Source organism: Ambystoma mexicanum, chromosome 4q (assembly GCF_040938575.1).
Source record: "Ambystoma mexicanum isolate Mex_15411 chromosome 4q, UKY_AmexF1_1, whole genome shotgun sequence".
NCBI lineage: Eukaryota > Metazoa > Chordata > Amphibia > Caudata > Ambystomatidae > Ambystoma > Ambystoma mexicanum.
Window position 1 is genome coordinate 874,050,972 of NC_090928.1, and position 576,716 is coordinate 874,627,687.

The 576,716-nt window shown below is 45.2% G+C and overlaps 1 long non-coding RNA gene across 2 annotated transcripts; it reads left to right on the forward strand.

Annotated features, from left to right (window-relative positions):
• The first annotated feature begins 47,126 nt into the window (after positions 1 to 47,126).
• On the forward strand, positions 47,127 to 457,150 carry LOC138467116 (uncharacterized). Of its 2 annotated transcripts, none has more exons than XR_011268046.1 (5): positions 47,127 to 47,213; positions 444,770 to 444,904; positions 445,285 to 445,371; positions 445,489 to 445,518; positions 456,685 to 457,150. It is a non-coding gene; the product is annotated as an uncharacterized lncRNA (long non-coding RNA). The 2 variants fall into 2 exon arrangements; XR_011268048.1 differs by lacking the exon at positions 47,127 to 47,213 and adding an exon at positions 61,906 to 61,998.
• Positions 457,151 to 576,716: the final 119,566 nt, after the last annotated feature.

Consider the following 576,716-nt stretch of genomic DNA (forward strand, 5'->3'; position numbering starts at 1 on the left):
CATGGAGGTCCAGTACCGCAACCGGAAACAATATCATTCTCTTAATGTACAAATGGTGTGTGACTCCAACAGGATCTTTACACATTGTTGTGCCCGATTTCCTGGATCAACCCATGATTATATGGTCTTGAGGAACTCTACGATACCACGCTACATGGAGCGACACGCAGGGAACAGATCCTGGCTACTCGGTGAGTCTCATTCCATGCATGATAATGTGGGGTATGTGATGCGGCAATGACCTGGCAGGAAGGGGGGGGGGTGCGTACGTAGCAATGTCATTCCACAAACATCCTTTATTGTCCACATACAGGTGATGCCGGGTATCCACTGAAGAGATGGCTCCTTACACCACTCCGGAACCCACAGAACCAGCATGAGGAGGACTACAACCATGCCCACTCACGTACCCGTGTAGTCATAGAACAGGCATTCGGCCTACTGAAGGCTCGTTTCCGCTGCCTCAGCAGGTCTGGCGGGGCACTCCTGTACCGCCATGAGAAGGTTGCAAAGATAGTCATGGCATGTGTCATGCTACACAACATGTGCGTACGTAGAAATGTGCCCATGCCCCCTGACGCAGAACTGCAAGCACCTGAAGATGGTCATGACGAGGCTGGGGATGTGGCAGCACCTCAAGGAGTCCGCGAGGCACAGGAGGCCCGTGAAATTCATCAGAATATCATAGATTCATGCTTCTAGCACTCACGCCTGGTGGCTGATGCATGGACACAGGACTTGTGGCACTGTGTGTGTCTGGAACATGCACAATGTGGACTGTACGCCTATAAAGGCCTCGTACACAAAGATCAATGTGCACACATCTCATTGGATGATTATGTAATGTTATAGCATATGTGAAATTATATTACACACCCCATCGACCCGCCACCCAAGTAAGCCCAACACCCCCCCTCCACCCTCCTACCTCCCCCCCGAACACCAGTGTCCAAAGATGCTCATTGTCAGTGGGCAGACGCTATTGCAAGCCCCCTCTCCGGGTATCAGGGGCACCCCTGCCTGTGGAGCGCAGGTTCCTCCCAGATCTACGTTGGGGGCTGCCCTGGACGGAACTTGCAACGGATGATGTCTCGGCCTGCTCACGTCCATGCATGTCCCTAAGGGTTTGTGAGAGCTCAGTGAGCACACGGCGCACAGCGGCAAGTTCACCACATACGTCTTTGGACGTCGCATGCAGTTCCCCCCTCAGGCTCTCGGTGCTTCTCTCCATTTGTACCCTTAGTGTCTCTGTACTTCGCTCCATTTGTGCCCTAAGTGTCTCAGTAGATGTTTCTATGGCTGCCTTAGAAGCCCCACATTCATCAGCATGCTCCTTGAGGAGCGTGGCCAGTTGCTGCTGTTGCACGATCACCTGGTCGAGGGACTGTTGCCTCTGCTGGGCCATGCCCATTTGCGGTGGTGTCACAGAGGGGCTGATCACCTCATGTTGCCTTGCCACAGGGCTTGTGGGGGATGGCCAGTCGTCGTCTTGTGGGTGCCCCTGCGTGGTATCCTCATGGTGTACGGGATGAAACAAACAGGGGGATTGAGACAGGTCATGGATGGGTCCTACATCGACAGCACCGTTGTCTGTGTCGGAGCATGCTGGCATTAATGCAGTGTCACCTATGGTGCTGCTGCCATCAGAAGCAGTGCCTTCTGTGGCATCCATTGGGGGGACCTGTGGTGCTGCTGGTGTGGGCATGCTGGCTGCTGGGGTGCCTGTTGAAGTCCCCTCCTGTGTGCTGCCATTTGATTTGTGCTGCTGCCGTGTCTTGATCCGTGCAGCTGAGGTGGAGGGTCTTTGGCCGTTGGTCTTGGCCCTCTTTGCAGGTGTGCTGGTAGGGGTGTCCTGAAGCTCGTCGTTTGAATCGGACCCTGTGGTGGAGTAAAGGAGGGCGAGCGTTATTTATGGGTCTGTGGAAATTGGAATGGCAATGTATCACATGCATTGGGGTGGTACCTGAGGGTGATTTGGGTCAGGGCCTTGGAGGTGGTTTCATTTTTGTGTGGATTGAGGATGCAGTTGTTTTGCAGCCTGCAGTTAGGGTGTGCATGCTGCACATGTAGAGGGTGTTTTTAGGATTTTTGATTGTTAATGTATTTGATGTGAGTTTTAAAGTGCGCTATCAGGCCAATGTATGTGGCCGTTCTCCTGGACATGTGTTTCTGTTGCACTATGTGGACACATGGTACTTCACATGATTGGACATTGTGGATTTAGCATTGTTTTATTTGGCCCACCTACCTGATTCTTCGGATGTCTGCACTCCTTTCTCCATCCCTCCGACTCCCTCTATACTCTCCTTTCCAATGGTGGAGGCACAGATTTCTTCCCAGGGGGTCAACTTGATGGATGATTCCGATCCTCCCCCGGTAGCTGTGGCAATGTTACGGTTGGCTGATAGTATGCTCCGTACGCGTATCCGCAAGTCGTCCCATCGCTTTCTGCATTGCTGTGGGGTGCGGGGTGCGGTCCCCACCGCACTTACCCGCTGTGCCACCAGGGCCCATATGGCCTTCTTGTTCGCAAGTGCCGTCCTGGTCATTTGCGTCGAGAAGACGACGGCAGCATTCTCCTGGAGGGTCTCTGTGAGCACGGTGAGTTCCTCATGGGAGAAGTGGACCTGCCGCTTGCGGTTGCACGCTTTTTTAGCAACTTTTCCCATTTTGATTGTTTTAACTAGGGTGGCTAACGGGTTGGGATGTGTCTCAGGGTCGGATTTTTGATGGTTGTGTTGGGATTCTGATTTTATAGGTGTACGGCGTGCTGTTTCCCGTTCCGGCCCCATGTTTTTACTTCCGTTTCCGTATATTTACGGTCACCGTATTTTGCGATTAACACTCATTACGGTGACCGCTATGATGGGTGGCGGAATTGCACCTAGGGCGCCGTACGACGGCGGTGAGGGGCGTTTTGGGGACATTTCCGCCATCGCGGTCTTTGCACTTCCGCCATGGCGTAATGCTCGTGCCCGATGGGTCCGAATTAGCCGCACTTTACTCCATCGTGGTGCGGGCCCGGTCTCCCAGCTTGTGCCGGGGCTGGTAGATGTCCTATGTGGTCTGTTGCTCCGGACCGACAGGATGTGTGTCATCCATCCCTTGGTGTTGTAGGTTCTCCCCCCTGGGGGTATGTGTGTGGGTTTCTGCCCCATTGCTCTTTAGGGAGGATTTACCGGGCCCCTTCATGGTGGTCATGGAATGTGCCGTTGCTAATTGTCCTCCTGTTTCCGACTTCTCTTTTCCCTACTCGGGGGGAACTCCCTTGGTTTTGATATGCTCTCTGATGTGGTCTGTTTGAAGTCAGAGAGTGGATGCCCCTTTTATGTTCCCTTTTGTGATTTGGGCATCGCTAACACGCCCCTGCAAGTTCCGTAGGTGTCCCCATTTTCTTTTGGGGTCATGGGTCCGGTCCAGTGGCGGTATGACACTTCCGGCTTTGATTCATCTAATTGACTGCGGGCCTTGATGCCCCTGTGGTCCACTTTTGGGTTCTTGATAGTCTGTACCAAAGTTGTGGTGGAGCTGCTCGTTGCTCCTGCTACTATGTTGTCCACTCCCTCCGGAGGTATGTTCGGTTGATGCAGGGGACTGGACAGATGGGCCCCTCTCTATGGGGCGGGGTGCCTGTGCCGACCACAGGACTCCTGCAGTCCCCTTCCAGCCTTCTGGGCATTCTGATGCATAAGGTTTTCCCAGGGGGTGTGGGCCTTTTGATCCTCCTATCCCTTCTCCCGGGCTGGGAGAGAGAGGTATTATGTGGCACTGTTCCTCTGCCTCCATTGAGTGGCCTCCTGCTCCGTTGGGGTGTCTGGCTCTGTTGGTTGTTAGGGGGGTACCTATGGGCGCAGGACTGCTGTGCCCACTGAGATTGGGAGCAGAGGGAGGCAACACCGTTCAGGCTTGGTGTTTCATATGATGCGCGGCTTGTGTGCTTGGGGCTATCTGTATTCGGGAGGGCCTTTGGCAGCCCTAGAGTAGGTCGAGTGCCACTGTCCCTCTACAGACCTGGTTTGTGCCGCCCTCCTTCTTCTTGTCTGTGGCTCTGACAGTGAGCCCGCTTCTCCTTGGCTCGTCCGCTATTATACTTGTGGGCCCGTGATCCAGAGTCCACGGTCCTGCGTGGGTCCGTGACGCAGTCTCTGTGATTGCCAGCTGGTTCTTCTGCGGCCCGAGAGTGCGTAGTTAAGGCCTCCGGCAGGACTCGCCACCCTCTCCCCCCACACTCTTACGAGGTGGTGCTAAGCGAGGGGGGTGCTGAATCGGGGGCCGATGGTCAGCTCTCGACGCGCCCTTTTCCGCCGGCACTCCACTCTAGGCAAGCAGGACCCTTCGCTCTTCTTTTCGGGCTACCTGGCTCTGGTTGGCAGGTTTACCCGCCTTCATGTTCCCCCTTGTCGGGGCGTGTGTCAGGCCGGTCCCTCCGCTCTGCGCCCTGTGGAGTCGGGGTCGGTGAACTCTGACAGTTTCACCCCTCGGGATGCTTGCTCTTCCTGGCGACGGCTGGAAGTGTTTATAGTGCCTGGGGAGGGCTTATGGTGCTACTCTTTGTGCTTTTCATCTTCTGCGGGCTGGGAGCTCAGAGCTGCGGTGTCTACCAGTATGCGGCCATCTTGGAATCCCAGACTGTTAAGGCATCTTAAACACATCTCTGTTGGATCCCCTTAACCAGACTATTGTAGAAGCTTTTCCATAGCACATCCCAATATGCCATGGAAAGCATGTCTCAATGTTTTTGGTCATTCTTCTTACTAAGCCTGTTGTGATGAATCTGATGATGGCATCATACTTTCCCATATGTAGCCTCTTCTCATGTGGCCTGGGAAAAGCAGCTGCTACCTGATCCTGACCCTGGCCCAGGGTCAGGAACCCAGCTATATGAGGAAGGACCTCATGGGGGAGGCGACCCTCAAGGGGATGGCCTGGCCTCATCGGATGAAAACACATATCCCCAATTCCCTTTTAGGGATATCCCCTCAATTCTTCATGCATTTATGGCATAATGTTGTAGTCCCCCTTCAAGAAATCATAAAACCAGCTAATAACATTTTCAGTATTCTGGGAAAGACTGCCTATTATTCCCATCTGTATGGAAAAACTGGGACGAGGAGGCTGAACAGAAACGAAGGTCAAGGAAGCCAAGAAGCCCAGGACGTGTTTTAGTCGTTGTGAGCGAATGATAGGTACCAAAACATTTAAAACTCCAAACCAGCATGAAGCAGAGACATGCTGTTGGAAGGAGCCTCCTCCTCTTGGTGTCGACAGAGAGAATGCAGAGCCGCAGAGGAAACCGTAGAATCAGAAAGCTTGGGAAGTTGGCAGAGGAAGCAGGACTGCAGAAACAGGTGCACCGAGTGGGAAAGCAAAGAGAAGTCTTCCTGACAGTGAAGGCACGCCCCTAAACGCTCACAGCAGAAAAAATACAACCCGCTAGGGAAAAAGGCCCCAGATGCTCTTGAAAGTAAAAGAAGTATTTATTTCTACAAAAATAGGTGCATCAGCAAAGAACTCTGCCGCTAAGCAATGTTCTGCCGAAAAGTGTACAAGCAGAATCTTATAAGGAAACACATTGTCATAGATGATGCCATTGTATACAGTGGAAACCCTGCGTGGCTGGTTGGTGCGACCCTATACATGGTCGGCCTGCTCAATAGGAGATGACAGGTCATTGGTCCCACCCCAGTCCATACGTCTTCCCTCTCGTGGGTTCTGCTGGGCTCATCATAGCCAGGGAAACAAGGCCGAAAAAGCAATTAGCTACATTTGTGAACAGTGCTACGCTATCATTATACTGTACACCTTGCAGGCTCAAAGACTGGCACAGGGGGAGTCTCGAGGTCACACTAACCCCCATATACTTCATTCATCCTGATCGCGTCTCTCGGCTTCCAAGGCTTCCACCCTCACTTTTAAACTATCATTTATCCCTCCATGTACCTCGCACTACAAACCATGTAATTATGAAATAAAGGTGGGACAACCATGCCCTCCTATCTTTTATGGTTTATTTGTTTATGGTCGGTGGTCTGTGGTCAACTGGTATCTTGGAATTCAGGGGTCTCGGGACTAGGGCAGTTGTAGGGGCTATAACTCGCAGTTGGCTGGGTGGGGTTCCGAGGTATGCTCTTGCCTGTTTGTGATAACACATACACCAAGGTGCCCAGTACTGTCTCGTGGCTTTGCAGGGCACATTCTTTCTTAGAACAAACATATTGGCAACAACTTTAGAACAAAGAAGGGTTTCTGTGGAGGTTGGCAGCGTAGGCCTCTCTTATCAGCGCTTGGACCTATTCAGATTTCCCCTTCAGGCTCCAGGCCTGTGTCTAACACACTAAATACTGCTTAGTCGTGCAGGCCCTATGCTTCGACTATGGCTACCTAATCTCTTCAAAAATGGTGTTTGCTTATATGCGCGCACTATGTTTAAATGTCTAAATTGCATACAATGTTATGATTGTGTGGGGACCTTTATGATGCAACCCTCCCCCTGGACTATTATAGTTCTTTCAATGAGGCCGGCCTCATGTTAAAGCGCCTAGGAGAGTGGGATGGGTATGCTCCCTTACCAACAACAGCCACAGGAACCGGAAAGCAGTTCCAATGCCACCCAAACACAGAGGGGGGCTCAACAGCAAAACGGGAGCCACGAAGGACGTGGATGCCGCTAGGTGAAACCGGTAGGCATGTGAAGTCGAGGCAGGATACTGGAGAGCTGTTTCACGAAAAACCGATAAATCCTAGGAAGGGAAACTGGGACACTAGCGCACTTCAGCAATGGTATTAAGGAAAGAAAGTGGGACACTGTGGCACTTCAGCAACGCTATTAAGGAAAGAAAAGAGCAAGCAAAGTGAATTATAGGGATTTGAGATCCAATATTTGGAAAGGAAGAATACCAGAGGTGAATGTAAGAAATAAGAACTGTCAACTTTGCACGTGTGTGCAAGTGAATCACATGAGAAGTCCTGGCAGGAGAGTATAACAGGCAAAGTCAAGTTTGCAACTGTATAACATGAACTGTGCGAGAAAGCCCTGGCAGGAAAGTATACCAGGCAAAGTCAAGTTTGCAGTGTGTAAATGGAATCACATGAGAAAGCCTTGGCAGGAGAGTATACGAGGCAAAGTCAGGTTTGTGAATGTGAAAAATGAACCACATGGAAAAGGCCTGGCAGGAAAAGGTATGTTTGGGAGTCAAATAGATTTAAATGTAGAAAGACCCTGGCAGGGGAGTATACCAGGTGTCCTGCGAGGCTGGAGTCCGCGTCCAAGTTGTTTTGCTTTCAAGTTGTTTTGTTGAATAAAGAAACCCAGACTCATATCCTTAGTATCGTGAATGTTTTAAAAGACATGGAGACGGGAGACTTTTTTCCTAGAACTGGATTACAACACCAAGAAAAAGGAGATATCATCTTGGGCTATAAGGAACTTTGATTGTCTTGTTGATCTATCGTATTGGTGAAGAGAAACCCGGGGAAGGGAGCCATTTCCTGGAATTGTGGATACTTTCCGTTGGGAGCTTTTGTGTTAGAATTATACTTTTCTTTTGAACTTGAACATTTGAGCACTTCTATGCCAAAGACATAACCCTTAACACCTTAGAGTTACTTTTACAATGTGAGGACACAGGACATTTTTGCTTTGGACATCTTTACACAGGAAAGACACTTAGTTTTGGTTGAGGTAGGGCAATACCTCTGAGAGTAGGGATAGTGAGGCATTTTCCACCCCCATTTTACTTTGAATAAAGGTTTGTGACCACAATCATGAGTTCTCTGTTTCCGTCTCTCATTCCTGGCTCCCAGTACGTCCGCTCCCGCAAAAATAAAGAGAAGAAAGTGAGTGGTGGTGGAAGGGAAGAAGGGAGGGAGGGGGCTAAAAAAAAATGTACTCCCCAGCAGGGGACAATGGAAGCCTCCAGCCATGTGGAGGCTCGGAGTGGGGATGGCCCCGCTCCGAGTCTCCACACGGCTGGAGGCTGCCCTCGTCCCCCACCGGGGACAAAGCAGGCTGAAGGTAAGTGGGGTTGGAAGGGAGGGAGAGGGAAAAAAACGGAAAAAACCACGTACCTGGGTCCCGGTGGGGGACGAAGGAAGCCTCCAGCCGTGAGGAAGCTTGGAGCAGGGATGGCCCCGCTCTGAATCTCCACACAGCTGGAGGCTGCCATCGTCCCCCGCTGGCGACAAAGCAGGTTGAAGGTAAGTGGGAGGACAAACAACAACAAAAAAACATACCTGAATCCCCAGCGGGGGACAAAGGCGGCCTCCAGCCGTGTGGAGGCTCGGAGCGGGGATGGCACCGCTTCGAGCCACCTCATTGGCTGAAGGGCTGCCACGCCCCCTTCCGGGGACAAAGGCGTGGAATCCGAGGGATACCCAGCCAGGTAATGCCCTGGCGAGGGCCAATCAGAATGGTTCTTTCATTCTGATTCTCCCTCGCCGGGTATTCATTATTTTTAACTTCTGATATTGACTGAATAACTGTAACGCTCACCTGATTCCCGTAGAGGCGCCGGTCTTGACTGGGCGTATACCGTATCTTCAAAGGTGATGTGTAACACACGGCTGGCTCTTTGGGCTGGACCTCTGTGCACTGTATGTCTGACTCGAAGGGTAAGATGTCTGCAGATAGAAAATATGGGATTAAGGAACTGGGTTATTGAATGTCTCTCTCTTCTTCCCTTTCTCTTCTCCTGTAGAACCCCAAAGGTTAACGCTCTCACCTTAGGTAAGTGAACGCCGTGCTCTCCATCTGCCTCGGGGCAGGGTGCTGTAACCAGTTTCTTCACTGGATAAGGGGAGCAGGCTTCTTGACTTCAGAGGACTGCTGTCCGTCGTTTACTGCACGAACGGTAAGTTTCGAGTAATTCTAATGTCTTTAAAGTCTTTAGTAATGATGTTTCTTGTTTTGCAGGGTTCCGGCGATGGCGGATGACGGGCTGAAGTGAGTTGAAGATGGAGCCCGTGTGATGAATAGAAGCGCCTGGAAGCACGTAAGTAAGCGCTTGTTGCCTGCTTCACGATGCGCTCTAACCGTCTTTTTATTTTGCAGGTACAAGTTCGGAGCGGCTGCAGGGTTCCCGGAATACCCACTGGGTTAGATTTGGAAAGGAGTAATGGCACGTGAGTATTAAAGTTCCCCAATGTCTTTAAACACACCTTGTTTTGTCTTTTAGATGCGGGATGCAGCGCCGAAGGCCTCCGGAGCGTGCGAAGAGTTGGTAAGCTTTTGTCTTTCAGATGCCGGAATGCAGTGTGAAGACCTCCGGAGCGCACGAAGAGTAGGTAAGCCTTTGTCTTTCAGATGCCGGAATGCAGCGCGAGGCGTTGGTGACAGCCGATGGACCAGGTAAGTGAAGAGCTGTCACTGAAGACCGTAATGCTAACCTGTTCTTTCTTGTCTTTATATGTGTTGCTGAAGACTGGATTCAGGATGGTAAGCCTTTTTCCTTAGGCCCAGGATCAGATGCAGAAGACACGATGAGCGTTCTGCTGCAGAGGATGCAGAATAACGCAAAGCAAGATTCATCCATCGGGTGTGGTTTAAATAGCCTCCTGTAGTGCTTAGGTGTCTCCTTCCACAGCCACGCCTAGGTAAGAAAAGAGTTCCTGCTTTCCAGAAGAGTTCCAGTGTTCTGAATCTAGGGAGTGGCTCCTGCCCCACCCAACAGGAAAAGTAGTTCCAAACAGAAGCGGATCAGAGGCTCAACTGGCAGGCAAATAAGCAGCATGGTCTGCTGCAGGTAAGTCCACCCAAGCATTATGAGCCCGGCGCTTCCAGCGCTGGGACTGGGCATATTTATGAGCCTGGTGCCACTGGCGCCAGGACTGGGTCCAAAAGGTCCCAATTGGGACTGGTTGGCACTCGGAACCTGGGTTATGGATCTGCTTCCAAGGGAGTTGGGAAAACCCTGACCTTTTGGAAGCAGAGATCATGACAGTACCCCCCCTCAAGGCCCCTCCCAAACCGGGCTTCTCCGGGGGTTTTGGCTTGTCAGGAAATGTTCGGTGAAATCTTTTGATTAGGCGAGGAGCGTGGACATATTCAGCAGGTTCCCAGGATCTCTCTTGGGGGCCGTAGCCTTTCCAGTCAATTAGGTAAAATAGTTTAGATTTGGAGATCTTGGAGTCCAGAATGCTTTTGACTTCAAACTCGAGTTCTCCATCAACTAGGATAGGTTTTGGAGATTTAGTTAGTCGGGTTTGAGGTTGCACGGGTTTTAATAGAGAGAAGTGGAAGACCGGATGTATCTTCATGTGCGGGGGCAAGTCCAACTTGACCGCTACTGGGTTTACTATGGTAGTGATGGAATAGGGACCAAGGTATCTTGGGTTGAATGTGCGTGGCCCTTTTAGAGGTAGATATTTGGTGGATAACCAGACTTGATCCCCTACTTGATATTGAGGGGCTTCCTTCCGATGTTGATCTGCTCCTTTCTTGTATTGTTCTTTAGCCCTTTGAAGGTGAGAAACAGCTTCCTTAAAGGCTTGGGTGATTGTAGAATGCAGGTAGTCTACTGCTGGTGTTTCAAGATCTTGGAGGGGATCCAACTCCGAGGTTCGAGGGTGACTGCCGTACTGGGTTTTCCCAGTTCCCGAATGGACAGAGTTATTGTAGGCATATTCGGCTATCCAAAGGATGTCTTTCCAAGTTTTTTCAGTTTGTTGCAGCATGCAGCGTAAATACTGTTCCAGAGTTTGATTGGTCCTCTCGGTTTGTCCGTCGGTCTGAGGGTGGTGACTTTTCGATAGTCTCACATCAATTTGGGCCGACCGACAGCAACTTTGCCAAAAATGAGAAATAAATTGACTACCTCGATCCGAAATTAGAACCGAAGGAAAACCGTGCAGTCGGACGATGTTTTCGAGAAATTCTCGGGCCAGAGTTGCTGCTGTTGGCAAGCCTTTGAGCGGAATGAAATGCGCCATCTTGGAGAATAAGTCCACGATTACTAGAATCGTATTGTATCCGGAGCATGGAGGTAGATCGGTGATGAAGTCCATAGAAAGCGTATGCCAAGGGCGAGGTGGGATGTCAATAGGGCATAAGAGGCCTGCTGGTCTTTCCTTTTGACTCTTGTTTTGGGCGCATACTCCACAGGACATTATAAAGTCTCTGATATCTTTTTTCCAAGACGGCCACCAGAAGTAGCGCTTGATCTTTTCTGAGGTCTTGGCCATACCGGGATGTCCTTCCATTAAAGAATCGTGATAACAAGAGATTACTTTTTTCTGTAAATCTGTGCTGGGTAGGTATAATCGTTCTTGGAAATACAATAAGTTGTCCTTTACTGCAAAGTCCTTTCCCTGCAGATGCCAATTCTGTATGTCTGCTGGAGTTACAAGTTGCCTGGCTTTATCCTTAACTTCCTCTATGGATTCTGTGGCGATTACACCCAGAATTCTTTGTTCGGGAATGATTGGTACAGGTTTAGGGTTGATCAAGTGTTCTTCCACTCCCATCCGAGAAAGGGCATCAGCTTTACCGTTCTTTGTACCAGGTCGATAGGTAATTATGAAGTCAAACTCGGCAAAGAATAATGCCCAACGGAGTTGTCTAGAGGATTGGGCTTTTGCGGTTTTCAAATATTGCAGGTTTCGGTGATCCGCAATCACAGTAACGGTGTGTCGGGCCCCCAGCAGATAATGCCGCCAAGCCTTAAAGGCAGACTTGATAGCCAGAAGTTCCTTGTCAGTAATCGTGTAATTGATTTCAGGAGGCGAGAATTTGCGGGACCAAAATGCCACGGGATGCAACTGATTGGTTACCGGGTCCTTTTGTGATAGAACTGCCCCCATGGCAAGGCTTGAAGCATCAGTTTCCACGATGTAGGGGAGTTCGGGGCGAGGGTGTTTTAAGATTGGTGCAGAGATAAATTTAGTCTTCAAATCCTGGAAAGCTTGTTCCGCCTCGGTAGACCATTCAAAACGTTTGTTTTTCTTTAACAAGGCAGTGATGGGCTGGACTATTCGAGAGAATTCGGGGATAAACCTGCGGTAAAAGTTAGCGAAGCCTAACATGCTTTGCACACCTTTTACGGAGGATGGTGATGGCCATTTGAGAACTGCATCGACCTTCTTTGAATCCATATGCACTCCGCCAGGTGATAATATGAATCCCAAGAATTCAACTTCAGTCACGTTGAAAACACATTTTTCCAACTTAGCGAAAAGTTTGTGTTGACGCAATCTTTCGACGACCATTTTCACGTGTTTCAGATGTTCAGATTCCGATGAAGAATAAACGAGGATGTTGTCAATGTAAACAACAACACCCACATCTATGAGCTCTCTGAGGACATCGTTCATAAATTATTGAAAGGCGGCCGGGGCATTGCAAAGTCCGAAGGGCATGACCTGATATTCAAATAGCCCATACTTGGTGCGGAAGGCCGTCTTCCATTCATCGCCCTCTTTTACTCGTACCAAGTGGTAAGCTCCTCTAAGATCCAGCTTTGTATATATGCATGCTTTTCTGACTTGGTCCAGGAGTTCAGGGATCAAAGGTAACAGATATCTATTCTTAACGGTGATCTGGTTCAGGGAGCGATAATCTATACAAGTTCTAAGGTCTCCTTCCTTTTTTGGAACGAAGAACAAAGCTGAAGAAGCAGGGGACTTGGAAGGACGAATAAACCCATTTGCCAGGTATTGATCCAGGTATTGTCGAAGGTGAAGGTTCTCAGGCTCGGTGAGGGCATAAATTCTACTACAAAGAGGAGTAGATCCAGGTATCAGGTCTATCTGGCAGTCATAAGACCTATGAGGAGGTAGAGAGTTAGCCTGATCCTTCCGGAAAACATCTTGGTATTCTAGGTATTCGGGAGGTAACTGGGGAGTCTCTGAAGAAATTGCTGCCAGTGCAACACCAGGTGGAGGGTGACAAGTAGAGACACATTCTGGAAACTGGACCGTTCTTGCTCGCCAATCGATCAGAGGATTGTGTTTCTCTAACCAAGGTATTCCTAGAATAATCTGAAACTGAGGGGCCTTGATCACATCGAACACGATCTTCTCATGGTGTCCATCTTGACTTACTAGCGTCACCTCTTGAGTGGTATGCGTTACTGGCCCGGAGGCTATCTCCGTACCATCCACCGTAGTAATGACGTCCTTTACAGCCTTGGGACAAAGAGTTAGATTCATCCTCAAAACCATTTCATGATCCACATAATTGCCGATGGCACCGCTGTCGACGTAAGCTTCAATTGCATGTAATCGATCCGGATTATCAGGGCTAATGAGGACCATAGGTATCACGAAATGCGAGGTCACGGAACTGGTTTTCACGCTCGGCAAGAGGACCTCTATTCTTGTCGGGCGAGGTCGTTTCCCTGCTCAGAGTTTGTAACTTTGGTAACTGCAGCTCCTACTGCCTTCTTGGCAGGTTTCACCGGACAGTCTCGAAGAAAGTGCCCTGAGTTTCCGCAATAGAGGCATAATTGCAACTGTTTTCTCCTTTCCCGCTCCTTTTGTGTTAGAGGACCTTTCAGACCCCCTATTTGCATGGGTTCCCCGGAGTCTACTCCTTTGGAAGGAGTTGGCGGTTTGGAAAATACTCGAGCATCAAACTTGGAACGATCGGCCTTCCTGTTCTGCAGTCTGTGATCTATTTGAACGACTAAGTCTATATAGTCCGAACAATCTTGTGGGGGATTCACTACTTGGGCTAACACATCTTTGAGCTCTCCACGTAGACCTCTATAAAACAGCGTAATCCTTTTGTCCTCAGGCCATTGAGTTTCCACTATCAGTCTGTTGAAAGACGCAATATAAGCCAAAAGGTCTTGATTACCTTGTCGCAACGAAAGAAGCTCATTGTCCAAGGCCTGCCCCTGTGAATGTCTTGCAAACAGTTTTTCCATACTGAGCTGAAAAGCTTGAAAATCATGGAGGACCGGATCATCTTGATTTACTAGAGGGATCGACCAGTCTGCCGCATTGCCACTAAGGTACGAAAGCACGAAAGCTACTTTAGCTTGATCAGTTGGAAAGGCTGCTGGCCGGCATAAGAAATGCAACCGGCACTGATTGATAAATACTGCAAACCTCTTTGGGTCACCAGAAAATCGTTCGGGCGGAGCCAGAGGTACATTCCCAGGTAGGTTGATCTGCACTGGATTCATAGAGGATGTAGAAGGAAGATTTCCCCCAGATGCGGGTAACGGGGTCTGTCCGGTTTGTGACTGTAGCAATTGGCTAGCGAGATCATCTGTTCGCTCCTTGGAAATAATCAGTTCCCTTCTTAGAGCGTTCGTTTCCTGACGGGCTGCATGCACTTCTGCCCTTAGTTCCCCAAGTAACTGGGCTAGCTGGTCGGTATCCGAGGTTTCCATAGCGCCTGGACGGGAGTTTTGTGGTAGGCTTTGCGTTCTGTAACGCTCACCTGATTCCCGTAGAGGCGCCGGTCTTGACTGGGCGTATACCGTATCTTCAAAGGTGATGTGTAACACACGGCTGGCTCTTTGGGCTGGACCTCTGTGCACTGTATGTCTGACTCGAAGGGTAAGATGTCTGCAGATAGAAAATATGGGATTAAGGAACTGGGTTATTGAATGTCTCTCTCTTCTTCCCTTTCTCTTCTCCTGTAGAACCCCAAAGGTTAACGCTCTCACCTTAGGCAAGTGAACGCCGTGCTCTCCATCTGCCTCGGGGCAGGGTGCTGTAACCAGTTTCTTCACTGGATAAGGGGAGCAGGCCTCTTGACTTCAGAGGACTGCTGTCCGTCGTTTACTGCACGAACGGTAAGTTTCGAGTAATTCTAATGTCTTTAAAGTGTTTAGTAATGATGTTTCTTGTTTTGCAGGGTTCCGGCGATGGCGGATGACGGGCTGAAGTGAGTTGAAGATGGAGCCCGTGTGATGAATAGAAGCGCCTGGAAGCACGTAAGTAAGCGCTTGTTGCCTGCTTCACGATGCGCTCTAACTGTCTTTTTATTTTGCAGGTACAAGTTCGGAGCGGCTGCAGTGTGCCGGAATACCCACTGGGTTAGATGTGGAAAGGAGTAATGGCACGTGAGTATTAAAGTTCCCCAATGTCTTTAAACGCACCTTGTTTTGTCTTTCAGATGCGGGATGCAGCGCCGAAGGCCTCCGGAGCGTGCGAAGAGTTGGTAAGCTTTTGTCTTTCAGATGCCGTAATGCAGTGTGAAGACCTCCGGAGCGCACGAAGAGTAGGTAAGCCTTTGTCTTTCAGATGCCGGAATGCAGCGCGAGGCGTTGGTGACAGCCGATGGACCAGGTAAGTGAAGAGCTGTCACTGAAGACCGTAATGCTAACCTGTTCTTTCTTGTCTTTATATGTGTTGCTGAAGACTGGATTCAGGATGGTAAGCCTTTTTCCTTAGGCCCAGGATCAGATGCAGAAGACACGATGAGCGTTCTGCTGCAGAGGATGCAGAATAACGCAAAGCAAGATTCATCCATCGGGTGTGGTTTAACTAGCCTCCTGTAGTGCTTAGGTGTCTCCTTCCACAGCCACCCTAGGTAAGAAAAGAGTTCCTGCTTTCCAGAAGAGTTCCAGTGTTCTGAATCTAGGGAGTGGCTCCTGCCCCACCCAACAGGAAAAGTAGTTCCAAACAGAAGAGGATCAGAGGCTCAACTGGCAGGCAAGTAAGCAGCATGGTCTGCTGCAGGTAAGTCCACCCAAGCATTATGAGCCCGGCGCTTCCAGCGCTGGGACTGGGCATATTTATGAGCCTGGTGCCACTGGCGCCAGGACTGGGTCCAAAAGGTCCCAATTGGGACTGGTTGGCACTCGGAACCTGGGTTATGGATCTGCTTCCAAGGGAGTTGGGAAAACCCTGACCTTTTGGAAGCAGAGATCATGACAATAACAATATACGCATTACAGTAAATCATACCATTAATAAAAACCAAGACATGATTCGATCTCTATGTACAAACCCAACTTTCAAGAAACTCAATACAACACATTATTATTATACAGGAGAAACACCAAATATAAAGCATAACTCAGCGAGCTAAGCTCTAGCCTCAGGCATAGTCCCAGCCAGAACTTTGCTTTTGAAAGTTTGAGTCCAAACTCAACCCTTCCCCCTTTTGAGGCCAACCAAGTGAGTACGCTGGCTAATAATACCTTTCATTACAGCACTCGGAACATGCTTCGCTTCGACATGAAGCACTATATAAAAGCATTATATCATGTTTATTATTGTTAAACAATGTTGTGGTTTGACCTTTTATAATGGTTTTGTTTTTCAAATGATGTTACTTTTGATTTCACAAATTAAATATCTATATGGTGTAGGATTGTATTTACTGCACTGTGTTTTTGTAGAGCCACTCTAGCCAGAAGGTTGAAGCTGCTGTTGCTGGTGTTATAGAATGGCACATGTGAAGATGTATTGAAGTTTTTGATTAATACAAAATGATGCTAGTAATTCTTTCACGGAAAGTGATATCTGCTAATCAGACCACCTTTTGTTAATGCTCCATGCTGATAAATTATATTCCAAATATGTACCTCTTCCAGGACTATCTACCAACACCTCCAGCAGCTGCAATGCAGTTTGACAATGTGGCAGTAACCCAGGAACAAAGAAACAGGCCTGCGCTCGAGTTCTGGCCTCAAACCACTTGTGATCTACGTTGACCTGGACATTGCCTGCCTGTCCAAAGCTTCTTTGTGGCAAGGCCCATTACCACTTGATGAAACGCTCCAGGTGTTGAACCCGGCTCACAAACCTGATGCCAAATCGCTGCCTCAGAAAACTCCTAGACTCCCAGATCAACCCTGCCAAGCCCAAAGAACAAGACTGAAAGGTATTGTATCGGTTCCAGCCCCCTGCCCTGTTTTTAAGGCCCCTTTAATTTTCTAAAAGATGTACTGCCAACATGCACCTTGCTGCAGGTGCTTTTGCCTTTTTACCCGGTCTTCAGCCCCAGAGTGCATTGTTTTGCCCAAATGTCTGCTGACTCTGTCTCTTCCTTTTACAGCGGTCTGTTATTGGTGTTTTTTAGTTGTTTGTACTTTTAGTTTAACCAAAGACTAATGTTTTCATAGTACCTTGATTGAACATCATTTTATTTTGGTATCAAAGCACCATTGTTGTTTGGATGCTTCTCTGCTAGCTCACACTCCTTCTGAAGAGTATAGCCTGTCCTCTGCCTGTGCTTCCGAAGCGCCAAAGGAGCTAAATCATTAATGCTTTACCTGTTTCACCTCTATGGCTGATATTACTGCTGGCTTAGTAGTAACATGGGGCTGAGTAGGAGTTTAGAAACCACTACTCACCCCTGGAGAGCAGTAGTCATTTTGTCAAGACTGGGCACATGACCGTAGGTCAGCCAAACACATGAACCAATACAGAACTGAGGGAGGCCTGAAGGGGCAGGTGTGGACACTACACGTACAGTACCCTTCTTTTAAGAGGAACGTTTTAAATGCTTTCCTCAAAAGGTCAACAGTTAGTTGAATCTATGAAGGGCGGGTAGACAAGACATTAATTTCGGAAAGTCCTAAAAGGGAGCTCACTTCCGGTTCTCACACCTCTGCATGGGATACACGGTCATGTCTCCATTATGTGCGTATGTTCAAGTGACATGTGCGTGCACTGATTCTGTGAAAATGCACCACGCATTGCCTCACCAATGTTAATAAAAATGGGACTTGGCCATGACGCCAAAGATCTATCAATATATTATTTTTTTTAAATGAGCACAGTAAAAAAAAAAGACATTTAGAATGGGACAGCAGCTCATAACTCATCCCGTTAGCGTCCCAAATATTATTTAACAGTTTCAACAGCTGCAACCTTTCAGTGAAATGTCCAGGTGTCGAATGTTTATTACACCATTGCCCCAAGGGAAGAACAGTTTACGCTTTACACAGACGCGCCATACGGTCCGAGCTGACGCAGTGTTTCTTTACAAGTGCAACAAAGGGCTTCATCTGTTTAACCACCGGAGAAAGCACACTACTATAAAAAATAAACAACCAAATACCTGGATTAAAAGAGAACTGCAAATCACAGTGAGTAAAACGCGATTACCGACAGGGAGAGATTGTGTTGGCTTCTGTCTAGTGTATATTGCTTTGTCTAACAACTTGCCCCAGCAGGCTTCCGATGGTGAACTCTCCGAAGAGCCCCCCGGCTACCAGGCCTGATTGACGCACCCCGTGGGCGGATGCAGATGCCAGACTCCAATAATGGAGGGACCCCGGGAACATCTGAGGTAATTATTATTGTGCAAGAATCCACTAATCAGACAATTTCAAAATTAATCCCCAAATCCCTCATTGTATTAACTTTCAGTCCTGTTTGACTTTTGCAAGGCGAATGCAGGACGATATTGGAAAGGACCCCCCAGCCCAATTAGGGCTCTCGGAGGAAAGCAGATTAAAAAAGAATAAATATTGAAAGTGGCTTGTAATTAGTTTCTTTGGTCGAAGGTGCCACAACCGCTTCCAAGTAACTCATAATGAGAGCCGTGGTGTGCGCTGTAGCCTGTGGCGGCGGTACCGGTTTGCACAGCAGTATGTTCGTCACAATGACAGCGATAGACAACTACAATGCCTGTTGTTTGGCTTTTCAATTTGCGGACACGTCATTTTTGTCCTTTCCTTGCAAGGATATGTAACGCCATCTTAGAAACTTAAAATTTTAGAGAGTTTCGAAAAATGATCGCTAACTCTTACTTTGTGGCAGGTTAAACAAACGTCAGGGGTGAAGTTTTGTCAGGAAATAGCTGGGGAGGTTCACCTCAGATATATTGGTTCAGGAGAAAAGTGCACATTATAATCCTGACTTTCTGTACTCTGGTTCGCACAGGCTCGTTCACTCGGGCTGTAATAGTGTTTACGCGTTGTACATTTGGAGAACATTTTTAAAATACATCATTGTAATGTGGACTCTCATGCAGCAGCAACAATACCAAAGAAAGACTCAGGAAATGTAACGGCTGTGGGGTCCATCCCTGAATAAAGTTTAAGTGTAAGCAATTTAACTAAAGAACCCAACAGCCTTCATGTAGTCTCTTCTAAACTCAACCGAAGAACACCATTTAGTCAACAAATATTAAATGTTTTACCCAGAATAATTGCAAAAAGTACAGTTAAATAAATATTAAATATTATTCTCAAGTTTTCACAATATGGTAAAAACAGAAAAAAAACTTTTTATATAAAAATCTTCCATGATGCTTTCATTTTACAAGAAAGTGACAGGTGCAATATCAAACAGGAAAAAGTGCAGTTTGAATAAAAACCTGATACAGAAAAAACCTGGATCTGACTAGTTATCTAGGGTTAGTCTATTGTGCTACACTAGAACAGCGTTGGACAAAAGTAAGAGGCCTACATTACTAGAGGCTATCTTAACTTATTAAGTATATGTAATTGTTAGTGAATCCTTTTAATAAAGGTCCTAAACCAAATGAATAGGTTGATCTGGCAGATTGTGGCAAAATACAGTGTCGTTAAAGTCTCATGCAGCAGCTTCACGTTTGGATAGAAGGCCGACTGAGTTGAACCGTCCTGTCAAGAAGGTGTTGCTGTCGGAAATCCCAATCTGCGACCTGCTACTTTAGTAAATGTTCCTGGAATGTGACTGCGCTTGACCAATTCTTAAGCTTGCCCATCAATTTACTACTACGGACTTGTAAATCCATACCTCACCGATCAGTTGCCTCTCTGTAATCCACTACCACGAACCACCAGGACTGACACGGCTGGCGCACTGAGCTCCAAAAGCATCCCAAAAGGTGGACCATCCACTGATAACCACAGACACTCATTCCTACCAATATGCTCACTCTCCACTTTACATCAACAATATAACGCAGCTACACCCCTCGATAAATTCGGCCTACCTGCACACATACCTTCAATGCTCATAGTACACCTTAACAGCCTGTTAGAAGACAGCTATGCCCCACAAAAGAAGCGCTCTAGTGGCACACATAATCTCTTACACATGCCTCATGGCAGCAAGAATGCAGACCCAGAGACCACCCGCCTTCCTGCGCTCATTACGCTGATCTCTCACATCCACTGCATCATACATAGCATTAGAATGCAGCCAACCTGTGCACACCACTCTGGCTGCACACATACCAAGTGCACCCAAGCACTATATGCTACACTACTCTCTCCACTTATAGGGACCATGGTCTCCGAGGATGTTCAACCCACAGCGCTTTTGAGATCATACCAATGGTACATAAGGTGCTTTACAAATGCAACATAACATGCCTATTACTAAATTAGTTCAGATAATAGTGTAAGACTGTCTACAGCTGCATAGGATGCCCTTCTCATTCATATATAATTAATCAGTACTTAATCACAGGGTATTCTAATCCCACTTCAGAGGCATCTCTGTGCTCATCCACAAATCTCTGAACGCTCCAGCCAGCACTTCAACACAATAGAGGTCTGTTAATTCAAGCAAAAAAACCTGCAGTAGAGGCATAATGCTTTCCCAGGCAGCAACGGCTGTGTAGGTGTACTGGGTGGCCATTAACGCTCATCGGTACAGTCCCCTGAACCAGGAGAGGGAGTACGGAAAGGTAGGTCAAGTGCTCTGGGCCATACAGAGTTCCTCATCCTGCCCCAACCCCTTCCTTAGCTTCGAGCTGGTCAAATGGGTGGGCCATAATTTGAAAGAGGAGTGATTTGACAGTGGTGCCTCGCCCATCATAATCCTGTGTATCCCAACGGGTTTGACAATCGGCAGTGGTCATGTTTTTTTGTGTGCCAATTCTGGAACACTTATTTATCAAGAACCCTTTGACCCTTTCTGAAATTGTTTCACAGTAGACATAAACTGATACCCTTTTGGTTATTGAAGTTATCACTACAGACTCTGTTGAGAGGTTTGTGAGCAGGCAGGGACAAGACTGTCATGATTCTTTCTGGGTTCAAGTTGCCATGATTTCATAGGTACGTGACAAATGATTGCATGCTACACATTTTCCTGTCTGCAGTAAATTAAGTTCTACTGCCAGACTTTAATCATTTAATCCTTTGGTGTTTACATCTCAAGTGATGTGTGAATATAATACAAGCTGCATGCCTAGGTTTCTTCCTAGTCTATAGTACTCAGGCTCAACCTTTCTCAGTTTCATAAGGTTTCCTGGGTGTTAGGAAATATTTCCATTTATGTGTCATTTTCCCTCCAGTTGTGTACCCCCCCCAATTCTTTTGCTGCTGTTTAACACCGTAGTCTGACTTTACCAGGGGAGCCCAGCCTTCTGCTGCACTCCTGGGCTTTCGCTCACTTTTTATGTAGAAACTGACATGCCCTTAAGACAGTCAGTACTGGGAGACTTTGTTTCCCTTAGTCCTTTCCAATGTTGCAACTTTTCTGCAACATGTACTTCTAGTACAGTACACTTGGGTCTCTTAGTCCTTTCCAAAGGCCCTAGATACTCTCAAAGGTCTTTTTAGGAGATGTGCAGATGTGTCATGGACAGGGCTGGTGGCAGCTTATCATTTCATGTAATGTTAACCCTTTCCTGCCAGGTAAACCATGGTTATCGTGTTTGTAACAAATATGTGGCCTGGCTCCAAAATGGCCTTGCCACGAGGTTCTTTGTCCTGTCCTTTGACCATCATGCCCCCTCGCCTTCCCCAGGTGGAGCCGACCCGAGTCAGTCCTAATTTGGGCATGCATTTGCCTGTGAAATGCTGAGCTTTCGTGGGCTTCTGTATGCCTTGTGTGTGTGCCTCCAGGATGTGGGCTGGGGTGTCTGTCCCTGGGTGCCAGAGAGTCTGGAGTGCTGTAAATGCCTGGGACCACCGTGGTCCGTGATTGGTCCATGTATGGTATGCCTGTATGTTAGCAGATCTCCCATTGGGTCCTCTTCGTTTTGGTGCAAAGGAGATTCTGGATAAGAGAAGCCCCCAAACACCCATACCATGTTGATCTCTGGAGTTCTCACTGAATGAAGGATTGGATCCAAGTATCCTGAAGCTAAGAAGCCGAGTCGAGGAACCACTGGTGACCCGCTGGAAGGTTTGGCACCCTGAGCCCGCTGTCGTCCCATGGGACCCCTCTGCATCTGGTCATCCTAGAAGGTCTGGGAAGATGCTTCGACCCATTGGAATAGTGGGACCAACTATTCTCGGCACCTTCATCAAACCCTGCAAGTAAGCCTTCTCGGAAGTGTCCCTGGACCAATCAGTGGGCTGACCAGCTTATGCAGGACCTTTGCTCTGTCTCCAACGCCGTTTTGAGGAGGCCATTGAACCTTGGTATATCGCTAGCTCTGTGTTCACGGCATCCTCACACCGAATTTCGTACACTTGGCATTCCCAGGTCCGAAGTGAAACGAGTGCGCCAGAACCGGAGCATACACAGTTACCGTGTCGCTCAGCCGTGGTGACAACCTTTGCAGGTGCACTGCATTTGTGCCCCTCTTGCCCATGAAGCATGCTGCGGTGAAACTGGCCTGATCCATCCACCAGGAGCAGAGAAATCACCACTGTCCCGTTTGGGAATCATTGCTGTATCTTCGTTGCTGAAAGCCGCAGAGCGGCCAAATTGCTGCACTTGAACCTGCAACCGAAATTTGAAAGACCAAAGAAATATCGAGGCTTAGTACCACAAAATGAAATACTCCAATCACGGGTTCAAAGATACAAGTATCTTTATTTCTGTACAGAGTCAAAGGCAAAATCTGATAGCTAACTGGGCTCCCAACACCTCGCAGTGTGTACCAGCAGACACCATGAGGGGAGTGAGTCCTAGACATCCCAAAGCGTGCTCTATTTATACACCATCCTGGTCATTGTCCAGCCCTTCTCCAAACTAATAAGTTACATAACCCTCCTTTTGGCCTAAGCCAAGAGCATAATTCAAACATTTTGATGGTACAATGACCATATGTCATAGTCAGAACATTCTGAGTCACTGGTTTCAAGAACATCAATCGCCATTAACTCTTCGATAGTAATTTCCTTCATTACTAAGGCATTAGTTGCTTTTTCAGGCACTTGTATCTTAGGTCCTAGTGTACCTACTGCTTGTGCACAACATCCTCCTATCATGGAACATATGACAGGGCGGCATTGTACACAACAACAACAGAACAGAAAAATACCAAGAATTACCATAAGGACTGCAAAGATTTTCCAACCCCATGATCGCAACAAGTCGCAGAACCAAGTACTAAGATTCCAGTTTCCCTCTGGGACATGTACTCCAGTACTCAATGTATGTAGATTTCGAATTGCCTGGAATATAGAAGGGGAGGAGTCGGGTACAAAAACACAACATGCAGATCCAACCATTTTGCATACCCCACCACGCTCAGCTAGAATGATGTCTAACACCATCCTATTTTGGAGGGCTACTAATCTAATTGCCTTTTGCTCTAGCGTCATGATGTACAAAATATCAGTGGTGCTATTGATGGTCTTTTCCAGTAACCTTGCTAGTCTTCTGATATCCTCAGAATTCATTATCTGTCCCCAGAAAGGCACAAAGGATTTTACAACATCACCCAAGACTTGTGAAGGAGGATCACCATTCTCATCCTGCCTGGGACAAGCTTTAGAGATTTCAAAGGTGGTAGCAACATATACTCCTGGCAACAATATACCCAAGTAACAGATACCATGCCAATCTCTGGGTAAACATGGTGGATAGGCCTCATTGCCGCAAACAAAGTAAACAGGATCTCCTACATACAAAGGTCTGTCCTCACTGGTTAGATTCACAATGCTAGTACAACCCTGAAATGTACCCATTGGCTGAGAACCTTCTCTTTGTATGAAGAAAGGAACAGAGTTGGGACTATGATTGATAGTATAGGAAGGAGGCATGGCATCCCGGTTGCCTACAGGAGCCATTTTGAAGGAAATCAATGATTGAAAAGGTCTAGAGAGTCTATCAGAAGGCCTAATAGAAGCAACACTGAGCTTGCTCCTATTCGCAAAGAGAGAACATCCCAGAGGTGTTAAGACTCGCTTTTCAAATTCATTTAGATTAGTCCCATCAAAGTTCCCAGAAATACTATCATTCCAACGGCCAAAGAAGAATGCCCTGAGCGAGGCATAACAAGCAGTAGTTAAGGGAAGAGGATGAATATACCAGCCCCTTTTCGCCATGTTGCGGCAAATGTGAACACACCCAGCAATTTGTTTTGTTCAGAATTGCATGGGTAGCATTCATAATCAATAAGACAGTATTATTATGGTAACCCTTTCTATGTTGAAAGCCTCGAGGAGGAAGAGTGTGCAGATGCACGAAGGGTGTAGACACAGTGGGGATTTTTTCAGTGGGTAGCAGAATATCAAGCGGATGCACTTTTTCCGGGTACCAAAAACTAAGTGTAAATATAATTATTAAACAAATTACTATTGTGACAAGCAAACAGTGGGTCCTCAGGGTCTATGACCTTCGATGGACAGATTCATCATTAGATAAGTGACCAGTATCGTTTTCAGTACGAGTGGGTTTAGGAATGGGCATTGATTCTCATAGTCCATTTAGAAGCCTCTACGTTAGACTCTTTTAGTTCATCCGTCGGTGGCTCCTGACCACATGGCCTATGTTGCTTGAAGGTAACTTTGCCGGTCCCTGCCTTTTATTTGTTTTTCAGCAGTAGAGTGAAGAGGAACTGGCTCAACGATGGTCATTTGTAGGCACAGCCGAGGCTGTGCTGTAAGTTCAGTTTCTCGGTCGCAGATCTTACCTTAAGACTCCAGGTACAGTGTGATCTGCGAACAGAGTGTCGTCGTATCCTGAAGGAAATGATGAAGTGGAAGCAAGATTGCTCAATGGTGAAGTAAAATTCAAAGAAGTACTTGAAGACAAAGCAGCAGCCACCCCAGACCCCACGGGCTCAGTAAGGATTTCCATATACAAGGCAGGTTCATTGTGAGCTTCAAAGTGAACAATCTCCTTCTCCTCTCCTTCGTCGTGGGGCAGAGGAAAAGGAATCTTCTTGACATGCGTTACGTGAATCCCGTGTTTCTTCCCTGTCACTCGTACACCAGTCTGCGTGGCCAAGAGGACTTGGTGCGGTCCTCTCCAGCAAGGTGCGAGACAGGAGGCTCTTTCAAATGCGTTTACGAGCACCCAGTCAACAGGTCAGAGTCAATGACCTGGACACTCGTATTTTACTGGGAGGGCTTCTCGCACCTGTTGATGAATCAAATACAAGTTTTGAGTTGACTGGTGACAGTAGTCGGAAAGAAGTACATTTTCAACATATTTCAGTAATTTGGGCTTTGGGATCCTCGATATATTGGCTGGTCTCCCCATGATTATTTCATAAGGAGAGACCCCTGTCTTTGATTGTGCAGTCGTTCACATCAACAATAAGGCTATTGGTAGGGTGTCTGGCCATTTGAAATTGCTATTCACACAAATCTTTGCAATCTGATTTTTTAGTATACCGTTATGGCGTTCTACAAGGCCGGCACTCTGAGCATGCCTGGCTGAATAGAACCGTTTATCGATCTGTAATCTCGCACATACTTGCACAATAACAGCAGCGATAAAATGTGGACCATTATCAGACCATATGACTCTCGGCAAGCCAAACCTAGGAAAAATTCTGTAAGCATGACTTTTGCCATTGACATTGCTGTGGCATCTCTTAGATGAAAAGCTTCGACCCATTTACTAAAGGCACAGATGACTACCAATACATATTTGTAATTCTGACCGCTCCATTTCGATAAAGTCGAAGTGTATGACCTCAAAAGGCATAGAGGGGGGACCAAAACTACCCTTTGGTGTCGGTGTTCCTTTGCCCATATTATGCTGTAGGTATACCATGAAACTTTGGACAAGACACTCAGCAGTCTTTGGAATATTTACATTAACCCACACAGGTTCTAATAGTTAATAGTTTTCAAATCTTTTTGGCACATATGTGAGGTGTGGACCGTGAGCCATTGTAACCATAGCGGTGACATAAGCATTGGGTAGCTTCAATTTTTGCTTTTCATTATCTACCCAACAACCCTCATCATCTAATCTTGCTGGACCCTCAGCCCACTGTTTAATTTCATCTAGAGTGGCGTCAGCCTGAATTTCGTTTATACAACCAATTCCAACATTTATCATACAAGTGTTAGTGACCCCTTTTGTCACATACATTTTGGAATGCAAATGGGTGGCAGTCTGTTTGGCTATTCTGTCAGCAAAGGCGTTTCCTTATCCCACATCGTCCGTTACTTTCTGGTGTGCTGCACACTTCATTATTGCTAACTGAGTAGGAAGCGCAAGTGCGGAAAGTAGCCAAAATATTAGAGTGCCATGCTGTCTCTTAGTTCCATGCAAGGTCAAGAAACCTCTCTTTTGTGAACTACCCCAAATGCATACTGGCTCTCTATATATGTTCACACTAAGCCCTTCAGAAAGTTCACTAGCTCTAATCAATGGAATAATCTCTGCAGCCTGCGCAGAATTATGCAGAATTTGTTAGGTCTCCACTATAGTGCTTAATGTAGTGATTGCGTAAGCAGCAGTTGATGTACCATTCGGAAGTTTGAAGCAGGAGCCATCGCAAAACAGCCCCCCTTGTGGATTCTTTAGAGGTGTATCAATTAGATCAATTCTGCCATTAGTCTCTTGTTCTGTGGTATTGAGGCAGTCATGCAACATTTTGTCACTACAATCAATTTCTTGCGGAAGAGGCAATAGGTCGGCCGGATTTAATGAGCAACATCTCTTAATTTGGATATGTGGTGCAAATAGAATCAGCTCGTACCTAGTTAGTCATGCTGATGTGAGATGTTGCATCTGCGTTCTGTTTAATCGAATGTCTACAGAGTGAGGTACCATCATGGTTAAAGAGTGACCCAGAACCATACCCTCACTTTGTTTTACAGATGCAGCAGCGGCAGCAACAGCTCTCAAAAATCTTGGCAAAGTGCATGCAACAGTGTCTAACATGGAGGAAAAATAACCGTACGGTCTATTTTTGCCCCCATGTTCCTGTGTCAACACAGCCAAAGCGCATCACATTCATGCAGATACAACACAAAGGCCTTTTCGTAATTTGGTGTGCCCAAAACTGGCGCTGAACACAACGCAGCCTTGAGCAGATCAAAAGCTTTCTGGCAATCCATGTTCCACGGTAAAGGCAAAGAAATACCCTTCTTTGTCAATGCCAACATAGGTTTTATCATTAATGAAAAGTTTGGGATCCACTGTCTACAGTATGAAGCCATACTTATCAAGGCTCTGACCTCTATCTGTGTATTTGGGACAGACATGCTAGAGATGCTTTGTATCCTTTCAGATGTCAATCTTCCATCCTTTGACAGGAGGTAGCCTAGATAGGCGACTTCCTGTTGACAATACTGAAACTTTTTTAATGAAGCCTTATGCTCATGTTTTGCTAAATGAATAAGCAGCAACACGGTGCCCTCCTTGCAAGCAACTTCAGAATCTGCACCTAGAAGTAGATCATCGACATACTGCAACAACGTGCAGGTGGAAGGCAACTCAAGCGTATCAAGCTGTTCCTTCAATACTCTACTATAAATGCTTGGACTCTCAGTGTACCCTTGTGGTACACGCATAAATGTAAATGAGCGCCCCCCTAGGGTGAATGCAAACAAATATCTACTGTTAACATGTACAGGGATACTGAAAAAAAGGTATTCTTTAAATCCACAACACTAAAATGAGTAGCTGAGGCTGGAATCATGGTCAATATTGTAGTAACATCAAGTACAATCGGAAACTGTGGGGGCAACAACCTTATTAATAGCATGTAAGTCAATAATAAAATGAAAAGGAATCACACTATCCCCTTTCTTGTACACAGGTAGAATGGGACTATTACACACGCTCCCTACAATCTCTTCAATCACACCTATGTGTACAAAATCAGAAATAATACTCTTCAAAGCCTTTTCACCTTCAACCGAAATCTTATATTGCGGAATACGCAGTAAATTAACACCTGGCTACAACACAATTTTAACAGGCTCAATTTGCAAAATACCTATATCATTGTCATTGACTGCCCGTAGACATGTCGGAACCTTATTCCATTCAGGTGGTAAAGGTCTAGACAAAAATTGTGGAACGGAAGTTTGTTGAGGCAAAATCGTTAAATGCACTCCATCCGGAGAACAGTAAATTACAGCATTCAATTCTTTCAACAAATTTAACCCCCAACACATTTTCTCCACAATTTGTCATCAAAAGAAATGGACACAAATCAGTAAATGGCCCCAGAGAAATTGGTACCGGCTGAGAGACTGGACTAACCACTGGCGTACCAGAGAACCCTACAGAAATGTTGTTCTGCCCTGACAGGGGAATATCTGGAACCTGTGAATGATCAATAGAACACTTCTGTGCTCCTGTATCTATCAAAAATAGATGCTCCCTGTTCCCCATCTTTATTTCAATTTAGGGCCCTTTCTGATCGATGGGAATAGGTCCTGGTTCCAGACTCTGCTTCGGGCTGTCCTAGCGGAATAGTATATCATCAAATGCAAGATCCTCAGAAAAATAGACAGTTGAAGGATTATCAAAAGTTTTCCCATTATTAACACTATGTTGCTGACAATCCTGTGAAGATGACTGTTGATTCTGAGTGAACTGACTTCTACCAGGAGCCCCTATCCGAGGACGGCCTCTGGATCGTTTACCCATGACAACATTTGTGTTATTCGATCTCTGCTGAAGGATTGGGCATTGTGCTCGCCAATGACCTTCTTGTCTGCAATAGGCACATTGTTTCATGTGTATAGGACTCAGTTGCGTATTACTCTGTGGTGTAAATTGGCCTCTAAATTGTGTATTCCCACCTCTGGCTCCTCCAGCGACCTGCTGCAACATAACTTTAGTTTTCAAGTCTCTCTTCTTCTTTACCACTCTTTCCTTCTCTATTTTCATAGTACTGAGCCATATGTAATACTTCAGACTGCGATTTCGCTTGCCAAGCGCTTTCGGAAGTCATAATTTGTGATTGGATTCCAGGCAACAATCTGCGCACAAACTTGTCTACAAATAGCCTTTTCCCTGACTCTGTACTCAAGTCTTGACTACTAAAGTCTGAAAATACTTGCTCAAATCTATTAAAGAATTTGGTTGCACCATCTGACTTCAATTGTATGCAAGCTGAAAGTTTATCCCATATAATTTTTTTCTCTGGAACCAGAGTTTTTAATTTAGCTACTATTCTGTCTTTCTGTCTGGCGACATCAGTATCCCTTGTGGCGGTTTCTCACCAGCCTTCCTTTCGCCATCTATCCGTACCAGGTTAACCCATGTATCACCCATCCCAACCTGATCATCTACAGTTCTAATCTGCTTCCATAAATCAGCAGGAAGGATCATGGGAAACAATAAATCTATATCACCCAATGTAAAAACTGATGAATGCAAGATAGACTAGATTCTTCCTACTATCTGGAATTGTTTGTCTAATGGTATTCACTTCCTTTCTAGAAAACGGGACATGAACAAACTGAGAAACATAATGTGCTTCGACAGTAGTAGCACAAGTTCCTGCTGCGGCATTAGCTGGAATTTCTACTTTCGGAACAAGTATCGGAGGAACCTCCCTCATCGGCAATTGTGATGTAGGCAAATATGAACATTTATTAAGTAACAAAGCTAAATCAAGTGACAAAGTAGTCAAAGCAGTATCGGGTGAAAATGCTCTCTTATAAATGACACTCAAATCTGCGGGACAGCAAACCTTTCTCTTCATAAACTCATCTTGTAAATACCCTATCATCACTAACACTTTCCTTTGCATTGCCGGAGCATACTTGTCAGGCTCCAACCTTCAAGCGCAGGAGTGGTACGAACCAACCACCCCCTCCGCGGTCTGGGTGCCTGCAAGTCACAGCTTACACAGACCTCCGAAACCCCGGCGGGGAAAGAGGGTTAGGGAATCGTTGGTTGGACAGGAACTGGTTTTCAGGATAACCGGAAAAGGGGTTAGGAGAGGGAAGGTGGACAGGACTGGGGGAGTCAGGGTAAATACAAACTAACAATTAAACATGCATACCCAAACCAGCATATACATTTCTTGCCCACATTACAGACTGTCTTCAATGAGGCAATTGGAGCAAAAAGACTTATCTCTGTTTTTGAGTACTGGCCTCCTGCCTGCGCACTCTCAGGTCAGGTCTCCGGAGCAGATAAATGCTGCAAAGAGAGTTATGAGTTACTACCTTGTGGGTGTTTCCTCACACACACAACAGATGCATCAGTGGTTAAACGACATTCCTTCATGCACCCCCAGTTAATTCCAGGTTGCCATGTTCTAACTTGAATGCCCCCCTGGGTGGGGTTGGGTTTCACCCTGATATGCGGTTAGGCCGCACGTGGCCCCGCAGTTCACGCTGATCCACGTGTTAACATGCACACGTAGATTAAATAAACGTGCCGCTAGCCGCACGTGGCGCAGTGCGACTTCAGTACAAGTCACGCCGTGTTCCCAGTTGCGGTTCCCTTAGCTGGTGCACATGGCTAATTATGCATGCAAATTATATGCACTGCTCGTGGGATCGCTGCGCTTCGGTGTGAGTCTTGCGCGGGTCTTAGTTTTTAGGATTTTATGGCAGCTACATGTTGCACTTATCTTTTGCCGATCAAGGGGACTTCATGAGTCTGGGCGGTGCCCCCTTGCGTGTGCCCCACTGCGCGTGGGAGATTCCTGTCTGTTCGCCCCTGAACGCGGCTTTGCTGCCCAAGCGCGGGTTTCCCAGCATGTGCTGCAGTTGCTCCCCTGCGCCTGCGGTACTTATCTCTGGCGTATGAGGGGCCCGGCTGATGGCTGGCTGGGGTGTGGCCCCTCGCGTGTGCCTCCTTCCTCGGAGCTGCAATGAACACGTCCTCTTCGTTCGAGAGTTCAAGCACAAGCCCCGTGCTATCGTGCGTGCGCGCATGCGCGGATGTGCTCCACCCAACGTGGGTGGGGTTTTGTAGTTTTCGGCCCAGGTCCTGCTGGGAAGTGGAGTTTGCAGGCCTTTGTTCCTGCAAAGAGGGCACAGAAGCCTTCTATAAGGCAATATCCGTTTGCGCTGGGGTTTTTTGTGCTTCCCCATATGTGGACCACGTCCACAGCTCACTCCAGGCTCCCCTCTGCACAACCCCAATGCCTGCACCCTGACAATACTTACTAAACATGTCATGCACTTCAATGGGAGGAATTGAAACATTCAAAATCCATCTAAGAGCGTCTCTTGTGCAAATACGCATTTCTTCACTCATTGATTTGAATGAAGGAAGAAATTGTTTCTGCACATATGAGGCTTCCAGTCTATTACCATCTAATTCATCATTCTGTTACCAATCTAGCTCCCATTTAAACTCAAATACCTTCTCAACATGTTCATGTACTTTCTCTGCAGTGTCCCTTGAGCCGGCAAGGACATTCAAATCCCTCAACCCCTGTGGAACATTCATGTCTGTCCAATCACTCCAAATATCAGCTAAATGTGTTCCCATCCCCTCTATCAAAATAGTCAGTTCGGGAATAATTTCTTGGACAGAAATCACAACTAAAACAGCTGATTCTTCACCTTCTTCTATATATTTCTTAGCCCATGTATACAATTCTCTTTTTCTAGCTTTGGATACTGTGCTACGAGTTACTATTCTTGAATCAGATCCCGCCCCTTCAATCACTACAAGCGAAGCAGAACCACTTGGAAAGAAAAGTTCAGACAAATCGTGTTCAATAGGTAGCAGAGACACGACCGCTGGTGGTGGAGACGGATTTAAGGGAACGGAAACTGTCGGTAAGGGTGGAGATGCAGAAGGGGGAACAACAATAGGAAGTGGAACAACGGCAGGAAGAGGAACAGCAACGGGAGGAGGCGCAACAGCAGGAAGAAGCAAAACAATGGGGAGAGGCACATAGGAGGTGCAGTTGCAACAGTTCTATGTTCATTCAACAGTGTATTAATTAGTTCATCTGATGCATGAAAATCCTGAGACGGATATATCTTCTGTACATCAAGTGAAAAAGCCCTTTCCATACTTCTAATAGATTCTCACTGTTTCTGTTGATCATACAATAGTGCTTTTTCAGCATTATTCATGTGCCTACGTGCATGCTTTTCTTTACTTCTGAGTTGCTGCAAAGCTTCCTTTCTCCAATCTTTAATTACATCAAATGCTGCAGGCCTAGCCTTTTACTTCAAAAATATAGATTCTAAATACTCTAAATGAGAAATTTCAAAACTGCCATGAACTGGCCACTGAAGTTCGGAAGCATGTCTAGTTTGTCTGTGCGAAATATCATTAAATATGATACTATTTAGGCCGTACTTACAGTACATTAAACAAGCCGGCGACCCAACGGGTGGCGCCGGTTGGCCTCATCCCAAAAATGGTCTATCTCTGCGGTAATAAAACCCTGAAACAGGAAGACAATTTCCCAGGCATGTCAGATTACTGTTGTTACCTGGCGTTGTTGGTACTCATGAGAACAAAACTGCAACCAATATCAGGATTCTTAGGAATCGGGGCACGACTCACCTGATTTCAAATTCAAAGGAGGTCTGATTGGATTAAAAAAGATCCTAGTGGTTGGTGTTTCGGCAAAGAGCCCACCTCGATATGGGGACCCTCATCAAGATGCCCCCTCAAACCGCTTGCTCACTGTCCAGGGATCGGATTGTGCAGTACTGTTGAGGTGTCACATCTCATACAAAGGGGCCCCTTCACTCTCCGATCCCGGTCCGATAGCAGTGTCTTCTTTTCAGCGAGGTGACATCATCTTGAGGGTCCCTATTCGGGCGCCATCTGAAACACCAAAGAAATATCGAGACTTAGTACCACAAAATGAAATACGCCAATCACAGGTTCAAAGATACAAGTATCTTTATTTCTGTACAGATTCAAAGGCAAAATCAGATAGCTATCTGGGCTCCCAACATCCCGCGGTGTGTACCAGCAGACACCATGAGGGGAGTGAGTGCTGGACATCCCAAAGTGTGCTGTATTTATACACCATCCCGGTCATTGTCCAGCCCTTCTCCAAACTAATAAGTTACATAAAAGGTTTTATGCCCAGTTCACATGACAAATATGACAATATTGTTAAACACATTTAACATGTTTACTTGTCCACGAAGATTCAATGGCGATGTTGGTTCTCCAGCTTAAAGGAAGTCCAATTTCAAGAATGAACACAAAGAGTTTCTGAAAAAGCATACGGTTTTAGTTGCTTTGCATTATATTCCGTTGTTTGAATGAGGATGTAGCAGTGGGTGAAGACAACACTTAAATTGCAGTTCATTTCGGCTACAAGGTCTCTTTGCACAGAACAAACATTATGCTCTCAGCAGCCTTAATGTTGATTTAGCTCAAAGTTCACTTTGCCCAGCTGCAGCCGAAAACACAGTTTACCATTTTAGGACAGAAAGCAGGAGTTAGAATCAAAATGGCGGATGTATCTAAGATGGTGGTGAAGTCAACTCTATTTAGATCTGTTTAACTGTGATTTTGTTAATACAAATGTGAATGCGCTTAGGCCAATGTTCATAATCAGGCGGTTCTATGCAAAATACAGTTACAAATGGACTTGACTGCCGATGTTTGGTCTGGAGTGCGCCGGGGGTCAGTGAGTAGTCCCAACCCTAGCCAGTGGCCCCTAGTGCCTCCATCCATTTTTATGCATGAGTGGCCCCTGAGGGCCCTCTCCTTTCCACTCTTGGAATCGATTCTGCCCTCAAGTGGAGACCCGCCTTGAATAGTGGGAACCTATTCTTCATCGCCTCACCCATCTTCTTAAGTTGCTACAGACCCTTGAAGAGACCCTGCTTTTCCCATTTGAACTACCGCGTGCACGTGCATTGCATGTACATTTGATTATTAGGCTCCACTCTACTTAGGGATTGGACTGCCTCTCAGTTAGGAGTGTGTTGGATGCAGAAGGGACTAAAGACAATTTGCACTGCCTATTTCCGTCCCCTTTTAGGTTGTGGACCCATTTCGTGCATTAACCCTTTAGACCGCATTGGTCTTGCATATATATGTATTTAGATAAGATTGTGTTGACTTAATAAGTATTACTGTGATTCAATTGGTGTGTTTGAAACTCAAAGGCCTTGAAATAAATGTATCTGTATTTTTAATATATCTACACCTGACTGTGGGTGATTTGTTAGTGTCCTTTACTCTGTGTGCTCATTGAGGTCTTTCAGTTACCCTCACCCCTCCTGAGACCTAGTCTTGACCGCCGCCAAGCTACCTTGATTGGTCTGGCTTGTCCAGAAGGTTACCTTGTTCCAAGAAACTAGGCTGGCCTCCTGAACCTCTGCCCACCAGGTCAGAATTTAGAAATCCATCTTAACACTAGGGTACCACCAAATAGCCCCAGCTGGAGGCACTATCATCACGCAGAGGTCCTCTCAGAGGGAGGGCCAAGCAGGAGTAAAAAAAGGATCCATTTGTCCATTGTAGCCTATCTCCTACGAGATGTCACAGCAGTGAGCTGCCCATCAACAATTCTGATCACCACCCTTACGCCATAACTTTCCACTGCTCAAATTTGAGTTACTTGAGTTGCAGATATTGCCTGGGGGAAGCAATGAATAGCCCCGAGTGATATTGTATGACCCATTGCTTCCTTTCTGTTGAAACCAAGTATCCTTGAACTATTCAGATTAATTATATAACAGACTACCCTCCTGTCAGTATCCAGACTGCACTCCTTTTCTTTCTTTAAACTGTCTGTCTTCTGCATTCCTTTATAGGGTGGGCTGTATTTCGTAGTATGCTAGAACTGTCTGTTGTGATAATAATAAAGTAGATATGTGTATACAACCTTGACTGGACCGTTCCTTTTATCATTGGGTAATAATTGTATCCGTTTGGAGCTCCACCTTCCCTCTCCATGGAGGCTATCTTTGAAAAGGATTTTCCTTCCTACAGCGGCACGCTGCACGCGTCCTGTTTTAAGTAGGAAAATCCTTTTTTTTAGCACCTGTGGTTACCGTTTTGGTAACCCGGGGTGCTAATGGCCTTCATCCCCCATTCCAGGTGCTGGAACGTGGGATAATTGCCCGGAGCCCTCGCTTCGCTCGACCCGATAACTTGGGCTGCTGGGACGTTATCCCCCATTCCAGTCCCTGGAACGGGGGATGAATGCCACATTAGAAACTATTTCACCTCCTAGGTACTAAATACATACTTATTAGCACCTATTGTGGATGTGGCAGTCAATCAGGTTGCTCAGATTGTTGGCTGAATCCCACGATTCAATCGCACGATTTGAGAAAGCTGTCTGCACCTGCTCTGCCATCTTTCTCCCACCTACCCTTCCCTCCACTGTCTGTCTCCAACCACTCACACTCACCTGTTTTTCGTTGCAATGGGCACTGCCGCCGAGCCGCTCCTCAATCCCAGAGCACCATAGAAATGTAAGAGTAGAGACCCCTTCCCATTTCCATTGTGGCCATCTTGTCTGAGTATTTTCTTGAATGAAAGGGTTATGGCGAGCCCACAACCACAACCCATACATTTGTTTGTTTGTTTGTTTGTTTTTATTATTTATATTGCGCACCAGACCCAGGGGTCGGGCATGAAGGCATAATGAGGGCTGTTCAACTTAAGTTACAGGTTACAGATTATGCATGGAAAGGTAAAGCTGCGGTTACAATGCTGTATGTGTGTAATGTCAAAGCAGCACAAATGTATATACAGTAAATTTACAAGAATGCATTTGAGGCACGTAAATGAGGCAGAGCAAAGTCAACAAAATATACACAAGATCCGAGATGTCAGTAGAGTAGGGTAAGGCTAGGCATCATGTTCCTTTAACCATTGGATGAGGTTGGATCTGAATTGGAAGTATGGGAGATCTTGTTGGGTGTCCTGACCCACGTTTGAGCTATCATGCTGCAACATTTGGTGCTGTGGGCTTAGAAAATCCAAGATGGCCAAAAAGCCCACATGTGCGCCAGAATCCAGGAGAACCACACAGTTTGTGCATACACCAAAATGGCTGCCTAACTTGCCACCCACCAGTGCGAGCATGATGGGCCAGGGTGCCATGAGTGGAATGGGTGCCAAAGGTAAAACAGCAGCGCCTGTTAGCTCAAAAACGCTTTAAAATTACATTTGGTTTCTCTGAATGCCAGCTCAAAATGCCTATTTTCAAACATTGCAACACATCCAAAAATCTCACTGAACACCAGCGGACATCTGGCAGAATGAAGTATGTGTGCATACAAAATCTGGGAAGATGACAAAACTGGCTGAGCTATGCATGTCAGCAGCCTAACTGAAACTGGATTAAAACCACCAAAATCGAAATGTTTAAATTAACTGAGTGACCTACTTTTGAGTGTCACATAGTTTGTAACTGTTAAAATGTCATAGTTTTGAACTTAGAATCAGCATTCTAGCTGCATATGTAAAAATTGTATTGACTTAAACTGGGGAACAAAAAGTGACATTTTAGCTGAAACCTGGCTCAAGGAAACTGGAATTCTGCCAGACAGCTACCCCCGACAGGAGTGGGGGCTTGCCCGACAAATGCATTCCCAGGCCTGGCTGCATTCTGTTGCCCCTGCCAAAAAGAGGTCACACACTCTCTGATTGAATTACCAGGGGACTGCAAGAAACTAAACAAAGGGCCCAGGCAGATGGTTTATTTGGGGGGTTGTAAATGGCTTCCTTTTGAACAAAGCCCTTCCTTGACTCAGGCAGATGGTTTATAGGAGAGGTCGTAAAGTGGCTTCCTCTTGGCAGAAACGGGGAGGGGCAGCCCCCTCTGAGAACAGGCTGAGTGTAAAGAAAGTGGGCAAACTGGTTTCTCAACCATGTGACCTGGGAAGATACACCCCTGTTGGCCAGAATATGATTTTAAGAAAGATGTATAACGCATGGTGCGGACTTGTCAAAATTATCTAAATGATACCATAATTCTTGTGATTTTTCTGCCCACATTTTAAGAGGTTTTAGGACCCGGTGGTATGATCTGGGGGTTTACGAGTGGAAAAGAGGCTGTTACTCTAAATGTATGCATGTTAAAAATCTGACACTTCCTTATCTAAATGCCCACCTGCCTTGCACACAATTGTATAAATTTGGAGAAAAATCTGATATGGGGAAAGCTACTAAAAAGCGCAAAATGTTGCCATTTCTGAATGCAAGCCCCCAGGAAGAGCAGAGTTTGAACAGAGTATACCTCATGTGATATGTGATGGGTGCATGTCATTTTAAACAACTGTGTATCTGTGCAATATGTATTTGGGTCAAATATAGATTTGTGTGCAATTTGTCAGGGGAGTGTCCTTTCTGCAGGCCATAAAACAGCATCACCATGACTCACATTTCCTTTCCCCTATCAAGGAAGAGAGAAAAGCTTGACCAATGATCAGTTGAGAGAGGGGCTGGCTTAGTGATGCTGCGCACACACCCACTTTCAAAAGACATAAAAAGAGCCACTGGAAGCTAGAGAGGACATTCAAATCCAGTTGCTGCGGAGCGTTTTGCCGGACCACACAACATCCAGAAGATACCAGTTCCAGACTGACTCCAGCTACATACTCCAGAACCTAGAACTTATACTTTAGAACCTAAATCAGACGCCTAAAACCACAAGCTGAGTTCTCTGCAGCAGGCCTCAAATCATTGCAAGCTACTCACAGCCGGGCGAGCTGCTTGAATCCCTTGCCAAGAACTTTTGCCAGGACCAGTGCAGAGATCCAAGAGCCGTGCAGAGACCGCTGTATCCGGACAGACCAGACCAGTGCCAGACCAGACCGGACCGTGCAGAACCGCAGACCCAGAGACCAGATCGCTGTGAAGTGCCGCTTGCCTGATTGATCAGATCCGTGACGAGGTCCAGTCCTTCCAAAATATATTGTGAGTACTTAGGTCAGATTGTGACAGAAATAAGCTCTTAGTTTAAAATAATCTAATCCAAACTATTTTAATCTAACCAGAACTACCTCCTAGAAGTTGTCACTTGTCATTTTGTAAAGCTGCACCACTGTCACTTGTCAATTCTGCAGCTGCAAAGCTGTCACCTGTCATTTTGAGTTTACTTTAAATCCGAAAAACGACCTTTACAAAATTGTTCATATCTCTGGAACCGTTTGGGCTACGAACTTGGTTTAACTTTCCTCTGAAAGCTCAGAATCTAAGCTTTCCAACAAGCCTACCCCTTATACTTTTTCCGCAATCACGATTCACGCACTCGTAAACTTTACCGCGATTTGCGATTTGGTTAAAAATCCAGCCACGTGTAACCATCAGCAGTCATTTCTTTCCTTGCTAAAAATTCGTTTGCCTCTTAATCACCATCTCTGAATCATTGCTAAAGTGAGCCTGAACTCATCCCAAGTATCTCTCACTCACCCTGAACTTCCTAAAGGGAATTAAAACCATTTTCGGCTTATTTGTAACTTGTTTGCCACCACATTCAAGCACTTGGGCTGGTGTTTTAAAACTCATACCTGATTTCTCTAAGTTGCTGGGGGGGGGGATTGAACTGAATTATATTTGATTGCATTTCTAAGAACTGTGTGCTCTCCTCTTCATCTCCTTACATTGCATAAAGGGGGGGTGAATTGTCAAAGAAAAGTGATTGCTTGTTTTGTTGAAGTCATATCAAGTTATTTCTGTACTGCATTTATTCCACCTTGCATTTCCTTGAACCGTATAAAGCATTCTCTACCCCTTTATTCTTCTGTTCCTATTCACAAGTGTGCTACCTCATTTCCTATACTAACTCCTCATTGATTATAAAGAAGTGTGCTAGTGTCAGATTACCCATTGTTGAATACATTATATTTATAAGGGTGATATTGATTATTAATTTATTATAAAAGCGTGGTATCTATATTTTGTCTTATTTCTCAAATAAACCTTTTAAACTTGCAAATCAGAACTACTTCTTGGCTCAGTGGGGTCAGGGGGGTTCTAAGAGAGGGATGTTATATAGGGGTAGTCATCCAAAACTCATGAACTGGACATAAAGATATATCAATAAGGGTTTCCATTCAGTATCCCAGACTAGGCATTGACTTAGCTGTAGTGTTGAATTGAATCTTCTTACAATCTTCCCTTAGAGTCGGGGAACGGGAGTTCCAATATTGTGCTGCTTTAACAGTGAAGATGCTCCCACCAGATTTAGTGAGTTTAAATCTGGGTACAAACAGGAGGTTAGCGTTGGCTTTTCTTAGAGGGCGAGAGGCAGTTTGTCTGGTGAACCTGTCTATGAGGTATTTCGGGACTGCATGGGTAAGGCATTTGTGTGTAAGGGATGCAGTTTTGAGGACGATTTTGTCTTTTGTGGAGAGCCAGTTAGTAGATCTCCTGAGGTCTGATATATGGGCGTTTTTAGGGAAATTTAAGGCAGCTTTCAGGGCATTATTTTGAAGGGTCTGAATTTGGGCGGTGGTGTATTTGTTACTGCCTATGTAAAGGGCGTTTCAGTAGTCTAGTTTTGACAGGATTAGTGCCCTCGCTAGAGTGACGCAGTTGTTGGGTGAGAGGAAGGGCTTGGCTGCTCTGATTAACTTGCAGGTGTAGGATGTGGCTGAGGCCCCGGCATTTACTTGTTTATCAAAGGTAAGTGTAGAATCTATATAAAAGCCGAGGGTTTTGACGAATTTGACCACAGTAATGATATTGTTGTCAATTATGAAGAAATCAGAGTTGGGACCTAGTTTTTTTATGGTGCAGGGTGTTCCTAGAATGAGGAGTTCAGTTTTGTCATAATTCAGGCATAGACTATGGGAGGCCATCCATGCCTGGATGATAAGGTAGACTCTGTTCACAAAGGCCAAATCCTTGTCATAATCTCCCGTCAAAGGGATGAGGATCTGTGTATCTGCATAGTTAGTGTAGGTGATACCTAGCCCGTCTAGATCATTGAAAAGGAGCTTTGTGAAAATATTGTATAGGGTAGGAGATATGCATGAGCCTTGGGGTACGCCGCATGATATGGGTGCAGGGTCTGTGGCAGCTAAGGGAGAGAAAACTCACATTGTCCTGTTATCTAGGAGGGACTGGATCCATGCAACTGCTTTATGAGAGAAGCAGGCTGCAGTGACCAAGTGATTACATAGTATTGCGTGGTCTACCAGATCGAATGCGGCAGAGAGGTCGAGGAGTAGTATGAGTAATGTTGTACCTTTATCTCTTAGTGAGTCTATTTGTGCCTTAAGGTCTAGAAGTGCAGTCTCAGTACCATGCTGCGGTTTGAAGCCAGACTGGCGAACTCATAGGAGGTGGTTTAGTTCCAAATGGTGCTGAATTTGTAAGTAAGCTACTTTGTCTAGGATTTTGAGTAGGAATGGCACAGTGGTTATGGGACGGTAATTAGTTGGGACCAAGGGGTCCAAGGTTTGCTTTTTAAGGAGAGGGAGGACCCAAGAGTGTTTCAGGTTGCTGGGTATAGTACCTGATGTAAAAGAGGCGTTTATAAGTTTGGTGATGAAGGGTGAGAGTTCCGGGGCAGCTTTTTTTAATAATTTGGGCTGGACATGGGTCACCTTGGCATTTGGAGCGTTTGAGCTTGAGGATGACTTTCTCGACTTCTTTAATGGAGACTTTGCGAAAGTAGAAAGGAGGGGTGTCTGGTGTGGGTGGAGATGGAATGGACTGCGGAGTAGGTGGTATGTTCGTAGTGGTCTTGAGAGTGGTGTTGATGTTAGCAGTGTTTGGAATAGTTAAGGAAGCTTTTTTGTTATTGATCTTCGCATGGAGCATTGTCATCTTATTGGCAAGGGCATTTTGTATGCCTGTACACCAGTTCTTGTCTTTAAGGGATGAGTCAGGAGCTTGGATAGGAGATTCTATTTCTTTTAGGATGGCGAACAATTCTTTGGTGTTGGATTTGGCTTGAGAGATACAGGAATTGTAGGAGGTTTGGTTAGCTAGGATAATTTATTTTTTGTAGATGGAAGCTAGATTCTTCAAGTTGTTTTTGTTGATGTTTGAGGGGTCAGATCTCCAGATTTTTTCGCTTAGGCGTTTTATTTTGTCTAATATCTTTCAGAAGGGGTGTGCACCAGGTATTTAGATGTTGGCAAGGTTTACTCTTTCTAATCTTCAATGGTGTCCAGAGAGGTGAGCATCACTTTGTTGTACTTTTCTACCATGGTGGCTGGGTCGGACTGAGCTGGAATAGAGTTTAAGGTGGGGAGAACGAGGGGGATAAGATTTTCAGGGGGTAATGTTTTTTTTATTTCTAGTAGGCGCAGTGGGAGCTAGGATACTATTGCTCATAGGTGTGGTGGCTTCTAGGGTGAAGGATACCAAATGGTGATCAGACCAAAGCTGAGGCGTTATAGAGGTGATAGTGGTTGGGCAGTTGTGTTTGGCAATCCAATCGAGGGTCCTTCCTTTGATGTGTGTGGGTTCTGTGATCTTTTGAGTAAATCCTAGTTCCTCAAGGGAGTTGTTGATTTGTAGGGCATTGGGTCACGTGAGTCATTGAGTCCAAGGTTGAAGTCGCCTAGGATGAGGCATTGAGTAGAGTTTTTTAAATTATCAGATAATAGGTTCATGAGGTCTTCCTCAAAAGAACCTATGGGACCTGGTGGTCAGTATATCAGATGAATGGTGATAGTTTGATTGTTAGCTATGGTGAGTTTGGTTGTAAGGGATTCACAGGAATTGGTAATGTGGGGTGAGGAGAGTCTTAGCGTTAGGTTGTTTTTAACAATTATAGCAAGGCCGCCACCTCTGGTAGTGGTGCGATCCATGCGAATAAGAGTGTAATTATTTGGGATGGCTAGCATGATAGCTGGTCCTGCTGCAGGGTGGAGCCAGGATTCGGTAATGGCTAAGAGATCTATGTTTTCATTATGGATTATATCCGCTACGTCAGTGGCATGGGCTACCATAGAACGGGCGTTTATTAACGCACCTTTTATTCCAGGTGAGCAGAGTGGGGCAGAGGGCGACTGGGCTTTGAGTTGGCACTATTCACTATTTAACTATTTAACCAAACACATTGCTTCAAGCACCCTGGGACGTTAACCCAGTGTGGTAATATATCAACAATAACCGGGTCGCTGAGCTCTACCAGGTGGTAATGTTCCAGAGGCCTGAGCAACAGCCCACACACCCAATTTCTATTACTATAGTAAAAACCAACGTGCATGAACAGATCTATATGAAAGCAATGAATTGGTCCTACCGTTCAAAAAAAGCTCCTCCACAATTTGACTCTAATAACCATGCTCAGTACCATACTCAATGGTTGTCCTATCATAGAAGCTAAACATAACCATGACTTGAATTAATCATTCTCCTTTTTTTAGGGTTCACTTTGGGGGCTGGATGAACATAGGCAGTACAGCCTGGCCAGACTCACCAATGCTACCTCCTGTACCATCCTTGACCTGTGGCCCGACATATTAACACAATAGAGGAATCCTCGTCCCTATTGCTTTTACTGGCATTAACTTTAGCAGTCTCTAGCATTTGTTAATTCTGTACCTACACAGATGTACCTCTTGCCACAGGGAGGCGCATGTGTGTGAACTGCACAACAGCACTATATGTGCAACAACTCGCTAGCAGAAGGTATTCATCATCATTGCTCCCCAGAGTTTGTGTTCCACAACTTCAATATCTACATTAAATCTATGGCACAGGAGACTGAAGAACTGGACCTCTCCAACATCCTTAACTTGCATTGACCTTCGCTGCCCCACGTATCCATTAAAATCAGGCCCTGATCATCAGGATTCTGTGCAATTCAACTTGACAAAGTATCTCTTTGTGGAGTTAAAGATGAGGCCTTGATAGGCTAGCCTTACTAACTCCGAACAGTCGGTACACAGTCGGTACACAGTATGTGTCATAAAACATGTCTATAGGCAGAGGTTGCGATTGGTACACCGTGTGTATTGTTACGTTAGAGGTAGGTGGTGGCAGTAGGGTGAGAGACTAAGCGCATAGCTGGGTTTGCACTGCATCACCAGTGCCCGCCATAAAACAGGCAATGTGAGTTATTGAGGAGGTCGACTAATGGCAGAGCCAGGAAATTTAAGGTGAGCCTGGAACCAAAGAGGCGAGTGTCAGAGAGAAGGACAGAGGCAGGTGTCAGAGCAGCGGTGGTGCAGGACGATAGCTGAATAAGAGGATGAGCAGCCAGTGAGTGGGGGGAATGATGTGGCTAATACTGTGGGTGAAACTCTGAGCTTTATCAATAGGTCAATCTTGGAGTTTGACCAATAAGAATGAAGGACGCTGAAAGCGTGGGTCCTCTCTTAATTAAACCATGTGTGTTTTTGGGTTTCCACTTCTGTTCCTGTACTTGAGAGCCAATGACCTATTAAGCAAACTGCCATGTCATGACAGTGCTTAGAATTCAACAGCAGTACAGAACAAATATACAGAGTGATGTTACCTGCAACGTTAACTTTATTACCTCCCAAAGGAGGTCTGTGCCATATGAGGCTACAAGACTTTGTTCTTGAACAGGTAGGAACGTGTAACTTGCAGCCAGTGGTAGAGGTGTGTGGGGTCTAACGAGAACCGAGTTCCATTTCTATTATTTTTTTCATTTAAAATATTTCCACTATTTTTTACAAGCACTTTCACAATTCCGGAAATGTAATGTTCCCAGTGAAAGCACAATCCTTTATCTTTACAGGCTCCTTTAAGCAAATATATTCACTCGAGCCCCTACTCAACTAGTAATCAGCAAAACAACATATAAGACCCCTCAATGTTCTACTTTCTACAGGCCCCTCTGCACCCACCTAAGGAGAAAAGAGAGGGCATGATCTGGTTAAACGAGCGCGTTTTTGGGGAAGTATTTAGTAGCAGAAGAACGTATTCATCACAGTCTGAACCTATTTCGTTCCCCTTAGAAGCCTTGACCAATCCTTGATAACCAAAACAAGCAGCATATCTCTTTCATATATGTATCCTTCTACTATTCCTGTTTGCCTGCATTCCATTTTCTGCTGATTCAAAGGTGTGTGCATTGACAGGTCACATTAACGCAACTGCCAGGGAGCTGCTTTTGGGGATGCTGCTGATAATGACCACAGAGTTTGTACAGAGAAAGAGGGGCACATTTGACACATTATGGGTATACAGTGTTTATATCGAATCCGTTATAGTCAATGCACATATCTCGAATATTTTATAACGGAAACCTTCATAGTGAATGCATTTTGGGCAGAGGGGTGAGGGCTGGGGGGGGGGGTAAAGGGTTAAATATTTTCGGTAAACATTTGGGGTGGCTTTTTAGTTATGCTACAGTAAAATGCCAGGACTTCCCGTTCCTGCATCTGATTTCATTTTTGGTGAAAAATATGGAGAACGTTGTGCCTGCACATTTCTTTACACTGGGACTATTATAAATTGAAAGCAAACAGACATCGAAATGCCATATCCTTAGCACTTTCTCTAGAATTTCTAGAAGTTGCAGGTGAAAAACCTTTCAAAGTCATCAATTCTGAAATGTGCAAGAACCCTCTTATTCTGCCCATCCCACCCACATGCTCAACTATCTATACGCATCTGCCCCCTACAAGCTCTTAACATGTGTGCTTCATGCAACCGCCACTAATTAATTCCAAGCTCTGCTGTAGACAGAGATCCAACATTTTTTTTGTTATACCTCTACCATTGCATGTGCAGACCCTTACCAAGTGAGACTTGTGTCATGGCCCACGTGCATGACAGAAGAACAGTGTGCTTCCCACTCATGTGTAGGTGCTTTTAATGTAAATCCACCCACTGTTTTATTCCTGGGCAATAGAACATGAACACAGTTTATTTTGGAACAACGTCCACCAGTCAAAAACACAAAAAGTGGAGAATAGGTCACAGTGTGATTGGTGTTCTTCTATCTGTCTCGTTGTTCCAGTAAAGTAAAATAGGTAATTAATGGATACAGATACTGGCAACATAGATACATTAGATGAATACATCTCAATCAGTGTACACCTGATCAATCTATAGAATGTCTACAACTAAGTCAATTGTTTAATAAATATATGGGTACAGGGGAGGAATACCAGCCCTGACACGAAGCCGTAACAAAACATGGAACGTGTAGTGTCCAATCTATGGACACTCCTGTGCCCTCCACAATGGACTTGATTTAAATATTCAAAAAAGGATATCAACTCCTGTTTATGACGTCAATATACCTTTTCCAAACCAAAATCTTGCTTGACCACTCTTGGTCAAGCAAGATATTGGTTTGGAAAAGGTATATTGACAAAAATGTTGGCAGCTGGAGTGGTTCTAAAATCTTGGTTAAGGAAGATATTGGTTTGGAAAAGGTATAGTGACACATTTTTGGCATTTGGAGTGGGTCTAAACAGGAGTGGATAGCCTTTTTTGAATATTTAATGAAGTACATTCCCACATTAAGTTTACTTTAGAAATAGGCACACCAGATCTACATGTTTTGGATGTTCAGCTTTCAATTGTAGATGCTAGAGTGATCACCACAATATATCACAAACCGACTGATGTTAATAATTCACTACACTATGCGAGTTTTCATCCAAAAGCTGTGACCAAAGGTCTTCCCTATTGTCAGATGCTGAGACTCAAAAGAATCATCTCAGTCCAAGAGGTTTTCAATAAGGAATGTATAGATCTCAGTAAAAGATTCAGTAAAAGAGAATATCCCGAAGAGATTAGGTGAGGCAATATTATGATCCGCACAAGTTTCTAAAGAGTCGTTATTACAACCTAGACATCAGAGTGCAGAGATACCATGGCTATATATCTCAACATTTTCAAGACAGAGATTCCAAATTAGCAACATATTTAAAAGGAACTGGTGCATTTTGCAATAAAATACCTTACTTCTCAAGCTGTTTCCTACACCTCCATGATGGCTTGTAAATGAGGGGTGAATTTAAGGGATAAACCAGTACGGGCAGAGACAACTCAAAAAGATAGATAATCTGTTTTGAGTATGCGAAAGAAAGGCACATTCCCCAGCCACTGTAATAATGTGACAAATGGGAAGAGTAGCTCTCATCCCCACACAGGAAAGAAGATACGCTTATACGATTATGCTACCTGGTGTCATTTATAGCATCAAGTGTCCGTGTGGGATTTTATATTTAGGGCAAACAGCGAGGACAACTCGTGAGAGGTGGACTGAACACAAGTCTAATGTATGTTGTAAAAGTGCTAAACCACCTGTAGCGAGAGATTTCAATGAACAAAGACATTCAATTGTATAGATGCAATTCACAATATTCGAGGTGGTTAAATGCCCCCTGAGGGGGAAGGGTGACTTTAACACTTGTATGTTACAGAGAGAAATGTTTTGGAGTCATTTGCTATATACTGTATACCCCAAGGGGATGAACGTGAATTTTGTCTAAATTGTTTCATCTAGTTTGTAGTCAAGTATAGATCACATTGATCAGTCTACATATTGGAAAAGTCAAGATTGACATTACCTGATATATGCTAACTGAGTAACCAGGATTAGCTAACCTATGGACAGATGTATATATGTCAATATTTGTAAGAAATTGAAATGTGGAAATGACATTCCCCAGCATCAACATGCCACTAGGTAAGGGTTTCCTCTCAGTAAGACTTGTGAGTGCATCGGCATCATAATAGGATTCGAGTTAATATTTCAAATATCAGCATGCTTTATTTAGCCATACCACACTCATTATGCAGTGATGACTGTCTTTGTATTTAACGGATAAATTGCCAAACAGCACGACTCTTTGTAAAGAATTGGGCATCTCAGAGGACCCTTTGCATGCTTTTTATTGTATACCAGTATAGTATGTTTAGGTGATTGTCAATTCATCATGACATGGATAGAATGTACTGTATACTGTGAGCATCGCGATTATGACCCCTACATCGTGTGAGCCGGATATCCTTCCCTCCAGGGAATAGCTAGTCCATTATCACCTAGTATATGGGATATATTGTTCTACATTTCATTATGTGCATGCACTACAATTTGGATATACTATTTTGAAATGTAAGAGTCTGGTTGTGTTTCGTGCTCCAACGTATGGATTTCCTTTGAATACATTTTAATACTTATTTCACCTTTACATTTGGTGCAATTTATATTGGACTGGTTGCAGAATATGTAGAGTGTGCTCTAGTTTAGTTTAAATTTAACATCGCATTATTTTGTTTAAAAATGGCTGCCACATTGGTAAGGACAGAGAACACGACCAATACTATAGACTCACGCGACGCACATCGGCTCACGTGATCATTCCAGGAAGTATTTTCCCTACATGCGGCAATGGAACCCGGGTGTTACTGGGACATGAGAGTATCGGCAGCAATATTCATTGTTGACCTAATGATCTAAGGTGAGTGGGAGAGAGTATAGATATTTATGTTGAACCACCACAATTTGGTTTATATGAACCACAGTAGTGTGGTGTGGGCCTGGAGCGGGGCCTACGTGCGCTGCTCGGGGGCCGGAACAAACAGACACAGATGCAGGACAGTCAGTGACTGGAGTGGGAACTGCCGTTTGGCAGGCTCTCGCTTACCTTTATTCTCTTGCTCACGTGATCTCTGTCACGTAGACATCACATCCATTATCAACTTTAGATAAACATTTAACATGTGAACCATTAACGATATTCAAGTGATCATAACTGAAACATGGGTGGGCTAGTTCATGGTTCAGCCTCTCGGGCGCACGTAGATGCCATTGAGGATGTAGCCTTTTAGCCCCGTGGATGACACTGGTCATTTCCGGAGTGCGTAGTGTTCTCCTCGTTCTCGGTGGGGAGTTTGGGGTGTAGCCATGTTTCTCTCCTCTTCATTTTGGTCTGGAGGCTTCTGGGTTGATTCTCCTTCGAGTCTTTCTTTCGTCCTTGGGCTACTTGCTTGTGGTAGTTGGTCCTCTGTGGGGCTGCTGTTTGCCTTCTCCTCTTCCCATAGGGTCAGCGGAACTTTCTGGAAGTGTGAGACATTTCTGGTTACTGATTCGTACCCTCGGGGGCTGACGCGAGGCTGTGCTCTCGATGGGAGACTGTCCACGGTGCCGACTCGTAGGGGAGTGACATCTTTCCTTTCTGGGCTCTAGTCCTCACCAGTACTGTGTCCCTGATTTGGAGATCTTTGGGTGTTGCTCTTCTGACTTGGTCAACTGGAGGCAGTCTCCAGGAGTGGTGTAGAGGTAGGCTCCCTTGGATGGGGACACCGAACATCATGGTTGCTGGGCTGACACGCGTTGCGGAGTGGTGTGTCAACCGATATGCGCCTAGGAATCTGTAGAGCTCTGGGAGCACCGGGCGACCTTTGTCCTTGGCAATTCTGACTGTTTTGTTAATGGACACCATGAATCTTTCGGCATCCCCGTTGGCTTGTGGCCAGTATGGGGTCACATGATGGTGGCGTATTCCCAGGTCCATGAAGCGTCTGAAGACCCTGCTTGTAAAGGGTGGTTCGTTGTCACTCCGGATCGTGGATGGGATGCCATGTGTCGCAACATTTTTGCTAGCGCCGTGGTGACAGACGTGGCATCTGTGGAAGAGACAGGTTTGACCTCAGGATACCTGGTGTGCTTGTCGATTGCTACGAGCAGGTATGTTTCATTTGCGATCGTGCAAAAGTCAATTCTGATGGAGTCCTACCTATGGTTGCTCCGGGGTGGGCATTGCATGGGCGCCGGCGGTCCTGGTCGGCGTGTGGACAGGCATGTGGAGCAGGTTTCTGTGAGGGCCATGACTTCACGCTGCATTTGGGGCAGCCATAAGCATGATTTGAGGAATGCCTGTGTTTTTACGATACCCTGGTGCCCCTCGTGCGCCAGTTGGAGGGCCCTCTCTTGTAGAGACATTGGTAGCACAATTCTGTGTCCTTTTGGGATTAGGCCATCCACTGACATGGACAACTCATGGCATATCCCAAAAAGTGCGTGTATGAGCTCCTGGGCAGTGGCCATCCTTCGAGTGACGGCTGTTAGGAAAGACTTTCACTCTCCTGACAGGATAGCAGTTTTTGTTAGTTGCAAGCACGGGTCTTTGTCCGTTTCTGATTGTATCTCCTCCAGTGTCATGGTTTTTGGCCTGGCACATTTGACTATCTGGCAGACGTGTCCCTTTGTGATTTTCGCTGCCTCGTGTTCAGTCGTGGTGGCTGGGTGGGGGTGGCGGGACAGGAAGTTCGCTGGGTTGTCAGCGCCTGCCCGGTATTGGACATCTAGGCCGAACTGTTGTACTTGTAGAAGCCAGCGCTCAATCCTGGCAGGGGGAGGGGTGTAGTGCTGAGCCTCCGAAGATGGGGATGAGCGGCTTGTGGTTGGTTAGCACCTTCGCTGGGTGTCCCAAGATGTATACATGGAAATGTTTGCACCCCCAAATGATTGCCAACGCCTCTTTTTCGATATGGGAGTAGTTTTTCTCCATTGGTGTGAGTCCTCTGCTCGTGAACGCGATGGTGAAGACTGTTCCTTCTCTGTCTCTCTGTGTCAACACAGCCTCTAGCCCACCAGGGCTGGTGTCGACGAGTAATTCCGTGGTACGGTTAATGTCAAAGAATGCCATGGTGGCGTCACTGGAAAGGGAGTCTTTGATCTTCCTGAATGCCTGTTCCTGTTCGACACCTCACTGCCACAGAGCTTTTGCTTTTGTGAGTTTGCGTAAGGGGGAAGCGGTGGTGGCTAGGTCAGGAATGAAACGACCACAGTAGGTGGCCATTCCTAGGAAACTTCTGACTTCTGATGCTGTGGATGGGGCTTGCTCACTTTTGATGTCGATGACTTTGCATGAGGTCAGGGGAGATTCCATGCTCGTTGAATACCTAGACAAAGAAACTGAGTGATTTCTTTGCAAACTCACACTTCTCTGCGTGGAGTGTGAGCCCGGATTCTTCTAGTCGCTGGAGTGTCACCGCTAGCCGTGAGTGTGTTCAGCGATTGTGTTCAGCTTTTGTTTTTCCTTGTGCCCGGATGACATCGCTGACGTTGGTCACTCGTGGTAGATCCTGGAGCACTCTGCGTATCTCATTCTCAAAATGTTCTGCTGCAGAGGAGATGCCGAAGTTGAGGCGGTGGTATCGTCGAAGGCCCAGGTGTGAGGAGAAGGTGGTAATGTAACGTGATTCCTTGGCAAAGCGGATCTGAATCAAGCTTTCTGAAGATGGATGCGCCTGTTAGATCGATGATCAGTTTGTCTATTGTTGGCATGATATGTCTTTCTCGCCCCATTGGGGAGACACATGTCAATGCATGTGCAAACTGTATTTGGTTGTTTAGGTTTGGCTGTGACTACCAGGGGGGAGACCCATGGGGTGGGCCCGACGTCTTCTCAATGATTTTGAGATCTTCCAATTTGCTGAGTTCAGCTTCGACAGCGGCCCTCATGTGGAATGGTACTCTCCTGTGTCTTACTGCCCTGGGTTCAACGGGCTGGTCAGTGTGGAGTTTCACTGATCGGCCTTTGAGGCATCCAATGCTGGTGAAGAGTTTCTTGTGTTTCTTAAACAGATGCTAGATGTCCTCTGACTGGATGGCGAGGTTGAATTGGATGACCTCTAGGCGTTCAGCAGTGGTGCAACTGAGCAAGGTCTCTATCCCGGTGTCCGCAATGTGAATTTGTGTCTTGCAGCTGATGTCTCGGTGCGAGAGTGTTGTTTTGAAATACCCTGCTACAGGGAGAGGCTTTTTGCATCTGTAGGCGTAAATTAGAACTGAGCATCGTTGAAGCGTCGGCTTGGGATCGAGTTTGGCAAATCTGGAGACAGGCATGATGTTCACGGTGGCCCCTGTGTCTATCAACATGGTCACGGGTATGTCTCCCACCAGTATGGTGCATCGTCGTGACCTGGTTCCGCTATGATTGTTGCTATTTCCTGGTTTCATTGCTGAGATCATGTGCGCTCTCTCCTTCCTGTGGGTACGGGGTTGCCTGTTGTGGTCAGGGGATGGCTCTCTGCTGGATTGGTCTTCTTCGCTACTGGATCTATCTGTGTTTTCGCCATCTATGGCGTGGGTGCGCCCACTTCTGCTGTATCGTGTTCCACCAGGCTGTCTCCTCTGTTGGCGAGCTGGTCTCTCTGGGTGCCTTGTGTGAGATTTTCGGGCTCCTGCGTTGTCTCTGTGTCGCGGGGTATTCTTCCTGTGTGTGGCGTCTTTGGGTTGTCTGGAGCTCAAGCACACCGACGCATAATGATTCTCTTTTCCACATTTGTGGCATGTGGTGCCATATGCCGGTCATGGGTCGTTTCTGCTGTGTTGTCCTCCGCACCATATGCAGTCCTTTGGTCTTGTGCTAGGTGGTCCTGTCCGTGGCTTCTGCTGTCTCAGGGCAGTGATCATCGAGGCGTTGTTTTTTGAAAGGTCTGTGTCTAGTGGTACGCAGCTTATGACCTGTTCCATTTCAGTCACATACTCATCTGTTCTCTCTCATAGCCATCCCATGGACAGGATGGTGTCGAGCGGGAGGTCTGTCTCTGCAAGGATGGCGCATCTTAGTTTCTCTGAGGACAGCCCATGTATGACTTGTTGCCCCACCGAGAATTCTTCATTCGGGAAGTCGCATGATAGTGCCATTTCCCTCAGGCGGCTATGGAAGTCATCTATGTTCTCCTGTGGGCGTTGTCTGGCCTGGCTCATTTTAAACCTCTCAAAGTCGGGCTGGCTTTTGGCTTGAATTTTCTAGTGAGCCCTTCTTTGGCTGTTGCATAGTCGTCGTCAGTGCCTCGGTTTGGTAAGGCGTTGAAGATGAGGAGGGCCATTGTGCCTAGGTTGAGCATGAGGAATGCTCTCTTCATTTCTTCATCAGTGATCTTGCGAGTGTGGAGGGATAGTTCAAACTGTTGTATCCACAGTTCCCACCGGAGGCCGGTTCGAGCCCCGAACAGCTGGAAGGGTTGCATGAACGTGCCTTGCGTGGTATCTAGCCACGTGTTTGTGTCTGGGTTGCAGCCCTGCTGTCTCTGTAGCATTGTGATGCCGTCTGTCATGTCGACTTTCGCTTTGCACATGCTCTTTCTGGTGGGTGTGGCCTGGCTTGTGGTCGCTGGGTCTGCGTGAGAGAGTCTGTTGACTGCTGTTGATGTGTAGGCTCTGGCGTGATTCCTGCGTGGCTCAGGTACTCTTTGGGCACTGTGGTGCTATCTGCGTGCTGGTGCGTGGTGGTTCTTGCAGGGTGTTCGTGGAAACACTTGTGCGGTACACCGGGTGCTGGTGAGTGGTGGTCGATTTTGGCACCCTTTTTGACTTTGGATGGCATTGCGGGCCTGTCGTGTGGCCCCTGTGCTTGACATGGTTGTAGCTCTGCCTGGGCCTGTGCCAGTGGATGCACTCTGTTAGGTCTTTGCATGTGGTGCCCTGCGCCTTTTTGATCTAGCGTGTGCTGCCATTTTGCTCACTTGTCGTGTGAGCGTTGGGGTTTAGCCTGGCTTGATTATGGCTGCCGGCGTGGGTGCCTGCCGTGTGAGTGGGGCGCAGCGGTGCACAGCACACTTACTTTCACGTCTGTGACGGCGGACTCTTATTTTCTTTTCCGCGCTTCCCGGCCTTAATGACAGGCGTGAGGAACTCAGCGAGTCTGGTGCTGCCGGGGGAGCGCGGTCACCTGCTGTTCTTTGTTTTTGTGTTGTCGGGCGATCCGGGAAGGATCCCACCTCGTCGCCAGTGTGGTGTGGGCCTGGAGCGGGGCCTACGTGCGCTGTGCGGGGGCTGGAAAAAAAAGACACAGACGCAGGACAGTCAGTGACTGGAGCGGGAACTACCATTTGGCGGGCTCTCGCTTACCTTTATTCTCTTGCCCACGTGATCTTTGTCACGTGGACATCACAAGTAGTTGGACGGCGCAAGGCCAGTTAGCTCCGGTCGGAATTCTAAACAGTATTACATTTTTGTTGTTGTAGAGTTTACATCTCGGGTAACTTGTCTGTGTGCTGGAATTATTGAGGACTATGAGATAGAGCTTCTACAGCACTATAAAGTCTGAGTTTACAGGAACCTCCTTGAAGGCTCAGGTGAGCTCTGACTTTATATTAACATTGTATCTTTGAATGCTACTTAGGTGTTACTGCTGCGGAGGTTCATTTGTTCAACTGTTTCATTTTTTTAGTTTGATTTTACTTAACACCATGACCGGCTGGAAAAATAGGCTAGGTAGGCTCTATGGTTCTGCCTCACCTCTTACGGACGTCGGTGGTAAACACTAGTAGGTTCTATATATACTGGTGGCATAGTATAGAGAACAGTTTCCTTTTTTCACTTATGTTTGGTTTTCCACATACATTTACAATCTTTTGAGGCATGCTCACAGTATACCACAGGATTTTGTCTGTACACCTCTAAGCCACATGAAGTTAATATGTGGTGTATAACTATCTCAATGGTGATATGTAATAATATGTACATAAGGCAAAGTCATATATAAGAGACTTGGTCTGTCTGTGTTTTTATCTGCAGTTCTCTGCTCCTGAAGGAGAATACATACCCAAAACGCATTATTATTTATTTTTTTATTTATTTGGATTTATCAAGCGCCCACCGGCCTGGAGGCATCGTGGCGCCGTTACAGAATATTCAGCTTAGTACATGTTAGCAAAATTGGTTACTAGGCAGGTATATATAACATTGTCGAACAGGTGTTCCGTGGTAACAGAGGAACAGTGTTGGAGGAAATACAGAGTAATGAACAGTTTAGTTGAGCAACTTTGTTTTTCAGGGTTTTTCTGAATGTCGAGAGGGATTCTTCACTTCTTAGACTGGACGGTACCGAGTTCCATGCTTTAGGGGCTAGAACTTCAAAGCTGGTTCCGCCAGCTTTCACTCTGTTAAAAGCTGGGACTGAAAGTTGGTGTGAGTACTTGTTGCATTTTGGTCTGTGGGTTGGCGCTTGGTGTATTCTTTCTGCTAGGTATGCTGGTGCGGTTTGGGCGAGGCATCTGCGTGTGATTGTGAGAGCTTTGAATGTTATCTGCTCTTTGACTGGGAGGCAGTGGGCGTCTCTTCTTGCCTGGGTGATGTGCTCTCTCCTGGTAATGCTGAGTGCCGCGCTGAGGTCATTGTTTTGTGCTATTTGCAATCGGTTGATGTTATTTGTAGACGTGCCAAGGAGAAGGATACTGCAGTAGTCTAGTTTCGTGCCTATTGTAGATCTGGCAATGTTGAGGTGGTTCTTTGGCGATAGGTAGAGTTTCACAGCATTTATGATTTTAGAGGTGAGAGCTGCTGCTGATGAGATAGCGCTGACTTGCCTGTCCATAGATAAGGTGGAATCTAGATAGACGCCTAGGGTTTTCATTGAGGCCGAGGTGGTAATGACTGTGGGCCTCATTACACGGTAGGCGGTAAGGGTTTACCGGTACTGGAAAGGGCACCGGTACTGGTAAAAACGTACCGCCTTACTACGAGGTCCCTTTGCGGGACCCGACCTTAACGGCTGATTTTACCAGTTGTTAAGGAACCGGCCCGCAAAGGGACCTTGGTGCTAATTACGGTACCGCAATTTGCGGTACAGTAATTAGCGCCTTCCCCATTCCCATTGAGCCCTATGGGGGCAAAAATGGGAATGGGGAAGTGCGTTGGTGAATGGGGAATTACCGCCCCGCTCACCTTGGAGTAGGGCGGTAATTCCGCCATCCACCAAGGCAGACGCGGTAAAATACCAGCGGCAAACATGGCTCTAATAGCGCCATGGTTACTGCATACCGTGTAATGAGGCCCTGTGTCTTCAATGATGAAGGAGCTATATGTGTTGTCAAGTCTTTTTAGGGTTTCTTTGGGGCCTACCAGTAGTATTTCAGTTTTTTCCCCATTTAGACATAGGCCATTTGCCGCCATCTAAGCCTGTATGCGGGCGTATATGTCTTGGAGGGTTTTGAGGTCATGGTAATAGTTGCCTGTTAGGGGGATGAGAATTTGTGTGTTGTAGGCATAGTTGGTGAAGGCTATGGGCCTCATTACGACCCAGGCGGTAAGTTACCGCCTGGGTCGTACCTTTACCACCATGGCGTAAACTACGTTTACGCCATGGTGGTTGGCGGACTTACCGCCCCATTCTGAGGTTGGCGGGGCGGTAAGTCCCCAATCCCCACTTACCCTTCCCCATTCCCATTTTTGCCCCATAGGGCATAATGGGAGTGGGGAAGGCGTTAATTACGCCACCGTAAATTACGGTGGCATAATTAACAACATGGTCCCTTAGCGCCATGGATTTTAACACCTGCTAAAAGCAGGTGTTAAATCCTCCATGGCGCTAAGGGACCTCGGAATCAGGCGTTAAGGGTCGGCGCTGTTTACGCCGCCGTAAACCCCTTACCGCCTGGGTCCTAATGAGGCCCAATGCCAAAATCTTCTAGGTCGCGGAATAGGGGGAGGGTGAATAGATTATAGAGTGTGGGGGAAGTGCATGAGCCTTGTGGGACTCCACACTCGATGGGTGATGGTAGGGCAGATGCTTGGTCCGAGAAGACTCTCATAGCTCGACCATTGAGGAAGGAGGTGATCCAGGCGGTGGCTTCTTTAGAGAAGTGGGCTGTGTCAGTAAGATGTTTACAGAGGATCTTGTTGTCAACCAGGTCAAAGGCCGCCGAGAGGTCTAAGAGTAGGAGGAGTGAGGTTTTGCCATGGCTTCAAGTAGTTGGTTCTTGAGGTCGAGTAAGGCTGACTCTGTGCCGTGGTGGGGGCGGAAGCCCAATTGTCTTTTTCCAAGGATGTTGTGTGTTTATAGATAAGATTGAATCTGTAAATATGCAGCCTTATCTAGAATTTTCAACAGAAAAGGCACTGTGGTAATGGGGCGGTAGTTGTTTGGGGAGTCCGGGTCGAGGGAGTTTTTTTTTAGGACGTGCCGAACCCAGGCTTCCTTGAGGGTGGGTGGGATGGTGCTGGTGGCGAAGGAGGCGTTAATGAAGGTGGTGATAAAAGGGGCCAGTGCTGTGGCACAATCTTTGTTTAGGTTGGCTGGGCAAATGTCACCTTTGCATAGTGATGGTTTGATGTGCTTCATGATTTGGAGGACTTCGGGAGTAGTTACTTCTCTGAATGTGAAGGATTTAGGTGGATTTCTGCTATGTTTAGCATTGCCGTCTGGCTTGTCCTTGGACGGCTTTGGTGAGGAGCTGGCTTTGGGCAGTTTGTCAAATTGAGTTTTGATTTTGTTTTTGAGTGTTTTGATTTTATTTAGCATGGCGTGTTGGATGTTGTTGCACCATGTGGAGTTTTTTTCAGTGGGTTGTGCAGAGGTGGTGGGGATAGTAAGCTCATTGTAGATGGCGAATAACTCTTTAGATTGTGAGTTAGCTTTCTCGATTCTGGCATTGTAAGTGGCTGCTTTGGCTGTAGAGATGGCCTTTTTATATTGTTTAGCGACAGTGAGGTAAGTGTCTCTTGTGATGGGGCAGGGGTATCCTGCCAGGAGGTTAGTGCTACTCTTTTGGCAGTACGTGCATCCTTGAGTTCTTGTTTGAACCAGGAGTTAGCATGGAGTATCTTTTGGCTTTTTTCTTTTCCAGTGGAGCTATGACCTCTATTATAGCTTTTAGCGTGTTGTTGTAAATCTCAACTAGTGTTGTCGAGTGTTGTCGATTAATTAGAGGTAGAATGAGCAAGTGCTGATGTTTCCAGGAGAGGGATTATTCTGTCTGCAGTGAGCAGTTTTTTTGATCTTGCCATTGTGGCTGGTGTGGGTGGGTATGGGTTCCCTCCTGTTTTTGCTGGTATGAAGAAGTGCAGTAGGTGGTGGTCGGTCCAAGGTCTGGGTGTATTAGAGCTGATGTCGGCCACACCGTTGTGGTCGGCGAGCCAGTCTAAGATCTGACCTTTGAGAACTACTGACTGTTATTTGAATGATATGATATGATATGATTGGTTATTTATAATGCACTTAACACCCAGGGGTTTCTAAGCGCGGACCCGGGGATTGAACCTGTGTTGCTCAGTGTCGTCTTGCTTCCAAGGCGAGCACGTTGCCCTTGAGATATCCCCCTTGAGCTGATCCTAAAAGAATGACGAATAAATAAAATTGAAAGATACAAATGGAATTCTTATAATTGGACATTGTCTGTATTAACCCTAATTTTGTTAATTGAAATTATACATTTGGCTGATATATCAGCACTAAGTTGTGCAGGGGACCGGAGTGTCCATAGATTGGACACTACACATTTCATATTTTGTTACAGCTTCATGTCAGGGCTGGGATTCCTCTGCTGAACCCATATTACTAAACAGTTGACTTAGTTATAGACATTCTATAGATTGATCAGGTGTGCACTGGTTGAGATTTATTCGTCTTATGTATATTATCTCTGCTCTGCAGTGTGACACAGTTTTACGGTAGCACCCATAAGAACATTGTAGAACAATGTCATCTTTGAAAAAATAATGATTTGACAGAGAAACATGCAACTACCTTAGCCTTCTCATCTGAGGAGGCCCGCAGAATTCTCTCTTTAATTGGCCATGTAAAAAAAACTGCAGACAGCAAGGAAGACCCAGATAAATAGATTTTCAAATTAGAGAGAGTGATTAGACGGGAAATATCACAAAAATTACACACGACTACTTGGTGGAGTACTATAAATCTCAGAAAATACCAAGGGGTTTAAGGGTGTATTTAGGACCAACTTTGTGTAAAGACAGTGTAGAATTTGTCAAGAAGTGGGATCAAATTCTAAATAAGCGCTCCTTGGATTTAATTCTTCTCACTATTGAAGAACTTTCAAAATCCTTGAAGACAATTGAGAACGGAATTACTGAATTAAAAACACAGTTAAGTTTGTTTAAAACATATCTCAACTTTGGAGGATATTAATACAAAACTTGCTTCTTACAAGCGGGATATAGAACCAAGAAAATTGAGAAAATTCAAACGGGATACCTTCGACTACATGAATAATATTGTTTATTCTTGGCAGGAGTACCCAGGACAGAGAAATCATAATATATTTCCTAATCCACAGTCTGGTCAGTTAAGCTCAGATAATAGCAGCAACAGTAGTGTAGGGGACAGAATTCCAGTTGACAATGTGAGGCCAGGAAGGCTCACACGTAATTTAACACCCCCTGAAGGTATAGCTCTTTCAACAATTCCATGGGCCAGTACTGTACTTACCCACCCAGAAACGGCCCCTTTTTTAGAAAAAAGAGGAAAACAAGGCGAGGCAAAAAGACCAACATGTCAAAGAAACAAATAGCAGCTAAAGAAAACATAGTGATTAATATATCTAGCAAATCTATGACTGTTGGACAATTAGAAGTCCTCAACCGAGGACTCTCCTTCGTCCCAGCATATAATTCTAACCTATTTGACATGAAGATTAATCTACATAGGCTTCTATGTAAAATTCGATTGAAAATATTTTTGGAGATACAACCCCCTATGTAGGAATCTTCTGGATCCTATGAAAAATTGGAAATGAGACCTAAAAGCAATTTTGACTGTCAAATTCAAAACTCTGTTTTGAATATTTTTGAGAAAAAAATTGAGATAGAATTAAAGGAGTTTAATTACCAAAGGAAATATCCTTATAACATGACGAATTCTGAGTTGAAACCGATAAAGAGACTAGCAAGGGATGAACATTTAACTCTCAAACCAGCAGAAAAAGGAGGTGCAATAACCATTATGGACTCATAATACAACAACGAAAGTTGCCTGACACTATTGAGGGATGAGTCCACATACATTGTATTGGACCACGATCCCATCAATGAAATGAAGATTTAGATACAGATAATAGTGGACAAGGTGTTTGAAAGTAATTGGATAAATGATAGAATTAGGAGTTTCTTGATTAATCGATTCCCTATCACCCCAATTTATTATGGGCTCCTGAAGATCCATAAACACCAGTCAAGACCAACGTTAAGACCCATTGTGGTGGGGACCGAGAGCATTTTTGATCCCTTAGCCATTTATGTGGACAGAATTTTACAACCACTTGTCCAAGTATTCCTACATATCTGAGGGACACCACAGATTTTCTGAAGTGCATAAATGAGATTGAGACACAGACACTAGAATGTTTGCTGTTCTCACTTCATGTGAGCAACTTATACACGTCCATCCCCCCTAATGAGGGAATCAAGGTAATAGAGTGGATGCTTTTGAATTCAGAAATAGTGAGAGGCAACAGGCAATTCATTATTGAGTTAATTAACATCATCTTGTTCAACAACTACTTTCGATATCAGGGTAAATTCTATGCACAGGCATCGGGAACATCAATGGGGTCAACAATAGCCCCAGCATATGCCAATATCTTCATGTATGTCTTTGAGAAATCCTTTGTACTAGAACATTCAGAGTGGTCAAGCAAGATATTGGTTTGGAAAAGACAATCTGATGACATTTTTGGCTTTTGGATTGGGTCTAAACAGGAGTTGATAACCTTTTTTGAATCTTTCAATCAAGTACATTCTCACATTAGTTTTACTTTAAAAAAAGGGACACCAGATCTACATTTTTTGGATGTTCAACTTTCAATTGTAGAGGGTAGAGTGATCACCACAATATATCAAAAATCGACTGATGTTAAGAATTTACTACACTACGTGTGTTTTCATCCAAAAGCTATGACCAAAAGTCTTCACTATAGTCAGATGTTGAGACTCAAAAGAATCATGTAGAGAAGAGAAGAGGATCCAAAAATGGGAACCCTCACGTCCCCTGCACACTATTACTGTCCCGCCCTAAGAAGGTTAACCATACTTTTGCTCAAAATAGTTAGAACTCTCATAAATTATGAATGTCAACAACACACTGGTTATTCATTTGATTAAAAAAAAGAGTAATTTATTGTGAGAAAAATGTTTTGTCAATGCAGATACAAAGTCCAAAATTAAACGGCTTGTGTGGACAATTTCATCAATGCATGTATGAAGTTCAAATTATACAGCTGACACGTTTCGAGATAACTATCTCTTCTTCTTGATCCAAAGTTGATCTGTAAAACAACAATGTAAATGAAAAGTCTATAAGCATTTTGCCTTACAAGTCAGAAGTTAGAGATTAGAAAAGGCACAATCTGACATTAGAAACCATGGGTAAGTCACATTCAATAAAAGAAATACAGCACATTTTGAAATAATTGCTAGAGAGCATCAACTGGTGTGAGAGATTAATGAGTACAATGTCTATTATTCCATCAAGAAAAGTCATCTGTGTAGCGCTAATACCTCAACTTCATAGCAGTATCCTACCATCAAAGCGAAAATCCCTTATGCAGTAAAGACAATACAGCTTAAATAACACTGAGTCCAAATGTTATTCCTTTGTCCCAGTACTCAGTATCTAGTATCACTTCTTATTGATGTATTGCTGTGACCCTGAGTTTAAACAACTCAAGGCATAGTATCACAGAGTAGTCAGTGTATCTTAATTTGAGTGCCTGAAGATGCTTCTTCTAGGAGTGTTTAAATTCTGTGTAATGATACTCTGTTCACAAAACCGGATAACTATTCTGTCCTGAGACGGAAGACCTTACTGGAAATAGAGCTTTTAGATATATATCGGTAAGGAGCTCTTTATATAAACGGGATATAGAGATTATCTCAAAGATCAACATTTTGAGTATCACCAGCTAAATGTGGAGCAATCTTCTATTCCTAAGATGCCATTTTCAAAACTGCTTACGGCTGTATTTCACCCACCTACACCCCTGATGATGGCTTGAAAACAAAGGGCGAATTTAAGGGATAAACTGGTATAGGCAGAGAGATCTCAAAAAGATAGACAATCTGTTTTGAGTACACAAAAGAAAGGCACATTCCCCTGCCTTTTGTGTAGCTACTGTAATAATGTGACAAAAGGGGACAGTATCTGTCATCCCCACACAGGAAAGAAGATATCCTTAAAGGATTATGCTATCTGCGAGACATCTGGTGTTATTTATCGCATCAAGTGTCCATGTGGGCTTTTATATGTAGGGTAAACAGTAAGGACAGCTCGTGAGAGGTGGACTGAAAACAAGTCTAATGTATGGTGTAAAAGTGCTAAATCACCTGCAGCGAGACATTTCAACGAACAAAGACATTACATTGCATGGATTCAATTCACAATATTGGAGGTGGTTAAACACCCCACTAAGGGGGGTGGGGAGTGACTTTAGCACTCGTCTGTTACATAGAGAAATTATTTGAATTAATTTGCTAGATAGTGTATACCCCAAGGGGATGAACAAAGACTTGTGTCTAAATTGTTTCATCTAGTTTGTAGTTGAGTATAGACCCCATTGATCAGTCTACATATTGGAAAATTCAAGATTGGCATTACTTGATATGTGCTAACTGAGTAAACAGGATTAGCTAACCTATGGACAGATGTATATATGTAAATATTTGTAAGAAATGGAAATGTGGAAATGACATTGCCCAGCGTCAACATGCCACTAGGTGAGGGTTTCCTCTCAGTAGGACTTGTGAGTGCATCTGCATCAGAATAGGATTCGAGTTAATATTTCAAAGATCAGCATGCTTTATTTATCCATACCACTCATTATGCAGTGATGTCCGTCTAGCTAACTGATAAATTGCCAACCAGCACAACTATTTGTAAAGAATTGGGCATCTCAGAGGAGGACTCTTTGGATGCTTGTTATTGTATACCAGTATAGTATGTTTACGTGATTTTCAATTCATCATGACATGGATTGAATGTACTGTATACTGTGAACATTGTGATTATGACCCCTACGTTGTATGGGCAGAGTTCTGTCCCTCCAGGGAATAGCTAGTCCATTCTCACCTAGTATATGGGATATATTGCTCTAGATTTAATTATGTGTATGCACTACATTTTGGATAGACTGTTTTGAAATGTAGCGGGCCGTTTTTTTTTTCGGGCTCCCGCTAATGGATTTCCTTTGAATACATTTTTATACTTATTTCACCTTTACATTTGGTGCAATTAACATTGGACTGGTTGCAGAAAGCTTTAGTTTAGTTTAAATTTAACATTGAATTACTTTGTTTTAAAATGGCTGCCACATTGGCAAACAATGGAGAACACGACGAATACTATAGACTCACGTGACGCGTATCGCCTCACGTGACGTGTATCGGATCACGTGATCATTCTATGAATTTTTTTTCCCGGCAAGCGGCAGTAGAATCCGGGAGTTACTGAGACACAAGAGTATCGGCAGCAATATTCATTGTTGACCTAATGATCTAGGGTGAGTGGGAGAGAGTATAGATATTTATGTTGAACCACCACGATTTGGTTTATATGAACCGTGGTAGTTGGACGATGCAAGACCAGTAGACTCGGGTCAGAATTTAAAAAAGTATTACATTTTTGTTGTTTACATCTCTGGTAACTTGTATGTGTGCTGGGGTTATGGAGGACTCCGGGATAGAAACAGCACTATACAGTCTGAGTTTACAGGAACCTCCTTGATGGCTCAGGTGAGGTTTGACTTTATATTAACACTGTACTTTTGAATATTACTTAGGTGTTACTGCTGTTTTGATTATTTGTTCAACTTTTTCATGTTTTTAGTTTGATTTTACTTAGCACCATGACTGGCTGGAAATAGTTGAATAGGCCAGATAGGCTCTAGGGTTCTGCCTCTCCTCTCATGTACTTGGGTGGTGAACACTAGAAGGTTCTATAAATACTGGTGGCATAATATAGATGACTGTTAGTTTCCTTTTTTTCACTGATGTTTGGTTTTACACATACATTTACAATCTTTTGAGGCATGCTCACAGGATTTAGTCTGTAACCTCTTGGCATGTTGACCACGTGGATTTAATATGAGGTGTATAACTATCACCATGGTGATATGTAATAATATGTACATAAGGCAAAGTCATATATAAGAGATTGGGTTCGTCTGTGTTTTTATCTGCAGTTCTTTGCTCCTGAAGAAGGGGAATACATCACCCGGAATGCGTTGAGTACTACTGGCTGATATTTGAATACTAAAAGAATGATGAATATAGAAAATTGGAAGATACAAATGGAATTCTTGTAACTGGACATTGTCTGCATTGACTCTAATTTTTTTAATTGAAATGATACATTTGGCTGATATGTAAGGTGTGCAGGGGACGGAAGTGTCCACAGATTGGACAGTACAACTTTAATAACATATATTCATTATCGGTATGGATTGTGACGAATTATGGGCATTCGTCCCTTTGCCCCAAGGGGGAGCCCCCCACTGAGGCTAGGTAGAGAAGCTTGCGCTGCAACACCCTACCCAGGGGTCTAGGCAAGCGGGACCTCACTGGGAGAGACTCCCCCTTTGGTGACAGACTCCTGTTCCTGTGAGGAACTCCCTGTTGCCCAAGTGATGGCTTATAAGGACTTGTGTAATACATTAGAATGTTATCAGTTTCATGAAGATAAAGTGAACCTACATTATCAGCAACAAGAAACTGAGGCTTTCCCTTTAAATCAAAGTCTCCAATGCACTGTGCCGAGGATACTGAAAAGGACTGATATGCTAAAGAACCAAAGAGAAAGGGCGGAAAGCAGAGAGAGCACGAGAGGCCGAGAGAACCAGGGGAAGCACCCTGTATATAGCAGAGTGGAAGGAGGCAGTGTTGTTGCAGAAAACAGAGCCCACATAAACTAGTGCAGCTCCAACGCAGAGCGAGAAACATTGGGGAACTGGCGTGTGAAAGCGGATGAAATCTGAACACAGTGAAATAGAGAGCTTGGTGGCAGCGTGACCACAAAGCAATCGTGGCGTGCAACCCGCCCGTACAATGACACAGATACCACAAGCGGAAGGAAGGAACCTACGATCCGAGTCACGACATCAGTACTATCCAGGAGGCAAGAGCGGGATGAAAAGGATAGAGACGCTGCGGAAAGTAAGCCATGGGGCTGCAAAGAAAGAAAGAGAGAGTACAACGTCCTACAGGTACCGGTGCCGTTATCCCTGTCAACAGAGGCTAATAAAGGGAATGGGAATACCGGAAGGTCAAGAGGGACTCATTTTAAATTAAGCAAAACCCGTCCAAGTACTAATGCGAAAGGAAGTACAAATAATCTGGTAAACTAGAACTGTGTTAACAAAATAAAGAGAAACACGTATACCACAGAGTGGGAGAGAAACAGAACTAGATTTTTGGCATGATACCAAATTTTATTACACCAGAATTGTGTTAATGAGATAAGGAGAAACCCAAAAACCACAGAGAGCAACAGAGATAAAGGTGGAAGCTTGATATCTGGGGAAAAAGGAAAGGTCTACCCACATCCCAGGGATAAGAAAGAGAATCCAATAAAGAGAGACACTTGGGGAATACAGACCTGTGAGCTAGTAAAATAAGCCTGAAACAAAAAACAGCACCCTGGGAAGAGGTGGATTTAATTTGAAGTTGAACAGCAAAATATTCGAGAGGACAGCAATACACAAGAGGGTTTCGAACCCTACAAGAGTGAGAGAAGGAACCTGAAGAGAACTAAGACAATCTCTAAGAAAGAGGGAGGGGAAAATACCAGTCCCCTAAAACAATTGCAGAACTTAATCTGGAGTATAACCAGCGAATATTTATGAATGGTACACTGAGTGGAACAATAGAATCAAGAAAACCCTGTGACAAAACACAGCAACTAGGAGAAGGGAGTCATTCTCCTGGCTTTAGTTAGTTATATTAGTGGTAGGGTCAGATAGTTAGATTTGGACAGTGGACAGACTTGATTTGGACATTGACACTGACTGATGAGTACCTTAGTGAAATAGGTAGGAAAAACCCTGTAGGTATAGGGAAAGACTGGCCTTATTTTACTTTAAATAAACAAAATAGTGAAAATGTCTTTTCATCATCCACTTTATTTTATTTTTAATAAACAAAACAGTGAAAATGTCTTTACATCATCCGCCTCCTTTTTCTGATCTCCCACAGGATTAATTTAATTGATGTCTAAAATTCTGTAATGAAGATGCCGGACATGATCTGCTTACATCAAAGCTTCTTTATTAGCTTGAAGCTAATCAATTGAAGCTCCCAGCCATCGAGAACAAACAACTCTCCCTGCCAATAAACTCCTCCAGAAACTCTCTACCTCACAGGCGATGTACTTGCACTTCATATTTCACACATTACACACACACTTCCATAATCTGTAAACGCAGGATATAACACACCTTTTTTCATTCCTCATTCATCCCTCTTCACATATCCACACCCTTTTCCCTTCGCAACCTTTCCTGAGTTCCACTCCTGCCCACATCTGTTCCTCGCAGCACCTCTAATCACTGTATTTACTTGCACTGGCTCACTGTACAAAGGATCACCTTTTCTCCTCACAAACCCCTTCTTCATACCCACCCAATCACCTACACAAACATCAGTTACCTTCTATCCTACCTTTCACTTGCAGGCCTAAACAACTCTTCTTTCCTGCTGTCCACTCTCCTCCTTATATCTTCAAAATCAACTTCAGATGCTCTTGCTCTCACAAGCAACAAAGAGCAAATTCTTGTATTTCCTGTCCTCCCCCTTATCATCTCAAACAGATTTACACCAGTCACTACATGAGACGACATCCTGAGAGCCCTAAACAGCTCACTCACTGCCTCCTTCCTTCTTGTACGATACATCCCTGCCAATCTTATCGCATCCATAAGGCACCTATTAACTCTTTCAACAGCTCCATTACACTCTGGATGGTAAAGAGCCGTCCTCTTGTGTATAATTTCATTCCTTTTAAAATAATCTCCCAAAACCTTTCCCACAAATTGACTTCCATTATACAGTAAGGATACGCCCAGGATATCCTTCCTGCTCAAATATGTCCTCCAAAAATTCTGATACAGTAATCACACATTAAATACAACACCACCACAATAAACTTCCCATGGTCACATCCCACATCCACCGCCACACAAAACATTGATTGCTAACTCATCCCATACATGTTTTGGTGCCTCCGTCTTGATGAAAGGGTGGGTACGAGCCTTCATACCAATGCCTGTCTTCTCACACTCCACACATATTCCCAACCTTTTTTTATTGCTCTATCGAACCCTGGCCACCAATAGTCTTCTATCAAAACAGCCTTTATCCTTGTAATCCATATATGTCCCACATGAGCAATAATCACTAGTTTCTCCATCAAAGTCTTAGGCACTACTACTCTACCCCATCTGTATAACATACTGCCTTCAACCCTTAATTCTTCTCTCACCTCCCAATATGCTCTCTCCTCTCCCTCCAGTCTCCATTTGTGTGCCCATCGACCTTCCACTCCTTGTACAGCACACAATATATATCTTTCCTAATTTCTTGATCCCACTCAACACTACCGATGACACCTTGTCTGTCACAAATACCTGCTCTGTCACCTCCTCTCTCTTGCATGCTATCCACCTAATCTAGATAAGTGATTTTTCCAAGACATTTTACTGACCCGGTATCACTTCCATTACTAATGCATGACCCTGCATCCTCTCCACCTAACAGGCAACACGTCTTGACACTTTGGCCTCATCACAAGTTGGGCAGAAATCCAGCGCAATTTCCGCCAAGCTGAAATAGCGTTAGCGCCGGATCATCCAGCGGTATTAGCGCTGCATCACAACTTGATATGATATGATAGGTGGCATAACATCATCTGCGCAAACCCAAATTTAGGGAGGGGGAGCTGGTGGTCCTCACAGATGAGGTCATTGGCCACTCGGAGGAACTATATCCAAATTCTGTGTTTTGTGTCCCTTCTCTAGGTCCCCTTCAATTGCGGTTACTGTTGTACTGTGTACTGTTTCCCATTAGGTTCTCTCCCACTCTCTAGGTCCCCATTCATCTGTGGTTACTGTTGTTCTGTGAAATGTGTCCCATTAGGCTCTCTCCCACTCTCTAGGTTCTCATCCACTATGGTTACTGTTGTACTGTGAAATGTGTCCCATTAGGCTCTCTCCCACACTCCAGGGGCCTACTCATGAGTTGGGCAGAATTGTAAAATGTGGAGGTAACGCTATTATTGCTACATTTACTGCTCGTCCCAATCTCGAGTTGTGCAGAAAGAGGGAATTTTACCTCCAGCTGTTTGCTGGTGGTAAAAATGTCCCCTTTCTGCCAATTTCTGGCACTATTAGCACAGTGCTAATTGCACCAGTGCTAATAGCACCAAGAAACCCCCATTCCCACAGCAAATAGGGATCCGGCGCGAATTGCACCGGACCGAGATGCGGTAACGCTAATAGCGTTGGGCGGTATCCTGTCGCAATTAGCGCCAGGATACTGCCCAACCCCTGATGAGGCCCTAGGTCCCCATTCATCTGTGGTTACTGTTGTTCTGTGAACTGTCTCCCGTTAGGCTCTCTCCCACCTTCTAGGCCCCCCCCCACTGGGGGTAGAGTTGTACTGTTGTGTCACTGTCTGCTCCCCCTGTTGTTCCCTAGAGTGTGAACCCCCCTTACGCATCCTGCATTGTGCGGCGCTGGGCTGTGCATCTTTCCCTCTCTCTTTTGTTTCCTTCATCCTCCTAGTTTCCTCCTCGCACCCTCTGTGGTGCTTTATGTTTCTCCCATCTTTTCTAACTGCTACTCTGTCTCCTATCCTATCCCTCTCACTAAGTCTGGGACGAAGAAGTTCAAGAGGGATATCCTGGTCTCCAACCCAGGTCTCCCTATTGCTGATACCTACATCAGTGCTTTCTCCAAACAGACTCTCACCGACATTATCTTTGTCGTTCCCTCACCAGAGCTATGGACCCCTTATATGGTCTCGGATCTCTCTCCTATTTCTTCCTTTCCTATTAATGGTGGCACTCGGTTGGAGGTCATTTTGGCCTCCTTCCACTCCTCCAAGACCATCATTAATGTCTATCTGAATGGCACTGTCTTGGTCCAGGGCCCTCAGCCCAATCTCCCCCTCTTTGATGGGCGTCTACCGCTTCTTATCAACTTCCCCTGCTACTCCTACTAGCACCTCTCAGGCTCCTCTGCCACCTCCTTCTTTTGCCACCTCTCCAGCACTGTCCTCCTCTACCACTTCTGCTGGGCATACCTCAAGCCTGTACCCCACCCCAGAAGTCTTTCAAATGTGGCAACCTGCTCCACGTTGCTACTCTTGAATCTCGCTATGCTGTCAAACACTCCTCTGACATCTGCCACCTCCTCGAAGGACTTGACCTGGATGTCCTCGCTCTCACTGAGTCATGGTTCATGGCCATCTCTGTTACAAATTTTTACACTCTCCTCCCTGATGGCTACAAGATCCTCTCTGAACCCAGAACCAACCGACCTGGATGTGCAGTAGCCCTGAACTTTCCAGAGCTTCTGTCATTCTTATGCAGGTCTATTCCTCCTTTGAATGCCTGGTCTGCAGGCTCTCTATCTCTCCTGGCCTCTCCCTGACTGTGGCTACTATCTACAGGCCAGTTAGCCAGGTTGCCCTCTTCCTCTCAGAGTGTGCTGACGTCTCCTCTTCTCTCCTTACCTCTACCTCTCAACATCTCCTCCTCAGAGACCTCAACATCCACCTGGATGCTTCTAATCCCTCCTCTGGCCTTTTTCGTAACCTATGTAACACCCTCTCTCTCTTTCCATTCTACCCTGTGGTCTGACACACTCTACCAGACACACCTTGGATGTTCTCATCTCCTCAGACATCCCCCTCTCTAAACCCTCTCACTACTCCTCTCTCTTGGACTGCCATTTTTCATCTTTCCTCTCACCTGAAACTCTCTGTCCCTCAGGATAAGCCCACCTCAACACTTCTACCTACCTTCTCGGTCCTTCGGCCTATGAAGCGTGTGTCAGTGGATGCCTTTGTCTATACTTTTTCTGCTCCTCCTTCACCTGAGACTGATTCACACTCTGACACAGCCCTCTCTAACCTGCATCTTTCTATCTCCAACACTCTGGACATCCCTGTCCCTTTCATGAGAATCCATCCGAAGCCCACCTCCAAGTGCAACTCTTGGTATGATTCTGACCTCACCGCCCTGAAACGTAAGTGCAGTTTGGCCGAGAGGAAGTGGAGGGTGTCGTGTGCATCCTATGACAAACTGGCTTGCCACCTGCTCCAAAGGCAATACAGACTCTCTGCCCTTTCCAAGAAGAGAGCCCACATCCAAGCCTGTGTCTCTGCAGCCTCTAACAACATGGCCAAACTCTTTAATATATACAAGGAGCTGGCCAATTCTGCTGCAGTCTCCACCTCTCCTTTTCCCTCCCACACCCTATATACCACTCTGGCTTCTCAGTTCACCACTAAAACTCAGGAAATCCTGTCGTCTCTCTCTCTCTCCTCTTCCTTTCCGTCTACCTCTCTTGGCCCTCCTCTGGCCACGTCTCCCTCTCCACCTCCTTTCTCCTCTTTCTCTCCGACAATACCTGATGATATTTCTAGACAAGTCCCATCTATGAAAGTGTCATCCAAATAGGCGCTAACCCGCTCCTCCAGAACCATGAAGGACCACATTGACACTTTCACTCCAGCCTTGGCCGATTTCTGCAATCACCCTTTTGCCACTGGCTCGTTCCCCTCTCACCTCAAGCACTCCCTTGTTCACACCCTCCTTAAAAATCCTTCCGCCGATCCTATCTGTCAGTAAACTATCGCCTGATCGCTATCACTCCTTTCCTGGGCAGACTCCTGGAAAAGCTGACCATCTCTCAGCTTACTCTCCACACTGAATCTGTTGGTTGTCCCCATGACCATCAGTCTAGCTTCAGAGCAGCCAGAGGCACAGAAATTGCTCTCCTCTACACCCGTGAAGATCTGCTCACTGATCTTGATTCCAGCCTTCCTTCTTTCCTCATCCTCCTTGAACTGTCCTCTTCTTTAGACATGGTCAATCACGCCATCCTGATCAATCGACTCGATGAGAACCTGGGCATCACGGATCAAGCCTTAGAGAGGTTGACCTCCTGCCTCCTGGACCGACCCTCCCAGTCCAACTTGGGTCCTTTCTCTCCACCACCTCTCTCTCTCTCTACATGGGGTATTCCTCGGGGCTCTATCCTCTCACCCTGGCTCTTCAATGTCTACTTGGTCCCTTTGGCCCACCTGATCTATACCTTCTCCTCTAACTTTCAGTGTTATGCAGATGACACTCAGCTCTCTTGCCTATCCGTGATTCAGGATAGGTGCGGCTCCAACGATGTCTGTCTTAATGCCAGTAAGATGTAGATCCTGCTCATTGGGACTCCTGCTTTCCCTCTCTCACTCTGGCCGCCCTTCTTGGGCCCTCTTCCTTTGCCTTCCTGTAAGGCAAAAAACCTTGGTGTCATCTACAACCAGAGCCGTCACGAGGGGGCGCAGGGGGGGCAAACTGCCCCGGGCCTCGCGCTTGCTGGGGGTCTCGCGGCCCCCTCTCCTAAGTGGAAGGTAGCACAGTCTCCCGTGTCCTTTATTCACTTTCTTGTGAAGCCGTTTGGCTCTGCAACAAACAGCAAAATAATGGGAGGCAGCAGGGCTCAGAAGTGGGCTCTGCTGCCTCGTGTCATTCAGCTGAAAACGTTGACATGCTGAATGACAAGAGAGGACTCCTCTCCTGTCAATCAGTGTGTTCATGTTGTCAGCGTGATCACACTGACTGATGGGAAAGAACTCCTCTCCTGTCAGTAAGTGTGTTCATGTTGTCAGCATGATCACACTGACTGACGGGAGAGGAGTTCTCTCTTGTCAGTGTGTTCAAGTTGCTCCGCGTGACCCCACTGACTGACAGGAGAGGGCTCCTCTCCTGTCAGTCAGTGTGTTCACGTTGCTCAGCGTGACCACACTGACTGATGGGAGAGGACTCCTCTCCTGTCAGCCAGTGTGTTCATGTTGTCAGCATGATCACGCTGACCGATGGGTAAGGAGTTCTCGCTGTCAGGCAGCATGTCTACTTGTCAGCTGTGTGGATGCTTTTTAAGGATGCATGGAGGTAAGGTAAGTGTTTTTTATTTTAAATTAAAATTGTATATGTGTATTTAAATTAAATTAGTATGTATATGTGTATGTATGAATGCATGCGTGCATGTTGGTGTTTGTGTCAATGCTGTGTTTGGTTTTATGTATACATGCATGTATGGAGTTGTGTAACTGGTGGATGAATGCATGGGTGAAAGTGTTTTTTGTGAGTGTGTGTTCAGCACCACCCCTAAATGTAGCCGCCCTGGGGGCCACTTCATTAAGGGGTGGGTTCATGGCATCAGAGGTGCACCTAGGCTAAAATGTCAGGGGGAAAGGGGACTAACACTTCAAATGTTGGGAGAGGTGCAAACGTCAGAGGGGCAAACTTCCTTGTGTGGGGGCACCTAACATCTTTCCACATTGCGAATGAGACTATTCTGGTGAAGCTTCAATGTTACAAGCAGCTACCTCTTGCCTTCATTTCTGAAACGTCACACTTAAGGACTGCTGTGAGAATGAGATATCTCATGTCACCACTTCCCTTCTAATCACTCCCATAGCATGCAAGTGCTAACCCCACATCACGATTTCAATTACCTAAAAATGTATGGATATGAATGCAGATGCTAACAGTGAAATGACTTCTCATGGCCATGCTAATCCCTATGGCAATTCTCACCAAGTTCCTGCCCTCCCCCCACCAAAACGCCTTCTCACTGGAACTCGAGCTCGCTTGAAACAGTGTTTCCTCAAAGGAGTCTTCTGAGAATTCATGACTACATTGGAGTTGTAAGCACGTACTTGGTGTAATAAAAATGTCTTAATCAGGTCTGCCTTTGGCCACTCAATTTAAAAACAACCTGCGTGTCTTTCACTGAAGTTATTTTAAAAATAAGCATTGGCAAAGCCAACAGTTTTGGCTTGTGTATAAGTTTTAGGCATTTACCAGACACTGCTATTAGCTGCGCAGGTACTCAAACCATTTTACACTGGCACTATATGGCCAGCTAATACCAATGCAGAAGTGCCTTTCCCATTCCTACACGACTGCCCAAACTGTTAGCATTACCAGTGCTCTTTTTGCTTTACCCTTGATGCACAGGACTATGCATCAAGGTTAAAGCAAACATACTACTTGGTTAAATTGGCCCACATTGAATGTAGGCCAATCTAGCCAGTAATAACACTTATGGTACACAGTCAGCCTGGATATACTTTCTGTGGCATGGCATTTTTACTGGCTGGGAGTCCGTACATGGTAATAATGGCATATATTGATGCAGCCTGCATCGACATAATTAGAACAACCAGCATGAATATATTTTTATACTAGCATATCTCACGTGGAAAGGCAGCATGAAATGTATTGGAAAATGTTCCTATGCACAATTTGTGATTTGCAACTATTGGGAATTTCCATGTGCTTCCATACAAGACCAATTGCAAACTGTATGGATTTCTACCCAATTTTGCAAAGAAAGTGCTGTAAAATGCGTACTTTTAACCCAATGTTTCAAACATTTTCTTGGGATTGAGAACCCCCCTCAAGCAACCCTTGTTTGGTTTGGGCTCCCTCACTGTGCTCTGTTGATCCTGCCTAATTGGCACAAACTTTTAAGCCTCTTAAGTTCAGAAATGTACCAGCCTCCACTGTACATCATTTGTCACTGTGTATGATGTGTGTTTTAATGCGCACATGGGGGCAGGGTGCTCCTTAATGATATGATATGGCATTTATAACGTGCCTGTACACAAGTGTTTCTAGGCGCGACAAGGCAAGGAGGGAGAAACAAAAGAGTAGGACAAAACACAGATCTTACTAGGCCTTGTGTCATTCAGATCGCGCAAGAGCAGGGAAGGGGGGAGGGGAGAAGTGCCGAGGGTGGGGTAGGAGGCAGAAGTGCAGGAACAAAGGAGAACCAAGAGTGCAGCCAACGGGTGGCAAGTGTGGGTACTCATAAGTGCAGCCAACGGGTGGAGAATAAGATCAAGAGCGGGGACTGTAGGATTACAGATACAGACCACAAGTGCAGGGGAGCCAAGAGGCAGTGCAGGATTGCAACAGGACAGGCAGGGACCTAGGCCCGAATTCAGAGCTTCACCAAGTGACCAGTGCATGGATCAAGTAGGAGATCAGCAAGGGAGTGGAAGAGAGAAAGCGGAATCAAAGAGATAGGTCTTGAGTTGCTTCCGGAACCAGAGATGTTTCTCCTCAAGTTTCAGCGAGGCAGGAATGCTGTTTCCAGAGGGAGGCCCCAGCCGAAGAAAGAGATCTGCCCTCAACTCTTTGCTTCGAAAGGTGACTGACCCTCAGAGAATTGGAGGTGGTGCAGTGGAGAGCTCATGCCATCCTATATATATTTAGTCATATGATAAAAAAGTTAGTCTTGCATGAACCTTTCTTCAGTAGAGAAATCTAACTTTGCTGTAGTTGATTTGGAGTTGTATTAATAAACCATATTTGGGATCGTGCACACAAACTCAAGGGTAGATTTCTCGAGTCTCCTGTTTGCGGATGTGCCGCCGCTTGCTGAGTGCAAAAAATTGTAAGGGGGCCTCACCAAATGTTTTGCCCCGGGCCTCACCACATCTTCTGACAGCCCTGTCTACGACTCCACTCTCTCCTTCCCTCCTCAGAGAGTGGGGGGTAGATCTCTCCTCTGCAGGTGGCTCCCTCTGGAATGGCCTCCCTGCCCCTCTCAAACTTGAGCCAGACACCTTGAAGTTCCGTAAGCAGCTCAAGACCCTGCTTTTCTCCTCTGCTTTCTCTCTCTCTCTCTCTCTCTCTTTCTCTCTCTCTCTTTCTATCTCTCTCTCTCTCTCTCTATATATATATATATATATATATATATATATATATATATCTGTCTCTCTCTTTCTCTCTCTCTCACCCCCCTGCTGATCTCCCTTTCTGGAACACTGACTGGTTGCTTGGCTACCCTCAGAGACTGACTGGGTACCAGAAACCTCCATGATCAGTCTCCCCTGCACTGCCTCTGGGCCTACCACGCACCTAGGGGCTGTAACTGTAACCCTACAATTCCCTGCCTCCTTGCACTTACCCAGAGCCGCGCTGCCCTGGCTGCACTTTCTCAGAGCAATGCTGCACTGATTGCACTTCCCCCTTACCTCTCCCTGGCACTTCCCCTCTTCCCTTCCCCCTGCACTCTGTGTTGTTGCACTTGCCCAATCTGAATGGCACAAGGCCTAGTAAGATCGTTTGTCTTGTACTCCCTCTGTCTTCCTCCCTTGTTGCGCCTAGAAACACTTGTGTACCAGGCGCGTTATAAATGACATATCATATCATATATATGGCAGTCGGCAGTACAGGACAGCCCTCTGAAATGCCATCTGTCAGAAGGTGACAGCAGGTGACAGCAGTGGCAAGTGTACCCCGTGATGGAGAGGACTTCTACAAGTAGTGAAACGACCTGAGTGTCAAGGTGTGGGGACTGCTGTCCCAACACCACCAGGATTCCCTGGCGCTTAGAGGAAGCACTGTGGAGCCACTGGTCCTCACCGCCTGGGAGGAGAAATGCAATACAGTGCTGGACATCGAAGGGATAGAGGCAGTTGGCAGTGCAGAGGTGAGTGACCCCCACCGCCCCCAACACAAGTGCATGCACAAAAGACAGAGAGCCCAGCATAGGATGCCCCAGCGGACAGGGACAAATGTCAGGAGACCCAGAAGCTAGGCATGCCAACAGGGTGGATTGAGGGGCTGGCACATCGGCCACCCCCCACAGAAGCCATGAGCAGGGCACCAAGGGTACCCCTGACGGTCACAGCAGTGGGAATGGGTGGCAAGGGACTGAACCAAATGCCATGCATACCACACCCCTACTGGCACACCCTGTGCCAGCGGGATTGAGGTGCGTGAGTAACCACAACACTATGAAGCAGTCACACCAGCATGTTGGCATGGCAGACAAGCCACAGGGAAGTACACATCCCCCACATCAACATGTGCTCAGTCTGCCAATCACTGTGCACCACAGTGCAGCCTTACTGGCTGCACAGCAGTGTCCCATAGAGCCATGACAGTTTCATGGACTAAGCCACCACCCCCACCCTCACCATGTGAGTGCCATTCGGGGAGGGGATGTGGGGGCATGAAGGACCACAAGCATGCATGTCAGACGTCAGCTGCCCAAGCATGGACACCCTGCCCTCTCCACACCCAGGCCAAAGGCCATGTGTCACACACTCATCGCTACAAGCAACACCATGATGCTGGGCCCACATGCAATACCCCCTGTACAAACATGCCCATTTGCCCATATGTGACTCGGTGCCATAGCAAATGTGTCTTGCAAGCCAACACATGTGGGGGAACCATAACTGATGACATTTTCCTATGTCCCCTACAGGCACTCATGCATCACCAGAGGCATCAGAGGAGGGGGTTGCAGGTCCATCTGGGAGCAGCGCTTCCAGGCCCTCAAGAACTGCCACCACCACCACCACCCCACAAAGTGCCACTCAGGCTCCACCAAGGCGGATTGCCCACTGTGTAACACTGCAAGACACCAGGGCCAAGCCAATGCCCACACTACAGGCCAGTGCAGGGCCCCTCTCCCACACAGCACACCCCGTTACGCAGCATGCTGTTGCGGAGGCTTAAGGACATGGAGCGCAGACAGAGGGAGATGGAGGCAATTGGCCACACACACTCTGAACACCTGAAGGTCATTAGGGACAGCATTCAAGGGGCCACCCACAGGATTGTGCGAGCCATTACGTGGAACAGGGCCGAGACAACTGCCAGCATGGCCGCCCTGACACTGAACGCCCAGAGGGTCAGAGAGATGATGGAAGGTGTCTCTGCACTGTCCCTTTCAACCCCACCCACAGAGGGGTCACAGCATGGCACACCGAGGCCTCCGTCACAATATCTTCTGTGCCTAAAATCACTGGGGGCTGGAAGGAGGGAACGAGGCACCAGTTGTGAAGGACTCTGAGACACTGATTGCCATGAGTGGCCATGCTTGGGAGTTGTGGTTGGAGTGCGGAGGGGGATAGTTTGATGGGGAGTTGGTGGTGGGAGGGGATATGGGGGATAGTGTGATGCGGAGTTGGTGGTGGTATGGGGATAGTGTGATGGGGAGATTGTGGTGGGAGGGGGATGGTGTGATGGGGAGTTGGTGGTGGTAAGGGGAGGGGGATAGTGAGATGGGGAGTTGGTGGTGGGAGTGAGGGGGGATAGTGTGATGGGGAGTTGGTGGCATAGTTGGGGCGCTTCATTCCATTAAATCCGTTGAACTGCATCAATGTGAGGACATTCCTGATTGTGCCATTGTCGTGTTTATTGATTGAGGTGGTGTCACATAGTCATGCATGGCTTGTGCCATGTGAAGGTGTCAGAAGAAATTCTCTATCAGTCCCTGGCGGGCCACTCTCCCAACCCTCATGTCATCTCTGGCAATGCATGCGTGTGCCTCTGTCACAGGCACTGCATCCTCATCCTCTGGGGGCGGCATGTCCGCGTCAGGGGGTAGCGGAGCATTTCTCTTCAGGCAGATAATGTGCAGCATGGTACACACAAGCACAATTGTACCCACTTTCTCTGGAGCATACATCAGGGCTCCCCTGGTACGGTCGAGGCAGTGGAAATATGCCTTCAGGAAGCTGCAGGTACGCTCAATGCACACACAGGTCCTGCTGTAAGCGTTGTTGTAGGCATTATCTTGCAGTGTTTGTGGATCACGCACAGGGTTATTAGCCAGGGCAGCTGTGGGTATCCGAAGTCACCTGCATGGGGGGAGGCACAGGCATTAATCATGGTGTAAGGTGGGGGGTGGGCTTACACAATATCAGGGCAATGGACAACTTGTGCATGCAAATGGGCCTTCATTTCAAGTCATGTGTCGATTCTATGTCAGTGCATGCTCTGTCACTCATGCATTGTTTCTGCTTCACATGCACCCTGTTCCCTTAAAGCATATGTGTATGTCTATGACATGTGCAACTGACATGGTGGCTGTCATGTGACAGTGTTTTTCCACTGTGCATGTGGCATGCTGGGTTTCCCATGGGCCCTCCCTGAGCATCTGGGGCCGGGGGGTCACCATTGTGGGCTGGGTGCACATGGGTGCAGGGTTGTGGTAATGGCAGGGTAGTTGTTGTGTGAGCTGATGTGGCCATTTGTCAGCATTGCTTGGGTAAGTGCATATTGCATTGTGGTACCTGTAGTCATGTTGGTGTTTATAGTTGCCACTGTATGTGTACATCAGCAACTCCATGCAGGTAAGTCCAACATGTGCATACTCCCTGGCCTGTACTGTGACGTTGGTGCGGGAAGTGGTTAAGTACGGATTTTGCATTTGATTGTCACGCCAACCTTTGTATAGTTATTTGCATACCCCCAATTTGGGCATGTGCTTCACAGTGTTTTTTCTATTCACTCACAATCCAGGCGCATTGTCCTCTGTGCCTCTACATGTGTCATGACAATGTGCTGTTCTGTAGGGCCATGGCAGTGTGGGTAGAACCAGGGTAGTGGACAAAGCAGAGGGTGATGTACAGGTTGTGGTCGCAGGTTACCTGCACATTCAGGGTGTTATAGTGCTTGCGGTTACAGTACACTGCTTCGTGGGCCTGGGGGGCCACTAGTGCAACATGGGTACAGTGTAGGGCAGCATTCACATTTGGCATTTGGGCAATGGTATAGAACTGTGCCTTCATGGCATTGACCTGGGTTAGGGTCGTAGGCAGTAAGATTTGGCGTTGCACTTGCCGCAGGAGGGCTTCACGCACCTGGCCCAACACTGCACAGAATGTGGGCTGTGTCATGCTGTGCATCATGGCCACTGAGTTCTGGAAGGTGCCAGTTCCAAGCAATTGTAGGACAGACACTAGCCTCAGCAGTGGGGGCACAGCTATTTGGATGTTGTTCCGGCTCCCTATGTCATCCTGCTCAGTTTTGGTCCCCCTGTTCAGGCAGTACAAGGTGATCAACTGACTGTCGGTGAGGGCCTAACCCTAGGAATCAGTGCAAGCCTTGCATGGGCTATCCACCTCCTCATCCGCACAAACCCACCCTGTACTCCCTGTGTCCTGACCTGGTTGTCCGGCCTCTCTACCTCCAGGCACAGCATGAGCAGATGCCTGTTCCAGCTCACAGTGGCTAGTGGCAGCATGGTGTTGGAAACAGTGTTTGGGGTAGGGTTGTGCCTTATAAAGCCCTCTGGGGTGGATTGGGTTCACCTGTGGCTTCATTTCTGACACCTGTCTCGGGAGGATAGCTCATGGGCAACGTGATCGCCTTGGAAGGAAGACGACACCGAGCATCACAGGTTCGATCCCGGGTCCGCGCTTAGAAACCTCTGGATATTAAGCGCATTATAAATAACCTATCATATCATATCATATCATACCATACCTGTTTTCATTTAACTCCAGCTGCAAGCTGGAGGTAACTGTGCTGTGTTTTCGGTGCTATTAGCGTTGGTTTTCGGCGCTAATACCTCCATACATGGACTTGTGATGTGGCTGTGTTTGTGCTTTGTGTGGCCGGCTGTAAAAGCGCCGGTTGTAATAGCGCCGGCTAATTTTACAGTCAGTGTATTTGCGCCTGCTCGTGATCCAGCAGAGTTGTATTGGCAGCGCTAATTATGTTACCGCCACTTTGAAGGGTTACCTCCCAACTTGTGATGAGGCCCTTTGTCTAAACCTTTAGATTCAAAAATTGCCTTTAGAGGTCTATGATCTGTCCTCAAAACAAATTCTGCACCCCACACAAAAGTTGATATTTTTCTACAGCCCAATGGCGTGCTAGAGATTCCTTCTCCAATACAGAGTATCTCTTTTTTGGTCCACTCAATATTCTTGACGCATGTGCAATTACCTTCTCCTCACCATCCCAAACAATCTGTGTCAGCGCTGCATCAACATTTACATCACTGGCATATTCTGTTATTACTGACTTCCTTCCTGTATTCTAAAACCTTTGCCATATCAATCTCCTTCTTTATCGCGAGAAATTCCCTTTCACATTTGCTACTCCGTACAAATTCTTCACCTTTCCTTAATAACTTCCTCATTTCTGCAACATTTTTTACAAACTTTTTGTAAAACTCTTTAAATTCCTAAAAATTAACACAATTCCCCTTTTGTTTGAGGGGACTCAGTCTTACAAATACTATCCTTGGTTATCTCGTGCCCTAAGTATTCCACTGATTCCTTATGAAAAACAATTTTTTTCTTCCTCAGCGTCAATCCTCTCTCCTCCAATGTATCCAAAACACTTCCTAGTAATCTGGCATGCTCCTCCAAGGTCTCTCAAAAAATCAAAATGTCCTGGAAACAATGAACACCTTTTTCCCCATTAAACAATTTCTACATAACTTTCTGAAAAACAGAAGACGTGGAAACTAAACCAAACGACATCCTGCAAAACTGATGTATACCTTCATGAGATACAGAAGCAGTTTGTTTTCATGATTGCTTTTCCATCTCCACCTGATCATAAGCCAAAGCTAGGTCCAATTTTGTGAAGATCTTTCCTTTTTCAATCATCAATAACATATCAGACATATTCGGCAAAGGATGCCTCTCAACCAAAACACATTTCCTAAATTGTCTAAGGTCTACTGTGAAGAATCCTACGGATCCCTCACTGAAACCCTGCCTAAAGGTGGCCAGGGGAAGGTAGACGCTTTCTGATCCTAACACTGGAGGTGGTGTACCCTGGTAGGATCACCTGGAAGGAGACAGGGCCCAGGGTGGGGACGAGATTCTGTGAGATGAGGCATAGTATGTTTTCTCTGGAAGGAAGAATCTTCCCATGGTACCAAAAAAGGTAATGGCTTATTGTCATTTTAATGTCCTTGACCCTCATTTTAAATTTCATGGTATGGACACAACTATTGTAAAATCTGAGCAAGCTTTACCGAAGTAAAGATCTCTTTGGGTATCCCAAACGAAACACCTCCCTCACTCCCAAGGGGATAATGTAAAGGAATATGGAAATGTTGTCTTCAATAAATGACCTTCCTTTGTAATAGTTAATTCTCATAGTCCATCTCTTAATGAGTTTAGGGAAAATAAATCTACCCTTAAATGTAACTTAATTGTCAAAAGAAATAACTTGCAGAAAGGGACTACAAGCCCCAGATTACCAAAAATACTGAGACGAGGAAGAGGGCTGAAGAGGCATGCAGTTGTAGCAGTAGTCAGGCAATTAAGCCTAACCATCATTGCAGTAGTCAGGCAATTGAGCCAGCCCATATCTGAAGGAACCCGAAGGAACCCGGGCAGCATAAAAGACCCTCTCAGCTGCAGGCAATAGGAGGAGGCAGTGGAATGAGCTTGAACTGTGAATAGAGTGCGAGCCATAGCAGTAGTATCAGAAAGAAGAAGGCATGATGCTGGCAAACCAAGCAGAAGTGGGAGAACAAGAGGGAGGCTGGAACGTGGAAACAGCAGATTTCATCTGCGTGTTATGAGAGAGTCCTGTCCCTACAAACTCTGAAGTGCAGAGGCTGTGCAGCTGAAGACGTGCAGGAAAGCTGGATTTTCCAATGTGAGCCTGGTTGCTATGGTTGCCATGAAGAGACTGTGCTGGAGACAGAGGCGAGGAGCAATTTGCAAACCGTGTTTCTTAGTAGCGAGAGGGGCTCCAGAAACGTGTTGCCGGACCAGAGACACCTTCACAGAGGAAGGGTGTGGGTCCTAACAAAGCTTCAAGCAGCAGCAGTCGAACCCGCAGAACAAGTTTCAAAGAAGCCGATGAGTGAAGCACAGCTTTTTATAAAACCTTGTACGAGCATTACCGGCAACAGTATCCAGCTCTGTGATAACTTGCGTAAGAATTAAAGCGTGTAAAACTTGTTTGTTGAATCTAAAATGTCAGCACAATGGAAATGTAGCACTCATGTGTAAGCTGGAAGTTCCTTTTACTCGCGTATAAAGCTCACGCTACTAAAATCCACTGTTCAGTTGTTAAGGAGACTGTTTATACCTAAAGGAGTGGTTGCGTGTCTCCAATTAAGGGAGTGAACGCTGCAAAGACCATTGCTGAATACTTAACATTGACAATACAATTGTGGAAACTTTTAACCCGTGAGAAGTACATCAAAGGGTGGTTGCGTATGCCTAATTATGATTCCTAAAGACAAGGTGGAGCTCCATTCTTCACTTTCATCCAGGAATACAATTTTATACCAATCTTTAAACCTTGGAAATCTATATCAAGAAGAGGTCACATGTGCCTAATTGTGTTTCCAACAGAAAGACTGAATCCTATACTATACTTGAATGTGAAATATCTTTAATTTAAAAGAAGCTGATATGTATAAACCGTTGAAGAAGAGAACAAGCATTGCTTATGGCAAGAGGCGCCCCATACTAACAGTGAAACCAACCTTTCTCAACGTTAAAGAACAATCCAGATGTACTATGAAGTTACTAACAATTAATTGCCCTAAAACACCAGTCTACAAACATTACCTGAAGATAAGAGAGCGGCACCAAGGCTTTGGGGTGATTGATTAGGCTGATTGCTGGCAGAAAGTGCAGGTAAAGCTGGGGAAGGAGAACTGGCTACTCGTAGAGACTATTTTGAAGTAGACTCAAACTGTAGTGCCCAAGACTGTGTTAGTGTGACAAATCAACTTCTGGGGCACCAGTGGTCCAGGGATGAATATCGGTTTTTAAACCATCAATCAACCCCACACCTCTAGTACACCAGTGGGATCTGAACAGATTGGAATACAAGTGATTTATCAGAACTCCTTGTCCAATTTTGGTAACTTGGACGGAGCGGCAGGCCTATCTCCCAAGGTTGTGGATCGTTGGTTAGTTGCAACACAGCGAAAATACAATTTTTACCCAATGATAAAAGGGACTGTCCAGTCAAGGTTGTATAAAAAGATCTACTTTATTGTTACTACAACAGACAGTTCTAGCACACTACAATTACAACCCACACTGTAAGGGAACACAGAGGACAGAAAGTTTCACAAAGGAAAGGGATGCACTCTGGATACTGACAGGAGGGTAGTTGGTAAAGAAATCAGTCTTACTGTTCAAGGTCATTTGCTTTCAACAGTAAAAGAGCAAAGGGTTGTAACGGTCTCTAGGGGCCCTCAGAGAAACACCCGGGGGGCAGAACCACAATGTACCTGGTGCTGAAGAGGTTCTTGGTGCTCGACAGTGTCAATGTGGTCCCGGGATGCTTTGCAGCCCGTGATACAGAGTTAGTGATGGGAGACAGCTGCAGGTACCAGGTGGCAGGCAGTTCGGCAAGCAAGGCTGGACAGACGTCTGAAGGCTGTCTGGTGTGGTGGCGCAGGGCCAAGACTCGTTGTCTTTGTGCCGGTTGGCGAATCTGGAATGCTGGTTGAGGCGTCTCGGACAGCTGTGGTGACTGCGGCGTGACAACAGTCAGCGGTGCAGCCGGATGCGGTTTGAGAACACGACTGCTCCAAAATTGTCTTTACAAAGATGGACAGTGGATGATTCTTGTGTGGCACTCCTCCTAGCTTCTTCGCAGGGCTCATGTCCTTTCAGGGTAGACAGCCCAAAGCTCAGGAGGGTGTTACCAGGCAATGACCTTGTCCTTGGTCCAGAGGCTCTCTGGCACTTCCCACCTGCACTGTCAGAACCTAGCCTGCTGTGTGCTGGCTGGGTACCAGTTCTGGCACTGCTGGACAGGTCCTCTGAATTTAGTATCTCCCTCTGTTCCCTGGGAGATATTTAGGGGAGGGATCTTGCTTCCCTCTTGGAACTCCTGGCCTTCCTTCACTGGCGGAAGATGTACGGTAGACTGTTCCTTCAGCTCAGGTCCAAATGAGTCCTTATTCTTACTCCCTGCAAAAACTTCAGATGATCTGATCAGTGAGGGGCTAAGCCCTCTTTTAAAGTCAAATGGGGCCCAGGGATTGGTGTAGGCCAAGCCTAACTTAAGTGAGCCAATCCTGGGTCTCCACCAACAATCTTCAGGTCAGAACCAGGGCACTTGGCAACAGACAGGGGAAGGTTGACAACATATACTCCTAAGTCCCACCCATCTTCCTGTTTGCTGTATATCAAAGTCTCTCCCTAATTAACTGAGCCCTATGCGGCACTTGACACAACATGGGCCTCCTTTGAAGTAGGTGGTTGCAGGCACAATTTACATACTTCCCTGCTCTGAAAGGAGTGGTTCAGACAGGACATTAAATCCCCTTTCATATCAAGGAGGGGTTTTAGTACCAAGTTGACACATTGCATTACAAAGGGGTGTTGGCATCTGGTCTCCATTGTCACATCCTGCACCCAGGCTTTCCCTGAGGCCTGCTAATTAACATTCTGCAGTATTCGCTGCCACCATCAATGTTTGACAATGGAGATACAAATCCATGAGGCCTTGAAATTCTAACCAGGCTGCCCACGGCCAAAGGCTTTTGATGTACCCACGGCTATCAAGTGTCAGCAACACATGACAGGGGAGGGCGGCGCTGGTAAGCTGCGTCCTCCCAGAGTACAAGACTATTTTTCTGCTGTGCGGTGAGCATGGAAAATATGTGTGGGAATGCCCCACATATTTTTGGAGGCTGTTCTCCCGTCATTCATTCTTTTAAACACACAAAAAAGCCCAGGCAAGTGCACTCTTTCTGTGCGGAGGGTTTAATCCCTCACAGTAAGCCAGAGATAAGTGAGTCTTAAAGGCAAACCCAGGTTGTTATTGTGGCAGCTAGACAAAAGAGGCAAAGAGGCTGCCCCTTTGAAGAAAATTATTCAGAGGAAGAGTGCCTTGCCTACCTGAAGAGTTTGACGTGCATTGCACTATACCTTGTCAAAACCTGTCTAAAAGCCCAATTCATTGAAGCTGTGGTAGTAGTCAACAAATTGAAGCTGTGGTTGTATGGGTGGTTGTCAGTAGATGCACCATCGCAGTTGTCCAAACAGAGTGCAAAACTGTGGAACAAAGTGAAGCAAGTAGAATTGTAGTAGTTAAAGTGGAAGTAGCAGCAATAAGAGTTCATCCTGACAAACATACCATTGTGAATCCTAACTGTTAACCAAGAACTGTGTATCATTGGCGGTGTGGATATTGCATTGCCTTTTGAACTGTGGCAAATCTTCTTAAAGAGGCGTACAAGCATCGTGGCCAGAATTACCACTGGGCTATTTTGATGGAAGCAGAAATGGAATATTTCACCCAAAAGAGATTTGTTAACAGTGGAACTTTGGGTAATGTACTTTGACTTTGACTTTGAAACATCAAGAACTGATTTAAGACATTTCTTTCTTTGGTTGAACATTTGCAAAAGTGACTTTGAATCCTGGGGAAATAAAATTACCCAGGACATTAGAAGGTCATTCAGGAACTGTGAATATTGTTCACATCATTTTGAATTGCCATATCCTTTCTTTATGTATTGGTTGTTTAGTGTGAGGGCCAGTTATCCTGCGTTAGAGTGTATTCCCTTAACTTTTGGTTAGGCAGGGAATTTCTCAGCAGAGTAGGAACAGTAAGGAATTTTGTCCACCTTGCATTACTGACCCCTCACAGTACACAAAGACTAAACTCACCACTCTGTTTTTTTACAATAACCAAAGGTGACAACCACCCTACACTGTTCGCCCTTTATATTATTTCCATATTCCACAATGTATCCAATTCTTCCTTCACCCCTTCTAGCAAAACCAAGGGAATAAGGCGTAATGTTGATGCAACAGGAATACTACCCTCCTTCAAAACAATTTGATGCCTCATCCCTTTAACTCTTCCCACAGTTTGTGCAAACACTGTTCCATAGCTATGCTCATCTCACGTGCTACTGTTCAGACCCACATGGAGAACCTGATGACATGTGTTTTCTATCTAAATATATATACATATAAACAACTTCTTCTGCTCGTGCATCCCAACAACGTTGCTTCTTTCTTAGTTACATATTTGTTTCCCCCTGCCTTCCCACCTGAAACTCCAAGTCACAGCTCAGTCTTGTCCATGCTATACCGCCCCCCCCAGCTTTATGTCTGGTGGTATTAAAGTTTCCACGTTTGCTTTTGACGGGGTAGTTCTTCTTCTGCACCTTCTTCTGCATACACTACGGAAACCAACATGCACATCACTCAAGAGGACGCGGTCTACATTGGTAGGCACCAATGTGCCTCCGCGCCAGTCTCCTTTACCCACATTTATCAGTGACATCAAAAAGCCACCTCACATCAGTTAACCATACCCCCGCTGGCGGCTCAGTGGTGCAGTGTCCGCACAACACAGGCACTGCTAAGTGCACAACACCATCTGGACACTGCATCTTGCTGGCAGACACCGGGTGCTGCAGCGAGGGAGGGGCAAAGTCATTGCTAGTGTAATGAAGATGCCGGATACAATCAGCTTACATCAACGCTTCTTTATTAGCTTGAAGCGAATCAGTTACAGCCCTCAGTCATCAGGAACACCGGTCACTGCACAGAAATCTACAAAAGCATCATGTTGTAGCTGCGATTGCACTCAAACCATGTCTACCATGCCCTATTGTGAATGTGGTAGGGCGCCTATGACCCTGCGCCTACTTGTATGCTGCTCAAACATCACATGCATACTTCTGCGATAAACATGGAATGTGACTTTGTTTTGGCGCCCATATTTATGATATGTTATGTTATGTTATTTTAAAGGTATTTATATAGCGCACCGCACCAACGGAATTGGCCCTCAGGCACTCTGGCGGTTCTGTAAACAGAAAGGAGGCGGGTAGGGTTAGTCGGGAGGAGGGGAGCAGGAGAGTGGGAGAAGTGGTGTGCTGTTGGCAGCTTCAGATCGGTTTACAGCGAGTGCTGGGCTTTGGTGCAAGTATCGGATCCGGCGAGACCTTGTGTGCTGTGGATGCTGTTTATGTGTTTTTGCTGTGGTGTGGTAAAGTGCGTGCGGATTGCTGGAAGAGAAATGGTTGTGTGACTTTTGTGTTGGTTAAGTATGCAGAAAGTCGAGGGTTGGGTTAATGGGGTCTGCATCCCGATGCCAGGTTTGATGTCAGGTACTTCTGGTCCCATTCGGGCTGTATCCCTATTCTAAAACCTTTGCCATATCAATCTCCTTCTTTATCGCGAGAAATTCCCTTTCACATTTGCTACTCCGTACAAATTCTTCACCTTTCCTTAATAACTTCCTCATTTCTGCAACATTTTTTACAAACTTTTTGTAAAACTCTTTAAATTCCTAAAAATTAACACAATTCCCCTTTTGTTTGAGGGGACTCAGTCTTACAAATACTATCCTTGGTTATCTCGTGCCCTAAGTATTCCACTGATTCCTTATGAAAAACAATTTTTTTCTTCCTCAGCGTCAATCCTCTCTCCTCCAATGTATCCAAAACACTTCCTAGTAATCTGGCATGCTCCTCCAAGGTCTCTCAAAAAATCAAAATGTCCTGGAAACAATGAACACCTTTTTCCCCATTAAACAATTTCTACATAACTTTCTGAAAAACAGAAGACGTGGAAACTAAACCAAACGACATCCTGCAAAACTGATGTATACCTTCATGAGATACAGAAGCAGTTTGTTTTCATGATTGCTTTTCCATCTCCACCTGATCATAAGCCAAAGCTAGGTCCAATTTTGTGAAGATCTTTCCTTTTTCAATCATCAATAACATATCAGACATATTCGGCAAAGGATGCCTCTCAACCAAAACACATTTCCTAAATTGTCTAAGGTCTACTGTGAAGAATCCTACGGATCCCTCACTGAAACCCTGCCTAAAGGTGGCCAGGGGAAGGTAGACGCTTTCTGATCCTAACACTGGAGGTGGTGTACCCTGGTAGGATCACCTGGAAGGAGACAGGGCCCAGGGTGGGGACGAGATTCTGTGAGATGAGGCATAGTATGTTTTCTCTGGAAGGAAGAATCTTCCCATGGTACCAAAAAAGGTAATGGCTTATTGTCATTTTAATGTCCTTGACCCTCATTTTAAATTTCATGGTATGGACACAACTATTGTAAAATCTGAGCAAGCTTTACCGAAGTAAAGATCTCTTTGGGTATCCCAAACGAAACACCTCCCTCACTCCCAAGGGGATAATGTAAAGGAATATGGAAATGTTGTCTTCAATAAATGACCTTCCTTTGTAATAGTTAATTCTCATAGTCCATCTCTTAATGAGTTTAGGGAAAATAAATCTACCCTTAAATGTAACTTAATTGTCAAAAGAAATAACTTGCAGAAAGGGACTACAAGCCCCAGATTACCAAAAATACTGAGACGAGGAAGAGGGCTGAAGAGGCATGCAGTTGTAGCAGTAGTCAGGCAATTAAGCCTAACCATCATTGCAGTAGTCAGGCAATTGAGCCAGCCCATATCTGAAGGAACCCGAAGGAACCCGGGCAGCATAAAAGACCCTCTCAGCTGCAGGCAATAGGAGGAGGCAGTGGAATGAGCTTGAACTGTGAATAGAGTGCGAGCCATAGCAGTAGTATCAGAAAGAAGAAGGCATGATGCTGGCAAACCAAGCAGAAGTGGGAGAACAAGAGGGAGGCTGGAACGTGGAAACAGCAGATTTCATCTGCGTGTTATGAGAGAGTCCTGTCCCTACAAACTCTGAAGTGCAGAGGCTGTGCAGCTGAAGACGTGCAGGAAAGCTGGATTTTCCAATGTGAGCCTGGTTGCTATGGTTGCCATGAAGAGACTGTGCTGGAGACAGAGGCGAGGAGCAATTTGCAAACCGTGTTTCTTAGTAGCGAGAGGGGCTCCAGAAACGTGTTGCCGGACCAGAGACACCTTCACAGAGGAAGGGTGTGGGTCCTAACAAAGCTTCAAGCAGCAGCAGTCGAACCCGCAGAACAAGTTTCAAAGAAGCCGATGAGTGAAGCACAGCTTTTTATAAAACCTTGTACGAGCATTACCGGCAACAGTATCCAGCTCTGTGATAACTTGCGTAAGAATTAAAGCGTGTAAAACTTGTTTGTTGAATCTAAAATGTCAGCACAATGGAAATGTAGCACTCATGTGTAAGCTGGAAGTTCCTTTTACTCGCGTATAAAGCTCACGCTACTAAAATCCACTGTTCAGTTGTTAAGGAGACTGTTTATACCTAAAGGAGTGGTTGCGTGTCTCCAATTAAGGGAGTGAACGCTGCAAAGACCATTGCTGAATACTTAACATTGACAATACAATTGTGGAAACTTTTAACCCGTGAGAAGTACATCAAAGGGTGGTTGCGTATGCCTAATTATGATTCCTAAAGACAAGGTGGAGCTCCATTCTTCACTTTCATCCAGGAATACAATTTTATACCAATCTTTAAACCTTGGAAATCTATATCAAGAAGAGGTCACATGTGCCTAATTGTGTTTCCAACAGAAAGACTGAATCCTATACTATACTTGAATGTGAAATATCTTTAATTTAAAAGAAGCTGATATGTATAAACCGTTGAAGAAGAGAACAAGCATTGCTTATGGCAAGAGGCGCCCCATACTAACAGTGAAACCAACCTTTCTCAACGTTAAAGAACAATCCAGATGTACTATGAAGTTACTAACAATTAATTGCCCTAAAACACCAGTCTACAAACATTACCTGAAGATAAGAGAGCGGCACCAAGGCTTTGGGGTGATTGATTAGGCTGATTGCTGGCAGAAAGTGCAGGTAAAGCTGGGGAAGGAGAACTGGCTACTCGTAGAGACTATTTTGAAGTAGACTCAAACTGTAGTGCCCAAGACTGTGTTAGTGTGACAAATCAACTTCTGGGGCACCAGTGGTCCAGGGATGAATATCGGTTTTTAAACCATCAATCAACCCCACACCTCTAGTACACCAGTGGGATCTGAACAGATTGGAATACAAGTGATTTATCAGAACTCCTTGTCCAATTTTGGTAACTTGGACGGAGCGGCAGGCCTATCTCCCAAGGTTGTGGATCGTTGGTTAGTTGCAACACAGCGAAAATACAATTTTTACCCAATGATAAAAGGGACTGTCCAGTCAAGGTTGTATAAAAAGATCTACTTTATTGTTACTACAACAGACAGTTCTAGCACACTACAATTACAACCCACACTGTAAGGGAACACAGAGGACAGAAAGTTTCACAAAGGAAAGGGATGCACTCTGGATACTGACAGGAGGGTAGTTGGTAAAGAAATCAGTCTTACTGTTCAAGGTCATTTGCTTTCAACAGTAAAAGAGCAAAGGGTTGTAACGGTCTCTAGGGGCCCTCAGAGAAACACCCGGGGGGCAGAACCACAATGTACCTGGTGCTGAAGAGGTTCTTGGTGCTCGACAGTGTCAATGTGGTCCCGGGATGCTTTGCAGCCCGTGATACAGAGTTAGTGATGGGAGACAGCTGCAGGTACCAGGTGGCAGGCAGTTCGGCAAGCAAGGCTGGACAGACGTCTGAAGGCTGTCTGGTGTGGTGGCGCAGGGCCAAGACTCGTTGTCTTTGTGCCGGTTGGCGAATCTGGAATGCTGGTTGAGGCGTCTCGGACAGCTGTGGTGACTGCGGCGTGACAACAGTCAGCGGTGCAGCCGGATGCGGTTTGAGAACACGACTGCTCCAAAATTGTCTTTACAAAGATGGACAGTGGATGATTCTTGTGTGGCACTCCTCCTAGCTTCTTCGCAGGGCTCATGTCCTTTCAGGGTAGACAGCCCAAAGCTCAGGAGGGTGTTACCAGGCAATGACCTTGTCCTTGGTCCAGAGGCTCTCTGGCACTTCCCACCTGCACTGTCAGAACCTAGCCTGCTGTGTGCTGGCTGGGTACCAGTTCTGGCACTGCTGGACAGGTCCTCTGAATTTAGTATCTCCCTCTGTTCCCTGGGAGATATTTAGGGGAGGGATCTTGCTTCCCTCTTGGAACTCCTGGCCTTCCTTCACTGGCGGAAGATGTACGGTAGACTGTTCCTTCAGCTCAGGTCCAAATGAGTCCTTATTCTTACTCCCTGCAAAAACTTCAGATGATCTGATCAGTGAGGGGCTAAGCCCTCTTTTAAAGTCAAATGGGGCCCAGGGATTGGTGTAGGCCAAGCCTAACTTAAGTGAGCCAATCCTGGGTCTCCACCAACAATCTTCAGGTCAGAACCAGGGCACTTGGCAACAGACAGGGGAAGGTTGACAACATATACTCCTAAGTCCCACCCATCTTCCTGTTTGCTGTATATCAAAGTCTCTCCCTAATTAACTGAGCCCTATGCGGCACTTGACACAACATGGGCCTCCTTTGAAGTAGGTGGTTGCAGGCACAATTTACATACTTCCCTGCTCTGAAAGGAGTGGTTCAGACAGGACATTAAATCCCCTTTCATATCAAGGAGGGGTTTTAGTACCAAGTTGACACATTGCATTACAAAGGGGTGTTGGCATCTGGTCTCCATTGTCACATCCTGCACCCAGGCTTTCCCTGAGGCCTGCTAATTAACATTCTGCAGTATTCGCTGCCACCATCAATGTTTGACAATGGAGATACAAATCCATGAGGCCTTGAAATTCTAACCAGGCTGCCCACGGCCAAAGGCTTTTGATGTACCCACGGCTATCAAGTGTCAGCAACACATGACAGGGGAGGGCGGCGCTGGTAAGCTGCGTCCTCCCAGAGTACAAGACTATTTTTCTGCTGTGCGGTGAGCATGGAAAATATGTGTGGGAATGCCCCACATATTTTTGGAGGCTGTTCTCCCGTCATTCATTCTTTTAAACACACAAAAAAGCCCAGGCAAGTGCACTCTTTCTGTGCGGAGGGTTTAATCCCTCACAGTAAGCCAGAGATAAGTGAGTCTTAAAGGCAAACCCAGGTTGTTATTGTGGCAGCTAGACAAAAGAGGCAAAGAGGCTGCCCCTTTGAAGAAAATTATTCAGAGGAAGAGTGCCTTGCCTACCTGAAGAGTTTGACGTGCATTGCACTATACCTTGTCAAAACCTGTCTAAAAGCCCAATTCATTGAAGCTGTGGTAGTAGTCAACAAATTGAAGCTGTGGTTGTATGGGTGGTTGTCAGTAGATGCACCATCGCAGTTGTCCAAACAGAGTGCAAAACTGTGGAACAAAGTGAAGCAAGTAGAATTGTAGTAGTTAAAGTGGAAGTAGCAGCAATAAGAGTTCATCCTGACAAACATACCATTGTGAATCCTAACTGTTAACCAAGAACTGTGTATCATTGGCGGTGTGGATATTGCATTGCCTTTTGAACTGTGGCAAATCTTCTTAAAGAGGCGTACAAGCATCGTGGCCAGAATTACCACTGGGCTATTTTGATGGAAGCAGAAATGGAATATTTCACCCAAAAGAGATTTGTTAACAGTGGAACTTTGGGTAATGTACTTTGACTTTGACTTTGAAACATCAAGAACTGATTTAAGACATTTCTTTCTTTGGTTGAACATTTGCAAAAGTGACTTTGAATCCTGGGGAAATAAAATTACCCAGGACATTAGAAGGTCATTCAGGAACTGTGAATATTGTTCACATCATTTTGAATTGCCATATCCTTTCTTTATGTATTGGTTGTTTAGTGTGAGGGCCAGTTATCCTGCGTTAGAGTGTATTCCCTTAACTTTTGGTTAGGCAGGGAATTTCTCAGCAGAGTAGGAACAGTAAGGAATTTTGTCCACCTTGCATTACTGACCCCTCACAGTACACAAAGACTAAACTCACCACTCTGTTTTTTTACAATAACCAAAGGTGACAACCACCCTACACTGTTCGCCCTTTATATTATTTCCATATTCCACAATGTATCCAATTCTTCCTTCACCCCTTCTAGCAAAACCAAGGGAATAAGGCGTAATGTTGATGCAACAGGAATACTACCCTCCTTCAAAACAATTTGATGCCTCATCCCTTTAACTCTTCCCACAGTTTGTGCAAACACTGTTCCATAGCTATGCTCATCTCACGTGCTACTGTTCAGACCCACATGGAGAACCTGATGACATGTGTTTTCTATCTAAATATATATACATATAAACAACTTCTTCTGCTCGTGCATCCCAACAACGTTGCTTCTTTCTTAGTTACATATTTGTTTCCCCCTGCCTTCCCACCTGAAACTCCAAGTCACAGCTCAGTCTTGTCCATGCTATACCGCCCCCCCCAGCTTTATGTCTGGTGGTATTAAAGTTTCCACGTTTGCTTTTGACGGGGTAGTTCTTCTTCTGCACCTTCTTCTGCATACACTACGGAAACCAACATGCACATCACTCAAGAGGACGCGGTCTACATTGGTAGGCACCAATGTGCCTCCGCGCCAGTCTCCTTTACCCACATTTATCAGTGACATCAAAAAGCCACCTCACATCAGTTAACCATACCCCCGCTGGCGGCTCAGTGGTGCAGTGTCCGCACAACACAGGCACTGCTAAGTGCACAACACCATCTGGACACTGCATCTTGCTGGCAGACACCGGGTGCTGCAGCGAGGGAGGGGCAAAGTCATTGCTAGTGTAATGAAGATGCCGGATACAATCAGCTTACATCAACGCTTCTTTATTAGCTTGAAGCGAATCAGTTACAGCCCTCAGTCATCAGGAACACCGGTCACTGCACAGAAATCTACAAAAGCATCATGTTGTAGCTGCGATTGCACTCAAACCATGTCTACCATGCCCTATTGTGAATGTGGTAGGGCGCCTATGACCCTGCGCCTACTTGTATGCTGCTCAAACATCACATGCATACTTCTGCGATAAACATGGAATGTGACTTTGTTTTGGCGCCCATATTTATGATATGTTATGTTATGTTATTTTAAAGGTATTTATATAGCGCACCGCACCAACGGAATTGGCCCTCAGGCACTCTGGCGGTTCTGTAAACAGAAAGGAGGCGGGTAGGGTTAGTCGGGAGGAGGGGAGCAGGAGAGTGGGAGAAGTGGTGTGCTGTTGGCAGCTTCAGATCGGTTTACAGCGAGTGCTGGGCTTTGGTGCAAGTATCGGATCCGGCGAGACCTTGTGTGCTGTGGATGCTGTTTATGTGTTTTTGCTGTGGTGTGGTAAAGTGCGTGCGGATTGCTGGAAGAGAAATGGTTGTGTGACTTTTGTGTTGGTTAAGTATGCAGAAAGTCGAGGGTTGGGTTAATGGGGTCTGCATCCCGATGCCAGGTTTGATGTCAGGTACTTCTGGTCCCATTCGGGCTGTATCCCTATGGGTGGGGTTGTTGCTGGTTCCTTATGGGCTGTTTGGCTGTGTTGGTGCTGATCCAGCTTTATCGTAGTGAGTATTGTATGGAGTGCTTACCATCTCCTACCATGGAGCGAAAGGTGTGTCTGAACCTTTATTTGGGTTGTGGAACTGGGTTGGTACTATCTCTTCTCTTGTTGTCTAATGTGGCCCTGGTCGGTTGATGCTTTGAGTGGTTCAGGGTCGGAGTGCTCTTGAGGGGGCGTCTTAGTGTATCTGTCTAAGTCAGCCTGTGTATTCAGTCGTTGGTTTCCTTCTGTCATGACTGTCTTTAGTTGGTTCTTTGGTTTCCGTGGGGTGACTTCCTTGGCCTATTGTTTAGTTGTAGTTACTGTGTGATGGCGCATTGTGCTTCCCGCTGTATCTTGGTGGACATTGTGTAGTGTGGGTGCTTATTCTGTTTCCACCCTCTGGATTGGCGCTAATGGTATAGGGTTTCCTGTTCCCTTGCTATCTGCTGTGATTAGGTCTCTTGTGGGTATTTATAGTATGGGGTCATGGTCCTATTGATGAGTCGTCTGGGTATTTCTGTCCTTTTCTTGCTATGTAGTCGGTCTTTGGCCTTATTACGGCTGTCTCCCGGTTAGTCGTTTGGTATGTCATGGAATATTCTCCTTAAGGTTTTTCCATTGATTGCTTGGTGTGGATCAGGGTCTGTCTCTTCGTTCATCAATGTTTTAGTTGTGTGTGTGCCCCTGTGGCTGGGCTTCTAGTTATGATGTGAAGAGCCAAGTTTTGAGTAGTTTCCTGAATAGTAGGTGGTTTCTTGTGTTACGGATGTACTTTGGGAGGTTGTTCCAGGTTTTTGGTGCTTGGTGGGAGAAGGAGGATCCTCCAAGTTTTCATTTGTTGTAGGGTTTTGGCTCCAGGCGGATGTCAATGCTTGATCTGAGCGTTCTTGTTGGTTGATGTAGACGCAGTTTGTCTCTCAGGAACTCAGCACCTTGGTTGTGTATTGCTCTATGCGTAATGCACATTGATTTGAATTTTATTTGTTGTTTTATTGGTAGCCAATGTAGTGTTTTCAGCGCTGGTGTGGTGTGTTCTCTTCGGGGTACTTTCAGAAGCATTCTGGCTGCCGCATTCTGTATGTGTTATAGTTTTTTTAAGAGTCGTTCAGGCATGCCTAAGTATAGGCTGTTGGTGTAGTCTACTCTGGACATGACGAGGGCGATGATGGTGGTTGTTTTGTTGGCGAATGATAGGAACGGTAAGATCCTCTTTGCCGTTCGCAGGAGGAAGAAGCATTTACTTGTGGCTGTATCGTCAGATTATGCTGTTTAAACACCTCATGCGTGATCTTGTACTGTGCCTATGACTGTATGAAAATGTGTATGCTGTTTATACATCTCACACATACTACTACTGTAAACTTGGAGTGTGCCTTCGATTTGCAACTGTGCCACATTTTATTGACATTTCCCAGCACTGCACTGTGCTGTATTTATCCTACCTGTACCTACTGGATTTACATTTTTCAGCTCTGTGCTGTACTTGCAATCTTACCTGCCTGCATCATACTTACACCTGATGTAGCCCCCCCGTGCCATGAGGCGTGGCTTTTCCAGATTGGGTACTCTCTCCAATTTTGTCTGTTATGCTTACCTGTACACCTGACGTAGCCCCCGCATACCACGAGGCGTGGCTCTTCTAGATTGTGCACCCTAACCAATTTTGTCTGTCATGCGTACCTGTAAACCTGATGTAGCCCCCATACCATGAGGCATGGCTTTTCCAGATTGTGCACCTCTACCAATTTTGACTGTTACGCCTACCTGTACACCTGATGTAGCCCCCTGTTCCATGAGGCGTGGCTTTTCCAGATTGTGCACCCTTACCAATGTTGTCTGTTATGCTTATGTCTCTTCCACTTACTGTAACTAGTGCGTAGATACCTGAGGGTTTTGTGCGCTGCTGTAAATGCTAAAATAAAATAAAAAATAAACAAACAACTCTCCCTGGCAATTAACTCCTACAGAATCCCTCTACCTCACAGGTGATGTACTTGCACTCCGCATTCTACACATCACACACACACACACGCACACACGCATGCACACACGCACGCACACACACACACACACACACTCTTCCAGAATCTGTCGACCCATGATATACCAAATTCATGAGGAGTGTAAGGAATTCCACCATGCGCACAGGGAGTGTGCGCTCGCCTGGCCTTTTTTGATTTTTGAAAATAAAAATGAATGATGGCAGATTAACCTCTGAAAATGTGTGAGGCCCTTACGCACACATTTACCCTACTCAATGCACAAAACGCATAGTCATGTGTACTCCAGGAGGACACAGCTCACGTGTTCTCCGGGAGGACACAGCCTACAGGCGCTGTCCTCCCCTATCATGTTCAGTTAGAATGTGACATCCACAGGTACATCAAAAGCATCTCATGAAGGGGGAAGGCGACACCTTCCTCCGGCCATGGGCAGCCTAATTAAAATATCAAAGACTCCATAGATCCACCCTGTTCTACTGTCTAAGGTCAGTGTGGTGTCAGAGCATACTGATGACAATTAATTGAAGCATGCCTGCGAATAGGCCTGGTCACAGAACTTAACAAAGGGCAGGAGAACTAACCCCTCTTTGATATGCAATGTGTCACCTTGAAGCTAGCTCCCTCCCCTCTGTATGAAGGCAGTGAAGGTCATGCCTGGGACAACTGTCTACAGTATGCAAACTCTCTTACAGAGGGATGAAGTATGTGATTTGAGGCAGCCAAAAGTCGGTTCTCGCCACAAACTTCAAGGGAGAACTGCGCTTTGATCAAGAGCCACAGAGGGCTCAGTTAACAAGAGAGACACTTTGATCTACAACAGACAGGAAGATGGGTGGGATTTAGGAGTACATGTCATCTGTCATCTCTTACATTTCCTGTTACAAAGTACTCTGGTCCTGACCTCACGCATAACAGAAGATTGTTGGTGGGTACCGTGGATTGGTTCCTTGAGGTAGGCTTAGCCTGCACCAATCACTGCGGCCCATTTGGCTTTAAAAGTGGGCTGAGCCCCTCACTTAGCAGATCATCTGAAGGCTTCACCTGAAGCAGGAAAGAAGAACTCAGCATTGGATCCTGGCAGAAGGTACAGTCTACCTTACAGCTTCTGCTAGTGAAGGAAGGCCAGGATTTCCAAGATGGAAGCAAGATCCCCCCCAAAACATCTCCCAGGGAACAGAAGGAGAGACCGACTCAGAGGACCCGTCCAGCATCTCCAGAACCGGTACCCAGCCAGCACACAGCATGCCCTGCTAGGTTCTGCCAGCAAACTTCCTAGGTGGGAAGTTCCAGAGAGTCTCTGAACAAAGGACCAGGCCGTAGCCTGCAAACACCCTCCTCAGCTTTGGACTGTTCACAGTTGATCTCTCGAACTGTGAACGGCTGCGCCACTGCCTGTTGTCACGCTGCAGTCACTAAAGCCATCCGAGACGCCTCGACCAGCGTTCCAGATCTGCCAACACAGAGACAAATATTCATGATCCCCGAGCCGCCGTGTAGGCCAGCCTGCGCCTCCTGTCCAGCCTCACTTGCCGAACTGCCTGCTGCCTGATACCCACAGCTGTCTCCCGTCTTGAACTGTGTCACAGATCTGCAAAGCATCCTGGAACCGACTTGACGCTGTCAAGCATCAAGCTCATCTCAAGCACCAGGTACATTCTGGTTCGGTCCCCCTGGTCCTTCTCGGAAGGCCCCTAGTGACATTTACGGCACCTTGCTGCCTTGGTGCTGAAACCAAATAACCTTGAACAGTTAATATTGATTGCTTTACTGACTACCCTCCTGTCAGTATCCAGAGTGCATCCCTTTCCTTAGTGAAACTGTCTGTCCTCTGTGTTCTTTTATAGGGTGGGCTTTATTTTGTAGTGTGCTAGAACCGTCTGTTGTAATAATAATAAAGTAGATATTTTCATAAAACCTTAACTGGATAGTCCCTTTTATCATTGGGTAAAAATTGTGTTTTCGCTGTGTTGCAACTAACCAACGATCCATGACCTTGCAGAGATAAGCCAAAATGGACAAGGAGGTTTATAACTGACTTGTGTTTCCAATTTGTTTGGATCCCTTCTGTTGTAATAGAGGTGCGGGGCTGATTGATGGTTTAGAAACCGATATTCATCCCTGGACCACTGGTGAACTGGAAGTTGATTCATCACATTGGTGGCAAGCGGTCTGATCAGTTGGGGCCTTGCACACAGCTTAGTCGCCCAACGATAAACGTACTGTTGCAGGAAACGTTTAGTCACTGCTAGGTATTAGTAATAGTCATGGATCTTGACATGGAGACTGTAAAAGGCATGACCAAGGATGTCCTGAGAATCTTATATCAGGATAGGGGACTTCCCCACATTACTACGGTATAGACCTGAGTTGCTCACCAGCCTCCAAGCTTGGGTAGAATGAAGGGAAATCGGGGAGCAGACCCCAGGGGACCGGCTAGGCCCTGTGTAGCCTAATGGACAAGACCTTCTGGAGGGGGAAAATGACGAGGACGACCGCATGAGCAGTGTTTTTGTCGCCAATCATCACACCAGGGTGCAAGTGTGGTTTCTCAACACTCGAGAGTGTCAGTGATGACAGGGGCTAGTGTGGCATCCCGCAGGTCCCAGGCCTCAGCACAGTCTCTAAGTAGCCCAGAAACTGCTCCGGTTGTGAATGAGGTAGCAGCTGGAAAGTTCATGCTTGAGGAGAGAAGACTAGTGCTAGAGGAACAGAAACAGCGGGACAAGGTCATCATAGAGCTGCGCAAGCTGCCGCTTGAAGAGCAGAAAGAGGCGAACAGATTCACCTCTAGCGAAAGCAAGAGTAGTGGCTCAAACCAGAGTGCACAGGATAAGCCCCAACGGCACATCCCCAAAGACTTAGTGCAGTTTATGAAGTGGGGTAGGATATTTGTGACTGGTTTGAAGCACTGAAGCTGGCTTTCCAGCTACAGGAGGTGAATGAGATACTGTGGGGTGCAGCCCTGATGTGTTGCTTACCGACACCAGGGACTGATGCAATTCTTCAGTTAGCTCCTGAGGAAAGGCCTGTTTATAAGATCATGAATGCGGCCCTCCTGAGGAAGTTCTGTAAATCTCCAGAACAGTATCTCAAGAGCTTCAGAGCGCTCGGAAAGAAAAGTGGGCAGACATTTGAAGCGTTCACACACTTGTCGTTGAAATATCTCTGCGGGTGGCTGGCTGGTAACAAAGTTGACACATTTAAAGGAATGTATAATTTGATTGCGTTTAAGCATGTATTTAATAATTGTGAGGTTGAACTACACCAGCATATAGTGGACAAGACTATCACAGACCCTAGGGAGCTTGCAAAGGCTGCCGACAGGTTTTTGAGTACTCGAGTCCAGAAAAAGGTTCAGGCGAGCACACTCAAACTGGAAGAGAAATCAGCGGACAAAAAAGTAAACAAGGATGGGAAGGACAAAGGTACAACCCAATCCTATTCGAAGTCAGGTCCCCAAAAGAACGAAGGGAAATCTGAAAACTCTAGTTCAGCCGTGCACACCGAAAAGAAAAGCGCAGGCACCACTAACACTGGGACACCTGCGTTCTCACCACCCAAAGGTTGTTTTGTGTGTAAGGAGCTGAGCCATGGGAAAGGGGATCCTGCTTGCAAGGTGTTGCAAGGGAAAAAGGACAGAGCCCCTTTAAGAGGGGAGCTCGAGACTATGGGAGGGAGCGGGAAGCGGGAGGAAAGGGAGGGGCAAGGGAAGGGAGAGGGCAGTCATGTTACGGAGGAATAAAGGGAAGGTTGGAGAGCAGAATGGCTCCCGTGTTTTCCGTCTGTAGAGCACGTGTATGGCCAGCTCAGCAGTATAACAACTGGCGACGAGACAGATGCGACCCCACGCTCTGCAGCATTAATGGAGGGCCCGTGTGCCCAGCAGAAAAGAGGGGCCTGTGCATCCAGCAATAACGGAGGGCCTGAGTGCCTGCAGTGAAGAGGGCCCGTGTGCCCTGTAGGTGGGCCCGTGTGCCCGGCAGTAGCGGGGGGCCCGTGCGCCCTGAAGAGGGCCCGTGTGCCCTGTAGGTGGGCCCGTGTGCCCGGCAGTAGCAGGTGGGCCCGGGTGCCCGGCAGTATCAGTGGGCCCGTGTGCCCGGCAGTTTGTGTGGGCCTGCGTGCCCTGAGCAGGGGCCTGCGTGCCCTGTTGGCGGGCCCGTGCGCCCAGCAGTTCGTGTGGGCCTGTGTGCCCTGAGCAAGGGCCCGTGTGCCCTGGAACCACGGTGGGCCGGCGCGCCCAGCAGAGCGGTGGGCCCGTGTGCCCTGCAGTGTCAGTGGGCCCGTGTGCCCTGGAACCCCGGTGGGCCGGTGCGCCCAGCAGAGCGGTGGGCCCGTGTGCCCTGAGAGGAGCCCACCCCGACAGAGGAGAAGACCGCCGGACGCAGCCCAGCAGAAGGAGGAGCTGCGGGAGCCCACCCCGACAGCGGAGAAGACCTCCGGACGCAGCCCAGCAGAAGGAGGAGCTGCGGGAGCCCATCCCGACAGCGGAGAAGACCTCCGGACGCAGCCGACAGCAGAGAGGATCGCTGGCCAGCAGAGGATGACGCGGAAGCGGCCCCCAGCAGGAAGCGGAGCCACCACCAGGAGCAGCCCCAACGGCGAGAGCGAGTCGCCGCGAGGAGTGCGCAGCGGCTGCAGGTACTAAACCCCGCATCTCCCACACAGTGACACTCAAAAAAAAATAAAAAAAATATATATAGCTAAAACAAACAAAGGAAACCCCGTGTCTCCCACAAGTGACATTGGAAACTAAAATAACACAAGCCACAACATAGCTAAAACAAACAAAGGAAACCCCGTGTCTCCCACAAGTGACCTTGGAAACTAAAATAACACAAGCCACAACGTATGGCCCAGCGGCATTGACCCCGTGTCTCCTACCCAGTGACACTAGAAAACGGGAAAGGAAATAAGAATGAGCATGATGCGTGACAGCAGGAATAAAGGACAAACACTACGACTCAACTGCAACATGTGAACAATAAAAGGCAAAGAATAACACGTCTGGCCATACCCATCAAACCAGCAGGCAGAAGTACCTATAAGGAATGGACGCATCATGGCACACTAAACAAGTGACCACAGTGCCCCATGACACCTAAGCAGCTACAGCATACACAGGGGCACCACCACGTCGAATCCGGACGCGGCAGACCCCAATGCCGAGCCACCACAACCAGTACCAGCCCACAAAGGGGCACCCGGCACCCTGCTAACACCCCGGCTGCCCCGACCAACGCAAAGGCAACGTGGAGGTAGCGATAGTGAACAGGGGCGTTGCACTAATGGAAAATTAATGGTGACCACCCACCGCCACAACTTCACCTACTGAGACAGAAGGACGCAGTGGCACTCGCGCCAGCTGTGCCAACACCACCACAAGGACACGCACAAGACAAAGAGAAGACAGATATTGGAAAGCTGCCCAAACTAATGCGTACCAGCAGCAGAGAAGACCCGTACCAGACAGGACCGGCAACAACGAAAGTAAAAGAAACACCACCCATACAAACCAAAGGACCAAAACACAGTGATCTGCCGCCAAAGACCGCATGCAAGTGCACCGCAAATCCATACCCGAAATAAACACTGGCAACCATGACCGACCTAGAGCAAGCAGACGCCGAAGCAAGTGCGCAAGCCCTAGCAGACCTGGGCCCCACGTCATATGCCACCGTCATGAGACGGCCCAACCCATTCGCTTTGATCCCGCACCACGACCAAGGAACAAGATGGGAGGAATGGGTCGAAGAATTTGAGGACTTTCTGGGTGCGATTGGGAACGTAGACCCGCCAAACAAACTCAGCATATTTAGGAATTTAGTAGGAAAAGAGGTAAAGGACATCATCAAGACAATCCCTGCCACAGACAAAACCACGTACCAACGTCTCCTCGATGCAATAAACGACAGACTCATAGTAGGATCCAATAAAGACTACGAGCGCCTTGCATTCAACCAACACAGGCAACGTTCACACGAATCAATTGGAGAGTTCGTCATACGTCTCCAGCAGAAGATAGGAGACTGCGACTTCGCCAACTTCAATGATGAAGAAGCTATAAGACTAAGGATCATAGGAGGGTGCACCTCGTCAACATTCAGGAAACACCTTCTCATCAAGCCCCTACCCCTAGCGAAAATACTGAATATGGCAAAAACATACGAGAGAATTGACTCACAGGCAGCCGCCATTGAGAGGAAAATTGAACGCGACGCCATCGCGGCCCTCACGGAAAAGCAATCGCAACACTCCGAGCCCACTCGACCCTGGAGAAGGAAGAAACAGAGAAGACACTGGCAAGAAAGCCCGAGCAGAGAGCAATGCCACGGGCGAGGGTGGAATAACACCCACAGACAACCATACCGAGCTCTTAGACGAACATGCTGGCGCTGTGGCCAGGAAGGTCACCTTCAGAGAATGTGCAGAACAGGACCACTCACAAGCTCGGCATGCCAACCCACACCCCAGGAAAGACACCCGAGTGCACCGAGAGCACGGCTAGACATCAGGAAAGACATCAAGGACATGGACACCAGCCCACCCAGAGGTCTCAGGCAGGCACACCCCCTCTACCCTGAGCTTGCCCACCGCAAAGGGGACGGACCGACACTTGGCACACAAATGCCACACGTCCTGTGAGAGAACTACGAGCTTTGCAACCGCCCAGTACCCTTTGAAATATTGTACGGGGGGGGGAAATGGAAGTCACAGAAAACATCAGTACAAGGCAACAGTACCAGACAAGGGCGGAAGAATACCCCCTAGACAAACCCCAAGACAATGCCATCCAATGGAGGACGGCACAAACAGAGCAGCCGAAAGGATGGCCACAAGCAAGCCATAGTGAATGTTGGACTCGTGGAAGAGTCCATCATTAGTGTGGGCCTCTTAGAGGAGGACTTCCCAGTAGGCCAGAGAGTGGCCGAATGTGGATTGGTTACACTGAGTGGGAGCCGTACCGGGTCTCCAGAAGAGACCCCAGTTCTCAATAATACTTAACTCTATCTAGAACATGTGTATATCAATGGACACAAAACCCCTGCAGTCCGAGACACCGCGGCTAGCGTCACTGCCTCTTCATCTGCATACTACTCCAAACTCATCTACGCAGCAAGACCCTTCATATCCTCTCAAAATGGTCTCACTATTGCCAGGGCCATGATAGGATCCAGGTTGGACTACTGCAATGCGCTCCTTGGTGGAACCTCTGGCAGAAATATCGCCAAGCTTCAACTTGCCCAGAACAACGCCCTCAGGGCCGTCACAGGTTTCTCCAGGAAAGACCACATTTCTGACCTTAGAAGGCAGGTCCACTGGCTGCCCATTAGACAGAGGATCATCTTTAAAATCCTCTCCCTCACCCATAAATGCCTCCATGACCTTGCTCCCCCTTACCTTGCCCAGAGGATTTCACGACCCACCTCTGCCAGGCCCTCTAGATCTGCCTACACCAACCTGATCTCTACACCCAAGACCTGCAGAGTACGTGCGGGCAGTTCGAGCTTCCCAGCTCTAGCAAGCTCACACTGGAACGCTCTACCCACGCACCTCAGGGGTATTGACTCTCACTTAGCCTTCCGCAAAGCCTTAAAAACCAGGGTGTTTGTCTAACCTTCCTGCCATGATCTCTGCAGGCAGATGAACATCCTATGTAACCACGCTCCGTTTTCTCTCTCTGTAACTAAGTACCTTTATTTTCTATGTATACATAATCTTGCCTGCGTACACCTTCATGTAATAGCGCCTCGATGTCTATGGGCTGCAGTGCACTCTACAAATGTAAAAAATAAATAAAATAAAAATACTGCTGTCACCGGCAGTGGGTACAGCCAGGCCAATATAACGATGGGCTTGATTGTATCATGAGTGGATTTGATGGAAAGAGCAAGTGCCCTTTGGTGATGGCAGAGTCCAGCTGGCAAGGTGAAGTGACCCAGCTCTGTGTAGCGGTGAAAAAATACATCCCTGTCCCATGTTTGTTGGGTAATGATCTTCCTGATCCCGAGAGTCCAGCGGCTACCCGATCAAGGGCCAAAGAGATCGCCAGATTGAACACTCTCAGAGTCTTTGGGCCTGGGGTGCTTCCAGAGAGCTTGTTGGAATGGAAATGACCCCTAGTACAGTTCCACAGACAACTTAGTTGCCTACTCCTGAGGGTGAGGGGCTAGTAGCCACTGTGGACCCTACTTTGGTAGCAGGGGACTCAGTGACTACAGGGTTCCCTATTGAAGCGCAGGAACATGAGGTGGAGGACCAGACGGGCGCGGATCTGAAGGGCATGCCCTACCTGGATGAGTTCTCACCAACTGGGGGCCCAGGTCAGACTGACTTCTTCACTGCACAGAAAGAAAGTCCCACTGTGGTGGGTCTGCAGAAGCAGTTGGAGGAGCAGGCTAAGGGCGAGGCCCCTGGCCTGCTCAAAGTCTACTGGGAGGATGGACTCCTGTACAGTGAGCCAAAAGACTCTGAGGGCGAGGGCACCAGGAGGTTGGTGATTCCCCAATGCCACAGAAAGTTCCTTTTGGATTTGGCTCACCAAATTCCTTTAAAGGGTCACTTGGGAGCGACTGAGACATCAGACCGTTTGTGCATTCTTACTGGCTGCAGTTTGGCACAAAAGTTAAGGAATTTGTCTGGTCCTGCCCAACGTGTCACGCGTCTGGCAAGTCAGGTGGTGCCACAAAGGCCATCTTAATTCCGTTACTCATGGTGGGCAGCCTTTTGGGAGAATAGGCATGGATATTGTGGGTCCTTTGGATCCTCACACCAGCCCAGGGAACATATATACCTGGTGGTGGTAGATCACGCCACAAGATACCCTGAGGCTGTCCCTCTGAGGAGCATCAAAGCCCCAGTGATTGCGAAGACCCTGATTGGGATATTCTCCCATGTTGGATTCCCCAAGGAAGTTGTTTCTGACCGGGGATCAAACTTCATATCAGCGTATATGAAGGCTATGTGGGAAAAGTGTGGAGTCACCTACCGGTTCTCTACATCCTTCCATCCACAAACCAGTGGGCTTGTTGAGCGGTTTAACAAGAACCTGAAAGGCATGATAGGTGGCTTGGAAGAGCACTTGAGGAGAAAATGGGATATTCTCCTGCCATGCCTTCTGTTTGTCTACAGGGAGGTGCCACAGAATGGAGTAGGGTTTAGCCCTTTGAGCCTCTGTTTGGACACCCTGTACAAGGTCCCCTCAGTCTAGTGAAAGAGGGATGGGAGAGCAAACCCTCATCCCCTACATGTGGTGGACTATGTACTCAGCCTTCGATCTAGAATGGCAAAGTACATGGAACAGTCGACAAAGAACCTAAAGGCTAGTTAGGAGCTGATGAAGCACTGGCACGACCAGAAGGCCACAGTGACAGTCTATTCTCCAGGCCAGTGGATGTGGATTATGCAGCCTGTCAAACCCAGTGCCCTTCAGGGCAAGTGGACTGGGTCTTACTGTGTGTTGTAACAGGTCAGTGAGGTGAATTATCTCATTGACATGAAAGGACCTAAACAGATGTGCAGGGTCTTTCACGTCAACCGGCTAAAAACCCATTATAGACAGGATGACTTGGTCATGGCATTAGTGACAGATGGAGAGACTGAGGAGGAGACCGATGCCCTCCCAGACCTCTTGCACACTGAAACCACAGAAGGGTCAGTTGAAGGTGTCAACCTTGCAACAGACCTGTCAGAACAGCAACTGACAGTCTGTCGTTGTTTACTGGGACAGTTTGACTGTCTGTTTCTCTGACTCACGGTCACGCAGATTGGTGCACCCATGATGTGGTCACTGGAGACAGTAAGCCGGTGAAGAGTAGGATTCACTTGTTGTCCGATAAGGTCAGAGACACCACCAAGGAGGAAGTTTCCAAGATGATGTCTCTTGGAGTGATAGAGCCATCCCACAGCCCCTAGGCTTGCCCTGTGGTAGTGGTCCCTAATAAGGCCAGTGGTGGGAAGACTGAAGTTAGCTTTTGTGTGGACTGCAGGGGGCTCAATTCTGTCATGAAGACAGATGCTCACCCCATTCCTCTGGCAGATGAGCTAATTGACAAGCTTGGTGCTGCAAGTACATGAGTACCTTTGACCTCACAGCGGGGTATTGGCAGGCCGGCTTGACAGGTGGAGCGAGAGAGAGGTCAGCATTCTCAACCCCGGAAGAACATTATCAGTTCACTATGATGCCCCTCAGTTTGAAGAATGCCCCTGCCACTTTTCAGCGGATGGTTAACCAGGCTTTGTTGGGTCTGGAAAAAATCAGTGTCGCCTATTTAGATGACATTGCTGTCTTCAGCCACACCTGGGAGGATCACTTATCCCACCTAAAACAAGTACTTCAGGTGCTGCAGAATGCAGGTCTGACTATAAAGGCCATGAAGTGCCAGATTGCGCAGGGTACTGTCACTTACCTAAGCCAGCTGGTCGCTGGAGGTAAGAAACAACCTCTCAAAGCAAAGCTACAGGCTGTCAAGGATTGGGACATCCACACCACACAGACGCTGGTGAGAGCCTTTCTAGGTCTCAGGGGGTAAAACCGGACGCTCATCAGGGGGTATGGGACCATTGCAATGCCCCTGAATGATGTAACTTCCAAGAAGATGCCGAACAAGGTAACTTGGACCCCCGCCTGTCAAACCTCTGTTCAGGATTTTAAGGATGGATTGTGCAGGGCCCCAGTTCTGAAAGTGCCAGATTATGGTCAGGAATTCATCATCCAGACAGATGCCTGTGATTTTGGGATTGGGGCAGTGTTAGTGCAGCTGTACTCTGAGAGCGTAGAGCAAGCTGTCACCTACATTAGTTATCAGGCGGTTGACAAACAGGGAAAGGAACTGGGCTGTCATGTATGCAGTCGTGCGGGCCGTAAAGAAGGCTGAACCCCTACATTTTTGGGTCTCACCTTACGATCCAAGCGGACCACGGCCTCTGCGATGGTCAATGGCCATGCAAGGCGAGAACCCTAAGCTTTTGTGTTGGGCCATATCCCTACAGGGATTATATGGACATCCAGCACAAGCCATGCTCCCAGCATGGATATGCAGATGGCCTCAGCCGGTACTGTCACCTTGATGATGAACCAGACCCTCAGTAGGGTGGTGGTTCACATGTTGATGCTGGGGGGCATGTGAGGAATTTGACCATCTGCACGGGAATTGTTCGCTCGCCTGGGCTTTTTTGATTTTTCGAGAAAAAAAAATGAATGATGGGAAATCAAACTCTGAAAATGTGCGATGCCATTCTGCACACATTTTCCCTTCTCCCCACATGAAACGCAAGTGAATCTCTCTTATAATACTACTGCATGCAACAATATCTGAATATTACAACTGTACCATGCTCACTGTTCCCATGTAATCTCGGAACTGTAGCCATGCCTGTAACCATGTCTCCATTTCTGTTTTGTCGTTATTTTCACCATGCCAAGCAAACCTTCTTGTAACAGCGCCACAATGCCCTAGGGCAGCTGAGCACTTTAAAAATGCAAATAAATAAATAAATAAATAAATAGCCACATGTACTCCGGGACGACACAGCCTACAGACGCTGTCCTCCCTTGTCATGTTCAGCTGGAATGTGACAGCCACAGGTACATCAGAAGCATCTCAAGAAGGGGGAAGGCAACACCTTCCTCCGGCCATGGGCAGCCTAATTGAAATATCAAAGGCTCCATGGAACCGCCCTGTTCTATTGTCTAAGTTCTGTGTGGTGGCGGCACATACTGATGCAAATTAATTGAAGTAGGCCTGGTTACAGAACTTAACAATGGGCAGGTGAACTAACACCTCTTTGATATGCAATGTGTCACCTTGAAGGTAGCTCCCACCCCTCTGTACGAAGGGCAGTGAAGGTCATGTCTTGGACAACTGTTTATAGTAGGCAAACTCCCTTTCAGAGGGACAAAGTATGTGATTTGGGGGAGACAGAAGTGTGTTCTCACCACAAACTTCAAGGGAGACCTCCACTTTGATCAAGAGCCACGGAGGGCTTAGTTAACCGGAGAGACACTTTGATCTACAGCAGAAAGGAAGGTGGGTGGGACTTAAGAGTATATGTTGTCACCTCTTACCTTTCCTGTTCCAAAGAACATGTATGCTGACCTCACGCATAACACAAGATTGTTGGTGGGGTCTCCGGATTGGTTCCTTAAGGTAGGCATAGCCTGCACCAATCACTGGGGCCCATTTGGCTTTGAAAGAGGGCTGAGCCCCTCACTTAGCAGATCATCTGAAGGCTTCACCAGAAGCAGGAAAGAAGAACTCCGCACTGGACCCTGGCTGAAGGTACAGTCTACCTTCTACCTTACAGCTTCCGCCAGTGAAAGAAGGCCAGGATTTCCAAGATGGAAGAAAGATTCCTCCCCTAAACATCTCCCAAGGAACAGAGGGAGATACTGGCCTCAGAGGACCCGTCCGGCAGCTCCAGAACCGGTACCCAGCAAGCTTCCTAGGTGGGAAATGCCAGAGAGTCTCTGAACAAAGGACAATGCTGTTGCCTACAAGGTCACCACATGCCCTGCAAAGAAACTAGGAGGAGTGCCAGACAAGCATCAACCAGTGTCCATCCTTTAAGGACATTTTCGAGGCAGTCGAGCTCTCGAACCGCGACCGGCTGCGCCACTGACTGCAGTCAAGCTGCAGTCACTAAAGCCTTCCGAGACGCCTCGATCAGCGTTCCAGGTCCTCAACCAGCACAGAGACGATTCTTGACCCTGAGTTGCTGTGTAGGCCAGCCTACAGCCGTCCGTCCAGCCTCGCTTGCCGAACTACCTGCCGCTTGTTAACTACAGCTGTCTCCCATCTTGAACTCTGTCGCAGGAGCTGCAAAGCGTCCTGGAACCGAGCATCAAGAACATCTCAAGCACCACGTACATTATGGTTCTGTCCCCGTGGTCCTTTTCCGAAAGGCCCCTGGTGATATTTACAACCCTATGCTCCCTTGGTGCTGAAACCAAATAACCTTGAACAGTTAAGACTGATTGCTTCAATGACTACCCTCCTGTCAGTATCCAGAGTGCATCCCTTTCCTTCGTGTTCCTTTACAGGGTGGGTTGTATTTTGTAGTGTGCTAGAACTGTCTGTTGTAATAATAATAAAGTAGATATTTTTACACATCCTTGATTGGACAGTCCCTTTTATCATTGGGTAATAATTGTATGTTCGCTGTGTTGCAACCATCCAACGAATCACGACATTGCTGAGATATACCTGCTGTTCCGTCCACGTTACCAAAATTGGACAAGGAGGTTTATAATTGACCTGTGTTTCCAATCTCTTTGGATCCCTTATGGTGTACTAGAGGTGTGGGGCTGATTGATGGTTTATATACTGATATTCATCCCTGGACCACCGGTGCCCCGGAAGTTGATTTGCCACAGTGAGGTGCTCCAACATCGGTAGTACTCACATTGTCACCCTCTAATTATAGAAATGCATACATGACCCTCTGGAACTATCTTCCATAAATTCACACTCTGTTTACCTCAATGAGACCCTTGGCCTCATTACAAGGGTGCTGGTAGCGACATACCAGCACCCTTTCCGGACCGCCACATTACAAGTCTGCCTACAGGGGCCGTTGCGCCCAGCAGGTCTGTCCTGCCGGGCGCAATGGTCCCGGTATTCAGACTTGTCATGGAAACACCGGCACCGTTAGCAACTGTGCCAATGCTTCCGTCTCCCCACTCCATTGGAGTCCTATGGGACTCCACAGGAATGTGAAAAAGCATTTTCCAGCGCCTGATTTCCCGGTGGCACCCGGATATCAGGCGCCAGAAAAGTGTTACAAGTCCGGCGGCAACCCGCCAGTAGCACCGGTGGGTTACTGCCGAGCACGTAATGATGCTTACTACCAGAGGTGTAAGGCAACTACTATACCATTAACCACCGCTTGCCTAATTATTAAGCTCTGGACTTCCCATAGCTGGCCATGTTTGGGGCAACCCAGGCCAGCGTTTCCATACAAACTAGAGGATTATAATGTAATCGATTCTAAAATAATTGTCCAGTTATGACGTCACAGCTAAAGGATGCTAAAGATAGTCTTTTCTAATTACAGGTTTTCCTAGTATACAGGGTATTCACTTATTGCTCAACACAGTGGACCAACACAAGCATTCTTGCATTTACATTTCCTCTCAACAGAGGACATGCTGTTTTCATTTGCCGCTTGTTCATGCTTCTTGCTCAGCTCCTTCTGAGTGCATACGTTTCCCATAACGTACACTGAGTGAAGCCAAATGAGGCATAAGGTAAACAGAGCAGTGCCCTGCAGAGAGTCATCACAAGGACCCTGCAGACTGCTACAAGGCAGTCTTCCAAAGAACTTGTTGGGGCTGTGCCGTTTCTATCAGCAAAGTGTCACGTAAACTGCATTTAACGAGGGGATACTGCATGTGAAACGCAGATCCTTTCAATGTTCTTTCCAAAAGAACGACACGTTCACGTTTTGAAGAGCTAAAACAGATTACATGCATAATAATGTATATTTTATTATGTATCAAGAGTGTATAGATTGTACAGATTACATTATCATTCCGAAAGAGTTGAAAGTGGACCCCACGATCTTGCAAATTAGAGTATTTCAAACACAAAAATGTTTGCGTGCTACATCAAGGGAGTAGGAGGCAATTAAACTCGTGGGGGCGGGCTTCAGTGGGTGGCAAGGCACCGCCTGAGGTTAGGACGTCAGTGCTGAGCCAACATGTGACACCTGCCTGGTCTCCATGTCTGTGTGAAACAGCCCATTCCATTTATTAGACCCCCACCAGTAATAGCCAGGAGCCTACCTGGCAGGGTCGGCATCAGGCGTAGGCTGATTGTATATTGCTGCAAGAGGCTTCACACCCCCTGCTCACTGAAATACATGTTTAATACGCCCTCGCGTAGCTAAATAGGTAGCGCTTCATTGATTTAGCATTCACGTTTAATAAGAACGCATGGAGACTTTTGCATCTGAAATCCCCACAGAGTTCCAGATGGCTACTGAAATATGAGCCTTCTCTCATGAGAATTAAACCCTTTGCCCCTTTTTGAACTGCCAAGTACATTCCCAGGATGACTGTTTGCTCATTAGGAACTTCACATTTTCCTTACATTGCGTACAATCATACTCTTTTTGCATAACATATTCCATAAGAATTTATATTTCTGCCAGGTATTTTATATTATATTACAGGGACTGTGGTAGCAGCCCTATAGTTATGGTTAAGTTGCTCAACCCATAGGAAGATCCCTTTTTGGGCAGCTTATAACTTCGCTTCCTCTGGATGAATCCTCACCAAATATTGGAAAAAAGTATATGGCCTATCTGAATTTATTGGGCAAGTTTAGTGAGGTTTCATCAAGGGGGGAGGGGCAAAGTTGTAGGGGGTCCCAAAATGTTTGTTTTTTCCATAGAGACAATGGAAACATTTTGCTCATGCCTATAGGCAGCCCAAACCGCTGAATGGATTTTCACCAAGTTTGCGGCAGGAGCGGCGGCTTGGTTCCGAAAGTATGCTTGTGTAAATTTGGTGTACATCCATCCAGTAGTTTTCTATAAAATGGGCGAAAAGTAGGTACACAAAATGTGTGATATCTGGGTTCAGTCCGCGCACTCACTTCCCTGTTCGCTCGGCGAAGAGGCTTCCGATTGGTTGAGGAACCATTGTGATGTCTGCAGACATGTAACGTGCCCGCAGATTGGTTGATGAAAAGGGTGAGGTGCGTCATATTTTCCAAAACGCCCGCCATGTTGTATCCACGAACAGCTGCGACTATCCGTGGACAGCCCAGTGGGGATCAAGGCTGGGAAAAACATTTTGGGTCATTTGGTGTTCGAAAGAGGGCTGGGAAGGGTGGGGGAGTGAAAGAAAGATGACATGGGGCTATTAGTTTAGATGGAAGACGAGCGTATGGGCCTTGCAGTCCGTGGACAAAGTAGTAGTTTGCAGACATTCTCTTAGGCGGGCAGCTTATTTGGTGACTGCAAGAGGGCTTTGTCAGGGTAGGGATTGGAATCTAGATGATATGGTGATTTTGACATAGGTGAAAAATAGGGTTGGCGGTCGATTTTGATGTCTGCAGGTGTCATTTGAATTGGGAAGTTACCGGCAAGTTGTGGTGTGGTGGCTGTGGGCAGTGGCCAGATTCTTGGGTGCACGCCGTATTATGCTGTGGTGGTTGTGGCCAGTGCCTAGATTCTTGGGTGCATGGCAGGGATATGGCCCAACGCAGAAGATTAGGGTCCTCCCTCTGCATGGCCATTAACCATTGCAGAGGCCTGTGGTCCATCTGGACCGTAAAGTGAGACGCAAAGATGTAGGGTTTCAGCTTCTTTATGGCCCACACAATCGCATGTGCCTCTTTTTCTATGATAGCCCAGTTCCTTTCCCTTTTTGTCAACCGCCTGCTAATGTAGACGACAGGTCGCTCTACCCCTTCAGAGTTCAGATGCACTAACACTGCTCCAATCCCAAAATCACAGGCGTCCTTCTGGTTAATGAATTCCTGACCATAGTCTGGCACTTTCAGAACTGGGGCCCTGCACAATCCATCCTTTAAATCCTGAAAGGAGGTTTGACAGGCGGGGGTCCAAGTTACCTTCTTTAGCATCTTTTTGGATGTTACATCATTCAGGGGCATGGCAATGGTCCCATATCCTCTGATGAACGGCCATTAGTACTCGGTGAGACCTAGAAAGGCTCTCACCTGCGTCTGTGTGGTGGGGATGCCCCAATCCTTTACAGTCTGCACCTTTGCTTCGAGAGGTAGTTTCTTACCTTCACCGACCAGGTGCCCTAGGTAAGTCACGGTACTCTGCGGTATCTGGCACTTCATGGCCTTGATAGTCTGTCCTGCATTCCGCAGTGCCTGAAGCACTTGTTTCAGGTGGGATACATGGTCCTCCCAGGTGTGGCTGAACACAGCAATGTCGTCTAAACAGGTGACAATGAAGTTTTCCAGTCCAGACAAAACCTGGTTAACCAATCTCTGAAAAATGCCAGGAGCATTCCTCAATCCGAAGGGCATCACAGTGAACTGATAATGTCCTTTCGGGGTTGAGAATGCTGACCTCTCTCTCACTCCATCTGTCAAGCCGACCTGCCAATACCCTGCCGTGAGGTCAAAGGTACTCATGTACTTGGCAGCACTGAGCTTGTCAATGAGCTCATCTACCTGAGGAATGGGGTGAGCATCTGTCTTCATGACAGAATTGAGCCGCCTGTAGTCCACACAAAAGTGAATTTCAGTCTTCCCACCGCTTCCCAGTCTTCAGGGTATCTTGTGGCATGGTCCACCACCACCAAGATATATCGGTCCCTGAGCTGGTTTTAGGATCCAAAGGACCCACAATATCCATGCCTATTCTCTCGAAATGCTGCCCAACCAGGATAGTGGAATTAAGGGGGCCTTTGTGGCACTACCTGACTTGCCAGAAGCTTGACAAGTCGGGCAGGACTGGACAAATTCCTTAATTTTTACGCCAAACTGCGGCCAGTAAAAGTGTGCAGACAACCGGTCCAATGTCTTATGCTAAAGGAATTTGATGAGCCCCCTGTAGACGACACAAAAGTGAAATTCAGTCTTCCCACCACTGGTCTTTTTAGGGACCAGTATCACTGGGCTAGCCCAGGGGCTGTGGGGTGGCTCTATCACTCCTTGGGACAACATCTTGGAAACGTCCTCCTTGTTGGTGTTCCTGACCTTATTGGATATCCAGTGAATTCTACTCATCACCGGCTTACTGTCTCCAGTGTCCACATCATTGGTTTACAAATCTGTGCGACCAGGAGTCAAAGAAAAAAGACCGGCAAACTGTCCCAGTAACTGGCGACAGTCTATCAGTTGCTGTTCTGACAGGTCTGTTGCAAGGTTGACACCTTCCACTGACCCATTTGTGGCATCAGTGTGCAGGAGGTCTGGGGGGGATTGGTCTCCTTCTCAGTCTCTCTGTCAGTCACTAACGCCATGACCAACTCATCCCGGCTGTAATGGGGTTTTAGCCGGTTGACATGAAAGATCCAGCACATCTGTTTGTGTCCTTTCACATCCATGAGGTAATTCACTTCACTGAGGCCCAGTCCACTTGTCCTGAAGGGCACTGGGTTTGACAGGCTCCATATCCACACGTACTGGCCTGGAGAGTAGACTGTCACAGTGGCTTTCTGGTCATGCCAGTGCTTCATCAGCTCCTGACTGGCCTTTAGATTCTTTGTCGACTGTTCCATGTACTTTGCCATTCTAGACCGAAGGCCGAGTACATAGTCCACCATATCTCATGACAGGGATGAGGATTTGCATTCCCATCCCTCCTTCACTACACTGAGGGGACCCCGTACAAGGTGTCCAAACAGAAGCTCAAAGGGGCTAAACCCTACTCCGTTCTGTGGCATCTCCCTGTAGGGCAAACAGAAGGCATGGCAGGAAATGTCCCATTTTCTCCTTGGTTGCTCTTCCAAGCCACCTATCATGCCTTTTAGGGTCTTGTGGAACCGCTCAACAAGCCCATTGGTTTGTGGATGGAAGGAGGTAGTGAACCGGTAGGTGACTCCATACTCTTCTCACATACAATTCATATATGCTGACATGAAGTTTGATCCCCTGTCAGAAACGACTTCCTTGGGGAATCCAACACAGGAGAATATCCCAATCAGAGCTTTCCCAACCACGGGGGCTTTGATGTTCCGCACAGGGACAGCCTTGGGGTATCTTGTGGCGTGGTCCACCACCACCAAGATATAGCTGTCCCTGAGTTGCTTTGAGGATCCAAATGACCCACAATATCCATGCCTATTTTCTCGAAAGGCTGCCCAACCACAGGTTGTGTAATTAAGGGGGCCTTTGTGGCACTTCCTGATTTGTCAGAAGCTTGACAAGTCGGGCAGGACTGGAGAAATTCCTTAACTTTTACGCCAACCTGCAGCCAGTAAAAGTGTGCAGACAATAGGTCCAATGTCTTACTCACTCCCAAGTGACCTGCTAAAGGAATTTGGTGAGCCAAACCCAAAAGGAACTTTCTGTGGCGTTGTGGAACCACCAACCTTCTGGTGTCCTCGGCCTCAGAATCCTTTGGCTCACTGTACAGGAGTCCATCCTTCCAGTACACTTTGAACATGCCAGGGGCCTCGCCCTTAGTCTGCTCCTCCACCTGCTTCCACAGACTCCCAGAGTGGGACACTCTTTCTGGGCTCTGTAGAAATCAGTCTGATCGGGGCCCCCAGCTGATGCAAACTCATCCAGCTTGGGCAGACCCCTCAGTTCTGCGCCCACCTCGTCCTCCACCTCAGGTTCCTGTGCTGCGCCAGGCAACTCTGAAGTCACTGGGTCCCCAGCTACCAAAGTAGGGTCCTCCATGGCTACTAGCCCCTCTCCTTCAGTATTCGGTGGAATTGGACTAAGGGCTACTGGCCATGGTGGTCCTTCCAGCAAGCCCTCTGGAAGCACTCCATGCCCTAGGGGTTTAAGAGCGTTCAATCTGGCGTTCTCTTTGGCCCTCAATTGTGTAGCCGCTGCGACTATTTTGGGATCAGGAAGATCATTACCCTACAGACATGGAACAGGGATGGAGCTTTTCACCGCTACACATCGCTGGGTCGTTACATCTCACTAGCTGAACTCTACTATCGGCAAGGGGCATTTACTCTTACCATCAAATCCATTTATGCACAACTCAGGCCCATCAATATACTGGCCTGGCTGTACCCACTGCTGGGTAACAGAGGTGACGCTAGCCACGGTGCCTCAGACTGCAGGAGTTCTGAGTCCATTGATGTACACGTGCGCTGGATAGAGTTGAGTATTATTGGAAACTACGGTCTCTTCTGGAGATCCGGTACCGTTCCCACTCAGTGTAACCAATCCACATTCGGGCAATCCCTGGCCTAGTGGGAAATCTTACTCTGAGAGGCCCACTCTAATAATGGCCTCCTCCATGAGTCCAACATTCACTATGGCTTGCTTGGGTAAGCCCTTGCAAGCAGGATCCCCTTTCCTGTGGCCTAGCTCCTTACAGACGAAACAACCGTTGGGTGGTAAGAACGCAGGTGTCCCAGTGTTAGGGGTACCTGCGCTCTTCTTTTCTGTGTGCACTGTTGAACTAGAGTTTGGGGGGTTTCCCTTCATTATTTTGGGGACCTAACTTTGAAGAGGATTGGGTTGGACCTTTGTCCTTCCCATCCTTGTTTACTTTTTTGTCCGCCGATTTCTCTTCCGGCTTGGTTGTGCTCGCCTGAGCCTTTTTCTGGACTCAAGTACTCACAAACTTGTCAGCAAACTTCACAAGGTCCATAGGGTTTGTGATAGTCTTATCCACAGGATCCTGGTGTAGGTCAATCTCACAATTTTTCAACCCATGCTCACACGCAATCAAATTATACATCCCTTTAAATGTGTCAACTTTGTTAAAAGTCCCCCACACGCTCAGATATTTCAACAACAAGTGTGTGAACGCTTCAAACGTCTGCCCACTTTTCTTTCTGAGCTCTCTGAAGCTACCGTTCTGGGGTTTCACAGAACTTCCTGAGGAGATCTGCCTTCATGCTCTCATAAACAGTCCTTTCTTCAGGAATTCAATGAAGAATTGCATCAGTCCCTGGTGTCGGTAAACGACTCATCGGGTGCCCTGGTGTCGGTAAACACCTCATCCACCTCCTGTAGCTGGAATGACAGTTCTTCAAACTAGTCAAAAATATCCTTCCCCACCTCATAAGCCTGTACTAAGTCTTTGAGGATGTGCTGTTGAGGTCTTATCCTGGGCATCCTGGTTTGAGCTACTACTGCTGTTCTCGCTAGGGGCGGACCTGTTGGCCTCTTTCTGCTCTTCAAGCACCAGCTTGCGCATCTCTATGGTGACCTTGTCCCACTGTTTCTGTTCCTCTAGCGCTAGTCTCCTCTCCTCGAGCGGGAGATTTCTAGCTGCTACCACATTTACAGCTGGAAAAATTACTGGGCCACTTAGAGACTGTGCTGAGGCCTGGGACCTGTGGGATGCCGCACTAGCCCCTGCCTCACTGACACTCTCGAGTTTAGAGAAACCATACTTGCCTCCCAGCGGGTTGATTGGCGAGAGACATTGTTGATGTGCTCGTCCTCATCATTTCCCCCTCCGTAAGGTCTTGTCTGTTCAGGTACACATGGCCTAGCCCGTCCCCTGTGGTCTTCTCCCCAACCACCCTCGCTTCTAACCAAGCTTGGAGGCTGGTCTGCAACTCAAGTTTATTATCCTTAGTGCTGTTGGGAAGTCCGCTCTCTTGACATAAGACACACAGGACATCCTTGGTCATGCCTTTTATAGTCTCCATTTCAAGCTCCATGACTATTACTATTACCTAGTAGTGACTAAACATTGGCTACAACAGTACCATTATCATTGGGTGACTAAACTGTGCGCCAGGCTCCAACTGATCCGACCGCTTGCCACCAATGTGACAAATCAACTTCCGGGGCACCAGTGGTCTCGGGATGAATATCCCATCAATCAACCCTGCACCTCTAGTACACCAGAAGGGATCTAAACAGATTGGAATACAAGTGAATTACAAGATCTCCTTTTCCAATTTTGGTAACGTGGATGAAATGGCAGGCTTATCTCTGCAAGATCGTGGATAGTTGGTTATTTGCAACACAGCGAAAATACAATTATTACGCAATGATAAAAGGGACTGTCCAGTCATGGTTGTATAAAAATATCTACTTTATCATTGCAACAACAGACAGTTCTAGCACACTACAAATACAACCCACCCTGTAAAGAAACTCAGAGGACAGACAGTTTCACGAAGGAAAGGGATGCATTAAGGATACTGACAAGAGGATAGTTGGTAAAGTAATCAGTCTTACTGTTCAAGGTTATTTGGTTCCAGCACCAAGGGGGCAAAGGGTCGTTACTGTCTCTAGGGGACTTCTTAGAAGGACGAGCAGGGCAGAACCACAATGTACCTGGTGATGAAGAAGTTCTTCATGCTTGACAGTGTCGAGGTGGTCGCAGGGTGCTTTGCAGCCTATGAGAAAGAGTTAGTGGTGGAAGAAAGCTGCGTGTACCAGGCGGCAAGCAGTTCCTCAAGTGAGGCTAGACAGACATCTGCAGGCTGTCCGGTGGCTCGGGTCAATAATCATTCTCTCTGGGCTGGTTGACGGATCTGGAATGCTGGTGGAGGTGACTCGGAAGGCTCTAGTGACTGTGGCGTGATAACAGTCAGCGATATAGCTGGATGCAGTTCGAGGGCTCGACTGTCTCGAAAATGTCCTTAAAAGATGAACACTGGATGATGCTTGTGTGACACTCCTAGCTTCTTCGCGGGGCTTGTGTTCTTTCAAGGTGGACAGGCCAAAGCTCAGGAGAGTGATGGCAGGCAACGGCCTTGTCCCGTGTCCAGAGACTCTCCAGCATTTCCCATCTAGAAAGCTTCCTGGCAGAACCTAGCAGGGCACACTGTGTGCTGGCTGGGCACCAGTTCTTGAGCTGCTGGACGGGTCCTCTGAGTCCGGTATCTCCCTCTATTCCCTGGGAGATGTTTAGGGCAGTGATATTGCTTCCCTCTTGGATCTCCTGGCCTTCCTTCACTGGCAGAAGATGTAAGGTAGACTGTACCTTCAGCTTGGGTCCAAATGAGTCCTTCTTCTTACTCCTTTCGAAGCCTTCAGATGATCTGCTAAATGAGGGATTCCGCTCTCTTTTAAAGCCAGAAGGGCCCCAGTTATTGGTGCAGGCTAAGCCTACCTTAATTAACCAATCCTTGGACCCCACCAACAATCTTCTGTTATGCATGAGGTCAGGACCAGGGTGCTCGGCAACAGGACAGACAAGGGATGACAACATGTACCTAAGTCCCACCCATCTTCCTGTCTGTTGTAGATCAAAGTGTCTCTATGATTAACTGAGCCCTCTGTAACTCTTGATTAAAGCGCAGGACTCCCTTGAAGTTGGTGCTGGGAGCAGGCTTCCTGTCTCCCCCAAACCACTTACTACCCCCCTCTGAAAGGGGTCAGCTCTGCAGGGGTTTGCCTATGGTAAAGAGTGGACCCAAACATGCATATCATTGCCTTTCATACAAAGGGGTGGGAACTAGCTTCAAGTTGACACATTGCATACTAAAGGAGTGTTAGCCCCGCCTTTCCTGTTGTCTATTCCGGCAACCAAGCCCCTTCAGGCTTGCTTCATATATCTCTCATTAGTATGCACTGCCACCAGCCGGAAGTCAAAAAGAAAGGAGATCCATGGAACCTTTGATATTTAAATGAGGCTGCTCATGGCAGGAGGAAGGTGTACCTTCCCCCTTCTGGAGATACTTTGATGTATCCAGTGCTGTCACATTCCAGCTGAACATGATAGGGGAAGACCGTACCTGTAGGCGATGTCTTCCTGGAGTACATGTGACTATGTGTTTTGTGTGGGAAGCAGATGGACTGTGTGCGGGATGGCGTCACACAGCCCTCAGAGGTTGATCTTCTATCATTCATTTTCATTTATCAAAAAATAAAAAAAAGCCCAGGCGGGTGCACTCTCCCTGTGTGGATGGTCAAATTCCTCGCAGAAGGTGTGTTAGGGTTAGGTGGGCTATGGGGATACCATGTTCTCCCCAGGTCATCACTAATCCCACAGTTGGCTTCCCTCCCCATGGGATCCAACCACTGAGTACCACCCCCAGGGGGATTATCTGGTACCGGCCCCACCTGCCTGGCCTCATGGATGCTGCTCCTCCTAGGGGAGAAGTGACAACATGCAGGGATTCCTCACGACCCTTTAATCCCTTTTTGCACCGGAACATATCCTTTTACAAACATTGTGCTTTTTATTGCCTTGTACCCTGGATTCATGAAGAGGAGTGCTACATTCACATTCCTCTTGGGAGTACAGCCTTCCCTCTGCTTACTTTACCGCAAAAGGCAAAGGAGGTATATCTGTTAAATGTGCCTGTTTTACCTTTATAATTGGGATCACTCTTAAATTGAAGCATTTTGGGATTGGAATAGGCACTTTGGCCACTACTCACCCTTTTACACCCGCAGGGCAGAAGTCATTTTGTCACAGGGACCCTCTATGGAGACAAAAAGGGGGTTAAAAATGGAAACAGCAACCCAAAATTGGGAAAACAGGTTGGAAGAAAATGAACTCGATGCATGCTCAGAGGATCATTTATATACCACAAACGTAGCTAGCAAGCTACAAAGGTAGAACAAACACAAGCAGTGGTCAGAGCAAGGCTGCATTTCAGGTGGGCAAGAGAGAAGGCATCTTACTGATATTTTCATTGTGCAGTTATTTTTTTGAAATATTACATAAACAGCATGATATTCAGCTCTTTCCTAATGTTCAGGAGTGATCGTAGATGTGGGTTGGAATGTCTTACCACGTTGTCTGTGCATAACATGAGATGGTCATTCTCCTTTTTTTATTTTTAAGTATCTTCTTGCTTCCATTCTAGCGCTGTTGTTGCTAGGGGAATTGCAATGGCTTTCTGCAATCACAGGTTTTACTGCTAAGTGTGAATTGCCGCAGCTTTTGCTTGTGGTACAGGCTATTTTAGTAATTATTTAGGTTGGTATTGGTCAGTGTAGTTCCCTCACGGTGAGGGAGATGTGAATGTATTATCTGGCACCGGCGATTAGTCTAGGAGCAGTGTCTGTACTTCTTTGAGTGGTGTGAGCTTTGGGTGGTGAATGCCGGAGAGGACCGCATTCATCCAGGTGTGATTGAACTAAGGAGTGCACTGCAGTCCTGAAGATGGTGGTTGGCAGCAAAGGCTTGATTCTGTGAAGCCAGGCTAGTTGATACCAGGGCTGACTGGGCTTTTTTATTGAGGCGATGTTTGATAGGAGCTGCTTGGTGATTTAGCACAAAGGGTAGCTTCAGAGTGAAACTCTTTAATGAACCCTTCACAAAGTTCATGTTAGGTACCCACAATGTAATGTTTTTTTTCTTCTGAAGACCATGAGCTCAGTCTTTATGGTGTTTGAGTTTTGTTAATGAGCTTGTCATCCAGGACTGAGTCAATGTAGGGTGTGAAGATGATTGGTAACAGGACAGATTCTTGTCGGGCCCGGCCCGGTCACTGGATAAAGCATTGGTATGTGGTTTTCCACCTGATTAGCTGGCGACTGTGCAACAGAGTTTGCTAATCTAATCCAGATAGCAAGAAAAGTAAGAAGCACCACATGGTCAAATCTGTTGAACACTGCTAAGCGATAAAGCAGGAGCAAGAGGCCAAGGTCCCCTATGTGCACAATGTGTAAGACAGTATGTCTCTGTTCTACATCTAGAGTATAAATCAGACAGACTGCTAAATCTGTAAGGCCATCCCACTCTGGACTCTATGCAATTGATGGGCTTTTTACTTTTTTCAATCGTATTTTCTAGGATCGAAGGTTGGTAATTGGGCAGTAATTTGATAAGTCTTCTGTGTCCAGAGTCAAGTTTTTGAGAAGCAGGTTTATTTAGCCTGTTTTGAAGGAGAGAATGGGATGGTTTCTTGGGAAGGACATGCATTGACTATGTGTAGGAGAGGCAATAGTGCTTGGCCCGGGATGAACTTGATGCGGGAGGAGAGGAAGATATATCCTCATATGTGGAAGGACTGAGGGATGTAAGCATGACAGAGAGTTCGTCTCCTGAGATGAGTCTGAATTTTGACCCTTTTTTACCTTTCATGACCGTATCAGGGAAGGGGCTGGTTTGGACAGAGCAGTGTTGTCGCTGTGAGCCCAAATTCTGAGACTTAATTGATAAAGAAGATATTAATGCTGTCAAATTCTTCTATGGATTGTGGAACAGGTGGTTCAGGTAGAGGACTGCAGCAATATTTTTTGCCAGAAAGAGGAGTCTGCTTTTGTTTGCTGTCTCCTTATTGTAGAAATGTAGTTTGTGGTTCAGCGTGGTTTGTGATTTGTTTATGCGCCTGGATGTTTCTGCCCAATGGATGAACTATTTGATATTCCTAAATTCCTAAAAATAGCAGGGGGCAGATGGATTTGTCCTTACACAACTCATTTGTAATGGTGTAGGAGTATCAGCGAGCGTGTCTATGCTCTGGTTGAAGGAGGTGATGTTGGTTTTAGGGCAAATGGTGGTAGAAAGTAGGCTTATGCTTTAAGGAGCTGTAAGTGCTGCACACGGGTGACTGTTGGTCTTGGTTGCTGGGTTTCATGCAAGTGAGCTGGACTGGAATGGCTGAGTGATGTGATCCATCCATTTCAATGGTTGCATGACAATTGACAAGCATGCTATGAAGACAGTTCTAGGTCTATTGCGTTGCCCTTAAGGTGGGTAGGGCTTGTGACATGCTATGCTGTGTTCTCTGATTTGATGCAGTTTCGGGGTCGCCATCTGGCCTTACGTGTGGCTGTGCTGCTCACAGTGTTAAAGTTGCTGAGACGAATATTGTTGGAATTGGAAACAGAGACTAATGATATGAGATATGTAATCTCCATTAAGAACCCTGTGGTCACAACCGCAACATGGTATATTAGTTGAATTGTTGCTGTTAGAGAGCAAGTAAGGGGGAGCTCCCTCCCAAATTTGCCAACCCGGGATAATGATGGAAATTGGGATGATCAGAATGCTTTCCTTTTCCATATTTTGCATTGCCCCGCTTCACCCAAGACGACATGGAGCAACGCAGGTTCGATCCCCGGGTCCGCGCTTAGAAACCTCTGGGTATTAAGCGTGTTATAAAAAACCTATCATAATATCATATCACCACGGCATATTCATGCTATAGAAATTGTGGGGCTTTATCCATTGTGAATCTCACACTAGGCAATCCCTTCGAAGCTTGCTACCTGTGGATTAAAATTCTGCCCTTTTCTGGGCTTCCTACTAGTTCCGTGGCCCAGTGACCACTGAGGTACTTTGAAAAACTGCATCTGTTAGTGCTTTGAAGTTGACCGCCCATCTGCTTTTCATTTTCCATGCGCCCAAATGTAGGTGTCCACAGGATCATTACCTGTGGTAATCTGCTTTGAGCAAGTTTTCTCTCACATTCCCATGGCCCCCCCAACTACTAGTTATTTTCAATTGTCTAATATTTCATTTAATATTTGAGTGCAGAGTTATCCATGTGCCAACACTATGGGCCTCATTACGAGTTTGGTGGTGCAGTAGAAAGGTGTCTGTAATTCAGTCTGCCAATTTTTACTACATGTGGAGGATTCATATCCCATTAAATGCTGGTGGAAAATCCTTTCTAGAAATCGACAGACCGCAAGGTATTACCGCTCATGGTAAATCTGCCAAAAATCCCCATGGAGTCCTATGCATTCAAAAAATGGGAATTTACTCTGCCCTACCACCTCTCATAATCCTGTGCTCATTCCATGAGTTTGCCCATATAACAGCAGATTTACTGACAATTTACTGCCAAACTCTTCATGAGACCCAATATGCGGTACCTTCTCTACAGTAGAGCTGCAGGGCCCAGGGCCAGCACATTACTACGGTGAAGCCAAGGACTGCCAGAGGGAAGCTTTTTACTGACAAAATATTGGCCTAAGCTCTCGAACCGGCAGGAATTCATTCAAAGCACATCTCGGACCACCTATCCCCTAGCGTTTTGTACACAAAATCCTTCCCCATAAATGACATATCTATACTATGTTCCCCAGCATGTCGAACCATCTTCTAGCCAGAAGGCACTTAGGCACTGACTTGCCAGTTCATAATCCCCGTGTTTCCCTCTGGGGAGAGGGAGGGACATCATTCTCTCTATTCTCATTTAAATAAATTGAATTGGGGTGAACGGGTGGTGCCATCGCCTGCGGCGTCTCGGGATACCACTACCACTGCCACTATTAGGGTAACCCGTGGCTGTCTGAGTGAGGTTATTGTTCGTAATATTAATTTTGCAATACATGTGGCCCTGTCTGTTTCCCTAAGCGTTTATGACTGCTGTGTGTGGCTCAGGCGTATGTGTTTCTGCCACATATCCATGTATAGGTAGGTAGCGCTGTAACGACCTGTGGTGCCAATATGACTGTTTCTACAAATCGTCCTGCCAATTAGTTACCCCATATGTGTTGGGGTGTTATATAAAGACATTTCGATCTTGTATGATACAGAATCATGCGTTCAGATCTCTCGCCCCTCATCATATGAATCCTAGTAAATGCTAAAACCTGCACTAACCTTTTATTGTAGTCTGATGCCTAAGGTTAGATCAGCAGGATAACCTCACCATCCCACAAATAACCACACAGAGGAGTGAGAGGCTGAGAGCAGCGGTCACACAGAGGCTCCATCCTAAGCAAATCGTCTGTTTCCTGGTGATAAATCACTTTAATGGCTGCTCAGACTGTCCCTTGAAAGCTTTAGAGCAGCAAACAGATAAGATACTTCTTGAGTCCGCTGACAGCCTGTGTCATGCTTTAGGGCCTAACCTTCTCCCAGATGAAACTCTTAACACTTTGACTTTACAGCCTCTGCGTGATTTATCGCGGGAGTTGTTCACGCCTCATTGATCTAAGTAACACATCTGTGCTGACAGAAACAACAGCACTTGCCTAAAGCCAGCACACCTTCCATGATAAATTAAGCAAGGAGCCCCTCTACTGAGAACGAACATGGTTCAATTACCCTGTTTTATTGAATTTCTTCCACTCACAACCTTGTTTAATTTGTAACACCTTCCATGATATTTACAGCATAAATAAGTGGGGCAAAGTATTTTTAAATATCTTTTTGCATCGTAATTTTGAATGTACATTCAATCAGTTAGCTAATGTACACGTGTTACAATATAATCGGCTTTTAAAATGATATAAACTTCCAATTACTATGATATATGCATGTCTCCATCACCTTCTGATAACTCCTTTCTGGGTGTTTCTTTTTGACGTTTGTGGTCAATCCCTGTTCTTGCATGACCTTTTCTGCTGAGAAAATGGGGGTCATTACGAGTTCGGCGGTATTCCAGCGGTAAATCAGCTGGAATACCGCCCAATAGAATTACCGTTACAGCCACTTGGTCAGGCGGTATTACCGTCAGAAGTGATGGTGGTGGTGTGATTGAATTCCCATTTTTATTTTAGTCCATAGGGAGGAATTACCGCAACAGTAATTGCACCGTGGTAATTCTGACGAAAATGGGTGAAAAATTGGCAGATTTACCTCCAGCTCATAGCTGGAGGTGAATCCTCCAACTTTCTGACAAACTCATAGTTGTGCGGTGCGATAATGCGGTGGTATATGTTAACCCGCACCGTCACCACTCATATACAAGCATGGGTTTGTAAACGGAAATTGGCTGCAAATGCATCCTTTTATAGAAGAAAACATATTCAAAGACATCGATTGGTAAAATGTCAGTGATTTCCATTTCAAATTGTGCTTTGTTTCTAAAAAACGCTTGATTTACTCGAATAAAATGTGCACCACTCATATAGGCCGCCAACAGCACATCACTGCTCTCTTGCACTTTTCCTGCTTCCTCCCACTAACTCAACCTCCCCTCCTCTTTCAAAGCCACCAGAGCGCCAAGGGACCACTCTGGTGGTGATAGTGCGCGGTACAAAAGTCCTTTAACATTAACTTTAACATTAACATATATAGCTAAATAAATGTTCTAAGAAAAAAATTACCACCTCCGATGCAAGTAAGTTGGTTCGTCTCACTCTCACCGCCTCTTATTCCCCTCTTACCCTAACAGATGCATCTTGCACGCCAAATCACCAGAGGCAAAGCCAGGATTGTGTAACAAGTGGGACGTGCAACTAATGTAGTAGGGCTCATCTTCTGCCCCCGGCCAAATTCGCAGGAGTGAAGAAGTTCCGGGGGGCTCTTCCCCGAGAATATTTTAGAAATAATGGATTAAAATGCTGCATTTTACAGTGCACTTCTGTGATAAATTAGGAAACAACCCACACAGTTTTCAACTGATTTTGTAGGGTAAGACATGAAAAAAGTCCATTAGATGCCGAGTCACGAACAATGCACAGGAGCATTTTCCAAGGCATTTGTACAATGCCTTTGCCCGCTATATGCCAGTACTCTGCCAGAGTAAAAAACCTTTTCATATTGATTTTGCCCACACATGTCCATTCTGGTGCACCTATATATGCCAGTATTCCCAAGTAAGAACATACTCATGCTTGTTTTCCCTTTAATGGCAATAATGATTCAATGACAAGACATGTTCATGCTAGCTCTGCTAATATATGCCAGTATTCCCAAGTAAGAACATACTCATGCTTGTTTTCCCTTTAATGGCAATAATGATTCAATGACAAGACATGTTCATGCTAGCTCTGCTAATATATGCCAGTATTCCCAAGTAAGAACATACTCATGCTTGTTTTCCCTTTAATGGCAATAATGATTCAATGACAAGACATGTTCATGCTAGCTCTGCTAATATATGGCAGTATCCCCACGTAAGAACATACTCCTGTGGGCTTTGCCTTAATTCCAGTAAAAAATAAAATCCTTGCCACAGTGAGTAAAAATGTCCGTGCTGGCTAGCCGCTGAAATAGCACAACAGGTTGAGAGCTCACTGTTGCGATCTGAATGTGATCAGCAGGTCACAGGTTCAAATCCTGGCAAGGACAACTCAGCCTTTCATCCTGCCGAGGTTGATAAATGAGTAGCAACTTCGGTTCAGTGATAATTGCAAGTACGTATGTTCTCTGTACAGTGCTTTCGCGAAAGCTCTATATAAATATCATATCATTAAATAAATTCCCCCATATAAGAACACTCATGTTGTATTTACCCCCTAACAGCAGTAAAAATAACATGCTCCCCATGCAGTTATGTTATCATTTGTCTTTGACTTTAACACCAGTAAATAAAATGCTATGCTGCTGGAAGGAAACACCGGATGACAACACCATTACCTTGAAACCGGCAGACAAGGGAGATGCATTAGTACTTATGGATCCCACTCTCTATAATCAAGGCTGCCTGAAACTCCTATTGGATCCTAGAACCTATCTCATTCTGGACAGTGACCCAGTGCTTTCCATAAAAGTACTTATTAAGGAAACAGTAGACAAAGCATTGGAAATTGATTGGATTTCTGAGCACACTAGTGAATTCCTAATCAAGAAATATCCCATTGCACCGGTATTCTATGCATTGCCTAAGATACATAACAATATCAGTGACCCACCTTTTAGACCAATTGTAGAAGGCACAGAGAGTGTTTTTCACCCTCTGGCTATTTATTTGGATACAGCCCTTCAACCAATGGTACAGGCCACCTCTACCTATTTAAAGGATACATGCCACTTCTTGCATCTTTTGGAGGAACTACATCATAATGATCCTACTTTGATACCGTTCACACTTATGTGCAATATATCTATTCCTCATAATGAAGGGATTGGAGATATGGAATGGTTTCTGTTAAAACACGAAGAAACACAAATATATAAAGATTTTGCCATCCAACTAATCGATATAATCCTCTACAACAATTACTTTAGATCTGATGGAAAATAATACCTGAAGATAACTGGTACCTCGATGGGTTCATCGGTGGCACCATTTTATGCAAATATTTTTATGTATTACTTTGAGCAGTCACATGTACTTGAGAATTTTCTGATTAGCTGAATAATTTTCATGAGAGGATCACGTTCACCCTTGAATTAGGCAGACCAGATATCAATTTCTTGGATGTCAACATCGTACAAAAGGATTCTGAACTAATAACCAACATCTACAGGAAAACTATAGATGTAAACAATAGCCTACACTTTAAAAGCTTCCACCCAAAACATCTGAAAGAAAATCTACCTTTTAGTACATTTTTAAGACTGAAGAGAATCACGTCAGACTCATCACAGCTGCAAAAAGAATATGACAACATGAAACTAAGGATTATAGAAAGAGGCTTCCCAGAAGACATCATCAGTAAGGCAATTGTGAGAACTGAACCACTCAAAAGAGATGATCTCCTTAAAGGACATACAAAAAAGGAAAACACCAGACTGATTCACTCCTTGAAATTCTCCAGTCAGAGTTATCAGATTAAGGGAATTATCAATAGAAATTGGGATCTAAATAAATTGGATGCCAATCTCAATCGACTGTTCCCTGAACCACCCATGCTTGCATATAAAAGAGGGAAAAACCTTCGGGATACTCTAATCAGAGCTGAAAAACCAAAAAAGCATGGACAAACCACCTTTTGCAAACCCAAGTGTGGCACCTTTGCTTGTCTTAACTGCCAACATTGTACAAGCCTAATAAAAGTGATTACATTAGACACCCCAACATGGGTACAAAAATACCATTAAGGGACTATGCAACTTGCGACAGTAAGAACATTGTCTATGCATTACATTGCCCATGTGGCAAGTATTATGTTGGTAAAACAACCCGCACAGCTAAAGAAAATGGACAGAACAAAAGTCTAATATCAGAACGGAAAATATGAAGTCTCCAGTGTTTAGACACTTTAAAGGAAACAGACACAGCATATCACAACTGCATTATCCTGGATGCACCCCTTGCAAAGGGGTGGTGACCTAGGGGTGGTGACCTAGCAAAAAGACTTGCACAAAGAGAATTATACTGGATATATAAATTGGATGCAATGACCCCATTGGGCATAACTGAACTATAGACTGAGAACTCTTGGCAGGCAGCACATTGTGTTCAGGGTGGAAATACACTGAAAACCTGGGAATAACAGGCTCTTTAGGCCCCACATTTGCTCAGTACGAGTAATCTAATATATATCTAGAATGTGAACTCCACCAAGACAGATAAATGAATGTTCATACACCTTGGTCATCTGGACAGCAACTGTATGAAATCAAAAGACTGTGAAAATCTAGAATGTCAGCTCCATTGAGACAGAGATATGAGGGTTCATATATCTGGACATCAATGGTATAAACTCAAAAGACTGTCTAACTCTTATGAATCAGTGCATTTAACATCATAATACTACCTTATAATCTAGACATGAGTATTGATTTAGATAAGAACCGTATTCATTTGCCACAAGTTGAATATTGTGGTATTATTCCTTTAAAATGAGACCATCCTTCCCAAATAGATAGGAGTAACACCATTGATATTTTTTGATATTTTTTGTCCTGACAACTAATAGAATGCTTTTTTGGTTGCCCAATATACATATATTCAGCACTTAACTTCTAGCGTTCTTCTCGAAATGCACTTTAGAACTTTTGAACTCATCACCGGTAGTAAAACAGCACACTGTAGTGTAATTTTGCACACTAGCGGGGTTTTGCGCTCCAGTCTCCAGATGTATTTCATCCTACCTATTAAGCTTAATATCACATTACATTTTATTTGGGAAGTCTTTGAAGTAAATACTTGTTTTTTCTATTTAGCCCACACTTAGTGGGTGGGTTTACCGCATTTAATGTCCCTGCTGCAAACTGATAATGAGTGTGTCTTCACATTCACCCCAGAGCACCCTTGTTGGGTTTTCCAGACTACCAAGGGTAGACAATATTTACTAACATGACGTCAGGCACGTTGTTACGTGATGTCATCATGAAGAGACTTAACATCTTTTATTCACATCACTTAAAAACCTTGCCATTTGCATCAAAGTGCCTTATCCAATGTTGCAGACCATTGGATTCAATAAGTTCATGCTACCGTGAATAGAGTTTATTTAATACAATGACATAATGCACGCAATAAGGTGATGATGTCACATAGAGACGCTGCTACACTAAGCCGCCATTTTGTAATATAAATGTAGCGTCCAGCACAGAGCTAGGAGCATTGACCCATTGCTCCATGTAAGTATAACACCTTTCTTTTTTAACAGCTCTGGCGAAATCTGAGGATGTGCTTCCTCAAGTAGAGACTTTGAATCTTTGTATGTGCTTTTTTTTTTTAAAACACCTAGGGCCTCATTACGTGGTTGGAGGTAAAAAAAGTTTTTACTGGCATGGAGCAAATACTGTGTCCATGTAGGAAAGAGGCCGCTAACAGTGGCCTATTACGAGTTTGCATGCTCGAGCATAGTGGCATGCCGGTATCGACTGTAACCGGCATGCCGCTAAAGTCCCAAAAATGCCCCTTAGCAGCATCATGGAAACCACAGACAGCACTACCGCCACCGTCCACCCCTAAATAACGTGGCCAGCATCAATGGATACAGCATTAGCGGAACGGGAAGTAGCGTCATCACGTTGGAACGGGAAAGGGCGGCCATCTTGAAAAACACAATCCATCGCCATTCTCTCTACACAGGACCTGGAGCCTAATTCCCACTGCAGAAAATAGCCATCAACACCAGCATCATGCCTAAGGCTGTAAAAGAAGGCGCATCCCGGCAGCGCAAACAGTGCTTTACGGATGGACAAGCTGACAATGCTCGCAGAGACACTGGCTGAAAATGCAGAGGTTGTCTTTGCCAACAACCTCAAGAGAGAGGCACAGCTGAAGAAAATGGAGATCTGGCAACTTGTTGCCCAAAAAGTCAGTGCAGTAGGGAACACCCCTAGCACAGTCAAAGACGTGCGCAAACGGTGGGACGACCTGTGCCTGAGAGTCAGGAACATAATGTCGGCCAACCGGAGCCAGGACCTGCCTACTGGCGGTGGTCCTAGCTCCCCCATAAAACTAAGCCGGTGGGAGGAAATCTGCGCCAGCACTATTAGTATAGAGGCGATAGAAGGTGTGGACGAGATGGAACGTGGCGCCACCACGTCGGCAGATGGAGGTGAGTGTCCTAAGAAAACACTGTAAAGCAAAGTATGATGATAGTCCACCAATTTGTCCATGCCAAGAGGCAATGCATGGCCCATTACATACACATGGACACATCCTTGCCTAGATGCCATCCTCAGAACTGATACATCCACCTGCATGCAGCATGCCAATGCCATACCTGAGACACACGATTCAAATATGAACACGGCATTAGTCACACTGCACGCAGTCCACAACAGAAATGCATGTCACACAGCATACGCCAGCTCCAACATGTGTGACCCTGAAGGATGCCTGCATGCTCCACCCATATATCAGCAACCTGATTGTAAAAACTCCAATACCTAATCCCCTGTAATGTGTGGAACTGCAATAATACCAATGTATGCATGATGCTTGTAGAACCATCACTGATGCCGTCCCTCTCTCGGTCCCCCACAGGCTCAGATCCTGACAGCGAGGCCCGGGACTCAGCGGCATATGCTACAACTCCCCGGAAGAGGGCCTGGGGCAGAGAAGAAGGCAACAGGCCTTCAACATCAAAAGGGCCAGGCAAGACACGACAGGAACAGAAGGGGCAGGCACCACAGAATGCCACGGCACTGGTGCGGCTATGGGCCACTACTACTGTTACAGTCCCCACAACATCTGTGTCACCTGCACAGGAGACAGTGGCCCGTGGGGCACTTTCAGCTGCGAACAGCTCTGTTGGGGAGGCAGCAGCCATGGCACCCCAGATGGACTCGGATGTGCAGAGCCAAGGCCAGGTGTGTGTCACTGTGGCTTATGACTCGTCTGACATACCTGCCAAACCCAGTCCCCCTCCATCACCGCAGGTCACACCATTGTACTCCACTAATATCAGTACACAGGAGCTGTCTGGAGGGGAGCCAGGTCAAGGGAGCATGAGCCCCACAGAGCTGCCACACGATTTTCCAAATCTGACACATGCAGCATCCACCTCCACTGGTGTCCGGGGTGGGGTGCAGCAAATGGAAAATACGGTACTGCGCCAGGAGGAGCTGACTGCCCTAGTCAGGCAGTTTATACTGACGGTGCCCAGGCAAGGCAGGAGGGGCGGGACAACACTGCGTCCCTGAGACAAGCAATTGAGGCCAGGATCACGCGGGTCTGTGAAACACTTGTGTATAGGCGCGTTACAAATGCCATATCATATCATATCATATCATATCATATCATATCAGGTGTCTGCTCTGAGGCAGGTCCTTTCCCGCATAGCTGATTCCTTGGAGGCAGAGCGTCCTGCCCCCAGACTGGAGCAGGCGGGCACTGCATCATCATCCAGCTCCACTCAAACCAGCCCCCTTCGCCGGTCTGCGCGCACCTTGCGTCGATCGGACATGCCGCCACCAGGTGCGGGAAGTGGACAAATGTAGATGGAGCAGCCTGATTAAGGCAATGGACGCAGAAACCTGCAGCATTTGCTTGGACACCATGTGTGGGGGAGTTGTGGGGGAGGCGGAGGGGGAAGAGGGTGTGTGGGGGAGTTATGGGGGAAGGGGGCAGTTTGAGAGGGAGTGTGGGGGAGTTGTGGAGGGAGGGGGAGAGGGTGTGTGGAGGAGTTGTGAGGGGAGGGGGAGGGGTGAGAGGGTGTGTTTGAGGTGGAGAGTTAGAGCACTTTGTAAAATTTAACAGTTTAATACACCTGTTGTGTAGCAGAAAAAATACTTGAGTGGACATTCCTTATTGCATATGTGTCATTTATTGCTATACAGTGCATAGTGTACATGTACTCCCACACCCAGTGCACTCTGTCCCACATCCATGTCCCCCTCTGCACCCATATGTCTTAGAAATATTGTCCAATCACAGACAGGCGTGCAGCACGTCCCTCCAGTGCATCGGCACCGCGATGGTGTGCGGCCACATCTTCTTCATCCCCTTCATCATCACCTGGTGGTTGCAGTTCAATGTCAGGGGGCAGGGGCACGTTCCGTCGGATACACATGTTGTGCAGCATGACACATGCCATAATGAACTTGGCCACCTTCTCATGCCTGTAGAGGAGTGCCCCACCCGACCGGCTAAGGCAGCGAAAACGTGCCTTTAACAGGCCAAAGGTCTGCTTGATGACCACACAGGTATGGGTATGGGAATGATTGTAGTGCTCCTCGTGCCTGTTCTGTGGGTTTCAGACAGGGGTGAGGAGCCACAGCTTCAAGGGATAGCCACTATCACCTGCATGAGAGCAACATAAGGTATGTTTTAGTTGATTCATGATGGACAGCTGTACTTATCACACATGCCTGCAGATATTTTTTGGTCACATGCACATGTCCCTGGTTGTATGCACACATTTTTCCTTTCCTCAATGTGTGCTGTGCCATGGTCTTATGGTGTTCATTGCGTCTTCAAGATGCCACACGGTGTACACTGCCTTGATGTTGCTCATGCATTGTGGATATATACCGCTGTGTTTGTGATATATATGTGATGTGTAGTGTTCTGTATGAATTTCTGACTAGCAGCGTTGGCAGTACTCTCTCCATTATTTGGCATTCAGCGCTGATTATTCCCATGGTGACATGCTGCACTACTGTGGTGGTGGCCCTGTGACAAGCAGTGGATTCCCTTGGTGGTTTGTGCACTCTCATGGATACTTGTCCTGTGTAGTGATTTGCTGCAGACATTTACATTGTGAATACTCACAGCATGTTGCTGGATTGTGTTACGGAGGGTGAGGTCCGATGATGCGTGGTGCACGTGTTGTGGGATGTGGGGTGGTTTTAAGTTTGGCATGTTGTGATAGGTGTGCAGCTTACTTCATTGCTATGGGAATTGGTTGTCAGGCTCAGTTTGGGATGCTTTGTGGCACAGGGTTTTGGGATGTGCACATCGTGCTGTCACCACAACAATGGCACCATGATGGTGTGTGCATCTCTCCCCCATTTCACTGCCATGTGCCTGTCATGCAACTTACCAAGCAGCCAGGCACGTTGTCCTGCATGTTGCTCCATGTAGCGTGGAGTTGCGCAGGACCGTTGAGTCATGAGTTGATCCGGGAAATCGGGAACAACTATGTGTGATGATCTTGCTGGAGTCACATACCATCTTTACATTGATTGAGTGAAATAGCTTACGATTGCGGTATACCACCTCTGTTGCATGCGGGACCACCAATTCCACATGGGTGCAGTCAAGTGCACCAATACAATTTAGCATGCCTGCCAGTGCATGGAAACCAACTTTTGTGTCAAAGATCTTCTGGGAAGTCTGTGGTCGGGATATGTAGTCCCTTGTGTGCTTCAGGAAGGCATCCAGCACTTGGTTCAGCATGCGAGAAAATAAGGGTTGTGATATGCCATGCATGTGCCCCACTGTGCGCTGGTAGGTGCCTGTGGTCACGAAGTGGAGCACAGACCCTACCTTCAGTAGAGGTGGGATGGCGGTGCGTATTTCAATCAGGCTGACGATGTCGTCATGTATCATGTCCACAAGGTGGTGATGGTGTCCCGGTCCAGACGGTACAGGGTGTGGATATGCTCAGGGGTTAGGTTGAATGGACTAGCTCTGATGCGAGGGCTTGGGGGCTGCCTGCGTGGTACCACTGGCTGCACTGCTGGGGCTTGCTGGGCCTGTCTCACCCTCCTTCTCCTCCTGCGTCTCCTCTGTGGTGCCTGTTGTTGTTGCTGGTGTAGCAATGCAAGCATGTCCTCCAGCCCCAGAATTGCTACTACGAGTGGAATCATTTTGGTGTGGTGTGTGGGTGTGCTCCTTTTGTGCTGGGCCAGACTCCATTGCCACCACCTGTGCTGATTGTGTGCACCTGTGGCACTTGGGAACACTGGACATTGCTGTTTGCGGGTGGTTCGCGATGCCAGTATTGCCGGCATCCCGGTATGCCTCATTACCGCCTTCATGATGCCGGTATTTGCATGTCCGCCTGACTTGTGATGTCCTCCTGTTAGCGCCATCCCGCTATTGCCGGACCCAAGTGCCACGTGCCCGTGCACATGCCGGTACGGGGGAGCACGCTATCAGCGGTGGCGCTAATAGTGGTTTGTTGAGTCGGAATAGCCCGTAGCGGTATAACAGACTGACTCTACAGAAATGATATATAGCTCAGATGGAAGCTCACATTAGTTTCTCTATATACATTTAGATACAACATGGAACTAAGAAATGTTTACTACAACCCAGACCACTTTTTAAAAAAAACTTTATTTATTACAGTTGACATTACAACAAGAGAGAGAGTAATTTACAGATAGTAACCAAATATGTAATCGACATGCACAGTATGATAGTGGTTTATACAGAATGGTAGGGGGCTAGCAACTGGTATAGCCAACAGAGATAAACATATTGCAGTGGCAATTGAGGCACACAAATCAAACAGTTATCGGATCTGGGGGGGAGAGATCATCAGGATCATCATCGGCGTCGGCTGACATGGAGGAGAGATAGGAGCGGAATGGAATCCAAATATTTCTGGGTCTTGACGTTCGTGTTTCCTGTTTTGCCCAGGCCTCTTCCGTGTCTGAGGCCCAGGTGTCCACCCGATGCCACTGTGTGCGTGGGGGAGGGATGGGAGACCAGGGCAGAGAACCAGAGAAGCAGGATACATCGGCCTGCTAGTAACATACAAAGCCCAGCTAGTTTGCTGGAGTCGCGGCCAAGTCTAGGGAGTTCATGAAAGAGGCACGTCGGTGGGGATGGGGTGATGGTGCAATCTAGGTTTTCAGACATAGTAGAGCATACCTCCTCCCAGAACTGGGAAAGACGTGGACAGGACCACATCATATGTATGTAGTTTGCATCATCTGAGCCACATCTGGGGCACCTGGGGGGGTGGTCATTTGACATTTTGTGCAATCTGATCGGGGTTTAGTGGAACCTGTGAAGTAGCTTGAATTGGATCAATTAAAAGCCGGAGTTGAACGAGATTTCATGGATGCAGCACACATGCAGTCCCAGCGTTGATCAGTTATTTCTATTTCTATATCCTCTCTGCAGGTGTGTCTGAGTCTATCAAAAGGGGGGACGGCCTTGGACTGCAACAGGGTATATAATCTGGAGACCCTCCCCTTGAAGGACATAGTATTCAGGATTTCTGACAATATTGGATCATCTTGAGGGATCGTGGGGAAGTCCGGGTACCTGTTATTGAGGGAGCGGCAGAGACCTGCATATTGAAGCCAGTGGGAGGGCTTCCTACGCAGGGATACTGGTAGATCTGGCCATTCGAGGAAGTTACCCTTGTCGAAAGCGTCTCAGAAGCCTCAAAACCTGTGTCAGTCCAGAGACGTATTGTGGCGGCGGTCACACGGGGATCTTCCAGGAGGAAATTCCAAAGGGGAAGGTTGCCATGAAAGGGATGTAAGACATAAGCCAATTTCCACAGCTTAGTCGGGCCAGTGTTGTAGAGCCTACGGGGTCGAGGGGTTCAAACTTAACACGTTGGGAAGGGAGGACTAAAAAACGGATATTGTGGCCCTCTACAGCAAGACGGTCAAGCTCAGTATGCGGTGGAGGGTCTGTGGGTACAAACCAGTGTGAGGTGTAATGTGCCTGAGCAACTATCCAATACCTTTCAAAGTTAGGGGCGCCAAAGCCGCCCCTGGACATAGGGACAGTCAGTGTGTCTAGTTTTAAACAGACCACACCGGAATGTCACTAAAATACTTTTACAATGTGGGTCAATGATTGAAATAATTTGCGGCCAGGCCATAAAGGGATATTGTGGAACCTGTAAAGGAGTTGAGGTAGTACGATCATTTTAAGGTTGCCAATTTTCTCTGCCAGGGAGATTGGTAGTTTAGCCCAGCCTATACATTTTCTAGCAAAGGTAGTCAGGTATGTCCCAAAATTGGCTATGTATAGAGGGTTTGGTTGGCGAGCAACCACCACTCCGAGATAGGTGATCTCGGATTGCGGACATGTGAAACCTAGGGAGTCTGGGGTGGGGGAGTGACTTCAGTTAATGGAAACAGAATAGATTTAGAACAGTTGACCTTCAGACCCGAAATCTCGCCGAAGTGGACATCGTCCAGAATAGGGACAAGGTTTTCTGCAGGAGAGCGAATGAGGAGGAGGGCGTCATCAGCATATAGAGAGATAATCTCAGGGGAGCCAGACAGTCTTAGACCTCTATGTGCATACATTTGACGTATTCTGTCAGCGAAGAGCTCCATGGCTATAACGAAGATCAGAGGTGAGAAGGGGCAGTCCTGCCTCGTGCCCCTGGCTGTTTGGAAAAGGGACGAGCACCTGTCTTTGGTGCAGACTCTGGCTACGGGAAAGGAATAAAGGAGTTTGACCCAGGACTGAAAGCAGGGTCCAAAGTTGCCCTTCTCAAGAACCTGCCAGAGGTAGCTCCAGGAGACAGAGTTGAATACTTTCTGCATATCGAGGGTGGCCGCCACTGCCTGTATGTTTGGGTCAATCCGGGCGAGGATATTGAATAGCCAACGCAAATTAAGGGACGTAGAGTGCCCGGGGACAAACCCCGACTGGTCTGGGTGTATGATATTTGACATGTATGGGGCCTGTCTCAAAGCTAACACTTTAGCATAGATCTTGACATCGCAATTGATAAAGGAGAGAAGCCGGTATGAGCCACATAGAGTGGGTGGTTTGCCTGGTTCAAGTAATACAGAAATTATTGCTTTCCGAAGGGAGGGGGTAGAACGCCCAACTCACATGATTCCTCCCACAGAGCAAACAGTTGGGGGACCAACCGGGTCTTGTAATGCTTATAAAATTTGACCGAAAAGCCATCCGATCCAGGGGCCTTTCCAGAGGCCAAAACCCAGACCACTTTTAAGTACTGTGGACCATGATTGAGGTTAGCACTTGTAAAGACTGGTAGGGGGTGTCTGTACTTCTGCTCTCTATATGGTAGAGGAGAGGCACAGAAGACGCCAGCCAAGATTCTCTATAAGGTAGCAATGGACGAGCAATCAAGGCCTAGCTTCTCAGGAGGTGATGCGGGCTGGTTCTTAAGCACAGTGTAGTCCCCGAACCCCCACAAAGGAATGTCCACACACTGTATTACTGAAAACACAGTCTTTATATAATTAATATTCAAAGGTCTGTACACGGTCACAATAACGCACTTTGTACTCGGAAGTCAATAATGATAAATATATACAATTCTAAAGTGGTACCACTAATGTTATCAAATCTCATTAAAGTGCATCAACTGTACGGTTAAAATGTCACACAGATTAATAACGAGGAAACCAGCAATAGAGATAGGCAGGAACGTAAAATGGTTGAAACAATAGGCAGAATGCTGGCCCTGTTACCTACACACAGTTCTGTGTGGAGATCCCCCCACCTGTGCAATCTGTAAAATAAGATATATCGCACAAGCCCAGTCCATATGTTCGATAGTCTCACTTCTTCCTATTAAGGTTTTACCCCCCCCCAATGTACCTGGTGGAGTAGAGTTCTCCGACGATGCGTCGACCGATCCTTCTTCAGTGCCTCCCTTTCAGGCGGGAGCCACGGATCGTCGAGAGGTGTCGGGAAACTTGGCGTTCGGTGTCGGGGAATCGACGGCCCTTCTTGAGTGCCCTCCCTTTAAGGCAGGAGTCACGGGTCGTCGAACGTCCGACGGTGAACAGGGTGAACTACGGCAGGGAAGTGGCAGCTTCGTTCCTAGCGGTGCTCATCGACAACAGAGCGTTAGGCGTCCTGCAAGGAAGAGGCGTGCAGGGCACCTCGGTGACGATAGTTCTGGACCGCAAAGAGATGATGAAGTACTGTGGCCCAGCAAGGGCGTCGAGTCGTTGGCGTCTCTGTAGTCCTTAGGTGGCGGGAAACCCACTGGTGGATGCTCCTCGCCGCGTCGACGGTCAGGCCTTCTCCAGCGGGAGACAAGCGGGTGACGATGCAGACGAGAGCGTCCGATGATCAATGGAAGTTCTTAGGCAAACGGGAGCACGGCGGCTCCGGTCAGCGACGGCGGTCGGCGACAGTGGCGGACAACAGTCCGAGTGCTTCTCCTTGGAGTTCCGCAGCAGTCCCCGTATCGGGTCGGCAGCCTGTCGAATGCCTGTCTACCAGGGAGCGTTGGCAAAGATCAGCTGTGCACGATGGTCCCTCATAGCTCGGGAAGAAGTCGCCTTACCAGGTCCTCTCTGGGTCAGTCCTTGGAGGCACAGCAGCTTTCAGATTGTGAAGGAGAGCAACAGCAATTCTTCTCGTCCAGCAGGGCTTCAAGGTCAAGCTTCAGTTACTCCAGTTACTCGTCGTAGTGGACTTCAGCTTCTGAACACGATTCCTAGCAGTGAGAGGTCCCCAGATATACTGTTGATCTCCCATTCATTCCGCTGGGTCACACTCAAGCATCCAATCCCGACTACGGGCATTCATGCAGGCAGGCAGCCAATCAGGCACACAAGGTATTCAGGCCATTAACTTCTCTCCAGACACTCACAACAAGTTATGTGTACTGGGACAAGTACCGAGCCATTCAACACTCCAAGCTGCATTCATACCGGTTTCGGGCAGGGCTGTCTCAGTCATTGTGTCAACCACCAGATACTAGACACCCACAACACAGAATGCATATTCGTTACACACTCTATTCACCCAGGTCCCACCCACAGGAGGTACCCACAACATACATCACCGGGAAGACTCCAGCCAGTCTGGCCGGGCCTTCACAACAACACCATATATGGCACTTACACCCAACAGCCAGTCAGGGGGAAGGGGCAGAGTCAGGGCTTCCCAGGACTTTGGGAAAACAAGGTAATGGGGAATAGAAAGCAAGAGGCCACAGGGGCCATCTTGTTTTCCATCAGGAATCAACGGATCCCAATGGCAGGGCCGTGGTATCCCAAAATGGAGGATACTTTGTGCACCTGTCAATTTCAGCATGGAGCTGCCACCAGCCATACCCTGCTCTGCGGGCCACCCACAGGTGACCAAAAACATACACTAGGGGCACAGGGTTGTACCCCCACCCATGGGTGCCATAAGGGTATCCCATGGGTCTGTTCACCAAACCAAAAGTGAGAGAGCTGCACCGCCAGGAGTCCCACATGAACTCCTGTGCGGAAAACACGACAGAACACACGATAAAAAGCAGTACAGGACAAGGATACGGAGGCCCTGTCCCTCCATTCCAGCATTTCCAGCATCAAAGCACTTTCTTCTCTTTATGTGTATCGGTTACTTATTCGTTTTGACCTAAATCACTACACTTTAGGAATACCTCAATATTCTCAGTTATAAGACCATTGATACTCATGACTAAGTAATAAGTGGTTGAATTATCATAGTTTGTGAAACCAATTGGACCACTATTTTGTTTTTTAAATTGCATAAACTTTGATAAGGTTAGCATTTTTGTTGTTTGATATACTCTCCTAAAGTCTAGCAGTTACTTATTAATCTCTTGACCTGAATCCCTATCAGTTTAGGGATACTCCAGAATGTAAAATTATCAGACCAGTGATACTCATGACTAAGTTATAAGTGGCTGAATTAGCATAGTTTGTGAAATCAACTATACCACCATTACAATAATGGCATAAACCTTGACACCATAAATCTAAAATTGATTGGTATGCTTAGCATGTTGAATCTTTACTGGAGAAAGTTTCTTTGAATGTCGTGGAGACTCATACGTTTGACTCTGGAATTTATACTGATTGGTATTTGTATGAATTACCTTACATTAAGACTTGTTTATGATTGATTGATCTATTTTTGTTTGAATTTCTTTATAGAAAATTATGATTGTACGCCCCTGATGAAGAGAGTTTCTCGAAACACGTTACGCCATATGAACAATACATTTTATATGAATTACTGATTGAACTGTTATTTGTAAAGATTACTAATTAAATTCATTGGCTGATACGAGTATAAAATATAATGCAACTAAATGTTACAAATTTCCATTAATTGGCAACCTGTGCCCTATATAGAAGGCACTGGTTGTTTTCTTAACAGTTTGGCTTATTTCTTAGACCTTGCTAGTGTGCAGGGGATGTGAGTTCCCTAACAGGGAACCTATTCTCTCGCAGTAAGGAAACATACCCTACCTCATGAAAATACACTCAACATGTTGGCTTTGCTCTTAACAAGAGTACAACATTTCCTGCCGGCCCCATTGTTGTACATTCCTCCCGCTCCAACTGTGACACATCAACTTCCAGGGCAATTTTGATAACGTGGACAGAACGGCAGGCTTATCTCCGAAAGGTCATGGATCGTTGGTTGGTTGCAACACAGTGATAATACCATTATTACCAAATGATAAAAAGGACTGTCGAGTCAAGGTTTTATACAAATATCTACTTTATTATTATCACAATAGACAGTTCTTGCACACTCCAAAATACAAACCACCGTGTACAGGAATGCATAGGACAGTCAGTTTCACAGAAGGAAGAGGGAGGCACTCTGGATACTGACAGGAGGGCAGTCGGTATAATAATTAATCGCAATAGTTCAAGGATGCTTGGTTTCAACACAAAGGGAGCAATGGGTCGTAAAATGTCACTAGGGGCCTTCAGACAAGGACCTTGTGCTGCAGAAGTTCATGGTGCTCAACAGGGTCGAGTCGGTTTCTGGGCGCTTTGCAGCTTCTGTGACAAAGTTCCAAATGGGAGACAGCTGTGGGTATCAAATGACAGACAGTACAGCGAGCGAGGCTGGACGTATGGCTTCAGGCTGGCCTACACAGCGGCTCAGGGTCAGGAATCGTTGTCTCAGTGCTCATTGGTGGCCCTGAAGCACTGGTTGGGATGTCTAAGATGGCTTTAGCGACTGCAGCATAACAACAGTCAGCGGTGCAGTCAGTTGCAGCTTGAGGCGCTTTGTCCTTTAAGGCAAATATTGGTAGAGGTTTGTCGATGCACTCCTTCTAGCTTCTTCACTGGGCTTGTGTCGTCCTTTAAGGCGGACGGTCCAAAGCTGAGGAGAATTTAGCAGGCAACGTCCTGGTCCTGGGTTTGGTTCAGAGACACTCTGGCACTTCCCACCTAGGAAGCGGGCTGCAGAGCCTAGCAGAGCAGGGCACACTGTGTGCTGCGTAACGGTTCCGGAGCTGCTTGGAGGGTCCTCTGGATTCAGGATCTCCCTCTGTTCCCTGGGAGATGTTTAGTGGAGGGATCTTGCTTCCCTCTTTGGAAATCCTGGCCTTCCTTCACTTGCGTAAGCTGTAATACAGACTGCACCTTCAGCCAGGGTGCAAATGAGGTCTTCTTGTTACTACTTGCAAAGTCTTCAGATGATCTGCTAAAGAGGGGCTCAACCATCTTTTAAACCCAAATGGGCCCCATTGATTGGTGTAGGCGAATGCTACCTTAATGAACCAATCCTGGGTCCCCACCAACAATCTTATGTATGCGTGAGGTCATAAACAGAGTGCTTTGCAACAGGAAAGGTAAAGGAGTGAAAACATGTACTACTAAGTCCGACCCATCTTCCTGTCTGTTGTGGATCAAATGGTCTCTCTGGTAAATTGAGCTCTCTGTGGTTCCTGATTAAAGCGGCAGGTCTCCATTGAAGCTGTAGCCAGACGAGACTTTCGGTCGCTGCCAAACCACATACTTGCACCTTCTGAATAAGGCCCCTTTGCGGAATGACTTCTATAAACAGCTGTCCCAGACATAACATTTCACTGCTATTGATACTAAAAGGCAGGAGCTGGCTTCAGGTTGACACAGATGCATATCAAAGGTGTTGTGGTTTCCTGTCTTTTGTTAGCTCTGCTAGCAGGCCTCTCGTGGGCCTGCTTGAATCAACTCTCATCTCTCGAAACCGGCGTGCTGAATTCTCTGCAGCAAATCCTGCACAGGCCAAGGGCGCAGTGTTGAGCGCTGCAGGTCTGCAGAGCAGGCTGCTCGACCCACGTCGACTACGTGCTACAAATTGACGTTCAACTCTGCTTTGTTAAAACCTGCGTGCCGAACCCTCTGTGGCAAAGCCTGCACAGGCCAAGGGCGCGGTGGTGAGTGCTGCCGGTCTGCGGAGCACGCTGCACGATCCACCTCCACTACATGCTACACATTGACTTTTGACTCTGCTTCATTAAAACCTGCGTGCCGAACCCTCTGCGGAAAAGCCTGCTCAGGCTAAGGGTGCAGTGTTGAGTGCTGCAGGTCTGCAGAGCATGCTGCACGATCCACCTCCACTATATGCTACGCATCGACGTTTGACTCTGCTTCGTTAAAACCTGCATGCTAAACCCTCTGCGGCAAAGCCTGCACAGGCCAACGGTGCAGTGTTAAGTGCTACAGGTGTTAAGCGCAGAACAATGGCACCGCTGTACCCATCTGCTACGCCCCTCGCCTTGCATTCCCGCTGAGTCCCATCACCTTGGTCCTGTAACATCCTTAAGCAGACTGGAGACCAGCCATAGCCCGCAACCTAAGAACCACCACAGCACCATCCACGCAAGCCCAGTCAGCCCTCAGGGACACCCGCTCCACACAGACCGCAGGTAAGCGCCCTGGTGCTGCACCCCTTCTGCACCTCGCCGCTCCTTGAACACACTCTGTGGCCACCCCGCCTACTCCCCCATCTGCTCGATGCCCTCAGCCCCACCATCACTATACCCCCTCCGGTCCTCCCAAGGATCAGATTTCTCAGGCTATTCACTTGGCCTACCACGTGCCTCCCATACCACGCTCCTCAACCACTCTGCCCACTGCAGATCTGCAGACCAGTCCCCATGCATCCTGATATCGCTGACTCTGCCATCACTATGCTGATCCTCTTGAGGAATATATTCCTCAGTGTATGCATTTGGCCCTCTGCATGAGTCCCACACCACGCTCCTCAAACATTGCGCCCACTGCAGATTCATGGACCAGGCCCCATGCAACCCAAAACCCCTGACTTGGCCAATCTACGCCCCCTCCAATCCTTGCGAGGAACTGATTCCTCATGGTGCACACTCGGCTCACCGCGTGTGTCCCACACCATGCTTCCCAATCACTATGCCCACTGCAGATTTGCAGACCAGGCCTCACGCAACCCGAAATCCCGACTTTGCCATTGTTATGCCCCCACCGATTCACATGAGGAACAGCTACCTCAGGTTACGTACTTGGCTCACTGTGTGTCCCACACCATGCTCCTCAATCACTCTGCACACCGCAGACCACGCCCCACGCAACCTGAAATCCCAGATTCTGCCATTGTCTTGCCCCCTCCGATCCCAATGAGAAATAGGTTCCTCAGACTCTGCACCCAGTTCATCCCTCTCTATGCTCCCCAGCCATTGCAACCTCTGCGAAAATGCATGCCTGCCAGACCTATCTGCAAGGCTATCAACTGCTCGCTAATCAATGCAAGATCAGTCCCGGCCCACACAACTGAAATTCTTGACCTTACACGCTCCAAAAATCTCGAGACCAGCTCACCCTGCTAAACCTGAATGCATGGCCCAGTGCACAAAAAATCGCAACTCCACCAACCTTGCTCCGCTACTTGCTACCCATGCGCACCCCCCATCCTCAGTGACAGATCCAGCAGCACTGGTTGACCTTTACAAGCAAACCATTGCAGAGCCAGTCGACACGCTTGCCCCTCTCAAACTTAGGAAAGCCAAACCCTCACTTTAAAAAAATGCTGTGTTTACTCCTGAACTCCTTGAGGCCTGTGCCAAAAAGCACGCCTCTGAGCTAGCTTGGAAAACAAAACCCTCTCCTGCATCCAAAGCCCTCTTCTCCTCCGTCACCTAAGACTATAGAAGGGAAATACACATGTCCAAAGCCTACAGCTACTATTCCAGAATCAGCAATGCCACTTCCAACTCCTGGAAACATTTTACAATTCTCTGGTTGCTAGAGACTCCCACGTCCCCCCAGCTAGACTTGACAGTGCCTAGCACCTGGTGTGACAAAATCTAAGATGCCCTCACTGGAAAGGTCAACTCCCTCAAAGGAAGAATCCTCCCAAAACAACTTGCCATGCTAACCAAACCAACACTGCCCACAGCACCCAGCCCCTTTACGACCCACACCAGCACCCCGTTCAACTTCCACCCTGTCTCACCCATGGGCATCACCAAGTTCATCAAGAGCCTCAAACCATCAAAGGTGACACTTGCCCAGCATTAAAGACTGTGCTGAGTGACTTGTTACCCTCTTCACAGTCATCATCAACACAGCAACGCGCTGGACGCCATTCTCGCCACCGTGACAGGACGGAGACCAAAGAAATACAACAATCTGGCGGCTTTTACTTCAAATTATCTGCGTATGTACCCCGCCGTATTTTCTCAGAAGGAAGCAGACCCCCTGCACTATGACAACACAAATTGTGCAGAGAAGGGTCCACTGTCACAGAATCTTGTGCGTGACGTCTAAATGAAGTATCCTGTCCCTGCTGTGTCCACCATAATAAGAAACTAGAAGTAAAACTGGGTTTAAAAGATCTAAAAAGACCATTTACCCCTGTCCTGATGAAGGCCCGGCAAGACTAAAGAGAAGACCAAGGTTGGATGTGGTCTATCTCTACCACATGGGCCGAAATGCATCGCGTCGACACCACTTTTTGCAATTACATCCATTGCTAATGAAGTCCCTACAGGTGATAGCTAGCAAGCACCTTAGAAACAACAAATAAACAGTTTTGCTCACTTTGACTTTTTCATTTTTGAGTCACTTGATATAAGAAGCGTTGGAATAAGGACCGCTCTTGAAATCAAACGAATTGGTATTTTTGTGATGTACTGTACCTGGTTGTTTTTGTTACATGAACCCAGATGTAATGTATGTATATGAAAATATGTCTAATGTGTCTACATCATGCGTGATATATGTTTAATGTGTTTTTAAGAAAAGTAACGTTTTTTGTGAAAAACAAGCACTCAAGATGAGTAAAAAATAAAATATGTTTTCCTGTTTAAAATCATTTAAACATCGAGGTTTGGTCAATCAGAAGCTTATATGTTTTATAACTTCAGGGTGCAAATTTTTGGTTCTGAAAATTGGGAATCAGTTGTAATGCAGGTGCACGAAGAAGTTTGCGGTTCTTTTTGTTGTATATATGATTTATGGCAGTCACCTCTCTGATGATCCTCCCCAATACACGAGGGGCTTCTCCAACAGTGCTAGCATAATTGATTACATTTCTATTTCGTCCATCTTTGGCTCCTTCCTTGCTGACATGAGCATTCTCCACAGGAATGAGAGTGATCACTATCCTCTGATTGCAACCATAGACTATCATAGACCTGCTTCCAATCAGGAGGAGCTAGGGCTTATTGACTACTAATCCACAGGTAAATCGAATCTCGTGCAGTGCTAACAATATTGTGAAAGCCAATCAACAGGCCTTAGATAGTCTCTCTGCATTTATCTCGGAATGTGAAAGAATGGGAGGTGATTCTATTAGCTTGGATGATACAAAGCATTGTATTAATAGAAATGAAAGGTATATAGTTGAGGTGACATCTTGCATTTTGAAGAACAGGACCTCTAAGGCTAGGATGGATGCAGGCCAAAAAAAGGATGCCCACTGTCATTGTTTTGTTAAAGTACTTAGTGAAAGGAAAAAGCAACTATGAGCAGAATTACGCGAAGTTGCCCTCCATTCACATTGTTCTATTCACCATGCTGAAGTTGTGAAGATCATCCATGCTAATTTTCGAAAGTAGCTGAAATATCACAAGTATTATATTGAGCGTAAGAAATGGGAGTCATTGGTTCTATGTACACAATCTAATTGTTAATTCTTTTTGGAATCTCATTAATAATGCCAACCGTATTAGAACACGTAAAATCTGTGGAGTCTCGCAGGATGGTAGAACACATTAACTCTCAATTGGACAAATCGCATCCAATCCATGTTGACAATGGAAATTAAATTCTGTGGAGCACCAGGCCCCCGATGGACTGTGCAATCAGCTATTAGAGTCACATCCAATTGTATGGGCCAAGATGCTACAATGGCTCTCTCACCATTCTATCAGTATATAAGAAGAGGAGTTGAGGTAACCCAGGTAATTACTGTCTACTGGCAATTCTTGACGGATCTGCTAAGGTCTTTGCGCGGGTATTACTGCAAGAACTGAATACCTGGATAAGTGATAACAACATTATCCCACTCAACCAAACTGGGTTTAGGAAAGGTGCTAATACAATTGACAACGTGTTGGCACTAATAACTACGATTCAACAAGCCTGGTTAATTCATAGGCAAACATTCTATGTGGCATACATAGATTATAGCGCTGCATTTGATGCCATGGTGAGAAATAGACTTTGGGGCAAATTTAGGAATTGGAATATTCCACTAGGCATTTTCAATATGACAACTGCCCTACACATAAACACCAGGGTGAAAATACATATGGGTCATGATGGTACTGCCACAGGCTGGATTAACACTTAAACCGGCTTTAAACAAGCTTTGTATCCTCACCCCCACCTTGTTCAATTTATATATGACTGATTTTGGGGCAGCATTCGAAAATCATGTTTCCCTACCACCCAAGTTGGGAAGCGTTGGGCTCCAATGGCTTGCATACACTGGCAATGTTGCCATATGATACACCTAAGGGACTGCAGACCTCGCTGAACTAACTCTTTAAATATGCTGAGATCCATTCCCTTAACATCAATACTGGAAAAACTAAAATGATGGTGTTCAGACCCAAATGTTCTTCTATTCGTCCTAAATTTATCTAGAAACTGAACCACGTTTGATAGAAGAGGTGTCTACTTACTGGTAGTTGGGGATTATGGTGGATTCATCTCTTGAATGAAATGCACATCTAGAACAGTTTCAGATGAAACCACCTCGAGTGACAGGCGCTATTAGATCCATGTCCTATCGCTGTTGCGGATACTTGGTGGGGGTTATCCTTAGGCTATATTTAACAAAGATTCTTCCAGTTATATTGTGTGGAACAGAAATCTGAGCAACTGAAAAGATCTCTGAAATCGAAAAGCAGGAGCGTAGCACTCTGAAGGGATTATTACGGCTCCCTAGGTATACCCGGGCAGAATATATATATATATATTTTTTGAAACTTTATTTACACAACATGTACAACAAAAACCCAAGACAATCAATGTACAACAAATAAAACATGGTAAACAATACAAGAAAAGCACAGCATTTTACACAGTTCAATGTACAGAGTGAGATATACAATACCACAAACCCCCAATACACCGGGCAGAATACATTTATCTTGAATTCAGCAATGGAAGTATTCAAGCTAAGCAATTATTATGATTCCTTACCATATATTGGACATTATCTAATGCCTCAGGTGACTGCCTTCAAGGGCTTCTTTCGAAAAGCCATAGATAGCTGAAAATCGCTCTTGAGAGCCAATGCTATCAATACTATTGTTACAAAATTCAAGTACTGGGCATCATGGATGCCGGAGGATGTCTTGGGTGAACCGTATAATCTCTTTAAAACCAGAGTTCTTGAAATCCTTTTCACTCAAAGTTCAGAGCAAACATATGTTGTTTTGGCCTTCAAACGCCTTTCCAAATTTTTCGTCCAGTATATTCCCAGCCATACTTTAATTCCCAATTATATTAAGGCCTATTTGTGTAACTACTTGGTATGGAAATACCTGAAAGAAAGTCAAATGTAACACTATTTCCACTCTTGGAGTGACTGGTTCCTAGCCGAGAATGCTGAGGGAAGAAAGATTATGTAGTTTATGTGGTGACAAGATGGTTGAAAATGTAAAACATCTCTTGTTGGAATGTCCCTCCTTGATTTCTTTGACATATTTAGCAGTGGCTGGATTGAGACTGGATCTCTTTGTTGATGCTGATACTATCTGATCTCTGAGTGGTAATAGTGATGCTTGTATTTTTGTTATGATTATATTTTGGATACATATCAAAAGTGTTTTACGTAATTTTTAGGACATTATGCATGTTTGGGATACTGTGATGTGTATTATGTTTCATGATTGTGTATTAATATGATACATGTATTTGGAAATGTGTTTATGTTGTGTATTAAAAGTTGACTTTTGTTGACTGCATAATACCAAAATAAAAAAAATAACATTTTTTAAAAGATGTTGGATAGTGTAGTTTAACAACTTGCAACCCCTGACGTGTGTTTCAATCTAGCTGGAGCTAATTAATAGGGTCTGGCAAACGCTAATTACGAATTATCTCATAAATACCAGTGCAAATGTTCAAACTCCCTGGTGTTCATATTTAACGGCAAGTGTCGAAATACATTTCCTTCTACCATCTTTGATCCAAATCAGCCAAATGCTTGAAACTTTTCCTGCACCCGTCCCACAATCAATTTCTGTAAGGGGATGTGTCCTCTTGTGCAGGCCTCAGGTTGCAGATGAGTCATAATTTCAATGTGAACGAAAAGAGACTGCCACACTCATAATAAAAAGTGTTGCGTTTGACCATTCAGTAAGCAATAAAAGTACTTAAAAAGTCTTCTGTACATGCCCAGAAATTCTGGTCAGGGTAGTTCCACAGTTTCATTATGTCGTTGCTACACGTCAGTTAACTGAGAGACTGAATGGTAAAAAACATAGAGGAAAAGAGCATAACCATTGTATTGCATTTTCCTGAATTCTCCTAAGAAAATTCAACCAGAGTAAAAGGTTGAAACAGACCCCAAAGTAGAAGCCTCTAGATCACAGATAGCCTGAAATCACTACAAAGGGCCTCATTACGAGTATGGAGGTAGCCATGCTCTTAATAAGGGCATGGCTGCCTCCATACCGGGTTCCAGGTCTGGGTTCCTTCAGTGAGGAATTACCAGGCCATTACAACCTTGGAGGACCCGGTAATTCCTCATTGAAGGAACCCATCCCCATTCCCATTTCAGCCCCCATAGGGCTCAATGGGAATGGAGAGGGAGCTAATAACGGGCGTGTTATTAGCTCCCTGGTCCCCTTGCGGGACCCGCAAAGGACTTCTGGTCTGACCAGACGTTCTGAGTGGGTCCCGCAAGGGAACCTTGTAATAGGGCGGAATGGGTTTACCGGCACTGGCACCATTACCGGCACTGTTAAATCCATTCCGCCCACCTCGTAATGAGGCCAAAAGTCTACTATGGGTATTCCTTTTCAGCACGAAGATTCCATTACCCAAGATAGGATCCTTGACAACATTTTGCCTGAGACAGTTTATGAGAGCCAAATAAAGGGGCTGAACAATATTTCTTATAGTGGCAGTACCCCTAAAATTGCCCCTGTGGGGATAACAGACTCCTTCTCTGTAACAATTCTGAGAAGTGAAACAATGCATTCAGTCTATACTGTATAAAAGCCGAATGAAAATAGTAGAATGAAGATCTTTCAGAAAGTGGAGTATGGCACCATAGTGTTCAAATCCTGTTCCAGACTCTTCCAGACCATATATAAATCCCAGATCTCCAGGAGCTAGCCCTAGATTAAAAATGACTGACTGCTCCACGGAAGTTAAGACAAATTCACCTCCTGTTACTCATACAGAAGCTCCCGTTACACTAAAAGCAAGAACGCTTTAGTCTCCCTCATTTTATTTGGCTATATTGGTTGTTATTACTTCAATCTATGGAATGTTTCTAACTGGCCTCATTCCGAGGTTGGTGCTATTAGCGCCATGACTGGCACCATTACCGGTACCGTGTCCGCCCTGGTTCAATGGGGATTTACCAGTCTAGTCCGACCTTTGCGGGACCGGTAAATCCCCATTGAAAATACCATTGCCCATTCCCATTTGAGCCCCCATAGGGCTCAATGGGAATGGGGAGGGTGCTAATAACGGTACAGTAAACTACGGTACCGTTATTAGCTCTGAAGTCCCTTTGCGGGTCCCGTCCTTAACGCCTGCTAAACCATGCGTTAAGGAAGGACCCGCAAAGGGACCTCGGAATAGGGCGCAAAGGGATTACCGGCACCGGTGTCATTACCGGTGCCCGGTATCCCTTTGCGCCCAGCTTGTAATGAGGGCCACTGTCTAACATTCGGTTCTTTTACAGAGAAATGCTCCTGGTTTCTCAACCCCAACACAACAATCCCACCCCACAATCTGGGACGAGATACAGGCTGTTTTTAATCTGAATATTCTATTTTAATTAAAATAATAAATTAAAAAATAAAAGTGCTCCCTTACTTTCAATGCCGGGAAAGTCACCCACAGAAGTAGTACATGCAGCTTGTCTACAGAAATCGCTTTTCCGGCAGAGATGAAATGAAGAATTCGGAAAACATTACATCCTAACCAATCCCTTCTAGATTTCCCTATCTGCCCCTTTGTGTATTCCTGATTTGTAGGAGTGCAAGCATTCAGCTGAAATCCGGCTGAAAATATCTATTCGGCTCTGGCTGAATAATGTCTTGCTATTCGGCTCCAGCCAAATTCTTTTCTTCTAATTTTACTGCAATGTAACAACTCAGAAAGGCCAAGATATATTGCAGATTGCAAAATGGAATGGAATTAAACATTGGGCCTCATTCCGAGTTTGGAGGTAGCCATGGCGCTATTTGCGCCATGGCTACCTCCAAAACCGGGTCCGGCACCGGTCTGGTACAATGGGGATTTACCGGGCATTCCGACCCTGGAGGACCCGGTAAGTCCCTATTGAACCAACCATTCCCCATTCCCATTGAGCCCTTATAGGGCTCAATGGGATTGGGGAGGGCGCTAATAACGGGCTCGCGAATAGCAGGCCCGTTATTAGCGCCCTGGTGCCTTAGCGGGACCCGTAAAGGACGTGTGGTCAGACCACGCTAAGGGACCTTGGAATTGGGCAGTAAGGAATTACCGGCACCGGTCTCCTTACCGGTGCCCGGTATCCCTTACCGGCCAACTTGTAATGACCCCCATTGTCTGAAAGCATTCTTGAGTAAATGTAAGACTAAGTTGCATATGCTTCCATACTGGAGAGGAGTGGTGAGGAAGAGTGAGAGGTGAGCGTGATTTGCTCTTGTGGGAAATGCTTGTGGAGAAACATGGCCTGGAACGGGGCTAACGTCCTAGCAGCCCGAGTTAACGGCCCACGTTAATGCCATTAGCACCCCGGGTTACCAAAGCGATAAACTGGGTGCTAAAAGAAGTATTTTCATTAATTGAACCGGACGCCGCAGTCGTCCCTGTTCAATAAATGAAAATACTTATCCAAAATGGCCACTATAGGTGTAAAAGGTGGGGCTCCATACGGATGCCTCTTCTATGACCATAGAGGCAGGAAAACCGCTGCTACAACAAACAGGAAAGTGTAACTGGTGAGGGAGAAGATGGCAGCCACACTACAGGTTCCATGCAACGTGGGCTGAGATTAGCAGTTTCAGCACCATTCCATGGAACCTGATTGGCTGCTCCCCCAGCAGCGGGTGCTAATATCATTTAGTAGAGAACAGTAGGGCTGAGGTAGGCAGTTATTTGTCAGACAAAGTCACATGCCCCGACTAAGTGGCTATACTCTGTTGGTGAAATTGGTTGGAGCAGAGTGTGTTTGGATATCAGAACACTTCCCAACTGGTGGGCTGCCTCTGCAATGCCAATAAGGCTGGGACGAGTCAATTACATGTCGGGCAGTGCAAGATGCGCCCTACATTTCCCAACTCTTATTTTTCTCTTGGTGACACTTGCTTATTGAGAAATCTCTTGAATAACATTGTAGGACATTCTGTCCCAACAGTGTGCACCGTGTGGAAGCTGTCACTACTCAATAGCTGTCCCAGCCCCAGGTTTGTGATATACTCTGGTCTGTAGCTGGTCTCTTCGTTGTTATGGTTGTGTCAAGGAAATGTACTTATTTGGGAGAGTAGTAGAGTTGGAGATTGATGGTTGTGTGGATATCATTGCACTTTCTATGGAAGCTTATAAGGTCCTGTTCTCCAGTGGCCCAAATTAGGAGAATATAACGAACACAGCAGAGATATCTCAATAGTCTGAATTCACAGGTGGGAAGTAAATCAGTCTCCTGTCATTCCATGAATAAAGTGTCACACTGAGGCACCGAATACTCATGGTCGTACCTGTCATTTGGAGAACATTGTCACTACCGAACAGTGTCTTGAGATGTGTGTCAAGATGAATATGATGCGCTTGGCTTTAGTCTCAGCCGTGGGGTTATGTTTGCTGAGAGCATGCTTATTATAAGTCTCAGTGCTATCAATGTGGGGAATGTTTGTGCATAGTGACTCCATGTCCATTTCTGCTACCAGTGCTTCCTTTGGGAGGGAGCTTACTGCATTCAGTTTGTTCAGTAGATCACTGGTGTCCTGGATGTAGCTAGAGGTCTTTCTCATGAGTGGCTTCATTATGTTCTCAACCTAGCCAGAGATGTTCTTAATTAGTGTGCCTAATTCAGAGATGATTGGGCATCCAGGGTGGTGTTCCATGTGTATCTTGTGGAGCATGTAGAATGTACCGTATATGGCATTATCAGGTACACAGATATTAATCTGTTTTTTGATGTCATTCAGAAGTGTTTTTATAATCTTGTTGAGTTCTGTTTTATATAGTTTTGTTGGGTCTTTCTGCAGATGTATCTAGTATCTTATGTCGGAAAGTTGCATGTGTGCCTCCTGTGCACAGGCAACTTGTGTTCATTATGACAACCACTCCTCCTCTGACGGAGGGTTTGATTGTGATCATCAGGTTATAGTTCACAGAGTGTATGCCCCTATTTTCTGTAGGTGTCAAGTTATAGGATTGTTTCATGTGTTTGTCTAGTATTTTGGTTTTCACTCTGTCTGAAACTTTCAATGTATCTGTCCAGTGTGGGTTGGATCCCATTTCTGGGGTACCGTACAGTTGGATTTTATTTTGTTCCTTGATTGTTTCCCAGTTGTTGACTATACCATTGCTGACCAGGCTGTCAACCGGTTTGTCATGAGAGTATTCCTTCAGTCGAACTAGTCTGAAGAATGCTTCGAGATCACTTTACATATGTGACCCTTTCATGCATTATATGTTAACATTGGTATGAAGCTGGGCTTCTGACATGCATACATTTTACCCCCTTCCAAAGTCCCTCTATAATTCTTTTTATTGTATTAATTTGATAAAGAAAAAATGTTTTTAAAGTTCTGGGGATATTTGACAATTGCTATGCCCACCTCTGGAGTGGAGATATAAATTGGTAGAATGTCAAGGTGATTGGCACTTTGTATTTTCGCCAACGCCATACTCACTAAAAAGTTATAATATGGTGGGCACTAAAACTGGCAGTCTTTGTAAAGAAATAAAAGATTGGTCAGAGCATTATTGACCTACCTATAATGAGGGCCTTAGTTGGCAAGTGAGTGGACAATATGGAGATTTGGGGCAATGTAATTAGAATTAGGTTAAAAATTGCACTAGTGCGAACACATATCCTTTCAATGCATTTCTTTGCACCAGGGCAATCTTTTCTATAGTTGTAGTCATCTGCTTTGAAGCAATATGTTGTTTGCACTAGGGCAACTTTAACCGTAGCGCTTATTGCACTTACACCAGAGCAAAGTGTCTGTAATACTGCCCTTGCTTCTTTCTCTGGCTTACAGGCTGAACATACATTCATTTATGTAAAAGGAATATGCATACACCCATTTGAAAACTGAGCCACTTCCTAGTTTGCAGTGAAGATACTGGCAGGCAGTAATACAACAAGTGATTTCTGCAGAAAAGGGCGTTCATGTGGCTCAAAAATCACTTAACTAATCCTTGCATGATTTCAGATGTATTTTTTTATCTGTTTGGAAGTTTAATGTAGCACAATATAAGGTATTTGGGGATGTACATGACAAATAATGGGAACAGCTGCCCATGTGGGTTATACCTTAGCATATGATGACGTTATAGGGGCACGTGATGCTGCACTTAATAAAGGACAGACGCAACCTACTGGCTCTACCAAAGCTTTTTTAGGCAGTCTTTACATATAAGCATTCTTTGCAGCACATTAGTAAGATTTGTGTGGTGCCAAGAAAGATAAATGAAACATCTGTCAGTAAGCTAAACAAAGACACTTTAAGTGTTGTTTTTAAAAGCTTTACAATTTCTTAACTACATTGCACAGCGACATATTGACAGATGGATTCAACAATGGCTCTATGTCTTAAAGAGGAAACTGCTGGAGGGAAACGTGTGTGTTTGTAGGTCACACTTTTGGAACATTCCTCAAACAGCCTAATTCACAGTGCACACATGAAACTATCATGAGCAGTAAAGATCATTTTCAATTTCCAATCATTTAAGCGTTTCAACAAAGGTCAGTTTCCATCCTCTGTGCCTGTCACATTTCATCCTCATTCCTCAAATCAATTCTAAAGCTACATATCTCTTCCTTGCAGCCTTCCTCCTGTTGAAGCACCAACTCCACTCTGTAATTTCGGTTTGCAACAGGTAACAGAATCAGCTTATTTGCTTTGCAATGTAAGCAAACTACCGGCCAGAGAATCCCATCAGAACAAATGAACCCCTGATCGTGCAGAACAAACTTTTAGTTTTCTAAACAACAAACGGCACAGAAAGATTGCAGTTCACATGACCTTACAGAAAAAGAAACATTTGCTAATAGTGTCGTCGTCTGCTGTTTGTTGTCTGCACATCCCTGCCTTGCCCAGTCACATGTCATAATTCCTCCCAGAATTTGGCTCAAAGAATACTAATCATCGATGATCAACGCTAATTGGCGACATATATTCGAAGTTTTAAAGAAACATGATGATAGGAGGTTCTGGGCAATGTCAGAAGTAATAGTAACCTATTGACCAGTATTGAGACAAATTCCATCAGTGGCTAGAATGGATGCGTGCAGTCAAGGAATTATATTTTGTCCATGACTGTCACGAGGAAATGCCCAATCCTTATTCCCCCAATTCCAATTTCTTCGAAGGATTTGCATACGACGACCTCCGGGCAATTATTAAAACTATTAATAATTCACGTGCGCCAGGCCCTGATATGATGTCTAATTAGTTATTACAAGAGAATCCCACATTTTTGGCTTTCGTTCTGGAACATTTTTTCTGTAACATTTTAAAAGATGGCAATATACCCGGTTATCTATTATGATGCCAGTGTTTAAAGGGGGAGATCACGCCAAGACTGCAAATGACAGATCACTGGCCATGATTGATGCAAGTCAAAACTTTAAAAAAAATACTGCTTAGGAAATTAGATCCATGTGCACAAGGAGAAGCCCTCCTCTCTCCGTTTCAAACGGGCTTTGCAAGAAGGACATAGCACCTTAAACAACATTAGTATATCACTATACTTTCTTGCAGCATGTAATGGTAGAAAGCATGACACGTCATATCTTTGTTTCATAGACTTTAGCAAAGCCTTTGACATTGTTTTGAGATCACAGTTTTGGAATATGTTGAAGAAATGGGGCATTGATTCCGGAATGTTGGCCAAGGTGGCAGCAGCTTGAACCTGCAGCTCCTGGTCCCCCTCCCTGAAGATATTTCATGATTGATAATGAATTCTAAAAAGAAAATTCATGAACCAGAAAACCCTACTTCCAAGAAACAGAAACAATTGATTGAGATGGAAGAGGATAATCCTAGCAGTCAGGACATCTATAAACTCCTGAAACAAGTCTCCCTGGATATGGTGGAAGTGAAGACTACCTTGGCTGAATTGAACTCTAAGGTGTGTTATTTGGATGGCAGAGTGGAGGAGTTGGAAAGAAAATCACACTCAATGACCTCGGAGATGGCAGGAAGCTATAGGGCTTACAACAATTTGAAGAAGGACCTTCATGTTGAAAAAGACCGGAGGTTGGAAATGGACTTTAAACTACGGGAGAGAAATGTCAGGCTGGTTGGTGTGGAGGAAGATCCTGGAGCTGAACCCTTGATTTCAGTAGTTACCGGGATCTTCAAGGATTGCTTTGGTTTGCTATCAATTACAGAAGAGGATATAGATCATATTTATAGGATTGGTAAACAGCCGGGGTCTAGGCCTAGACACATAATGGTGGTTTTTGTTTTGGCCAGGAAGAAAGAAGGTCTGCTGCTTGCTGCTAGGTCTAAAGGATCTGCCTATTACAGAGAAAAAACTATTTTTGTGTTTCCGGACTACCCTAAAGAAGTCATGGTGGTTAGGAAGAGCTTTAAGGGGGTGAAAGACTTGGCAAAAGCCCTGAAGGTGAAATCCTTTTTGAACAAATATAATACTTTGACTTTGGTGTTGCCAGAAGGTGAGGGGGTAACTTCAGACCCAAAAGAAGCTTTGTCTTGGCTGGAGGCTCTTAGGGATAAATCTGCCACGATTGCTGATTGATGTGACATTGTTACATTTTGATGCCTCCCTCACTTTTTTTTTTGTGTTTTTAAAAAATGCAATTTTTTTTTTTTACAATGGATTGCATGGAGAAAAATGGCGCCGGTGGCTGATTACAGTTGCAGGGGTTTGAATTCACTGCTGCGTTCGAGGATGATGCCCGTGCATTCCTTTCGTTTTGCTCCGTGTCACTGAAGGGAGATGGAAGGGGAGGGGTGTCGGAGGAGCCATGCTTCAGATTCCGGCTCTCCTCCTCCCGCCGACAGATCACTGCGCTGGGGATCACCCAGAGCCGAGCTGAGGCAGCGTCCACAAGGAGGAAATGAGTGCGCCACCAGGCTGAGTGCCTTTTATAGGCAGCAGCAAGTAAGCCTCACTTAAATTTTTGTAGAGCTGCATGTGGTACAGAACTGCTACCCACTGCCAGCGGAATGTGGCTCCATCTATGGGCTTATGGCGTCCACCTGTGTAGTCCGGGACCTCTACTTATAAAGAGGTCACAGAGTCTTTTTCCGGAGCCCTAATACGCTGACAGTAGTCTGTTTCACTGTGATACGATAACAGAGTATTTATATAGTTCTATGGAGCCATCTGTGGGCTTTTTACAACAGATGCTGCACAGATGGAATGGCGTACCAGAGCAGTGTCCTGCCCACGAAGACCTTGTGAATGCAGTGCAGACAGCGAATCATGCCCACCCTGTAGACGCAATGGAAGGGCCCTTTCTCTGTCTTTATAAACATGGGCACAGATTATAGCGCTATAAGAGGGATGGCCCTTTTTTTGCTTTGCGGGGAGTTCGGGAAGTTGGTTTGGGTGTTTATTTGTCCTGATACAGCCTGAGCCTCTCAGCATTATGGCTATTTATGTAACATTTTATTATAAGGATGAGTATTTTGGCCATGGAAAGGGTCAGCGGCCCAGTGTCTCAGGAGGAGGCGATTATGGTCTGCATTGACTTTGGGAGGTGTGCAGTAACAGTTGTGGGCCTTTCTCCCGTCATGTGGACAGCCTTTCAGACTTGCCAGGCCTTACGGCTGGTCTCCCATACCTCCCACCTCTGAATGGGGGATGGAAGGCTACTGGATCTCTGTTGCCACTTCCAGGCATTAGAGGCTTACACACAGGCATTTGGAAGAGTGTGTTCATAAGACACTTCAATGTAATCTCACCGCTTTACAGCATGAATTAAAGGACAATTGCACATTTCTTATGGCAGACTAAATCACTTGGGAACGTCTCTTTTTGCAAATACATATGTAGCCTTTGCAAAGGGTTCTTTAAGTAACTAGTGTGGGTTCTGGTTTCTGCAGTAATGTATCTTTGGGATGTATACTGGTACTGTGCCTTGATGTCGACCGAAGGTTTTGTGACACACAGACCTACAACAGACATTCTTCATATGGTGCAGTTGACTTTTGTCATGTGTTTGAAGAACTCATACTTAAGTGGAATTAAGTGCCGTTGCCTTTTTCATCAGTTTGCTCAGCATGTCCCTTTCACATTCGTCTGGTCGGAGTTTGTGGATCTTTAAATACCATAGATCTGGCATACTTCTGCTGTGGCCTAAAGTTGATACTGACATTCTCTGTGCACTATCATCAGCATTCTTATGTATCACGGACGAGGTATTGGACATTTTAAAAGATTTGTGACAGTGTTATATGGATGTCCATGTAACCAATGTTTAGTCCATCCTGGTGGTTCGCAATTCATGCTGTAGTGACAGGATGGATTTTAAATATATTATTAACCTACTCCTTTATTAGATTTTAGGTTGTAAGATGATTTTAAGTTATACGTTTTGCTGCATTATACCTTGTTTTACTATTTTATTGGGTCACTGTTTTCGTATATCTTTTCTTTTTTTTTTTTTTTTGCTTTTAATTTTAGTGGGGGCTGGTAATCCTTTTTTATCTGTTGCTTTGATGTTTGAGATGCTGTTAATTGGGATTCAGGTTTTGTGTTGCTGTTAGGTTCCTTAGAGTCTATGTGGCTCTTTTCAATTTTGGTGTTTTTTGGTTGGGGAAATCTATATATGATTGGCAGGGGTATCGGAGGTGGCTTGGGGTTTGTTAGTTCTTGTTGACGTTGGATTCATATTTCTGCGAGCAGGGGTGGGGATGGGTTTTTGATTTTTATAAGTACAGATTTTTTTGTTTGGTTTTTTGTTGTCTTCTCTTTTTCCTTGCAATGCCGTCTGAGAGGAATGATCAGTTGTCTGTTTCCTCGTGGAATATCAATGGTCTAAATAATCCGCTCAAAAGGCAAACGATTTTTAATTGTTTGAAAGATATGCACAGTGATGTACATTTTCTCCAAGAGACCCATTTACTGTTAGAGGATGCTAATTTGCTGCGCAAAGGTTGGATTGGGGAATTTTTTGTCTCATGCTATTCATCCAGGAGTAGGGGGGTTGCTATTTTGATTCAGAAGAACTCCCCGATTAAGGTCTTGAAATCTATCACTGATAAAGAGGGTAGGGTCATCGCGCTCTTGATGGAAGTTCAGGGAGTTCAGTATATTCTTTGCAATGTTTATGCCCCTTCAGTGGATGACAGCACATTTTTTGGAACAGTTGCTCAAATGTTACAGGATTTGGCTTGTCAGAATGTTATTATGGGAGGCGACTTTAATTTGGTTATTGATAATGTCAAGGATCGCAGTGGGCCTCATATTGCTTTCAGGAGAGACCGACATTTTGTTCCTTTAACTCACTTATTTCTGAATTTGCATTAGAAGACTGTTGGAGATTGCTTCATGATGATTTGAGAGAATATACGTTTTATTCTAGTTCTCATGGCTCACATTCTCGTATAGATATGTTTTTCACTGCAGGTTCAGCAACCCTGAATTTGAAAAGCTGTGAGATTGATTGTATTGCTGTCACTGACCATGCACCTGTGTTTATGAACGTAGATTTACAGTTTAGTACTCCTAGATCGTTTTGTTGGAGAATGAACACCTCAATTCTTCAAGATGAAAAGATTGTGGAAAAAATCAGATCTGAGGCTGATCATTTTGTTGTGGAAAACAGGACAGATGGTATTGCTATGGGAGGCATTTAAATGTACAATGCGGGGCTTAATTCTGGGTTTGTCCAGCAGCAGGAAGAAATGTATGGTGGAGAAAAGTATGGATTTGGAACAAAGTATTAAACAACTTTCACAGGAGTTGATAAATGACTCTGGGAACATGGAGAAAAAGAGAAGATTGAGGGAGCTACAGAGAGAATTGAATGAAACTTTGAAAATAAGGTCTGAGAAGCATTTTTTTCAAATTAAAATGTTCGTATTTTGAATATGGTGAAAAATGTGACCGTTGGCTTGCCTATAGATTGAGACAACAAAAATCTGAAAGATCCATCACTTCTATCAAAAATGAGAATGGTCAGGTGACTTGTGATCCGAAACTGATTAATGAGACTTTTAAGGAATATTATACGAAGCTCTATCAAAGGGAGTTGGGTGTCAATGGATTGGATGATTCTTTTTTTAATGGACTAGAGATACCTAGAGTGAATGATTTGGAGAAAGCTATGTTGGGTGAGGCTTTGACTGTGGATGAAATGAAGAGTGTGATTGGGAAGTTGAACTCGTGCAAGTCTCCGGGTCCGGATGGGCTGCCTGCTAAATTTTATAAAATCCTACCAGATTCGGTGGTGGAACTTATGCGGGATATGTTCATGGAATCCAGGGTGAGAGGTTTGCTCCCCGCTTCTATTAGTCACGCCATTATATCGGTATTTCTGAAAAAGGATAAGGATGACTGCTTGACTTCAAACTACCGTCCGATCAGTTTGATTAATACTGATAATAAGATTCTTGCGAAATTATTGGCCATTTGTTTGCAGAATCTTCTTGGGAAGTTAGTGCACACCGATCAGTCAGGTTTTGTTCGTGGTCGAAGAACATCTAGCAATATTAGGAACCTATTGTTATTGATGAGGCATGCACAAGATATGGATGATGATGTTGCGGTGCTTTCCTTAGACGCGGAGAAAGCGTTTGATCGCGTTGATTGGAACTATCTTTTTTCAGTATTGCGTGCTATGAATTTAGGTGAGGAGTTTGTTTCATGGATTGCTTTGCTTTATGCTTGCTGCGGTCAGAACTAATGGGCAGTTATCAGACTCTTTTGTACTGCAGAGGGGTACAAGGCAGGGATGCCCTTTATCCCCCCTGATATTTGTGTTGGCCATGGAACCACTGGCGATTGCATTGAGGTGTGATGTAGGGATACGGGGTCTGAGTTTTCATGGGGCCAATCAGAAGCTGTGGTTTTATGCGGATGATCTGTTATTGTTGTTGCGGGATTTAACGGTGTCCCTTCTGGCCTTGTTGGATGTTCTGGACAGATTTCATGCGGTGGCTGGATTTAAAGTCAACTGGACTAAGTCTGAGGTTTTACCTGTTTCTGAATGTTGTGATAGGAATTTGGTTTCTGGTTAAGGATTTCGGTGGTGTGACAGAAAATTAAAATATCTGGGTATATGGCTGACCCCACTGGTGGATGAGATGGTTGTGGTGAATATGACTGAGACTTGTAGAGAATTGAAAATGAGTATTTTGAGGTGGTCTTTACTTCACTTGTCCCTATGGGGCAAAGTGAATGCTATAAAAATGAATGCGGCTCCGAAAATTAACTATGTACTAGGTATGCTTCCAATGAAAATTGGCAATCATTTTTGGAAGAAAAGTGATGGTTTGTTGCAGTCGTTTTTATGGGATGACAAGCCGCCGCGGTTAAAGTTATGGAAACTTCAGCTGCCAGTGGGAAAGGGAGGTTTGGGGGTGCCGAATTTCAGGGCTTATCATCTAGCTTTTTCAAGTCATTTTATTGTGCCCTTTCTGATGGAACAGCCTGATAGTTGGGTAATTGCAGAGGCAAGTTTGTTGGGCCCACTCCCCCCAAGGGCGATTCTTACGACAACAAACAACTTATGTAAGAGATCATCTCTGACAGTCTTTCTGAGAGATACGTGGAAACAGGTTCATGAATTATTGGGATCGGACACATCTAAGACTATCCATGCTTCAATTTGGCTAAACCCGCAGATTTCTGTTGGAGGTAAATCTTTGTTCTGGCCTGATTGGTTTCTGGGTGGAGTCCATTGGATTGATGATGTGTTGGTGGATGGCGAGTGGATTGGTGAGCGTGAGATGCGAGCGAAATTTCACATTGATAATTTCAGATCTGAAGACTTCAGAAAATTAAAAAGATGCATAGGTGATGTGGTGGACCAAGGAAGCTAAATGGTTAATCTCTTTCTTAGAGAAAGGGAGCCAGGTGGTGGCTCGATTGCTAGCAGGATTTACAATTGTATTGTGTCTGCTTATAAGGAGAATTCTGATTTGAGAGATGAATGGGGGAAGAGATTGGGGTGTGAGATTTCACCCGAGATGTGGTTGGATATGTGTGCGAACATTAAACTTTGTGCAATTGATCTGGGGGAACGGTCTAGGCAGATAAAGATCCTGAATAGAGTGTTTTGGAGCCCGGAACGTATGTTTAAGAGGGGTTTGTTGGATTCGGATGATTGCTGGTGTTGTGGGAATGGACTGGGAAGTCTGGAACATCTGCTGTGGGAATGTGTGCGTGTATGGGGTTTTTGGCTTGATGTTTGTGGGGGCTACCTGCGTGTTTTGAATTTGGAGGTGGATTTGGATTTTGTGACAATGATTTTGGGAGGTGGAGAATTGCTGGAGGATCTCTCTGTGTCACGGAAAAGTTTTTACTCCGTGGAGCTTGTCTGGGCAAAAAGTTGGTCCTGAGGGGCTGGAAGTCACGGAATGTGCCTACTCTTGATGATTGGGTTGAGGGGATGTCTGCCCTTGCATCCATGGAAAGGATGGTGTTCAAGAGGCAAGGGAAATTGAATTTGTACGGAAAGGTGTGGGATGACTTTTTGAGTATTTACTGATTTATTGCAAGTTATGTATATATAATATTCTGTTAACCTGTATATTTTTGCTGGGTATTAATTGTTCTAATGGTTTGATTGATAATCTATGTGTAAAACTTTATAAATAAACAAATAAAAAAAAAAAGAAGAAATGGGGCATTGACCCCAATTTATTGTACTTCATTACAGCATTATACTCAAATACCACTGTAGCCATACGGGTCAATCTTGAGGATGATCTTACCTCACAGATCAATATGAACGCTGGAATCAAAGAGGGATGTGGTTAGGCACTGATGTCATATAACCTATACGTTAGTGACATGGATAAGGCCATCAGCACAGTCCGAAATTTTCCACCTAGTATTGGGAGTACTGCGGTCCCATGTGTTGGATATGAAGATGATACCCTACTTTTGGATCTCACCCCAATCAGGTTGCAAAGATAGTTAAATACTCCAGGGCCAACCATTTGAACATGTCACCAAAACAAAAGTAACAATCATCGGTGATCAAATTAAATCCTGCATCCCCTCCTGGTTTATTAATGACTCCAAGATTGAAGAGGTTGACAGATCAAAAATCTTCCTCATAAAGATTTTTATTATAATATCATGCGACTGAAAGTGCTTAAAAAAGGGTTCATATTAAGAAGCTTTATTTGTAAGAGGGGAGCTCACAATGTTGAGGGATTGATTAGTATACATCGTAAAAGTGTGATTCCCAGTATATTATATGGTTTAGCTATCCTGCCCGCTAGTATGTTGACAGGAGTAGAAAAGCTTGAACCTAAAATACTGCGTTCCATTTTGGAGGTGCCCCACTCAGTTCCTGTGCAAGCACCGTGTAGTGAACTAGGTGTCCCCTATATTAGATCTCTTTGGTTGATGCAAAGATGTAATTTATATCTTACCATTGTTTTATCGACCCCGATGACCAATACCATGAATAGTTTTTTGGCGGAACAATACACCAAAGGAAGCAAAAATGTGTTTTTAATGGAGTTTTGCAATACGGTCAAGAATCATGTTTACAACTGAACAGATCTATGTTTTTAAAAGGAAAACAAGAGACCATGTTATGTTATGTTATGCCATGTTAAGAAATGTGTAATGCCCACCTGGTACCCTAAGGCTGATGGGCGCAGACTAACAGACACGAAGACAAAAAACTACAATACAACACAGCGCAGAATGTTACATAGCAGGAGTGTATACAAGTAGATCTCTAGGCGAAGAGCAGGGTCTTCAGCTTCTTCTTGAAGAGCTCTGTTGAGGCCAGCATTCTTAGTAATGTTGGGAGGGCATTCCAAGCTGTTGGAGCTGCTACTTCAAATGATCCCTCTCTTGTTTTGTTGGTCTTACTCCGGGGGACTTTGAGTAGATGGGAATTATCTGATCTGAGTGTCCTTGCTTTGTCTTTCAGGACGATGGCTTCTTTCAAATAAGATGTCATTTGGACCATAATACATTTATGGGTAATGAGAAGAAGCCTAAACTGAATTCTTTCTCCAATCGGTAGCCAATGGAGGCTCCTTCTGGCCTCGGATACACAATCTCTTTTACTCAGGCCCTTCACTACTCTCACTGCCCCATTCTGAATCACCTACAGGCGATGGATCTCTGTCTGAGGGATGCCGACCAATAGGCTGCACCCATAATCTAGTTTAGAGCCAATGATGGCTCTTGCCAGAGTTTCTGAATTTTTTTCAGAGCTGAGCGGACGGAGGTGACGGAAGAGTTTAAGAAAATAAGAGGCTGAGGAGATAAGACTATTTATCTGAGCCTTCATGTTCAGGTGTTTATCCAGTTACAGTCTAGAGTCTTCAGAGTCTTCATCCAGGTAGAGTCTTAACCTTATTCAGGATTTCGATAACACAGTCATCCAAATTGAAGTTCTTATAATCGGCTCCCATGTTTGTCCAATCTACTTGGAGAGCCTACAAGGAGAAATTCAGTTTTGGCACTGTTCAAAGCCAGGCCGTTAGAGACCATCCAATTTTGGATTTTCAAGTAGATTTCATGGATGAATGCTTCATCTTTTTGGTGTGTTCCTGAGATGGGTAGAATGCATTGCGTGTCATCCGCATAATTAGCGAACACAATCCCCTCCTCTTCCAACATCTGGAAGAAGGGGATCATAAAAATGTTATCAAAACATGGTGACACGCAAGCTCCCTGTGGAACTCCATACAATAATAGCATGGGGTCGGCTTCTGCCAGTTCACTAGAAACTCTAATTTGCCTATCATTCAGGAAAGATGATATCCATTGAATTGCCTCTTCAGAAAAACGTGCATTCTCTCTTAGCCTGGTGGACAGGATGGAGTGGTCCACCAGTTCAAAGGCCGCAGAGAGATCTAGAATCATCAGTAGGGCAATCTGGCCTTATCCATACCTTGGATAAGGTGAGATTTAAGGGCAAGAAGAGCTGTCTCCATACCAAGGTTGGCACGAAAGCCCGATTGGTAGTTGTGCAAAATATGATTTTGTTCCAGAAATATAGAGATCTGATTATAGGCAACCCGATCGAGAACTTTAAGAAGAAAGGATGTATTAGGGATGGGTCTGTAATTAGAAGATGTTAGCGGGCACAAGTTTGGCTTTTTTAAGAGAGGTGTGATCTATGCATTTTTCAAGTTAGCAGGCACTACTTTAGACTGAAATGAAGAATTAACAAATTTCGTAAGAGCAGGTATTAGACTGGGTAGACATTCCTTGATTATAATGGCGGAGCATGGATCTCCTTTACAACTTGTGCTTTTGAGTTGGCTAATGGTTTTGGCTAGTTCCTCTTCAGAGATAAGCATACATCTGAATGTGGGTCGGTCTTCGCCCTTGACCAGAGGGCAAAAAACCTTCTCTTGCTGATCCAACATATTCAAGGAAAGTTTTTTAGTCTCTATAGTTTATTTGATTTTATCTTGTTCGTTGGACATGGCTAATTGGATTTCTGTGCACCATGCCTTATTTTTGATGATCAGAGCTGGAGTGGGTCCTGGAGTATGAGTTTGTTTGTTCGAGGTTCAGAGATTGTGCCCACGGACCTAAGGCCTCTTTGTTCAAATATTTTCGACTTCTGCTGGTAACGAATGATTTAGGGTGAGGGGATTTAACCCTGAAAGATTCCATTTGAGATTGGAAGCAATAACTAAAGTGGTCTGACCACGGACAAGGTTGTACATCTACATTAATCACTGTTACATTGAGGGTAGAAAACCTGTCCAATGTGTGACTCTTAATGTGAGTGGCGGTTCTAACATGATGGACAAAGCCTAATGTGTCAAGGGTGTTCTCCATTGTCTTGGCGATGTTATTCGAATCGCTGCCGAGCCAGAGATTAAAGTCTCCTAACAGAACCAATCTGGTATTTGGTTTCAAGATGGAAAGGAGTAAACTATTGAGAGAGGCGGGAAAAGTTGAGTCAACTGTAGGGGCTCTATAAAGTAGGAGAAAATTCAGGGTGGTTTCGGCACTAATGGCAATTTTTGTAAGTATGATCTCTGTGCCTAGGATACAATCAATTTTAGTTTCCCAAGTTTTCAAGGAGGATTTAATAATAAGCACTACACCCCCCCTATTCTGAGTTCTATCTTGTCTGATCATATGATAGCCTTTGGGGATGGCTAGTGACAGTGTGGGATCTGCTGCTTCATGGCTCCACGTCTCCGTTAAAGCACAGATATCAAGGTCATATTCTTCGATGATGGAAGTCACCTCCGTAGCATGTTTCAGGAGGGACCTAGTATTAAGCAACAGGCATTTAAGGGTACATTTAGGGGTAACGGATTTGGGTCTAATCTCGTGGTCATCTGATGGTTTTATTTTGCCTAATTGGTCGTAATGGGCCTCATTACGAGGTTTGCGGTAATCCGCCGGTGCGACCGGCAGGTTGGCGCCAACCCCGTAACACTGAATCCGGCGCCTGACTTCCCGGTGCCACCGGGACATTACAAGTCCCGGCGGCGCGGGAAGTAAAGTGCCAGATTTTGTAACTCCGCATTCCTATAGAGTTGCATAGGACTCTATGGGAGTGGGCAGACAGAAGCGCCTGCGCCGTTGCTAACGATCCCGGAGCTTCCGTAAAGAATCTGCCTACCGGGGCTGCTGCACCGATCATGGTCAGACTTGTCGGGCGCAGCCGCCCCGGCAGGCATACTCGTAGTGTGGTGGTCCAGAAATAAGGTTGCTGGTAAACCTACCAGCACCCTCGTTTCCGGACCGCCACACTTGTAATGAGGCCCCATGATTGCCCCTTTAATCTTGAGAGCTTGGCTAAATTAAAATTGTATAGAGGATACAGTACACAGGGCTTTAACCAACAATCTCCCTGTACATATTTCACTAGAATTTGTTCCATAAAAATGCAAAGATTTATCACATAACTTTGATTTAATATTTTGCTGACCCTAGAACACACTGGGAGATGGGTTAAGATCCGCCGTAAAGACAGACTATGTTGGTTATGTAAACCCGACGTAGTGTCCACCCGACATATTTTAACGTAATGTGATAGATTGAAATTTGAACATATAAAAAGTTATTCGAATTTTGTTATGAACATTGTTCACATTGAAGACAATCCATTTTGGTTGGCTATTAATAGTGCAGAATCGACTGTCATGACTGGGGCAGTATATTTCAACATAGGGTTCCGTGACCCATCAGACAAATATGCCCTAGCCTCAGCTAACACTATGACAGCCCTTGGGCGAGCTCATAGGATTCACAATCCCACACATGCTAAAGGCTGCACTCTCGACTGGCTCGCAGACATCAAATGCAAATCCACTATTTCATCCAATTCTCCATGCCAGTAGTCTGACCATCATCTTATAACCTTTACCATCGAGACATGAAGCAGCAAGACCTATTTCCCTAAACTAGCTCCAGCCGCCCCTACCTGAAACAAGCTAAACATAATGGCCGACAACCCACTGCCTTTACTGCAACCCCTCCTAGCAACCCAATTCAGGGACAACCCATTACCCGACCATGATGACCAAACAATATAATGACTCCATGCTGGCTGCCATTGATCAATTGGCCCCCCTCGCCACTCGCAAAGCCAGAAAACCTGCCCACCTTAACAGATGGTTCACACCCACTCTTAAGACACTAAGAAAAGAAAAAAGAAAGGCTGAAGCCCTAGGGAAGAAATCGCTGACATAACTAAATAAAACAGCCTTCCTCAAAACTGCTCGAGAATTTCAAACATAAGTACTCCAAACCAAAAGCGCACTCTACAATGACAGAATAGCCAACGCTAATTCTAAATCAAAGGAACTATTCTCTATCCTCTGAGAGTTAGAGACTCCCATACCCCCGGTGGAAAACTGCAACAAAAATGCTAGCTGGTGTCTGGATATCCAGAATGCGCCCTAGGTAAAATCACTCAACTCCAGACTAAAATATCAGAAAAAAAGACAATATTAGCACACTCCCCTACCCCAGTCAATCTCCAACCCATAGCCACAAACAACTCTGAAACGCCTCCATTCGAATTCACTAAGGTCACAGACTCACAAATTCTCCAGATCATCTCAGGTATAAAACCCTCCAGATGCCAAGGGGATCCTTGCCCACCCTCAGTCATCAAGGACTGTGCACCCCAGCTTGCCCCTTTATCACCAACCTCATCAACGCCTCAGTCAACAACAACTGCGTCCCTACCGACCTACAAAAATGCATGTGTTCTACCATTACTAAAAAAAAACTCCCTCGACCCCAACATCCCCACAAACTACCGACCCATCACCACCATCCCATTTAAACAAAACATTTTGGACCAAATGACCTACCTCCAAATTCAGAAATTGTTACGCTCACCTGGTTCCCACAGGGGCGTTGACCGGAACTGGGCCGCTGTTATTTCCACCAGCGTGACGTGTAGCGCCGAGATGACTGACTGGACTGGCCCGCTCAGCCTAGTTTGTCTGGCTCGCAAGAATATTCTTCTGCAAAGGAGAAGAGGAATTAACCACCCGTGGAATTAAGTGTCAACCCACCTTCCCCACTCTCGTTGTCTTCCCACAGATCACTCTTGATGTCCCCTCCTTAGTCTCACCTGATGGTTTGGAAGGATGAGCTCTCCATCCTGCGTCGACCGCAGGGGCGCGTTGATGACCAGTTACTTCACTGGCGTAGAGGAATTGGTGAGTTCCAGTATTGACTCTAAAGTCCAATTGTTCATAAGAGTTCAAATGTCTGCTCTTCACTCTGTCCGATTCCTTGCAGGTTGCCGATTAATCCACTTGAAGATTTCCAAATGGCACCCGGTAAGATTCAGGTAAGTCTATTGTGGTTTTCCCCTTAGGGGCCGGGGTACGGCGATGAAGCAGAGTTGACTGTGCCGACCCGAGATGAGGTGAGACCCCCGTGGTAAATCAGGTAAGTCCTTGGGGGTAGCTTGTATAGCCTTAGAGAGTCCCCTTGCTCACCTTGCTGCCTTTGTCTCCTTAGGTGTCGGAGGGTGGCCGCGAGATGGAGAGAGCGTGATGGAATGCTGAAGTACCGCCAAGAAGGTGAGTTCAGCGCGGCGCCGTAGGAATGCGAAGCAATGCTTCAAAGACTTCTGTCTTTCAGTTCCGTGGCGAAATGGATCAGGATTCAGGTAAGGATTAAAGTTAAAACTCCTGTTCTAACCTTTATCCTTCTTTTCGTCTTGTTTCAGGAGTTCCAGGACTGAAGCGGGCGTGGCTGAAGACTGGAGCTGCTGAAAACACGGTGAGCGTTACGCTGCAGCAAGCAGAATAACGCGAAGCACGTGTGGCTGTCCGGGCGTGGTTTAAATAGCCTTGGAAGAAGATCCAGGTAAGTATTCTTCCACAGCACACCCAAGTAACAAAATAGTCCCTTCAGCAAAATAGTCCCTCCTAAGCCTCATTTGGCTTGAGTCTTCATGCAGCATGGTCTGCCTCAGGTGAGTATGCAGCATGGTCTGCTTCAGGTAAGTCATCAATAATGAGCCTGGCGCCCATGGCGCCAGGACTGACTTTATCTTTATGAGCCTGGCCCCTAACTGGGGCTTTTGGGCATGCTCCAAGTGGCATGATGCCTGCTTCCGGGGCTGCTGGGCCTGGTCTGGTCTTCCGGGGGCAGGCATCATGACAGAAATACTTGGAAGAAAACAACATCCTGGGACTCAGGCAATCGGGTTTCATCCTCCCCAGACATGGGACAGAAACGGCTCTCCTAGATTTAAAAGTCCAAATGGACGACCTGAATGATAAAGGGAAACTTGCCCTGCTCCTCCTACTGGACCTCTCGACTGCCTTTGGTCTGGTTGACCACAACATGCTATGCAGCCAACTTACCACAGCCGCACAATTCTCACCCAATGCCACCCTATGGATAAAATCGTTCTTTTCGGAGAGAGAACCTTGAAGTTCTTTTTGCCAAAGCAGAAGCACCACGCACCCTAGTCACCTGTGGAGTACTGCAAGGCTCCTGTGTGGCCCCCACTTTGTATAACCTCTTTACAAAGCCGCTGTTTGACCTTCTTGATGGCCTGGGCGTCTCGTACACCAACTACAAAGACGACACCCAGGTCCTCATACCCATCACGGGAGACCATGCCACTGACACCATCACTCTCAAAGCCATCTACCTAATAATTCAGTTTTGGATGTCGCATCATGGTTTATGCCTCAATGATGATAAGACTGAGTTGCTCCTCATAGGCTGTCAACTCAGGCTTGCCAAAGTTAGCACAGCATTTCAATCCTTCAACATTGACGGCAACACCATCTCAGTCTCCAGCCAGGTCAAAACATTGAGGTTTTACTTAGATTCCTCCCTCAGCCTAGCTAAACAAGTGAACACCACCACGTCCGCCACTTCCTACACTTGTAAGCTGATTAACTCCTGCAGACCCTTCCTCTTGCCTGACAGCTGCATCACACTGGCGAGATTGCTAGTGCTAACTAGACTGGACTACTGTAACACACTTTACTCCGGCACCACGTCTTACAACATCCACAAACTCCAGGCCCTTCAAAATAACGCCATCAGAGCAGCGCTCAACATTCCCAGATCAGCACACATTTCAGAAACCAGACAGAAACTCCATTGGCTACCCATTCAAGAATGGATCTGGTTCAAAACGCTCACGTTGACTCACAAATGCTTCTACTGGGTAGCCCCCATCTACCTGGCAGACAAAATCTCCAAAACTCAATCAGCCAGCCAGAGCAGCCTACAAGCACCTTCTTGACACCCTCAAATTCAAGCTCCAAAATGCAGGTGGCAGCAGCTTCCCATCGATGGCCAGCAAACTTTGGAACACCTTTGGACAGCGTGTCGGCATGAGCAGTATGCTAATATGAAACATTAAACAGTATCTAAATACATGATTTTTTCCGTTCATCTTCAAGACTCGGAGAGAGTTTCTTGTGAAATGTTCTCATTTCAAGGTACTAGGTATACCAGTACTATTTCTGTAGTTGGCTGATTGCCGCAAAACCCAAGATGTCACTTGGTCGCAGAAGTGGGCAGTTCTATATGCTTTCTGGAAGGACCGTTTATCAGTTTCATATGTAACCTGAAATATGTGTGTTTATCTAAATCTGGGATTTTCGTCATCTGTAGGAGGATCTCAAATACTATGAAAAGGTTGTGATACTAAGGAGGTCGAGTTGAATGTAATGTCATAATTCATACTTTTATGATTCTCTCTCTGGCCTGCAGATAACATGCTTTCTGGATTGAGTGCTTATTGTGAAAAGTGATATCTAGGCCAAAACCATAATTTATCCGTCCAACAAACCTTAGCACTAAATGTTGCTAAGTGTCCAGGGCTTAGCATTTTAACACATTGCAGCTGTTAAAGTTCCAGCAGCCAAACATCTACTGGTTTCCTATTCCCAGCCAGGCATCAAGAGTTAACTCTGGGGAACCTTTTTACCAAAGTGACTAGTTTAGTTTTTGTTTGTCGAGTGAGTTAATGTTTTCTGTTGAATTCTGTTCGTAGCACTGTTGAAGGTTGTGCCAGTATTTGTTTTTACCAAAGTGATGTTATTGATGAAAGCCCTGCTTCCATTAGACTTCTGTTTCGTTAGAGGGGGTTGATTTTTTGGCTTCTTCGCATTAGTTTTGATTTCCACTGTTCCTTTTTTGTAATTCAATTTTGTAGTCTGACTCTTTGTTTCTAGCCCCAGGATTTTTGTTGTTGTTTCTTTTTGCATTAATTTCGATTTAGTGAAGATTTTGCACATTTTCTGGGGCTGGGTGGTGTTTTTTCCTTTGCCCCTTTACCTTTTTATCTGTTTTTGGACCACCGTCTACTGATTCTAAGGACTCTGCTGGTTCTTTGTTCTCTTTGCCAGTAGGTGTCCCAATAGGGTCATGGAAAATGTCAATCTCCTCTTCATTAACACTCTGTGGTGTTCAAAAGCGGTTTGGAGGATTAGATGTCACTGGTACTTGACGATTATGGGGTGGTCCTAGTTAACCCGGTCTGCCGAATTCTCGAGAGGACCACAGGAAAACCCTTGTGTCTCTGTTTGCGTTGCTGTTGAACATTGGTTCCTGGTACTCAGACCAAATGAAGTTTGCATCTCCATCAGGTCAAATCCTCTCCACATTCTCCTGTTTCATTTCTCTTTGATAATCGTATCTAGTACCGTGTGGAGTAAGTTCGACACTCTTGCTGTACCATTATCCAAGTTGTTCTGGATTCCTGTGACGAACCCCTCAATGTACACCATCTTCGAATGAAGCATTGCCAGCATCGTTGTTTGGTCTTTGAGCTGATCTCCCATTTGCTCATACAATTTCATAAATGAGGCCAATGTTGATGTTAGAGTTGAAATGACTAGGAAGTCAAGCTCTCTCGACAATCCTTGTTCAGGGACCCGTTTGATCCTTTGTGTTGTTAGCTTCATCGGTTTGAAGCAGTCTCAGTTGTTGTCCTTGAGGGTGCTTCTGGTTCTTCTATGTATTCCGATCTCGCTCTTTTCTGGGGTCCTTGTTGGCCTCTTAAGTGGTAGTTCGACATGGGCATGTTAGTCGACTTTGCTACTGCACCATAGCAGACTTCTACTCCCTTTAATTCTCGTCGATTGCAGTTGGAGGGGTCATCTAACTAAGGAAGAATCATCCTTCCCTCTTTCAGCTGTACGTTTCCACGAGGAGCTCACAAGAGGAAGTCCTCCACAGTCTCTACCACCAAGGACGTTTCCAATAGTAATTGATCTGAAACTTCGGCCTCCAAGTGGGCGCTTTCTATTCCGATAGGTGTAGTGTGTGGTCGGTCAATCCGATTGCCCCACATCCTAATTTCATCCCAATGTAAAATAAGCGCAATCCATTTATTTCCTCATGTGGTTTGAGTCCTCTTGGCTTCCAGATGTTTCTCTCAGCTTGTGTTCTTGACGGTTGGCATTTGGCACCTCCTTTTTCCTGAGTAACTTTTATAAACAGTTTTTTTGTTGGTTACAGCTTCTTTCCTGTTAATTTACCATAGATGAGTTGTCCGAGGTGTTGAATAACGGTGTACTCAATTTAGTCATTGTTTTTATCCATTGCAACTCTGTGGGGTTGCTTTCCACTTCTGTTTCTTTGGACGGGTAGGTGTGCTCTGTGTTCATGGTGTTAGCAACGTCATAGGTCTCAACTTGAGCATTGGCTGTGTCGTTTCTAGCAACACCCTCTCCGTGCATTCCAGTATGGCTTCTTTGTAATATGGTTGAGCATTTGCAATGTTTGCAACGTTTATAGCACTTGCAACACTTGTAACTTTTATAGCATTGGTGACGTTGGCGACAGGAGTCGTCACGTCACCCACTGATCTAATCTTATTATTTGGTTGTGAGTTTGAGTTCCAATTTAATTCAACATATTTCACCATGGATGCCCCCTCCCTCGCCTGAAGAGTTTGGGTAAAGGTTTAGAGTGGTGGTTGTAAGCTCAGCCTGAGCCTGCATGTTGTCTATATTATGCGCGGTGCTCCCCGCTATGGGCACGTCAACGTTTAGTGAATGCAGCGTTCTCTCCCCCGCCTTTCAAAAAGCGGCCAGTTCACAGAGCTTTCCCGCTGGCCTGAGGTCGCTGTGCCAAGCAAGGACGTTACTCCCTGCTTGTTAGAGACTTCGTCCAGTTAGCTCTCTCCAAGTGTTGTGGATGCACTTGCACTGCTGTTAGTTAGTGTAGTTAGTGTAGCCATGGCAATTTCAGTCTGAATAACGGTCTCACGTGCCTCAGAGTTAGTCATGGCGTCCATCAGCAGCCGCTAGCCTGCGCCTTCCTGCCCAGACTGACTTGACTGCACTCATCTTGGTTTTAAAGGATCCTCCATCAAACAGTAGTAACAATGGAAAGACTTCGTGCTCTGGACACACGCTGAAACAGCACCTCTGCCTTGACTGCACACCTCTGCACAACTCTGCGAATGCCCCGCTGTGGGCTGTGCTTTGAAAGACTCCTCCTTCAAACAGTAGTAACAATGGCCTCATTACAAGTCAGGCGTTAAGGGTTTAACGGCGCAATCGGCGCCGTTAAACCCTTAGCGCCTGATTAAGAGGTCCGGGTTTTAACGCCTGCTTTTTGCAGGCGTTAAAACCCATGCCGCCAAGTGACCTTGGTGCTAAGTACGGTGCCGCAATTTGCGGCACCGTACTTAGCGCCTTTCCCCATTCCCATTATGCCCTATGGGGCAAAAATGGGAATGGGGTAGGGCAAATGGTGAATGGGGAATTACCGCCCCACTCACCTTGGAATGGGGCGGTAATTCCACCATCCACCATGCCGGAGTCCGGCATGGACCATGGTGCTAATAGCACCATGGTCCAGCGCCGGACTCGTAATGAGGGCCTTAATGCTACAACAGGCCCTGTAAGTTGATAACATTCATAATATAAGAGGGAGAATATTGGAGCACACTACTTTGGAAACTGGGAGTGTTTAGTATTCTGCATGATTGAGCACATACCCTTTCAGTAAAAGTACCATTGTAATGTAGGTGTGTTGTTAAGAAACAATAATATCCTTCATTCTCAATGGTTTATCAGTGCCTAGACATGGCTACCATATCTATAGACCTCATTACGACCCAGGCAGTAAGTTACCGCCTGGGTCGTACCCTTACCACCAGGGTGTAAACTACGTTTACACCATGGTGGATGGCGGATTTACCGCCCCATTCCAAGGTGAGTGGGGCGGTAAATCCCCATTTCCCATTTACCCTTCCCCATTCCCATTTTTGCCGCATAGGGCTTAATGGGAGTGGGGAAGGCGCTAATTACGCCACCGTAAATTACGGTGGCGTAATTAGCACCATGGTCCCTTAGCGCCATGGATTTTAACGCCTGCAAAAAGCAGGCGTTAAACTCTCCATGGCGCAAAGGGACCTCGGAATCAGGCGGTAAGGGTCTGCGCCGTTTACGGCACCGTTAGCCCCTTAACGCCTGACTCGTAATCAGGCCCTATGCCTTTAGAAAGATGAGTAAAAAACCCAACCTGTCAAGGCTGTTCTCCATTTGTATTGGCTGGATAACTTGTAAATACATGCCAATTCACAAACCACTTAAGTATACATTGATATCTTCTATCTCTACTTGTAAAATACAACGCCTTAGATCAATATGATATCAAGTCGATCGTAGCAGGGCTTGAGTCACTTAATCATGTCTCTCTGCAATTATACAGTATGAGGGAACGTGGTAGTTTAGATGGCATGTGGGGTAGATGTAGATGGATTAGCGGAAGTTTCAGACAACATTCTTTGATATTTCTCAGACACCCAACCAGGAAGAGCATAACATTCTGGGACAACTTTACCACTCATTGAGCTGTTTCCTACTTGCCATACAACAATCCTGCAATTTCAACAAAAAGACCAGTTGAATGCATCTTTTTTTAAATTGTTTTTATTGGCATTTTCAACAAATATATAACCAAAAAAGAGAAAGAATAGCCCCCTCTCCTACTTCTTTCCCCCTTCCCCACGCCTGATTCTGAAATCCATAAGACCGTGCATATATTGTTACCTCCCTTTGCGGTTTAGCGCCTACATTATGTCCAATATTTTCAAATTTTGGGGACACCATTGTTGCATGTAATCTCCCCGAAGGTAGTCCAATATCGTTCCCCAGTCCTGACGGAATTTGTCTCTCTCTCTTTGTATTCCATAAGACACCCATTCCATAGCTAGAAACCCCCAAATCTTATGCAGCCATTCAGTGTTCGTGGGGGGTGTCCTTTGTTTCCACTTCCTTGCCAAAACTAACCAGGCCGCTATTAACAGAATCATAAATGCTTTCCGTTGGGGCTTTGTAGGAATTTGAAACTCCGGATCGAAGAGGCCACATATCCATTCCTTGAGGGAGTAGGTCGGTGCACCGCCTACAATTTGCTGTATCTGGCTCTTTACCTCCCTCCAAAACAACTCCCTCTCCCTGAGCATCCCCTCCAGCATTCTTGTTTTATCCCTACACACATTCAGTGTAGTCTTTCAGGGGTGTAGTGCCATTGCACCACCACCTTATACCATGCCTTCCTGGTTTGAAAGGATTGTGTTAGTTTCGGTATTTGATCCCATAGATCCTCCCAGTGTTTTACAGGTATTTCTTCCCCGAGTGTCTTCTGTCGTCGTTTTTGATATTTGATATTTATTCATATTGCACTCGTACACAATTATTTCAGAGGCAAGGGAGAGGAACACAAGGCAAGGGAGGGGAACAGGGGAGAACAAAACAGCGATCTTACTAGGCCCAGTGACATTTAGAACGCGCAAGTGCATGGGAAAGGAAAAGGGAAAAAGTGCATGGAAGGGGGAGAAGTGGAAAGTGCGGAGCAGATGAGAAACAGATAAATAATAATAAATAAATAAAATAAGTAAATAAATAATAAAGGCAGTAAACGGTGGTAGTGCAGCCAGCAAGTGGCAAGTGCTGGGTTTAAGGCAGCAGACAGGGTATGTCTGATAAGTGCAGAAAGAAAAGAAAGGGTGTGGGGGACTGTATGGGTACAGATACAGAACCCAGTGCAAGGGGTGGCCCGGAGGCAGTGCAGGAGTGTGGCAGGGTGAGCAGGTACCTGGGCCCGCAGGACATAGGGTGGCCAGGTGCACAGTGCTAAGATATAAACAGATCAGCGGGGCAGAGGGGGTGCGAAGGCAGAAGCAAAGAGGAAGGTCTTGAGGTGCTTCCGGAAACAGAGATGTCTCTTCAAGTTCCATATATGGCCAGATACAATTCGGACTCTCCCTTTGTAGCATCGTGTATTATTTTGATACTAACTGCTTTTCCCCTGAGTGAGTTGTGATAAACTTTTCAAACAGGGTGAGATCTCTTAGTGCTGCATTTTTTATGTCGGGTTGTTTCAACCTTTGCCTCCGCTGATAATATTCCCATCTGTCGTTTTCTTTTAGCCCTATCTGTTCCTTACAGCTGTCGAATGAACCATCATCCCAGTCTAAGATCATATCTTTTGCCTTCCTGCAGCCCACCACCTGCCACCTCACAAATGAGTTTGGGTTTGTCCCCGGGGAGAACTGTGGGTTGTCGAACAAGGGAGTGAATGCAGATGGGATAGTTGTCAAGCAGCCTTGTCTCAGAAGGCGGTCCCATATATCACAGACCACAGTTACAGGCTTAACCTTGCACTTTGTGGCCTGTCTTGTCTTCTCAGCCATAATAGACCCTCCAGGGGAACCCCTGCTACCGCCTGATCCATCTTTGCCCTCGGTGTAGACCTAGTGTTTGAAAACCATTCATGTAAGACCCGTAGTTCGGCAGCCTCATAGTATTTGGCGAAGTTCGGCAGCCCCAACCCACTCCTTGATCTCAGAGCCATCAGAGTGTCCAGAGCTAATCTTGGGCGTTTGTTTTTCCATATGAATTGTGATAACAGTTTGGTAACTGCCTTAAAGAACGATTGTGGGACTTTGATAGGAAGCACCTGGAAGTGGTATAATAGTCTGGGAAGCATAACCCTTTTTACTGTAGCTATTCTACTCCGCCAGGATATCCGCATTGGGGACCATCTATAGAGGTCCGTTTTAACCCTAGAGAGTAGCTACTGGTAGTTTGCCTGGTATAGCCTAGAGATACAGTATGTTAGGTTCACTCCCAGGTAAGCGATCTTGTCCCTAGCTAACTTAAATGGGGAGAGTGTCCGCTCTGCTGTCCCCTGATTCCCTGTAGTCCCCAAATTCAGCAGCTCGGATTTGGTCATTTTAATCTTAAGTCCTGCCACCCTCTCCATATCGGGAAGCTCGGCAAGTAGGGCTGGTATAGAGGCGTCTGGGTCTGTCAGGGTCATCATCATGTCATCGGCAAAGGCCTCTACCTTGTGCTCTTCACCAAATCATATCCCTTTTATGACTGGGTTCTGTCTGACAGCTACCAGAAGTGGCTCAAGGTAAAGTGCACAGAGAAGTGGGGATAGGAGCAACCCTGTCTTGTCCCTCTTGAGTTCTGTACTTTCCTGGATAGATCGGAGTTGATTGAGAGCTGTAAAGTGGGGTTGCTATAGCTGGCTTTGACTCTGTTTATACATATTGGACGTATCCCCATTTGTTCCATTGCCACAAACAAAAAAGGCCACTCGACATGGTTGAATGACTTTTCGTTGTCCAACGAGATTAATATATCTGGGACTCGACAGCGCTCTACTTTCTCTAGCAGATGGGTGAGCCTTTTGGTGTTGTCCCATGCCTGTTGCCCCTTTACAAATCCTGCTTGGTCTGTACCCACCAGGTACGGCAGAAAAGGTGTCAGTCTCGCATGCTAGGACCCGATATACATTTTTATGTTCAGCAGCGCTATAGGGCGGTAAGATCCACATAGCATCAGGTCTTTGTTCGGTTTGCTAAGCACTACCACCTTCGCCTCCATCATCGACTGGGTCACAGAGCTATTATGCGTCATTGTCTTGAAGAGGCGGGCCAGCCCCGAACTTAGTTGTTCGCAGAATTTTTGATAGAAGCATGCCGGGAACGCGTCTGGGCCCGGCATTTTGTTCCTCAGCAATCTTTTGATTACCTCTTGACTTCTTCCTTGGTGATTCCTCTAGGCACTCCCTGTCGGAAGTTGCCAGCTTGCGCAGTTGAACCTTCCCTAAATACTGCCAGACTGTTGGTTTAGATTGTCTGATTTGTATAGGGTCCCGTAGAAATCTTCAAAGGAGCCTACTATCGTTTCAGTGTCTGTAAAATATTGATATAGTTCGGCTTGCTTCGGCCTGTCTCAGTTGCCTAGCTAAGAGCCAGCTTGCTCTGTTTGCATTTATGTACTGGCGTTGCCTTGTGTTGAGAAGGGAACGTTCAGCTCTTCATGAGCGGAGTAGCTCTAGCTGGCCTCTAAGTTCTTTCAATGGCGTTCCACCATTACCTCATCCGCCACGATTTCCCGGGGAAACGACCAGGCCCACAATCCCCTATGCGTTACCCATCTCTTTTTATCTGAACTATTACTGGTGCATGGTCAGATAGCAATAAGGCTCCAGTATTTATCCCCTCTACCCCACCCAAAAGAGACGCTGATACCCAAATGTAATCAATCCTGGATATGGTCTGATAGACATGAGAAAAGCAGGTGAACCCGCATTCTCCCCCTCTCTTCCCTCGCCATGCATCTGTGAGTGCTAGGTTATCAAAAGCTTCCTTCAGGGCTTTAGTAGGGGGGTTTCCTCCGTGGCTATTTCCTGAGCTCCTGTCTATTAAGGGGGTCCCACTCCTACTGCAAATGTTTCTACTTTCAGTAACATCCCTCGTAAAAATCCTTCCTGCCCTGGATTTGGTGCATAAACTGTTGCCAGGGTCATTCTCTTGAATCCCATTTGCACCTGTACAAATAGAAACCTCCCCTGTTTGTCTTCAAGTGTGCGTATTACCTTTGCTTGGAATGAGTTTCTCAAGCCTATCAGCACCATAGCCGTTCTTCCCTGTGTGTTCGCCTGGCAAAGATGCTTGTAATGTTGGGTTCGGGGAACAGATTTATCTGCTTTTTTAATATGGGTCTCCTGGAGCATTACGATGTCCGCTCGGAATCTATTCAGTTGTCCCTCCATTTTCTTGCGCTTGCCAGAGGATTTCAGTCCCTGCATGTTATGGGACATGATCGAGAATGCCATTTTGTGTATTATGGGTGCAACCCTTTCCCCTGGGCTCTGGCAAGTTTCACCTGCGTTGTCCATTTATCCTGCCAATGTAGGTCTTACCCACTCCAGTCTGGCTTCTCCTCTCCCACTTTATTGCAGGCATTTTCCCCCTCCCCAACTTCCCCTTCCCCCCTCCAAACCTTCAATAACTTTAACCCCCCCAAACTCCCCCGTCCCCTTCCTCGGTCAGGGCTAGTGTTCCCTTGAACTGCCCCAGATACCATCCTGTGGCTTTGGTCCTGGTATAACCCCGGGAACATATTCTGTGGGGGCGAACTACACCCCCTGTTAGATTCCGTGATGCCACTCCAACTTCTCACCCTCCGTCTGGGCTGATCTATTTCACTCCCTTCCTCTTACCAGCAGCTAGTTGTGTTCAGGGAGCTTAGCATGTATGACCCTTGTTTTAATATGATGTACTCCGGGCCTCCGGTAGTTTGACATATGTCCTCCGTGGGAGGTACCCCTCCTGTCTTGGGGGGTGGGAGCCCCTCAGTTTAGCGTTTCTGTTGCCTCTGTTCCCACGGACACCAGTCCATTCCCAGGGCTTGCTGGCTCCAGTAGGGGACGGTGGTCTGGATGGTCGCAGCAAGTTTTGTTCGCCTTCTTCCAAGTTCATCACCAACAGGCCCTCTTCACATGTCGTGACTCGCTTCTGTCTACCTTCCCACATGAAGAGGAGCCTGAGCCTGAACCGGAATGTCCATTTGTAAGCAATATTTTTAGCTATTAATGCTCTAGTTACTGGGCTCAAAGCCTTCCTTTTTTGTAGGGTCGAAAGAACCAAGTCTTGGTAGAGATGAATTTGGGCCTCGTTGATTTTAACTCCCGGATGGGTACTATATAGGAGGAAAGGCCGCTAGGACATCTCATGGCCTTGAGCCAGGGTCTTGTCTCTTCAGGCCCACCCTATGAACCCAGTCTATTCTCACTTCCTCTGGTTGCGACTCTATTAAAAGGCTTCTGAAGCATTGTTTTATCGTGCCATTCAGGTCTCTGTCGAGGATAGATTTGCTCAGTCCTTTTACCCGGATATTTGACCTGCGGGAACGGTTCTCCAGGTCCTCTGCTTGTAGTTCGAGGTTTTGGGTGGCTCTAGCAACTTGTTCCAGCAGGTCGCTACTTTGCCTCACCTCCTCAACCATTTCTCGCAGACCTCGTTCAGTTGCATCTACTCTGACGCCTAGGTCAGTAACCTCCTTCCTGATTTCTTGTAGAGAGCTCCAGAGCTCTTCTTTCATCTTGGTGAGTTGGATCTGGAAGGACTTCACCATTCTATCGTCCATGCCTCTCAGGCACTCCTGCAAATATTCCTTGTTCAGGGCCATGCTGCTGGGTACTTCTCCTTTGGGCCCTCCTTTCGACTGGCTCCCCGGACCTGCGGCCAAAGCTTCTTCAGAATGTTGACACCAACACCTTTCCAGCTGTCCCTTTCTTGGGTCGGGTGTCCCTTTAGGTTTCACTGAGGCCGTCCTCCCCCCAGCACCTGGCATCTGTGAGGTTATTGGGAAGGGGAGGGAGAGGGACCACCACAGTCGTATTCCTTTAGTGCTGCAGTGTAGTGGCTCGCCTTGAGGTTCTGAATGTTCCCCCTGGCTGGGTTTCCTCCGCCTATGGTCTTGCAGTAACCACAGGGTTTCCCAATGCGTGTCTGTGGTAAGTTTCTTTGTGTTTGTGGCCTATCCCCACCAGTGCAGTCTGCTCCAGGAAATTTTAACAGTTCACACTGAGCTTCTTGAAGTGCACAATGTGAGTGCACGCTGTATTTGTTCTGTAGACGCAGCGGTGGAGCACCGTTGGTAAGCTTCTATATCCCTTAGGGAGTAGGGATCTCCTGTTAGGTATGCATGGGTTGGTTGCAGCTCTGTCCACTGTCTCCCATTATGACTTCCCCCACACCCCTGGCTCCTTCCTATGCCTCCCTGTTGCCAGGGAGCGCTCAGGGTTTGCTAGCTCTCTTCTTAGTTTTGCTTATTAGGCCTGACGAAAGGAAGGCCGATGCACTAACATCAGCCCCTCCACCCGCTCCTTCACAATTCTGATGCTCCATGTTGGGTATGGGGGAAGCAGGAGAAACATGGGTCAACACCACGGGATGCTCGCAAATGTCAGCAAGGTCCCCACCTCTTACCTCCTGCCTCTGTGCGTACTGTAGCTGGGAGGGGGGGGGGCGGACCGCTCTTTGCCCAATCCCGGGAGCAGCGGCAGCAAGAGTCCTCTATTGTGCATCTGGGATGAGGTGCAGTGGTCAGGGCACCACCTTGAAGTCTCTGGGAGAAACCGCGGGCGAACTGCTCTTTACCGTGCAAATGGGGCCCAGGGTGCAGCACACATCCACTGCCTCACTCCTGACTTGGGTGTCCCCTCAAGGGCGCTTGTGGTCCATAAGGCTCATCCCTCTGGTTCTACTGCCGTGCACCGTTCCTTCGGGGACAGCGTTCTTCTCTGTCAGGCGGGACGTTCGGCTTCCTCTCCACCCCTAGTGGGCCTGTCTTCCCATTCTATATCGCAGGTTGGTGGGGTGATTACTTTCACCTGGCGAGGGGAATGTTCCGGCACTGGTTCCCACGGTCCCTCATCCATCCGCAGCCTCTCCGCTCGGCATGCGGTAACGGGAGGTGCGTATTACGCCTTAACTCTTGGCTCGCCGGGGCATTGATTCCTCCGTCAGGAGACGCTGTGCTATGCAGCTGCCCATCTGATTGGGGAGACCTTGCTTTCATGCCTCTGGTGTGTTTACTACTCCGTTCTTCAGTATTCGCTGGGAGCTCTTCATCTCCTCCTCGGTTATCTCATAAGACAGGCGCAGAAGGCCCAGATGGAGGACAGGGTGGTACGTACTCACGCGTCAGCGGCCATCTTGGAATCTGTGATTGATTACATATTTTAAGCTAATAATGACTGTATTATTTACTACTCACTATTTAGGTAAGTCTCTGTACCGTTATTAGAGAACATCTGTCTAAATTGACATTCAGGTAAGGGGGTGAGTAGATTAGTTAGTTTGCTCTTCCCCTTTGTTTTTTAAATTTCTCAGTTGTTAGTTAGTTATCTATGTGGGGGCCAGTAGCTGCACGGGGTGTCCAGTCAATTGGTCGAAAAAAAACTGGTCGACTGCAATTTGGTCGACGCAATTTGGTTGAAAACCAAATGGTCGAATTTTTTATTTATTTATATATTTATTTTTCGGGTTTTCGTTTTGTAAAAAAAGGGGTTTTTAGAGAAAAAAAGGGGGTTGGGGGGGACCCCCCCAAAAAAATAAAAAAAAAGGGTTAAAATAAAAAAATAAGAAATTCGACCATTTGGTTTTCGACCAAATTGGTTCGACCATTTGTCTAGTCGACCAATTTTTTTCGACCAAATGTCTGGTAACCGCTGCACGGCTGCATAGAGACTAGTATCCACTAACCAGTCAGTAGGTGTGTCGGTGCAAGTTTGGTGTTCTATGTAAGCCTGTGCACTTGGTTTATCAATGTTATTAGGGTTGCTTGTTCAATAAATTAGCGTAAAATTGTTAGTTATTCACAGTATTTTGTAGTTTATTCAGATTACCAATACGTACTTATATAAAAGTTCCAATCATACATGTTGATATAGTGGTGCCAACAAACTCCGCTACGAGGCACATGCGTGCGTTTCACACTTACTCAGGCTTTTTCAAGGCACAAGTAAAGCAGTTAATTTCTAACATACATCTTTTGACATACTGTCCGCCTTATTTAAATCATATTCATATTGGATAAACATTTCTCTCTATGTTTTTGATAGTTTTAAAATGTTGAGTAGACAAGTGTCTTGTGGTTCTGTGGGATAGGAGGAGGAAAAAAAGGGGGGATTGTTTTTTTAGGGGCTTAGGATACGTGCTTTAATCACATGAGCATGTGTAAGAGTTACAGGTCAGTCAAGTCTGATGTTGCTTACCGTATTTGAAACAATGCTCTTGAGATAAATGATATAAGCACTTTTAAGATGTTATGTGTAGTGTTGGATCTCAGTAAAGCTGCCCGAACTGCCCCAAAGTAAACCATGGAAAGTTGCAAATCTCAGAACCAAGAATTCGGTGACACACAGATATTTGTTGGTCTTTTTGGGGGATGTGAACTGGCCCCTGGTACTCTGAAAAGCACCCTTGTGTCCTCATCTACGACTCCACTGCTCACCCTTGCCTCCCTTTCCCTAGAACACCAAGAATCATTTAAAGCGTTTTCTGTTTCCAGCACCAGAGAGTTGAAAAGAATACAAATAAATAATTAACATGACTTACTGCCCTGTAAGGGTCTTCCAGGTCCAATAGGAGTCTGAAGATGGTTGCTGCCATTCATGACAAAGAGAATCTAATCCTACAATCTAATCCTGATGAGCCTACTTCCCCATTGGCTGGTCCCTGCACATATCGAGGAGGGAGCTCCCAGCCGGCCAGCCCCCAATGCCTGCACCTAAGGCTGCATTCAGTCTCATCGTGCCTAAGCATGTCAGAAAGTACCAGCAAACCTGCTGCCAGATCGCTTTTGTATGCACCGTTGGAACCGCAACATACTTTCTCCCTATCTTAAGCTCCGCTGCCAAGGCTTACTCTCCCTACTTCTGTGCACTACATGGCTGCGCCTCGCTTATGCCTTACAGCGGCACTCTTCATTCCCTTACCAGCAACCACTCCCTTCTTAACCCTGCTCTCTATCGCTCCCACTTCGAATACCCCCAAGCTGGCCTGCGCATCCTCAACTGTTCCCTGCAACAAATACCGAGCATTGGCCCTAGAGCCGATCACCACGTGGGTACAGCCATCTACCTATCCGCTAACCCAGCAAGTGATCTTGCTAAGCTCACCCACGAATGCGGCCTCCTCAGCCCCACAGTTCATGCAAGGAACAGAAATGTGTGCACAAGAACGCGTCTGCAGTACCCAGATCACCGGTTCTTGCGTGGAAGAGCTGTTTCGAGCACAGGTACCACAACCACGTGGGGAGTCACTGCCCAGCAGTAACCTGGCTGATCGTCAATCATATAAACAAGTACGCTGCATCCCCCAACTCGATCACCCATCAAGCACCAAGTCATCCACTCTTCATCGACACCACAAGAACACTCACCCATTGCCTGCTACGAGCCAGGTTGAACATATTCTCTCTGCCTATGACTGCACCCGATATACACCTGCCTCCTCCCCACCTGGCACTGCACACTCTGGATTGAGCATCCCCTTTAAAGCCAACTTTCTGAAATCTGTGGCAAACCGCACTAATGCTTATCCCCGCCATGGATGTGCTTCAGTCGCTGCTGCTGTTAGAAATGAAACCAGTGACATGCTGAAGAGGGTTGGAGAAATTAGCCCCCCCTCCCCCTCCGATAAGATATATGACACGGAAGAAGGCCAGGAGATACCATGAACATCCATACTATTTCTGACCAATTCCTAGTGCTCCAATGATAGACAAGTATGTTGAGAGGTACCCCCTCAGCCAGCCGTACAGGCCAGGTGTGGTACAAGTCTACCCCAGAGTGGACGAGGAGCCCCAGGATACAACTAAAGAGACCTCAATTAACAGTATTGATTAAAGCACAAAGAAGCCATGTTACTGACGTTGTTAGAGACACCACGACTTAGCAGCGTTAGACATGAAGCACATGTGCCATCCGCACATTGGGACACAAACACACACTCGAATACATGAAGAACACAGGCATACCGTTCTAAACTTAGAGGACAGATGCATATACATACTGTCATTGCTTTATTATTTTGCCATGAGCTAGACGCAGCAATGCAGAAACTGCAAGAAGCAAGAGACCCCTTTTAAAGCTTGCAGATGCTTATACGCAAATAACGTTATGGAACTGCAGGAGCGCACCTATGGGACCTGAAAGAGACAAGTTTGACTAATACATGGGGAGTATAGAGTAGCATGGACATAATGGTTTAGGAAAATTACATCAGGCCACACGCCTCTCAGCCAGAGCTGGGCTGAGTTAAATTTAGGTTGGACAAGAGCAAACGTTTGAGACAGGACCCGCTGCCAAGGCCACCAGATACGTAGGACATTCCATTCCCTGAATGACAGTAACTCCAGCTGCAATAAATTTGAATAATTCTTCATAATTCAGAGCTGCAGAGCTACAAATCATGGTCTCCGAACACGCAAACCGGTTGACTCAGACAATGGACAGAAACCAGCGATGAGAAAGGGAGCCGATTTCGCGCTGCCAGAAAGGAGTTTGCAACAAAGATGCTACAATGTGAGACAAGTGTTGCACAAGATGAGCAAGCACTCTCATAGACTAAGGGGATACATACAAGTTACAATGCAGATACATAGTCATTCTTATTACCTTGAGAAGGTACGCCAAGAGCTGAGAACCTTTGCGGATTCCAGGCCTGGGGATGTCAGTCTAGTCAACCACCGTTCAGTATCCCAGGGGTGGGTGGCAACAGGCAAGAACCAATGGTAAGACCCTCACACTGCAACATTGTTAGAGATAGCAATTTTGGGATGGATCAGACCAGCCACCTGACATGCAAGACGCAGTAGATTAACATGTATAGTGTCCATTATTGGTGGACTATTACTCACTACCCAAACCAGTAGTTCGATAGGTTTCCTGGAGAGGTGCCCAGGTTGTGGCATCACTCTGATGCAACTTTATGAGAAAACTGGCCTGCGAGCCAGGGGATGTTGAGATGTCCACAGATTTCTTCTGTCCTTGTACTGATCTCTGTTGGTTTTGTTGTAATAAACCACAGTTTGAACTTGCCATTTGACTGAGTCTACGTTCCTTTTGGGGGACGGTGTTGGGCCTTCCAAGAGTCTGTGAATTACTAGTGGCCCTCTGGTCTACCTGGGAATTTGTCCCAACAGGTTGGTAGCAGAGGATGGTTGGCTGCGCCAGCCCGGTACCAGGTCAACTCCTTCACTGCCGAACCTGAGATGCTGCGGGACCCTCGCATATTTCGAGAAGACGAGAAAACGCGTGTCTGTTTAGAGGAGCAATAATCCCGCTCGAGGTCAGCAAGTTGTCCAGGCAGACCAGGACGGGGAAGCGAGCGCCTTGATGGATAGCCGTCAGCCAAGCAGCGCTAGCACAACACGGAACGTAAGTATTGACCCAGTCCAATGCCAATTGTGGGTGTGAGGGAGGGTATTGAATATTGTGAAGTATTGTTTAGTATTGTTGACTATTGATGAAGTGTTCATTAGTATTGTTATAGTGAGTAGGGACTGGAGCGGAGGTAGAAGTCCCGTTTCTATGTTTAGTGCACAATCAGTCTTAGAGTTAAAGGATTCTGGTGAATAACCTAGTCTGTTGTCTCAAGGGCGTGGGTGACAAAAGTTATGTAAATAAGGTATTCCTGTGGGTGGGGTGTTTTAGCTCGGGTCATAGATGATGGTATTTCCGTGAAGGTTAGCAAGGGAGCTATCCTACATTGTGGAAGGTGAGTCTACTGGTTAATTCTCCTGGAGTGAGGCATTTCACACGTTAGGTAACGCAACAGGTGCAGTTCCATCACAAGAGAAAATTGGTGTACTCTGCCTGGGGTGCAGGAAGAGAGCTTTGGGGTTTTGTGTGGGTTTGGGAGTAACGGGCTATTACAGTGTGCGTGTGTTATTTGATTTACCTATGCTGTTCGGTAGCTTGGTGACATCACCCTTAGGTTTGCATATAGGACGCGAAAAGCTTGAGACAGTGAGGAGCTAGTTTTGAGAACTTGGGATTGGCAGACGAGGTGAACAAATGGCGGTGCATGGAAGGCGCATGCGCAGGATTGTGGTTGTGTGCCTGAAGAGGCAACGATTGTGAAGGAGGGGCAGTGAGCGGAGCACACCTGATAAGTTGTAGAGCCAGAGTGGCTTGTAGAAACTATAAATATAGCATAGAATGGTCCAAAAGTACAGAAGATAAATTAATAGAACCATGGCCACCTTGTGGAAGATTTTCCAAAGACGTGCAGCAATCGCTATTGACACACATACAGGGTGCCTACAAGGCAAAGAAAGTGACCAAACGTATGGCCATATTTGAGTTGTAGGGCATGTTCCAGGAGGGAGAAGAGAATGCTGTGAGGCATCAGTGGATGCTAAGCCAGCAGGAGTTGAAGGACCAAGGGGCCCATCCCTCTGCACCTCCCAACACTCATACAAGTGTAGTATCTGATGATACAGAGGATGAACAGGGAATTTATCTAATGAGGGAACTAAAGGCAGCAGAGGGGTATTCAAATCCGACATATAAGCCACAACCATACACTAAAAAGGATAAGCAGAAAGGCGCAGGACAGCCAGCTAGTGATACAGGGGCAAGCAGTGAGGCGCAGCAACGCGCGAAGGAGGAGTTCAAGGGCATAAGCACAAACAAATGGATAGCGGTGCAGGTACTTTTGAGGTGTCAACGGAAGACAAATGGGGAGGCACAAGGGGTGACTGAGGCAATAGAAAACCTGAAGAGGGACAGCAACAAGACGGACTGGGCAGAATTGATGGATGAGGAGGAAAGAAGGGGAAGTGAGATTAGAGTGCGAGGACAGAGAGAGAAGGAGTGAGGAGAAACTGGAGCGGGAAGACAGGGAGCGAAGAAGGGAAGAAGAGAAGGAGCATTTGGGAAGGGAGCGGGAAGAAAGAATAGAGAGGGACCTCAAGGAGAAGAAGAGAGTGGAAAGGGAGATGAGCATGAAAAGGGAGAGAAAACTGGAGAAGGCAGAGAGACAGAGAGAGATAGCAGAGCAAGAGAAACGCAAGTTAGCAGAGAGGGAGCAGAGCAAGTCGCAGTTAGCCAGATTGGTGAGAGAACAAGCGTGCAGGGAGGAGGACGAGTGAGCAATAAGGGAGGTGAAGACACAGGCAGCATTGGATAGGGAAAGGAATAAACGGGAGGACAGATGGACAGGACCAGACAGCACAAACTCTCGGGGCAGGAGCGTAAACGAGGGAAGTGGAGCAGGCCTAGGGGCCTGGGCAGGAGGTAGCATGTATGATTTAGTAGAGATCGACCTTAGCATGAAACCCAACACAGACTTGACATCGAGTAGACTAAATTTTGCCGATGATTTTTGTAGAAATATGGGAACGAGTACAAATACAGAGGGGAAGAGAGGGGAGAGCAGCACCGATCAGAGTCCACAGGGCTGGGGACAGACAAACGGATGTCATGGGAGTTCAGGACACATGCACAGGAAGAAGAGGGAAGTGGCTCAGACAAGCAGACACAATAGGCAGACAACTTTTGTACCTGTCATGGCCACTGGATAAGGGCCTATGTCTTTATCACCCACAGGGTCCAAATGGACCCAGTCCTGGCACCTCTGGCACTAGGCTCATGATAAAGTGTGCTTTGCACACTTTGTGCCTAAGGCACGTGCATCCAGGTCGGGCGTGGCCATAGAGGAAAATTGGGGAGCACGTGCAAGAACCTCTGGGAGTGGCAAGGTGGAGCCACAAGGCGGGGCCAAAGGGAGGGGCCGGGGCCAGCCTATTTAAGGCCAACCCGCCTGCATACTGGGAACTTCGTGTTAGTCTGCCTTCAGCAGCGTAACGCTTACCGCCGTTCTTACCTGTGTTCCAGCTCAGCACCTTGACACGCATCCTTCTGACTGCAGCTTCACCATCGCTGAACGCGCATCCTCCTGCATCCAGCTACACCATCGCTGAAAGCGCTCCTTACCTGACTCCACCTACACCATCGCTGAAAGCGCACCTTACCTGACTCCAGCTACACCATCGCTGAAAGCACATCTTACCTATCTCCTGCACTCCATCGCCTGCAGCGCATCGCATCTTACCTGATTCCATAGTCATCAGAGTTGGAGCGCTTCCTCACCTGTTCCGGACATCCAGCTAAGCGGGAGCTTATCTTCCATTCTTCATCTTCATGGAACCTCCATCCTGCAACCATGGACTGGCCATCGAACAGTTGTTCTCCTCTCAACGCTGCCAGGCCTTCACTGCAAGAGAAAAGAACACACAGGATTAGAAGTTGCATAAATAGCTAACACTTGGCCGCGCCACACTTGAGCCTAGCGTTCAACCCTGAAAGCCAACTTACCAGATACTTTTAAGGCTTCATTATCCTCTTGGGCATCATTGGACTCGCTCTAAACACTGCGACTCTGTGCAGCCATCTTCACATCTATAGTGGAGAGAAAAGACATTGCAAGAATTACAAACTATAATCACGGCAAAAACACACTGTAATAAAATCTCGGACAATAATTATGGCAAAGAACACTTACCTTCTAAGTGGTTGGTCGCAGCCAGCCTGGCCCGCCACACCCACGGACCAGTGAAGCAACTAGGTCCACCCAAGGCGCACCGGCTAATAAGAAGCAGGACGGAGAGCTCATCATTATGAGAAACCAGGTGAGCTTACATGGGCAAACGCTTGCTCATCTCATTCTGGAACGAAGGGTTCGAGGGAAATCGCGATACCACTGCACCATTCTCATTGCCTCTCGTATTCCCTCAGGGGCAGTACCAGCATCCAGAGCAGTTGACTTCGCAGCAGCTGGGGGAGAGACCCGATCCAAGGGAGCCAAGTCCAGGGAGGGCTCCAACCGTGCCCCAACGTCCCCGCAGAAACCAGGTGAGAGTAACAGTACCTCACACATCATGTATGTTAACAGACTAAGGGATCTCCATGGATGTAGGTGGGGGGAGACAGCCATAGCTTGCTCAAGAGGATGATTGTCTAGAGCTTATGACGATAACAGGAGAGTACCCACAATGGAACCAGTAGAGCTATGCACTGACTTTGCGGACGAGAGAGGGCCACGACAAATTAGGTTGACTAGGAGATCACTTGAGGAGAAGGAAGCATATACGCAGATGCCCTTATTGGAGAGAGGAGGGGTAAGACCTCAGTATGTGCTGTGGAAGCACACAGATAAGGAGAATGTGAAGTGTAGGTTACCATCATTGAGCGCAGGAGTGGTGAAATGGATTTATGAGATGGAGAAGATGACATCTGGTCACAGACTAGCAGTGGGTGATATAAAGGGACTGTTAGTATCGATATTAGGGGACGCGGCTGATGACGCATGGAAGAGGGCGGGGTTCCGAGTGGTGACGACACAGAACACAGTGCACGGTGGGGTGCCATTTGCAAACAACAGGGCAGCAATATGGCAAGCATTACAAACACAATATCCAGACACGTCAGACATTGGGGCAATTGCGTCACGTAAGATGAGGGGAGATGAAGACTCTGTGCAGTACATTCAGGAGATTCAAGAGCTTTGGCTCCTCTAAACGCGAGAGCCTTGGGACAAACCAGTGGCAATATTTTATCATATATTAGTACAGGGACTACTAGATCCAGTACAGAAGAGTTTGAAGAAACTGGGTGAGATGGAAGCGAAGGAATGGGCAGAAATACGACTTACAATAGTGCATCATTGTAGATTGTGGCTGGAAAAGGTTAAGCAAAAAGTGGAAGCCCGGAAGGCAGAGTAGGCCAAATTAGTGCAGCGAAAACTATCGTAGTATGTGATGGAAGGGGCCGTTATAACCAGCCCCACCCCACAGACACAGCAGCTGCATCAACAGCCACAACAGTTTGCACCGCCCATGGGGGGAGGATACATCGGGCGGGGCAGCCCACAGCAGGGGCTCTGAGGAAGGGGAGGATTACAAAGGGGGCATGGCTTTGGGACACAGATGCATCACAGTCAGGGGGGGTTTCAGGAGGGTTTCGGGGATATGGACAACAGATGCAGCAGAACCCAGGAGACTTTTTAGGGGGGTTTCCAGGACAAGGGAGTGAGCCACCACAGTGCTGGACTTGCAGCCAGCTAGGATCCATTTCACAGGCGTGCCGATTTAGAGGAACACAACAGAATTGGGGAGAGCAGGGTCAGCATCCATATCAAGGGGGGACAAGAAGATTATAATGTACAGAATCAACAGCCACAAGGGCAGCTGCAGGGTACATATCACCATATCAACAAGCACAGATACAGGCACCACTGATGTCAGCATCGATACCACAGTATTTACAAGCACCACAGATCAGAGGGAGCACACAGCAACGAGAGCAGATACAGGACAACAACGCACCGGCACAGGTGGACACAGTAGCAACAGTACCCGTCTGACGACTGGGGGGAGTCACAATGGTAGGGAACAACCCCTTTACAGGGAATGGGTTATCCATGTACCCCCTATAGGACAGCCCACAGACGAACTTGATGTGTCCCATCCTGTCGATCACACCCAACCAGGCGGAGGAACCTCGCATAGGGGTGGCAATAGGTGACAACATTGTATCCTGTCTTGTTGACACTGGGGCGACAAGGTCATGTGTTAGGGAAGGAACATTTAAGTTGTCAGGCGATGCCATGAACACTCAAGGATTCTCTGGGGTTCAAGAAGTGAGTTCTTTTACTGATAATATCTCACTATCTATAGGAGATCACAATTTATCACTACCTTTACTTTACTCTCAAAAGACACCTGTAAACATATTAGGATGAGATATCATGAGCAGACTAAACATGACCATTTCATTCACAGACAAAGGCATAGTGTGCTCAAAGCCAGACATACACATGTTAAATGTAAAGCAGATTGTCCAAGCATATTTTGGACGCACGGTACAGAGGGGGGTGCCAGTGGGCCCAGAGATGTTTCAATATGGGACGGACAAGCATTGCAGGAAAAGTGTGGTGAGTTCCAAGCGAATACCTGTTCAGGCTAGAGACTCCATTAGATGAGCCAGAGCAATAATGTCCATAGAAATAGAGGAGGTGCTGGCAAGGGAGGAATGGATTGCAGTACATGGAGTGGATGACACTGGAGAGAAATAATTGCAGTTGCAGAGGGGTGCAGGCTGACCACAGTGACAGGTGAAGAACTATTTGGAGAAGAGAGACAGGAATTGGGGACAGTGTTCGAAATGAGTGTAACGTATTGGTTACAGATGCATTACAGGGAGGTGCCACAGAGAATGGCTAGGGCACTGGAGGCGCCACCTTCATTCTGGGAAGAGGACATGGCCAATGTGCCCAGCAGTTTATGGACCACAAGTCCTCATGACGTGGGCTGTATAAAGAGCATAGGGGGAGTGGAGATTAAACTTTAACCAGGAGTGATTTTGTCAAGAGTAAAGCAGTATCCCCTAACCAAGGAAGTAGATGAAAGCATTTAGAAAACAAACACAGCTCTGATTGACAGAGGCATTCTGGTTCCATCATAATCACCATGCAACACAGCAGTGTACCCCGTGCATAAGGCCAACAGGGGGGGGGTCATGGCATTTTATTCAGTATTTAAGATCTCTTAACCACATTGTAGAAGCAGAGTATCCTCTAGCAGCAAACCCGGCGACAATTCTGTGCAGCATTCCAGCAGAAGCTGACTGTTTTACGGTCATTGATTTAAAGAATGCATTCTTTTCAGTGCCACTACACCCAGACTCACAAGATTTGACCAGCTTTATTTACCGAAACCAGAAGTGGAAACACACTTGTTTACCACAAGGGTACTGTGAGTCACCATCTATCTTTAACAGAGTGATACAGATGTATCTATGTAACATACAGACAGAAAGCACAGTTTTGCAGTATGTAGATTACATTTTGATTTGCAGTGAGACAGAAGATCAGTGCAGAAGTGACTCACTGCACATGCTGACAGTGTTAGCTGTCAAAGGGTGCAAGGTGGACAAGGCCAAACTACAGTACTGCCAGAAGGAGGCGCTGTACATTGGACAGATGATATCCAAGGACGGCAGACAGATTGCTCCAGAGAGAGCAGAGACAATACGCAAAACACCCCAGCCCACGACAGTAAGGAAAATGCAACAGTTTGTGGGGTTGTGCAATTACTACAGAGCATGGGTCTTTGACTACAGTACATACACCAGGCCACTACTGGATGCTTTAAAAGAGGCCCAAAGGGGAACAAAGACAATGACGTGGGCCACAGAGATGACTGAGCGCTTTGAAGAACTGAACAAATCCATAGGTACTGCTCCAGTGTTAGGGACCCCCAGGGGTGTTGTTAGGTCTGGAAAAGATCAGGGGCTAAGCTAATGTCTGTGAAGACTGGAGGGGGGTGTCTGTACTTCTGCTCTCTATATGGTAGAGGAGAGGCACATAAGACCCCAGCCAAGATTCTCTATTACGGTAGCAATGGACGAGCAATCAAGGCCTAGCTTCTCAGGAGGTGATGCAGGCTGGTTCTTAAGTACAGTGTAGTCCCCGAACCCCCACAAAGGAATGTTCACACACTGTATTACTGAAAACACAGTCTTTATATGATTAATAGTCAAAGGTATGTACACAATCACAATAACTCACTTTGTACTCGGAAATCAACAAAGATAAATATGTACAATTCTAAAGTGGTACCACCAATGTTATCAAATCTCATTAAAGTGCATCAACGGTACGGTTAAAATGTCACACAGATCAATAACGAGGAAACCAGCAATAGAGATAAGAAGGAACGTAAGATGGTTGAAACAATAGGCAGAATGCTGGCCTATACCGATAGACGCAGTTCTGTGTGGAGATCCCCCACCTGGGCAACCTGTAAAATAAAGATATATAGCACAAGTCCAGTCCATATATTGTTCAATAGCCTTATTTCCTCCTATTAAGGTTTTACCCCCCAATGTACCTGGTGGAGTAGAGTTCTTCGAAGATACGTCAAAGGATCCTTCTTGAGTGACTCCCTTTAAAGCAGGAGCCACGGATTGTCGAGAGGCGTCGAAGATGGTGAACTTGTCGTCAACGGCGGCGATGAGAAGTTCAAGGGTGCCGAGACCCCGATGTCGATCCAGGCGGTGCTCGTCAGCGACGTCCTGCGAGGATGAGGTGTGCGGGGCACCTCGGCGATGGATTGTTCAGGACCGCAAAGAGTATCAGAAGAACTGTGGCCCAACAAGGGCGTCGAGTCGTCGAAGTCTTTGTGGCCTTCAGGTGGCGGGAAACCCACCGGCGGATTCTCCTCGGCGCGTTGGTCGTCCTCGACTTTCTCCGGCGGGACAAAGCGGTCGACGCTGCGGACAAGGGAGTCCTTGGATTCAAAATTTCTTAGGCAAAGGGAGCGCGGCGGCTCCGGTCGTCGGCGGCACGGCGTCAAGTGGTCCCCACGGCTGGGCAACACAACTTCGACGGGCCTCCAGCGGTTACACAAACCTGTGAACCCTGGTCGACAGCAATGGACTTCGACAGCGGCGAAGTCCGGGTGCTTTGCTTTGTTCTCCTCAGCGGTCTCATCTCGGGTCGGTAGCCTTTTGAGGGTCTGAATTCCAGGGAACTTCGGCGAAGGTTAGCGTGCTCGATGGTCCCTCGGAGCACGGGAAGAGGGCGCCTTACCAGGTCCTCTCTCGGATCAGTCCTTGATGAGTTCGGCAGCTTTCAGATGAGGTCAAAGCAAATGCAACAGCAAGTCTTCGTCTTCCAGCTGGGCGTTGAGGATCAGCAGTTCCAGTTACTCTTAAAGTGTAGACACAGCTTCTGAACAATTTCCAGTGGTGAGAGGTCCCCAGATATGCTATCTTGTCTCTCATCCACACTGCTGGGTCACTCTCAGCAGCCAATCATACAGAAGGGCATTCATGCAGTCAGTCAGCCAATCAGGCACACAGTGATTTCAGGCCATCCTCCTCCCTGTCAGACACTCACAACAAGGAATGTGGATTGGGACAAGTACCCAGCCATTCAACACTACACACTTCATTCAGGCCAGTTTCAGGCAGGGCTGTCTCAGTCTTTGTCTCTCATACCAGAAACCAGACAGCCACAACAAGAAGTGCATATTGGTGACACACTCCATTATCCCAGGTCCCACCCACAGGAGGTACCCACAACATACAGTCACTGGGAAGGCTCCAGTCAGTCTGGACTGGACTTCATAACAACACCATATATGGATATTTCCACCCAACAGCCAGTCAGGGGGAAGGGACAGAGTCAGGGCTTCCCAGGACTTTGGGAAAACAAGGTAATAGGTAATAGAAAGCAAGAGGCCACAGGGGCCATCTTGTTTTCCATCAGGAATCAACTGACTCCAATGGCAGGGCCGGAGTATCCCAAAATGGAGGATACTCAGCGCACCTGTCAAATTCAGCATGGAGCTGCCACCAGCCCATACCCTGCTCTGCGGGCCACCCACAGGTGCCCAAAAACATATACTAGGGGCACAGGGTTGTACCCCCACCCATGGGTGCCGTAAGGGTAGCCCACGGGTCTGTTCACCAAACCAAAAGAGAGAGAGCTGCACCGCCAGGAGTCCCACATGAACTCCTGCATGGAAAATATGACAGAACACACAATAAAAAGGCAGTAAAGGACAAGGATACAGAGGCCCTGTCCCTCCGATGCATTTCCAGCATCACAATGTCGGGACTGGCGGGACTCGGGGCTAGCTAGCATTTTGGTTGTAGCACCTGTGCTTCTATCTGGGGCTACAATCAAAAGACCCAGGGCTATAGCCTCCTTTGCCCCCCAGCAATGCCCCTGGGGACCCCTGACTATAAGAAGGAGTTTTTCTTGTGATGAAGGTAGTGTTGACTCAGAAGACAAGCATGGGCCATAAGCCAATAGCTTCCTACAGGGAACAACTTGACCCAGATGTGAGAGGAAATTATCTGTGCAAACAATCTTTGGCAGCTGCGGCCTTCGCCGTGGAGAAGTCATCAGCGCTGACAATGGGGTGCACCACCACATTTTACGTGATGCACACCCACTTTGAAATACTGCATAAGCCAAATAGCACACTGACCACACAGAGAGCATCAGGGTATGAGGTGATACTATCAAATGTGGGACTGAAGATAGTAAGGTGCAAGACTGTAAACCCAGCAATATTTTTGGCAGATCTCCTCAAGTCAGGAGACTATGCACATGACTGCACAAAGAACATAGAGATGTTCAGTGAGACCCGCAAAGTAGAGGAGGACGTGCTTGAATGGGGAGATGTGCTGTACATTGACGGCTCGTCGAAAATTGATCAAACTGATGGGACCAGATGTACTGGGACTGAAGTTGGACGGTACAAGCGAGGTGGTTGTGAGTGCGCGACTACCATCCCATTATTCAGCACAGGCAACAGAACTAGTGGCCCTCATATTAGCACTAGAACACAGCGTAAAGAAGGAGGTGACAATTTATTCTGACTCCACCTATGTGACATCAGCAGTACACTCAGGATTGGCGCGATGGCTCAGGAGAGGGTTTAGGAGAGCAGACTTGACCCCAGTGCAGCATACGCTATTATTGGGCAAATTGATCGAGGTGATTGCATATCCAAAACAGGTAGCAGTAGTGAATTGCCAGGACCAAACAAAAGGGGAGGACCCTATATCAAGAGGAAATGAAGCAGTAGATTATGAGACAAAATGTGGAGCGTATTTTGGGAATTTGTGGGAACTGACGGAGAGGCCAAAGGCGCAGGGAGGAGTGAGGAACATGGTGATGAGGGAAGGTTACAATGTACTACCAGAGACAAAGATTATGGAGCTGCAGGGAGCAGCGCCCTGGGAGGAGAAGGAGCTATGGATAAAGAGAGAATGCTCCATGTCTCTGACAGATGCCTTATGGCGACAGAACAATGCAGGAAAAGTGATCTTGCTTCTGGCGTTGCTGAACACAGCACTGGCACAATTACACTATCCTATACACACAGGGAAGCAGGTCATTGCTACACGCATTGGAGAAATGTGGTTAGAGACACCATGACTTGGCCGCATTAGACATGAAGCACATGTGCCATCCGCACATCGTTACACAAACAAACACTCAAAAAAATGAAGAACACGAGCGTACAGTTCTATAGTTAGAGGACAGATACATGTACATACTGTGAGTGCTTTATTATTTTGTCATTAGCTAGATGCAGCAACCCAGAAACTGACTGCAAGAAGCAAGAGATCCTGAGTAAATCTTGCAGATGCTTATATGCAAATAACGTTATGATACTGCAGGAGCATTTATGGGACCTGACAGAGCCAAGTGTGACTAATACATGTGGAGTATAGAATAGCATGGACAATGTAGGAACCACATAATTGTTTAGGAAAATTAAAGCAGGCCACAAGCCTCTCAGCCAGAGCTGGGCTGAGTTGAATTCAGGCTGGACAAGAGTAAACGTGTGAGACAGGACCAGCTGCCAAGGCCACCATATATGTATGACATTCCATTCCCCGAACAACAGTAACACCAGCTGCAATAAATGTGAATGATTCTTCATAATTCAGAACTTCAGAGCTCCAAATCATGGTCTCTGAACACGTGACCCAGCCAACTGAGACAATGGACTGAAAACAGCGCTGGGAAAGGGAGCCGAGCTCACGCCGCCAGACAGGAGTTTGCAACAAAGATGCTACAATGTGAGACAAGTGTTGTACGAGATGAGCGATCACTCTCATAGACTGAGGTGGTACACACAAGTTACAATGCAGATACATAGTAATTTATATTACCTTGAGAAGGTACACCAAGAGCTGAGAACCTTTGCAGATCCCAGGCCTGGGGACTACAGCTCTAGCCAACCACAGTTCAGTATTCTAGGGGTGGGTAGCAACGGGCAAGAACTAATGGTAAGACCCTCCCACTGCAACATTGTTAGAGATAGCAATTTGGGGATGGACCAGGCCAGCCATCTGATATGCGAGAGCCAGTAGATTAACATGTATAGTGTCCACTATAGGTGGGCTATTACTCAGATCCCAATCTAGTAGTTTGATAGATTTCCTGGAGGGAGGCCCAGGTTGTGGCATCACTTGTGAATGGAATAACCTCCACAGCTGCTTATGCAATCACCACATTGAGCACGGTCGTGGAAACCAAGAGAATCACGCATAACTCCGCTCAGGCCACATAGATTATAGCATTGACCCGAACTTGTGAACTTTCCGAAGGGCTTAAAGTAAACATATATACTGATAGTCAGAATGCCTTTGGGGTGGTTCACAACTTTGGGAGACTTTGGTCAGAGAGAGGGTTCTTAACTTCACAAGATCCAACATGGCTCCCTAATAGTACAACTGCTCTCAGCGCTTGCGCGCCCTATTCAGTTAGCTGTCGTAAAATGTGCAGCACATCAAAAGATTACAGATGATATAGGAAAAGGGAATGCTTTCGCTGATCAGATAGCTAGACAAACTGCTACCGATCTCTTTACGGAGATGTATGTTTCAAGGGAGACTGTAAATGCCTATGCAATGGATGAGGGTGTTGGGTCTGTACGGGATATCCAAGCCGATGCCACGTTAGAAGAATCCAAGATGTGGGCAGAAGGCTTGGGGAAACTCGATGATGATGGGTGTTGGGTGGACATAGTCGAAGGGAAATGGCTACTACCTGACGCTTATGTAATGATGATGGTCATCATGGCCCATGGTCCTACGCATATATGTGCCCAGAAAGTTACAAAAATGTTAGAGAAAGTTTGGGCAAATGACAAAATTTTTGAAAATTGCCCAGCGCTATGTTCAGGACTGCATGATGTGCCTGCAACACAATGTGGGAAAGGGGACATCAACTCCAAGGGGAAGTTTTGGGCCACCCTCTGTCCCCTTCGAAGTCATTCACTTCGATTTTATTGAAATGGAACGGTGCAATAATATGAAGTATGTATTAGTTGTCATCTGTGCCTTTAGCAAATGGGTCGATGCTTTCCCTGTCAAAGATGCTACAGCCATGATTACTGCAAAAACCATGTTAAAGGAGTATTTTCCGTGGTTCGGGCTACCAAGAGTCATCTGGTTGGACAATGGTCCACATTTTGTCGCTGCTGTAATTGTGCAGATATGTGCGGCATTACAGATCGACAAACGGTTACATTCGGCCAGACACGCTCAGAGCGCCGGACTAGTAGAAAGACACAATGGTAGCATCAAGAACAAGCTCGCTAAGACGTGTGCCGGCATTAAATTAAAATGGCCGGACGCCTTACCGATCGTGTTATTAGCCATGCGTATAACCCCTCAAACTAAGACTGGGCTCTCTCCATTTGAGGTGGTAATGGGGAGACCTGCCAATATCTGGAATCTCCCTAAATGTAGATCCTTGAGAAATGTTGAAAATGTACTTCTTTCAGATTATTGCAGCTAGTTGACTAAAAACCTGTATTTGATTTATCACCAGGTGCGAGAGGCTTTACCTGTGCGATACGAGGGCCCGGGCCACAGCATACGGCCTGGGAACTGGGTGCTCATCAAGGCATTTGAGCGTTCTTCCTGCCTTGCACCTCGTTGGCGGGGCCCATTCCAGGTCCTGTTGGTCACACAGACGGCGGTGCGGGTTTCTGGCAGAAAAAACTGGATCCACGCGTCGCACGTCAAGAAACTTCCTCACCCAGTGCCACAAGATACAGAAGAAACGGAACCCCTCGCTAACGCTGCAACCAATGATCCCAAAGCAGTAAATAGCGCCAAGAGTGCATCAGAGAATCTTTCTGAGCCCGTGAGGCTTGGGAAACCTGCAATTCTGTCTCCACACTCTCCAAAAGTTTTGTTTCCGGAAACTGTTGTTTCAAATTCTGCATCTTCAGTTGCTCTTGATACGTTGCTCCCAACGGGAAGTGATGACACATTGTTTCCGGATCAATCAGTACAGGGAAAAGCAAGGTACAATCTGCATCCAAGAAGATAGACTTACGGCACGGTTTTGTTGTGAATCTGATAGACTTACGGCATGGTTTGGCTGTGCATTCGGAGAAGGAAAGGATCATCGAGGGCTTGTTTTTGCCCAAATTTGAGAAAGGGGATTCTGTTGGCTAGGGTTGTGGAAGGACTAAGAAGTCGCGTAGCCGGGAGGTCGCCAGCTAATAACATTGGGGTTGCCGTTTGAAGACTACAATGCCTGCCACCGCTACCGCTCGCATGGGACTCGTAAATGATCGTTTGACCAGCCGGGATAATGGACAAAACACTTGGGCCCCGAAAACGTATTGCTGTGTTTTTATAATAATATTTGGTTTTATAATAGTCACTGTCTTAGGACTATGGTACCTTGAGGAAACTCATCCTTTAGAGTCCTTGTTACCAACTGAAAATGTACCCACTGTTCCTACTCCCTTTGTACATTTGCATACTTTTTCCCCTAGGGATTCCCAGCATAGACAAAGGTACCATAACAATACTCTGTTACTTATCATGAATGCCACGCATGCCATTTTTAATAGGTCCAACTGTTGGGTCTGTTCACATTTACCGCAACACAGGCATAAGGCGTTAGGTTGGTATATTCATCCTTTACCTTTGACAACTGCTTTTTATGCTTCTCTTAGAGCACTGTTCTTTGGCCGTTGGAACGATAGCATCTTGGGGAACTTTGATGGCACCAATTTGAATAGTTTTGAGAAACGTGTTCTGACTCCCCTGGGATGCTCGCTTTTCGCAAATAGGAGTAAGCTCAACGTTGCTTCTATTAGGCCCTCTGATAGACTGTCTCGTCCTTTTCCATCTTTGATTTCCTTTAAAATGGCTCTGATAGGCAATAAGGACTGTTAACCATAGCCCCGATTCAGTTTCTTTCTGAATACAGAGGAATGGTACTCAGTCAATGGGAGATTTTAGAGGTTGTGCCAACGTTGCAAATTTGACTGGGGAAGACATACCTTTGTATGTAGGCAAACCTGTCTACTTTGTTTGTGGTAATGTAGCATGTCCATGGTTACCTAGGGATTGGCAGGGAACCTGTTATTTAGGGATCCTGTTACCTGGGGTGTTCATAGCTAGTACTGTAGAGGTTTCAAAGGCTCGTCCACGGCGGGACGGGAATGGTGACACTCCAGCACAGGTCTTGGGAGATGTAGCAAAATCATTTGTACCATTTTGGGGGCAGATAGCGAATTCCGAAGATATCAGAAGACTAGCGAGAGTACTGAAGAGAACCATCAACCGGACCACGGACATACTCTATAATATGACATTAGAACAGAAAGCGATAAGACTAGTAGCGCTCCAGAACTGGATGGCATGAGATGTCATTCTGGCTGAACGTGGTGGAGTGTGTAAATAAGTGGGGTCCGCTTGCTGTGTTTTCGTGCCAGATTCCTCCCCAACTATGTTCAAGGCAATACAGAATCTGCACGTCCTTAGTTCAGAAGTGCATGTTCCCGAGGGAAACTGGGATCTTAGCGCTTCGTTCTGGGACTTCTTGTGATCTTGGGGTTGAGAGGTTCTTTCAGTCTTACTGATAATTTTGGGAATTCTGTTGTTCCTTTGTTGTTGTATCCAGTGTTTACCTAGTATATGATTGATGCTCGGGGGAAGTTGCGCACAAGCGATAGGTACAATGGGACATAAAGTGTATGCCCCAGATAAAACTTCCAAGGAATATGTGTTAAAAGATATTTTAGCGAATGACCTGATGGCAATAGATATTTCTGACAGCGATTCAGGGTGCATGGACGATGATGAATGGAGTTATTTGCAAGGGGATCAGAAGTAGTTTAGCACTTGGCATAGGCCAAAAGGAGGGTTTGTCAAGTGGGAAATTATATCGTACCTCCTATTGCAATGAATATATGTATATTGGCCTACGCCAAGCTGCTTATAAGCCACATGCGAAGAAATCGTGTCGCAAGGTCCTGACCTTAGAATCAATGTAAGCCGCCATTTTAGGTCAAATCCGCCATTTTAGGATCTCTCCGTAAAGTCACCCTGTGAGTTAAAATGGTGGACGATGCCATTCCAAAATACAACATGGCCGTCTTGACCTCTGTGTGTAATTAATATGTAACTTGCCTGCAGGCCACTTGTTGGGGTCGTGAACTGAGACCTTGTCCTTCGCTGACCTGTGTGTAAAGGATTACTCGTGCCAATGAAACGAATCTGCAAGCATATGTTAAGAACAATGTATCCAAATACTGAACTAAGAACACTTGTTTAACTACATTGTATTCATGTTTGAGAAGACCTGTATATGAAATCCTAAAATACACTGTTACCATGTAGACTTGTTGGCGAATGTATTAAAGGCAACCCCTATGCATATAGATATGTAAACTCGGCATAAACCCTAGATCAGTAATGTATTAGAGGAATATTAACCCATAGTAGGGTTGGACATCATGTTCGCAAATGGTATAAAGCAGCAACAAATTCTAATGTACAGCCCCACTCACTGAGCACACTGAACCATGCTGAGGTTCGCTGTGTTGTACTGAGGGCCGATAGCTATCTGATTTTGTTTTGTCCTTTGTAACTGTTCAGTATAAATTAAAGATCTTTGTATGTTCCTCTGTAACCCGTGTTCGGTGTATTTCCTTTTGGGGTACTCAGCCTCGATATTTTAACTTTATTTTCACACTTGGACAACCAACTGCTTACTGGACAATGAACACAAAGTCCCAGTGAACTCCTCGAATCGGCCTTTCACTGGATGACATGATGATCTTCTTTCAGCATGAAACAAGGGTTCTTTTAAGACAACAATTCCTCGATCTGTGCCTCGAAGAAAAAGTCTCATTCAGATCTCAGAGTTCTCGCTGAGTAAGCATTAGTATGATGTCTCTCAGAATCTCATTTAATGCTGCATTGTTTCTCGGATCCCTTAGAAATGTACGCACATCAGTGTGTCTTCTGACAAGTTGTGGACACTCTTCAAACAGCTAACAGAAAACCAAACTGACCAGTCTATGCGCATTGTCAGCTGATAGGGGCATTTGTATTTTCCACACTGTACTCAGGAAGCTGAAGAATTTGTTCATTGATTTAAGCAATATTCTCACAACTGGGCTATTTTTAGGATTTCACAGGAAAACAGGAATACTAGTAGTTCTCCCCACAATCAAAGGATATGCGTGCAATAAGAAATAAAAATAAGAAAGAATGATCCGTGTAATGTTGTCATCAGGGATCACCATAAGTAAATCCAAGCAGGAACTCAGTGAGAAATGAATCAGGGTACTGTACACTCTTCCAGTTGTCGAAGACAAACTCAAGATCTGTCATATTTTCTTCTTATCAAGGCTAAAGCATGCCTCAGTCCAATGTCACAAACTCCTGTGGCTCAAGAACAAATATCTTCCCTTAACCCTGAAATGACTGCACAGAGTGTCCCGAAACAAGCCACAGCCCAATGAACTCTTTGTCTTTACACTGCTTCTGCGTCCTTCTTCCTCGTCATAGACCTTGTTTGAACATGCTGAGGTTCTTCCCCGATGCTTGCTTCCGATAGGCGTGGGGGCAGAGGGGTTTCTCCAGCATACATTTTTACGTCACCTAGAAAAGTCCATGCACGTCTGTCCTGCACTCTGACTGCAGACGGCGTGACGTCTTCCACGATAAAAGGACTGTTAAAGCAGGGCTTGTGCCACTTCATCCTTGTATGGTTGCGAATTAAGATTGCATCTCTGTGGAACACTTTAGGAACTCATAGTTCTTTAGTTCCACTTATTGAGTGTAACACAGGGGGAGTAGCCGCCGATGTATATTAGAACATGCAACAAATGCTGTATGTTTCTATTTAAAGCAAGATAGTAATGGTGTTATCTAATTCACCTGTGATATATCCTTTGTATCTGATATTAGGATCCCTTAAGCATCAAGACTATTTGAGCATCAATTGTACACTTATTCACAGTCTTGTTTGTACATTTTATGCATGAGTTTTATTTCATGATGCTCGATTTTCTGGTTATGAGACAATCAAGGTAAGTCATACCAGTTGGTTAGAAATAAGCAAAGCCAATTAGAGCATGAGTCTCAAATTTGTGCTAAACTAGACAATTTCAAAACGAACAAAGCATATTTTTCACATTAAGTTAACAATGTGGGTTAAAAATCAACTGCATTTCAAAACGTACAGGCAAATACAAAAAGACAAAAATATAAGCAGCATCATAATATAGACAAATGTGGTCCACTTTAGTTCCACTTGTTGAAGCATCTCCTTCTGTGTTCTGCGCTGCCCTACACCCTCTTCGCTGTAGCTGACCTGAAATGACAGAGATACTTGAAGTCATACATGTAAGGTAGTCATGTAGCTCCATTCCTAACAGTTCTGTTGTTGGCTGGGCATCACTTCTAACTCTGGGTGGAGGCATGAGGGGTGTCCTCATTCATCTCCCTGTCACTATTTCATCAGGGTGAGATGAACCTGGCTGGTTCCTCAATACATATAATGCCAGTGGTAGGCAATGCAACCATCCTTTCTTCAAGGTAAGCTTCAATTTGGCTATTCTTTCTTTAGGAAAGCCATTGAGCCGTTTACAGATCCCATTCCCTTGTGGATGATAAGCTGAATAAAATGTGTGCTTTATACCAAGCAACAAGTCAATCTGTTCAAAAGTCTGATTCACAAAATGAGGACCATTAACTGATCTTAATACTTCACATATTCCCCATCTAGGAAATACTTCTAAGAATTTTGTCTGGATGCGTACATGGATCAGCTTCAATCAATTGTGAAAAGGGACAAACTACTACAATCATGTATCTATACTCATTACATACTTGCAGCATGTCGACATAATTGATATGCAAATGCTCAAAAGGGCCAGTAGGTCTCGGAGTAATTCCCCTAACTGTATGCAGTGTATGCCCAGCAGTTAATTTTTGACACACAATGCAGTTCACTACATAGAATGCAACGTGGTCTAACACATTTGGTACAAACCATTCCTCTGCAATAGTTGCAGCAAGGTTTTCTCTAGTTGTGTGCGCAGGGTAGTGTAGTGTGCCACCCTTAATAAGGCTACAGGCATCACCGGTTTACCAGTGCTGTCTTTTCCCCACAATGCTTCAGAGGGGTTTAAAGAATACCCTCTTCGTGTCCACAGATCCTTCTCATCTTGGGGTGCTTCTCCCTGAATCTCTATCAATTATGCATTCGAAAGATTACTATATGGGTCAGACACACTCATCATCACCACCATTTTTTCATTCACATTAGGCATATCAAAAGACATTATACCCTCTAAACATGCAGCTCTCTTGGCTTAATCATCTGCTGCCTGATTTCCAAGTGAGATAAAATCTGCCATTTTAGTATGAGCTGCACATTTAATGACTGCGATGGCTACTGGGAGTTGTAGTGCCCTGATAAGCCTGTCCAATAAGGAGTGCCATCTGCTCGGAGGTAGCCCCTCCTTTTCCAACGTGCTAATCCTGCGTGCACTGTCAATGTCACATATTTGGAGTCACTCTACAACATTACTTCCTGGTGTGCATGATTCTTGAGCGCGACTATCAGCGCCACTATCTCTGCAGTCTGTGCTGAATGGTGAGACGGGAGCCGTGCACTTACCAATGTCTGAAACTCCCCATTGGCTGTGTATTTTACCACAGCAGCACCTGTGTATCTCTGCCCATTATCTTGATAAATCCTTGAAGAACCGTCAATAAAAACAATTTCTACCACTGTCAAGGCATTTTCTTTTATCCTGGGGATCGCATCATAGAACTCTTCATAGTTCGAACAGTCGTGCGCATGCTCATCCTCTGCCAATGGTTCAGCTATAAACCTGGCAGGATTCACTATTCTGCATTGGACTATTTTGATCGCTGTATTCGATATGACTACTTCATAGGCAGAAGCCCTTTGGGAAGTCAATGTTCCTTTTGGTTTCTCCAAGATAGCAAATAATGCATGCTCAACAAACAACATCATAGAGCATTCCATTACTATACTTGCAGCCTTCTCTATGGCGAACATGGCAGCGCCAAAGATTGTTCGCACGGAAAATGACCCTTCATTACTGGATCTAAAATCCCACTTTAATATGCAAGGGGCTTGTACCCCAATGTAGTTTCCTATGTAAGGATTGCCATCATAACTGTACCATCCGTATACGAAAACAAAAAGAATTCCTCAGCATAATTAGGAATCCCTAAAACTAGAGCTTTACAAATTGCCTTCTTCAATTCCTCAAATCTTTCTTCCATCTCCTCAGTCCAAACAATTTTCTCTTGCGTAGCCTGTGCTTTATTTAGAGGTTGTAACAAAGGCCTTGTATATGAACTATAATCAAAGACCCATGCTCTGACATATTTACATAGTCCAAGAAATCTTTGCATGTGCTTTATCGTGTTTGGCTTTGTGGTTTTGAAAATGGCCTCAGCTCTCTCAGGAGTAACTTTTTTTCATTCAAGCAAAATCAACTGACCTATGTACAATACCTCCTGTTGATAATACTGTAACTTCTCCGTGTCAAATCCTTTGTCAGCAAGTGTAATCATCAACTGAACAGAATTGCATCTGCACTAAAATATCGTCTACATATTTCAAGACAAAACTTTCCAAATTAATATTGCTTAGATCCATCTGGAGGACCCTATTAAAAATCGATGGAGACTCACAATACCCTTGAGTTAATCTCGTGCTTTTTAACTTAGTTTGTCTGAACATAAATTATATCAGATCCTGCGAGTCTTTGTGCAAAGGGATTGAGAAAAACACATTTTTCAAATCAATCACAGTGAAATATTGTGCTTCAACAGGTATATTACATAAGATTGTAGCCGGATTAGGAACTAGAGGGAAATCAGCCTCTACAATCTGGTTTATCGGTCTTAAATATTGAATTAGTCTGCATGACCCCCTTTAGATTTCTTGATAGGGTACACTGACATATTACACGGTGACCCTGACGTCACCAGGTCTTGTGGCGGAAATTGTCTTAAAAATACCTTCATCATTCCAAGATGGCCGCCGGCAGAGGAGGTCACGTCTGAGCCGCGCTCCCGCTGGGCCGCCAACAACAGCAGTCTCCCGGGAGAGGCCGCCGGGAGGACCGCCCAGAGGCTCAGGAGGTGCGCGCAGGACCTCCATACTTTCTACCTGGGAGAAGCGCCAAGGGCGACAACACGCCGGCGACCGCGGACACCTCGCACCCACATCGGCAAAGCAACCGTGGGCGCGGAGGGGGCATCGGGGCTAGTGTGAGGCCCCCCACTCCCCTCCCCGTGCACAGGCGGCGTGGAAGAGAAGGGTTCTCTAGCTTACGGAGCGGGATAGGCGGCTGCGGGCCCCCATCGGATCCCCGCCGAGACCACGCACGACACACATGAGAGTGGCGGGAAGGAGGGCCACTGCCGGGGAGGAAAGGAGCAGAAGAGACCGCGGTGAGAGCGCGAGCAAGGCCTCTCTACCCCTACCAACCCCATATAAGGACACCTGCCCCCGGTCATACGCACGACATCGGCGAGACAGCTGCCCCCTCACACCACCCCCAGCATCTGTCAAACACCATAGCACGGATGGAGGGAGCGGCTACAAGGGGCTGTGGAAACGGTCCCCACATAGTAAATCATCGCTACGAACAGTCTCTCTGCTGATCAATCCCGTAACCAGAGAGGTCACACCATAAATCCTCAAGAGACGTCAGGAGTCTTAACTGGACCTCCAGCAACTGAAAAATGTCCAGGGCGAAAGGGCAGGGGCGCTTCTCAAGTGTCGATGCAGCCACCCAGACAAGACTCCAATTTACTCCACATGTGGTCGTCGGAGGCCACGGCATCCTCAAGGGACAGATCGGCAGAAGAAGCCACAACGGACCTCTCCCCCCCGAACCAGGGCAATCTCCCCCCCGTCAAAAGATGACATGCATGCCTGGTTCAAGGAGTTGCAAGACAAGTTCATGTGTACAGTTCAAGACCAATTTACTTTAATGAGGAACGATATGAGACAGGCAGTCCAGGAACTGAAATTAGATGTCGCCAAATTGGAGGAAAGGACAGATACCATTGAGAGAATAGTGCAAAATGTAGAAGATGAAGCTAGACAAAACAGTGAGATGCAGGAACACATAGTTCGGTTAACCCATAATCTCAAAATCCAGTGTGAAGACTTGGAAAACTGATCCCGCAGATCCAATATCCGCATTAAGTACATGCCTGAGTCAGTGCTGGATAAGGACCTCAAGAAGGCGGTTCAAGAAGTATTCAGAGATAGGAGGAACAAGAAGCAGCGAACATTGGAATCGACAGGGTGCACCGGGTGGGGCCGCGAAGAACGGGCACCCCTGGAGAAAGACCACTGGATGTACTCGCGGCTCTCTCATCTTACCCACAGAAGGAGCAGATCCTACGGAGAGCGAGGCAAATGGAGTACATTAGGATGAACAGGGCCGACATTCAGTTATATCAGGATCTGGCATCCGCGACTCTACTGAAGAGGAGGGAGATGGCCCCACTGGTGAGGGACCTGGTAGCGAATGAGATAAGATATAAGTGGACTTTCCCTTTTGGCCTTCTGTTCGAGTGGGAGGGCAAACAGAAAAGAGTGACCTCCAGCGAGGAAGGCCTGTGTATAATGGGCCAGCAAATGGAGGAGATGGACCCGAGGGAAGCCAGAGCCAAGGGGGAGCCGTATAAGAGGCTGAGAGGATGGGACACTGTGCGGAAAAAAAAGAAACAGAACGGGGGTGGGCTCTCGGGGCAACCCGCTGGGGAGTGGAAGATACGCTCTGACACAATCGTCGGCCCAATCCAAGATGGGGATAGGCGGGAGTAGACTAAGATTGCATTCTCGGAAGAATAGACGCACCGCGGCCTGGCGGGGGTCCAGGAAAGTACTCTATCCAGGTCTGAGGATGATGCAGGGTTTAGGACTCCTCACAAGTCCTTCCCGAGTCAAGTGAGGGCAAGGAGCGATAGGTGTAACGCCCTAGAAACCTTAGGTGCTTGTGCCCTCCTCGGGATGAAAGTTGAGTTTCTGTTAACTGTTAAGGGGTTGTTGGGGAGTTTGGGGGGGAAATTGGGTGAGGGGAACCCCGGAAGAGAGACAAGATCACAACTAGCGGGAAAGTCAGCATCACCGATAGACTGAATAAGATGGGGAAGTTTAGATTCCTTTCACTAAACGTGAGGGGGCTGAATTCACCGGTGAAAAGGAAAAAGGTGGAGGCTCTGCTAAGGAGGGAGAAGGCGGATGTTCTGTTTCTCCAGGAGACACATATAAAAGCCCAGGATAGACAGAAGGTAACCCTCAGAGGGTACACGGTCTGGGCACAGGCAAACGCCGGGGAAAAGAGAGCAGGAGTGATGATAGCAGTTAAAAAGGGTCTGACGACAACTCCCTTAGACTCTCAAGTAGACAGGGAAGGGAGGTACGCATTTGCAAATGTCACACTCGGGGGGTCTCCGGCTAACCCTAGCGAAAATATACGCACCAAACACAGGGCATGACGGCTTCCTCCGAGACACCCTGGAGAAACTAGAGGGGTTTGCAAAAGGGGAGGTAATTTTGGGAGGTGACCTAAACATGGCCTGGCAACCTAGAGTGGATAGGAGTGCGGGAGGCTCTCAAGGTCAGGGGGCCCCATCAAAACAGCTCAAACAGAAAATGGAGCAGTTGGCACTGCGAGACGCTTGAAGGGAACTGAAGGGTCAGGCAAGCGGGTTTACGTACTACTCGCATGTGCACAACACAATGTCGAGAATAGATTACTTCTGGGTGTCGGTGGGACTGATAGGGAAGATACAGGGTCTGGAAACAGGCTCCATAGCATTGTCAGACCATGCCCCGCTGTGGTTGGACATTCAGACTCCCGAAAGGGAAAGAGGCCTCTGGAGGTGGAGGCTGCCGCCGGACATTCTCACGGACCAGGTGTTGGGACAAGCAATAGGAGACAAAATCAAAGAATTCTTCGCAACGAATGACACTGGAGAAGTACCTCCTGGGAGCGTTTGGGAAGCTTTCAAGGCAGTGATCAGGGGGCACTTTATAGCATTCAAAGCCACCAAGGACAAGCAGAAGCATGACTGGGAACGAATGCTGGAAAAGAAAATAACAGACATACAGGAGGAGCTGGCGGTCCACCCCACCAGAAGCCTCAAAAAAGCACTGAAACATGTACAGGGCCAACTGGATATGCTTCGTAAAAAAAAGGCTGAAAGATCCATCCTATATCTAAAACAAAAATACTACATCAAGGCTAACAAGGCAGATAAATACCTTGCAAGACAACTCAGAGGAAAACAAAATTCAATGACTATAGTGAACATCAAAGATGCAAATGGAAAAATACAAACACGCACTAAGGACATGGGGAAGGCCTTCAAGGACTTCTATAAAGAACTCTACATGTCATTGCACCCAGATGATGAGAAACAAGACAGATTCTTACAATCTCTCCCATTCCCGAAAATATCCGAGGAGGACAAATTAGTGCTGGAATCACAGATAACAGAAGAAGAAGTCCAGAGGGTAATAGCAGATCTTCCAAACTCTAAGGCACCAGGCCCAGATGGCTTCACGGCCCCCTTCTATAAAAAATATGCAGACATCCTCACTCCAGTCCTGACCAGGCTACTGAACACATTTAAGGACACTGGAAATGTTACCCCCTCCATGAATGAGGCAAAGGTCCTAGTGTTCCATAAACCAGGTAAAGACCCCACCCTCCCGGGCTCATACCGCCCCATTTCCCTGATGAATTTGGACACAAAGATTTACACCAAGGTTCTGGCTGCTAGACTGTCTCCCCTCCTCCCGACCCTAATAGACACAGACCAATCGGGCTTCATACCTGGCAGGCAAACACATGATAATTTAAGAAGAATAATACACCTTGTTGAAAAAACAGGCATTACCCATACACCGGCAATACTACTGTCCTTAGACGCCGAGAAGGCATTCGACCAGGTAGAGTGGTCCATTCTTTTTAAGACACTGCACCACATGGGATTCGGAGAACAATTTATAAATATGGTCAAAGCAAACTACAAATCCCCATCCATTAGAATTGCAATTAACGGGGAGGACACAGACAGGGTGGAGATCTCAAGAGGAACTAAGCAGGGTTGCCCCCTCTCCCCCCTCTTATACGCCATATTCTTGGAACCTCTCCTTATCAAATTGAGGGAATCGGCAGGGGTAAGGGGGATAGAGATGGCAGGCAGACAACACAAAGTTATAGCATACGCAGATGACATGCTCCTAGAGGACCCGGCTAGTTCCCTACCACAAACCCTAAAAGAACTTGAGGTCTTCGGAGAGATTTCAGGATTAAAAATAAACAAGAAGAAATCCGAGATACTCATTTTAGCGAGGGACAAGGGGACACTGATAGAAGAGGCGGGTTCCCTAGGACTAAAAATAGCAGAGGAGGGTATCAAGTACCTTGCGGTGACACTCACACACAAGGTGGATGGGCTTTTTGCGAGAAACTACCCACAGCTGCTGGCTAAAGTGAAGAAAGATCTAGATAGGTGGAATCCGCTAAGGGTCTCCTGGTGGGGCAGAATACAGTCTGTGAAAATGAACATACTCCCCCGGGTGTTATATTATTTCCATGCCCTCCCAATAGCGGTCCCAAACTCCTTCTTTAAAGCTATGTCAAAGGCTATCTCGGCCTACGTGTGGAACAGGAAACCCCCACGAGTGGCCAGAGCCATCCTTACAGCCCCAACCAAGGCAGGCGGAATGGCACTTCCACACTTCAGGAGATATTATCAAGCAGCACAACTTTGGGTCCTGAAAGAGTGGCTGGGGGATGGTCAAAGATCAACCTGGGTTACACAAGATAGGGCGGTTGCCAGGGCCCCCCTGGAGGACCTACTGTGGAAGCAAAAACAGCATAGGCATCCAAACCTACGCATAAGCGAGGTCATGAAAACCACCTTAGAAGCCTGGGATGAACAAACCAAGAGGGGAATGATGACCACCACACTGGCCCCCTTCACGCCCATAAACCGAAATCCACAATTCCCTCCGGGTCTTGATCCGGGGGCATTTGAAAAATGGGAAGCCGCAGGATGCAGGAAAATAGGGGAAATTATCCAAAACAAAGAAATAAGATCATTTATGGACTGCAAAAAAATGTGGCACCTCACAGAAGCGGATAGATACAAATATGAACAAATCAAACACTGGATTACCACACCAGAGATCTTTCAGTGCGCCTCCAGGGACCTAACACCTTTTGAAAAATTCCTAATCACCAATCCAGGAGACAAGAAATTGGTGTCTACACTATACCAAGAAATCAAATGGACATACATGAAAAGATGGGAAAGCACGCTGGGGGAAGAGATTTCCAGACAGCAATGGACAGAGCTGTGGGAGGGAATCCCAAAACTCACCCGGGCAGTGCAAACCAGAGAAATGTGGCTTAAAATAATTACTCAATGGCATTACACTCCAGAGAGGCTCAAAACAATGTACCCGGCAACGTCAGATTGCTGTTGGAGGGGATGCCGGTCATCCGGCTCATGGTGACACATTTGGTGGGACTGTCAGGGTGTCAAGGGCTTCTGGAGGGAAGTGCAAGCTGAAATATCGAAAATGTTCCCAGAGGCCGACCAAATGGGGGAGCGGGTATGGTTGTGCGGCTTTAAGGACTCACAGGCCAAGAAACTACATAAAGCACAATGGAGAAGCCTCATGGGTCTAATCATTGCGGCATGGGCAACGATTGCCCAAAACTGGAAAAAACAAGAATCGCCACTAGTATTCACCTGGTTGCAGAAGGTGTGGTCGCAAATGACGATGGAAAAGATTACGCACAACCTGCAGGACCAAAAGAACTCCTTCATGAAGGAATGGGGGGGGGTTTAGAATACTTGAAGTCGGACTATATGGAACAATGGTGCCCACAAAATATTAAAATTTCGGACTTATATAGCACGTAAACTTTCTTGATGTGGATTGGAATGTGGAGAGACTCTTCCGGGGGGGGGTGTGGGGGGGAGGGTGCTTATGTTGGTTAAATGTGTTGTTGCTTTATGATATGAAATTAATAAAAATATGTTTAAAAAAAAATAAAAAAAAATAAATACCTTCATCTGCCTCTCGAGCCATAGGAAACTGTCGTGCTCGAGATAAAATTGCTCCTGGTTTCAAATTAATCTTTACTTCTCCAACTCCCTTCAATAGGCCTACGTCATAAGGGCCTGTAGTCCATAATGAGCCTGGCACTTTTGCCATGTCTTCCTCAAAATATTCAGGACGCTTTTGTACTAGCATCATTCTCTGGGGAACCTCACTTTAATGGCTCAAACCCAATAAGTAATGCTCATCTCAAATATTACTTCATCATCTGATGGATGATCTCTAAACATGTCCTCATCAGTGACGCCAGTCAATCTTTAACCTTCCCCAATGGCGATCACTGTACACCATAATCTGCCATCATGATCATTCCCATCAAGCAAAGCCATTTCTCCTCGCACTATGGCTGCTTGTAGTTCAAGAGGAAAGATTCGCCCTTCCTCTTTATCTGTCATGACCCTTGCCCCTGGCCCTCACTGGCAAGTCAGCCTTCCAGTTAGGGCCAGGTCAAAGGCCTTAAAACCTCATCCAAGACTCTCTTGTAGTCAATCCTGGCACCTTTGGCGCCAGGCTCATAACCATCATGAAGACCAACATTAGAATGGGACTATTTACTTTGGACTATTTAACTTGGGGGGGTTCAGCCAACATGGAGGCACACACATAGCTCAATTACACGGAACTGAGCTATGCGGTCTAGTCTTTTGGGTGTGGCAGGCCTGGGACTACTTTACCTGGACTACTTTGGGTGTGGCAGTCCTGGGACTATTTTACCTGGACTACTTTACCTGAGACTATTTAAACCACACCCAAACAGCAGAACATGCTTTGCGTTATTCTGCTGTGGGCTGCGTAACGCTCACCGTGTCCAGTTCTTTGATGCCAGTTTACCTGAAACCAAAGACCCGCAGAGAGAGAAAGAACACTACGAAACTTACCTGGAACAGTATCCTGTCTTCAATCCATCGCTGACTTCAGTTCCCCTCACCTGAAGGTACAAACTCCATCATCCGGCACCGCATGCATCCTGGAATACCATAACCTGGAAAGAGGAGAAAGAAGACAGCATTAGTAAGCGTTTACTCACGTTTCCTTCCAAATGAAGAAAGCCACACAATTCTTACCTGGGTAGTCATCTCCTGGTCAGTATCATTGCTGGAACATTACGGCGCTCGGCGAAGAACATCGCAACCTGCAAGGAGAGTAAAGACACAGGTTAGCAATATAAAATGCGAAACAGCACTGCGCATCACGCATTACTCAACAGACAGCATCGCGCACACCGCGCTTTCGCTTACCGGCCCATGCTCATCTTCAAACTGCATGACAACTCAAAAATACCATTCCATACCTAAAAGGAAAGAAGAAAGACATTATTATTCGAAATAAGAGGAACAGAAGAACTGCATATAATGACTGTAAAGCAGCAAACCTACGGAGTCGCAGCAGGCCTGGATTCCCACAGGGGGGGGGCTTGCACCAGTGAAGTAACTTGGTTGCTGCCCGCCACCCACATCTACACGCCCCTGCCACGAGGTGCAGGACAGAGAATCCACCTTCTACAATATTAAGGTGAGGAGAGGACCCAAGGGGGAGGAAGGAGTTGAGGCCAAGGGAGGTGGGAAAACATAAAGACAATCTGGTATTGAATCCAGCTCTCCCATATTGCAGACTCATCTTTAACCAGAGGCCTTACCAAGGGACTGGGAGAGGGTTTGAGAGTGCAAATCATCCAACCAGGGCTGGGTGGCGTCCCCGTGGATACCAGGTGAACGTAACATTATCCATAGGTATCTTTGGCCGGAATAAAAACTCATCAGGTATTCTCATAGTTCTGCCTACCAAGCCTGGCAGGCACATCAACAAGATGCTCACCCCATAATGAAACACTTCAGGTTCTAACAGGATAGCTCTCATGGACATTTGTCCTGCAAATGCCATAATAAATTAATTCACATTTAAATAATGCATTCCTGGTGTTGAACACACTATACCTTTATCAGTAAACAAGATTGTCATATTCAACTTAGTCATCAAATCTCGACCTATATATTGACAGGTGTCTGCCTCGAATACAGCAGTGACACCGACTTGACACATTCTCCTATAGAGACTTGTAAGTCTTCAGTAAACGGAACTCTACTTGTAGCTCCTGTGAAACCTTGAGTATTCATGGCATTGCCAGACATTAAAAATGTTCCCTCTTTTATACACGAACGTGTTGCACCCGTGTCTACTAAAAATGAAAAATGTTTGCCTCCTATACTGATGTCTACCCTAGGTTCCTTGTGAGGATTTGGCGTCACGGATAGTATTGAACACATCAAGTCTCCCAGTGAGCTGTCCTATTGTAGATACAGCCTCATTCCGTTACCTGTGAAAGGATTCCCTCCGTCAACAGTATTCTAGGAGTCATTAGCTGTCCTGTGCTTGTGCTTTGCTGAATCTGCATAGGTGAATGCTGTGACTGCCCTTGTGACATATTTACTGCTGCTTGTTGTGGTTGCAAACCTTGCTGCATTATCAGCGCTTGTGCCTGTTGCACTGTTTGATTCTGAGCAAACCCATCTCCACTCTGCTGTGAATATGCAGGCGGGTTTGAAGTCCCCCCTCTTGAACATTGACCAATCTGCACAAACCCTTGACTTCTACACATACGAGCCAAGTGCCCTGTCAGCCCACATAACCAACATATAGGAGGAGGTCTCCCCATTTGTCCATCCTGCATGCCTTGATTATCATTCTGCATATTCTGAAACCCACCTTGATTATTCCGAAAGTTTCTCTGATTGTTTTGCCAAGTCCCTTGATTACTCTGAAAGCTTCTTCCTCAAATTCCTCCCCTTACTCGTGGAGCAAATCCATTATTGCCCTGATCAAACTGCCTTTGATTATATCCCTGTGGCATGTTTGTTACCTGGTGTAAATTCCATCCACCTCCAATAGTTATCATCGCCCCTTCAATAGCGTTCTTAGAAAACCTCTTTTGTACTAACTTCACTTCTTCGCCTTTCCTGACATCATCTTTTTTGCGATTCTTTTCCTGCAAGAGTCTGCAATAATGTGCGATGGTCAACTGGATCTCCGATCATGGTTTGGCCTCATACCCACTAACTTCTTGAACTGCTTCTGTACAGGCTCTGGCAGCCCTTGGCATAATATATGATGAAACACAGGTATCGATTTTCCCTAAGATTTGCGTGTCTCCAAACTCCACTGCTCTTGAAAATTCTGAATGTAAGCAAGCAGGTCTTCCCCTTCCTGCATCTTTTTTGTCATTATAGCTCCCATATCAGACTTGTCTGGATACAGTACTCTAAGTGCTTTCCAGGCTACCGCTCTGAAATTATTAAACAGTGATCCATCATGAGCAGTGTTAAACGTAGTAACCCTAGCATATCCTGCTCTTGACCAAACGTCATCAGCTCTCTCTCTCCAAGAATGGCAATCAGGAGACCTTTAATGTCTCCTATAGCCAAGGTATTCCCTCCTATCATCTTTTCTAACTCATGTATCCATTTCCCAGCGCCAGAAGTTAAACACGGAAGTTTACACCTCAAATTATCCTTGTCCATCTGCGACCAAGGTATATACTGTGGTCTAGCTCCCCCTTTCTCTAGCAAGGGAAACTACAAAACTCATCTCCCATTGTCTGTCTATTCAAGGTAGAGACAATATTTCCGCACTGCCTTCTTCCTGGTAGCGACCTTAATCTGCTCACATATGGTGGCAATTCCCCCCTCTCACCACGAGGTTGCCCTTTAGGTTGATCTGACTGTGTCAGTGATTTTGACGTCCTTGGTACAGGGGCATCTAAATCTGACCATCTCATTTCCTAACCCATTGAAAAGCAACCCTCAGGACCACATACGTCATCCCTCTCTTCTCTGGGAAAAGTGTCTCTGTCTTTGTCTGACATTTCCTTTCCCCAACTCGTATAATTTCTCTCCTCCACATCTCTGTGTAGAGTCAGTCTATCTAAAGACAACTCCTTGGGGGGCCTCGTGCTACATGAGGCTCCCTCTGTATCGTATAGCTGTGTACTCTCAAGTCGATAATTTTTTCCCTTCCCCTTCAACTCTTACTGGGCTTTCATATCGTAATAAACTTTATTGACTGCTTCCCCAATGCTCCTGGAGTCAAACCTGTCCTCTAGATTTACTCTAGATTGGCCAGGTAATGACTCTTGCTTCCTCCCTTACCCTGTCTTCCTCCTTTTTCTTCATATCCCTTCTCTCGTTTGCCCTTCTTATCTCCTCATCCCTTCATCTTTGCATTATCTTATCTTCTGTTCTTCATCTTCTATTCTTTTCCTTTCTATCCTTTCTCACTCATCGATTGCCCTTTGTCTATTATCTCGTTTTCATTGCTCCTCTGCTCTTTCCTGCTTCTTCAACTGTTCATCTTGCTATAGCTGCTCTCATCTCTGTCTATCTTTTCTTTTTTTCTCTTCTTCCTTTGATCGTTCCTTCCCTTCCTTATCCTTTTAGTCTTGCCCATCTTGATCTTCGCTTTGTCTTACCTCCTCAATGTCTTTACCATCGAGTTTGAGCAGACTCTGTCCACCCATCCATTCATTCTGTAGAAGTGCTAACTCATCAGCTGTATCTCTTTCTCCCTTCCATCTCTTTATTTCTCTTCCTATATCTAAAGATGTGCTTGCTCGATCACTTCTCTCCTTGTCACATCTCTCCTTGTCCCTCGGAAATTATGTCTTTCTCAGTATTTTTCTCAGAGTCCTCGTCACTGCTTGGCACAGGCGACTCATATGCTGGGTTACTATACCCCGTTGCCGCTTTAAGCTCCCTCAATGGGTATAACCCATCGTCTTTCTTGCTTTTGCCATCTATTTCCGATGGGGCGGGGGGGTGCAGAAGGCTCCTCACCCCCCTCTTTCCATATATTTAGGATCCAATCTGTAGGAGGCAGCTCTTATCTTTCCTCCTGGTACATTTTTCAAAGTGCTAAGCTCACTAGTCGCTTGTCTAGCTTTTTTCCCATGTACGCTGTGTGCAAATATGTCATCATATGCTGCAGGACTACCTTCGATAGTGACCCTCCTTGTGGCCATGGCAGTTCCCTAAGCCCATTCCGCACTATACTGTCTAAGCGTAGGTGCATGTTTCGGCAACTGCTTGCAGAGATGCACAAGTGGAGTAATATCCTCAATTTTTAACTGGTCACTCTTGACTATCAATACTCGTTTACTTTTGTCACAGATTTGAAAAAACAATAAGTTTCAGAAAAATAATATAATATGACGGTGCACCAACCGTTGCAGACTCCAATCCCTCTAAATAACACCTTTTACTTTAATCTTTCTAAAAACACCATCAACTCAAATTCAAACAATCACTTAAATTTAAATTTTCCAACCTCACGTTTCTCCTTTGACCAATTTCTTTAAACTATGATGTCATCACCAATACATGAATACATAGAACAAACAGACAAACAGACACACTCGACCAGCCACATACATCTCTTACGATCTTCTCTTTAAGACTTGTCTTCCCCTCTAATTAATACCCCATACAGAGTTTAAATCAACCTCTTTAAGTCTGTCTTTAACCAGAACTCGTCGTCTATGCGTCCACTTATGGGACTTTAGGTTTAAGATGTCTTCTCATCTGTTCTTTAAAACGCAGGAATAGGGCATATCCTTTTATCATGGCATTCTCTCCTCACAATACCTCTATTGCTTGGCCTCACACAAGTCAATTTCTTATTCACTATTTAACACTCTTAATCTTAAGTTATATTGACCCCACCTCCCTCCATTAAGCTTCTTTCCCTTACCACTTCTCTTCACTTATAAGCCATACATCATTTTACCAACTTGCTCAGTTCTTACTCACCATTCGCATGTCCGTCTACTGACTCTCGTGATTGTACGCCTCTTTTACTGCCTCTCCAACATCCTGTTCGTTCAGCTTCTCGTAGACGTGGCAGGGGATTCAGTAGCAACCAGGTGACCTGTCACACCGCGCTTGCAAGCTTTTGAAATTACACTAACCACTATCTACGGGGAGCTTCACATCCTGTTAGCCGAATGGCAGAGGTTGTGCGATATTGCCGTCACTCCAAAGTTTACTTATGTCGATGGATTTTGAACCATCCTCTGCTACCAAGTGAACTGAATAACCTCAGCCCTTTAAGATGAGTAGCAATTACCCTGGAGATGGATGGGGATGTGAAAAGTTACTCAACATTAATAATCCAAATGACTCAGTTAATTGGTAAAAAAGGCTAACTGTTTTATTTTCAATTGTCTAAAACAGGGAGCATAACGAACACCAGCGAATTCGCTCAATCCTCTTACTCAACAATATTCATAAAAAACAGTACTTTTATATTCAAAACTTGTCATCATTGTCGTTGACCTGCGTCTCTACCAACATCATCCTACGTGGCAAAGTACAGAACCTATTACTAACTATGATAGGCTTCGAGTGAACAGCTACATATACAATCTATACTAGTATGTGATGGTAAGTGAAAGTGATAGGTTTCTTAACATCAGGTGGGACAACTAAGCCCTTCTCTCAAAATGGCCACTATGAACGTCACTAATTACGCAACATCCCATTGGCTACACAAACCATAGGACCCTTGATTACGCAGTCCCCTACAATTGGTTGGCACTCTAACCTTCGTCAGTACTTTTCCACCTACGTCTAACAGCACGTAGATTGGACTTCCAGGTGAGCTTGGCCTTGAGTTTGTTCTGTACTGTGGAGAATCAGGGGAGTGAAGGCATGCTCTGCCCTCATGCGTAGGTGTGAACATCTTGCTCGTCCAACTTCATCCTTACACATGACTGTAGACCATGATTTCGAGCTCTTACTGTCTTTAAAATACTATTTTTTAATAGACCTCTGACGTCTTTTGTGTATTTGATCATGTCTTCTGAACAGGAGCTGTTCTTTCACACAATTTTGCATCCACTGCTAGTTAACTTCATCCTGATAAGACCTTGGCTTCTTGGCTTGACTTCATAGTTCATTCAACCTCGTCTTACAGAGATTCACTTTTAATTCATGTGTTTTCTTACTGCGCCACACTGAGATGAGGCCTTTCTTTTTTAGTCCAATTCTGCTATAACACGTAGTGGAAACATACATCGTTTATCCTTAATGCATATATGTATATAATGGCGCATGCCGCAATCTATTCACTATAAAGCCAGCCTCAAGATGTCACTTATCCTTGAAACTTTCTTGATGCCTTATAGAATATGTGCATTCTCTAGTCTCTGCATCTGTTCAAGTTATGTCAACTCTGCTCTGTGTGACATTTCCATTCGTCCTGACCATTCATTTGCTGTTTCCTCCGGGATTTAATTCAGACGGCCATCATATTTTCTTGTATGCAGGTATGGTTTTCTCAATGGGAACCTTGCTTCCAGGATTCTCTTAGATATCAGTATTTTCACTGGTACCGCACGTGTCTCACATCCTGGCTCCCAACATACAGGCAATACAGGTGAGGTAGTTGAGGTGGGGGTACTTGGCTCCTCCTCAACACTTGGATGCAACTTTAGGATAAAACGGGCCTGCGACCCAGGGGATGTTGAGATGTCCACGGATTTCTTCTGTCCTTGTACTGATCCCTGTTGGTTTTGTTGTAATAAAACACAGTTCGAACTTGCTGTTTGACTGAGTCTAGGGCCTCATTACGACCCAGGCGGTAAGGGGTTAACGGCAGCGTTAACAGCGCCGACCCTTACCGCCTGAGTACGAGGTCCCTTAGCGCCATGGCGCTTTTAACACCTGCTTTTAGCAGGTGTTAAAATCCATGGCACTAAGGGACCATGGAGTTAATTACGCCACCGTAATTTACGGTGGCGTAATTAACGCCTTCCCCACTCCCATTATACCCTATGGGGCAAAAATGGGGATTGGGGACTTACCGCCCCGCCAAGGTCGGAATGGGGCGGTAAGTCCGCCAACCACCATGGCGTAAACGTAGTTTACGCCATGGTGGTAAAGTCACGGCCCAGGCGGTAACTTACCGCCTGGGTTGTAATGAGGCCCAACGTCCCTTTTGGGGGAAGGTGTTGGGCCTTCCAAGAGTCTGCAAACTGCTAGTGGCCCTCTGGTCTACCTGGGAGTTTGTCCCAACAATGCCACACCATGTTATTGATGCAATTAATCTTGCTGTCAGTGAGACCACATGCCTTACTATTGATGCTAGAAATGTTGTTGCTAGTGAGACCCCATACCATACTAGTGATGCTTAGAATGTTGCTGCCAATAAGACCCCATGCCATACTATTGATGCTAGAAATGTTGTTGCTAGTGAGACCCCATACCATACTAGTGATGCTAAGAATGTTGCTGCCAATTAGACCCCATGCCATACTATTGATGCTAGAAATGGTGTTGCTAGTGAGACCCAATGCCTTACTATTGATGCTAGAAATGTTGCTATTAGTGTGACCACATGCCTTACTATTAATGCTACAAATCTTGTTGCTAGTGAGACCCATGCCATACCAGTGATGCTAAGAATGTTCCTTCCAGTGAGACCCCGTGCCTTAATATTGATGCTAGAAATGTTGCTGTTAATGATACCCCATGCCTTACTACTTATGTTAGAACTCTTGCTGCTAGTGAGACCCTATGCCTTACGATTGATGCTAGAAATGTTGCTGCTAGTGAGACCCCATGCCTTGATATTGATGCTAGAAATGTTGATGTTAGTGAGACCCCATGCCTTACGATTGATGCTAGAAATGTTGGTGCTAGTGAGACCCCATGCCTTACAATTAATGCTAGAAATGTTGCTGCTAGTGAGACCGTATACCATACTATTGATGCCAGATCTGCCACGGTCAATAAGACCTTGCATCATGCTGATAATTCTCATTCACCTCACACTGACAAAACAATGACAAAACTGCAATCTGAAATATCAGTGTCAATGATACCGACTCTGCCTTCCCTCCCAATGCGCAGACCAGCATAACAACCGATGTAACCTCAGGGACATCACTCAAACTAGCCCTGATCAATGCCTGCTCGTTACTTGCCAGCGCGCTTGACATCCATGACCTCTTGATAGACGGGAATTTGGACACTCTCAATGTTACCAGAATTTGGCTGCATGCAGAGTCAGGCCCAGCCTTGTCCTTAGCCACCCCGTCAGGCTACAACATCTTCAGAAGTAACAGACAGAATACTAGAGGGGGTGAAGTGGCCATGTTAGCAAAAAAACATCTAAGCATCTGGGCCTTCAACATCCCGCTCAACGAACACTGTGATATCCTATCGTTGGAACTGACCACATCCCCCACCAGCACCATCACAGTCCACATTGCATACAGCACCCCTGGCCCTATCTTAAACATTGAGGAAGACCTTCTCACTTTAGGAAACAGCATCAAGCCATCATCGAAAATGATCCTCCTAGGCGACCTAAACTTGGGCTTCAATGATCCCTCTGACCTAGAGGCAGGCAACCTCCCTGACTAACACTCTGAACTCTCTAGGATTCAGTCATTGAGTCAATCTTCCTACTCATGCCAAAGGGCGGACGCTTGACTGGATAGTTGATCTTAACTGCCATAGCACTGTTATGTCGAACTCCCCCAGTCCATGGTCAGACCATCATGTCATTGCCTTCGCTATGCCGCTCGACCTGAAAACTAAGTGCCCCCACAGCCCTACTACCATCATCTCTGGTGTGTAGCTCCCAGAGATTAATTAAGGATCACATCCTACCCCTCCTCAAGGCACTGAAACAGGAGCACCTTGACACACAGGACCCTCAGACTCTTGCTGATCTCTATGCCAAAAGCCTAACCTCCGCTGTGGACACCATAGCTCACTTAGCTCCAGACAATGCCAAACCAGTAGCGTATATCAATGCCTAGTTCACCCCAGACCTTGCAGTACCCAAAACCCAGAAATGGCTCACTGAAGCGGCCTGGAAGAAAACCCCCACGGATGCTTCAAAGCAGGCCTTCTCTTGTCTCTCCAAGCAGTACAAACATGACATCATCCATGCCAAAATCACCACCTTTAAGTCAAGAATAGCCAATGCAAAATCAGACACAAGGGAACTATTCTCTATCCTTAGGCAACTGGAATCCCCCACCCTCGTTCCCTCATCACTCAACACATTACATGAAAGAATTCTGGCCAAAAAGTCATCCCTAAAGCACTCTAACCTGAGCCTCACTACCCTCTATGCCCCTAACGTTAACAGCCGAGGAGCACCACTATTTCGTTTTAAAAATGTTATTGAGATAGAAACCTTACATATCCGAAAGAGCCTGAAACCCTCGAGATGTAAAGGGGATGTCTACCTGGCAGCCATCATCAAAGAATGTGATGAAACCGTAGCGCCTTTTATCAAAACATTTATCAATCCCTCCTTCTCGATAGGCTGAGTACCAGCTAGCCTAAAAGAAGCATGGGTGCTCCCCCTACTAAAAAAAATCTCTCGTCCCGGACTTCCCTATCAACTACCGGCCGATCACCACAGTCCCCTTCCTGCTGAAAATACTGGACAGAGCAGCATATGTCCAAATTCAACAGCACCTAGAAGGTAAACACATTTTAGAACTACGTCAGTCTTGCTTCCGTCCTGGCCACGGCACAGAATCAGCTCTTCTAGACCTTAAAAACCAGATTGATGAGATTAGGGATGAAGGGAACCCTGCCCTGCTTCTCCTCCTAGACCTTTCCTGTAAGTGATTTCAATCTGGCACTTCACCTAAGTCAATGCCTAGCGTGGGATGCACAACTGAAACCCTTAATTATTTATTTGTATATATAAGTTCTTTTATTCTGAACGATGTACCACTTATATCACGCCCCTCTCTTTGAATCCCACCGGTCACACTAAACCAGGAAGCAGGCTGGTTTGCAAAGTTAAAATATTTATTTATGTATTTCACAATATAAATCACACTATTTTAATGGTTATACAATGATCACCAATGGGGTGATGTCACACTAAACAATCTCTTTAATCACAAGGAGTAATGATGAGCAAAAACAAAATAGCAATGAAATAATACTTTTGTGGGTTTGTTCAATCAAATGGCAACGTGGTTAATATTTCCCCCTGCATACCCCTGAACCCCCCAATATGCAATGTAGAGATACAGGAGGAGAGAAAACATGTTTTAGGAATGTAGAATTCAAGCAAATATATCAATCCCAATTTCCCCCCAGCAAACACAAGAGAGAAACAGAACTAATTGGCAAACTGTCAAAATGGTTTTAAAGTTGGCTTGGAATGAACAGGTAAAACACTAAAAATGGTCTAAATCACTAAAGTTGAAATACTAATGGGAGCCGCTTTGTATGGTTGTAGACAAACACTTGCAATGATTTGAGAGTAAATAGCAATGAGAAAACTTAATTTTGAGGTCGGGTGCAATGAAAAGCTATTTTACACGTTATAGATTTTGCCAAAACGAAAAATTTGTGGCAAACTTTTCCACGCACAGTAATCGTGATCGCGGGAAAACTATAAGAATTTGGGGTGCCGTTTTGGGTTTTCTGGAAAGCTTAGGATGTTAGCTACAAGCAGACTGTTTCTAGCATGAAAATTGAAGAAGTTATGGCCGTTTTTGTGGAGGTCGTTTTTTCCAGATAGAGGCAAATTGTAAAACAAGGATGCGCTTTTAAGATACAAACAAGGTTTCTTTACACTAGGGATGGACTATGAAGATGCAAACTACACGACAGCACAGCCACCAGCCCAGGGCGTCTCTGGATGGTTTTGCCTGCCAAGACGCTCGCCTCCTTCAGATGAAATATATATCAGCGCAAAGATCGGTTTTAACACTACTGGTACAGAAGATAATAGGGATGAGATAGAGTTCAGGCAATATAAATATATTCTAACAATGCAGTTCTATATATAAGAGAGGATGGGTTTGGATAGGGATGACTATGGACAATACATAGGCTAGTGACAGTCCTATACTAAGGATACTCACTACATAGGTTTGGACATAACCGTCAGGGATTCAGGTCAGTCAAGATTTCTGGACAGGATTTCTGCTGGGCACACCGGACTGGACAGCAAGGCCCTCTGGCCTGCAATCAGCAAGGCGCTCTGGTCACTGCACGGTGGGACTGGACTGGATCTGCAATGGCTCTCAGGTCACAGCACAGCTCTACTGGGTTGGGTCTTTGGGTCCTGGCAATAATTCTTAGCAGGAAAGCAGGACAGCACAGCCAGGCTGTTCTTTGCTTCCCCTTAGAGGTCTGGAGTAAATTCTGATTTCTGGAATTTTAAAGGCCAAGCTGAGAGTGGTTCTGCTTTAGAATGGGCCTTTCTGCTTGCCAGGTTTCTGGAGTCTGGAGCAAGGGAGATGCCAGGTCCTCTGGCAGGGTGCTCCGCCAGCAAACGTTTGGTGGGTGAATCTTTGTGTCTCTCTAAGCCCTCATCTGTCTCTATTTATTCATTTAATAAAGGGGTGGGTATGCTGAATTATCCTAAGTGTACCCCCAAGGTTGGCGATAGGCTAGAGCCTGCTCTCTCCCTTGATTGGAGGACAAAACAGTGTGTCATCATGATGATGTGGTTTTATGAGGCAAAACATCTTCCCCTTTGCCTTTTGAACATGAAATCTACTGTTCATATAATACATATTTACAATTTTACAAACTTTATAACAATAGCATATCTAGGTCACATATTTTGTGGAGCAAATATTCTTCCAATCCCCGTTGCTGTGGGATCTTGGATCTGGATTTGACAGATTTTTGCACTTTTTGTCCGGGACACATCTGATTTTTCCAAAAATTGGTACCTATGTGCGCATTGTCTATGGGCATAAATTTGTGAAATTTCATTCTTCTGACATAAATACATTTGCTGCAAAACCCGAATTTTCACTGTGCCTTCTCTGAACATCGCACAGAGTTCTGGCATCTTTTAAACTGTGCATACAAAATTCACATTACCAATGCTATTAATTCTGTATTTTTTACAAATTTGCACAGTCCTTTAATCAGTCTTTTTTTTAAAATATGCTTTCTGTGCTTGTGAATCCACAAGTGACTGTCTGTCCCTGCCTCCTTTCCTGCTGGCAGGTCTGAAGCAATCCACCCCCTTCCTTCTGGGAGAGGCCAATGTTGACACTTCACAATCTGCATATCCTTTCAGCCAAGGAAGGTCCATTGTCTCTTTCTGGTGCAGCAGCCCAAGATCTCCTCCCCTGATTTAATTCTCACAAAGGTATGACTTCCTGGCCTTGGTGGGAAGCACGAGAGAGATGACAGATTCCGCTTTCCATGACATTGTTGGTTCATAATGATTTCTTAAAGGAGGTGATGGGTAACACCCAGCAAGGATATTGGATGTTTTGTGGTGTTTTGGACCAGTATTTTGTATTTTGAGCAACCAAGAAAAAGGGATTTAAGACAATTTATGGGTTTTCTTCAGTAAAGCACTGCCTTTCATGCAGTTTCCATTTTTACTTGGTAAGCAGCCCAGTGGCATGTTTCAGCAGTGAGGTCTCCGTTCCACCCACTGACACAGGCAAGGTAGATTTGGCAGACACCTTTTGTGCTTGGTAGAGCGCAATTTCCTTAGGTTTTGGCGCGTATGGGGTTTTCACTGCCATTTTGCTGATTCTGGTACCACCAGCACACAGTGATGCCGCAGGGCAGAGCAGAGTGGGTTAAAACATCCCACAAAGCCCCCCCTCACAATTTGACTCTTGACCGCCTGTCAGGGGGAAGTCGGGAGATTGGGATGTTCAGTATTCTTTTCGGTCCAAGTGGAAAAATGTGTCTGCTTCTCCCATCAGTGGTGGATCAACAGGTTCTCTTTGCCGGTTACAGATGGAAGTGTATGGAGCGATACCCCGGGCCCCTTGGGTCATTCCTCCTGGTCCCTGAGTGGTCCTCCTTTGGCTTAGGATCCATGGTTTCAGTCCTAGGATGACAAAACAGAGCATATTTGTAGACATTTCCCCACCACTATTTATGTAGTGGGGCAGAAGCATACATTTGATAGATATGTGACAATCCTAACCGCTTATACTTATTACTAATTATAGCAGATGGAATGGTTTTTACAATCGGAATTTTCTAGGGAGCGGGGATGTCCCCCTCTGGGTTTCCAGATTAATCCTCTAGTTGCTTCAGGGTGTGCTGAGAGTGGCAACACTTCAGCTGATTGATGTGGACCCACTTATCTTCCCCTTCTGCCAAACTGCCTTTGGGGATACGGATTTTGTAGGCGACTGGTGAGATTCTGTCTACAATTTCAAAAGGTCCCTGCCAGCTAGGAAGAAATGTGCACTGTTTGGCCTGGTTCCTTTGGAAATTGTACAAGTAGACCCGGTCTCCTACATGGTATTCTTTTCTAGTTGTCTTAAGGTCATAGTGGGTCTTCATACTGTCTGCAGATATTTCTAGATTTCGCTGAGCATAGGCAAAAGCATGTTGAAGGTATTTTCTCAGATTTTCAACATACTCATGAGTTGTGGAGGCATTTAACAAAGTCTGCTCTTGGGTTCTGTAGAGCAGATTCTGGGGAAGCACCATCCTTTGTCCAGTCATCAGCTCAAACTGTGACATTTTTGTTACAGAAGAAGGTGCAGATCTGATGGCCATCAGGACAAGAGGTAATCGAATGTCCCAACTTGGCCCAGAATCTGCCACAAACTTTTTTGATATGCTCACAATTGTCTTGCTGTATCTCTCAACTCCACCTACTAGTCTGTAGGCAATGTGTAGTTTCCTTTTGACCCCAAGTATCTCCCACATTTTTGTCATTACTTCGCTAGTGAAGTGGCTACCTCGGTCTGACTCAATCCTTTGGGGTAGTCCAAAACACGAGAAGATGTGGTTGATCATCAGGGCAGCTGCTGTTTCTGGTGTGCAATTTGGGGCCGGGAGACATTCCACCCATTTAGTAAACAAGCATGTCACGGTCAACATGTACTTGTTCCCCCTAGAGGAGCGAATCACAGGCCCGATAAAATCGACTTGTAAATCTGACCAAGGCAGTGTCATCCCCCTCTTTTGGAGAGGCGCATGGTGTGGGAGGGATGTTGGCTGAAATTGTGCACACACAAGACACCCCTTCAAGTATTGGTCGAGGTCCTGCTCCATGTGTGGCCAGTATGCAACCTCCCTTAAGATTTCAAGTGTTGTATGAAACCCACGATGACCGGCTGTGGCCGCATCATGGGCGTGATTTAGCATCAGGCTTCGGAATGAGGTAGCGACCACCCACTGATCATGGCCAGCTATGGATCTCCTTACCAACAATCTGTCTTGGATTCGGAACATTTTTGGACATTTCATCAACACTCTGAGGTCCTCTTTCCCAATGTAATCGGTATCCGTCAGGGGAAAGTTCTCAGGGTCCTCAATGTTTTGATAAAACTTACCAATTATTGGATCCCCTTTTTGAGCCGTAATCAAATCAGCATCTTGGGTCTGCTTACTCCATTGTGCAGTTGAGAGTTCATTGTGAGCATTTGTCTGGGACCTAGTGATAGCAGGGACCTGGATTTCCCCCAACAGGCACTCAATCTCAGGTAGATCCCATTGGATGGCTCCGGTTTTGGCCAGCTGATCAGCTAGGTCATTTCCAGTGTTGTCTGGTCCCTCTACTTTCGAATGACCCTTGATCTTTTTCCAGTAGATGGTCATCCCATTCGAGGTGACCAGATCATCAATATATTGGATTAAATTTCCATGTTTCAATGGTTTATTATTAGCACATAGCATGCCTCTGGTTTTCTAGTTAACTAGGTGCTCCACAAACCCGTTCCGTACATAATCCGAATCTGTGATTATGACCAGTTCGTGGAGTTGGTGTTGGACAGCAGTGAGGATGGCTTGAAGCACACCCATCAACTCTGCCACTTGACTACTTTGGGGACCGATTTTGTACCCAGCGGAGGGTTCTGGGGCATCATTCACCCATGCATTCCCTACGTCGGCCACAAGTTCTTTTTCCCCGTTGTTGTCAACATAGTACGAGCATCCATCCACATAGACAGTGGGCATTCCCTCACACTTGTCTTCTTCAAAGACTTTGTGTGGGGAATTAAGGTATGCCTCCATGTTGTCCTTGATTTTAAGACGTTCGTCCTCGAGACTGTTTTCTCTGGTGCAATCATGCAAGTCAGCCAGACCTTGCGCGAGCGGACTCTTCTTGTTTTGGCCATATCTGACCTCCACAGGAAAGCCTTGCATTGACAGAATCCAGGAAGGAATTCGGGAGTTACTCACATTTCCAGCCCGGATTCTGTCACTTTGGAGATATTGCAGAGGCTGGAGTGGAGTTTCCACTATGATGTGTTCCCCCTGGATAAACGGGCGGTAATTCGTCAATGCCCACACCGTTGCCAGGAGTGCCTTCTCACAATCGTTGAATTTTTCCTCCACAGAGGATAAAGTTTTACTCTCATAGGAAATTACTTTATTGACCTTGTCATGCTTTTGATATAATACTGCAGTCAAGCATGTATTTGAGAACCCTGTCTCGAAGAAGAACTTGTTTTTCACAGGGTAAGCTAGGCAAGGTGCTTGTGAGAGGCTTCTTTTGAGTTGTCTTACTGCCTCGGCTTGTTCAGGACCCCACTCCCACTTGACCCCCCCCTTCAAAAGATTGATTCAGGGGTCTTGTGATCTCTGCGTAAACCTCAATGAACTTTCTGCTGTAATTAGTTAGTCCAAGGGGGATCCTTAGTTCCCGCAGAGTTGTGGGGTCTTTTAATTTTTGGAGTGCTTCACTTTCTTTTCCTGGGGACAAGGACCGTGAGGAGTAATCTCATGCCCCAAGAAATTGACATGGGGTCTGCACCACTGTGCCTTTTGAAAGGAGAGTTTTGCTCCGACAGCCCTCAACTGTGTCAGAACATAACAGATCTCCGCTATGTGTTCCTCCACAGTTGAGCTTTTGACTGAAACATCATCTACATAGGCTAGGTTATCCCTTTCACCCAGGTCAAGCATGGCCTTGTGTAGAAAAATGTTGAATTCGTTGCCGGAGTTGATGTATCCGAAGGGAGTCCGGGTCCATGTGTACTGCCGCCCCCCGAAGGCAAAGGCAAGCTTGTATTGGTCCTCCCTACTGCCAGGTACAGTCCATTACCCATTGGTCAGGTCTATTGCAGTGAATACCTATGACCCCTGGATCTGGGCCAGCCCTTGGTAAATGTACGGAAGAGGCCACCGGGAAGTGTGGACCCGTTTGTTGAGCTCCCTAAGGTCGACACAGAGGGCCTCATTACGACCCAGGCGGAGGACCATGGTGCTATTAGCACCATGGTCCATGCCGGTGTCCGCCATGGCGGAATGGGGAATTACCACCCCATTCCGAGGTTGGTGGGGCGGTAATTCCCCATGCCGCCATGGCCCTTTCCCATTCCCATTTTGGCCCCATAGGGCTCAATGGGAATGGGGAAGGCGCTAATAACGGTACCGCAAACTGCGGTACCATTATTAGCACCAAAGTCCCTTTGCGGGTCCCTACTTTAACGGCTGGAAAAACCAGCCGTTAAGGTCGGGTCCCGCAAAGGGACCGCGTAATTAGGCGCTAAGTGTTTAATGGCGCCGCAGCCTTTTACGGCGCCGTTAAACACTTAGCGCCTGTGTCGTAAAGAGGCCCAGAGTCTCCACTGGCCGTTTGGCTTCAAAATCCCCAGCACCGGATTATAGAAGGTGCTGTGGACTGGACGAATTATCCCACCGGACTCAAGGTTCTTAATTATTTCAGTAAGGGGCTCCATTGATGCGAGAGGAAAGCAATATTGCTTCACAAACACTGGAGTCATGCCAGGGCCCGTGGGAATCGTTGTTGTGTGGATGTCGGTGCGACCGCAGTCATATGAGTCCACCGCAAAGAGATCTTGAAAATCTAAGAAAACTTGTATCAATTGTTGCTTTTGATCCAGAGTCTCACAGGCACCGGCTAGGTTGACTCTCTCTTCAACCATCTGCCTGAAGCCTGGAAAGACTTCCGGTTTTGCTATCTCAGCGGCCTCCTCCAGCTGGGTTGAGAAGTCCCTGGTAAAAGTGCTGATTTGGACTGGTGGCTTCAGATGGGGAAGGCAGTCCTCGCGGACCTGAAATATCACCTCATCCCTCCTTAAGTCACAGGTCACATCTTCCTTGCCATAAGGGCAGGAAGCGTACACCAGGAAATTCCCCCCATGCCGGGTGAAGATCCTGTCTGGTGTTGCATCATCGTCACTATCACTGTCAAAACAGTACTTGGGGATGGGTCCTAACAGTTCATTACCTAAATCTATGGAAAAATGTCAGTCATCAACCGCCATTCCAGTAATGGTGCCTGCGGCTAGAGTGATACTCTTTAAGTCGCTGTTATCCACCTCTATTGGAATGGTGTTGTGTTCTATATTGATTAGTGGTTTTGGGTTTACCCCCAACCCTTGCTGTTGGAAATGAGCATTCAGATGAATATAGGCGTCAGGGTTTTTCAGTTTCTGTCCTCTTTTAACTTTCACTTCCAGTGTCAATTGTCGGGTCCATTCTGGGATGGTGACTTCCTCTCCAATCTGAATTTCAACTGCATAAGGCAGAAGTTGAGATGACCTAAATGCTTTCTCTGTGTCATCAAAGTCCATGGGATTGCCCGCTAATCGGGACCAGGCTTTGAAGTTTGCTCTTGTTGCCTATGGAAATTTTGAGCATACACCTGGTAGGCAGGAGATGTTTGGAATTGGGTGTCTCCAGATCCATTTCCCATTTGTCTATCAGTTTAAATGTGGGAATGGCTGGATCTTTTGGGAGTTTGCGGAACATGGTTTCGCTGATGAAGCTCTTACCGTTGTTCACACACACTCGGGCGAGTCCTTCCCTTCATTTAACTGAATAGGGATGAACAACTGCTCTCCAATTTTCTGAATATCAGCCAGGCTTTGAGCTTACTTCTCAACTTTCTGGATTATAGGGTGTGCAGTCATAATATCGAGAAAAAAAAATGTCGAATTACAATAATGTTGAAAAAATAATGTCGAAAACAAAAATGTCGAATTTTGTATTTTTTTATTTACATGATTCTTTTGGGTTTTGGGGGTAAAAGAAATGGGTAAAAAAAATAAAAAATACAAAAAAGGGGGGATGGGTGGGGAACCCGGGTGGGGAACCCACCATTTGCAATAAAAAGCAAACAAAAAAAGAAAGTCGACTTTTTTTTTTAGACTTTTTTTTTTAGACATTATGACTTTTGACATTTTTACATTCGATTTAATGACTATAAACCGGACTATAGGAGTGGGATTTTCTGATTGTGAATTTGCAAAGAATTTCAGAGTGTTTCCTTCCAGTGTGGAATGCCAGCTTAGACTGGAATGAAGGTTGATTTTCAGAAATAGAGAGGACCCGCCATCACCAGTCTGTTGTCCTACTGCAATTACTGTCACGTCTGGGATTTGATTATTCTGGGATTGAAATTCTATTTGGTCAGATTTTTGTTCAACCATGTGGCATGTGCCGTTTAAACTAACATGGTTGACACTCTGTTTTAATTTCATTGGTCGGCTAGTCTGGGTCCAGAGGACCTTGTTTACACAATCTATGAGGGGTGACAACATTCGCAGGATGTCATTCCCTAGTAAACAAGGGGTGTCTGTCATGATGCCTACCCCCGGAACACCAGGCCAGACCCAGCACCCCCGGGAGCAGGCATCATGCCCCCGGGTAAAAGCCCAGCGGCCCTTTATAGGGGCTCTTTGGACTTTGTCCTGGCGCCGTTGGCGCCAGGCTCATGTTGGACATCAGTCCTGGCGCCATAGGCGCCAGGCTCAAAAGGGGAAGTGTTTGGTGCACTTACCTGAAGCAGATCATGCTGCACACTCACCTGATGCAGACCATGCTGCATGAAGAACCAAGCCAAATGAGGCTTAGGAGGGACTAATTTTCTGAAGGAACTATTTTGTTACTTGGGTGGGGCTGTGGAAGAATACTCACCTGGAACTTCTTCCAAGGCTATTTAAGCCACACCCGGACAGCCACACGTGCTTCGCGTTGTTCTGCATCCCATCAGCTGAACGCTCACCGTGTCTGCTCCTGCACCTGAACTCCAGCCTCGCCCGCCTCGAACCTGGAACACCTGTAAGGGAATAAGAGAAGAGAAAGGTGAAAACCAAGAACTATTTCAACCTTCTTACCTGCATCCGGAATCTTCACGCCAGCATTCCTGAAGGAAGACTTCCATTTAAAAGCACCGCGTTGCTCGCTGCAGCGCCGCGCTTCACTTGCCTGTTCTCGAGACGCCGCCCGGCTCCATCGCGGCTCTCAGTGCCGGTCGCCACATCACTGCACTGCACCTAAGGGAGAGAAGAAGAGACAAAAGGTGAGCAAGGGAACACAAGAGGAAAGCCGGATTTTCAGCCATATTACTTACCAGCTATTCTTGGTGAGCCATTCCACATCTCGGGTCGGCGCCACATCTCTGTCAGGTTCCGCACCCCGGCCCCTATGGGGAAAGGACAAAAGACATTAGTGGGAAATTAGAGGACATTTAGAGGGGTCGCCCTCATCACTAACTCACCTGATTTTACCCCGGCAATTTAACCCCTCAACGCATCGCCTTTGTTCTGCACCTGAAATAAAGGAAAGAAAAAGACAACATAAAAGACAACATAAAAGGAGGCTCACACTTGAACTTTTTCATCTTCATACTTACGGCGTATCGCTCAGTAAAGTCAAGTAGATTTGCCAGCGCCATTCTGAAAACCAGTGAAGTAACTGGACGAACGCGCGCCCCTGCTCCAGAAGCAGGATGGAGAGTTCATCCTTCCAAACCATAAGGTGAGCTTAAACCGGGGGTTTTGGAGGAAGTCAGAGGAGAACGAAGGGGGAAAGGGGGGAGCAAGCACATTATTCAGCAGACAGTTAATCCCCTTTCTCATCTGCAGAAGGATATTCCTACGGGCCAGACAAGCAAGATTTGGGGGTCCTGTTCAATCGGTGGTCCGAATTCTGCGCATCACGCTTGAAGAGGCCACAGCAACCCAGACCAGACCAGCGCCTCCGTGGGAGCCAGGTGAGCGTTACAGAACGCAAAGCCTTCCTACAAATTCCCACCCAGGCGATATGGAAACTTCCGAGACTGACCAGTTGGCCCAACTACTGGGGGAATTACGGGCCGAAGTACACGCCGCTCGTCAAGAGACTAATGCTCTCAGGAGGGAAGTGATTGTAACAAAGGAAAGAGCTGATGACCTGGCTAGACAGCTTTTGCAAGGTCAAGCTGGACAAACTCCTTTACCCGGTTCCGGAGGGAACCCCGCTCCTGTGCTTTCCAGTAACCCGGTGCAGATTAATCTACCTGGAAACATGCCGCTTGCCCCACCCGAACGCTTTGCTGGGGACCCCAAACGATTCGCCGTATTCATGAATCAGTGTCGTTTGCATTTCCTGTGCAGACCTGGGGCCTTCCCTAATGACCAGACCAAGGTAGCCTTTGTATTGTCATATCTCAGCGGCAGTGCTGCCGATTGGTCAGTTCCACTGGTAACTCAAGATGACCCGATTCTTTGTGATTTTCAAAGATTTCAAGCAAGCATGGAAGGGTTATTTGCTCGTCACTCCCAGGGGCAGGCTCTAGATGACGAACTTCTATCTCTGCGACAGGGCAATCAAGACCTCCTTTCCTACATTGCAACCTTTAATAGACTAATTGTGGAAACTGGGTGGCCAGAGGATAAAAGAATCACGTTATTTTATCGAGGTCTACGCAGAGAACCTAAAGATGTCCTGGCCCAAGTTGTAAATCCGCCCCAAGAGTGCTCAGAATATATAGACTTAGTGGTCCAATTGGATCACAGACTGCAAAACAGAAAAGCAGATCGGTCCAAGTTTGAGACCCGGGTGTTAGTCAAGACCCACGCTAACCTCAAGGGGGCTGAAGCCTCAGAGCCAATGCAAATCGGAGGAGTTAAAGGACTTTTAACGCAAAAGGAACATGAAAGAAGACGGCAGATGCACTTATGTCTTTATTGTGGATCCTCTGTACACTTTCTACGAGATTGCCCGGCAAGGCCGCCCAGGAAGGTGGTAGGAGCCGCTGAAAAAATCCATGAAACCTCTGTATCGGGAAACGACCCCGCCCGACAAGCGTAGGGGTCCGCTTGCCGAGCTTGAAAACGAACACTCAGACCTCGCATTTCACTGTGCCAATGGTCCTCGTAGATCCGGAACAGCCTAAGCGGTTGCATGCAATAAAGGCATACATCGATAGTGGGGCTGTAGGGAACTACGTGGATCGTGAATTGGTCTCCAGGATTAACCTCCCCCTGCGTCCTAAAACCAGCAAAGATGTCATCACCACAGTCGATGGAACCAAAATTGCCTCGGGACCAGTAACACATTCCACAGCTGAGGTAACACTTGTAGGTCCGGACGGCCATCGGGAGGCAGTTGTGTTTGATGTAATCAAGGCTCCACAGTTTCAGGTTATACTCGGAATCCCTTGGTTAGAGACACATAATCCTCGAATTGATTGGCGAGCGAAGAGAATAACCTTTCCAGAGTGTGCACGAACCTGCTACCCAGAAAATCTGAAGGTCAGTCTAGCATCAGTAACCTCTGTCTCCATGCAACTACCTCCGGAATACCAAGACTTTCAGGACGTCTTCCAAAAGGAACAGGCCAACACGTTACCTCCTCACAGATCGTACGATTGCCAAATCGATCTGGTGCCCGGTGCACAACCCCCTTGTAGCAGGATTTATGCCCTTACTGAGCCGGAGAATCTGCATTTGAGACAATATTTAGATCAATACCTAGCCAATGGTTTCATTCGCCCGTCAAAGTCTCCGGCATCCTCGGCTTTGTTCTTCGTGCCAAAAAAAGAAGGCGACCTTAGAACTTGTATCGATTACTGCGCATTGAACCAGATAACAGTTAAAAATCGTTACCCTCTGCCTTTGATCCCTGAACTCCTTGACCAGGTGAAGGACGCTTGCATATACACCAAGTTAGATCTCTGGGGGGCTTATCATCTGGTACGAGTTAAAGAAGGCGACGAATGGAAAACGGCCTTCCGTACAAAATATGGACTTTTCGAATACCAGGTGATGCCTTTGGGGTTGTGCAACGCGCCTGCTGCCTTCCAATTCTTCATGAACGATGTCCTTCGGGAACTCATCGACGTCTGTGTTGTCGTGTATATCGATGACATTCTGGTGTACTCCTCTTCGGAATCTGATCACAGAAAACATGTCAGGGCCGTCCTTGAGAAATTGCGCCAGCACAAACTGTTTGCAAAGCTGGAAAAATGCGTTTTCCATACCACCGAGGTTGAATTTCTTGGATTCATCCTGACACCTAAAGGGGTCCGAATGGACTCACGGAAAGTGGATGCCATCCTCAAATGGCCATCACCTAGTTAGGTGAAAGGTGTCCAAAGCATGCTTGGTTTTGCCAATTTTTATCGCAGGTTTATCCCAGAATTTTCACGGGTGGTGCAACCCATCACTGCACTCTTGTGGAAGAATAAACGTTTTGAATGGACCGAGGAAGCTGAACAGGCCTTTCAGGAATTAAAAGCTAAATTTACGTCCGCACCTATTTTGAAACATCCGCGTCCTGATCTCCCATATATAGTCGAAACCGATGCATCCAGCTTAGCCATGGGAGCAGTCCTGTCTCAGAGAGACCCCGAAACCAACCAACTGCACCCCGTAGCATTTTGGTCCAGAAAGTTCTCGCCGCCGGAGATAAATTATGCCATCACCGATAAGGAATTATTAGCCATTAAGTCTGCCTTTAAGGCTTGGCGGCATTATCTTCCTGGCGCCAGGCATACCATCACCGTGATCACTGATCACCGAAATTTACAATATTTAAAAACTGCCAGGGCTCAGTCTTCACGACAGCTCCGATAGGCTTTATTCTTTGCTGAGTTCGATTTTGTAATCACCTACCGTCCTGGCTGTAAGAATGGCAAAGCGGACGCGCTATCTCGAATTGGAATGGGAGAAATGGACACAAACTCAGAACCTGTGCCGATAATTCCCGAACAACGAATCTTGGGGATAACCACTTTACAAACCCTTGAAGACATTCAAGCACAGGTAAAACTATTCCTGGACTCTTCAGCCTTGCAGGATTGGATCAAAAGGGGGTCTGCCTTTTCAATGAACAATGGCTTACCTTACTTCCAAGGACGTTTATTTTTGCCAGAAAAGGAATTGCAAAAACTGGTTATTTCCCGTCATCACGATCCTCTGATGGAAGGACATCCTGGCATTGCCAAAACAGAGGAAAAAATTAAACGACAATTCTGGTGGCTGTCCTGGCGAAAGGATATTAAATCTTTCGTGATGTCCTGTGGAGTTTGCGCCCAAAACAATGGTCAAAAAACAAAACCCGCCGGTCTTCTTCAACCCTTAGACATTCCACCAGCACCTTGGCACACCTTGTCACTAGATTTTATCACGGACCTGCCCTCTTGTAATGGATACAATACTATTCTGGTTGTGGTGGATTTATTTTCCAAGATGGCCCATTTTATTCCGTTGAAAGGATTACCTTCAGCTTTTGTTCTTGCCAAGGAATTCCTCGAAAATGTCATCCGTCTGCATGGATTCCCGTCCATACTAATCTCCGATCGGGGAAGCCAGTTAATTTCTCGTTTTTGGAAAAAGTGTTGTCAACTGGCACAAATCGACGTAAGACTCTCAACCAGCCACCACCCACAGACCGATGGTCAGACGGAGAGAACGAACCAGACCCTTGAACAATATCTACGATGTATGTTGCACCAATCGGAGGGTAATTGGAAGGACATTTTATGGGTGGCTGAATATGCATACAATAACTCGATACACTTTGGAACTGGTCAGAGCCCCTTTTATACCCTATATGGACATCACCCTCGTACTTCAGACCTGGACTCACCTTTGAGCCTCGAAATGCCCGCAGTGGACCATTTGCATTCTCCGATTACTCAAGCCTTCAAGGATGCTACTGCACACTTACAACATGCGAAAGGGAAATACAAAAAGAATGCGGATCTGCATTGCAAGGAGGCACCTCCATACCAAATAGGGGATCAAGTATGGTTGGCTACCAAACACTTATCGCTCAAGGGACCTCGGACTTTTAATCCAAGGTATTTAGGCCCTTACTCGATGAAAGCTATAATTAACCCAGTGGCAGCAAGCTAGATCTACCAGCGAACATGCGGATTCATCCCATCTTTCATGTGTCGCTTTTGAAACCAGTGCAACCAGGAACCAGATTAATAAAGCCACCAGAACCAATCCAGATAGATGGGGAGCCTGAATTCGAGGTGAAGAACATTTTGGACTCTAAGATCTCAAAATCAAAACTTTTCTATCTAATTGATTGGAAGGGGTACGGGCCTCAGGAAAGATCTTGGGAACCCAGCGACCACGTACATGCACCTCGGCTAGTAAAAAGGTTCCATCGGAATTTCCCGAACAAACCGAAACTTCCTGGGGAAACGGCCTTGGGAGGGGCCTTGGGGGGGAGTGCTGTCATGATGCCTACCCCCGGAGCACCAGGCCAGGCTCAGCACCCCCGGGAGCAGGCATCACGCCCCCGGGTAAAAGCCCAGCGGCCCTTTATAGGGGCTCTTTGGACTTTGTCCTGGCGCCGTTAGCGCCAGGCTCATGTTGGACATCAGTCCTGGCGCCATAGGCGCCAGGCTCATAAGGGAAAGTGTTTGGTGCACTTACCTGAAACAGACCATGCTGCACACTCACCTGATGCAGACCATGCTGCATGAAGAACCAAGCCAAATGAGGCTTAGGAGGGACTATTTTTCTGAAGGAACTATTTTGTTACTTGGGTGGGGCTGTGGAAGAATACTCACCTGGAACTTCTTCCAAGGCTATTTAAGCCACACCCGGACAGCCACACGTGCTTCGCGTTGTTCTGCATCCCAGCAGCTGAACGCTCACCGTGTCTGCTCCTTCACCTGGACTCCAGCCTTGCCCGCCTCGAACCTGGAACACCTGTAAGGGAATAAGAGAAGAGAAAGGTGAAAACCAAGAACTATTTCAACCTTCTTACCTGCATCCGGAATCTTCACACCAGCATTCCTGAAGGAGGACTTCCATTTAAAAGCACTGCGTTGCTCGCTGCAGCGCCGCGCTTCACTCACCTGTTCTCGAGACGCCGCCCGGCTCCATCGCGGCTCTCAGTGCCGGTCGCCACATCTCTGCACCGCACCTAAGGGAGAGAAGAAGAGACAAAAGGTGAGCAAGGGAACACAAGAGGAAAGCCGGATTTTAAGCCATATTACTTACCGGCTATTCTTGGTGAGCCATTCCACATCTCGGGTCGGCGCCACATCTCTGGCAGGTACCGCACCCCGGCCCCTATGGGGAAAGGACAAAAGACATTACTGGGAAATTATAAAGACATTTAGAGGGGTCGCCCTCATCACTAACTCACCTGATTTTACCCCGGCAATTTAACCCCTCAACGCATCGCCTTTGTTCTGCACCTGAAATAAAGGACAGAAAAAGACAACATAAAAGGAGGCTCACATTTGAACTTTTGCATCTTCATACTTACGGCGTATCGCTCAGTAAAGTCAAGTGGATTTGCCAGCGCCATTCTGAAAACCAGTGAAGTAACTGGACGAACGCGCGCCCCTGCACCAGAAGCAGGATGGAGAGTTCATCCTTCCAAACCATAAGGTGAGCTTAAACCGGGGGTTTTGGAGGAAGTCAGAGGAGAACGAAGGGGGAAAGGGGGGAGCAAGCACATTATTCAGCAGACAGTTAATCCCCTTTCTCATCTGCAGAAGGATATTCCTACGGGCCAGACAAGCAAGATTTGGGGGTCCTGTTCAATCGGTGGTCCGAATTCTGCGCATCACGCTTGAAGAGGCCACAGCAACCCAGACCAGACCAGCGCCTCCGTGGGAGCCAGGTGAGCGTTACAGAACGCGAAGCCTTCCTACAAATTCCCACCCAGGCGCTATGGAAACTTCCGAGACTGACCAGTTGGCCCAACTACTGGGGGAATTACGGGCCGAAGTACACGCCGCTCGTCAAGAGACTAATGCTCTCAGGAGGGAAGTGATTGTAACATTGTATTCTTATGATAGGGCGTGATGACGCTCCTAATGGCTTTGATTTGTTTTAGGGGATCCTTGAGCAAGGCCCTCTTGACCTTGTTGGCTTTTTTGGTTCGGGTGACCCTGGTCCACTCATCCTCTGACTCAGAGACACTGCTACCAGAGGTGCCTGTCTGGTCTTCTAGTCTCTCCCGGATACTGCGAGCTAGGGAATGGCTGGCAGAATGTGGGGGCCTAGTTTCTTGAGTCCTGTGGCGCTCAGAAGAGTCTTCTGATTCTTCCTTGCTCCCAGGATTGGCTGAGTAAACCCCCCCACTGTTCTAGCTGGGAAGAGGTTTTCAGGATGCCCTTAGTGGTCCTACAATCATGGAAGTTCCCCACTAAATTTTACCATCTGGTCTCTGGGTAAATTATATTTTTGAGGATCCATTTCTCTGACCCTCCACTCATTGGAGTCTCCCTGATCAGAGAAGATGGCCCTAGCACTTGGTAACCCATACACCAATGCCCGCCCATCCATTCCTGGGAGGTGCTGATTTATGAGCCCCATATTTCTCATTGGGTTGAAGTCTGCCATCCGCGTGACCCTTGGCTCATGTGCGCCAGTGGACATGGGGGTGGCAGAGTCCATGGCGTTGAAGAGATGAAAGCCTCTGGTACTAGGGTTCCTGAGGTTATGCTCAGGTGTTTCCCTTTCCCAGCAGACCTCATCTCTCTCAGCCCCTGCTCCCTGTTGCCATGCAAGAATCTTGCCCTTTTGCTCTTCTATCAATGCCTTGCTAGTCTCTATTAGTTGTTCCTGCATAGCCACCTGCCTATGGAGCCTGTCATTTTTCTCACAGAGAGCCTCATTGTCTCTCTGTGCTTCCTGGGTAATTTTAGAATATTGGGCCCATCTTTGCTGTGGGAAGGTTACCTCCTGAGTCCTGTCCTGACTGGCCTGGTCCTTCTTGGCTAGAGCATCTTCCATTTTCCTGGTGTGCTCTATCAGTTTTCTGTGGTCTTTTTGTGAGTTCACCCAGTCCCTGAAAGGCCAGGTGATTTTCTTCCATTTTGGCTTTTAAATAACTGACCTCCTGGTCTAAGGTGTCCCTTTCCTGAATAAGAGTACTCCTCTGTGCAGCCAGGTCATCCCTTTGTCTTTGGAGTGCACCAGCTTTCTGGCGTTCTTCATCGAATTCTGTCTGGGTGTCAAGGTCTTTGAGAATTCATTTATTATTTTCTTCTTTTTCTTGGTCTAGGCGGTTTTTCAGGGTGACTACCTGCTCTGCGCAGGCCCTATTAAAATGTATTTGCTGTTCCAGTTTTTGTTGGCTCTATAGTAGAGAGTCCAAACTTTCTTGGCACTCTTTCTGCAGCGCCAGTACTTTGGTATTCTGCTCTACCTTCTCCTGCTGCAGGATATCCATTTATTTTTATCAGGTACTGCTTGGTTTCATTTTCTGATTCTAGACTCTTTTGTGGCCTTTGCTCTGCAGAGTCCAGATCAGTTTGGGTTTTTTCTAATGATTGTACACGCCTATTTGCCAGATCTAGGTTTTCGGCATATTTTTCCTGTAATGCTCCAATATGGAGGTACAGATGTGCTGCTATTTTGGCATTTTCGCTTTGCTCTTCTTTTACCTTAGGGGCCATGTACAATTCACTAGGTTTCATGTGTAATGGACCTTGATCCTGCCATATGTCTAATCTGTGGCATTGGCCCTAGCCTTAATTTCCTGCAACCAAACATTCTGATCCTGTTCTGTCCATTCACCCCTAACAAATAATGTTTGCAGTAGGTGTTCCCTTGCCATATTAATTTCTACTAAGGTCGCCATTCCGGAAATATTAATTTCCTTTCTGACTTACAGAAGTTATTTTATTTGTGCAAACAGACCAATTCCTTAGAGAGTTCCTATTGAAGGGTGCTTTTCACAGTGTAACACAGTGTGGTAGCCCAACAGGGTTTATGTACCCCGTCAGTTAGCACGCTGTATTAGACTGTCACAAGTGTATGTCTAATTCAGAAATCCCAGCTCGAGCCCCCAGTCTTGTAAGTGATTTCAATCCGACACTTCACCTAAGTCAATGCCTAGCGTGGGATGCACAACTGATACCCTTAATTATTTATTTGTGTCTATAAGTTCTTTTATTCTGAATGATGTACTACTGATATCACGCCCCTCTCTTTGAATCCCCCCAGTCACACTAAACCAGGAAGCAGGCTGGTTTGAAAAGTTAAAATATTTATTTATGTATTTCACAATATATATCACACTATTTTAATGGTTATACAATGATCACCAATGGGGTGATGTCACACTAAACAATCTCTTTAATCACAAGAAGTAATGATGAGCAAAAACAAAATTGCAATGAAATAATACTTTTGTGGGTTTGTTCAATCAAATGGCAACATGGTTAATATTTCCCACTGCACACCCCTCAACCCCCCAATATGCAATGTAGAGATATAGGAGGAGAGAAAACAGGTTTCAGGAATGCAGAATTCAAGCAAATATATCAATCCCAATTTCCCCCCAGCAAACACAAGAGAGAAACAGAACTAATTGGCAAACTGTCAAAATGGTTTTAAAGTTGGCTTGGAATGAATAGGTAAAACACTAAAAAAATTGTCTAAATCACTAAAATTGTTGAAATACTAATGGGACCCGCTTTGTATGGTTGTAGACAAACACTAGCAATGATTTGAGAGTAAATAGCAATGAGAAAACTTCATTTTGAGGTCGGGTGCAATAAAAAGCTATTTTACACGTTATAGATTTTTGCCAAAACAAAAACTATAAGCGGTCTTGGGTTTTCTGGAAAGTGTAGGATGGTAGCTACAAGCAGACACTTAAATTTTATTTCTAGCATGAAAATTGAAGAAGTTATGGCCATTTTTGTGGAGGTCGTTTTTTCCAGATAGAGGCAAATTGTAAAACAAGGATGCGCTTTGAAGATACAAACAAGGTTTCTTTATGCTAGGGATGGACTATGAAGATGCAAACTACACGACAACACAGCCACCAGCCCAGGACGTCTCTGGATGGTTTTGCCTGCCGAGACGCTCGCCTTCTTCAGATGAAATATATATCAGCGCAAAGATCGGTTTTAACACTACTGGTACAGAAGATAATAGGGATGAGATAGAGTTCAGACAAATCAAATATATTCTAACAATGCAGTTCTATATATAAGAGAGGATGCGTTTACATAGGGATGACTATGGACAATACATAGGCTAGTGACAGTCATATACTAAAGATACTCACTACATAGGTTTGGACAGAACCGTCAGGGATTCAGGTCAGTCAAGATTTCTGGACAGGAATTCTGCTGGGCACACTGGACTGGACAGCAAGGCGCTCTGGTCTGCAATCAGCAAGGTGCTCTGGTCACCGCACGGTGGGACTGGACTGGATCTGCAATGGCTCTCTGGTCACACACAGCACAGCTCTACTGAGTTGGTTTCTGGAGTCTGGAGCAAGGGAGATGTTAGGTCCTCTAGCAGGGTGCTCCGGCAGCAATCGTTTGGTGGGTGAACCTGTGTGTCTCTCTAAGCCCTCAGCTGTCTCTATTTATTCATTTAATAAAAGGGTGGGCATGCTGAATTATCCTAAGCACACCGCCTAGGTTGGCGATAGGCTAGAGTCTGCTCTCTCCCTTGATTGGAGGAGAAAACAGTGTGTTATCATGATGATGTGTTTTTATGAGGCAAAACATCCTCCCCTTTGCCTTTTCAACATGAAATCTACTTTTCATATAATACATATTTAGAATTTTACAAACTTTATAACAATAGCATATCAAGATCACATATTTTGTGGAGCAAATATTCTTCCAAGCCCCGTTGCTGGTGGATCTTGGATCTGGATTTGACAGATTTCCGCACTTTTTGTCGGGACACAATATCTGATTTGTCCAAAAAGTGGTAGCTATGTGCACATTGTCTATGGGCATAAGTGTGTGAAGTTTCATGCTTCTGACATAAATACATTTGCTGCAAAACCCACATTTTCACCCTTCTCTGAACATCGCACAGAGTTCTGGCATCTTTTAAACTGTGCACCCAAAATTCACATTACCAATGCTATTAATTCTATAATTTTTAGAAACATCGCAGAGTCCTTTAATTAGTCTTTTAAAATATGCTTTCTGTGCTTGTGAATCCACAAGTGACTGTCTGACCCCGCCTCCTTTCCTGCTGGCAGGTCTGAAGCAATCCGCCCCCTTCCTTCTGGGAGAGGCCACTGTTGACACTTCACAATCTGCATATCCTTTCAGCCAAGGAAGGTCCATTGTCTCTTTCTCGTGCAGCAGCCCAAGATCTCCTCCCCTGATTTAATTCTCACAAAGGAATGACTTCCTGGCCTTGGTGGGAAGCAGGAGAGAGATCCCTTTTGTTGGGGAAAAACTGTGGAACTGGTTTGAGTTCAGCTTAAATTCAATGTCATTTTCTTGCATTTTTCTTGGTTTAAACAAAACTTGCAATTTTCACACAAGCAACTAGAACAGCTGCTAAACCATGGAAATTAAATAGTTACAACATATGTTCCTCTTAATAACAGGTCACTTAATTTCCAGACATTTGATTTCAATGGCACAAGTTTAAACTTCTGATGCAAAATAATGACAGCTGTCATACAGGCGGCCGCTGGTACTGCGCCCATATTTTGACAGATTTTCACAGGCAGGCACACTTTTTACTGTGGATATTTTGATGACAGATTCCGCTTTCCATGACATTGTAGGTTCATAATGATTTCTTAAAGGAGGTGACGGGTAACACCCAGCAAGGATATTCGATCTTTTGTGGTATTTTGGACCGGTACTTTGTATTTTGAGCAACCAAGAAAAGGGCATTTAAGACAATTGCTGGGTTTTCTTCAGTATAGCACTGCCTTTCATGCAATTTCCATTTTTACTTGGTAGGCAGCCTAGTGGCATGTTTCAGCAGTGAGGTATCCGTTCCACCCACTGACACAACAGGCAAGGTAGATTTGGCAGCCACCTTTTTGTGCTTGGTAGAGCGCAATTTCCTTAGGTTTTGGTGCGCATGGGGTTTTTGCGGACATGCTGCTGATTCTGGTGCCACCAGTACACAGTGATGCCGCAGGGCAGAGCAGAGTGGGTCAAAACATCCCACATTCCGCTGCCTTTGACTTGGTTGAACATAACATTCTCTGCAGCCATCTCACTTCCACAGCTGCATTCCCACCTGAGGCGTTATCATGGATTGCCTCCTTCCTGTAAGGCCGAGCAATGAAAGCCTTCTCTGAGAGTGCCAGTTCAACACCTCCCGCAAGGCTCATGTGTTTCACCGACACTCTACAATATATTTACGAAACCTCTTTTCAACCTCCTAGACACACTTGGCATCACATACACAAACTATGCTGATGACACGCACATTCTACTGCCCTTCTCTGGCAACTATTTAAAAGACGCAGCTCAGTTTATGAAACTATCCAATTCTTGGATGGCAAATCATAGCCTCTGTCTGAATGATGAAAAGACAGAGCTTCTTCTTGTAGGCCCGTCTACTGTTCTAAAAAACCTTACCCTAAATACCTAGCCTTCAACATTGATGGAACCATGATCACAGTCTACCCAGCAGTAAAGACTCTGGGGGTCTACCTCAATGCTACCCTATCTGTGTCCCGCCAAGTAAATGTTATCACCTCGTCTGCGGCATGTACAACCAAACTGTTAAAGGCTGCCAGACCCTTCCTCTCCACAAACTGCTGCCTGACCATTGCACGTGCAGTAGTCAATGCCAGACCTGACCATTGCAATGTGCTATTTGCTGGCACGTCTCTACAAAATATTAAAAAACTTCAGCCCATTCAAAACAATGCTCTGCAGGCAGCATTAAATATTCCTAGATCAGAACACATCTCGGCAGCTAGAAAAGCGGCGCACTGGCTGCGCATTCGGGAGAGAATAGCCTTTAAATCATACACAGATGCATCTCTAAAACGCCCCTGCCTTACCTAGTCCACAAAAATTACCAGGTCCCAATCATCCAGACCCACCAGAACACCTTACACCCACAGACTAGCCCAACCCAGGTTTAAACGAAGGAAAGCGGGTGAGGCTGTTTCCCAGTCATTGCGGTCGTACAATGGTACTCTCTCCCACTTGTTCTCAGGGGGGAGGAATCCTAATGGGTGTTCCGAAAAAAAAGCCCTCAAAATGTGGTTGTTTGCTTAAATCAGCCACACCTTTGAACTTCACAGCTGGTGGCCTACTAACCTCCAGGGAACTGTATGCTCTGTATAATCAGTCTGCAACATCTCATGTGCTATGTACTCTCTGACTGTAAGTGCCATATACAGCTGTCTTAGGCCTACTGCCTCAGGAAACATGTAGCTTGATGTAAGCAACACCACCTTGATGCCTACAGGTTTATGTGTGCTCTAGAAATTTAAAAATATATACATAAATGATGAAATATGACAGTGGAGAATGTCATATGGACCTCAATTGGAGGGCATTCATACGCCAGGGTGACCTCAAACATTTCCAGATACAATGATTGTGAGTTTTACACGAACGAGAAATGCCCCAAAGTCTTGTGATTATATAAACACCAAACATGCCCGCCAAGCACTAGATCTGAATGGAAAAGATTCATGTTAACTGAGTCATCATCAAATGGCCTCACTAGGTCCATAGCCATACTCTTCAAAGGGATGCCTGTAGTAGGTAGTGGTGCCTCAGGGACACTTCTTGCACAGGTTTCCTGACAGATTGCACACGTTCCAGAAAATGTATTACTGCTGCTATAAAATTCAGGCCAGTAGAATCAGGTCAACATATATTCTTGTGTTTTTCGCAAAAATTAGGTGAGCATCTATCTAACGAGAGTGAGCATCATCACAACGGCCCTCTGAAAGGGTTTTTGTGCTAATTGTTAATATCTTGACTATCCACCTTCTTTTGGATTTGGTTCAACACTCCATAGAAAGAGCATCTTCTTAATGAAGAATACAAATTACTTCTTTATAGCTTCTAGAACTGCAATAACCAGCATTCTTTAGTAGCAGCTGAAAATTCAGGTCACAACCATTCCCAGAGCAATTTTCCCAGATCAGCGCACATTATAACTGTTTCCTGATAACTTGCCATCTCACTAGATGGCTCAATGAATCCAAAACCTTTTGTCTCTCGAGCCTTCATGGTGGGTTTTCTTTCAGCAGCTTGAAACTCCCTTTCCTGCTTCCTTTCAGTAATCTTGCTCTTTTATACTCCTCATCTGGAGCCTTTATTGAGAGCTCTATCTTCTTCTTTCTAATTCCATTGGCTTTGGGGTTTCATTTCCACCCCTTTTCGCATCTTGTTTTACTTTTACTTTCTGGCTCCTGCGACATGATCTGGGAAAACCATGTAAACTAGGGTCGCCCTATTGGATTTTTCAGTTACTATGTTTGTGCTTTTGTTGAAGCCACCATGCGTAGCAGTGTCTTTATTGATGTACAAGGTTATTGAAATGTCTGTTTTGAGGTAATTCTAAATGTTTTCTCTTTGGTAAAGGAGTAATTCATCATAATCTTTCTCAACCATGTCACATGACTGACAATACGATCCACATTCATCATTGCATGGGAATTTCTTTGAAGGTCCTGGAATGGATTTCACCCTTCCTAAAATCCAGAGTGGTACAAGTGATTATCGATCAGTTCACCTCCAAATCCAGAGGACATTCTTAACTCCTACATCAAATTCTTCTCCATGCCATTCAAACTATATAACAATGAGTCCCAAATTATGATACGCTTAAAGGATGACTAATATGAAAGAAAAATTGTGTCTATGAGTAAAATCTAAGATTGGATGTCTAATAATAACCTATGCCTTAATAGGAGCTAATCACGGATTGAATTGTACACGTTGTCCTGTTTCACATTACTGCTCACAGCCTTGAAAAAGACCCAGGGGGTCGTAACACGTGTTGGCTGACACCACAATTAAAACAATATCCATGAGCAAATACTTCTGACTAGAATTAATTCTTTCTTCCATATCTAAACATTGAATAAGTTGCTGACATGGTGCCAATGTGAACAAGGTTCAACCTTGCTCCTGTACAAACCAATTTGAGACGGAAGGGCGCCATCTCATTAGAACCCCATCACTGACAGCAGGGTCCCACACAGAGTCCAATGATCAGCGCAGTGATCTTTTTATTCTAGTGCCATACTTCCACTTCCTAGTTTGTTCCAAAGTGATTCTGAGAAGGAGTGGGAGATCCCTTCTTTTAAAGATACAAGTCAACAGGTGATTGGACAAAACCAAGCCTGCTTTACTGGTCCAATCCCTGTTCTTAAAACAAGTGGACCTTTTCTTCTGACATCACACCCAAAGTGCTTTGTGCTACAGGAAGTAGAAAGGACAGGAAGGAACAGGAAGGAAATATAGAGGCACAAAAGGAACAAAGAGAGGCAACCCCCAAGGCTACAGTCTTGCAGGCAGCAGCAAGGGCAGCCTGGCTGGGAGGAATACACATAACATGTCCACAGATGAGCTGATTTACAGGGGTGAAACTTGTGAAATCAATTGGATGTGGCCCTGATCCTTATAAGAAATACCATCAACCATACCCTTACTCAGGTTTGGCTTATCTTTCATCTTTAATGGGCCACCAGAACAGTAGACTCAAAATTATTGTGGTTTGGGAAAGAGGTGCATATTTTACATGCATATCGCTGTGCTGTAATGACTTGGGCTGCCACTGCAGCTGCCAAGAGGGCAATTGTGCCCTGAACCTGTTCTGTGCCACTGGAGAGCAGGGGCTGCAGATCAGGATACTGATGCAGCTGGGCGCAGCGGGTGACCATGCTTTTGGCATGGAGTTTTGTGGAGAGGGGGCCTGGTTAGACCTACCTCTCTGGGAGAGAATGACCCTCATTTTATGTTTACATAAAAAACAAAAAAGCCAGGGCTTCTACACCCTTGCCAGTTTCTATTTGTCTCAAATTATATTTTGGGACAAACTTCAGCATGCATCACCAGGGTAGCGCTGGGACAAAACATAGGCCATGCACACATAAAAAGTGGCCCACAAATGCTGACCAACATTCACTACCTTTTGTGACAAACTGAGTATTTTTGTATTTGTTTAATATTTATATCACGCACCAAACCCTGAGGTAGCTGGGCGCTTGAAAGCTTAGGGTTACATACATAAAATGCAAGAGAAATACAATTGGACATGAGGAGAGTAAATAAATGGGACCCTGGTTACATATAGGTCCGAGGAAGACATGGATAACAGAAAATCGGGTACATACAGAGAATCAATATCATACATATTCAGTGAGCAGACAACAAGATAGCACTATCTTACAGGTGAGGCAAGTAGCTCAGCCAGTTTTTTATGCTGGCTTTGAAGTGGAGGAAGGAAGGTTCCTGTCTGAGAGGGATGGGGATGGAGTTCCAATGTTTGGCGGCTTGGACAGGGAAGCTGGCTACTTGGCGGATTTGAGATTGAACCTTGGTACCACCAGACTATGGGAGAGATCTGGTGGTACATGTAGGTTTGTGCATACAGATCTTGTCTGCATTTATTTCGGGGCTGAATTTGTGAGCCATTTGTGCGTGATGTCCAGGGTGCGTAGTGTGATTCTATCACGGATGGGCAACCAGTTGGCGCTATTTCTGTGAGTGGATATGTGACAGGATCTGGGGAGAGTGAGTGCAGCTCCTACTGAGTTATTTTGGAGTACTTGGAGCCTATTTAGATTTAGTTCACATGAACCAAGGAATAGTGTATTGCAGTAATCAAGTTTGGATAGAGCGAGTGCTCTAGCTAGTGTTAGACAGCTGCTTGTGGAAAGATAAGATTTGCAACTGTAGATCAATTTGTCAGTATAGGCCGTGGAGGACGCAATACTGCTGACCTGTCTTTTAAGAGAGTTGAGTCAAGATAGACCCCCAATGTTTTTATCTCTTTGGAGACGTTAATTATGTTGCCGTCAATGACGAAAGAAGTGTATATGGTGTCGAGTTTGTACAGGCGTGCCTGTGTACCCACAATCATTAACTCAGTCTTATCGTTATTGAGGTATAAACTGTTGGTGGCCATACATGCTTGGATTTCGCTATCAATGTTGTTGAACAATTTTTATCCATGGTCATAACAGCCAGTGAGGGGGATGAGGACTTGAGTGTCATCTGCATAGTTGGTGTATATGGCACCCAACTTGTCCAGGCGGTCACAGAGTAGCTTTCTAAAAATATTGTATAGTGTGGGAGACACACAGGATCCCTGAGGGATGCCACACAGTATCGGTGTGGGATCAGTTGAAGCAGATGGGGAAAAGACTCTTGTAGTCCGGTTAGAGAGGAAGGATTTAATCCAGTCGGATGCATTGGTAGAGAATGCTGCTGCTGTTTTAAGGTGCTTGGTAAGAATTTGGTGGTCGATGAGGTCGAAGGCTGCGGAAAGGTCTAGAAGTAGGAGGACTGCTTGATTGCCTTTATCCTTTGCCTCGTCCATTTGGATCTTAAGATCTAGCAGGGCTGTCTCAGTTCCATGTCTGGGTCTGAATCCCGATTGTCTGAGTCCGAGGAGTACATTTTCCACTAAGTGCTTCTGGATTTGCAGCTGGGCTAGCCGATCCAAGATTTTTAGCAGGAACAGGACGGTGGTAATGGGCCTGTAGTTAGTGGGGACATTAGGTTTGAGGTTGTTTTTTTAAGTAACGGCATAACCCACGCTTACATGAGGTTATTGGGTACCTGATTGGATGAGAATGAGGAGTCTATCAAGGAGGTGATGAAAGGGGCTAGGTTTTTAGCTCCCTCTTTTATGATGGAGGCTGTGCAAATGTGTCCTTGGCAATGGGAAGGTTTTAGACTCTTTATGATGTCTCCAACTTCCTTAGGAGTCACTTGAGAGAAGGAGAAGGGAGTGCAGGGTGGAGGGTTTTTCGGTGGGTCAGGGGCAGTGTGAAGATCGATAGTAAGGCTTGCTTTTTTGGCTTTGATCTTGTTTTGGAGTAAAGTGATTCTATCTGCAAGAGCATTCTGGATTTTTGTGCACCATTCTGCGTTTTTGATGCAGTCTTGTGTGGGTGGTGCAGGGGATTCAAGCGCTTTCTAGTTCCTTAGTACTGGATTTTGCGTTATGGATTCTGGAACTATAAGTTTCTTTTTTTGCAGAGAGGATAGCTGCTTTATAGATAGTGGAGGCTGAGGTAAATGCAGTTTAATTGTTGATAGTAGGTGATTTGCGCCAGGTTGATTCAGCGGATCTTTTGATGTTTCTGAGGCTTTTTAATTCTGGGGTGAACCATTTATTAAGGTGGGCCAAGGTTTTGGCCTTCTAGAGTTTCAGAGGGGCAGCGGAGTCTAGTGCCGACTTAAGAGTATTGTTGTAGAGGTTTACCAAGTTAGTAGGGTCGAGCTTGCTAAATTTGTTCTCTTTGAGGATTTCATTAATGAGGGGTTGGAGGCTGTCAATAGTGATATTGTGACAGTTTCTAGAGAGTGAGGGGGTGATAGTGTTGCTTTGGAGGGGCTGGCGCAGGGATGGAGAATAGTATGAGGTGATGATCTGACCAGCTACAGGTTCGTTTTGGGTAATGGAGACAGAGCAGTTAAGGTCTGACACCCAGTCCAGCATTCTGCCTTTGGCGTGGGTAGGTGATGTGATTTTGTGTATAAATCCCAACTTAGAAATAGAATTGTCCACCTCTAAGGCGAGATGATCGTTAGGGTCATGGAGTCCAAGATTCAGATCTCTGAGGAGGATAGTTTGGGATCCCAGTTTGGTGTGAGTGGAGAGGAGATTTAAGATGTCATCCTCAAAAGAGGGAGAGGGGACCGGGGGGCCGATAAATGAGGTGCAAGAGTATAGCTTGGGTGGGAGAGAGAGTAAGTTTCACTGATAGGAGCTCGTGGAGGAGAGGCTGGAGGTGTGAATAGCTCTGAGGGTAAGGTGGGTTTTGGCAATGAAGAACACTCCACCGCCTTTACCTGTCGTTCTGTCGGCTCGATAATGGTGTAGCCTTCTGGTAAGAAGTTCTCAGTAGTACTTCCGGGCATATTTATGGTGAAATGTATAGCAAAAATGATTTTAAAGCAAGTTAGGTAAGTAACATTGGTCAAAATTACCATTTGCTCAATGCACTTATTAAACAAACTCATACTTGCCAACCCTACCAATTTGGGCGTTAGGCTTCTACTTTTCACGCAGTCTTACCGCCTACAGATTTTGTTGTCAAAACCTACCGATTTCTTGGCTACCTGAAACCGAGCCAACCCGGTCCACCGTGACTAACAAGAGAATCATCAGGGATTCATAAAGATGGGCATGTTAAATGGCCCATTAATTTGATGTATGTATGTTGCGCGTAGACAGGGTGGGGCCTGAGCGGGCAAGGCCCAGCCAAAATCTGTAAATGTCCACTCAGCAGCGCTGTGTGGGCTTTTAGCGATGTTAATGTCACTGCGCTGGGCCCAACTACATTAGCTTCAGGCCCCACTTGTTAGACAATAATGGCTTTGCCTCTGAATTGCTACATGGTCACAGATGACGTGAAACAGACACTCCGCCTAGGGCCTAGGCACCGTGAGGTCCAGGCAAGTGTCAGACATTCACAGCGTGACACCACACACATGATCCGTGCCTCTCAGAGCTGTCTGCCTTGGCCCATAGTGCAGTGGAATAATTTACTGTATTTGTTCAGAGCTCTGTGCCGGGGCTCTGCCTCTCACTGCAGAATAGTTAACTTGCTATATGCACAAATCTGCAAATGTATATTCTCTGAGGCAGGTAAATGTGTTACTTTTTAAATATTTGATGTGTCAAGGGCAGGGACGTCATCAGGGACTTTCAACCTTTTCAGTTGATAGGGGCCATGAGCCTCAGAGAGTCCCCCAGGAACTGCCCCATGTTGCCATTTCTCTCTATATTACTTTTGTTCTGGGGCTTGCCTTACAAGCTGCATTTGGGGAAGCCCTTGCGGCCATCACTTCCCTTGAGGTATACAGAAGTGTTATCACCTCGTTGACTTTTCACATCGGCTCCTCCACAGCAGGCACTTGCTGACATTCAAGGATGTATAGCTTTTCAGTGGTTATTTCCTGTTTCAGCTCCCTGCTGGCTGGCCACCTCAGGATAATCGGCAGCTATTTCTTTGTCTCCCTTGTAATGTATGCACCTCACAGATGCCTCTGACTGTTTTCTGCTCTACGCAATGGGGTACCCAACCATTATGTTGAACTTTCCTGTGATCTCTGCAGGGCCATACGTCGCTTGGAGTAATTTCCTTTGATGTCAATAGGTCAAAGTTCACATGACATAATTTCCTGTGATAACAAAGAGTAAGAGGGGAGTGGGAGGCACTAGCTTTTAATCAGATTCAGGAATAGTGTGTATCCTGCATTAAAATAGATTAAAGAACACGTCTGCTAATTTCAGGTGCAATAGGGTTAAAGTCTCAAGGCCACTTGGGACAAGGGAAAACAGCACGAAACAAAACCGATTGTTGCCAAACGGTGACCCTAAAATGCACACTTTGGAGGACATAAAGTCCCAGACAAATTTGTGATCTTGGTTCTTGAGACACCCACACTCGAGGAGTCCCTAAACGGACCAATACTAGAATTGCTCAGAGAAATCACACTCAACAATTGTATTCAAGTAACTTAACAGAGTGGATAGTTATGTCCTCAACGCGTTGGCAATTCTGCAATCCAAAAGGAGCACTTTGGACATATATGTAGGACACATTGGCTAGATGCCGCTGCATTAACTTGTGTGAATATTGTGAACACAAGTTCCTATTTAATGTTAGTTATATACTAGTTGTGTTTTGAATAACAGTGAAAAAATTGGTGCAATGAACACTGGTAATGTATTTCATGAAGTGTTTGATATCTACTGTCACTGGTTCACTCTGATTTACCCTGAACGTAGAAAAGGATTCTTTTTTACAAAAAAACTGAGTATATGCATTTACTCTTTTAAGTGTTTAAGTCACCTGAATATGATTGTTGAGTGTGATTTCTCTGAACAATTATTTTTTATTAATTCATGATCGTTTAAACTTGTTTTGTAATTTGATTTACTTAAACTGTTAACAGATACCTATAGTATTGGTCCGTTTAGGGACTCCTCTAGTGTGGGTGTCTCAAGAACCAAGACCACAAATGTGTCTGGGACTTTGTCCTCCAAAGAGTGCATTTTAGGGTCACCGTTTGGCAACAATCGGTTTTGTTTTGTGCATAATTTCCTGTGATGCCATGTCCTATCATTTCCTTTGGTCAAATTGATGTGACATCATTTCCTGTGATGCCATCATTATCCTAATTACTATTTTTTAAACTTTAAGATTCCTGCAGATTTTTGGTCACAGAATGTTAGCATGTATGCAGACTGGCCCACAATAGCCTGTTGGGCCGGTATTTTGGGTTTTGCCAGTCGTCACTCAGTCCGAGCCTGCGTGTCGACTGAACTCTGGGGATTCATAATCACCTACATGTGCTCCCTCCATCATTTATGCATCTGCAAGATAACACAATCATACATGCCGACATTCAGATGCACCTGGGAGGGAGATTTAAACAGGGAAATCGGTAGACGCATATTTCCCCATTGGAATGTATTGGGGCTACAGTTATTTTAGGCGGGAGACTGTGAAAAATAGCAATATTTTTCACCTAAAAATCGGGAGTCTCCCCCCTAAATCGGGAGGGTGGGCATGTATGCAAGTTCACCCTACTATTGTGAAAACTGCAATAAATGCATTGACATTCTGCTTTAGCATTCACAGGTGAATAACATCCTACATTCTGAGAGGAAGTTATCTCCTGCCAACATTTACATAGTTATGCTAATGCTTTGCTCATCGTTCACTGTTCAAATAGTGTGGTCCCTGTCGCATAGCTAATTATCCGTTTATCGAGCAAACCTAGCATTTTCATTTATCTCTCTTTTTTATGAGATGCACTAATGAAATCTGCACTCAGTAGAGAAGCCCCATCTCATCAACCACTTCCGCCCTCAGGCGGCGCACGTCTGTTTACATTACACATATGAACGTGCAACGTACTCTCGGCCATATGCAGCGCCTCTCCCGGGGAAGCGTAGGCTCTCACCTGACTCCACCACAGCCCCAGGACAGAGCTTTCATTTCCATCTCTCGGACTCGAACAAGCCACTACAACTTCCTCAGACCAATTTCTTAAACCACGGTTTAATTATTTTTATTTTTAAAAGAGCGAGAGAGACTTTGCTCTGCATTATGGCAACAAAGCTCGCCCCTGAGGAGCGACATTAAATCACAGCGTAATCCTTATTACTGCCGCGGGCCTCCCTTGACAATGCCGTGTTGTTGAAACTTCATTTTAATATTTACTTCTCGGATCACTTAAGGGCTGTCAGCTTTAATAACATTTTATCAATCGGATACTGTTATTAGACACAGTTTCATAAAAATAACAAGGACTGCCTTGGTATTTCCATCATATTTGAGATAATTATGTTGACTGCAAGGGGATTTGGTTTCCAATAACTGTTGGTATATGTGACATGCGTTCTATGGATCAACGGAGATGTGTTAAATGTGTTTAAATATGTTTACTGAAGGCCAGATGCATGGAGAATAGGCGCCACGGGTTACTGCGAGAATGACGACTCGCATTTCCTGTCAGTTCCTAAAAGAAAGAAAACATGATGTTCCCACTTGTACTGACTACGAGGCCCCTATTTCCCCTTATTTACAGCACACCTTGTGAACACGTTCTCTCAACGCTAAACGTGACATAAACTTACTGAATACCATCTAACAATCATTTCCTAAAGGAAAGCAACCAAAAAGTATTAATTTCGTAAAATGTGGAAATTAACTGTTTTTATTTATTTATTTAATTTAATGATAATCATTCTCCCCTCAGTCAAATACCATACACTGCTTTTTATTGTGGTAAACACAATCAAACTGGACCTTTAACCAACATTTGTAATGTTTGTTGCAATTAAGATGACTAAATGTATGTAAAATGTCCATCAATAATTAATATACATTTCTGTGACGTCGTTGAAGGCACCTTCCATGTCACATGGAGAAGGACACTGGGCTGAGGGGAATGGGAGTGGCGCAGAGAGGGGAAGGCAGTTTGAAGGTTGGAGTTATAGGAATAAAGTTCTGTTGTATTGCTCCTGTGTCCGCCACCTCCATGTGTGCATGTGAGTGAGAGAGATCATGTGGGTACTGGAAGGGACCTCGTTAGGTCCAACTCGACACTGACGACGAGGGAGAGTGGACCCCTGCTCGCAGTGGTGCGACTAGCTGTAGCACGGCAAAGAAGCAAGGAATCATGGAGCGGAGGACCCATTGGCCCCGCCTCCATCCCTCGCGAGGCATGTGATGAGTCGTGGGCACGCAAGTCTCGCTGGCACTACCTCTGCCTATCGGGGGGAGACACCACATGTGCGGAGGTCCTATTTCAGCCTCAGAGGAGGCACAAGAAGTACCATAGACAATCCGGCCTACAAAAAACAAAAAAAAAGAAGATCCTGAATGCACACGTGTGCGCAGAGACAGTAATATGCTGAGAGACTGCACGTATCCTGGGAATTCATCTCCCAGCCCCAGCAACACAGTACTGAAGGGACACGTTTCTCAAACAAGGTCAGTCATATCATTGTGGCCCGGCATGTTTAACTATGACCCCAAGCCAACAGACAAAAGATGAAGAGCAAATAACCAGCAAAACCAATAAACACCACGTGGCCTCTCCTCACAATCAGTATCATAGGCACATTATAAGAACAATCACTGGCCAAGATGTTGGAAGAGGACAATCTCACAGTACTCCTCACTCCAGCACCGGTTCTACCATCAAGAATACAAGACAGCCTCAACACACAATAGCCCATGCACGTTTACCTGTCTGAAACTAGTAGCCTGGGCACCCGATGGAAGAGATGTGTCAGGGATTTCGAGGTGTGTATAAAGGCCATAGGACCCTTAGAGGAAGAAAAAAAATACAGCATCCTCACACTGTTCATAGGCCCCAATGTAAGAGACATTGCACACAAATTATCTATGAGAACAACAGACACCTACGCCAATCTCAAAACCACGCTCACAGAACACTTTACTTCAAACCACCAAACAAATTAAAGGACCATAAATGGACACATTCGTCATGCGTCTGAGACTCAATCTGAAACACTGTGACTTCAACTCAAACGATGAGGCACTAAGATCACAAATCATAGCCGGATGTGAATGCATGGATTTCAGAAAGAAACTATTACAGAAACCTTGCTCCCTGGAAGAAATACTGCGCCTTGCACGATCGGAGGCAGCATTGGCGTCTCGAATGGAGGGGCTAAGTGACATTAAAATGACTCATGGAAAACTAGAGAGCATAAACAAACTAGATGTGACGCATGCAAGCAATGGCAATGGTGAACAGTTCTGCTACAGGTGCAGCTATGAATTTCCCCATGAGGGTGCCTGCCCTGCCGTAGGTCAACAGTGCTTGGCATGTGGAGGGGACAACCATTTTGTAGCGGTATGCCGAATGTACCGCAGCCACTTAAGGGGCGAAGGAAATGGAAGATGGATATTACAAGGCAGGGAGAGACAAGCACAAAGTCCCCCAAAGACCTCAAATCAATCTTACCAACTGCCTCATCCAAGGCCAAGAAAACCACAAGACTAGACCTCGGGAGAATGGAGATTGAGCAAATCGACGTAATGCTGGGCCAGGAGAAGACCCAAAAGATATGTGCTGTACCTCGTTGAACAATCATAAACAGACAGTAGGTCCAGTGCATCGTCAGAAGAAGATGTTAGGAGGAAAGAAAGACATCGAGAAGAGCCTAAGAAGAAGGGATATCCATATGCACTGGGCAACCCAACAGCAAAAGAGCAGAGTCCAGTATTACTCATTCAGATAACCAAAATGGCAGCTTAATTTCTAGTGGACAGCGGGGTGACCGCAAACATCATAAGTGAAGAGGTCTATGACAGCCTACCCCACGCTCAATGACTTCGACCAGCCAAAGTACACATTTACCCCTACAGATTAAAAACACCACTGCCTTTTAAAGGGTATTATATGGCTAGATGCAGCTACAAGGGGCAAACAAAGAAGATACCCATGCATGTCGTAGAAGCAGCCATGGACAGGGGATGTATCCTAAGCTTTAAAGGCACCATCGACATGGCCTCATACATGTAGTCTATAGACTCATGGCACACAAATATCTGGACCCCACTGCAAAAATAGAACAACTATTCTCGGCACTGATCAAAGGCTTAGGAAAACTCAAGGGTCGACAGATTGACCTACTTATTGACACCCTAGTGCAACCCGTAGCCCAACATTACCAGGGAATACTGATAAACATACAAAAACAAGTGGAGGAAGAACCTCGAAGCAGACATCATAGAGCCAGCAGAAGGGCCTACCCCGTGGGTGTCACCCATTGTCCCTGTACCAATAACATACTCCTCTGACATCCGCATAGACATGCGACAACCAAATAAAGCAATACTAAGAGAACGTCACAAAGCCCTCGAATCACCGACAGGGTACACCTACTAAATTGTGTCACGTTATTCTCGAAGTTAGACCTTAACAAGGGATACCATCAGCTAGAACTAAGCAAGGGGTCACGTTACATAACCACGTTTGTCACCCACCTAGGACTTTGTGACTGTCCTCAGCTGCCGAAATCTTTCAGGCAGAAATACATAATGTCATAAAGTACATCCCCAACTGTCTGAACTACAGTGTTGACGTCCTCGTTTTCGGACAAGATCAGGAACAACACAACACCCTCACCCATGTTTGCATGGCTCTGGAGGAAGCCCACCTCACACTAAACAAAGAAAAATGTGAATTCAGAAAACAAACTCTTCATTTTTTTGAACATTTGTTCTCGGCTCAGTGAATGACCCCAGATCCGGAGAAGGTAACGTCACTCACCAAAGCAGTACCACCCAGGAACATCTCAGACCTACAATCCTTTCTTGGGCTTGCAAGCTACTGCAACCTTTACATTCAAGACTTTGCATCTGTAAGCAAACCTCTTCGAAGACTCACGAAGCAGCAAGCAAGTTTTGAATGGACAGGGAAGTAGCAGCAAGCATTTCAGATAATGAAGCAGAGAATATCGGACGCAAAGAACATGGTCTATTTCAACTCTATAAGAGAGACAGAACTAATCGTTGATGCAAGCCTGGTGGTTCTGGGCGCCATTTCAACACAGATTGCCTGAAAGACAACAGCACAAGGCACGTCATCTCCTACACTAGCAGGAGCCTATCAAATAAATAGTAGACCTACTCGCAGACTGAGAAAGAAAAACTTGCTGTAGTATGGGCATGCAAGCATGTTCACCTTTTCCTATATGGGAAGCCATCACCTTTTCCTATATGGGAAGCCATTCACTGCGGTCACTGACCACCAAGCCTTACTCTTCATATATGGAAATCCCCAATCAGAAATTCCCGCTAGGATTGCTAGGTGGGCGCTAATACTACAAGACTACAGTTTCGCATAATCCACCGCCCAGGAAAAGACAGTGGACTTCCTATCACGACTCCCCCGCAAGAAGTCCCAATTCATGCACTCCATAGTAGATCAATTTATACAATAGATAGTGCATGAGAACACACCGAGAGGTTTAAGTCCACATCAGATCGCGCTGGAGACAGAAAACGATCAGGGTTTACAGGTCCTCCTCAAGATGCCTAGAGACGGGGCGATGGAAACAGGCCAAACAAACCCAAGAAACCACATGCACTGAAACCCAGCCTGCTTTTGCTGCCCTAATGAGAGGCCAGCAGGAAGACGTTATTGACTAATATATTGAGCCTTTCGCGTCCTGAAGAAGATGGTATAAAACCTCTAGTGAATCATCGAAACCGGTCGACCAGACCTGTTGTGGTTCCACCACAACACCACACGATATCCCCAAGACCAACAGGGGGTACTGCCACAACTAAAAAAGAACCCAGAAAGCACGGGTTCTATCTTTGGCAAACCCCATATCCAGTGGGGCTTGTGTGCTTTTAAGAATAATTTGAAAATCCAAACTCACGTTGTTTTATATTCCCAGTGATTGGGCAACCACCAACATGCAAAGAGTGTTGAGCCATCAGGGTAAATAAAAATTGTTAAAAATCCTGATGTCTCCAGCCCACACATGCCAACCAAAGTAGTTTGGTTCATGACTACAAGAACTAATCCCCCTCTCGTATGCACCTACAATACCGTTGGTTGCCCTCCCTCTGTTTTTTAGACTGTTGGTTACAGAATTGAATGTGGTATATAGATAACCACATGCAGAGAGCTAGGGACAGTCTCTCCTCCTATCCCTCTTAGATAGGCGTTGCATCATCCGCTGTCTAGGGACAGGCACCCCCCCCCAGCCGGAAGGGATAGGGTGTCCTTCTTGAGGGCCAGAACAGCTCACCATCTTGTGTCTCACGTTTAGGACTACTCTTGAATTGCCACAATCACTTCTTTTGCCTTCACCTGCAAGCAGATTAATGTTGCCCCAGTGAACCGTCTTTTGAGTACCAGTATGTCTCTACGGTTTGGGAAGGCAGTAGTACTCCCGGCTTTTCAAGCCTAATTGACCCTGTTGTTATTTCCTGAAACCCAGCAAGACATCAGCAGCCTAGTTGCTGTCAAGGAAGAGCTGGCCAAGACTGAAGAAGGACTCCTGTTAAAAGGAGCCACGATAGTAATCCCACGGATTCTGCATGGAAAGTGTTGGAAACTAGCACATGAAGTACATAGGAGCATAGTGTCCACTAAACGGATTCTACTGTAGAAAATATGGTTTCCTCAACTGGATTCTCAGGTAGACAAATTGCTCAAACAATGCCCCACATGTACACTTATCAATCCCTACACACGGCCTGAGCCACTGCACATGACAGACCTGGGTGAAAAGGCCTGGGATGAGATCGCCATAGGCTTTTTTGGACCACTAGAAGGGGGACAATACATAGTGGACATAGACAAATATTCTCGCTTCCCTGATCTACAGCTAGTACCATCCACGTCTGCATACCACACCATACCAGCGCTGTATCGGATGTTTGCTGCCTACGGTATACCTAGTGTAGTGAAATCAGACAATGGGCCCCCCTTTACAGGACAAGAGTTCAAAGTGTTTTGTGCACCGAAGAATAACACTGCTATGGCCGCAAGCCAATGGCACTGTAGAACGATTTATGAGTAAAATCAAAAGAAAATCGCACGACTAACAGGGCAACATGTAGAGAAGGTCCTATATCAATTGCTGTGAGACTACCGCAACACACCTCACAGCACAACAGGGAAAACATCATTGTAGGTGATGTCCGGAAGGAACATATGAACAAGAATACCACATGTCACAAGCATGGAAGAGAGATACAAGGGAGATGACAAAATGAGAGAACCGGACGCCAGGAGCAAAGAGAACAAGAAAAGGCGAATAGATGAGCATGAGAAAATGATCTTGAAGTGGGAGACGTAGTAATTGGACGCCAACCACAAACCAGGAAACATGTGTCTGCATTCAACAAGGAACCCCTGGCTGTGACACATGTGAAGGGATCTCTTGTCTCAGATGAAGGGGAAAGGAGAAACATAACCAGGAACTCTTCACACTTCAAAAAAATGCCAGGAATCATCCCATCAAGATCGTCCCCTGCCGAAATAGAAACTCAAGGGTGGGACCGCTCTTATGAGGGTGACGGTGAAGATTTGTGTGAAGAACAGATGCCAACACTCCATAGAGAGAGAGAGAGAGAGAGAATGATCCAACTCCACAAGTGACAGAGAGAACACAGAGGGCCGGGGGGCGGGGGTATGATGTAGTTGAAGGCACCTTCCTTGTCAGGTGGAGAAGGACACTGGGCTGAGGGGAGGAGGAGGGGCGCAGAGAGGGGAAGGCAGTTTGAAGGTTGGAGTTGTAGGAATAAAGTTCTATTGTATTCCTCCTCCTGTTTCCGCCACCTCCTTGTGTGCATGCAAGTTAGAGAGGCCGTGTGGGTACTGGAAGGCACCTGGTTATGTCCAACTTGACCATTTCTAATTTAAAACATTAGGAAAAACTCACCTACAGTACATGTGCCAATTTTACCAATGTGAAAAGTTACCTATAGCTGATGATGCCCCCCCACATGTATTGATTTCCATTACCTCCTTGTTTGTCTTCCTTGTCATAATCCTTACTTATGTAGGCATGAACTCCAGAGAAACAGAGGCTTCAGAGCTGCCAGAAGCACAGAAACTGCTCTCCTGAACATCCGTGAGGACCTACTCTTGAACCTTGACTCCAACACTCCGTGTGTTCTCATTCTGCTCGATCTCTCTTCTGCCTTTGACACTGTCAACCATGCCATCCTGCTCAACCGTCTCCGTGATAACCTGGGTATCACTGGTCAGGCTCTGGCGTGGCTGACCTCTTTCCTCTCCAATCGACCCTCCCAGGTCCAACTGGGGTCCTTCCTCTCTGACATCTTTTTCTCCACCTGTGGTGTCCCCCAGGGATCAAATCTCTCCCCCTGGCTGTTCAACCAGTACCTGGCACTCCCTGCCCACCGCATCGCCGCTCTCTGCCCCAACTTTCAGTGCTATGCGGACGATACCCAGCTCATTTTCAGGCTACCCTCGGCCTCCTCCTCTCCTTCCCTCATCTCTGACTGTCTGTCTGCTATCCAGGAATGGTGTGCCGCCAATGACCTCTGCCTTAATGCCAGTAAGACTGAGATTCTACTCATCGGCACACCCACTCCCTCCTTCCCTGCAGCTCTCTGGCCGGCCTCTCTTGGCCCTATTCCTGCTCCTACCTGCACAGCAAAAAACCTCGGGGTTATCTTCGACTCCACACTCTCCTTCTCTCCTCATATATCTGACGTCTCTAAGAAGTCACACTACCAGCTGCACCTCTTCAGAGGTATTCTTCCCTTTCGCTCCTTCCCCCAGAAGATCACTGTCTCACAAGCCCTGGTTCTCTCAAAGCTGGACTACTGTAACAGCCTCTATCTTAATCTGCCTGCCTCCACTCTCCGCCCTCTGCAACTCATCCAGAACAGAACTGCGAGACTTGTCCTTGGCCTCAAGCCCAGGGACTGTATCTCTCCAGGACAGAAGTCTCTACACTGGCTCCCAGTGGCTGCGAGGATAAAGTTCAAAACCCTCTGCATTGTCCACAAGGCCTTCTGGGGCCTAAATACCTTCAACTCTCTCTTCCTAAATATCTTCCTTCCCGAGCCCTTCGCTCATCCGTCTCCAACTCCCTCAGGGTCAGCCGCTTCTCGAAGCAACGAGCTGGGGGTAGATCTCTCTCCGTGGCAGGGGCCTCCCTCTGGAACAGCCTTCCTGCCTCCCTGAAACTTGAGGAGAACCATCTACGGTTCCGGAAGCACCTCAAAACCTTCCTCTTTGCTTCTGCTTTCTCTCTCCCTCTCCCCTGCTAATTCTTCGCTGAATCTGCACCGAATCTGCAACTGGGCCACTCTCGCCGACCTCGGTCCTGGGCCCAGCCACTTTCCACTTGCACTGCCTCCCTGGAAACCCCTGCACTGCGGGACTGTCTCTGTATCCCTACAGCCCCCGTTCCCAGCACTTGTCTGCACTTACCTTGCACTTGCCACCAGCTGGCCCTATTTATTTTATTCTACTTACCTTGTACTGCACTTCCCCCCTCCCCTCCCCTTGCACTTTCTCCCTTCCCCTACCCCTGCACTTGCGCAATCTGAATGACACCTGGCCTAGTAGGATCGTTGTCTATCTTCCCCTGTTCCCCCCTCCCTGCCTCGTCACGCCTTGAAACACTTGAAACCCTTGTGTATAGGCGCGTTACAAATGCCATATCATATCATCATATCATATCATATCACATCAGAAAGACTCAAACCTACAACCCTTTCCACCATACATACAAGAAAGGCTAGAGGGATCCACCCCTAGTCTGTTTTCTATTTCATTTATTAATACCATGCCCCACCTATCCATTTAAACTACATTTAAAACATGTTAGGTTAGATTTTTTTTATACTGTGCTCGTCAGTTCCGTAGTGGGCCAACCATGAAAATACTTGCTGGAGATGTAGTATTGTGATGTTGCCAACTTGTTTATGTAGTTATATATTTATTTATTTATATAGCGCGCCAAGCTGCCGAACGGGAAATCATATCGTGCCTCCTATATTGTATATATTGGCCTAAGCCAAGTCGCTCTGCGAAGAAATCCGCGTAGCAAGGTCCTGACCTTAGATCGATTTAGCTGCCATCTTAGGTTCATCCGCCATTTTGATTCTAAACTCCAAAGTCACCCTGTGTTCTAAAATGGTGGACAGTGTCGTTCTGAATGTAACATGGCAGTCTCAACCTCTGTGTACAAGTTAATGCTTAAACTGCCTGCAGGCCAAATGTTAGGGTCATGTACTGAGACCTTGTCCTTCGTTGACCTGTGTATAGAGGATTACCTGTGCCAACGATACTAATCCATGAACATATATTATGCACAATACTGTTCTAGCATCTAATGTGAACACTTGTTTAATTATATTGTATAAATGTGTACGAAGGCTCAATGTGAAATCCAAAGACACACTGTTGCTATTGTAACTTGTTGGAGAATGTATTAAGGATAATCCATAAATGTATAGATGCATAAATTAGGAACGAACTTGGCATGAACCTCTAGCCCAGGAAATAGTTAACCTTCAAGTGGGCTGAACATCAGATGACATACTGAATGAAAGGCATGACTATTCTGATGTACAGTCCCACTCACTGCACACACCGAACAGGGCTGGCATTTGCTGTGTTGTACTGAGGGCCTGATAGCTATCTGTTGCTTTGTCCTTTGAAACTGTTCAGTTGTAGAATAAATATCTGTGTATCTTTTGAACCCGCGTTTGGTGTATTTCCTTTTGGGGTACTCAGCCTCGATATCTTCTTTTTGCTTTCACAAATGGCGCCCGAATAGGGACCCTCAAGATTGATGCCAGCTCGTTGAAGGTTGACACGGCTATCGGACCGGGATCGGACGGTGTAGAGGGGGCCCCTTTCTGAATGAGAAGCGACACCTCAGCAGCGCTGCATGGCCCGATCTCTGGACGGTGAGCATGCGGTCCGAGTCTGCATCTTGACGAGGGTCCACATATCGATAGCGGGCAGATTTGCCGAAATCACCAAACACGAGGTAAACCTCGTTAGAAAAACTTTGAAATCCGATCGGACCTCCTTAGGCTTGATCAGGTGAGTCGTGACCCGATTCTTAAGTATCCTGATAGTTTGTTTTGGTGCATTGTTCTTGCAAGTACAATTATTGACCAGGTAACACCAGTATTCTGATATGCCTGGGAAATTGTCTGCCTGCTTCAGGGCGTTATTCCGCAGTGACAGACAATCTTTGGAATTTAGCCATCCGGCGCCACAGGAGGGGTCGCCGGCTTGTACTATGTACTGTAAGCATGGCATTGGTAGTATATTGTTTAATGATATTTGGCACAGACAAACTAGACATGCTTCAGAACTTCAGTGGCCAATCAATGGTAGTTTTGAAATTCCCTGTATTGAATACTTAGAATCAATTTTATTAAAGAAAAAGGCTAGACCTGCATCATTCGACGTATTACAGAATTGGAAAAAAGAAGCTTTACAGCAGCTTAAGAGTAGAGAAAAACATGCGCGCCGTCATAAGACGAACACCAAAAAAGCGTTGTTGTATGACCAAGATAAACAGTCTGAGTCAGCTAGGAATATGGATAGGGCTTTCTCACTTGGTATCCAGAAAATCTATCCTTCTAAAGACTTTCATGTTTCTGATGAACTTATCGATAAATTATTAAATGAACGAAGGCCTGGTGCCACTGCGCCACCTCCGTATATTCCTCTTCCTGTTGCTTTGCCTCCTGCTGCTCCTGTAGCTCCTCCAGTTGTTGGTCCTTCTTTTGTTGCTGCTCCTCCACTTTTGCCCGTTGAACCAGTGATAGCACCTCCGTTGAATTTGCCTATTCCCCCTCTTCCAAGTGGTCTTGCACTGCTTGTAGTAGATCAGGGAGCGGAATCGAGGGGTTGTCACTCGTAATACTGTACCTCCAGAGAAGAAAGGTGAGTTGATTGCGTGGGCTAAGCATTGTATGGAGAAGGGTGATCTAGCTAATGTTTTTAGCACAGAGAAAAGGGGGGAATTGTCCCGTAAGCAGTAAGGAGAGGGTCTAAGAACTATACTAAAACAATAGGGTCCATACTGCTATAGATTCAATTAACAATTAGTTAAAGTAACAAGTTATTTGACAGGGTGCACCACAAGGGTATCACTCAAATTGTAGGCTCTAGCAGACTCTGAAAGCAATCAGGGTAGTCTCATGTTTGAAAAACAGTAAAAAATATTTATTTAGCAAAAAAAATATAGGTATGTAAATAATACATGAACAACTGAACATAAAGCAATGTGACAAACATGTAGATGCATTTGCTTGATAGTTAGAAGGTTAATAGTTGAAAAAACAAAAACCCAAATATAAGTTTTTCTTCAAACTTTTAAACAGACCTGGGCAGACCTGTCAACAATTCGTAGGACATAGAACAATTCCAATTCTGTCAATTTTTTGAAAATAACTTGTGCAGTGGCTAAAAACAAGCCATAAATAGGAATGGTGTCTTAGGTCACCATTCAGCATTGGCCGTCTGTTGTCCAGTTTCTTTTAGTATTTTCTTTTGGTTTATTCTGTTTAAAAGTTTGAAGAAAAACTTATATTTGGGTTTTTGTTTTTTCGACTATTAACCTTCTAACTATCAAACAAATGCATTTATATGTTTGTCACATTGCTTTATGTTCAGTTGTCCATGTATTATTTACACAACTTAATTTCTTTTTTGCTAAATAAATATTTTTTACTATTTTTCAAACATGAGACTACTCTGATTGCTTTCAGAGTCTGCTACAGCCTAAAATCTGAGTGATACCCTTGTGGTGCACCCTGTCAAATAACGTGTTACTTGAACTAATTGTTAATTGAATCTATAGCATTATGGACCCTATTGTTTTAGTACAAGCTAATATTTTTGCCACACTTTCTAATGTGGACAATTTTCCTGAGAAAAACGTTTTTATTGAGGGATTAGGGATTCATTTGTGTGTAATGTGGGACAGGTTAAATGATACAGATATCCCGCAAGGGTTGAGGGATCTGAACACTTTAGTGTTCTCTAGAGACGCTGCGGAGAAAGTGCAAGAGCATGTTGAGAGAGTATTTGAGTATAGAAATGAGTTGGAAAGGTTACAGAATGAGGATGAAGATGAGATAGTTTGGACATTAGGTATGTGCAGAAATGGTTCCTTCCTTGTCGTAAATCGATATCTGAGGAAATGTGAATTTGCATGAAAGACGCGATCAGATGGATCTCAGGCACATCGATAACTCCTGTTGAAATATATGACACGTATAGTCAGTATACGCCAGAAATGCAGAGGAAAGTGATACAGGTAATGGTAGAATACCTACAGGATGAGTGTGTAAAAAGAAAGATTTGTTGTCCCGCAGAGTTATTGAGTATTTACAAGAGAGATTTTTCATTTGACACTTCTTCGGCTGCTAAACCGCTCGATTTGGCTCTGTTGCTTAGTAAGCATTCGGAGTTGCCTATTTCTCAGTTGCCTATGAGAGAGGTTCCTCTGACATTTGTCCCAAAAGTTGAGATCCCGCTAATGTTGCAGCGGGTACAGTTGCTCAGGAAATACCAGCACACTATGTGTCACAGTTCGTTCACGTCCCGTTCTCAAGACAGGAAGTGAACACCATTAGACAATCTATACCCGACATCAGGAAAAATCCGACAGGGTTCTATAAAGAAATAGAGTCTGTTTTGCAATCCTCAGTATTCACTTTTAGTGATATTTGTAAGTGGTTTCAACCTAGCACTCCAACTAAGTCAACGCCTAGTGTGGGATGCCCAATGGAAATCCTTATTTATATATTTTTATGTCAAAAGTTATTTTATTTCTGGATGATGTACCCTTATATAACGCCCCTCTCTTTGAATCCCCCCGGCCTCACTGAGTCAAGAAGTAGGTTTGTTTTGCAAAGTTCAAAGATTTATTTGAAGAATTGAACAATATATATATATATCACACTTTTATGAATATGAACAATATCTGAATATCACACTTATGAATATCTCTACAATGATCAGCAATGGGTAGTATTACAATAATCAACAATCACTTTAATCAATTAGGAGTAGGAATAGGAAGAACAAGGTAGCAGAGAATAACTGTATGGTTCAAGGAAATGCAATGATAGGAAAGAATGCAACACAGAAATAAAACTTGATAGAACTTCAATCAAAAACAATGTGATCACTCTTTCCCCTGTTACTACTCACTCCCCCCAATATGCAATATGAAGAGATGGAATGAGGGCACACAGGTTTCAGGAATACCATCAACAATTGCAGTTTCAATCCTGATTCCCCCCCAGCAAGCTTAGAGAGAACAGTAATGATTTTAAAACAGGACAATTGCTTTTAAATGGGGTTTGAAATGAATGGGAAAAACGCTAAAAATGATTTTAATTCGCTAAACAGGATTCAGAACTAGTGAGAGTTGCTTTGGATTGGGTCAGGTAAACACTAGCAATGATTGTCGGATGATTAGCAGATAGAAAATGAAATTCAGAAGTTGAAAGCAAGAAATAGCTATTTTACATGGAGTGAAATTGAGCCAAGTGCAAATTTGCAGCAACTTGTCTGTGCGCGAGAAATACTGCGGAGAAAGTGCAAGAGCATGTTGAGAGAGTACTTGAGTATAGAAAGGAGTTGGAAAGGTTACAGAATGAGGATGAAGATGAGATAGTTTGGACATTATGTATGTGCAGAAACGGTTCCTTCCTTGTCGTAAATCGATATCTGAGGAAATGTGAATTTGCATGAAAGACGGGATCAGATGGATCTCAGACACATCGATAACTCCTGTTGAAATATATGACACGTATAGTCAGTATACGCCAGAAATGCAGAGGAAAGTGATACAGGTAATGGTAGAATACCTACAGGATGAGTGTTTAAAAAGAAAGATTTGTTGTCCCGCAGAGTTATTGAGTATTTACAAGAGAGCTTTTTCATTTGACACTTCTTCAGCTGCTAAAGCGCTCGATTTGGCTCTGTTGCTTAGTAAGCATTCGGAGTCGCCTATTTCTCAGTTGCCTATGAGAGAGGTTCCTCTGACATTTATCCCAAAAGTTGAGATCCCCGCTAATGTTGCAGCGGGTACAGTTGCTCAGGAAATACCTGCACACTATGTGTAACAGTTCGTTCACGTCCCGTTCTCAAGACAGGAAGTGAACACCATTAGACAATCTATACCCGACATCAGGAAAAATCTGACAGGGTTCTATAAAGAAATAGAGTCTGTTTTGCAATCCTCAGTATTCACTTTTAAGTGATATTTGTAAGTGGTTTCAACCTAGCACTCCAACTAAGTCAACGCCTAGTATGGGATGCCCAATGGAAATCCTTATGTATATATTTTTATGTCAAATGTTATTTTATATCTGGATGATGTACCCATATATAACGCCCCTCTCTTTGAATCCCCCCGGCCTCACTGAGCCAAGAAGTAGGTTTGTTTTGCAAAGTTAAAAGATTTATTTGAAGAATTGAACAATATATATATATCACACTTTTATGAATATGAACAATATCTGAATATCACACTTATGAATATCTCTACAATGATCAGCAATGGGTAGTATTACAATAATCAACAATCACTTTAATCAATTAGGAGTAGGAATAGGAAGAACAAGGTAGCAGAGAATAACTGTATGGTTCAAGGAAATGCAATGATAGGAAAGAATGCAACACAGAAATAAAACTTGATAGAACTTCAATCAAAAGCAATGTGGTCACTCTTTCCCCTGTTACTACTCACTCCCCCCATTATGCAATATGAAGAGATGGAATGAGGGCACACAGGTTTCAGGAATACCATCAACAATTGCCGTTTCAATCCCGATTCCCCCCCAGCAAGCTTAGAGAGAACAGTAATTATTTTAAAACAGGACAATTGCTTTTAAATGGGGTTTGAAATGAATGGGAAAAAATGCTAAAAATCATTTTAATTCGCTAAACAGGATTCAGAACTAGTGAGAGTTGCTTTGGATTGGGTCAGGTAAACACTAGCAATGATTGTCGGATGATTAGCAGATAGAAAACGAAATTCAGAAGTTGAAAGCAAGAAATAGCTATTTTACATGGAGTGAAATTGAGCCAAGTGCAAATTCGCGGCAAATTGTCTGCGCGCGAGAAATACTGTGGAGAAAGTGCAAGAGCATGTTGAGAGAGTACTTGAGTATAGAAAGGAGTTGGAAAGGTTACAGAATGAGGATGAAGATGAGATAGTTTGCATATTATGTATGTGCAGAAACGGTTCCTTCCTTGTCGTAAATGGATATCTGAGGAAATGTGAATTTGCGTGAAAGACGCGATCAGATGGATCTCAGAAACATCGATAACTCCTGTTGAAGTATATGACACGTATAGTCAGTATACGCCAGAAATGCATAGGAAAGTGATACAGGTAATGGTAGAATACCTACAGGATGAGTGTGTAAAAAGAAAGATTTGTTGTCCCGCAGACTTATTGAGTATTTACAAGAGAGCTTTTTCATTTGACACTTCTTCGGCTACTAAAGCGCTCGATTTGGCTCTGTTGCTTAGTAAGCGTTCGGAGTTGCCTATTTCTCAGTTGCCTATGAGAGAGGTTCCTCTGACATTTATCCCAAAAGTTGAGATCCCCGCTAATGTTGCAGTGGGTACAGTTGCTCAGGAAATACCTGCACACTATGTGTCACAGTTTGTTCACGTCCCGTTCTCAAGACAGGAAGTGAACACCATTAGACAATCTATACCCGACATCAGGAAAAATCCGACAGGGTTCTATAAAGAAATAGAGTCTGCTTTGCAATCCTCAGTATTCACTTCAAGTGATATTTGTAAGTGGTTTCAACCTAGCACTCCAACTAAGTCAACGCCTAGTGTGGGATGCCCAATGGAAATCCTTATTTATATATTTTTATGTCAAAAGTTATTTTATTTCTGGATGATGTACCCTTATATAACGCCCCTCTCTTTGAATCCCCCCGGCCTCACTGAGCCAAGAAGTAGGTTTGTTTTGCAAAGTTAAAAGATTTATTTGAAGAATTGAACAAGATATATATATCACACTTTTATGAATATGAACAATATCTGAATATCACACTTATGAATATCTCTACAATGATCAGCAATGGGTAGTATTACAATAATCAACAATCACTTTAATCAATTAGGAGTAGGAATAGGAAGAACAAGGTAGCAGAGAATAACTGTATGGTTCAAGGAAATGCAATGATAGGAAAGAATGCAACACAGAAATAAAACTTGATAGAACTTCAATCAAAAGCAATGTGGTCACTCTTTCCCTTGTTACTACTCACTCCCCCCAATATGCAATATGAAGAGGTGGAATGAGGGCACACAGGTTTCAGGAATACCATCAGCAATTGCAGTTTCAATCCCGATTCCCCCCCAGCAAGCTTAGAGAGAACAGTAATTATTTTAAAACAGGACAATTGCTTTTAAATGGGGTTTGAAATGAATGGGAAAAAATGCTAAAAATCATTTTAATTCGCTAAACAGGATTCAGAACTAGTGAGAGTTGCTTTGGATTGGGTCAGGTAAACACTAGCAATGATTGTCGGATGATTAGCAGATAGAAAACGAAATTCAGAAGTTGAAAGCAAGAAATAGATATTTTACATGGAGTGAAATTGAGCCAAGTGCAAATTCGCGGCAAATTGTCTGCGCGCGAGAAATACTGTGGAGAAAGTGCAAGAGCATGTTGAGAGAGTACTTGAGTATAGAAAGGAGTTGGAAAGGTTACAGAATGAGGATGAAGATGAGATAGTTTGGATATTATGTATGTGCAGAAACGGTTCCTTCCTTGTCGTAAATGGATATCTGAGGAAATGTGAATTTGCGTGAAAGACGCGATCAGATGGATCTCAGAAACATCGATAACTCCTGTTGAAGTATATGACACGTATAGTCAGTATACGCCAGAAATGCATAGGAAAGTTATACAGGTAATGGTAGAATACCTACAGGATGAGTGTGTAAAAAGAAAGATTTGTTGTCCTGCAGACTTATTGAGTATTTACAAGAGAGCTTTTTCATTTGACACTTCTTCAGCTGCTAAAGCGCTCGATTTGGCTCTGTTGCTTAGTAAGCATTCGGAGTCGCCTATTTCTCAGTTGCCTATGAGAGAGGTTCCTCTGACATTTATCCCAAAAGTTGAGATCCCCGCTAATGTTGCAGCGGGTACAGTTGCTCAGGAAATACCTGCACACTATGTGTCACAGTTTGTTCACGTCCCGTTCTCAAGACAGGAAGTGAACACCATTAGACAATCTATACCCGACATCAGGAAAAATCTGACAGGGTTCTATAAAGAAATAGAGTCTGTTTTGCAATCCTCAGTATTCACTTTTAAGTGATATTTGTAAGTGGTTTCAACCTAGCACTCCAACTAAGTCAACGCCTAGTATGGGATGCCCAATGGAAATCCTTATTTATATATTTTTATGTCAAAAGTTATTTTATTTCTGGATGATGTACCCTTATATAACGCCCCTCTCTTTGAATCCCCCCGGCCTCACTGAGCCAAGAAGTAGGTTTGTTATGCAAAGTTAAAAGATTTATTTGAAGAATTGAACAATATATATATATGTATATCACACTTCTATGAATATGAACAATATCTGAATATCACACTTATGAATATCTCTACAATGATCAGCAATGGGTAGTATTACAATAATCAACAATCACTTTAATCAATTAGGAGTAGGAATAGGAAGAACAAGGTAGCAGAGAATAACTTTGTTTGGTTCAAGGAAATGCAATGATAGGAAAGAGTGCAACACAGAAATAAAACTTGATAGAACTTCAATCAAAAACAATGTGATCACTCTTTCCCCTGTTACTACTCACTCCCCCCAATATGCAATATGAAGAGATGGAATGATGGCACACAGGTTTCAGGAATACCATCAACAATTGCAGTTTCAATCCTGATTCCCCCCCAGCAAGCTTAGAGAGAACAGTAATGATTTTAAAACAGGGCGATTGCTTTTAAATGGGGTTTGAAATGAATGGGAAAAAATGCTAAAAATGATTTTAATTCGCTAAACAGGATTCAGAACTAGTGAGAGTTGCTTTGGATTGGGTCAGGTAAACACTAGCAATGATTGTCGGATGATTAGCAGATAGAAAACGAAATTCAGAAGTTGAAAGCAAGAAATAGCTATTTTACATGGAGTGAAAATGAGCCAAGTGCAAATTTGCGGCAACTTGTCTGCGCACGAGAAATACTGTGGAGAAAGTGCAAGAGCATGTTGAGAGAGTACTTGAGTATAGAAAGGAGTTGGAAAGGTTACAGAATGAGGATGAAGATGAGATAGTTTGGATATTATGTATGTGCAGAAACGGTTCCTTCCTTGTCGTAAATCGATATCTGAGGAAATGTGAATTTGCGTGAAAGACGCGATCAGATGGATCTCAGAAACATCGATAACTCCTGTTGAAGTATATGACACGTATAGTCAGTATACGCCAGAAATGCATAGGAAAGTGATACAGGTAATGGTAGAATACCTACAGGATGAGTGTGTAAAAAGAAAGATTTGTTGTCCCACAGAGTTATTGAGTATTTACAAGAGAGCTTTTTCATTTGACACTTCTTCAGCTGCTAAAGCGCTCAATTTGGCTCTGTTGCTTAGTAAGCATTCGGAGTTGCCTATTTCTCAGTTGCCTATGAGAGAGGTTCATCTGACATTTATCCCAAAAGTTGAGATCCCTGCTAATGTTGCAGCGGGTACAGTTGCTCAGGAAATACCTGCACACTATGTGTCACAGTTCGTTCACGTCCCGTTCTCAAGACAGGAAGTGAACACCATTAGACAATCTATACCCGACATCAGGAAAAATCCGACAGGGTTCTATAAAGAAATAGCGTCTGTTTTGCAATCCTCAGTATTCACTTTAAGTGATATTTGTAAGTGGTTTCAACCTAGCACTCCAACTAAGTCAACGCCTAGTATGGGATGCCCAATGGAAATCCTTATGTATATATTTTTATGTCAAATGTTATTTTATATCTGGATGATGTACCCTTATATAATGCCCCTCTCTTTGAATCCTCCCGGCCTCACTGAGCCAAGAAGTAGGTTTGTTTTGCAAAGTTAAAAGATTTATTTGAAGAATTGAACAATATATGTATATCACACTTTTATGAATATGAACAATATCTGAATATCACACTTATGAATATCTCTACAATGATCAGCAATGGGTAGTATTACAATAATCAACAATCACTTTAATCAATTAGGAGTAGGAATAGGAAGAACAAGGTAGCAGAGAATAACTGTATGGTTCAAGGAAATGCAATGATAGGAAAGAATGCAACACAGAAATAAAACTTGATAGAACTTCAATCAAAAACAATGTGATCACTCTTTCCCCTGTTACTACTCACTCCCCCCAATATGCAATATGAAGAGATGGAATGAGGGCACACAGGTTTCAGGAATACCATCAACAATTGCAGTTTCAATCCTGATTCCCCTCCAGCAAGCTTAGAGAGAACAGTAATGATTTTAAAACAGGACAATTGCTTTTAAATTGGGTTTGAAATGAATGGGAAAAAACACTAAAAATGATTTTAATTCGCTAAACAGGATTCAGAACTAGTGAGAGTCGCTTTGGATTGGGTCAGGTAAACACTAGCAATGATTGTCGGATGATTAGCAGATAGAAAACGAAATTCAGAAGTTGAAAGCAAGAAATAGCTATTTTACATGGAGTGAAATTGAGCCAAGTGCAAATTTGCCGCAACTTGTCTGCGTGCGAGAAATACTGCGGAGAAAGTGCAAGAGCATGCTGAGAGAGTACTTGAGTATAGAAAGGAGTTGGAAAGGTTACAGAATGAGGATGAAGATGAGATAGTTTGGACATTATGTATGTGCAGAAACGGTTCCTTCCTTGTCGTAAATCGATATCTGAGGAAATGTGAATTTGCATGAAAGACGGGATCAGATGGATCTCAGACACATCGATAACTCCTGTTGAAATATATGACACGTATAGTCAGTATACGCCAGAAATGCAGAGGAAAGTGATACAGGTAATGGTAGAATACCTACAGGATGAGTGTTTAAAAAGAAAGATTTGTTGTCCCGCAGAGTTATTGAGTATTTACAAGAGAGCTTTTTCATTTGACACTTCTTCAGCTGCTAAAGCGCTCGATTTGGCTCTGTTGCTTAGTAAGCATTCGGAGTCGCCTATTTCTCAGTTGCCTATGAGAGAGGTTCCTCTGACATTTATCCCAAAAGTTGAGATCCCCGCTAATGTTGCAGCGGGTACAGTTGCTCAGGAAATACCTGCACACTATGTGTAACAGTTCGTTCACGTCCCGTTCTCAAGACAGGAAGTGAACACCATTAGACAATCTATACCCGACATCGGGAAAAATCTGACAGGGTTCTATAAAGAAATAGAGTCTGTTTTGCAATCCTCAGTATTCACTTTAAGTGATATTTGTAAGTGATTTCAACCTAGCACTCCAACTAAGTCAACGCCTAGTATGGGATGCCCAATGGAAATCCCTATGTATATATTTTTATGTCAAATGTTATTTTATATCTGGATGATGTACCCATATATAACGCCCCTCTCTTTGAATCCCCCCGGCCTCACTGAGCCAAGAAGTAGGTTTGTTTTGCAAAGCTAAAAGATTTATTTGAAGAATTGAACAATATATATATATATATATATATATATATATATATATATATATATATATCACACTTTTATGAATATGAACAATATATGAATATCACACTTATGAATATCTCTACAATGATCAGCAATGGGTAGTATTTCAATAATCAACAATCTCTTTAATCAATTAGGAGTAGGAATAGGAAGAACAAGGTAGCAGAGAATAACTTTGTATGGTTCAAGGAAATGCAATGATAGGAAAGAATGCAACACAGAAATAAAACTTGATAGAACTTCAATCAAAAACAATGTGATCACTCTTTCCCCTGTTACTACTCACTCCCCCCAATATGCAATATGAAGAGATGGAATGCGGGCACACAGGTTTCAGGAATACCATCAACAATTGCAGTTTCAATCCTGATTCCCCCCCAGCAAGCTTAGAGAGAACAGTAATGATTTTAAAACAGGACAATTGCTTTTAAATTGGGTTTGAAATGAATGGGAAAAAACACTAAAAATGATTTTAATTCGCTAAACAGGATTCAGAACTAGTCAGAGTCGCTTTGGATTGGGTCAGGTAAACACTAGCAATGATTGTCGGATGATTAGCAGATAGAAAACGAAATTCAGAAGTTGAAAGCAAGAAATAGCTATTTTACATGGAGTGAAATTGAGCCAAGTGCAAATTTGCGGCAACTTGTCTGCGCGCAAGAAATACTGCGGAGAAAGTGCAAGAGCATGTTGAGAGAGTACTTGAGTATAGAAAGGAGTTGGAAAGGTTACAGAATGAGGATGAAGATGAGATAGTTTGGACATTATGTATGTGCAGAAACGGTTCCTTCCTTGTCGTAAATCGATATCTGAGGAAATGTGAATTTGCGTGAAAGACGCGATCAGATGGATCTCAGACACATCGATAACTCCTGTTGAAGTATATGACACGTATAGTCAGTATACGCCAGAAATGCAGAGGAAAGTGATACAGGTAATGGTAGAATACCTACAGGATGAGTGTGTAAAAAGAAAGATTTGTTGTCCCGCAGAGTTATTGAGTATTTACAAGAGAGCTTTTTCATTTCACACTTCTTCGGCTGCTAAAGCGCTCGATTTGGCTCTGTTGCTTAGTAAGCATTCGGAGTTGCCTATTTCTCAGTTGTCTATGAGAGAGGTTCCTCTGACATTTGCCCCAAAAGTTGAGATCCCCGCTAATGTTGCAGCGGGTACAGTTGCTCAGGAAATACCTGCACACTATGTGTCACAGTTCGTTCACGTCCCGTTCTCAAGACAGGAAGTGAACACCATTAGACAATCTATACCCGACATCAGGAAAAATCCGACAGGGTTCTATAAAGAAATAGAGTCTGTTTTGCAATCCTCAGTATTCACTTTAAGTGATATTTGTAAGTGGTTTCAACCTAGCACTCCAACTAAGTCAACGCCTAGTGTGGGATGCCCAATGGAAATCCTTATTTATATATTTTTATGTCAAAAGTTATTTTATTTCTGGATGATGTACCCTTATATAACGCCCCTCTCTTTGAATCCCCCCGGCCTCACTGAGCCAAGAAGTAGGTTTGTTTTGCAAAGTTAAAAGATTTATTTGAAGAATTGAACAATATATATATATCACACTTTTATGAATATGAACAATATCTGAATATCACACTTATGAATATCTCTACAATGATCAGCAATGGGTAGTATTACAATAATCAACAATCACTTTAATCAATTAGCAGAGAATAACTGTATGGTTCAAGGAAATGCAATGATAGGAAAGAATGCAACACAGAAATAAAACTTGATAGAACTTCAATCAAAAGCAATGTGGTCACTCTTTCCCCTGTTACTACTCACTCCCCCCAATATGCAATATGAAGAGATGGAATGCGGGCACACAGGTTTCAGGAATACCATCAACAATTGCAGTTTCAATCCCGATTCCCCCCCAGCAAGCTTAGAGAGAACAGTAATTATTTTAAAACAGGACAATTGCTTTTAAATGGGGTTTGAAATGAATGGGAAAAAATGCTAAAAATCATTTTAATTCGCTAAACAGGATTCAGAACTAGTGAGAGTTGCTTTGGATTGGGTTAGGTAAACACTAGCAATGATTGTCGGATGATTAGCAGATAGAAAACGAAATTCAGAAGTTGAAAGCAAGAAATAGCTATTTTACATGGAGTGAAATTGAGCCAAGTGCAAATTCGCGGCAAATTGTCTGCGCGCGAGAAATACTGTGGAGAAAGTGCAAGAGCATGTTGAGAGAGTACTTGAATATAGAAAGGAGTTGGAAAGGTTACAGAATGAGGATGAAGATGAGATAGTTTGGATATTATGTATGTGCAGAAACGGTTCCTTCCTTGTCGTAAATGGATATCTGAGGAAATGTGAATTTGCGTGAAAGACGCGATCAGATGGATCTCAGAAACATCGATAACTCCTGTTGAAGTATATGACACGTATAGTCAGTATACGCCAGAAATGCATAGGATAGTGATACAGGTAATGGTAGAATACCTACCGGATGAGTGTGTAAAAAGAAAGATTTGTTGTCCCGCAGACTTATTGAGTATTTACAAGAGAGCTTTTTCATTTGACACTTCTTCGGCTGCTAAAGCGCTCGATTTGGCTCTGTTGCTTAGTCAGCGTTCGGAGTTGCCTATTTCTCAGTTGCCTATGAGAGAGGTTCCTCCGACATTTATCCCAAAAGTTGAGATCCCCGCTAATGTTGCAGCGGGTACAGTTGCTCAGGAAATACCTGCACACTATGTGTCACAGTTTGTTCACGTCCCGTTCTCAAGACAGGAAGTGAACACCATTAGACAATCTATACCCGACATCAGGAAAAATCCGACAGGGTTCTATAAAGAAATAGTGTCTGTTTTGCAATCCTCAGTATTCACTTTAAGTGATATTTGTAAGTGGTTTCAACCTAGCCCTCCAACTAAGTCAACGCCTAGTATGGGATGCCCAATGGAAATCCTTATGTATATATTTTTATGTCAAATGTTATTTTATATCTGGATGATGTACCCTTATATAATGCCCCTCTCTTTGAATCCCCCCGGCCTCACTGAGCCAAGAAGTAGGTTTGTTTTGCAAAGTTAAAAGATTTATTTGAAGAATTGAACAATATATGTATATCACACTTTTATGAATATGAACAATATCTGAATATCACACTTATGAATATCTCTACAATGATCAGCAATGGGTAGTATTACAATAATCAACAATCACTTTAATCAATTAGGAGTAGGAATAGGAAGAACAAGGTCGCAGAGAATAACTGTATGGTTCAAGGAAATGCAATGATAGGAAAGAATGCAACACAGAAATAAAACTTGATAGAACTTCAATCAAAAACAATGTGATCACTCTTTCCCCTGTTACTACTCACTCCCCCCAATATGCAATATGAAGAGATGGAATGAGGGCACACAGGTTTCAGGAATACCATCAACAATTGCAGTTTCAATCCTGATTCCCCCCCAGCAAGCTTAGAGAGAACAGTAATGATTTTAAAACAGGACAATTGCTTTTAAATTGGGTTTGAAATGAATGGGAAAAAACACTAAAAATGATTTTAATTCGCTAAACAGGATTCAGAACTAGTGAGAGTCGCTTTGGATTGGGTCAGGTAAACACTAGCAATGATTGTCGGATGATTAGCAGATAGAAAACGAAATTCAGAAGTTGAAAGCAAGAAATAGCTATTTTACATGGAGTGAAATTGAGCCAAGTGCAAATTTGCCGCAACTTGTCTGCGCGCGAGAAATACTGCGGAGAAAGTGCAAGAGCATGTTGAGAGAGTACTTGAGTATAGAAAGGAGTTGGAAAGGTTACAGAATAAGGATGAAGATGAGATAGTTTGGACATTATGTATGTGCAGAAACGGTTCCTTCCTTGTCGTAAATCGATATCTGAGGAAATGTGAATTTGCGTGAAAGACGCGATCAGATGGATCTCAGACACATCGATAACTCCTGTTGAAGTATATGACACGTATAGTCAGTATACGCCAGAAATGCAGAGGAAAGTGATACAGGTAATGGTAGAATACCTACAGGATGAGTGTTTAAAAAGAAAGATTTGTTGTCCCGCAGAGTTATTGAGTATTTACAAGAGAGCTTTTTCATTTCACACTTCTTCAGCTGCTAAAGCGCTCGATTTGGCTCTGTTGCTTAGTAAGCATTCAGAGTTGCCTATTTCTCAGTTGCCTATGAGAGAGGTTCCTCTGACATTTGTCCCAAAAGTTGAGATCCCCGCTAATGTTGCAGCGGGTACAGTTGCTCAGGAAATACCTGCACACTATGTGTCACAGTTTGTTCACGTTCCGTTCTCAAGACAGGAAGTGAACACCATTAGACAATCTATACCCGACATCAGGAAAAATCCGACAGGGTTCTATAAAGAAATAGAGTCTGTTTTGCAATCCTCAGTATTCACTTTAAGTGATATTTGTAAGTGGTTTCAACCTAGCACTCCAACTAAGTCAACGCCTAGTGTGGGAGGCCCAATGGAAATCCTTATTTATATATTTTTATGTCAAAAGTTATTTTATTTCTGGATGATGTACCCTTATATAACGCCCCTCTCTTTGAATCCCCCCGGCCTCACTGAGCCAAGAAGTAGGTTTGTTTTGCAAAGTTAAAAGATTTATTTGAAGAATTGAACAATATATATATATATCACACTTTTATGAATATGAACAATATCTGAATATCACACTTATGAATATCTCTACAATGATCAGCAATGGGTAGTATTACAATAATCAACAATCACTTTAATCAATTAGGAGTAGGAATAGGAAGAACAAGGTAGCAGAGAATAACTGTATGGTTCAAGGAAATGCAATGATAGGAAAGAATGCAACACAGAAATAAAACTTGATAGAACTTCAATCAAAAACAATGTGATCACTCTTTCCCCTGTTACTACTCACTCCCCCCAATATGCAATATGAAGAGATGGAATGAGGGCACACAGGTTTCAGGAATACCATCAACAATTGCAGTTTCAATCCTGATTCCCCCCCAGCAAGCTTAGAGAGAACAGTAATGATTTTAAAACAGGACAATTGCTTTTAAATTGGGTTTGAAATGAATGGGAAAAAACACTAAAAATGATTTTAATTCGCTAAACAGGATTCAGAACTAGTGAGAGTCGCTTTGGATTGGGTCAGGTAAACACTAGCAATGATTGTCGGATGATTAGCAGATAGAAAACAAAATTCAGAAGTTGAAAGCAAGAAATAGCTATTTTACATGGAGTGAAATTGAGCCAAGTGCAAATTTGCCGCAACTTGTCTGCGCGCGAGAAATACTGCGGAGAAAGTGCAAGAGCATGTTGAGAGAGTACTTGAGTATAGAAAGGAGTTGGAAAGGTTACAGAATGAGGATGAAGATGAGATAGTTTGGACATTATGTATGTGCAGAAACGGTTCCTTCCTTGTCGTAAATCGATATCTGAGGAAATGTGAATTTGCGTGAAAGACGCGATCAGATGGATCTCAGACACATCGATAACTCCTGTTGAAGTATATGACACGTATAGTCAGTATACGCCAGAAATGCAGAGGAAAGTGATACAGGTAATGGTAGAATACCTACAGGATGAGTGTTTAAAAAGAAAGATTTGTTGTCCCGCAGAGTTATTGAGTATTTACAAGAGAGCTTTTTCATTTCACACTTCTTCAGCTGCTAAAGCGCTCGATTTGGCTCTGTTGCTTAGTAAGCATTCAGAGTTGCCTATTTCTCAGTTGCCTATGAGAGAGGTTCCTCTGACATTTGTCCCAAAAGTTGAGATCCCCGCTAATGTTGCAGCGGGTACAGTTGCTCAGGAAATACCTGCACACTATGTGTCACAGTTTGTTCACGTCCCGTTCTCAAGACAGGAAGTGAACACCATTAGACAATCTATACCCGACATCAGGAAAAATCCGACAGGGTTCTATAAAGAAATAGAGTCTGTTTTGAAATCCTCAGTATTCACTTTAAGTGATATTTGTAAGTGGTTTCAACCTAGCACTCCAACTAAGTCAACGCCTAGTGTGGGAGGCCCAATGGAAATCCTTATTTATATATTTTTATGTCAAAAGTTATTTTATTTCTGGATGATGTACCCTTATATAACGCCCCTCTCTTTGAATCCCCCCGGCCTCACTGAGCCAAGAAGTAGGTTTGTTTTGCAAAGTTAAAAGATTTATTTGAAGAATTGAACAATATATATATATATCACACTTTTATGAATATGAACAATATCTGAATATCACACTTATGAATATCTCTACAATGATCAGCAATGGGTAGTATTACAATAATCAACAATCACTTTAATCAATTAGGAGTAGGAATAGGAAGAACAAGGTAGCAGAGAATAACTGTATGGTTCAAGGAAATGCAATGATAGGAAAGAATGCAACACAGAAATAAAACTTGATAGAACTTCAATCAAAAACAATGTGATCACTCTTTCCCCTGTTACTACTCACTCCACCCAATATGCAATATGAAGAGATGGAATGGGGGCACACAGGTTTCAGGAATACCATCAACAATTGCAGTTTCAATCCCGATTCCCCCCCAGCAAGCTTAGAGAGAACAGTAATGATTTTAAAACAGGACAATTGCTTTTAAATGGGGTTTGAAATGAATGGGAAAAAATGCTAAAAATGATTTTAATTCGCTATACAGGATTCAGAACTAGTGAGAGTTGCTTTGGATTGGGTCAGGTAAACACTAGCAATGATTGTCGGGTGATTAGCAGATAGAAAACGAAATTCATAAGTTGAAAGTAAGAAATAGCTATTTTACATGGAGTGAAAATGAGCCAAGTGCAAATTTGCGGCAACTTGTCTGCGCGCGAGAAATACTGTGGAGAAAGTACAAGAGCATGTTGAGAGAGTACTTGAGTATAGAAAGGAGTTGGAAAGGTTACAGAATGAGGATGAAGATGAGATAGTTTGATATTATGTATGTGCTGAAACGGTTCCTTCCTTGTCGTAAATCGATATCTGAGGAAATGTGAATTTGCGTGAAAGACGCGATCAGATGGATCTCAGAAACATCGATAACTCCTGTTGAAGTATATGACACGTATAGTCAGTATACGCCAGAAATGCAGAGGAAAGTGATACAGGTAATGGTAGAAAACCTACAGGATGAGTGTGTAAAAAGAAAGATTTGTTGTCCCGCAGAGTTATTGAGTATTTACAAGAGAGCTTTTTCATTTGACACTTCTTCGGCTGCTAAAGCGCTCGATTTGGCTCTGTTGCTTAGTAAGCGTTCGGAGTTGCCTATTTCTCAGTTGCCTATGAGAGAGGTTCCTCCGACATTTCTCCCAAAAGTTGAGATCCCCACTAATCTTGCCGCGGGTACAGTTGCTCAGGAAATACCTGCACACTATGTGTCACAGTTCGTTCACGTCCCGTTCTCAAGACAGGAAGTGAACACCAATAGACAATCTATACCCGACATCAGGAAAAATCCGACAGGGTTCTATAAAGAAATAGAGTCTGTTTTGCAATCCTCAGTATTCACTTTAAGTGATATTTGTAAGTGGTTTCAACCTAGCACTCCAACTAAGTCAACGCCTAGTATGGGATGCCCAATGGAAATCCTTATTTATATATTTTTATGTCAAAAGTTATTTTATTTCTGGATGATGTACCCTTATATAACGCCCCTCTCTTTGAATCCCTCCGGCCTCACTGAGCCAAGAAGTAGGTTTGTTTTGCAAAGTTAAAAGATTTATTTGAAGAATTGAACAATATATATATATATAACACTTTTATGAATATGAACAATATCTGAATATCACACTTATGAATATTTCTACAATGATCAGCAATGGGTAGTATTACAATAATCAACAATCTCTTTAATCAATTAGGAGTAGGAATAGGAAGAACAAGGTAGCAGAGAATAACTTTGTATGGTTCAAGGAAATGCAATGATAGGAAAGAATGCAACACAGAAATAAAACTTGATAGAACTTCAATCAAAAACAATGTGATCACTCTTTCCCCTGTTACTACTCACTCCACCCAATATGCAATATGAAGAGATGGAATGAGGGCACACAGGTTTCAGGAATACCATCAACAATTGCAGTTTCAATCCCGATTCCCCCCCAGCAAGCTTAGAGAGAACAGTAATGATTTTAAAACAGGACAATTGCTTTTAAACGGGGTTTGAAATGAATGGGAAAAACGCTAAAAATGATTTTAATTCGCTAAACAGGATTCAGAACTAGTGAGAGTTGCTTTGGATTGGGTCAGGTAAACACTAGCAATGATTGTCGGATGATTAGCAGATAGAAAATGAAAATTCAGAAGTTGAAAGCAAGAAATAGCTATTTTACATGGAGTGAAATTGAGCCAAGTGCAAATTTGCGGCAACTTGTCTGCGCGCGAGAAATGCGATTCGTTCTCAGTTTGTATGAAAGCTGAGGATTTTAGCGTCAAAATGACATTCAAAGTTTGTTCATAGCATATACGGTTCAGAAGTTACAGAGGTTTTAGTCAATGTCGACTTTTCTCAAAAGAGTCAAGATTTCAAATGAAAAATGCGCTTTGAAAGATTAGGAACAAAGATTTCTTAACACTAGAGAGTCTATGGAGCCGCAAACTACAGCACAGCCACCGATGCAGAGGCGCCTCCGGATGGCGTCTATCTGCCTGAGACCATTGCCTTTCTCCAGAAAATATATATTAGCGCCAAGATGATTATCACTACAATTATCACAGGATTATGTGGATGAGAGAAAGATTTAGGATAGACAAAAGAGATTCTATAATGCAGTTATGGATATGTTGGAATGGGTTGTATTAGGTTACTTAATACTAAGAGGTTACTATGGGCAGTTCTATGCTAAATACTCACTACTATGGCTTTGGAATGGAATGGGCCCGTCAAAGATCTGGTCAAAGGTTTGTCTGGAATTCGCTCGCCACCAGACAGGATGCAGGGCACCTGGACTCTGCTCTCAGCAAGGCATTCTAGTCTGCACGGCCTCTTGGACTGGATCTGACGGGTTCTGGGTTACAGCTCTGCTGGGCTGATCTGGATCTTGGGTTCTAGCAAGGGTTCTTGGCCAGAGATAGCCAACACAGCACAGCCAGGCTTTTGAATTGGTTAGGCCCTGTGGAAGTTAGGGGTTAAAATCAGGTTGCAAGATTTTTAAAGGCCCACTGAAAAGGGTTCAGCTTTTTGGGTTAGGCCTCTGCTTCAGGGTTCTGGAGTCTGGTTCTGGAGTCTAGAGATGGGTTCTGGAGTCTGGATTCTTCCTGCAGAGTGCTTCGTCGGTAGATCAGTGATGAGTGAATGTGTGTGTTTCTCTGGGTCTTCAACAGTCCCTATTAATCCATCTTCCAAAGGGGTGGGGAGGCTGATTATACTATGACCAACCCTCTAAGCATCTGATAGGTCAGAGAATTCGCTCTCTCCTGATTTGAGAAGGGAACAGTGTGTCATGATGTTTCATCATGTGTCAGAGTGACACAGTGTTTAGGGTCCAGAGAAAATCCCTCTCCTTTGTTCTTACCCAGAAAATCTATTTTTCCCAAAAAACATATTTCCAATATGCACAACTTGTTAATAATACATATTTACAGGACAGATTGACTAAGGTACGTTTTTGTCCAAGCCACATCTTACTACGAGTTTTGGTTCACAAATGACATTTTTTCACGCGTTTGGGCAGTTACTTAGTGTCAGTTCTGTACCAATTTTTACACATGCATACACATACCATCTGGGCATATTCCTGGAAATTTTCAAGTTCCTAACATAATCACACTTGCTAGAATATGAACTTTTTCGTGGTTCAGTCTCTGACTGTTGCACAGATTCCACATTAGTTTTAAACTGTGAGCACATTTTTCATTTTAATAACCTATAAGTTCCATATTTTTATCAGTTTGGTACAATATTTTTATAAGTCTTTTCCCAAAACAATATTTTCTGTGCTCTCTGAATACACACAATAGTTTGTCTCCGCCTCCAAGGTCTTGGCTGGGCTAGAGAGTCACATTGGCTTGTCTTCCTGGGCAGTTGGTGTCAGTCACACCCGAATTAGCATTTTCTTTCAGGTCAAGGAACCCATTGTCTCTTTCCCAGAGCAGCAGAGGAAGTCTCCTCCCCTTCTCATTAGCATCCCCATGAGATATTCTCTCCTTTTGGTGGGAATTAACAGGGTGGTGTGTTCCCAGTGGGGGAAAACCTCTTTGAAGTTTTAGCTGAATCAGGTTACCTTATAGTCAATTGTGACATTGTTCCTTGTGAAAAATTACAGTTACAAATTTAAAATAAGCAAACATATCTTCAATTCCAGTCTTTTTCAACATTAAAATCAATGTGTGGCACCCTATATTGCATTTGATGGAAGTCCCTTCTTTGGCATATTTAGCTTTTGAGACACAAGTTTTACCTGACAGATTTAGACATCGCCAGCGTCTGACAAGAGGCGAGTAACGGTATTGCACCCATTTTTGACATATTTCTTTCCAGCAAGTATCTTTAAAAGTGGATTTATTTCTGATAAAATATACTTCTGTTGACATTATATTTATGTGGATTCTTGAAGTAGAATGATGCTGAACACCCAAAAAGGAGGTTGGATCTTTTGGGTGGTTTGTGAGCCAGGATTTTTGCAAATTTGCCAACCAAGAAAAAACTGATTTCCAAACAGCTCTGTGCTTCTTTTGAAATCAACATTGCTTTTTCAAGTAGTTTCAGGCTGCTCAGCGGGTAGCCCAATGGTGGGTTTTGGCAGTGGTCTCCTGTGTTACCACTGACATAGGCAAAAGTGGATGGCGGCCTATTTTTCAGATTTTTCCTGTGCACTTCTGGGTGATTTTAGCAAGCGGAATGCTTTCCGGCGGCCATTTCTGATGTTTCTGATGCAAGCAATGCACAGTGATGTGGCAGGGCCTGGACAAGTGGTGTAAAAACATCCCACAAGCCCCCCCTCTTGCGATTTGGCGTTGGACGTCCATCAATGGGAATTCGCAAGACTGGGATGTCAGCCTCAGCTCTCCTGGTTCCAAAAATGGCAAAGTTCATCATCTTTTCCTCCATCAAAGGTGGATCGATCGGTTCTCCTCGCCAGTCCTGATGTGAGTATTGAGCGATACTCCGGGCCCTTCGGATCTTTCCTCCCGGTCCCCGAGTAGTCCTCCTTGGTTAGTCTCCATGTTTTCCAATCAAAACTATTGGTGACAAAACAAAAACATTTGTAGACATTTCCCCACCACTATTAATGTAGTGGGGCGGAGACATACATTTTGATAAATCAGGACACATTTTTACATGGTAATCATGCACTATATATGGAGTATTTTAGAGTTGGAATTTTATGGAACTGGAGTGGCCCCCTCTGGGGTTCCAGAAGACTCGTCCAGTTGCTGCAGAGTGTGCCTAGTATGGCAGCACTTTAGTTGTTTAATATTTACCCACTTATCTTCCCCTTCTGCCAAACTGCCTTTGGGGATGCAGATTTTGTAGGCGACTGGTGAGATTTTGTCTACAATTTCAAAAGGTAGGCAAAAATGTGCACTGTTTGGCCTGGTTCCTTTGGAAATTGTATAAGTAGACCCGGTCTCCTACATTGTATTCTTTTCTGGTAGTCTTTAAGTCATAGTGGGTCTTCATGCTGTCTGCAGATCTTTCTAGATTTTGCTGAGCATAGGCAAAAGCATGTTGAAGGTGTTTTCTTAGATTTTCAACATACTCATGAGTTGTGGAGGCATTGATCAATGTCTGCTCTTGGGTTCTGTAGAGCAGATGCTGGGGAAGCACCATCCTGCGTCCAGTCATCAGCTCAAACGTTGACATTTTAGTTGCAGATGAAGGGGTAGATCTGATGTCCATTAGGACATGAGGTAATCAAATATCCCAAATGGCCCAGAATCTGCCACAGACATTTTTAATATGCTCACAATTGTCTTGTTGTATCTCTCTACTGCACCACTAGAGGCTTCCTGTAAGCAATGTGTAGCTTCCTTTTGACCCCAAGTATCTCCCACATCTTTGTCATTACTTCGCTGGTGAAATGGCTACCTCTGTCTGACTCGATCCTTTGGGGTAGTCCAAAATGCGAAAAGATGTGGTTGATCATCAGGGCAGCTGCTGTTTCTGCCTTGCAGTTTGGGGCCGGGAGACATTCCACCCATTTAGTAAACAATCATGTCACGGTCCACATGTACTTGTTTCCCCTAGAGGAGCGAATCACGGGCCCAATGAAATCGACTTTTAAATCTGACTATGGCAGTGTCATCCCCCTCTTTTGGAGAGGCGCACGGTGTGTGAGGGATGTTCGCTGAAATTGTGCACACACAAGACACCCCTTCAAGTATTGGTCGAGGTCCTGCCCCATGTGTGGCCAGTATGCAACCTCTCTTAAGATTTCAAGTGTTGTATGAAACCCACTATGACCGGCTGTGGCCGCATCATGGGCGTGACTTAACATCAGGCTTCGGAATGAAGTAGGGACCACCCACTGATCATGGCCAGCTACGGATCTCCTCACCAACAAACCGTCTTGGATTCGGAACATTTTTGGACATTTCATCAACACTCTGAGGTCCTCTTTACATATGTAATCGGTATCCGTCAGGGGAAAGTTCTCAGAGTCCTCAATGTGTTGATAAAACTTACCAAATATTGGATCCCCTTTTTGAGCCGTAATCAGATCAGCATCTTGTGTCTCCTTACTCCATTGTGCAGTTGAGAGATCATCGTGAGCATTTGTCTGGGACCTAGTGATAGCATTGACCTGGATTTCCCCCAACAGGAACTTGATCTCTATTAGATCCCCTTGGATGGCCCTGGTTTTGGCCAGCTGATCAGCTAAGTCATTTCCAGTTTTGTCTGGTCCCTCTACTTTGGAATGACCCTTGATCTTTTTCCAGTAGATTGTCATCCCATTCGAGGTGACCAGATCATCAATGTTTTGAATTCATTTCCCATGTTTCAAGGGCTTATTGTTAGCACATAACATGCCTCTGGTTTTCCATTTAACCAGGTGCTCCACAAACCCGTTCCGCACATAATACGAATCTGTGATTATGACCAGTTCGTGGAGTTGATGTTGGACAGCAGTGAGGATGGCTTGATGCACAGCCATCAACTCTGCCACTTGACGACTTTGGGGACCAATCTTGTACCCAGCGGAGGGTTCTGGGTTCTCATTCAGCCATGCATTCCCTACGCCGGCCACAAGTTCTTTTTCCCCTTTGTTGTCAACATGGTAAGAGCATCCATCCACATAGACAGTGGCCATTCCCTCACACTTGTCTTCTTCAAAGACTTTGTATGGGGAATTAAGATATGCCTCCATGTTGTCCTTGATTTTTAGACTCTCGTCCTCGAGACAGTTTTCTCAAGCACAATCATGCAAGTCAGCCAGATCTTGCGCGAGGGGACTCTTCTTGTTTTGGCCATATCTGACCTCCAGAGGAAAGCCTTGCATTGACAGAATCCAGGAAGTAATTCAGGAATTACTCACATTTCCGGCTCGGATTCTGTCACTTTGGAGATATTGCAGAGGCTGGTGTGGAGTCTCCACTATGATGTGTTCCCCCTGGATAAACGGGCGGTAATTCTTCAATGCCCACACTGTTGCCAGGAGTGCCTTCTCACAATCGTTGAATTTTTCCTCCACAGACGATAAAGTTTTACTTGCATAGGAGATTACTTTATTGACCTTGTAATGCTTTTAATATAATACTGCAGGCAAGCATGTATTAGAGAACCCTGCCTCCAAGAAGAACTCCTTGTTTCTGACAGGGTAAGCTAGGCACGGTGCTTGTGAGAGGCTTCTTTAGAGTTGTCTTACTGCCTCGGCTTGTTCTGGATCCCATTCCCACTTGACCCCCCCCTTCAAAAGATGAATCAGGGGTCTTGTGATCTCTGCGTAGCCCTCAATGAACTTTCTACTGTAATTAGTCAGTCCAAGGAGGCTCCTGAGTTCCCGCAGAGTTGTGGGGTCTTTCAATTTCTGGAATCCTTCCACTTTCTTTTCCTGGGGACAGAGACCCTGAGGAGTAATCTCATGCCCCAAGAAACTGACACAGGTTCTACACCACTGTGTCTTTTGAAAGGAAAGTTTTGCTCCAGCAGCCCTAAACTGCATCTCCGCTATGTGTTCCTCGACAGTTGAGCTTTTGATGAGAACATCATCTACATGGGCCAGGTTACCCCTCTCACCCAGGTCAGACATGGCCTTATGTAGAAAAATGTTGAACTCATTGCCGGAGTTGATGTATCCGAAGGGAGTCCGGGTCCATGTGTTCTGTTGCCCCCCCAAAGGTAAAGGCCAGCTTCTATTGGTCCTCCCTACTGACAGGTACAGCCAAGTATCCATAGGTCAGGTCTATTGCAGTGAATACCTGTGACCCCTGGATCTGGGCCAGCCCTTGGCCAATGTAGGGAAGAGGCCATTGGGAAGTATGGACCCGTTTGTTGAGCTCACTAAGGTCGGCGCAGAGTCTCCAATGGCCGTTTGGCTTCAACAACCCCAGCACCGGATTATTGAAGGTGCTGTGGACTGGACGGATTATCCCACGGGACTCAAGGTTCTTAATTATTTCAGTAAGGGACTCCATTGATGCGAGAGGCAAGCAATATTTCTTCACAAACACTGGAGTCATGCCAGGGTCCGTGGGAATTGTTGTTTGGATGTCGGTGTGACCACAGTCATATGAGTCCACCGCAAAGAGATCTTGAAAATCCAAGAAAACTTGTTTCAACTTTTGCTTCTGCTCCAGAGTCTCACAGGCATCAGCTAGGTTGACTCTCTCTTCAACAATCTGCCTGAATCCTGGAAAGACTTCTGGTTGTGCTATCTCAGCGGCCTCCTCCAGCTGGGTGGAGAAGGCCCTGGTCAGAGTGCTGATTTGGACTGGTGGCTTCAGGTGGGGAAGGCAGTCCTCACAGACCTGGATAATCACCTCATCCTCCTGAAGTCACAAGTCACATCTTCCTTACCATAAGGGCAGGACGTGTACACCAGGAAGTTCCCCCCATGCCGGGTTAAAGCTCCTGTCTGGTGTTGTGTTGTCATCACTGTCACTGTCAAAACAGTCCTTGGGGATTGGTCCTAACAGTTCATTGCCTAAATCAATGGAAAAATGTTGGTCATCAACCGCCATTCCAATAATGGTGCCTGCAGCTAGAGTGATACTCTTTAAGTCGCTGTTATCCACCTCAATTGGAATGGTGTCATGTTCTATGTTGAATAGTGATGTTGAGTTTACCCCCAACCCTTGCTGTTGGAGAGAAGCATTTAGATGAATATAGGCATCAGGGTTTTTTAATTTCTGTCCTCTTTTAATTTTCACTTCCAGGGAGAATTGTCGGTCCTTTCTGGGATGGTGACTTCCTCTCCAATCTGAATTTCAACTGCATAAGACAGCAATGGAGCTGACCTAAATGCTTTCTCTTGGTCATCAAAGCCCATGGGATTGTCCGCTAATCGGGGCCAAGCTTTGAAGTTTATTAGGTCCAAACTAATGGCAAAGCGATTGAGAATGTCACTGCCTAAGTAAAAAGCGGCAGTGACGTCTCGCATACCCAACAATTATGGACTATGCTCTTGTTGCCTATGGAGATTTTGAGCATAAACCTGGCAACAGATGTTTGGAATTGGGTGCTTCCAGATCCATTTCCCATTTGTCTATCAGTCTAAATTTGGGAATGGCTGGATCTTTTGGGAGTTGGTGGAACATGGCTTCGCTGATGAAGCTCTTAGCGTTGTTCACACACACTCGGGTGAGAACAGAGTCCTTCCCTTCTTTTAACTGAACAGGGATGAACAACTGCTTTCCAATTTGCTGAATATCAGCCAGGCTCTGAGCGGATTTCACATCTTTCTGGACTATAGGAGTGGGAATGTCTGATTGTGGATTGGTAATGAATTTCAGACTGTTTCCTTCCAGTGTGGAATGCCACCTTAGACTGGAAGGAAGGTTGATTTTCAGAAATAGAGAGGACCCCCCATCACCAGTTTTTTGTCCTACTACTATTACTGTCACGTCTGGAATTTGGTTGTTCTGGAAGTGAAATTCTACTTGGTCAGATTTTTGTTCAACCATGTGGCAGGTGCCGTTTAAACTAACATGGTTGACACTCTGTTTTAACTTTATTGGTCAGCTAGTCTGGGTCCAGAGGACCTTGTTTACACAATCTATCAGGGGTGACAACCTTCGCTGGAGGGAATTCCCTAGTAAACAAGGGGTGCCCTCTGGAGTCACAACTATGACCGGGTGCTTCACATTGTGTCGCCCAATTTTAAAGTCCAAATCCGCAGTCCCCTCGACGGGAATTTCCTTCCCGTCAAAGTTCTGAAGCTGTCCAGGAAGAAGGGTGAGAGGAATTTGGTAATTCTCCCCCCTTCCTGAATTCAGTTAATCAAAGGGCCTTTGGACAGAAGGGTAGCTTGGGATCCAGTGTCCACCAGTGCCAAAATTGTACCCTGCCCCTGTACATGAACCGGGGCATAGTATCTTCCCTCCTTCTCCGCAAGGGGGCACAGATAACGCACATTTTTGGACAACTGGTGGATTCGTTTTATATTTCTGGACATTGAAAGAGAAGAGATTTGGGCAGAATTCTGTGGGGAGTCTAGGGATCTGCAAAGAAAAGGTGGCAACTAGAGATGGGAGAAGTTTTGAGTTCCCCTGGTTCCGGTTCTGGGCCGCCCCTGCCTTTTTGGAGGCAGTCACCAGGATGGGTTTGAACCAGGGGATTTTTATGCTATTGGTTCTGGGATTGGATGATGGGCGGCGCTAGCTCAGTCCCCACATCTACTCAGTCTGGATTTGAATCCTTTGGGTCCCATTTTTCTTTGGGAGGAGTTCCCCCATCTCTGAAGGAGAAGATCCTTTTCCCAGGATCCTCTGAGGATCCCTCTCCTTCAAACTGGAAGACTCGTACCTCCTCCTCAAAATGGGTCTTTTTGGGTTCTTTGTTTCTCCTACCCCCCTTCTGCTCCTTGGTTGGCAGACTTTCATGGGCAGGAGATTTTGGTTCCGGTTCCTGGGTTTCCAGGGGCTTTTTACAAGTGGGAAGGAAGCTTCCTCCAAGGCTTTACACCCCCTTCCCCTTGTGCCTCCGGGAACCGGTGGGTTGTCGGGGTGCTGCCCCCGTCATTGCTCTGGAGCACCAGGTCCAGACTTTGGGGCATTCTGCGCCGGCATGCTCATCTGAGGGTTCTGTTGAGCCCTCAGCATGCGACCCAGATCCTGTGCCATGTTTTGGACCTGGCGCTCTAGCTGTGAAACCCGCTCAGGCTGATACGGGGTTCTCATTTCTCCCCTGGGCTGATCCCGGGAAGGGTAGCTATCCCTTCTCTGGTAATACCCCGGGTTGGGAAGATTTTGGTACCCCTCCACCCTTGGCCTCCCCTCTCTCGGATTAGGTTGTCTGGCCTCAGGAAAGTGGGGAAAGAAGGATGGACTGTACTGGGGTTGGAAATTCTGTGGATACCTGGGGAAAACATTGAGGCCATGGTTTCGGGAATTGCTACCTCCTGGGGGAAGTGAGGAGGGAAGTTCCCTGGGTTAGGTGCTGCTTGGTTGGACCCCCCCCTGGGCTGGAGGAGTCCACACATAACTCAGGATGGGTATGTTCCCCTTGTAGCGGGGATTTGCATAGTCAGGGGAGTGAGGGACCCCATTTGTGGGACTACCTCTACCTAAGATTATGCACCCGGTTGCCCACGGGCCTGGTGCGCTTTACAAATAAACTAAACTTCAAACTTCAAACTACCTCCTTGGCTCCCTGTCTGTGACTGGCCCGAGGGCCTTCTGGGCTTGGAATTATTCTGCTGTGCAGGCAAGTTTTTAGGCCCCCCCATCTCCAAATCTAAAATGGGGGCACCCTTCACCTCTGCCACCTTAGCAGCGGCAGGGGTGTTGGTTGGTTTGGGGCTTTTTTGAGTATTCGCGTTTTCTTTGGGCTTTTGCACCTCATAGATTCGGGTGGCCTGTTCAATGACCCAGTCTAGTGATCTTTTCTCATGAAAATCTCTCACTAGCTGGGTCATGATGTATTTTGGTAGAGCATGGAAAAAAGTATTGACAAATTCTTTGCTGTCCGTGTGCACCCTTTTTGTGGTCTGCGCAAAGGCACACTTTAATTCCTGCACAAATTCTTGTGGGGCCTGATCCTCCCCACATTGTAAGTTGTAGGCTGCCTTGCAAGCCTCTTGGGGATAATGCTTCAAGATGGCCGCCCTATAGGTGGACCATCTAGAATGATTTTGGTCCTCCAGCCCGCAAAGAAACTGGAGTATTCTGGTCAGAAGGTCCATTTCACATACTGAATGCAGCTACTGCTGTCTTTCAAATGGAAAGTTTCCATCATCTGCTCAAAGAGCTCTAAGTGCTCCCAAACAGAATATTTGGCGTTCTTATGATAAGGTGTGATGACGCTCCTTATTGCCTTGATTTGTTTTAAGGGGTCCTTAAGCCATGCCCTTTTTGCCTTATTGGCCTTCTATGTTCGAGTAACCCTGGTCCGATCCTCCTCTGACTCAGAGGCACTACTCCCAGAGGTGCCCGTCTGGTCTTCTAGGTTCTCCCGGATTCTGTAAGCCTGGGAATGGCTGGAAGAATATGGGGATCTAGTCTCCTGTGTCCTGGGGCGCTCAAAGGAGTCTTCTGATTCCTCCTTGCTCCCAGGATTTGATGGGTACCCCCCCACTATCCTAGCTGGGCAGAGTTTTTCAAGATGCCCTTAGTGCGCCTATTCTCATGGGGTTCCCCACTAAACTTCACAGTACTTGGATACCCATACCCCGATGCCCACCCATCCATTGCAGGGAGGTACTGGTCTATGAGCCCCATACTTCTGACTGGATAGTAATCTGCCATCCCTGTGGCCCTGGGCTCATGTGCGCCAGTGGACATGGGGGTGGCAGAGTCCAGGGACTGGGAGAGATGAAGGCCTCTGGTACTAGGGTTCTTGAGGTTATGCTCAGGTGTTTCCCTTTCCCAGCCTCATCTCTATCAGCCCCTGCTCCCTGTTGCCATGCAAGAACCTGAGCTTTCTGTTCCTCAATCAAGGCGTTACTAGTCTCTATCAGTCTCTCTTGCATGGCTACCTGCCTGTGGAGCCTATCATTGTTCTGACAGAGAGCCTCATTTTCTCCCTGTGCTTTCTGGTTTGTATTTGAATACTGGGCCAGTCTTTGCTGCAGGAGGGTTACCTCCTGAGTCCTGTCCATACTGGCCTGCTCCTTCCTTGCCAGAGCATCTTCCACCCTCCTGGTGTGCTCTAACAATCTATCATGCTCTTTTTGGAGTTCACCCAGTCCCTGGAGGGTCAGGTGTTTTTCTTCCAGTTTCCCTTTTAAGTGACAGACTTCCTGGCCTAAGGTGTCCCTTTCCTGCGCAAGAGCCTGCCTCTGTGCCGCCATGTCATCCCTCTGTCTTTGAAGGGCACCAGCTTTCTGGCGCTCTTCATCAAACTCTGTCTGGGTGTCCAGGTCTTTCAGAATTAATTTGTTGCTCTCTGCCTTCTCTCTAACTAGGTGGCTTTGCAGGGTGAATATCTGCTCTGCGCATGCCCTGTTGAAATCCAGTTGTTGCTCCAACTTTTTCTGGCTCTGCAATAGGGAGTCCACACTTTCTTGGTACTCCTTCTGCAAGGCCAGAATTCTGGTATCCTGTTCTGCCTTTTCCTGTTGCAGGATATCCATATACTCTTTTATTTTAACTGTATACTACCTGCTTTCATTTTCTGACTCATGGCTCCTCTGCAGCCTCTGCTCAGAAGAGTCCAGATCAGATTGGGCCTTTTCTAATGCCATCAGTTGCCTACTTGCCAGATCTTGGCCTTCAGCATATTTATCCTGTATGGCTCCCATAGATAAATATAGATATGCCGTTATCTTGGAATCTTATTTTGCTCTTCCTTGGCCTTAGAGGCCATATATAGTTCACTCAGGGCCACATGTAAGGGACCCTGATCACTCCAGATATCTAACCCTGTTGCAGTCATCTGTTGTGTGATTGCCTGCAACCACACATTCTGATCCTGCTCTGTCCATTCACCTCTCACAAATAACTTATGCAAAGGTGTTCTCTAGCCATCTTGATGTCTACCAATGTCACCATTTTGGAAATATTGATTTCCTTCCTGATTTACAGAAGTTTATTTTTATTTTATTTTTGCAAAACAGACCGTTTCCTTAGAGCGTTCCCTTTTGAGGGGTGCTTTTACAGTGTAACACAGCGTGGCAGCCCAACAGGATGTATGTATCCTATTAGTTAGCACACTGTATTAAGCTGCACAAGTGGTAGATCTAATCCAGAAATACCGGACACGAGCCCCCAATCTGTAAGTGTTATATCTGTTATCTATTTACTACATATGGGTTTCCTATATGCCTCTGGAGAAACCCCACCAACAACTTTGCAGACAACAACAAGAAAACCTTTCCTAGCTTGTCTTGGACTATAGGAGATTAGGAAAGTTTACCGGAAACACTCCTAGGACACCTTCAAACACAGGTGCCGGAAGGAAGCTCCCGGGAAACCCTCATGGGGAAGAAAACCCAGCTGTCGAGCACTGAAGGAGGGACTGGACTCGCTGCTCCCTTGCGGTGGATTGCGAAGTCTTGCAGGTAAGTGACGAGGTAAGTCTCTTTGAATGGTTTAGTCGTGTAGCCCTTTCTGAGGATGTAAAGGAAAGAGTTACTCCAGTAATCTTTCGGGAACTCCTCTAAGTGTCATGAAATAAATGCGGAGGTACATGGAGAGTGTCCCCGAGGGCTAGTATGAGGAGTTATCCGGTAGTTGTGAAAATAGCCCACTCTTACAAGGAGTAAGGAAAGAAAACAATGGGATTATTTTTGGAATTACCTAAGAGGTAGAAAGAAGGAGTAGAGGAAAATGAAAAAAGTTCCTACCTGGAAGTGTGCTTGTGTACGAGTCTCGAATGCGAGACCTAGAAAAAGTGGTGACAGGACTGGGACGTGACCGGTGAATGCCGTGTACTGAGAGGTAACAAAAAATGGCAATCAATCAAAAATAGAGGGAAATGCGATCTGGTTAAGGACTCAGTGATAGCTATGGGGGATTGCTTACGAGAGCTTGAAGAGAATCTGATCCGTGTAGGAGAGCCGGTGGATGATGACAGAGCGGAGGAAAGGGGACGAAAGGGCAGGGTTTCCCTAAAGAGAAATGTAGACAGAAGTAAGGAGAGTATAACAAGCCGAAAACAGGGCAGAGTGAGTTCGTATTCTAAGAAGTGAGTAGAGTGCTCACTTTGACATCCGTGCAGAGCCTGTTAAAGCAGGTTCGAATCCCAGCGGGGCCAAACTCAGCCTTTCATCCTTCCGAGGTCGATAAATGAGCACCACACACCGTGGGTAATAATAAGCCGCGCTCAGATACCTGAGGGTTCGTAGCGCTATATAAATGCCTAATTATTATTATTATTATTATTATTAAGACCGATAACTCACGGAGCAGAACTTCCGTAGACAGTAGCAACGCACCGTTGTCCAGGCACCTTGGATTCATATGCTGTTTCCGGAGAGAGAGGAGGAGCCTCGCTCTCGTCTTCCTTCCGATGAACTATAACGCTCCTTCGCGGGACGGGCGCCATGTTGGATGTACAGAGTCTCGTTTATGGCTGCTGTCGCCAATGATGCCAGAAAGAACCCCTCCGGAGTCCAGCCGTAACAGTATGCCCCCTCCCAAGGGAGGCAAAACCCGGTTTCCTCGGATGGAACCGATGAAAAGAACGAACCAAGCGGGACGTGTGTACCGCTGAGGCAGGTTCCCATGAACGTTCAGAAGGGGAGTACCCCTTCCAGTCCACAAGTTACTGAAGAACCCCGCAATGATAGCGGGAGTCACATATTCCAGAGATTTCATATTCAGGACCTCTGTCAGTCATTACTGGAGGGGGTGAACCCACCGCGGTCCTATGAAAAGGATTCCGCACATCTGGTTTCAATTGTGAGACATGAAAGGTGGGATGAATGCGACTCCATGACCTAGGGAGCCACAATTTATAGGCCCCCGGTCCAAGCTTGGCCAAAATAGGAATGGGCCAAAATATATGGGAGATCATTTTGAAGGAATGAGTCTCCTAGGAAGAAACCTACTAGCCAACCAAACCTGTTCTCCGATCTGAAACTGAGGGGCTGTAGTGCGATGTTTATCTGCCTGTTTCTTGCTTCGAGATGAGCTTCTTGAAGAGCTAAACCAGCAGTGACATGGCCTTGTTGAATGATGTCTATCATTTCTTCCAGGTCTGGAAATTTTGCGTTTGGAGAAGCAGCAACTGGAAATACTGTAGGATAAAACCCATAGGTACAAAAGAAAGGACTAGCTTTGATAGTAGAATGAGCAGCAATATTGTAGGCAAACTCCACCAATGGCAGTTGACTCTTCCAATTATCTTGGGCTGAGGAGACATAACACCGGAGGTAACTCTCAAGAATTTGGTTGAGTCGCTCTGTTCGTCCATTGGTCTGTGGGTGGAACCCGGAACTCAGGGCCCGAGAAATTCCCAGTGTGTTGCAAAGTTGTTTCCAATATCTTGTGGTATACTGTGGTCCTCTGTCTGATATAATGGTTTCGGGGAGGCCATGAAGAGAGAAAATACGTTCCAAAAACATCCGTGGCATCAGCGCGGCTGAAGGAACAGCAGGTAAGGGAATAAAATGAGCCATCTTTGTTAAAGTGTCGATTGTGACCATGATGGTGGTACAACCTTCAGATCGGGGTAAGTCCACGATAAAGTCAGTGGATATTATTTGCCAGGGTCTGGTGGGAAGTTGAGCCATGACTAATTCTCCCAACGGAGGAATCCTGGGGGATTTGGTCTGTAGACATACTGTGCAAGAAGCGATAAATTTGCGTACATCAGTTCGGACTGATGGCCACCAGAAATGTCTTTGAATCAGTTCGAGGGTGTTAGCAAATCCCTGATGCCCTGCTGCTTGTGAGTCGTGGCAAAGCCTCAACACTTCCTTCTGGAGTTCTGTATCTGGGATGTATACCTGCTCGCCTTTAAACAGGAGACCCTGACTGCTTGTCAATCCCTGTGTGATACAAAGGTCCGGTTCTAAGGTTACCAGGTCTCCAGACTTGTCCTCCAGTGTTTGTAAAAAGTGATGTACCACAGGAATGAATACTGCCTTTGGGAACATGGGTTCAGCTTTGTAAAGAACTTTCTCCTGGAGATTTTTTCGGGATAAGGCATCGGCTCTGAGATTTGTGTTTCTGTTACGCTCACCTGCTTCCCACAGAGGCGTCGATCTGGACTGGACTGCTGCGGTCTCCACCAATGTGACGCGTAGGGTCAAGATGACGGACTGGACTGGCCCACCTAGCTTCGTTTGCTTGGCCCGTAGGAATATTCTTCTGATGATTTGAAAAGATGAGCTCTCCATCCTGCATTGAGCGCAGGGGCGCGTATATAACCAGTTGCTTCACTGGCTCGAAGGAATTGGTGAGTTCCAGGACAATATTGACTCCGATATTCCCGGCAAGACGCCGTAATTATGTAGTTCATAAGAGGTCAAATGCCTGACTTTCACTCTTGTCCGATTCCTTGCAGGTTGCAGCTTGACCCTACTGAAGGGTTCCTTGTGGCAACCGGTAATGTTTTGGTAAGGATTTGTATTATCCAACACAGTTCGATAAAATAATGTCCATATGTAACCTGTTGCTTTCTCCCTTATTCAGGCGCTGAGAGAAAGTATGAAGTCTCGGGGAATAATGCCTCCGGCAGTAAAATCAGGTAAATCTTTTGTGGTGAGGAGGGTTCCCCTTGTTAGTCCCTTGTTTCACCTTGCTGTCCTTTTGTTTCCCCTTAGGGGCCGGGGTTCGGCTAGGGTACAGTGGAAGCTGCGCCGACCCGTGAAGAAGAATAGTACCCCCAGTGGTAAAATCAGTTAAGTCTATGGGGGTATTCCTCTGTGTATTCCCTTGGCTCACCTTGCTGTTCTTGTCTTCTCCTTAGGTGCCGGAGTGCGGCGGTAACATGCAGGAGGATGCAGTGAAATGTGAAGATGCTGCGCAGGCCGGTGAGTTCAGCGCGGCGCTGCAGCAGGCGAGGCGACGCGCATAAAATAACTTCTTTCTTTCAGCTCGAAGGCGCGATGGATCGGGAATTCAGGTAAGGATCAAAGGTATTGCTCTTGTTCTAACCTTTTCTCCTTCTTTCTCCCTTTTTCTAGGAGCTCCAAACTCGAGGCGGGCGTGGCAGAAGACTGGATGCAGACTTGCAGGCACGGTGAGCATTACACTGCTGGATGCAGAATAACGCGAAGCGTGTGCTGCTCTTCGGGCGTGGTTTAAATAGCCTCCAAAGTAGTCCCAGGTAAGTATTCCTCCCCAGCCCCACCCGAGTAAAAATAGTCCCTAGGTAAAATAGTCCCTTCCAAGCCTCGTTTGGCTTGGAGCTCTTGCAGCATGGTCTGCATCAGGTACGTTTTAATCTATGAGCCTGGCGACTATGGGGCCAGGACTGACTCTCCATATGAGCCTGGCACCATAGGCGCCAGGACTGCACCCAAATAGCCCCTAGCGGGGGTTGTTCGGCTTGCTTGGGGTAACTTGATGCCTGCTTCCGGGGTTGGTGGACTTGGTCTGGGTCCCCGGGGGTAGGCATCATGACAGCACTCCCCCCCCCAAGGCCCCTCCTAAAGTCATTCTTCCCTGTGGTTTCAGTTTGTCTGGGAAATTTCAGTGGAATTTTTTCACCAATCGGGGTGCATGAACATGGTCACTAGGTTCCCATGACCTTTCCTGTGGTCCGTAACCTATCCAGTCGATTAAATAAAAAAGTTTTGACTTTATCAGCTTGGAGTCCAGGATGTTCTTAACTTCAAATTCGGGTTCTCCCTCTACAAGGATGGGGTCTGGTGGCTTGGTTAGTCTTGTCCCTGGTTGTACTGGCTTCAAAGGTGACACATGAAAGACGGGATGAATTTGCATATTAGCAGGTAAGTCCAACTTGACAGCCACCGGGTTGATAATGGCCTTAATAGAGTAAGGTCCAAAATATCTGGGGTTAACGGTCCATGTTCCCTTTAGAGGTATATGTTTTGTAGCTAACCATACTTGGTCCCCTATTTGGTATTGTGGAGAATCACCTCTATGCCGATCAGCATCTTTCTTGTATTTTTCTTTCGCCTGTTTTAAATGTGTAGTTGCTTCCTTAAAGGCTTGTGTAATCGTAGCGTGCAGATGGTCCACTGCGGGCATTTCTAAGTCTTGGGGTGAGTCAAGGTCTGAGGTTTGAGGATGGTGCCCATATAAGGTATAAAAGGGGCTTATTTCCAGTTCCAGAGTGTACTGAATTATTGTATGCATATTCGGCGATCCAAAGAATGTCTTTCCAATTACTCTCCGTCTGATGTAACATACAATGTAGGTATTGTTAGAGAGTCTGGTTGGTCCTCTCCGTTTGACCATCGGTCTGGGGGTGGTGACTGGTCGATAACCTCACATCGATTTACGCCAATTGACAGCATTTTTTCCAAAAATGTGAAATGAATTGACTGCCCCGGTCAGAGACCAACACGGACGGAAATCCATGTATGCGAACAATGTTTTCGAGGAATTCTTTGGCCAGGATTGAGGCTGAAGGTAGTCCTTCTAAAGGAATAAAGTGGGCCATCTTGGAAAAAAGATCCACAATAACTAGAATGGTGTTAAACCCATTACAAGGAGGTAGATCGGTAATAAAGTCTAATGATAAGGTGTGCCATGGTGTAGGCGGAATGTCTAAAGGTTGTAAGAATCCAGCTGGTTTTTTCTTTTGACTTTAGTTTTTGGCGCAAATGCCACAAGACATCACAAATGATTTAATATCCTTTCGCCAGGTGGGCCACCAGTATTGTCTTTTAATTTTAGCTTCAGTTTTTGCAATACCTGGGTACCCCTCCATTAGGGTATCATGATAACGGGAAATGACTAGCTTGTAGTTCCTTGTGTGGCAGAAATAGCCGCCCTTGGTAATAAGGCAGATCATTGGTGACAGAGTAGTCCGGGCCTTTCTTTACCCAGTCCTGCAGGGCTGTAGGATCAAAGAGTTGCTGGATCTTTACCTGAATGTCCTCTAGTGTCTGTAGAGTAGTCATGCCAAGAATCCTTTGTTCGGAAATTATAGGTACTGGTTCTGGGTTCACTTCTGCCTCTCCCATCCCTATTCGGGATAAGGCGTCTGCTTTACCATTCTTACAACCTGGTCGATAGGTTATCACGAAATCGAACTCAGCAAAGAACAATGCCCATCGGAGTTGACGTGACGATTGGGCCTTGGCTGTTTTTAAATGCTGTAAGTTCCGGTGATCACAGTAATGGTATGCCTGGCACCGAGAAGATAGTGCCGCCAAGCCTTGAAGGCGGATTTAATGGCTAATAACTCCTTGTCGGTAACCGCATAATTTAACTCAGGTGCCGAGAATTTTCTGGCACAAAATGCTACTGGGTGAAGCTGGCCAGTTTCAGGGTCCTTTTGAGACAGGACAGCTCCCATGGCTAGACTGGATGCATCAGTTTCCACTATGTATGGAAGTTCAGGGCACGGGTGCTTTAACACAGGTGCAGACGTGAATTTCGCTTTCAGCTCTTGGAAGGCATTATCAGCTTCTTCAGTCCACATAAAGCATTTATTTTTTCGCAAGAGTGCAGTGATGGGATGTACGACATGTGAAAAATCTGGGATGAATCTGCGGTAGAAATTGGCAAAGCCGAGCATGCTTTGTACTCCTTTAACTAAACTTGGTGATGGCCACTTAAGGATTGCGTCCACCTTCCGTGAGTCCATTCGGACTTCCTTTGGGGTCAGGATAAACCCAAGGAATTCAACTTCTGTGGCATGAAAAATGCATTTTTCTAGTTTTGCATATAGTTTGTGCTGGCGCAATTTCTCAAGGACTGCTCGGACGTGCTTCACATGGTCAGATACTGAAGAGGAGTAAACTAGAATATCATCGATATACACAACAACACAAATGTCAATGAGTTCACGAAGGACATCGTTCATGTAGTATTGGAAGGCTGCTGGTGCATTGCACAACCCGAAAGGCATCACCTGGTATTCGAATAACCCATACTTAGTGCGGAAAGCAGTCTTACATTCGTCGCCCTCTTTTAAACGAACCAGATGGTATACCCCCCGGAGATCTAATTTAGTGTATATACAAGCGTCCTTCACTTGGTCTAGTAGTTCAGGGATCAGAGGCAACGGGTATCGGTTCTTAACAGTTATCTGGTTCAATGCGCGGTAGTCTATGCACGTTCTAAGGTCACCTTCCTTTTTGGGTACGAAGAACAAAGCTGAAGATACAGGGGACTTGGATGGGCGAATAAAGCCATTGGCAAGGTACTGGTCTAAGTATTGTCGTAGGTGAAGGTTCTCAGGTTCCCTAAGGGCATAGATCCTGCTACAAGGGGGTTGTGCACCGGGTATGAGATCGATTTGACAATCGTACGATCTGTGAGGAGGTAAGGTGTTTGCCTGTTCCTTTTGGAAGACATCCTGGAATTCTTGGTATTCTGGAGGTAGTTGCATGTCTGCTGTGGTTACTGTGGCCAGGCCTGCGTTCTGATTTTTCTTTGGGTAACAGGTTTGTGCACAATCCGGGAAGGTTATTCTCTTCTCTCGCCATTCAATACAAGGATTATGTGTTTCCAACCAAGGTATCCCCAGTATTATTTGGAACTGTGGGGCTTTGATTAGATCAAACACAATAGTCTCTCGATGCCCATCCTGACCCAATAGTGTCATCTCTGCGGCGGAATGAGTTACAGGCCCAGAGGCAATTTCAGTTCCATCGACTGTGGTGATGAAATCTGAGGTGGTTATTCGGCAGAGAGGTAGATTCATCCTGGAAGCCAATTCATAGTCCACATAGTTTCCTATGGCCCCGCTATCAATGTATGCCCTTACTGCGTGCATACGTGATGGCTGCCCTGGATCTACGAGGACCATTGGTATGATGAAATGCGAGGTCTGTGTATCCTTCTTCAAGCTCGGCAAGCGGACCTCTACGCTTTTCGTGCGTGGTCGATTCCCGAGTCTGACTCCATATGGCTTTTATCAGCAGCTCCTACCACCTTCTTGGGTGGTTTTACAGGGCAATCCCGTAGAAAATGTCCAGAAGTTCCACAATATAGACACAATTGCATTTGCCGTCTCCTTTCTCTTTCCTTCTGGGTTAAGGGTCCTTTAACCTCCGATTTGCATGGGTTCTGAAGCATCTGCTCCTTTGGGGTTAGCGTGGTTTTTGACCAACACCCGATTCTCAAACTTGGCTCGATCAGCCTTTCTGTTCTGAAGTCTGTGATCTAACTGGACCACTAAGTCTATATATTCCGCACAGTCTTGAGGTGGGTTCACGACTTGAGCCAAGACATCCTTGAGTTCTCCTCGAAGCCCTCGATGAAATAAGGTGATTCGTTTTACCTCAGGCCATCCAGTTTCCACTATTAACCTATTAAAGGTCGCGATGTAGGATAGAAGATCCTGGTTACCCTGTCGTAGGGACAAAAGTTTGTTATCCAGGGCCTGTCCTTGGGATTGCCGGGCAAATAGTCTTTCCATTCTAGTTTGAAAGCCCTGAAAATCCCTAAGAATTGGGTCATCCTGAGTAACTAGTGGAATTGACCAATCAGCTGCATTGCAGCTGAGATATGACAATACAAAGGCTACCTTGGCTTGATCATTTGGGAAGGCTCCAGGTCTGCATAAAAAGTACAAGCGGCATTGGTTCATAAACACGGCAAACCTTTTGGGATCTCCGGCAAAGCGTTCGGGTGGGGCTAATGGAATATGTCCTGGTAGGTTTATTTGCACAGGGTTACTCGATAACACAGGAGCTGGATTTCCCCTGGAACGAGGTAGGGGTGCTTGTCCAGCCTGGCTTTGCAATAGTTGCCTAGCAAGATCATCAGTTCGCTCCTTTGACAAAATCAGTTCTCTCCTAAGGGCATTGGTTTCTTGATGGGCGGAATGCACTTCAGCCCTCAGTTCCCCTAGTAATTGGGCCAATTGGTCAGTCTCTGAGGTATCCATAACGCCCGGGTGGGAATTTGTGGGTAGGCTTCGCGTTCTGTTACGCTCACCTGGCTCCCACAGAGGCGTCGATCTGGACTGGACTGCTGCGGTCTCCACCAAGGTGACGCGTAGGGCCGAGATGACAGACTGGACTGGCCCACCTAGCTTCGTCTGCTTGGCCTGTAGGAATATTCTTCTGATGATTTGAAAAGATGAGCTCTCCATCCTACATTGAGCGCAGGGGCGCGTAGATAACCAGTTGCTTCACTGGCTCGAAGGAATATGTGAGTTCCAGGACAATATTGACTGTGATATTCCCGGCAAGACACCGTAAGTATGTAGTTCGTAAGAGTTCAAATGCCTGACTTTCACTCTTGTCTGATTCCTTGCAGGTTGTAGCTTGACCCTACTGAAGAGTTCCTCGTGGCAACCGGTAATGTTCTGGTAAGGATTTGTATTCTCCAACACAGTTCGATAAAATAATGTCCATATGTAACCTGTTGCTTTCTCCCTTATTCAGGCGCTGAGAGAAAGTATGAAGTCTCGGGGAATAATGCCTCTGGCGGTAAAATCAGGTAAATCTTTTGTGGTGAGGAAGGTTCCCCTTGTTAGTCCCTTGTTTCACTTTGCTGTCCTTTTGTTTCCCCTTAGGGGCCAGGGTTCGGCTAGGATGCAGTGGAAGCTGCGCCGACCCGTGAAGAAGAATAGTACCCTCGGTGGTAAAATCAGGTAAGTCTATGGGGGTATTCCTCTGTGTATTCCCTTGGCTCACCTTGCTCTTCTTGTCTTCTCCTTAGGTGCCGGAGTGCGGCGGTAACATGCAGGAGGATGCGGTGAAATGTGAAGATGCTGCGAAGGCTGGTAAGTTCAGCGCGGTGCTGCAGCAGGCGAGGCGACGCGCATAAAATAACTTCTTTCTTCCAGCTCGAAGGCGCGATGGATCGGGAATTCAGGTAACGATCAAAGGTATTGCTCTTGTTCTAACCTTTTCTCCTTCTTTCTCCTTTTTTGCTCCAAACTCGAGGTGGGCGTGGCAGAAGACTGGATGCAGACTTGCAGGCACGGTGAGCGTTACGCTGCTGGATGCAGAATAACGCGAAGCGTGTGCTGCTCTGCGGGGGTGGTTTAAATAGCCTCCAAAGTAGTCCCAGGTAAGTATTCCTCCCCAGCCCCACACGATTAAAAAAAATAGTCCCTAGGTAAAATAGTCCCTTCCAAGCCTCGTTTGGCTTGGAGCTCTTGCAGCATGGTCTGCATCAGGTAAGTTTGCAGCATGGTCTGCATCAGGTAAGTTTTAATCTATGAGCCTGCCACCTATGGCGCCAGGACTGACTCTCCATATGAGCCTGGCGCCATAGGCGCCAGGACTGCACCCAAATAGCCCCTAGTGGGGGTTGTTGGGCTTGCTTGGGGTAACTTGATGCCTGCTTCCGGGGTTGCTGGACTTGGTCTGGGTCCCCGGTGGCAGGCATCATGACAGTTTCCTGGAATTAAGGTGAATTTTATTCGATACGGTGAAAGGAAAGGTGCCCACCTTGCCTGTCTGCTATTGCACATTTGTGCGTATTGTAAAGTTCGGAGGTTGTGGTGATCGGTTCGAACCTCTATGGGATAACGGGCCCGAAGGAGAAGATGGCGCCACTCTTCGAAGGCCCGTTTGATGGCGAGTAATTCCTTCTCCAGTACCGTGTAGTTGACCTCGGCTGGAGAAAGAGTTTTGGACAAGAAGGCCACTGGTCTTTCAATATTTTGAGCATCAGGCTGGAGTAGAACTGCCCCCAAAGCATGCTGAGAGGCATCTGACTCTACAATGAACCAACGTTGTTGATCTGGTACTTTTAGAATAGGAGCCTGGATGAATAGGGTATTCAGTTGTTTAAAAGATTTCTGAGTCTCGGTTGCCCAGAGGAATGGAGTACCTTTCATCAAGAGCTGGGTTAAGGGTTTGGTGAGTAAAGAGAAGTGTGGAATGAAACACCTATAAAAGTTGGCAAAACCCAAAAATCTTTGGATGTCTTTAACTGATCGTGGAGAAGGCCATTCAGTGATCGCGGAGACTTTTGCATGATCCATGGCGTTCCCTTTTGGGAGAGGATGTAACCCAGGTAGGAAATGGTGGTTTTGTGAAATTCACAGTTCTCTAGTTTGCAAAACAGATGGTTTTGTTGTAAGTGTTTCAGAACCTCTTTCACATGGGATTGATGTTCTTCCAATGAAGAGGAGAAGACTAATATATCATCTAAGTAGATGACAACATAGTGTAGACTGATGTCTGTGAAAATGTGATCCATGAATCTTTGAAAGACGCCCGGAGCATTTGTAAGTCCAAATGGCATGACCCTATATTAGTAGTGACCAAATGGGGTTCGGAAGGCCGTCTTCCACTCGTCGCCAGCTTTAATCCGAATCAGGTGTTACGCTCCCCTCAAGTCTAGTTTGGTTTACACCTTGGCACCTTGCACCGCCTCTAGTATATCTGGGATGAGTGGCATGGGGTATTTGTCCAGGATAGTAATTTTGTTCAAACCCTGGAAGTCTATGCAAGGACGGAGTTCAGATGTATCTTTTTTGGGAATAAAAAATAGAGAAGCAGCTGCTGGTGAGGTAGATTCTGTGATTAGACAATTTTTGAGATGAGTGTGTAAATATTCCTTTAGTACTTCCTTCTTTCTAGCTGATGGAATGTACACCCTTCCAAACGGAAGAGGGGTATCTGGCACCAAGTCGATTGCACAATCGTCCCTTCTATGTGGGGGAAGTTCTGAATACTCAGAATGAGAAAAGATAGAACGAAATTATTTGTATTCAATAGGCAAGGAGGAGATCTCATTAACCACTGTACTGGAAATCTCTGATCCCCAATTCGGATCCTGTGGAGGGGTATTTGGCGTTAGGTGATGTTGAACACATTGTTCGGAACCTAGAAAAAGTGTACCGGCTGTCCAATTGATATAGGGATTGTGGTGTCGTAACCAGGGCAACCCTAAAATAACTGGGTAATGGGATGTCTTAATTATGTCTAATGCAAGGTATTCTTGATGAGAGGCTACTGTCATCTTCAGGGATCTGGTCTGATCTTTAATGGGTCCTGAAGTAAGAGGGCTACCATCAACACTTTCCAGTGGTGTAGCCATAGTTTTGGTGGCACGGGGTATGTTATGGGTTTGTGCCCAGGCATCATCAATAAAATTGCCCGCGGCACCGCTGTCTATCAAGGATGGAACATTGACTAGACAAACGCTGTCCCACGACAAAGTCATACCTAAACTAATCATAGCATTTCCTGCTGAAAAGGCAGAAGGCCCAACTGAGATGTTCGGGAGGGGACTAATCTCTGCTGAAGAACCCAAGGCCGTTGTCCCCTTCATGGTCGGGCACTGGCTTTTCCCGGCCCCAGCCTTCTTGGAGTAATCAGAGTACACTCCTTGATTGTATGACTGTTAGATCCACAATACATACATAACCCTTGCATTCTCCTTCTGGCTCGCTCCTCGGCCGAAAATGGACCTCTAGCTATTCCCAATTGCATAGGTTCTTCCGTGGTACCTGATTTGGGAAAGGACAAAACTTCTGTATAAGATCGGGGGAGTTTTCCTTTTCTTTTTTCTCTGTTTCTTTCCTGGAGCCTGAAGTCTAGTTGCATGACTAGTGCGATATATTCAGTGAGATTTGCTGGTCTTGGGACACGGGACACTTCGTCCTTTAGGTCTTCCGTAAGACCCCGCCTGAACAAGGTCATCAAGGCATCATCGGCCCAGGATGTGTCAGCGGGCATTTTTTTTAATGTTGTAATATTGGTTAGTATATCCTGATTCCCCTGCTTTAAATCAAGGAGTCATTCTTGGGAGGCTACCACTACTTCCTGCCAGCTGAACATACTCTGGACACTATTACAAAATGCCAGATAAGAATCAAGAATAGGGTTATTGTTGGTGACTAAAGGAGTATCCCAAGCCAAGGCGGCCCCTGTCATCTGGGCAATCATGTGTCCCACCTTGTCCCTATCAGTGGGAAAAAATGCAGCCTTAAAGGCGAATTGGACGGTGCAGGATTCTAAAAACTCTTTAACGGAATGTGGATTCCCGTCAAAGCGTCCTCCTGGTAGTGGCCCTGGGGGTACTTCCGAGCAATGAGCAGAATGACCTGCTTGTTGTCTCAAAGCGGCGTTCTCTTGTTTCAATTGCTGCACCTCTGCAGACAGGTTCTGCATGGCAGCTACCAATTGTTGTATTTGTTGTTCCATTGTTAAAGCCTGCAACGCTTGGTCTGGGCATTCTCCAGAGTATTTCCTTGGGCGTTGCTATCTGTTATATCTGTTATCTATTTACTACATATGGGTTTCCTATATGCCTCTGGAGAAACCCCAAGAACAACTTTGCAGACAACAAGAAAACTTTTCCTACCTTGTCTTTGACTATAGGAGATTAGGAAAGTTTACCGGAAACCCTCCTACGACACCTTTAAACACAGGTGCCGGAAGGAAGCTCCTGGGAAACCCTCATGGGAAAGAAAACCCGGCTGTCGAGCACTGAAGGAGGGACTGGACTCGCTGCTCCCTTGTGGTGGATTGCAAAGTCTTGCAGGTAAGTGACGAGGTAAGTCTCCTTGAATGGTTTAGTCGTGTAGCCCTTTCTGAGGATGGAAAGGAAAAAGTTACTCCAGAAATCTTTCAGGAACTCCTCTAAGTGTCATGAAATAAATGCGAAGGTACCTGGAGGGTGTCCCCGAGGGCTAGTGTGAGGAGTTATCCGGTAGTTTTGAAAATAGCCCACTCTTACAAGGAGTAAGGAAAGAAAACAAAGGGATTATTCTTGGAATGACCTAAGAGGTAGAAAGAAGGAGTAGAGGAAAATGAAAGAAGTTCCTACCTGGAAGTGTGCTTGTGTACGAGTCTCAAATGCGAGACCTAGAAAAAGTGGTGACAGGACCGGGATGTTACCGGTGAATGCCGTGTACTGAGAGGAAACAAAAAATGGCAATCAATCAAAAATAGAGGGAAATGCGATCTGGTTAAGGACTCAGTGTTAGGTATGGGGGTTGCTTACGAGAGCTTGAAGAGAATCTGATCCGTGTAGGAGAGCCGGTGGATGATGGCAGAGCGGAGGAAAAGGGACGAAAAGGCGGGTTTCCCTAAAGAGAAATGTAGACAGAGGTAAGGAGAGTATAACAAGCCGAGAACAGGGCAGAGTGGGTTCGTATTCTAAGACCGATAACTCACGGAGCCGAACCTCTGTAGACAGTAGCAACGCGCTGTTGTCCAGGCGCCTTGGATTCATATGCTGTTTCCAGAGAGAGAGGCGAAGCCTCGCTCTCGTCTTCCTTCCGATGAACTATACCGCTCCTTTGCGGTACAGGCACCATGTTGGATGTACAGAGTCTCGTTTTTGGCTGCAGCCGCCAATGATGCCAGAACGAACCCCTCCGGAGTCAAGTCGTAACAGTAAGTGGTTTCAACCCAGCACTCCAACTAAGTCAACGCCTAGTATGGGATGCCCAATGGAAACCCTTATTTATATATTTTTATGTCAAAAGTTCTTTTATTTCTGGATGATGTACCCTTATATAACGCCCCTCTCTTTGAATTCCCCCGGCCTCACTGTGCCAAGAAGTAGGTTTGTTTTGCAAAGTTAAAAGATTTATTTGAAGAACTGAACAATATATATATCACACTTTTATGAATATGAACAATATCTGAATATCACACTTATGAATATCTCTACAATGATCAGCAATGGGTAGTATTACAATAATCAAAAAATAGGAGTAGGAATAGGAAGAACAAGGTAGCAGAGAATAACTTTCTATGGTTCAAGGAAATACAATGATAGGAAAGAATGCAACACAGAAACAAAACTTGATAGAACTTCAATCAAAAACAATGCAATCACTCTTTCCCCTGTTACTACTCACTCCCCCCAATATGCAATATGAAGAGATGGAATGAGGGCACACAGGTTTCAGGATTACCATCAACAATTGCAGTTTCAATCCCGATTCCCCCCCAGCAAGCTTAGAGAGAACAGTAATGATTTTAAAACAGGACAATTGCGTTTAAATGGGGTTTGAAATGAATGGGAAAAAACGCTAAAAATTATTTTAATTTACTCAACAGGATTCAGAACTAGTGAGAGTTGCTTTGGATTGGGTCAGGTAAACACTAGCAATGATTGTCGGATGATTAGCAGATAGAAAACGAAATTCAGAAGTTGAAAGCAAGAAATAGCTATTTTACATGGAGTGAAATTGAGCCAAGTGCAAATTCGTGGCAACTTTTCCGCGTGCGAGAAATACGATTATGGAAAAACTGTAAGGAGTTGGAATGCGGTTCTTTATTCATATTAAATCTGAGGATGTTAGCTTCCAATTGACATTTAAATTTCGTTCCTAGCATATACGGTCCAGAAGTTACAGAGGTTTTAGTCAAGGTCGATTTTTCTCAAAAGAGTCAAGATTTCAAATGAAAAATGCGCTTTGGAAGATTAGGAACAAAGATTTCTTAACACTAGAGAGTCTATGGAGCCGCAAACTACACGGACAGCACAGCCACCGATCCAGAGGTGCCTCCGGATGGTTTCTATCTTCCTGAGACGATTGCCTTTCTCCAGAAAATATAAATTAGCGCCAAGATGATTATCACTACAATTATCACAGGATTATGTGGATGAGAGAAAGATTTAGAATAGACAAAAGAGATTCTATAATGCAGTTATGGATATGTTAGAATGGGTTTGATTGGGTTACTTAATACTAAGAGGTTACGATGGGCAGTTCTATGCTAAATACTCACTACTATGGCTTTGGAATGGAATGGGCCCGTCAAAGATCTGGTCAAAGGTTTGTCTGGAATTCGCTCGCCACCGGACAGGATCCAGGGCACCTGTACTCTGCTCTCAGCATGGCACTCTGGTCTGCATGGTCTCTTGGACTGGATCTGACGGGTTCTGGGTTACAGCTCTGCTGTACTGATCTGGGTCTTGGGTTCTAACAAGGGTTCTTGGCCAGAGGTAGCCAACACAGCACAGCCAGGCTTTTGAATTGGTTAGGCCCCGTGGAAGTTAGGGGTTAAAATCAGGTTGTACAATTTTTAAAGGCCCACTGAAAAGGGTTCAGCTTTTTGGGTTAGGCCTCTGCTTCAGGGTTCTGGAGTCTGGTTCTGGAGTCTAGAGATGAGTTCTGCAGTCTGGATTCTTCCTGCAGAGCGCTTCGCTGGTAGATCAATGATGAGTGAATGTGTGTGTTTCTCTGGGTCCACAACAGTCCCTATTTATCCATCTACCAAAGGGGTGGGGAGGCTGATTATACTATGCCCAACCCTCTAAGGATCTGATAGGTCAGAGAATTCCCCCTCTCATGATTTGAGAAGGGAACAATGTGTCATGATCAGAGTGACACAGTGTTTAGGGTCCAGAGAAAATCCCTGCCCCTTGTTCTTACCCAGAAAATCTATTTTTCCCAAAAAACATATTTCCAACATGCACAACTTGTTAATAATACATATTTACAGGACAGATTGACTAAGGTACGTTTCTGTCCAAGCCTCATCTTCCTACGAGTTCTGGTTCACAAATGACAATTTTTTGCGCTTTTGGGCGGTTACTCAGTGTCAGTTCTGTACCAATTTTTACACATGCATACACATACCATCTGGGCATATTCCTGGAAATGTTTATGTTCCTAACATAATCACAATTGCTAGAATATGAACTTTTTCGTGGTTCAGTCTCTGAATGTTGCATAGATTCCAGATTAGTTTTAAACTGTGAGCTAATTTTTCATTTTAATAAACTATAAGTTCCATATTTTTATCAGTTTGGTACAATATTTTATGTCTTTTCCCAAAACAATATTTTCTGTGCTCTCTGAATACACATAATGATTTGTCTCTGCCTCCAAGGTCTTGGCTGGGCTAGAGAGTCAAATGGGCTTGTCGTCCTGGGCAGTTGGTGTCAGTCACACCCGAATTAGCATTTTGTTTCAGTTCAAGGAACCCATTGTCTCTTTCCAAGAGCAGCAGAGGAAGTCTCCTCCCCTTCTCATTAGCAACCCCATGAGATATTCTCTCCTTTTGGTGGGAATGAACAGAGTGGTGTGTTCTCAGTGGGGGAAAACCTCTTTCAAGTTTTAACTGAATCAGGTTACCTTATAGTCAATTGTGACATTGTTCCTTGGGAAAAATTACAGTTACGAATTTAAAATAAGCGAACATATCTTCAATTCTAGTCTTTTTCAACATGAAAATTAACGTGTGGCACCCTATATTGCATTTGATGGAAGTACCTTCTTTGGCATATTTAGCTTTTGAGACACAAGTTTCACCTGACAGATTTAGAGATCACCAGCGTCTGACAGAGGCGGGTAACGGTATTGCACCCATTTTTGACATATTTCTTTCCAGCAAGTATCTTTAAAAGTGTATTTTGTTCTCATAATATATACTTCTGCTAACATTATATTTTTGTGGATTCTTGAAGTAGAATGATGTTCAACACCCAACAAGGAGGTTGGATCTTTTGGGTGGTTTGTGAGCAAGGATTTTTGCAAATTTGCCAACCAAGAAAAAACAGTTTTCCAAACAGCTCTGAGTTTCTTTTGCAATCAACATTGCTTTTTCAAGTAGTTTCAGGCTGCTCTGTGGGTAGCCCAATGGTGGGTTTTGGCAGTGGTCTCCTGTGTTACCACTGACATAGGCAAAAGTGGATGGCGGCCTATTTTTCAGATTTTTCCTGCGCACTTCTGGGTGATTTTAGCGAGTGGAATGCTTTCCGGCGGCCATCTCTAATGTTTATGATGCAAGCAATGCACAGTGATGTGGCAGGGCCTGGACTAGTGGTGTAAAAACATCCCACATATTGATCTGTTATTTCCCGGACTCTTGCCCATAGATTTGTGGAAACAGGTTAGGACTATAGACGATGTAGCAGGGTTCGGAGATACATGGGCTAACATAATTAGACTCGATGGAGAAAGGCCAGCTGGTGAGAGACCGCCTCAGGTGATACTAACTTTACCTGACAGAATCGTTGCGAAATTGAAAACTATAATTCCCGAAAAGCGAATTATTTGGGACAAGCTTACTGCATGTGTCCAAGGGAAGTCTGAAGGTGCTACCGAGTTCTTTAATCGGTTCGAACAGGTATTCTCGGATTTCAGTGTACAAGACTTAGGCACAGAGTCTGGGAAAAGATTATTCGTAGACAAATTTGTGCGTGGATTGCTGCCTGACATCCAGTTGCAAATTATGTCTTCTGAGAGCGCTTGGCAAGCGAAGTCTCAATCGGAAGTACTGCATATGGCTCAGTACAACGAGAATCATGTCAATCATGAAAAAGAAAGAGTAGAAAAGAGGAAAGGTGATTTGAAGACAAAAGTATTATTGCAGCAAATTGTTAGAGGCCCTATAGGGGGTAATTCACAATTTAGAGGTCAGTATGTTCCACAAGGTAATGCGTCCTTGGGTCCTGTAAACATTAACCAGTGTGCCTATTGTAGGCAAGAGGGTCATTGGCGTGCACAATGCCCGATCCTACGACAGAGGTCAAATAACACATTTGGGAGTATGGGTAGACGATCCAGAGGTCGCCCGGGTGTAGGGGGCCCTGGTAGAGGTCAGTTTTCACAAGATTCACAGCAACCTTTTTCACAGGATAATCAGGCACCAAGTGTGGATTCTAGAAACATTTTTTATCATCCTTCTGCCGCTTACCTCTCTCAAGAACTTCCTTTTTATGACATTCTCTTCCGCTAGGATTGCCCGAAGTAGGGTTTGGAACCTACGCCTATTCCCGTTAATCTGAAAGATCCCTACGCTGAACTGATACTGGGAAATAGGAAACACCTATTCTTGATAGATACAGGGGCACAAAAGTGTTCCATTGATCATTCTCGGGTTCCAAACATTCTACTGTCAGGGCAAACCAATGTTTCTGTAGCGTTTTCTGGCACACCAGTTGTCTGTCCGGTTTCTTCGCCGGTACCTATTTCTTTGGGTCCCTTTACGGACCATTGTCCATTCCTTTTGACTTTGAATTGTGGAGAGAATTTGCTGGGGTTGAATCTGTTGAAGGAATTAAATGCGGTAATTCATTGTTCTTCTGATGGAGTGCGTTTGACGATTTCACCACAGCAACTTTCTGTCTCTCAATTCTTGACCAGACCTTTTCCGCCGGAATTTAGTGATGTTCTGAAGTGTTTGTGGGCAATTGACGACAATGATGTCAGCATTTTCCAGATTGAGCCTGTTAAAATTGTCTTGAAACATGGAGTAAAGCTGCCTCGTATTCCACAGTATGAGATTACAGTCGATGGTGAGCAGGCTTTGAAATGCATCATTTCCGATTTTGTGCATCGAGGGGTGATTGAGAAAATTGCAGGTAGTTTGTGCAATAGTCTGATATTGCCCTTGTACAAAAAAAGTGATAATGCAATTCCTTTTCGTTTCATAATTGATTTACGTGCCATCACTAAGATCGTCGCCCCACAATTTCCAATTGTGCCTGATGTGACGACGATATTAACTATGATCCCGGCTTCAGCTACTCACTTTAGTGTTGTGGATCTAAAGAATGCTTTCTTTAGTATTCCTATACTCAAGGAGAGTAGATACCTGTTCACGTTCACCTTAGGGGGACGCTTGCTTACCTTCACCCGTGTACCGCAAGGTTACACAGAAAGTCCTAGCATCTATAGTAGGGCTTTGAAAAAGTAGCTCGATACCCTTGAGTTGCCCTCTACTTGTACACTGCTTCAATATGTCGATGACTTGCTTTTAGCTGCTGACTCAGAGAGCGCTTGTAAGGAGGGCACTGTGTTGTTGCTTATTAATTTGGCATGGACATAAAGCTTCGCTAAAAAATGTCAATAGTGTTGTCAGGAGGTTGCCTATTTAGGCTATCTCCTGTCAAAGGAGGGAAGAAGGATGACACCTGAATGGATAAAACTCATTTCTAGCATGTCTGTCCCAAATATGCAGAATGAAGTTAGAGCCTTGATTGGAATGGCTTCTTACTGTAGGCAGTGGATCCCCAGCTTTTCACTACTGATTAAGCCGATGTTGGCTTTGACGAAGAAGGGCATTTATTCGCCATTGCCGTGGAACATGGAGCACCAGCATGCATTTGATTTGCTCAAGACCGCATTGTGCTCGGCACCGGTTTTCACACAGTTTGCGGTGCGGGTGTCAGGCCGGAAAAATTGGATCCATGCGACGCACACCAAGAAGATTCCACACCCAGTGCCACACGATACAGAAGAAGCAGAGCCCCTCATCAGTACTGCAACCAACGATCCCGAAGCAGTAAATGGCATTGAAAGTGTGTTGGGGACTTTCCCTGATTCTGTGAGGTCTGGGGAAACTGCCATTTCATGCCCACACTCTCCAACCATTTTGTTTCCAGAGGCAATCCCTAATCATGCCTCTGACCTTGCTTCCGCTCATTCACCGCTTCCAGTGGGAAGTGACGACACGTTGTTCACGGATCAATCAGTACCAGGGATCGCAAGGTACGATCTGCGTCCAAGGAAATAGACTTACGGCACGGTTCGGCTGTGCACTCGGAGAAGAAGAAAATCATCAAGGGCTTGCTTTTTGGCCCGATAAATTGTTTGAAAAGGGGATTCTGTTGGCTAGGGTTTGTGGAAGGACTAAGAAGTGGTTCGGCCTGGAGGCCGCCAGCTTAAAACACTGGTGTTTTTTAATTTGAAGATTACAATGCATGCAACTGCTACCGCTCGTACAGGACTGATAAGTGAACGTGAGTCCAGCTGTGAAAATGGGCAAACTGTTATATGGGCCCCGAAAACGTACTGCTGTTTTGTGATGATGTTAATTGGTTTTATAATAGTCATTGTTTTAGGCTTCTGGTATCTAGAAGAAGTACATCCGCTTGAGAATTTGTTGCCAAATGTACCTACTGTTTCTACTCCTTTCGTGCATCTGCACACTCTCTCTCCTAGAGACTCTCAGCACAGACAGAGATATCATAATAATACACTATTACTCATCATGAAAGCTACACATGCCATCTTTAACAAATCTAATTGCTGGGTCTTCTCACATTTACCACAACACAGGGATAAGCGGCTAGGTTGGTATATTCATCCACTACGTTTGACAACTGCATGCTATGCTTCTCTTAGAGCACTATTCTTTGGACGCTGGAACGACAGTATCTCAGGGAACTTTGATGGGACTAATTTGAATCAGTTTGAAAAACGTGTTTTGACTCCCTTGGGATGCTCGCTCTTTGCAAATAGGAGTAAGCCTAACGTTGCTTCTATTAGTCCTTCTGATAGACTGTCTCGTCCATTTCAATCCTTGATCTCTTTCAAAATGGCTCCTATAGGCAATAAGGATGCCATGCCTCCTTCCTACACTGTTAACCATAGCCCCGATTCAGTTTCTTTCTGCATACAGAAGAATGGTACTCAGTCAATGGGTGATTTTAAAGGTTGCACCAACGTTGCAAACTTGACTGGGGAAGACAGACCTTTGTATGTAGGCGAACCTGTCTACTTTGTTTGCAGTAATGTAACATTTCCATGGTTACCCAGAGATTGGCAGGGAACTTGTTATTTAGGGATCCTGTTACCCGGGTTATTCATAGCAAGTACTATAGAGATTTCGAAGGCTCGTCCAAGGCGGGACGAGAATAGTGACACTTCAGCACAAATTCTGGGCGATGTAGCTAAATCCTTTGTGCCATTTTGGGGACAAATAATGAACTCTGAAGATATCAGGAGAATAGCGAGAATACTGGAGAGAACCATCAACCGGACCACTGATATACTTTATAATATGACTTTAGTACAGAAAGCAATAAGGTTAGTAGCACTTCAGAACCGGATGGCATTAGATGTCATCCTGGCTGAACGTGGAGGGGTATGTAAATTAGTGGGGTCCGCTTGCTGTGTTTTCGGGCCAGATTCCTCCCCAACGATTTTCAAAGCAATACAGAATCTGCATGTCTTAAGTTCAGAAGTGCATGTTCTTGAGGGGAACTGGGATCTTAGCACTTGGTTCTGGAACTTCTTGCGATCTTGGGGATGGAAGCTACTTTCGGTCTTGCTGATCATTTTAGGAATCTTGTTGTTTCTTTGTTGTTGTATACAATGTCTCCCTGGTATATGTTCGATGTTAGGAAGATGTTGCACACAGGCAATGGGTACATTAGGACGCAAGGTATATGCCCAGACAAGAACTCCAATGAATATGTGCTGAAAGAAATCCTAGTGAACGATCTTATGGCAATCGATATTTCTGATAGTGATTCAGGGTGTATGGACGTCGAGACGTGGAGTTGTTCGTAAAGTGACTGGAAGTAGTTTAGAGCTTGGCCTAGGCCAATAGGAGGGTATGTCGAATGGGAAATCATATCGTGCCTCCTATATTGTATATATTGGCCTAAGCCAAGTCGCTTTGCGAAGAAATCTGCGTAGCAAGGTCCTGACCTTAGATCGATTTAGCCACCATCTTAGGTTCATCTGCCATTTTGATTCTAAACTCCAAAGTCACCCTGTGTTCTAAAATGGTGGACAGTGTCGTTCTGAATGTAACATGGCCGTCTCAGCCTCTGTGTACGAGTTAATGCTTAAACTGCCCGCAGGCCAAATGTTAGGGTCATGTACTGAGACCTTGTCCTTCATTGAGCTGTGTATAGAGGATTACCTGTACCAACGATACTAATCCATGAACATATATTATGCACAATACTTTTCGAGCATCTAATGTGAACACTTGTTTAATTATATTGTATAAATGTGTACGAAGGCTCAATGTGAAATCCAAAGACACACTGTTGCTATTGGAACTTGTTGGAGAATGTATTAAGGATAATCCATAAATGTATAGATGCATAAATTAGGAACAAACTCAGCATGAACCTCTAGCCCAGGAAATGGTTAACCTGCAAGTGGGCTGAACATCGGATAACATACTGAATAAAAGGCACGACTATTCTGATGTACAGTCCCACTCACTGCACACACCGAACAGGGCTGGTATTCGCTCTGTTGTACTGAGGGTCTGATAGCTATCTGTTGCTTTGTCCTTTGAAACTGTTCAGTTGTAGAATAAAAATCTGTGTATCTTTTAAACCCTCGTTTGGTGTATTTCCTTTTGGGGTACTCAGCCTCGATATCTTCTTTTTGCTTTCACAAAGCCATGGGGCATCTGGACGCATTGCTTACAGGTACAAGATATTTGTGGTTACATATGGTGCTAGAAAGTTACACAAGACTTATTTACAGTTACATATAGTTACTACATATAGTTACATAAGCAGTGATATCATACAAGTTATTTATGGTATCAATGGTATCCAGACCTTATTGGAAATGGAAGAAAGACAGCAGAATAAATGAAGTGGAAAGGTCAGGCGCACATTAAAGATTCAATGCAGAATGGTCAAAGCATATTGCTAGCCAGAAAAGGACATGTGCTTAATGTTTTTAGCAGAAATGGATCTACAAGGAACTAAGGGAGGAAACTGGGGAGCAGACCACTCAGTGTCAGGTTAGGTGGGGAGCAGAGGGGTGTGGACCTAGGGGTGAAGATGAATGCTAAATACAAACCTTCTATGGTCTGATGCAGCAGTATGGTTTTTGAGCCAATAAATAATGGAAAGTACATTCCTCAAGGCCACAGTGATTTGCATTATGATATGTCCTTTTTTATTCAAAGTAAAGGGGCATTTTGTTTTTCAAGTAAGGGCGGGATTCATTTCACATTTTGCAATGGAGTGTTTTAAAAAAAAATGTATTTGCATGTGATTCAAAAGAACCATTACAAAATAGCACATCAATACATATACATATCATAATACAAAACAATTCATTATTAAAAAGTAAAATTTAGACAGATTTAAAAGTGAAGAAAACAATTTGATCCAAATCAACAATTATATAACATGATAAAGAAGAGAAAAAAAAGGATTTAGCAATAAAATAACAAAATCTCCTTTTCAATTATTTTCAGAAAATCAACCAAAGCAAAAATGTGGTGCTCTCTCATTTCCTTGCATGAGCCGAGTCCAGAGAGATACCATACAATCTACATAATTCACATTTATAAATCGTAAAAAAAAGCTTAGTCCTTACATCTCTAAAATATGGGCATTCTAAAATCAAATGTTTTAAAGTTTCATTCTGTTCCGTACACTTTGAGAAACGACATTTAGAAGCACCCTGATTTCCATTTACAGTTCCACAATATTTTGTTTGTTCAAGAGTATGGTACTGATTTAATCTAAATCTCATATAATACATTCTGGTTATATTACATGGAAATATAGTAAGATAACCACAACAGCCATCTCTTTTATGTGGAAATTTAGTATATTCTTTATATGTACTCAGTGTTTTTATTTCATCGAGGGTTTTGCACCAATCGTTCTCAAATAATTTATGTTTTACATAATTCGGACGAATATACAAATCATCTAGGTCAACACCCAGACTATTTATAGTTTTTGCCATGATTTCATAGTAACTGGTGATAGAGCTAGAGGAGCATCCCTTCCTGAATTCAAAAAAATCTTGATCTATTGAATTAACGGGGCAGTTAGGAATTTTAGAGTAGTTAGATAAAGCCTGCCAGGTTAGACTAGTAGATAGAGAGATCAATCCCATCTCATGTCTAATAACACAGTTGGGAATTGATGGAGACAGATGCAAAGCTTTTTTCACCAAACTACCCTGTATAGAATCCAATCGCTTATGCAAATTGCTAACACAAATATCCAGTGCATATATAAGAATTGGTTCTACCTCTAGGGTAAGGAACTCGAGTAACGGTGTCACTGAGAATTTACAGATTTAGTAAAAATAAATTTCATTTGGCTCATGAGAGGTCTAGCTTTTTGCTTTAAATAATCCACCCATGAATTAATAGAGGTCACATTGCTCAGGTGGTATCCTAGAGTGGAGTGTTTTAAATGATTACATGTAGAGCCTGATTCACAGAAGCAGTTTATAAAGTCCCATAGAAAAATGCTTTGTGAATCAGGCCCATAGTTGTTTAAATTATGTAGCTTTTCAAAACACCTTCTCCAAACCCCTTGGCTCCGCCTTCCAGAGATCACTGTCAGCAAAAAACAATCAGGAAAGAAAAGCAGAAACGGGTAAATTATCATTTAATTAATTATCAAAATACCAGATCTTTTGTGCAAATTTGTCACCTGACACCAGAGCACTGCACAAAGAAAAACATACACATAAACAATGCCAAATAAAACAAATATGTAACATAGAGAAAACAATCATTATTAAAAATGTCTTATGCACTTTAAATTAAAGACGCAAAGCACAGAGGAATGTGTTTGTCTAAACGTGAGAAATTGAATTTTCAATGCATGTGATTGACAACTTCTCACAATTTTGGCGATGGAATTCAGACAAGACTTGTCTGGCTACAAAAGATCCCTGCCTATGGAATTTGTCAGTGACCTCTGAAATCTTTACAAGCAAGGTGTTGGATATTTTCGGGCCAGGAAAAATAAAATGTAAATCCAGCTTATGCCCGACTGATAAATACATTGGTGTAATGGGAAAAGACACACTGAAATATACATGCCAGCCAAAACCTTAACATAGCGAAAGGGCCAGGTGAGTGAAAATATGCATCTTGCTGAAATGACAGAGTGAACAGTGTATCATAGAACATATGTGTCTTGTAGAAAATGACACTGTACCTTTCAACACAGAAACTGACATAATTTAAAATAAAAATGCCAATGGTGAATGACCAAATTGAACATCAGTGCTTCACGTTCAGTTCCCCAAAAAACACCAAATGCTGTGTGCATATCAAGGGATTTAAACTGCAATTCCCAGAAGTGTGTGTATTTTTCTACTGAAAATGAACACGTGGAGAAAAATTTGCAGTTGCCAAAATGAACATATTATAAGGAAGGCCTGAACAGTAGTAGCAAGATGCAGGAATATAAGGCTTTACATGGAAAATATATGCCCCGATTTAAAAGCGTATTTTCTTTCAAATGCAACATGTGAATCTCCTTAAACACAGACAAATGCTTCTTGCTGTTCGGCAGAATTCTCAAGTGCCTTTCCCCACCGCAGGTTTTTTGGCTCCTTATCTGAAAGCCACATCTCTGTGAGGTACCGGCTCAAGCATACCAGGTATTTATGACCTGTCTGGGTGGATGCAGTGCTCAAAGAAATACAAAATATTAGACCAAAATTGTGGTCAACTTAATATTACAAGGACAAAATGGCAGAGGCCAGCATGGGTTCATGGTGACAGAGGGGAGAGTTGGATGTCTGCTGCAGGGTACGAATTTCCTCAGAACATCAACTCTCAAAGAACAAAAGGCTAATGGCTTTTACCCCAGCATTAAATCAACACTCAGCCAGAGACTCAAGCTTCCCTGAACCACGTGGGTTCAGGGAAATGGAAAAATGAAATAACCATTTGTCCATGTTAATTATATTGTCATTGACTTTCATTGCAAATGTTACGGAATCATTTTGAGACCGAGAGACTTACAGGGTTGTGACAGATTTAATTTTAAAGCTAATTTTCAAGCAAGGGTTTTTCATGTGACTTTCTTTTTGATGCGATTTGGAGGTTTTTTTTTACATTGAAAAAGGTGTTGCTAGCTGCCCCAGAAATCGTCTGAATTTGAAAGTTGGGGAGCTGATGACCTATTAAATCAAATATCCGATTAGGATGTTTCATATTCCAAACTATGTTTGTTTTGGAATAAAGGGCAAAAAACTACAATGCGTGCATGCAATCTTGTGTGGATATGGACATCAACTCATTAAGTCCACCATGAGGGGAATATTAATATCCATATATCATGGCATTTATTGCTAAATGACAAAATGTTGCCATGCAGGGACTTTGTGGGTAAAACGCTGACAGCTAAACAATGTCTTAATGACAGAAGTGGTGTACCTCTCCACTTCACTTCAATCAGAGGACTCCAAGGGCCAATAAGACAGTCATGTTGACAACAAACGACTTGGAATCCACAAAGATAGATGCTGACATACTGGAAGTCTCTCACATTGATCAGTTCCATGTCATCTTAATGAAAACCAAAATAATGTAGAAAGAACATTAAAACCTTGGGGGGATCTCTGCCCCTCCCCAAGTCCCTCATTTGCCTAGGTCTATAACCCCACCCCAAACCCTACCAGTTTTAATCCCCTACTCGCCTATATATTTTTTATTGAAAGATCAGTGTTTTCGGTGTTGTAGGTTTGTTAAAAAAATGTATTTCAAATTCGTTAACATCACTGGATACCACATTGAGCATGACACAGAGCAGCATGATGAGATGTATCTATGCAGGAAGGAGAAGCGTCAGTGAAAAAGAGTTACCATACTCAAGTCAAGCAAAGGTGCCATTAAGAACAAAACCAAAGAAACATGTGGAGGGAAAGCTTTGGATCCCGTGATGGAGGAAACTTCAGAAAGCAAGGAAAAGAGCAAAAACACAGCCATGGGGTGCAGAAGAAGGAGTCTGACACAAGGTGTCATGTTTGGGATTAAAGACTTTTATTAACAAATAAGAAAGAAAGAAAGAAACAAAGTAAGAAATAAATAATTAACACCTATATCTCCCTATTCCTCAGAGAGGTTTCCCTGCATCACCTAAAGAGATAAGGTGACTGTCAGGATGTTTGTGAACTGAAAAGTGTCCACCATCCTCTGTCAAGAAAACCTTACTTCTGCCCTGTACACTAAAACTAAAGAATAAGGCAATAACACAATTCTGTTGTATAAAGCACCTTACAAATTCTCGATAAAATAAAATACATTAATATTGTTCTGGTCCCAGGTGAAAGACTCCCTTCCCTGTGTTATGGTTTCTGGCTTGTTGAAACCATTCCAAAGTCTTTTAACAGTCTTGTGTTTTACATGTTGTCAGCAGGAATGGCTCCCTTTCTCTGAAGGTAAAGTTCCCAGCAATGCTTTCTCACAACTTATCAGGGGGATTGGCTCCCTTCCCCTGATGGTAGAGGTCCAACCTATACTTTTGCTCTTCTTGTTGGACCTGGAGAATGCCTGCTTCTAGTCTCCATCCTCTACTACTTGTCCAGAACAGGATTGTGAAACTTGTCCTTGGCCTCAAGCACAGGCATCGTATCTCTCCAGCCCTGAAATCTCTTCATTGGCTCCTAGTGGCTGCAAGGATCAAGTTCAAGACCCTTTGCATTGTCCACAAGACCTTCTGGGGCCTGGGACCGCAATTCCTCCAGCTCTCTCTCTCTTCGGAAATATCTTTCTACTCTAGCTCTTCGCTCCTCTAGCTCCAACTCCCTGAGGGTTAGGCGCTTCTCCAAGCAACGAGTTGGGGGCAGATCTCTCTCTTCAGCTGGTACCTCCCTTTGGAACAGCCTCCCAACCTCTCTGAAACTTGAGTCGAACAATCTGTTTCCAGAAGCAACTCAAGTCTTTCCTCTTTGCTTCTGCCTTCTCTCTTGCACTTCCCTGCGGATCCCCTTTCTGATACTGCACTGGTCACCTGGCTACCCTTTGAACTTCGGGGCCAGGTCCCTGGCCGCCCAGTTGCACACCTGCACTTCCTCCTGGCAACCCTTGCACTTGGGACTGTATCTGCAATCCTACAGTCCTTTACCTGCACTTATCTGACACCTGTTGTCTGCACTTAACCCTTGTACTGCCACACTACTTGTTGTGATCCTGTGTCTGGCACTTGCTCCTCTTTCCCTCCCGCTTGCACTTTCCTTTTCCCTCTCCCCTGCACTTGCACAATCTCAATGTCACTAGACCTAGTAAGATTGCTATCTTGTTCTCCTTTTGTTTCCCCTCCCTTGCCTTGTCGCGCCTTGAAACACTTGTGTATAGGCGCGTTATAAATGTCATATATCATATCATATGATATTATCTTGCAGCATTGTTTATGGTAGGCAAGGACGTCACACGTGCGCTGTGTGTGATGTCACGTCCACTTTTGTAAACAGTGACTGTGGCAATGGTGGTTGCTAAGCTAATATGGCCACCATTGCTTTGTGCGTTGCTAAGCAACGTACCCAGCCGCTGATAGGCTGCACCTCACTACTTCCTCGGACCGTTGTCACCGGAAGGAGTAAGCCAGCCCAACTACTAAGGGTGACTACAAAGGGCAGATCCTATCCGTGCCTCTCAGTGCCGTATAGTGCCAGGCACCTCGACCCCTTTCAGCTGCCATCTAGCACGTAGAGCTGACTCTAACTCCCTTGACACTCCTCACACCAAAAGATGCCGAATCTGCTTTCCCTGACCATGGCTACAGACACCTAACAAACCTCTACCTTAGCAGACTCAAACGCTAAGCAATAAGACATTGCCCCTGTGCACTCTGCTTCCAGGATCCCACTCTCCATTATCAACCCAATGGACCCAATGGACTCACTGTCCCTCGAACCTCACTGTTAAACTACCCCACCCCGCCAACTGCTATTGGTAACTTCCCATCTTAATTCATGTATTATGTACTGTTACTTGAGTGTATTACGCCAATTTTATAGCAACCTGCTAACGAGCCTCATAGTAGCCTCTCTGATGTACTGCATTGTTATGCCTACCACCTGATTATATACTGTAATAATACATCCAGCACTATTGTACGCTGATCCACCTATAACCACATTTACAGCTGACCACGTACATAGCGACGTCTGTATGCTTCGTTAAATGCCATTCCTATGTATCACAGTTCGCTAAATTAACTTGCACACTGTTTTTTTGTATGTTCCAGCACTTGCTCTGTTTCCCACATAGCCTATACTGAACGGCCAGTCTCCAACATTTCTTGACCTGACTGTATTATATTTGTATTGTACTGTATTGATATTACTCCCCACTGACTACTATTACAATTGTTTTGCCGCTTACGCATGTACATCGCCTGCGGCTCCTACCCTATGCCCCGCTTATCTATGCCACTATCCCATCCAACCACCACTGCAATGTTAGTCCTTAACACTCTGATCTACTTTCTTTACCACATAGCCCCACTTACTAGTGACCATTCAAACTTCTCCCTGCCACTCCAGTCAGCCGTGTCCACCCCTCAGGACATTAGACTGACCTGCACTAACACCTACTCCAAAGGTGCTTACATCTACCTAGACACAGGCCTGGCCCGCATTCACTGCACTAGACACAACCTGCTACCTTGCCCCATGCATTCCTACCTTAAAACAGCAGCCTTCCCAGCCACGGATATCTCTACCACCTACACCTCACTAACTCTCACCAAAGACACAGGACTCATAGAAACCACCCCTGCTCTTCACAGTTTTTTCCCACAATGTCCAGCCAATAGTTCCGACAATATTAATCCCACCACCCCTTGCCTAGGATCTTCATGGCTAACACGCCTTAGCTCAAGAACAACACTACACACACCCACTTGCACAAGCCCCATACTGGGGCCCACTAGGAGATTTAGACTTTCCACTCGCACTTACCAGCACCCTCTTGCCATCAGGTCAGAGAGCAGCCCTTCACTAAACTCACAACAATCGCAAACTCTCTGCCCTTAAGTCAAACACTTTAGCCACCACACATTATCCCAGACCCCAGTATTCCCTCACTCCTATCCCAACACAACCAAAGTCACACATATCAGTCGATAACACAAAATACCTCAAAAATACTCTCCCACTTACCACGACCCTAGCCAATACCAATGAGACCCTACAAATAAAAGGCGCGCTCATCAATGCCAGATTCATCACTTGCCATGCCCTGGATATTGCAGACCTCATTAAAAACAATGACCTAGACTTCATAGCAGTCACGGAAACGTGGCTTCACACAGCCTCCGGCCCTGAACTTTCCCTAGCTATTCCAGAGGGTTACTCTATCTTCAGGAAGGATAGAATAACAACAAAGGGAGGCAGAGGAGCCCTACTAGCCAAGAAAGCCTTGAACAAAAGAACCTCTACCGAACCCCCTTTCACTGCAGGTGAAGTTATCAAACTAAAAATCTGAAGTTTGATAAATGGTAACATTAGCATGGTGACTGAAAAGGGATTGCTGAACTGGCATCCTAAACTGGTAAATAGGTTTAGCACAAGGTTGATACATAAAAACATCACCATAATAATAAAGGAAGGCACATGATTACAAAAACACATTCATTTCATGTTCGATATTTAAACCATCTTTGGTATCCCTGAATTTACAAATGCATTTGTATTGCAAGCGTCTTAACATTAATGTGCGGTCACCCCCACATGTGCTGCATTTCGCTCTCATCAAGCATATAAATTGGATTTCGTTTTTGTCTGACATTTGATGACTGGTTTGCCAAGGAAAACCTGGGATACTGGCTGTTGAGGGTTGCCAGGTGTTCCCTAATCCGTATTCTTAATTTTCTAAAGGTGCTGCCGATGTAGAGTTTTTGCCATACACATAAAATGAGGAACACAACATAGGTTGTCTTGCAATTGATAAGATCTTTAATGATAAACTCTGCACCAGGTTTGAAAAAGAGACTGTCACAGTCGCGATGTTCAAATTTGCACATTGTGCATATACCACAGCAGTGAAAACCTGACAAGGTCTTCAACCAATCACTGCCCCTGCTCGTTTTTGTGGGTTCACTTTCCAAAAAAGAGGGGCAGAGCAGATTCCTGATTGTTGGTACTCTAGTGTATACAAATTTAGGTTTGGAGTTAATGGGTTGTAGATCATTGTCCATGTGCAGAAGATGCCAGTGCTTCTGCATTATTTTGTACGAAATGTGAGAGTCCCGTGAATACTGTGTGACAATATCTGTAGTATCTTCTTTTTTGAGCTCCCTTGTGGGCTATGGTGTATAAGATCAGCTCTGAGCAATTTATTTTATCTTGTCAAGAGATTTATTGATCAAAGGAGGCGGCTAACCTCTTTCCTGAAATCTCAGTCAACATTTGTGTCCTTACTGCAGTCCCTGTGGTCCTGCTGGAACTCCCCTGCAGGTATGATGTCTGCAGTCATTTAGCGGTGGCAGCTGGAGGTGTAAAGGGTTGAATTAACTTCTGTTGCTTTACGAAAGGTGCTTGTTTCTATTTTCCCTTGTTCATTGTAGGTGTGTAGATCTAAAAAGTCAATTGATGTATCATTACAGCGCTCTAAAAATCGGAGTCCAAATGTGTTAGTATTCAGATACTGAATTTACTCCTGGAATATTTCTGAAGTGCCATTCCAAATGAGCACAATGTCATCCACGTATCTTCTCCAAAGACTGACATGTTGGACAAAGTCATTGGTGTTCCGTGCGTGTGCATCTTCATATTGAGCCATTGAAAGGTTTGCCAGTGATGGAGCATTTTTCCCCCAATGGCAACACCTTTGGTTTATGAGTAGTAACAGGTACCCTTCTTTCCATTCAAAGTTCAGTAGAAACTGCAATACTGCCGTACTGTCTCTACTGTATGATGGTAGTTGAAAGACATGATGTCTGAAAGCATTGTCAATGTATTGGGATAGACCTTCCGTTGACCACCCAATACCACTCATAATTGTTCATACTTGTGGTAGGTTATCAAAGGGTTTGTACGGAGACCTAATCAGTGCCATTTGGAAATCTCTCCCTCGAGTGCCTGAACTTGTGATAAAACACTTCATCAATGATCTACAAGAACACTTAGACTGGCTTGGAGGAGATGCAGCAGTTCGAGGTACTGAGAAATCTCCTGGTTGTCCTGTATCCTAATGGACGACTTAAGAGGGGACAGGGTTCCCAGGGAAACCCTCTTGGGGAATAAAACCCTGTGGTTCCGTCTTGGGAATACACCAGTGGTTTCAGCTGCTTGGAGGAGTGTTGACCGGATGAATGTGGTGAATGTACTCATGCTTCTACATCAAATGGTTTCCCTACAATAGAGGTAAAGGTTATAACGAACGTTGACAGGATTTGAGTAAAGAGAAGTTAAAGTTCTATGTGTGTAGTTACCAGAAAGAAAGCACCTCTTGACTGAACGTATGGAGATATGCGCCAGGAGGCTTCCATTGGAAGACGACAGAATGCGAGGATGGTTCACCAGTGTTTCCTAAGGATTCGAGAGACAAACGGAGCCAGCGGAAAACATCAGATAGGGAGGTTCTACTCGTGTTGCAATTAGCGGACAATAGCCTGAACTTACCCGCTGTCGGTAACAGTAAAGCGGACTGAGAGAATGTTGAGGATCTGCACTGGCATATGCTGATGTTTGAATGGAGATTGTGTGGGTAGATTGTGTGTTCAGAGATTTCTATCTGGGATGAGAACAGGCGCCGGAAAATGGCTGAGGAAATAAAGGCAGAGTTCAGAGCATAGCAGGGATTGGCTAAAGAAGCGTTGCCTAGGTAACGTTTGGAAATGAAACTTTTGTAGCCGGAAGCAGCGAGCCTGGTGAATACGGCCAAGAGAGACAGGAGATTCACAAGACCACAGTTTGTTCCTAAGTAAAGGAAATCAGATAGATTAGAAGAACACATACATAGACGGAAAAGCCAGGAGTAAAAGAGTAAACAGATCGAACGTACGGAGTGTGTGCTATGAAGAGTAGCTATGCGAAGCCTCTCTGTGTCGGAGCCCAGATTATCCATTGCAGCTAAAGGGGGCGGAGCAATTTTCATGCATGCATCAGGAAAGACTAGAATGCTGCAGAGTCTTGTGGGCACCCTCTTGGAAGGAGTCCTGGATACAACTCCAATCCGCCTCCATCGCCGCCAAAGGGACCACCGTAGGTGGCTACCCATGACAGAACTATTGTTTTAGTGGGATTGGTTGCAAGTATCTTATAACAGCATGTGTAAATGACAGAAGGGATGTACCTCCGCCACTTCACTTCAATCAGGGGACTCCAAAGACAGGGCAGATAGGGGTTGTCTCTGGGGAGGAGGAAGGGTGGATAATCCTCCACTGAGAAGGTCAGCACCAATAAACTGGTACCTCTAATTGTAATAATTGGAGGCGTGCCTTATACATTAAAAAGCACTTGCTCTATGCAGAAATGGGAGAACAAGGACAAAGATTAGACAAGGAGCTAACTAAAAAACATCTTTGAGGGAGAGCTGCTAAACATCTTCGAGGACCTGCCCTTAATCTACCTGGAGGTATCCTGAGACAGCTGCATGACATCTTGGGTGGGCAGGCCTTAACATTGAGAGGCCTTGCACCTTGCCTGGGAGAAAGAAACTTGGGGAAGCCAACAGCTGACTAGGCCCTGATCCTTAGGGAGAACCAGATGAGGGATTAAAGCTGGTGATGATTTCTGAATGAAGTGATCCGACCCTGTGCTGTCCAAAAAGGAGCCTGGCTGTCTTCCCCGAATGCCCCAAAACAGAGGTCCTATGTATGTTTTCCCCATTGCTCTTTAACCTATACATTTGTTGTCTCTGCACCCTTCTCTCACAGCTTGGGATTTACTTCACCAACTTTGCAGATGACACACAGCTTATATTGGAATTGTGTGGGGACCATACTCTTGACAACAACAGGCTGTCAGCCATCTATAATACTATTGAAAGCTGGATAAAATCACAGTGGATGTGCCTATTTAGCTCCAAAACAGAGCTCATGACATTTGGTACTACCAAAGCTCTAAAAAACCTAGACTCAGCCTACTCCTCCTTTCTCATAAATGATTCCACCATCCCAGTATCTAATAAAGTCAAAACACTGAATATCTACTTACAATCCTCACTAGGAGCTGAGGCACAAACTTAATACCTTAAACGAACCTGCCAATATTATCAGAGGCTCCCATGCTGCATTAGGCCATTCTTAAATACTAGAAACAGCGCCACCATAGCCAGAGCTACCATTCTGTCGCGACTGGACTATGGAAATGCCCTGCTTCTAGGTGCCAGCAATAGTTGCATAAAGCAATGCCAAATTATTCAAAACAACGCAGTCTGATCCATTGCAGGAAAGTCCAAACGAGACCATATAACAAAGGACAGAAATGACCTTCACTGGCTAGCAATAAAGGAGCGTATCACCTTTAAATCCCTGACATTGGTCCACCGCTGACTAAACGGAGCAGCCCCGGTATACCTGAAGAAGGAATTTAACTGGTACGAGCCAAGTCAAAGCCTTAGATCTGAAAAACAGGGACTACTGGAGTCAGGCCACTCCATAATAAAAGCCACTGGCCTAGGTAGAGCGTTTCCCACCAAAGCCATCACCCTCTGGAATGAATTACCTCATAATCTTAGGCTCGAAAGTAACGTCCAAGTATTTAGGAAGCAGCTGAAAACCACACTCTTCAAATAAATCGACGCACTCACCATCTTGCGCTCATGCTTGAGACCTCTTCACTTTTATTTGTACTGTCTTGTGCACTCTCGTCCTTGTGTTTCTGTCGCGCCCTGATGCTTGCGAGCTTCGGCGTGTTACAAATATATATATATATAAAAAAGTAGAATTTATCCTTTTGAAGCCAAGTGTGTGGGGATCTACCTGCCTTAATATTTTCCTTTCATAGTGCTGGGGGTCAAATTGTGTAGATATTTAGCATATTTTACTGCATATTAATTTATCGCCCAAATAGTTTGAAACTTCCACCTGCTCTCCTCGCTGGAATAATGTTATAGCCACCGAAAGTAATTGGGGTGTCCTGGCCACAAAAATGAAATTGATAATTGTCACCATTCCTAAACCTTGCCTTTAAAACAAAAAAGGTCCTTGTCCCAAACCCTAAATTCCCCACTGATACCCCTTGCCAAAACTTGCTTTTAAACAAAAGGTATATTTATGCTACAATGAAAATCCCAATTGTCACCACTCCTTAAACATTGGATTTAAACTAAATGTTTTTTTGCCACAAAACTAAAATCCCAATTGTCATCACCACTCCGTAAACATTGTATTTAAACAAAGGAGTGCCCTTGGCCCCAAACGAAATTCCTAAACTGTCCCCACTCCCTGGACCTCGTTTTTAAACATAGTGGTGTGCATATTTTAAAATTGCATTGTGAGTCCTAGGCCTTTTTCCCACTATATGGGACTCTCAGACTTAGGTGTGTTTTTCTCCGTTATTTAAATTGCACTGTGAAAGTATCAAACATTGCATTGTTAAAGTGTCAAAAATTGCATTGTGAAAGTAGTTAAAATTGCATTGTGAAAGTAGTTAAAATTGCATTGTGACACCTAGGTCTTTTCCCACTACACAGGACTCTCAGACTTAGGTATGTTTTTCTCTGGTATTTAAATTGCATTGTGAAAGTAGTTAAAATTGCATTGTGAAAGTAGTTAAATTTGCATTGCGAAAGCAGTTAAAATTGCATTGTGAAACCTAGGCATTTTTCCCACCATACAGGACTTTCAGATTTAGGTGTGTTTTTCTCTGGTATTTAAAATTACATTGTGAAAGTAGTGCCGTTCTGTGGTTTTTGCATTCATCTAGCAAACATTTCTACCACTATCTGAGCTCCTGTCGTCTTGTCCAATTGTCTACTATTGCCTTGTCTGCTTGCGCCCCTCCCTGTGTCCTTCCCTGGTGTTCTCCCCGCCCCTCCCTCTTCTTCTTCTCTCCTCTCCCTACCTACTCTATGGTGCTCTCTGTTTCTCCTATCTTTTCTAACTGCTTCTCTATTGACTATCCCACTCTCCTCACTAAATCTGGTAAGAAGAAGTTTAAAAGGACATCCTGCTCTCTAACCCAGGCTTCCCTATCGCTGACACCTACACCAGCGCCTCCTCCAGGCAAACCCTCACCGACATCCTCACCGACATCCTTTTTGTCGTTCCCTTGCCAGACCTATGGACTGTTCATAAGGCTTCTGTGTTTTCTCCTTTTCTTCTTCTCCCATGGTGTCACCCGGTGGGAGGCCCTCCTTTTACTCCTCTAAGGTCATCATTAATATTTACCTGAATGGTACCGTCTTGGTCCAAAGCCCTCAGGCCAACCTTCTCTTCTTTGATAGATGCTTCCCGTGCCTCATCAATTTCCTTTCCTGTCCTGCTGTCTCCTCTCTTCCCACATGGCTTCCTTGCCTCCCCTACTGTCTCCTCCTTGGCTACCTTGCCCTCTCCTCCTTCCTCTTCTGCCCCCCTCGGGCTTCTTCTACAGATCTGCAGGGCATACCTCTGATTTGTACGCCTCCTCGGAAGTCTTTCAAGGACAGCAACCTTCTCCATATTGCCACTCTCAACTATTGCTCTGCTGTCAAACACTCCTCTGACATATGCTGCATCCTGGAAGAACTTGACCTCGATGTTCTCAGTCTCACTGAGACATGGTTCACGGCCAGCTCTGTCACGTGCTTTGATACTCTCCTACCTGATGGCTACAAAATCCTCTCCGCACCCAGATCCCACTGTTCCGGAGGGGGTGTAGCCAGGATCTACCCATAGTGGATCCCCGCCTCTGTCATTCCTACGCAGGCCTACTCCTCTTTCGAATGCCTCGTCTGCATGCTCTCTCTCTCTCCTAGCCAATCCCTTACTGTGCCTACCATCTATCGGCCACCTGGTCAGACCTCCTCCTTCCTCTCTGAGCGGGCGAACTTCTCCTCTTTCCTCCTGGTCTTGATCACTCAACTCCTCCTTCTTGGAGACTTTAACATTTACCTGGATGCTTCAAGTTCTTCCTCTGGACTCTTTCGCAACCTCTGCAACTCTCTCTCACTCTCTATTCTCCCCTCTGGCCCGACTCACTCTGCAGGGCACACTCTGGATGTTCTGATCTCTTCAGGCCTTCCCCTTTCTATCCCTCTCACCACTACTCTCTCCTGGAGTGATCACTTTCTCCTTTCCTCCCAGCTCACCCTCTCTAACTCTCAGGCCAAGCCCCCTCCAACACTGCCACCTACCTTCTCGGTTATACGACCCATGAAGCGTGTGTCAGTTAAGGCTTTCGCCACCACTTTCTCACTCCTATGCCCCCTTTGGCTGACTCACATCCTGACACATCCCATTCCATGCTCAACTCTGCTATATCTGATACTCTTGATGTTCTTGCCCCTGTCATGAGGATCCGCTTGAAGCCCAAAGCCAAGTGCAACTCCTGGTATGACGCAGACCTCGTCACCCTCAAATGCAAGTGCAGGATGGCTGAGAAGAAATGGCGTGCTTTTGGTACATCTTCTGACAAACTGGCCTTCCGCCTGCTCCAAAGGCAATACTGTGTCTCTATCCGCACCAAGAATAAAGCTCACATCCAAGCCCGCGTCTCTGTGGCATCTAACAACTCAACCAAACTCTTTAAAATCTGTAAGGAACTGACCAATCCTGCTGCAGTCTCTACCTCTCATGTCCCCTCCCAGGCTCTCTGCACGGCTCTGGCTTCTCATTTCATCTCCAAAACTCAGGACATCCTGTTCTCTCCTCCTCTACCCCTCCTCCCTCTACTCCCTGCTCTTCCTCTGGCCCTTCTTTGGCCACCTCTCTGCCCTCCTTCTCTGCCTTTCTCCTGTTCTCCCCAGACAAGGTTTCTAGACAAGTCTGATCTATGAAAGTCTCGTCAAAACAGGTTCACCCCTGTTCCTCCAAAACCATCAAGGACCAAATTGACACTGTGGCTCCTGCTCTGGCTGACTTCTGCAACCACTCCTTTGCAATTGGAGTCGTCCCTTCCCCCTGAAACACTCCCTTGGGCACCCTCTTCTGAAGAAACCCTATGCCGACACATCCTACCCAGTTAACTATCGGCCAATCTCCATCACTCCTTTCCTGGGCAAATTCCTCGAAAAGCTAGCCATCTCCCAGCTTAATCTTCACACTGAATCTGTTGGTTGTCTCCATGACCATCAGTCTGGCTTCAGAGCTGCCAGAAGCACGGACAGTGCTCTCCTGAACACCTGTGAAGACCTGCTCCCCAACCTTGATTCCAACACCCCCTGTGTGGGTTGAGCTTCCTGCTTGAGTCTAATATGATGCACAAAGCTCTTGAGACAGCCTAATCTTTTCTCGAAAACCTGCTGCCCAACTCCTGATGATCTTGTTCTTATGTGCCCAACTTTACTCTCCTCCACTGCTAACACTTGCTCAGGATGCCTTGCATCCAGTCGTATCTCCAACTCTGCTGGATCACTCCACAACAATAATTTTCCTCCTTTGTTTGCCACATAGATTGTTCCTTCTGATTTTCTCCCTTTAAACTCCAGTTCACCACTGAACTCCCAAAGTATCTCTTTGGTAACATCACCATACACATTGTCCCTTATCTCTGGCTCTCGCAGTGTGCAGCAGCAGAACATTTTCCTCCATACTTGAACACTTATGAGCGTGTAATCGGCTCCACTGTCTATCAACATCGAGACTGGTACGCCATTGACTGTTATGATTGCATACGGCTTCCTCCTTTTCACTCTTCCTGAGACCGCTTGCAATGAGCTTACTATCTCCTTCCCCATACTTCCATGGTCAGCTTCATCATTGTCCTCATTAACTTCTTGAACTTGCCCTGAAGGTCTTAAATTCTTACAACAGCGGGCCATGTGACCTTTGTGACCACATTATCGACAGATGATGTGGACCGCCATACACTCCTTGTCATACGCCAAATGAGACCCACTGCCGCACCTGTAGCATCTCTTGATCATGAGAGCTTTGAACTCCCTCTGAGCACCCAATGAGCGTCCTGTGTTCTTTTTGCTGTGCGGCCCAGTATCACTTGAAATGTCTCTCCCTCTTCTCTCCACTCTCTCAGCCCTCCTTACATTTCCTGAAAATTGCTTCTGAGAAGCCTTGGACGTCTTGTTCACAAAGCCATCTTCTGGTGCCATCTTGCTGCTTTCTGACGCTTTGTCGGGATGAAGGGCTTTGATACAATTTACTGTATGCTCAATAAAATTTGCAATTTCAGTTGCTCTTGACGAAGTGGGGTTTTGCTCTTTCCACATCTCTTCCTTTATTTTGTTATTATTGCACTTAATCATTAGCTGGTCTCGTAAGTGTTCCTCTTGACAATGAGTAAACTGACACTTCACAGCCAAACCCCTCAGGGCTTTTACAAATTCGTGTATGCTTTCTCCAGTCTTTTGCTCTCTGTTTGCAAAGTGGTACTGCGCTAGTATGATGTTTTACTGCACCTCATAGTGCTTGTCCAGTTTGGCCATCGTCCTCTCGTACACCCAGCATCTTCCAACCCTGCCGGTTCCGGAAGTTTCTTTAATATATCCTGGCCAGCAGCACCTAAACAATGGCACAGTAGTGCTTCCTTCCTTTCATTCGAGTAGTTGGTCCCAAACACAGCCAATATGTACTTGGAGAAACTATCTCTCCAATCAGCCCAAAGCACTGTAGGTTCACCAGGGGTGGGCTGAAAAAACGCTGGACCAGGCACATTAGCCATGGTGTGCCACTGAATGATTGTCTTCTGGAGTTAATGGGTATCTTCCTTTGTCTGTTCTTCTTTTTTCTCCCTTTTTATTTTTTAAAGATCCACCCTCTTACTGTTCACTCTGAAGCCAAATGCTGTGTTTATTCTAACAGACAACCCCCTTTTTTGTTTTCTTCACTTTACAAATGTGTTCATAAATATGTTTCTCTTCCTTTGGAAACTCTAATTTTCAAAGTGATTATCTGCACAATCCAGCCTTCCTGGTGCTTGACAGTATGTGACACTGTGTTTTTGTTATGTTTTCCTGTCTGTTCTCAGAGCTTCAGAGACCGTGTTAGTACAGCCTAACCGAGTAGTGCACTCAGTGCAGGTTACCATGGTAACTTGACGCTTCTCTTCTGAATAATGTGTGCCTTCCAAAGGCTTTAGGACCTTTCCTCTCATCAGGCTGGCTCCAACACGTTTGCAGTAAAACTGCTGTGTGTTATGAAACCCCCGATGGCGCCAGCTCGCACAGTGGAGAAACAGTCATCATGGAGCTCTTGCAAGCTCTGGCTTGCACAGGGGACAAACAGCATCCAGGTACCTCACGCAGACCCATCCAGATCGCACAGAGGACCAATAGCCTCCAGGGGCCTCATGCAAATCCCTCACTCTCCCCCTCTGATGGCGCCGGCATGCGCAGGGAATGAGCAGCCACCATGGATTTCATAAGAATGCCCCAATCTCCCAACCAATGCAAGCTCTTACCTGTGGCTTCTAGTAAGAGCTCTCTCCTGCTGGGCTACAGCACTGCTTCCTCACGGGCCTCTTTTCTTGTCTTGCTGGGAGACGCTGTCACTCCTTGCTTCCTTTCCTTTTTGCCAGTTTTCTCGTCGCCACAATATTAAGAGTGTGGGGAACTTGAAGAGACACATGTAGGAAGGATTAATGTCAGTGTCTTTTATTAACTGCACTCACCAAGGGCCAAGTGAGCTGCTTTCTAGAGTGACCCCCAGCCAGTCTTACCATTCAACTGACTCTGCTGGAACCTGGAACCTTCACAGCAAGACTCCAGGTTCCAGCTGACAGAACCCATGTACATCTTCAATTAACACGAGACACAAATACATCACTAAACAAGAGCATATGAGCACTATGTAAGAGCCCTCCTAACAGGTGGCCCGTCAGACTGACCATGGCGGGGTGGCATGGGTTCTCCAAGAGGTGAGGTGTAATGGGGTGGTGGTCAGGTCAGGTTGGCCAGTCTGCAGATGATGCTGTAATACAGGGGGCCTGATCATGCCCTGGATCTGATCAGACAGACATGATGCCTGCCTGGTACACGATGGGTCACCTTCATTCACTTGTCTTTTCCCTCGAATATGACTGTGGTCCTAGGCTTACATTTAGAACTCTTGAGAGGAGTGAGATGTGTCAGTTAACAATGAGAGCGACTGAGGGACAGGCAGTTTGCACCTTGTGAGGATGGGGAGCAGCTGAATCAGGCCTTAATCTGTGGTACTGCGCTCTTTCTATATTTCCCGACAAATAGCCCCATGTTATTGTTTATCCCTTTAGTATACACTGGCTATTGCCCTTTGAACTATATAGACATGGCTAAGGCCATGGGGAGAAAACAGGGTTCGCAATGAAGGACGGATCAATATAAAATGTCCCACTCAACCCTTGCACAAACTCCAGTTGGGACAGAAGGCGACCAATCACCACCTACCACTCTCTCTCTTATGGACGTAATAATAGCCATCAGTGACTCTCAGATGTCCATGGAAGGCAAAATGAATTCTATTGAATCTGGAATGTCATGACCTCCAAAAAATATCTTCCAGGATTTTGCAGGCCGAGAAAGATATTTTCGAATCTGACAGCACCGTCCACACAATCGGACGCCAAGTAACTGACAAGAAAATCAGAATGGTAGAGGACAGAATGAGGAAGCCGAGGGTAAATCCCATAGAACCAACGTCAGAATAGTAGGACTCCCGGAAAAATCTGAGTGACACATGTGAGACAGGCATGGTATCAAGAGATGACACAGACAACAAATGTAACAGTTCCATAAACCTTTATTAAAATATCACGATGGGTGTAACGCCTAACTTGCCCTATTACTATGGAGGGAATTGCTTTACCTAATGAAACTAGGCAACGTCAGTGTCTAAAAGTCCAAAACCAAAATCTGTCTGTGTCACAACGTATGCTTGCCCCCACATTCAACACTTTAACATAGTGTAGGGATATTCCAACTCAAAATAATGTTTTAAAGTAAAAGACTGGAGAAATCTCTAGCTCCCTTTTCCACTTTCAGGACACAGTTCAAAGGTACAATGTTCTCAAGAGGCTCGGGCTCTCCTTCCCCAAGCTTCAAGTTCTGATGTACAATAAACACATTTCCAAAGGACCTCAGGGTTCTTCCCTAAGCTTCAAGTACAGATGCTCAATGATTATATTTCCAAGAGAGCTCAGAACTCTTCCCCAAGCTGAATGCACAATGAACACAGTTTCAATGGAGCTCAGGGCTCTTCCGCAAGCTGGTTGCACAATAACCACATTTCCAAAAGAGCTTAGTGCTCTTCACCAAGCTAGATGCACCATAAAAACACTTTCATGGGCGCTCAGGGCTCTTCACCAAGCCAAATGCACAGTAAACACAGTTCCAAAGGAGCTCAGGGCTCTTCCCCAAGCTAGATGCATAATGAGCACAGTTCCACTGCCCACCCATAACAGGTAATGCAACCAGTAGTTCTTGCCCCACTTTCTGAAACCTTAGCAATTCATTTGAGCTCAAAGGTTCACAATAACTTGTAAAATAGAAGTCTCTCTCTGTTGCTTTAATGTGGGTTTGCTGGTCTAACATTAATCTGCTCATTCAGTATTTTGCACCCACTTCGCTGGCTCCCCTTGGCTTCACGTTTACACTGCCAGCATCTTAATCGTTTATTTAAATTGAGGCTTTTGAAGATGTGCTGGTTGCACGCGAGCACTCCTGAACTTCAAGGCTTTTAGTCTATTTCAATTGGAATGCTTTCGGGGATGTGCCGGCTACACTCTAACTCTCCTGATACAATGCAGTACTTTCGATTCTCAATCAAATTTATGTGGAGGCTTTCGGAGACATGCCAACTGCCTGCAAGCTTTCCTGATACTTTGCAATGTTCTTGCTCTGCTTACGTGCACCTAGTTTCAGCACAACTCTTTCAGACTCACTGGTTGCTGCGTTCTTGTTTGTAGTCAGCTGTTTTCTGGGACTTGAGGTCAGGATTTCGGAATAGGACGAAATGTCCAGAAAAAAATTACCGACCCCACCAAAAGACCTAAAACACACACCACGAAAAGTTCTAACTACCAAAAGTCGAACTTTTCGTGGTATGTGTTTAGGTGTTTTGGTGGGGTCGGTATGACAGTTTTTTTTTTAAAGGCTGCAGGGATTGGGGGGTGTCCCCCGCAACATCCCACTCACTACAGTGAGCGGGGGTTGCAGAGGACACCACCACAACTATCCTGACAGAAAGAAATTTAAAAACAAAAAATAAAGGGGGCTGCGGTGGTGTCCCCCTCAACATCCTGCTCACTATACTACATACAGCACAGTGAGCGGTGGTTGCGGGGGACACCCTTGCATGTTCGCATGGGAAATGTATAAACATTTTGTATTCGTGCATTTCCCATGAAAACATTTAGTCGCTGCAAAATCAGCCGCAGAAAAATCACGTAGATCTGGGATTTCATTGCCTGCCCCTCCGACACTTGTGAAGGACTCCACCATTCAGGCGAACAACCACTTCTTGGTCATGTAAAAAGGACTGCAAAACTTCACGGCTCCCTTCTTGCTCGTACTCCGGCTTCCTGGAGAAACGGCTCCCTCCCACCATGCATCGACACTTCACGGAACAGGGTCTTCTTCTAGCATCTCGTCTTCCCGTTCTCCTCTGGTTTTCCACAATCTGTGCTGGCCTTCCTGCTGCTGCTACTGCTGCTGCTTCTGCCATGCCTGCTTCGCCTCTCTTTTTATACACCTGTGCCTCTTCAAGTGGGTTCAGGTGTGCACAATTCTCCCTGTTTGTTTGTCCACAAATAGGACAATTATTGGGGCGTGCCTGACCTTCAAATCTGTAACTCTCAGGCTCCCTCTTCTTCATCCCAGTACTATAATGGCACTCTTCATAGGTAACTTGCATTACTCTTGGGATGATCTTCTTCTTCGCAGTACTATGAACGCACTCATCATAGGTAACCTGCATTACTCTTAGGATGATCTTCTTTGTCCCAGAACTGGCTTTCACTTTAGGGGGAGAAGTAGGATAAGAATGACAATATCCAGTGGTCGAGGTGTATGAAAAGAAGTAGTGGAACTATGTTCCCTGCTGGTCTGCACCCACTCTCCACAAACCCCATCAACATGCCCCCTCCCACACACAATACAAACCCCCAAACACTTGCACCTGCTGTTTAAGGAAACGTCCAGTGCAATGCACTGAAAGTGCAAGTTACAACTTCTTCCTACACTTTTATTTTAAAACTAATACTTTCCGGAACAGTTTCTTTTTAAAATAAAAGTATAGGAGCTGTAAAACATAATTTAAAAAAGTAGAGGAGCACCGCTCCCGACCGCTTCCGCTCTCTTCGACCACTGACAATATCCTACAAAAGCTGAGGAAGGGTAGATTATGTCACTGTCAGAAAAGGGAATATATATAGTGTGTCTCGCCCTCTGCCACTCTCTCCCCAATCCCTGCGGACCCTACGCTCAGGTGATCCCTCCTCTTAGATTTACCCCCGGGTTCGGGATCTGGCTGCCTTGCCTTCTTCTTGATTATCTGAGTGGGGTTCTTGGAGGTCTTAATGTGAGAATGCCCTCAGATTTCTCACACCCACCATTGAGCTGTTCTTCCAGAAGTAGCTGGTGGATCTGCTCAGACAAAAATGGCTCTCAAATTTCTTCTCCATAGAACGGGTCCATCGAACACCGACTTGCCTGCCACTACCTGGGGCCCCACCCAGAACTGTTGTGGCTAAACTGTTGAACTACCGCAATCGTGTTGCAATTCTGCATGTGGCGCGCAACAGGAGTCCTATACCATATAACAGAGCTAAGATTTCCTGGATTATACCAGAGTAGTCAAGTCTTTTGAATCATCCGTCAGAAAGAAATTGCATTCCCTAGAAGTAAAATATGCCCTCTTCTTTTTGGCTCAACTTGAAATCTATTTGAACGTGAAAACACATTTCTTTCTGGACCCTCAGAAAGCATGGACGTGGATGGAGACACATGCGAATGGAGGGGAAAGTGTCAAACAAATGTCAGGCATTATCCCAGCCAAAACTGACCCCAAATAACCCATACCTCTGCCAACACTATCAGAGGATTCCCTGGATCTACTGGATCGACAGGCCTGTGCCTCTTGGACTGTGGGATGAGAACACCTTCCATTGATATAGTGGTCACAGAATTTGTGTAATGGAACAACACATCTGAAAATGAATATAGGTTACCGATACGGAGACGGTTGTGTTTGGCAGCTGCGAAGCACCCCTCACAGTTGACACTTATTGTTACTTGTTAAGCCAGCTATGCTGCGAGGTTGTAAGCATGGGCGAAGGATACTTCGAGTTGGGTGGAATTATAAGATGGGGCAATTTGGGTTGCATTAATGTTCATTTGGGTTACACAAGGTACTAAGTGCACTTTTGTAGATCACCGCCAGAAGGTTTACTACCCTTTGATAATACACACTCATCCTACACTTTGGTTACAGGATAACATAGATGTCGGTTGCTGAAAAAAGAAAGCCATCATTCCTTATGTGGAACGTTAACAGCATGGATTAAAATTGGGATTGTCCTACAATGCATTAATGAGCATACGCCAGATGTTGTTCTACTTCAAGAGACGCATTTAGTAGGTACGGAATGTAAGTTCTTTAGAAGGACCAACTACAGGAGTACTGTCATACAGGGCTCTCAAGGGGATACAGGGGTGGTGACTATGATTCACAAATGTTTACCATCTAAACTCACAACATCTTTACAAGATAATCATGGCAGATACATTTGGTTGACAGGAGAGCTATGGGGGGAGAAGCTTGGCATTGTTAATGTGTGTGTCCCACCTCCACTTACTATGGAACTCTTACAGGAAATCCAAAACTTGTTGATGCTACCTCCGACTGATATGTGGATTCTGGGAGGAGTTTTTAGAATGTAATGAACTCAGAGTGGGATAGTACTCACCTCCAGGGCAGATACTTGAACTCCCATACTAAATTCTACACTTTTGTCTCAGCAATGGGTATGGCTGACTTTGGGAGGTCACTAAACTAGGGGTTTTTCTTTTCACTCTGGCGTTCATGCATCCTTTTTATGGCCAGACTACTTTTATATTCTGCAAAGTGAAACTCATAGAGTAACGTCAGTTAGATCCCCTCCCAGGGGTATTTCAGAACCACTCACTGCTATTGACTGAGATAAGAGGTACTACCGCTAGGTTGCAGAAAACCTGGTGTCTCAATAATTATTACCTGGGGTATCCTGAAATAATTGAAAGCTTAAGAGCCAAAATGGAAGAATATTTCACAATTAACACACTGTCGGTTCATAGTCCAGTAACGCTGTGGGAGGGCTATAAAACTGTGATACCCAGTGATGCAATCTTGTTGCTCTTGGCACGACACAAAAAACAGACGAGAATCATGGTGGAAATAGAGGCTGACCTAATTTGTTTAGAAAGTGAGTTTCTATCCACAAACTACAATGACACTCATGGATTACTGCTAAAGAATAGGGAGAAGTACAACAATCTTGCTCTTGATACTGTGCACCAAGCACAATGGGCCAAAATAAGTTGAGTCTATGAAGTTGGGAATAAAGCTGGGAAATTAATGGCATGGCTTGAGAGACAGCACGATGAATCACGATATGTTAGAGATATATTTGATGAGACAGGAGGAAAATTATCACATGATAGGGAGATAGCCTATGAATTAGCTAAATACTATATTGACAATTTCTACCGGATACCCTGTATTCCAGTTACCACGGATGAATTGGCCACTCTGCCGATCTCACAATGCTGTGAATCACAAAGCAACAGAAAACTGCATTGGACCATAACATTACAGAAGAAGAGATCACTCAGGCGATCTTGACCTTGACTCTGGGAAAGTACTGGGACCAAATGTATTTCCAGTGGATCTCTGCAAGAAGCTCAGCGTTAAAATCACTAAGCCCATGCTTGACCTCTTAACAAAAACAGAGGGTGAATTGTCTCTGGATCTTCGCTGAGATAACAATAGAGGTTACCCCAAGGAATAGTAAACCACCTATTGAAAGGTATTCATACAGAACCATATCGCTCATTAATGGTGAAGCTAAGACCCTGGCCAAGGTCCTGGCCAGCCGACTATTACAGATCACCCCCTTATTAATTCACAATGATCAATGCAGGTTCTTACCCAATAGGTCCCCCCCAAATTAATATTAGGCGGCTTCACGTGGCAATGAACCGGGCCTCTCTCATTCAATGGCCACTCTCAATCCTCACTATCGATTTCCAGAAAGCGTTTGATTCAGTGATATAGGATTTTCTGTGGAAGGTAATAATGCGGACAGGATTTGGCATTGAATTCCTATGTTGGATTAGGTTGCTATACGAGAAACCGATGGCAGTGGTTATTGTGAATGGAACGTCCTCCAAAACATTCCTGATGGAAAGGGGCGGCAGGTATTGCTGTCCTCTCTCCCCACGCCTCTTCACCCTGGTCATTGAACCTTTGGGAATATGGTTGAGATCTGATCCGGCATGGCAGGGTTTCGTGTGGCCCATGGGACACAAAGACAGATTGGCGTTATATGCTCATGATAAATTAGTTTTCTAGGGAGACCCCATTTGCTCCTGCCCGAGGGTGACAGAAGTTCTTCAAGAGTTTGGAGCAATCACCAGATTCACAGTGAACTGACATAAATCAATACTGTTTCCCCTACAAGGATATGGCCTAACAATCCCTGGAGATGTAACTACCTAATAGCTCAGCATAGTATTAAATACCTGGTCAGCGGTCATTTCTCAAACATAACCTTGAACCAATAACTTCCCGCTTCTTATTAGAGGTTAAATATTGGAAATCACTACCGATATCATTGTTAGGGCAGGCTATGCTATACAAGATGCTGATGCTTCCTAGATACATGTACATCCTGCAAAATCCCCCCATTGCCTTACCTCAAATTGAATCTGATAAAGTGGATGCTATTCTGAGAGACCTTCTCTGACAAGGTTCCAACCTCAAATTGCCCTGTTAACGTTACAGAGCTCTGTCTGGGAGGGTGGGATTGGGTTACCTGATATTAGGAAATATTACTGGTTGGGTCAACTGGTGGCGGCCAATGAGTCGCTGCACAGCGATCTGCAATTACCCTACATATGGGCGGAATTTTCTGGCTGACTGGTCCCGCGCCACTACAAATCCTATACGGTGGAAGATGGGGCTTCCTATAGCTTTTCCATGCTTCCTACAGCCACGCAATAAGTCGTTAAGATTAGGAAGGAAGTCATCAGATGTATGGGATGGACAGGTAGAATCACACTCTTGCAACCAATATGGCACAATACAGAGCTCTCGGAAATTAAAAAGATAGGCACACTCAGATTGTGGATCCGAAATAATATCCTTGTTCTGGGGATCAAGCTTTGATTTCTTTTATCAAGTGGGATATTCAACTAATCCCCCTCCAATAATGTCTTATGTTGATGCCCAGCTGGCTCCTTCGTGATTTCACACTCCAGGGTAGCATGGACTTTATACTTTGTAACTCAATAATTTTCTTGGTCCTGTTCTCAGTCTTATCAGTTCTTGTGTCCCTCTGGACCCCTCGGTTCTGTTTTAAGCTATGCCTGGGTTCTCTAGCCCCTGGACTTCTCTTGTTGCTTTCTCCCAAAGAGTGCATCCCTTTCTCCTCTTGGAACTTGACAATCTGCTTCTTTGTAATTTCAACAGTTTGAACTTGTTTTATATTACTCGTGACTCTCCGGACAGGATTTACACTATTACTGGACTACTTATCTGGTAAAGGGTTCGGGTGGGGATTCCCCTTTAATAGCCATAAATTGCCTGCTTCCCTTCTACCTGGGCACCCTGTGTACCTGGTTTCCTGTGGCGCTTATGCCAGAGAAGGTCAATGATGCCTGTGTCAGATAGCGATCATCCCGCCTGCCGTCTCATTGCTTTATGTTGTGGCGGCCTTTTTGCTGCACCCCATGCTCTCGCTGGTTATCGGTAAGTGCTTCTGCCCCCGGCATCTGTTGAGTGGGCAGCATTTTGGGGGCCCACCACTTCCTCTGTGTGGACGCCCTCCAGGCAGCGCTCACTCTGCACATCTCCTCTCCTGCCGCTCAGCTCCACATCAGACAGCCTCCTCCTCCGTGTGAGGATCCCAGTGTTTTATAGTCATCTCCGTAATCAGAGGAAACTGGCTTCTGATCAAAAGAGGTCGAGTTAGAGGAGTGTTGAGTAGTGGTGTTAGTCAAATTAAAAAGGCTTTATCACCTTTAAAATCTTTGGTGAAGTGACCCTTGAGATTTCTTTCTTCTGCGCTACTCTAAAGAGCTGGAAAGGGTTGTATTCAATCATCTTACCAATTTCTTAGACATTCACAACCTTTGAGAACCCCTACATTCAGGTTTCTGCTCCTGTCACTCCACATAAACTGCTCTCATGAATGCCTCCAACTTCATTGCCTCTGCGAAGCACTCCAACCTATCCTCTATCCTAATTATCCTTGGCATGTCTGCTGCCTCTAATCTCCTTAATACTCTCTCTCTGTTTGGGATTCGTGATCAAGCTCTTGCCTGAACTGAATACTACCTAGCACACTTCCAATTCGATTGTCTCCTGGAACAACACCTCTCAACTCACTCTTTGCACTCTATGCCTCTTCTCTTGGGGCACTAATCTCCTCCTTTGGAGTCTTGTACCAACTCTTTGCGGATGACACCCAAGTCGTCTTCTCTGTTCCTGAACTCTCCTCTGATCTATCAAAATGTACAGCTGTCTCTGCCATTAAATATTGGATGGCCTTACACTCTCTGATGTTAAACTCTTCCAAAACAGAGGTGCTCTTCTTCCCTGACAAATACTCTCTATCGTCTCCTTTCCTGCCTATCCAGCCACCTGACACTCTTCCCTACGCCTCTACAGCTAGGAACACCAACATCATCTATGATTCTTATCACACCTTCTCTACTTTTTTCTCCAAATCTGCAACATCGGCTCACCTCAACCTCCTGAATATTTGGAAAATCAGACACCACCTTACTTTCATCACCACCAAGTATCTCTTAACCACTCTTGTCTTCTCTAACTGGATGAATGTGCCAGCATCCTCTTTGATCTCCCCAACTATGCTTTTTGTCCTATCAACAAGACTATTAATGTCGCTACCAGGACTCTTTGAACTCCCTTACTTAACACCTACTGCTGCTTACTGTCACCGACTAGATAGATGACGATGCAAAACAGGGCTAGATTTTAATTTCTTCTCCTGGTCCAGAGTAAGGCACCACTAAATCTATTCTCCTCAATTTAACTCTTCAAGTCTTCTCGTAATCTCTGCTCTGCCTTCTCAACTACCCTTGTGGCACCTTGCCCTCCCTGTGCTTCCTCCTGCTATTTCTCTCTTCTTGTTCCACTTACATGGAATTATCTTCCCCCGGACATCTGAGAAACAGCCGAAACTGATTTGTTCAATACTTAATTGAAAGCCTGCCTCCTCACTTCTGAGTTATCCTCTTAACCTACCCCTCATTTGCCTTCGAGCTCACATTTTTCCCTCACCGTTAACCTGCCTCTGTCCCTCACTTTCTCTTCCTGCACTCTAACACTTCATCCATCATGGTCACATAACTAGCATAGCTGGCCAGCTCTTCTACCTGCACTTAAACAATCTACTGTTGATTGTCCTTAATCTATGTAAATCCACCCATGTATTGTCCCTGGTCACTGTTCCATTTACTCACCACAAAAAGCTGGTCAAAATGTCACTTGAACGTACCCCATTGTAAGAAGCTCACTGCTTCCCGTTAAATCTGATATCTTATCTACTGTACTTTCTTCTGTGATCAAAAGAAGACCAGACGTGCAGAGCAGCACCCGCTAGCAGAACAGGATGCTAACAACGGTCCCATCATTAACGGGACCGTTGTTAGCATCCTCCCCATTCCCATTGAGCCCCATAGGGGCTCAAATGGGAATGGGGATGTACCGGGTCCAGGTCCCGCGAATGGGAATTGCCCGTGAAGGTCGGAATGGCCCAGTAATTCCCATTTTTTGGGACCCGGACCCGAGTTTGGGGGTAGCCAGGCAGCTAAAAACGGCATGGCTACCTACAAACTCGTAATGAGGCCCAATGTCTAGTTGTTAGTTGTTGAAGAGCATCCTGCAAAGTACACCTCACAGTACTCAGCAGTGGATGGAGTTCCTGTAGCATCTACTGAGGAAATTGACTACATAGTAGATTTCATCACTATGAAGAACTTGCCAAGGTCTGTAAGAATTAGTGAAGATGCAGCACATAGTTAATCAGGGATATGTTTATTCTATTTTCTGACGTACCCATGTCTAATCCCTGCAAACAAATTCCAGCCTTCGCTGATTTGAATTTCAAAGAAGACCTTACAGACTACCAATACGGTTGATATTTTGCCATTTCTTCTTGAAAGATCAGTGCTATTTAGATCTTTGGTTCACCTTTCAGTTCACCATCTACATCCAAAATGAAATGTAGATCTCATGGAGTTTGACACCGAATTTGAGAGATCCCCAGTCTGCAAGAGCATTCCAGTGTTTTGCGTTGTGTACTCCCCCAATGTTTTCATATGTTGCCTCAGGTCTCTCAACAGCGGTTTTAGCAACAACATAGCCACATGAGTGTGTACAAACATATGCAAGACCAGATATTTGTTCACTAATCCCACATATTTCCACCATATGGGCAGAGGCTCCTGTTGTATGTTAGATATTGGGATGATATGCTTATGTACTCAAACAATATGCACAAATATACACAGCACTGATCGCTCAACCAATTGCATACACAGATGCACTGATGCCCATATTTATGTAAAATACCCCATCTTACAAATAAAGAAATAAAGTCACACACGCACACATATGCAGTCAAGGCTGACAGATGGTCCTGGGTAGGTGGGGTATGCGTGTGGAGCTTATGGCGGGAGGAGTAGTTAATGTCTGTCACAAGTGCAACACATTGATACATGTTTTTAGGTCGTCTTTTTCTACTACTGGAGTTGTGTGTTAAGGGGTATAAATCTGTCTGGAAACAGCCTGTTCACCTTACCAGGTTTTGCTGGCATAAAGTGATTTGCCCGGGTTCACTCAATTTGTTTGAGTGTGACATCTGCTCTCACCTTCCTCCTGCTCCTCCCTTCCAAAATCACAGGCTCTCCAGTACCCATTCTAAAGTCTTCTGCTCTCTTCTTCCATCTGCTCCTTTTTTTCCTTCCATAAACTCCATAAGTACTTTGACCTTCCATGCGTTACTCACTTCATCTTCCATCCAATCCCCTGTGATGGTAAAAAGATAAAGGCGGTGACGAGCAAGGGCCCGTCCCCACCTGTTCCCAAACAAGAGCGAATATATAGAATAAGAAAATTGGAGCAAAGTTACATTTTGTGCATGCTACCGCCATGTAGAATGTAACACAAGTAGGATAGAGTTAGTTTGTCACACTGTAGGGAACTAGTTTGTTACTTTTAAGTGAGGGTTAGGTTGCTGAATGCACTGAGGGGGAATGTAGCAAATGGTGGCATGCACAGTTAGGTAGGGCACATGAGTAAAAAAGCATTATAAATGAACAAGAGAAACACCTGTAGAAGAGCAGATGTATACATCTCCAGGAGACCCTGCCCCCCTACCATCTTTGTAATGGAGACATGAGACTGTGCCTTGCCTGACGGCAGCTATCGTGCCAATACCACCGCAAGGTTTTGGAAGGAGATATCCGTTGAGACAACCCTATCGAATGTACCATCGAGTTGATTGCAACGTACAGGAGGAACTCCCTGAAGGAATCTGAGAAGGAGCTAAGAAAATGAACTGCTGACTTCATGAGAAAGTGTGCATGCCGTCCCAGGATACTGAACAAAGACAATGGGGGTCATTCCGAGTTGGGCGGTAGCCATGGTGCTATTAGCACCATGGCTGCCTCCCAAACAGGGTCCGGTCTGGTAGAATGGGGACTTTCCAGGCCATTCCGACCGTGGAGGACCGGTAAGTCCCCATTCTGAAAACCATTCCCCATTCCCATTTGAGACCCTGTAGGGCTCAATGGGAATGGGGAAGGTGCTAATAACGGTACCGCAAATTGCGGTACCGTTATTAGCTCCAAGGTCCCTTAACAGGAACCGCAGAGAACGTGTAGTCAGACCACCCGTTCCTGCTGGGACCCGCTAAGGGACCTCGGAATTGGGCGGTAAGGGTTTTCCGGCACCGTCATCATTACCAGTGACCGTTAACCCTTACCGCCCAAGTTGGAATGAGGCCCAATGTATGGATCCTAGAGGACAAATGATGAAATAGAGTATCGAGTGAACTATCAAAGTGGAAAAGAAGAAGATTAGATGTTAACAAAGTGCTGCTGGAAACAGCAGTTCAATGAATGTACAGATGTTGAAACGCAAGATAGATCAAGTCATCGTATAGGCTAGCTATGAGTAGTGAATAGAATGCAGGCAAAGCCACCATTGTATATAAACTGGACATTGGCATCATAAAATAGTAAGCCAAGAAATCATTGAGAATGAACGAGAAGATGTGTTGCAGCAGAATAGCAGGCTAGTGGAGCTGCGTGGCAAGGCTGTCTGTCCCGAAGTCCAGATCCTATTAAAAGAGGTCAGCTATCTAATCTGAAGAACAGAAGAGAGCAAAAGGAAGGAATATGCCTGTAAGTTTATATGAGATAAGGAAGAAAGACGCGAGAGGTTGACTATATCAATAGATATAGATAGAGAAATTAAGAGATGGAAATGAGAAAAGGATAGGGCTGATGAGGTAACGCTTGTGCAGAATGAATGGATGGGAGGACAGATATTACTCATGTTAGATGGGAAGAGAATCTAGGAAGTTAGGCAAAAGGAAGGCAAAGATGAGCAAGAAAAGAAGGCTAGGGAATGAGAAAAGAGGTTGAGGGAAGATGAGCAAGGAAGAAAAAGAAAGGAAAGATGAAAACAGATATATAGAGTAGGACAAGAGAAAGACAGAAAACATGCAGAGGAACAAAGGAAGTATGACAGAAGAAAGAAGGAAATAAAAGAAAGGGATAGGAAAGAAAGAAATAGAGAGAGAGGAAGAAGAAGCACTGCAAGTGAAGGAAAAAAGATTACAGAGAAGGAGAGAAGAAGAAAAAGAAGAACAAAGGGAAAAACAATGAGGGAAGCACGAAAGCAAGAAGAAGACAGGGCGAGAAGAGAAGCGATGCAACAAAGGGAAGTGGAAGAAGGAATAAGACATAATAGATGGTCGCAAGATCTTGATGCCAGTTTTGTTTTCAAATAATGAATGAGGCCAAGCAAGGAAATATGATGGGAAACAAAACAGAGTTTCTGCCAATAAAAGAAGTAGCTTCAGAAATACAGAGTAGCGCTAGAAGAGGGAAGATATAATGCTAAAAATATGGGAGAAAGGATCGAGGAGATATACCATTAAATGAGACAGAACAGCGAGTATGGCACTCAGGGTAGCAGTAGACGATCCCTGATACTGAAATCAAAGGATGAGGAGGAAAACATGTTCAGTGATGAACGCAGAGCACTGTCTTTAAGTAGAATACATTTAGATAGAGAAGAGGTGAATGATAGTCACACCAGTTGTGGTTTAGCAATGTCAGACGAAGAAAGGGAATCAGCTTGTAAGGTAGGAGTGGAGGATGCATGCGCTACCTTGGAAAATCAGAATTTGCATAAGGAGGTAAGATGGTCAGATCTGGAACACCCCAAGGAAAGAACACCAGACCCTACTCTATATCCTGAACTTCTCCAAAGACTATCGTGTAGTGTGAGAGAAGAACCTCCACCTTATGTGAGTAGGTTAAGGTCGTTACCAGCACGAAGACGAACAGGGCTGATTACCCCTGTATTTGGTAAACAAATCATAGGATCTGATTATGGGATGGGTTCTCACAGTTCCCCTTTCTAGAAAAGGGGGCAAGACTGCGATATATTCTATGTCCTCAGATGGTTAAGGATAACTTAAAATGCAAACTACGTAGTTTGACTTCGAGGGCAGGGAAATGGATATACGAATTAGAGAAAATGACAGGGGGAAACACGCTGGCCCGGAGACATAAAAGGTATAAGATATTCTTGGGGAAAGAGCTGATGACATTTGGAGACTAGCAGGATATGCAAGTGTAACAGCACAAAACACATCGCACAATGGAGCGTCATTTAATAACTGTAGGGCAGATGTTTGGAGGGCTCTCAGGGTAAAATATCCACAAACATCAGATATTTGCGCAATTGTGACACGTAAAATGAAAGAAGATTAGTACACCATTGCTTATAGTCAGGATATTCAAGAGAGATGGCTGCTTGAAACACGTGAATCATGGGAAAAAACTGTTGCGCTATTCTATCAAATTTTGTGTCAGGGATTGCCAGAACAGATACCGAGACAAATTAACAAAACAACTTGGGATGGAAGCAAAGCCATGGGCTGAGATAGAGTTGACTATTGGTCATCATTGTCGGTTATTACAAGAGAAGAACAAAAAGAAAGATGAGAACAGGAAAATTGAGGAAGCTAAGTTAGTTCAGAACATTCTTCAAACATGTGCTAAAGAAGGGGCAGTATTGACAAGTGGAGAAGGAGTAGGAACGCAAGAAATAACAGGTGCGTCACAAGTGAATAAAGTACACCCAATGGATCAAAATGGATATGGGTTTTGGTCACAAGGTTGAGGTGGAGGATTTAGAGGAAGAGGTGGATTTCAGAACACCCATGGTGGATTTAAAAATGCCCAGGGTGGGAATAAGAATACTCAGGGAGGATATAATGGTGGGCTTGCAAGAGGGCTACCCCCAGTGTGTTGGAATTGTGGGGTGACAAGGCATATTGCGCGCATATGTAGAAGCCAAGGAAATGTGCAATAAAATGGACAACCATGAAGAGGGGGGACAGCTTATCCACCACTATACAGTACACAAACATGAGAGGGCTTTGCCCAGGATCACGCATCTTATCAGACACAGGTGCTGCAAACACAACAGACACAACAGCAGGGGTCAGTGCAAATGCACCCACTGCAAGGGCAATCGCAACAAGCGCCTATGCAAACACAACAGAATGCAAACATAGGGCAAATATTAACTCCTGGGATAGGGGGTGTCACTGTGGTAGGAGGGAACCCTTTTCCAGGGACTGGGATGAATTTGTACCCTCAATAGGACAGCTCACACAATGACTCGATGTGTTCAGTACTATCCGTAACACCAGACCCCCAAGAAGAAGCAAGGGTCAATGTGACGATAGGAGGCAAATCCTTTTCTTTCTTATAGACACTGGGGCGACTCGCTCTTGTATACGGGAGGGAAAATATCCAATGTCAGGTATTGCCATGAATGTTCAAGGGTCGTGTGGAGCTACGAATGTTGTTCCTTTTACTGATAAACTACTTCAGTGGTAACGAGCAGCATTCTTTCAGGAAAACCTTGAGAGAAAAGGTGCCAAAGTCCTTTGGATTACAGGCCCATATGACATAGGCCTATTGAAGTTAGTAGGGGAGGTTAAAATAAAACTCAAGCCAGGAGCAATTTTACCCCAAGCAAAACAGTATCCTATGTCTCAAGAAGCTGATGAGGGCATATTTAAACTATTTCAGCATTGATGAATCAGGGAATCCTGGTGCCATCGGAATCCCCATGCACTACTGCTCTGCATCCAATAAAAAAATCTAAAGAGGGATCTTGGAGATTTATCCAGGACTTGCGCCCTCTTAATCAGATTGTAGAAGCCAAGTTTCCATTAGTTCTGAATCCTGCAACAATATTGTGTAGCATCCCAGTTGAAGCTAATTATTTCACAGTGATCGATTTGAAAAAAGCATTTTCCTTGATCCCGTTGCACAAAGACTCACAAGACCGTACTTCCTTTACGTTCAGACAAAGGAGGCTAAAACATACTCATTTACCTTAAGGGTACTGTGAGCCCCTGTCAATCTTTAATAAAGTCCTACAGATGGATCGAGGTAACATTGAACTCAAGATTGCAGTAATTCAGTACGTAGACCACATACTAATCTGCAGTGAAACAGAGGATGAATGTAGGCAGGACTCTGTTTAGTTGATGACTATATTGGCAGACAAGGGATACAAGCTAGATAAGGAGAAATTACAGTATTGCCAGGAAGAGGTGTTGTACATTGGCCAGTTAATTTTGCATGAAGGAAAGAAAGTGACACCTGAAAGAGCTGAGACTATCATGAAGACACCAAAGCAAGCCGAATACAGTGAGGCAAATGCAGCAATTTCTGGGTTTATGCAATTATTGCAGGGCCTGGGTGTTCAATTACAGTACATACACAAAACCGCTATTACAAGCACTTAAGAAACCACAAGTTGGTAAGGAAAAGATAGAGTGAACTAAAAAAATTGAAGAAGGATATAAAGAATTAAAAAGAGCAATCTGTACAGCTCCAGTTTTAGGGATTCCCAGCTATAGTGAGGAATTGTATTTGTTTTCACACACCAATGGGTCAGTAATGACAGCAGTACTCACACAAAGAAACACCTAGGGTATAAACATTTTTAATATTACAGTAGGATTTTAGACTCAGTTATGAGAGGACATATTCCATGCAAACAATCTTTGGCTGCTGCCGCATTTGCAATTAAGAAGTCCACAAGTATTACCATGGGCTGTTCCATGACTCTATACTTGGAGCATGCCTTATTTGCCATTATAGGGAAACCCAAAGGTACATTGACGTCACAAAGAGCATCTGCATATGAGGTGATAATCTCTAATCCAGCAATGAAAATAGTGAGGTGTAAAATAGTGAAACCAGCCACGTTTGTAGCTAAACCTGTAGAAGAAGGTGGTCATGTGCATGACTGCTCAAACTATGTCGAATTTTATGATGATATACCCAGGGTGAAAGAAAGTGCTCTAGCGGGAGGGGAGATTCTCTTTATTGATGGGTCTTCAAAAATTGACCAAACTCGTGGGGAGAGTCATCCAGGTTCCGCAGTTGTAAGACACAGATTAAATGGTGAATTTGAGGTAGTGGCGAGTGCAAGATGCAAGACTGATATCACATTTTTCAGCACAGGCAGCCGAATTGGTAGCACTTATTGTTGTGTTCGAGAAAAACAAAAGTCAGTAAGTGACGGTCAACAGTGACTCCGCCTATGTGACGTCAACTGTACATGCAGGACTGTCACATTTGAAAACGAGTGGTTATCTCCACGCAGACAGCACAACAGTGCAACATGCGTCTCTATTGGACAGGCTTATTAAGGTACTACAACTTGCAGTAGCCATAGCAGTCATAAAATGTGTAGCGCATACTAAACTAACAGATTTGATCTCTTGCGGAAACAAAACCACAGATTTGGAAGCTAAAAGGGTTGCGTATTCTTCTGAAATTTTGAGTTTTGATACTGAGGATGTTAAAGAAGTAATGAATAGAAGTATGCTAGTGCGAGGAGGATTTATTATGCTGTAAATTATGCAACTAATAGAGATTCAGGGTAGAGCCTTATGAGCTATGGAAATGTAGGGGTTTTCTTTATCCCCCATAGAAACATTATGGAGACAGGAAAGCACTAGAAAGCCAGTGATGCCAGCAGCGTTGTTGAAGGTCACACTCAAGCAGTTGCATTACCCCACGCATATAACCAGAGAAAGTCTTGCTGCCACCATTGCAGAAGACTGGTTTGTTCCCAATTTATTGGAACACTTTGCACAGGTCATTGTAAATTGCATCATATGTCAGAAATGTACAGCTGGCCATACACTGAGAACAATTAGAGGAGTAATACCTCGACTGAATGTTCTGTTTCAGCATTTACATATCGATTATGTCGATATGCTGCAGACATGTAATGGAAGTGGCGTGCCACTTTTCTAGGTGGATCGAAGCCGGTCCTTGTACACACACCCTGATGCCGCTTGTGCAGTGAAGTTTCTAGTGTGCAAATCATTTCCCAGATGGGCTGTGTGTGCAGTACTGAGGTCCTATAATGGGCCACATTTTGTGAATGAGCTATGTGAGCAAATAGGACTTCTATTGAGTATAAAACATCTGTTTTCTTCTGCTTATCATCCCCATGCAAATGGAATATGTGAGAGACTTAACAGATTCCTAAGAGAAAGGATAGCCAAGATCAGATTAATGTTGAAAAAGGGATGGCTATACTTCCTACCCCTAGCCTTACATGCCCTTCAAAATCAGCCAGGCTCAGACCATCATTTTATGCCCCACGAGTTAGTGACAGGGTTCCGCATGAGGACACCTCTTACATCCCCATCTAGAGTCACGAGTGGTGCCCAGAGTGTAGCGCCGACTCTAGGTGATGAAATACACAATTGACTACCAGTGTTTCTTTCATTGCTGATCAAGTCAAGCATCGGAGAGAGGGGCCAAGGAACATGGAAGTGGACATCCAGTAACCAATCCAAGTGAATTATTGCCACCACTAAAGTTGTATGTGGGAGACCAAATCCTTGTGAAGAATTCCACTCGTAGATGGCAAGAACCAAGATTTAATGGTCCTTTCTGTGTAGAAGAAGTTTCCCATAAAGCAGTTAGGGTATCTGGAAGAAGAGCTTGGTCACATTTAGGAGACATACAAATCTACAAAAGTGAGACCCTCCCTCCATGACATGTTGACCAAGAAGCAAGACAAGAAGAACAATTTCTACGCATACAGACTCGATCGATGACCAAGAAGAGGGACTATAAAACAGTGTGTGGTTCGCACATATTTATTTTGGACTGGAATTCGGTGGACACCCCTTAAGATTTTATCAGGAAGTATATGGACTTGCAGAGAATTCCAGAGGCTAAAACATACTTTTCTAGAATTTCATTGAAAGAATAAATCTGCATCAGTACTCTGCCTGAACATCAGTTCTGGATTAGAAACTGGAATAGAGATCAGTACCCAGATTCATTTTTAGGAACATATCTGTTTCAATTATGATATATGATACCCATTGACAGTGACACACTTCGGCTTATAGTTGTTTTTTTGTGTTTATACTTCAGTCATACCCTTCTCATGTTAAGAGAGACGTTAATATTCACACTTTTCTTTATGACCCAAAAAAACGTCCTGTTATATGAAGACTCCTGATTGTGACTATTGAGCAACTGTGCAACTACGAATGTAAATTGAACACTTGAATTAAAATGATCCGTGAAGAAGATAGTGTGGTTATAGACAGAGCATGAGTTGAACGATTATTGGGATGGCATACCAAATGTTTCTCTAGACGTTTATGCCTAATATCCATATGCTTGTGTATTTTCTTTTTCTTTCTGTATCTTACATTTCGAAGTCTTTATTATCCTAATGGTCCAACTGAAAAAACAACACCAGTGATTTTCCCTAGTATGAGTACAAATTATGATAATTTCTTTCACCTCTTTGTGCATGTCAGGTGACAAAAGAGGGATGCAGAAGAAGATAACCAGGGGATAAATACCTATCTTGATAATTCAGCTCACCTGGGGAATAATATGTGGTACCAACACATGAGAAATGTAGGGGAGAGTGCATCTGATGAGAATTGCTCCGTCTGCTCTCTCATGATATGATATGATATGATATGATATGGCATTTGTAACGCGCCTATACACAAGTGTTTCAAGGCGCGACGAGGCAGGGTGGGGGGAACAAGGGGAAGACAGACAACGATCCTACTAGGCCAGGTGTCATTCAGACCGCGCAAGTGCAGGGGTAGGGGGAAGGGAATAAGTGCAAGGGGAAGGGGAGGGGGAAGTGCAGTACAAAGTAAGTAGAATAAAACATAAATAAATAGGGCCAGCTGGTGGCAAGTGCAAGGTAAGTGCAGACAAGTGCTGGGAAGGGGGGGCTGTAGGGATACAGAGACAGTCCCACAGTGCAGGGGTTGCCAGGGAGGCAGTGCAAGTGGAAAGTGGCTGGGCCCAGGACCAAGGTCGGTGAGGGTGGCCCAGTTGCAGATTCAGTGCAGTTTCAGTGAAGAATTTAGCAGGGGAGAGGTAGAGAGAAAGCAGAAGCAAAGAGGAAGGTTTTGAGGTGCTTCCGGAACCGGAGATGGTTCTCCTCAAGTTTCAGGGAGGCAGGAAGGCTGTTCCAGAGGGAGGCCCCTGCCGCGGAGAGAGATCTACCCCCAGCTCGTTGCTTCGAGAAGCGACTGACCCTGAGGGAGTTGGAGACGGATGAGCGAAGTGCTCGGGAAGGAAGATATTTAGGAAGAGAGAGTTGAAGGTATTTAGGCCCCAGGCCCCAGAAGGCCTTGTGGACAATGCAGAGGGTTTTGAACTTAATCCTCGCAGCCACTGGGAGCCAGTGTAGAGATTTCAGTCCTGGAGAGATACGGTCCCTGGGCTTGAGGCCAAGGACAAGTCTCGCAGTTCTGTTCTGGATGAGTTGCAGAGGGCGGAGAGTGGAGGCAGGCAGATTAAGATAGAGGCTGTTACAGTAGTCCAGTTTCAAGAGAACCAGGGCTTGGGAGACATTGAGCTTCTGGGGGAAGGAGAGGAAGGGAAGAATACCTCTGAGGAGGTGCAGCTGGTAGTGTGACTTCTTAGAGACGCCAGATATATGAGGAGAGAAGGAGAGTGTGGAGTCGAGGATTACCCCGAGGTTTTTTGCCTTGCAGGTAGGAGCAGGAAGAGGGCCAAGAGAGGCTGGCCAGAGAGCTGCAGGGAAGGTGGGAGTGGGTGTGCCGATGAGTAGAATCTCAGTCTTACTGGCATTAAGGCAGAGGTCATTGGCGGCACACCATTCCTGGATAGTAGACAGACAGTCAGAGATGAGGGAAGGAGAGGAGGAGGCCGAGGGTAGCCTGAAAATGAGCTGGGTATCGTCCGCATCAGGTCCCCTATGCCATGACTACAGTAAGAACCTTCATTTCAAAAGAGATGTTGGCGCAAGATTCAAAATTCCTCAGTCATCTAGCAGCATCTACTACAAGAGGACAGTTTCAAGGGAACTGGGCAACCTTGTGATGGAGATCACAACAGTCATTTCCATACCAGGATGATTATATAAAGACAACACAGATGGTAAAGGAGCCTGGATGAACAGACAAGATGCTTGTGTATCCTGCTGCAGGTCAAGACAAGGTGATTGCTGAAGAAATGAAGAGGGTGAACTACTCTGACATGATGGAAAAGACTGGGATGCCTGGATGCTGGGAACAATCACAACTGCTAATCCACAGATGAGTGAGTACGACAAAAGGATGGGAAGATGGAATGATGTCCTGTGCTGCTCATCTGCTGTGGAAGGACACAGTGAAAGAGGTACAGAAGAGGAATGATGAGTGTCTAAAGTCATGGGCCAAGTACTCCAAATTGCGACATGGGTTGAAGACGAAGCAGGCCTAGTGGCTGTAGTCCTGTTGGTTAATGCAACACTGTGTTTTCGGAACAAGGGAAACATTCAAGTTGGACACAATAAAGGGTACAAGAACTTAATTGATGTTCCAGGAATCAGGTGAGGGACGGCTGTCTTAATGGATCGAGTTTGGGCTTGCAGATCTAGAGCATTTATGAACTGCCCAGGAACTGGGGTGCAGTGTGTTCCTTGGTATATATCCATGTTCCAGCATTAGTAATTCCACAGAGTGACCTGAAGATTGAAGTATTTCTAAAAGTGGGCGAGCATATGAGAAACAGAAGGTCACTAGAACTTCGGCAGATGAAGAGAGGGAATTATTTCTCACAAAAATCACTGACGGCTTATGAAGAAGAAGCACAAACTGTTCAGCAGGACTGCGATTTTGTTCACATCTATGTTCATTCCTCGAATTCAAACAGCGGTGAATGCCAAAAGGCTACAGATCACCAAGTGGGAGCTGCTGCAAACAATCAATCCTAATATAAAAGAATTTAACAGCATAAAAGAAGAGCTGAGGGCCATAAGGTTGATGACCCTCCATAATAGATATGTTCTTGACATGATTACAGCAATGGAAGGAAGTGTTTGCGCCAAGATCGGGCCATAATGTTGTACATTCACACAATCTCATGATGGCATGAATGGGACTTTGACAGAGGCCACATCGATGTTGACAGATCTACACGTAAAAATGGTAGATGACACAGAGGCCATTGGAGATGACAGTTGGTTCTCAATCCTGTTTTCATGGATTCCTTATTGGATGGCAAATTTATTCAGGTTCCTTGGAGCAATATTGGTGCTAATAATATGTGGATTCTATATGATAAGGATAATAATCGGACAATGTCAGAAAACGGCAAAAAAAGCAGTGGGAATGAAGATCATGATTGGCACATAGGATGAACCAGAATATAATGTGCTGACCGATAGTGCCATCAGAGACTACATAAAAGCAAGTATTGTGGTATCTGAAGGAACAAAATTCTGGTAGCCAAAGGATCATAAAACTTATGTTGGACGTTCGGTCTTCTGTACCCTAAATGGAGAGTGCAGTTACATGACCTGAAGTGTGGATGAACATATTAAAAAAGTGGGCACCCTGAGGGTGTTGATGAAGATATGGATACCCAAGAAACCCTTCTTCAAGAAAAAATACAAAGAAGTAGGAACACCTGAGGAGGTGGTCAAGGATTCGAATGTAGAGGAGCAGATGTATACATCCGCAGGATAACCTGCCCCTACCACCTTTGTATTGGAGACATGAAACTGTGCCTTGCCTGATGCAGCTATCGTGCCAATACCGCGGCAAGTATTTGGAAGGAGTTATCCATTGAGACAACCCTATCGAATGTACCGTCGAGTTGACGACAACCTACATGAGAAACTCCCTGAAGGAATGTAAGAAAGAGCTAAGAAAAAAAACTGATGACATCATGAGAAAGTGTGCATGACGTCCCAAGATACTGAATGAAGACAATGTATCGATCCTAGAGGACACATGACGTAGTAAAGAATCGAGTGAACTATCAAAGTGGTAAAGAAGAAGATTACATGTTAACAAAGCGCTGCAGAAAATAGAAGTTCAATGTATGTACAGACGCTGATATGCAAGATAGGTCAAGTCATTGTATAGGCTAGCTATGAGTAGTGAATAGAATGCAAGCAAAGCCACCATTGTATAGAAACTGGACATTGGTATCATAAAATAGTAAGCCAAGAAATCATTGAGAATGAACAAGAAGCTGTATTGCAGCAGAATAGCAGGCTAGTGGGGCTATGTGGCGGGGCTGTCTGGCCTGTAGTCAAGATCCTAGAAATCGAGGTCAGCTATCTACTCTGAAGAAGAACAAGTGTGCAGAGGATGAATCCTCTCACGTTAAGGTACAAGAAAGAACACAAAGGATGGCACATTTAATTCATTTAAAGCATTTCAAAGCTGCAGAATGGGCTAAATCGTGGTCTCTTGTCACGTGAGCCAAGGATGGAAATAGAGTTTGAACTTGGAGTCCCAGACATGATAGCGAGTGCCTTCACTCCTGTGCATTCCCAGGACGAGAATACTTTGCAAAGTAAAGTACAAAGAGAATTTCATGGCAGAGATGCTGGGCTAATTGGGTGGTGAGGTAGCTTCATGTCCTATCTCCCTGCACCTGGGTCTTGCCGTACGTGCTGCTAAAAAAACGAATGTTCCAGACATGGCACAAGCAAATTGTATTAGTCTGTGTAACGAAGGACGTTATAGCTTGTAAGACCAATGAAAAACTGTGTATCTGATGTTTCTGAAATTACATGTTTTAAGAGGTAGGCATAAGTTGTCCACCTGACAAATGACAGATAATAACAATCCTAGCTCCTACATCATTGTATATCTAGATGTTTCCCTTAACCAATACCTACCTTTGATAGGTTTGTACTATTGCCAAGCAGTATGATGTCACTCTGACGCATAATGAAGTATAAGAATTGTATTTATTTTTTTTTAAAACCTTTACTTTTGGTATTTCAACACACCATACAAATACACAGCCACATTAGGGTGGATTTTAAACTTTGCGCCGTCAACTAGAGCCCAAACCATCCGCCCCCCCGAGTCCCTCCCCTTACCCTCGCTGCTCCTCCGTATAGTCCCTGTTGTGCATCATTTCTGCCCTCCTGCGACCCTGTAGCAAGTATTGATGGCCTGGGTTAAGACTGCATCAGGGTGTATTCCCTGCGTCCAATGGTCCCTCTGAGGAGGTGTCAGCTTCACTTATCAGGAAAGATATCAGCGGGCCCCATATGTCGGGAGGGCGCGCGTGAAGAGGGAGGAGTTTTATGAAATCCGCTTCTATGTCCTGATAGTAGAGTAAGGGCCTCATTACACGGAAGGCGGTGAGCCATGGCGCTATTAGCGCCATGGCTCATGCCGGTAAAATACCGGCACCGCCTTGGTGGAAAGGGGATTTACCGCCCCATTCCAAGGTTGGAGGGGCGGTAAATCCCCCTTCCGCCATTGCCCTTCCCCATTCCCATTTCTGCCCCATAGGGCTCTATGGGAATGGGGAAGGCGCTAATTACGGCACCGCAATTTTGCGGTGCCGTAATTAGCTCCGAGGTCCCTTAGCGGGTTGGTTTTTAACGCCTGCAAAAAGCAGGCGTTAAAGCACCAACCCGCTAAGGGACCTCGTAGTAAGGCGGTAATGGTTAACGGTCACCGTTACCATTAACGGTGGCCGTTAACCATTACCGCCTTCCGTGTAATGAGGCCCTAAGTCTTTCCGTCAAGCGGTGTAGGAAGGTGGGGGGCCGCGGCCCCGTGCCATGGCAAGTTTGGTGGAGGAAATTAAAATGGATAAGTTTGAGCCGGGAGTTAAGTACAATTTTCTGGGTCTGATTCAGAATGTAGCCCCAATCAACCTCTGATATACTTGCATTTAGCGCTCGTTCCCATCTAGTTTTCGTTCCAGTGTTGACGGGGGGTGTTCCGGTGGTTAGTGTTTTGTAAATTTGCAACACCAACCTGCCTTCCCCCTGTGCTTGAATGACATCGTGCAGTAACTGCCAGGTCGGTGGTTGACTCTGGAAATGTCATGATCTCTGCTTCCAAAAGGTCAGGGTTTTCCCAACTCCCTTGGAAGCAGATCCATAACCCAGGTTCCGAGTGCCAACCAGTCCCAATTGGGACCTTTTGGACCCAGTCCTGGCGCCAGTGGCACCAGGCTCATAAATATGCCCAGTCCCAGCGCTGGAAGCGCCGGGCTCATAATGCTTGGGTGGACTTACCTGCAGCAGACCATGCTGCTTACTTGCCTGCCAGTTGAGCCTCTGATCCTCTTCTGTTTGGAACTACTTTTCCTGTTGGGTGGGGCTGGAGCCACTCCCTAGATTTAGAACACTGGAACTCTTCTGGAAGGCAGGAACTCTTTTCTTACCAGGAACTCTTTTCTTACTTAGGCGTGGCTGTGGAAGGAGACACCTAAGCACTACAGGAGGCTATTTAAACCACACCCGGTGGATGAATCTTGCTTTGCGTTATTCTGCACCCTCTGCAGCAGGACGCTCATCGTGTCTTCTGCATCCAGTCCTGGGCCTAAGGAAAAAGGCTTACCATCCTGAATCCAGTCTTCAGCAACACCTATAAAGACAAGAAAGAACAGGTTAGCATTCCGGCATCTGAAAGGCAAAGGCTTACCTACTCTTCGTGCGCTCCGGAGGTCTTCATACTGCATTCCGGCATCTGAAAGACAAAAGCTTACCAACTCTTTGCACGCTCCGGAGGCCTTCGGCGCTGCATCCGCATCTGAAAGACAAAACAAGGTGCGTTTAAAGACATTGGGGAACTTTAATACTCACGTGCCATTACTCCTTTCCACATCTAATCCAGTGGGTATTCCGGCACCCTGCAGCCGCTCCGAACTCGTACCTGCAAAATAAAAAGACAGTTAGAGCGCATTGTGAAACAGGCAACAAGCGCTTACTCACGTGCTTCCAGGCGCTTCTATTCATCACACGGGCTCCATCTTCAACTCACTTCAGCCCGTCATCCGCCATCGCCGGAACCCTGCAAAACAAGAGACATCATTACTAAAGACTTTAAAAAAACATTTGAATGACTCGAAACTTACCGTTCGTGCAGTAAACGACGGACAGCAGTCCTCTGAAGTCAAGAGGCCTGTGCTACCTATCCAGTGAAGAAACTGGCTACAGCACCCTGCCCCGAGGCAGATGGAGAGCTTGGCATTCACTTACCTAAGGTGAGAGCGTTAACCTTTGGGGGTCTACAGGAGAGGAGAAGAGGAAAGAGATAGGGACACCCCAATAACCCCAGTTCATTAACCCCATATTTTCTATCTGCAGACATCTTACTCTACACGTCAGGCATACAGTGCACAGAGGTCCAGCCCAGAGAGCCAACCGGGTGCTACACATCACCTTTGAAGATACGGTAGTCGCCCAGTGAAGACCGGCGCCTCTGCGAGAATCAGGTGAGCGTTACAGAACGCAAAGCCTACCGCAAAACTCTCGCCCAGGCGCTATGGAAACCTCGGATACTGACCCCCTAGCCCGGTTACTTGGGGAACTAAGGGCAGAAGTGCATGCAACTCGTCAGGAAACGAATGCTCTAAGAAGGGAACTAATTATTTCCAAGGAGAGAACAGACAATCTTGCTAGACAAGTGCTACAGTCACAAGCCGGACAGACCCCGTTACCCGCATCAGGGGCAAATCTTCCTTCAACATCCTCTATGAATCCAGTGCAGATCAACCTACCTGGGAATGTACCTCTGGCCCCGCCCAAGCGATTTTCTGGTGATCCAAAGAGGTTTGCAGTATTTATCAATCAGTGCCGGTTGCACTTCTTATGCCGGCCAGCAGCCTTTCCAACTGATCAAGCTAAAGTAGCTTTTGTACTTTCGTACCTTAGTGGCAATGCGGCAGACTGGTCGATCCCTCTAGTTCATCAAGATGATCCGGTTCTCCATGATTTTCAAGCCTTTCAGCTTAGTATGGAAAAACTGTTCGCAAGACATTCACAGGGGCAGGCCTTGGACAATGAGCTTCTTTCGTTGCGACAGGGTAATCAAGACCTTTTGGCTTATATTGCATCTTTCAATAGACTAATAGTGGAAACTCAATGGCCTGAGGACAAAAGGATTACGCTGTTTTATAGAGGTCTACGTGGAGAGCTCAAAGACGTTTTAGCCCAAGTAGTGAATCCCCCACAAGACTGTTCGGATTACATAGACTTGGTCGTTCAAATAGATCACAGGCTGCAGAACAGGAAGGCCGATCGTTCCAAGTTTGATGCTCGAGTATTTTCCAAACCGCCAACTCCTTCCAAAGGAGTAGACTCCGGGGAACCCATGCAAATAGGGGGTCTGAAAGGTCCTCTAACACAACGGGAGCGGGAAAGGAGGAAACAGTTGCAATTATGCCTATATTGCGGAAACTCAGGGCACTTTCTTCGAGACTGTCCGGTGAAACCTGCCAAGAAGGCAGTAGGAGCTGCAGTTACCAAAGTTACAAACTCTGAGCAGGGAAACGACCTCGCCCGACAAGAATAGAGGTCCTCTTGCCGAGCGTAAAAACCAGTTCCGTGACCTCGCATTTCGTGATACCTATGGTCCTCATTAGCCCTGATAATCCGGATCGATTACATGCAATTGAAGCTTACGTCGACAGCGGTGCCATCGGCAATTATGTGGATCATGAAATGGTTTTGAGGATGAATCTAACTCTTTGTCCCAAGGCTGTAAAGGACGTCATTACTACGGTGGATGGTACGGAGATAGCCTCTGGGCCAGTAACGCATACCACTCAAGAAGTGACGCTAGTAAGTCAAGATGGACACCATGAGAAGATCGTGTTCGATGTGATCAAGGCCCCTCAGTTTCAGATTATTCTAGGAATACCTTGGTTAGAGAAACACAATCCTCTGATCGATTGGCGAGCAAGAACGGTCCAGTTTCCAGAATGTGTCTCTACTTGTCACCCTCCACCTGGTGTTGCACTGGCCGCAATTTCTTCAGAGACTCCCCAGTTACCTCCCGAATACCTAGAATACCAAGATGTTTTCCGGAAGGATCAGGCTAACTCTCTACCTCCTCATAGGTCTTATGACTGCCAGATAGACCTGATACCTGGATCTACTCCTCCTTGTAGTAGAATTTATGCCCTCACCGAGCCTGAGAACCTTCACCTTCGACAATACCTGGATCAATACCTGGCAAATGGGTTTATTCGTCCTTCCAAGTCCCCTGCTTCTTCAGCTTTGTTCTTCGTTCCAAAAAAGGAAGGAGACCTTAGAACTTGTATCGATTATCGCTCCCTGAACCAGATCACCGTTAAGAATAGATATCCGTTACCTTTGATCCCTGAACTCCTGGACCAAGTCAGAAAAGCATGCATATATACAAAGCTGGATCTTAGAGGAGCTTACCACTTGGTACGAGTAAAAGAGGGCGATGAATGGAAGACGGCCTTCCGCACCAAGTATGGGCTATTTGAATATCAGGTCATGCCCTTCGGACTTTGCAATGCCCCGGCCGCCTTTCAATATTTTATGAACGATGTCCTCAGAGAGCTCATAGATGTATGTGTTGTTGTTTACATTGACGACATCCTCGTTTATTCTTCATCGGAATCTGAACATCGGAAACACGTGAAAATGGTCCTCGAAAGATTGCGTCAACACAAACTTTTCGCTAAGTTGGAAAAATGTGTTTTCAACGTGACTGAAGTTGAATTCTTGGGATTCATATTATCACCTGGCGGAGTGCGTATGGATTCAAAGAAGGTCGATGCAGTTCTCAAATGGCCATCACCATCCTCCGTAAAAGGTGTGCAAAGCATGTTAGGCTTCGCTAACTTTTACCGCAGGTTTATCCCCGAGTTCTCTCGAATAGTCCAGCCCATCACTGCCTTGTTAAAGAAAAACAAACGTTTTGAATGGTCTACAGAGGCGGAACAAGCTTTCCAGGATTTGAAGACTAAATTTGTCTCTGCACCAATCTTAAAACACCCTCGCCCCGAACTCCCCTACATCGTGGAAACTGATGCTTCAAGCCTTGCCATGGGGGCAGTTCTATCACAAAAGGACCCGGTAACCAATCAGTTGCATCCCGTGGCATTTTGGTCCCGCAAATTCTCGCCTCCTGAAGTCAATTACACGATTACTGACAAGGAACTTCTGGCTATCAAGTCTGCCTTTAAGGCTTGGCGGCATTATCTGCTGGGGGCCCGACACACCGTTACTGTGATTACGGATCACCGAAACCTGCAATATTTGAAAACCGCAAAAGCCCAATCCTCTAGACAACTCCGTTGGGCATTATTCTTTGCTGAGTTTGACTTCATAATTACCTATCGACCTGGTACAAAGAACGGTAAAGCCGATGCCCTTTCTCGGATGGGAGTGGAAGAACACTTGATCAACCCTAAACCTGTACCAATCATTCCCGAACAAAGAATTCTGGGTGTAATCGCCACAGAATCCATAGAGGAAGTTAAGGATAAAGCCAGGCAACTTGTAACTCCAGCAGATATACAGAATTGGCATCTGCAGGGAAAGGACTTTGCAGTAAAGGACAACTTATTGTATTTCCAAGAACGATTATACCTACCCAGCACAGATTTACAGAAAAAAGTAATCTCTTGTTATCACGACTCTTTAATGGAAGGTCATCCCGGTATAGCCAAGACCTCAGAAAAGATCAAGCGCTACTTCTGGTGGCCGTCTTGGAGAAAAGATATCAGAGACTTTATAATGTCCTGTGGAGTATGCGCCCAAAACAAGAGTCAAAAGGAAAGACCAGCAGGCCTCTTACGCCCTATTGACATCCCACCTCGCCCTTGGCATACGCTTTCTATGGACTTCATCACCGATCTACCTCCATGCTCCGGATACAATACGATTCTAGTAATCGTGGACTTATTCTCCAAGATGGCGCATTTCATTCCGCTCAAAGGCTTGCCAACAGCAGCAACTCTGGCCCGAGAATTTCTCGAAAACATCGTCCGACTGCACGGTTTTCCTTCGGTTCTAATTTCGGATCGAGGTAGTCAATTTATTTCTCATTTTTGGCGAAGTTGCTGTCGGTCGGCTCAAATTGATGTGAGACTATCGACCAGTCACCACCCTCAGACCGACGGACAAACCGAGAGGACCAATCAAACTCTGGAACAGTATTTACGCTGCATGCTGCAACAAACTGAAAAAACTTGGAAAGATATCCTTTGGATAGCCGAGTATGCCTACAATAACTCTGTCCATTCGGGAACTGGGAAAACCCCGTTTTTTCTTTTGTACGGCAGTCACCCTCGAACCTCGGAGTTGGATCCCCTCCAAGATCTTGAAACACCAGCAGTAGACTACCTGCATTCTACAATCACCCAAGCCTTTAAGGAAGCTGTTTCTCACCTTCAAAGGGCTAAAGAACAATACAAGAAAGGAGCAGATCAACATCGGAAGGAAGCCCCTCACTATCAAGTAGGGGATCAAGTCTGGTTATCCACCAAATATCTATCTCTAAAAGGGCCACGCACATTCAACCCAAGATACCTTGGTCCCTATTCCATCACTACCATAGTAAACCCAGTAGCGGTCAAGTTGGACTTGCCCCCGCACATGAAGATACATCCGGTCTTCCACGTCTCTCTATTAAAACCCGTGCAACCTCAAACCCGACTAACCAAATCTCCAAAACCTATCCTAGTGGATGGAGAACTCGAGTTTGAAGTCAAAAGCATTCTGGACTCCAAGGTCTCCAAATCTAAACTATTCTACCTAATTGACTGGAAAGGCTACGGCCCCCAAGAGAGATCCTGGGAACCTGCTGAATATGTCCACGCTCCTCGCCTAATCAAAAGATTTCACCGAACATTTCCTGACAAGCCAAAACCCCCGGAGAAGCCCGGTTTGGGAGGGGCCTTGAGGGGGGGTACTGTCATGATCTCTGCTTCCAAAAGGTCAGGGTTTTCCCAACTCCCTTGGAAGCAGATCCATAACCCAGGTTCCGAGTGCCAACCAGTCCCAATTGGGACCTTTTGGACCCAGTCCTGGCGCCAGTGGCACCAGGCTCATAAATATGCCCAGTCCCAGCGCTGGAAGCGCCGGGCTCATAATGCTTGGGTGGACTTACCTGCAGCAGACCATGCTGCTTACTTGCCTGCCAGTTGAGCCTCTGATCCTCTTCTGTTTGGAACTACTTTTCCTGTTGGGTGGGGCTGGAGCCACTCCCTAGATTTAGAACACTGGAACTCTTCTGGAAGGCAGGAACTCTTTTCTTACCAGGAACTCTTTTCTTACTTAGGCGTGGCTGTGGAAGGAGACACCTAAGCACTACAGGAGGCTATTTAAACCACACCCGGTGGATGAATCTTGCTTTGCGTTATTCTGCACCCTCTGCAGCAGGACGCTCATCGTGTCTTCTGCATCCAGTCCTGGGCCTAAGGAAAAAGGCTTACCATCCTGAATCCAGTCTTCAGCAACACCTATAAAGACAAGAAAGAACAGGTTAGCATTCCGGCATCTGAAAGGCAAAGGCTTACCTACTCTTCGTGCGCTCCGGAGGTCTTCATACTGCATTCCGGCATCTGAAAGACAAAAGCTTACCAACTCTTTGCACGCTCCGGAGGCCTTCGGCGCTGCATCCGCATCTGAAAGACAATACAAGGTGCGTTTAAAGACATTGGGGAACTTTAATACTCACGTGCCATTACTCCTTTCCACATCTAATCCAGTGGGTATTCCGGCACCCTGCAGCCGCTCCGAACTCGTACCTGCAAAATAAAAAGACAGTTAGAGCGCATCGTGAAACAGGCAACAAGCGCTTACTCACGTGCTTCCAGGCGCTTCTATTCATCACACGGGCTCCATCTTCAACTCACTTCAGCCCGTCATCCGCCATCGCCGGAACCCTGCAAAACAAGAGACATCATTACTAAAGACTTTAAAAAAACATTTGAATGACTCGAAACTTACCGTTCGTGCAGTAAACGACGGACAGCAGTCCTCTGAAGTCAAGAGGCCTGTGCTACCTATCCAGTGAAGAAACTGGCTACAGCACCCTGCCCCGAGGCAGATGGAGAGCTTGGCATTCACTTACCTAAGGTGAGAGCGTTAACCTTTGGGGGTCTACAGGAGAGGAGAAGAGGAAAGAGATAGGGACACCCCAATAACCCCAGTTCATTAACCCCATATTTTCTATCTGCAGACATCTTACTCTACACGTCAGGCATACAGTGCACAGAGGTCCAGCCCAAAGAGCCAACCGGGTGCTACACATCACCTTTGAAGATACGGTAGTCGCCCAGTCAAGACCGGCGCCTCTGCGAGAATCAGGTGAGCGTTACAGGAAACCAGGCAGGTGGGTCTGCATAGTGTATCGAGTTCGGAAGTAGAGGAACACGTCCAGTGCTGTGTTGCCCCCTTTCTGTTTGGCTTGGTCAGGAGTCAGGAAGCCCTCCTCCGTGAATAGGTCTCCCAGGGATCGTATATGTAGCTTATTGACCCACTGGTGAAGCACTTTCTCTGATGTTAGGGGGATTCCAGGAATGAACTTGACCGGTAAGAGGGGAGAGTACCTTATTTGCACCCCCAGCTTATTTGCTAGTGACTCCCAGACCTTGTATGTTGTGAGCATCACGTTCATTGTGCGGTTGGGAACGGGAAGGTGGCCGAAAACCACTGCAGTCAGGAAGCTGGGAGTTGCCAAGGCCCTTTCCACCTGTACATGCGGGCAAATCTTTTGCTTTGCATACCAGTGGCTGAGATACTGTGCTTGAGCTGCCCAAAAATATTTTTCCATGTCGGGGAGGGCTAGACCACCGTTGGACATGGGGAGCGTCAATATTGTGTACGCCACTCTGGCTGGTCTACCAGCCCACAGTAACTCCAGGACCAAGCTTTTCAGCCTTTTCAAGAATGATTGTGGTAGTAGCAGTGGGATATTGTTGAAGAGGTACAGTAATTTTGGCAGCACTACCATTTTGACTAAGGAGGTTCTGCCCCAGAGTGTCAGTGGGAGCGTCTTCCAGCGTGTGACCTTGTCCTGAAGGGACTTGAACACCTCTTCATAGTTGTCCCGGAATATCTCTTGTGGGTCTAGCGACAGCTGGATTCCCAGATAGCGAACCCCGGAGGTTCTCCACTTGAGACCGAAGTCGTCAGCGAATTGTTTCGTGTCTCGGGTCAGTGGGAAGACGACTGATTTTGAGTGATTGGTTTTCAATCCGGAGGCCGCCCCGAATCTGATGACTTCCCGCATGACCGGGTTCAGATTAACTTCTGGGTCCCTTATGAATAGTGCCACGTCGTCGGCGTATAAGGATACGATGAGTTTGTGGGGGCCGATGGTGAGTCCCATTAGTTGGCGTAGTTCCCGCAGGTTGGAGGCTAGTGGCTCCATCACCAGAGCGAATATCAGTGCTGACAGGGGGCATCCTTGTCTCGTACCACGCTGCAGGTTTATTGATGCTGATTTTGCCTTGCCCACTATGATATTGGCTTGTGGATTGGTGTACAGGAGGGAGACAAGTTTGATAAAGCGGGCCCCCAGCCCCATTCTGGTGAGAACCATGAACATAAACGGCCACTCCACCGAGTCGAATGCTTTTTCTGCATCCAGTAGGACCGCGATTGCCTGGCCTGTAGGGTCTAATGCCTCGATGATTCCAAACATTCTTCGGATGCCGAAGGTTGTATTGCGGCCAGGTATGAAATCTGCTTGGTCTGCCAGCACCAGTGCAGGCATCAGGGGCATCAGTCTATTCGCCAGGATCTTGGCAAGAATGTTATTGTCCAGATTAAGCAGGGAGATCGGGCGATACGAGGCGCATTCGTCTGGTGGTTTTCCTGATTTGTGTAAAAGAATGACATTGGCCTCACAAGAGGAGTGAGGGAGGGTCCCAAGCTCTAGCGCTTCCTCGTACACCGCTGCCAGTAACGGAGCCAGAGGTTCTGCAAAGGCTTTATAAAATTCTCCCGTTAGGCTGTCTGGGCCTGGTGCTTTGGAAGGTGGTAGGGTCTTTATGGCTGCTTTAATCTCTTCCTGTGAGATTAGTTAGTTTAGAGGTTCACGCAATTGATGTTCGACCCAGTAGAGTTCCGTGTCTTCCAGATATTCCAGGGGGAGGTTCGAGTCTTTCGGTAGCTTGGCACTGTAAAGATCTTGGTAGAATAGACTGAATTCCTCCGCTATCTTTTCATCAGTGTGGACCTCTTCCCCTTGCCTAGTTCTGATCCTTTCGATTAGGGACTGTTTATTGTCGGCCTTAATTAGATTTGCCAGTAAAGCTCCTGGTTTCTGCCCCTCGCCGTATTGGCGGATTTGGCTGGTGCGGTGTAGAAATTTAACCTCACGTTCCGCTGCGTCGTTGAATTTCTGTATTTCCGTCTTCAAAGCCACTGCAGATTCCGGGTTGTCTTTGTTCGCGTTCTGGGTTTTGAGCTGTTTTAATTTATTTTCGCTGTTTGAAAGCTCGCCTCTAATGAGCTTGAGAATGCCATTTTCTTTGGCGAGGCAGACTCCTCTGATAAAACATTTAAAGGATTCCCAAATTATGCTTGCCGAGGGGACCGAGCCCAGGTTGGCTTCTAAAAACACGTCAATCTCCTCTCTTAATTCGGAGGCAAAGACCTCATCCCGCAGTGATCCCTGTTTGAAGCACCAACGTTGTAGCGGCGGAGTGGGACTAGCTGGCTTGAGCTTAAGGAAGATTGGCGAGTGGTCAGGGAGTGTTCTCGGGTGGATGTGGCACCGGCCACACGCCAGGGGGCTGTTTGTTGAGGTAAAAAAGTAGTCGATTCGGGAGCTTGTATTGTGGACTGCAGATTGAAAGGTGTACTCACGCATTTCCCCATTGGAGACTCTCCAGGTGTCCTGTAAATCAAACGCTTTGCAAATTTCTTTTATCTGGAGACTAGCTTTGGAGGATGGTTGTTGTCCGGCCGATGATCTATCTCTCGAAGGGTCCATAACCGTGTTCATGTCGCCGCCCCAGACAATTGTAGCCGGGTTGAGCGCGGAGAGCCGCGTCAACACCCAGCCGAAGTTGTCAGGGCCATCCACATTCGGAGCATATGAATTGACAAAGGTCACTTTCTGACCTGCGACGATGCCACTCACCAGTAGTGCTCTGCCTTCGTCGTCCTTAGCCGTGTGTAGTAGCCGGAAACTGAGACACCTGTGTATGAGGATCGCGACTCCTTTCGAGTACGTGGAGTAGGATGAAAAGTATCTTTGGCAGCCCCAGCTTTTGGCCCAATGGTGGTCTCTCCCTGGAGTAAAGTGCGTCTCTTGAATCAAGGCCACGTCGACTTTGTGACGTCTGAGATAGTGCAGAATCTTTCTAGATTTAGCCGGGATGTTACCGCCTCTTATATTCCACGTTAAGACATTGAACGGGGTGACTTTGCCTTTATTTCAGACCGCATTTCTGATTCAGCGGGCGGCCATGGTCTGGTTAAGCCAGAACTGCTGACTGGGTTTGTATGCGAGGGATGGGAGTCACGATGCGATGATGTGTTTGGCAGCGAGTAGGGAGCAGGCGGTGAGCAGGACATTCGGGATCTGGAGGCGCTGAACTTTCCCATTAACTTTGTAATATTCAAACTTCGGGCAATCCCCAACAGGCCCAAGACGTAACTCTCCGGAGGGTGGGCAACCCCGAACATGCTCACCGGGAGGTTCCGAATTTCCTAACCCCAAACCAAACAGGCCCATGGAGTCACCATGCCGAGGCGTGAGATCCACACCTCGTCGGACAGACTCAATTTAGGCTAACAGTAATTTAACAGTAGCTCTGCTGGGGGCACCGGGGGTCTCCCAAGTGTCCCAGCCCCGACTTGTGCTGCTGTAAATGATCTGGCTTACTCAAAGCTGCTGTGCCGGGTCTTGTATCCGGCCATGTCAAACCGTTTAAGGAGGATTCCTAGGGATTCTATCTCTTTGCGGTCTTGGGCGAGCCTGGTTCTGATCCGGGAGACCTAGACGGTCCAGGAACAAATTTGCTTCATCTGGGGTTTGGAAAAATTGGACCTTTCCCTCGTGCTGGACTCTTAAGCGTGCTGGATACAGCATTGAATACGGCAGTTGACTGTTGCAGTTGCAGAGTCTCTGTTTGACGCTAGCAAAGGTTTTCCTTTGTGACTGCACTGCCGGGGAGAAATCAGGGTAAAAATGGATTTTGTCCCCGTCGTGCCTCAATTCGCCTTTTTCTCTGGCGAGGCGGAGCAAGGTGTCGCGATCTCTGTAGTCCAGCAGTCTCGCTATTATTGGCCTGGGGGGAGCTCCTGGCGCAGGTCTTGTCGCGGGAACCCTGTGGGCTCTCTCAATTATGAATAGGTGGGATAGGGCTTCGCGGCCGAATAGAGTGGTGCATAGGGCTTCTACGAAGTCTTCCATTTTCTCCTGTGTTTGATGTTCCCTCACACCGACTATCCGTAGGTTATTCCTCCTCGACCGACCCTCCAGGTCCTCGCACTTGGCAGCGGTTAGTTTCATTTGCGATTCCAGCTGTGAGACTCTATTAGTTAGAGGTGCCGAACTGTCGTCGAGATTTGACACCCTCTGCTCCATCTCGTTTAGGCGTTCAGCATGGGAGTCCATACGGTGTTGCAGGAGGTCAACTTTGGACGCGAGACCGTCCATTTTGTTACTCAGGGTGCCAATGCCTGCTTTTAAGTCAAGAAGGATTTCTTTGATTTCAAAGGGGTTCTCAGCCACTTCATCCTGGTGAGAGCATATAGACGATGAAGCTTGGTCTTCTGGGTGGTGAGGGGCTCTGGGGGTCAGACCACTCTCAAAATTCAGCTTCCTCTGAGATTTATCGTTTTTCCCCATCGTGGCTGTGAGAATGGAAGCGTCGGAAAAGGGTGGCAGGTGGTGGCCGCAGCTCGTTGTATGGGGTGCTTGATCAGGGAAGCGGGACGGGGGGGCGGTTTTCATCGTGTGCCGAGCTCCCCACTTTTAGCGCAGCCCCCTTGGTGGGTTTCAACGGAAGACTGGCGTAGGAAGGGTGTTACCGCCATGTGGGCTTCTTGGTGGCAGGAGGAGACTGTTGAGGAGCTTCGCTGGTACGTGTAAACGTTGTTTACAGCGTTTTTCCGCCAGCTATTACTGATTCAGGGGGCGACGTGCTGGTCAGATCCTTGTGCCCCTGTTTTGTAATACAGGGCCGGGTGTTGGTCTGTGGCAAGGAGGATGCTCCTCCCAATGTGGCGGGGTTCTCCCGGCTTCTGGGGGTTCAGGTCTTCCCCGTGGACGGTGCCCCCAAGTGCTCCGTGTGTGCGGATGCCGCACCAGTCTTGGCTCAGCGGGATACAGGAGTGAATGGTCTGCCGGGGGGCGCTGTGCCGCTCGCTTGCTCCCGCCACTACGCGTGAGGCCGCCGCTGAGTCTTGAAGGCAGAGGGGAGGGGAGGGGGAGAGGACCAACCCCGCCTGGGGAACAGCGCCCACTCCTCACCACTCCTTACCTCCCGGCACCCCCGGAACGACTCCTCCGGGCGTCAGCCGGCCCCCGTGAATGAGGACTCCCGCTCACCCACCGCGTCGCTGTAGCTCCGTGCTCGCTCGCCGCCTCTGAGTGGGTGTGGGGATTCTTGCTGGGCCGCTGGCTGTCGTCCGGGGTCTGACGCTCCACGGCCCTCGGCTGGGAAGCCGGATGCCGGAGCTGCTGGTGCGGGGGGGGGGTGGGTACTGGCCGAGTGAGCCGATTGCTCCACAGGCCGTGGCCTCCGCCGTCGATTGCAACGGGTGGCCCTGGCGTCTTACGGCCGTCACCTCCACTCTAGCGATGGCTCCAGGTGGGGGGATGGAGGGGGTCAGGATCTCCCCCAACCCTCCGCTGTTCGGCGTGCGCTCCCCGAACCGCTGCCGTCTCCTTGCCAGAATGCTGGGCCCCCGCTTCGGGGGCGGCTCGGGGGTGCGTCAGGCTCTGCAGTGAAGGAGCTCAGCTCTGGATGTGTGGGGCCGTGTGAGCCGGCCCTGCGAATCTCAGCAGCCGGGCCTCCTGTGCTGAATCTTGGGCTGGGAGCTCCGATTTTACACGAAACTTCGGGACGACATAGCTGGGGGCATCAGCAGTTCATGCATAGGCAGACTGGGGCACAGTAACGCCAGGATCCGCAGAATTTTCCAGGATTGATGCGGGGCTACGAGGGAGCTCTGACCTAAGCGGCCATCTTGGATGGCCCTCTAGTGCCCTCTCTAAGAATTGTATTTTTTGTGGAGATCACTGAGAGACTCAGTGTACGTCTGTTGATGTTCATTTTAACCTCCCTGTTTTAGATAATTGTCAATAAAACAATAACTTGCCATCTTGTTGAGTTTGTCCGGTTATTTGGAATCAGAATTATTCTGGTGTAATCCCATCCATTATCAAATGCATGTTCCAAGGGCCATAAGCTCACACCATTTCCCCCTTTGAAAGACCTTGTACAGTACACGGTTAAGAAAGCACAGATTTTTGGATTAGATAGCTTAATAGGGATTTTTGTTTTTTCCACAAGTGGTGTACAGATGATTGAAAGTATACAGGCTGAGAAGAAAAGGTAGGATAGCTGAATTCAGTTTTTCTTGCTGTTTGCAGACAGAAACATGCATATGTTTAATGCAGTAATACTGCCAATGACACATTAGCAAGATGTATTCATAATACCCCCAATGGTGAAAGTAGTTCAATGCATGCATAAAGAACACACAGGTAGGTTGCATAAATTGAAGGCAAAAGGTCTCATACACTGGCCTCACACTATAATGAATAGGCTATGCATGTCATGGCCCAATTAGATCGAGCACCTGCAGGCAGTAGGATGTATCAAAAGGGAGTACGGGACGAGTTGTCCAAGGTTAAGCAAACTGTCCGGGAAATTGGGGTGTGAAAATATGAGATGGGAGTGAGTTTGATCATTTTTGGCCAAGCTAACGTTTCGATTCCTCCTTTCCCATTAGAAGTTAATTGATCCATTGTGGATAAGTGCAACATCCAAGGCCACAGCAGTAGCAGGCAATAGTGTTGTAATAGTGTCTGCATTTGTGGTGCCAACCATTCAGAACACGGTCCGATGATGCCAGGTATATGACGTCTTGCATAATGGGACAGAGCCTGGCCATGGTTAAAGATAGAGACCGTCCAATCAAGAGTAGAAATGTATAAGGTAATAGATGTAATTTAGTGTAGCAGCTAATGGTATCTTGGGAATTTAGTTTTTTATGGCTATGATGATGTGAGTTGTTTCAGTTCATAACATTTGAGGTGGCAAAAAATAAATTGAAAAAGGCTGTTGACCTTCTTTCGGCTGAATGTATCAATAATACTGTTTTTTTCGTGTACCACGGTTTGCTCCCTTAATTTGATTGGTGTTGATCCTTGGGAGCGAGTTGACACCCCCATTTCCATAAGGAAAACGGTTGCCAAAGCATGAAAAATAAATAAAGTATAGAGCAGAACCCTTAACAAGAGTCTTAGAGGTTAATCCCAATTAATCACGCCCTAACTGAAAAGGCTGTGTACCTTTTGTCAACATAATGCTATAATTGAGCTATAAAAAAAAAACAGAGCAAAAGAAAAGCAGAATAAAATAGCGTGGCAACATCAATCTACCAATCTTCCCCTCCCATCTGCTCTTCCCTTTCTATCCTTTCAACTCACTTTTCACCTTTCACCCCACCCAGTCACCATCCTGACCACCATTTCCATTTACTACCACTTCCAGCTACTCTCCAGCTACTCCTCCCTTCCCCCACTATGTCTTCTTTGCTTGGCTGGGGAGAATCAAAGATGGTGCCTCCTCCACCTCTGCAGGTGCTCAGCAAAATGGCCACCAGTCTTTATTCCATCTCAGACAGATGGTGTGCCCTCAATAGTACCTCCCTAAATACTGTGACTACTTCCAGCAGACCACGGAGGAGTGCTTCTGGTCCAGCTATCTTGCTGGGAAAGATAGCCTGCCTCTTCTTCCAGAATACTGAAGCAAGGAATAGGACATTTTGTTTCTTACAAAAAGACATTTTGAAGCACATAATTCAATTGAGGGAGCAAGTGGGTGCTAGCATGCAGGAGAGAGCGGGGTCAGTAGGGGTACAGTGCAGCTTGAGGGGTTTTGGCCTCCTGGTATCATTTCTGGTTGGGAGCAGCAGTGAGGAGGGGCTGCCACTCCCCTGCACCCCCTATAGGTTATTGTCTGGCACATACTGTTTACATACTGTTTATAATATGCAATTGTCCATTATAACCTCTTGTTTGACATGTTTACTTTGCTTTGTATTGAATTTGTCGCAGTTTTGTTCAATAAATGTGCTCTTATTTTTATTTATTTATAGGGCACCAGAAAACCACAGGTATCAGGGCACCATAACGTAAACACAGGACAACAGAGTGGATGGGACATGGGTGACAGCTGGCTAGTCAAGGGAGTATTTAGTGGAATAGAAAGGTTTTCAGTTGTTTGCAGAAACAGTTTAGGTCTTTTTGTTTTTTTATTTTAATAATTTTTATTAAGTTATGTAGTATACAATCATAAAGTCATAACTTCACAAACATAATGCAGTAAAACCTATACAATGGTATGGGTTAAACAGTGGTACAAGAAGGTGTTCCGAGAGAGCAATTAATTTAGTACACTGTGTATATTTAGGAGTTAAGCATTAGAGGAACAAATTGTCAATACAATTGAAAACAACCATGGCACAGTATTGTGCTAAACTTAGTGTAAAACGATTTCTGCATTATGATGTCTTAAGTGGGGGAAGACAAACACAAGACTGACAATTGACAAACACGAGATGTGAGGGGAGGGGGGAAAAAGGAAGGGAGGTAAATATTAATGAAGAGAGGCACCTTGGCATATATTACAATAAATATTCAGTTGAGTGATCGGATCAAAATTCACATGTAAAGATCTTGGGAGCATCAAAGGAGTATGATATATTTGAGGATGTCACATTCCGTGCGTGGTTACATTAAAGTGATTCAGATAGCGAATGAAAAATGACCATTTAGCATTAAATTTGGGTATAGAATTAAGATTGTTTGCCATGCACATTTCCATCTTTTGCGTGAGACATATATTGTTCCACCAACTTCTTATACACAAGGAACGAGAATTTTTCCAATTGGCAGTTATACATTTCTTAGCTAAACAAATGAAAAGATCATAGAGCTTGGATGCACCAGAGGGCAAGTGGGTGGTAATAGCCAGACTACCTAAAACAATATTCATAAATGAAAGTGGTATGTCAATGAAAAAAATAGAGTTAAGGTATTTCCACACTTGTTGCCAGAACTTAAGGGTATAGGGACATGAGAAGAACATGTGCTCATACGATGCAGGAGTGACTCCACATGTCCAACAATTATCATTGTTATTGATATTGGATAGAGATAGTCTGGCTGGTGTGATGAAAGCTCTGTGTATAAAGAAGAAAAAATGTTGGGAGTTATTTGCTGATGTTGAGATATATTTGATTCTAGAGAAGAGCTTAGACCATGTGTGATCGTTTAAAATGTATCCGAAGATTTAGGTCTTTTTGTGATCTTAAATCCACAGGGAGTTTTGGGTGGTCGGACCGGAAAGGATCTTCCCAGATTGTTAGCTCGTTTAAAGACTGGAGTCTTGACCATAGCTAATGTGGAGTAGTGCAATGTACCTGTAGGTTTGTAAATGGTCACTAGCTTTTTGATGTATCGAGGAGCGTTGCCATATATGGACTTATTTACAAGCATGGCAGTTTTAAATAGTAATCGTGCGGTAATAGGTAGCCAGTGCAAGTCTTGTCAGCTTTGAGAGGATCTGATCTGGATTTCCCTTTGATAATTCTCACCACATCATTTTGTATTGCTTGCAATACCTGAGTATATCTATTAGATGCCCTATTAAGTGGGCATTACCATAGTCCAACCTGCAGAGGATCGTACCGCGAGCAACTGAAGAACAGTTGGTTTCAGAGAGAAAAGGGTGAAGATTCTTGAGTAAAGGCAATTTTAGGTGCAGTTTTTAACAATCTTGTTAACATGGTGGTTCAAGCCTAAGGTGGAGTTGACGTGGAAGCCTAATGTTTTAATGTTCTTAGATAATTGAATCTGACAGTCTTTGATGGGCAAAGACATGTATCTAGAGTCAAGTTTTGAACAGGCATGGGATGTGCCAAAGATTAACAAATCGGTTTTCTTGTTGTTGAGGCACATCCAATGTTGGTTCATCCATGTTTCAATGTTTTTATAGATAGTTTCTAGAGAGGGGGAATGCTGATCATAGTCTCCTGACAACTCCACAACCAACTGCATCTTGTCTGCGTAATTTGTGAAAAACACATTAAGGTCGACCAAGAGATCACACAGTGGTTTAAGGTACACGTTGAAAAGCAGAGGAGCGATGCATGTCCCCTGTGGAACTGCACATGTTATGGGGGATGAGGGGGAGGTGGCGTTATTCCAGCAGACTCTGGAGGTTCTGTGAGAGAGGAAGGACAGAGTCCAATCATTTGCATTGTTACTGCATTGGCCGATTTCACTGAGAGTGCGAAGCAACCCGTCATGGTCTAAGAGGTCAAACGCTGCTGATAACCAGTTTTCCGTTTGGCCGAGATGTTAAGAATATGTGATTTCAGGTCTATAAGTGCTGTCTCAGTGCTGTATGATGGATGAAAGCCTGATTGTCTGATATGCAGAATGTTATCAGCCTCAATAAAAGATTGGAGTTGTGAGGTTGCACTTTTATCCAGGATTTTCAAAATGAAGTTACAATTTGTGATAGGTTGTAGATTGTTTAGGTCTTTAGGGTCGAGCCCATGTTCCTTAATTAAAGGTGCAACAGTGATTAAGTCAGGCACCTGTTTACAGAGATTTGTGGAGTTCACAAATCTAACACAAAAAGGGGCAACATGTCTTTGTGTTGTAAAAGGAGATTCCGGGGAATCACATTTTTCAAATATTGAGAGGGGTGCAGAGAAGCTACGTTGTTTAGCATGACTGTGGTGGTGACAGGAGTAAAGCAGAATATAGAAGGTGTCTCCCTTTGAGCAAGGTCACAAGGAGTGATGATCATAGTAGGATTTTTATTTAGGTCCTTCTTAACCCTGTCACAAGCCTTACAAATGTTAGCTTCGAAAGCCTGTTGTATGTCAAAGCAGTCTTGGTCTGTAGATGATACCAGAGTTAGAGGGTTGCTGGCTTTCCCCAAGGATTTGACTATTTCAAAAAGAAATTCTGTGTTATTTTTAGATTCCTCAATTTGTCTGTTGAAAAGGTTTTTCTTTTCGTCACAGATGGTATTTTTATATTATTTGTCTAAAGCTTTCCAAGCTGCTTTTGTGGAATCTAAGGGGCATTTTAGCCATCTTGTTTCTGTTTGTCTTTTGATTCTTTTCATTAGGCTTAGTTCTTGACTGTGCCACTTTGATGGCCAAGGTTCTCTCTAACTAGTTTGCTTCTGATTGGGGACACTATGTCCAACATCGAATTAAACAAGGAGTAGAATGAGTCTGCCATACTCATAGATGTGTCTTGATCTGTGGTGTTATTCATTATCAAGTTCAGAGATTGTTTTAGATTTTCAGCTGTAACCTTTTTAAAGTTGGAGTTAAAACTCTTTTTGGTGGATTTTTCTTGTTCAGGGTTGGGTGTAAAAACTTAGATTGGCATGTGATCAGATGGTGGTCAGACCAAATACATGGCTTAGTGCTAAAAATGCCAATATAAAGATTTGTTGCCATGACCCAATCTAGAATGTTTTCTTTTGGAGTCATTGAATATACAGTAGTCAGAGTTGTTTAAAGCAGTTTCGAGAGAAATAGCTTCTCTGTTGTTATTTTTGCGGCAACCGTTAAAATCCCCAGCTAATATCATTGTGCAAGTCTTACCTTGTAGGTCATGTAAGATACAAACAATTTCTTAGTTGAAATTAGGCACATTATTAGGGGGACGGTTTACTAGAACCAAGTTGATACAACTTTGATTCATTGGGGTCATTTTAATATGAGGTATTTCGCAGTCTGTGCAAGAACTGGGCACCTGGAACAACTCCAACTGTGCTTTGGCAATGATAGCATCTCTGCCACCCAGGCCTGTAGGGTGGTTCCCACAGTGGGTGTTGTATCCGTCTGGTGTAGCCAGACTGATTGAGGGGCCAGTGGTACTCGTTGTCCATGTTTCTGTGAGGAGTAAGAGGTCTAAATCGTGACCCACAATGTAATCATGAATGTTGGGTGCATGTTTAATGAGGGAGCGGGTGTTCAATAAAGCACACCTCAAAGTAATGTTGGTTATGTTTTTATCGTGTGGCGATTTCTTGGTGAATTTCTTATTGGGAGAGGCTGCTGTTTTATTGAGTAGTGCAGAAAAATTGAAACGGCTTGTGTGAACTCCCTCTGGAATCTGGGGAAGAAGGGTTATAGATGTTAGTGGTAAGCGGGGAGGATATTGCATCATGAGCGTGGCTTGTAGGAGATAGCATCATGTACTGGTCAAACGCCTTCGCTTGCAATGGGGGGGCTGATAAAGTTGTCCTAAAGGAAGAGTTTGGATAAGACAGGACTATTTCAGGGTGAGTACGGGTAGGGGATCTAGTCTCATTTTGAGGTACTGGTCAACAATGGTGAGTTCACAGTCTTTTTGTGCGGCAAGTAGCAGGTTTATGCTTTCCAGATAATCCGTCTTGTGAATTGATGCAAAAATATAACCATAAGTTGCTCCTTGCATAGAATACCGGACAGGTTACCAGGAAATGGGTAAAGGTCCAGAAGATGGTACTTACGCGGGAGGTTAAACAGGAGAATCCTTGAGGTGAGTGTCTTGCCGGCAGGCCCGGGCGCGGACCGTCAGAGACTGGCTTCTCGTGGAAGCGCCAGCTCTGAAGCGCTTGACGTTTCCTTAAGGCGACGTTAGGAACACTGGGGGTTGCAGTTTCCGTCTTGGAGCGCCTGTTACGTGACTGAGAGTGCTTTATGTCTCAGCGTTGCAAGAAGGCTAGGTAAATCCTGAGTACACAATCTTAATGCAGTTCTACAATCCCTGAAACAAAGGGAGGTGCAAGGCAAAGCCAAGCACTATGCTATAATGTACACAAATACTAAATGAGCACAGCGTGCAGCAGCAGTCAAAATAGATATACTTATAGATATATTTTCCAAAGAAAGATGTGTGCTTGTGTCTCCTTGCAGGGCCCTGACTTCTGTGCTGCTTATCTATTAAACCAGGAGTGGGGCTTTTTTTAATAGCTCATACAGCAAACGAAATCAATTTTTGGGTGCACCTAATTGTGGCTGGAAACAATGTGGTTTGATTACATGATTTACCGAAGATTACAAACTTTGGTTAAGTGGTAAAGACAGAGAGCCTGATTCATGGAATTATATGCGTGTAAAACGCATATTTGCGCGCCTTTCTTCCCGAAAATCCCTGTTTGAAGTATGGGGATTTTCGGGCAGAAAGGCATGCAAATATGCATTTTTGACACAAATAATTCTATGAAACAGGCCAAGAATGTGAGCCTGGACTAAAATGTAGGTACTTGATCACACACCTTTGCAGCTAATGTTGGTACAAATGTATCACACTTTACAAACAAGACCCACAATACACACGATGTATGCTGTTTGCATACAAACACTGTTAATAGTTACTCAAACAGTATGATGTTTTCAAGTCAGTACTTATATGTTCATAATATGAAATGTTCTGGCCGAGCAGGCTAGGTTCCCACACAAAGAAATATACATACTATTTAGGTCAGAACCTCATTGGTAAGTATTCATGAGAAGAAGATCTGAAGCTGGTCCATATTTGCCATACTAGCCTTGACATGTTCATGTAGGCCCTTGTTGAACCAACTCAGGAAGGTGCAGCTTGGTCCCCTAGGCATAGCAAGCAAGGCACCCACATATGGGAATATACACTTTCCCTTATGGAAACAAACTGAAGCCAACAAGAGTAGTCCAAGTCAACAGCTTCGGCTTTTGAGTATTGTTAGGAAAGATTTCCCTTTTCTACACCTTTCTTTCCATCTTTATGGAAACCCCAAACTTTGTGCTTTTATTTGTTAATTTGACCTGTACTTTTTGCAGTGCAGTGAAACCTTAAGCTTCACTACACTGGCCTTTGCTCATATGTTATGGGGAAACTGATATGTCCTTCAGGCTGTTAATACTGGGAAACCTTGTTTCCCTTGGTCGTGTTAATATGCTACTACTTTTGGTTACTTTCGTATCACTTGTGGTAACTTTTTATCATTGTACAATGCAGCTTACACTGCAGTAAAATGGGGTGTATTTGTGTTTTGCCCTAGACTAACACTCAGAGGGTTTTTGGTTACTCTAGGCATGCTAAAAGGATAGGATGGTGGCAGCAGTGACTTTTCCCCACTTTTTGGGAGATTTTCGTTTTAGCTTTACTGCATTTACCGTGTTTGGCTACTAACTGTCGCTAGTGTCTAAACATGGCCGTGCCACATGGTGTTTCGCCTGTTCTTTTGCCATCTTGTTCTTTAGCCTTCTTCCTGGCTTGAGAGGCCAGGAAAATCTTTACCAGGGCTTTCAGTGCCGGGGAGAGCAGGAGCTTTTGGCGGGCTACTGGATGGCTGTGTGTGCTGGCAGGATGTGAGCTGGGTCAGCCTGACCCCAATCCACAAACTGGTTTCGGTGTGTCTGAGTGGTATGTATGAATGTTCCCACCAGTGGTCCTGATTGGATCACTGCTGTGGTGTGTATGTGGGCTAGTCCTGCTATTTGCTAGTGATGGCAGCAGCTCTTACCTGGCTTTTAGGATAAGAAGAGGACCCCTGCACCCATTCTTCAGAGATCCTGGAGAAACCTGAAGGAGTCAGGTATCCTGTCCAGCTGTGAGACCCGCGAAGAAACCTAAGACCTGACTGAAGGAGGCCTGGCAACCAACTTATGCTGCTGTCCTGGAGGAGCCCTGTCTTGGTTGAGATCTTTAGTAGACCTGCAAAGGAGCTACGACGCTTATAGTGCAGGGACCATCCATTCCCAACGTCTGCTCAGCGCCCTGCCAAAGGAAGCCTTCAGAAGTGTTCTTGAGCCGTCCTGTGACTGACCAGCTTTGTTTTTGTGCTACCGTGCTGCCGGCCTCACTGTACCGAGCTTTCGTCTGAAACTTGGGGGATCCTCAGCTGACACTATGAGATTATGTCCTGCGAAACTTCGGCATCCTAGCATCAAGGAGATCTGCGATAGGAGGGAAAGTCTGACCGTGGCTGCTGAGTCGTTTCGTGTCACCCTGCTGCAGTGACCACATCCGAAATAGCTTATCTGACCTGAGTCTAGACCTGAGAAGTGTGCTACATTGAATTTTTCTGCATTCTTTCACCAAGAGTACTTGCAACAGTAAAAGACATCAACCAGAGATCATCTCGAACCTGCAACCCCTGGGAATCGAGGACTGCGGCTTTTGGCAGGAAAACAACATCGGACCAACTTCCTTTGTTCTGTCAAGTCTGGGAAAGAATCAGAGTACGGGGGGTAAATTACAGAGTTTCTAACCTACCCCTGTACTCCCATTATAAGTCTATGGGCTTATAATAAACCTCATTCTAACAATATTGGCTTTGCTATTGCTTACTTGCGCAAGACATCTGACTGTTGGGGCTACCTTTGGTCATTAGTCTAACTTGAACCCTAACCCTAAGAACCCTTCACTGAACCCCAGAGACCATACATGCATTTTTTGCCTGCCTCTTAACGACTGTGGAACTTGAACCTGAACAAGGCCGCAGACAATTTATGGCTGGACAATTTTAGTTAGGAATCATCTATGTGGACCTTTTTGTGCATAATACTATTCTAACCTTTCTTTTTCAGGAGTTGCTAATGTGTATTATGCCCTATAAGAAAGTGAATGCATATATGTATTTAGTTTGATAGTGTTGTGTGCTAAGTCTACTTGATTGTAGTACTTTTTCTATAGTGTGTTTTGGCCATACATACATAACTGTATTTGCATACATCCTGTCTAAGTGTAATCTGTGATTCCCATTGTGTGACCTCATTGTGGACCCCTTACAAGCTCACCCCCTGTGAAGAACTTAGCCTAAACCGCCTGTCACTGCTACCTAAACTGGTTTGGCTACAGCTTCCCAGAGTTGTTGCTGTCACAATATAAGTTGGCTTGCTATACATCTGTCCACCAGCCAGAGTATAGAAAATCAGTCCTAACAAGTACACACGAGATTGGCATTTGCCAGGCACTGCCATAAGGATACCACCTGGCAGAAAGCTTGAAAAAGCTGAAAAATGGTGCGAGTACCTAGGTATGTTGTGCCATTGTCTGGCAAATGTCTGTCTAATACCTTTACACGCCACACCTGTTCAAGCTGTAAGAGTAGAACTAGGCCTCAATTCACTAATTGCGGCTGTGGTGTGGAGGTCCTTGGCCTTTTTTAGTAAATGCATGAGCGCTGAAGGAGAAGGCGTTTTGCAACACAGAGAAAGGTCTATGAGAGTCACACAGAGCCGCTTCTAGGCAAATGGTGTAGGATATGCATTCTACACCTGGAGAGTGTCAATGCCACTGTACATGCCCTGCTGGAAAACCCAACACTAGTGAAGAAAAAACCGTTGGACCTAGACTGGATCACCTCACTGGAGGCAAGGAGCAAATGTAAAATCTATGGAAGGCCTATTCCAGAAACCAGGGCAAGAGGTCGACTACCAATATACTTGACTAAATTCCCTAGTGCACATTTGCGACAACCATTTTTGCACTTCAGACTTAATCCCCTACCTATAAGAACAGTTATAGAAGTTAGGAATTTAAGTGCGGAGTGAAACTTTAAATGCAGACTGTGCAGTATAGGCAATGCAACCCTTTTCCATCAAGTGGTGCTCTGCCACACCTTAAGGGATCAGCGTACCCAACTGCTGGGAAAATTCCTTATCGACTATTGAACATTGAATGCTGAAGCCCTGTGGCATACATGGGAAAACAGGGTCAAAACTATTGTTGACATTAACCTTACTTGCTTTCCTAAAGACTGTCTTTGAAATCATAGAGGATCACAAAGTACGACCGGTGTACCAGGGGATTCCTCAGGAAAAACGGGCGGTTGCTTTAGTGAGATTGTGTGAGGCAAAACTGAAGAGGACAATCGCTTAATGCCCTGCCCTGGCAAGAAGGCCTGTTAGATCTTCTGATCTCTTGAAGACAGCTCTGAATTCTTTTTCAAACTCTGTCTTGAATTTCTGTTCTGACTTGTGTTCCTTTTCTCTTTTTCCGTGTGGATTGTACATATGTTCTAATGGTAACAGTTTGGTTTCAAACTATAAACCTAATAAAAACAAAAAAAAAATAAAATACCTTTACACAAGCCAAAATTGTTGGCTTTGCAATTGCTTGATTTAGACAGGACTCCAGTGCAAGGGACAAATGCAAGGACACACATATTGCTTTTAAATCAAGTGGCTGAAGACACACATTGTTAAGAGATTTTCATTACAACAGGGGCTCATTTACAGAGGCAATTACGTCATTAAACACTCAAAAGAATGCTTAGATATAACGCCAGCAGGCCCTATACAGCACACACTTCGATGTTACTTTCTGACAGAGCTAGCACATAGAGTATCCAAGAGGGTTTGCTACTGTAGGGAGGGGTAGGTAGTTGGCGGGAATACCAGAGGGATTCACATGGCAATGGATGGGTAAATGACCAAACGTGCCCATAGAATGTGTGCCCCTCCTAACATCCTATTTTGCATCCTATCTGAGTTCCAATGCAATTGTTCTGGCTTGCACCTAATAGCTTAATGCAAAGCCGTGCATCAAATAATTTTTTGATTTTACTAAATTCTCCCCTCCAGAATTACATTTTCCTTACTACCAACCTTATTTTTTCACTTATACTCAGTAGTTAGTGCAGCAGAATATATATGTTCAATGTAATTTGTAAGGACACTCAGGGCCTCATTACAAGTTTGGAGGTAGCCATGCCGCTATTTGCGGCATGACTGCCTCCAAACTCGGGTCCGGGTCCGAGTTCCCTGAATGGGGACTTACCGGGTCATTCCAACCTTGGAGGACCCGGTATTTCCCCATTCAGGTAAGCCATCCCCATACGAGCCCCCATAGGGCTCAATGGGTATGGGGAGGGAGCTAATAACGGCCATAACGGGCCTGTTAATAACGGGCCCGTTATTGGCTCCTTGGCTCTTTAGCGGCTCCCGCTAAGGGAACCTGGTTTTACCAGCCGCCCTTAGCGGGACCCGCTAAAGGACCTCAGAATGCGGCGGTAAGGGATTAACGGCACCGGCATCCTTACAGGTGCCGTTAACCCCTTACCGTCGCACTCGGAGTGAGGCCCTCAGTCTGATGGATGTAAGTCTCTGAATCAATCATCTCCACTAGCATGGCTTTGGTCAGCCTTCCATACCATTGTCTGTAAATCAGCCTTGGCTCTGCCACTAATGTGGCCTGCCCTGCCCAAACAGCTAAAACTCAAGGCCAAATATGTTTGCAGTGGCTTGTGTTCCAGTGCTAAGGGGACATGGTCTAGCAATTAAGATTGCACTGCGCTTTTTGATGGCAGAACCAATACTCTAATGGCTTGTCCCCTTCTGCAATGGCCACAGACATATTGAACCAATACTCTAATGGCTTGTCCCCTTCTGCAATGTGTGAGAAACTAGAGGGTGTCTCACCCGCTAGTGCGCGGGGATCTCTCTCTCAGGTGGCCAGAGCACGGCCATCGCCTTTGGATCTGGACACTGTGAGTGGACCAGTGCGGGAGGATCACCTAAGTGAAGAGTCTTCAGGGAGTGGGGGTGTGGCAGCTGATGGTGAGATGCAGTATTCCCCCCTTTATTTTTCATCGACACCATCTTATCTTATAGGATTTTCCCGTTTCTCAACTTGCCCCCCTTTTTTCACAAACACTGGCCTGAGGAAGAGGATGACTGAGAGCAACTAAACTAACTCTCTTACATCGTACTGGACATGTCATGTTAAACGTGTCAGGCAAAGTCAGGCACTTTACACTAATTCTATACACCTGATACCAGTTAGCTCTCCTCACACGAGTAAAAGGCAACACCTAAAGGCACACTCTGAGCAAGGTGGAACAAGAGCAGAACTTCTGGGACAAGGGCACACCTACTGGAGCAGAGCAATGGACCAAGGGACGAGAGCAGCAGGCCGAAAATCCCAGGGGTTCCCTACTTGTGGTCGTTTCCTCTGACAGACCATAAAAGACAAGTGAAGAAGGCCAGATCCCATAAGTGAAGATTGCATTGTGTTCCAAGGAAGCCAGTGACCCTCCGGTGAACGGCAGAGTTGGAGAAGCGAGGACAGACCTGTGGTACTAACCTTGACTTGTGAATTGAAAATAGCAAAACAAGAAAGAAGCACACACAGCCAATGAGTTCGCAAGCGACCTGAGAGGCCGGTGTGTGTTAAAGCGAATGAAGTAGCAACATTGTATCACTAGTGAAGGCTGCACACGTGTGGATGAGTCGCAACGAAAGACAGACCTGTGAATGAACTTTGAGGTAAAAAGCAGCTGTGAGATCAGAGATACTAAGTAACAGAGTGGTCCGGCAAAAGGAAGTAGCTCATTTGAAAGTCTTAGTGAAAGGTAGATTGTTTGAAGTTATAAAGCAAACAGACAGCGAAAGCAAATTAAGTGAAAGTAACCGTGAACTTTGAGTCATAGGTCATGCAGTGGTCTGGTAAAAGCGGCACGCACATTTGAATGTCTTCGAAAAGGGTCAGAGCCCAATTGAGGAAGACCCGAAGTACAATAAACTAGGGAAAGGGAGCCCCTTGCAAGTTTGTGCTGAACTGTGATCTGAGAGGTCTGAGCCCAGAAGAGTGCGACCTTTGTGAATGGTGTGCTGTAAGGTCTAAGCCCGGCAGAGGAGGCCCTTTGTGAACTTTACGTTGGAATTACAATTTTGGAAGGTCAAGAAAAAGACTTTAACATGGAAGGCCCAGCGCACCACAATCCACGGTTTTGGAACTGCTTAGAGTGTTAGAATCTGAGCCAGAGTGTGTCCTTCTGCATACAGGGACAGCCTTGATCCGTGAGGAGAGCTGGTTCTACTACCTTTATTCTTTTGAACACTAATTTTCCCTTCTGCATACATTTCTCCTTTTTACACCTTTTGTATAAGTGATAGGGCAGGCATTAGGCATTGTTAGCATAGGCCATTTTGATTTGACTGATGCCACTAGGACTGTTTTGTTTATAATAATAATAATTTTATTGTGATATAGTCCAAAATGTGGACTTTACACAAACATAAAGCATTACACACACTGATAATAATACAGTAAACACAATAAAACACAATGGCCCTCATTCCGAGGTTGGTGCTAGTCATGGCGCTATTAGCGCCATGACTAGCACCAATACCGGTACCGCCACCGACCTGGTGGTATGGGGACTTATCGGTCCATTCCGCCCTTTGCGGGACCGGTAAGTCCCCATTTGAAATGCGATTCCCCATTCCCATTCAAGCACCCATAGGTCTCAATGGGTGCTTGAATGGGACCAGCATGTAATCTTAAATCTGTGTATCCTCTGTAACAGCGCCTCGATGCCTCATGGGCTGCAAGTGCGCTTAACAAATGCAAATAAATAAATAAATAAATAAATAAATAAATAAATAAATGGGAAGGGGGAAGGCGGCAATAACGGTACCGTAAATTACGGTACCGTTATTGACCCCGGTATCCCTTTGCGGGTCCCATCCTTAACGCCTGCTAAAACCAGGCGTTAAGAAAGGACCCGCAAAGGGACCTCGGAATAGGGCGAAAAGGGATTACCGGCACCGGTGTCCTTACCGGTGCCCGGTATCCCTTTGCGCCCGGGTCGTAATGACCCCCAATGAAACATAATAATACATAGCAATAATAGTAACACATTATTTTCAATTCCAATTAACGTTTGAGATCTGTGGATAACTTCTATTCAGATCCAAATTCATCAATCAGCATAACACATAATTCATTTGAACACATACAAGTATATGTGCGAAAGGAAAACACAATGTAGTCCCAGCATTACGACTCCAAAGTGTCATAGACCAGCAGACCAGCGGATACCTCCTAAAATGTGGGGCGACTAAGGGCTATTAGTCAGGAAGATAAGTCTTCACTTGTGTCCATATCCTGAATAAGGCAAGCTGTAATGAGATGGTATCAGAGTTAAGACAATAATCACAAAATGAGTCCCCAGTAATAGCCTCATACCTGTGTACCAATTTACCAAGCATACACATTTACACCGGTCCCAATTTAACGCATTGAGTGAGGACGCGTCTAGCTGACTCTTTAGATACTGCTCTGCCACAAATCCGACAGGTCCTGTGTTCAAATGCCACCCCCAAACGGGGGCCCGTAACTGCAAGTACCGGAACTTGATTTATATGCAGGCTTAAAATAAATTGCCTTACTTCAGGGGCAAGGCATTCTAACAAATAAGGTTGGACTTTCCGATATCTATGCACAACATGTGACACTGCCTCGTAGCCTTTTAGCTTAGACAGGTGGATGTAGTTCCCACACCAATCGCATCTCTTCAGCTGGGGCTCAAAAGAGTTTTTCAAATGGATAAGTGGTATGCCTTTCTTTTTAGTGAAAGGCCAATCAATCTCTGAGAAGAGGGTTTCATTCAACTGTTTAAAGTAAAACCCTCTTGAGACCCTCTCAGAGTCATTGTTACGTCCAGCCAGAGCGACCAGTTTACAAATGGGAGCGGCACGTGCCTTTAAGTAAAAAGAGCCACGTGCATGTAAGGCCATACCCCTCAATGCGACAAGACCCAGTTCCAAGCGAAGGTACTGCATAGGGCACGAGGGACGTAGACCCAATATTGTGTGCCAATAGTGGCTCTCAGGTATGTTTAGCCAGTTTAGATCCTGCATTGCCAATGCTTCTAGGCCATAAAAAATGGCTGGAACAAAGCACTGCTGGTATAGCTCAACAATACCAGCCATACTGTAACCTGCGGATCCTCTGGCAAATTTACCTGCTTGGAGTATAAGTAATTTAGCTTGCCATTTTTTATGAAAGATTATCAAGTCATAGTTAGGCTGAGCGGCAAAATCCAGGCCTAGCTAAGGGTAGGATTGTGTGTAGTCTATCGTGCCCAAAGTCGTATCCATCCCAGAGCGGCCGGGCCCATTTCTAGCAATGGCAATTATCTTAGTCTTCTCTAGATTAATGGTTAAACCTTGCTGAGATGCATACTCCGATAGCTCATTTAGCATGTTCTTTATGCCTGATATAGTACGATGAAATAGTATCAGATCATCAGCATAAAGCATGCCTATAATGGGGGAATCTCCCAACCTCAGCGGGCAATTAGATTTTAATGCCATACAAGGAAGGAGGTCATTTTGTTTATCGTTTGATGGTCGAGATGACTCCCATGTGAGTTATAGGGCTAATTAGGAGTTTCTCCGACACCAATATTTTGAATAAAGGTTTTACAAATTGTATCCATTGTGTCAGTGTCATACTTGTGATACCATGCCTTCCCTACAAATGGCATAGGCGTATTTAAGAATTATAGTGGTAATGTTTAATTCAAAGCCTTGCGTCAAATCATTTTTGATTTTACTACACTCCTTTGCAGAATTACAATTTTCTTACTACCAACCTTATTTTTGTACTTATACATACATAGTTAATGAAGTAGACTATATACTTTGAATGTAACTTGTCAGGGTCCTCAGCTGTTTATGCACCTGCTGCAGAACTCTGTGCCAAGCATCATCACCTGTAATTTGTTTGATACAGTTAATCATTTTATTAAGCATGATGGGAACACCAGTTATATTGCCACACATAGGTGTGAAACATTGCTACTTTGTAGCTGAGAGGTTGGAAATGTAAGTACGATGAACAGTGCAGTTAAAAAAAGCAACACAGGATCTTGCTAGATAGTTGTAGGCAGCCTGCTTGAGCAAGTGTGCTACCTCACTTAGAGGTGTGAATGGCTCTCCATCTCCTTGGTCAGTTCTGCTTTCATGGATGTGGAGCATAGGTCATTGTCCAAGGCAAGCAAACAGACACTGGCCGGGCCTCCTGTAGTGCAGGCCCTCAAAATGTTAATAGCTAAATCCCCTACCTTCAACCCCTCTTTGTCCCTGCACCCCACCCTTCTAGGCCCCCGTGGTGTTGAACATCACTGACTAGGCCTCCTTTCTGAGTGGGAAGGAGGTGGCCTTGGGGGGCCTGCCCCCACTGGGGCTCTTACTGGAGCCTGGTGCAGACACTCACAGACAAACCTATGCATTTTCACACTCATTAATGTACAAACACAGTTGTATTCTGACTCTCTGATTAGTGCATGAGTGATTTGTGCCACTAATTCACGACTTCTGAGGTGGGATCAGTGAGAAGGGCCTTCCATGCTGTGGGTTGCATAGGGAAGCTTGTGGAGGTGCAAAATGTAAATCCCAAACTATGTGTAAAGAGAGAGTTCTGTGGATGCAGAAAGCAGCCCTTGTGTTAAGAGCTATTCCTTCCATCTAGCAGTTACCATAATGACAGCCAATGGTGATATGAATGTTGTAAGGGGCCGCCATGCCTTGGTTTTCTTTAGGAGCACATATGACACAATAAACAGATGCTGCAATATATTCCTCCATAGGGCAACTACAAATAAACAAACCCAGCTAAATATATCCTTGATAGGTAGCCATCCCTGTGCCTGACCCCAGCATGGCTGACAAACAGGACAGACCTCTTTGAAAAATGGCATGACTTAATGCTAATGTGTCAGTAACAGCCCTTATCTATCACATAAACCCAAACACAAGGCAAATAATCCACGTTTAGTGAAGTCCAAGATAAATCACACAAATATGTTTTAGTCCTATTTTAAAAGCCAGAGGAGGATGGAACTCATTTCTATGTGCCAGAAAATCTTGGCTACTAGTGGGAAGGGGACTGTGATACAGTTTGCCATTGTTTCCAGTACGTATTCACGAGCAGGCAGTCATTCCTAGCCCCGTCATCATGGTAAGAAGTGACAATCAGGGCTAGCCCGAGGCATGGGCAGTGTGTGCTGTCGCCCCGGGACCAACGATCTTGGGGGCCCTGCAGACAGCTGCAGAGAGTATATGAAATAAGGCAAATTGCTTTCAACAGAGGCTGCCCGTCTGCTTTCAGGCATAGGGCTCCTGCTTTAGCGAGGCCATGCTTTCAGTTCCCACACCCCTGTGACTCTCTTCTAGTGGCAAATACACCACCCACCTCCCCAGCAGCCCATCAGACTCGGGGGCCTCACAGTTAGGATTCATCAAGCTCTTTGTTTTAGCAGAGTGTTTATTGTGGAAGCATTTTATAAGTAATGGTCAATTTTAGAACCTTTAATTTGAACAGGGTGTTGAAAAGAGATATTTTATTCTTAAAGAACACACACAAAAAGTTTGCTGCCCAAATCTGTCTTCTTCAAAGACAACTAAAATATGTTAACAGACAAGTTGTAAACTATCTTTCACTGGTTTTTATGTGTATGCTTTTCGGCGTGCCAAATAGGTTTATTATTTGTAGAATGTCACATTTCACTCGCAACATATGAAGCATGCCGGTCAAACCATGTAAAACACCCAGGTTACCTTTTCACATTATCTTTTGTTATGAGTCTTTTAGTCTTGAAAGAAAGCCTGTTAGTGTTAGGTAAGAATTGGTGCAGTCACACTGTGTGAGACTACACAACACTTATCTGCTTGATATTAGGTAACCCACCTTTTTGTATCGGTCTGTACTATACAAGTTGGTAGTGTGACTGAGCAGCCAGGCCTATCTCAAGATGGGTGTTGTGTGAGCTATAGAGCTGTACAAATGAAATTCGTAAATACAAGTAGCTAAGTGGGGCCTGTAGTCCCAAAGCCCTCGCCTTTTAAGCAGGTTTCTTCCATTCATGCACAGCCTAGGCTGTAAATCACACAGCAGGGTGGCTGTCCAGCCAGCCAATAAGGACTAGTTGTATTCAGGCATTCCTAGAGACAAAGGACAGGGGAGTTTCAGGACCCTCCCTCACATCCTGTCCTTCCAGGCACACTGGAGCCAAGGGTGCTCTTCACAGCTGAATCCCGGCAAAGGCAAGACAAACAAAGGGCTCAAATCTGTCTGAACGCAAAGAGTAAAACCCAGGAAAGACCTCACAAACAGAAAATGGGGAAAAAAGAAGACAAAAACAGTCACTCATGGGTGCTGTACTGCAGCTGAGGGTTCAGCCTGTGGTAGAAAAGCACAATGGTAGGAAAATGTAAACCACTGCCACCAGCCATTTACAGTAGTGAGGGTAACATAAAAATGTTACATGAGAGAGTAGGATTAGGGGCTTCTAGGTAACCCCCCAGCACTCCACATAAGATGGTGTGTGCTGGACCTACAAAGGGAAAAGGTAAGTCAAGTCAATTTCACTTTACTTTTCTTGGGAACTGTAGTTCACACAAGAAAAGGTAGTTAAACCCTTTGAGAAATCTAAAAGGATTTTTCTGTGACACTGCACTGAAGGTGCTGTCTGTCACCATACAAAAGGCAGATGCCTATGGAGTTTGTCAGACTCCAGAAATAGTGAAAACACAAAATCCAAATCAGGTAAAAACACATGAGAGAGTGGAAGAAAGGTCTCACTCACTCCAGGGTTAAAATGAAAAGAATCCTAAGTCCAGCAAAAGAGCTGGGGGTCTCTAAGGTTGAAGGGAATTAGCACAGAAATTAGAATTCTCCATAACAAAGGCTAAAAACCATTTTGTATCCTTTGGCTGAATTGCAATCTGGTATTTATAGTCTTCAAGATGGGGGAAATAACTCAACGGTTGTACTCTTTTTGTTTAACATTTCTATAAGGATTCCCATGTTTATTTATTTATTTATTTAATTTATATAGCGCGTAGATAAAGCCCGACAGGCATAGGGGCACTTAGACAAGACATCCATACATAACAGAAGGGAAAGAAGGAGATAGTAACTGGGCGAGTTCTAGTTCATAGTTGACTGAGCAAAAAGTGCTGTCTTCAAGACCTTCTTGAAGGCAGGAAGGGATGTGCAAGCTCGCAAATTGAGAGGAAGCTCATTCCAGAGACTCTGGGCTGCATGTGGAAATTACCCTCTTGCCATGCAAGAGCATTAGGAGCATCGCATCACCAGAAGAGAGGTGTTCTTCGAGCGCAATATCCTGTGAGTAGGTGACCTGTAAAGATGTTTGGCCAGATATTCTGGGCACAGGCCATAAAGGCATCAGTGCATTATGGAATGCACGCGGAACAGGATGCGACTATTCACTGGCAGCCAGTGCAAAGCCCTTCAAGCTAGAGAAACATGCCCATCCCCATTACAATGCGCACAGCATTATTCGGGACCACCTGTAGTCGACATAGTTCCCCTTTGGTTACCCCCAGCAGAATGCTAGCACAATAGTCAAGCTTGGACTCTGTGATGGCACGAGCAATCATGGCACAGTTAGTATTGCTTAGAAAGGGGCAGAGCTGGGCTAATAGTTTAATGTAGTAAGAGAAGCAGGAGATTAAACTGCTCACATGTGCCTTCATTGACAGGTTTTGATTAAGGGTGACTCCCAAGATCTTGACCTTATGTTGAGCTTTGATGGGGTATCCAGCTATGTTGAACTGGCAGTATTCATGACCGAGTTTCTGCAGTTGGGGAGCTGTACCCGCAGCCATCAGTTCGGTCTTTGAGTCGTTGAGTGCTAGTCTGTTCATCTGCATCCATATTTGTATCCCCCCATAGATACCATTTAGGGCAGTAGAGTCAGTAAGATGGTCACCTGATAATGGCATAAGGCACTGAGTATCATCAGCGTAGTTAGCATAAATGATCTCTGCTGCGTCCAATTGTTGAAACAGTGGGTGCATGAAGATATTAAATAGCGTTGGTGATATACAAGAACTCTGCAGCATGCCGCAGGAAACCCGGAATTCTTCTGCCAATGAGTCTTGAAAGAAAACTCTTGTAGTGCGTTCGGATAGAATTGATTAAACTCATCTTGTTGCAGCAGCAGAGAAATGAGCCGCGTTACATAGTCTGTCCGCAAGGATGGAATCATCCACAAGATCAAATGATGCGGACAGATCTTGTAGCACCAGCAAAGCTGAATTCCCCTTATCAAAGATATTAAACATATTGGTCTTTAGGTCAAGAAGAGTTGGCTCAGTATTGTAACCTTATGTTCAAGCAGAAACTCTTCAATCTGTAACTGTGCCACTATGTCAAGTATCTTCAGTAATTACGGCACATTCGTAATACGCTGATAGTTACCTGGCACATTCTGGTCAAGAGTGTTTTTTTTAAGAGTGGTCAAATCCAGGCCTTTTTGTTGTTCGTGGGGATAAAACTCTCTTTAAAAGAGAGATTTATAAATTTGGTGATCTGATGGGCGAGTTGGCTGCCACATTCTTTAACTATTGTGGTGGGACAAACGTTTTGTGGATGGTGAGAACGGGATGCAAAAAAAGCTTGTTTGTTCAAGTGTTCATCCACCAGGATTTGAACCCAGGTCCTCAGGTCCTTTGGGCACACAGTTACCCACAAGGCTACATGAAAGTGTCTTCAAATCACATTTCTTGTATTGGTATTTGGCTTTAAAAGGAATATTTTTTTTAGTTAGAGCCCTATTGATATCATTTGAAAACCTGCAGGGTAATTACTCTGCTTTACTACTTTCCGAGTATTTTGCTTCGATAGCTTTGAAAAGTTATATTCACAGTTAAAATTCGTACACTAATTGTCCATTCATTTGATTCCCACGGATATTAAATACCAATTTTGTGACATCATTTTCTGCGACTCAAATATTTTGGGGAACAGGGCGCTGCAAATCCTGGTGACAAAGGCCCAAGTTACCGAATTGTAATGACAGCTAAATGCATAAATGTGTTTTGAAACGTGTTTGCCTTATGAACAATACGTCATATAGCAGCATCTTAAATTGCCGAAGATGTATCCAAAATTAGCGCTTGTACTTCGAAACGGACAGCCCTCAAAGGGTTAAAGAACTGCCGAATTGTAAGAGAATGGGTCTGTCTGCAGTAACACACTTCTTAAATCTGGCTCCATATGTTTTCCTCCAACTTGTTTTAAAGAGATTACATTCGAAACCGGGGCAATTCTCCATTGACGTATACCCTTTCCGTTGTGACGGATGATCTGAGTTACCCCATTACAGCTCTAGAAAATGGCGGTAAACGCAGCCCTTCGCAGGGATTTATGGCGTCTTGGAAAGATCGCATAACTGTTATGTGACGGCCGAGTGCACGAAAACGAGAGCGAGCACCAACATCAAATTGGTTGCTGGGCAACAACATCGTTTTTAGATTACTCTTCCTCTACCTACAGTCAGGGTCAATCACATTTAGCCGCTCATCTGTTTATTATTGTAATTTAGAGTGCGTATAAATAGAGCAGGGCTAGGGCAATGCCTGATACTAACTCGAGGAAGCCTTTGGTCCACTATTGATACAGATAGAAAGAACTGAGCCGCTCGATTCATAAATGCAGTATGTAGGCAAGCAAATGGATGTGTTATATACATCCATCAAAACGTAATGTGCACTGATTGATGGAAAATCTGACTCCCCCTTGCTCGGGAAGTGTTTCTTTCAATGCGCAGCTGCTCCAGCTGCGCTGCAGATGCCGCTTGACGAAAATGTTATAGCTCTTGTGAGCTATGTACGTGACTCGTGAATTAGATGTTCGTTATGAAATCTGCAATTCTTTTGCTCTCAATAACCATTTCCTCACTACAAGTCTAGCTTTGGATGGTGACGTTTTGATTACTTACAGTAATCTTCATTACTCCTAGTTCTGTCTCGTCTCAGTACTTCATATCTGGGGGGATGAGGGGGAGTTTGGGAGGGGGGACATTCCATAACAGGAACTGATCCAACTTTCTTTCTTTTTGTCCTCCATTGGCACGACCCTACATTATCCATAATGTTTGATACCACCATTTGTTCTGGACCCAAAAATCCAATTTCTTTGTGAGAGGCGGTTTGCAAGTACTATGATTAGGGTAACCACCCACTTTTCCCAAAACGACTTTCCCCACAGGCAACCTTTGCTAAATGGTGGCCTTTCGGGAATTAGTGCATGCCCTTAGAGTACATGGTTACAAAGGCCCAGTGAGTGGTGCATTGTCCCAGTAAGGTAAGAAGTGCGTTGGGTGTTTGGGGGCTGTGGGGCGCTTGAAGGTTTTGCAGGGAATGCCGAGTGAGGGTGGGCAGAAAGAAGACCGGGGAGAGGTGGTGGACTAGTGGGAAGGCTAAGACCTTGGATTACGTGGCTGCTACCCCAGGAAAAGGGACCTAGCAAGGGAGGGGCCATACAACGTTGTGAGGGTGTCCCCCTCATAAGAGGAGCGTTTGGGGGAGCTTGCCATGACCAAGATTGATGATCGGAAGTGGGAAAGGGAGCAGTGGGAACGGTGATGAACCTGGCCTGTGACCATCTATCATGGATCCTGACGAGGAAGTGAAGGGCTAGGGGAATTTAAGTTACCTGTAAGTAATCCGAACATTATCTCAACATCCCTCTTCCTTGTCCAAGTATGCAACATTCTCCACTGTTCAAACACTGCACTTAACAACCCAAACTAAATGTTATAGAATGATAGATTACGCACACTTATTCGGACCTGCCCACGTGATCTCCCTGCAACTGCCATGAATAGGTATCCCAAGGTTCTTCTGCCCAAAAGTATGAAATTTCTGTGATATCAACACCAAAAGAAAAGTAACTTATAAAACCATAGGTTTATTTAAACACTTCTCTTATTGAGCTGCTCATGGAAGTAACTGATGCCTTTCCTCCCAGACCTCAACCCATTAATGGTGACAAAGTGACTTTTGAGCATCAACAACTCCTGTAAAATCACCAGAACTAGGCAAAGAACATCAGTATTGCCTTGTCTAATGAACCACTACAAAAAATGTCCCCAATGCCTGTCATATCTCTCTGACATGGAGCATTGTCTTGCATTTTGAAGTGTGGTAGCTACCTGGTATCTCATAGCTTGCCTTCACCGCCCCTCCCTTCTAATTTCCAAGCCCCTCAAGTGGGCATTCTGTCTGAACATGACCCCTGCCCTGAGAGAGCGACACTCACCAATTCCACTTAGAAACATGAACATAGGTTCTGCAGCAAAAAAGCAGGAAACCAAGATCTCCAATCCGGAGCCCAAGGGTGACTTTTGCCCTTGAGCTGCTGATATATACTAACGCCTTTGGCCAGAGGAGGGAATGCATATAAAAGACCTATGATGTCATAGCGTCCACCTCTGCAATAGCACCTGGAGCGTTCCAAGTGCTGAATGGGATTACCAAATAAATGATCTCAGGCCCAAATAACAAGTCAGACTCAAAGAATATGGCAGAATACTACTTTATTATCAATTCAATAAAGTAGGGAAACCTGGTGAACAAACACATTCTAGCTCAAACACTCTCATCCCATTTCCATTACTCAAAAGGCTTTATGCCTTGATGTACGTCAGCTATGACATCATTCTACTTGGCAAACATGAAACCTATCGGGTGGAGGGATTGGTTAAAGGAACATACATATCTGTAGTTCATATAAGTGTTAATATCATCATTGGCTGTCCCTTATCTGGTAGACACGACTTAAACACCCTCTATCTTCATAAAATACAGATAATAGCATAATGCCAGCAGCGGATAGGCTTCTGCAACAATGTATGGTACACTATTACTTAGACCCTCGTGATTGGTTGGCACTCTCTTCCAGCCTTGGACATTCGGCTCGTTAACAGCGCATAAGCAACAAAGCCCAGGTGCAGGGGAACAATCTCAGACAACTGCCTTTCCTAGCTAATTAGCCTATCATCTCTCATCAGTTAGACCCTAAGCCAAGGCTTCTTGTTATAGTTGACCTTGCTGGCTGTTCTCTTCTTCGGAACTTTCAAGGGAGTGAAGGTACATTGCTATCTTCGTCTGGAGATTTATGAATAGGCCTTGTTTTCTGGTTTTACACCACATGTGAAGAGGCAATGGGCCTCATTACACGGTAGGTGGTAAGGGTTTACCGGTACCGGTATTTTACCGGTACCGGTATTTTACCGGTACCGATAAACCCTTACCGCCTTACTACGAGGTCCCTTTGCGGGTTGGTACATTAACGCCTGCTTTTAGCAGGTGTTAAAAAACGAACCTGCAAAGGGACCGGGGTGCTAATTACGGTACCGCAATTTGCGGTACCGTAATTAGCGCCTTCCCCATTCTCATTATGCCCTATGGGGAAAAAATGGGAATGGGGAAGGGCAATGGAGGAAGGAGGAATTACCGCCTTCCCAACCTTGGAATAGGGCGGTAATTCCCCTTTCCTCCAAGGCGGTACCGGTAAATTACCGGCATGAACCATGGCACTAATAGCGCCATGGTTTAACGCCTACCATGTAATGAGGCCCAATTATTTTGTCCATTCTGACCTTTGATTTAGTGCCATTTAATCCAATTTTAGTGAGTGCTATTACTCCTCTTGGCCTATGGAGACTTGGTTGCTCCGTCTTACATGCACTTTCTGCATCTTTGATTGTTCAATACTTGGCACTCATAATTATTCAGTCCTTCACTTAATCTGAGAGAAATATGTCTTACGTACATGACTTATCCTCTTTGACTCCTTTTGTTCCTCGCAGTTGCTTCTTGATCTGGCATCGTTGATCCTAAGCCGAGCAAATACCCTTTGTTCTCGCACAAAGCTGTATTCCAGTGCCTGTCATCTCTTCAGCCTTGGTCTCCTCAAGATTTCTTGCTTACTATTATACAATACCAACTTCCATTTTCTTAACATGGCTGCTTTACTCGTGTTATATTTCCTACTTTATCAGGCTTCTACATTGTCTTATCTACCATGTGTTTCTGCCTATATACATTTACTACATCTCTTATCACTTATCTTCTTCATGTACGATTCCCTTCCCTTGTTCTGAAGGGGCCTGTTAGTTGGCTGATAATGGATCCCCTTTTGGGAGAATATTCGCATATATGTTTACTTCATTGTTTCAGTTACATCCTTCATTCTTTGCACATCCATGCATCAGATTCAATGCATCCATGTATCTTCTTTCTTTGTGACGCTGCTTCTCTTCTGTCCAACTTTACTTCTATGTCCAGTGGTGTCTGCAGACTCATATCTACCATTTCATTTCGAGGGTACATTCGGTACAGTTGTCTGAGAGCATAACATCTCTCATACCTTCGATGTGACCCGGTTTCATGCAGAGTGCTTTCTTGCTGTTTTTTCAATGTAACAGAGGTGAGGGGGTGGGCTCTATAGATGACGTGTGCATCTTCCTCTACATTCCCCCCTCTGGTTGAGTCCTAGACCACCTCATCAATTTTCTGCACCTTTTCCATGTCAACCCCTCAGGTCACCTGCATTCTTTACATGCTTATCCACACTTCAGGTCATATGGCAACACCCCCCAGTTAGTTGACAGAACACTCAACGTCCCACATAGTTCTTATGGTCCTTTGGATAATAAAACTTTGTTCCTGGGTGCATCAGGGTATGTCTTTTCGGGTTCTCACAGGTGATGTCTCCAGCCTACATATGTTTGCCAGTCACGGCATTTACATCTCTCATTATCTTCATCCCAATAGCTTTCGTTGCTGTCTTTTTGCTTTGTCCTATGATAATTTTTATAAGACAGAATCCCAGCAACACCAACACTAGTATTGTTCCCAATAATTTGAAGGCATTTGCTGTCCAGATTGGAACCCATGAGAATAGAGATGAAAACCAATTTTTATCTTCGATCTCATCTACTTCTTCCACCATCAGTTATTGCTTCTGTCAGGGTTCCATTTTCTCCATCATGGGTAAGTGTGTATGTGCAGCAAGAAGGCCCGATTCTGGTGCACACACCTCCTTCCATTGCTATAATTAAGCCCGGGACATACCTGTTCTGGAGGGTTATGAGTCTGATGGACCTCAATTCTTCTCTAATCACATTAAATCTTTTTATTGTCATGTTATTTGTTTGTAGCCGTTCCCACCTGGTGATTTGTAACCACTTGGCGTTCACTGCAGCTTGAATTCCTGGCATGAATATAGCTGTGTATATTACTGCCATTCTACTGAACAATTTGTTTTCATCTGGAATGTCGGGGAATCACCAATGAAGGAACATGTATTATCACTATAGAAGATATTCCTTGCAAATTTCTAGGCAACTTCATATAAGCTTTGGATCCACAGGCCCAATAGTGGTTCATCAGCATGGCAGTTCCTCCATTCATTCCTGGCACATCAATTATTTACTTGCATCGTTTGTTTTCTCCAACTTTGGTCAGACCACTGTTTCTGAAACAAGTGTCTCATTGTTCATTGGAATTATGGACACAGGTCCTGCCTCATTTTTAACCAATGTTAATAATTTCAAATACATTGGCCTATTCCTTAAGGCATTCATCAATCACTATTTTCACTATCTGTACTGGTTTTGTCATTAATAAGTGTGCACTGCATCCCATCATTCCTGCTTCCCATCCTGTACTGGTGGCTACTTGTCCATACACCAATAGCTGAGATCTCTCCCAGCATCCTGCCAACCCTAGTGTTTCCCATGTGTCTACAAAATCCAGCCTCTTTTGTTCAACAATCATCATCTGTCCTCCAGTCATTCCACTGAATGAGTACAGGAGCGATCTATTTTTCCAACTCGGTTCTGTTATAATTTTTTTTTTAGGTAAGCATCTTCCTATGGGAACATTCTCTTTGTTATCCATCGTAGGGTTGCCCATTTTCCTTCAAATTGTCCTCTTGTCATGCATGCTGCTAGATGACCGAGACATTTCGCATCGTCCATAGGTATTTTTACTATAAATGTCCTGGCTGTACTCATGGCATAAGGGATGAGAGAAGACACATAGAAGCTCTCATCTGACATCCTTCTCCCCACTTCCTTCATGTGCTGATACCACATGTTATTCTTTAAATGTGTTGAGTTATTAAGATATGTATTTATACCCTCATTATCTTCTTCAGCATCCCTCTTAAATTGGGTAATTTGCTTGGAAATATCAGGGAAAATATCATTTGTGCTTTTGTTAGGTATAGCAAAAGATGTCGCACTGCTAAACCTTTGATCTATATTGTAAAGCATCATTTGGCAGAATGCTATAAAGAAATAAAAACTGCACATTGTACACAATGTAGCCACAAGAAAGATTACAAAAGTGTTCATATGTCTCATTGTCTTTTGTGTATTATTAGGTCTTGCTAACAATGCGTCTTTCACAAACTGCAAAAATCCAATTCTCTTTTATCAATGTGAAATCCGTTACCTCTTATATTAATCATACTTCTTTATGACAGAAATCTTAATAATATTGCAATGGTGATCCTTTAAATAATAGGGGCTGTTTTAGGATTTCCAAAAAAGGTGATAATGTCAATGTTTCGTCTCACCAGAGATGGATAACATCAAACTGTTTAAGTGAAAACAGCAAACAAGAATGTATGTAACATTATAGGCAACATAAAGTGTTGTGTGCTCGTCTTCTTTTTCTGTTTTCAAAACATTGTCTCTTTAACCTATCAGGAATAATTCTGTAAATACTGCAAAGCGTGTTCATTTACCTTTAAACTTTGGAGAAACCAGAAGTTCGAATTGTCTTTATTTCATCTGTTCTTTTTGGTTCTTGGTAACTGGTCTAGTCTGCATCGGTGGAACTTCTTCTCTTGCTTCGCTGTCAATGGGTGCCAGAGGGATAAAGCCCTCTCCTTTGTAAGGCTTTATGTGATTCAGATGGAGCCAAGCTTGTCTTCTTTGGATTTTCACGCCAGTGGGGGTGACCACCTCTACTATGTACTGTCCTTCAAAACGGGGCTCATTCCAAGTGCAGACACAACTCTTTACAAACACTTGCTCCCCTGAGTACAAACTAGGTGGTTTTAACAGTTCTATAGGATTGATCATTTGGCTTTCTTCTTCAATTTTCTTCGACCCTTCCCTCAGATTTGCAATCTGTTGGGAAATAAAAGAAACACTAGCGGTCATATTTGTCAAATAATCATGCATCACATCCCCTAATGTTTTTGCTACACTATGGGCATCAGTTTCTATTCAAGTAGGAGGAGCAAGGGGCACTCTCATGTGGCGCCCATTCACCAAATCATGAGGAGTCAGGTGGTGATCTGAGCCTGGCTGATTTCTTAATGCATATAGAGCAAGAGGTAGGCAATGGAACCATCCCTTCTTCAAAGTCATCTTTATTTTAGCTTTCTTTAAGAAGTCCATTTAAATGCTCAAAAATACCATTTGCCTATGGGTGATGAGCAGATGAAAGTGTATGCTTCATGCCTAACAGAAGAGTAATCTGTTCAAACATCTAATTTACAAAATGCGGCCCATTATCAGACTCCAGCACTTAGAATACAACATATCTAGGAAACACCCCACGTACGAGAAACCGGGCTGCACATGTGGCATTGGGATGCATACATGGAACTGCCTCAATCCATCAGGAAAAAGTACACACTACTACTAGCCTATATCTTTAACCATTGCATGTTTGCAACATATCCACATAATATATATGCAAATGCTGAAAAGGACCATTGGGGTGGGGTATTGCGTCTCTCACTGTTCACAAGGTATGCCCTGCTGTGAATTTCTGGCAGACAACGCAGTTCACAATAAACTGTGCAACGTGTCTTAATAAAGTTGTCAAAAACCAGTCTTCTGCAATTGTGGCAGCAAGAATTTCTCTGGTTGTATGCATAGGATAATGAAGCTGATCCAGCGCAACTCTCAATAATGTTAGAGGCATAACCGATTTTGCAGTACTATCTTGTCTCCATATAGCCTCGGTGGGGGATAAAGAACACCCCTGTCTCTTCCATAAATCCTGTTCTTCCTGTGGAGCTCAACTTTGCAGCTTAATTAACTGTACAATGGATAACATGTTAAAGCCTCTTTAATCATCATGCAACATTCTGGCATTTGCTTAACACTGTCTACTTCAAAGGCTCTCTGTACTGAACTGACATCTGTTAGGAAGGACTTCCCCTAGGTGCAATTTACCCTCCATTTATGGACCCCCTAAACTTTTTGCTTGTGCTTGGCTAACCTAACCTGACTTGTCCAGCTGTGCTCCTCTTGGCTTTTGCTCATCTGTTATGGGGAAACTGACACGTCCTTCAGACTGTCAGTACTGGGAAACTATGTTTCCCTTAGTCTTTGACTATATTGCCATTTCTTGGTAACTTTTTATCTATGTGCCGAGTACCTTACAGTACCACGCATAGAGGTCCTTTTGGTTTATAGCCATAGACACCCGCTAAAGATTTTCTGGTGATTGTACAAGTGTGCCTAGAATGAACCGGTGTCAGCAGTTTACATGTATAGTACTTTGACTTCTTTTTAATGAACCATATTGTGTTTACTGTGTTTGCCTCAAGACTGTGGCCAGTACTGAAAAAATGCCCGTGCTACAAAATCTTTTGTTCTTTACTTTGGCCATTTTATCCCTTTGCCTTCCTCCACGTCGAGCAAACCTGGGAATTCCTTATTTGTTCATGCAGCCTCCCGTGAAAACTGCAGATTTCGCAGGCTCCTGCATGTCACATGTGCTAGTGCCCAGGAAGAGGGGTGGGACTGTCTTGTTCCAATCCACACAACTAGCGCCAGTATGTCTGGTATTCCTGAATGACTGGAACCACCATGATTGGCACATGTCTGCCATGCATGCAAGAGAGAAGATCTTCCATTGGTTATCCCAGATTTGAGCGTGAAATGAATCTTGGATAAGAGAAGGAGCTCTGCTTCCTTCCAGGTCGATCAACTGAAGTTCTCTCCGAACTACAGAAGGAGCCAAGTATCCTAAAATGCTAAAGCAGACCTGTGGAACCACCAGAGATGTGCTGGAATGGTTGGCACCCTGAGCTCGTTGTTGTCCCATTTGACCCCTGTTTTTGCATCGATCACTGAAGGCCTGCAAGGGTGCGTCAACCCTTTGGAATAGTGGTAATAACTACTCTCGGCACCTCCTGATTACCCTCCAAAAGAGCCCCATTAGAAGTGTTACTGGGTCATGCAGTGAACTGGTCAGCTCCAACCCAGGTATTGCATTGGAGCACCGTCATCTCGAGTTGACACTCAAGACTTGGGGATTCGCCAGCTTGATGTCCTGCGCCCCCTCCCACCAAATTTCATAGTCCTAGCTCATCTGGGTTAAGAGAGTGTGCCGCGCCGCAAACCTTTGCAGGTCCCTGTGTTGCCCTGCTGTGGTGACGGTCATTATAGGAGCATTGCCTGCCTGCCCCCTGTGCCCTGAGATGTGCTGGACTGAAACTGCCCTCTTTTCTACATCAAGAGCTGGGAAAAGGCTACTGTTCCACCACGGACAATCGTCCTGTCCCGCAGCCACTGAGAGTCGGAGCAACATGCAACTGCAGGGGTTGAACCTACAAGTGACCTGGCCTAGACTGGCAAAGTTTGTCCCAGACTGTGTCGAGGGTCAGTGAGTACTTGCATCACTTAGCGGTGGCCCCCTGGAACAGCCATTGTTCGTTATGCACAAGAATCCCTAAAAAGATACTCACCTTAGCTGGGCAAGCCTGTGCTCCCTAGCTTTTCCCGAAACTCGAATGTCGCTCCGCATGCGGGGGTAGACCCTCCTTGAATAGTGGGACACTGTTCTTCATCACCTCAAACCCCATCCTGAATTGCTACAGCTCCCTGAAGAGGACCTGCTTTCTCTCATTATGCACGACCGCGTGTTTTCAATGCACTACTGTACTTTTTGAGCACAAGGCTCCCCACTTCGTAGGGCTGAACTGCTTAAGTTAGGGATCGATTCTGAAGAACTGCCTAATGCTATATTTGTGTTAACCTACCCTTCTTTTACAGGTTGTGGCTGTGTTTTCCCCTTTACCGCATTGTGCGAAACGTTACTGCATATATGTCAAATAGTGAAATGCGTGTGTGGTCACTGTTTTATATTACTGTGGTTTATTCGTGTTTACTTATTAAGACCTATAATAAATGCACATGTATTTTTGATATACACTTGTCAAAGCGTATTCTGTGAAGGTTTACTATGTGTGCTCATTATGGGCTTCTGATCACTCTCACTCCTCCTGAGACTAAGTCTTGACCACCTGCCAAGCTACCGTGATTGGTCTGGCTTATACAGAATGTTCCCCTGTTCTAGTAAACTGGGGTGGCTTCCTAAACATCTGCCCACCAGGTCATAGTTTAGAAATCCATTTTAACAACACCCAGCTCACTGCAAACACTCAGGACATCCTGGGTACTCTTTCTTCCTCTCCTTTCCCCTCCCCTTTTTCTTGCCTCCTGCCACCATTGACCTCTCATCCTCCATAACCCACTCTCTCCTCCTTCTCTCCTATCACATCGGATGAGGTCACTAGATTTGTCTGCTCTATGCAGGTCTCCTCCAGAGAGGTCTCCCCCTCTACTTCCAGAACCATTAAGGACAACATTGGCTCCCTTGCCCCTGCACTTGCTGATTTCTGCAATTACTCTCTTGCTACCGGGTCTTCCGCCTCTTTCCTCAAGCACTCCCTTGTGCACCCCCTCCTGAAAAAACCTTCCACTGACCTCTTGTGTCTGGCTAACTACTGCACCATCTCCATCACTCCCTTCCTTGGGAAACCTCTGGAGAAGTTGGTCTTCCCCCAACTAACCCAACATACTGAGCTTGTTGGTTTCCTATACGACCATCAGTAAACTGCTCTCCTGAACACCCATGAATAACTGATTGTATGTCTAGACTCTAACTCATCCGATGTTCTCATTCTATTCGATCTCTCCTCTGCTTTAAATACGGTCAACAATCTCTCCTCTGATTTACAACATATCCAGAACAGGACTGCAAGATTTGTCCTTGGTATCAAGCCCAGGAATCATATCTCTCCAGCCCTGAAATCTCTCCATTGGCTCCCTGTGGCTGTAAGGATCAAGTTCAAGACCCTCTGCATCGTCCACAAGGCTTTCGGTGGCCGGGCACCATACTACATCCAACTTTCTCTTCCTAAGCATCTTCCTTCTCAACCCCTCTGCTCATCCAGCTCCAACTCTCTGAAGGTCAGACGCTTCTCCAGGCAGAGAGTTGGGGGTAGATCTCTGTCCTCAGATGGGTGCTCCCTCTGGAAAAGCCTCCCCGACTCACTCAAACCTGAGCAGGACCACCTAAGGTTCCGGAAGCAACTCAAGACTTTCCGTTTTGCTTCTCCTTTCTCTCTCCTTCTTCCCTGCTGATGTCCCTGTCTGCTGTGCATACTGGTTACCTGGCCACCGGGCCACGCACTGAACTTATGGGACCAAGCTCCAGCATGATCAGTTGCCCTTGCACTACATCCATGCCTCCCAAACACTTAAGGGGCTGTGTCTGTAACCCTACAGTCCCCTGATTCTCGGCACTTATGAGCTACCTCCCAGCAGCACTTACAAGTTACTTGCAATCTCCCCCCTGGCCTCCCCCTGGCACATCTCCTCCTCCCCCTCTGCACTTGCGTGATCTGAATGATACAAGGTCTTTTGTCCTCCTTTACCCTCCCTTTATTGTCTTGTCGCGCCTAGAAACACTTCTATACAGGCACGTTATAAATGACTTATATCATATAATATCATTCCATCCTCATAAAATGGTGCCATGATACCCTTGATATCTCAGAGCAGGCACTGGACAGGCTGACCTCCTTCCTCACTGACTGTCTCTCTCAGGTTACCCTGGGTCCTTTCTCCTCTACCACCTCTATCTCCACTTGTGGTGTCCCCCAGGGCTCTAACCTTTCACCCTGACTCTTTAACATCTATCTCCACTCTCTCCCCGCATTTCCAGTGTTATGCAGGTGACACCAACTCTTCTTCAAACTTTCCTCCGAGCCTCTTCCTACTTCCTCTACCATCACTGACTGCCTATCTGCTATCCAGTCATGGTGTGCTTCTAACGATCTCTGTCTCAATGCCAGCAAGACTGAAATCTTTCCCATTGGGACTCCTGCTCCTTCTTTCCTACCTTCACTCTGGCCACCCTCTATGGGCTCTCCCGCCTTCTCCTTCATCTAAAGCCAGAACCCTTGGAGTCATCTTCAACTCTGCCCCCTCTTTCCTTCCTCACATCCTGGACCTTACCTAGAAGGCCCATTTCCAACACAACCTGCTTAGAGGTATCCTCCCTTTCCTCACTGTTCCACAGAAGCTCAATGTCTCTAGAGCTCTGGAACTCTCTAGGCTGGACTACTATAACAGTCTCTTCTTTGATCTACCTTCTTCTTCTCTCCACCCCTCCAGCTAATCCAGAATAGGCCTACGAGATTTATCCTTGGCCTCAAGCTCAGGGACCATATCTCTCCAGCCCTAGAATCTCTCTAGTTGTCCCCGGTTGCTGCGAGGATCAAATTCAAATCCCTGTGCATCATCCACAAAGCTGTCTGGGGACGGAGAACATGGTATTTACAACTTGCTCTTACCAAATATTCTCCCTCCAGATCTCTCTGATCTTCCAGACTCTCCACCTGTCAAGTGCTTTGCTAAGCAGCGAGCGGGTGGCTAATCTCTTTCCTTGGCTGGCTCCCTCCCCTGGAACAGCCTCCCCTTTCCTCTCAGTCTTGAGCCGAATCTCCTCAAATTCTGCAAGCTCCTGAAGACTTTCCTCTTCTCCTGCTTTCTGTCCCGTGCTAAACCCCACTGTCACTGAGATTGGTGGCCTGGTCCTTATGTGTCCTTCTGGGTCCTGGCCTTATATCCAATCTCCTTCAGCCTCCAACCTCCCCCTGCCCTTGCCTTTGGGCACCCACTGGCCTGTACTGTCCCACAGGCCTGCACTTATTGTGTTGGCAGGTGACCACCCTTTACCAAGTGGTCTCTGTCAGGCACATACCCGTTGCCTTGCAACACTTACCCCTCTGTGGAATCCCTAGCACTTACCCCTTTCCTTTGTCCCTTCTCTCTCTCTGCACTTGCCCGTTCCGAATGTTCACAAGGCCTAGTAGGACGGCCTCTGTCTTTGTTCATCATTGTTATTTCATTTGCCTTTTTATCCCCTTGTTCCCTCCCCTTTGCCCCTGGGTGCTCTGAAACACAATTTCTTAATGTATAAGCTCCATACAAACGCACAATAAAATAACATTTAAAAAGTGAAAATATTTGGAAAATATGCTGGTCTTTTTGCTTCAACATCTGCAACTTCGTTAGTGTGAGAAATCATGTCCGCCCTCTTAGTTTGGGCTGCGCACTTCACCACAACGATAGCCAATGAGAGCTATCTTAATAAGCTTGTCCTATAGTGGTGCATGCTACACTGGTGTGCCATCTGCATGGAGGAAGCCCCTCCTTTTCCAGCGTGACAAACCTGCATGTGTGGTTGACATCACATAGGCAGAGTCAGAGTACACAGTCACTTCCTCATCCTCATATCTCTGAAGTGCGGTGATAAGCACCACTAATTCTGCAGCCTGTGCTGAACAATGTGAAGGAAATCTTACACTTGTCACTACTTCAAATTCACCATTCCTCTTTAACTTCACTACTGCCGATCCCATATGCCTTTCTCATGTCATTTGGTCAATTTTTGAAGAGCCACCAATGAATAGAATTTCCCGCCCTCCCAGAGAATTTTCTATAACGTGGGGAATATCGTCATACACTTTAGTATACTTTGTGCAATCATGTACATAGTACTCATTTCCTAGTGGTTCTGCAATGAATGTCGCTGGATTCACTACTCTGCATTTAACAATTTTGATCGCTGGGTTTGAGATAATCACCTCATAACCCGACTCTCTTTGTGTGGTCAACATGCTTTTAGGTTTCTCCAAAATGGTGAGGAATGCTCAACGAATAACGTCATTGAGTACCCAATTGTAATACTTGCAGCTTTTTCAATTGCAAAAGCAGCAGCTTTGCAAGGGTAATACTGTCTCTTTACTGGATCTATAATCCCGCTGTAATAAACCAATTGATTATGTCCATGTCCTAGATTATTTTCTACGTGAGGACTGCTGTCATTACTACTCCATTTGAATGCGAGAAGAAATAAAACTCTGTTATAATCTGTAATCCCTAACACTGAGGCTGTACAAATTGCTTTTTTCAACTCTTCAAATCTGTCTATCATTTCATCTGTCCATATTATGTCATCTTTACCTATTTGTGCTTCTTTAAGTCCTTTCAAAAGTGGTGTGATATATGGGTTATAGTTAAATACCCAGGCCCTAAATAATCTCATATGCCTAAAAATGGCTGCATTGGCCCTAAATAATCTCATATGCCTAAAAATGGCTGCATTTCCCTCTGTGTTTAAGAGGTTTGATGATTACTTCTTCTCTCTCTGGTGTCACTTTTCTCCCCTCTTGAGAGATCAGCTGTCCTATGTACAGAACTTCTTCCAGGCAATACTATAATTTCTCTTTGTCCACTTTCTATCATTTTTTCTGTCAATACTGTCATTAGTTGGACTGAATCTACTCTGCATTTTCTTCTGTTTCGCTGTCATCTACGTACTGAATCGTGCTCTCAAGTTGTACATTAACGAGGTACATCTGAATAACCCTATTAAAGATTGATGGTAAGTCACAATACCCCTGTGGTAATCTTGTATATTTCCACCGCGAATTTCTATACGAAAATGAGATAAATTCTTGGGAGTCCTCACGAAGGGGAATGAAAAAGAAAGGGTTCTTTAAATCTACTACTGTAAAATATTTGGCTGTAGCTGGGATGTTACATAATATCGTAGCTGGATTTGGAAGCAGAGGAAACTCTGCTTTGACAATATTGTTTAGGGGGGCATAGATCCTAAATAAATCTACATGACCCCCATTGATTTCTTAACTGGGAACATAGCCGTGTTACATGTGGAGTCTGATGGTACCTAGTATTCCCTGTTGTACTAAAGCTAAAATATACCTTCATCTGCTTCTCTGGACATGGGGTAGTGTTTTCCTTGTGATAAATTTGCTCCTGACTTAAGCTGAAATGTGACTGTTCTTGCTCCACTCAATAGACCCATGTCACAGGGACTGGTGGTCCATAAAATGCTTGGCACTTTTTCTAAATCTTCTTGGAAAAATGACCACTTCTTTATAACCAATGTCATTCCCTGTGGTATTTTCTATTCTCAACTTTTATCCAGTAGGTAAGGCTTATAACAAATTCTAGTTTATTGTCTGAATACTCGTCTCAGAACAACTCTTTGTCTGCCAAGTCTGTTAGTCTATACACTTCATCAAGAGCTATTACTGTTCTCCATGCTCTTCCTTCATTGTCTGTCCCATGAACAACCACCCTTTCCTCTCTTACTACTGCTCCTTCTAGTTCTATGGGAATAACCTGTCCTTCCTCGTCATCCATAGGTATTTGTGACATGAACATACATTTGCAAGGTATCCTCAACAATTTACCTATCAATCCAGGATTCCATGTCAACAAAATATTTACTCCATACAAAAAGACTTCTGGGTCTGAAGGGACACTTACATGCATTATGGCATAGATACATCATGTTCTCCTATTGAAATTATTAATTCATCAGTAAAAGGAACTAAATTCATACCACAAGAGAATCCCTGCACATTTATGGCAATTCCAGACATTGGGTACTTTCCCTCTAAAAACACAGGAATGAGTAGCTCTTGTATCTGCAAGAAGCAAAAATGTTTTGCCTCCTATTGTTACCCTGAACCTCGCTTCCTCTTGTGGGTCTGGTGTCACTGATAGTACTGAACACATCAAGTTGATCTGTGGACTTTCCTGTTGTGAATATAAATTCATCCCTGTAACAGTGAAAGGATTGCCTCTCATCCCTGTCACACTCCCTATTCTGGGTGTAGGTGTTTGTGGGACCCCTGTATTCGTATTCCATTGTGGTATCATCGCCTGTTGTGTCTGCACTTAAATTTGCATAGTGCTTGCTGTGGTTGCGCTTGTGGTAACTGTGATTGCAGCGGAATCTGTTTTCTGCATTTGTGGTGCACGCTTCTGATACTGCGTGTGATCTTGACCATAATATTCCATTGGTTCTGTACTCTACTGTGGGAAAAAGCCCGCCCCCTCTATTGGAGCCTGCAAGTTCCGCTGCATGCTCCCTCTACTTCTACATACGTGGGCCATATGTTCCATTTTCCCACAATTCCAACATTGAGGCGGTTGTCCTACATTAAATCCTCCTCCCTCTTGAGGGTTATGAAATCTGCCTCCTCGTCCTCTAGGTCCATTCCATCTACAACATGGCCAGAAATTGTACCCGCACTGATCTATGGAGTATTCAAGCCTAGGAATCATATCTCTCCAGCCCTGAAATCTCTCCATTGGCTCCTTGTGGCTGTGAGGATCAAGTTCAAGACCCTCTGCATCACCCACAAGGCTTTCTCAGGTCGGGGACCACACTACATCCAACTTTCTCTTCCTAAGCATCTTCCTTCTCCACGCCTCCGCTCTTCCACCTGCAACTCTCTGAGGGTCAGACACTTCTCCAGGCAGAGAGTTGGAGGTAGATCTCTGTCCTCGGCTGGGGCCTCCCTCTGGAACAGCCTCCCTGCCTCTCTCAAACTTGACCAGGACCACCTAAGGTTCCATAACCAATGCAAGACCTTCCTTTTTGCTTCCACTTTTTCTCCCCCTCTACCCTGCTGATGTCCCTGTCTGCTGCGCATACTGGTTACCTGGCCACCCACTGAATTTATGGGACCAGGCTCCTGCATGATCACTTGCCCTTGCACTGCATCCAGGCCTCTCAAACACTTAAGGGGCTGTATCTGCAATCCTAAAGGCCCCTGATTCTCGGCACTTATGAGCTAGCTCCCGGCAGCACTTACAAGTTTCTTGCGATCTGCCCCCCCCCTGACTTCCCCCTGGCACTTCTCCTCCCACCCTGCACTTGCGTGATCTCAATGACACAAGGCCTAGTAAGAACATTGTTTTGTCCTCCTTTGTCCTACCTTTATTGTCTTGTCACGCCTAGAAACACTTGTATACAGGCGCATTATAAAAGACTTATCATATCATATAATATCATTCCATCCTCATAAAATGGCTCCATGATACCCTTGGTATCCCGGAGTAGGCACTGGACATGCTGACCTCCTTCCTCACTGACTGTCCCTCTCAGGTTATCCTGGGTCCTTTCTCCTCTACCAGTTCTGTCTCCACTTGTGGTGTCCACCAGAGCTTTAACCTTTTACCCTGGCTCTTTAACATCTATCTCCACTCTCTCCCTGCACTTCCAGTGTTATGCAGATGACACCAAACTCTACTTCAAACTTCCCTCGGAACCTCTTCCTACTTCCTCTACCATTCCTGACTGCATATCTGCTATCCAGTCCTGGTGTGCCTCTAATGATTTCTGTCTCAATGCCAGCAAGACTGAAATCTTTCCCATTGGGACTCCTGCTCTTTCTTGCCTCACTTCACTCCGGCCACCCTCTATGGGCTCCCCCCCTCTACTTCATCTGAAGCCAGAGCCCATGGAGTCATCTTCGACTCTTCCCTCTTTTTCCTTCCTCACATCCTGGACCTTACCAAAAAGGCCTATTTCCAACACCACCTGCTCAGAGGTATCCTCCCTATCCTCACTGTTCCCCAGAAGCTCAATGTCACTAGAGCTCCAGTACTCTTTAGGCTGGAGTACTACAACAGTTTCTTCCTTAATCTACCTTCTTCTTCTCTCCACCCCCTCCAGCTAATCCAGAATCGGCCTACAAGATTTATCCTTGGCCTCAAGCTCAGGGACCATATCACTCCAGCCCTAGAATCTCTCCCCTGTTCCCGGTTGCTGCGAGGATCAAATTCATATCCCTCTGCATCATCCACAAAGCTGTCTGGGGCCAGAGACCATGGTATTTACAACTTGTTCTCACCAAATATGCTCCCTCCAGATCTCTCTGATCTTCCGGCTCCAACTCTCTGCCTGTCAAGCGCTTCTCTAAGTAGCAAGCGGGTGGCCATTCGCTTTCCTTGGCTGACTCACTCCCCTGAAACAGCCTCCCCCTTCCTCTCAGTTCTGAGCTGGATCTCCTCAAATTCTGCAAGCTCCTCAAGACTTTCCTCTTCTCCTGCTCTCCCTCTTGTGCTAAACCCCACTGCCACTGAGATTAGGGGTCTGGGCCTTATGTGTCCTTCTGGGTCCTGGCCTTATGTCCAATCTCCTTCAGCCTACGATCTCCCGCTGCAATTGCTTTTGGGCACACACTGGCTTGTGCTGTCCTACAGGCCTGCACTTATTGTATTGGCAGGTGACCACCCTTTACCAAGTGGGCTATGCCAGGCACATACCTATTGCTTTGTAACTGACGCTTTGGCACTTACCTCTCTGTGGAATCCCTAGAACTTACCACTTTCCCTTGTCCCTTCTCTCTCTCTGAACTTGCAGCTTCCGAATGTTCACGAGGCCTAGTAGGACCACCTCTGTCTTTGTTCATCATTGCTATTTAATTTGCCTTTTATTCCCTTGTTCCCTCCCCTTTGCCCTGTGGGTGCTCTGAAACACAATTTCTTAATGTATAAGAGCCTTACAAATGCACAATAAAATTAAATTAAATTAAAAAAGTGGAAATATTTGAAAAATATGCTGGTCTTTTTGCTTCAACATCTGCAACTTCGTTAGCGTGAGAAATCATGTCTGTCCTCTTAATTTGTGCTGCGCACTTCACCACAGCGATAGGCAATGAGAGCTACCTTAATAAGCTTGTCGAATAGCGGTGCATGTTGCACTGGTGTGCTGTATGGAGGAAGCCCCTCCTTTTCTAGCGTGACAAACCTGCATGTGCGGTTGACATCACATAACGGAGTCAGAGTACACTGTCACTTCCTCATCCTCATATCTCTGAAGTGTGGTGATAAACACCACTAATTCTGCAGCCTGTGCTGAACAATGTAAAGGAAATCTTACACTTGTCACTACTTCAAATTCACCATTCTTTTTTAACTTCACTACTGCCGATCCCATATGCCTTTCTCCTGTCAATTGGTCCATTTATGAAGAGCCATCAATGAATAGAATTTCCCCCCTCCCAAAGCGTTTTCTTTAACGTGGGGAATATCGTCATATACTTCAGTATACTTTGTGCAATCATGTACATAGCACTAATTTTCTACTGGTTCTGCTATGAATGTTGCTGGATTCACTACTCTGCATCTAACAATTTTGATCGCTGGGTTTGAAATAATCACCTCATAACCTGACACTCTTTGTGTGGTAAACATGCTTTTAGGTTTATCCAAAATGGTGTATATGGAATGCTCAACAAATAACGTCATTGAGTACCCTATTGTAATACTTACAGCTTTGTCAATTGCAAAAGCAGCAGCAGCTAATGCTTGTTTGCAATGGTAATGCCGTCTCTTTACTGGATCTATAATCCTGCTGTAATAAACCAATGGAATATGTCTATGTCCTAGGTTGTTTTCTACGTAAGGACTGCTGTCATTACTACTCCATTTGAATGTGAGAATAAATAAAACTCTGTTATAATCTGTAATCCCTGACACTGGGGCTGTACAAATCGCCTTTTCAACTCTTCAAATACTTCTATCATTTCATCTGTCCATATATTATGTTGTCTTTACCTATCTGTGCTTCATTAAGTCCTTTCAAAAGTGGTGTGATACATGGGTTATAGTCAAAAACCCAGGCCATACAATAATCTCATATGCCTAAAAATGGCTGCATTTCCCTCACTGTTTTAGAGGTTTGATGATTACTTCTTCTCTCTCTGGTGTCACTTTTTTTCTCCTCTCTTGAGAGATCAGCTGTCCTATGTACAAGACTTCTTCCTGGCAATACTGTAATTTCTCTTTGTCCACTTTGTATTCTTTTCCTATCAATACTGTCATTAGCTGGACTGAATCTTCTCTGCATTTGTCTTCTGTCTTGCTGTCATCTACGTACTGAATTATTGTGCTCTGAAGTTGTTCATTACCTAGGTCCATTTGAATAACCCTATTAAAGATTGATGGTGAATCACAGTACCCCTCTGGTAATCTTGTATATTTCCACTGCAAATTTCTATACGAAAATGAGATAAATTCTTGGGAGTCCTCACGAAGGGGAATGGAAAAGAAAGGGTTCTTTAAATCTACTACTGTAAAATATTTGGCTGTAGCTGGGATGTTACATAATATCGTAGCTGGATTTGGAAGCAGAGGAAACTCTGCTTTGACAATATTGTTTAGGGGGGCGTAGATCCTAAATAAATCTACATGACCTCCATTGATTTCTTAACTGGGAACATAGCCATGTTACATGTGGAGTCCAATGGTACCTAGTGTTCCCTGCTGTACTAAAGCTAAAATATACCTTCATCTGCTTCTCTGGAAATGGGGGAGTGTTTTGTTCGTGGTAAAATTGCTCCAAACTTAATCTGAAATTTGACTTTTCTCGCTCCACTCAATAGACCCATGTCACTGTCACAGGGACTTATGGTCCATAAGATGCTTGGCATCTTTTCTAAATCTTCTTGGAAAAATGACAGCTTCTTTATAACCCATGTCAATCTCTGTGGTATTTCTCTACTCTCAACTTTTATCCAATAGGTAAGGCTTATAACAAATGCTAGTTTATTGTCTGAATACTCGTCTCAGAACAACTCTTTGGGCATCATTACAAGTATGGAGGTAGTCATGCCGCTTTTAGCGCCATGGCTACCCCCATACCCGGTACCGGGTCCGGGTTCCAGGAATGAGAAATTACCGGGCCATTCCAACCTTGGAGGACACGGTAAATCCCTGACCTGGGTCCCGGACCTGGTACATCCCGACTCCCATTTGAGCCCCCATAGGGCTCAATGTGAATGGGGAGATGCTAACAACGGGCCCATTAATGACGGGCCCGTTGTTAGCATCCTGGTCTGCAACGGGTCCCGCTAAAGACACCTGGTCTGACCAGGCGTTCCAGAGCGGGACCTGCTGCAGACCTTGTAATAGTGCGGCACGTAATGAACAGTGCCAGTCCCTTACCGGCACCGTTCATTGCGGGTCCACACTCGTTGTAATGAGGCCCTTTGTCTGTCAAGTCTGTTAGTCTATACCCTTCATCAAGAGCTATTACTGTTCTCCATGCTCTTCCTACATCGTCTGTCACATGACCAACCACCCTTTCCTCTGTTACTACTGATGCTTCTAGTTCGATGGGAATAACCTGTCCTTCCTCATCATCCATAGGTATTTGTGGCCTAAACAAAAATTTGCAAGGTATCCTCAACAATTTACCTATCAATCCAGGATGCCATGTCAACAAAATATGTACTCCATACAAAAAGACTTGTGGGTCTAAAGGGACACTTATATGCATTATGGCATAGATACATCATGTTCTTCTATTGAAATTGGAAATTCGTCAGTAAAAGGAACTAAACTCATGCCCAAGAGAATCCTTGCACATTTATGGCAATGTCAGACATTGGGTACCTTCCTTCTAAAAACACAAGAACGAGTCGCTCTTGTGTCTACACGAAACAAAAATGTTTTGCCTCCTATCATTACCCTGACCCTCGCTTCCTCTTGGGGGTCTGGTGTCACTGATATTACTGAACACATCAGGTCGATCTGTGGGCTTTTCTTTTGTGAATATAAATACATCCCTGTACCCATAAAAGGATTTCCTCTCACACATGTCACACTCCCTATCCTAGCTGTAGGTGTTTGTGGGACTCCTGTATTTGTATTCCATTGTGGTATCATCGCCTGTTGTGTCTGCACTTGTTGTGTTTGCATAGTGCTTGCTGTAGTTGCGCTTGTGGTAACTGTGATTGCAGTGGAATCTGTTTGCTGCATTTGCGGTGCACGCTTCTGATACTGCGTGTGATCTTGGGCATAATATTCCATTAGTTCTGTACTATACTGTGGGGAAAAGCCTTTCCCCACTCTTGGAGCCTGCAAGTTCTGCTGCATGACCTCTCTATTTCTACATACGTTGGCCATATGTTAAAAATTCCCTCAATTACAGCATTGCGACGATTGTCCTACATGAAATCCTTCTCCCTCTTGAGGGTTTTGAAATCTGCCTCCTCGTCCTCTAGGTCCATACCATCTACCACATGGGGAGAAATTGTACCCACCCTGATCTATGGGGTACCCTACATTAATTGGCTGTGTGGGCTGTCATTCTTGTGTAGCCACTTTCACGACTCGTCAATATTGCTCCTTCTAGGGTGAATTTCTAAATAAAATTCTGAACAACCTTTTCTCCCTCAAGCTTCCTATTCTCAGCTTATCCTTCTCTTGCATGTAATGATGTGCAATAGTCACCTATATTTCTGGCCATGGCCTCGCTTCCTACTTGTTTCTTCACCTGCCTTTGCACTGGCTCAGGGAGTCCCCTGACATAAAATATGATAATATAATGCTACAGTCTTATTATCCCACAGTTCCATCATCTCAAGATGCCAATGTTCTTAAATCTTCACAATATCAGCAACAGATCTTCATTCTCTCTCATTTTCCTTGTCATAATCTCTTCCATATCTGATGTATCAGGATACTGTATGCTAAGTGGCCTCCAAATATCTGCTCTGCAATTATTAAATGGCACTCCATCATGTGCCGTGTTTTGTGCTATTACACTCACATATCCTGCTCGTCTCCAAATGTCATCAGCTCTCTCCCTTAGGATAGTGTCATGGCAACTGGGCAAGGGCCCATGTCTTTATCACCTACAGGGTCCAAATGGACCCAGTTCTGGCACCTTTGGCCCCAGGCTCTTAAAGAATTGTGCTTTGAACACTTTGTGCCTAAGGCACGTGCATCAGGGCCGGGCGTGTCCACAGAAGATCATTGGGGAGCATGTGCAAGAACCTCTGGGAGTGGCAAGGTGGAGCCACAAGGTGGGTCTAAAGTGAGGGGTCGGGCCAGCCTATTTAAGGCCAACCCACCCGCATACTGGCGCTTCGCGTTAGTCTGCCTTCTTCAGCGTAATGCTTACCGCTGTCCTTACCTGTTTTCCTGCTCATCATCTCGTTGCGCATCTTCCAGACTACAGCTACTCCATCACTGAAGGCGCATCTTACCAGATTCCAGCTTCTCCATCGCTGAAGGTGCATCTTACCTGACTCCAGCTGCATCATCGCTGAAGGCGCACCTTACCTGACTCCAGCTATAACACCGCTGTGTGCGCACCTTACCTGTCTCCTGCAGTCCATAGACTGCAGCGCATCACATCTTACCTGATTCTCATAGTCATCAGAGTTGGAGCACTTTCTCACCTGTTCCGGACGTCCAGCTACGTGGTAGCTTATCCTCCAATCTTCATCTTCGCAGAACTCTCCATCCTGCAGCCGCAGACTGGCCTCCGAACAGTTGTCCTCCGCTTGACGTCGCCAGACTTCTTCTGCAAGAGAAAAGAACACAACAGGTTAGAAGTCGCATAAATAACTAACGCTCGGGCGCGCCATACCAGAGCCTAGCAATCTACCCTGACAGTCAACTTACTATCTAATTCTAAGGCTTCATCAACCTCTGGGGAATCACTGGACTCGCTCCAAACACTTCGACTGCGGGCAGCCATCTTCACACCTATAGAGGAGAAAAAAGACATTGCAAGAATTACGAACTATAATCATGGCAAAAGACATTATAATAAAAATCCGAACAATAATCATTGCTAAGAACACTCACCTTCTAAGTGGTCAGTCACAGCCAGTCTGGGTTGCCACTTCACGGGCCAGTGAAGCAACTAGGTCCACCCAAAGCGCCTCTGCTACAAGAAGCATGACAGAGAGCCCATCATTACAAAAAAACAGGTGAGCTTGCATGGGCAAACGCTTGCTCACTTCATTCTGGCATGAAAGGTTAGAGGGGAATCACGACAGCACCACGCCATTCTCATTGCCTCTCATCTTCTCTCAGGGGCAGTACCAGCATCCAGAGCAGTTGACTTCACAGCAGCTGGGGGAGAGAGCCGGTCCAAGGGAGCCAAGTCCAGGGAGGGCTCCAACCGTGCCCCAACGTCCCCGCAGAGACCAGGTGAGCATAACAGAATGCAAAGCCCCTCTGAATCTCTGCCTGTGCATTATGGACACCTCTGAAACCGACCAGTTGGCCCAATTACTGGGGGAGTTGCGGGCTGAAGTACATGCCTCTAGGCAAGAGACCAGTGCCTTAAGGAGAGACCTTATTGTAGCCCGGGAACGGACAGATAATTTGTCAGGCAAATGGTTCAGACACACACAGGACAGGTTCCGTTACCTGGGATTGCACCAACTCCTTTACCACAACCATCACCAACAGTGCAAGTGGTACTTCCAGGGGCAGTCCCACTGGCCCCGCCAGAGCCTTTCACCGGCGACCCTAACAAATATGCCATATTCATGAACCAGTGCCGCCTCCACTTTTTGTGTCGATCTGGGGCTTTCCCTAACGATAGCGCAAGAGTTGCCTTTGTACTTTCTTATTTGGGAGGCAGCGCAGCTGACTGGTCTATACCATTAGTAACCCAGGATGATCCAATACTTCAAGATTTTGGGGAATTCCAATGGGAATTGGAAAAATTGTTTGCCAGAACCACCCAAGGACAAGCCGTAGATAACAAATTATTGTCTCTCAGACAAGGAAGCCACGATTTGTTGACTTACATTGCCACATTCAACCGTCTCGTAGCTCAGACTAATTGGCCTGAGGAGAAAAGGACCACACTTTTTTACCGGGGGCTACGTGGTGAGTTAAAAGATGTGCTAGCTCAAGTAGTCAACCCGCCCGTGTGTTGTGCAGAATATATCAATCTGACGGTGCAGTTGGACCATAGGTTACAGGACCGAAAAATGGACCGCACGAGAGCTGTAGGGAGGTCAGTTTACATGCGACCTCGGGACAACCAAACCAGAATTCATGACTCCATGAGCCCATGCAAATTGGGGGATTACTAGCCAAGATAGTGGAGGGGTGGGAAATTACATCAATCAGAATTTGGCCGCACGGATAGGCCTTCCGCTTCAGCAAAAACCACAATCGGAAAACGTCACTGCCCTAGATGGCTCTCAGTTGTCTTCCGGTCCAGTAACACAACAAACCAATAAGGTGACGCTGATGTGTCAGGATGGTCATCGGGAAGACATTTCTTTTGATCTTATAGGGGCCCCCCAGTTCCAAATGATCCTAGGAATGCTGTGGCTTGAAACCCATAACCCAAGGATTGACTGGCACACAAGGGAGCTGACATTCACTCAAGAAAGTGCAAAGAGTAGCTACCATAGGGACGTGAGGAATCTACAACTCAAGGTGAAACCCATCCTAGGAATTTCTGGTTCATTACCCTCCGAATATCAAGACGTTTTGGATGTGTTCCAAAAGGAACAAGCAAACACCCTGCCTCCACACAGACCTTACGACTGCCAAATCGACCTAGTCCCAGGAGCACAAATCCCTTGCAGTCAAATTTACGCTCTAACTGAGCAAGTGAATCAGCATCTGAGAACATACTTAGATCAGTACCTAGCCAACTGATTCATCTGCCCATCCAAGTCTCCAGCCTCCTCAGCTCTCTTCTTCGTGCCAAAGAAGGAAGGGGACCTCATAACTTGTATAGATTATAGGGCATTGAACCAGATTACCGTAAAGAATAGATACCCTCTGCCACTCATTCCAGAGTTACTTGATCAAGTGAAGAATGCTCCAATCTATACAAAATTGGACCTATGAGGAGCTTACCATTTGGTAAGAGTGAAAAAGGGCAATGAATTGAAGACAGCATTCCAAACCAAATACGGACTCTTCGAGTATCAGGTTATTCCCTTTGGTTTATGCAATGCACCAGCAGCATTCCAGTTCTTCATGAACAATGTACTTCACGGACTGTTGGACGTCTGTGTCCTTGTTTACATCGACGATATTCTCATCTACTCAGCATCCAAGGAAGATCATGTGGGCCTTGTAAGGGCCATTCTGGAAAAGCTTTGTAAGCACCGGCTGTTCGCCAAATTGGAAAAATGTTTTTTCCATGTCACGGAAGTCGAATTCTTGGGCTTCATGCTTACCCCACGAGGGGTTCACATGGACACTCGCAAAGTGGAAGCTATTCTTCAATGGCCATCCCCAACATCGACCAAGGGAGTGCAGAGCGTACTCTGATTTGCCAATTTTTACAGGCAGTTTATCCCAGGATTTTCTCAGATTGTTCATCCTATCACTTCTTTACTAAGAAAGAATAAAAAGTTTTCCTGGTCTCCGGAAGCCAAAAAAGCCTTCCAGGAATTAAAATTGGCCTTCACCTCAGCACCCGTTCTTCGGCATCCTTGACCTGACCTGCCCTATGTAGTTGAAACAGATGCCTCCAGCGTGGCCATGGGGGCATTTTATCACAAAAGGACCCGGACACGGGGCAATTACACCCCATAGCATTTTGGTCCTGTAAGTTTGCTGCAATAGAGATGAACTATGCCATAACTGCCTAAGAGTTACTAGCAATTAAAGGAGCTCTTAAAACCTGGAGACACTACCTCCTAGGAGCTAGGCATACCGTCACAGTTATTACAGACAACTGTAATCTGCAATATTTAAAAACCACCATGGCCCAATATTCACGTCAGATTCGCTGGGCTCTTTTCTTTGCAGAGTATGATTTTGTCATCACATACAGACCAGGAGTGCGTAACGGAAAAGTAGATGCTCTGTCGCGAATGGGAGAGGACAAGGACACATTTATACCATCAGAACCAGTACCTATCATTCTTGAAGGGCGAATTCAAAACCAGATCGCAGTAACCGCCTGCTGGGAAGACTTGAAGGTCGACCTCCAGTCTCAAATGGACCAAACAGCCCAACAGGAATGGTTGAACAAAGGGGACCAGTACTCCATCAAGGAAAATTTACCCTATTTTCAGGGAAGACTATACATTAAAGACAAAGAAATACAAAACAAAATTATAGAAAATGACCACGAGTCAGTGGAGGGACATCCCCGAATTACTAAAACACAGGCGAAAATCCGGAAGAACTATTGGTGGCCAACCTGGAGAAAGGACATGGTCCAGTTTATTGCAACCTGCAGTGTTTGCGCGCAACAAAAATCTCAAAAGTCAAGTCCCACAGGATTATTGCATCCCTTGGCTATACCACCAGCACCATGGTGTACGCTATCCATGGACTTCATTACAGATTTGCCACCTTGTGAAGGATTCAACACAATTCTAGTCGTGGTAGATTTATTCTCCAAAATGGTACATTTTATTCCACTAAAGGGGCTTCCTACTGCTGAAACTCTGGCTACTGTATTATTAGAACAAATAATCAAACTACATGGCTTCCCCTCGGTACTGATTTCAGATCGGGGAACTTAATTTACCCCTCTCCAAAATGGCCGCCGCCATCACTGCCTAAGCCACCTTTGTTGGAAGTCCACACCCTGCAGCAGCATCGATCTGGATTGGTTAGCAGACATTATTTTTTGACCAATCACGAGCCGGCAGGATCGAGCCGGCAAACCCACTAAGGCAACACACGAAGGCTACTGCCTGTCCGGAGCCTGTCTGGAGCTAGATGGGCTCTGGGCGTTCCTGTTCATACTTGGTAAGGACTGCCTTCTGACCCCTTTACCTCTATTTACACATCTTACAAATCGGAAGCTTTATTGACTAATGCTCTTCATTGCTACTATCTCTATATGCACCACGGCTTTCTCAGTAGCTTCCATGCTTTGCCCGAAATGCTGTCTACCACTCCTGAACTGCACCTTGTAAATGAATGACACATTGAGACCTGTGTGACCTGTCAGCGTCTGCTGCACCTAGACTTTCATGCCTTGCCCTGAATAACCACCTTTAGCCTTGTGCCTGTTACCAAATACTACAATTAGCCCTTGGCTTGCTTTAGCCTGTTGTTTATAGAAGCACACCGCTTTTCAGCTGTGCCACCTGCCTGCACATTGTATCCAAAACTCTACCATGTAATTTGAATTTAGGTGAACCTAATGCCATAATTGTATCCACATACCTGCAAATTGCACTTTGCGTCTTACTAAGGAGCTGGGGGTATGCAGACGGGGTATGCTTTGTATCACACTACATATATGCCTCTCTTATGCACCACTATGCTACGCGGACCACTAAGCTTACAGCAATGATGCTTGCACTCCTGTCCAACTTGCATGGCCGACCCGGTTTCTCAGTTGCTGCCCATGTATGCAACTTTAATTATGCCATTCTGTGACTAAGCATGCCTCTTAGCCATCATGACACATCAAATCTAGGTGTTGTGCTTTGAGCCATTGTGATATCCTCAAATCTAGGCGCTGTGCTTTCTTTAGCCACTGTGATACTTTCAATCCTAGGCGCTGTGCATGTTTGACATTGTGATATTCCTAAATCTAGTGCTGCGCTTTCTTAGCCACTGTGATATTCTCAATTCTAGGTATTATGCAAATCTAGGTGTTGTGCTTCATAGCCACTGTGCACTCAATTCTAGGTGCTGTGCTCTTTAGTCATTGTGATATTCTCAATTTTAGGTGCTGTGCTTATTAGCCACTGCGATACTTCAACTCTAGGTGTTGTGCACTTTAGCTACTGTGATATGTTTAAATCTAGGTGCTGTGCTTTTAGCCATTGTGATACTCTTAATTCCAGGTGTGCTAGATCACTTTACTTACCACAGGGAACATCCTCCCTGCATGACCCTGTAAACCACTACCCACCCAACTAGTGTTAGCTCCGCACAATGTCTAGCCTATTTAGTTTCTATTGCATCATGGCTACTGCTACACTTCCAGTTACTTGCAATCAGGTCAGCCACACAGAGACCCCACTATATGCACCTGGACCTTTATCACATATATCACCAGATATAATTACCAATACTCATGTCTACACTGACTCAAAACACTAAGCTCTGCTAGGACCATTAGCTTACACTTCCAAGCCCAGTTCCACTCACGATAGAAATAACAAACTACGTGCCAGACTTAACAAACTCCACGAGACACCCAGACGACTCCTCCCTCCTACAAAATGTGAGATGAAACATCAAAATGGTAAGGAAGACTACGCCTCCAACTTCACCCCAGCTTCAATGTACACACAAACATCTGAATCTAAGATAAAATCCAGTGCGAAAAATACTCCTAATCTCACACAACCCAAAGAGGAAACTAAGGATCACTCCTACAAAGGAGCGCTTCTCAATGCCAGGTCATTAGTTGCACATGCCCTTGATATAGCTGATCTAATCACTGAGGCTAATTTGGACTTCATTGCAATAACCGAAACCTGGCTACACCAGGCAGCAGGCCCTTCACTTACGCTAGCCATCCCTGACGGTTACACTATATATAGGCAAGACCGAGAGGGCTCCCGCGGAGGCGGTATTGCCATCATCTCCAAATCGAGTCTTTCGCTAAGACTAGCCCCCGCCCAAACGCTACAATCCTGTGAAGCCCTCACTGCAAAACTCCTCATAAACAATAATCAATCCCTAACCATTCACCTAATCTATAGACCTCCAGGTCCACTTGGGACCTTCGAAGAGGATCTGCACAAGCTACTAACCCTCAATGCTAAAACCACTTCACAACTGCTGGTATTAGGGGATTTTAACCTAGGATTTAATGACCAAACAGATGCGCACGCCGTGACTATTGCCCACGCTATTAACTCCCTAGGTTTCTCCCAAAAAGTCAACAACCCCACCCATACGAAAGGTAGAATATTAGACTGGGTCGCTGACTCAAACTGTACAGCAGTTATCTCATCTATCTCGGCACTATCATGGTCTGACCACTCACTAGTGTCCTTCAACCTCCTAACCTCCCAACCATCCTCTACAGTCGTCCCCATGGCACTTTCATGCCCAACAAGAAACAAAAAGAATATGACAATAGACAATGTCATACCCGCTATTCTTCCAACTTTAAATGCATTGCCTGACAATTTAGACCCCAGCACATTAGTTCATGAGTACAACAAAATCATGACTGATACTATGGACAAAATTGCCCCACTTAAAATGCGCACAAGTAAACCCAAAGCCCATCTAAATAAATGGTTTACTCCCGAACTTAAGGCCCTACGCCTCACCAAGAGAAAATATGAATCCAACTGGAAACTATGTGCAACTGCTGAGAACAAGGCCAACCTAACATCTATTTCCCGTCAATACAACAATGCAGTTTGTCTGGCTAAGAGGAATTCATACAATGATCGCATCGCCAACTCTAAATCAAGTATGAAGGAACTCTTTTCCATACTGAAGGAACTTGAGTCACCTGTTGCCATACCAGACACTTGTACTAAAGATCAGACCTGGTGCACTGACATCCAACATGCTCTAACTAATAAAATTAACACCCTCCAAAATAAAATTCAACTGAAAAAAGATTCGCTCAACCTTCCTACTCTGTCACCACCTAAGGCTACCCACATGCCCCAATCTACTAAATTTTCTTTCACCAAAACCACCACACTAGAGATTGAAAAAATCATCCTTACCCTCAAACCATCTAATTGCAAAGGTGACATCTGCCCTGCACAGTTAATAAAAGACGCTGCCAGAGATTTATCACCATTTATCTCCAAACTTGTCAACGCATCCTTCTCCACAGGCATCATCCCAGTCAATTTAAAACAATCTTGGGTGCTCCCGTTGCTCAAAAAGCAAACTCTAGACCCTCTTATCCCTACTAACTACCGTCCAATCACCACAGTTCCATTTCTGTTGAAGATCCTGGACAAAGTGGCCTACATACAGATTCAAAATTACCTTGAACTGCACAAACTACTAGGATCTAGACAATCTGGCTTCCGCCCACTACATGGAACGGAAACAGCCCTTATTGACTTAAAGGCCCAAATAGACGAACTGAGAGATCAAGGTAAGACAGCCCTCCTCCTCCTACTAGATCTCTCAGCTGCGTTTGACCTTGTGGACCACAAGGTCCTCTGTAGACATTTGGACTCTGCCGCTCACTTCTCCACCCAAGCTATCAGTTGGATAGAATCCTTTCTGAGTGAGAGAACTATGAGAGTCTTTTCCCCATCGGCAGCAGCAGACCCCATACCCATCACTTGTGGAGTCCCTCAGGGATCCTGCGTCTCCCCGACTCTTTACAATATATTCACCAAACCTCTGTTCGATGATTTGGACAATCTCGGTATCACCTACACCAACTATGCAGATGATACACAGATTCTCTTCCCACTTTCTGGGGATCATAGCAAGGACAGGGAGTTGGTGAACAGAGTGTATCTCATCATTCAGGCATGGATGGCTACTCACGGTCTCTGCCTGAATGATGATAAGACAGAGTTGATCATTCTGGGCACACAAGCCAATATTAACAAATTGGGCCCGGACTACTCAGCTTTCAGCATAGATGGAAATGTCATCAAAGTCTCGTGGGAAGTAAAAACACTCGGTTTTTACCTCGACTCTACCCAGTCTTTCACTAAACAGGTCAACTCCCTAGCTTCCACTACTGCCTACACCTGTAAATTGATAAGAGCAGGCAAGCCCTTCCTGTCCAATACAAGTTGTCTAATCTTGGCTAGAGCCTTAATTTTATCCCGACTCGACTACTGTAATGCCCTATACAGTGGTGCTAATAAAGCCACCACCCAAAGACTCCAAACTCTACAAAATAATGCTCTTAGAGCCGCATTAGGCATAAAGAAGAGGGAGCATATCTCCTCGATTAGGCGGCAACATAAATGGCTCTCCACGGATAATAAAATCCACCTAAAAATGATCTCATTGACCCATAAGGCCTTAAACAATGCTGCTCCTAGTTACTTGACGGACAAAATAAAAAGAAAAACTTCTAATAGACCCATGAGACTCGCCAACTCCAATTGCTTGGTAGTACCCAGATTTAGACTTGCCAAAATTGGTGGTGCTAGCTTCCCTGTGAGAGCTGCTAACTTGTGGAACGCCTTGCCACCCAACCTAAGAGTTGACCAACCCTTCCCTCACTTCAGAAGGAACTTCATCAAACATATTAACGCTAACAATGACTAGACACCTGAACCTTCACAAGTGTAGCCCTACTCAATGCACCCTGATGCGATAGTAACCCTTATGTTTATAACTGCTAACTCTGTATATTGTTAACTGTACATTCATGTAAATACGGCAACTGTTAATTTGTACATTCAAGTAATTTTGTAATATTGTAAATTCATTCATATAACATTGTAACATTGTAAGTCTTGCATATACTTGTTGCTGCGCCCGGTAACCTAAGGGTCTGGAGCGCATTATAAATAAATAAACAAGCAAACAAACAAACAATTTTTTCTCAGCCTTCTGGAGGAGTTGTTGTAAAATAGCGCAAATTGATCTTCGCCTATCCACAAGTCACCATCCCAAACCAATGGTCAAACTGAAAGTACCAACCAGACGCTAGAGCACTATCTGAGATGCATGCCGCAGCAGATGGAAGGATCTTGGAAAAACATTCTCTGGTTGACTGAATTTGCATACAATAACTCCATCCATACTAGTACTGGACAAACCACATTCTATACCATGATTGGTCGACATCCTCGGACGTCCTCCTTTGATCCGCTTTATGAACTAGAAATGCCGGCAATCACTTCTCTACATAAGACCATTATTCAAACTCTTAAGGAAGCAACCAAGAGCCTAATCAAAGCCAAGGAACAACAGAAAAAGTTTGCTGACAGGCACAGAAGGGAAGCTCCGCATTGCCAAATTGGCAATAAAGTATGGTTGGCATCCAGGAATATACCATTAAAAGGTCCTCGGGTCTTCCGTCCAAGATATCTCGGACCTTACCCCATCAAGGCCATCATCAATCCTGCCGCTGTAAAATAAGATCTACCCACTAATATGCGGATCCACCCAGTATTCCACGTTTCCCTTCTAAAACCTGTGAAGCCGGAGACTAGGATTAAAAAACCACCTGAGCCTAAAATCATCGAGGGGGAACCTGAGTCCGAGGTTAAAGACATTCTTGACTCTAAGATAGTACGATCAAAACTGTACTACTTAATCGACTGGGAGGGTTACGGACCTCAAGATCGCACATGGGAACCTGTTGAATTTGTCCATGCACCTCGACTGATCAGATGGTTCCACCGTAATAATCCTGCCAAACCAGGACCAGAGGGAAGAACACCCGTAAGAGGGGCCTTGAGGGGGAATACTGTCATGGCCACTGGGAAAGGGCCCATGTCTTTATCACCTACAGGGTCCAAATGGACCCAGTCCTGGCGCCTCTGGCACCGGGCTCATAAAAAAGTGTGCTTTGCACACTTTCTGCCTAAGGCACGTGCATCAGGGCTGGGTGTGGTCATAGAAGATCATTGGGGAGCATGTGCTAGAACCTCTGGGAGTGGCAAGATGGAGCCACAAGGCAGGTCCAAAGGGAGGGGACGGGGCCAGCCTATTTAAGGCCAGCCCGCCCACATACTGGCGCTTCGCATTAGTCTGCCTTCTGCAGCGTAACGCTTACCGCCGTCCTTACCTGTTTTCCTGCTCATCATCTCGTTGCACATCTTCCAGACTCCAGCTACTCCATCGCTGAAACACATCTTACCTAATTCCAGCTACTCCATCGCTGAAGGCGCATCTTACCTGACTCCAGCTACACCATCGCTGAAGGCGCATCTTACCTGACTCCAGCTACACCATTGCTGAAGGCGCACCTTACCTGACTCCAGCTATACCACTGCGGTATGCGCACCTTACCTGTCTCCTGCACTCCATAGTCTGCAGCGCATCGCATCTTACCTGATTCCCATATTCATCAGAGTTGTAGCGCTTTCTCACCTGTTCCAGACATCCAGCTACGCGGGAGCTTATCTTCCATTCTTCATCTTTGTGGAACCCTCCATCCTGCAGCTGCGGACTGGCCTCCGAACAGTCGTCCCCGCTCGGCGTCACCAGACTTCTCCTGCAAGAGAAAAGAACACAACAGGTTAGAAGTCACATAAATAACTAGCGCTCGGCCATGCCATACCAGAGCCTAGCGTAATACCCTGACAGCCAACTTGCCATCTAATTCTAAGGCTTCATCGTCCTCTGGGGAATCACTGGACTCACTCCAAACACTGCAACTCTGGGCAGCCATCTTCACACCTATAGAGGAGAAAAAAGACATTGCAAGAATTACTATAATCATGGCAAAAGACATTATAATAAGAATATGAACAATAATCATTGCTAAGAACACTCACCTTCTAAGTGGTCGGTCACAGCCGGTCTGGGTCGCCACTTCCACGGGCCAGTGAAGCAACTAGGTCCACCCAAGCGCCCCTGTTACAAGAAGCAGGATGGAGAGCCCATCATTACGAAAAAACAGATGAGCTTGTATGAGCAAATGGTTCTCTGGGGCAGTACCAGCATACAGAGCAGTTGACTTTGCAGCAGCTGGGGAGACAGCCGATCCAATGGACCCAAGTCCAGGGAGGGCTCCAACCGTGCCCCAATAGACCCTGCAGAGACCAGGTGAGTATAACAGATAGCTGCTAGTACGCCTTATATATCACAAACTGCTAATGTCATTCCTGCTGCCCTTCTCTCTAGCTCATAAATCCATTTCCCCACTCCTGCAGTCAAACTTGGTAATTTGCATTTTAAATTATCTTTCTCCATCTGTGGCCATGGCATATATATTGTGGTCGTCCTCCCCCTTTTTCTAATAACAGGAATTGTTTTAACCCTGTTCTACAATCATATCCACCCATGCTCCTTATCTTCCAGGTGGGGCAAGCTTTGTGCACGAGTCTTCGTCCTGGTAATGACTTCAATCTATTTACATAAAGCGGCGACATTTCCCCTACACTATGCAACCGTCCTTGTGGACATTCGGGATATGATATAGGTTCTAGTGTTTTTATTTCTGGTTCTTCTGAATCTGACCATTTAACCCCTTTTCCTGTGTCTGGATCTAACAAAGAGCCACACGTGCCCTCTCCTGGTGCTGTCTCGTTTTCTTCCCTTTCTTCGTCTGACATCATTACACCCCAACTGGTATGGCTGTTATCCCTTTTCTCATCATCAAGATCTAATCTGTCTAGGGTCAGTGTTCTATGCTTGCCCACCATTACGTCATCCAATCTATGCCATGTTTCTCATGCTCATCAGTCCATGTCAGTGATCTAGGTATGTCATGCAGCTCCCTACAGGGATGTTGCGAACCTCTCTTTTCCTTCCATCGTTCTTGTTCTTCAACTGGTATTACACATCTATTAAAGACGTGATCTATTTAATATTCCCTCTTCTCATTTCCTTTTGTTCTTTCCATCTTCTCATTCCTCTCTTCACTTCTTCCTCTAGAATTCTTTGCAACCTTCTTTCTTTCAATCTCTGTATTTCTATTTCATCATGTTTCTTTTTCTCCCCATCTTTCCTCTCGTTCTCTTTTATCTGCTCTTCATACCTTCTTCGTTCTTCCCTTTGCTTCCTCTCTTTTTCCTTCTCATCTTTATATGCCCTTTCTCATTCTGTTTCCTTTCTTTCCCATTCCTCTCTTTCTTTAACTCTGTTGATACCCTTTCCGTCTAATTTGAGTACTATTTGTCCTCCCATCCACTCATTCTGTACAATTGTCACTTCACTGGCTTTGTCTTTCTCTTCTTTTTCTTTCTTGCTCTCTTCTATCTCTATCAATCTATCCCTTCTGTCGTTACGCTCCTCACTTTTACTACATCTGGAAATGTATTCACCTTCTTTATTCTTATTTTATTCTATACTATCTTCACTGCTTCAAGCAGGGTGTGCATATGTCGGATTAATATACCCACCATTACTTTGAACTCCTTTACAGGATAAAATCCCTGTTTCTCAGTATCTGTAGTTTTGTCTTCAGAAGGAGAAAAAGGAGGTGGGGGCGTTATGCCCTCCTCTTAATGCTGATTAAGCATCCACTCCCTCTCGGGTGGGTCTTCTGTCCCGCTCTTTTACATTTTCCATAACTCTAAAATATTTACCCTTTTTTGTAGCTTCTTCAATCTTTACACAGCATGTAAATATGTTGTCATGTGTTGTAATACTGTTCATGAAAGGGAACCCTCTTGAGGCCAAGGCATGAACATACCCATTCAGCATGAAATTTCCTAATCTTAGGTGTATACATCGGTAGCATTTTGCATAAATGTAAAAGAGGAGTGTCCTCCATAATGACAAGTTGTTTCTAAACAGACCTTTTATTCTGTTATTACTTTAATCAATTATATAACAACAATCTGATGAAAGCGTCCCCGGAATGGCCCTCATATCCCCTATACACATGAAAGCCCAAACAATGAGAAATGAGAGATGCCAGTCGCTATTTGCCCAGCCCACAGGAAGGCTAGTACATCCTATCTATGTGAGCAGATATTCTCTTAGACAACCGTTCAAACCCCATCCACCTGATGTCTTCACAGATACAGGTGCCACATCACTAGACAAGGTTGACTAATGATAAATATCCAGCCATGCTCACATCATTAGTGACACCACAACATAGTAATGTTACTTATGAAGGAAACTCGCATCCCTGCACGAAGTTACACACATGAAGAACATACATACACAGTTCTGTAGACAGAGGACAGATATATGTACATACTGTCAGAAGTTTCTTCCCTTTCACTAGCCAAACGCAGAAGCGCAAGAAAGCAAGAGTCACACAGAGCAAGCTTGCAACCACTTATTGGAACTAACCATACAGAACTTCTGGGCCGAGCTGAACAATAGTCATTTACCCATGGTGGGAGGAGGAGCAGACAAGAACTGATACATGTGTTACCCAACACACATTGCAATCCACAGGCACTCTCTCAGGCTAGGTGGCTATACCAGTGGCAACAAGTGGGACACACAGTCTTTCTCATTACTTTGAGAAGTTACACTCAGTGCCGTGAACACAGCAGGGTCCAAGGCCTGGGAGGGACCCACTCTGGCCAATCAGGAAGCCGAAATCCTGTGGTGGTGTGCAATGGGCAATGGCCAATGGTAGTCCTGTGACCTGCAACAATGTAATAGATCATTTTTGGGGAAGGCTCAGGCAAGACCACCTAACATGGAAGGACCAGTTAGGCTACTCATATAGGTGACTTCCATAGGTAATACCACCCGAGCCACCCAATAGAATGGGCTCTCAGGTTTTTGGGAGAGGTTAGCTGTTGTGACGCCATTGTGTAATAAAAACGTGTGACACCGTCTCAGGAGCTGTGATTGCTGGAGTATTTATTTTTTCCTGTATGAGCCATGTCTGTTTGAAAAATAAAGGACAGTTCTAACTTGCCCTTGGCTGAGTCCTTCATCATTGCCGGGGGAGGGTTTGTTGGGCCCTGGGTACTCTGCTGAGTGGTGGCTGTGTAGTGCAAACCCTGGTCCTCTGGCATACTTTTACATATTGGTAGCAGCAGACGATTTTCTATATTCGTTCGCCACAAATGATGGCTCTTCCGTTGCAACGTGTGGGGGTCTCTGGGGTAGCCCACGGAATGCGTGGACCACACAGGGCGCACCCCATGCAGAGGCCGCCGGGAGCCACCTTGGAGAAAATCATGCTCGCCGTCTGTGAGAAGCACAGCAGATCATAAGGGCAGAGTGGCAGCTTTGGGGAGAGCCGGTCGCCGAGCAGCATCAGCGGATCACAGAGTGTAAGTATTGACTCAGCCATACAGCAAATAAGGGAGGTGGTGAAAAGATGTTGGGTGTGGGGTGGTGTTGAGTATTGATGAGTATTAATGAGTATTGTTGAGTATTGTTAGGTATTGTTGATTAAGGAGCAGCAGTAGATGTCAATTGTTCATGGTTTGGGGACATTCGATCTTGAGGCGAGTGTTTGAGGCAGTTAGCTTAGACGATTGATTCAAAGGTACGGCTGACAGAAGTTATGTAAATATTGGATTTCATGTGGATTGAACCTTGAAGCTCGGGTCATGGATGATGGTATCCCCATGTATAGGGCTTAGCAAGTGAAGCTAGCTTGTCTTCTGGTTAAGTCTTGCGGAGGCATTTTATCTACAAGGCGACACTGTAGGTAGTGATTGAGCATGTGAAATATTGGTATCCCCTGTTAGGAGGCAGGACGATGGCCGTGGGTATATGTTGTTAGTATTTGTGAAAGTGTCAATGTCAGTGGTAAGTGTTTTGGCAAAGTTTGGTCAGTATGTGAGTATTAGCGTGATTTGGTTCCTTCACTTATACATTATAGAGGTGACATCACCAGTGAGGTTTCTGTATAGAACTTGATGAGCAGGAAAAGGTGCGACAGAGTTGTGGTGTTCTGAGGAGGTGCGCAGAAGGTGCATGCACGAGAATAGTGAGTGTGCCTGAAAAGACAGAGGGTTATAAAGGCGAGGTGCACAGAACACTCCCAGTATATTGATTGAGAGCCAGAGAGGCTTGAGAAGTAGTACAACTAACTGTTAATTAAAAATTTGAAGGTAAAGTGAAGTGCATTTGTTGAGTAGCAGTGGAAGTGTAGAAAGCCCAGACTTGGGGTTAATTAAGTATTAAAAGTAATGTATCGTGGAAGACATGGGGGACATACCCATACAGCATATGTGCCGGTCCCTTCCACAATATAAGGACACCATTTGTAAATATAGGTAAGAATGGACACGGAGCACAGAGGGTGAACTGCCTAAGCAATGGCTAAAAGGTGGGAGCTTCTCTAAATATGTGCAGCAACCATTATGTATACATATACAAGAGGTCTACAAGGAAAGAAATTTAGCAAAAAAATGGCAATATTCAAGTTGTGGAACATGTTCCAGGATGACGAAGGATATGTAGCATGGCATCAATGGATGCTGAACCAACAGGAGGCCCTGGGCGAAAAGCCCTTGGCCCCTGCTCCTACTCCTGAACATGAGAGCAAAGGGGCAACAGCAGGAGCACAGATATTATATACAGTAAGGGAATTAAAAGTAGCAGCAGGGTATACAAACCCAGCATACAGCAGAAGGGAAGGGCAAACCAGACTGGACAAACAGCCGTAGGAATAGAAAGTACAGCAGGTGAAAAGAGAGAGCGAAGCGAGATCCAAACGTGCGTAAAGGAGAATAAGCTGGGAACAGAGGGGAGACAGGAAGGACTGAAGAACATAGCATCCAACGAATGGGTGGGAGGACAAATATTGCTTAAATAAGACAGAAAGACAGCCGGAGAAGTGGGAGGACCAAATAAGGTAGCTATGGATTGTAAGGACACAAGCAAAGCAAGGGAATGGGCAGAGATAATGGAAGAGGTAGAGAGACTAGAAAGGGAGGAAAAGGAATAATGTGAGAGAGTACAAAGGGAGAAACAGAAGGCAGAAGCGTGAGAACGCACACAACGGGAAATGCAGAGGCAGCGAGAGCTTGAGGAAATGGTGAGGAAAAGGGAAGATCAAGAAAGGGGAAAGGTAAGTACAAATAAAGAGGTAAAAGAGAAAGTTAGAACTAGAGCGGCTCATAAGAGAGCGACGGCTCAAAGACGAGAAAGAGCGTGCAGTGAGAAAAGTGAGAGTAAAGTTGGGTTTAGCATGTTTTGATGATATTGGGGAAAGTGAAGAGCAAGTAGAAAGAGACAGAGGGAGAAGCTACATAAGGGCAGCTACGCTGCCAGACAAAAGCAATACGGGTCCTCCGTGAGGGGGGACCGCAGGAGCGTAATTGACATAGAAGAAGTGCAGCAGGGAGGCCCAGTAATAAGATGATTAAACTTCCTAGACAATATTGACAGTGACAGCAGAGAGTATAGGGAAAAGTACAGACCAAGACATGGTAGGGGGATTAGGCAAAGACACCGGTGGATTACGGGGGGACAAGGATGAGAAAGCACATCGGTCTAGGTCGTATTGTGCAGCATAGATAGCGTTACTCCATATACGCAGAGGCTCAGAGACCTTCCAGCCTGCAGGAGGGGAGAATTAGCAAGGGTGTTCACCGCCACCAAAGATACTGGGAGACTGGATGGGGAGATCAGACTGACACAGTTCCTCTTACTGGAGAAGGGAGGGGGGTGACCTGAATACAAACCATGGAACAGATAGACAAATACATCTTGAGGTGTAAGCTACCCTTGTTGACTTCGGGAGCGGGAAATGGATATACGAGCTGGAAAGAATAACAGCAGGTCAGACATTATCAGTGGGGGGCATGAAAAGTTTACTGTCAGCGATTCTCAGAGAGGTTGCCGATGATGTATGGAAAAGGGCCAGCTACACAGAAGTAACCGCCCAGAACACAGCGCATGGTGGGTCGCCACTTAACAACTGCTGAGCAGCTATATGGCAAGCTCTACGGGCGCAGTATCCAGACACCTCAGACATTAGCACAATCATGGCAAAATGGGGGAAGATGAAGACCCCTTACAGTATATCCAGGTTATCCAAGAGAAATGGAGACTTGAAACGCGAGAACCGTGGGACAAGACAGGGGATTATTCTCTTGCATATTATGTCAAGGGTTGCCAGAGCAGGTACAAAACTCATGAAGTTAGTGGGAATGGAGGCAAAACCGTGGTTAGAAGTTCAACTCATCATAGTGCACTATTGCAGGCTAATGCAAGAAAATGTGAGAAAGACGCACGAGGAAAGAAAGCAGGAGGAGGCAAAGTTAGAGCAGAAGAAATTGGCAAAATATGCCATGGAAGGGGCAATGTTGACACATATGGGAGTACAAAGTGCACCACAAACGCAGTATGCAAAGCCACATGCGGGGGGAGGTTTCATGGGGCTAGGGGATGTGCATCACGAGTTTAGAGGAAGAGGGGGGCTGCCTAAGGCCATGTTTTTCTGGCACCCAATACAACAAAGTCCAGAGGGTTTCTCTGGGGGGTACCCGAGGCAAATGAGGGAAATGCCCCAGTGCTGTGTATGCGAACAGATAGGCACATCTATAGGGTGTGCAGAAGTAGAGGGGGATGCAGCAGAATGGCGGAATGCAAAATCAACCAACATATCAGGGGGAGCAGATTGAGTAGTATGCTCAGGACCAGACACAGTAACAAGGGTCAGCACTGAACACATACCCGCAGATATACCAACCCATGACACAGACACCACAGATGCAGATGTATCCACAGGCACCACATGTACCACAGATGCAGAATACTATGCAGCCACTATCCTCGGAACAGCAAGGCGACGGGATACAGGCAAGCACAGACTTCATGGGAATGACAACCATTTGGAAACTAGGAGGGACTACCGTGGTGGGGGGCAACCCATTCACAGGGAATGGAATGTCGTTATACCCTCAATAGGACAGCCCACAGACAGGCCTGATGTGTTCCATCCTATCAATTACACTCAACCAGGCAGCAGAACCACGTAAAGGGATGACGCTAGGTGACAAGACTTTCTCCTTTCTTGTAGACACAGGGGCAACTAGATCCTGCCCGGGAGGGGAGGTATATAATGTCAGGCAACATCATGAATATGCAGGGATTTTATGGGGTGATGGAATTTGTTTATTTTACAGATGTTCTTGCACTTTCTATAGAGGTGCATGACCTAGCTCTACCCTTATTGTATTCCCAACAGACACCAGTAACCATAATGGGGAGAGATATCATGAGTAAACTTAATATGAACATCTCATTCACTGACAAGGGAATAGTCTGTTCCACCCCTGGGGTTCATCTTCTAAATGTGAGGGAAATTATCCAAGCCTATTGCGGACGCACAGTACAGAAGGGGGTTCCGACAGACAAAGAGCTATTTCGATTTTGGAGCTAAAGTAATGATAGCATCACTCCCGGGAATACAGGGAAAACTGTGGCGCCTTCCAAATGAGTACATGTTCAGACCAGAGTTACCTTTAGACGAGAAAGAGGGGATGGTAATACCACTAGAATTAGAGGTAGTAATAGTGGGAGAAGATAAAATAACAGTACACAGGACAGACAACACCACACAAGCATGGAGGTCTGTGATTGTGGCAGCAAACGGATACAGGTTAACTACTGTAACAAACAAAGAACTGTTCAAAGACAACCGCTCAGATTAAAACCAGGCGTCCTGAGCAGCTCCCCCGAGCAGACCAGGATGCAAACAACTGGCCTGTTATTAACGGGCCCGTTGTTTGCATCCTCCCCGTTCCCATTGAGCCCTATGGGGGCTCGAATGGGAATGGGGATGTACCGGGTCCGGGTTCCCTGAATGGGGAAATACCGGGCCCTCCAAGGTCGGAATGGCCGGTATTTCCTCATTCAGGGAACCCGAACCAGGACCCGGTACCCAGAATGGGGGTAGTCATGCCGCAAATAGCGGCATGGCTACCTACAATGTCGTAATGAGGCCCAAACTCTTCTTATTCTCACAGTCCCATGGAGTAGTAATGACTGCAGTACTAACACAGAAGACAACAATGGGTCACAAACGATTAGCATACTACAGCAGGAAATTAGATACAGAGATGAGATGACACTACGCTTGCAAGAAGGCACGCACTAGCTGCTGCTGCATTCGCAGCAGAGAAGTCAGCATGTATTACCATGGGATGCAGCACCACTTTTTTTGTGGAGCATGCTCTCTTCACAATACTGTAAAGGCCCAAATGTACATTGACAACATAGAGAGCTTTGGGGTATGAGGTGCTACTATCAAACTCAGCTTTCAAGATAGTGAGATGCCGACTTGTCAACCCAGTGCCATTCGTCGCTGAACCCATAGAGGAGGATGACTACATACACGACTGCACTGCCAACATAAAAAACCATGATGGCATCCCGGAAGTACAGGAGAACGCACTTGAGGGGGGAGATGTACTTTATATTGGTGGGTCCAGACATCGAAGCTGGTCCCTGTTCCCATACTGATTCCACCAGAGCGGCAACATTCCTGGTTTGGGACATTTTCCCAAGATGGGACGTGTGTGAGGTCCTGCAGTCTGACAATGGCCCTCACTTCGCCAATGAGATGTTGCATCGCATCACAACCTTGCTAGGGATACAGCACAAATTCTCTTGTGGTTATCACCTGCAAGCAAATGGAATGTGCAAGCGCCTCAATGGGCTGCTCAAAGAAAACATAGCTAAAATGAAGAAAACACAAAATAAATGTTGGTTGCATATTTTACCTTTGGCCTTATTTGCATTGTGTAAAAAACCAAGGTCTGACCACCATTTAACCCCACTTGAGGTGGTAACCTGGCAGCGCATGAGACTTCCCCTGGCTCCTCCCACTAGGGCATTGTTGGATGTAGAAAAAAGGTCTGATGTATTGGTGCAGAAAATGTTTGAGTACACTGCTTCCTTGATGACTAGTACCTCTTTTATTTCTCACCAACTGCAGGGCCAAGGGGAGAGGCCCGAAGCAAAAGAAGAAAAAAAAAAAAGAAAAAGAAGCAAATGAGGAATGATTAAAAGCCCCACAACTTTATCCAGGAGACAGTGTCTTTTTGTGAAATTTGACCTGCAAGTGGTTCAAGCCGTAGTTTACAGGACCTCATGTTGTGGAGAAAATAACAGATTGCGCAGTAAAACTCCAAAATAGAAAGATCTGGAACTATATTGGAGACATCAAGCCCTGTCAAGCAACAGGCTCTCCTAGCATCGACATCAAAAGGGCCAACGTTCCACAAGCAGAAGAACAAACAGATCATGTAGGAGCATCACAGGCAGCAGAGGCCAACCCATGATTACTCGCTCCTGAGCAAGAGAGATAGCGAAAGGACTTCCTAAACATCCAGAGTGAGGATACACTATCTGTTTATTATTTTCCTTCCCGCACACTGATAGCATTTATTTTGAAAGTTGTGATTGTTATTGCTACGTTATCCCATGCTTCCCCAAGACCCTCATCCTGTGAATTTCCACGGCCTGTTTGTCCACTTTGTTAGGTGATCTAACTGTACAATTTGACACCATCCTAGTGTCTCTAGTTTTGTCCCATGGCTTCCGCTATTATCACTATGCAGACGACACACAAATCCTGGTCCTGTCATGATCACCGCCAAAACTCCCAAGTGCCATTCCAAGAAAACCTGGTCCAGGGCATATCATTCCTTGATTAAGGGCAGATTCAATAATGATTAAGCAAGCGAGGAGTCACTTCCTAACTTCCTAACATGGCCACCTCGTAATTCCCAGAGGTTACATCGTAGGTCTAGTCATCTCCACTCTTTCCCTACTTAAGCCCCGCCCCTCGAGTGCTCCACGCATCGCGTCTTTTCTGCCTCGGCAGTTAACGCTTATCGCGGTCCACTCTGTCAGGAGATTAGCAGCTATATTCTTTCCACAGTTCCACAGTATCCAAGTTCTTGTATTTTTCCCGTTCTTGTTAATTTAATTCAGGCGTCCTAGTGAGAATTTCAGTTCCCAGTGTTTTGGTCAGGAGTTCTGTCAGTCAGCTGTTTCCTGTCATCGTTGCCACGGCATTTCTCCAGGTGGTCTGTGAAGTGCGTAGCAGCATACGGAGCTAATAACAGTCACAGCACTTATTTCACAGCAAGTATATTCGTACATTTGGCAGCTCAGCAAAACTGTTTTACGCTCTGAGGTGGTTATGTAACAGTATGGTGGGATGTTAGTACGAGTGCGCAAAACATTGCAGAGTAGTCTTTTAGCTCTGTTGTTGAACTCTGTTACATGCATTGAGTGCTCGCAACTAGATTCCTGAAACTTCTCTCAGAAGTATTTGTAGCATTCCTCCGCATTATCCTCCGTATTAGAATTCATTCAGGAACATTGGGTAGAGAGAAATAAGGTTCTGCTTTCTAACCTTTTTCATATTGTCAAGTGGCATTTACCTAAAATTGGGCATTTTCTTCAGGGTATTGTTTGTGACCTGTTTAGTACTTGGTGCACTTCATTATTTGTTGGGGTTCCTATTTTTCGTGTGCTCAGGGTAGATTACCATTTTATCATACTACTCAAGTTTTACCCTCCACTCCTCTACACAGTAGTTTCAGTATTCCTTGTGCCCGTTCCATTATTCACCATCACTACCACACACAAACCCTCTCGTCCTGAGAATAAGAAGTATTTTGTTCGTGCCAAGGAACCTGCAGGAAGACCTGGAACCGATGCTCATCCTGAACCCATGCAATTGGGTGGAATACGAGGCCCCATTTCACAGGCGGAGAGGGACAAGAGGCGTCACCAACAGTTGTGTCTATATTGTGGGAAGGCCGGACATTTTTTAAAGGATTGTCCAATGAAACCATCAAGAAAACCATTGGGAGGAGTTAACCAAGATAAGAAGGAGCAGGTGTCAGAAAACTCAAGTGCCTGACAAGTGTAAGCCAGCATTGCTGAGGACTTCCATGACGGTATAAAGATGGACGAGGTAGCCTTCCCAGGTTTTACTATAAATGACAATATTGTCAATTTAAGCTCCACTGAAATTCGAATAGGGCTGTAAGATGTTATCCATAAGGCGTTGGAACATAGCTGGTGCACCACGTAGGCCGAAAGGGAGGACTTTAAACTGAAATAATCCTAGAGGCATTGACAACACAGTTTGTTCCTTATCTGGACCATTTACGGGGACTTTCCCATACCCCTTTGTTAAATCTAGGGTGGATAGAAAGGTGGCTGCTCTGAGTTTATCAATTAGGTCATCGATGCGTGGCATGGGATAGGCATCGAAGTTTGATATGGCATTAACTTGACAAAGTCTATGCAGAATCTCCAGGAATGGTCAGGTTTAGTGACTAACACGATAGGAGAGGACCATGGTCTTGAGGAGGGCTTAATGATATTGGCCTTCAACATTGTGTTGACTTCCTCGATCACTGTCTGTTAACGTGCCTCTGGTAGAGATGGGGGTTTAAATGAACTACTTTGCCTTTAGGGGTTAGAATATAATGGAACTTCCTTTTACCTTCCTGGTTTTCTGAGAATATAACAGGGAATGAGACCACTACATCTTTTAGATCTTGTTGTTGTTGGGTAGATAACTCGGAAGTCTAAGTTATCTATATCTTCAGGAACCAGACAGGCTAATACTTTGGCATGGGTGGCTGAGGGGTTCTCCTTCCACTCTTTTAAGAGGTTTTTGTGATATAAGTGGACTTTCTGTTTTCGGTCTGGTTGGGCTATTTTATATGTGCCCGTTCCCATTTGTTCTTTTACCTCGTAAGGTCCGTTCCACTTGGAAACAAGTTTGTTCTCTGAGGTGGGTAAAAGGACTAGTACTTTCTGTCCAATAGAAAAAGATCTTAAATTTACTTTTTTAATCATAAATGGCCTTTTGTTGGCTCTGGGCCTTTCCCATATGAGTACAAACTAAGTCACAAACCAACTACATGTATTCTCGCATTCTAGTGGCGGTTTGTGATTTTGGAATGGGAGACTCCTCTCCTTCTTCCTAAGTTTCCCGGAGCATGTCCAGGACATCTGTCGGTTCTCTTCCATAGACTAGGGAGAGAAACTCATGGAAATTTGGGGGGGGGGGGTTTCCTCACTACAAATAGTGCCCTTGGGATCATTCGATCCCAGTCTTTCCCATCCTTGTCTATCAATTTCCGTAGAATTAGTTTTAAGGTCTAATTGAATCTTTCTACTAAGCCATCAGTTTGAGGATATGGTACACAGAGGTTTGCAAGGTGGTAATGCGGAGTATCTCTTTGACTTCAGCCATAAGCTTATTCATAAAATTCAAACCATGGTCAGTTAGTATTTCCTTGGGAAAACGGATCCAAAGGAAATATGGTAGAAGATATTTTAGGATCTACTGAGTGGTATGGTTTCGCATTGGGAATGGCTTGAGATATCGGGTTGCATAATCCACAATCACCAGGTCATATCTGTTGCCCAATTTAGATGTTTCTAGAGGTTCTATTATGTCCATACCAATTCTAGAAAAGGGCACTTATATGATCGGTAAAAGGGTCAGAGGGGCAGGTTCTGGGATGTGGGGGCTGGTCTTTTGGCATATTTCACAGGTTTGCATGAAAGATTTTATATCGGCATGAATAGCTGGCCAGTAAAATGTTCCACTAATAAGCACCTGGGTTTTAATGTGTACCAAATGCCCTCCTGTGAGATGGGAATGTGCGCTCTCCAGTACAACCTTCTGGTGGCTTTTAGGTATTACCAGTTGGGATTTTATAAAAACCTTCTGGGGAGGTGTCTCTTCTGTTAAGTAATCCGAGTTTTAAGAAGGAAAAGGAACTTCCCTTCTCTATGCCTCCCTCTTCTGGAATTAGTTGTAAGAAAGCTTCACCGAGAGCTGGGTTATTTCGCTGGGCAAAAGCTAGGTGGAGATAGATGGTGGGTTCTTCTCCTGGCTTGTCTTCGAAGTTAAGAGATTTATCACCTTCCCCAAAACCTAAGTTACCTCTTTCTGTTTTATCTGGTTAATTTTCATGGAATTGAGGGAATAGAGCCCTTTCCAGAATTCCCTGCACAATTTGGTCTCCCAGCGTACCTCAAAAGGGACATCCCCATGATTCTGTATGAGAACCTTCACGTCTTCCCGGAAGTCGGGTCAATAACGCCTGCTAAGACATCTATACCGAACTTCCAGAAAGGGAGGGGGAGAGTGGGAAGGAAATGGAAACAGACAGGCGACTGCCGTACTAGGCCTGATGACATTTCTGGTAGATCATGTAGTATGTGCAGACATGTTTATAGGGATTGTGTCAGCTTCAACCACAAAGAAGGCTCTGAGATTATTATCAAGGATTTTATTAATTGCAGAACAACGCATGTGGTGTTTGCCATCATATGCACCTGCAACAAGTTGTACATAGGGAGCGCCATGAGACAATTTAGAATACACATCAGAAAGCACCTGGCAAGCCTTAGGAGCCAGGACCAAAGACTGCTGCTTGCCACACATTTCCAAGAGTCCCACCAAATGCACAACAAAAATGATTTGAAATTCATTGGACTGATGAAAGCCCTAATGTGGCAAACAAGGGGTGATGCTATACTCAAATTACGACAGATGGAATCGAAATGCATCTGTTCCCTACGGTGCACCTCAGAAGGTCTGAACACAGAGCACAAAATAAACGTGTTCCTGTGATAATAGTTGAGTGCATTGTTTTGGAGCATCATGTATGTTAAACAGTAGAGGGGTATCTGTATTTGATTTGCTCATCATCAATTCTGATTACTTGGATAACACACTGCATATTCTGTGTATTTGGAACAATGTATCAATCAAATGTTTTTTTAACTAGGTTTTGGTGTATACTTCAGTGTGGATCCGTCTCAATTGCAAGCTTCATGTTCTTAAATGTCCACATAAAAATGTATTGAATATAATGTATATTATCCTTCTGACAACAGGGCAATTATACATGTCTTGTGACATTATTATCGAAGTCCATTGATGAGTGATGGCACCTTGGCTTACTAGTCCACATACCGAAATAATGTTACTCACTGGGGTTTACAAATGTGTAAATGAACTAAATGTTACGATGTTTTCGTTTCACTTCACACAGTGGACTAAAGGTGGCACCCTCACTACCTGCTGCTTATTTAACCCATTTTAAGATGTGCAACCTCATTGATTGAACTAATTGGCGAATTGGCAGTTTTCACTTTTCACTTTGACACAACACGAGCTGCTTGTTTGTTTACAGCCGGGCTCGAGATTTCCACAGCATCACGTAATGACACATGACGTTTACGCTATAAAGAAACAGGAAAATGGCAGAGGTGGGCAACATGCACGCGAACAGCGAGGGTGATTCCATGCAGGACGTATACATGATTCGGTAAGTACACTTAGGGGAGCAGCGCTCCTTGGCACATAGTATCAGGCATTGCTAGACTGATTCTTAGAGGTGACATCTAGAGGTAGAAAAATTCACAGTTCATGGGGGAATTAATCATAGTTTATGACTCTGTTCCCCCCTCTTTTGATTTCCAAAGGTACAACACGTACATAGGTTCATAAGAATAGGAATAGGTTCATGTATGGATTTGGACAATCTCTATTATTCATTGGCAATTTAGCCTTTAAGGTAAGGGACCCTTCCTTATGGCCGCCATTCTATTTGTACGAGCAAATTGCTGTTATGGGACACAGTCCTACAATTTAGTCACATTTACTAGGTCACCGATTTGACCACAACACAGCATTATTTTCTTTCAGAGATTTTGGCAAGCGGAACGATTTCCCTAGACAAGTTTTGCAATTCTGGCAAACAACTCTACTTTGGTAGCAATTGGACCACATTGGGTAAGGGTTGGCAATATGCCATTTGTTATTTATTTTGACACTTATGGGACCTTCCAATCCCACAATCAGCCGTTGACTTTTTCTTATCACAGTCATTTGCATTTATTACTTTAATAGACAGCCGGTCCGTGCAAGCAAGAATTCTAGGTAAGCCCTATTTCTTTGGCTCTATGTTTATTACTGGTACTATACACTATTGATATGTTACCCACAAGGCCAATTGCTCTCCACCAACCCACCCATAATGATACCCATAACAATTTAGTTAATTGACTCAATTGAGCACATTTCACATCTAAGGAGACGTGGGTGTGGGCACAGTCATGCATGAATATCCTTTTTGGACAACTATGAGTAGGGTTTTTGGGTGCTTCGTCTTCTCCACTCATATGACTTTCATGCATACCAAAATTATTACCAGTAGAGTGTGTTAATAACACTCCAGTACCATTCACACTAAAATTGTAACGTATAGGTTATTTAATACTATGTGCTTTGCTCTTTGATACCAAGTTGTTTTCCAATGGTTCTTGTTAGTTTTCTTTCTATGCTCCCGTTGATTTGCAATCATGGTATGTATCTATGTTGCTCACTAATTGTGACAAATGATAAATGCAATTTGTTTTCATGTAATTTTTGTATGGGACTTAAACAGCCTTGACAAAGACAGTGGGGGTCATTACGAGTTTGGAGGTAGCCATGGTGCTAATAGCGCCATGGCTGCCTCCAAACTCGTGTCCGGGTTTCTTGAATGGGGACTTACCGGGTCATTCCAAACATGGAGGACCCGGTAGGTCCCCATTCAAAATACCCATCCCTATTCCCATTCGAGCCCCCATAGGCCTCAATGGGAATGGGGAGGGATCTAATAACGGGCCCGTTAATAACGGGCCCATTATTAGCTCCCTGGGCCTTTTGCGGCTCCCGCTAAGGGCGGCTGGTAAAACCAGCCGCCCTTAGCAGGACCTGCTAAGGGACCTCGTAATGCAGCGGTAAGGAGTTAACGGCACTGGCACCCTTACCGGCGCCGTTAACCCCTTACTGCCGTACTCGTAATGACCCCCAGTATGTCAAAACACGTGTAAGCTGTGACCACTTCCATTTCGGAGAAAATTAAATATTGATTTATGAACATCATTGCAACTATCTAATCGTCTTTGCACTTAGAAGAAATAACTCATGTTACAAATAGCATGTGGCTAAGCATGAAAAGCTAGTAAGATTCTTAGACTGCTTCTTGTTTGTAGTTGACCTTGCTGGCTGTTCTCTTCTTCAGAACTTTCAGGTACATTGCTATCTTCATCTGGAGCTTTATGAAGAGGACTTGTTTTCTAGTCTTACAGCCTGTGTGAAGAGACCATGGGCCTCATTAAGAGGTTGGAGATAGCCATGGTGATATTAGCACCATGGCTACCCCTTACCGCATTCCGGGTCCGGGTTCTCGGAATAGGGACTTACCGGATCATTCCAACCTTGGCGGACCCGGTAAGTCCCCATTCTGAGAACCATTCCCCATTCCCATGCGAGCCCCCATTGGGCACAATGGGGATGGGGATGGAGCTAATAATGGGCCCGCTAATAGCTGGCCCGTTATTAGCTCCCTGGTCCCTTAGCGGCTCCCGGTCCAACACCTGGTACCAATTAATTGTAGATCCCGTGCAGGGGTAGTGTTGGATTTGTCCCAGTTGACAAAGAGCCTCAGAGTCTGCAAATGTGTCTCACAATATCTTGAGATGTTCTGCCACCAGCAGAGCAGATGGCGCCCTATCAGCCAATTGTCCAGGTGCAGGTAGAGAAACAGTCCTTTCTTGTGTAGATGAGCCATCACCGGCATCACTGGCCCATCACGTAAGTGAATACCCAAGGAGCTACTTTGAGCCTGAAGGGAATGGCCTTGAATTGAAAAGGACAGACCACTATAATGAACCTCAGGAATTGGTGATGTTCCCTAGTGCTGAACGCCACTCACTCCAAGAGCTGACTCAGCAATCGTGCTTTGCTGAATCCCTAACTGTGCTCTCTCACCTGGCTGATCCTTGTGAGTCTGCTTCACCTTGCCTGTGCTCAACTGGACACCTCAGTTCTGAAGGGGATCTCAGGAGCATTAGTCCTGAGGCCCGGTTAGCAGTAGAGGTATAATTGGGCTAGGAACCCTGTTGATGCTTATAGCCCAGCAATAAGACTGGTTTGAAGCCCAGCATCACACCAGGGTGCCTGCCAGAGGCAGAAGTATCTTGATCATGGGCACTTGTTGAAGCCTGTTGTTCTTCAATAAATATCACACGTGGTGTGTGTTGCGCAGCATGGCTATGGTCTGCGTGTTTCTTTATCATTGGCCCTTCAAGTACACTTTTTTAGTATTCCTTTAAAGTAAGTACTGGGATGAGGAAGAGGGACATAGAGGTAATGAGCAGATTACTTATCAGTAATCTTCACTACTCTTACACCTACTATTCCTCGTCAGAGTTCTTACCTCATTCTGTCACCCCTGACAAGAGCAAAAGATCCATGATATTAGTGGTCAATAGTAACTCTGGATCTGGGAGTGGGGAGGTTTTACATGCTCCCCAATGGGTAGAAGGGGGTGGTCCATGAAGTAATTAAAGAGTTGGTATTAGATCCTGAAAAGGAGGTGGTTGCTGCTAAAGTAAGCACAGTGACAAGGAAGAGTACGACTAAGAGTAATGAAGATTACCTGTCAGTATCCTGCTGAATCCTGCCATAGTACTTCGAGGAGGAACGTGTTCATATTTACCACATGCCATAATTCCTATCAACCCCAGTCATTAAATGTTTCATGCAATCAGAAGACATAACTGATATCTTGAAAACAAGTATTATTTAAAATACCCCATGTTTTTAATCTGGTCACCGTACTCCAGCACCCCCACGGCATCTGGATTCCAGCACCCCCACGGCAAGGGCAGAGGGCAGGAGCCCTCTCCCCCTCTGCAGAAGCCACATCTCAGCCATCACCGCTGCCTACGAGCTACGAATGCACAAGGTGCAAGGCTTGCCTGACCTTGTCTTTTCACCGTGCCTGACTTGGGCATGCCGGGCGCATTACTGCGCCACAACGAGGCTGAGCCTCGCTAACTGCGGCAATTTCTAAATCGTACATCCGCCGGCAGGGGGATACGCCGGCGCATCCGAAGGCCATACAAAGGCTCTGTTTTGCGCCCTGTTCGGCGCATGGGAGGCGCAGCGCAGCCTACTCCCTTGTCCCTCCCTCCCGAAGATATCCTGCAAGGAACCCTGCCTTCTGCAAGGACGGACCCACACAACCACGGTAAGGCCTAGGGCTTTTTTCCTGCACCTCTAGCTGGAATCCAGAAAACTGCACACTTTAAACTTATTTGGCACTCTCTAACAAAGGCCCCTATGCAACCCCTGTTATACTTCGGTAGTTGTGCTGTTTAACCCCTTCCCTCTACCTTGCAGCCCTATTGCACGAGGTTAACCTTGCCATAATGACTGCCCTGCCTCACTAAAACCCTCCACACCTTGTGCAGAAATTAGCCTTCTCACAAGTGACCTATGACTAAGTCTACTTGGGAGCCACACCGTGCCCCTTGCCTAGCTAATGTCTTGGGTAACCTGTACGCTTATGCTGAACATTTTCTACTATGCCTGTGTACATTTTAGTTACTGCATATGCTAATCTATGCCTACTGTGCCTTGTGTATATTAGTCACTGCAGTCCATTGGGCCTCTGTGTCTCTGATTTAGTGCTAACTCTGTATATAGGTGCGATATCACCTATGCTTGTCAATGCTGCCTATGTTACCTATGCCTGTTTAGAATATTAAGTTTGTTTTTGACCAGACTAACTAATGCTGTTACTACATGATATATCAACATTGGGCTGCCTCTCAGCTACTGGATCTAAACCGCCTAAGTAGCATATCCACTGCCTCTCTACTGCATATCTATCACCTGTAACCCTGATTGCTAAAATCGAATTTAGATGCCCCATTGCCTATGCACCCTGCTAGTGACCTATGCTTTTTGTGCCTGATTGCTAAAATCGAATTTAGGTGCCCCATTGCCTATGCACCCTGCTTGCGACCTATGCTTTTTGTGCCTGATTGCTAAAATCGAATTTAGGTGCCCCATTGCCTATGCACCCTGCTAGTGACCTATGCTTTTTGTGCCTGATTGCTAAAATCGAATTTAGGTGCCCCATCGCCTATGCACCCTGCCAGAGACCTACGCTCTTGTGCCTCGATTGTCAAAATGCTCTTGTGCCTTGATTGTTCAATCGAATCTAGATGACCCTCTGCCTTCGCACCCTGCTAGTGAACTATGCTTTATGCCTTGATTGCTAAAAATTGAACCTAAATGACCCATTGCCTTTGCACTATGTTAGGGACCTTGCTTTCGTGCCTGGATTGCTCGAATCGACTTTAGGTGCCTCTTTAGACTAGACCCACGCTACCAGACACTAATTACACCGCACCAGTCTACCTCGCCCAACATTACAATGTATCTCCATGCGCTTTATACAATGTTACTGAGATTAATATTGTACATCTTGAACAGTCAATACCTAATCATGCTACCCAACCTATCAGCACTTGAGCCCGCACTTAACCCATACATATTAACCGAAATGAACTCCACACCTTGCCCTGTTCTCACGAGAAACCTTAGATTACTTGCCAGGCTCGCAAGACTCCATGACCCCTTATCTAAACTAGCCCACAACAAGGTGACCAGGAATCCATCCCTACACCCTCTTCAACTAAACAGTAGACTCCACCGTGAACCCATCCATGACCAGAAAAGTATGCACGAATCTATGCCACCACCCCAAAACCCAGCAGATCTAGGGACCAAGGGCGCACTAATAAATGCCCGCTCCATGGTAGCCCATGCATCAGACATTGCTGACCTGCTACATAATGAAGACCTGGACTTCTTAGCAGTTACCGAATCTTGGCTTCACCCCACGGCAGTCCCTGCAATCATGCTAGCAGTTCCAGATGACTACACGCTATTAAGACTTGATCGCACTACCTCTAGAGGTGGAGGTCTTGCTATCATAGCCAAAACTAAATTTACTATCACAATTGAATCTCCCACCAATGTTAGCTCCTGTGAATCTCTAACAGCCAAGTTAACACTATCTAGTACTCAATCCATCTCCATTCACCTTATCTACCGACCACCGGGCCCCCTAGGATCATTCGAAGAAGACCTCACAGACATCTTATCAAACAATCTTAAAAACTCGTCACAACGCATCCTACTAAGAGACTTGGTTTCAGCGACCCTGCAGACGCCAATGCCAGTACAATCAACAATACCCTAGAGGAACTGGGCTTCACCCAGAAGATTACCGAGCCTACCCATATCAAAGGGAGATCTCTGGACTGGTTAGCTGTGCACAACTGCCCAGTCCTGGTCTCTGCCATACTCCTGCAGCCCTGGACAGACCACTATTTGATCCCGTTTACCCTAAAGGCAACCCCAGCACAAGCTAACAGCATAGCTCCAGCTGTCCAATCCCGAAATTAAAAAAATATCACCCCGGAAAACCTGATCCCGCTTATCACACCTACCTTGAATGCCATCCCGGATCACACTGATCCACTCACGATGGTGGACATCTACAATAAAATCATGCTCTCATCCCTTGACGCTATGGCCCCTTTGAAGCTAAAAAAGAGCAAGCCCCAGAAACACATTAACTCCTGGTTTTCGCCTCATCTCAAAGCCCTCAGACAGGAAAAGCGACGCTGTGAAAAAATCTGGCGAGCTACCCCCTCAGAAAAAAATAAAAAAACTTGAATAGTCTAGCCTCCCAATATAAAAAAGAAATTATACTGGCTAAACAATTGCCATTCAGCACGCGAATCTCACAAGCTAAATCCAACACTAGAGAGCTTTTCACAATACTTAAAGAGGTTGAATCCCCGATCCAAGTACCTGATTCATGTATTAAAGATAAAAATTGGTGCACGGGCATTCAAAATGCCCTAGCGAACAAAATCTCCTCCCTTAAGACCAAGATAAGCACTAAAAAAGAATCTCTACTCTCCTCCACCAAGCAGAGTACCGTCTCCCACAAAAAGGTTCACCCGACTCAATCCTACCCCCCAGCGCACTACCCCTCCTTCAACTTCCACAAAGTATCCACCAAAGAGGTAGAAAATACCATTCTCACCCTCAAACCCTCAAACTGCCACGGAGACCTATGCCCCTTTCAACTGATTAAGGATGCCGCCCGTGATCTCGCACCATTTATTACCAAACTAATAAATGCGTCTTTCACATCAGGCACCGTACCTAATAACTTAAAACAGTCCTGGGTCCTCCCTCTGCTTAAAAAACCGAATTTAGACCCATCCACCCCAACTAACTATCAACCTATTACCACAGTACCTTTCCTCCTTAAAATCATTGACAAAATACCATACCAACAGATCCAACACTACCTTGAGCACTTCCAGCTCTTAGGCGTCCGTCAATCAGGCTTCAGGCCACAACACGGAACAGAAACCGCACTCATAGATCTCAAGGTACAGATAGACGAGTTGAGAGACAAGGGAAAGACAGCATTATTGCTTCTCCTTGATCTCTCTGCGGCCTTCGAGCTGGTCGACCACAAGATCTTGTGCAACCACCTACAAACAGCTGCCCACTTCTCTCAAGAAGCAACCAACTGGATCCAATCCTTCCTTAATAACCGCACGATGAGAGTCTTCTCATTATCAGCAGCAGCCGACCCTATCCCTATCACATGCGGCGTGCCGCAAGGATCTTGCGTCTCCCCTACACTTTATAACATTTTCATGAAGCCCCTTTTTGATGATCTAGATGATCTGGGTATCACCTACACTAATTACGCCGATGATACCCAGATCCTCATCCCGTTGTTGGGGGATTATGACAAGGATTTGGCCTTCGTTAATAAAGTGTACCTCATCATCCAGGCATGGATGGCCTCACATGGTCTATGCCTGAATGATGACAAGACGGAACTTCTCATTCTAGGCTTCACACACTACCTCAACAAACTGGGCCACAAATACTCATCATTCATAATTGACGATAACAAAATCATGGTAGCTAAGGAGGTTAAAACCCTCGGATTCTATCTAGATTCCACCCTTACCTTCAACAAACAAGTGAACGCAATAGCCTCCGCCACCTCCACCACTTGCAAACTCATCAGGGCAGCCAAACCCTTCCTCTCCCCCACCAACTGCACCACCTTGGCCAGGGCACTGATCCTGTCCAAGTTAGACTATTGCAATGCCTTATATGTAGACTGCAACAAATATATCTCTAACAAAATCCAAATCCTCCAAAATAATGCCCTCAGAGCGGCCCTTAGTATTCCGAAGAAAGCCCAGATTTCAGATTCTAGAAGATCTGTTAATTGGCTATCCACCAAGGACAAGATATTCCTTAAATTGGTGTCTCTGATTCATAAATGCCTCCACCAAGCAGTCCCCCAATACCGCATCGCCAGATTTACTAGACCTACCCTCTCCCGCCCCTCGAGAACGGCCAACGCTAACCTTCTTCAGGTGCCCAGGTTCAAACATACTACATCTGGAGGCAACAGCTTTCCAGTAAAAGCAGCACAATTCTGGAACTCCCTCCCCCCTACTTGTAGGGAGGACCTACCCTACCACCAGTTCAGAGCCATGACCGTCCACTGGCTCACATCTATCGACTCATAACGACTCTTAGAGACCCAGATTCGCCACTACCATGTGGCTCCTCATTGAATGTAAATATGCTTGTAGTATGGCCCTAATGTACATGCTCTACCCCTACTCATTGAATGTAAATATGTTTATAGTTTTGCCATTAATGTACATGTTCTACCCTCCTATTCGGCGTGATACGTCCGGCAATGTAACCCTAGCTGGACCGTCACCACACTGTATGTAACGAAGCTTTGCAACCCTCTTGCTGCCTCTGCGCCTGGCTACCCTTGGGTTAGGTGCGCATTACAAATAAATAAATACAAATACAAATACTCCTAATGAGGCATTTAGATAGTTAATTGAATGTAACAGTAAGAATGCAGTAACATACCTGGGATCATATTACAGAGACCCTTTAACTGTGCGAGTGACATTTTGCAAAGTCTTAGCACTAGAGAAAATAAGTTATTCTTTCCATTCATTTTAGCACTAGGGCAACGTTTTCCCTAAGGGTGAAATTGGCACACTGACACATTTTTATTTTTTCAATGCATTTTTGCACCAGGGAAAGGGACACCACTATTACCATGTTTTCCTTGTAGGTGAATGTTACCGTATTGTTAATGCCATGCAAATCACATTAGCACCTGTGTAAAGATTCTGCATTGCAACCTCTGATGTCTAATCCACGGTGGTTTCAGAGGCAGAGGGCAAGGATTCACGTATCAACTTTGCCAGACAGACAGTAGTGCGTCTAAGTGTGAGCACGAGGAAGTTGAGTGAGCACTAAGAAATTGAGTGAGATTTAAGGTTTCCAGGCACTGTTTCTTTTGTGAAGTATTGCTTTATCCTGTTGCTGCCAATTGTGATCCATTAGGCCAGGACTTGCTGCTTAGACAATGGATTAAGCTGAGACTAAATTGAGCAGATAAACTAGCATTTTGAAGACGGCATTGAGGTTAGTTATTTTAATGAATGCTGAAACCTTGAATGGGATACTAAGTGTGATGACACAGGATGCCAAATACTGTGGCTTCCTGTGCCAGGGTTACCACCATATTGGGAGAAATTGTCTACAAATTATAGGAGTGGCCAGGATAGGATGCACCTCAAACTCCAGAAACCCATCGATGAGCAACAGAAGAGGCAGCGATGAAGGAACCAATGGAGTGGAAGACAGACATGCGACAGGCACATGAAAAACCGGTCACGCCTTCCAGTGAAAGTGTCAGGCCAAGTGTACCACAGTAGGATTAACCACCACCATGATCTATAACAGACCAACAAAGAGCGTTACAAACATAGCATGAACACCAGACACCTTAAACATAGTTTGCCAACAATACTGAGTTGCCTATCCACAAAAATGTCTTTTATGCAGCTTTGTCGAGTTAGACAGACCCTCCAGTTTATAGCAATTTCGCGATCTCTAAAAATACTGTAAAATCGTCGGACCCTTTTTTATGTGAACATTTCATTTTTGGCAAAAACACCCACGAAAACTGCATTTTGTTTTTTAAAACCACCAAGAGCCAGATTCTCAAAACAGCCCAATATACAGTGGGCATCTGAATGGGTTCATCTTAGGTGCATCCATTCAGATGCCCCTTTTCACCCCTTTGAGCATATCAGGTGGCATTTATGCATGTTTAAAAGCACATCCTGATCTCACAAACAGGATGCGCTATAAATGCGAAGAAAATAAAGGTATCCCCTTGCACCTGTTTGGAATAGGTCCAGGGGGTAGGCATTGTATGACAGTGTGTTTCCCGACCATGTCAGGTAATTATTTTTAAATGTGACAGCAGCGCAATCAATCCCTGCTGTACCACTTGCCTTCCTATCCCTCAAACAGGGAGAACACGTTTTAAAAAAAATCATATTTCACAGTAACAGGCCCTATAAAGGCCTGGCCAGTGCCTCATTTGCACTACAGCTCAACCTCCTGGAAATGAACCGGTCACCTTTGAGAATAAGGTTATCTGCTCATTTCCAAAAATGGGGCAAGTAAAAACAGAGCATCCGTTGTGCTATTTTAGGATGAAGCATTGCTTGAGAATCTGGCCCACAATTACTTTTTTCAAAAAAAATAAAAAGTAGTTCCAAAATGAGGGGGCGAGAGAGAGAGGGGGAGCAGTGAGCCTGAGGACGAGAGATGGGCTAGAGGGGAAGCAGTGGGCTGGAGAGGGGAGCAGTTGGCAAGCAAGCACAGATGAAACAGTGGGCCAGAAGAGAGGGAGCGGTAGGCTGGAACGAGGAAGTGAACGGAAGACTGGGAGAAGGTGTGGGAGAAGAGCCCGATAGACTGGGAATAAGGATGCCAGATGCAGAACGGGTGAGACAGAATGACGGATTAAAGACTGCAGGAAGAACTGGTTAGCATAAAGTGTGAGTTTGGAGCACGATTGTGAATGTGGCTGGGACTGGGGAGTGTGAGTTGTGACTTGTAAATGTGACAGAGCAGCTGAGTAGGCACATGACTGGCAGAGTGAGGGATTTAGGAGTATAGTTTGTGATGGAGAATTGGTGAGTGGAGTCCTGTGGTTGCTTGGGGGTTTGGAGAACACAGAGGGTGATCATTTCCACCATTACAACTGATCAAGTTAATAAAATAGGCATGTAATTAAACCAAAAACATAAGCAAAACAAACACTGATCTCTCAAGCTGGGGATTTCTGGGACTCTTTCTGTTGAATTGCTAGCCGATACCACATTAAAAAAGGTACAAATTGCCACTCTAGCACCCTCCAGTCAACAAAATATGTGCTGTAAAAATGGCACAATAAATGCCATTTTTGCCTCAGAATTTCCTTGTATTGTAGCAATCCATGCTACATTGTTTTGGAGGGTCTGTCAAGAGGTGTGAATTAGTAGAACAATGGGTGCTTAACAAATGACAATGTCTGGGAACAGAAATTGGATCAAATCAATGGAAGTGCTTTAGGCTACAAAACAAAGATTAAAAAAAGATACAAATATTTAGATGACTGATAAATGAATAGGAATGAATGGTTTGGTTAACTATTTTACTTTGTCCATTGGACTGTATATGGTAAATTGTAAACGTGTGACCCCAGTCTCCTAAAGCTTGTAACAAGGGGGTACAACGCTATAGGACAAAATATGGTCCTCTATCAGTGACGAATATTTTGTGTAGACTTTGAAGAGGTACACTCTGTTTCACAAATAATACGGCAACTTCTTGAGTTTAAGGTAATTTCTTCAAACAGATGAAATGAGCCACTTGATTGATGTACAGTGTCACAAAATAAAGTTTCATGCATTTTTCATAGCTTGAATACACATTGCAAAGGTTCTAATTTTTTTATTATTTGTAAGAGGTTCATATAAAATATGTCAATGTTTGTAATATGTATATAGTTCTTTGAATTCCGAGGTGTTGTGTAAAAAGCATGGCTCTTTGAATAAAGCCAAGTTGAATCCTAATTTCTCTCCCCCAGCTTTCTCTGCACATATATGTTTTTTGTTGTCTAGTCTTGTCCGCGCCATCATGCCCACGGGTTCATTGTTGCGCAGTACAAATGCAATAAAGTAAAGTAAAGTAAATGCATTCACAGAAATCTGAAAGTTGACGTATGCAAAATCATGTAAGTCTATGGCCTTAAAGACTTTCTCTGATTTGTTGAAGGAAATCATCTCTTGCTGGGACAGCTAAAAAAAGCAATTCTTCAAGGAGTGAAAATGGAAGGAGCAGGATTTTCAGAGAGAGCTAATTTAAAGCACCTGCTTTAATATGGCTCTCGTCTCACAGACGGTAGTAATAGAATGACAAAATGCATGAAAGCAAGAACATTCATTGGCATGCCCGTTGTTCGTATATTTGAGAGCTTCAAGGAAACCAACATTGTTATGTGCTGTTCAAACCAGTGCTTGGCATGCCACACTGTTGTGGAATGGCACCATTGACAAAAGGTGTTGCGCATAGGGAGTCTCGGAGGATAGCTCAAGGGCAACGTGCGTGCCTTAAGCGCAGGCCGACACAGTGCAACACAGGTTATTGAGCGTGTTATAAATAACCTATCATATCAATAGACAGTAATTAATGATTGCAATTCGTATAATAAGTTAAACCTGTGGCGCTATGAGAAATTAACCTTCCATAAAATACTAAATTTTTCATTTGAAAATCCTAACAAACTGTTGTATGTCTTTCTTATGTTTTTGTGTTGAATACTGAAGCTGTCCTCACTTGTTCTAGTCGTCCATTGAAATGCTTGTAGCTGAGATAACATCCCAGTAAATGCCAGTAAAATCAAATGAGGACTTCTCACACGTATTGCCCATTTTCTGAAATACATGTGGAAAACACAAAGAAGTCATCTAAATACACTGCAATAAACATAGCCTGGAAGTTATAATTCATATGGTCTGAAAGCAGCAGATGAATTACAAAGCCTAATGCGTATCTCAAAGGAAGAACACAAGCTATTAGCACAGATGTTCATATAGGGAGTAGTATATAAGGTCATGTATGGTCTGCCAATACTAGGATGAAGTGGAATTTCAATTGTTAGCATCCATTATGTAATTCTATGTCAAGACAGGAGGAAAGCATTATGTGCCAACTCCTTAAATTACTCTTCAGCAGTTTCAACATTTCAAGTAGAAAAAGAAAAAAAAAAAACTTTCCATTTCTTTTTTCTTTTGAAAACTACATTTCCCTCTCTCTTTCAGTGTCTTTTGTAGGCCAAGGTACTTCCTGTGAGTAGTCACTTCACCATATTCTGTCCCTAGCTCCTCCTCTTCTTTAGCTGCTCTTCAGCCACATTAGTCCAACACTCTTTCTTGCTGCAGAGCGTTTATGCTTTAGGTGTAAGAAAATAGCTTATATAACATGTTTTGGCTTAAATGTTGTAGTGCACATCATGCGGAGCGAACATTGACAGAATTCCATTTTATTTAGTTCTTCTGAATTGTGACGGGGCGGTGCACGCTCATGCGATTGTGCCGGCATAGTGCCTCAGTTGACTGGACGGGTCCCGTGCTGCATTCTCATCATGTCCGGGGACCCGCTCGGTGCCTACAGAGCGGCCCCTCCCTCGAGGGGGATGAGTGAGACTGTTTTGGCCTCCCACAAGAGCAGTGGGAGCAGCGAGAGTGGATTTACCTCAGACGCTGCAGGCAATGGCAAGCAGACCTCCTCGACAACGCCTGTCAGCGCGAGGACATCTCCCGGTTCCATCGTGGGAGTTTGGAAGAGGCAAAAATAGCAGAGCAGAGTATGGAAAGCATCTACTCCAAACAACAGACTGAAAGCACACACAAAAGGGATTTTCCATACATATAAGAATATTACCGTTGCAGAGGCTCCAAGGGATTAATCCTTGTTTGACACTACAATGTCCACATAACAGCTATTAGTAGCACAGACTGTCAGCTGCAAGCTGGTGGGTGGGGCAGGTTCTGCAGAATCACCACGGGGATGTGTAACGCAGCCTGCCTAGTTCAGGTATTGGCACTGTACTGTCCTATGACTCCCAACCTCCACTATGTCAGAATACGAATGGTGCGAGGAGGAACAAACAGAGAGCAATATAGTGCTCAGTTTCAAACAGGTGCTGGGGGATTCCATAGTGGTAGCTGTGGCTGAAGGAGTGAGGCCGATCCAAGAGAGGCTGGCCACCCTGGAAGTGAGTCTAGGGCAGAAAGACTTAAGCACCAGAAACGTCAAAGAGAGCTTGTCCGCAAAGGCAAAGACTGCTACGGAGAGTCTTCAGGGGAGTAACATGGCCCGGAAGAAGAAATCCTCTTCTACTCCCCTGTGCCCAAGCCACGGGGCAGAACACAAGGCCCCAGACGTCACTGATGCCTTTGGTAAGCTTAAAGAGGCCATCCTCCAAAGGGCAGCAGTGCCATACCTCCATACCCACTCCCCAGGGGAAAACAATATGGGAGATATGGATGAAGAGGTGAACGAAGGCTCGCCGGAAACATAAGTCTCCTCACAGGACGAGGAGAATAAACAGACTCAGGGAGGACGCAAGTGAGCTAGGAAGGAAAAGTACCTGGAGCCTCAAGAGGAAGATCTGTCAGATATGCTCGACCCAGAGGACATTAGAAATCCCAGATCTTCAGAATGGCAACCATCTCTGAGGGTGGCCAAATACATGGCACAAAGAATGCGGAAAGCCCTCGACAAAGAAACCAGAGTGCGCATGAGAGCAGAATTCCTGTGCCCCAATCTGGTGGGAAAGGTGGCCAAAGCACCCAAGATCGACCAGAAAATGGTGACATTTGTCACAAAAGCCTCCAAAGACCTTAGAAAAGGGATGGACAGTTCCTGGCGGAACTTTCAGGAGAAGCTGGTGTACATCACAGAGCCACTAGCGAAAATGATGGACATAGCGAAAAAGGCAGAAGACACCGGAGAGGAGGTGCTAGTAGAAGCCTTGGCTAGTTGGGGTCAGAGAGCTGTAACGCTCACCTGACTCCCACGGAGGCGCTGGCCTGGTTCGCGCTGCTGTGACCTCTTCTAAGGTGATGCGCAGGGTTCGGAAGACGGACTGGACAGGGCCCCCAAATCTGGCTTGTCTGGCTCGCAGAAGTATCTTTCTGTAGGCGAACATAGGGGATTAACTCTCTGCGGGGTAATGCAATCGGCCTCCCACTTTCCCCTCTCACCCTCCTCGAAACCCTTCTGTGATTCCCCGTAGCGTCTCACCTTAGGGTCTGGAAGGACGAGCTCTCCATCCTGCTTCTGATGCAGGGGCGCGTTGGTATCCAGTTACTTCACTGGATTTTTGGATTGGTGAGAACCAAACTTGCTTGGCTTCCAGGTAAGTTTTTTGATAAGAGGTTCCCCTTGTGTCCATGCATTAATGTACTAATGCTAGCGTCTTTTTCCCCATAGGGGCCGGGGTATGGAATGCCGGGGAACAGGCACCGACCCGAGATGAGAGGTGAAATCCTTGTAGAAATCAGGTAAGTCTTTAATGAGCGTTTTTTGGTAATGTCTTTTCATTCACTTATTATCGCTGATATCTCTTTTTCCCCTTAGGGGCCGGGGTCCGGAAATGCCAGGATGCGGCGCAGACCCGAAATGAAGAGGGAATGAATCAACAGGTAAGTCTTAACATGGAGATTTAGCTTTCCTTATTCCCTTCTCTCTCTCACCTTTTGTTCTTGCCTTTTTCTCCCTAGGCACGGGGGCGTGACTGCGAATCCGGATGATCGCTGCTGAACATGGAGGCGCCCTGTAAAGGTGAGTGGAATGCGGCGCTACAGCGATCGACGCGATGAGCTTTTAAATAAAAGTCTTCCTTTTCAGGATTGTCGGCGAGATGTCTCCGGGATGTGGATTTAGCAGGTAAGGACTTTTCCTTCTTCTGTTCTCTTCTTCTCTTCCTTTGCAGGTGATCCAGGATGCTGGCAGGCGTGGCAGAAGTCAGGATGCAGGAGCAGACATGGTGAGCGTCCAGCTGCTAGATGCAGAACAACGCGAAGCACGTGTGGCTGTTCGGGTGGGGTTTAAATAGCCTTGGAAGAAGTTCCAGGTATGTATCCTTCCTCCAATCAGGTATGTATCCTTCCCCGACCACGCCCGGATGGTAAATTAGTCCCACAGGTAAAGTAGTTCCTTTCAGGCCTCAAGGAGGCCGGGATCCTGGAGCATGGTCTGCATCAGGTAAGTGCACCCAAGCACTCCCATAATGAGCCTGGCGCCTATGGCGCCAGGACTGATGTCTTTTATGAGCCTGGCGCCATAGGCGCCAGGACCCTGTCCAAAGGGCCTCTATATGGGGTTGCTGGGTCTTTCCTTGGGGACTGGATGTCCGCTTTCGGGGACGCAGGGCTTGAACCGGCTCCCCGGGAGCGGGCATCATGACAGCACTCCCCCCCAAGGCCCCTCCCAAGGTTGTTCCCTCCGGGGGTTTTGGTTTGTCTGGGAAGAGTCGGTGGAATTTCCTGACTAATCGAGGTGCATGCACATGGTCGCTGGGTTCCCACGACCTCTCCTGCGGTCCGTACCCCTTCCAATCAATTAGGTAGAACAGTTTTGACTTAAACATTTTTGAGTCTAAAATGTTCTTCACTTCGAATTCGGGCTCCCCATCTATTAGAATAGGTTCTGGAGGTTTGAGTAGTCGGGTTCCGGGTACCACCGGTTTCAGAAGTGACACATGAAAAACAGGGTGAATTTGCATACTAGCTGGTAAATCAAGTTTAACAGCCACTGGGTTAATTATTGCCGTAATAGAATAAGGTCCCAGATATTTTGGGTTAAAAGTTCGAGGCCCTTTGAGTGGTAAATGTCTGGTAGCTAAGCACACTTGATCCCCAATCTGATACTAAGGTGCTTCACTCCGATGTAGATCAGCATTCTCCTTGTATTTTCTCTTGGCTTGTTGTAAATGCCTAGTTGCCCCTTTGAAGGATTGGGTAATTGTAGAATGCAGATGTTCTACTGCAGGCATTCCGAGGTTCTGAGGTGAGTCAATGTTTGAGGTTCGAGGGTGATGCCCAAACAAAGTATAAAAAGGACTGTGGCCAGTTCCAGAGTGTACCGAATTATTATATGCGTATTCGGCTATCCAAAGAATGTCTTTCCAGTTGCTTTCAGATTGCTGTAACATACACCGTAAGTACTGCTCAAGGGTCTCATTTGTCCTCTCGGTCTGACCATCGGTCTGAGGGTGGTGACTGGTCGATAATCTTACGTCGATCTGCGCCATTTGACAACATTTGCGCCAGAAGTGGGAAATTAATTGGCTTCCCAGGTCAGAGATTAGTATAGATGGGAATCCATGTAGCCGAACAATATTTTCGAGGAATTCTTTGGCTAGGACAGAAGCTGAAGGTAAACCTTTCAAAGGAATAAAGTGGGCTATTTTGGAAAACAAATCCACAATTACCAGAATGGTATTGTACCCCGAACAAGGAGGCAGGTCCGTAATAAAATCCATTGATAGGGTGTGCCAGGGTGCTGGCGGTATGTCTAGAGGTTGAAGGAGACAGGCTGGTCTTTTCTTTTGACTTTTATTTTGGGCGCAAACACCACAGGACATCACAAAAGATTTAACATCTTTTCGCCAAGAGGGCCACCAAAATTGTCGTTTCACCTTTTCCTCTGTCTTGGCAATAACGGGGTGTCCCTCTATTAATGTATCATGATAACCGGAAATAACTAGTTCGTGTAATTCCTTATGTGACAGGAATAAGCGTCCTTGGAAATAAGGTAAACCATTATCTATGGTAAAGTCTGATCCCTTTTGTATCCAATCCTGTAAGGTTGTAGGGTCCAGGAGTTGTTTCACTCTGGCTTGAATGTCTTCAAGCGTCTGTAACGAAGTCATGCCTAGAATCCTCTGTTCGGGAATTATTGGTACTGGTTCTGAGTTTGTATCAGATTCTCCCATTCCAATTCGGGATAAGGCGTCTGCTTTGCCATTCTTGCAGCCAGGTCGATAGGTAATCACGAAATCAAATTCAGCGAAAAACAAAGCCCATCGGAGCTGCCGTGATGACTGAGCCTTGGCGGTTTTCAAATACTGTAAATTCCGGTCATCAGTGATCACTGTGATGGTATGTCGAGCGCCAAGCAGATAATGCCGACAGGCTTTAAAAGTGGACTTAATGGCTAACAGTTCTTTGTCAGTGATTGCATAATTAAACTCGGGTGCCGAGAATTTTCTGGACCAAAATGCTACGGGATGCAGTTGGTTGGTTTCGGGATCTCTTTGGGACAGGACAGCTCCCATGGCTAGGCTGGATGCGTCAGTCTCGACGACATAAGGGAGATCTGGACGCGGGTGTTTCAATATAGGTGCAGAGGTAAACTTAGCTTTTAAATCCTGAAAGGCCTGCTCGGCTTCTTCAGACCATTCAAAACGTTTATTTTTCCTCAAGAGTGCAGTAATGGGTTGTACCACGCGTGAAAATTCCGAGATAAACCTGCGATAGAAATTGGCAAAGCCGAGCATACTTTGAACCCCTTTTACAGAGCTAGGTGATGGCCATTTGAGGATGGCATCCACTTTTCTTGAGTCCATTCGGACTCCTTTGGGTGTCAGGATGAAACCTAGAAACTCGACTTCTGTGGTATGGAAAACACATTTCTCCAATTTAGCAAATAGTTTGTGTTGGCGCAGTTTTTCAAGTACTGCCCTGACGTGTTTTCTGTGATCAGATTCCGAAGAGGAGCACACCAGAATGTCATCGATATATACGACAACACAAACATCGATGAGTTCCCGAAGGACATCATTCATGAAGTATTGGAAGGCAGCCGGCGCGTTGCACAATCCGAAAGGCATCACCTGGTAATCGAATAATCCGTATTTAGTACGGAAGGCAGTTTTCCATTCGTCGCCTTCTTTAACTCGTACCAGATGATAAGCCCCCCAGAGATCTAACTTGGTGTATATGCAAGCGTCCTTCACCTGGTCAAGGAGTTCAGGGATCAGAGGCAGAGGATAATGGTTTTTAACCGTTATCTGGTTCAATGCGCGGTAATCGATACAAGTTCTAAGGTCGCCTTCTTTTTTCGGCACGAAAAACAAAGCCGAGGATGCCGGGGACTTTGACGGGCGAATAAAACCATTAGCTAGGTATTGATCCAAATATTGTCTCAAATGCAGGTTCTCAGGTTCGGTAAGGGCATAAATCCTGCTACAAGGGGGTTGTGCACCGGGCACCTGATCGATTTGGCAATCGTACGATCTGTGAGGAGGTAACGTGTTGGCCTGTTCCTTTTGGAAGACGTCCTGAAAGTCTTGGTATTCCGGAGGTAGTTGCATGGAGGCAGAGGTTACAGATGCTAGATTAATCTTCAGGTTTTCTGGGTAGCAGGTTTGTGTACAATCCGGGAAGGTTATTCTCTTAGCTTGCCAATCAATTCGAGGATTATGTGTCTCTAACCAAGGGATTCCAAGAATAACCTGAAACTGTGGAGCCTTGATTACATCAAACACAACACCCTCCCGATGGCCGTCGGGACCAATAAGAGTCACCTCAGTAGTGGAATGTGTTACCGGTCCAGAGGCAATTTCAGTTCCATCGACTGTGGTGATGACATCTTTGCTGGTTTTAGGACGGAGAGGGAGGTTAATCCTAGAGACCAATTCACGATCCACATAGTTTCCAATAGCCCCACTGTCGATGTATGCCTTTATTGCATGCAACCGCTTAGGCTGTTCTGGATCTACGAGAACCATTGGCACAATGAAATGCGAGGTCTGAGAGTTAGTTTTCAAGCTCGGCAAGCGGACCCCTACGCTTGTCGGGCAGAGTCGTTTCCCGAAACAGAGTCTTCATGGTTTTTGTCAGCGGCTCCTACCGCCTTTCGGGGCGGTTTTGCCGGGCAATCTCGTAGAAAGTGTCCAGAATTCCCACAATAAAGACATAATTTTAACTGCCGCCTCCTTTCACGTTCCTTTTGAGTTAAGGGTCCTTTAACCCCTCCAATTTGCATAGGCTCAGAGACATCAACTCCCTTGGGATTAGCATGGGTCTTGACCAACACCCGGGTCTCAAACCTGGACCGATCTGCTTTTCTGTTTTGAAGTCTGTGATCCAATTGGACCACTAAGTCTATGTACTCTGTGCATTCTTGGGGCGGATTTACAACTTGGGCCAAGACATCTTTAAGTTCTCCGCGTAGGCCTCGATAAAACAACGATAAAACAACGTGACTCTTTTATCCTCTGGCCATCCCGTTTCCACAATTAGTCTATTAAAGGTTGCAATATAGGATAGGAGGTCCTGATTGCCCTGTCGCAGGGATAGAAGTTCGTCATCCAGAGCCTGCCCCTGAGAGTGTCGAGCAAATAACCTTTCCATGCTTTCTTGAAACCTTTGAAAATCACGGAGAATCGGGTCATCTTGAGTAACCAGTGGAACTGACCAATCGGCAGCGCAGCAGCTGAGATATGACAATACAAAGGCTACCTTGGTCTGATCATTAGGGAAGGCCCCAGGTCTGCATAGGAAGTGCAAACGACACTGATTCATGAATATGGCGAATCGTTTGGGGTCCCCAGTAAAGCGTTCGGGTGGGGCCAGCGCATGTTTCTGGGTAGATTAATCTGCACAGGGTTACTGGAAACCACAGGAGCGGGGTTCCCTCCGGAACCGGGTAGAGGAGTTTGCCCAGCTTGACCTTGCAAAAGCTGTCTGGCCAGGTCATCAGTTATTTCCTTTGATATTATTAATTCCCTCCTGAGGGCATTAGTCTCTTGAGGAGCGGCATGTACTTCGGCCCGTAATTCCCCCAGTAATTGGGCCAACTGATCAGTCTCAGAACTTTCCATAGCACCTGGGTGGGAATTTGTAGGAAGGCTTCGCGTTCTGTAATGCTCACCTGACTCCCCCGGAGGCGCTGGCCTGGTTCGCGCTGTTGTGACCTCTTCTAAGGTGATGCGCAGGGTTCGGAAGACGGACTGGACCGGGCCCCCAAATCTGGCTTGTCTGGCTCGCAGAAGTATCGTTCTGTAGGTGAAAATAGGGGATTAACTGTCTGCGGGGTAATGCAATCGGCCTCCCACTTTCCCCTCTCACCCTCCTCGAAACCCTTCTGTGATTCCCCGTAGCGTCTCACCTTAGGGTCTGGAAGGACGAGCTCTCCATCCTGCTTCTGATGCAGGGGCGCGTTGGTATCCAGTTACTTCACTGGATTTTCGGATTGGTGAGAACCAAACTTGCTTGGCTTCCAGGTAAGTTTTTTGATAAGAGGTTCCCCTTGTGTCCATGCATTAATGTACTAATGCTTGTGTCTTTTTCCCCATAGGGGCCGGAGTACGGAATGCTGGGGAACAGGCACCGACCCGAGATGAGAGGTGAAATCCTTGTAGAAATCAGGTAAGTCTTTAATGAGCGTTTTTTGGTAATGTCTTTTCATTCACTCATTAACGCTGATATCTCTTTTTCCCCTTAGGGGCCGGGGTCCGGAAATGCCAGGATGCGACGCGGACCCGAAATGAAGAGGGAATGAATCAACAGGTAAGTCTTAACATGGAGATTTAGCTTTCCTTATTCCCTTCTCTCTCTCACCTTTTGTTCTTGCCTTTTTCTCTCTAGGCACGGGGGCGTGACTGCGAATCCGGATGATCGCTGCTGAACATGGAGGCGCCCTGTAAAGGTGAGTGGAATGCGGCGCTGCAGCGATCGACGCGATGAGCTTTTAAATAAAAGTCTTCCTTTTCAGGATTGTCGGCGAGATGTCTCCGGGATGCGGTTTTTAGCAGGTAAGGACTTTTCTTCTTCTGTTCTCTTCTTCTCTTCCTTTGCAGGTGATCCAGGATGCTGGTAGGCGTGGCAGAAGTCAGGATGCAGGAGCAGACACGGTGAGCGTCCAGCTGCTAGATGCAGAACAACGCGAAGCACGTGTGGCTGTTCGGGTGGGGTTTAAATAGCCTTGAAAGAAGTTCCAGGAATGTATCCTTCCTCCAATCAGGTATGTATCCTTCCCCGACCACGCCCGGATGGTAAATTAGTCCCACAGGTAAAGTAGTTCCTTTCAGGCCTCAAGGAGGCCGGGATCCTGCAGCATGGTCTGCATCAGGTAAGTGCACACAAGCACTCCCATAATGAGCCTGGCGCCTATGGCGCCAGGACTGATGTCTTTTATGAGCCTGGCGCCATAGGCGCCAGGACACTGTCCAAAGGGCCCCTATATGGGGTTGCTGGGTCTTTCCTTGGGGACTGGATGTCCGCTTTCGGGAACGCAGGGCTTGAACCGGCTCCCCGGGAGCGGGCATCATGACAAGAGCAGTCTGCCTCTTGGGAAATGTCAACTGTGCCATTTCTTTGGAGAGAAGTAGGTGCCTCCTGCTAAAGATCGATTCTAATCTGGGGGACCTGGCTACCTAGGAAGCAGGGCAAGCGGCGCAGGACCTCCTCTTTCGGAGAGGAATTCAGCAAAGAAATGGGGAGATTCCTAGGGACATATGCTTCCTGTGAAAAAGCACAATCATCTATAAAAAAGATCTTCCCCAACAGAGTTTTTGCTGGGATCAAACAGTACCGGGGTCGAGTGGCCGGTCGCTTTGCGTCCTCTCAAAGACCCCAAGGCTTCAGAGCTCATTGTTGGGAGTCTAGACAATAAGGCTCCTTTTTCCTTTCCAGAGGGAGAAACTACAGAGGATGTAGAGGAAGAAGAGCAGGCAGAGCCCAAGGACCCAACTAAGGTGAGGAGCATGCGCAGTGCATACCCTCCGGTAGGAGGTAGGACATTGCGATTTTGGCAGAACTGGCGCGTGCTATCCTGCAATACATGGGTGTTACAGACAGCCTAGGGTTTCAGGCTAGAGTTCGTAGAGACCCCGTCCCACATAGCAGGGCCAAACATCATGATCAGTTCTCAGAGGGAGGAAGCTCTCCTCCACAGTGAGCACACGCAGCTCAGTGAGAAAAACGCTATAGAGGCAGGGTTCCTATTTCACAGAAAGGAAAAGGTAAGACCAGTGATAAACCTGAAAGAGCTCAATAGCTGGGTGGTCTACAGGCACTTCAAAATGGTGGGCATCCACCAGCTGATGGACACCCTCAGGCAAGATGACTGGCTAGCCAGGATAGACTTGAAGGATGCATATCTGACAGTGCTGGTAGCACCAACAGATCGCCCGTTCCTAGCATTCTGGTGGGAAGAGCGATTCTGGCAATTCAAAACTCTACCTTTCAGTCTAGCATCAGCCCCTTGGGTGTTCACCAAACTTATGAGACCAATGGCGGCAGCTACCATGGAAAAAGGCATCCGCATAATAATTTACCTAGACGACATCCTCCTAATGGCGGACAACAGTTAAACGTTGCTATAACAAATATATGGGTGACAGATCTCTTAACATCTGTGTGTTTTCTAGTGAACAGAAATAAATCAGACATTTTACACTCCAGAAGGATAGAGTTCCTCAGCTTCGTAGTAGACAAAAAGAAAGCGACACTAGAGATCCAGCGAAGAAGATTCAGGATATCATCTCTGAGCATGCCTCGGCAAGGAGGTTCTGTCTCTGCACTCCTTGGTGAGGATAGTAGGCATCTAAGCCTCTTCAATTGCAATATTCCCAGGTCCCCTACATTACAGGGCCCTCCAAAGGCTGAAGATCAAGCATCTTGAACAAGGCTTACGATATCTTCAATTAGTTCCACTCGACCAGGATTCGCGCTCAAATTTGCTTTGGTGGTTGCGGAACATGGAGGCATGGAATGGGCAGCCATCTTCGGAGACAGTCCGGAGTTTGTCATAGAATCAGACGCCAGCAGAGCAGGCTGGGGTGTTCGATGCAGTGCCCTAGAGACAGGAGGGAAATGGGCATCAGGAGAGCTCGATCTCCATATAAACTGGTTAGAACTACTAGCTGGGCCTTTCACAATCAAAGCGTTTGTGAAAGACAGAGTGAACTGCTGCATCCTTTTGGGGATGGACTACATCTCAGCAGTCAGGTACGTGAACCACTCAGGTGGGACAAGATCCAGACTCCTTGCAGAGCTGGCAAAGGATTTTTGTCACTTCTGCCTGCAGGCCGGAATTTCAGTCATGGCTGAGTACCTCCTGGGTTACCGCAACGTAGTAGTGGACTGGAATTCCTGTTACCTTATGGACTCCAGTAACTGGAAGCTCATCTCAGAGGTCTTCCGCAAGATAGATCAACTGTGGGGACCGATTCAGATAGATATATTCACGTCCAGACTCAATGCTCAAATATCCAGGTTCTTCAGCTGGAGGTTGGACCCCAGCACGCATGGGACAGACGCGTTCTTGCAGGACTGGAGCCAGGGCTGTAGTGGCCCACTGGGACACCGGGAGTTTCCCCGGTAGGCCCCAGGGGATTAGGGCCTCTTTTTTTGCTTGGGGTGATGTCCATGTCTTTGGGGAAGGATACATAATAAAGACGAACAATCATCCAGGCCAGCCTGGGTAGTTCGCAAACACACTGGCTAGTGTGTTTCTTTTCTTCTGCCAGGGCTGGGCTTACTGCGCGTCTGAGCATTTGTGAGGGGCACAGCCCGGGGAACAATAAACCTCACTTGCCCCTACTGCAGCCCTAGACTGTCTGCTGACTGTGCTCACATCACAGGATGTGCACATTGTGCAGGCGCAGAGCGCAGCCCGGGTGACAGTGCTGACCCTGTCTCTGATGCTGCTAGTGCTGAGACGAGGCGAGCAACATGCTCAGGCCGGCACAATCATTTGATTTTCAGGTGAGGTGCAAATCCATGCGATTGCTAAATATGTAATATATTTAGCAATCGCATATAATTTTCTATTTTGGACTACATATTTAGAGGCTCCGCTATTGCCAGGTCAGCTGCCTGCATGTACATGTGGATGTTCTAATAGAAGGATAAAGCATTACCTGGGTGCCACTAGATTTATATAGAGGACTAGTGCGCTGGTGCAGTGATAGGAAGGAGGACTGATGTATAGTCAGTTTGTGGAACGAGCCCAGTGCCAGTATTATGGCACAGTAGCAGTCTGCACTGCGCCTTGCCAAATTGTGCAGAGCGCCCATTATTTAATAAAAGGCCAGACTCGTTGCATATTACATTTTTTTAAACAACAGTTATGGTACTTTATGTAAGTACGTCAGGAAGGCCTACTTTAGTCAGCTTGCTACTAGATTCATAAAGTCAACATGTTTATTGAGAAAGGTTACTTTTTTTGTTTTATTGGTTCTTTCTGACTGGGCCAACAGCTGTCACTTTCTGTAAAAAAGTGGCCTTCAAAAGCTTGCACAAAGTAAAAGACTGCACTTTTCTTGTGTTGATTGATGTGTCCCTGTTTTTACCCGTCTCTGTATATGCTGTAGGCACAGTCTCCAAGAAAAAAGTTACCCTAATTACCATAGAACTAATCATACAGTAATTATGGAAACGCAACCAAAGCACACATTCTTTGACTCATGAGAATTGCCGCAAAAAGGTGCGCACTTCAGGAGGAAAAAGCATTTGCAAATTGAGCCACATCAAGTTGCTGGGCAATCATTGGAGGGTGGAGGTGCGAGTATCTTCCATTCACCAATCTTCTGGTTGAAGACAGTGATAGAATGTAGCAGAAATTAAAACATCTGCTGCCCGCACCCACCTCGTCTGCCTACAAACAAGTGTTTGACCTCAGGGCCAGGTCACTAACATCCCTATCTAATTTCAAATGACCGACCGTGCACAATGGGTTACATTTTATTCGGTGGCCACCCCACTGATTCAATCTGTGGTATGGGCTTAATTTAGTACCAGTGCTCAATTTGTAAGAATTCCATGATCATTTTGTCTTCTGCAGTTTCCTTTTTTATGTGCAGTTTGCACATTGTGATTAATCTAGACCCATTTGGGGGCCTGTGAGACAGTTATTCTCATTGAGTATTAATTCTCGGGTGACATATGTACTATCCTGAGAGATTAATGCTGGGGGTTGGGGAGGAGTGTGCCGCTCTGGGACATTAATACTAAGGGGAAATGCTTCTCTGAACCACTTTTTTGGGTGATTCTTTGGGTAATATCGGACGTGGTTCCCTGGAACAACCAATGTTCCCATAATGGGGGCTTGTGGGGATGAACCCCAGTTATGCGCCGGTGTCAGCGATTTTAAAGTGGCTCGCCTCTTCTTTACTTGCTTAGTGCGGGTTTTAGTTACTGGGATTAGGGCATCCCCTGTCCACAGCTGGCCCTGTGCCACCCCCGATACACAGTTCATGATGGGCAGCATTCCGAGTGAGTTGCACAGATGCCACCTGCAGTGTCCCTGGTGCTGAAAAGACATTTTCTTACACATTGTTAAGGGACTTCAATTCAGCACTCCAACTAAGTCAATGCCTGGTCTGGGATGCCCAAGGGAAGCCCTTATTTATATATTTTTATGACAAGTTATAATCTGGATGATAAACCCTTATATAACGCCCCTCTCTTTGAATCCCCCTGACCTCACTGAGCCAAGAAGTAGGTTTGTTTTGCAATTTACAAATTTATTGGAAAATTAAGCAAGATATATATATCACACTTGTATAAATAAATTAATATTTGATAACACACTTATGAAGATAATGTTCATCAACAATGGATCCTAGCATACTTTTTTATCAGTTAGGAATTGGTACAGAAAGGATAAAATAGCTGAGAATGCTTTATGGTTTCAAGGAAGAGTAATGGTGGAAAGGAATACAGTACAGAAATAAACTGATATGGTTTCAACAAGAGATAATATAATCACTTTTCCCCTTTGTGGCAATCCACTCCCCCCCTATGTAATGTAAAGAGATGGAAGAAGAGCACACAGTTTTCAGGAATATAATCAAAATGCAATTCAATGTTCAATTCCCCCCAGCAAGCTTAGAGCACAGGGATGATTTTAAAACACAGGCAAAAATACTTGAAATGTGATTTGCAAAGAAGTGAAAATATGCTAAAAATGATTTTAATTCCCTATAGGAGATTCAGGGTAGGTGACAGCTACTTTGAATTAGTTCAGGTCAACACTATCAGTGATTCATGAGGGATTATTAGGTTGAAAACGGATTTCAGCAATGCAAAGCAAAAGACAGCGATTTTTTTACAAGTGATGAAATTCAGCTAGTTGCAATTCGCGGCACTTTTTCCAAGTGCGTCGAGCGCGATTACGGAAAAACTATGAGGAGTAGAAAGTCGGCTTAGGGCAAAATGACACTTTTACAGGTTTAAAATCGGAGAATGGACACGATTTCTATGATGCAGTTCAGGTTAAAATGGTTTGAATCAGATTATTTTAGACTAAGAAATTGGTTCTGGCACAGTTTTCAGGATACTCACTCCTAGTCTTGGAAGGAATGGGCCTCCGTCACGGATCTGGTCAACAGGTTTAGCTGCGGTTCTCTTGTCATGGACAGTCTCTGGTACCGGTTCTGCTCACAGCGATCTGGGTCAGCTCTGCTCTGCTGGTCTGAATCTCTGGTTCTGGCAAAAGTTCTTGGCACTGCATACAGCTTTGCTTTCTGGGTGTTTCTGGCACAAGGTTCTAGGCCAGAATCAAACAGCTCGCCCGGCTGTTGAATAGTTTCGTTAGGTTGCTGGATTCTGAGGCCTGCTGAGAAGGATTCAGCTTTTGGACTAGGCCTCTCTGCTGCAAGTTCTGAAATCTGGGGTCTGGTTTTCTAAGTTCTGGTTCTGGAGTCTTCTGGATATTGTCTGATCCGGCAAAATGCTTTGCAAGAAATCAGTTTGAAGTGGAAAGTGAATGTCCCTACCTGGGTCCCAGTGGCTCCTTTTATGTCTTTAGAAAATGGGTGTGTGCGTGGGCATAACTAAGCCTGCCCCTCCCAACTTATCATTGGCCAAGATCTCCTCTCTCCCTTGATTGGGGGAAGAAAATGGAGTGTCATCGTGATGAGTTAAGTTTATGGGTCAGAGGATCCTCCCCTTGTCAATTTGCACACAAATCTATTTTTGATCCAAATACATATTTCCCCGATACACAAGTTGTTGAAAATACATGTACACATGATGGATGAATTAAGACAGGTCTCTGATCAAGCCCCATGTTCCTGCGAGCTTGGGTTCAGAAATGACAAAATTTTGCGCTTTTTAGTAGCTTTTGCAACATCGGTTTTTCCTCAAAATTTACACAAACACGCGCAAGGAATATGGCCATCAGATGATAAAGTGTCAGATTTTTAACATACAGACATTTGGAGTAATACCTTATTTTCCGTTACTACCCCCCAGAACATACCACAGAATCCTAACACCTCTTAAAATGTGCACAGAAAAATCACAAGAATAAATAATATTATTATATAATTTTGACAATTTCGTACTATGAATTATCCATCTTTTTAAAATTATGCTCTGGCCCAGATGGGTGTGGTTTAGGTTCCAAAGCACATGGGGGGATTTCTGTCTGTCCCCGCCTCCAGCTCAGGTGGCTCCCAGAAGCACTGCTCCTCCCAGTTTCTTCCAAGAGGAAGCCATTTACGACCCCCCCTAATTTAACATTTGCCTGAGCCAAGGAAAGCTCATTTTTCTGTTTCCTGCAGCCCCAGGTACCCCACCCCTAATTCAATCAGAGAGGTGTGATCTCCTTTTGGTGGTGCAGCAGAAGGGAGGCCAGGCCTGGGAATGCAGTTGCTGGGCAAGTTTCCACTCCTGTCGGGGGTAATTGTCAAGCAGAATTCAATCTCTTTAAGCCAGGCTTCAGCTAAATGTCACTTTTGTTCCCAGTTTTTCTTCATTCAAATCAAACTTACAATTTTTACACATGCAGCTAGAACGCTGATTCTAAGTTCAAAACTATGACATTTAAACAGTTGCAACCTATGTGACACTCAAAAGTAGGTCACTCATTGATTTTAAACATTTCGATATTAGTGGTTTTAAATCCAATTTCACTTAAGCTGATGACATCCACGGCTCAGCCAGTTTTGTTATAAACATTGCTTTAGGCTCTTCATCTTTCCAGATTTTGTATGCACACAAGACTACATTCTGCCAAATGTCTGCTGGTGTTCAGTGAGATTTTTGAACATCTTGCAATGTTTAAAATAGGCATTTTTAGCTTGCATTTCAGAGAAACAAATGCGATTTCAAAGCGCTTTTTGAGCTAACAGGCACTGCTGTTTTTCCTTTCGCACCACGTTTCACTCATGGCGCTTCTGGCCCATCACGCTCGCACTGGTGGGTGGCAGGTTAGGCAACCATTTTGGTGTGCGCAAAACTGAGCAGTTTTCCTGGATTCTGGCGCAAATGTGGGCTTTCCGCCATCTTGGATTTTCTAACCCCACAGCACCAAATGTTGTAGCATAATAGTTCAAACGTGGGTCAAGACACCCAACAAGCCCCCCGCCCGACTGCACTTTGATTTCGAGTCGAGGGAGAGTCGGTGCAAAGGATGTTTTGATCCACGCGCTGGGAGGTCTGCATCATCTTCTTCTGATTCCGCAGATGGCACAGTTCAGCATCTTTTCCTCCATCAGGGTGAATTGATTGGTTCTCCTCGCCGGTCCTGATGGGAGTTTCGGGCGGTACACCGGGCCCCTCGGATCTTTGCTCTCAGTCCCCGGGTCGTCCTTCTTGGTCAGTCTCCATGGTTTCATCTTTCCTAGGATGACAAAGCAAAGCGGCAGAAACATATTCGTAGACATTTCCACACCAATATTAATGGTGGGGCGAACATATACATTTTATACATCAGGAGACATTTACATTCTTATTTTAAAAACCAAGATATAATCAGGAGACATTTGCATTCTGTTACTATATTTTTGATATGTGGAATATTTTAGGGTTGGAGTTTTGATTGATCTGGGGCGGCCCCCTCTGGGATTCCAGAGGGTTCCTCCAGTTGTTGCAGAGTGTGCCTGGGATGGCAACACTTTAGCTGATTAATGTGGACCCACTTATCTTCCCCCTCTGCCGAAACTACCTTTGGGGATGCGGATCTTGTAGGCGACTGGGGAGAACTTGTCTACAATTTCAAAAGGTCCCTTCCATGTAGGCAGATATTTTCGCTGTTTGGCCTGGTTCCTTTGGAAATTGTATAGATAGACCCGGTCTCCCACATTGTATTCTTTCATGGTAGTCTTCAGGTCATAGTGAGTTTTCATACTCTCGGCTGATCTTTCTAGATTCCGCTGAGCATAGGCAAAAGCATGTTGGAGGTGTTTCCTTAAATTCTCAACGTATTCGTGAGTTGTGGAGGCATTTATTAATGTCTGCTCTTGGGTCCTGTAGAGCAAATGCTGGGGAAGCACCATCTTGCGTCCAGTCATCAGCTCAAACGGTGACATTTTAGTTGCAGGTGAAGGGGTAGATCTGATGGCCATTAGGACAAGAGGTAATCGGATATCCCAACTTGGGCCAGAATCTGCCACCATTTTTTTCAATATGCTCACAATGGTTCTGTTGTATCTCTCCACTGCACCAGAAGAGGCTGGCCGGTAAGCAATATGTAGCTTTCTTTTAACCCCCAGTGTCTCCCACATCATAGTCATTACTTCGCTGGTAAAATGGCTACCTCTGTCTGACTCAATCCTTTGGGGTAGACCAAAACGTGAAAAGATGTGGTTGATCATCAGGGCAGCTGCTGTTTCTGCCTTGCAGTTTGGGGCCGGGAGACATTCTACCCATTTGGTAAATAAGCATGCCACCGTCAACATGTACTTATTTCCCCTGGAGGAGCGAATCACGGGGCCTATGAAGTCGACTTGCAAATCTGACCATGGCAGTGTCATCCCCCTCTTTTGGCGAGGCGCACGGTGTGTGAGGGATGTTGGCTGAAATTGTGCACACACAAGACACCCCTTCAAGTATTGGTCGAGGTCCTCCCCCATGTGTGGCCAGTATGCAACCTCTCTTAAGATCTCAAGTGTTGTATGAAACCCCCTATGACCGGCGGTGGCCGCATCATGGGCGTGACTTAACATCAGCCTTCGGAATGAGGTAGGGACCACCTACTGATCATGGCCAGATTGGGATTTCCTTACCAACAAACCGTCTTGGATTCGGAACATTTTTGGACATTATATCAACACTCTAAGGTCCTCTTTCCCAATGTAATCGGTATCCGTCAGGGGAAGTTCCCAGGGTCCTCAATGTGTTGGTAAAACTTACCAATTATTGGATCCCCCTTCTGAGCCGTGATCAAATCAGCATCTGGGGTCTCCTTACTCCATTGTGCAGTTGAAAGATCATTGTGAGCATTTGTCTGGGACATAGTGATAGCAGTGTCCTGGATTTCCCCCAACAGGGACTCAATCTCTATTAGATTCCCTTGGATGGCCCCAGTTTTGGCCAGCTGATCAGCTAAGTCATTTCCAGTTTTGTCTGGTCCCTCTACTTTGGAATGACCCTTGATCTTTTTCCAGTAGATGGTCATCCCATTCACGGTGACCAGATCATCAATGTTTTGAATTAACTTCCCATGTTTCAAGGGTTTGTTATTAGCACATAACATGCCTCTGGTTTTCCAATTAACCAGGTGCTCCACGAACCCGTTCCGTACATAATCCGAGTCTGTGATTATGACCAGTTCGTAGAGTTGATGTTGGACAGCAGTGAGGATGGCTTGATGCACAGCCATCAACTCTGCCTCCTGACTACTTCGGGGACCAATTTTGTACCCAGCGGAGGGTTCTGGGGACTCATTCACCCATGCATTCCCTAAGCCGGTCACCAGTTCTTTTTCCCCGTTGTTGTCAACATGGTAAGAGCATCCATCCACATAGACAGTGGGCATTCCCTCACACTTGTTTTCCTCAAAGACTATGTGGGGGGAATTAAGATATGCCTCCATGTTGTCCTTGATTTTTAGACTTTGGTCCTCGAGACAGTTTTCTCTTGCACAATCATGCAAGTCAGCCAGACCTTGCGCGAGGGGACTCTTCTTGTTTTGGCCATATCTGACCTCCACAGGAAAGCCTTGCATTGACAGTATCCATGAAGTAATTCGGGAAATACTCACATTTCCGGCCCGGATTCTGTCACTTTGGAGATATTGCAGAGGCTGGTGTGGAGTCTCCACTAGGATGTGTTCCCCCTGGATAAACGGGCGGTAATTCTTCAATGCCCACACCGTTGCCAGAAGTGCCTTCTCACAATCGTTGAACTTCTCCTCCACAGAGGATAACGTTTTTCTTGCATAGGAGATTACTTTATTGACCTTGTCATGCTTTTGATATAATACCGCAGTCAAGCATGTATTAGAGAACCCTGTCTCCAAGAAAAACTCCTTGTTTCTGACAGGGTAAGCTAGGCAGGGCACTTGTGAGAGGCTTCTTTTGAGCTGTCTTACTGCCTCGGATTGTTCTGGACCCCATTCCCACTTGACCCCCCCTTCAAAAGATGAATCAGGGGTCTGGTGATCTCTGCGTAGCCCTCAATGAACTTTCTGCTGTAATTAGTCAGTCCAAGGAGGCTCCTTAGTTCCCGCAGAGTTGTAGGGTCTTTCAGTTTCTGAAGTGCTTCCACTTTCTTTTCCTGGGGACAGAGACCCTGAGGAGTAATCTCATGCCCCAAGAAATTAACACGGGTTCTACACCACTGCGCTTTCTGAAAGGAAAGTTTTGCTCTGGCGGCCCTCAACTGTGTCAGAACATAACGGATCTCCGCTATGTGTTCCTCCACAGATGAACTTTTGATGAGGACATCATCTACATAAGCCAGGTTACCCCTTGCACCCAGGTCGGGCATGGCCTTATGTAGGAAAATGTTGAATTCATTGCCAGAGATGAGGTATCCGAAGGGAGTCCGGGTCCATGTGTACTGCTGGCCCCCAAAGGTAAAAGCCAGCTTGTATTGGTACTCCCTACTGACAGGCACAGTCCAGTACCCATTGGTCAGGTCTATTGCAGTGAATACCTGTGACCCCTGGATCTGGGCCAGGCCTTGGTCAATGTAGGGAAGAGGCCATCGGGAAGTATGGACCCGTTTGTTGAGCTCCCTAAGGTTGGCGCAGAGTCTCCACTGGCCATTTGGCTTCAATATTCCCAGCACCAGATTATTGAAAGTGCTGTGGACTGGACGGATTATCCCCCGGGACTCAAGGTTCTTAATTATTTCAGTAAGGGGCTCCATGGATGCGAGGGGCAAGCGATATTGCTTCACAAACACTGGAGTCATGCCAGGGTCCGTGGGAATTGTTGTTTTGTGTATGTCGGTGCGACCACAGTCATATGAGTCTACCGCAAAGAGATCTTGGAAATCCAAGAAAACTTGTTTCAACTTTTGCTTCTGTTCCAGAGTCACACAGGCATCAGCTAGGTTGACTCTCTCTTCCACCATCTGCCTGAAGCCTGGAAAGACTTCTGGTTTTGCTATCTCAGCGGCTTCCTCCAGCTGGGTGCAGAAGTCCCTGGTCAGAGTGCTGATTTGGACTGGAGGCTTCAGGTGGGAAAAGCAGCCCTCATGGACCTGGAAAATCACCTCATCCCTCCTGAAGTCACAAGTCACATCTTCCTTACCATAAGGGCAGGAAGTGTACACCAGGAAGTTCCCCCCATGCCGGGTAAAGATCCTGTCTGGTGTTGTATTGTCATCACTGTCATTGTCAAAACAGTCCTTGGGGATTGGTCCTAACAGTTCATTTCCTAAATCAATGGAGAAATGTCAGTCATCAGCCGCCATTCCAATAATGGTGCCTGCGGCTAGAGTAATACTCTTTAAGTCGCTGTTATCCACCTCTATTGGAATGGTGTCATGTTTTATGTTGACTAATGGTGTTGGGTTTACCCCCAACCCTTGCTGTTGGTGAGAAGCATTTAGATGAATATAAGCATCAGGGTTTTTCAATTGTTGTCCTCTTTTAACTTTCACTTCCAGGGAGAATTGTCGGGTCCTTTCTGGGATGGTGACTTCCTCTTTAACCTGAATTTCAACTGCATAAGGTAGAAATTGAGCTGACCTAAATGCTTTTTCTGGATCATCAAAGCCCATGGGATTATCCGCTAATCGGGACCAAGCTTTGAAGTTTATTAGGTCCAAACTAATGGCAAAGCGATTGAGAAAGTCACTGCCTAAGTAAAAGGCGGCAGTGACATCTCGCATGACCCAACAATGATGGACTATGCTCTTGTTGCCAATGGAGATTTTGAGCATACACCTGCTTGGCAGGAGATGTTTGGAATTGGGTGTTACCAGATCCATTTCCCATTTGTCTATCAGTTTGAATGTGGGAATGGCTGGATCTTTTGGGAGTTGGCGGAACATGGCTTCGCTGATGAAGCTCTTACCGTTGTTCACACACACTCGGGCGAGAACAGAGTCCTTCCCATCATTTAACTGAACAGGGATGAACAACTGCTCTCCAATTTGCTGAATATCAGCCAGGCTCTGAGCTGATTTCACATCTTTCTGGACTATTGGAGTGGGAATGTCTGATTGTGGATAGATCCGGGTAGCCTGTTCAATGACCCAGTCCAGTGACCTTTTCTCGTGAAAATCTCTCACTAGCTGGGTCATTATGTATTTGGGTAAGGCATCGAAAAACGTATTTACAAACTCTTTGCTGTTTGTGCGCACCCTTCAGTAGTCTGCGCAAAGGCACGCTTCAATTCCTGCACACATTCTTGTGGGGCCTGATCCTCCCCACATTGCAAATTGTCGGCTGCCTTGTGAGCCTCTTGGGGATTTCTGTGAACAGAAAAATGTTTCAAGATGTCCGCCCTATATGTGGACCATCTTGAATGGTTTTGGTCCTCCAGCCCCGCAAAGAAACTGGAGTATTCTGGGGAGAATGTCCATTTGACATACTGAATGCAGCTACTGCTGTCCTTCAAATGGAAAGTCTCCATCATTTGCTCATAAAGCTCCAAGTGTTCCCAAACAGAATACTTGGCATTCTTGTGATAAGGGGTGATGACACTCCTTATTGCCTTAATCTGTTTTAAGGGGTCCTTAAGCAAGGCCCTTTTTGCCTTATTGGCCTTTTTGGTTCGGGTAACCCTGGTCCATTCATCCTCTGACTCAGAAGCACTGCTCCCAGAGGTGCCCGTCTGATCTTCCAGGTTTTCCCGGATTCTGCGAGCCTGGGAATGGCTGGCAGAATGTGGGGACCTGGTCTCCTTTGTCCTGTGACGTTCAGAGGAGTCTTCAGATTCCTCCTTGCTACCAGGATTTGATGAGTACCCCCCCCCCCACTGACCTAACTGGGCGGAGGTTTTCAGAATGCCCTTAGAGGGCCTACTCTCCCGGGGTTCCCCACTAAATTGCATTGTACTTGGGTGCCCATACCCGGATGCCCGCCCATCCATTCCTGGGTGGTACTGGCCTATGAGCCCCATACTTTTGGCTGGATGGTAATCTGCCATCCCCGTGGCCCTGGGCTCATGTGCGCCATGGGGGTGGCAGAGTCCAAGGACTGGGATAGATGAAGGCCTTTGGTACTGGGGCTCCTGAGGTTATGCTCAGGTGTTTCCCTTTCCCAGCGAACCACATCTCTATCAGCCCCTGCTCCCTGTTGCCATGGAAGAGCCTGTGCTTTCAGTTCCTCAGTTAAGGCCTTACTAGACTCTATCAGTCTCTCCTGCATGGCTACCTGTTGCTGGAGCCTATCATTGTGCTGACAGAGAGCCTCATTCTCTCTCTGTGCCTCCTGGTTGGTCCTGGAGTACTGGGCCAGTCTTTGCTGCAGGAAGGTTACCTCCTGAGTCCCATCCCGACTGGCCTGCTCCTTTCTTGCCAGAGCATCTTCCACCCTCCTGGTGAGCTCTAACAAGTTTTTTTATTTTTTTTATTTTGATACAGCTGAATTAATCAACTTTTCAAAATTATCAGACAGATGTACAATCCAATTTCATTCAACATAATTAATAACAAACAAAAACTTTTGACAGTAATAAAAGGTTACAATACGGAACATGACATATGAAGCAGAAAGCAGAAGCAGAATGAGAGCAATTAATATAAAAATTTAAAACTTGAAATATAGTACATTTCAATTGATTTCACGAGTACACACAATGAATTTGAGTATATTCAGATGGTATTCATAAATCAAATTAAGTTTGTAAATAGATTTCACCAGGTAAAATAACTTCCAAAAAGTGCACCAAGGCCTTTATGACCGAAAACTTTGCACTATTAACTAAAATGCTCCATATCTCGTCCTCACTCAGTTCCTCATGTAAATTCAACAGATTAGTGAAATGTTTAACTTGCATATCCTTCAGCTTAGGGCAAGAAATTATCACATGTTGTAGGGTTTCCCTCACAGAATGGGATTCACAAAACCAACAGAAATTTAGATCAGCAGAAATAATCTTACGCCTCACCAACACTTCCCTAGTAGTCCATAAATTGAGTCTCAAACGCAGAAATTTGTTCCGTACATTCGCAGAGGGGCATTTCAACAAATAACCAGCCATTTGACCCAGACGCTTAATTTGAAAGTGATTATTATTGAAATCTTTGTATTTTATACAAAGGTTATAGTTTTGGATCCAATCCCATTGATAATACTTTGTTTTTGCACGAACTGGATTCTCAATTAAGTGCTGTAATGGGATATCGGCTTCTACCAGGGTGGTCAGTACTAGATTTAGCCATTTTGAAGGAAAAGCGAGAGTAGAAGAAGACAGGTAGCGGGCAACCGTACTCAGTATATTAATGTTAGCCACACCAAGCAAACATTTACGAAAAAAGGAGCACATTCTCCACTTAATCCTGCTAAATAGTGAATTCAGACCTAATTCAAAACGTAATATGGGCATGGGAGAGCAATTCAGTAAATGTAAAACCCTTTTCCAAAACGCCGCCTCCAATTTGTTCCATGTATCATCATTTGAATACAACTTTGATTCAACACCATAAAGGAGAACAGGAATGACTTTTTGCTCGTAAAACATCAGAAGATGCTTCAAAGTGAATTTCCCAAACTTATAGAGAAGTATTTTAGCCTGTGACAACAAAGTCAATCATTTTGACTGTAAGGTAATCAAATATTTGCTGTCACCAACACTATTTTGTACGAAAAGGCCCAAATATTTGTATTCCAGAACTATTTCCATGGGTTCCTGTCGCAAGCGCCAAATTCCATTATAATTTTTGGATTTCTCTTTAGGTCTACAAACCAAAATCTGAGATTTGGTCAAATTTACTATAAGGTGATTCCTCTCGACATAATCAGAGAGGGCAGAAAGCTAATTCTGGAGTCCCCTGGGAGTTTGGGATATTAAAACTAGTGTGTCAGCGTAGAGCAACCACGGTATACGCTGACCACCCATTTTGGGAGCATCCAACAAGATTCCCAGGAAAGAAAGGCCCATATCAAAAATAAACAGGTTAAACAGTATTGACGCCAAAATGCAACCCTGTTTAAGGCCCACGAAAGTGGGAAAGGAGGAAGACAGAAGACCTTCAAAAGATAACCTTACTCGCATGGAGGTCTCCGTGTGTAGCTGAATGATTAAAGCCAAAAGAGAAGATGGACAACCAAGGGATTTTAACTTGTGGAATAAGAGATCACGATTTATGGAATCAAAAGCTGATCGGAAATCAATAAATGCAAAATATAAAGATTGTTTCCTAGACGCATACTGAGACTTAAGCATGTTAATGGTGATAATATTTGGAAGCGTGCCGAGGCCACAGACGAAACCTGATTGAAGAGGATCTCTCTTGCAGAAGTTCTTGGTCCACGTGTTCAACTCTCTCAGGATTAGGCGACAAAAGATCTTCCCAGGCACATCAAGCAAGGAAATGGGCCTATAGCTAGCCAGGTTGGCCCGATCACCCTTCTTATAGATAGCGATGACGATGGATTGTTTCCAGGACATCGGGATTTTCTGGGAAACATTAATAGACTCAAATATAAGATATAATATATCTGCCCAGATGTCCGGGAATTGCTTCAATTGTGCATTTGATAATCCATCAGGGCCAGGTGCTCTAGAATTACTTGCTTGCTTGATGAAATACAGGATATCGTCTTTGTCAATAGATAGGTGGAAAGAAGTCTGAAACTCTGACATGGATGTGCTTGGATGTGTCGGAAGGGCAGCAAATAGTTCAGAATAGTAATGAATCCACATCTCCTCAGTCACATCGTTAGTTTGAACAGCAACCTGGTGAACTGCCGTTACTTGATTTATGAGGTTCCATGACTGAGCAGAGTTTTTAGATGCCAAAAGTTTCAACATATTGCTTCCATCGGATTGATAGAGTTTAGCCTTCATGCCTCTTACCCAATTCCTATACCTGGTTTTAATGCGGGTGAGGGCAGCTAATCGTGTATCTACGGGGAGCTTAAAGGCTTCCCTCTTTTCAGCCCGAACCTTAGATTTCCTAATTCTGATTTCATGATCGAAAATGTGCAGATGCAGTGTTTGTTTTTGTTTCTGTATGATTGAGCCCGGTTGAAATAGCTGCATTAAATCATAATACACTACATCTGAGGGAAATTCACACACAGCTTTACTCTTCAAATCAGCGTCATAACGTGACCTGAAGGCTTCTAAAGATGCCTCAGTCCACGTTAATCGATTCCTGGCTGAGTTTTCCTTGTAGGAACCCATAAGATAAATGGATTTTGCTTGTGCTGTGATGGAGTTTGAAAGCCAGGTTGTATGTAGGACATTATGATCGCTCACGTCTGTATCAATTATTTGAAATGATGTTACGTTATTTAGCATGCGAGCATTGACATAGATAAAGTCAATAATTCCCTGGCTACAAGCATGATGCCAGGTGGGTTTGGGTGGGATGTCTCGTGCGAATGCCCCATTTAACATAAACAGGTTTCCGGAATCGATAAAGCGTGTCCACTTAACAATACGATGCGTTTCAGATTTACAAATCGGGCCCAAGCAGTGAAGTTTCAAGTCGCCATCTAAGAAGATGTGATCTTTTTGCCCATCGAGTGTGACAATATCAATAGCTTTGTTTACAGATTCTAGAAAACAGTCATCAGAAATGCCCAAAGGGTTCCAGTAAACATTAATTGCAGCACATGAAAAAAATGTTCCAACAATTCTAGTCATTTGTTAAAAAGCTTTCGGGGAAAACCAAGCTTCGACTTTTAAGGTGGAGGACTGCTTGACAGCAGTTAGGAAACCAGAGGTGGGACACCCTAAACAACCTTTAATTGCAGGTATCAAAAGGACATCATAATTATTCCATGATGTAACGCCAGTCAGCCAGGATTCTTGTAACAAAATTACATCATGGTCTAACAACTGCAAAATCTGATGATTCAATAAATGCCTATGCCCTCTGGAATTCCAACTGATCAAAGACAAAGCAAATTCTAAAGTTTTAGAATGCTAACATTTGTTACTTTTGGAATCACAATTACATGTATGGGAGGAGAGACCTTGATTTTTATTTATATTTTGCTTTGTGTGTATATCCTGTTGTCGTGTTGATACACAATCTGGGGGATTAGAAGTTGGCAAAAGGATGAATCCAAGATCAAAGAGTTGAGACTTCACAGCCCAGATTGCATTAACTATGACCCTTGAATTGATCCAGAGATTTACAGAGGACCGTTTTGACTGATCAACGAACTCCACTAGCTCGACGTCGATGGTGCCAATATTTTCGAGCTCTTGAATTTCACTAAATATTGACAGCACAGAGGCCCGATTAAGATTATATTGTTTGGCTGGTAAAGGCTTGCAACTGAGTGTCAATGAATGAACTGCTGGTTGTTTAGGACACGCAGTCACAGGTTTTTGCTTAGCTGGACGGGGTAAAGCATTGGTGGGAGGCTGGTTTACACTACAAACTTTGGTTTGAGAAGTGGCAGAAGCCTCAAAAAATGTTGTCAGTGTAGATTGAATCAGTCTTTCCAGGTCACCAGAGGCAATAAAACCAGAAGCAGAAACATTAGGTTTATTCTGATTCGGCGCCTGAGGCACGGTTTGTCCTGCCTCATTCTTGACAGAGAGTATTGAACATGTTGTTTGCACCTTCTGAGCACCTGGAGCAGAAGGCTCATGCATACCAGCCATTTCACACGGCGCAACGGACAAGTACTTAGAAGCAGATTTGGAGGACATGTATTCATCAACTGCTTGCCTTATTTCCTTACAACGCTTTTCCATATTCGAAACTCCCATGGCCGAGAGAGATTTGAAACAGAAACCATTAGATGGTTGTTTTTTGGCGATGTTTTTAGACAAGTCAGTGGCAGCACTTAAAAGATCATTCAAAGGACTATAGGCCATAACAGGGGCATCTGGAGCTGGCAGAATCCTTGTCTTCTTTGCCTGTGATTGCTGAAAGTATTATTTTGCTATAGCATTGGAAGCAATTGCAGTAGTTGTAACTGGAATTGAGAGGTTCTTGACAAAGGATTTAGTTTGAGTAGTACGTTTGGCCACGGATTTTATGTTTTTAGATTTTTTTAGCAAGGCAACCTTTTTTTAGCAAGGCGACTTCACTATGTCAAAGGGATTCGTATTAGGACCAGAAAGTGAGTAACTTGTTTTTTTTTGCTGATCGACTGATGTTTCATTTGCAACATTCATCAGATCAATTATAGGATTTGGTATGCATGGAATGGTCTGATAACTATGTACAGGGCCATCAGATTGGAAAGAAGTCTGGGAAACTACTGACCTTTTGATAATAGGTAGGATAGCAGGTTGTCTCAGACTTTCAAGCTTATTGGATATCGTAAGTTGCTCAGATAGTAGCTGATTTAGCTGGTTAGAATGGACATCAGCTTTGTTAGCTAAAACTTCAAAAAGTTTAGCCAAGGCAAGAATAGCAGTGTTCATGGAAGTCAGAGCAAAACCAATATTTACGCTTTGCGTTTCAACTGATCCAAGATCAGAAGTACCCTTATCGCCCATTTTTCGTGGTGTTGGAGCAATGAATGACAAATTTGCCACAGAATTGGCAGCGCTGATGTTTGTAAATAGAATTGGCGATTTAGATAAGTTTTCAGAGAAGGTATGCGCTGAAAAAGCAGAAGCATTTGTATCAAGATCAATTACAGCCATATCTCCAGTGTCCGATATGGCGGGCAATTTGGAACTAGAGGTAGCATTTACAGACAAAGCAGAGTAAATGGAGGTTTTAGCAGGAGGGACTGCAGCACCAGTTAACACATTGTTTAGCATAATACTGTCTGTAAGAGACACATTTTCTTTTGCAAAGGTGACCGTGGATACGGTCGGAGGCACAGATTTTAATGTCTCACCGGTTAATGTGACCACCGCTGTGTTGATCCTGGTAGATTGTCCATGTGATAAGTCCTTTTTTGAGACTGCAGGTGTTTTGTCCATGCAACCAGGTAGTACTGCTGAAGTGATTCCATTATTGGTATCAAAAGAGTCTATATGATTTGTTTCACGACAAAAAGGGCGAATGTCCATCCCCAGCAAAAGCTCAGCTTTACTTTTTAATTTAGGTTTCATGATGCTCATGCGAGGGGTAGAGCTAAGTCGTGTTTTTTTAATTAGAGAAGATGGGGAGTAAGAATCATCATTAGTGCAATGAAAAGCTGTTACAGAGGGCATCCCCGAATTTTAAAGAGGTAATGCCTCCTTTCATATTGGGAATGAGACAGTAAGCTCAGAGACAGACAACTAAGTAAAGAGTGAAATAAGAGTTAATTTTTATCTTATAGGCTAATAAGCCCACAATATATGACCCTCACCACTCACCGTGACGAGCGCGGCGAAGCGGCAAAGCAAGACTTCAGGGGACTTGCTGGGTGTGTGCGTGCGGTGCGCGCGCAAACTCCCTCAAGTAAGCCCGCCTTTGATTTGGAGCAAAGCCTAAACAAAAGATGGAAATCATGTTAGAAAGGTCGATAATTCGTTAACACTAAAAGTGCTAAGGTCAATGTCCGTGGTAGTATTCACCTTCAGGAGGTTGTAGTGAAAGTATTCCAAAGTTGTCCAAACTGTTGTCCAAACAGCAAAAACGGCAGCAGAGTCTCCCGCGGCAAAGCAGGACTTCAGGGGACTTGTTGGGTGCGCATAACAAGTTCTTATGCTCTTTTTGGAGGTCACCCAGTCCCTGGAGGGCCAGGTGAGTTTCTTCAATTTTTTCTTTTAATTGGCAGACTTCCTGGCCTAAGGTGTCCCTTTTCTGAGTAAGAGCCTGCATCTGTGCCGCCAGGTCATCCCTCTGCCTTTTAAGGGCCCCAGCTTTCTGGCGCTCTTCTTCAAATTCTGTATGGGTATCCAGGTCTTTCAGAATCAGTTTGTTGCTCTCTGCCTTCTCCCTATCTAGGTGGCTTTGCAGGGTGATTGCCTGCTCTGCGCATGCCCCATTGAAGTCCAGTTGTTGCTCCAGCTTTTTCTGGCTCTGCAGTAGGGCGTCCAAACCTTCTTGGTACTCCTTCTGCAAGGCCAGAAATCTGGTATCCTGGTCAGACTTTTCCTGTTGCAGGATACCCATATCCTCTTTTATTTTAATGATATACTGCCTACTATCATTTTCTGACTCATGGCTCCTCTGCAGCCTCTGCTTGGAAGAGACCAGGTCAGATTGGGCCTTCTCTAATGCCACCAGTTGCCTATTTTCCAGATCTTGGCCTTCAGCACATTTATCCTGTATGGCTCCCATATATAAATATAAATATGCCACTACCCTGGCAATCTTGTTGTGCTCATCCTTGGCCTTAGGGGCCATATATAGTTCACTCAGGGCCACATGTAAGGGACCCTGATCTCTCCATGTATCTGACCCAGTTACGGTGACCTGTTGCGCGATTGCCTGCAACCACACATTTTGGTCCTGTTCAGTCCACTCACCTCTCACAAATAGTTTATGTAAGAGGTGCTCTCTGGTTGTGGCAAAAGTTCGTGGCACTGCATACAGCTCTGCTTTCTGGGGGTGTCTGGCACAAGGTTCTAGGCCAGAATCAAACAGCTCGCCCGCCTGTTGAATAGTTTCGTTAGGTTGCTGGATTCTGAGGCCTGCTGAGAAGGATTCAGCTTTCGGACTAGGCCTCTCTGCTGCAAGTTCTGAAATCTGGAGTCTGGTTTTCTAAGTTCTGGTTCTGGAGTCTTCTGGATATTGTCTGGTCCGGCAAAATGCTTCGCAAGAAATCAGTTTGAAGTGGAAAGTGAATGTCCCTACCTCGGTCCCAGTGGCTCCTTTTATGTCTTTAGAAAATGGGTGTGTGCGTGGGCATAACTAAGCCTGCCCCTCACAATTTATCATTGGCCAAGCTCTCCTCTCTCCCTTGATAAGGGGAAGGAAATGGAGTGTCATCGTGATGAGGTAAGTTTATGGGTCAGAGGATCCTCCCCTTGTCAATTTGCACACAAATCTATTTTTGATCCAAATACATATTTCCCTGATACACAAGTTGTTGAAAATACATGTACACATGATGGATGAATTAAGACAGGTCTCTGATCAAGCCCCATGTTCCTGCGAGCTTGGGTTCAGAAATGACAACATTTTGCGCTTTTTAGTAGCTTTTGCAACATTGGTTTTTCCTCAAAATGTACACAAACATGCGCAAGGAATATGGCCATCAGATGATAAAGTGTCAGATTTTTAACATGCAGACATTTGGAGTAATACCATATTTTCCGCTACTACCCCCCCAGAACATACCACGGCGTCCTAACACCTCTTAAAATGTGCACAGAAAAATCACAAGAATAAATGATATTATTATATAATTTTGACAATTTCGTACTATGAATTATCCATCTTTTTAAAATTATGCTCTGGCCCAGATGGGTGTGGTTTAGGTTCCAAAGCACATGGGGGGATTTCTGTCTGTCCCCGCCTCCAGCTCAGGTGGCTCCCAGAAGCACTGCTCCTCCCAGTTTCTTCCAAGAGGAAGCCATTTTCGACCCCCCCTAATTTAACATTTGCCTGAGCCAAGGAAAGCTCATTTTTCTCTTTCCTGCAGCCCCAGGTACCCCACCCCTAATTCAATCAGAGAGGTGTGATCTCCTTTTGGTGGTGCAGCAGAAGGGAGGCCAGGCCTGGGAATGCAGTTGCTGGGCAAGTTTCCACTCCTGTCGGGGGTAGTTGTCAGGCAGAATTCAATCTCTTTAAGCCAGGCGTCAGCTAAATGTCACTTTTGTTCCCAGTTTTTCTTCATTCAAATCAAACTTACAATTTTTACACATGCAGCTAGAACGCTGATTCTAAGTTCAAAACTATGACATTTAAACAGTTGCAACCTATGTGACACTCAAAAGTAGGTCACTCATTTATTTTAAACATTTCGATTTTAGTGGTTTTAAATCCAATTTCACTTAAGCTGCTGACATCCACGGCTCAGCCAGTTTTGTTATAAACATTGCTTTAGGCTCTTCATCTTTCCAGATTTTGTATGCACACAAGACTACATTCTGCCAAATGTCTGCTGGTGTTCAGTGAGATTTTTGAACATCTTGCAATGTTTAAAATAGGCATTTTGAGTTTGCATTTCAGAGAAACAAATGTGATTTCAAAGCGCTTTTTGAGCTAACAGGCACTGCTGTTTTTCCTTTGGCACCACGTTTCACTCATGGCGCTTCTGGCCCATCATGCTCGCACTGGTGGGTTGCAGGTTAGGCGACCATTTTGGTGTGCGCAAAACTGCGCGGTTTTCCTGGATTCTGGCGCAAATGTGGGATTTTCGCCATCTTGGATTTTCTAAGCCCACAGCACCAAATGTAGTAGCATAATAGTTCAAACGTGGGTCAAGACACCCGACAACATTACACTTTTCATGAAAAATAAATGTATAATTTTGATACATCAGTTGTTGCAGTGCTGGTATTATTTTAAAATTAAGTTGTGGATTTCAATCCTCGTTATGGAGAAAGTGCAGGGAATGGCACAACCTGTATTGAGGTACAGAAACACAGGTGTTATTTTGCTGAGGGCGCGACACAGGGACTTGATTGCTGTGTGTGCATCCCCACACTGGATCCTCTGTATTCCTGTTGCAATACTGGGTTGGACTGGGCTAGGGCACGGGCACCAAATAGAAAGTGGCCCTCAATCGCAAAATGCAATTCCTCTTGTGACAGTGTGTTCCTGTAGTACTTGAGTAGGGAGCTTGTGGTAAACGGTCTTACAAATTATGCATTTTAAAAAATATTGTTGAATAACACAGTGTTACTAGCGTAAACCACTTGCTGCCCATCAGACTGACCAAAACCTGCCCCACACTAGCATGATTGGCTTTCACTTCTGGCATTGCCCTAAAGGCCTGTCCGATCCTGGCAGTGTGCATGTGTGCCATCCTTTGGAAACTGTGCTGGGGTTGGTTTCCCTCTCCGAAAATATGTGCAATATCGAAATATAGTCGCTTGGCCTGATTCCCAAAGCGTTTGGAACTCTTTGTGAAACAGGCCCATTATGTCCACATGTAGTGAAAGTTCCCCCTGGATCCGAGCCATCTTCTCTTCTCCTCCCACCTCCAGCACTGCCCATGTGTGCTCTTACCTCCACTATGAGTGCTAGATGGATGCCCCGGGCGACAGTATGCCAATCTAAAGTAATGATGCTAAGATGTGCGTATTTGTGAAGTGTGCTTCTCTTCTCTGGGACTTGAGATGTGGGTGCATGTTGGGATTCCTGGGGTGTAGTTGATCATGTCCGGTTTTTGGCCATGCATTAATGGCACTTGGGCTTGTATAGTGTGCTTTGTGTTATTGGTAGTGTGGAGGCAAGGGAGAAAATTGTAGGGTGTGCAGCAGTATGTGGGGTATTAGTGGTATGGCAGCAGATGGTGTGCCGTTCGCAAGGGTTTGTTTATGGCATTGGGAAAGTAGACAGGTCAAGAAGGATGTCTGGCAATTTGTATGATGAGGAGGTGGGCAAAGAGGAAATGTGCATAGGAAAGTGTGTAGTGATTGCGTGGTATTGGTTGCATGGGAGCGGGGCACAATTGCAGTGGAAGGAATGCAGTGGTAGTCTGAGGGGGTTTATGATGACTTGTGCAAGGGACAACTCGAAACATGCAGGAGAAAGTATTCAGTGCATGGAGAAATATATGTGTGGTGTGTGGAATATCGGTGGTGCAGGAGAGGGATGGAAGCATAGTAGATGGTGTATAGTGCTTGGAAGAATGTATGCGTTAAGGGAGCTGGGCAGAGGTGTACAGTGTTATTTAAAACACGACTTTTTAATTCATATATGTTTAAAACATGCTTTAAATGCCTCATTTTGACTAATTGTATTCAACATGGTTTTAGGGGATACACCCAATCCCCTCATAGAAAGTTTGAGGTCACACGATGTACTCTCTCATTCAGTGAAATATGGGCCACTTTGGAAAACAAAATCTAGGGCCACTTTTGGTTCCTAGTCCAGCCCTGACTGGAGCTGGGGGATACATTATGCATGTCCCCAATTCGTGATGTTGAACAGTGTGTTGGTGAAGTTGCACAGGGAGAAAGTGACAATAGTGATTGTAGCACCCTCGTGGAAGTCACAAGTCTGGTTTCCAGCTTTGATGGAACTTTCCTTGGTTTTCCGAGGATTCTGTCGTCAGACATGCTGATGGGCAGTATAGTCCCCTGAGAGTGAAGCATTCTCTGCCTTTGATGGCCTCCAGGATGTCGGGGGCAGATGGGCTATGCCGGGCCTTTGGAGTCCGGTTGCCCAGCTCATCTCAGACTTATGAACACCATCCACTCGCAGGAGCTACAATGCGGTATGGAACAAGTGGGAGAGCTGGTGCATGGGGAGCAGTATTTCTGCAGTTTCTGCCCCTATAGTATCAGTCCTCAATTTCCTACTGCCTTCCTACAGAAAGGCAAAAACATCAGGACGGTAGGCGTATACCGGTCAGCCATATCAGACGGTCATGCGCTGGTGTACGGCTCCCCGGTAGGAGAGCAACCAGCAGTAGTCAGGTTCATGAAGGGAGCATGATTCTGCACCCCTCCAGTGCTGAAATACTCCTGCCTATGGGACGTGACAGTGATGCTGAAGTTTCTAGGAGACTGGCCGATGAACAGGTATCTTTCGATGACTCAGCTGTCGGGGAAGTTAGCAATGCTCCTTTGTCTAGTATTGTGCAGGAGTGTCTCCGTTGTCAAGGCACTAGAGGTGGATAGGAAGGTGTATGATTCCGAGAGAGTAACATTCACCCTAGCTAAAAGAACTAAGACTAACTCAACCGCTACTTCATACCCATGTATACCTGAGTATCCAAAGCTGTGCATTCCTTCCTGCATAAAGGAATATGAGTCCAGTACAGCAGAACATCGTCCAGTGGGGACTTCTCGGTTGCTTATCACGCAAAGGCGACTGTTTAAAGCGGTGGCAACAGCCACCATTGCTAGGTGGGCCAGAGAGATTTCTCAACATGCAGGAATCAGTCTGGACCAGTTCAGAGCTCATTCATTCAGAGGGGCCATGGCATCGAGGGTGTTCATCGCGGGCATGCCTCTCACCGACATTCTCCAAGCAGCAGACTGGTCGAGGTACAGTGTGTTTAAGTCTTGTTATTTTAAATCAATTGCATCTCTTGTGGAACTAGTAATGCAGAGCTTTGAACAAACATGATGCTCACCTTCTGTCTTGCCATAGAATGAAGATTACCCCTGCTAGTTGCGCATGGAGTCCAGATTCCGTTAAAGACACAAAGGCGAGCATTACTTTCCTGCCCAGCACATGCACTGTTCAATGGCTTATGTCTAACATGAATTTTCCGATTGTGTGGAATAGGGCAGTGCATGCTCCCTCCATAATGACTGTGTCTTCTGGATTGCAGGAGAGGATCAGAAGAATGGTTGAGCAATCTTGCTAACAGGAGAGGCTTCGAAAGTTATCATTGTGGACTGGAATTGGTCACAAGGGAGAAGGCGTTTGTTTAAGGATTAGTTCCAGACTGTTTTGGTTGAGAGTACAGCGTGGTTATGGGACTCTTACAGAGTTAAAGTTCGGAGCATCCAAAGAAGAGGAGGAGCCAGGGACAGGATATGGTGAAGTGGCTACCCACAGGAAGTCCTTTGGACTTCAAAAGAGACTGGAAGAGAGAGGGAAAAAAAGGATTCAGCAAAACAAATAGAAAGAAATGGAAAGTTGTTTGTTGTTTGTTTTTTCTTTTTCCACTTTTAATGCTGAAACTGCTGAAAAGTAATCAAAGGAGTTGGAGCATAATGCTTGCCTCTGTGTCTTTAATCGTATCAAGACTCCCTGTGCAATTAGCAGTGGTAATCTCTATGGTATCAGGGGTTCCCTACGAGCACGTAGTCAATAAGATACCAGAAGTTATACAAAAAGGAGTGTAAACCAGGCAAGAAGTAACACTTTTTGGGGGGTATGGCCGAGCGGCAATGAAGATGGCCACATAGCTGAGGAGCTCCAGAGCTAAGGAGACTTATTTCTTCTAAGCACGTTACGGATTGACTTTTTTCAGCACAATTAATATAATTCCGTGATTCCGGAACACAACTACGTTGCGGTACTAATGTTTCTTTCCTGCTTCTTACAATATTACCTGACTGCATCGGCTATTGACTGGTATGCACCTCTACATGGCGTTAGTTTTCCTCATGGTTCCGTTCTCACTTAATTAAGGAGTTAACGCTAAATGCCATAGCCGTTGTACCATTACAATACTTAACAGCTGCATCACATATTCGGTCTTCCGACGCCGCCCCTCCTTAGTTCCGTGTTCATTGATGTCTACGCATGCACAGATGGAACACCGAGGAGGCCTGCAGCAGTGGCGTTGATTGTGAAGTAACCCGACACCCTCAGTCAGCTGATCCGGATAACGCATAGCAGGTAACCCGTTTGGAGTTGGATATGCTTCTGTCTCACCACAAAGACATTTTCTGGTATGTCTTTATAACGGATTGGCTCAACAGACTGCTGTTTTCATTTATAACTGAGAAGAGTTTATAATTCAATTCCAAACTCTTTTTTGATTATGTTTAGACACTCCTTTTGGGACTCTTTAAATAAACAGCTCCTTTTAGACCCTCAGTTACTGTTTTTTTCAGTAACTGAAATGTTTAATTTCAAACTGATTTAGTAATTATGGTTCTTTGCATATTTGAAGCTCTTTACTCATTCTTAATAGACTGCACTTATCCTGATTCCAATGATTTCTCTACTGCTGTAGGAAACCACAAGCATTTACAGTTGCAGTGACTGTGATTTTCAAATTGCTACACACTTTGTGAAATATTCTCTGGAGACTCCATTATTAGAACAGTCCCACTCTCACTTTAATATACCAGCTGCGGATATCTGGATCTGAGGTGCTTTACCATGGTCATAAGAAGACTATTTTTGTTAAGTTTGCTTGCTTTTAGTGTTTGTCACTGAAATGTTTATGTTTTACATACAATGTATCTCCACTTGGGTCCCAATTAAATTAGGGCTAACTCACTCAGATTCTGAAATGCTCCATCTTGCTTATTGTCTCTTCGAATCACTTCCAGCGAAGTCCCCATTAGCACTCCCTCACATTCACAGGTGCCATTCTCAACAAGACCACTCTTCACACATCTATAAGTTCCTCATTAGTGATTGCTTCAGTTTTCACTTCAATCTTTTTCCTTTATTTCCAAACATGCCAGACATTTCTAAAACTATGTCTTCATCTGAGAATGCGCCTTTCAATGCATGTATGGATAAGATTCTTGAAGAACTTGGTAACATACGTTCCTCTATTTCCACACTAGACTCCCGCTCATCTTCCATTCAAGAAGAACTTAAAGGCTTCAAGAATGACATTAAAATATTCTCTGGTCGACTAGCCAAAGCAGAAGAAAGAGTCAGTACTGTGGAAGATAGAGTAGAAGGCCTAGAAAGCATGCAAATAAAACGTGTGCAACTGTAGTGTGAAGTCACAGAGTTAGAGGATAGGAACCACAGAGACAAGTTGCATTTTTATAGGATTCCTGAAAAAGATGAAGGTGAAGATCACATCAACTTTCTAATCAATTGGATCCCTTCCATCTCTGGAATCACTTTCTGTTCACCATTAGAGTTACAACGTGCCCATAGAATTAGACCTCGTTTCTCCAGAACTGACTCTTCACCAAGACCCTTTATTGCATGTTTTCTCCAACATTAACAGGCACGTCAGATTCTTCTAAAGGATAGGCAAAATTCCCATATTCTCTTCCAAAACAAAAGAATGTTCATTTCTCCTAACTTTTCCAGTGCCACCCAAGCTAAAAGGAAGATATTTCTGGACATGAGACCTATTCTTAAATCTCTTAACATCAGATATGGTCTACTAGACCTAGTAAAAATGATTATTACCATCCCCAACAGACCCACTAAAGAATTCTCAAACCCAGATGAACTTTACAATTTGCTTCAGGCTTTGCTATCAACTTCGATGGATACTTCTTCTCCAAAACACGTGGATACTACATCTTCATCAGAGCCTCAACTTCCTAGATCAACTTCCAGAATTCCCAAAAATCAGCATATAAAATACACTCATAAACGTAGTAGATCAACTTCTTCAATTTCTCTGGAGATACCACCCACCTCAACTCACCTCCGAGACAAACCTAGATCTCCAATCAAATTGTCTGATTCTTCTTTTACGTCTTTGCAATCCGGATTGTCATGCAAACTCAGTATTATTATACCCTTAATATCAATATCCACCTTTTTATCAGTCTGATGCTCCCTTTATAACACTACTGTTTCCCTGGCGTGTTCAAATCTCCCATTCCACATTGTTATTCTCTCCTTTGCTCTTACTTTTATTCACTATGCTTATTCCATCTTCACACTCGACATCCCCTATGAGACATTTGTTTATTTATTTTTCTGCTAATCTAAGCTCTACCCTTTTGCCATTACTTATTCATTTATATTCATCACTGACATTCCCTTGTGTCTTTGCTTATTTTGTTGTCTTCCTTCTCTTTTTCTTACCTTTTTGTTAAAGTTCACACATGAATTCAGTAATATCTTTTCCATTGGTTTTTTGATGTTTATAAAAATGTGCTTGAGGAGTTATATTTATTATTATAATTTTGCTTTATGTTATTGCAATTAAGATTTCCTTAATGTTTTCTAATATGTATTAAACTTACTACATGGAATGTTAAAGGTTGGTCCACCCTATTAAACGTAACAAGATTATTTATCTTTTAACTAAACACAAATCTGATACCATTTGCCTTCAGGAAACTCATTTATGCTCTGATAAGGAAAATCTCAAGATCAGGGCTGCCTGGATCAGTCACACTTTTTTTGCTAATGCTTTAGATAAGAAAGCTTGAGAATCTATCTTAATCAATAAGCGTTTAAATTTTACTTTTGTTGGTGAAGAAAAAGATCCAGAAGGCAGATGGATCATTGTGGAGACTATCATTAATAACCTACCGACCACTATTGTCAATATATATGGTCCTAATGCTCCTAATCCCTCTTATTGGCCCAGTTTTCTTTCTAAACTTGCACTGAAGAATACTGACATTCTGATTTTTTGTGGCAGTATGAATCAGGTGTTTGACTTCGCCCTTGCCTGAAAATCTTCGTCCAATTTTACCAACTCTAAATTACGTATTAGTTTCTTAAATCTAATACAAAATCTAAACTTAATTGATTCATGGCGTTACTGCCATCCTGAAACAACTGATTTTACGTTTGACTCCCCACTTCACCAATCTTTCTCTAGACTGCATTATATCTTTGCCAACTCATCATTAACTTCTTCTCTTTTAAATTCTGAAATTGGTCCCATAACCATCTCTGATCATGCCCCAGTATCCACTATTCTTGATTGGACTCCCGTTAATAAGTTATTGCCTAGATGGAGATTTAATTATTTTCTTTTGAAGGATCATTCCTTTGTAGAAAAAACCAATACCTTAATTAAAGAATGTTTTCAATAATCTTCCTGAACCTACATCGATACACAACAACTGGGATGTTTCAAAGCCTCCCTCCGGGGATTCATAATCCAATTGGTTGCCTTCAAAAAGAGACAGTCTGAACATACTCATAATTCCCTTTTAGCCTCAATAAAAGACCATGAGAAATCCGTTTATGCAAATTCTGATCCTAATATCTTGAAAACCCTTTTGACCAAAAGCATCAAATTCAATAAAACCTTCAAAGACAAAGCTGCTAATTCCATCCTGAGGTCTAGAAACAAATTTTATATTAACTCTAACAAAACTGGCAAAATGTTAGCATCATATCTCAAGAAGAAAAAAGAAAAATCCCTTATAATCCACATTATCTCGCCTGAAGGTAACAGATTGACTATTCCTAAGAAAATAAATGACGCCTTTCTTGATTTATATTCTAAATGATATACCTCTGATTCCCCCACCGACTCTCAACATATCAAATCTTTCTTTCAAACTAATAAAATAGCTAATTTATCTGATGTGATTGATTTCTATTCCTTTAACTCACCTATTTCTCTCTCTGAAATCAAACAAGTCATACTCAATCTTAAATCTAGCAAACCCCCTGGCACTGATGGATTCTCTTTACATTTTTATAAAACCTTTGTTGATTCTATTGCTTCTAAACTCTTAGAATTATATTCCCATTGTGTTACTATTGGACAAAGCCCTGGATCATTTAGTGAAGCCCTTATTTTATTTTTATTTATTTTTATTTATTTCATTTGTTACACGCCCAGACCCTTGGGTATCACGGCGGGGTTGAAATTTCTTATAGAATGTTACAGACAGTTTGAGAAATGCTTGAACAATGTAGCAGCAAATAGAGAACGCTACACAGTAATGGGTAATCAGGGCCATACATTGCATAGATTAGTGGGATGATTCAGAGTTAGGAGTATGATAGAAGGGAGTCCTAATCAGTCAGAATTTGTTGAATAGCCAATTTTTTCAAAGATTTTTTGAATCTGGCAAAGGTTTCCTCATTTTTGATTTCCAGTGGTAGGGAGTTCCAAAGGGTGGGGGCAAGGACTCTGAAACTACTCCCTCCTGCTTTAGTGCTTTTATGGCGCGGGATTTCTAAAAGTGCCTTATTATTCGATCTGAGTGCTCTATTGGTAGTTTTTTTCTTTATGGCGTTGTTAGGGTAGCTAGGGGCTTTGTTAGTGAGACATTTGTAAGCTATGCAAAATGTTTTAAAAATAATTCTGGCTTTTATGGGCAGCCAATGATATTCTCTCCTAATGTTGGAAATATGATCTGATTTCTTTATGCCTAGAGATGTTCTGCAACAGTTGTAGTTTACTTATGTTGTCATTTGAGGTCCCGAGGAGGAGGACGTTACAGTAGTCGAGCTTGGATAGTATCAGTGCTCTAGCTAGTGTTATACAATTGGTAGGTGTAAGCAATTGGTGGCTCGGCGAGATAAGTTTAGCTGTGTATGCCATGGAAGATGAGAGGGCTGATATGTGTTTGCTCATGGTGAGGTTGACATCTAGATAGACGCCAAGGGTTTTGACATGCTTGAGTACTGGTATTCGGGTGCCGTCAATTTTGATATTTGTGTAGTTGGAGTGGAGAGAGCCAATTCTGGCTTGGGAGCCTCCAATGAGGATTTCCATCTTCTCATCATTCAGACAGAGACTATTCAGTGCCATCTAGTTTTGAATGATAGAGTACATTTTGTTGATGGTCTGGGTGTCTTGGGCATAGTCTCCGGTGATGGTAATGAGGATCTGGGTGTCATCTGCGAAGTTAGTGTAGATGACACCCATATCATCTAAAGCTGAGAATAGGAATTTGCTGTAAGCATGTACAAGGTCGGGGAAAGGCATGATCCTTGTGGTACTCCGTTGAGGACCGCTATAGGATCAGCCGCCTCATTCTCAATGGTGACTCTGGATGTTCGATCAGCTAGGAACGATTTAATCCAAAGGGTGGCATCAGTATAGAATCTGAAGTCTTTTGATAGTGTATCACAGAGTTTGTCATGGTCTACAATGTCCAACGCTGCAGATAGATCAAGCAACAGTAGTATGGCAATTTTTCCAGAGTCTCTGATGAAGTCTATTTGTATTTTAAGGTAAGTGAGAGCAGTTTCTGTACTATGGTTCGACCTGAACCCAGATTGTCTGGCTCCTAGGAGTCTATTCTGTTCGAGGTGTGTTTCAATTTGACTATATGCAATTTTATCAATAATTTTAAGAAGGAATGGGACCGTGGTTATGGGCCTGCAGTTGGTCGGTATTAATGGGTCGAGTGCGGGCTTTTCTAGTAATGGTGTAACCCAGGCTTTTTTGATACTAGTCGGGACCAGATTGGAGCTGAAAGATGCATTTACAAAATTGGTGATGACTGGGGTGAGGGTAGGAGCACATAGTTTAACTAAGTGAGCTGAGAAAGTGTCTCCTTGGCAGCTGGAAGCCTTTAGTTTAACTATGGTATTAAGTACTGTTTATTGTGTAACTAAAGAGAAATAGAAGATAGGGGTATTACATACTGTGGTAATGGTTCTGGCTTTTGCCAGAGTAGGTTTTTCTGCTAGTATTTTCCTTTTGGTGATAATGTTCTTTTGTAAAAGTTGGATTTTAGTGGCAAGTGCGTCTTGAATGGTAGTGCACCATTCTTTGCTTGGGTGAACAGGTTTGATGACCGGGATCGGGTTTTCCAACTCCTTGAGGATGGAAAAAAGTTATTTTGCGTCTGAGGACGCATTATAAATCCTAGTATTGATGGCATTAGCTTTATGTGCAATGATGGCTGCCTTATAGATTTTATTTGCAGAATTTAATGCATCCATTGTTTCAGGTGTTTGACATTTGGTGTAGCGATGCTCATACAAGCGTTTAGTGAGCCTTAGTGCTACTACTTCCTCATCAAACCAGAAAGAGGTTTTTCTGTCCGAGCGTCTAGTTGACACAAGGTGCTAGGGTGTCTATTGTGCTTGTGAGGCAGTTATGGTAGTAATCTGCCCCAGGGCGCAAGGGTTGTCATTAGTAATCATTTTGTCTGTAAGAGTATTCTTTAGGATAGGGTTAAGGTTTTCAGCTGAGAGTTTGCGAATATTTCTGGTTACATAGGTTTCCAGAGTGGTAGGTTTGGGTGGCACAAATTCAGTGCATGATATAGAGAAATTAATGCTATGGTGGTCTTTCCAAGGCAGAGGGGTGATTGTTTCTATGGAAACTGAGGTATTGAGGGATAATACCCAATCCAAGGTTCTACCTTTATTGTGGGTAGGCGCATTCACCAGTTGCGTGAATAGCATATCTTTAAGGGCATTATGTAATGCTTCTGCTTTGTGATCCTGGCTATCATTGAATCTGATGTTTAGGTCGCCGAGGACGATACATTTAGTTTTGAGTTTTTTCAGGGGCATAAGTAGTAATGGTATATCTATGTCTGGCTGAGAGTTTTTATTTGGTACTCTATATATCGCAACTAAGTTAATAGTAGTTTCATGGCTGGTAGCAAGTTTTGTGAGTAGGATTTTGTATCCCTCAGGATTATCTATGGGGCATGCTCTTAGTTTGAGATGGGTTTTAGCAATAATGGTTACTCCCCCACCTATCGTTTTGGTTCTGTCCGTTCTGAGGACGGTGTAATTCAGTGGAATGGGAATGGCGAGCGTAGGTCCGGAGGCCTGGTGGAGCCATGTTTCAGTCACTATGAGCATGTCTAGTTCATGATCAGTTATGCAGTCATGTATTTCTTCTTTTTCTTCTTATTCTTTTTCCCAAGCATGACAAAGATCCATCAATAACTGAAAATTATCGACCCATTTCTCTCATTTATTCAGACTCAAAAATGTATGCAAAAATTCTTCCAAAATGCTTACAATCCTTCCTTACTAAACTCATACATCCTGATCAATCTGGATTTATTGAAGGTCGACAAGCCTCATCAAATTAAAGACTTTTATTCAACATTCTGGCACACTCCCAAAACTCAAATGATCCTCCGCCCCTTCTCGCCTTCGATGCTGAAAAAGCATTTGACCATGTATCCTGGACTTTCATGTTCATTTCTCTAACCTGGCATGGCCTTCCTCCTTGCTTCATTAACCTGATTAAAATTGTATACTCCTCACCTACCACTCGCATCCTTGTTAACTCTTCTTCAAAACATCAGATTAAACTCATGCATCAAAGGAATCTCTATAAATAATATAGAAGCCAACATTTCTGCTTACATTGATGATATTCTAATCTACCGCTCTGATCCTGCTTCCTCTATCCAGCATTTAATTTCTACTATTAATGATTATTCCACCGTCTCTGGCTACAAATAAAAATTTTATAATTCTGAAGTAATGCCCCTCACTTATGTTTACAATATTGTTAATACCCGCCTTTCTGGTCTATCATGGCAATCCTTTCATATTCAATATTTAGGACCTTTGGTTACTAAAGACATTGATACTAATATTAATCTTAACACTAACTATTTAATTGAAAAAGTAATTGAAATGGCTGAAAGATGGTTGCCTCCATTTCTTTCTTGGTGGGGTCATCTAGACACTATCAAAATGATGATTAGTCCCATCATTCTCTATTCTCTTTCCATGATCCCCACCATAATTAATTCCTCCTTCTTTAAAAAACGTGACTCCTTGCTTCTTAAAGTTCTATGGAATCATAAACTACCTTGTATCGCAATTAACAAGTTGAAACTTCCTAAATCATCAGGTGGAGTAAATTTCCCTAATTTCCAACTTTATCATAAAGCTTTTGTTTTAAAACAACTTTTGTTTTAAAACAGTCTTTAAACACTTTGAGTCCTGCCTTGATAAAGCTTCTCTTTGGATCAATATTGAAGCTAGCCTTATTTCTCCACTTTCCCTTTCTCATTTTCTAATTACTCCATCCTGGCCCAACATTACTTCTTACCCTTTGTTTCACTTTTTCAAGATTATTTGAAATAAACTTCCTGCTAATTCTTTCAATAAAGTCAATCCTGAAGACTTTTTTCTATGGTTTAACTAACAAAACTCTACCAAATCTAATCTTTCGACTAATTACAGATGGTACACTTCATATATAAAATTCATCAAGCAACTAGTTCAGAACTCAGAAGCAATCCCTTTTCCGATAGTTTGTACACAATACAATATTCATTATTGTGATATACCCTTCTACAATTCTTTAATCAAATCAATCACTAAATCTCTACCTTTTATCAGAAATCCCCTTCTCCTTTTTTAAATATTCTAATTAATAATACCTCTATAAATGCTGCCAAGATTTATATGTTTCTAAATGACTCTACCTACTCTAATTCACTTAATCTTAGTACTATTAGACATTGGGAAGAACATTGTAACCTTCAACCCTCCCTAGATAATTGGACTAAAATTCGGAAAGTTTGTCATTCCACATTTCCAGCTGCCAATCTCACCCAAACTTATTTTTTCATTTTCCACCGTGCTTTTCTCACTCCTTCTAGTATTGCCAAAAGTATTGTTGGTGTATCCAATAAATGTTCTGATTTCACTCATTTAATCTTCAATTGTAAATATGTACATGCTTTTGGGTCTAAAGTTTGGATGCAAATGCAATACATTTTTCTTTTAACAGAACCTTTGACACTTGCTAATCTGATGGTTGGTACTATAGTCAATCCCACTATAAATCAAATTGACTCTCCCTCTCTGTTGAACTTGTTTATTAACATTGATTTTCATAATATTACATGCAATTGGAAAAATACTACCAATCTTTTATACGATCTTTGGTGGAACTCTATCTTTTCCATCCATCGAATAGAACAATGTCATGCTTCATTATTTGATTATTTGCATAAATTTAACAAAAAATGGAATAGATTTATACGATTTTTGAACATCTGTGAATAAGTGATATCAATTCTTTAAGTAATCTCCTTCCCTTTCCTACTCTTTCCCTATGTTTTATGTCCTGTCTCAGTGTTTAAGTTCCCCCTTGTGTCTTATTTTTTATACCCTAATAAGTTATATGAAACTATGATACCCAACATATTTACTTCAACTGTACAAGTTTTGACTGTACTAAGTTATGTAATGACCTAAAAGTTAACTAACTTTGTTTGTAATTTTTGCCTGTACTAAACATTCATAAAAATGTTTAAACATAAAAAGAAGTATCACTTTTAATTACAGCTGGGCAAACACAAATCAAACAGCACAGTGGAACAGAACTGATTGATAGCAGCTGACAACTCGCCCACTGTGGTTTTATACAGTTAAAATGTTATTTGCATAGTCAGAAACAGTTGTGATTATTGTTGCAAAATATCAGCCATCCTACTAAGCGGATTGGCGGATGTACGTCCATTCCCACACCAATGTTCAGTAAGATGATTGGAGCAAACTATCTTGACAACTCTGTTCATCACCTCCCCTGTGACGCCACATTCCTTCCACTCTGCCCCAATAATTACTTTTTAATTGCAAAACGTAATCATGCTGACCTCCAGAAACTTTATTATTCTGCCATTGGTCTGGTCAGCACACATAGAAAAACACGAGACATCCTGAGCCTGTGGAAAGGGAGACATTCACACGGTATCCAACCAAAGAGGTGCCTCGTGAACTTCATCGAGAACTCAATATATTTGTTGCCTTTCAGGGACACCAAGACTCACCTTCTGATTGGCTCCTTTCCTGATCATCCCCTTGCCCCACATCCATCTTCCCAGGCTCACCTGCCAAGGAGCAATTTGAAACTGCTGATCAAACTGTGGCTGTGCCTCCCCAACCATGTTTTTATGAGTTTCATTCTCCCCAGTCCCAGCGAGCACCCCACAGCCTGACTCGCCGACCTTGTATATATCTGCTGTTCCCCGTTCCCAACGACTACTGCCTCTTGGGAACAGTCAGCTTTCATCATTCTTCAAGCACCCTGTTGCCTTGGAGTGCTTGTGCACTTTTACGTTTGCCCGCCATGCAGGGCCTGTCAGTGTTAGACCCAAGTGATTTACTTAACTGTGGTTCTCACATCATAATGTCGACAAGTTGGCTACCCTTGTATTATGTTACCATATTTATCTTGTGCTCCCACCCAACACTCCCGAAACCCCCTCATGTCCCCTTGAGCATCCAACCCCAATCTTGTCCCCAGAGTTCTCGAGCTGCAGGTGTACCTTAGACACCTTTATTACAGCTGTTAATGATATCTTGTCCCATCTAGGGGTGCCCCGTCATGCTTCCCATCATTCCCACAGCTGGTAGATATGTCCCCCCCAACGCGTGAAAATGTGGGCGTTACAGGGGAAGTACAGGAGGCAAATGCGCAGAACGCCCACACGCACGCCTACAACACGTATTCATGGAATCGAACGGGGCTAACGCGTGCACCAAAAAAGACGCGCTAATCCGGAAACACGTACGCCAGCAGGAAGCAGGCGTACGTGGACCCGCGCAGCATAAAAGTGCGCACAAACAACAAACAACCTCAGACGCTACGATGAATATACCGTTCCTCGCAGCAGTGGTCGTGGGATACCGCAGGAGGAGGAGGAGGATAGTCAGGGCCAGAATATTTACACCCAGAACCAGCCTTTTTGGGATGCCTGATGACCAGGTGTATGGGAGGTACAGGTTTCCACCTCACATAATACTCGACCTGGTGAGTGAGTGGGAGGATGATCTCACATCACCCACCCTGTGCTACCAAGCACTGAGCCCCTTGGAGCTACTTGGTGAGTATAAATGCCACTGCACATGCATGCATGTCGGATACTGAGTAATGCCACAACCCCACTAATGATACCCATCATCACCTCCCCAAGGGACAGTGCCTACCCTCTGAGCACCCACATGATGACGCCAATTCGGAACCCCACCACACCACCTGAGGTAAGATACAACACAGCCCATATTGCAACCTGGGGCATAGTGGAGTACACATTCGGAGTGCTCAAGTCACGCTTTCACTCCCTTGACCGTTCTGGTGGGCAGCTCCTATACGCTCCCCCAGTAGTGTGCAGGATCATAGTGGCAGCATGTGTCCTGCACAACGTTGCAACACGCCGGGGCCTGCCGGTGGACATGGTGGTGCCCCCACATCCTCAACCACATGCACGGCTGCTGCGCATGGGAAGGGAAGGGCACATGGTGAGGCAGCCTGTACGCAGCTGGTGGCTAATTACTTCACCTAAAATCTCACCCCTGTGGAGTGTACACAGCCCTGCAGATACCAGCTGACAATCAATGATGATGACATAAGGGACAGTCAACTGTCACAACCATACCAGCCTGAGATTGGTCACCTGGAAGTGTTACATTGTGTGCATCCCTACCTACCCAAAGACAACCAATGCTGTGTCATTAAAAGATATACATTCATGCTGCATGAATGACTACCCCCTAGCAAAATACAACATGAAAATAGCACCATGTCACCCAACCCCTCTCCATCTCCGCCACCCAACACACCATGGCATGTCATGCAATGTGAAAGCAAACAAAGCAATGCACAAGACCTGACACAAGTGTCACAATGTGCAATGTCCCAAATGGAAACAGCCCACAGACAATATGCTCCCAGTAATCAATAACAAACAGCACACATGACCAAATACTTACCACCAACACAATACATCAACACAGCATGAAACATTGCAAAAACATGACAAAGTCAAAGTAGTGGTAGTCTTACAACCTGAATAAGCCAGCACATCGACCCCTTCCAATTGCAGAGTGTTGCTGCCACGCAAATGTGTCAGTGTACTGCATACAACATGAACTCCATCTGCAAAAGAGACGGCCTTGTGAAGACATGAAGAAGGTACCTGCAAATTCTGAGGAAGACATGGATGCACAAGCACATATCAATACACCATGCAGTGTTCAATACAACAGCAATACCCACTAGGGATGTCCACACAGTATTGACTACAGACTGCCCACACAGCTCATGGGAGCCGAATGTCACCGTGTAACTCACTGTCACTTGGTCACACCCTTTGCAAGCCCATGGAAACGGGAAGCAGGAGGGGTGTGTGTGTCACGAACCCAAGCATCTAACCCAAACTCAGGACAAGCCTGCATGTGACCAGCCGGAATACACAGTGGATGTCCACGGGAGCCACACAAGGCAACACACTGTAAAAAAAAAAAAAAAAAATGGCCAAGGGGGAGGCCACCCAGGAGGTTCGAGGACAGGGTGCACACCAACACCCACCTGCGTGGATGTTGGGAAAAAAAAATACCTCCAGGGGCTCATGGCCTGCACGGCTATGCCATTGTGGGAGAACTGCTGTCGGTCTCTTCACCCTCTGCTGCTGCATCAGGAGGTGGTGGTGCAATGGGAGGCAGCCCATGCAAAGCCCTGGTATGGTCCTCCATGGCAGCAAGCATGTGGGTCTGGAAGGTGTGATTCTGGAGGATGATAGTGCAGAGATCCCCATGCAGCACCTCACGGGTTACCTGCATTTCTGCATGCATGGCCTCGCATGATGCCCGGATCTCCTCACGGATTGCCTGCAGCTCAGCTGAGAGCGAACGTGTGAGCTGCTCCAGCTGCTGTTCTGCCCTAAAATTTTGGGAAGCCTCAAGTTCAAGCAGAGTCTCCCTGATGTTATGGAGTTCTACCCTCAGGGCATCCCTGTGGCCCTGTGACTCTATTGATATGGCTTCGCGCAGAGTCTCCAGTGCCGTCCGTCAGTTCCTTTTGGATGCCAACATGTCTTCTCTGTGTGATTGGCAAATGGAGCCTGTTGCCTGCTGTTGTTGCTCCATCTGCCTTTCAGGGGGGATAATGGAAGTGGCCACCCTCTCCATTGCCTGAGCCATCATTTCAACTGATACTGCCTGTTGGGTTGCCATACCGTACATGGAGTTTTCCCATACAGTATTGCCTGGTGGCGCATGGCCACCGCGTCGGCGGGCACCACACTGTTTGGGGAAAGGCGATCTGCACCTTGCTGTGCTGGCACTGTCTAAGGCTGCAGGACTGCATTCCCCCTCTGATCTGCTGGCCCAGGAACAGGATCAGATATTGTGGAGTGTGACCCTGCATCCGTAACCGCCAAAGGCGGACCTACCAACACTGACATCCACATAGAGGGTTCTACCCCTGGTGCAGGTGGGTTGGACAGAACAGAATCCCTGCCAGAAGCACTCACCTGCGACAGCACATAAGTCTCATCATCTGATTCAGCACCTGAATAGAGGTCTGGGGAGGTGCACCCCTGGACAGTATGGTCTGCAGTAACAAAGGGTTTTCACCCACCACCACACCACGTCCTCCACTGGTGCTCAGTTGTGGCTGAGATCCCTCCTGGGTCTGCTCCATCTCCTCAACCTCACCAGCATCAAGTGCCTCATCACCTGCAAAAACATGAAATACAACAAATGCAAACAGGCATGAGCACCATAGCACACACATAGGCCTGACAAGACAGAGATCCTGTACATGATTTACACATGTCCCACATGATTATAACCCTGGCATGCATGCACTGTCAATGAGTTGGAAGGGGAGGAAAAAAGCAGACACTGAGGACACCAAGATGGAAAAGCAACACACTTGCTGCATGGTGGATAGAACTGGCATCACACATTAGCCTGTGAGTGGCATGTCCAATACACATACATGACACATGCCAGCACACAGATGGCATGTAGCATAGCGTTGGCACATTAGACAACTACAGCGATATGTCAGTGAATGAGTACTGTCACCCATCCATGTGAGATGGACATGATGAGATGCAAAATGCTAAATAGTGTGGCAAAAGATGCATGTGCCACACACTGAAACACATCCAGTGTACAATAATACAGTGATTGTAGGCAGATGTACACATCAATGGTTGGTCACTTTAACATGACAGCAAACAACTATCATGTTCCACATTCAAACAGGCCCCAAAAATGAATGTGAGCAGGCCAATACTCAATCAGCCTGAATGGTCTAATCATTCACATAACAAGGCAACAAATGGGGGCCAAAGTGGGGTGTAATCAATGACAGAAGTATGTCACATATGTGGCATTAGGGCTGAAAAATGCGTAGCAAAAATGGGAGAATTGAAACAATCAGCCAGAATGAACACTGAAAAAATCAGAACAATGTTGTTGCAAGATGACAGGTCAAGGGCAACTGCAGTAATGTGGCGCTAATTGGCTACTTTGGGCAGAAGGGATACTGTCATACCCAAATCAAAGGCACGTGAATGTATTGGAGTAAGCACATGGGTGACCCATTCCACTCTGGAGTACACACCCTCACCTGGCACTCAATCAGAACCCGTCACCCAAACAACATACACATGGATTACACACACATGCATGGGTACTCACCGGACAATGCGTCGTAATCAGGTAGGTTTCCCACGCCTTGGATCTGTTCCTCTGTGACGAAGGTTCCAGCAACAGACTCATGTTTAGTGAGTTGGTTGTCCTCTGGTGGAGACCCACCGCCAGTCACCAGAGTAGAGGCATGATTTGAGGCCAGCTTGTTCTTTGCTCTGCGTTTCAGGTAATTCCACCGCTTGTATCAATCATCAGCTGTGCGCCTCACAAATCCAAGGGCACTAATGTGGTCCGCGATGGTCTTCCAGTGTGCCCTACGTTGACCAGGTGTGGTCTTGCACCCTGCAGTCACCACCATTTCGCGGCTATGTTCCAACACATGGGCCACAAGTGCATCAAGTTCGGCATCATTGAAGCTAGGCTTCCTCGACGTGCCGGAGTGTGTAGCCGTGTCTGGGGTCTCAGCCTGTAGTGCCAGAGCACCCTTTTTCTTCTTTTTCAAAGGTGGTGCGGATCCTGAGTGGCTGATGCCGCTCTGGTCATTAGGGACAGAAGCGCTGGTGGACTGTGTGCTAAGAGTGTGCGAAGGCACAATGACCATAGGTCTTGGTGCAGGCATTGGCTGCAGGGTGATGTTGGCAGGGGCAACATCGGTCTGATGGACCTGGACCGACACTGTCCTGGCTGGGAGACTCAGAGCTGGGGTGGATAGAGCTGCAGCTGCCCCTGCAGCCTCCCCACCCTGCCTACTTGGGGCAGCAGATGACATTGCTGCCCCAGATCCACGTGGCCTGGTGACAACAACTTGCACCGCCACACGTGGCTTAGACTTGTTGACCTGGAAGTCAGCCTGGGAGTCTTCCTGTGCCGGTTCAGGTGCCACAATGGGCCGGTCCAACAAGGGCTGAGCTGGGATGGTGTCAGCTATGATTCCCACAACCATGGGGGGGGTGGGGCATGGGTGTCCCTGATTGGTCCTCCACACATGGGGGTCTAGGGGCACCCTGCAAATCCTGGCCATGTCCCCTACCACGCCCACCACGCCCACCTTTTGAAGGTCAGCCACCTTTGCCTCCCTTACCGCTTGGTCGCCTCCCAACCATGGCACTGATGTTGTTGTGCGTATGCGAGTAGCAGTAAACTATTGTCCTGGGCAATTGGGGGTGAAATGGGTAGGGTACTAGATGGAATTCATACCCTAGTGCTCTAGCAAGGCTGTCTGTGACCCCTGGGGGAAGATGACGGGTCACGCAACGCACAGGCACCCCGAAAACAAAAATGAACGTGCACTCAACCCCTCGTAGACCACATGCGTGGAAAAATGAACCTGCACTACGCTGTGGCACCCAGAAACACAAAAATAAGCGTAAGCATAATACACGCAGCCTACAATGACCTCTGAAGGGGTACGCGACACACGGGGCAAGCACAGTTGGTAAATATGTGCACGACTCACCGTATGCCTGGAAAAAGAATGTGAAAAAGACGTGCGTGTGCGCGTTGGCAACACCCCCGCCAAAAGAAGAATTGTACGCTGTCTGAGGAAACAGGACAAAAGAAGAAGTGAACGCTGTTTGAGGAAACAGGGCCAACCAAAAAATTAAACGCTGTCAGAGGTAACAGGGAGTACGAACTTGAAACGCTGTGAAGTAATCGCGTGTGAACCAACAAGAAGTACAAAATTCACCCACTCGCTCTCCACGAAAAGCACGTACAAGTAAATGGCATCCTACACGTACCTTTTAAACCGGCCCACACGTACAACGTCACTTACCTGTGTACGTGCTAGGGCCCTTTCCTCCAATTACACGAGCTGACACTCGGACGTGCAGTTTTTGCACGTGTACGATGAACATGCACCCGTGTTGAGGGAAACGCCCTTGTGCGTCACTTCACAGACGCGCTTACGCGCTAAAGGGCCTTTGGTCCAATGAATTCACGTACTTGCGGTGTATTCACATGCTGATTCACTCTGCACCCGTCACGAGGGAAGTACACGCACGCGTAATGTCACAGACGCGCGTAGGCCCTTTCCTCGTATTACACGCATTCACACGCGGACGTGCAGTTTTTTCATGCTCGCTGAACCACTATGCCCACGTCACGAGGGAAACACCCGCGCACGTAATGTCACAGATGCGCTTACGCGCTACGGGCCTTTCCTCGAATTACACGCAAATGTGCACGATTTTCACGTGCCAAATCACTCCGTATCAAGCTGGCCACGCAACAACACATGGAAGACCACGCTCCTGCCCAGAAGGCCGAATTACTGCCCCCCAGAGCCCCAAGCATGCTCCCACTTGCCATCTGCTGCTGCCTGCCTGCCTGCTGCCCACGTGCCCTGCTATTTGGTGCCTGCACGTCAGCCAGGGTTCCAGTTGCTTTGTCCACCCCTGCTGGAACAGAAGACTCCCGACTGGGATACCATCGCTCCACAGCCCAGCCCCAGGACCCAGTTGCCCACCCACGCCTGACTCGGGGGTCGCCATGTCGGGGCAAACACTATCTGAGACCACTGGTGACCCCCAGCCAGAGAGGCAGAGGGCCACCAGCTTCAGTGTGAAGGAAGTTGGTGTCCTGGTGGAGCATGTCCTGGGGCATTTTGATGCCCTCTTCGGAACATCACGCACCAACAAGGAAGGACGGGAGAGGATCTGGGACGACGTAGTGGTTGCCATCAACGCGGAGGGGGTGGCAACCCGCGACATCAAGCACGTCAAGAAGCGCTGGGAGGACTTCAGGTCCAGGACCCTCTACAAGGCCCGGCGCCTCGCGGAGGGGGGCCGTGTCAGCATGAGTGACATCCAGATGAGGGTCCTGGAACGCATATGCCCAGCGCTCCACGCCCAGATCCTTCGGAGGAAGACCCGTCTGGAGTTCAGCAGTAAGTGGCCAAGCATTGGTGTGTGAGACAGGGCATGTTGCAGTGTGCTGGTAGTCTGATACTTGCCTGTATGTGTGACATAGGCCATGTATGGATGTGTGTGTGCAGGGACATCATGGTCATGCATGTGAGACCAGTAATGTGTGAACCACATGATTGGTGCATGTGTTACAATGCAACATGGGGAGCTGTATGCCAAATGCACACATGAAAGCATGCCAGTCTCTGTTCTTGGACATGGAGGGGGTGTGAGGGATGGGTGCTGCTGTCATGTACATGTATGGTGCACATGTGTGTGTGTCTGAGAAGTGTGTGTGTGATTTGAAACGCTATGGATGCATGACACATGTCCGTGATGATGTGTAGATTCACTCATGGAGTGCGGTCACCGTTGTCTATTCACTGTGTCTGTGGTGTACAAGCCATGATGCATGACCCTCTGGTGATGTGTGTGCATGGGATCAGTGTGAGCCATGATGCATGTGAGTTTGAAGGCAACATTTTGGTTAATAGATGCCCTTGTACATGGATGCTGATATTGATTGCAGGCACTGTGCCTGTTTCTGCATGTGTGTTGCGTGCATTCACCCATGTGTTGTGGAGGGACAGGATAGAAGTGACGTTTGACACTGCCACTCATATGTTATTGCTTCCTGTCTAGGGGAATATTGTACTGTACCCTGATGCTTGTGTTCTATGTCTCCCTCTATGCAGCGTCAAGTGAAGAAGAGGGCGGAGAGGGCGTTGTGGAGCCAAGCGGCGGGGATGCCTCCACCGGGCGGCGACACAAGGCCCAGCCACCCTCCCAGGACTTGCCTTCATCCGGGAGTGAGGGGGCTGGTGCCGCGTCTGCCACTACGGCTGTGGCGGAAGGGCCAGGTGAGCCCCCACAGGGGCTTGCAATGGCGGAAAACGGTGCAGAGACATCCAGGTTGGTGGTCTCCACAGAGGAGGAGGAGCCCGCTACTGAGCCACACATGGGGCCTGGTGGGGGTAGTACCACTGGTGCAAGCGGTGCAGTCCAGGGCCAGGGTCAGGAGGCAGCACAGGTCACTGCGGAGGGGCCTGTGCATGTCGCTGTCCTTGACCCTATGACTGCACCACCATGCACCAGCAGGGATGCCCCATCCCAGGCCCGTCCGCAGGTAGGTGAGAGTGCCATGTCATCCGCCTCTCCACTACCTGCGGATGAGGGGTCCCATGAACGTATGGGCTCCATCCTGATTGGTGTCGCACTGCGCACGCGTGACATTCATGATGACGTGCGTTCTTCCTGGGCGGAGAACGCATGCCACCACGAACAGCAGCGTCGCAATGTGGCACTGTTGGGAGGGGCCCTGGTCGGTGGGTTCCTACATGTGACGCGCACTCTGGCGGACCTCTCCTCCTCTGTGGAGACTATGCGCCAGTCGTTCTCCCTGCCGTCTTCCGGCCCAGATTCCACCAGGGCCTCCTGTGGACCTGGCCTGACCAACACAGCCAGCTTGGTGAAGATCCCATCCCTGCCACAGTCGGGAGTCGGCGGTCCAGCAGGGGTGGACACCACAACTGGAGACCAGTTGATGGAGGATGTGCAGGCATCATCAGACAGGGCACATGGACAGCAGCAGCAGGAGCAGGATCTAGGTGGGAGCAATGATGGCTCGGGGCCATCGACATCAGGGGGGCAGGCATCGGCCAGAGGGCAGGAGGACCCTGGAATGGGTGTCTCTTCCGTGTGGCTGTGGTTGGGCCAGCATATAGGTGCGGAGCGGCGGCGGGCGGAAGAGGCGAGGCTCACCATGGTCAGGGGGCGGAGTTCTCCATGCGTCGGGCGTTGAGGCGGGCAGAGTGCCTTGAGGCGACTCGCAGGGAGCTGGAACAGGCCATGAGTGCCTCCCTGCGAGACCTCGGGCCAGGACAGAGGCCCGCCTCCAGCAAATAGACATGGAGTTCGATGATGCCCTGGCCGACAACATCACTGAGTGATCCGCAGGACTTGCCCGCCGCCATTGTAAATAGTTTATAGTGTTAGGTTTCCTTTTGTTTTTTTTATTTTGGGGCTTTTGGACTATGCCCAACACTTTTGTATATAGTTTTTTTGTTAGGTAGGTTATTAGATAGGATTCATTTATTTTGTTGGGCTCATGGACCCTTGAAAATTGGATTGTACATAGTTGGACGTTGGATTTATTTGGACATTTTAATTTAATTTCACCATGGATCAATGGATTTACCTTTTTGCGTTTCATTTGGATTTGGTTTGGTGGACAGAGAGTTTTGGCCATTTTTCTTTTGGATTACTTGGGATTTCTTGAGGATTTTTTTTCTTTTTTTTCATTTGGACATGCATTTCATTTCATGTTTGCCATTATTTTATGCTTTAATTACTTTACATTGATTTTCATGTTAATACATTTTGATGTTTTACTTCAATGTGTGGGATTCGCTCATTGGGTTCATGCATGTCGACATGTGGGTTTACTCAATCAATGGCAACAAGTGTGTGTGTGTGTTTGTGTGTGTGTGTGTGTGTGTGTGTGTGACGGACATGTGTTGATGTACATAGTTGACTTTTGGTTTGTGTCATGAGATGGGCATGTCACTGCTGGGTGATTAAGTGGGTTTGGGGACATGAGTGGGACATGAGTGGGGGCCTGCTGGCAGGTGCCCCTCACTGCTGGGGGTTGGGGGTGCTGGGGGACATGAGTGGGACATGAGTGGGGGCCTGCTTGCAGGTGCCCCTCACTGCTGGGGGGTGGGGTGCTGGGGGACATGGGTGGGACATGAGTGGGGGCCTGCTGGTAGTGCCCCTCACTGCTGGGGCGTGGAGGTGCTGGGGGACATGAGTGGGACATGAGTGGGGGCCTGCTGGCAGGTGCCCCTCACTGCTGGGGGTGTGGGGGTGTTGGGGGACATGAGTGGAACATGAGTGGGGGCCTGCTGGCAGGTGCCCCTCACTGCTGGGGGTGGGGGTGCAAGGTGACATGTGGCCTGGCTGGGGGCATACCCATGTGGATGGACTGCCTGCGAAACATGACCAGGGGTGCTGTGTAGTCCCCTGTGGTGTGGGTTGCCTGCAGGGCCCGTGGAGTGGGTAGAGGGCACACCTGTGAGAATCCACACTGCCAATTGACGTGTGAGACTCCACGAGCACCCTCCTGGATACACGTACCCTGCTCTGACAGCAAAAGCACATGTGGAACTTCCCCCATACCCCGTTATACACGTACCCCGCTCGCACAGGCCCAATTGCATGTGAAACTTCATGCGCACCCCAGTAATACACGTACCCCACTCGCACTGGGCCAATCGCGTGTGAAACTTCACGTGCACCCCAGTAATACAAGTACCCCGCTCGCACTGGGCCAATCGCGTGTGAAACTTCACGAGCACCCCAGTAATACACGTACCTTGCTCGCACAGGCCCAATCACGTGTGAAACTTCCCGCACACCCCAGTAATCCACCACCCCGCACGCACAGGGCCAATCGTGTGTGAAAGTTCCCGCGCACCCCAGTAATACACGTACCCTGCTCGCACTGGGCCAATCGCGTGTGAAACTTCACGCGCACCCCAGTAATCCACGTACCCCGCTCGCACAGGCCCAATCGCGTGTGTAACTTCCAGCGCACCCCAGTAATCCATGCAGCCCGCACGCACAGTGCCTGCCGCATGTGAAACTTCCCACGCATCCCCCAAATCCACATACCCCGCACGCACAGGGCCAATCGCGTGTGAAACTTCCCGCGCACCCCAGTAATACACGTACCCTGCTCGCACAGGCCCAATCACGTGTGAGACTTCCCGCGCAGCGGGGTACGTGTATTTGGAGGGGTGCGTGGGGAGTTTTACAGGTGTTTTCGTAGTTGTGGGCCTGTGCGCCATGTACAGGATTTGTGCTCTGTACATGGCGCACGGGGAGGGGTTGGGGGCGTAACTGGCGCGGCTGCAGGGTCGCTGCGCCACTCTGCGCCACGGCTGGTTTTGGATGTTGAAATCCATGAATACGCTGTGCGCGGAAATGGATTTTAGCGCACACGGCTAGCGCAGAAAGTCGCACGCGCACACTGTGCGCCAGCTGCGTGCGCCACTTGTGCGCTGAATTCTATGAATTACCCCGATAGTTGTCACAAGTATTACTTAAACTTTCACCAGGCTTTCATTAACTGCAGAGCACGTGTGGTACATTTATGAATACGTTTTTATTCAGTTGTTCTGTTTGTTAAAAACAAAGTGTTTTTCCGTTATCTTACTCTCATACAAATGTGATCATTGACATGATTGGTATGATGCCTCAAAGGTTTCTTTACACTTACAACCCCTAACGTCCCCTATTTTCACCTTTGTAAGCACACATTTAAGTCAAAATCGAAATCAGTCCAGTTGTATACAAGGGTCATTTTAAAATGCACCTAGTCTTCAATGTATTGGCCATTCATCCCTACACTAGAGGGAAGAGAAGCTTATGCACCCTCCTCTGCATGTTTGTGTTCGTCATAGCTGACCCTGCTACAGCAGTGTTTTTTCTAACAAGACCAATCACATAACACCACTGGGTATTCTGGTACATCCAGTTTACAATTATAATTTTTCTTCTTCCAAAGCTCAATTAAATAAAGCATACATGCACTGTGATTGCAAATATGGCTGCAGTTATTCTGCTATCTGTTTTCTTAAACCGCATTCACAAAAACGGATAGATATGTGCGTCCCTAATGATCAAATTGTGAGCTGAGGGGCCTGGGATTTCTGGCCAGAACACTGTGGCCTGCAAAGGAACTACAGCAGCTTGCAAGCATAGTCCCTATAATTGGGCAGCTTGGTTGATAGTGCAGTCTTCAGACGATCCAATAGGAAGACATGGGTTGGCACATAATATTGTCTGAGCAACTAAGTGTGGAGTCAAAGTCCGAGAAGAACTTAAGGTACGTAGGCATCAAATAGGAAAATGGCTAGGGGCCAGGTCTAGTCTTGGACCATCGGGATATGGTGTACAGGTGCAATTAAGGGTCCAACTGACCCCCATGGAGGAGGGATTACACTCCACTCCTGGAATCTCTTTAGGCCTCTGGAGCAGAGGTTTTGTGGGCTGTCAATGTGTTTCAACAAAGACAGCCCCTTTAAGGTGATATTAACATGTATTTGTCTCTAGTTATCCTATTTTGGCCCCAGTCATGATAGGTGTAACTATTTCTCAGATAAGCAGTATTCAAACCAGTATGGTGCCATTCCGGAACTCAGATACAGTTCTTGCGAGCACTTCATAACTTACAAGCTTGTAAAGGACATTGCACTACAATGGATACTGTACACTTAACAACAGTATCAACATAAACAGCTCGGAGAAAAACGGTGCCAATTGCTCGATTCCTTAGAGCGTTCTTTTGTCAGCAGCAAAAAAGGACTCAGTGCTGACTAGATGTCAGTATTGATACTCAAATAATACCCTGCCATGGTCGATGTGTCCAAATATGGCAGCATGCCAGTATAAGGACACAGGCAGTTCCCGTCATCCAATCAGATTGCTGGAATATTGTATTGAAATGATTCGGTATTGGACATTGAGCTGTGAGTCGCATTGGATTTGAAGTAGCAGAATGAAGGACTCTCGTACCCGATAGCCATATCATTGTGTCAGATGTTTCTGCAATATGAAATCCCAATATCGCTTTTGTAGATAGCCCGATTTGTCCCATATCTAGATGCTGTTACCTACGACAGGCTGCAGAGCTTGCAACGGTTTGGATGATTAATTTTTCTTAATTGAATATTTAGTAAACATTTTTTGCTGACGTGCAAAAAGTAGCACAATCAAAGAGGGGAGGATTTAGATACAATGGCCCTCATTACGACCCTGGCGGTAAGGGGTTTACGCCGGCGTAAACCATGGCGCCCCTTTCCGCCTGAGTACGAGTTCCCTTAGCGCCATGGTGATTTTAACGCCTGCTTTTAGCAGGCGTTAAAATCCATGGCGCTAAGGGACCTTGTTAATTACGCCACCGTAATTTACGGTGGCGTAATTAACGCCTTCCCCACTCCCATTATACCCTATGGGGCAAAAATGGGAATGGGGAAGGGTAAATGGGGATTGGGGACTTACCGCCCCGCCAAGGTCGGAATGGGGCGGTAAGTCCGCCAACCACCATGGCGGAGTTGGCAGCTTAGCGCCACGGACCATGGTGCAAATAGCACCATGGTTCTCCGCCAAGGTCGTAATGAGGGCCAATGACATTTACGTCCAAGCACAGTCAATTTTATTGCAGAGAAAATGGTACCCATGTATTTGCTTAGCATAGATAACACTGCTAACTACTGAGCAAAACGCACCCTGCATGAGAATTGGGGCAGAGTCTCTTATTTCAAAAGAAGCTGTAACACATTTGTGTCTTGGCTATGCCATATCATGTATGTCATTTTACAAGTCCGGACTGTTTTTTTTCTTTACAGGTGATCGCAAATTGTGTACTTTATCAGAATCACTTGGCCGTTATTATGATTTTAGCCGAAATTGTAAAACCGGTGGCATTTCAAAGTTATGTTACATCTTTCATGTCAAAATCTGAACAAATTGTATTGTCAGGTACATGTTTCCTGTACAGTGCTTTAATAAGAATAATGGTTTTGGCATGAAACACAGATACGGGGTAGAAGCGATAGGTGCATGTGTGTGGAGCAAGGAGGGGCTGGGGAAAAACAAGGAGTATGGCGGTGACCCCTCAGCAAGGTTTAAGAGGGCAGGAGTTCATTACCCCAACCTACATTAATGAAAATGTAGGAAAAATAGTGATGAGATTGCCACCTACTTACTTTTCAAATAACTCCCGCTATTACCACCCTGGTTATCGGTAATACCAAAAGCAGCAAATACTGCATGAAAATGAGCAGAAATAAATCATTAAAAAAGTCAATATATACTGAGTGCCAAAAGGTGGCACTTAAAATGTAAAAAGCAGTAAGTCTGTCTACTGACTGACAAGGCACTCTCAGTGGCTCTGTTAGGAAAGATTCCTTTTTACTGCACCTTTCGTTCCATTTCTATGGACCTCAAAATCTTTTGCTTTTATTTTTGTATCTGACCTGTTTTTTTACAGTGCAGTGAATCCTTACCCTTCCCTATTCTGGCTTTTGCTAATCTCTTATGGGGAAACTGACATGACCTTCGGGCTGTTAACACTGGGAAATATTGTTTACCTTAGACTAGTTACTTTGTTACTACTTTTAGTAACTTGTTATCACTTGTGGTAACTTTTTTTGTATCATTCTACAATGAATCTTACAATGCAGTACAATGGGGGTTTGCCCTTGACTAACACTCAGAGGACGTTTGGTTACTCTAGGTGTGCTAAATGGACAATTTGGTGGCAGCGATTACTTTTTACAATTGTTTGTTGCATTTCGCTTTAGCCTTACCATGTTTACCACATTTGGCTACTAACTGTGGCTAGTGGGCAAACATGGCCATGGCACAAGATTTTTCCTTTGGCCATCTTGTCTTTTAGCCTTCTTCCTGGCATGCGAGGCCAGGAAAATCCTTATATGGACTTCCAGTGCCCATGAAAGCAGACACTTTTGGCGGGCTACTGGAGGGCTATGTGTGTTTGCTGCTAGGAAGTTGGTTGGGACTGTCTGGTCCCAATCCAAATACTGGTGCCAGTGTGTCTGGGTGGAGTGAATGAGTTTTGCTGCCATGGGTCCTGATAAGACAACTGCAGGTGTGTGTGTGTGTGTGTGTGGGGCTGATCGGCCATTGGTTAGTATGACTGCTGCTCTTACCTGGCTTTTTGGATAAGAAGAGGACCCTGGAACCCACTATGGAGAAATCCTGGAAGAAACTGAAGGAGGCAAGACTCCTGTCCAGCTACAAGACTTGCAAGGAGACCATGGACCCGTCGGAAGAAGGTTTGGCGACCAACTTCTGCTGCTGGCCTGGTAGAGCTCTGTCCTTTGGAAGACCTCCAGCAGTCCTTGGAGTGGGGAGAACATCAATTCTCAACATCAGCTCAGAGTCCTACAGAGAAGAGCCTTGAGAAGTGCCCCAAGACCGACCTGTGGCTGACCAGCTCTGAGTTTGAACTACCGTGCTGCAGACGTTGCCGTTCTGAGTTGAGGCCTGGAACTTGGGGAATCCTCAGCTTCTCCTATAAGACTTGCCTCTGTGAAACTTCGTGGGCCTAGCATCAAGGGTCCCCGGGATAGCAGGGAATGTCTGACTGTGACAAGTGAGTCCCTTTGCGTCGCCATGCATCAGTGGCCATTGTCAGAAATTGCTTACCTGAATCCATTCTTGTCCTGAGAGGGGGCCTGCATTGAGTTTTGCTGCATCCCTCCACTGAGAGTCCTTGCACCAGTATTAGACACTGACTGGAAAGCTGCTCGAACCTGCAACCCCTGGGGATTAAGGGCTGAGGCAGATAGTGGGAAAAGCGACCTTGAACCTTCTTCAACCAACCTGCCAAGTCTCATGAAGAATCTGAGTACAGGGGGTGAGTTATAGTGATACTTACCTGCCCCCTAAAATTCCCTTTAAAAGTTTTCTAACTTTTATAAATTTGGCTTTGCCATTGCTTGTTTAAACATGTACTCTGAAAGTTGGGGACGTGTTTGTTAGTTAGATTAACTTATCCCCTGACACTTGGGACTGTTCACTGGAACCCAGAGACCCTACCTTCACCTTTTTCCTGCTTCAACAACTATGTAGAAACATTGCTGAACTTTTGGGCACAGGGCCCCAGGCAACTTTGGGTTGGACTTCTGAAGTTAATGTTGCTTCTCTGTGGAATTGTAGTGCTAATACTAAGCTCTACCTTTCGTATCAGGGGTTTAATATGTATTTTGCCCTACACCGGTTATTGTATATATGTATCAAATTTTTAATATTGTGTGATAATATTACCCGTCAGTAGTCATCTTTCACTGTGTTATTTGGCCATAATTAAAGAAGTATTTTATACCTGTTTGTCTAAGTAGGTTCCTTGACTGCTTCACTGTGTGTGCTCATTGTGGACCCCTTACAAGCTCACCACCTCTTGAGACTTCGCCTAGACCACTCGCCTTGCTACCTTGAACTGGTTTGGCTACAGCTCCCAGAGTTATCCTACATTATAGGTTGGCCTTCTATACATCTGTCCACCAGGCCAGAGTATAGAAAATCAGTCCTAACAGGCTCTAAATCCTATGAATAATCTTTTGACAATTTAATAAATCATATTCCTATGACGATTTTAATGGCAACAGAATTATTGAGTCCATAACACTTGTGTACTCCTTGTTACTTGAATTAACAGAAAGACATTTAGTCAATGTAAGGGCCCACTTTTCTGCAATCCAACAGTGATTGTTCTATCTAGAACTGTGAAAAGTTGATACTACATTTCATATATGAATCACCTCCAAAATAACAAATACAAATCCTCTTCTAATTAATCCAACAAAACAATTTCAATTTAGCACAATGTCTAATGAAAGTGAGTGTATACATTGTTGACAGTTTTAGTCGCTAGCCCATCTTCAAGAGCCAAGTTCTGCAAATAAAGAATGTAAATAAATCATATAAGCTCTATGTCTCATCTTAATATCCATGGTTCTATGTCAACTTTGCGAAATTATGCTTTTCTCAACTGCCACTGCATTTTCACCTTCCCGCAATTGGAGTTACAAAAAGGACCTAATGTTGGTCCATGTTCCCGTACCCACTTCTCCTTCCCCTGCTGACTCTGCAGGGGGCAACTCCTGAAACACCATCCCCAAATCTTCCTGCTTCTGTCTTCTTGGGGATACTCCCAGAAACCACTCTCTCACCCACGCCCTCAATTCGCCAGTCTCATTACCAGTCTCCCTGACCCCTCCCCCGCTTACTTACTCTTTCATCTCTGGCTCGGTCTGTCTTGTCCCTTTTCAGTGCCTTGTCTTGTGCAATGGATGTTTTGCACGTGTTACGTGTGTAACATTCATTGCACAATACCAGGGTCACACCCTTTCCATGCTTAGATATAAAGAAAACACTTCAACATGTTTGAATAATGCAATTTACAATTACAGGAAAATCACAACAAATGTTAGCAATTTAAAATGGTGTTCATTAGATCTCCCAAACATTTACCTGGAGAATCACACATCAAGAACAGACCAAACTACCTCAAAACCAACCTATAAAACTGAATATACTCTAAATAAGGCTATACATAGTTCAGAATTAACAATTGTATCCAATACTTCCAAATGTAAAAAAACAAAAACAGCATGCCTAATCTTCATGATGGCTACCTAATACTTAAAATTTAAATCCCATCCAAACTCAGTGATATACGCATATATGTATAAACAGTAATTTGTTGAAACATAATAACTACATTAGTGAGAGTACCTAGTACATATGAAGACAACAAAGCAACACCACTCACTACATGAAATCCACCAAAATCAACTTTTAAAAGTGAAAAAAGCAAAACATGGGCAAATATTATTAATGAAAATTAAATCAAAATCGTAAGAGAGAAAGATATCTCGCCAAAATTTGAGTTATCATGGCAGGATGCAGAGCGCAATCTAAGCAATATATCCAATAGTAAATATAAACATCGAGAATGACCAGATGAACAACATACATATATTGAAAATAAAATGTGTGGAACGTACAGCGCCAAGTGTAATGACGTCATGTTGTAATACGGAATGCTGTAACGTCATGGTGCAGGGCACAGGTCTGCAGTGCAACGTTCTTCAACATAACCAAAGTAGGTCTGTACCCAAAGGAAATTAAGACAAAAGAAAGACTGATATAAAAGGAAGATTAACTATCAGAAATTATATCAATTTGGCTCTGATAAATACATGCAGATAATAAGATAGACATCTAATGAAGAGATTGAAGTAAAGAAATCAATAAATAAATAAAAAAGTATGACATCATGGTATAATATGGAATGGAATGAGGTCACGATGTAGGGCGAGTCGGCACAGCATGACATACTAAAGCATAAACAATAGAAAGAGGCCCATACTGGAAGGAAATGAAGAGAATAGAAATACCCACATACAGGAAAGGACTATTACTCTGAAATAAACCGGCCTGACACCAGTAAATTCATGTAAAGAACAACGACATCTACAAACAAGACAACAATATTTGTGAAGTAAATAATTAATAAAATACAACATGAGAAGTAATACAAAATATTTTTTACGGAGCCATAAGAACTACTATAATCCCAATACACAGGAAAGGAAATACAGATACACTGGCACAGGGGAACATGATATAATATATCAAAATATATAAATGCAGCATATAGGACAGCAAATAAGTAAACATAAATTCGTTATCAGATATGGGACAGCACTTTAAATGATGTTCATCACACAACCCTCTACGGTACAATGTGAATACAATTTCAATCCAGGAGGAATCTCTGGAATTGTAGAGTGGTTGCTAACAAAAGCAATTAATGTGCCTGCTCACAGTTCCCTGATAATTCAGTTACTACTTCTTGTTTTATATCACAACATATTCTAATACACACAGTATTACCAGAAGGTAAGAGGAACTTCTATTGGTTCTAATATGGCTACATTGTACACTAACATTTTTATGTATTACCTCTAAGCACACTCTATATCAGGGAATAACCTCAACACTGCCAACCTGTTTTGCTGAACACGTATATTGATTACATTTTTGTTACCTGGCATGGTACCCATGAACATAGCAAAGGGTATTTTCATTACCTGAATGGTACACACAAATGTGTTGAGTTTAAAGTGATTACTGAAGATCCTTCTGTGAATAGACACATTGGGTTCATTAATGGTCATTTCCTGAAAACCTTACTTCAGATATGTATATAAGAATAGTCTGTTATCTTACACCAGTTTACTTTCGTGATGCCTTATTAATAAAAAGCATCCATACTTCCAGTTTCAAAAGACTTCTTGTTAGACCATGTATGGAATAAGGCACAATAACCATAAACTAAATGACACGCAAGTCGTGAGGTTTGAATTCCAAACAAGTCTGGTTTTATTCAGATAATATCTCAGTCGGCAGACCGGGTCTCAACACTTCACGATGTGTGTTCCCAGACACCCGAGATGAGCGAGAGCGAGCAACAGAACAGCAGTCATTAAACGGCCACTTCAGTGGCCGTGTAGTTATGGTTAAATTGCTAATCCCATAGGAAGAGCACTTTTTGGTTGACTTATAACTTTGCTCCCTCTGGAGTTTGGTGAGGTTTGGTCCAGGGGGGACAAAGTTATAAGGGGGGGTCCCAAAATTTCTTTTTTTTCCCATAGACTGAATGGGGAAAAAACTTTGCTCATGCCTACAGCCCAAACCGCTGGACGGATTTTCACCAAATTTGCGGCAGGAGCAGCGGCTTGGTCCCAAAAGCGTGCTTTTGTAAATTTGGTGAAAATCCGTCCAGCAGTTTTTTTAATAAAAGACCAAAAAGTAGGTACCAAAAATTAGTGTTATCTATGTCCGCTCCACGGACACATTTACCTGTTCGCTCCGCGGACAGGACACCGGTTGGCTAATCGGCTTGTGTCATGTCTGCGGACATGCAACGTGTTTGCTGATTGGCTCGAATGAAGCGTGAGGTGCGTCGTATTGTTATGGTGTACAGGAGTGCTTGGGGAGGTTGGGGGAGTAAGAGATGGGTGAAATGTTGTATTTGTTTAGGGGGCATGCACTCCTGGTGTGTCCGCCATGTCTGCGGACACCGCGGCTGTCCGCGGTCATTAAAAATGCGCTTCTGGCTATTTTACTTTAGTATGATATTAGTTTTGGGTTGTTAGTACAGTGTTCATTGTAATTAATATCCTGTATAAGTAGTCCATATAACTCAGTTAAAATGTTTGATTCTATGGATGTGATCTATGGGTTTCATATGCTGCGGTGGTTGTGGCCAGGGCCTAGAGTCTTGGGTGCATGGTGATTCTATATACGTAGCTCATAGGCCGTAGGCCATGCACCTAAGACTCTAGGCCCTGGCCACAACCACTGCAGCATATCACAGCCATAGATCACACCCATAGAATCAAACATCTATCAAATATTTGCAAATATACAGTTTTTGTTGTGTTTGATTTGTATAGTTTGTATGTGATGTTTTGGCTACATCATGTCATTAAGATTGTAGAGTTTGGTAACAAGCACTGCAGTATAACATATCCATGGAAGTAAACATTTTGTATTGTGCTGTATGGGTAGATGTTTGCTTCAATGGTTGTGTTATGGCGCAGTATTTATGAGTTTTATTTATTGTAATATACTTACTGTTTGATTTTTTGTGATTAGATATATTTTTTTCATGACGTGGCTAATTGCAGCAGATATTATTTTTCATTTTCTGTGATAAAAGAAAAGATCATGTTAGTGTAGGTAGTTTATAAAGACTAATTACATTGCATAATAGACATTTCTGCTTTATTTCGACCCTCATATTTAGTAGTTTACAAACCAGTGTACTGTGCAATTTGCTCAGTTTCTGTGTTTGTTGCTTAAATCATTGGGTCTGTGGGAAAAAAAATCCATGTTGGATTAAAAAAAAACCTTTTCTTGTTATGGTATGGTACATTTTTTTGTTTGTTTTTAGTGTTTACTTGTTGTTTCTGGCTAATGTTCTATCTGTTGGTTGTTGCAGATTGTTAGATATGTGATGTCGAATTGTAACTGATTATAGTTTTTTATTTATATTATTAACTTTGCTAATATACCTGTTGGGTTGTTGCAGATTCTTGGGGCAGTTAGATACCTATTGGCGTATTCTAACTGTTTATTTCTTCTTATAATTTAGTGGTGTTGATTTATCTGTTTGGTTGTTGCAGAATTTTGGGGCAGTTAGATACCTGTTGACGTATTCTAACTGTTTATTTTTTTTGTTATATTTTAGTGGCGTTGATTTCTTTGTTTGGATGTTGTAAAATCTTGGGACAGTTAGATACCTGTTTGCATATTCTAACTGTTTCTTTTTGTGCTATATTTTAGTGGTGTTGATTTATTTGTTTGGATGTTGTAAAATCTTGGGGCAGTTAGAATCCTGTTGGCGTATTGTAACTGTTTATAGTTTTCTAATTGAAGTTTTATTAATGTTTATGCACAGATTAGTTATTAAATTTTGGTTTTAAGAATATTAATTAAGCGTTTATAAAATTTGCTGGTAATCTCTGCTTTAGAGTAATGGTATTATCATTACATTCAAACCAGCAAGAATTCGTTTTTATATATGCAGTGTAGTGACCTGCATTGGTTGTGGCTCCTGCATGGTAGATTATACCTACTGTTGTGAAGGTTTTCTTACCAAGTGATACTTGACCATGTGTGAATCCAGTCACCTTGCAGTTATTTTTGGTACCATCTGCATTGTAACATAGAAGCATTAGTATTAAGTATTTACTAAGAGTTTGTATTTGTAAGGTGGAGCGATTATCTGAATTGCAGGTAGTACATAATCTGCCATGGTTTGCATTTTGTACAAGTTTCTGAAAAGGAACGGATTCACAGTTAGGTATGGATACATACACGAAGCGTTCATTAGGGATTTGTTAGTGTGCCACATTATTGCAGAGAGTGCATGTATGTTTCCACATGTATGAAATCTGGAAGATTTCATTTATAGGTATATTTTTGTTTTGCTCCCTCTGGAGTTTGGTGAGGTTTGGTCCAGGGGGGACAAAGTTATAAGGGGGGTCCCAAAATTTATTTTTTTCCCATAGACTGAATGGGGAAAAAACTTTGCTCATGCCTACAGCCCAAACCGCTGGACGCATTTTCAACAAATTTGCGGCAGGAGCAGCAGCTTGGTCCCAAAAGCGTGCTTTTGTAAATTTGGTGAAAATCCATCCAGTATTTTTTTTAATAAAAGACCAAAAAGTAGGTACCAAAAATTACTTGTAGTAAGTACATTAGACATTCTTGTGGATCTTCTTGTGTGTTTATAGTGAATTTCACCATTCCAGTACAGTAGTGCAATTCTTGTCTTATTCCATGACCACTGTAAGTGTTGTCAGGATTGTTGGTTGCATTTCTATGAAGGACTAACATTTGCAAACACAATTGGTCAGTATTGTGTAAGTAAATGTTGTTAATAATTGGTGGCAATTGAAATAGAATATTTATTGCTACATTTGCGTAGCAATTTACACCAGTTACATTTGAAAATTTGAATGGACCAGATAGTTCTGTGTCCAAGTCATTTCTTCAGAGTGTAGGTTCACCTCTCACTGAGTTACTTTGAGTAGTACATTCTTCTTTGGTTGCAGTAATTGATGAAGTATTAGGTTCTTTTACTCTCTTTGGAGGATTTGCAGTGAGATCCTGTTGCATTTCTGTTTGAAGTAGTTTTCTTTTATAACGTTTTGCATTTTGTGGAACAGGATAGGTTTTTAGATGGGGGTGTACAGTGAACGTAGTCTATTGTATTCTAAAATGCAAGGAATATCAGCATTTACTTTACTTGCATCAAAGTTGACGAGCAATAGACCGTCAAATGTACGTAAGCGTGATAGTGCTACGTAGCTCATGCCTTCTTTAAAGTCTGTGTTCCCAATATCTATCAATGCTTTATCTAGGGTAAGACCTTGTGATTTGTGAATGGTGACTGCATTAGAGTATGCTAGAGTTAGAGAAAATTGCTCTCTGCGTACATACATGTCTTTGAAAAGAAGGAATCGAGCTGTTGAGCGTCCCATTTTTTTACTTCTGATAGTTTGTCAAAGAGAATATTGACAAACTGAATGTTGTTGTCACGTGGGTATGTTTGAAAGCCAACAACTGTACCAAGTGCTCCATTAACTAGTCCTTGCTCCACGTCAAGGTTACGTTTCAGCATTACTCTACAGTTTAAAGATCATTTTTTAATATTTTCTCCAAACCAGCTGTGTTGGAGATAGAATTTTCTAAGGCACTTAATCTTGTTGTGGTTTGTTGACACATGGGTAGTGTCATACCATGTACGTCCAGTTTGTCTGTGGAGCAAATTTCAATTATTGGTTGCATTTCTTTTTTCAACATTGTTTCATTGAACTTGGAACAGCTTGCAAGAGTTGGCATCAAGGACCTACAAGTGACATTTTTGTGTGCTAATTGTTCCATGAAATCAGTAGCACATGAGTTATGGCCATAAAGTGCATGGATGTGCCGGGTTTTTAATATTGCTTGTGCTTCATGAGATAGTACACCAACTCTAATACTTTTTAAAATGTTGGCGTAGGTGAGATATGCAGACTGGCGCATGTTTTCTGTTAATTCTCTGTATTGAAAATATTGCCAAAGGTTAACATTTCCTATGCTGCCAACAGTTTTAGGGCAGAGTTTGTGTCCTAAGGTTTTAAAAATAGGTTCACCTTTCACTGGTGTCAATTGAAGAAGATCTCCGAAAACAAAAATGTGTTTTCCTCCAAAGAGCTCTTCGTAATTTGTTTTGAGTACTTCTTGTAATCTGAGGTGAATCAAAGCCAACATTAGATTAGAGACCATGCTCACCTCATCTATTAGCAGCATTTTCATTTGTTTTAACACTGCATAATTACATTGCAGCTTCTGTAGAAAGTTTGTAATATTCTAATTTGGTGTTCTACTGGAAGGAGTTGTAATCGGTGTAAAGTGACACCGCCTATGTTGTACGCAGCTAAACCTGTGGGGGCAGTTACAACAGCTGACAGTTTGTTGTTTGTCAATTGTTGAAGGAATTTGCTGATGATTTTGATTAAGAATGTTTTGCCAGAACCAGCTTCACCGCTGACATATAGTATAGATTTGTAATTTTGGCAGGTACATTCTTTATTTTCATGTTGTACACCATGTGCAATTTCTTTTGTTACTTCTTGAAAAATGGTATGCTGCTCTTTGTTTAGTTTTGATTGTAGTACAGTTAAGTCTTCTGTATCTTCTTCATAGTGACACATGTTGTTTTCTACTTCTGTCATAGCTAATTCTGCCTCATTTGCTATTAGTGGCTGTCCCAGTGGTTCTTGGCTTCCTGTTTCAGAAGGTTGACTACTGTCGAGAGTGTCTTTATCTAGTTGAGCCTGGAGTTCTTCTTCGTGTTGCTGTTCATTGTGCAACATTGTTTTGTACTGTGTAAAGTTTACATCGGTTATAGTGCTTTCATTTGCTTTGAAAGCATCTTCATAAGAGTCATAGGCACCTAGTATCTTTTCTTCTTGTCTCCATGGATTAAAAAGTTGTAGCAGGGACATGTAATATAGTTCTTTATGTTGAGGAGTTTTTAATGACAATTTTATATGATTAATTAAGTTTCTTTTGGTAAGTTTCACTAAGTTGCCGTCACAATTTGTCACTCTGTATCTACCTTTGTTTTCATCGGGTTTGATATTATTTTTGTATGTGAAGTTTTGGGCTACGTGGTATAGAGACATGGTTTCTAAAGTGGTACTCCTGTTTGGGTAGTATGTGTCTAGTAAATTATTTTTCAAAATGTCTTGGCTGTTTGGATCATTTTTGGCTATTGTTTCTATGTCGTCGTATGATTTGAGAACTCTTTTTCTAGATTTAGCAGGTCCAAGTCTTAGACATACTATATTTCCAGATTTTCAATATAAAGCATTACAGGTTAAACGATCTGCAGCTTCATAGCAGCCACATTCTCTATGGGAGAGCATTTTTATGCCTAAGCTGTACAATTTCTGAGACAGTGTTTTGTCCAATGATAGGTCATTCCAGAGGTCTTGCAGCTCTGTTTTTTCTGCTTTGGTTAAGTAGGCTTATTATTATTATTATTATTATTATTAGGCTGTAACATACTGTGCAACTGCAGTGGAATTGTCTGCAATGTACTGCACATCTATGTTTGCATTCCATCAGAGGGCAATGATTGCATTGTAATCATTGATATATTTTGCTTCTTCTGTTCTTTCTTTGTAATATGTGTTCTTTGGTGATTTACCTTTAACACTATGTCTAACTGAAGACATGAAGTTGTTCACTTCACCTGTTTCTGTAACTGGTCTAGGGAAACCAAAGCGACATTTGGTGTAGTATTTCCCTTTGTTTTTGTATTTGCAACAACAATATTTCCCACATTTGTGTCTTTGAAATTGTACAATTTGTGCATGAAGATCAGTATGTGTTGCTTCTGATGGAATTTCACAAGTGACATATTTTTTGATAAACTGTAAAACAGTGGAATCACTGTCTTGACCAAATTTAGGATAATCTTAAATCCATAAAAGCATGTCGATATGTGGTGCTCCTCTGGCTTGGAATTCTTTTCTCCAAAAGAAGTGTTGCACTTCTCTGAGGGGAGGAACAGTTTTATTACAAATAAAGTGTAGCATAGCAATGAAGCGATGATGGAAATATCTTGAAACATTAACAGGATCTAGAGAGCAAAGTTCTCCAGGTGTTAGTATATCTATGGTTGTTTTCTTTTTGTTTGCTATTCGTAGGAAATCATGTAAATCTTCCCATGCATATTCTGCACAACTTAATGTAACAAACCAAGTGGGCGGGCCAAGGTTTCTTATCATACAACGCACATCTCTGTGACATCTGAACCAGTACTCTTTAGTACCACGCATGTTTGCTAACAGATTTGTTATGCTTGATTGTAGAACCTCATCTTTTTCTTGTACTTTTTGTAGTAATTGGGTAGCTGACATATTTTGAAATTGGATACCTGATTTTAATGTGGGTGCAACTCCGTAGCAGAGAGTTGCTAGTTCACTTTCAAAGAGTAGGTGGAATATGTATTCCACATTTTGTCTAAACCTGGGATCTTCAGAATACATTCGTAACGAGCGGTATTCTGATGCTGTTATCTGAATGGGTCTATCATCGTACCTTCCTCCTTTTCCAGTAGGAAAGAGTAGAGGAAAAACATGTGCTTCTATACTTTTTTCCCATATGCTGATAGGTGATCCTTTGGTTTGTTGCATTTGGTACGTTTCTAGTGCATCATCTATGCTGTCACTAGAGTGTAATACATGAATTGTATAATGATCTAAAATTTTGGATAGTGTAGCAGGATCTAGAAGTTCAAATTGACCACTTTCTGGTAACTCTTGAATTATTTTAGTGGTTTCCTTCAAGTTTTCTTCAATATTCATTTATTTGTAGTATTCATTATTGTCTTTTAGATATTGCAAGGCTTGTCTAACTTTATGTAAGTCTACGAGTTGTTGCCAAATTTATTTTGCCATTTGTAGGTACACCATTTACTAAGACAATTAAAGATTGCTCTATTGGACGTTGTAGTCCCAGAGTGTTTACATTTTCTTTCAGATCTAATGGTAAATAAACAACTTTGCCACAAATGCCTTTCACTAATTCAGAGGGAGGTAATTTTGCTGTTTTTGGTTGAAGGCGTATTATTGCTTGAAATGGGTGCACTGTTTGAATTATAATGCTCTCATATAAATTGAGTTGTTGCAGGGGTTTTGGTAGTGGGAATAATTCCAAGTTATTTGAGATAGCACGTGAAGGAGTTTGGTTGTTGTTAAGTTTTGTACTGCAGTAAGTGCAAAGTATTAAGGGGTCATTTATCTCATATTTGTTTTCTGCTATAAGGTACAGAGCTAATTCAAACTATTTGGACTCTTCATTGTCTTCTATTTTGTATGTTACGTCTACAGTTTTTGTGTTACTTTTATAAAAAGTTCTGCGTCAACACACACACACATGGTTTGTTATTTCAGCAGATGCACTTTTACATTTTAGTATTTCTTTTTTGTATGTGTGTAGTAGAAGGTTTCCATCTGTACAATTGTTGCTAGTTTGTTGTAAAGGTATTGCATTTTGTAAATGCCTTTCACGTCCAAAATATTTTCTCCGGATATGCTCTATTTCTTCAAGTAGATCTTTGCCTGTACCATGTAGAAGATTGTTATTTAAATTGGCTAGTGCTAAAGCAGGTCTTTTAGCATAGTACAGTTTATAGACTAGATTTCTTATAGTTGAATGATGTGTTGATATCATTTTGATATGATGGAAGGTACTTTTGCAAATAGGTCCTGAAATACAGGCTAATGAATGTCCTTGTAGTCCTGTGTGTTTGCGCACTGGACAGGTATCCATATTTTGTAGTAGATTTCATTTTGATTCTGTCTTTGCCTTTCACATACTGATTGAGGAACTGGCATAAACATTTGCAAGATTTTTTGGCAATGTTACACATTGACGTGCACAGCCATTTGTATACTGGACGTTCTGGTTCAGTTGAATGGAGAGGTGATACTGAATTTTGTGGGGACATTTTTGTAAGCAGTATTTCTTGTTCCATAATGGTATTATTAAGTTTTTCATAGCCTCTTCCACTGCTATGTATGGCAATTATGTTTGTTTTGTTTTGTTTGTATGCTTCTTCATTGAAATGTGGTTCTGTGCTGGTGGTGTGACTCCATTCACCTCCACAGATATTTAAGATGTTATTCTTGTTGACATTCCGTTTATTTAGACTTTTTTTGTAATTTAGTAGTTAGTTTTGTTAGTGGTTTCATTCTGCTTAACACTAAAATAAATAACACCTTTTGAGAAGGATAGCACTGTCTATCAAAGCTTCTAAAATTCATTATCTATGGTAGGTTTTAAGGGTTGTGTATGATTTTTGTCCTGTTTTTATAAGATTTTGAAGGACTATGTGGCGGAACATTTTTTCTAATATACTTTTTTTGGTATGGTTATTTGCCATGGTCACTTGCCACTACAGCAAGATTTATAGGAGCAGGGTTAGCAGTAGTGGTAGCGGAATTGTTGTAAATCACTTTTTATTTTGTTTTACATTTTGAAATAGGAGGGAACGTTTTTGTACTGGAAGCTTGTTTTGTTTTGTTTAATGACTCTATTAGATCTTTTGTTTGAACTTTTTGTACAAATTCTGCTAGAGATGGAGGCTTATTTTGGACACTTTTATTTTCATTTGCTCTACTTCTGCGTTGCTTTCTATGGTTCTTGGTAGGCATTTTGGGGTCTGTTTAAAAAAAAAGAAGGTATGGGTTGGGCTGTTGTGCAATGTATGTGTGCTGTCCACATGAGTGTGTGAGTATGATGGTAAAGATGCATGCAGTGGTGTGTGATTGTGCATTGGGCAGCTACAACTAGTTGGGAAGGCTATTCTTGTACTTGTCTGTTACTATACCTGGGTTCCGATGATAGTAGAATGTAAACTAGTGGTGAGCAGAAGTACTAATACTAAATCTAATGGTATAGAATTCAAATAGTTCAGCTGCTCCCCACCATATCCAGCGAACCCCAAACCAAGGTAAGGAGTCTCCTGACCCCTACCTCCCAAAACCCCAATTTTTAAAAAAAATGGTGCTTACAAGCACCATTGTGCACTCAGCGCGTGTTGTTGTGTCCCCCTGTGCCCGCCCGCTTCCTGGTTGTCCCTCTGCCCGCCTCCCGAGTCCTTATTAGACCATTTAAAAAAAAAAAGGAAACCAGAGGCCGCAGCGAGGCTCGCCACCAGCTGCTCCCCACCATATCCAGCGACCCCCAAACCAAGGTAAGGAGTCTCCTGACCCCTACCTCCCAAAAGCCCAATTTTAAAAAAAATGGCGCTTACAAGCACCATTGCGCACTCGGCACGTGTTGTGTCCCCCTGTGCCCGCCCGCTTCCTGGTTGTCCCTCTGCCCACCTTCCGAGTCCTGATTGGACCATTTTTTAAAAAAAAAAAAAAAGGAAAACAGAGGCCGCAGCGAGGCTCGGCACCAGCTGCTTCCCACAATATCCAGCGACCCCCAGACCAAGGTAAGGAGTCTCCTGACCCCTACCTCGCAAAAACCCAATTTTTTAAAAAATGGCACTTACAAGCACCATTGCACCTCTCGGCGCGTGTTGTGTCCCCCTGTGCCTGCCCACTTCCTGGTTGTCCCTCTGCCCGCCTCCAGAGTCCTGATTGGACCATTTAAAAAAAAAAAATAAAAAAAAAGGAAAACAGAGGCCGCAGCGAGGCTCGGCACCAGCTGCTCCCCACCATATCCAGCCACCCCCAGACCAAGGTAAGGAGTCTCCTAACCCCTACCTCGCAAAAACCCAATTTTTAAAAAAATGGCGCTTACAAGCACCATTGCGCACTTGGCGCGTGTTGTGTCTCCCTGTGCCCGCCCGCTTCCTGGTTGTCCCTCTGCCCGCCTCCCGAGTCCTGATTGGACCATTTAAAAAAAAAAAAAAAAAAAAGGGCCCCAAGGCCAAGGGCAGCTCCAACATTGGCGGCTGCAAGATGTGTCTGCAGGTGTCTGCAGGTGACGCCAAGGAAGCCAGCAGCTAACAGACACCAACAAAAACTGTGAGTGTGGCATGGGTGGGGAGCAGAGCAATTACTCGGCTCCAGAAAACCACTGCCACTCTATCTTACCTCCCAATAACATAGAGTGCCATAATATTAGCATGTCCACACTTAGATAGAATTGTGAACATTAGCCTGCGTCGCATCTAGATGGAATTGTATATCTTAGCATTTCCAGACTTAGATAGAATTGTAAATTTTAGCATGTCCACACTTAGATATAATTGAAATATTAGCATGTCCACACTTAGATGGCTTTGAAATATTAGCATGTCAATGCTTAGATGGAATTGTAAATATTAGCATGTCCACACTTAGATAGAATTGTGAACTTTAGCCTGCGTCGCATGTAGATGGAATTGTGAATATTGGCATGTCCACACTTAGAGAGAAGCCTGAACATTAGCCTGCGTCGCATCTAGATGGAATTGTAAATCTAAGCATTTCCACACTTAGATAGAATTGTAAATTTTAGCATGCCCACACCTAGATAGAATTGTGAACTTTAGCCTGCGTCGCATGTAGATGGAATTGTGAATATTGGCATGTCCACACTTAGAGAGAAGTCTGAACATTAGCCTGCGCCGCATCTAGCTAGGGCTTTGATTGAAGGAAAGCATGCCCGCGCCTAGATGAAACTTGAATGTTAACATGTGCCACACTTAGAACTGTGAACACCAGCCGGCGCCGCATCTAGACAGGATGGTGAAGGCCAACAAGTGCCACACTTAGACAAAACTGTGAATGTTAGCATGCTAAAGGTCAGGTAACCCACTAACCAATATAATCTCAAACTCTGCATACCTATCTCACCCAAAAACTCACACAACCATCTCTCGCACCACAAGCCGCACGCACTTCAAAACACTGCAACAACACATAAGCCGGAGCAACAGCACACGTGGACTGACACTGATCCAATACCTGCACCAAAGCTCAGCACCCGGTGTATACCGAGTTGAAGCTGCCAACAGAACACCACTCCTCTCACTATCCTACTCCCTCTTCACCTTACTAACCCATCCCACCTTATCGTTTGCAGATCCGCCAGAGCGCCTGGGGACCAATTCCGTTGGTGACGGTGCGCGGTACAAATACCTTTAACATTTAACATTTAACATTTAACATCTGTAATACTAATATTCTAGGGGCTTACTTATGTTATTTGTGTATTGAAAAACTGGGATTTGTGTGCTATTCCACCTGTTTAACACATGGGGATTTGTGGGCAGAATGGTTTACAAATCTCTCTTTTTTGGCGCACAAATTCAATGACTCAACTGCACAGTGAGTTTGAGTAACAGTAAGAATATTATGGTAGTATTGTACTTACTTTTTTTGTTTGGAATGAGCAGGTTTCTTCCTAGCCGTTGTTTGTACTTCAGATGTTGCTGCTTTTCAAAAGAGTGGTCTTCACTGCAATTGTAAAAGAAAGAAGTTAGTAATTTTGTGTGTTTATAGCATTGACGTTAATTTAGACATTTATTTGTATGTTTTTGTAGTAGTATTCTTGTTTGATAAGAGAACATAGTGTGTGAATGCAGTTTCCTTTGACTCTGTGCAGGCTCCATATTTTACTTACAATATGTTACTTCAATATGCTTTGCAAATGAGTAAACTACTAAGTGTATGAAACTCACTTGGTTTTTTAAGGCTGTGTTATTGAATGTTAGGAGATAGAAGAAATAATGATATACTTATTTTGCAATGTTTATAAGGTATATGGTAGAAATTGTAAAGAGAAGCATGGAATGTATGCATTCGTGAAGGTATGGGTAATAAAGTAGAATCATTTGATTTATAGGCAGTGGTGTTATTTCAGCTGGGAGCTTTTCAATGATACTATCTATCTGTGTGAGTGTATGAAGATGTATAATCTTATCCTCACTGTGTGCAATTTTATAATACACTACTAAGTGTTTGTCTATAATTATACTGTTATTTCTCCCATCTTTTAATATTATAATTTTTTAGACAGCTGTGTGTGTAAAAAGAAAATTAGATAGCAGACAGGTTTGGAAGTGAGAGTTGATTATAGCAGATGAGAAAAATGACAGTATGTTTTTTTATAGGTTATACAGGTTAAGTGGCAGTTACTCTGTTTATATGCATTCATAAGAGTTGTTCATGTACTGTGCAGAACATATGCATACCTGTAGTTTGTATTCTTGCATGTGGATATGCCTGTAGCTGCAAGTAGAAATCTTGGAGACTTGTACAGTAGTTTTTTGTAGTAGGTGCTTTCCAATGATATGAGACTTGTACTCAGAGTGATCAACAGTACATTTGAAGTGCTGATCTCTGATGATGGAGTTAGATGTAGAGGTCTTGAATGTGATTGGTGGATGGTTGTGTGACTGCTTAGCTGTATCCAATGAGGGAATGGCACAGAGAGTGAAGTGGAAAGGGTAGAAGGGCTGTCCGAGGTGTCTGTCAAGCATCTGCAACCCCCCCAAAAAACGTCTCTTTTCAGAGCCAACCTCATAGGGGAAATGGGGCACACTATTTAAATTTAAATACATCACGCTCAGATTTTTCGGTATGTCTGCGGACATGGCAGTAGTCCGCGGACATCGCGTATTACATACAGGGATTTTGGGGTCGAAAGGCATGCAAATGAGAATGAGAAAAGCAAGGGATTGGTCAGTAAAGTTTACTGGGTGTGTTGTGTAAGGAGAGAGTTTGTCAGAAAGTCTTTTTTCTGAGGGAAGAACAGATAGCTATAGCTGTTTGTTTCAGAAAACAGATTATATGGATTTTGGGAGACTCATGGATACATTGGTTGGAGGTGCATGCACTGTGGAGTAGCTTCAGATCTTGGATTCCCTCATGTGGAAGTGCACTGGCATGGAGTGCGTGGAATGAAGTGGCTGGACTTGGTACCTCTCTGTGCTAGTTTGGAGACAGATCATCATCCAGGCATAATCATAATTCATTGTGGAGGGAACAGTTTAGGATATGTGCTGGAATTTCTTTGCAATTTGCAATGTAAGAAGGACTTGGGAAGGTCATGGACATGTTTCCAAATTCGCAAGTATTTTTTTCTCATATTGTGCAGAAACAAATGCGGCTGTGTTCTTCTTCATTTGGTCCCCAAATGGAGAAAGCGAGGCTATGTAAATAAGGCTGTTTGTGCCTTTCTAAGAGATGTTGGCATGTCCTCTTTTCACAATGAAAATATTATGTTTCATAGCACATACATTTTCCGCAGAGATGGAGTTCATTTTACTTATGCTGGCAATCAGATTTTTCTGAGAAATGTGCAAAATGCATTACAACCTTTTTTGGAATTGCAGCCATCCATTTTGCAGTAGGTGTTGACCATTTCAAGTTTTTCAAACACAAAAAACACCACCAAAAAACTCTTTTCAGAGCCACCACTTCTTCCCAGAGAAAAGTGCAATGGTTATGATAGGGCAGCACCCCAAAATGTTATATGTCCGTGAACTGTCCGCAGACTTCTACAAAATGCACAGGGCCCTGCTCCATTTATTTACCACTTCTATTATTAGACTGTGAAAGGCGGCTCTGAAAAGAGCCTTATTTATTTGGGGATTTTTGTTGTTTTATATTTGTTTTGGTTTTTTACACACGACACACTAGGAGAGGAGAGGAAAGGAGGGTAAGGAAGGGACACCAACCACAGGGATAAGAAAGGGCAGTTGGAGAGAGGAAGATGTAGGGTGGGCCTTATTTAGGTAGTGGGCAGACCTCCTCATGCTCCTTGACCGTAGTCTCGAAAGCACTCCAAAGACTCTCCCCCCTGCAGAGTACTGTGTCGTAGTACATACACAATATTGTGACCCTCGAAAGGTAAGGGTCAACAGCATCGTGAATGGCCTATGAGGCAGCTGTAAGGAAGCGCTGTCCCACAGGAGTGTCTCTTGTGGTGACAGGAGCAGAAACAGAGGATCTGGTAGAGGAACTCAACCTACTACGTTGATCACAAGGTAAAACCTTGCGAACGGCCCCACCGTGGAACGACCTTAGGTGTCGCTTCACAGATGTCGTACCAAAGCTGTATGAACCAGGCCTCCCACGACTCAGCACCATGTGGCACTGATTGCAGGTGACCTTGTTCGCACGCGCTTTTGGCACTTCACCCTGAATGGTAAACAACCGCCACACCCAAGACTCATGGCGAGAGCTGGTAGTAGGGACTTCTACTACCTCATCCTCTTTATCCTCTTCATCCTCCTCTACATCCTCACACCTGTTCCCCTCTTCAGGCCCTTGGGGAGGTGCTGTTGGTGGAGGGGTTGGGGGTGGTGCTGAGGCAGATGTAGCACCAGGTGGAACAATAGCAGCCATGGATGCCATCAGGTTTCAGCAAAGGCAGCACAGCAAAAGCAGGTCATCTTCAATAGTAGGAAGACAGAATAAAGATCTGCTCTGGGTTGTGGACTTTTATAGGGGTGATGGTGCGCGCTCCACGGACAGCCGCGCTGTCCACGGTCAGATCAAACACCCCAAAAATGCTTAAAAAGTTCCCAAAAGTATGTAGAAAGTCAGGGTCATTGTCTGGGACATGTGCAATGGTGAATATCTACTGTAAAATACTTTGGATTGCCCAAGAAAGTACTTTTAAAATGTTCACGGTTCAGAACAGTGTATGCAATTCAGGACACATGCTCAGCGTGGGTGCTGTCACATGACGTCGCAAACACGTCTGCGAAGGGAACCGGTGTCCGCAGGACACCAAATGCACATGAATGGTCATGGTCACGCGCGCGGATGCTCTACGGACAGTGTTCGGGTCCTCAAACTAATAAAAGTGCAACATGAGTAATACGGACAGTTACGGACAGACGCGATGTTCGTAGGACTTATGGGTGTGGTGTGCATGTGCATAGATGTTCTACAGACAGTACAGTGTCCTTAGGACACCTCCATTTTGGGTTAATTGCAAACATTTCGGACACCCAATGTGTTCTAAGAACAGTTCCATGTTGCTTTTGGACTGTACGGACAGATATAGTGTCATTAGGACAGCGCCATTTTGGTTAATTACGGACACTCCAAACACGATTGTCTTCTAATAATAGTTCCATTTTGCTTGCGGACAGTACGGACAGGTATAGTGTCCTTAGGACACTTCCATTTTGGTTACTTGCAGACATTCCGGACACCGAAAGTGTTCTAAAAACAGTTCTATCTTGCTTGCGGACTGTACGGACAGGTATATTGTCCTTAGGGCACCTCCATTTTGGTTAATTGTGGACATTCCGGACACTGAAAGTGTTCTAAGAACAGTTCTATCTTGCTTGCGGATAGTGCGGACAGATAGTGTCCTTAGGACACCTCCATTTTGGTTAATTGCAGACATTCCGAACACCCAGTGTGCTCTAAGAACAGTTTATTTTTGTCTGCGGACAGTACGGACAGGTATAATGTTCTCAGGACACCCCTATTTTGGATAATTATGGACATTCCAACACCCGCGCTGTCCGCGGACACCCCAACTACCTTTTAAAAAAAAAAGACACAAAGGACTAAATTTAAACACACATATTTTTTCTTTATTGTATACAGATATAAAATTTATGAAAGAGACGGGGAAGCAGAAACTGACAGAAACACAGGGGAATTAGGGGTTTGGAGAGGATGGATGGGAGGGCATGAAGGGATGGATGTCTCATCAAAATGTTTTTCTTGGTGTTGAGGGTTTGGGGATAGTTGACTGGGACATGGAGAGGGGGAACAGGTGCATGTGGGACAATGATATTTAATTTTTTCTTTTATGTGGTCCTCCACAAAATGTTTCAAAAGATTGAAATTTTCCATAAGCATGTACATTTTTTGTTCTATGCGCTGCAGAGTATTTTCTAATGTCTCTTTCGCTGTATTATTTTCAATGTTTGTATGGTCTGTTAAAAAAAATATATATGTTAAGTACACATAAAGTAATGGTTATTAATTTGCTTATATAGAGAAGTGTCTACCATTAGTATCACTGTCTTAAACAATTTCCTCACGTGGGAAATTTTCCTCAAGCCATTCCAAAGTACTGGACATTTCTGTGTAAAAAAAAATATATATTAATTTTACTGTACCAAAAACAGAAAGTTTAGAAATCTATAAGAAAAATGAAGTTTACTTAATAGTTTCTGGTAAGTTATGTTCTTACTGTTGTGTAGGTCTGCTGTTGCTCTTAGCTGTGCAATTTCTCTCAGGTAATCATGTTGGAGGCATATATTTTTTGTTGTGGTATATTCCATTTTAGTACATATGGTATTTAAATGGATGGTTGATGTGTTACATATATAGATTCCATTTCTTATTTATTATTACATATAATGTGTGTATGTGCTGCTTTTTGAACTTTTTCAGTGTTTATATAGAATGATAGAACAATCTAAGATACCCCCTGAGTTTTTGGGTAGTGCTGATGTTGTCTGCGTCCGTCCGTGGACATTCGCACAGTCTGCAGACATCAGAATCACTAGCAGGGGGTTCAGCATGTTATATGTACATAAAGTAAGGGAATCCTAGTAAACATCTATCAAAGTCACACTATGTATATGTGTATTCAGGAAAAAAAACTTTGATAAAGGGACGTTATGGTTGAGTTGTGTTACTAAAAACCTATGAAATTCAGTAAAAAAATGTTGTTAAAGGGACGTTATGGTAAAGTTGCGCTACTAAAAACCTATGAAATTCAGTTAAAAAACTTTGTTAAAGGGATGTTATGGTTCCAAGTAAAACCGAAAACCCCCTGAAATTCGCCAGTTATGGTAAGCTATGCAACCATAACTTGCGCCACCACCGTGTATTGCTAAGACTAACACCCAGGACATCAAAGATGACATCACAAATGTCATTGATGACATCACTGATGACATCACATGTGTATTTACTATTTATAAAAACTCTGTACAAGGGATTTTTATTATAATGTTGACAGAAAAAGTGTTAACGATCATTGGAATAGATATCTTGAGCTATGTAGTGCATTAGAAAATGCATTGATATAAATAGCATTCTATTATGAAGTTCTTAAGAATATACTAAGCTACTCATGTATAAATATGTGGATTGTGTGCAGCATACATGATGGAAGTGCAATATTCATAATATTCCCGTGCTGAATAGTGAAATAATAAATGCTTTCTTATTAGAGTTTTCTGTACTGTGCAACATGTAATAAGTAGCTAATACAACCCCTGACTATATAATTCATTACTACATCCAAAACAGAATGAACCAACAGCACGTACAAATATAAATATGCATAGAGAAAGTAAAGTATGGAAAAAAAGCAGCAGTAGAAGCAGAAAGTGTTCACAACCTAACTGATTATCTTTCTGCACAGAAATGATTGCTCTGCTTCAAACCTAGTACTTCCATATGTACAAATATCACATGATGTGACTGCACCCTAAAAAAGTAGTACAAATACAAATATGAACACATCCAGAGAAAGTAGAGTAATAAAAAAAAACAACAGAACAATAAGAAAGGGTTGATAACCTTACTGATTATCTTCATACACAGAGAGCATTGCTATCTTTTAAGTGTGTATTTTTCTTATGTATATATTTCATATGCTGTGAGTGGACCCTAAGTGAATTATTGTAAGGACACATTTGAAATATAAGTCCACAAATATAGTACTTTTTGATTTATTTGGTCCTAACTATTCCTGTCTAAGATATATCACTAAAAGAAAAGAGTTAGACATGTGATGTCATCAGTGATGTGATCAATGACATTTGAGATGTCATCTTTGATGTCCTGTTAGTCTTAGCAATACACGGTGGTGGCGCGAATTATGGTTGCATAGCTTACCATAACTGGCGAATTTCAGGGGTTTTTCGGTTTTACTTGGAACCATAACATCCCTTTAACAAAGTTTTTTTACTGAATTTCATAGGTTTTTAGTAGCGCAACTTAACCATAACGTCCCTTATACATGACAAACAAGCTAGGGTTCAGTAATTGACAGTTATGCATGTGACTTCAGTCAGTCTAAACATTAGTATTTCTAGCAGAGGCTGCAGAGACAGTTTTCTGTTATGGGGAACATGGGGCACTGGTGCAGGGACGGATTTCATGTTCTTAGCGGGGAGACATTCCAACCAAAGTTATCTGCGTGCTATAGCTCATGATCTAAGGGTCAGACAGTTCTGGGGCAGAGAAAATACCATCCTCCGTGAAGGAGCACCGTTAGTTGCATAGAATTCACATTTAACTGCCTTCTACAACAGCGCTTGCAAGACAAACCAGCACCTGGCCTACTGATTAGGCGCGGCTCTTGCACAGCTTCAAGGCCTCAATGAGAGGAAAACAATGTATTTCTGTACGGCTCTACATTCCTGTCTACGTTAGTATTTCAGAGTTCAAGCTGTGGCCTCGCACCGTGTGTGTACATGAAGCGTAGAATATATTTGCAAAAGCGTTACAAAAAACAAAATGGCCGGCAAATAAAATGGACTCCCAATGGCCACTTTCAGGTTTCATGGTTTGCTATGTTTGTCGCATGATGAGATTTGCTTCTGGCCAACTTACTATTCATACGTTTGGCTATGCGATTTCATTTACAGTATAACATTCTGTCTGATGATGCAGATCTTTACAAGCATCAGGAGTTAATCCTGGTTATCCTTTCTCTCTTATGTCACAGATGTTAATTAAATTCAACTCTGAGACTGAAACCAATTACTTACTACTCATCCATCTTGTAAGTCACCTCCACTCACTTTCATCATGAAATACTTGATATAGAATGATCGGATGTTGTGTATTAAACACAGAAACTGGCAAATGTTCCAATTAGATGGCAATGCCATTTTGATGCTTTCACAAACACTGTCTCTACATTTTGAAGAGATTATATACGCAACATATTGATTTGAGAAAACTCGAGTTTGAAACATACACAATGTGATTGTGGCTGTCTATATCTGTGTATTCTCACTGCAGTCCAATTTTATTTTTAGATCCTGAGCCACTACTTGAAACCCCATCACTGTTTACATATTTAGTCTCCCAGTCATAACGACTGTCAGAAGGTTTCCAATTGTGCAACTGTTAAAGGCTCCTCCCTCTCTTTTATCTTTTAACTATTGCACTTCTGGTTATGGGTCCTGAATCTGTTCTAATCCTTTCTGAGGGTGTGGATAATATTTTGTTTCTTATTGCTTGCAATCAGTGTTTCCCCATTAACCTAGGGTTCTGGTTTTCCCCATGGTCACTTGTGTAAATTGAGGTTTTTAGAAGGCATTTTCTGAGTTGTATTCTTTTTTTTTTCAAGGCTAGACAGATGAGCTAAATATTCAGACCCTCCAGGATATTGTGGCATGAAATATTTTGTGGCATAAAAGATGCGCGTTTTGCAGCACAACATTACATGTATTGTAGTATTTTTGCCTTATTAAGAGGCTCTTCAAAAAGGCCGCAATAAATGCACTTTGTGTGCTGCAAAACTTGCATGTTTTACAATATTGTGTCTGTTGGATCATACGTTGTGATTCCTGTTATTTTCATTCATTCATTTATTTATTGATTCACTGTTTGGGGTTACTTAATACACTAATTTATCCTTCTGCTCACTCCTGACATACTAAGTGAGCCACTCCCTCCTCCCACCTGAAGGTCTAGATATTCATCTGAATCTGACAATTAACTCAGCTCCTCTGGTCTCTCTGGGTGTGTTTGGGAAGGCGAAATATTCATTATGGCACCCTCAATGTATTTGCTATGACCGGTTGTACCAATGTCACTAGTAATTCTCAGGGAAGGACTGGAAAGAACAATGCTAGTATCTGAGATATGGGAAAATCTCCCCTCTTTAGTGAAATGTGCTTGTTTCTGAATTTTAATGCTTCAGAAGTTCACCTGTTTTCATCAATGTCCTACCTTAGTGTGTTATTATATTCCATTTAAATGTTCATTTGTTCTCTACATTATAGTAGTTGTTTCCTGGATTCAACTATGCTTATGTCTTTAAAGCTCTCTCTCCTTCTTTGTTCTGGTGGCAAGCTTCCATTTCAGTTAGTTTGTCCTTCAGCAACTTAAGGTGGAAAAAGAGATCAGCTGAAAGGGGCACAAGCATATGTTTGTCTTCTTTGTTAGTGGAAGTAATGTACAGCTTCTCTAATGACTGATTCAATGTGTTATGCTCTTTCCAAATATCTGTTCATATTTTCTCCACACCTTCCTTCATTTTGTCTTTCCATGACTCAAGATCCAGCGTCACACAGGCAGAAAATATTGGGTTAGTGCATTATCCTGGGCATTTTTAAATTACTTTCTTAGACCGCTTTCAGACCAGATATTTGATCACAATTAATAACTGCTGATCAATAATTGATAATCAAAAATCAATCCATCTGAATTATTCTTCTCAATTCCAAAATGTCAATATTTTATCGAACCCAAACTCCACAAAAATACAATATATTTCTTAATTCACATATATCTGTTTAATTCCACAAGAAACACTTGTATTGTTTGTGAATTATTCAGAAGGTACCTTCTCAATCAGCACAGCAATGCAACTTCATACATATATGTGATCCTCAGGAGAATCTGTGTTGCACAATGCATCAATGCGTTGACATTAGTGACATTATAACTTCTGCATTTCAAGATAAGCCGCTATATCTCCAATGGCATCTATCTATGGAAGATATCTAATTTTCTAAGGATTCTTTTCACACAAGAATTATACTAATTTGATAAGCCCCTCCCTCACTGCAACAATCCCATCACACATTCTGGAACAAGAAACAGATATACTTAATCTGAATATTTCATTTTATTTAAAATAATAAATCAAGGAACAAAAGGTGGTCTTCTCACTTACAAACCTGGGGAAATCCCCCATAATCATCTTTAAATGAGTACCAGCAGCTTGTTTACAAAAAGGAAAACACAGCATTCCTGTTATTATTATGTTTTCTTTCAAATTCACACAACCATCCATACACAGAAATACACATCTGAGTGATTATTCAAGTCAGTAAGCTCCTACTTATATTTTGATTTGTAAATACAAATTGGGCCTCATTACGAGTCCGGCGGTAACCGCGGCGGTAAAACCGCCTGGTTACCGCTGGACTCGTATTACCATTCCGCCTCCGTGACTCCCGGAAATACAGGGCATTACAACCCTGGTGTCCTGGGAATCCCATGAGGCGGAATGGTGTAAATCCCCATTCCCATTGAGTCCAATAGGACTCAATGGGAATGGGGAAGTGGAAACACCGGCACCATCTCGTGATGGTGCTGGTGTTTCCACGTCCGCCTGCAGGCAGGAGGTGTTCAACCCGCCAGGTCAGACCTGGCGGGAAGATCACCTCCCGCCTGCAGGACTCGGGATTGGGCGGTCCGGAATTAACAGTGGCGGCGGGTTTACCGCCTCTGTTAATTCCGGACCGCCCGACCTGTAATGAGGCCCATTGACATTTATTTTCATAAAATCTGTTTCATATAATCTAGAATATGCAATTATAGTTGTCTACCTGAACCCCTCCCCCATTGAAATCAAACGTGGAAGCACTTCTCTGAACAAAGCTGGAAACAAAGCAATTTACTTTGTTTTCTCTGAAGCCAAGTATTAGCTTTAATAACACATGTTGCTCTAATATAGCTTGCTTATTCTTGGACTCAATGTATTCTATAATGTTTGACACAACCTGTGACAAAACTATTAGTTCCTAACTTGGGCATTGACACAACTAGATATCTTTTGTGATGTTGAACTGGTAGCAAATAATTGTAAAGCTGTGGGTTTGGGAATTTTGTTTCTTTTAGGAATACTGGGACACCAGTTCCTTCCTCTCTCCTTATCCTCTAGGAATCATTTTCAATCTATAGCAGACACAAATCAAAGGACTTGCCGTTGATATGAGATTCAAAGGCCTCTGGAGATTTCAAATTGAAGGAGAAAAGCATTGTTATGTTGAAGCTATCTAGGGTTTCAATTTTACTTATAAATCACAAAGCACATACACCTTGCATTATATTCTTCATTTCAGTAACATAGCTTATAAATAGGGTTCCACAGCAATAGTTTTAATTACTATCTGGGATTTAATTAATTCTTGGGACATTTGTTTAAATATCTAGGATTGTGGTACTTATGTATTCTTTGCCTTTCAAAATTTCAGGACAGGTAAGGACATCAACTAGCTTAAGGCATCACCGCCATGTAAGTTATTTCTTTCAGTTTGCCCATCTGCTCCCAAAACACCTCTCAGGTAATCTGGTTATGTCCTGGGAAATGCCTCTGCATTCAGTCCCATTGGAAAAAGGTCCTTCCTAGGGAGATTTACTATGAGCTACGCCAGTTGCAATCCAACTCTATTTTCTCTTCTACCATACAGGTTGTATTGCTTTTCTGCTTTCCAAAAACTCTCTCGTATTCCTATGTGGTTGATTTTAAATAACCAGAAAACTCCACCCATCCAGCACCATTTAACGATTTGACAGACGTGTTTGCTTTTCATCAGGGTTGCAGAGTCTACAGACCACCTTCTATTTGCTGGTCTACTTTGGGTACAGTATACATTACTTAGCTGTGTGCCACTAATGTGATTTTATATTTATTTGAGTATTTGTGGAGTACTACATGTCACCTTCCAGTTGCTTCACATCCCTTGGACCTTTAGAAGAGTGACTTGACATTCCCAGAAAAATGACAAAACAAAACATGACATGTCATAATACAGTAGGACATAGCATGATGTAACATACATTGCTAGTGTAAGAAATTCTCCATTACATTAAAAAATGAAGGTGGAAGGGAGACATACATGTCCTTCAGTACCACGAGTGAAATTTGGAAGGAAGAATTCAAATAAAACAAAAGGATGGAATTAAGTTTAAATCCACAAGGAGTGTGTTTATATGTGGTGAGGCTGGGGAAAAATGGGGGACACTCCATCAATGCAAATAGAATGTGTAAATTCAAAAGCAGAATTTCATGGTACCATTTCAGGACAAGAAGCATTTAGGAGCCCAACATTCCTAAGACCCGGCCCTTCCTGCGCCCCAAGGATCCGCAAATACACCCATGACCACCAGAGAACAGAAATCATTGGATCTCACAGAGCCCATAAATGACCATCCCACGCCAAGTGTTGTGGCACACACTGTTCCATGCTCCCTCGGACTTAGAAACAAACGCCTAGCCTCTTGCCATATCCAAATCATGAAGCATACAGCAAAAGGAAAAAGCTAGGTAAGTCCACATCCAACCTGCTGAACAATGAGAAAACACCCTCATTATCCAACATCAAGGGCACTCTCATCACTACTAGATCCCTCCTGGCACACACTTCTAACCCTACCACCTTAGTAATGCTCTACAACCAAACCCTACAAGAGGCCATTGACAAAGTGGCCCCCCCAGGCCTTTGCAAATCAAACCCCATCTCCCACTCCAACTCTAGGTTTACGTACAGTCTAAAGAACCTTCGTACGGCCAAAAGAACAGCAGAGAGCATCTGGAAAAAAACTTCCATCGAAAACAACTCCATAGTGACTGAATACAAGGCAGCCACCATCTACGCTACCTACAACACGAAAACCAAGAATGCCAACTCAAGAATGCCAACTCTGACACCAAAGAACTCTTCATCATATTAGGGGAACTCGAATCACCCACCCCACCCCAGACCACTGCATTAAGGATCTCCCCGGAGCACTAACATCCAAAATGCCTTATCCGACAAAGTTGCATCACTTCATAATAAAATCAAAGCCAAATCATTTAAGCATGCGCCGGTCAACTTGACACTGACCTGGCCCCTTCACACAACAACCCTTTCCCTAGATTTGAATTCACCCTGATCTCCACCACTGAAATTCAAAAAAACCTCAGTGGATTAAATCCATCTAGATGCCAAGGTGACATCTGCCCGGCAACCATCATCAAAGATTGTGCTGAGAATCTTGCACCGTTTATCACAACCCTAATCAACAACTCCTTCCAATCAAGCAACTTACCAGGAAACCTGAAAGAAGAATGGGTGCTCCTTTTACTAAAACAAACCCTAGACCCAAACATTCAGACCAATTAGCAAACAATTACTACATTGCTGTTTCTCTTGAAAATCCTCGACAGAGCTGCGTACCTACAAATTAAAAAATACTTGGAAACCATAGCCTCCTCGGCCTCTGCCAATCAGGCTTCCGTCCGGGCCATGGGACAGAAACTACCCTCATGGACCTCAAAATCCAAATGGATCAAATCAAGGACAAAGGTGCCTGTGTCACGGTTTATGATACAGTGATACGCAAGTCAGGGATCTCCTTCCCCTACAATGGGTGTGGTGCACAATAAAAACACTTTTTTTTATTTCATTCAGGTCCTTTTTGATAAGGCCTCCAAACCGTCTCGCGCACAACCTCAACAAATACCCCGTGCCACAATGGACTAGGAACCAGGCCGGTGTGTATTAATAAGATATTTATTAGTTAATTTATTTAGGCAAATTTGAACAAACATTACATCAGCCACCAATGTTGTGGCAACACAAAGACAAAATATCCTTTTTTAGTAAAGTACCACCACAGAGCTGACACCAGACTAGGCAGTTACAATAGCTACCTTTTACATCACCCCTCACCCCCAATACAAGCAAATAACAATTCAAAGCACAAAAGGAAAATGAACAGAATTATACTTTTCTCTCAGCAACCCTGACCCTGCAAACATCCACTAGGCTTGACTCTTTTTAATGGAAGGTAGTGGCAGGGAGTGGGAACACAGTGGGAACATATTTTTATGGGTAGTGCTCACAGAAACCTTATGGGGAACAGAAAGGGAATGGGAAAATTTGTTTTGCAGAGCACAAAGGTAAAATCAGTTTGAACGCTTTAGCACAACTGCTATGGGGAAGAATGGAAAGAATTGGGGAATTCATTTTTGGATACCTGACAGGAACAAATAGGGCTTTTAGGATTATGGTCAGACCAGAATGGGAAAATCAGGTTTAATTATGTTTAGCACAAGTGCAATGGGAGGAAGAAAATGCAAATGGGAATTTGTTTTTACCTTACAATGGGAACACAGGGCCAATTTTGTTTTGCACCTTATAATGGCACGCACATGGAAACAGGGCTTTTTGAAGTTAATTCTTTTGACAAATTTTTATGACTATACTGGCACACAAGACACTGGGAAAAGATTGTTGGTTTAGAATGCCAACAATACAGATCCCGTGAATTAAATGGGGGAATTAATTGATTTACTTTGATCAATATGCTAAGGATCTACACAGACGAAACAGGGATTTCAAAGGGGACAATAACTAAAATACACAGGCAAATAGGGGATTTTTCAATGCGGAAATGACTAAAATCTAGGAAAACGGGATTTTTCAATGAGGAAATAACTAAGACAATGCTGAAAGAATACAGGGCATACACAATCTATGGCTTGGGGTATTTCTACTTACAGGAGAGGTCTGGACTGGACATCAGAGAGCGTCAGGGCACCACTGCTGTGACAGCCAAAGGCATTAGTCAAGGGTCTCCGATCTTTCCTTCCAAGGGGCTCCAAGTAGTTTCTAAGTCTCCTGGCTCCTGTATCCACTCCAAGATTAGGGCTCCCTCTGCTGGGATGTTTCTCCAGATTTCGGCAGCAGGTAACCTCATGGAATTAGTGGGAAAAGTCCAGTTTTGAGGCCAGCTGACTTAGTTATAGTGCAAATGACATCAGAGACTTGTCATAATTCCCACATAGGGGATTGGTTAATGCTCACTACTGCACTCCCCCCTGTGTTCTGATAGGACAAGGGAATGTTGGAGTGCTTTGGGACACTAGGGGAGGAGAGCACTTCATCATCTCACTTCGACAGGTGGGCTTGGTCTGCTTCGGGGACTTCAAAATCTCACCACATAATAAGTACCTGCAATTTGTGCCTCAATGCATTTTAAATGACCTTAAGGCACACAATTTGCAAAGGATACATGCAAGTTTTTTAACATTGTTCATGGGGATAAGCTTATGATAGGCAGGAACCAAATTCGCATTTTGACAATCTAATGACATGCATTTGTTTATTTCACAGTAAATGCTTTGTTTCACTGCGACGGCTTGAAACACAACCTTGGCATTTTCATTTAAAATTCTGTGCACTACTGTTCTTGGAAATATCAGCGGAGCTCTCCATAGATTCGACAACACATCCTTGCCACATGTCTTTCCTTCATGGGAAGTTTTGCGCATATTTTAGCATCTTCTTTTTAGGCCCACTTGCTCTCATTTTTGCTTGGGTGTCATAGGCCTTATGTCCCACATAATTTCAGCGCAGGTCTTTTATTTATGGGCATGTCCACCAATGACTCTGGCTTTTTATTCATGGCATCTGGGCTTTTTCACCACACACCTGGCAATTCTCCTCCTCCTAGACCTGTCTGCTGCATTCGACCTAGTCAACCACAATATCCTCTGTCAACACCTGGAACACGCAGCCCATTTCCCAACCAGTGCGTTAAAATGGATCAAATCCTTCCTGGCAGACCACACCATGAGAGTCTTTTCGTCCACTGCAGCAGAAAGCAGAACCACCTGTCCCAGTCACATGCAGAGTACCACAAGGATCTTGTGTCTCCCCTACTCTCTACAATGTGTTGGCTTAGCCGCTTTTTGACCTCCTCGACAAACTGGGCATCGCATACACTAACTATGCTGATGACATCCAAATTCTCCTACCTGTCTCAGGTAAATTCGACACTGTCACCAAACTTTTGAACAATATCTACCTCATGATCCAAGCTTGGATGGCACAACATGAGCTTTGTCTGTACGATGAAAAAACTGAACTACTCATTATCGGCAAGCCCCCTAGATTAAACTCACTACTGCAAGTGTACAAATCCTTCAATATCAATGGAAACATCATCTCAGTGGCCAAGGAGGTAAAAACATTAGGGCCTGATTCATTGAAGTGTTTTATAATGGCGCAATCCCGTAGGAAAACATTCTATGAATCAGGCCCTAGGAGTCTATCTGGACTCATCTCTGTCTCTTACGAGGCAAGTCAATGCCATTGCCTCATCAGCAGCCTACACTGCCAAAGTGATCACAGCTAGCAGACCCTTACTAACAACAGACAACTGCATCATACTAGCCAGAGCTCTCATCCTATCGAGACTGGACTACTACAACTCCCTCTTTGCAGGTTCTAACTCCCAAAACATCAGAAAGTTGCAAATAATTCAAAATAATGCAATCAGAGCTGCCCTCAACATCTCCAAAAAGGATCACATCCCCACAGCCATGCACAACCTCCACTGGTTACCAGTACGTGATTGCATTAAATTCAAAGTCCTCTCAGTAATACACAAATGCCTGTCCAATAGCGCCCCAGCCTATCTTGCCAACCAAATCTCTAAAGCCCAGACTAACAGACCCACCCGATCAGCTTACTCACACCTACTTATTATCACAAGATTCAAACTGCAAAAAGCTGGAGGCTGCAGCTTCCTAGTAATCACGGCCAAACAGTGGAACGCAATGCCTCTTTCGCTCAGAGAGGACGTGTGATTCTGGTTGCTCCGCAAAGGTCTTAAAACTTGGCTGGCTCTTTGCCCAAGAAGGCTAAAGCACCACCAACTTCCCCATGATCAACCCTGCTACCACTGCGACCTGGACACACACTACTCTATTTGCAAGTAAGACAACTGCTTGAGCTAAGCCTAAACCATACATACAATCAATCTAGCAATCAATGTACCCGTTCCATGACAAACTATATGTAACCTAACAACATATGCAAGCTCTGTGGTATGACTGTAACCTACGGCCACATCAAACAAACCTGTAACCATATTCTTAAGTTGAGCGCCCAGATGCCTCAGGGCTTGGCACACTATATAAATGTACAAATAAATAAATTAACATTGCATAAAATCCTACAGAACACACACACACACACATGCATCCACACCAATACAACCACCCAAATGCACACACATAACAAACCACAAACACATACAGGCAGAGGGGCGACATAAGTAATTCTACACATACATTAAAAAAAATAGCAAAACTACCTTGAAAATATAAACTGGCCTTCACTAACAAAATTGAAATTTGGAAAAAAGAATTAAAATGAAACACAAAGTTGGGAAGAAGCAGAATTCCAACAGGAGTGTGTGCCTGCGGTATGTCACTGTGGGCCTCGAACCCACTCAGTGCAGCCCCCCATTGTACACATCCTGGCCTGTGTTTTGACAGGAATCAATTACTTCTGCTGCCTCAGCTCACACCATCACCGAGGTCACCATCTTGGCCCTCAGATGTCTCTCCGGCACGCCGCACTCCAGTGCCGCTGCAGATGGGGTGGTCCCTCATGGGTGCTGATCTTGGCCGACGCTGCTTCTCTTGCACCCTCTCTGCTTTTATTTCACCATCGCCACACAGGGACCCTACTCTGGGTCTCTGAAGTGGCTTCAGTGCTGTCAGAGTCTTTTTCAGTCCCCGGGATGTGTTCTTGTTGCTAGCACTTAACAGGAACATGTAAAATACCAGGATTGACGAGAGCTCTGATGCGACACAATCTCAGTCCATGAACGTTGGCCATGCCCCCATGACTCTACACTACTTACCTAAGACCTATGGGCTCAACCAATTTAGTGCTCCACAATGATCTAAAATTGTTAGAATGTAAATGGAGTTCATAGAAGATTCCAGTTTCCTTTATGGATGTCTACTCAACCAATAATTGAGTGAACACTCCTTATTCTGCTTTTGAAACTGAATTTCACTGTGCTGCTGGAATTTTGAATCTAGTTGCCTTTTAGTGGCACATCATGCCCCTGAATCTCCATGCCTGTACGTACTGCTAGGCCGCCTGGTGAGTTTGTGCATGCATTGTACAGTTCTCTATCCCCTCTCTTTCCTTTGTTATCTCTCTGCCAACTCCTCCTATGGTTCTCTCCATCTCCCATATCTACTCTAACTGCTACTCTAGCACCTATCCTCCCTCTCTTGTGAAACCTGGAAGGAAAAAGTTTAAGAAGGGTCTCCTGGCCTCTAATCCAGGCCTGCCTATTGCAGACACCTATGCCAATGCATCCTCAAGGCAGACTATCAATGACATCCTTTTTGTCACTCCTTCTCCTGACCCTTGGATTCCCCATATGGTTTCCATATTTTCTCCTTTCTCTTCTTCACCCATTTATGGTGGCTCCATATGGGAAGTGCTCTTAGCTCACGTCTCATCCTCCAGGTGCATCTTTAATGTATATCAGAATGGAACTATCATGGCCCAGGGCTCTCATCCCAATCTCCTCCTTCTCGATAGGCATCTCCCATCTCTATTAAAATCTTTTTCAAATTGCAAATCACAATGGGTGATTTACGGCATCAAATGCCCATGTGGTCTCATCTACATTGGAAAAACCAAATGGGCAGTTAGGCAATGCATTTGTGAGCATCGTTCATGATTTAAGAGCAAAGTGGACGATAAGCACATGGTAGCCCATTTTATCCGGTATGAACAGAAACCGACAGATATTCTGTGGTTTGTCATTTAAACTGTAGAAGCCCCCCAAGAGGAGGTGACCACGATTTGAGACTCAGAAAGGCTGAATAGAAGTGGATTTTTAAGCTTAATACAGTCAACCACGGATTGAACACAAGTATAGAATAACTTTATGACAAATACATTTGGTCTAACCTCAGCCGTTGTAAGTGTGCAGTTGACATTTTTACTGGTGTTTCATACTTAATATCGTTGATGAGGTAGACTGGATAGATCAACATTATGTGTTTTTTTCATGCCCTTACACCACAGTTACGTGGTATGAAGGGCTACATATATCTAAAACAGTTCCCTTCTCTTTTCCGTCTTAGCAGTCAAATAGTAAAGAGATTGAGTAGATTGTTCAACATTGGTTCATAACACAATTCTCAATCACTTTTTTGACTATCTGGGGTAATTCATAGATTTCAGCGCAGAGGCAGCGCACGCGAGCAGCGCAGAGAGGCAGCGTGCGCCAGCGTGCACCAGCCGTGTGCACTAAACAGCATTCTGGCGCACCGCGTATACATGGAATTTCCAAGCCATATTGAGCGCTGGTGCAGCGAACATCCCGCAGCGCCAGTTACGCCCCCAAGAAAGCCCCTTGTGCAAGGAAAAGCCATTGAAATCCCCAATGCAGCGCAAAGGGCTGCGCTAACCCTGGATCAGTTTACAGGGGTGCTGCACTGTAATCGCGTGAAAATACTATGCGTAGCCCGCTCATGGCAGCCAAAATGCGTTAAAATGTACTTGCGCACCCCTCAGAATACGTGTACCCCGTTCGCGCCTGGTAAATTGCGTTGAAAAATGTACCCTCTGTGGTATGGGCTGCCTGTGGGGCATGCCCAGGGTGGATGGTTTGCCTGCGGGGCATGAGGAGGGTGAGTGGGCTGCCTGTGGGGCATTCCCATGGTGGATGGGGTGCCTGGGTGTATTTTGGGGGTGCGTGGGAAGTTTCACACGTGATATGCCTTGGGTGAGTGGGCTACGTGTTTTACGGGGGTCCGTGGGGAGTCTCACACATGATAGGCCTTGGGTGAGCGGGGTACGTGTATTTCGGGGGTGCACGTGAAGTTTCACACGCGATAGGCCTTGGGTGAGTGGGGTACGTGTATTTGGGCAGTACACGGGAAGTTTCACATGCGATAGTCCTGACGAGATCGGGGTACGTGTATTTCGGGGGTGGGCGGGAAGTTTCACACGCGATAGGCCTTGGGCAAGCAGGGTACGTGTATTTCAGGGGTGCGCGGGGAGTCTCACAAGTGATAGGCCTTGGGCGAGAGGGGTACATGTATTTTGGGGGGTGCATGTGAAGTTTCACACGTGATAGGCCCTGGGCGAGCGGGGAATGTGTATTATGGAGGTGCGTGGGGAGTTTCACATGCGATAGGCGTTGGGTGAGCAGGATACGTGTATTTGGGGGGTACGCGTGGAGTTTCACATGCGAAAGGCCTTGGGCGAGTGGGGTACATGTATTTGGGGGTTACGCAGGAAGTTTCACACGCGATAGTCCTAGCGAGAGCGGGGTATGTGTATTTTGGGGGTGCGCGGGAAGTTTCACATGCGATAGCCCTTGGGTGAGCGGGGTACGTGTATTTGGGGGGTACGCGTGAAGTTTCACACGCGATAGGCCTTGGGTGAGTGGGGTACGTGTATTTAGGTGGTACACGGGAAGTTTCACACGCAATAGTCCTGGCAAGAGCAGGGTACGTGTATTTCAGGGGTGTGCAGGAAGATTTACATGCAATTAGGCATTGTGGCCCCTCCCGGGTGTGCCCTTTTGCCCCTTCCCATGCCCTGCAGGCAGCCCACACCACATGGGACTACCCTACACCCCTGACCATGCCCTGTAGGCAGCCACACAACAGGGGTCTACCCAACCCCCCTGACCATGCCCTGTCGGCAGCCCACATGGCACCATGCACTTGTGAGCCCCGACTCATGTCCCCCATCCACCCATCCACCCACCATTGACGGGCACCTGCCAGCAGGCCCTGACTCATGTCCCACCAAACCATTGACGGGCACCTGCCAGCAGGGCACGACTCATGTCCCCCCGCCCACCCACCATTGACGGGCACCTGCCAGCAGGCCCCGACTCATGTCCCGCCACCCACCCACCATTGACGGGCACCTGCCAGCAGGCCCTGACTCATGTCCCCCCACCCAACACGTCATCACACTCCAGACCCATGGGCCTTATGGCCACCCAAATCCCACGCCACCCCAGTCAAAACACCCCACATTGAATTCCCAATGTCATGATAGAAAATAAATAACCAGCATGCCCATGAATACATGTCCCTCAGACCCACACAATGGTGACACATGACTGTGAAAAATCACATTGTTACATGCACAAAACAAATGAGAGAAGACCACACAAGTAAAGTATAGAAAAAACATGTATTGAAGAATTAACGAAATTAATAAAACAAAAGCACACAATAATGAAAAGAAAGATTCCAAGTCCAGAAGTCCAAAAATGAAAAAAAAAAAATGCTGCAACCAATAAAATCCAAAGTAAAATGGCTCCAATGGACCCTTGCTTCAAAAATAAAGCAGAGTTTTAAAAAACGAAAGTATTCCACCATGGGTCCAAGAAAATGAAATCCAGGTCGAAAACTATTTACAAAAGAACATCCAAGGGTCCATGAGCAAACAATCCAAAGGAAACCTAACCTAAATCCTACCTAAAAAATAACTATATACAAAAAGGCGGGGCATAGTCCATGCGCCCCAATGGAAAAATAAATAGAAAGGAAACTTACACCTACAGAACTATTTACAAAGGTGGCAGGCAAGCCCATCAAACTCCTCTTCAATGTCCGGGAGGCGGGCCTCTTCCTTGGCTCTGAGGTTTCGCAGGGATGCAGCCATGGCCTCCTCCAACTCCCTGCGAGTTACCTCGAGCCACTCAGCCCGCCCCAACGCCCAGCACATGGAGTTCTCCGCCCTGACCATAGTGAGCCGTGCCTCTTCCGCCTGCCGCCACTCCGCATCTATTTGCCGGCCCAACTGCTGCCACACGGAAAACACTCCCAATCTAGGGTCCTCCTGCCCTCCGGCCGATGCCTGCCCCTCTGATGTTGATGGCCCAGAGTCATCATCACTCCCACCTTGAGCCTGCTGCTGCCATGCATGTGCCCTGCCTGTTGATGCCTGCACATCCTCCTCCTGCTGGGGTCCAGTTGATGTGGTGGCCACCCCTGCTGGACCTCCGACTCCCGACTGTGGCAGGGATTTGTCCTCCACCAGCCTGGCCGCTGGGTGAGGGGCAGCTCCACAGGGTGACCAAGTGATACTTGGCCAGGAACATGGCACGGAGGACGACTGGTGCATGGTGGGTTAAGTTGAGAAGGGGGTCGGTAGAAGGTCCAGCACACGGAGGAACCCAGCACTGGTGACCCGTCCTAGTAGGTCAACGCGGTCAACGAGGCATCCGAAATAACATGCAGTGTCCTCACGAGAACCCTCCACGTCACTCCGAATGCCGCGTTGACGCAATGCCACCCCAGCCAGGACAGGCTCAACACGGTCCCGGATTGCCATGTCCAGAGGGAGAGGAAGGCCACTTGTTGTGCACGCATGCCCTCCCTGAAAACGAGTCTGGACAAAGGCATCCCTGCTGGTGCGGGATGATGCAGTCACAGGATCGGGGACAGGATTACACACAGGCACCTCCGCGGCCGTCTGTGCTGCTTCCTGTCCCTGCCCCTGGACTGCACCACTAGCACCAGTGGAATCCCCCCTCCAGACCCTGTGCGTGGGCCTTCCACGGCCTCCTCCTCAACCAAACCCTCCACCAACCTGGATGACTCCGTGCCATCTTGCTCCTTAGGCCCCTGTGGGGTCTCAGATGCCCCTTCTGCTGCCGAGGAGTCCACCTCCCACCTCTGCCTCTTGGACTTACCCTCAACAGCTGCGGCCGCGGATGCGGGACCAGACTCCTCACTCCCCGACGAGATGACAACATGGGAGGGGAGCTGGGCAGAGCATCTCCGGCTAGCGGTGGGATCCCTGCTGCTGTGCTCCACAGCACCTCTCTGCCCTCTTCATCAGTTGAACACAGTCATCAGGGCACTGTATAATGTTCTGATACACACATGACAGTTGCACATGAGTGGCAGTGTCAAACTTCACACATGGCATCACACTCCCTAACACACATATAATTTGAACCCACACACATGCGCAAATGAACAGGAATGTTACAGCAAGCAGCACCATCCATACACATACAACAGCATGAGCATCCGAAGGTTAGCCTGATGTCACATGCAACATGGGGAGTGCCAAACACATTCACACACACCACCATACATACATGCATATGTACATCTCCACCACCTGTCGCAGTGAAATCATCGGCATCCATGTCACATCTGCCAATCAGCCTCCTGCATGTCGGTGTCACATGCATCCATGGTGTATCACAGTGGCACACATGACAAATACACACACACGCACATGTACATTGTGCACATACATGAAGGTGGACTCAGCATCCATGTGTCACACCACAACCATGCCACCCCAGCCAGGACTGGCTAAGTAAGATATTTTGCAAACATACATACACAGAAATGTATGCATGTGTGCACCTACACATGCATTTGGCCATCATCCATTTGAACACATACAGCATTGATGTGCCTCACACATGACTGAACTCACATGCGGCAGGCTCATGTCCCTGTACATACACATCCATGCATGGGCCTTTGAAGACATATGTCCAACTTGCACACTCCTGGCACACATTAACATGCACTGCATCCAATCAGTACGCATGGACACATTACCGCTCGACTCCGGACGGGTCTGCCTCTGAAGCACCTGGAGGTGGAGCGCTGGGTGTATGTGTTCCAAGACTCTCATCTGGATGTTGGTAAGGCAGACCCGGCACCACTCTGCATGCTATGCCTTCAAGAGGCACCAGGCCTTGCTGAGGGTCCAGGACCTGAAGTCCTCCCAGCACTTCCGGACCTGTTGCATGTCCCTGGCTGCCACCCCCTCCACATTGATGGCAGCCACAATGTCCTTCCAGATCCTCTTCCGTCCTTCATTGTCGGCGCGTGAACGTCCGAAGAGGGTATCATAACGCCCCAGGACTTGCTCCACCAGGATGCCAACTTCATTGGCAGTGAAGCTGGCAGCCCTCTGCCTCTCTGCTGGGAGGTTGCCACTGGTGCCAGATGGTGTTGTGTCGGACATGGCAACCCCCGAGGCAGGTGTGGGTGGGCAACTGGGTCCTGGGGCTGGGCTGTGGAGCGATGGAATACCAGTCAGGAGTCTTCGGTTACAGCAGGGGTGGTCACAGCAACTGGATCCCTGCAGATGACTGACGTGCAGGCACCAAATAGCAGGGCACATGGCCAGCAGGCAGGCAGCAGCAGATGGCAGTTGGGAGCATGCTCGGGGCTCTGTGGGCAGGAAAATGGCCTTCTGGGCAGGAGCGTGGTATTCCGTATGTTGTTGCGTGGCCAGTTTGATACGGAGTGAATTGGCCAGTGAAAAAATAGCACGTCAGTGTGTAATTCGAGGAAATGGCCTTAGCGTGTAAGCGCGTCTATGACGTAACACGCGCGGGCGTTTCCCTCCACACGGGCGCATGTTGATTGTACACATGCAAAAACTGCACGTCCGGGTGTCACTGCGTGTAATTGGAGGAAAGGCCCTTAGTGTGTACATGCATAAGTGATGTCGCACATGTGGACTGGGTTAAAAGGTATGCGTAGGATGCCATTTTCTTGTACGTGCTTTTTGTGGAGGGCGAGCGGGTGATTCTTGTACTTCTTGTCGGTTCACACACAATTACTTCACAACAGTTCCAGTTCGTACTCCTTCTATACTCAGACAGAGTTCAATTCTTCTTTTGGCAGGGGTGTTGCCAACGCGCATCTTTTTCACGTTCTTTTCCAGGCAGACGATGAGTCACACACATATTTTTCAACTGTGGTTGCACCTGTGTGTCGCGAACCCATTCAGAGGTCATTGTAGCCTGCGTGTACCACACATATGCTTATTTTTGTTTTACTGGGTGCCACAGCGTAGTGCGGGTTCTTTATTGCACACACGTGGGCTACCAGGGGTCGCGTGCACGTAAAATATTGTTTTCGGGGTGCCTGAGTGTTGTGTGACCCGTCGTTTTCCCCCAGGGGTCACAGACAGCCTTGCTAGAGCACTAGGGTATGTATTACATCTAGTACCCTGCCCCTTTCACCCCAATTGCCCTGGACAATTGTTTACTGCACAGCCCATTCGTACAAGAACATCAGTGCCATGGTTGGGAGGCGACCAAGTGCTAAGGGAAGCAAAGGTGGCCAACCTCCAAGAAGTGGCCGCGGTTGGGGACGTGGCCAGGATGTGCAGGGTGGCCCAAGAGACAGGTGTGTGGAGGACCAATCAGGGACACCTATGCCCCCCCAAAGGTTCGGGGAGATGCAGGTGACACCATCCCAGCTCAGGCCTTGTTAACCCAGCCCATATTCTCAACCAAACTGGCACAGGATGACTCCCAGGCTGACTTCCGTGTCACCAAGTCAAAGCCACGTGTGGCGGTGAAAGATGCTGTCACCAGGCCACGTGGATCTGGAGCAGCAATGTCATCTGCTGCCCCAAGTAGCCAGGGTGAGGAGGCTGCAGGGGCAGCTGCAGCTCAATCCACCCCAGCTCGGAGTCACCCAGCCGGGACAGTGTTCGTCCAAGTCCATCACACCGAGGTTGGTCCTGCCAACATCACCCAGCAGTGATACCTTTGGTCATCATGCCTTTGGCTACTTCCAGTGCCCAGCTTCAGCCCCTACCAACCAGAGTAGCGTAAGCCACTCAGGGTCCGCACCACCTCTCAAGAGGAAGATGGGTGCTCTTGCGATACAGGCTGGGACCCCAGACACGGCTCTCCCCTCTGGCACGTCAAGGAAGTGTAGTTTCAATGATGTGGAACTAGACGCACTTGTGGGCTACATGTCAGCCAATGACCGTGAAATTCTGGTGACTGCAGGGTGCAAGACTACAACTGCTCAACATAGGGCCCACTGGCAGTGCATCGTGGACCAGATTAGTTCCCTTGGATTTGTGAGGCGCACAGCTGATGATTGCTCTAAGCGGTGGAATGACCTCAAACGCAGAGCAAAGAACAAGCTGGCTTCCAAACATGCCTCTACTCTGGTGACTGGCAGCGGGTCTCCACCAGAGGAGGAAGTACTCATAGAACATGAGTCAATCGCTGGAGGCTTCATCACAGAGGTTCAGATCCAAGCAGTGGGAGACCTACCAGATCTTGAGGCGATGTGCGGTGAGTGGCCATGCATGTGTGTGCAAACCATGTGTATGTTGCTTGGGTGATGTGTTCTGATTGAGTGCCAGGTGAGGCTGTGTACTCATGACTGCTATGGGTCACCCATGTGGTGCCTCCAAACCATCCCCCGGCCTTGGGTTTGTGTTTTACAGTATGCCTTCTGACCGCAGTTCACAATTTGCACCTGATTACTGCACTTGCCCTTCAACTGCCATCATGCCACAACATTGTTCATACTGTTTTCGTGTTCATTCTGCCTGATTGATGAGATCCTTTGCATGTTTACCACACATTTTTGTGCTGTTCTGCCCCAAATGTAACATACTTCAGACATAGATTACACCCCACAATGCCCCACATTTGCTTACCTATTATGGAAATGATTTCATCAATCAGGCTGATTGAGTAATGTGCACCTACACATGGCCTTCACACAATCACTTTGGGGCCCTGTTTGAATGTTCAACATGACAATTGTCTTCTGTCATGTTCAAGTCACCAACCATTGATGTATCCATGTGCCTACCATCACTGCATTAGTGAACACTGGCTTTGTTGCAGCGTGTGGCACATGCGTGTTTTGTTACACTCTTTTGCATCTTCTATTTCATGATGTCCATCTCACATGGATGGGTGACAGTTCTGATTTGCTATCATCTGGGTGTCCTTGTCAAATCTGCCATGGTTATGCTACGTGACATCTGTGTGCTGGCATGTGTCATGTATGTGGATTGTCCATGCCATTCACAGGTTAATGTGTGATGCCGGTGCTATGCAGCATGCAACACATGTGTTGCTTTCCCATCTTGGAGTCCTCAGTGGCTGCTTTTAGGCTCCCCTTCCACTTCATTGCCAGTGTATGCATGCCAGAGTTATTGTCATGTGTGACATGTGTCATTTATGTATTTGATGTGTACCTCGTGATGCCTATGTGTGTGGGCTAAGCTGCTCTTGCATGTCTTCATTACTTTTCTTTTATGTTTTTGCAGGTGATGAGGCACTAGATGCTGTTGAGGAGGAGGAGATGGTGCAGATGCAGGAGTACTCACAGATACAACCAGGCACCAGTGGAGGATGTGGGGTGGTGGTGGGTGAAAATCCATTACTCCTACAGACCATCCTGTCCACGGGTGTCACTGGGTACACCTCCGCAGACCTCTACAGCTCAGGTGCTGAATCTGACATTGAGACAATTGTCCCGTTGCAGGTGAGTGTTTCTGGCAGGGATGCTGTTCTGTCCAACGCACCTGCACTGGGGGTAGACCCCGCTATGGGCCATTCAGTGTTGGAAATTCCGCCAGTGGCAGTTACGGATGCAGGGTCACACTCCACTATATTTGCTCCTGTTCCTGGGCCAGCAGATCAATCCCCCTAACAATAGTTCGACAAGTCTAGGTTCACCGGCATCACTTATTTGCAGACAGAGGTGTATGCTTTAACCTAGATGGCACTCTAGTATTCGTTAGGACGGGAGAGAAAAATAAGGCAGGTAATGAAATCAACTCGGTACCAATACTTTACGGACAAATGCAAGGCAAGTAAGGCAGGGTCTACTGCAGATCACAAAGTTCAGAGGCCAGGCCCACTCGGAGAGAGGCAAGGCGATGTGTCCCAAAAAGTGTCTCAGTGGAAATGTGCTTCGAGTCTTTATCGCAAATTGTTATGGAAAGTTTGGACCAGTTCAGAACAGAAAGTTCAAGAAAGCTTGGAGGCGACCCAATGGAAAGGCGATGATTAAGACACCTCACTCTATCCGGCAGAAAGGGAAGCCAGGCGGACACGGTACCTTGTTTGTGGAGAGACAGCTCCGGCGGGGGCAGTTGTTCCTGGTGGTGGATGCACGTCGGGTCTTTGCCAAGAGAAGAGATGATCTCGTTGTTGAAGGAAAGTTGAGGATCGTTGCACCACCAGGGAAGAGACCAGCCGCGGAGTGCTCCGTCACAAGGCACCACCTTTTGGTCGCGGTACAGGGCTAGTGGCTATCCGGTTGCCGAGGTGCTCTGCACGGGCTATTGGACCACTGCGTCCTGGAGCGAAGAAAAAGCAAAGGCGACTGGTTGTTCCCACCAGTCAGGGGAAGCGACTCTCCGGCAGGGAGATCTCCTCTGTCGTCGGGAAGTGGTGAGTCGGTTCAGCAGGGCTCCACCGGAGGTGTCGTCGTTGCAGGTCGGCTCAGCTTTACCCTCGTCGGATTCTTAGGTCCTGTGGCGACTTCTGAAGATCCAGTCCCAAAAGCCCTGCTTTTATGCAGAAAACCCCCATTCATTCAGCCTAGCTGTCACTCAAAACACGCTAAGTGATGAGCGGGGTGGCTCACCACTTGGGCCAATCACACCAGAGTGCGACGGAGTTGGCAAGGCAACTCAGTCCAGGGTGCCTAAACCCCCTCCCACACCCCTGTGGTAACCCAGACAAAATGGCACCACTTTGGAGGGTCTCTGTACAGAAGCCCGCCAAAAGTGGAACAAAGGGCTCAACCTTTGGTTTAGGAGTCACAGAGACGAACACAGACGCCATTTTAAAAACCGAGTTCTGGCAGAAAATACCATTCGATAGACTTATTTAAGATAAGTAAACCGGTGGTATGTTAGAGATTAACGAGGAAAAGTATTAATCTCCAACAACGGGAAGAATCCCATAGGGTTATATTCGGGGTCGAATATAACAAGTAGTTTCCACTGCCACCAGCCAAAACTCGTCGAGGGGGGACGGGACAGTGCCCCCTCGAATAACAGACCCAGGAGTAATCGAATTACCCCTACTAGTACGTCCACAATAGGATGGTTTGTACTAGTTCTGTTAGTAAATTTAGGTCTAGTAAAGCCAATGGTGACTTTACATGCCCGGGGAGACAGTAGTCAGTCCCCGGGTATGGAGTCTATGATGGAGGTCCGCTAGGACGCCCCAGTGTTACGGCACGGAGGGTGCGGTGTAACACACATAGAAAAACATATGAGACCCTATGGAGTAAAAGACCCCATAGCCCATAGAACAGATTGACATTAAATGGAATTACACACATTCATGTCCAAGAGTGGGAGAAAAAGAGTCTCACTCTTGGCAGGATGGACAAAAACAAACTCCAGAAATCCAGCAAAGCTGCTGGGGGACTCACTAGGTTAGGAAATTCAGCCTAAACAGAGAATTCTCCCTAACACACCACCCACGGATTTGGTGCACATCCCAGGGTTTACACGCGCAGCGCATTCCATGAATTGACGAACGGGTGCGTGCGCGGCATTAGCAGGCATGTGCTGCGATTTTCACGCTTGCGCTCCCCTTTTCAGCGCACGTTTATTCCATGAATTACCCTGTCTATCCGGACATGTACTTATGTAATACCATCTTCTTGGTATATACACAACATTAGAAGTTTTCCAACACAATGAGTATTAACTTTAGTTTCTCCATGGGTTATATGGAGCATTTATGAAATAGATTAACATCATCATGCCAGAGTCTCTATTGCAATAACAGCAGTTTTATAATGACAACACCGGCATTGACCTGGCCTTTGCGATAAGATGCACCTAAAATGGCTGCCACAAGAATACCCACACTTTGTGCTACAAAGGTTTGTGGACAGAAATGAAGGACTAGTGTCTGAAATGTTTTGTGACAGACTAATTGCAGGCCACGAGACAACGCTTACAATAAAGGTGATACAGGTCCTTCAAATGTGTAATCTGCTAGATAATAATTGAAAATGCTAAGAAAGTGATGGTGACTCACAGATTATTAGAATTGCCAAAAACCATCTCTAGAAATCATGTTGTGTAATGGATCCTGGAAATTTAGTGCTGGTGGCAATCACTATTTCTTTTTTATTTTTTATTTCTGGTGCTAAACTATGCATTGTATTATTTTATGTAGATATTGTGAATATCTCTTGTTTTTATTCTAGTATGATTTTCTTTTTATCGGTACGACGTCCTTTCATCACCAGGCATTTCAAAGCCTACATTTTAAACATGTAAAGAATAAATGAAAAACGTCATCTTTTTTTGGGGGGTGGGAAAGGGCAGATAACGGGTTGGGGGTGGGTATGGTTACAAATAGGTGGGGCAGCGGTGGTTGGGCCCCCCCCCCAAAACAAACAAAAAATGTCATGAACTTTCTCGTTATTTTATGCACGTTTGCAATGCAGTCTTTGAAATACCTGGCGATGAAAGGACATAGAACGCTTTTTATCATGTTACTTTCCTTTTTCCAACAAATTGATCTGTGTGTGTAAAAAAAAAAAAAAATGATTATGACACAATAACAAAAAACCAAAGAAAATTACCCCAAGCCTTGTTATGATTTTGATCCTTGGACATTAATACACACACAGAGTCTGGTCGCCCATGGTTTTTCAGGCCAGCGTCTTTCACTCCGAAGTTATTGGCGGGAGCTTTATATCAGTCTCCAACAGGTGAGAACATGTCAAATTGCTTTCCTGGGACATTGTGTATTATTCCTCGACTTCCTTTTTAATAACAGCAAACAGAATACAATAAGAAACATGAGCACACACCTTTCAATAGCAACGTTTGTGGACCCATGTTTAGTACATCATTACACACACATACGTTTGTCATTACACAATCTTTGAATTCGAGTATTTTAAACCTTTGGAATCTGTCTAATTTTGTAACGCCATCTTGTGTCGCTGACTACATTTGGGGTCAGTTGTGTATACATTAGATGGCTCAATATACTACATTGGTAACCTGATTAACTTTGGCTGTCCTACTTGTGAGTGAATTGTGGGACCATGCCACTATTTTTACGGTCCTCTACTATGTTATAGGTCTTGTGATGACATCAAACCGTGGGTGAAAGGAAGGTTCAACCTGACTTGCCAGGATAATGAAACAAGATTTCCATGGTAGGTTAGTACCAGTAAGATATTTTGCAAACATCATCTATTGGTATTAGGTTCATTCAAAAGAGACAATATGATACACATTCTTTCTTGATCGTCTATTTAGGGGAAATAGTTTTACTCCGGAGCAAGTTTTCTGGAATATGTTTCCTCTGTTTTGAAATTCGTCCATCCCTGCACTACTTGCCCCACAAGTCCAGGTCAGCACACTGTTCATGTGCTAGCACAGTAATTAAGTTACCAACTAGTAATTTTGTAGAGGGACATTTTTATTTGAATTTTGTGTTTTTATCGCTATAGGAAATGCGATTTACAGGATCCTCTGCAGATCTATTCTGGCACAGAATAACGTTTAGGTCCTGATGATGGCCCAATAAACCAACTACGTGAGCACGTGGGAGAAGGTGCATTGCGAGTTAAGGGCCGAAACATGTGTCAACCAGAACAAGACACGTCTATCTGGGCTCTCTGTTTGTCCCACAGATAAACATAAGCACAATAATAAGATCTGTACCCAAAAATATAATTGATGTATAGTTTCGACTAGAGCCGTTGTGTAGTTAGGCTTTAGTATAGAGTCATCAGTTCATGTCCTTTTTGTTGTGTTGTGAGATAATAAGTTACTTAATACTAACTCCCAGTCACATTATGGAATTATTTTATCTTTTTGAAGTTCCTTTGGTTGCTATAAGAATATATGTCGGTAACAGAATAAAGGTTTTTTGTGATATTATATTTTCTCTCTCAAGTTTTGTGCTTACAGTGTAGTACACCTTAATACAAGTTAGTAGGGAGGGATAACCAGTTTCCTTATACAGATATTGTTGTTGTCTCTTCACATTTTGAAACTGGTCTCCTGTTACCAAAAAAGAGGGAAGTACCCAAAAAGATTGACCTATCTAGAACCTCTGCAACCACACCATTAATACATTTGTTGTTCTTTCTGTGCTGCTATATGTGAGTATCTAATACGTACCAGACCTAAGACATTACATGCGCCGTCCGTGGCACAAACCTTTACTCTGCTTCCACAATGTTGCACTCTGATAGGTTTTCCTCAACCTGAACCTTTTTGCCTGGCTGGGTCGCTGTACATGCATCCCAACAATTTCAAGGTAAACTCTTTTTCATGCTGTTGGTGCACAATTTATGCAAGCATTTCACTGTAAAGTACATATTTGTGTTGCTGGTGTGTTCACCAATCACCTTCCCTTGCAACCTTGCCTGGTCAAGGTCACAGGCAGGGGGTGTTAATGAGGGCACTGGAAGCCCCCTGCAAAACATACACAGACACACACACATTCTCCCTCACTCTGCTTCTCTCTTTCACACGCATCCACCCCCTGACAAGGCTGCACACTTATTCAAACTTGCACACACAGATGCATTTATGCAAAAACAAATATACACAAACATTATTTTTAGTATCTTTTTTTCTAACAGTTATGGTGTCCTCTCCCTGTGGTCCAGGGATCCTTTTGGTAGCAAGAACGCAAGCAGAACAGTGCAAAGGACAGATGTCATTTGCCTCTTTTCACTCTTCCTCTCCCTGCTTCCAAGTCAGGATATGGGTGGGGTCAGTCAGCTGACTCCACCCTGGGCCTGAGGCAGGCAGTGAGAAAGCGGATATAAAGAGACTATGGGCCTCATTACGAGAATGGAGGTAATGAAAAAAGGAAGGCGGAATGGTAATCCCGGCATCGTTAACGGGTCCGGCCCATTACGACCCGACATCCCGCCAATACTGCCACCGCCCGTACCGTACCCCTTCATACCGGAACACGCGTGTACACGCAACCCTTCGTGGAGTAAATACCGGGATGCCAGTAATAGAAGGACATCACAACTCACGCAGGCATGCAATTACCGGCATCCCGAAGGCGGTAATTAGGGCCTGCATGATGACGGCCATACAGGCATCGTGGACCACCCGCAAACAGCAACCTGCAGTCAAGGCAACTGCCACAGGTGCACACAATCACCACAGGTGGAGTCAATGGAGCCTGGCCCAGTATAAAAGGAGTACACCCACACACCACACCCCTGCCTACACCAAAATGATACCACTAGCTGTTGCAATCATGGGGCTAGAGGACATGCCTATACTGCTACAACTACAGCAACAGCACCAACTACAACAACAACTACAGATACAGCAACAGGCAGCACAGAGGAGACGCAGGAGGAGAACGAGGTTGAGACAGGGCCAGCAATTACCACTAGTGCAGCCAGTAGTACCTCGTAGGCAGCCACCAATCCCTTGCATCAGACCCAGTCCATTCAATCTAACCCCTGAGCAGATCCACACCCTGTACCGGTTGGACCTGGACACCATCACCACCATTGTGGACATGATACATGAAGACATCGTCAGCCTCATAGAAATACGCACTGCCATCCCCCCGCTACTAAAGGTGGTGTCTGTGCTCCACTTCCTGGCCACAGGCACCTACCAGCACACAGTGGGACAGCTGCATGGCATTTCACAACCACTATTTTCACGTATGCTGACCCAAGTGCTGGATGCCCTCCTGAAGCACGCTAGCACCCAACATATCCCAACCACGGACTGCCCAGGAGATAGCCGACACCAAAGTAGGCTTCCATGCACTGGCAGGCATGCCCAATTGCGTTGGTGCCCTCGACTGCACCCATGTAGAATTGGTAGTCCCCCATGCCCTAGAGGCGGTGTACCGCAATCGCAAGCAATACTACTCCATCAATGTGCAGATGGTATGTGACTCCAGCAAGATCATCACACATTGTTGCGCCCGATATCCCGGGTCAACACATGATGCCATGGTGCTGCGTAACTCCACGCTACCCCGTCACAAGGAGTGACATGCTGGACGACGTGCCTGGCTGCTTGGTGAGTTGCCTGACTGGCCCATGGCAGTGCATCAGGGTTGTGAGGTGGGGGATGCGTACTCCACCAGGGTGAGAATGGGCGGTGAGTGGAAAAAGCACACAGAGCTAAAAACTCCTGACCTGAACCTCCCAACCCAAACATGACACATCACTGCCACACATTGGACCAATGCCGTATATCAATGACAACATGTAAGACGCACAACCTGGCCACCATGGGTATGTCAAGCAATGCATGACTAAACATGATTGCAACTGTGCCAATGTGGCTAGTGTGATCATGCACAGTGTAATATACACAGCAATAATGGGAGGCAAAACATCATCCTGCATCCACAGTATATCCGCATCAGCATGCAAGAAATCACCCTGCATCATCTGTACAATGCCATCCAGACTACCACACCATATTGCAGTATACAATGCATCTAAATAATATTTGTGCATACGTACAGGGACATGTGCATGTCAACACCAAATTGCTGCGGCCATGGTTGTGAATCCTGAAGGTGGCAGCTCAGAGTGACCCACACAGACAATTTGTATTCGCTTTCAGGTGATGGAGGATATCCCTTGAAGCCCCCTGTGCGGAACCCACGGAACAGCCATGAAGAGGAGTACAATCGGGTTCATACCCATACCCGTGTTGTGATTGAGCAGACTTTTGGCCTGTTGAAGGCGCGGTTCCGTTGCCTAAGCAGGTCTAGTGGAGCACTCCTTTATAGGCCTGAGAAGGTGGCAAAGATCACCATGGCCTGTGTCATGCTGCACAACATGTGCGTCTGGAGAAATGTACCACTGCCCCCTGACATTGACATGCATGCACCGGGTGAGGATGATCATGATGAAGACGGAGGAGAAGCAGCACCCCTGCCAGTACATGATGCACAAGATGGCCGTGCAGTATGCCAATCACTGATTGACGAATACTTCTGACCCACAGGGACGTTGATGGATATGTGTCAGTAAAACATTGTACACTGGGTCCGTGTGGACATGCACACAGGGAATGTGGGAGTTGGGCACTGTGCACTGTCATGAATAAAATGTATACACACGAAATGAACAATGTCCAGGCATTGAATGATTTTTCACACAACGGGTGTATTAATATCAACTACAGAAATGTGCTACCCTCCACCCACCCACAACACCAAAAGACCCCATACCCCCAATGAACACCCCATACCCCCAATTAACTCCCCATACCCCCAATGAACTCCCCATACCCCCAATGAACTCCCCCTAATACACTTATACACCACCGACACCATCTAACCCACTCGCATTGTTGTCCCACACCATTCCCTTGCTTTCTTGTCTGGGGGCAGCATTTCTGACTGCCCTGCACTCCGTCTTTCCAGACGCACAGGGTTGGAGGATTCAGAGGAAGCGGGTGTGGAAGATGGGGGTGTGGTGGATGGGGTGGAAGCCGTAGTGATTGGCACGGCTGGTGTGGGTTGTTGCTGCTGCATGTGCAGCAGGATTGAGGTGAGGACCTGCATCACAGCCCCCAGACTGTCTCGCATCATCAACACAGAGGCATTAATGGCAGCTGTGTTTGCCGCTATGGCCTGTGCAATCACACGCCTCGTGTCCTCTGCGTCAGCAACATATTGTCGGACAAGGTCCAGCATTGAGTCCTGTCTAGCCTCCACCCTTGCTAGCCATGCCGTGCAGTGGCTGAGGGTGCTGCGACCGGGTGTGCATTGACAGGGCTGTCCTGGGGGGGGTGCTGAGGTCCGAATCGTAGAGTAAAGGATCCGCAATGCTGCTGGTGGGTGTGGCCTGAGTGTGGGGTTGGGGGGTGGACACAGGGTTTGGGGAGTGTGGACATGCCACATGGGTTAGTCCATCCTCGTCCACATACTCCTCCACTGCATTTTCAATGTCGCTCAGTGGGGCAGTGGCTGCTGCCTCGCCCACCGAACTTGTTGCTGCCGAATGTGTGCCACTGGCCTCGCCTACCACTGGTGTTGCCAGCTATGTGGTACCGGTCTCAGTTGTAGATGTGGGGCCCTCATGTGCGGCCATGGCCTGGGCACTCGCCCTGGGTTTTGGTGTGGCCTGCGAGGCTGCCCCGGAGGCGGTCTTGCCTGTGGGAGTTGTCTTGTGCCGGGACGTGGATGCCCTTGTGGGTGTTTCCTCACTGGCATCCTCTCCATCGGGGGTTGGAAGAGATGCAGGGCATCAGTGATGGTGTTACATGCAAGATGCATTATATGGTGCTGTGGAGAATTTCATTTACCATGCATCATATCTTACAGGTTTGTCCCACAGGGTAGTATGAAGGGGACATTTTGGCATTTGCAGTGACGTCTCAATTCAGGAATGCTGTATGGCAGGTGGCATGCCGTTGTATTGGGGTTTGTGTGATGTATTACATGGGCACGGTCTGTGTGTGTTGGCTGTCTGTTGTTAATGGGATTGGCACTCAGCATGCATTTCAGTGTGGCAGGGTTTGGGCCTCCATCTGGACAAGGATATGTTGATGTGTGTGTTGGGACATGATTTTGATTTTGGTTATTTCTAAATGCGCACCAGACAGACCAAACTGCATTTGGGCGCAGTTGTTAAATAAGAATTGACATTTGGCTGTGGGAGGCTATAATTGCCCTATAGTTAGGTTCACTTGAATAGGTAGGTTTTCAATTCTTTCCTGAAACCCTCTAGAGACTTGCATGATCGTATGGCGACGGGTAGCTCGTTCCATACTTTTGGGCCAGATACAGAAAACCTCCTATCGCCTTTCGAGGTGCATTTGGTCTGTGGAACATCCACCAAAAGTTTATCTCCTGACCGGAGATATCTGGTTGGTTGATGATGGTGAATTCTGTGGTCAGGTATCTGGGTGCAATTTTGTAGTAGCACTTATACATGAGGCATGCCACTTTAAATTTTACTCGATCCTCCATCATAAACCAGTGGAGTGCTCTCCTGGATGTTGAAACATGGTCTCTTTTCTTTAAGTGGGCTATAAGCATAACTGCTGCATTCTGTGCCCTCTAAAGTCTCAACATATGTTTCGCTGGAATCCCTATCATCAGACTATTACAATAGTCAATAGTCAAGATGTGAGTTTACCAGCGCTCCTACAACCACAGAGTGATCTTGGGGTGCTATGAAGGGGAGTATGTTCCTAAGCATCCGTAAGGAATGGTATGCAGCTTTTACTTTGGCCTCTATCTGTGCCTCACTAGCCAGATTCTCTTGCCATATACACCCAAGGTTTTTCCCTTTCTTCGCAAACGGAATCTCTTTGCCCAGAATCTGCGGTATCATGTTTAATTCTATGTTTTTGTTCTTTTTCTCTGATTTGAACAGTATCACCTCTGTTTTTGCTGCATTAAGCTGCACCTGGTGGCATGCCATCCATTTTTTATGTCTTGCATACATCTATTGATCCCTTGAAATGCTTCGGGCAGATTTACTGTCTCCACATAAATCTGCGTATCATCGGCATAAGAATGGAAACATAAACTATGTTTCCTCATGATGTCGAAAAGTGGTCGAATATACAAGTTAAAAATCAGAGGCGAGACCGCTGACCCCTGGGGTACTCCACAGCTCAGCTGTATTAGTTCCGATAGAAAGGCTCCCAGGGTCACCTGTTGGGTTCTATCCTGCAAGAAGGAGTCGAACCAGTCCACCAATACTTTGGCAGCTCTCCCTATTTTTCCAATCCTTTGAAGGATGGTCTTGTGATTGATCGTATCAAATGTTGCAGACAGGTCAAGCATCAAAAGTATGGTAGAATTTCCCCTGTCTGCAGCTTCCAGTAGATCGTCCTGGACTGCCAACAGGGCGGTCTCTGTCCCATGGTTAGGGCGAAACCCTGATTGGCATTCGTCTAACAGGTCTTTACTATCTTTAAACTGCTGATATTGGCTGCAGACCACTTTTTCCAAAATGTTGGCTGGCCAACATATATTAGCCACTGGGCGAAACATTTTCAGCACCATCGGGTCTAAATTAGTCTTCTTCAATAATGGTTTTACTAAAGCTCCTTTAAGGGAGTGTGAAACACAGCCCTCCTTCAACGATTTATTTATAAATGAAGTTATAAATGGGGTAAGGTTAGCAGCCAAACGAATGGCTGTGCAAGCAGGCATGGGAAAGGCCAGGTCTTTTTTGGTTTTAGTTGTAGTATTAGAGCTTGTGCTGCTTCCCTCTCAATGGCTTGAAACAGAAGTTCTCCTCTTCTTCCTGATTTTCCTCTACCTCTATCTCTTCTCCAGGTTTTTCCCACTTTTCTACAGTCATCACTTCAGTAATACTTTCTTGAATATCCACAATTTTTTGTTCAAAGAAGCGGTTGAACTTATTAGCTTGTTCCTTTGAATCAGCTGTGGGTACTGCCATACATTTGGGGTTCCTAAACCTTGCCACCACCTCAAATAAGGCTCTGGCTTGGTTACCTGCTTGCTTGATTTCAATTTGAAGGAAATCTTTTTTTGCAGTAAAAATAGCTGTTTTATATTCCTTTAAGCAGGCTCACGCATTCTCAGCATCACCATCCACTTTGGAGGTCCTCCATAGTCTATTGGCCTGGCGTACCTGTTTACGCATCAACCCCAGTCCTGGGCTAAACCAAGATTTGGATTTTTTACTAACTTTAAGTTTGAACAGTGCGTATTTATCTCAGATCTCTTTTAGAATGGTTGTTCCTTTATTGAAAAATTCTTCACAAGGGAGGCCAGGGTCTAGATTTGCCAGTTGCTTCTCCACTTCCTCCCCTGGAATTTTTTCCAAATTCGTTGCCCTCCGGCCCCAGACTGGAGTCGCCTCCCACCCTTTCTCCTTATATAATCCTTTAATAGAGAATAATTGCAGATAGTGGTCTGACCACAGAAGGTGGATGGATTCACAGAATTGTGCAACCCCTCCTTTTACTGCCAGGAGGTCTAAACAGTGACCCTTATTGTGGGAGGGGTCTCTGGTAATAACCTCTAAATCATGATTGCCTAGGAGTTCCAACAAGGCACCATGGTAGGGATGGGTGACATTCATTGCCTTGCCTAAACTCTATTCCAGATCACTTGTGCTACGTCATGGTTCCCCTACTGGGATCTGCAGGGTCACTCACCTCCATCTCCAGATGTTGCGGCACCCGTCTCCATCTCCCCGAAGCCCTCGATGGACTCCATCTGGATGAAGGTACTGCACGTCTCCTCCCAGCGCATTCGTTTTGTGGGTGAGTGGGGACCCCCGCCTGTGGCCATGGCCTCCCTCCTGTTGCTTGCCAGGATGTTCCATACCCTGAGGCGGAGGTCATCCCACCTTTTCTTACTGTCTTTGACTGTCTGTAGAGTGGTGCCGACTGCCGAGACCTTGCATGCTACCTCCTCCCAAATCTCCTTTTTTCTCTGCTGCACCTCCCTTTTGAGGTTGTGCTGGTTAATCTCCTCAGCATGGGCAGCAAGGGTGTCTGCCAACATGTTGAGTTCTTCGTCTGAAAAACGCTTCTTTCGCAGGCGGGGGTTTGATTTGCTGGTAGCCTTAGACATGTTGAATAGATTGGCACTGGTCTCTCCTGTACATAACTGGTGGTTTGGGAGGATTGCAATGGATTGTGTTTTTAAAGATGGTTGCCGGCGCATTTCCCGTTCCGACGCAATGACGTTACTTCCGGGTCCGGTATTACGAGCCCGGTATTAGCATGATGTTATTACCGGGTCGGTATTAAGGGGTGCCTCCTAGGCGGAGGCGGTATCGGCGAGTCCCGTAATGGCGCTATCGGGGGGTTGGAGGGCCTTTAGCGCCATGGCGGTATGACCATTACCGGCATGGGGGTTCGTGCATGCTCGCTCACTCGTAATCACCCGCTATTAGCGGCGTCAGACGAGCATGGACCCGCTAGTTCCTCCATGCCGGTAATGATGCCGTTTTTGCCGCACTTCTCGTAATGAGGCCCTATAACTTTATCCTGTGGAGTTTCAGGGGCTTTGACATCACTGGTCTTTAAATTTCGCAACACTGCACTGAGACAAAAAAAACGTTGCTTCATAGAGCAAGTTTATATAAAATCTACAAAATTACATGGAAATAATGTGGCACGGACGGGTCACAAATGACTGATCCATCCTTACACGTTTAAATCCCCAACAAAAAATATCCAGTCAGTCTAAAAAAATAAAACATGATATTTTTTATGAAACATGTAGCTGTATCACTTTAATTACGGCATCCAGACACGCTCATTTCTTTTAATTAAGCAATATAAATGGTTGCTGGAGCATGTTTAGTGTTTAAAAAATCCAAGCAGGTGCCCTCTCGATCACCCATGTGCGTTCTTCAAAGGGGCCATGTTGTCTTTTGAAGTAGATTTGGCTTGCAGGTGGAAACAGCTAGATCGAGCTCAAACCAGCAAAGTCCATCTATAACGCAACGACGGTTAGTCTGGCATGCGCAGATGATAAAGTGAAAGCGGGAGGGGCTTTCTTTCCTAGCATTCCAGGATAATGGGTGTTTTTAAACACCAACACGGCGGCATTGAGGTGCTGAGTGCCATAAAATAAAATATAACATTATATAAATCAAACGGTTTGAGAACATTTCATGCCACACTACACATGTTGTCCTCCTTTCCTGAACTCCGGCCAGAAATTTGGCATAAAGTGAAGCATGCGGTGTTCAGCCCCTTTCAGCTGGCTTGTTTTTCTTACCGTGATTACAGCCTAAACAGGAGTGCTGGTTTAAGTGTCATACAAAGGAGATGTTGTAAAGCTCTCAATCGCAGCTGCGTGTTTATTGGCGCTCTGTATCTTCAAAGGCGTCGGTGCTCTTGGGACGGTAAAGGTGCAGGAGGAAAGCTTTCTTGAAATATCTCGGCTGAACACCGGCAAGTCGAACTTTTACCTAAGAGCTAAACAAATAATACTCCTACTTTTTTTTTTACAATAGCATTTATTGGCGTTTGAATAAAGACCACATAACACTGTATGGTAAAATGAAGAACGGCATCTTTTTCCGATCTCTCTCTCTTCCACCTTCTCTCACTCTCTCTCTTTGCCCTCTATGTGTCACTCCATTCTCGCTCTCTCCCTCCATATTTCTATAGGCTAGAGTTGCATTCTTAGGTTGCGCATTTAATGGAGCCATCAAAGCCACAGCTGACAGCAGCACAACCAGAGAAATACACAGATATGTTGAAGGTGGTGCTAGCTGGAAAGGAGAATGGCAGCTACAGTGACAGAGACATCCCTGCGTGTTACAATCTGCATTGCCCCTTGACTCCCGTATGAAGGCATTGCCTCCCAGTACCTGGAATGAGCAGTCGGACACAGACCCTTCATGTCTTGGGCTCCTGGCACGCACTGGCATGTTACGGCACCGCCCCCTTTATTAACTTACAACGCATTATGGCAGAACGTTGCCATCGCACAACGTGACTTCATCACATTCCTCCTTTTTCATGACAATGAAACTACAGCTTTTCATAACATAGTATAAACAGGACAGACTTAAACATGGTAACATACCAAACTGGGTTGAGACCAACGTGGGCAACATTGGGTGACTTGCTCTGGCACGGGTCATTCCACGCCTAGTCCCCCATGATATAGTCTCGGAATTGTGCAGGGCATCTTCTGCTCTCTCAATGAGGATGTCTCCCTCTGGCTGTTTCCTCCATGGTATCTCCTTTGGCCCCACCCGGTGTAGGTCCTGCACCGTGCAGACTACATTCTGGTGTTTACCCCACACTTGTAGTTCCTGTCAGGGGACCTCCTTCGTCTCGTTCTCTTAGCCCCTCTTTTCTGCCAAGCTTAAAAAACCCTGGAGTTGCGAGCCACTTTCCCCCTTTGATCAGCGACAATCACCATCAAGCCTTTGACCTGGACCACTCCCATGGGGGAGGGCTTGTAGGTGAGGGATAACTTCGCTCCGGGTTGACAGTTACGCACCCGTACAGTGTCCCCTACAACTATGTCAGGTGGCTTGAGATGCCGTCGGATGTTTTCCTTATCATTGTGTATTCTTCGATCCTCCAACAGAGACCATCCCTCCACCTCTGCGAGGAGTCCTCGGGGGCTCCTCCAGAAGAGCACCTCTGCAGGGGCCATGCCCATAGACTGGTGGGGTATTGCCCTGTATTCCCTCAGGAATTTGTATAGGGTTTTCATTAATTTGTTTCCTTGGTCCTGTGCTATGCAGAACACTTTATTCAATGTTCTAAGAAAGCGTTCAGCCTTCCCATTGGCCCTAGGCCAGACCAGTGGGTCCCTCCGGTGTATGATCCCAGAGTCTGCCATGAACTCAGCAAAGTTCTCCCCCTGAAATGGTGGCCCATTGTCCGAGCATATTATCATGGTGAAGCCATGTGTTGCAAGCATCTTTTCCATGGCTTGCACCACCTGGTCACATGAGGTGGACTCCACTAGCTCGACCTCTGGGTATCGAGACCATTGGTCTATCATCATGAGGTAATGTATCCACCTCCCTGTGGACCCAAAGTCTGCATGGACAATGTCCCACAGCTGGTTACTACAGGGTCATGGACTCTATCCTTGGTTATTTGCAGACTGGGACAGTCGCTTGACACCAAATGCAGTTGGCAACATGCTCGTCCACTTTCCCCTCTAGGCCTGGAAACCAGACTTTTAGTCGTAGTCTTGATTTTGTCTTGGCTGTTCCCTGATGGCCACAGTGTGCCAACTCCATCACCATTCCCACCAGTGCTTGCAGGATCACTAGCTGTTGTCATTTTAGGATTAATCTGTCCTCTGTTGCTGACAGTTCATGTCTCACCTGCCACAGCTGCTCCAGATCCTGTTGCGCCTTTCGACTCCTGTGGTTGGGGTTGGACAAGACATTCTTCCACTCACCACTGATCATGGCCACATACATGGACCACCTGAAAACACTAGTCTTGTCCTGAGACATCTGCCACCTTCTGAATTGGTTAGTGCAACCGGCTTGGCAGCCTTCACCGCCAGGTGAATATGTTCATCGACCGCTACCTGTGCCCTGTCTTCTTGCTGCCCTCCGCTACTCGGACATCGCGAGAGGTAGTCCCCGGGTTTATGTCCTCTGGGTCTATATGTCAGTACTACCCAGAGTATCAGGGCCAGCATCCATCATTCGTTCCTTGGGGGCAGCTTGAACGAGGACTCTGTCATGATGGAAAGTAGTTGTTTATGGTCAGTATCCACTGTGACAGGTTTGCCCAAAATGTAGATTTCGAAAATGTCGGCATCCCCATAAGATGACCAGGGCTACACTCTCGGTCTGGGAGTAGCATTGTTCTGTGTTGGTGAGCGCTTTGCTGGTATATGCAATAGACCTCATTTGACCTTTTACATCTTGTTGCGACAGAACTGCACCCAGTCCGACTGGGCTGGCATTGACGATGATCTCTGACTCCTTCCTCGTGTTGAAAAATACCATTGACTCTTCCCATGTGAGTGCCTTCTTGATGTCCTCGAAGGCATCCTGTTCTTTGGTGGACGATTCCCACACTTTGTCCTTTCTCGTCAGCATTATGAGGGGCTCCGAAGGGGTCACCAGATGTGGTATAAAAGCGACCACAATACAGCACCATCTTCTGGTAGCTCCTGACTTCCAACACGTTCCCTGATGGTTTCGCCTCCTGAATGTCTCGAAGTTTCTGTGGGTCTGGGGAGATTCCCTTCTA